General features: G+C 42.2%; 1 protein-coding gene across 1 annotated transcript; it reads left to right on the top strand.

The window, feature by feature from the left end:
* The first annotated feature begins 567,050 nt into the window (after positions 1-567,050).
* Positions 567,051-570,726, top strand: sox4a (SRY-box transcription factor 4a). Its single transcript, XM_060904690.1, has one exon. It carries the CDS (start codon positions 567,501-567,503, stop codon positions 568,506-568,508), a length of 1,008 nt encoding a protein of 335 aa, XP_060760673.1. The 5' UTR covers positions 567,051-567,500; the 3' UTR covers positions 568,509-570,726.
* Positions 570,727-576,716: the final 5,990 nt, after the last annotated feature.

Here is a 576,716-nt window from a genome sequence, read left to right as displayed (position 1 = left end):
TCTACATAAATAGTTAGAATGGCTTATTACAACAGGTGCCTAAATGCATTAACCCTTTGTAATGAAGGCAATATGTATAGTCTATGAATATGTTCACATGTTATAATGCCTTATGTATATATTATAACATGTTATGACTATATTTAAAGGTCATTGCACATAAGCCCTTCATGAGCATCTACATAAATAGTTATAATGGCTTATTACGACAGGTGCCTAAGTGTGTTAACCCCTTCTATGAAGGCAATATGTATAAGGACTTAGGAATATGTTCATAACATGTTATAATGCATCCATATCCTATTATGGACATTGTTATAATTATTTATGCTCAAGGCATTACAATTTATCAATGTTCTTCAGGCATTTATAAATAGTTAACAGGACAATATAAGTGTTTATGATGCATTATAATGCCATGATAATACCAAAGAAAATTGGTCTCAGTTTACATAGTGTATTATGTTTCATCGTGAACACACCAGAAAGTTCTTTCTGAAGTTGTTAACTTCTGTAGTGTGATTTTTTTTTTTGATCATTTATTATTTGTTAAAGAAAAAAATTAAGACAGGTCTATAGAAAAGTACTTGGTTTCAGTAACGGTGTCCTAATGCATTATGAACAGTGCTCATGTTAACAATAATGCATAATAAATATGGCTAAGTGCATTTTCATAAACAGTTTCAGAATAACAATGTGTCTAATGCCTTCCGAATGCATTACAACATGGTGTATTAGAATGACAGTGTTCATAACGCATTATAACCCCAATACCAGTTAAACTGAGGACCTTTATGGTCATCCATCACAATATCTGTCTTCAGTTTTGAGTTTTTTTTTTTTCTTGAGTATACCAGAGAGATGATCTGGAGCTCACACTTACTGTGTATCATAACAGTTCATAATGCATAATAGATGTCTATAAAGTATAATCTTTTTCATAAATAATAGCGTACATAATGCCTTATGAATGCATTATAATATGAATGTGTCAAAAATAATTATAATTACGAACTACGTAGAACATATTAGTAATAAAAATAAATGCCGTTATCAATTTTGTCATCAAGCTGACATAACACCTATGTCATGTGACATTGGTTTGATCACGTTATGATGTGTTGAGGGCTGCACTTCTGGTATGTTCAAGTTGTACGATCAAACAGAACAAAATTTCTTCGAATTGATGGGGGAAAACCTACTGTATGTAACACTGTCATTACAGTGTCATAAGAACCTTATAAGCAGAAATATGAAACTCACTTTACATGCCAGAGCAAATGAGACATAAATCTGTTATTACAGTTTAATGATCATTACTTTTGCTGTTATAAAATCCTGCGACGTCAGAAATGTGTCACTTGGTATCAAATATGACAAGCAGGTGAATCAAGCCTTCTGTAAATAATTGTTTTGTGTTATGTCAGCTGTCATGAAGGGCTTATGTAGGTGTCATGCAGCTCTATGAATCCTGACATTAAGCGAGGTGTTGCTGGGTGTTTTAGCTTCTTTTTTTGTTCATTAAACTGCTGAAAAGCACAGTCAAGGTGGCCATCAGTTTGACTGATGATCCATCACTGTTTCTGTGTGAAACAGATTTGATTAATTGAGTTGTTTCTGGAAAAATCTGATTTGAATCAAGACCTTTGGAGAAAACGCTTCATGTAAGCCAATTTTCTGCTTTCATTTTGTCAGAGGCAACTTATCAAATATTTATTGACTGATGTCAGATCTGAATAATATTAATAATAATAGTTACTGACTAATCAACTTTCCTAAATGGGCCTTTTTGCATTTTTCATTTGATTGAACATGTCCATCGGGAGTGATGTAGGATTCTTCCAGAAAGATCTTGCTGATCATGTTGACAGTGTGACTCGAATGGATTAGCATTTCTCACGCATCTCATGCTAATAGAAAACAAATGAATTTGCCATTTAGCTCTTATTAAATTCTTGAATGTGGAAATGTGCTAATTCCTTGTATAGAGTTACTGGTTTGACTTTTCAAGCAGGGAGTCGAGTGTCCTTCTGGTCCATTGCTTAAACCCTGTGATCTGACTGAGCTTAGTCTCACACTTCCCCTCCAGTCAAGTGCTTTTGCTCCATCACACACATACTCCTTCTCTCCAGGTGACCTGTTCCTGTATCGATGAGCTAACGTCTGCCCCCTGCTTCACTAGCAGCTGCTCAGAGGACAGTGTAAATTGGCACACCGCTGATCTGCCTTTTGGGCTTGAAGCCTTTTCCTGCTCTTTATCACTAGTTTGATCATATAGCCTCATGAAGAGCAACAATGATCTTCTCACAAGAAAGAAAAAAAATCACTTGTTCTTTCAGCTCATCTGCTGTAAATGGGACACTGAAGTAAGAGAGACGTGTTGTATTCAGATTTGAAATTCTTCTTCTCCGTGCTCTCGCGGAAGGCAGTCGCATTTTCTCTGCCTCTCCCTTCCCTTATTTTTCCTGCTTCTGCTGTCTTGTCTGTCTAGTGTCTATACTTTTGAGAGACTCTCTCCGCACTGCTCTCCAAACTAAAAACCATGGAATTGATAAACTGGTCTCTTCACGTAATTGACACAATCTTCTCGACGAGAAGCCTGGGTTCGGGGGAACCAGCCTGTCCTGCCGGAATATTCGCAGCTGGCTACACGATGGATGCGTGGGAGCGGTGGCGGGTCATGTGCCTGGCGGTTCTCTCTGCGGAGGACATTGAAGACATCTACCTATTCGGAACCATGATTACAGGACTTTTGCTGATTGGATTAGGCATTGCCCTGGTTTATCGAGGAAATCAGAAAACGGTGACAGCTGTCCAAAGCCCCATAAAGCTGCCCGACATGATTGAAGCGGTGGGCAGAGCTGTTGGCACTCAGACTGTGGCTATTCAGAACTTGAACCGCAACATGGACAACATCATGGAGAAGCTTCCGGCTTTGCAGAGGAAAACGGATTCGGGTACCAGAATGGACAATCAGAGTAGTCGTGTAAAGGAATGCGTCTACTCGCCCCAAGACCAAACAATCCCAATCTTATCTGCTTTCGGCTCCCTCAGACAGCACTGGCCTTGGCCAAGGCCGTTGCTGGGGAAACAATTCCCCCCCGGAGGTCACTGCTGTTAGGCTCTCTCGTATTCCTCCCCCCTCTTCTCGCGGTTGCCGCTACCCCCAATGTGACAAGCGGGTGCGCGACCAGCGCTATCATGGCTGCAGACGGACGGCTGCTTGCTTGTGCTGGGTTACCTCTATCTCCTCCCCTTCCCCCCTCTCCCCCCCTCAAGTCCCGAGTTTTCATGTTGTAAAGTGTACTCGTGTTGCTTATGTGCTGAGGTGTTTTTTTTGTTAATGTTCCCACACTGTACTCCTCACAGGAGCATAGTGTGGGGGTTGCTTTTTTTCTCCTCCCCTCTCCTCATGTTACTCTGTATTTTTTTTTTCTTTTCATCTCTGTCTTCCTGTCCTGTCTATTCCCCCTCTGTCAATTGTATGTGTGTATGTAAGGACAGGTTGATGGTCAATTTCGCTGGTACTTGTGACTAGTGATAATAAAGGGTTCATTCATTCATTCAAATCAGAAGAGGGTGTGGTCTAAAGCAGATTTTTTTTGTTTGTTTCTTTTTTGTCTATGATTTCAAATGAATAAAAGCTTGATCAATGGACAATTTAGAGTAGCCAGTTAACCAAACTGCATGGCTTTGTGGGGGAAACCAGAGCACCAGGAGGAAACCCACACAGACATGGGGTGAACATGCAAACTCCACACAGAAAGGCCCCCGCCGGCCACTGGTTCAAACTCAGAACCTTCTTACTGTGAAGCGACAGTGCTAACCATTACACCACCATGCCACTGTCTATGCACCAGTGATGGGCAATCTCAGAAATTATTTATTTGTTCTTTTCTGAACTGAATCAAATGAATTGATTAGCAATCAGTAGTGAGTAACAATGACCTCGAACCTACTTGCCACACCACTTTTGTCTAATTATAACATCATTTAATTCATAACATTTCCATCATCTAACCTCAGTTTCCCATGCTGCTGTCTGTCTACTTGTCTATCAAAGCTTGTGGTGCATGCATCAGTCCTTTAGTGAATAGATGTTACACCTACGTGCAAGTATCTGCAGTTTCATTCTTCTGTCATTTGCAAATTAGACCCATGAATTTGAAATAGACGGTTGTCGAGAATGGCTTTGTGTGCTGTAACATTTAGAGTTTCCTTCACTGGAAAGACCTAAGAGCCTGAACCCAAATGGGTTCCAGCATCACACTACCCATGTGCACGATGTGAGGTCCATGAAGACATGGGTTACCAAGGTTGGTGTGAAAGAACTTGAGAACCCTGATCTCAGACCCACTGAACACCTTTGGGATGAATTGGTGCACCAACTTCATGCCAGGCCTCGCCCAACATCACTGCCCAACTGTTCAGTTTATTAATATCAAATATACAAAATACAAAAATTCTTGCCCACAAATAGTCGAGGCAATAAAGAAAATTATTAAAATTCCAGCTGTAGGGTTGAAGCAAAAAAAAAAAAAAAACCCCAATAATTACTGGAATGACTTTTGATGGGTGGAAAATGAGGAACTGGAGACAGGCGCAACAATTCAAGGTGCACTTTATTCTAACTCACTTTTCAGTGTCTACTACACACAACACACACACGTGTTGGGGAACTCAGCTTTCTCTCTCTCTCATTACTGGCCATCTGAAAGACACGCAGAGACACACGTTAATAAACACCCAGTAAATAGACACTGGTGTAACTCGTCACATATTACCTGCTGGTTCAAGCGGACTCCTCGCCTTTCACAGCCGATGCTCGACCACACCCTCGCCGCATGTTCAGAAACGATGCAAAATAAACCATTGTCAAATGATAGAAAAGAAAGAGAACTAAAAAATTTATATCTACCCAATATTTTTATTATAACAGGCGCATCATTAAGTTATTCCACAAAATCGAGTCGTATATGAGCTGATCGCAATAAGCCATGTATGATGAGATTGAGTGGAATAACTGTTTTATTCTATCCACATTCACTGGATTTTGAGAAATGGAGCATTTTTATTTTTTGCAAATTCGATAAATAAAAACTTTATATGAAACATTGTAACAAACTGTTGAAATGACAGGAGCAATTTGTAAAAAATGTTGCTATAATAATAATTCTTGAAAAATAAAAAAAAAAGATGCATTCTTAACATCAAATACTTTTATCCCATATTTTGCTGCTTTTTTTTGTATTTTTTGGGGGGGTTCTTTTTGAATTTTTATTTCATCCTCTGTTGTTTCAGCAACACGTGCCGCCATTTTGTTTTTCTCTACTCATGGTATATGAGCTGATATCCTAGTAGTAGAGGAGCCAATCAGAGCATGCGATTGCTCATATCCAGTGAATGTAGATAGAATAAACATAAATATTCTCCTCAACCAATAGTTCCAATAACTGCTTTTATAGGATGTTTTTACAGTTATATTTAGGTAGAGTGTCAATATTTGTGGGAATACTGTTCCAGATTTTTGCACCAATCCATGAAAAAGAGTTTTTCATATGAAAGGAAGAAAGCACAACTTTATTCATCACACACTTGTGAAATTTCCTCTCTGCATTTAACCCATCTGAAGCAGTGAACACACACATGCACAATGAGCACACACACATACCCAGAGCAGTGGGCAGCTATGCTAACAGCGCCCGGGGAGCAGTTGGGAGTTAGACGCCTCGCTCAAGGGCACCTCAGCCCAAGGCCATCCCATATTAACCTAACCACATGTCTTTAGACTGTGGGGGAAACCGGAGCACCCGGAGGAAACCCACGCAGACACGGGGAGAACATGCAAACTCCACACAGAAAGGGCCTCACCAGCCGCTGGATTTGAACCCAGAACCTTGGAGCTGTGAGGCGACAGTGCTAACCACTACACCACCGTGTAGTGGTCAAATGCCCAATGGAGAAATTGACAGCCACAGAAAATCTAGTGTTATGGTGGTGTATTTTAGAAGGGGAAGTGAATAGGTTTGAAACGTTTGAAGGTGGGGCAGCATGGTGGTGTAGTGGTTAGCACTGTCACCTCACAGCAAGAAGGTTCGAGCCCAGCGGCCGGCGAGGACCTTTCTGTGCGGAGTTTGCATGTTCTCCCCGTGTCCGCGTGGGTTTCCTCCGGGTGCTCCGGTTTCCCCCACAGTCCAAAGACATGCAGGTTAGGTTAACTGGTGACTCTAAATTGACTGTAGGTGTGAATGTGAGTGTGAATGGTTGTTTGTCTCTAAGTGTCAGCCCTGTGATGATCTGGCGACTTGTCCAGGGTGTACCCCGCCTTTCACCCGTAGTCAGCTGGGATAGGCTCTAGCTTGCCCATGACCCTGTAGGACAGGATGAGTGGCTACAGATAATGGATGGATGGATGTTTGAAGGTGTTATGTTGTTAAATACATTATGATTCAAAATAAAGGAAAAACCTCTTGTGTCCTTGTGGCTGAATGATCAAATCCCCACAGTCACACTCCAAAATCTTCTCAGAAGAATGGAGGCAGTGAGCAGCAAAAGATGAACAACTTGGTCCAAATGCCCATGGTTTTGGAATGTGACATTTCTAGATTTATACACTTTTGGCCATATACTGACAGTTCTGATGTTTTTGCTGGTAAAGTGGCAAAGTTTGATTTGTGTAAATGGGCATTTTGAAAGAACTACATTTCTAACAAGGCAACATGGTGGTGCAGTGAGTAGCATTGATGCTCCAGGTTCCAATTCTGAGTTTTGCACTTAGAGTGCAACTGAGCTGTTGAAAACGAAGGGCCTTACTTGAAGGCCCAACAGTGGCACCTTGATGGTGCTGGGATTTGAACTCATGACTTTTCAGTCAGTAGCTCAGCAGCCCAATGCCTTTTGATGTCAAATGTTCAAATTTGACACAAGACACAAAATGCCTTTGCAGAAAACTGCAACAGAAGCTTATAGAGAATCAATTCGATATGAAGGTTGGTGAGGTTGGTGCATCTGTATTTCAGACATTAGGAAAACAGTCTGCATCTCTCATTTGCATATAATTTGCATACACTTACACAACCCTCCTCTTCTCTACCAAACTCAGCCAGTCGGGGATGTCAAGAGGCCAAATTAACTAGTTTTTTTTTATTTTGCATCTCATTTGCATAAGAACAGTTTTGCCGAGGTTGCTCCAATAGGTGACCTTAATTGCCTGCGTCCTTGCCAAGCTCTGATTGCAATTAATTTCATTAAGCATATTATCAATATAACCAGAAGAATACATTAGCATGCGTTTGGGACCAGGATGTGCAAGCTGTTCCCAATCAAGGAGGCTTTTGCGTGCGTGGATGTCCTGTCATGCTTTTCATAAGGATGAAAAATTGGGCTTGGCTCTGATGGGTCTTGAGCTTATCAGCATGATCAATCTCACTCAGCAGTCCAAACAGTGATGCATTCATTACATTAGGTGCAAGATCAGAAAAAGGCTTTGATAAATCGTGGGATTTTGGTACGAGTTAATGCGGAGATGTCTCTTCATACACTGACGCTGATCTAAGTCAGAGAAAACTTTAGTCATGAAAGCATGCTTCTTTTTGGAGCAATGTTCATTTTTGAGCACTACATGTTTTTATCAATACATCCTTTTATTCATACATTGAACCTTGAAAACACTAAAACAAGGGGTCACATAGTATTTGTTGGATTTTGAAGCCATCTTCAGCTTGTTCTCATTGAGGCCCTGGTACCATCAGCTTCTTAATCTTCTTCACAGATGTCTTGAGAAATAAGTTATGTATTCACCGCATGACGAACTAATCCCATATTAACTTTTTTTTTTGTTACTTCCATCTCAAGCCTTCATGTGTTAAATCCAGCATCGGGTGCTGATGAGAAACAAGTTTTTCCATGAAGGCATGCCACCTTCATCACACCTTTCTTGTGTGTGAGCTAGGCTATGTCTAATTTGTCACACTCTACTATCAGAACCGTATTTTTTGTTAATTCGGTATTCCTACAATAAGTGTTCTTACCTCTAATCTCACAAGCCTGATCTGTAGCAGCTGCAAGAGTGTCTGTGACATTTTGTTGATAAATTAAGCCAAGAATCACCTACTTTAACAAAAATGAGCAATTTGGTTGACATGGCAGATGCTCAATGACAGAATTTTTTTTCTGTAAGATTATCTCATTTACGCACCACTAACTGCTTCAAGCAGTAGACTTTAATAAGTTTTGACAGGCTATCCTAACCTTTTTTCAGTTCAGTGAGCACATCAACTCACATCTAAAATGCTATGTATTAGTTTGTTTTATTGTTGAAAAGCAGAGAGTCACTTAGAGTGCAACCTTCAAGATCCTGAAGGTTGTGACCAGAAAAGTGTACAAAAATACAAGACACTCTGTGGCCCATGGACTGAGGGTCTGAGCATTCAGCTATCTCATAATTAACACACGTTTAAATGTGGTGGTACTTTAAGAATTCCAATCCAATAGCAATATAAACAAACAAACAAACTTACTATAACTTTAGTTCACGTTGTTTGTCAGGTTTGCGATTTTAATTCTCTTCTGGCAAAGAAACACAATACAGTGACGTCTTTATCGAGCAAAATAACAAATCGTACTCTAATGATCAACTATAAAGTCAGCTGACTAAGAATCACTTTTGGTATAAATACGCAGGCGGTTATAGAAAATTGCACGTGCTGATTGGTCAAGAGACTCGGCAAAATGTCGGCTGATCGCTTTGTCACCGTAAGTGAGGAAGAATTACAAATGATGAAAGAAAATGCTGTTCCTAAAAGCACTAAAGATGCTACTAAGTTTGGTCTGAAACTATTCAAAGGTAAGATGGAACTGTGATTTCATCTCATCTCATTACCTCTAGCCGCTTTATCCTGTTCTACAGGGTCGCAGGCAAGCTGGAGCCTATCCCAGCTGACTACGGGCGAAAGGCGGGGTACACCCTGGACAAGTCGCCAGGTCATCACAGGGCTGACACATAGACACAGACAACCATTCACACTCACATTCACACCTACGCTCAATTTAGAGTCACCAGTTAACCTAACCTGCATGTCTTTGGACTGTGGGGGAAACCGGAGCACCCGGAGGAAACCCACGCGGACACGGGGAGAACATGCAAACTCCGCACAGAAAGGCCCTCGCCGGCCACGGGGCTCGAACCCGGACCTTCTTGCTGTGAGGCGACAGCGCTAACCATTACACCACCGTGCCGCCGGAACTGTGATTTATTTTATCAATTTCAAAACAAAGTATTTTACGTGACTCAGCGTAGATAAGTGACGCAAGTCCGCGCCACGCCTTTATTACATTTGCATGCCAATTTTGAAGTTTGAAATAAACGATTTTTTCCTTTAAACAGAATTTATTAATTTTTCAAAAAAAAATCACCTGTGTATTTATACTAAAACAATTATCCGCCTCAGGCTCAGTGAATATCAGTGAATAATAACCTCAACTTCATCTTGGTTATTATTCACTGATATTCACTGAGCCTTCGGCGAATAATTGTTAAATATAAACTGGGGCCAATTTTCTTTGCCATAATCATGGCATTATAATACATCATAAGCACCAATTAGCCAGTTATGCCTTTAGCATAAATAATTATGACTGTGCATAATAGAATAATTGTTATTTATCCTATGGTGAAACATTTCTATCTTCCAAGATGACTCTGCCTACATCGACACAAGGACAACGACCCTGACTGAAAAGTACATCCATCCATCCATCCATCCACACATCCATCCATCCATTATCTGTAGCCACTTATCCTGTGCCGGGTCGCAGGCAAGCTGGAGCCTATCCCAGCTGACTACAGGTGAAAGGCGGGGTACACCCTGGACAAGTTGCCAGGTCATCACAGGGCCGACACATAGACACAGACAACCATTCACACTCACATTCACACCTACGGTCAATTTAGAGTCACCAGTTAACCTAACCTGCATGTCTTTGGACTGTGGGAGAAACCGGAGCACCCGGAGGAAACCCACGCGGACACGGGGAGAACATGCAAACTCCGCACAGAAAGGCCCTCGCCGGCCACGGGGCTCAAACCCAGAACCTTCTTGCTGTGAGGTGACAGTGCTAACCACTACACCACCATACCACTCTAAAAAGTACATTTAACATAAAAAAGATTATTTTCTATGATACACTGTGAATTATATACTATTACAACTTGATTTTCTGGAGAAGCGATGGCCTAATGGTTAGAGAAGCAGCTTTGGAACTACAAGGTTGCCAGTTTGATTCCCTGGCTCAGACATGGTGGCCAAGTGGGAAGGTATCAGTCTCAAAACCAAAGCTCATGGGTTCAATTCCCATTCAAGCCTTGTAAAAGTCAAGTAATGGAAATTTCATGTTCTACAGTGAGCTGGCCTAATGGCCGACTGGGAGATTGTGAGCTGTATTTGCAGTTGGGTCATACTGAAGACCATCATAAACATGATACCTACTGGTAGCTGGCAAGTCATACCACAATACAGATGTGAATAAGGAGTCAAACTCTTGCAGTTACCAAAGAACCAACCCCCCATATAATAGGTAAGAGGCCAAGGGCTACAGAAACCGAGATCAGCACCACCCAATGTGTTTCAAAGAGCTGGGTAGTAGTACTGGGACAGAAGACTGCCTGGGAAGACCAGATCCTGGTATGGGAGGGACTTTGACAACTTGATTACTTTTATTGTCATAAATCATGTTATGATTTACATTTATGTCAAATTATAGTATTAAAGCTCAAATTAGCATTTACTAAAAAACAAAGATGGTGGCCATCATTTTAACCTCAGCTTTTATTCAATGTAGAGGAATCTTTCTTTACTGAGGGCTTATTCAGGACTCTGGATTAATCCTTTGGAGGCAGCGGTTTGGTGTATGGACTGGGCCAGCTTTGCTCTTAGGCATTCTTGGTTTAAGTAAGAGGAAGTCTTCGAAGAAATGCTATATGGTGATGAAGACAGTGTAATGAATAAAACATCTCTACTTATTGAGGCATGTGTCCAATATACATCAATTTAGCATTTACGAGATCATTTCCTGACCTTTGATTCTGTCTGCTTATGGAATGGTGAGATATTTGGATCCAGTGAACATGGCAGTATTTTTACATGTTCATGCATTTGGCACTCTTTTCATCAAAACGCCTTACAAGTGAAGCAGAATCGAAGTCAAATATGGAGTTAAAAGAAACCACCCTTAAACACATTATTTTTTATGTTGAAATATTTGTGATGTGTTTCGTGATCCTGGTGCTAATTTGTTGGTTGGTGCTGTATTTTAGGTCGAGATCAACTAGGGACTGAATCCCACAGGCACCGCTAGCAGAACGTAGGATGCCGTTAACCAAAGTGAAAATACGAGTATGATGTTGATGAAAGAGGTTTAAACTTAAAAATTCATTGCAAAATAAATCTTGGGCACCACTGAAGATCACATGTTAATTACACTACCGTTCAAAAGTTTGGGGTCACCCAGACAATTTTGTGTTTTCCATGAAAAGTCACACTTTTATTTACCACCATAAGTTGTAAAATGAATAGAAAATATAGTCAAGACATTTTTCTGGCCATTTTGAGCATTTAATCGACCCCACAAATGTGATGCTCCAGAAACTCAATCTGCTCAAAGGAAGGTCAGTTTTATAGCTTCTCTAAAGAGCTCAAGTGTTTTCAGCTGTGCTAACATGATGATTTTTAGGGCATACCTAACTTTTAGGGCATACCTAACAACCTGTGTTTTCTTTCTCTCCCCCCCCCCCCCCAATCTGTCCCTCTGAGTTACATGTTGATCCTGGGATTGAGATGCTGGCCTCTTCTGCCCCTCGGACCTGCTTGATCCATCCTGGTGCCCTGTGTCTGGTCGGAGTTTTATCGCCCCGCTCCTGTGAAGGACGGCCCCATGAGGACAGTTGAGGGTTATACCTGTTAAAACTGTTAATATTATAGTCAGGCTGTCTGTTGTTGCCCAAATGAGGATGGGTTCCCTTTTGAGTCTGGTTCCTCTCGAGGTTTCTTCCTCATGTCGTCTGAGGGAGTTTTTCCTTGCCACCGTCGCCACAGGCTTGCTCATTGGGGATAGATTAGGGATAAAATTAGCTCATGTTTTAAGTCGTTCAAATTCTGTAAAGCTGCTTTGCGACAATGTTTATTGTTAAAAGCGCTATAGAAATAAACTTGATTTGATTGTACAAGGGTTTTCGAATCATCCATTAGCCTTCTGAGGCAATGAGCAAACACATTGTACCATTAGAACACTGGAGTGAGAGTTGCTGGAAATGGGCCTCTATACACCTATGGAGATATTGCACCAAAAACCACACATTTGCAGCTAGAATAGTCATTTACCACATTAGCAATGTATAGAGTGGATTTCTGATTAGTTTAAAGTGATCTTCATTGAAAAGAACAGTGCTTTTCTTTCAAAAATAAGGACATTTCAAAGTGACCCCAAACTTTTGAACGGTAGTGTATAAGGATTAATATGCAATTTGGAATATAATAATAAGAGTAATAATGATGCTGAAGCTTGCTGAGAGACTGAAAATGAGTACACAGTTTACGCCTATGGGCTCTTGTCCTAATGAATCAGTGTGTTACCTTTGTGCCATGGTATCACAGTATATAATGGTATACTGTACGTTTTATTTCATTGCACTGATGCTTTGTGATATGTTCTAGTGGAGCGCTGGGTAGCCTCGGGTGTTGGGAACCAGGCCGTCTGCACACACGTCTTGAGCACTACCCAAGCTGTCACAGCCCACAGGGATGTGCGTGTACATTAACTCCATGTGACCAACTTTGTCATCCCAGGCCAGATTATACACACCATGTTAGACATGACAGCTGCCCTCCTTACAGCATGTAAACTGTATATCAGGCTTTTTGTTTCTCCCCTGGTGTGTGTTGCTGCTTTTGTGCATCTTAGTAATGAAACTGAATATGAATGTTATTCAGAATGAACAAATACTGTTCGGATAATACGAATACATTATAGAAGGTGCACTGTTTAGTTTTTATTTTTATTATTTGGACAGCATGCTAGAAAGTTTAACAGGGCATCTGGTTGAGACTAGCGATGTCTAGAATCTTGGTGTTTCCAGTTGAGAGGACGCTGTGTGCGTTTTGGCTGCCGCTTCTCACTGGAACATTTTCTTTCTGTGTTTGTATGTTTTGATGTTTGTTCGTTGCGTTAATGTTTTGTGGATTTTATCTTTTTGTCCTCTGGTTGTGGCGTAACTTCAGACCCTGTCTTGAGCGTTGGTTTCCCCAGGCTTTGGTTCACCATGAGTGATGTGTGTTCTGCTTGTGATTGACTGTGGTGTACTTGTTGCTCTTGTTAACATCAGAGTTGCACAATACCCTGTGTGGCGATGTTTCTGTGCTTTTCTTTCCTTTTTTTCTGTTTCATTTTGGAACTGTAAAGCGATATTTACCGGTGTGAGCAAGGCACTACATAAATTAAATATTATTATTATTATTATTATTAGGGGTGGCACGGTGGTGTAGTGGTTAGTGCTGTCGCCTCACAGCAAGAAGGTCCTGGGTTTGAGCCCCGGGGCCGGCGAGGGCCTTTCTGTGCGGAGTTTGCATGTTCTCCCCGTGTCCGCGTGGGTTTCCTCCGGGTGCTCCGGTTTCCCCCACAGTCCAAAGACATGCAGGTTAGGTTAACTGGTGACTCTAAATTGACCGTAGGTGTGAATGTGAGTGTGAATGGTTGTCTGTGTCTATGTGTCGGCCCTGTGATGACCTGGCGACTTGTCCAGGGTGTACCCCGCCTTTCGCCCGTAGTCAGCTGGGATAGGCTCCAGCTTGCCTGCGACCCTGTAGAAGGATAAAGCGGCTAGAGATAATGAGATGAGATGAGATTTGTTCCTTTCTATTTGTTTTTTGTCTGTTCATATTCTTTTTGGGGGAGTAAAGTCAGTTTAAAAATGCCGTTAAATGCATAGGCCTATAGGCCAAGTTTAATGACCTTGAGGTTATCAGAGGTCATATGTCATTTTACAAATGAAAAATGAATTCAGCACCCAAACATTTAACAAACAAGGCCATTTGCTAACTTCATTAATCATTTTAGTACATTTCATTCCTTAGAAAGCTGAGAAACTGGGTTCAGCCGAGACGTTTACAGGCCCAAAGTTCAATGACCTCTAGAGGTCAACAGAGGTCAGATAGAGCTCGGCATATTGCAGATTTGAATTCGGCACACCCAAATTGACAAAATAAGACTGTTTGCCGACTTTGTCTCAAAAATGCCTTTGGGTGTCACAATTCTGGATTTTGGTACCAGTCTACTGACAGTGCTTTTTTTTTTTTCCAGTTACCAGGGGCACAATGCTAGAGTTTGTTAGAAAAAATCTGGGTTTAAATGACTTTAAATCTAAATACAGATACAGAGATTTGGAGCACTGAACAAATACAGAGAGAAACGTTGTGTTACACTAACCGTGTGCTTATTTCTGTTGTGTCTTGTGTTTATTTATGTCCACCATCACAGGCAATTTTAGTCTTAATTTCCTCAGCTACGTTCTTTGTGTTTCTGTTACTTTCCTGGAGATCCTGGCTGTTTTGCCTCAGTGACGTTACTAAGCGTGTGTTCAGCTGTGTGTGGCTCAGAACAGTGGCTTCTTTTAAAGCTTTACTGACTCACATTAGGATAATCACCTACATGTTTTCAGGAACGAGGTTCACATCCCTGTCACATCCTTTTTGCCTTGTTTCTTGTTCCAAAGCTACTTGAATTCCACCACTCAATCCTTGTTTGACTCGACAAGGTTATTAAGGTCAGGCATTGTGTGTGTTTGTATGTGTATGTGTGTGAACAGCATGCTTTTAGTGGCTGTGGCCAGTAAGCTGGTACGCAGGGGTTTTTCCCAAGCTTGCCGTGTGCCAGACGCTGTACCCTGTGGCCTCTGTGGCATCACAGGCTGTATTTTTTTTTTTACTACAACACACTCATTGTTGAAGTGTGGCAAAGGAAACATGGCGGTAATGAGCACACGCCAGAAATAGATTCCAAAAAAAGGGATAAATAAAGGTTTTAGTTATTTTCTAATTTAGCAGGCTCAAGTTCAAAGTAAAAGAAAAAGAAGGCGCTGGCACAAACCAAAGAAATACACAAGCAAAAATCCTTCGAGCAAAGATCCGCTACATTCAGTGGAGGGTTACACAGCAGTATTTAAAACACCTCAAAGGTCAAGACCTCAGGCATTATTATCAACTTTGATATCTACAGTGTCTTGCATAAGTATTCACCCCCGGGTCCATACTCACTCAAACCACCTTTTGCTACAAGTCCTCTGGGATATCTCAATCAGATTGGCACATCTGGATCCTGATGTATTTGCCTATTTTTCTTGGGAAAAATTGCTCAAACTCTGTCAGATTCCATGGAGACCATTGGTGAACGGTAATTTCTATGTCTTGCCACACATTCTCAATCAAAATTATGTGGCTTCTGATGTCGACTTGTTTCACCAGAACTCATTTCAGGGTTTCACAGCAAGGGGGCTGGAAACTTATGCAATCACAGCTTTTATGTTTTTCATTTGTAAATAATTTTGCAAAGTATTTTTCATCACACTTTAATATTATGGGATATTTTGTGTAGATTCATGACATAGATTTCAAAATAAATATGTTTCGGGTTCCTGGATATAACCCAATAAAATGTGGAAAAATTCGGGGGGTGGGGTGGGACTTATGCAAGGCACAGTCTACCTTGCAGAAGATACATTTCCCTGAGCCAATGCATATAAAATTAGTGTGGTGATTTTCTTACAAGATTTTCGATGAAATTCCACAAAGCTGTTTTGATGCTACATCTCATCTCATCTCATTATCTCTAGCCGCTTTATCCTGTTCTACAGGGTCGCAGGCAAGCTGGAGCCTATCCCAGCTGACTACGGGCGAAAGGCGGGGTACACCCTGGACAAGTCGCCAGGTCATCACAGGGCTGACACATAGACACAGACAACCATTCACACTCACATTCACACCTACAGTCAATTTAGAGTCACCAGTTAACCTAACCTGCATGTCTTTGGACTGTGGGGGAAACCGGAGCACCCGGAGGAAACCCACGCAGACACGGGGAGAACATGCAAACTCCACACAGAAAGGCCCTCGCCGGCCCCGGGGCTCGAACCCAGGACCTTCTTGCTGTGAGGCGACAGCACTAACCACTACACCACTGTGCCGCCCCTGATGCTACATATATAGGGATTTTGTACAGCACAGAGTGTATTACTAAATCAAAAGAGAAAATAAATAAATACATTGATGATAATAATAATAATAATAATCAGTCTTTTAATCTTGTAAGAAAAGCAACATTTAATGGCAGGTCAGGCATGGTTTTGATTGGTGTCTGCTACTGGTAACATGTAACCCAGCATGACCTGCCGTATGGATGGGCAGTTGGCGTCTAAACCGACTCCCCCACCAGTACTCACTGGTGAGGAGGGTGGTATGTTACCCTGCAGGACTAAAAACAAGACCTGACAAAGGGTGTTGCAAGCCAACGGCCATCATGCTATCTGCAGTTTTGGTAGTCAACTCGGCACCATCTCCGGAACATGCAACGAGTCTGCTCCTGCAACCATCTCAGCCTCACTGGGTTGTCAAGTAACAGGATCTTCTCGCCAAGGGACACTGCATTGCACCATGCAGTGCCAACTTCGTAGGTGCAGCCCCACAGTTTTAGCTCTTTTTCTTCTCAATGGTCATGATAGCGAGTCAATTCAGGATAGAGGGTATGGCTACTGCATACGGGGGAACCGATGCGCCACAAGGTATGGCAGTGGTGATAAGTAGGCAAAGCCCGTACGCTGCTACCGCGTCCAGGGCAACCGACGATAGACTACATCTCTGGAACAATCGACACTGTCTCCCAAACAAACAGCAACTCGTCCTTGGGGCTTGGAATGTTCATACCACTAATGACAATCACACCTCAACCAGACCGGAGCAAGCAATAGCAATTATCTGCCGTGAACTGGAGAAAGCCAACATAGACATTTGTGCCCTTAGTGAAGTTCGGTGCCCTGGTACAGGAAATATACAACCCTGATTCCAAAAAAGTTGGGACAAAGTACAAATGGTAAATAAAAATGGAATGCAATAATTTACAAATCTCAAAAACTGATATTGTATTCACAATAGAACATAGACAACATATCAAATGTCGAAAGTGAGACATTTTGAAATTTCATGCCAAATATTGGCTCATTTGAAATTTCATGACAGCAACACATCTCAAAAAAGTTGGGACAGGGGCAATAAGAGGCTGGAAAAGTTAAAGGTACAAAAAAGGAACAGCTGGAGGACCAAATAGCAACTCATTAGGTTAATTGGCAATAGGTCATTAACATGACTGGGTATAAAAAGAGCATCTTGGAGTGGCAGCGGCTCTCAGAAGTAAAGATGGGAAGAGGATCACCAATCCCCCTAATTCTGCGCCAACAAATAGTGGAGCAATATCAGAAAGGAGTTCGACAGTGTAAAATTGCAAAGAGTTTGAACATATCATCATCTACAGTGCATAATATCATCAAAAGATTCAGAGAATCTGGAAGAATCTCTGTGCATAAGGGTCAAGGCCGGAAAACCATACTGGGTGCTCGTGATCTTCGGGCCCTTAGACGGCACAGCGCTCAGTTCAGAAGCCTGCATCTCTGATGGTACGGGGTTGCATTAGTGCGTGTGGCATGGGCAGCTTACACATCTGGAAAGACACCATCAATGCTGAAAGGTATATCCAGGTTCTAGAGCAACATATGCTCCCATCCAGACGACGTCTCTTTCAGGGAAGACCTTGCATTTTCCAACATGACAATGCCAAACCACATACTGCATCAATTACAGCATCATGGCTGCGTAGAAGAAGGGTCTGGGTACTGAACTGGCCAGCCTGCAGTCCAGATCTTTCACCCATAGAAAACATTGGGCGCATCATAAAACGGAAGATACGACAAAAAAGACCTAAGACAGTTGAGCAACTAGAATCCTACATTAGACAAGAATGGGTTAACATTCCTATCCCTAAACTTGAGCAACTTGTCTCCTCAGTCCCCAGACGTTTACAGACTGTTGTAAAGAGAAAAGGGGATGTCTCACAGTGGTAAACATGGCCTTGTCCCAACTTTTTTGAGATGTGTTGTTGTCATGAAATTTAAAATCACCTAATTTTTCTCTTTAAATGATACATTTTCTCAGTTTAAACATTTGATATGTCATCTATGTTCTATTCTGAATAAAATATGGAATTTTGAAACTTCCACATCATTGCATTCCGTTTTTATTTACAGTTTGTACTTTGTCCCAACTTTTTTGGAATTGTTAATTGTATTTAACATAGTGTGGCCACCAGAGAAAATTCCAGTGGAGTGGATCGACGCAATTATTGCCATATTATTCAAAAAAGGTAACAGAAGCAAATGCGGAAATTACAGGGGCATTTTGCTCCGCAGTGTCATTGGTAAAGCCTTCGCTGATATTATCCTGCAAAGGCTGAAAGTGTTAGCAGAATGGATATACCCGGAGTTACAATCTGGGCACTGTACTGATAGATGTACCATTGATGGTATCTTTACTCTTCACCAAATGATGGAGAAGTCTAGAGAACAGCGCAGAGGTCTCTACATAGCATTTGTGGATTTTGTGAAAGCATTTGATACTATAAACCACGAACTGCTTTTCATTATTCTGAGAAAGCTAGGCTGTCCACCATAGTTCCTAAGGATCATGAAGAAGCTGTATACTGATGTAAGTGCCAAACTCATCGTTGATGGAGAACTGACAAGAGCCTTTGAGTACAATAGTGGCATTAAACAGGGCTGCAAGTTGGCTCCTACGCTCTTTGGGATTTACTCAGCAGTCTTACTGCAGCTCACTTTCAAGAATATCAAGCACAACTACAGCGTACAAGTTAGGTTTCGGTATGACTGTGATCTACATAGGCTTTAAACAAAGACTAAAGTCTTCACTGTGTTCTTTAGAGAGGCTCAGTATGCAGAAGACATCGCAATCTTCAGTGATAGCCCAGAAGTTTTGCAGTCACTGCTGTCCGCATACAGCGATATCTCTAATAGCATGGGTCTACAGATCAACAAAACAAAACAGAGACCATGTGTATAGGTGACCCTGCTGAGTTCTTCATAGGTGGCATAAAGCTTGCTAACATCAATCGTTTCAAGTATCTCGGGAGTTATGTTACCAGCGACTGTTCTATGAGGGAGGAACTTGCATGCCGCATCCAAGCAACATCATGTGCATTTGGTCGTTTGCGTAAAAGGGTCTTTGGCTCTCGCAACTTAATGATCATGACCAAAGTAGCTGTGTTCAATCAAGGCTTACTGCCACTTTTATTGTACAGTAATGAAACATGGACACTCCATCAATACGAGATCAAACAACTCCGCACAATTCAACAGCGCTATCTCCATCTCATTTTTAACGTGAAATAGGATCACTTTGTCAGCCACAAAGAGGTCCTAAAGCATGCGGGAGCTGAGGACATTGAAACCATTCTAGTCCGCAGTCGCCTACGCTGGTTTGGCTATATCTGTCGGATGGACGATAACAGGCCTCAAAAACATCTCTTGTTTGGTGAACTTGTTCATGGCTCATGTCTGGTTGGTCGTCCGCTGCTTAGGTTCTGTTCATTCCCGTAACCGCACTGCGGTCGTAGGGAGGCATGAGAGATACTGACATAGTCACTCATCTCTCATGTCTTTTCTCTGGGCTTGGATTGCTTGGTGGCGCCCATCTCCTCTCCAAGCATGCTTAGGTACAAAGACACATGTAAATTGGTATTGAAATGCAGCCCATGGCATAAACCCACCGGATCTTTGGTCCAGGTGAGCTAAAAATTAAAATCCCTCACATTTCTTTGTATCAAAAGGCACATATACATTACTTAATCAACACATATACCAACTTTCAAGACCGTACCACTCATAGTTTTCAAGTTCTGCTCTGGAAACAAAACCTACCGCGAAGACTAACCTGAGAGACTAAGTCTGAAATTGTTTCCATGGAAACATGAAAAATTAAAATTTCTCAAATTTCTTAGTATGAAAAGGCACATCTACATCACCTTGTTAACATGTATACCAAGTTTCAAATCCGTATCATGAATAGTTTTGGATATATGCTCCAGAAACGAACATTGCTCTTAGAAACTAAGTCAAAATCTATTTTTCATGCAAAAATTTGAAAAATACTTTTTTTCAAAAATCCAAAATAGCAAAGGGCACAAGTTCACATGTTGCTTGATATGTATACAAAGTTTCGTGAAGATATCTTTTATAGATATGGCCCGGAAATGAAAACGTGACCTGACGGACGGAGCCCGTTTCTATATCCTCCGCCAAACTTCATTTGGGCAGGGGATAATAAATAATAGCAGACAAAGAAAAAAGAAAAAAATTCTTATAAATTATTTCTCATCTCATTATCTCTAGCCGCTTTATCCTTCTACAGGGTCGCAGGCAAGCTGGAGCCTATCCCAGCTGACTACGGGCGAAAGGCGGGGTACACCCTGGACAAGTCGCCAGGTCATCACAGGGCTGACACATAGACACAGACAACCATTCACACTCACATTCACACCTACGCTCAATTTAGAGTCACCAGTTAACCTAACCTGCATGTCTTTGGACTGTGGGGGAAACCGGAGCACCCGGAGGAAACCCACGCGGACACGGGGAGAACATGCAAACTCCACACAGAAAGGCCCTCGCCAGCCACGGGGCTCGAACCCAGGACCTTCTTGCTGTGAGGCGACAGCGCTAACCACTACACCACTGTGCCGCCCTATAAATTATTTAAAAATGCAAAAAAAAAAAGTTTTAGGTTTAAGTAAGTTAAAGGGTTATTTTGGCACTAAAAATGAAGGGTGCCGATTTTTTTTCTTTTGTTAAAGGAAATAATTTGTTTTCCAGACATTCTACAATGTTTAAAAGTATCTATAACTGGATAAAAAGTGTGGTGTGTCATTCATTACTGAATTAAAAATTATCATAGGCTAATTTCTATAGTATAAGGTAAATAAAACACTTTGGGTCCAGATGTTATTGGAAAATAACCCAATAATCCAATAATAATCCACTTTGGGGTGGTCACAATAAGACTGCTTCATGTGTGGTCATATCACACCATCCTGTAGTTGATTATTTTCCTATTACAGAATGCCCGAGTGTTTTATTCCGTACTTGGATATTTCTTTCATGTATGAGTGATCTATTTTTGTGAAGACCTCATGAAGGATTGCTGGTGCTAATGATAGAGAAAGCATGACAAGTCCATTTGCCTTTGTGGTCACTGTGCCAACCTGATTTGCAGCGTTGGCGTGGGCTTCATAATTCTGTTATTTAAACGGTGTGTGTGTTTGAGCCCTATTGTATCTTGTTACTGTCTGAATGACCATGCATGCATGGTGTGTGTGTGTGAGAGATGATGAGGTGGTCAGAATGCAGTAATGTCAGCCATGTGTGTGACCTCTTTGGCAGAGGACATCCAGTAGGTGGCTCCTGGCACTGAGCTGCTATCCAGGCTTCCAGGAAGAGAAAAAAAATCCATATATTGTTAAAAAAAAAAAAAAAACACCTTATGAAACAAGCGGTAACATTGAGTTTTAGTTCTGGGCTTTCCCTTACCCGACAGATGCAGGATTTCTTGGAATGTGTCTGTGTTGTGTTGAGTATAAACACAGTGTCAAAGGGCTCGTTGTAGTGAGGGTCTGCATGCCGGCGGTGCTTCTGCTGTGAGAAAACGGTCACTGGGAAAATTCATAACACTGAAACATTTTCTCCACCACTCAATTATTCATGCCACACCACCTGACCTCCATGTTGGACCACAGATATGAATCATCTGTCTGTTTATGCTGAGCTCATCACAGTTGCTTATAAGACGACGTTAGTGCTCGGGGTTCATCTCTTTCTCTGCCCGCATGAACACTTTTTGACCTCTGTATGGCCCAAGTGATAACAAAAAACAGCCTGTGAATGTGCAGCTTTGCCTCTTCCCACCACAGCAGTGCTCGAACCCACATGAGCACACAGCTGGCACCTAACGTGCAGGCACACTCAGCTCAGGCTGCTCAGTCCGTTTAAAAGTCGTTCGTGGCGTGATCGGGTCTTTGGCTGTCTCGCGAGACTTGCTGCTAAAAGCCGATGAAAAGAGAGGGAGTTTTTCCAAGCTCGTCGTGCGTCTGAAAGTCGATACGGAGGCGGAAATATAGCCGCGATGGAGCAGAGATGAGAAAGGAGTCGAAGGAAATCTAATTAGGATCGTTTAATTGAATCCGTTTTCCCTCCAGTAATGTGGCTCATGGGAGTATTGTGTGTTTTTCAGCCTGTCAGAATCACATCGCACGAGGCAATTCTATATTTCAGCTCGGATGCATGCACTTGTATGAGACATCAAAAGCATTTTCCACTCTGGTGCTTATTGCAGTCTACAGAGTGTCAGCTCTCATTTAAAAGCATTCCCACTCATTTCAGATTTTTTTTTTTAAATGTGCCCCGTTTCCTAACCTGATTTGGATCAACATGTTTATTTTCCTCGTTTGTAATGACAAGTCTGTGGTATACAGTAGCATATCAGGTGTATTAATTCTCCAGCAGCTCCCTTCAGTCCTGCTTATTTTGGAGCGCTATAAGTGTTAGAGTGCAGACGCGTAAACAAAATTTGTCCAAATATATATATATATTTTTTAGCTTCAGTTCAGTGCAATTTGATTTGTATAACATTTTGAACAAAGGATATGGTCACATAAACAGCTCATAATGGTCACAAGGTCCTAGATTAAAAATAGGTACCTTATGTGTACATGTGGCTACTGCTTAAAAAGTAAATTGTTTTCTTATACCATGTCCATACAGTAAATATAGCATATATATATATATATATATATATATATATATATATATGCGCGGCACGGTGGTGTAGTGGTTAGCGCTGTCGCCTCACAGCAAGAAGGTCCTGGGTTCGAGCCCCGGGGCCGGCGAGGGCCCTTCTGTGTGGAGTTTGCATGTTCTTCCCGTGTCCGCGTGGGTTTCCTCCGGGTGCTCCGGTTTCCCCCACAGTCCAAAGACATGCAGGTTAGGTTAACTGGTGACTCTAAATTGAGCGTAGGTGTGAATGTGAGTGTGAATGGTTGTCTGTGTCTATGTGTCAGCCCTGTGATGACCTGGCGACTTGTCCAGGGTGTACCCCGCCTCTCGCCCGTAGTCAGCTGGGATAGGCTCCAGCTTGCCTGCGACCCTGTAGAAGGATAAAGCGGCTAGAGATAATGAGATGATATATATATATATATATATATATATATATATATATATGAGTGATTCCACGCTTATGGGTACTGAAACGGGGACATGAACTTATTTTTAAAAATTCACCTAAAACCATTTCTTTTTTTTACCATCAGGTCACAAAACATGTAATCTTTAATGAATGATATGTTAAAAGATAACTTTAATTTTCTGAGATGTAATAAACACATATTTATATGCCAAAGTCAGAACGTAACAGAAGTGTTGTGGACATATAGATTCTCAATTTTAACAATGTAGAATTACTTTTTGAAACATAGGAAGGTGATGTTTTAGCAAATATAATGAATAAACATGTGTAGTAGAATAAACATACACATTCTTTCAATAAGATTAACATGGTATAGAGCTAGATTGTAATTAATTTGTAACAGACGCGAGATGGACAATCGTAACAGAAGTAATGGAACAGACATCATTTTGGAACTCATAGGCTTGACTTTGGCATATAAATATGTTTTTATTACATCTCAGAAAATTAAAGTTATCTTTTAACATATCATTCATTAAAGATTACATGTTTTGTGACCTGATGGTAAAAAAAGAAATGGTTTTAGGTGAATTTTTAAAAATAAGTTCATGTCCCCATTTCAGTACCCATAAGCGTGGAATCACTCATATATATATATATATATATATATATATATATATATATATATATATATATATATATATTTACATTTACTCTATGGTGGCACGGTGGTGTATTGGTTAGCACTGTCGCCTCACAGCAAGAAGGTCATGAGTTTGGGCCCCATGGCTGACGGGGGCCTTTCTGTGTGGAGTTTGTATGTTCTCCCGTGTCCGCGTGGGTTTCCTCCGGGTGCTCCGGTTTCCCCCACAGTCCAAAGACATGCAGGTTAGGCTAATCGGTGGCTCTAAATTGACCGTAGGTGTGAATGTGAGTGTGAATGGTTGTTTGTCTCTATGTATCAGCCCTGCGATGATCTGGCGACTTGTCCAGGGTGTACCCCGCCTCTCACCTCTCAGCTGGGATAGGCTCCAGCTCGCCTGTGACCCTGCACAGGATAAGCGGTTACGGGTAATGGATGGATGGATAGATAGATAGATACTTACTCTATGAGGCAGTAGCCATAAAAATGAAGCATCATCCAAAAATGAACAATTTAAAAATCATAGAAGTAAAATATACCAAGTGTCTGTACTTTATATTATTCTACTCTTACCTCTTACAGTTTTTGAAACTGAAACCTCCGAACCGAGGCTGACATACACATGCTGTCGCCATGACCCAAACTCTTATTTACCGGAAAAGGCCCGGCACTTGGTGTAGTGGTTAGCGCTGTCGCCTCACAGCAAGAAGGTCCGGGTTCGAGCCCCGTGGCTGGCGAGGGCCTTTCTGTGTGGAGTTTGCATGTTCTCCCCGTGTCCGCGTGGGTTTCCTCCGGGTGCTCCGGTTTCCCCCACAGTCCAAAGACATGCAGGTTAGGTTAACTGGTGACTCTAAATTGAGCGTAGGTGTGAATGTGAGTGTGAATGGTTGTCTGTGTCTATGTGTCAGCCCTGTGATGACCTGGCGACTTGTCCAGGGTGTACCCCGCCTTTCGCCCGTAGTCAGCTGGGATAGGCTCCAGCTTGCCTGCGACCCTGTAGAACAGGATAAAGCGGCTAGAGATAATGAGATGAGATAAGATGAGATGAGGCCCGGCACTAGAGCTCAGTGGTCTCAATACTCTTTTCGACAACTTCCCGTAACAACTCGGAAGTGCGTCACATCTCCATCACACATGGGACCACTGGCCGAAGAAGGCGAGGAAAGGGGGACGACCTGGAGTATGTTTTAAAATCGGAATGCACTTTTCCTTGGTAATAAGTATAAACATGTCTGAAAGTGATTTCTTTAGTCTAGTCCATTTATTTCGAACGGTGAACCGAATTGTATAGACTCACCGGCCATTTTAAAGGAACACCTGTATGTGTAGGTATGTGCATGCGCAGTGCACGATTGTTACACTCATTCTTACATTCTTACAACACGATCACTTGGAAACTCATTGTTGGATGAAGTTTCTTGCAAGTAGCTTCAGACCCTTTTTACGAAGCAGGTCACAGCTACTGTGTTTGTTCCCTTGGTAGTTGCTAAAAACAATCTTGTATTGAAGGCGATCCAGTGGCAATTGGATATGAACAGAGAGTGTTTTTATTAAGAGCTATCCAAGAATCATGATTGGAGAACAGGCAGACATGGTCAACATCGGCAGGACCATAATGACATGGTTCACAGTGAGTCAGAGACCAAAACCAAGAGCAGAAACCAAGTCCATGATCATTTCCAAGACAATTTCTACAGACGCATCAGGAAGTGGAATAACTAAGAAAGCTGAGACATGGGCCACACATCATAGAACACAACTTTGCTTTTTATAAAGTCTTGTATTTCAAACCAAGAAGTAACAATAGAGAGACTAGTAGGATACAATGTGACTAATCACAAGGATGAGGCGTGAACACAGATCAGGAGGATGTGGTAATGCACAGCTGGAGCAAGGACTACAGAAAACAGGAAGTGTTTCTGACACCTGTTCTTTGGGTGCATCTGATTTCTTCAATCATGCTTCTCATTTACTTTCCATGCTCTGTGGCAGGGGCGCAGATAGGATTTTTGAACTGGGGGGGACTGAGCTGTCAGCAAATGATTCCATTTTGTATATATATATATATATATATATATATATATATATATATATATATATACTACCGTTCAAAAGTTTGGGGTCACTTTGAAATGTCCTTATTTTTGAAAGAAAAGCACTGTTCTTTTCAATGAAGATCACTTTAAACTAATCAGAAATCCACTCTATACATTGCTAATGTGGTAAATGACTATTCTAGCTGCAAATGTGTGGTTTTTGGTGCAATATCTCCATAGGTGTATAGAGGCCCATTTCCAGCAACTCTCACTCCAGTGTTCTAATGGTACAATGTGTTTGCTCATTGCCTCAGAAGGCTAATGGATGATTAGAAAACCCTTGTACAATCATGTTAGCACAGCTGAAAACAGTTGAGCTCTTTAGAGAAGCTATAAAACTGACCTTCCTTTGAGCAGATTGAGTTTCTGGAGCATCACATTTGTGGGGTCGATTAAATGCTCAAAATGGCCAGAAAAATGTCTTGACTATGTTTTCTATTCATTTTACAACTTATGGTGGTAAATAAAAGTGTGACTTTTCATGGAAAACACAAAATTGTCTGGGTGACCCCAAACTTTTCTACGGTAGTGTGTATACATGTTATTTCACCTCCCTCACTGCCATCACCAGGAACTACCTGCAGGCCAGGACAATGATAACATTTTAACATAGCCTATGGAAATCCAAAGTTTACACATTATCATCACGCACAGAAATTGCAAAACTAGTTTTAAAACCGCTAAGTTCCAACTGTTAAACATAGCGAGAGGCTGGGCTAAGTGTGTGTGTGTAAAGTATAAACCAGTGCATCCTGACTTTCTAACTATGCCTGTGTGTTGCGTGAGCGGCAGTCAGTCAACAACTCTTCGCAAAGTTTCCTTATGAAACAATATGCTCGCTGAAATTATGGCAGGGAACGCCAGATTAAACATTAAAACTGCCTTCTGAGCACTGTATCTACAGGCTGCTACCGAAAGAAGGAGGCTACCAGAAAGGCTTCTCTACTCCGTACAATTTTACTTTCACTACGACATTACTTTGAACAGACTATCAAAAAATTGCAAGGTGATATGATAAAGTAAGGCACAGTTTACTTACAGTCGTTTTTTAAAAAAAAAAAAAAAACGATGCAATCGTTTTCTGCCTTTTGGCACCCTTCATCATGCCGTGTTGGGGTCCTGAACTAGGAGGCGCTGTCCCCGATATGCCTGTCAAACTTGTGGGTAACCATAGCAACCAAGCTCGAGCTCGCAACCTGTGCAGTCTGCGCAGTTGCAACTATGTATGTACTGCTGTGCACCTCAATAAACCGAATGGTAATTAGTCTTTTGATTTTTCCGTGAGGTTTGCCTTATGCAAAGAAAGACAGCATAGACGTTTTTTCCTCCCTATAAGTGGGGGGGACCGAACGAGGTGAATTTAAATCTGGGTGGGACGAATCCCCCCCGTCCCCCCCTCTATCTGCGCCCGTGCTCTGTGGGTATGAGGAAGGGAAACGAGGATGAGATATGAGGAAAGGACGAGTTGGGGCACAAGCTTTTGTACAGCTGTATGACGTATTATTGGCTATAATGGATCATAAACAACACAGTGTGATTACACACTAAATTAACATTGATTAAAATGTTAGTGCATGTGTGCATCAAGGTTCTAGCCTGTATTATGGGTTGAATGACTCATAACTGAAAAAAAAATGAAAGGGGGTGTTGACTAGTCATCTTTTTGAAAAATTGTTTCAGGACATGAATATTTTTAGCTTGTCTTATTTGTGCATGTGAATTGCCAGTTGTACATTTTTACATTTCAGTGCTTCACCGTCAACAACAAAAATAAATAAATAAATAAATTGGTGCAATAAATGTGCAAAATAATACATCTATGCATCATATCATGTGATTTAAGGACATACCAATTCATATAGATGAACTGGTCACTCAATTGTTGATTCTCAAACCGGAATAGCGCAGCATGGAAGCTCCTTATGGAAGGAGGATGCAATGTCTACAGCAGCTTCTTCATCATGTTCAAATCCAGTTTTGGTAGTGTCCGAGAATGAGTCTGCAGTGGCCTGTTTCAGCTGGCATGTGTTGCTGATCTCTAAAGGTGTGCTGTGGTATCCGGCATTAAGACGTTAGCAGCAGATCCTTTAAGTCCTGTAAGTTGTGGTTGGGGCCTCCACGGATTGGACTTGTTTGTCCAGCACATCCTACAGATGCTTGATCAGATTGAAATCCATGGAATTTGAAGACCAAGTCTCATCTCATCTCATTATCTCTAGCCGCTTTATCCTTCTACAGGGTCGCAGGCAAGCTGGAGCCTATCCCAGCTGACTACGGGCGAAAGGCGGGGTACACCCTGGACAAGTCGCCAGGTCATCACAGGGCTGACACATAGACACAGACAACCATTCACACTCACATTCACACCTACGGTCAATTTAGAGTCACCAGTTAACCTAACCTGCATGTCTTTGGACTGTGGGGGAAACCGGAGCACCCGGAGGAAACCCACGCGGACACGGGGAGAACATGCAAACTCCACACAGAAAGGCCCTCGCCGGCCCCAGGGCTCGAACCCAGGACCTTCTTGCTGTGAGGCGACAGCGCTAACCACTACACCACCGTGCCGCCCGAAGACCAAGTCAACACCTTTAATTCTTTGTCATGTTCCTGAACAATATTTGCATTGTGCCATTATGGAATACCATTGCCATGAAGGTGTGTACTTGGTTTGTAATAATTTAGGTAGGTGGTATGTGTCAAAGTAACATCTACATGAATGCCAGGACCCAAGGTTTCCAAGCAGAACGTTGCCCAGAGCATCACACTGCCTCCACTGGCTTTCCTGGTGCCATCTCATCCCCAGGTAAGCGACGCACACGCACCTAGCTGTCCACATGATGGAAGAAAAAGAAGAAAGAAAATGTGCTTCATCAAACCAGGCCACCTTCTTCTATTGCTTCATGGTCCAGTTCTGATACTCAATTGCACATTGTAGGCACTTTTGGTGGTGGACAGGAGACAGCATGAGCATTCTGATCAGTCTGTGGCTACACATCCCCATACACAGCAAGCTCAGATGCACTGTGTGTTCTGATACCTTTCTATCATAGCCAGCATTAATTTTTTCCAGCAGTTTGTGCTCCAGTAGCTCTTCTGTGGGATTGGACCAGATGGACTTGTCTTCACTTCCATGCACATCAGTGAGCCTTGGGCGCCCATGACCCCATCACTGGTTCACTGATTGACCTTTCTTGGCCCACTTTTGGTAGGTACTAACCACTGCATACCAAGAACACCCTGCAAGACCTGATGTTTTGGAGATGCTCAGACCCAGTCATCTAGCCATCACAATTTGGCTCTTGTCAAAGTCAAAGTCGCTCAGATCCTTACACTTGCCCATTTTTCCTGCTTTCAACACATCAATGTTGAGAACTGACTGATCTCTTGCTGCCTAATGTATCCCACCCTTTAACAGGTGCCATTGTAATGAGATCATCAATGTTATTCACTTCACCTGGCAGGAGTTTTAATGTTATTGCTGATTGAGGTCTATTGAAGTATTATTAATATTGATTGTTGAGTTTGTGATGTTTTGATGTTTATGATGACTTTTTGTGATACAGTATTATTATTATTATTGTTGTTATTTTTTGTTATAATAAGAATTAGTGGGCGGCACGGTGGTGTAGTGGTTCGCGCTGTCGCCTCACAGCAAGAAGGTCCTGGGTTCGAGCCCCGTGGCCGGCGAGGGCCTTTCTGTGCGGAGTTTGCATGTTCTCCCCGTGTCTGCGTGGGTTTCCTCTGGGTGCTCCGGTTTCCCCCACAGTCCAAAGACATGCAGGTTAGGTTAACTGGTGACTCTAAATTGAGCGTAGGTGTGAATGTGAGTGTGAATGGTTGTCTGTGTCTATGTGTCAGCCCTGTGATGACCTGGCGACTTGTCCAGGGTGTACCCCGCCTTTCGCCCGTAGTCAGCTGGGATAGGCTCCAGCTTGCCTGCGACCCTGTAGAACAGGATAAAGCGGCTAGAGATAATGAGATGAGATGAGATATTTTTGTATTTGACAGAAATAACAATTTCAAAGAAACTAAACCAAATGTGCATGTTGTACTATATGAAACAGCTTCTGCTTGTTAATGTAATAAAGCTGGTTTTCTCATACAAACCCAGTTTGATTCTCATGACAGACCCACTTTAGAGCTGTCAATTCACTGGTTGCTGGAATCAGGTGTTTTAGAGCAGGAAAAACACTAAAATGTGCAGGACCAGGCCTGGGAACCTGCGAGTTACACAGTAGTTGGTGTTCTAACATCTTGATCCATCCTGAGTACCTGCCCCTGTTAAGATCTCTGCTTGGCCCTGCAAATAACTGATCTGTCCTTAATGATGGTGGACATTTCTAGCTCACAGGCTGAAGGATGTAGCCTCAAGGAGGTGTCAAGTGCAGTACTGAGAAGAACCCATTTCCTCTGACACTCTTCTAATGCTGAGAGCGTCAGAGAATGCGAGGCCTCCTTTCTATTCAGCGCTAAAATCTTATGACTCGTCTCTCTCATTATTCATATTGTTTTCTGAGATTGATAGATCCTCTGTGTAAAGCTGTAACTTTAGGTTTTCTAATGAAGATTGGGGCAGGCTTTGTGTTTTCTTGGTAACAAAACAAGATGTTTTTTTTCTTATTAACTTAAAAAACAGAGGAAAAAAATACTTGGCAGTTAAATGACAAACTAGGGAGCTTAAAGTGCATATCACGGGTAAATTCAGGAGCGAGATCAATGTAATTCTCCTATTTTATATTAAACTTTGGTCAAATATCCGTCACATTTTGCACAATTTTTTTACCTTCTCGCAATACCAGAAAAATTCAGTTGAAATCGAGCCATTTGAGGCGAATTGGTCCACCTCTGAAAAAACTCGGCATTTGGATTTCCCGGCAAACATTGATTTTCGTGACGTCGCGTGCGGGACGCCTCCCTCTGAATCCTACGTCAGCGCTGGTTTGTTTATGAGAAAACGACCTGGTGGTTTTCTGAAAATTTCTTCAACGTTATCGCGTAATTATTAAAATGGTTAACAGATGTATCGTAGGAGGGTGTAGCAACACCAATCTTGATGGGATTAGTACTCATCGTTTTCCAAAAGACCGGACAATGGGAGAGAAATGGGAGCGCTTGGTCTACACAGGCTGTGCACTGAAACCGTGCAAAGCTCGCGCAGCCTGCTGGCGCTTCCGCAGGTGACGTCACGAATCTGGCTCCAGACTCCCTTGGGATTTTTCCAGACACGTTTTGTTATTTTATTTTTTGCTGCTGTAGACAGATGGCCTTGTGCAAAATTACCCTTCTGGATGAGTGTGTAAAGGGACGTACTTTCACATATATATATATATATATATATATATATATATATATATATATATATATATATATATATATATATATAAAAGCGAAATTGGTCCAGGATGTGCACTTTAATGTTTGTAGTTTCATGGTATTTTAATTCTTAAAAACTGGAAAAAAGTGCACTACATTTATATTTTTAGTAATCCTGCAGTTTTCAAGTGACTGAATAAATAAATCAGTAAATAAATCCCAGGTATTTTACCTTGTCAGTATTAACTGAGATGACCTGAACCTCATCTTTGTATTACAAATTCTTAACAATGGATTTTCAAGTTAATTAGAGAAATGGAGCCAAGGACACACTAGGAAAATATTTATTTATTTATTTATTTTAGCACATAGTGGATGCGAAAGTTCAGGATTAGGCTACACTAACCTTTTCCAAAGCTTGAGAAATGCCATACAGGTCTGCTATTAACCTCCAAGACCCTGACCTCAACCTCGTGACCCCTAAACAAATACGCATGATTTTCATTTGTTAACATTAATGCCTTTTTAAAAACAAAACAGCACGGTTATTTTATTCCTGATCAGCTCCTGCATTCACTGCTTAACTGACTGAATGCCTTCATTTCGATTGAAAATGCATTAATGTGTGCTCTGTGATCTTAATTAGGGAGTCGTAGCAATGCTTTGAATGAGCTTGGTGTGCATGTGCATACGCATATATATGTGTGTGTGTGTGTGTGTGATTGGCTGCTTCACTCCACAGCTTGTGCACAAAAGCAGCCAGGAGGCTTTGTGGAGCAGTCGTGTGGCTCGGGCCTTTTAAAATTCAAGTTTCCCAGTGAAAAGCCACCTGAACTCGCCCAAATTAGAGAGTCGTCCATCTTATAGAAAGACCCCGTTTGTCTGCGTCTGAATAGGACTCATCAGGAAGAGTCGGGCTTGAGTTTGTATAAAAAGGCATTTCCCCGACGTTAGACTTGACTGGAGATACCGTAGTTCTCTCTTTCATTCTCTCTCTCTCTCTCTCTTTCCCTCCCTCCCTCTCTCTCTCTCCTTTACACTCTAATCGCACATTCTGATCATTTTCCTCTTTGTCTCTCCAACCTCTCAAGTATTGAAAAAATAAGGATAAAAAAAACATGCAGCAATGCATTTTAATTAATTCTAATGAATATGCAAATTGACACGAATCCTCTGGATAATGTAGTCTTTTCAGAATTTGGATGTTTGGAAGGGTACGAGTGGGGAAAGGAGGGGCGCGATGGATGGAACACATCTTTTCCTCGGCAAACACAATCAGCACAGTATTCATCTGCAAGGCCATGTGGAGAAGCAAAATTCTTCACTTTATTCCACGTGTGTGTGTGTGTGTGTGTGTGTGTGTGTGTGTGTGTGTGTGTGTGTGTGTGTGTGTGTGGGCTTTTGTTCGTTTTCACTCTTCAGTCCTGTAAGGTGATGTGTTTTTAATAAGACCTTTAAATCTATACACGATTGCACCCGTTATCTTCATGCCAGCTTTCATCACGTTGTTATTCTTAATTATGGTGGCCAAAGAATACTTTTTTTTGTGGTTGAAAAGCCTCATTTCTGAGCTGCTCTTAGATGTCCTTGGTGCAAAAGTCCAGGTTGATGTGTTGCAAAGAAATTTAGAGCACGGATTATATTTATTTTATTAGCTCCCTCTCAACCCCACCACCCCTTCCCTCAGTCTCTCGCCTGCACAGGATGCTCGAGGGCCTGAAATGTTTATTACTTGTGGAGATAAGCAGGGCTCAGAGGCAGAAGCAGAGAAATCTGCAGGGGGCGAGTGTTAATTTGACTTCAATAAAGGGGGGTTAATTATTTTGGTGCAGATGGGGACTTGAATTTTGCCAGACAGGTTTTGCATCAAAAAAGATGATTTTGGGCTCAATTAGGAATCAATGTGCAACAAACTAGGATGATTTTGATGACTTTCGGAGCTTTTCTATGCTGTCTGAGGCTTCATAGTGAGGCAGAATTTCATCTATGGATATATTCACATGGTGGAAATTTGATTGCAAGTATCTCAATCGCAAATAATGTTCTAACATTTTAAAGGCTGGGAGAGAAAAGGGAGAAAAAAAAATCACTTTCAAAGATTTAATTCCAATTTCACTGAAAGATGTTCTGCTTGCCTTTACATTTATGACCTAATCTACTTCTAGAAACTCAACGTTACGACCAAATTTTAAAGAGTTATCATCAGTTTGAAATGGGAAAGGAGTTCTTACTCTGATTATCAGCATCATCTACATCAGACTCTGTCTCATCACCTGATCTCTGTTCACACCAACATCAGCATTGAAATGATCACCATTCACACCTGACATGAACATGGGTTCTGGGTAAGTGGACAGCAAAAAAGTCCAGGTGTGAACAGGGTCAAATGCGTCTCGAAGACGTCTCGAAGACACATTGTGATCTGATCACTCAAGCCATATTCGGGACGCACTAAACCACATGATGTTTGTAATGTACACGTGAATGCATCTCCATGCATCCCAATATACTGTAGAATATGTAATCATTGCGAGAAAGTGTAATCAAAAAGCGTAAAATGCATCATCATTGCGAGACTGTATGAGACTGAACGGTCTGTAATGGATATACATGATGCTATAAAAGCAGAGACGAAAGCAGAGGCTTTTCGTAGCTTCATTCGTCTCCCGTTTTGTTTATAAGTTTCGTTAGCAGACCATTTGAAACAGTCCATAAATATAGATAAAACAGGTTTTATGGTACGTTTTTGTCTGAAAACGAATGCCACAGAAGGCTGATGTAATAACTCCTTTATGCTGAGGAAATCAGAATGCAGGTGGTCACTGGAGACGCATTTTAATGTCAGGTGTGAATGGCTGTGCTTCTCGGTTGTCCACTTGTGATCCAGTCACTCAAGACAGATGTTAATACCTGGTGTGAACAGTCGTGTTGTAGTACTCAAGAACAGTCTCAAGACCACTTTTTGAAGGTCTCGGAATCAACCGGATTTTTACTTGGTCTCGGTCTCAGACACAGAGGACTCAGGATTTTATTTCAAGACTGGTCAAGACCACAACTGTGTGGATTTCACTAAATTATCTGATTTATTTGTTAACATTGTTACTGTGGGTGGCACGGTGGTGTAGTGGTTAGCGCTGTCGCCTCACAGCAAGAAGGTCCTGGGTTCGAGCCCCGGGGCCGGCGAGGGCCTTTCTGTGCGGAGTTTGCATGTTCTCCCCGTGTCCGCGTGGGTTTCCTCCGGGTGCTCCGGTTTCCCCCACAGTCCAAAGACATGCAGGTTAGGTTAACTGGTGACTCTAAATTGAGCGGAGGTGTGAATGTGAGTGTGAATGGTTGTCTGTGTCTATGTGTCAGCCCTGTGATGACCTGGCGACTTGTCCAGGGTGTACCCCGCCTTTCACCCGTAGTCAGCTGGGATAGGCTCCAGCTTGCCTGCGACCCTGTAGAAGGATAAAGCGGCTAGAGATAATGAGATGAGATGAGAGACATTGTTACTGTGATTGGATGTAAAATGTCCTGCTTCAAATGTGACCAATAACGTGAGTCATTGCTAATTTGAAAATTTTCTTCCTTCTTCTTTTTCTTCTTGCATATGAGGCAGCTAAACAGTCTCATGCAGGCTCTGTAGCCAACTAATTGTAGGTTAATCGGGATGTGTTAGGTTTGGCTTGGTGTGCTCTGGTGGGTGGAGGGTGGGTCAATCATGGATAACATGCTCTGCGGTCTGGGAAGGTGATCTGGATTTGTAGGCTGGTGATGGGCGCAGACCCCAGCGGTGCATGCAGGAGTTGAACCGGCCGACGCCTGTGTGTAGTCGGTTGAGAGTCACCTATTCCCTGCAAGGGAGGTTTCTGCTTGGTGGTAGCTTTGTGTTCGGAGAAACTGTGAACTGGGTGGATCTGGGGATCTTTTGCCAGCTGGTTCTCCATGTGCTCAGAATGTTGTGGTTTGCTTCATGCAAGGTTGCTGCATGCCGGGAGAAGGGGCGGCAGACGTTGTCGACCCAGTTCATTGTTTTGGACAGTGTTGTGTCAAGGGTGGTTGGCATCTTGCTGGGCCTTGTCCACTAGTCCACTATTTTCTTCCTGTTAACATTTGTCACCCCTCCTCCACATCCATTCACACACACTGGTCTGGTCCTGGACTTGACTTGGTCTCACCTTGCCTTGGTCTTGATCGTGACTTGATCTCAACCCCTCAAAGTCTTGGTTTTGTCTCAATCTCAAGACACTCTGGTCTTGGTCATGACTTGGTTTCGGTTTAGGTGGTCTTGACTACAACCCTAGTGAACAGGGCCACTGATTCATTCACACACTTCTATTCTGTTGATGTTATTTTTTGTATTAATGTCCTTTTTAGGTAACATTTTTAAAACCGGGCAGCACGGTGGTGTAGTGGTTAGCGCTGTCGCCTCACAGCAAGGAGGTCCTGGGTTCGAGCCCCGTGGCTGGCAAGGGCTTTTCTGTGCGGAGTTTGCATGTTCTCCCCGTGTCCGCGTGGGTTTCCTCCGGGTGCTCCGGTTTCCCCCACAGTCCAAAGACATGCAGGTTAGGTTAACTGGTGACTCTAAATTGAGCGTAGGTGTGAATGTGAGTGTGAATGGTTGTCTGTGTCTATGTTTCAGCCCTGTGATGACCTGGCGACTTGTCCAGGGTGTACCCCGCCTCTCGCCTGTGGTCAGCTGGGATAGGCTCCAGCTTGCCTGCGACCCTGTAGAACAGGATAAAGCGGCTAGAGATAATGAGATGAGATTTTTAAAACCTTCATTCATTGTCATCTGTACAGAGTGTGTAAGCACTTATCTGTTTTGATGATGACGATGTGATTTCCCAGGAGAATTGCAAACATTTTGGCAGAAGGTATCTGATTGCAAATTTACTCAAAGTGTAACATTCACCGCCTGACAAGATCACACTCTGCTGGTAAAGATTTAGACATCTTCAGGCAGACTGTTTCCCCCCTTGTGTTTGTTAAACCAGATCCTGTACACAACCTGATCTTTGAAGGCGTAAGGTCAATGCAAGGTTAGAAAGTACCTTAAATAATAATATTCCCACATTGTTTTGGTGAAATGTATTTCTCTTTCTTTTCAGTAAAGGTGTCAAAGTATGTTGCAGACATGACAACTCAATTTGGATCAAAACCAGATTCAGAATTCAGCCACAACATCAACCAGCAGGTTTTCGCAGATTACCACGAACGCATCTCTGCAACTCTTCGCTGGGAGCTTCTGCACTTGTGTCTTGTGACACTTTCTGCTGCTGTGGATTGTCCTGCATGGATACCCAACAGATTGTCCTGCATGGATACCCAATTGTCCTTTGGGCTTCCTAAGAACTGTTTATGCCCGAGACTCACCTTGGATTCATTCAGTGCATAATCTCACCTGGATCCTGTAGAACTGCTGCTATAATCATAAATACTGTCCTGTGCTCAACTCAAGGCCTGAGATACATCCACATTAATACATTTTAGTTTTAAAATGAATCACTTTTGCTATGTTTACACTTGGCATCCACAGTACTCCAGAGTTTTTGAGCCTCAAAAATGGAGACTTTTGGAAATGGTGGTGGCGCTGTTTTAATTCGAAAACGCCAGGGTTGTGTTTTAGTCTGGATGGGTAGAAATGGAGACTTTTGGAAGCGATGACAAAGACACCCAAATTTGCTTTCTGATTGGGTCTTATGAGTCATGACGTAGTCTTCACTGATTCGTAATGCTCCGCCCCTGTTCCGGAAGAAAACAAATGGCAGCTGTTTATACCAGTACACGCGTGCCCAGTATACGTGAATCATCATGTAGTGGTGAACTATTATTATTAGAGCTGGGACTTCAGCTCAGCCAAAACTTAACCAGACATCAAAAAAGCAACAGGGCAAAGGAGTTTGTAAGGGATTAGAGGCAGGCTGCCAGGTCACTCTGTTGTGTGTAGCTGTCAATGTTGATTTTAAAAGTAACGAAGTAAATTACAGAAGGAAATGAATACTTAAGTCTGAGTAAAAAATACTGTAGTGAGCGTGCAGCATGGAAGAAGAGTCTGGAGACAGAAATTTTAGTTTCTTGGTTGTTAGCCTGGGGCGGCACGGTGGTGTAGTGGTTAGCGCTGTCGCCTCACAGCAAGAAGGTCCGGGTTTGAGCCCCGTGGCCGGCGAGGGCCTTTCTGTGTGGAGTTTGCATGTTCTCCCCGTGTCCACGTGGGTTTCCTCCGGGTGCTCCGGTTTCCCCCACAGTCCAAAGACATGCAGGTTAGGTTAACTGGTGACTCTAATGCTGCTTTTCCACTACAAACGTGGCTGAGTTGGGCTGAGCCGTGTCGAGCTGAGCGGGGCTGTTGGAGTTGCATTTCGACTACAACCGTGCTGAACCATGCTGGCTGGAAGTGGGTGGACACATTGGGTGGAGTTAGCGAAAGTGGGTGGAAGTCACGTGATGTCGTTAAGCAGCGCAAACAGTGACATCAGTGATCTTTTAAGCGGTAGTCTCACAACCCGAATAGTAAACAATAAACATGGAGTCGTTAGTGTTGCTGATCTTGGTGCTGTGGCTTGTTGTCACCGACAACGCCAACAGATACTGGCAAGAGCGTATAGATGAGGCGAGGCGCATAAGGCTTCAGAAATTCTCGTAATTCGTAATTGTTCTTCTTCCGGGTTTACGGTGTTTACAGATCCCAGCGTGCTCGCGGGGCGTGTGTGGGCATGTGAGGACACTCCTCCTCACCAATCAGTGCACAGGGGAGTGTCTGCTCACGCCCCCAGCCTCACTCGGCTCGGTTTGGCTCGCTTCAGCCCCACTCCAAAACGGTGCAAGTTTTAGGGGCTAAGCAGGGCTGAAGCGAGCCGAGTCCTGCTGTTCTTTGGTAGTCGAAACGCGAGCCGTGTCGGGCTGAAGTGAGCTGAAGTGAGCTGAAGTGAGCTGAAAAAGGGTAGTGGAAAAGGGCCATAAATTGACCGTAGGTGTGAATGTGAGTGTGAATGGTTGTCTGTGTCTATGTGTCAGCCCTGTGATGACCTGGTGACTTGTCCAGGGTGTACCCCGCCTTTCGCCCGTAGTCAGCTGGGATAGGCTCCAGCTTGCCTGCGACCCTGTAGAACAGGATAAAGTGGCTACAGATAATGGATGGTTGTTAGCTTGTGCTACTTGCTCTTGATAGCACTAGCTTGTCTGCTTTATTAACATTTGCGAACACTACTAATGAACGACTCACGGTTAAGCTCTCGTTGGCCTTCGAGCAGGCCTAGGGTGATAAATTTTGGTCCCTCCCACTATAAATCAAAATCTGATTGGTTAATCCATCTGTCACTTCCTACACAAACATACACTGCCATGGCCTTCTGTCCTGGCAATGAAGTCCGAACCAATGAGTGAGCAGCTCTAAACTCTTCTCAGCCTCGAGACAACGAACAAAAAAATCTCATTGGATAACTCGATTTTAATATTTCCAGGACAGTAACCCTTTCATTTCCGAAGAAAATTTGATAGAAAATGAGGCCAAATTAAAATTAGAAGAGAATAATTATAATGAACTTATGAAAGAATGAAAGCAATTCAAGAAAGAAAGAAATTAAATATAATATTTGAAATGCTGATATGTTTGGGCCTTTTCTGAATGTCTAGAAGGCCCTGACGGTTCCCCTCTGTGGTCATGGGATATGTGTTTTCAGGCATGTTAGTATGGACGGAGATTATTTCTGATACAGAGCTAAAAACGCTTGGGTGGACGGAGATATTTTTCATTTTCAAACAGCATTTTAAACGTATTGACATGGACATAGCCTTATTCACTACATGCGCATACCGAACATCCTTTCAACACCTTTAGTAACGTTTGATGATACAGTATACAGTTTTATAAAAGTAATAATTCCTTTTTCAATCTGGTTTCCACCTGAGATTTCTTTTTTCATGTCTTCTCAGGACGTTTTTCCTCATCGCCATCGCCTTTGCATTGCTCATTAAGGATCTAAATTTAAATATGCACTTCTGCAGGGGTGCTTTCTATCAATCTCTTTTGATAAAAGTGCTATAGAAATGGTATTTCGTTGAAAAAGGTGCTCAAGGGTTCAGCAGTTTCTCTTGTCCTGGAATTCAAAAGCACAATCTTCTTATCAACAGGAAACAACTGCTCATCTGTCATCGTTATATTTCTGTTTGTGCGTTGCTAGAAATGAAAAATGTGCCATCTTCCTTCCGTGTGTTTCAACATTTGCCATGTAGTTTCAGTCTCTGTGAAGTTTGGAGCGAACGTGGATGTGACGGCGTGACTCATGCACCGTGTCTGGCAATGCAGATTTGCCTTGCTGGATTGGCAGGAAAGCAGTTGGTAGTTTGAGTTTTCACAAGTGAGGTGTGAACACACTGGAGAAAAGGCAGCAGACGTGTGTGAGTGTGTGGAAACCGTCACCGGAGGTTAGCAGAGTCTCAAAGATTTATATTCTGCTTTCTTTTTTCCTCTGCCAGTTTGCACTCAACTCTCAGCTTAACTTCGAGTACTTCCAGTTCAGTGCAGAGAATGAGTTCGGTTCACTTCCCTGTAAATAAAGCACTTAGTACATATGCTACATCACTTTTTCAACCATGTTTCTCTCAGGAGAGCTGATCTTTACATACTCATTAATCACACACAGAAGTTATTCTCCTCCTGGTCTCCAACCCTCCAACATTGACAAAATGGTTCTGGCCTTAATTAATGGGCGCTGCTAATTGTTTCAGAACCAATCAACATATCATTTGCATAAGAACAAGAACAACATGATTGATTACTCTTGGAAGGGGAAGGTCCTCCTTGCTCTTCTAATGTCCTGTCTGCAACGTTTCCTCAGTGCACAGGGTTTGATTACATTTTCTGTGCAAATAATGGAGGCTGGTTTTAGGAGAATGTGAAAATAAGGCTTTTTATACTTGAGTGCAAAAAATTTGCACCCCCTATAGTTCCTGAATGGACAAAATGGGAAAAAATTGAGATGGTTGAAACTTATACATGTTTCTGGAATTATGAATCTGGAACACGGGCGGCACGGTGGTGTAGTGGTTAGCGCTGTCGCCTCACAGCAAGAAGGTCCTGGGTTCGAGCCCCAGGGCCGGCGAGGGCCTTTCTGTGTGGAGTTTGCATGTTCTCCCCGTGTCCGTGTGGGTTTCCTCCGGGTGCTCCGGTTTCCCCCACAGTCCAAAGACATGCAGGTTAGGTTAACTGGTGACTCTAAATTGACCGTAGGTGTGAATGTGAGTGTGAATGGTTGTCTGTGTCTATGTGTCAGCCCTGTGATGACCTGGCGACTTGTCCAGGGTGTACCCCGCCTTTTGCCCATAGTCAGCTGGGATAGGCTCCAGCTTGCCTGCGACCCTGTAGAAGGATAAAGCGGCTAGAGATAATGAGATGAGATGAGATGAATCCGGAACAAGACAACAATCCAAACCATAAGGCACAACCATGCTGACATTGTGAAGTTGTGGTCCTTTCTAAAACTATAGCATTGCCAACAAATATAGTTTTACTCCTTTTTACCGTCATGTCACCAGCCTTCTCGACAGATGTAGTCGGTTAGTTTAACAAGCTTTTCAGAACACAGAGGTCATTAGGCTTTATGTGGATTAGAGATGGAACTGAACAGGAATGAATGGATAATATGTTTCAACTAGATGCACATTAGCAGTGTAATGATCAGATGATTTGGATCGATGCATTGATTTTAAAAGGTGACGATCATAAATCATTTGTTATTGGTGATAACTGGCTATAAATCAGTTATCATCAAAATGTGGCTTAAAGGTTCGAGAAGCAGTTTCAGGCCCAAAGCGTTGCCGGTTCGATTCCCAGGACCAGCAAGAAGAACGTGAGGGGAGTTGAGTGAATGGCTGCTTTATGTCCCGGGGCTCCCTCATGCCTGTGTTACCTTCTGGCTCTCCCCTTTTAGTTATGCTGTCATAGTTAGTTGCCGGAGTCCCTGCTTGTACTCAGTGCAATATGTATACTGTTCCTACTTATTCAGGTGACACTGGGCATACCTAACAACCTCTGTTTTCTCCCCCTCCCGCCCCCAATCTGTCCCTCTGAGTTACATGTTGGTCCTGGGATCGAGATGCTGACCTCTTCTGCTCCTCGGACCTGCCTGATCCATCCTGGTGCCCTGTGTCTGGTTGGAGTCTCATCGCATCACTCCTGTGGAGGGCGGCCCCATGTGGACAGTTGGGGGTCGTGCCTGGAGGACGCTCTGGACTCTTGCAGTGGTGCTTTTGTGGCTGGGGACTGCAGTTGACTTGCTGACTTTGGGACTGTGGTTGTCGTGAATGGTTTTGCGCTCGGGTTTCCGTCGGTGGGGGGTTTATAGCATCAACGAAGTTGACTTTATGTTAAGCCTAGGTCACAACCGGACGTACGATTTTTTGGCTGTGCGATTTTTGGCGTTTCCCAAATCGCTGCGTTTTTTTTGTTCGTGGAGAAAGACGCACGTTGGCCGTAAGTTTGTCTTGCAACCTGAAAAAAACGTAAGCACCCGTAGAGTTTGTTTGACATGACAAAGAACCTCTGCGGCCAGTCTACGGCTCGAAAATCAGCACGTCACACGCGCAACCTCCGTGCGTTTCACGTGCGCCCTCCGTGCGTTTCTTGCGTTTTTTGCATGTAGACCGGCCGTAGGAGCACGTACGGCCGGTTGTGACCGAGGCTTTAGGACTGTTAATGGTATAGTCATGTTGTCTGTTGTTGCCCTAATGAGGATGGGTTCCCTTTTGAATCCGGTTCCTCTTGAGGTTTCATCCTCATGTCGTCTGAGGGAGTTTTTCTTTGCCACCGTCACCACAGGCTTGCTCATTGGGGATAGATTAGGGATAAAATTAGCTCATGTTTAAAGTTGTTCAAATTCTGTAAAGCTGCTTTGTGACAATGTTTATTGTTAAAAGCGCTATACAAATAAACTTGACTTGAATGAACAGCACTTTCCCTTCCCTCTATATCATGGCTGACATGCTCTTGAGCAAGGCACCTAACCCCCAACTGCTCCCCGGGCGCTGTAGCATAGCTGCCCACTGCTCTGGGTATGTGTGCGTGCTCATTGCTCACTTGTGTGTGCATGTGGCAAATAAAGGCTTCCTCTTTCTTCTTCTAAAAAGGGCAGAAGTGTAAATAGGCTCACAAGATGATTTGCCCTGTAAGTCTGAGACTTAACATTCTCTAGGTGTCTATGTTTTCTCATTCTCTACAAATTAACAGTATGCCTTCCCTCGATTCTGAACAAATTTGGTCACATATGGTTCGAAGTATATTAAATCAAATTTAATCAAATTTTTATTGTATCATTGTAGATTCAGTGGCATCATCAAATATCAAATTATTGCCATATGAATTGATGTTCTATTGTATTATGCAGTCCTGCCTTCTGCTGCTGAAACAGATAAAAGTGTCGTCTCTTTGCTTTCTTTTCATCAGTGTCCTTTTGGATTTATGTCCCTCAAGCCTTTGTTTTAGGCTTAAACTAACACACAGTGTTTGCACTCTAATTACAGCAGCACTCGAGACCTGAGATATCTATCCAAAGACCTTTTTGCACAGATATTCTGCAATAAGATCCCTCGGTATTCCTCCTTTGGTTGTTTATAGTGAACCAAATAAAGCCGACATGAAGCTGCGCCAGTGTGTGTTTTTACACAGCACGCCGGCATTCCACAACTAGAGGCATGATGTATAACACACTATGCTCCGGAAATACGTATACCCCAAGCATATTGATATTGCTTTCAAGCAAAACAACAACGGTGGGTGAACTGAGTTTTGAGGTGCTTTTGTTAGCCTGTACATTTGTACCACTTTTCAAACGAGCAAAGATGCTGTGGGATCAGAAATACGTTGGAGGAGAAAGTGAAGAGAATTAGGAAGCGATTTGAGGTAGAAAGGCACACGGCCCTCAGATGCCGTAAACGGAGACGTTTGAATTCGCGCTAGTCTCGGAAAGAAGAATGTCAAAAACACGTCCATGTCAGTGCCAGCTGTCCCTTTTACACAGACATTGATCCCATCTCTGTTCCCATCAATCGTTCCAATTCAGAGGCAGAACAACACAAACCCCCATTCTGCATTTAAACATTTTACATAGAAAACAAGGTGGAACAAAGGCGTAGGATTCCTGCCTTGAACAGGCTGTTTAAAAGGGACTTGAAACTAGGCTGGGTTTCTCATTTGGCTTTATTCGCTGATCTTTTGACAGGAAGAAATTGTTTTTAACCAATAAAGAAAGCTGTGAATTACAAACAGTGAATGATTATCTAAAGTCTACAGTCTTTCTTTCATTTTTTATTTTCATCTGTTTTTTTTTAAATTTTGATATTTGATATTCATGGGATGTTATAAACGAGCTGATTAAAGGTTCAGGACTGTAAGTGGTCGAATTCCCTTAGGCTTTGAGAAAGCTGGTATGAAGTGCATTCGCTTAAGGTTTGAGGTATGAGGCTTAAACATTAGCAGGGTTTATAAAGGCATCATTAACTACTAATGGCTTTTTACTCTCTTTTCAAGCAGGCACTATACTGAAATAATAGATAAGCTCATTATTTTAAAATTATTCTCTACTTTCGTTCAGTCTTCCCTTAGAGTGAGAATCATCTATTCACTATATTAGAAAGAACTGGAGAATTAACCGAATAAGATCAGATTAATGTGAGATTGCTTTGTTCATGTATTACAACAATTCAGTTTCAAATTTGAACATCATACACTCACAATCAGCCAATCATGTGACAGCAGTGCAATGTAATCTGAGATTTCTCACGTGTCTATATACACAAAATGGTATGAAAAACAAAAAAACATTCAGTTCCGTTGGTGGAAATGCCTTGTTGATGAGAGACGTCAGATGTCAGTGGTTCAAGCTGACAGGAAAGATACGACATTTATTCACGCTTTACAGTCATGGTGAACTGCAAAGCATTTCAGAACACACAGCATGTCAAACCTTGAGGTGGATGGGCTACAACAGCAGACAAAAAAAGTCAAAGTCCCTTCCCATGCCATGTGGCGCGTAGGACAGGGCCGATCTCCATTTCCGTAGTCCTGGGCCTCTCATCTATTACATAGCTAGGGTTACAGTGGAGGGGTAGTCCTCTGGTAACCACGAGAGTTTGACTCCCCACTCGCATCTGTATTGCAGCGTGCCTTGCCAGACAGCAGGAGATACCATTTTTTATGATGGTCTTTGGTACGACCCGACCGTGAGTAGAACTCGTGATCTCCCGATCGAGAGGCAGACATGCTAACCACTAGGCCAACAACAGCAGAACCCTCCTGTTTACATTTGTCAACAGTGGTTGTTAAGTTACTATAGGCTTATTATTGAGACCAAAACCCCATTATAAAATATTGCTTAGCGTTCATACATGTCTTTGCTTGCTCTGAGTTTTGGGCAGATCCTGGATTTGAATGATAGTGGCTCATTTGTGGCGGCACAGTGGTGTAGTGGTTAGCACTGTTGCCTCACAGCAAGAAGGTTCTGGGTTCGAGCCCAGTGGCCGATGAGGGTCTTTCTGTGTGGAGTTTGCATGTTCTCCCTGTGGGTTTCCTCTGGGTGCTCCGGTTTCCCCCACAGTCCAAAGACATGCAGGTTAGGCTAATTGGTGGCTCTAAATTGACCGTAGGTGTGAATGGTTATTTGTCTCTGTGTATCAGCCCTGCGATGATCTGGCGACTTGTCCAGGGTGTACCCCGCCTCTCGCCCATAGTCAGCTGGGATAGGCTCCAGCTTGCCTGTGACCCTGTAGAGGATAAGTGGCTACAGATAATGGATGGACGGATGTCTCATTTGTCTTTTGTTAAAACATATTAACAAAAGTGTATAACACTGCCATTTAATCTTGTCAACTGTTTCATTCATTCATTCATTTACTCATTAATTCATACCCCTTTTCAATCAAGATACATTCTTGAACTGGTTCCATTGAGGATTCTTTGAACTTTGGTGCCAGCTAGCAAACTGGTCCACGTTTTCACCAGTTTTGATAATCAAGTAATCAAGGATGCATCATGAATGGAGGATGTTGCACAATCCACAACAAGCGTAAACAGTGGTATCAAGATGGCGGTTTGCATTGGTTACCTGCGAGCTTTTGTTCTGTTATAGCAGATATTTGGTTTTGGTCTATTTTTTCCTGAAGATGTATCCTTTTCCATTGCGTTCTCCATTGCTGCACTCTGCATCCTCTCCAAACTAATGACACGCCCAATGATGTCATCACAGTTCACACTGGAAAAAAACAGCTATATTTGAGTTTCAGCTGGGAACCAACTTTTTAGGTTCTGAGCTAATTTTGGGTTTTTTGGTTGAAATGCTGTGAATGGTTCAAAATTTGGTGCATGAATCACAATGGAATCTATCACCTGTTAGTTGAAAAGGGGTATCGTTCATTTATATGGTCAATAACCATGCTGTAAATGAGCTCTAAGTTATTAATATTTAGATACCCATCTCATCTCATCTTATCTCATCTCATCTCATTATCTCTAGCCGCTTTATCCTGTTCTACAGGGTCGCAGGCAAGCTGGAGCCTATCCCAGCTGACTATGGGCGAAAGGCAGGGTACACCCTGGACAAGTCGCCAGGTCATCACAGGGCTGACACATAGACACAGACAACCATTCACACTCACATTCACACCTACGGTCAATTTAGAGTCACCAGTTAACCTAACCTGCATGTCTTTGGACTGTGGGGGAAACTGGAGCACCCAGAGGAAACCCACGCGGACACGGGGAGAACATGCAAACTCCGCACAGAAAGGCCTTTGCCGGCTATGGGGCTTGAACCCGGACCTTCTTGCTGTGAGGCGACAGCGCTAACCACTACAACACTGTGCCGCCCTATTTAGATATCCAATTTAAAAAAAAATACAGGGTGGCACGGTGGTGTAGTGGCTAGCACTGTTGCCTCACAGCAAGAAGGTTCTGGAGTCGAGCCCACGGAGGAAACCCACCCAGACACAGGGAGAACATGCAAACTCGGCACAGAAAGGCTCCAGTTGACCAGTAGGTTCGAACCCAGAGCCTTCTTGCTGTGAGGCAACAATACTAACCATTGAACCACCGTGTCACCCAACATAAAGACATCTAAACTAAAAAGAAAAAAGGTCAAGTCAGAATATCATTAAAAATAAATTTTGGACATCATTCAAGATTATCATAAATATTAATATGTAAGTCATTCAGGGTGGATTTTTCCTTTCAGTCCCACAACTACCAGATTGGAATAAATCTCAAAATGATGGAAATGAAGAGTTTGTAAATATACTATCTGCATTTATATCTCCACAGACATGTTTTTATTTGCACCAATGGGTAAAAACGGCTTATTTATGAAAATCACTAGTCGTCATTGTATGATCACATTCACACTCTGAGGCAGCGAGAGCAAGAGTATGCAGAGAGATCAAACACACTTATTCCTTTTTAACTGTGCATGTGAATAAAACATCTGCCAAGCCTCACACCCTCTCTTCACCTCATGCTAATCAGCTGTCTGTCCTATTAATCCAAATCTCCGTGGAGTGTGGGAGTGTGTGTGCCCCCGTTCTGAGGAGCAGTGAAGGTGAAAAAGTCAGCCTCCGCTAGTGTGAGCTGACTGGAGCCTCGTTCTCTCCATTTACGTTTAGCAGCTGAAATGCTTTTGAGACTAAACTTTACCGAAAATTTATTTGTTTAAAGGAATACTTTGTCTTGAAGTGTGTGTGTGTGTGTGTGGTATGTTTTTATATCTTGGTGGGGACCAAATGCCTCCACAAGGATAGGAATATCTGGGAGTGAGGAGATTCGACTGATTCACACAAGAGAAACTGCAGCATGTTTTTAAAGACTAAAAGGTTTCCTTTCAGTTACTGAGGTTAAGGTTAGATTTAGGTGTCTAAATCCCTAAAATTATTAGGCATTAATATTTATGCCCAGCCTATCCCAGCTGAGCTTGCCTGTGACCCTGTAGGACAGGATAAGCGGCTACAGATAATGGATGGATGGATGGATGGATGGATGGATGGATTTATGCCAATGGAAGGTCCTCACAATGAGAGTAAGACAAACTGTGGTGTGTTTGTATATTTGACCACGTTGCTAATGGTCTGACCTTTAGCTATTTGACCTCTTGTTTAGTCTGACTGTCTTCTCTTTTCATCTCTCTCTCTCTCTCTCTCTCTGCATGACTTGAAATGAAGAAACTATCATGAGAGGAGAAAACTCAGCCTTAATCACATAACACCATTACTCAGTGGAAACACAGACCATTCGCAATGGTGTTTTATCAAAATTATTATTATTATTATTACTTTAAAAATTTTTTTATACCACTTCTATTGTGGGCGGCACGGTGGTGTAGTGGTTAGCGCTGTCGCCTCACAGCAAGAAGGTCCGGGTTCAAGCCCCGTGGCCGGCAAGGGCCTTTCTGTGCGGAGTTTGCATGTTCTCCCCGTGTCCGCGTGGGTTTCCTCCGGGTGCTCCGGTTTCCCCCACAGTCCAAAGACATGCAGGTTAGGTTAACTGGTGACTCTAAATTGACCGTAGGTGTGAATGTGAGTGTGAATGGTTGTCTGTGTCTATGTGTCAGCCCTGTGATGACCTGGCGACTTGTCCAGGGTGTACCCCGCCTTTCACCCGTAGTCAGCTGGGATAGGCTCCAGCTTGCCTGCGACCCTGTAGAACAGGATAAAGTGGCTAGAGATAATGAGATGAGAATGACTTCTATTGTGCACAAAACTGCACTGGAAACCTGGCTATGGAAACCCACAGAAAAGGGGACTTAAACTGATTCACTAATGCCTGAAACACAAAACAGGTGTGAGTAATCTGTGACTAGGTAGTGTGATATGCTAGTTCCACCGGCAGCAAAACAGCCCCAGAGCACGATGATCCTACCACCACCACCAGCTGGTGTACAGTGTCTCTCTGTACATGGTGGTCATCGTGGCCAAACAACTCAACCTTTGTCTCATCTGACCATACAGCTATCCCCCAGAAGGCTTTTTCATTGTCCTTGTGGTCAGCTTCAAACTTTAGTTAAGCTAAGGAGGGGGGCAATTTTGGAGCAGGGGGTTATTTCTTGGATAGCAGCCTCTTAGTCCATGGTGATGTAAAACTCACTGAACTGTAGACAGTGATCCATCAGCTTCCAGTTCATGGCAGGGCTGTGCCATAGTGGTTCCCAGGTTGTTCCTGACCATCCAAACCAATTTCCTTTCAGCTGAGGGTGACAGTTTGGGTCTTCTTGAAGCAACGTGGCTTGGCAAAGTGACTACACCTCACAATAACTTGCATACAATTGTTTGAACTGATCTTGGAATTTGCACTTGTTTAGAAATGGCTCCAAGAGACATTCTGGAGTTGTGTACATCTGCAATCCTCGTTCTCAGATCTGCACTGAGCTCCTTGGACTTTCCCATTGTATTGTGTGTTGGTCAATCCAATGAGTGCTGTAAACAACCCCCTTTTTATGAAGGCACAGAGAAGCTACCAGCTGTAGTCAATCATGATCACTAACAGGAAGTTAAGAGACATCGGCCTTGGTAAGATAAGAGACATTTTGGAAGTTTCAGCACCTCTGAATTAATAGCGGAGCTCCAGCGGAGCACCATACCTAAGAAAAAAATGGTAAACCCATTGAGTCGATTTTTTGTGGTTTGTCCTTGTACACACCGCTTAGTGGTCAGTGTTAGTAATTACCAGTCATACACCGCCTCGTGGCCAGTTAGTAATTACCAGTCATACACACCGCCTAGTGGCCAGTGTTAGTAATTACCAGTCATACACACTGCCTCATGTAGTGGTTAGCACTGTCGCCTCACAGCAAGAAGGTCCGGGTTCAAGCCCTGTGGCCGGCGAGGGCCTTTCTGTGTGGAGTTTGCATGTTCTCCCTGTGTCCATGTGGGTTTCCTCCGGGTGCTCTGGTTTCCCCCACAGTCCAAAGACATGCAGGTTAGGTTAACTGGTGACTCTAAATTGACCGTAGGTGTGAATGTGAGTGTGAATGGTTGTCTGTGTCTACAGTATGTGTCAGCCCTGTGATGACCTGGCGACTTGTCCAGGGTGTACTCCGCCTTTCGCCCGTAGTCAGCTGGGATAGGTTCCAGCTTGCCTGCGACCCTGTAGGACAGGATAAAGTGGCTAGAGATAATGAGATGAGATGAGACACACCGCCTAGTGGCCAGTGTTAGTAATTACCAGTCATACACACTGCCTAGTGGCCAGTGTTAGTAATTACCAGTCATACACACAGCCTAGTGGCCAGTGTTAGTAATTACCAGTCATACACACAGCCTAGTGGTCAGTGTTAGTAATTACCAGTCATATGCTGTGTTCATGTGCTATGGGAAGATGATATTTTCCAGTTGGGAAGTGGTATTCACCAGCGTGTTGTGTTCACATGCTTTTGTTGTTGTTGACAAAGGACGCGGACTGCTAGTTAGCAATAGTGTCTGCTCTGGATAGGTAAAAACAAACCATAACAACACATTTTTAAAGGAAACGGATTTCTAACGTATTATATTACACTTGTTAATGATGCAACATTGCATAGACACCAAAAACTACCCACTAGTACTAGTAAAAAAAACTTTAGTAGAGTACAATGCTTACCATTCAAGTGTCTTGTACCGCTCGCCGCCATGTTGAAAAGGTGTTCATCTCATCTCGGCAACTCGTGTATCAAAATTTTCTACGAGTTGCCCAGTGGAAAATACCACAAGAGGGGGCGTTCATGTGTGCTTTCCATGTCGGCGTTTGGTATTTACCATAATTCCCATAGCACATGAACGCACCAATACACACCACCTTGTGGCCAGTGCTAGCCAGTAAAGAAATAAAACAAAAGAGACTGGCTACAATATAAGAAAATTCTACAACCCAGAAACAGATGGGAGCTCCGTTTTTAGGCAGTGTCTAAATCTATATATTAATCTGAGTGAGCATATGTAAATTTTGACCCTGTGTTGATTTCAGAAAACCTAAAGAAAATTAAAACTTGTGCATCAAATTCTAGTGTTTTTTAAATTAAAGATGTTTGCTGCACAATCATTCTGCCACAGAAAAAGAAAAGTTCAAAGAAATTACTGAAAGCCCAAATATTGCCATGACGTTCATATCCAAGATGACATTCATGTCACTGTATGTACAGTGGTGCTTGAAAGTTTGTGAACCCTTTAGAATTTTCTATATTTCTGCATAAATATGACCGAAAACATCATCAGATTTTCACACAAGTCCTAAAAGTAGATAAAGAGAACCCAGTTAAACAAATGAGACAAAAATATTATACTTGGTCATTTATTTATTGAGGAAAATGATCCGATATTACAGATCTGTGAGTGGCAAAAGTATGTGAACCTCGAGGATTAGCAGTTAATTTGAAGGTGAAATTAGAGTCAGGTATTTTCAATCAATGGGATGACAATCAGGCATGAGTGGGCACCCTGTTTTATTTAAAGAACAGGGATCTATCAATGTCTGATCCTCAAAACACATGTTTGTGGAAGTGTATCATGGCACGAACAAAGGAGATTTCTGAGGACCTCAGAAAAAGTGTTATTGATGCTCATCAGGCTGGAAAAGGTTACAAAACCATCTCTAAAGAGTTTGGACTCCACCAATCCACAGTCAGACAGACTGTGTACAAATGGAGGAAATTCAAAACCATTGTGACCTTCCTCCGGAGTGGTCGACCAACAAAGATCACTCCAAGAGCAAGGCGTGTAATAGTCGGCGAGGTCACAAAGGACCCCAGGGTAACTTCTAAGCAACTGAAGGCCTCTCTCACATTGGCTAATGCTAATGTTCATGAGTCCACCATCAGGAGAACACTGAACAACAATGGTGTGCATGGCAGGGTTGCAAGGAGAAAGCCACTGCTCTCCAAAAAGAACATTGCTGCTCATCTGCAGTTTGCTAAAGATCACGTGGACAAGCCAAAAGGCTATTGGAAAAATGTTTTGTGGACGGATGAGACCAAAATAAAACTTTTTGGTTTAAATGCGAAGCGTTATGTTTGGAGAAAGGACAACACTGCATTCCAGCATAAGAACCTTATCCCATCTGTGAAACATGGTGGTGGTAGTATCATGGTTTGGGCCTGTTTTGCTGCTTCTGGGCCAGGACAGCTTGCCATCATTGATGGAACAATGAATTCTGAATTATACCAGCAAATTCTAAAGGAAAATGTCAGGACATCTGTCCATGAACTGAATCTCAAGTGAATGTGGGTCATGCAGCAAGACAACAAACCTAAGCACACAAGTTGTTCTACCAAAGAATGGTTAAATAAGAATAAAGTTAATGTTTTGGAATGGCCAAGTCAAAGTCCTGACCTTAATCCAATCGAAATGTTGTGGAAGGACCTGAAGCAAGCAGTTCATGTGAGGAAACCCACCAACATCCCAGAGTGGAAGCTGTTCTGTACGGAGGAATGGGCTAAAATTCCTCCAAGCTGGTGTGCAGGACTGATCAACAGTTACCGGAAGCGTTTAGTTGCAGTTATTGCTGCACAAGGGGGTCACACCAGATACTGAAAGCAAAGGTTCACATACTTTTGCCACTCACAGATATGTAATATTGGATCATTTTCTTCAATAAATAAATGACCAAGTATAATATTTTTGTCTCTTTTGTTTAACTGGGTTCTCTTTATCTACTTTTAGGACTTGTGTGAAAATCTGATGATGTTTTAGGTCATATTTATGCAGAAATATAGAAAATTCTAAAGGGTTCACAAACTTTCAAGCACCACTGTAAACTTCTGACCACAACTGTATCAGCTGCAGTATCAAGCTGTGTAACACATTACAGGGTATGCAGTTATGGGAAAATAATAAATGATGGGGTGGTGTGATGTATCCCAATGTGCAGATACTTTTATTACTCGAAGCTGATTATTTTCCATAAAAGCAGATCCTGAGGGCGGCACGGTGGTGTAGTGGTTAGCGCTGTCGCCTCACAGCAAGAAGGTCCTGGGTTCGAGCCCCGGGGCCGGCGAGGGCCTTTCTGTGTGGAGTTTGCATGTTCTCCCCGTGTCCGCGTGGGTTTCCTCCGGGTGCTCCGGTTTCCCCCATAGTCCAAAGACATGCAGGTTAGGTTAACTGGTGACTCTAAATTGACCGTAGGTGTGAATGTGAGTGTGAGTGGTTGTCTGTGTCTATGTGTCAGCCCTGTGATGACCTGGCGACTTATCCAGGGTGTACCCCGCCTTTCGCCCGTAGTCAGCTGGGATAGGCTCCAGCTTGCCTGCGACCCTGTAGAAGGATAAAGCGGCTAGAGATAATGAGAATGAGATGAGCAGATCCTGAATTGTTCCTCTGATACCACAACGATTTTGCCAACACTATTTTATTTATTGATTGATTTATTACTTCATCACTTCCATTATAGCAGCTATAAACAGACATAGGCACATTTGTAATCCGTTCATTCAGAGCATCAACCGTACAACCCCGTGTACATTTTTACAATAGAAATGATGTCATATGAAAACAAGCACATTGATATACACCGATTTTGTCTTGCAGTTGGAATGACTCATCTTCTGACCAATCAGAATGGAGAATTCAATATCTCTGTGGTATAAAGTATTACACTGGTGTTATAGTGGTCTTTACAGTATAGCTACTAAGCCATTGGACTTTTGCCAGAAGGTTCCATCTCAAAATAATTATAATTCAAAGCAATAGATAAGAAACAGGCTTTTCAAGTCAGCCTTTTCCTCATGTGAAGAAAGCATCACATAAATCACCCTGGTCAGTACACGAACTCTGGCTCAATTAATCAAACCGTCAGCAGATGGAAAGTCCGGGCAGAGTGTAGGCGCTGTCAGCACATGAGACTGATATAACTGCAGCTCTTTTTCTGCATGCATGTATGCGTGTGTGCGTGTGTGTGTGTGTAAGCCAGCTGGAGGAAAGTGTTCCTACATGCTCTATTTCTTGAGCACACATGGTGCATGTGTGTATAGGGGTGGGGTGTGTACAGAGCGTGCATCAGACTCCCTTGATAACGGTTTGTTTTAGACCACCCACTCACGGTGTTAGGTAATGCCATACCTCCACTGATCGATGGATTGCTTTCTTTCCTGATGCAGAAACAATATGAAAAAAAAGAGCTTTACATCTTTATTCCATTTAAGCCCATCAGTCACAACTGTAACTGGAATTTGGTTGAGCTTTACAAATCCTTGAGATGAGAGAGAGGAACAGTTCATGTAAGAGCTATGTCTATGAACATACACTCACCGCCCACTTTATTAGGAACACCTGTACGTTCATGTTCTCGGCCAATCATGTTGCAGCAGTACAGTGTGTGAAATCATGAAATCATGCAGATGCACATCAACCTCAGTTTCCTGCTTTTGGTTGATGGGAGTGTAACTCGACATGGTGGTCTGCTCTTGTAGCTCATCCACCTCGTTTTGGGTTCATCATGTTGGGATGATTTTCTGCTCGGCACGGTTGTAAAGAGTGGTTACATGAGGCTTCCTGTTAGCTTGAGCTAGTCTGGCTATTCTCTTCTGATCTCTCATCTGATGTTTTTTGTTTTTCGCACCATTCTGTGTAAACTCTTGAGGCGTGTTGTATGTGTGTGAGGAAATTCCAGGATGTTTTATGAAATGAAATGCCATGCTCAAAGACACTAAGAGGTATTTTTCCTCCACCTCCACATTCTGATGTTTGATGTGACCGTTAACCGACATGATTTTATGCGCTGCGCTGCCGACACCTGATTGTCTGATTCTGCTTCTTCTTATGGTCCCTGTCAATATATTGACGATATATATTGCCAGCCCTTTCTCCTGTGCCTTCTTTCCTCTGCCCTGCTGTTCAGTTTCTCCTCGCAGAGACGTTTCCCATCTTGAACTTTAACACGCCAGTTTGAGCGGTTCAGCGCAACTTGGTGCCATGATTTGATGTCGATACCAAAGATTTTCAGGTCTTCTTTAACACAATCCTTCCACCAGATGCTACTAGTGCTGTGCATCGCTCAGGGGCCTGGCGTTTAGATGTTGCTGTGCCAGACAAAGTTCGTACATTCCAACATGCTAACTTAACTTGTTTAGAGTAATTGAAATTAGGTCTGGACTGGTCAGAACCAAGGTGTCCATGAGGCTTTACCCGTGGTCCATCATGCCTGCTGTTGTGCTGTCCAGATCTATAGCCTAGGAATTTACGGTGTGGTTTGTTAAACGTTCTTGGGTCCGTAGCAGGTTAAAAAGTTCCACCACACAGGGTTGCTGGCCCTGAGCAGTGGGCAAGCAGGCTGCCCTCCTCCGTGCTTGTGTTCCTCAGTGGTTTGTTTGTGGAGTGGAATCACGAAGAAACACATATCACCACAACTTTGCCAAAGAGGCAGATTGGAAAGGGTCAGTGGGCTGACCCGTGTAAGACTGACCCTGTTTTTTTTTCGGGGTTTGCTCCCCTAGATCCACTGTGTTCTGCAACACTAGGGGCAACACTGAAAGCCACTGCGGACGGCCTTCACCATGTGAGGAGGCTAGATGGTACGGTCACTTGCTGATGACAAATTGGCCATAAAGTTACGCTTCGCATGGTGCTGGATATGGGGAGACCAGTCTGGGATGCCAGATGATATGGGCCAACCAGAAAGGTACTACTCCTCCAGAGATCCTTGCTCCCAATGGGTTGATTGGCTGATTAGGTGTTCCTAATAAAGTGGCCAGTGAGTGAACAGTATGAATACTTACAGTGGTGCTTGGAAGTTTGTGAACCCTTTAGAATTTTAGAATTAATGTTTTGGAATGGCCAAGTCAAAGTCCTGACCTTAATTCAATAGAAATGTTGTATGACTAGTTCATGTGAGCAAACCCATCAATATCCCAGAGATTAAACTTTTCTGTACGGAGGAATGGGCTGAAATTCCTCCAAGCCGGTGTGCAGGACTGATCAACAGTTACCGCAAACGTTTAGTTGCAGTTATTGCTGCACAAGGGGGTCACACCAGATACTGAAAGCAAAGGTTCACATACTTTTGCCACTCACAGATATACAATATTGGATCATCTCATCTCATTATCTCTAGCCGCTTTATCCTGTTCCACAGGGTCGCAGGCAAGCTGGAGCCTATCCCAGCTGACTACAGGCGAAAGGCGGGGTACACCCTGGACAAGTCGCCAGGTCATCACAGGGCTGACACATAGACACAGACAACCATTCACACTCACATTCACACCTACGGTCAATTTAGAGTCACCAGTTAACCTAACCTGCATGTCTTTGGACTGTGGGGGAAACCGGAGCACCCGGAGGAAACCCACGTGGACACGGGGAGAACATGCAAACTCCACACAGAAAGGCCCTCGCCGGCCACGGGGCTCGAACCCGGACCTTCTTGCTGTGAGGCGACAGGGCTAACCACTACACCACCGTGCTGCCATATTGGATCATTTTCCTCAAAAAAAAAAAGATAATAATATAATATTTTTGTCTCATTTTTTAAAACGGGCTGTTTGACAGATTCGCTGATATTTTTGGGGTCCACAGTAGTCCAAAAATCAAACTTCAGATTTTTGTGTTTCTCTGCTGCCAAAAAATGACCTTTTTAGATGGAAATGAACTGCGCAGAATTTCTGAGCTACATGTCATATACTGGGCGTGTTACTTGTAGTGAGTAGATGGCATATACATAGTGTATTTCTAAAACTGACCCACTTTCTTACAATCCATAAGAGTAAGGAATATAAAGTGAAAAAGTGCTGATATGCCAAATTTCCCAGTATTCTGCAGCAATGTTTGTACACAGTACTAACTGTAATAACAACTCAAGTGGTGATGATCCTTGTGGTTTTCCGGAGAGGACACTTTTAGACAGACTCATATTTCAACCACATGTGAAGCTCTGCTGCAAACGTGTCTCACATCTGTTTCAAGTCCTGTGTTTTTTCCTGTGCAACAAACAGAGTGTTCTGCTTCAAAGGAGACAAATATTTGATTTAAAAAATCATCACATGGTGAGTGCTTTCTGGAGAGGACATTTTTGATGGACAGAGGATCCTGTCTGAGGCATTTAGTTTACAAAAACAAAACAAAACGTAACTTCCACTTAAATATCTTTCTATTGTGAGTGAAAGTACAACATACGTCTCAAAGTAAAACCTAGTTAGTGCTAAAAATGCAATTCTGAATTTAACCGGTAAAATCTAAGCATTATAATTAAAGTAGAATTAAATGAAATGACCACGAGGTCAAAACTGAACCCACATTTGACTCTTACAAACATATTTATAAGGACTTATAAGATACATTAGTGCTCTGGGTAGGGATGGTGTGTCCCTGTAAAATAAGGTAGAAGAAACGCCAGTGTATATATAAACTGGACCTAGTTCATCTCATCTCATCTCCTCTAGCCGCTTTATCCTGTTCTACAGGGTCGCAGGCAAGCTGGAGCCTATCCCAGCTGACTACGGGCGAAAGGCGGGGTACACCCTGGACAAGTCGCCAGGTCATCACAGGGCTGACACATAGACACAGACAACCATTCACACTCACATTCACACCTACGGTCAATTTAGAGTCACCAGTTAACCTAACCTGCATGTCTTTGGACTGTGGGGGAAACCGGAGCACCCAGAGGAAATGGGGAGAACATGCAAACTCAGCACAGAAAGGCTGAACACGGGGCTCGAACCCGGACCTTCTTGCTGTGAGGCGACAGTGATAACCACTACACCACCGGACAATGTAGTGTGACTTGTATATTTAAATGAGCACTAAGCTACAAAGTAAGATGTCTTGACATTCTAATTAATGTAATTGAGCCCAGAAGATTGTCACAGCACAACCTTCAGTCAACAAAAATCGATGTCAAATTGACACAAGGTTTATGACAGTTTAAGCCTGTTGGAACAGACCTTTAGAGATGCTTATGTAGGTTATTGTCAGTTGCCATGCATGACTTAATTAGGTGCAATGTTTGGTACAGGAGTTCCCATAACAACAGGCATTCCCAAACTAGGGGTCATGACCCCAGGCGGGGGTGGCTCAATTTAAAAATGAGGTCTTGAGCGAAAATCACAAAGTTTTATTGATTTATTTTACACATCAATATGATAAATATCTAAGTATGAAGATGGATTTTGTCTGGTACTACTTTGAAATGTTACTTGGAGTTACATTTATACAAGCATACATACATATGCTCTTGGGTTGCCACTCCTGGTGCAAAAATTCAGTCAGCTCAGCTTTGCTTGATGGCTTGTGACCATCCATCTTCCTCTTATATATATATATATATATATATATATATATATATATATATATATATATATATATATATCAGTGGCGGCTGGTAGTCTTTCAAACAGGGGAGGCTGGTCGGTTACGATATTTCCAGATTTTAAAAGAAAAAGAAAAAACACATCAATTTTGCCCATACTCTTGCCTCTGATCTGGCTGATTGTTGGCAGGGTCACAAACTGTGAAATAACAGGTTCTTTTGGCCCATTAGCCTACTGTCCAATATACATGATGGTGGTGTTAGGGGGAGGGGTATATTTTAACATTTTATATTTTAAAATTGTGGCATGTTGTTTAAAAATTGATCATTATTGAAAGCAGCTCTTTGTCAGGAACCTCAGCAGTAACAGCAGAGTGTTCTGGAATAGGCACAAGCACTGACCTTGGGGAGCCAAACATAGAGCTGGGTGCCACACATTTCATTCAATGACACTTTCCCTATATTTTACTTATTTTGACTGAGAAATGTTTTATTGACAATTTTGATAACCCTTCACTTTTAATCCAGGTCTGTAGTGTGAAATGTTCTCAGCTGTGTTTTTGTTTAAAAATGTTTTCCAAATTGTAGCTGTGTTTAATTCATATCCAGAGAAATATATATTCCAATATAATATACTCAGCATAAACATTTTAAATAGATTCTATATTTTTGGTCCATCCATGACATATTACTAAAGTAGCCTATTTACTGTTGTTGATGTGGGTCATTTGCTGTTAGCCAATTCACTTTCTCGTACCAGGAGAGCTGAAAGGGACGAGTATTATTCCCTACCTTTTTCACCAAGTCAATTTGAGGCGTTGGTCTATCCTGCTCTTTAATTTTAATTTTTTCCTTGAAAGGAAGACTGGCAAATGGCTTCGCCAAAATTAAATCAGCAATGCTTGGCATCCGTGCACAGCTTTCTTGCTAGCTGACTAGCCCCCTCAAGTTCAAGTTCAGTCACTCAAATAAACGAAATTTCTGGAACTAAGATAGCAAACTTGACAACACTATTTACACTTTATTTACAATGAAAATATATACAAACTAAAAAAGCTGGTAGAAACCGTATGTAATGAATGAAATCGAAATGTAAGCCGATCTCTTACAATACACCACACCACTTGTGAATCCGCATGGGACTGAACTGAGATTCACCGCTGCCTGTCTATATTTGAAACGAGCTGTCAATCAAAGAAAATATCCGGCCGCTTTCACCAATCACCAGTCTCCTCGCGGAAACTGCCATGTCCCTCCCACTGTGAGGCTGGGAGTCCGTGGGCGGGCATTTTCGCAGTATTTGTCCAATAACCGTCTTGCATTTTGAGATTGAAAAGCGCATAGCTCCCAAATGCCATTGAAGTGCACTGAGGCTGGGAGTCCGTGAGACTCCGTGGGTGGGCGTTTTCACAGTATTTGTCCAATAATCGTCTTGCATTTTGAGATTGACAAGCGCAGAGCTCCCAAATACCATTGAAATCCACTGAGTCTGGGTTGCATCGCACTGTCACGACGGGGAAAAACTTACGCACACATTAGGCGAACTGGGGAAAGTTATAACGGAATGATTTCGCACTGTAGTTGGGTTGAGCACATATATTTCTATGATTCTGGATCTGAAATAGCAATGTTATAAGGTCGGCTATAACATAAGCCTAGCGCAATTCATCCTACACAGTGTTCGTCATTTTTAGAGGAGGCTGAGCCTCCCTCGTTGTCTTAGAGCAATCGCCCGTGAAATATATATATATATATATATATATATATATATATATATATATATATATATATACACACACAAAATTACCAGTTTCTCTGGTTTTACTATTTATAGGTATGTGTTTGATGAACATGAACATTTTTCTTTTATTTCCATAAACTACTGACTACTTTCCCCAAAATTCCGGATAAAAATATTGTCACTTAGAGCATGTAACTGCAGAAAATGAAAACTGGTCAAAATAACAAAAAAAAGACGTGTTTTCAGACCTTGAATCTTCTTCTTCTTTTGGCTGCTCCCGATTAGGGGTCGCCACAGCGGATCTTTCATCTCCATTGCTCCCTGTCCTCTGCATCCTTCTCTACCACACCTGCCACTTTCATGTCCTCTTTCACCACATCCATGTATCTCCTCTTTGGCCTTCCTTGTTTTCATTTGCCTGGCAGCTCCATCCTCAACATTCTCCTTCCAACATGCTCTGCATCTCTTCTCAGGATGTGCCCATACCATCTCAGTCTCATCTCTCTTAGCTTAATTCCCAAGCTCTCCACATGTGCTGTCCCTCTGATGGGCTCGTTCCTTATCCTGTCCAACCTCATCACTCCCATTGCAAACCTTAACATCCTCAACTCCACCACCTCCAACTTTGCCTCCTGTCTCTTTGTTAAGGGGACGGTGTCCAATCCATACATCACAGCTGGTCTCACAGTTGTCTTATGCATCTTAGACCTTGAATAACTGTTTTATACATAAGGACAGGTTGATGGTCAATTTTGCTGGTACTTGTGACTAGTGATAATAAAGGGTTCATTCATTCATTCATTCATTCATTCATTCATCTCAGACCTTGAGTAATGCATACAAATCAAGATCATATTCAATTTTAAACAACACAATACTAATGTTTGAATTTGGGATGAGTTCAGAATTCAATATTTGTCAGAATAAGCTTGACATCTAATCACAGCTTTCATGCATCTTGGCATGCTCTCCATTAGCCTTTCACGTTGCTCTTGGGTGACTTTATGCCACTTCTGGTGCAAAAATTCAGTCAGCACAGGTTTATTTGATGGTTTGTGACCATCCATCTTCCTCTTAATCACATTCCAGAGGTTTTGAATGCGGTTCAGGTCTGGAGATTGGGCTGGCCATAACAGGGTCTTGATCTTGTGGTTCTCCATCCACACTTTGATTGACCTAACTGTGTGGCATGGAGCATTGTCCTGCTGGAAAACCCAACCCTTAGAGTTAGGGAATATTGTCAGAGCAGAAGGTAACAAGTTTTCTTCTAGGATAACCTTGTACATGGCTTGATTCATGTGTCCTTCACAAACAAAAATCTGCCCCGTTCCATCCTTGCTGAAGCACCCCCAGATCATCACCGATCCTCCAGCAAATTTCACAATGGGTGTGTGAGACACTGTAGCTTGTAGGCCTCTCCATGTCTCTGTCTAACCATTAAATGACCAAGTGATGGGATAAGCTGAAAAGTGGACTCCTCAGAGAAGATGACCTTACTCTGGTTCTCTACAGTCCAATCCTTATGGTCTTTAGCAAACCTCAGCCCGGCTCTTCTTTGCTTCTCATTGATGAAGAGCTTTTTCTCTAGCTTTGCATGACTTCAACCCTGCCCAGAGGAGCCTGTTTCGAACCATCCTTGCTGTGCACTTAACCCCAGCTGCCATTTGCCATTCTTTTTGTAGGTCACTTGATGTCATCCTATGGTTGTTGAGTGACATTTGAAGGAGTTGATGATCATGCCGGTCAGTGGAGAGTCGTTTTCATCCTCTGCCAGTCTGCAACTTTGTTGTCCTGAAATGTCTGCTATTTGACCTTGTTCTTATGAACTGCTGTCTTTGAAATTTTGAGGATGGAAGCAACCTGATGCTCACTGTATCCCTCTGTCAGTAAAACTAGAATTGAATCCTTTTTCTCACCCAAACCTTTTCTTTTTAAATCCTTTGGCATGATGAATTGATATTTTTGTATTCTAATTAAATTTAAGGTACTACTAGCGCTGTTTTTGCCATCCAAATTGCAAGAGGATAGTGACGACCACAGCAGTGGTTTTTATACTTTTCCTTGTTAAATAAGATTTGGTTCAGGTGATCACCTAATCAGTATCTCATGAAGTAAAATGAAGTGTGCTTGTGTCTGTGAAGGTTCTCAGTCATCCAGGTCATTGTAAACCATAGGTGTTAAAGAAGGCAACTGGACTTGCTTGAAATCCTTCAAGACATTTCACCTCTCATCCAAAAGGCTTCTTCAGTTCTGTCTGACTAGTGGGGAGTTTCAGGTATTTATCCTCCAGTGGACCAAAAGCAACCCTAAGGCCTGGTGCACATGGGCAATTTTCCATCGCTTGGTCGCGCAACTTTTTGATTCAAGTGAAAAATCGCTTTGTGTGCGGATATTTGCGACGGTGATTTTTTGTTTCTTGTGACAGATCGCAGATATTAAACATGCTTGATACTCTGTGACAAAAAAAATAGGCAGTCGCTGACTTGTTGCAGATATATCGCCACGTGTGTGTCTTTGCGATAACAAAGCTATCACCTCAAAAGGCTAAGCCAATCCCCACCCACGAAGTAATCATGTGATTTCCATGTAACTTGCATCCCCCTCCCCAAATCGACCACTGGTCGCAGATAATGCATACACGAGAGGGGAAACTTATGTCCAAAAATTACAATATGCTTGAGACAGAAAATCATCTGTGTGCGCCGGGCTTAAGGAGAGTTATTGCGGTCACATGGGTCATTGACCCTTTCAGTCATCCTGTAGGTTGTTAGGGTCACTGGAGGCTGGGTGTGAATGGTGTTAGTAGCCTAGGGGGTCATTAGGGTGATCTGTGGGCCGTTGGCTCTCTCTGCCATCATGTAAGTCATTGAAGTCAGCTGAGTCTTGGTGTGGATGTGTATTCAGTTTTCTTTGACTCCTCTTTCAAACCACCAGTCTCCTCTGGCTAAAAGGCATACATTGCAGTCCTGAAACGAGTGTCCTTTGTTAGTGAGATGAAGATAGACTGCAGAGTCCTGGCCTGAGGAACTGGCTCTCCTGTGTTGAGCCATGCGCTTGTGAAGCGGTTGTTTTGTTTCCCCAATGTACAGGTCTATGCATTCCTCACTGCATTGAATTGCATACACTATGTTGTCCTGTTTGGGTTTGGGTAATCTATCCTGAGGGTGAACCAATTTCTGCCTCAGAGTGTTACTGGGTCTGAAGTGTACAGGGATGTTGTGTTTGTAGAAGATCCTCTTGAGGAACTCCCCATTAGTAAGACAGAACTGAAGAAACCTTTCAGATGCACACATGCAAACTCCTCACCTTTCGGCGAAATTCGCCGTTTTGGTCCCAAAATAGGTCACTTGTGTGAATCGTGTAGATCCGAAGAGTTTTTTTTTTTTTTGGGGGGGGGTAGGCAGGCTACAACGCTATTGTTGCCAAACATTTCACTTACAAGGTTACAGCCAATCAAGATAAACAGTTACTAACACGCTTCTTTTCCATTGGAGTTCTGATCAGCTGGTGCACAACCCACTGCTGGTTGCCAGTCCTCGCTTACGAATATTCCACAGATTCAGACCGCAAAGTCACCTTTTTATAGAGAGATCTGGCAACCTCATCTCGCGACTGAATCTGAATACCAATGGAACAGTTTCCAGCGCGCTCGGGGGTGAATAACCATGGGCGGATCTACCGGGGTGGCATATGCCACTCTAAAAGAAAGCCTTGCCACCCCTGCTGCTACCCCAGTTGGCAGCGACGAATTCAAAGAAAAATTACGGCCAATTTGACATTTACGTGCGCGAATTTCCAATGTCCGACTGCGGCGAATGCAGCATGAGATAACGCCAGAGATTGGTTGTTTTGGAAAATTGAGAGGCGCGAAGCGAGGGAGCCAGGAGTCGCGAGGAAAGGGGTAAAAGCTGATTAACTATCTATCAAAAAATGAAATTATAATGAATGAACAGTGCTAGCATAGTTGCGATGCTGACTTTGAGAGGATAAAAATCAGGTTGGAGAAGGTTATTTAGCTAACTATACAGTGGGGCAAAAAAGTATTTAGTCAGCCACCAATTGTGCAAGTTCTCCCACTTAAAAAGATGAGAGAGGCCTGTAATTTTCATCATAGGTACACTTCAACTATGAGAGACAGAATGGGGGGAAAGAATCCAGGAAATCACATTGTAGGATTTTTAATGAATTAATTGGTAAATTCCTCGGTAAAATAAGTATTTGGTCACCTACAAACAAGCAAGATTTCTGGCTCTCACAGACCTGTAACAACTTCTTTAAGAGGTTCCTCTGTCCTCCACTCATTACCTGTATTAATGGCACCTGTTTGAACTCGTTATCAGTATAAAAGACACCTGTCCACAACCTCAAACAGTCACACTCCAAACTCCACTATGGCCAAGACCAAAGAGCTGTCAAAGGACACCAGAAACAAAATTGTAGACCTGCACCAGGCTGGGAAGACTGAATCTGCAATAGGTAAGCAGCTTGGTGTGAAGAAATCAACTGTGGGAGCAATTATTAGAAAATGGAAGACATACAAGACCACTGATAATCTCCCTCGATCTGGGGCTCCACGCAAGATCTCACCCCGTGGGGTCAAAATGATCACAAGAACGGTGAGCAAAAATCTCAGAACCACACGGGGGGACCTAGTGAATGACCTGCAGAGAGCTGGGACCAAAGTAACAAAGGCTACCATCAGTAACACACTACGCCGCCAGGGACTCAAATCCTGCAGTGCCAGACGTGTCCCCCTGCTTAAGCCAGTACATGTCCAGGCCCGTCTGAAGTTTGCTAGAGAGCATTTGGATGATCCAGAAGAGGATTGGGAGAATGTCGTATGGTCAGATGAAACCAAAATAGAACTTTTTGGTGAAAACTCAACTTGTCGTGTTTGGAGGAGAAAGAATGCTGAGTTGCATCCAAAGAACACCATACCTACTGTGAAGCATGGGGGTGGAAACATCATGCTTTGGGGCTGTTTTTCTGCAAAGGGACCAGGACGACTGATCCGTGTAAAGGAAAGAATGAATGGGGCCATGTATCGTGAGATTTTGAGTGAAAACCTCCTTCCATCAGCAAGGGCATTGAAGATGAAACGTGGCTGGGTCTTTCAGCATGACAATGATCCCAAACACACCGCCCGGGCAATGAAGGAGTGGCTTCATAAGAAGCATTTCAAGGTCTTGGAGTGGCCTAGCCAGCCTCCAGATCTCAACCCCATAGAAAATCTTTGGAGGGAGTTGAAAGTCCGTGTTGCCCAGCGATAGCCCCAAAACATCACTGCTCTAGAGGAGATCTGCATGGAGGAATGGGCCAAAATACCAGCAACAGTGTGTGAAAAACTTGTGAAGACTTACAGAAAATGTTTGACCTCTGTCATTGCCAACAAAGGGTATATAACAAAGTATTGAGAAGAACTTTTGTTATTGACCAAATACTTATTTTCCACCATAATTTGCAAATAAATTCTTTAAAAATCAGACAATGTGATTTTCTGGATTTTTTTTTCTCATTTTGTCTCTCATAGTTGAAGTGTACCTATGATGAAAATTACAGGCCTCTCTCATCTTTTTAAGTGGGAGAACTTGCACAATTGGTGACTGACTAAATACTTTTTTGCCCCACTGTACATGTAAGGCAAAAAAAAAGTGTGTTTCCGGTAACCCGACCGATCGAGAATTTCCGCGTCGAAATTGCCGACCGTAAAGTTTTTATTACAAATTTCCCTCGATATTTTAGTGTAAGTGGCGTTAGTTTGTCATAATTTTTTGTTTCAACGCATTCAAGTTGTGAAAGAAACGATAAAAAGTAAAATGTTTTGCCACTTCTATCAGCCCTCCTGGCTGTAATGCAAATTGCTTCCTCTTCAGTATACAAGTGCACTTCCATGGCAGGGAAAAACACTACATTTTGCCGCCTATGTAGTCCCCTATTTATACAAATAGGAGTCATTCAGGATTCAGCCATGTTTTTGCTCCGTGTTTTTGCTCGACCCAAGTTCTACAGTAGGCTAGGCGAGGCCGTCTGCTTTTAATGGAAGTAGCCTAGCCTAGGACGTTAAACCATATTTTCACGTTATTTCTTGATAAGGTGTTTTCACATTATCACATGAAAATATCATAACGTGATAATTTCGTATCATGAAATTACGTGATGTTATTGCATGATAAATATATTGTAAAAACGTGATAACTCTGTTAACAATATCTTTTCACGTAATTACTTGAGTCTAAGCCAATTTTTTTTTTTTGAGTGTGGCAGCAATACGCTTCCGCAGATCATAACTCGAACTCTTGCTATATTTTTTTTATTCGTTTAAAGATTTAAAACACTTATTTTATTATGATGTGTGGTATAAAGGATTCTGTGCCAAAATACTATTTTGTAAGATGTTTACTTGTGTTAATTTTTTCGAACAAAATAAAACAAATTAAGAAAAAAAATTTCCTACCTACCGACCTTATTTTAGTATTTCATGTTACCTGAAACACACTTTTTTTTTTTTTTGGCCTAATGTTAGCTAGATCTGACATTAGTTTTGTGTAAAGTCGGCCACAAAAGTTAATATTGATTCACCGTCTGTCAAGGAAAACATTGCTATTGGCTGAAGCTTATGATTCAAATATTGAGGATCTTAAACATGAGTTACATCAGACGAGGAGAGTACTAGACAGAAAAAAGGGGGAACAGGAGAGTCCTACCACTCTCATGGAGTTCACTGTTTTTGGACCCATACCAAATAATGATGATGTTTTTTTTTTAGTTGTTCAGGTTGTGTAAAATAGCGGTTGTCTTGCCTGTGAGCAGTGCATCCTGTGAACGAAGTTTTTCATCTCTCAGGCTCATAAAGACTTATTTGCGGTTGACTATGACAGAAAAGAGACTATCAAGTTTGGCTGTACTCAGCATTGAATCAAAGCGCACAAAAGCATTAGATCTTGATAAATTTGTGAAGCGTTTTGCTGAGCAACATGGAAATCGCCGCATTCAGCTGTTGTAGGCATGACAAGTTCATGTTATGCTCACTGGTGAGCCTTTACAAAGCGTGAGGGAAAAAAACTATAAAATGTGACACTGGTGTAAATGGTTTAAATCATGCTGAACTTGAAGCAGTGTTGTTATTGTTGTTTTTTAGTGTCTGTTCTTTTGCATATACAGTATAAAACTGTCCAGAAACGGTATAGACCTCATCTGACAATGTGTGTTCTTCGTGAACAATAAAGGCATGAGATTAAGTTTATCTGTATGAGTTTGTAAATGGCAGTCTGTGCCCTTTTGTAGTGTGTACATACTATTTGTCGTCAAACTGTGATTAAATTCAGTATATATACATGTCTGTAATACGTTGCCACCCCTCAAAAATTCCTGCCCCCCTCTTGCCACCCCATAAATATTTTTCTAGATCCGCCCCTGATTTCACATAGGTGATGTCTTTAAGAAAATTGACAGACAGGGATTGGCCAGGTGTGTCCTCTGGGGTAGGTCTGTTAGATAGCACAGGCAGTAATATATACCTTTTTGTAAATAGCCCACTGTGTTGTACACAGGGGTGAAAATTAACTTCACAAAATATCAAACTTTACCGGCCACTGACAAATAAATGGTACAATTTACCGGCCACTCAACAGTAACTTATTAAGACATGTTTATGGAAAGTTATTTTGTACTGTATTAAATTCAAGATGTCACTGGTTGCAATTTTTTTTGTAACGTAGACTACGAAATGTACTTTTGCGCGCGTGCCGTGTCCCCGTGCATCCTTCTCACCTTTTTCACCCCTGACCAGTTTGCATGCCTGCAGATGAGAGGTGAAGCATCTTCAAGGATTTCAAGCAAGTCCAGTTGCCTTCTTTAGCACCGATGGTTGAGGTGCACTTGTGCTGGAATTCCAGCACAGAGACGAGAATGAAATGGCTGCCATACATAGAGATGCTGATTTAAGAAAAAAAAATTGAAGTGTCCTCTTAATTTTTTTCGGCGCTATATATATATCATTGATATTTAGGTGAATGTGGGTTAATTGATCTAACTTTTTTCCATAATTCTCAATTCTGACAAGAAAAAAACACTTTTTAGCTAATTTTTCCAAAACATTTTGAAGGTGAATCATGTCAATAGTTGGCTGAACTCTACAGATGACCATGCGACATGATAAAGCCTGTTATATACAGTAAGCATTCCTACGTGACAGCCAAAACAATACTGTAAAATTATGCAAACTTGTAATGTCATGTAGTTTCATCTTCTCACAAACTTTGTGCCACTGAATGTATAATGAAGCCTTAAAGGCGTCACGCAGTGGCGATAAAAGTCGCATTATTCTGCACCAGAATGCTTTCGAGATTCGAAATAAATTGACCGTCGATTTTTCAAAAGCTTCCCGCGGTTGTAATCGGTCCTTATTTGATCATGCCATCACTTGAAATTTTCCGCGTTCGCAGCGCCCCCTCTCGGTCAATGGAACAGCTGCGTGACGTCATACCAGTAACCACTCGGTGCAGTTGCAATGACGGACACACCAGAAAATAGGAGCGATGCTGAGGAAATTAGCTTTGATTTTACCGATACAGAAGAAGAAAATGGCCCACAAGTAGAGATTTTGACAGCTGAATGTCCTGGTGGTATCCAGCCTTACAGATTTGAACCTGAGCGCTCATCTTCAGAAGAAAATGAGGACAGTTCTGACGACGACAGAAACGAAGACGAGAATGAAGACCGGCGACTTGAAGACTTGTTTTGGTTGGTTTCTCTGACTAAATCACTACTTGTGTGTATTTTTAAAGACCATTTTCACTTGAATTAGAATGCTGTGTGATTAATCTATGATTATGTGTAATACTGATAGCTGTAGGGGGTGAAAGTATAGCTAGAAAGATTGAATTCTAGCAACTTGACAGCTTGCGATCTCGCGAAATGCAGTGGGCCTTCTGATACAGTAGACCCCTTGATATTCCAGTTTTCATCATTTTCCTTTTATTGCGGTTGATTTTAACTTGATATTCAGTATGTTATAGGCTGGGAGTATTGAGCTTTGTATTGTATTGTTTAGTAAACGTACAATCGTCAGTAATAAGTGATAATTATTAGTTAAAGGCAGCTCTGTGGCATAAATCTTTCAATTAATCTTCTGTCATCCATTTGCTAAAATTATGTGCCACATGTGTTATCAAGACAACACTTCATGTGACAAAGAAAGATATGACAAATACATAAATGTATGAAAATCATTTTGTACAATTAATGATTGATACATAGAAACACTTAAAACATGTGTGTGGCAGCGGGGGCGTGGTCAAGCGCCAGTCTGTGACAGGAGGGCAGAGCCAGGGAAGGTGAGTGGCAGAATCATTACACCTGACGGTAATTAACCTGTGTTTTGTGTGTTTTTCCCAGTCACCGCGCCCTATTTAAGGAGGGAGAGCAGAGAAGACCGTGACCAAGATGGGTTACAACGCCTCGGGGTCGTCCTGCGGGCCCATCTTGGTCACGGTGAGGGGAGACGGGCCCGCGGCCGGGGCGCTGGTGGACCCCGCCGACGCGAGGAGATGCCGGAACACCTCGCGATCTTCCTGCTGGGCCAGCGCCAGGGCTTTGAAGCGCCGCTCTTGCTCCTTTCGGAGCGTGACGAGCGCCTGGTGCTGGCTTTGCTGAGCCGTGGCGAGGGCGTGGACCAGGTCCGCGAACGGTGAGGATTCCATGGGGCTGCGAGGTTGGTGCTCCACCTTGTCCCGGGTTTTGGCACCACTGTAGAGCTCTCTGAAGTGTGGGTGGAGCACAGAGGACGGCAGGACAATGCTTCAGATGCAAATAGGCTTTTTATTGCCAGACTTTTCAGTATAACCGCCAGTTTTAATCTGATAGCGAAACACACACACACAGTGTGTTTTTGTCCCGGGATGAGCTCTTCTCTGCTCTCCCTCTGCCTCCTTAAATAGGGCGCGGTGACTGGGAAAACACACAAAACACAGGTTAATTACCGTCAGGTGTAATGATTCTGCCACTCACCTTCCCTGGCTCCGCCCTCCTGTCACAGACCTGCGCTTGACCACGCCCCCGCTGCCACAATGTGTTTTAAAAAATATATTTTTTCTATCAATGGTCACGGGTTTTCAACCCACCTAGCCATGACCTTGAAATCAGATCCATTGATAACAGTCACAAATAGTGTTCAGTGTTCGTTGTTACAGCCAAACACAATACACCGATTAGGCATTTTGTATCACAGAATATTAATACATCATTTCATAGTGTTTTGAGTGTTCAAAACTATCCACAAACTGAATAAATCCACAAAATCCGCAATGTAAACAACTCTGGTAAACGCACGCTATAGAGAAAACATGGCGACAGGCCAGCATCACCCAAGGGAGGTTACTGGTATGACGTCACACATAAGTTGACCTAGTTAACGGCTGGCTGCCTAAATTTGGCTGTGCGCGTCAACTTTAAATGCTTGTAGCGGGCGCATCGTGACACTGAGATCGCGGGAAACCGAGGGGCTTGAATAACCCACCAAACCCGACATTTTGACACATGATATAGCCTGATTGCTGAAATTACCGCACGACGCCTTTAAGGAATTCAATACATGATTCCCAGCTGGAGGAAAATGAGCTGAAATGGACTGTGCGGGCTTAATATATCTAACTATAATGTAAAATTAGTTTTATAAATCATATTTATTCTACAGAAATGATTTTCACTTCATTTCAGTGACTGATGTTTGTTAATCTGGTCAAAAAGGATTTTTAGTGGTTGTCACATTCTCTCCATGTCTCATTTACACCCACGCTTGCAGTCGAGATCCTCAACAATGGAACAGACTTTTTTTTTTTTAAATGCATCTGTGCCCATGAATACTGAGATTTGAGGCGAAGATGTCATATATTAAGCAACTTAAAATATCAAACAAACATGTTTAATTACAGGTATGTTCTTCCTTCTTTGAAATAGGAAAACGAGATGCAGTGATTAAGGGTGCGAAGCTGTGAGGTTTGGTTGAAGGCACGTTTTGAGTGCTGGTACTCATTAGAGCGGGTCACATGTGATTTACAAATGCGCCAGAAATAACGGCAGCAATTAAGAGCTACCTACACCTCCTACACACAGCACTCGACTTGCTCTCTTCACTCACTCAGGAGTCATAGGTAACCATGGAAAAACTCTTTACACACACAGGCCTCCAGAATAGGAAACTCTAATGATCCTATGGAAACAAAATCTGTCTGTGTGATGGGTTACAACCTTAATGAGATTTTATATTTAGATAAATATGCTTTAAAGAGGTGCAAATCAAGTGCTTGGTTTGGAAGGTAGCGTAGTGGGTTTGGATTTGTGTGTGCATAGGGTGGAAAGAGCTCATATTGTCCAGCAGGGAGTTGGCTGATTTGGGCTAGATGGTTGTGTGATTTGAATAATTTAGCACTTGTAGGATTTGGTGAGTGAACAACATCCAGTGATATCATAGAACACCGCTGTGCTCTCATCTGGGCTGGTAATGTGTGTGCCTGTGCCAAAAACTTTGCCAACACACACACACACACACACACACACACACACACACACACACACACACACAAATACAGGTCCTGCAGCCTTCTGTCTGCTTATCTGGAGACTCAATCTCTCAGTCCTGCTGTTACATAGGGCACTTAGTGCCACTTCCTTTCTCTAAGTGAGTATCTCTCACCCATTTTTCTCTCCCTCAGATCCTGTTCAGTCCATCTGATTGGCTCCATTTTGGTTCTAGAGAGCTGGCAAGAACCCTTTTGTGCCCGCTGGCAAGCCAATCCAATCTTTGGACATTTTAGCAAACTGTTACACCATGAAGGAGAGAAAATAACAGGAAGAGATGGAGAGAATGTGTTGAAAAAAAACAAACAAACAAAAAAACACCCTTTCTCCATCCTTCATAAGCCACATTCAAGAAAAAAAACAACAACAAGTTTACAATTTTTGTCCTCTTGACTCCGAAGTAAACATTAGGTTAATTTGTGATATTTTGTTTATGTCAATCTGAGCTGTATTCGTAATTGCTTATAATCTTCCCTACTCCAAAACCTAGCTTGATCTGACTAGCTGTCAGCTGCCAAACACAAGCTAAGCTAGTCAAACTGCTAACCCGTCTCTGCCAAATAGAAAGTTATTTTTTTTAGATTCCTTACTACTTGAATAAACTACTAAATACCTTTTTGAGATTTTCTAATCAACTTAATGATGTGTTATTTCTTTAAATAGAAGTAATTCAGAAACATTTTCCTTTCTACCAGCTTGATCAGCTTTGTGTTTTGGTAGCTGGTAGCTACTCAACTGGCTAGCATAAGCTAAGCACAGAGCAAGAATCCTTTTTAGAGAGGATTTTAAGTTTAAGTATTCATAAATACTTATGAATACTTAAACATCAACGAAACTGGCTTCATGTTAAAACTGTTGATGTTATAGTCATGTTGTCTGTTGTTGTCCAGGTGAGGATGGGTTCCCTTTTGAGTCTGGTTCCTCTCGAGGTTTCTTCCTCGTGTCGTCTGAGGGAGGTTTTCCTTGCCACCGTCGCCACGGGCTTGCTCATTGGGGATAGATTAGGGATTAATTGGCTCATGTCTTGGGTCATTCAGATTCTGTAAAGCTGCTTTGGGACAATGTCTACTGTTAAAAGCACTATACAATAGGGTGACCAGATTTCCCGAGTCTAAAACCGGGACACTTTGCGCGTGACCGTGATACTCGTGCACACCCATGCGTTTTGATGTAAACATGTGTCGGCTCAAACCATGGCTCAGACAGGTGCTTTTATCATTTTGTAGAAGCTCACTTTTATCAACATTTCAGAGAATAATCAAGTATTTTCTTGTTATCTACATGTACTTCTATCACAATTCAGTTAAAGTAAGAAAATCAGACAACAGATGTGGTGATAGGGAATAGGCCAATAGCCTAAATTTCAACTGATTTATTTCACCTTTGTGAAAATGCATTGCTTGCATATTAACATCAACATTTTATGCGATGAACTTTTTTTTTTTTAAACAAAAAATTGTAACAGGAATGAGCGCATGAGCCTAATCGTTGTCACCTCTGAACCTTTACCCAAAATGCCTCTGTTTAATCTTAACCAGTGTCGGCTATTAACTATTTTGAAAACGTGAACCCTGAGTTGACAACAGCATCAAACAAGTCCAGACAATCTGTGATACAGATTAAAGACAGATGAAACAGATGAAAGACAACAAAAAATGTTTCAGAAACACAGCCACCCACCCTAAAGAAGATGCCATTTTATTGCATATATTTACATGATGAGTGAATTTGCTCCAGTAGCGCTTTATTGCCCGAGAGCCTGCTGTGAAACTGCGAGCAAGTATCGTCGAAATTGGCCCGGGTAATGAGCAAGGCTTCGAGAGTAGGCACGGTCATGCGATTCCTCTCGTCAGTCCAGGTGTTGCTCATGAGTGAAAATATTCGCTAAACTGGAGCACTGGTGCCAGGTAGGCACATGGCAAACTGGCAAAGCTGGCTGACATTGCTGTAAGGAATCTCCCTACTCTTGAAGTGTGCGAACATCTCCGCCCAGCGCTCATCCATTCGGCATTGTCGCGTAGTAGTTGACAGCCTCTAGTGAAAAAAAAAAGTTATAACGCGGCCTCTATATTGCAACATTGTACAAATAGATACATTGTAAGGTTGACTGCGCACACACGCACATTGATGCTGAATTGCTAGAAGCTTTATTGACATCTCATTGGCTATATATGATCGCTGTAACCAGGACAGTTTGTTAGTGTTTGGTGTAAACCGGGACATTTCAGCGTTCCGATGGACCTTTGTCGGGACTGGGGACACGCAACTCAAAATAGGGACTGTCCCGGTCAAATCGGGACGTCTGGTCACGTTACTATACAAACAAACTTGACTTGACTTGACTACTTCAAATATTCACTGGTAGCATTAGTGAGCAAGTTAGCAGAAGCAAACATGACAGGTTTTCTCATTCATTCATCTCATTATCTCTAGCCGCTTTATCCTTCTACAGGGTCGTAGGCAAGCTGGAGCCTATCCCAGCTGACTATGGGCGAAAGGCAGGGTACACCCTGGACAAGTCGCCAGGTCATCACAGGGCTGACACATAGACACAGACAACCATTCACACTCACATTCACACCTACGGTCAATTTAGAGTCACCAGTTAACCTAACCTGCATGTCTTTGGACTGTAGGGGAAACCGGAGCACCCGGAGGAAACCCACGCGGACACGGGGAGAACATGCAAACTCCACACAGAAAGGCCCTCGCTGGCCCCGGGCCTCGAACCCAGTACCTTCTTGCTGTGAGGTGACAGCGCTAACCACTACACCACCGTGCCGCCTGACAGGTTTTCTGACAGGATAAAAAAAAAAGGATTCATAAATGTTTTAACTCTTTTCACTGCTAACATTAGTAAGACAATTACCATAAACTAACCTGGCAGATTTTCTGAGAAGGTTTTTAATTTGTACAGCTAAAATGCTCCTTCATCTAAAAAGGCACATGTTCCACTTCTAATAGCAGTTTCGTAACCGTTTCTATGAAGCCTATTCATAAATCATTTTTACTGTGTTTATAATAATATTTTGTTATTTCTGTTCTTACGGGTTATGTTTCATGTGAATCTTGAACTTCTTCAGGAATTAAGAGGAGTTTACAGATCTCACAAAAGGTTTTTTTTTCCCCTCGGCTGAGATCGAGAAGCTACAATTTGGATAAAGGGAAGGAAAAAAAAGTAAAGATGGATGGAAACTGACGTTTGGAATAAATGACATAGCAAGTTTGTGTTCCAATCTCACCATGTCTGTGTGTGTTTGGCTGCTGCGCTTTTGATAATGTCATCTTGTTGCTCTTCATAATATTCACGACAGAATGTGATGACAGACAATGATTCACAAATTTGCTTGCCAACTTTCTGGAAAATTTGAGGAACATTTTCTTTGCTTCTCTTTTGGTCTCTTTTTTTAAAATGTCTTTTCTGCCAATCTTAGCTTTAGGGCCTGTTTTCTACTTGTTAAATGCTTTGGGGTGCATTTTTACCCCTACCAACCTTGTTTTTCCCTTTGTTTGTTTGACTGTTCCCAATGTAGCTCAAAACATAGTGAATGGATTTTGATGAAATTTTGAGGAAACGTGAGTCATGGGTCAAGGAACAATTGATTAGATCTTGATGCAAATCCAGATATGTATGTGGATCTAGGATGTTTTATTTTTTGTCTTTTCCCAGCGTAACTCAAAAAGTCATGAATGGATTTTGATGAAATTTTGAGCTAAGGTGAGCCATGGGCCAAGGAACAATTGATTAGATCTTGATGCAAATCCAAATATATGGCTTAGCGGAGGTATGAACTCTACCGAGTGTCTTTCTAGTTTCCCAACTGTTTTATGGATTATTCCTGGAAATGTAGTCTATAATTAACAATTATTCACCTCAGGCTCAGTGAATATCAATGAATAATAACTGAGACGAAGTTGAGGTTCTTCTTCTTCTTCTTCTTCTTTTGGCTGCTCCCGATTAGGGGTTGCCACAGAGGATCTTTCGTCTCCATTGCTCCCTGTCTTCCGCATCCTTCTCTACCACACCTGCCACTTTCATGTCCTCTCTCACCATATCCATGTATCTCCTCTTTGGCCTTCCTCGTTTTCGTGTGTCTGGCAGCTCCATCCTCAACATTCTCCTTCCAACATGCTCTGCATCTCTTCTCAGGATGTGCCCGTACCATCTCAGTCTCATCTCTCTTAGCTTAATTCCCAAGCTCTCCACATGTGCTGTCCCTCTGATGTGCTCGTTCCTTATCCTGTCCAACCTCCCATCGCAAACCTTAACATCCTCAACTCCGCCACCTCCAACTTTGCCTCCTGTCTCTTCGTTAAGGGGACGGTGTCCAATCCATACATCACAGCTGGTCTCACTACTGTCTTATACATCTTACCTTTCACTTTTGCTGGGACTTTCCTATCACAAATGACTCCCGAAATCCTTCTCCAACTGCTCCACCCTGCCTGCACTCTCTTCCTCACCTCACTATCGCAGCCTCCATTTTCCTGCACAGTTGACCCCAGGTACTTGAATTCACCAACTTTCTTTACGTCTCCTCCTTGCATCTTCACTACACTCTCATCCCCATTCTCATTGACGCACATGTAGACGAAGTTGAGGTTATTATTCACCGATATTCACTGAGCCTGAGGCGGATGATTCTTTTAGTATAAATACACCGATGATTATTAAAAAAAAGATCATATTAGAAAACATTTTATTTCAAACTTCAAAAGCAGCATGCAAATGTAATAATGGCACACACAGACTTGTGTCACTTATCTATGCCGACTCATATAAAATACTGTTTTGAAATAGATAAAATAAATCACACTATACCCTTGAATGTTAGGACTAGGACTGTTTTGGCCTCTAGAGGCCGCTGTTATTTCCTTTTCATGTCGTGTTTATTTTGGCCTCTAGAGGCCGCCACTGTTCCTGTGTTTTGTGTTTGTGTTAATTGCCTAATTATCTTCACCTGTGTCCTTAATTAGTTTGTCTATTTATACCCCTGAGTTCAGTCCTCTTGTCACGGAGTCTTTGTGCTGTTATGTTTATCTCCAGTTTCCTTTGTACTGTGTTTTTTGATCTTCTTAGCTTTTGAATTTTTGCACTTTGCTTTTCTTTTGGATTATACTCTTTGGTTTTTTTTTGTCTTTTGTTTTGCCCTGTATATAGTGTATATAGTTTAAATAAACCTTTTGATTCTTTTTCTACTTCCGCCTCACGCCTCTGCATTTGAGTCATCCCCCTGGTGGCCTAGTGGGGGTTTGCTGGATTATCACACCAACGAACCAGGTTCGAATCCCAGCAAAACCCTAACAGAAAGACTCCGTCATGACCGACTCAGCAGAGGCTGCTTCAACTGTCTACCCGGCCAACCTTCAGGGAATTATGGCAGCTTTGACACGCTTCGGAGCGACCATGGACGCTCATGGACGTACGCTCACCAGCCAACGTGAGGCCCTCGCTCGCCACGAGGAACTGCTTCAGCAAATTGGGAAAACCCTGGCACAGCTGACATCTCTGCCTGCATCTCCTGCTCCTGATCCAGTTCCTGCTCCTGATCCAGCTCCCACTCCTGCTCCAGTGCCTCCTGCAATGCTGCCTTCTTCACCTCGCGAACCCAGCCTTCCTGCACCACAGAGGTATGACGGCAAGCACAGTGAGTGCCGAGAGTTCCTTACCCAGTGTCAACTCACCTTTGAGCTTCAGCCTACCACCTACACTACGGATCGCCGCAAGATTGCCTTTGTGATCACCTTATTAGCTGGTAAGGCGCGAGCCTGGGCTACTGCTATCTGGCAAAGACAGGGACCTGAGTGCTTTGATTTCCAGCTGTTTTCTGAAGAGATGCTTCGGGTCTTCGATCAGGCAGACATCAGTACCGACGCAGCCCGAAAGCTCATGTCCATCCGGCAAGGAGGAAGCGTCGCAGATTACGCCATCTCGTTCCGAACACTCGCAGCAGTAAGTGGATGGAACGAGACTGCCCTGGTGTCAGCCTTCCACCATGGTCTGTCTGACCCCATCAAGGACGGTCTGGCCTCTATTGGATGCCCAAGTGACCTCGAAACCCTCATCTCACATGCTATTCGTCTGGACAACAGGATGAGAGAACGCCACCAAGCCTTGAGCCCCCCCAGCCTCCCTACCTCTACCTGGAGACCGTCTACCTCCTTCAGTGACTGTCCAGAACCCATGCAAGTGGGTCGTACTCGCCTCTCCGCATCTGAGAGGGAGCGCAGAAGGAGGGACAAGTGCTGCATCTACTGTGGCAAGCCTGGTCACTTCCGAGCATCATGTCCCGAACTCTTGGGAAAAGGACCGCCCCGTCCAGCCGAGGGAGGGTTGTGACGGGGCCTACCCTCTCTCCCGGACTCCCTGGCCAAGGAATCTACATCCCGGTCTCCATCTCCTGGGGTGAGTCTGTCCACTCTTGTCAAGCTTTGATAGACTCAGGGGCGGCTGGGAACTTTATGGATATTCACTTCGCCCAAAGCATCAATATTCCGACTGCACCTCTTGAAGTCCCACTGTCTGTGTCTGCCCTCGATGGCCAAGCGTTAGGTGATGGAAGAGTCACCCAAGTTACTTCTCCAGTTTTCCTCCAGTCTCAAGGTCACAAGGAAGAAATATCCCTGCACCTGATTCCTTCACCTGAGTTCCCAGTTATTCTAGGCCTTCCTTGGCTTACTCGCCACAACCCTCGCATAGACTGGGTAACAAGCCAGGTTGTGGAATGGGGCCCTGCATGCCATGCCTCTTGTCTGCTCTCTAGCTCTCCTGTGTCTCCTGCCGAGCCCCCTGATCTCACCGAGTTATCTCAAGTTCCCACAGAGTACTGGGATCTCAAGGAGGTGTTCAGCAAGAGCAGGGCCGCCGTTCTTCCTCCGCACCGGGCCTACGACTGTGCCATCGACTTGCTCCCTGGGACTACCCCTCCTCGTGGCAGACTGTTTTCACTCTCTCAGCCAGAACGCAAGGCCATGGAGGAATACCTCAAAGATGCCCTGGTCTCTGGGTTTATTCGACCCTCCACTTCACCTGCTGGAGCCGGCTTCTTCTTTGTCGGCAAGAAGGATGGGGGGCTCCGACCATGTATTGATTACAGGGGCCTGAATAAGATCACTGTGCGCAACCGATATCCCCTTCCGCTGATGTCCACAGCTTTCGACCTGCTCCAAGGCGCCACCGTCTTCACCAAGTTGGACCTACGGAACGCATACCACCTCATCCGTATCCGACAGGGAGACGAGTGGAAGACTGCCTTTAACACCCCGTCTGGGCACTACGAATACCAGGTGATGCCCTTCGGACTCACCAACGCACCAGCTGTTTTTCAGGCCCTAATCAACGACGTCTTAAGGGACATGATTAACCTATACGTTTTTGTCTACCTCGACGACATCCTTATCTTTTCCAAGACCGTGCAGGAGCACCGCCACCATGTCCGCCAGGTTCTCCAGAGGCTGCTACAGAACAATCTGTTCGCCAAGGCCCAGAAATGCGAATTTCATGTTCCCGAGGTCTCCTTTCTGGGATTTATTGTACGGACAGGCCAACTCCAAATGGACCCTGCCAAGACCCTGGCCGTCCGGGACTGGCCTACTCCCAAGTCCGTTAAGGAGGTTCAGCGGTTCTTAGGATTCGCTAACTTCTACCGCAAGTTCATCAGGAACTTCAGTTCTGTGGCAGCACCCATGTCAGACCTCACCAAAGGGACAGGTGGATCTTATGGCTGGTCTCCTCAGGCAGAAAAGGCGTTCAAAGACCTCAAGGACCGCTTCTGCACGGCACCCATTCTGGTTCTCCCGGACACCTCCCAACCATTCATCGTGGAGGTGGACGCCTCGGACAGTGGTGTCGGCGCGGTGCTCTCTCAACGTTCGGAAGGAAAGCTGCACCCCTGCGCTTACTTCTCCCACCGCCTGAGTCCTGCTGAGTCCCGGTACGATGTGGGGGATCGAGAACTGCTAGCGGTCAAACTGGCCCTTGAGGAGTGGAGGCACTGGCTGGAGGGAGCACAACATCCATTCCTGGTTTGGACTGACCACAAGAACCTGGAGTACCTCCAGCAAGCCAAGAGACTGAACCCTCGACAGGCTAGGTGGGCCCTGTTTTTCAGTCGGTTTGACTTCACCCTCTCATACCGCCCCGGCTCCAAGAACACCAAACCTGACGCACTGTCCAGACTGTTCTCTGCCACTAACAGGGAGAATGAAGTCGGGCCGATTATCCCTGTGTCCCGGATTGTGGCCCCTGTCCGCTGGGGTATTGAGGAGGCTGTCCGACGAGCCCAACGCCAGGACCCCGGTCCTGGGACGGGGCCACCAGGCCTCTTGTACGTCCCACATCAAGCCCGGGCCAAGGTTCTCCAGTGGGGTCACTCTTCCCCTCTCACCGCCCACCCGGGAGCTCGGAGGACCCTGGACTTCCTGAAAAGACGCTTCTGGTGGCCTAACATGGAGAAGGAAGTAAGGTCATTTGTCCTGTCCTGTGAGGTTTGCACCAGAACCAAGAACCCACGACAGCGTCCCCAGGGTCTCCTGCATCCTCTGACCATTCCCCGGCGTCCCTGGTCCCACGTGGCAGTCGACTTTATCACGGGTCTCCCTGAGTCACAAGGTAACACGGTCATTTTGGTCTTAGTTGACAGATTCTCCAAGGCCTGCCGCTTCATACCACTGTGCAAACTCCCCTCTGCTCTTGAAACTGCGAAACTTTTGTTTAATCATGTCTTCCGAGTCTTTGGTCTTCCACAGGACATCGTCTCAGACCGAGGGCCCCAGTTCTCCTCCCGAGTGTGGCACGGGTTCTGCAAGGTCATCGGAGCCACTGCCAGCCTCTCCTCTGGGTTTCACCCACAGTCCAATGGTCAGACGGAGAGGCTCAACCAGGACCTGGAAACCACCCTGCGAGGCCTGGCTATGGATAACCCGACATCGTGGAGCACCTGGCTGCCATGGGCGGAGTACGCCCACAACACCCTGCAGTCATCGGCCACCAAGCTGTCGCCATTCCAGTGCCAATTCGGGTTCCAGCCACCTCTGTTCCCGGACCAGGAGGAGGACGCGGGGGTGCCCTCGGTCAACCAATATGTGAGACGGTGTCGCAAGACCTGGAGCAAGGTCAGGAAGACCCTCATACAGACCTCCAGAACCAACCAGACTCAGGCCAACCGCCATAGAAGACCTGCACACGCTTTCCGCCCTGGGCAGCGTGTTTGGCTGTCCACTAAGGACCTTCCACTGCGGGTGGAGAACCGCAAGCTTGCTCCTCGCTACATTGGCCCCTTCAAGGTGGTGCACAGGGTGAACCCTGTCTCCTACCGGCTCCAGTTGCCCCAGACTCTGAGGATCAACCCCACTTTCCATGTTTCCCTGTTACGGCCCGTACTGACGTCTACGTATGCCCCTGCCCCTAGGAACCCCCCACCCCCCCGCATCTTCCAGGGGCAGACTGTGTTCACTGTGAATCGCCTGCTTGACTCCCGCCGGGTCCGCGGCGGGTTGCAATATCTGGTGGACTGGGAGGGCTATGGTCCTGAGGAGCGCTGCTGGGTTCCTGCTCGGGATGTCCTTGATAAAGAACTATGTCGGGACTTCCATTCGGCCCATCCGGATCGCCCTGGGAACGTCAGGAGACGCTCCTAGAGGGGGGGGTCCTGTTAGGACTAGGACTGTTTTGGCCTCTAGAGGCCGCTGTTATTTCCTTTTCATGTCGTGTTTATTTTGGCCTCTAGAGGCCGCCACTGTTCCTGTGTTTTGTGTTTGTGTTAATTGCCTAATTATCTTCACCTGTGTCCTTAATTAGTTTGTCTATTTATACCCCTGAGTTCAGTCCTCTTGTCACGGAGTCTTTGTGCTGTTATGTTTATCTCCAGTTTCCTTTGTACTGTGTTTTTTGATCTTCTTAGCTTTTGAATTTTTGCACTTTGCTTTTCTTTTGGATTATACTCTTTGGTTTTTTTTTGTCTTTTGTTTTGCCCTGTATATAGTGTATATAGTTTAAATAAACCTTTTGATTCTTTTTCTACTTCCGCCTCACGCCTCTGCATTTGAGTCATCCCCCTGGTGGCCTAGTGGGGGTTTGCTGGATTATCACACCAACGAACCAGGTTCGAATCCCAGCAAAACCCTAACACTTGAATAGTTTTAGATCAAACTTCATCGCATCTGTAGTGCTTTTAGGAACAGCATTTTCTTTCATAATTTGTAATTCTTCCTCACTTACAGTGACCAAGCGATTGGCTGCCATTTTGCCGAGTCGTTCGAGGTGATTATTGAGAACTAGTCTGAATTTCTCGACCAATCAGTGTGCACGATCTCCTATAGAGGATGTGCAGTCACGTGACCCGTCCGTGTTTACTCCGCCATATTGGACGGCTTCAGGATTGTTTACCTTGCGCGAGCGTAATGGATCCAGGGAGTAATCCCCAAGAAAATTCGGAAAATACCCCATCTACATCGCGCGATAACTTGTTGTGGCAGCGGGGACGTGGTCAAGCACCGGTCTGTGACAGGAGGGCGGAGTCAGGGAAGGTAAGTGGCAGAATCACGACACCTGAGAACAATTAACCTGTGTTTGTGTGTGTCTTCCCAGTGACCGCGCCCTATTTAAGGAGGGAGAGTGAGAGCAGAGGAGCGGATCTCCGGACTAGGCGCTGGCTGTGTGTGTGTCTGTGTCTAGCCAAGATAACGTTGGTCACTGAAAAGTGTGGCAATAAAGCCATTTTGCAAACCTGATCTCTGTCCTGCCGTCCTCTGTGCTCCACCCACACGTAGGGAGTCTTACACTTGTCTAAGTTTGTTCAGCATCTTGAAGGTGACGTGAGGCAGCGTTACGTGGAAAAGTGCTCCAGGTTGGGGATTGCAGATCCGTACAACTTGCCGCAATCCTTGTTCAGGGAAATTCAGAGCTGCGGTGCCGGCAATTTGCCAGATCTGGCCTACCACGACATTTACAATTTTCTTGTTAATCGTGAATCGTGTTACACTGGCAAAGCCCTCAAAGCTTACAAGAGCCTGGAAGCTTATAAATATTTTGTTGCGGGATGGGTATCCCAACTATACCTCTGGAAGGTTCCGAAGAAGAATGTCTACTTGATAACCTCACGGGTAAGTGGCATTAAGACGTTTATCATAAAGAGACTATGCAGGACGTTTTATCGTAAGAATGTTCGAAATCTAAACTCAGTTCCAGATAATGACAGGGTTGTAAATATGTATGTTTTTGTCTGAAAAAAAAATCACAAATCACCGACTATGCAGTTATCATTCAATCCGAAAATCAACTTAACAGATGTACTAGGAGTATTGAATTAGAAGATTACACCTACCTGATATGAAGTGTTCACTACAAATTCGGCTGTTAGAACTGGGGTACCAGTTTTCTCTTCGCACAGTGGACACCCATTTTGCGCGTCTCTCCTCGTCTGCGGGGAATCTATAAAATGACAGACCCTCCTTTTGGCCCTGTCTATTGGACAAATGCTGAACAAGACATAACCATTCTCGAAAGATCTACTCCCACACACTTGATAATTAGAACGGGTTCGTCTAAGTTCTATGCGCGGCCATGCCATCCAAGATGGCAGATAAACAAATATCACGTGACCTCGTGACGTCACGTGCACGCTCTCTATAATCACCTGCGTATTTATACTAAAACAATTTATGCTCGGTCTTTGCAAAACAAGGCTGTTGTGCTGACAGAATCTCCAGACAACATCATCAGAAAGACTTGTGCTTCAAAACCAAAAAGACATCAGTAAAGCTTTGTTTTTGGCTTCCGTATTAGATTATTGTCCGAAGACATCATGATTATTATGTCATCACTGAGAGCGTGTGATATAATGCTTTTCTTAACCTTAATAAGTTTCTGGCCTCTGATCTAATATAATAAACCGAACAGAATTGACCATAGGGTGGCACGGTGGTGTAGTGGTTAGCGCTGTCGCCTCACAGCAAGAAGGTCCGGGTTCGAGCCCCGTGGCCGGCGAGGGCCTTTCTGTGCGGAGTTTGCATGTTCTCCCCGTGTCCGCGTGGGTTTCCTCCGGGTGCTCCGGTTTCCCCCACAGTCCAAAGACATGCAGGTTAGGTTAACTGGTGACTCTAAATTGAGCGTAGGTGTGAATGTGAGTGTGAATGGTTGTCTGTGTCTATGTGTCAGCCCTGTGATGACCTGGCGACTTGTCCAGGGTGTACCCCGCCTTTCGCCCGTAGTCGGCTGGGATAGGCTCCAGCTTGCCTGCGACCCTGTAGAACAGGATAAAGCGGCGAGAGATAATGAGATGAGATGAGAATTGACCATGAGATACACGGAGAAAACTCCATAAGGAGTTATTTAGGACTAAATTAAACTTTATGGTATTTTTCATATCTTGTTCTCAGGATATAGAATTGATACAATTCTCTATCATCTCTAAGTGGTGGCCTTAGACTGCATTTCACTGTCCGTGTTTAGGGGCAAAACCCTATCTTTCTCAGCCATGCCACTCACGCTGAAGAGCATAGCTGAATAATGCAGTGGGAGTCAGCAGGCCAGAGAAGATTGATATAATTGATGTGGATGAAAATGATTGAATCCACTCATGGCATGAAGAGTGTGCTCACAGCAGGGGGTTTTAGCTGACCATGCTGACCTTAAGAGTCATCACCCCTCTCCTGTAATCCCTCTTGTCATTTTATTCACAAAGATGGAGTGATGAGATACTTTTAATAGGTCACAATGTCACCAGGTCTTTTGTGTATCTGTGCACGCACCGGCGGTATTTTTCACAAAGCCCTGGGTGTAATGGAGGCTAATGACTCTGAATGGCTTTGGCTGATATTGAATGAGGGGTCAAGTCACCACCAGAGAGCCTCATCTTCTATGAGGATCTTTTTAGTGGTGATTACATCCTGGAGTGCTTTGAAAAATAGTGCTTAAAGAGTAGTATTAAAATAGTAATACTGCCTCGCTGGACATGTTGTTTAATGACAAGAATCTTGATAATACATACAATTCTTTTAAAGCTAACATATGTAGCATAAAATAGTGTACATGCTTAGTTAAATCTTCTTCTTCTGGCTGCTCCCAATTAGGGATCGCCACAGTGGATCTTTCGTCTCCATTGCTCCCTGTCTTCTGCATCCTGCCACTTTCATGTCCTCTCTCACCACATCCATGTATCTCCTCTTTGGCCTTCCTCGTTTTCGTGTGCCTGGCAGCTCCATCCTCAACATTCTCCTTCCAACATGCCCTGCATCTCTTCTCAGGATGTGCCCATACCATCTCAGTCTCATCTCTCTTAGCTTCATTCCCAATCTCTCCACATGTGCTGTCCCTGATGTGCTCGTTCCTTATCCTGTCCAACCTCCCATCGCAAACCTTAACATCCTCAACTCCGCCACCTCCAACTTTGCCTCCTGTCTCTTCGTTAAGGGTACGGTCTCCAATCCATACATCACAGCTGCTCTCACTACTGTCTTATACAGCTTACCTTTCACTTCTGCTGGGACTTTCTGATGACAAATGACTCCTGAAATCCTTCTCCAACTGCTCCACCCTGCCTGCACTCTCTTTCTCACCTCACTATCGCAGCCCCCATTTTCCTGCACAGTTGACCCCAGGTACTTGAATTCACTACATGCTTAGTTAAATGGATTAGCTAAAATCTAATGCTTTGTTTTAATATGTAAAGTTTTAACACTGCATATGATTGGCTATTTGAAAATATTATTTCCAGGGCTTCGAACCAGAATTTTTTTCCTATTGGTTCGTTCCAAACAGAAACGGAATTTTAACGTTTCCGGTTTGGGGTTCCACCATTAAATAGACGTTCCCGAACCGGTTAGAACAAAAAAATTTCGTTCCCGGAACGGTTAATTACGTTCCCTGTCAGCTGTTTAACAAATGGCTATAAAATTATGTCTCTGTCTCATCCAGCTTAAGCCAAATGTAGGCTAATTCTATTACAACCTTCATTAAATAAGACAAGAAATAATTCAGAACAATTATTATTTCAAATGTTGGCGATTTGGATTCTCAGTATGTCTTCCCATCTACACAAACAGAAAAAGTGCCAAAAATGAAAGAGAATTCGTTTAGTGTGTTACCAAAGGCTAGTCAGGCCGTATGCATTGATAGGCTAACAGAGGTTAACGTCATTTAATGTTCGTGAGCCTCTCATTAAAGTGAACAAATATATTGATATCGTGTTTGAAATTGACGTTTTTGAATAACGATAGACTGCAATATTTACCTCTTATTTAAGATGTGGAGGCGTGATAGTAGTCCACCCTCCCGCTCTCTCCATTCAGTCAGCGAATGTCACACAGGAAGTGAACCCCAGCGGGTCATAGAAACTTGCGCAGGAGAAGAATGACTTTATTTGTAGGCTACGGAAACTTTGAGGAACGAAATAAAAACCGGTATTAACCGGTTACCATTATTTTTAATAAGCGTTTCTGTTTCGGAACATAAAAAATAATAAAGTTTCTGGTTTCGTTTCTGTTTCATGTGAAATAGAAAAAAGTTCCCGGTTTTCGTTTTCGTTCCTTGAACCGGTTCAAAGCCCTGATTATTTCAGAAGATGTAGAGGATACAAGTTTATTGGACAAAAAGCCTTTTCAGACATTTCATCAGTTTATGGAGTTTATAAAAATTAAAACCCTCCTACTTTTGCTTCTTCTCACAACACCTTTTTACGAAAGTAAGGGAAGGATCAAACACACAGTGACCTAACTTTAAACAGCTCGGCCTGTATTTTATTCTCTTAATTAGCAATTTCCCATTAGAAGCGCTGTCAGGTAATAAGGGTCTCTTTGGGTTAACCAGCATAACTCTCTAATCAGAGATGCATTTTGTAAATGACAGCTTCTTTGACAGCTTTTTATTTATTCAGACAGCTCAGAGTTTCATCTCACTTTGACTGATGTGCATCACACTTTCACTTTTGACTCACACTAACATCAGATTGCTTTTATTTCTTTCTATTCATGTCCTGCTTTCTCACTTATACTTGCATACCTTGTTAATGTGATTCCTTTATCAAAGGTCCTTGAGAATAATGAAGTTTAATTGGGGTCTGTTTCGCAGTTAAAAAAAAGTAAATCAGACTGGCATTATGTTAAGATGTAATAACAAATTAGTTGTTTTCAGCTGTAATGAACATATGGCATGTCAGTCATAATTAGGACATTTTCCAATATAAAGCTGTAAGTTGGGAATTTTTATCAGTTTACTATTAAAAGCCTGTAAATTTAAGTCTATAAGAACTGGTGCCGTTGGCAGTTGCTGTATATATGGTTCATATAATCACATATATCTAGGACTGTGTTCCCCCCACAGGGCTGGTGTGTAACACCTGGATAACATCTGCCACAGAGTCATGAGGTTGACCTGAAAGGTTCTCAGAGATGCCCTCAGCACTTAAACTACTAGGAGGAATGATGTTAACTTTGTAAGCTCTGGATAAAGTACATGGCAATGCACAGGTAGCAGAAGCAAAGACTTCCTGGAGTGATACATTTTTAAATAAGGCAAATGTAGAGGAGATTCTCCTCATAGAATGGTAGGTCACAGCACGACTGGGCATCCAGGCTGTCGAAGGTGATGAAGTCCACCACCATGTGGGTTAACCTTCACTTAGATTTGTCTTGTCTTACCCTCCTAGCACATAAACAGATGGTCTGAGGACATACTACATACAGTATATACAGTGGATATAAAAAGTGTACACACCCCGTCAAAATGATAGTTTTTTCTCATCTCATCTCATCATCTCTAGCCGCTTTATCCTGTTCTACAGGGTCGCAGGCAAGCTGGAGCCTATCCCAGCTGACTACGGGCGAAAGGCGGGGTACACCCTGGACAAGTCGCCAGGTCATCACAGGGCTGACACATAGACACAGACAACCATTCACACTCACATTCACACCTACGGTCAATTTAGAGTCACCAGTTAACCTAACCTGCATGTCTTTGAACTGTGGGGGAAACTGGAGCACCTGGAGGAAACCCACGCGGACACGGGGAGAACATGCAAACTCCGCACAGAAAGGCCCTCGCCAGTCACGGGGCTCGAACCCGGACCTTCTTGCTGTGAGGCGACAGCGCTAACCACTACACCACCGTGCCGCCCTGACCTATAACCTGTACAATTCAATTGAAAAACAAACAAATCTGCTAAGGGGAAAAACATAAAAAAAGTACAGTAAGCTGGTTACATAAGTGTGTACACCCTTAAACTAATACTTTGTTGAAGCACCTTTTGATTTAATTACAGCATTCAGTCTTTTTGGGTTCACACCTGCCATCAATTAAAATGACTCTGATTAACCCCAAATAAAGTTCAGACATTTACTCAGGTGCATCCTCCAGCAAAAGCCAGGGTTCACAGAGAGCTTACAAAGCATCAAAGGGGTCTTACTGTTGAAAGGTATCAGTCAGGAGAAGGGTACACAAACATTTCCACGGTATTAGATATACCATGGAGCACAGTGAAGACCGGCATCAAGAAATGGAGAAAATATAGGACAACGGTGGCATTACCGAGAACTGGACGTCCCTCCAAAATTGATGAAAAGACAAGATGAAAACTGGTCAGGGAGGCTGCCAAGAGGCCGACAGCAATACTGAAGGAGCTGCAGGAATTTCTGGCAAGTACTGGTTGTGTACTACATGCGATAACGATCTCCCGTATTCTCCGTATGTCTGGACTATGAGGTAGGGTCAAAGAAAAACATCCAGGTCCGGCTAAATTTTGCAAAAAAATACATCAACTCTCCCAAAAGCATGTGGGAAAATGTGTTATGGTCTGATGAAACCAAGGTTGAACTCTTTGGCCACAATTCCAAAAGGGATGTTTGGTGCAGAAGCAACACTGCGCATCACCAAAAGAACACCATACCCACGGTGAAGCATGGTGGTGGCAGCATCATGTTTTGGGGTTGTTTTTCTTCAGCTGGAACAGGGGCTTTAGTCAAGGTGGAGGGAATTATGAACAGTCCTAAATACCAGTCAATTTTGGCCCCAAACCTTCAGGTGTCTGCTAGAAAGCTGAAGACAAAGAGGAATTTCATCTTTCAGCATGACAATGACCCCAAAAAATTTTGGAATGGCCCAGCCAGAGCCCAGACCTAAAACCAATTGAAAATCTGTGGGGTGACTTGAAGAGGGCTGTGCACAAGAGATGCCCTCGCAATCTGACAGATTTGGAGCGCTTTTGCAAGGAAGAGCGGGCAAATATTGCCAAGTCTAGATGTGGCAGGCTGATCAACTCCAACCCAAAAAGACTGAATACTGTAATTAAATCAAAAGGTGCTTCAACAAAGTATTAGTTTCAGGGTGTGCACACTTATGCAACCAGCTTATTGTATGATTTTTTAAAATGTTTTTCTCCCCAACAGATTGGTTTGTTTTTCAATTGAATTGTACAGGTTATAGGTCACATTAAAGGTGGGAAAAGTTTTGAAATTATTTATCATGGTCTCATTTTTTTTACATTAGAAAAACCTATCATTGTAATGGGGTGTGTACACTTTTTATATCCACTGTATCTACATTAAAGCTTTAATGTAGGGTTAGTCAGATTAGTACCAGAAAATGTGGTTACAGATACCGGTATACAGTACCAGGTAAAAGTTTGGACACACATTCTCATTCAATGTTTTTTGTTTATTTTTATTAATTAAAAGACACTTCATATTCATGTCTTAAAGTAACGATGGATGTCATTTCTTTTTACTTAGTTGAGCGGTTCTTGACATAATATTGGATTACTACAGTTGTGGAAGAGGGTTATTTACTGTATTTTTATTATTTACTATTCACTGTTTGACCTTAAACGAATTAATAAGGCAAGAAATTCTTCTACTAATTAACTTTTGATGAGACACAGCTGTTAATTGAAAAGCATTCCAGGTGACTACCTCATGAAGCTGGTTAAGATAATGCCAATAGTGTGCAAAGTGTCATCAAGGTCAAGGTGAAGAATCTAAAATATCAAACATTTATTTTTTAACACTTTTTTTTGTTTACCACATAATTCCATATATGTTATTTCATAGTTTTGATGTCTTCAGTATTGTTCTACAATGTAGAAAATAGTCAGAATACAGAAAAACCTGTGAATGAGTAGGGGTGTACAAACTTTTGCCTGGCAGTGTGCCGGGTGCTCCGGTTTCCCCCACAGTCCAAAGACATGCAGGTTAGGCTAATTGGTGGCTCTAAATTGACTGTAGGTGTGAATGTGAATGGTTGTTTGACTCTGTGTGTCAGCCCTGCGATAACCTGGTGACTTGTCCAGGGTGTACCCCGCCTCTCGCCCATAGTCAGCTGAGATAGGCTCCAGCTTGCCTGCGACCCTGTAGGACAGGATAAGCGGCTACAGATAATGGATGGATGGAAGTCCAAACCAAGCTTTCTAGTTGTTCTGCATGTAGTGTTTCCTGATTTTGCTACCTTGTGGTGTAGTGGTTAGCACTGTCGCCTCACAGCAAGAAGGTTCTGGGTTCAAGCCCAGTGGCCGACAGGGGCCTTTCTGTGCGGAGTTTGCATGTTCTCCCCGTGTTTGCATGGGTTTCCTCCAGGTGCTCCAGTTTCCCCCACAGTCCAAAGACATGCGGTTAGGTTAACATGGGGCAGCTTTGGGCTGAAGTGCCCCTGAGCAAGGTACCTAACCCCTGACTGCTCTTCGGGCGCTGTAGTATGGCTGCCCACTGCTCTGGGTGTGTGTTCACTGCTTCAGATGGGTTAAATGCAGAAGATGAATTTCACTGTGTTCTTGAGTGTGCATGTGACAAATAAAGGCGGCTTCTTCTTATGATTATGACTTACCCTTGTTTTGCCTGTATTATGGACACTGACTACGATTCCTGGTTTGCCCACAATAAATATCATGCTGAGCATGTCTACTTGTGCCATGCCTCTCCTTACTGTATGTTCCACACATTATTCACGTTACACACTTTACAGACTACACTAATACATTTGCACAGTAATATGTGTACTTTACATATGTGTAGTATGCAGTCATCGGTGACGCTAACAGTTTGCTCTGCATAAAATATCCATTTAATAGTTGCTCTTTACATAGGGAAGAACCATAAATGTGACAAATTTGCCCCATAACATATTTGCTAAGAAAGAAATGATTGTGTTGGTTGTGGAATTGTAGATAAAGCTTAGACGTCAGTTTTCTGGCTCAAGCATGCAGAACAAGACCTACTTAATGGTCAGTTTGTGCTTTGAGAGGAATTCATTTGGGATGCAGCTGCTTTTCAAAGTAGTGCTTTGTTGAAGGAAGTCAAGGCTCATGCGAGGGCAGTGGCATTAACAGCAGGCCTTAAGGTTACACATTGATGAAACACTAACCCATAATGGTATGACTGTTTTGCATAATGTATGCTCAAAGCCTGGTCGAAAAGGTGAAAGTCAATGGGTATAATATTCCTGGCACCAAACTATCTGTGTATTTGAAATAACATGCTATTCACTATTTCCTATTCAATATCAGCTCATGTTGGGAACATAATTCATTATTCAACAGTATAATTCTCTTCGCTACTACACAGTCTGTTGATCATTCATGAAACTTAAGTCACATTACACAGGCCTGCTGGCAGATTTGCCCACTTAATAAAATAATACTAACATTTTTGTTCATTCAGTGTTCCTTCCGTTAAAGATAATGTGCCCATAGTTTGAAGGATAAGCTGACCAAGCACACACTCATCTACTATGCTTACAACTGATTGGTTAATTGACAACAGGTCAGTAAAATGACTGGGTATAAAAAGAGCATCCCAGAAAGGCGGAGTCTCTCAGAGGTAAAGATGGGGAGGGGTTCACCACTCTGTGAAAGACTGCGTGGGCAAACAGTGCAACAATTTAAGAATAACGTTCCTCAGTGTAAAACTGCAAAGAATTTGTGGATCACATCATCTATTGTACATAATATCATTAAAAGATTGAGAGAATCTGGAGAAATCTCTGTATGCAAGAGACAAGGCTGAAAACTGACACTGGATGCCTGTGATCTTCAGGCCCTCAGGCGACACTGCATTAAAAGCAGACACGTGTCTGTAGTGGAAATCACTGTATGGGCTCAGGAACACTTCAGAAAACCATCGTGTGTGAAAACAGTTCATTACTGCATCCACAAATGCAAGTTAAAACCAGATATAAACAATATCCAAAACACTACCACCTTCTCTGGGCCTGAGCTCTTTTACAATGGACTGAGGCGAAGTGGAAAATTGTCCTGAGGTCTGACGAATCAAAAGTAGAAATTATTTTCAGAAATCATGGACACCACGTCCTCCAGGCTAAAGAGGAGAGGGACCATCTGGACTGTTATCAGTGCACAGTTCAAAAGCCAGCATCTGTGATGGTATGAGGGTGCATTAGTGCACATGACATGGGTAGCTTGTATCCATCATCAGGAAGGCATCATTAATGCTGCTAAATGATATATACACATTTCAGAGCAATATGCTGCCATCCAGACAAAATCTTTTTCAGGGAAGGCCTTCTTTCTGTCAGCAAGACCATGCCAAACAATTTTCTGCATATATTAAAACTGCATGGCTCCGTAGCAAGAGAGTCCAGGTGCTAAACTGGCCTGCCTGCAAACATTTGGTGCATTATGAAGAACAAAATACGACAAAGGAGACCCTGAACTGTTGAGCAACTGAGATTGTATATCAGGCAATAATGGGACAACATTTCTCTTTCAAAATTACAGCAATTGGTCTCCTCGGTTCCCAAACATTTACAGTGTTGTTAAAAGTAGAGGTGATGCAACACAGTGATAAACATACCCCTGTCCCAACTTTTTTGAAACCTGTTGCTGACATCAAATTCAAAATGAGCATATATTTAAAAAAAAACCAATAACATTTCTCAGTTTCAACATTTGATATGTTGTCTTTGTACTATTTTCAATGAAATATAGGGTTTCCATGATCTGTAAATTTTCACGTTCTGTTTTTATTTACAGTTTACACACCGTCCCAACTTTTTTGGAATTGGGGTTGTATTGTATATTGGCTTTGAGTATATTTTTTGAATAAATTACAGCCCAAAACATGCGTTTCAGCTTGACATATTGTCATAATACCAAACTATCAGCCAGTGATGCTGGATTTGCATGTATACTGCTCTTTGGTGGGCGGCACGGTGGTGTAGTGGTTAGCGCTGTCACCTCACAGCAAGAAGGTCCTGGGTTCGAGCCCCGGGGCTGGTGAGGGCCTTTCTGTGTGGAGTTTGCATGTTCTCCCCGTGTCCGCGTGGGTTTCCTCCGGGTGCTCCGGTTTCCCCCACAGTCCAAAGACATGCAGGTTAGGTTAACTGGTGACTCTAAATTGACCGTAGGTGTGAATATGAGTGTGAATGGTTGTCTGTGTCTATGTGTCAGCCCTGTGATGACCTGGTGACTTGTCCAGGGTGTACCCCGCCTTTCGCCCGTAGTCAGCTGGGATAGGCTCCAGCTTGCCTGCGACCCTGTAGAAGGATAAAGCGGCTAGAGATAATGAGATGAGACTGCTCTTTGGTCTTCAATATTGACCAAGAAAAAGGTCAGAATTACATATAACTGTGACAAGGCTCTGTTTGCACAATATCTATATTAAATCCTCATTACAGGTCTGTAACTCAACTCTGATTGAAGCCCAAAGTGTGAATTGCGTATACATGTATCTGGATATAGTGAATCAGTTTGAGGAGTAGCTGGAATGAAATTTGCTGATCGTGTAACTGACCCGGAATTTTCAATGAGCCCTTTGGACATTGATTTGTTTGTCTAAATTGATTTCCGCATGGCACAGAATACAATCAACACATTAAGCTTAACATATTGAACTCGTAGCTTATTGCTCAGTTATTAAGCATAAAATATATTCCTCAGTAACTTGTAAAAATGATTCACTAACGACAGTGAAATTTCCGGGGTTAGCAGTCGAGCAATAAAGCTCTTAATTAAAGGTTTGAGGGCTTGAGCAGTCCATGGACTTGTACTTACAGACTGATAACTAACACAGAGCCTTTACATGACGTTTGAGTTTCATTACTTCAGTTACTATTTAGCAATGTGTCAGGCGTTATATCCCAGGATGCTCTGCTCTTATGTCCTCATTCAGCTCTCCCATTTTGTTTTGACACTTTGTTCAGGCTTTATATGGATTTAGTGTTGGAGGGAAAGCAACAGCAAAACAAACTGGCAGGTTTTGACAGGAGTGTTACAGGTTGTGCTCGCTTCCCCCCCACAAAGCCTCTTAGTGTGTCTCCTTAATCCCGGTGTGGGTGTGCGGGTGTGTGTGCGGTATGTGTGTGCATGCCTACTTGAGCCTGATGTTTGTGCTATGAATAAATGAACAGATTTTTCCTTCCTGACCCAGTGAACTCCAGCATTACACTGTCCATGAGGCTTAGTATGTTTGTCCCATCACTTACTCTGGGCCAAGTCTACGTTTGAAAAACACACACACGGTAGCAGTTGCTGAGGAACTCAAGTCACACTGATTGTGTAAAACTTGTTGTTTTCTTTCTGTTGTTTTTTTGTTCTTTTCTATTCTATTCTATCTCTAATAGAATCCATCACGTGAGGAATAAAACATGACAGGTTGTGGTGCTCGAGGAAAATAATCAATGATGGGTTGATATGATGTAAAGAGTTTAATCTTACCACTGCATAATGTGTTATATTCCTCTTTTAACCCAACAATAAGAACACATTAGAACAACTGCATTAATATAAACCTGTGATTTGCCTTCACAGTAAGAACTATTGTCAGAGCTGCTAATATTGAAAATTAATCAACACCCTCTGACCAATCAGATTTGAGATTTCATCAGCGAGAACAATCCATCACATTTTACCAATATACTTTCACAGTTACAGTGGTGCTTGAAAGTTTGTGAACCCTTTAGAATTTTCTATATTTCTGCAAAAATATGACCTAAAACATCATCAGATTTTCACACGAGTCCTAAAAGCAGATAAAGAGAACCCAGTTAAACAAATGAGACAAAAATATTATACTTGGTAATTTATTTATTGAGGAAAATTATCCGATATTACATATCTGTGAGTGGCAAAAGTATGCGAACCTCTAGGATTAGCAGTTAATCTGAAGGTGAAATTAGAGTCAGCTTTTTTCAATCGATGGGATGACAATCAGGTGTGAGTGGGCACCCTGTTTTATTTAAAGAACAGGGATCTATCAAAGTCTGATCTTCACAACACATGTTTGTGGAAGTGCATCATGGCACGAACAAAGAGATTTCTGAGGACCTCAGAAAAAGCGTGGTTGATGCTCATCAAACTGGAAAAGGTTACAAAACCATCTCTAAAGAGTTTGGACTCCACCAATCCACAGTCAGACAGATTGTGTACAAATGGAGGAAATTCAAGACCATTGTTACCCTCCCCAGGAGTGGGCGACCAACAAAGATCACTCCAAGAGCAAGGCATGTAATAGTCAACAAGGTCACAAAGGACCCCAGGATACACTACTGTTCAAAAGTTTGGGGTCACCCAGACAATTTTGTGTTTTCCATGAAAAATCACACTTTTATTTGCCACCATAAGTTGTAAAATGAACAGAAAATATAGTCAAGACATTTTTCTGGCCATTTTGAGCATTTAATCGACCCCACAAATGTGATGCTCCAGAAACTCAATCTGCTCAAACGAAGGTCAGTTTTATAACTTCTCTAAAGAGCTAAACTGTTTTCAGCTGTGCTAACATGATTGTACAAGGGTTTTCTAATCATCCATTAGCCTTCTGAGGCAATGAGCAAACACATTGTACCATTAGAACACTGGAGTGATAGTTGCTGGAAATGGGCCTCTATACACCTATGGAGATATTGCACCAAAAACCAGACATTTAGTAGAATTTAGCTAGAATAGTCATTTACCACATTAGCAATGTATAGAGTGGATTTCTGATTAGTTTAAAATGATCTTCATTGAAAAGAACAGTGCTTTTCTTTCAAAAATGAGGAAATTTCAAAGTGACCCCAAACTTTTGAATGGTAGTATAACTTCTAAGCAACTGAAGGCCTCTCTCACATTGGCTAATGTTAATGTTCATGAGTCCACCATCAGGAGAACACTGAACAACAATGGTGTGCATGGCAGGGTTGCAAGGAGAAAGCCACTGCTCTCCAAAAAGAACATTGCTGCTCGTCTGCAGTTTGCTAAAGATCACATGGACAAGCCAGAAGGCTATTGGAAAAATGTTTTGTGGATGGATGAGACCAAAATAGAACTTTTTGGTTTAAATGAGAAGCGTTATGTTTGGAGAAAGGAAAACAATGCATTCCAGCATAAGAACCTTATCCCATCTAAGAAACATGGTGGTGGTAGTATCATGGTTTGGGCCTGTTTTGCTACATCTGGGCCAGGACGGCTTGCCATCATTGATGGAACAATAAATTCTGAATTATACCAGTGAATTCTAAAGGAAAATGTCAGGACGTCTGTCCATGAACTGAATCTCAAGAGAAGGTGGGTCATGCAGCAAGACAACGACCCTAAGCACACAAGTCGTTCTACCAAAGAACGGTTAAAGAAGAATAAAGTTAATGTTTTGGAATGGCCAAGTCAAAGTCCTGACCTTAATCCAATCGAAATGTTGTGGAAGGATCTGAAGCAAGCAGTTCATGTGAGGAAACCCACCAACATCCCAGAGTTGAAGCTGTTCTGTACGGAGGAATGGGCTAAAATTCCTCCAAGCCGGTGTGCAGGACTGATCAACAGTTACCGCAAACGTTTAGTTGCAGTTATTGCTGCACAAGGGGGTCACATCAGATACTGAAAGCAAAGGTTCACATACTTTTGCCACTCACAGGTATGTAATATTGGATCATTTTCCTCAATAAATAAATGACCAAGTATAATATTTTTGTCTCATTTGTTTAACTGGGTTCTCTTTATCTACTTTTAGGACTTGTGTGAAAATCTGATGATGTTTTAGGTCATATTTATGCAGAAATATAGAAAATTCTAAAGGGTTCACAAACTTTCAAACACCACTTTAAGGTCTTTACACATACAGTGTGACACAAATAAATAATGTGAAAGTGTGAAGAAAATTGTTGACGTTTACGTGACTCGATTATGTGAGCATTCCACAAAAACAATCGTGTGACGATGGAGTCAACATGTGATGATGACCTGGTGCTTATTCTTTCACAAAAATGTAGAGGAAAGAAAATTTGGGGTCCATCCTGTCCTGAGCAGCTGGTGAGAACGTGGGGAGATTCACTGTTTGGTTCAGGAGTCACTGAGACTGATAGCAAGCTTCATCACATCCAGGCCCACTGACGGGGGGGACAAACGGGTATGTTGTCCCGGGCCCAGGAATGGGGGGGGGCCCAGAACTGGGCTCTCATGAAGTTGCGATTATTTTATTTCATTTCAAAATGTGTTGATTTGGGGGAGAAATGTGCTATATTTACATTCAATAAATGATTTCTGGATCTTTTGCCTTTATTGTCTTTGAAAAAGGCGTCAAGAACCCCCTACCACCCCTAATGCAAAAATGGTTTGGTCTGACTCTTTGATTAAGGGGAAAAAAACGACATCGTTCGATCATAGCGCTTCGACAATCAGCATGCGTGCCATTTGCCAACATGCACAAGTCAGGAGCACAGAAAAGAAAAGAGAAAAAGAGAGGAAGAAACCAAGAGACTCAGGGGCTCACTGCATAAATATTTTAAAAAAGATTCGGATGATGCAGCAGGTACTAGCAAAGGCAGTGGGGCAGCTGAGCCAGGTAAGACCAGTGTTGGGCACGTTACTTTCAAAAAGTAATTAGTTATAGTTACTAGTTACTTTTCCCAAAAAGTAACGGAGTAAGTAACGGAGTTACTTTGTCATAAAAGTAACTAATTACCAGGGAAAGTAATTATTCCGTTACATTTTGTTCCCCCTCAAAAAAAAATCAAATTCAATTAGTGTAATCATAATAAAAGTGAATGTTAAATGTGTTTAATGACTGAAATGGACACTTAACAGAACCAATTAGTAACGTTATCTACACTATATTAATATTTTTGTGGGACAATGTGAGATAAGACATCTATCAAATGTACTAATATATTTTTGTAGTTATTAAAATTATGTTACTACTTACTGGCCACTGACGAGGACAAACGCTTTGTTCCTCGACATAATGTGCGTTGCACGTAAACACTCTTGCCTTTTATTTCAAGTAATGAAAAGTAATGGCTGTATTTCCAATGTGAAAGCGCAGTGCTGGGCTGACCGCTCGCCATCGCTGGGTCTTCCGATTGAAAGAGCGCGCAGTAGTGCAGTAGGCGTGGCCTACCTACGTATGTTGTCCAAATCTACTCTGATTGGCTTACTGTGCCGTTGTCTCGCATCTCCCCGCCCCACACTAAAGCAGAGTAAAGAAAGGCTGAATGAGCAGCGTGCCAGATGAGAACAGCTTTAATAAAGTAACGCATAGTATTTTATTGTAAGTAACGGGAACGGCGTTATAACGATGTAAAAAGTAATTAGTTAGATTACTCGTTACTAAAAAAAGTAACGCCGTTAGTAACGCCGTTTATTTCTAACGCCGTTATTCCCATCACTGGGTAAGACACAGCCAACTTTTTCCAGCCCCGTAAAGTAACCCCAACCAAGGCACGCGCGGCACGCAATTCATGTTACAAACGAGGGGAGAGCAAGTCACACTGAACACCATATCAAACGCACAGGGCATTGAATCATTTCATAACCACAATGGCTTAATAACATTGTGTTTCATATATCTGATTGAAGCTAAGAATATTCACATTAGCCCGCAATCATATCCCGCCGTTTCTCGAGCGGTGTGTTCTTCTCTGCTTTTCACACTGGACAGTACGCACACACGCACAACAAAAGTCCGGCGCATTGCATTTCGCACCTGAATAGTTGCAGACTAAGGAAATGTTAAAATGTTAAAACTGTAAAAACGCTGAAATGCTAAAATGAAATGGTTGTTGACCGGTTGAATGGTTTTTGAATACCTGTCATTTAAGGGTTGGAGTGAGTAGAGACTGGGATAAGAGAGGTGGGTGGGTGTGTGGGTTGGCCCGGGCGGGGGGGGGGCCCATTTGGAGCATTTTGTCCCGGGCCCAGCCAAAGCTGTCAGCAGCCCTGATCACATCACAAATCATCCCTTATCAAAAAGAAGTATACTTTAAGTTAATTTTATTAAGGATACTTAAGTAAAGTTAAAGTATATTTCCTTACGTATACTCTTGTGTACCAAGTATACTGATATCAATGTACTTACAGTATACTAGTAAGTAAACTAATCTAATACTTCTTGGGACTAAATTGGCCCACTTTTAGTTTATAAAAATTGTACTTTAAGTCTAAGAGAAGTAAACTCTGAGTATACAGCTAGTATTTTTATTTTGTACTGCAAGTATACCACAAGTAAACTTAGTATATACTAATAGTTTACTAGTTCTATACTTGTAGTCCACTCTTTAGTTTACAAAATTATACTTCATAGTACAACCCTGATTCCAAAAAAGTTGGGACAAAGTACAAATTGCAAATAAAAATGGAATGCAATAATTTACAAATATCAAAAACTGATATTGTATTGGGGCGGCACGGTGGTGTAGTGGTTAGCGCTGTCGCCTCACAGCAAGAAGGTCCGGGTTCGAGCCCCGTGGCCGGCGAGGGCCTTTCTGTGTGGAGTTTGCATGTTCTCCCCGTGTCCGCGTGGGTTTCCTCCGGGTGCTCCGGTTTCCCCCACAGTCCAAAGACATGCAGGTTAGGTTAACTGGTGACTCTAAATTGACCGTAGGTGTGAATGTGAGTGTGAATGGTTGTGTGTGTCTATGTGTCAGCCCTGTGATGACCTGGCGACTTGTCCAGGGTGTACCCCGCCTTTCGCCCGTAGTCTGCTGGGATAGGCTCCAGCTTGCCTGTGACCCTGTAGAACAGGATAAAGCGGCTACAGATAATGAGATGAGATGATATTGTATTCACAATAGAACATAAACAACGTATCAAATGTCGAAAGTGAGACATTTTGAAATTTCATGCCAAATATTGGCTCATTTGAAATTTCATGACAGCAACACATCTCAAAAAAGTTGGGACAGGGGCAATAAGAGGCTGGAAAAGTTAAAGGTACAAAAAAGGAACAGCTGGAGGACCAAATTGCAACTCATTAGGTTAATTGGCAATAGGTCATTAACATGACTGGGTATAAAAAGAGCATCTTGGAGTGGCAGCGGCTCTCAGAAGTAAAGATGGGAAGAGGATCACCAATCCCCCTAATTCTGCGCCGACAAATAGTGGAGCAATATCAGAAAGGAGTTCGACTGTGTAAAATTGCAAAGAGTTTGAACATATCATCTACAGTGCATAATATCATCAAAAGATTCAGAGAATCTGGAAGAATCTCTGTGCATAAGGGTCAAGGCCGGAAAACCATACTGGGTGCCCGTGATCTTTGGGCCCTTAGACGGCACTGCATCACATACAGGCATGCTTCTGTATTGGAAATCACAAAATGGGCTCAGGAATATTTCCAGAGAACATTATCTGTGAACACAATTCACCGTGCCATCCGCCGTTGCCAGCTAAAACTCTATAGTTCAAAGAAGAAGCCATATCTAAACGTGATCCAGAAGCGCAGACGTCTTCTCTGGGCCAAGGCTCATTTAAAATGGACTGTGGCAAAGTGGAAAACTGTTCTGTGGTCAGACGAATCAAAATTTGAAGTTCTTTATGGAAATCAGGGACGCCGTGTCATTCGGACTAAAGAGGAGAAGGATGACCCAAGTTGTAATCAGCGCTCAGTTCAGAAGCCTGCATCTCTGATGGTATGGGGTTGCATTAGTGCATGTGGCATGGGCAGCTTACACATCTGGAAAGACACCATCAATGCTGAAAGGTATATCCAGGTTCTAGAGCAACATATGCTCCCATCCAGACGACGTCTCTTTCAGGGAAGACCTTTCATTTTCCAACATGACAATGCCAAACCACATACTGCATCAATTACAGCATCATGGCTGTGTAGAAGAAGGGTCCGGGTACTGAACTGGCCAGCCTGCAGTCCAGATCTTTCACCCATAGAAAACATTTGGTGCATCATAAAACGGAAGATACGACAAAAAAGACCTAAGACAGTTGAGCAACTAGAATCCTACATTAGACAAGAATGGGTTAACATTCCTATCCCTAAACTTGAGCAACTTGTCTCCTCAGTCCCCAGACGTTTACAGACTGTTGTAAAGAGAAAAGGGGATGTCTCACAGTAGTAAACATGGCCTTGTCCCAACTTTTTTGAGATGTGTTGTTGTCATGAAATTTAAAATCACCTAATTTTTCTCTTTAAATGATACATTTTCTCAGTTTAAACATTTGATATGTCATCTATGTTCTATTCTGAATAAAATATGGAATTTTGAAACTTCCACATCATTGCATTCCGTTTTTATTTACAATTTGTACTTTGTCCCAACTTTTTTGGAATCGGGGTTGTATACTGGAAATATACTACGAGTTTACTTGTTTTATGCTTCTAGTCCACTTTTTAGTTTACTGAAGTATACTTTGTAGTATACTGGAAATATACTATTGGTTTACTCGTTACACACTTCTAGTCCACTTTTTAGTTTATAAAAGTATACTTTATAGCATATTGGAAATATATTAGTAGTTACTGGTTATATACATCTAGTCCACCTTTTAGTTTTGAAGTATACCGCGACCCGGCCCCAGATAAAGCGGATGAAGACGAGACGAGACGAGACAAGTATACTGCAATTACCCTTCTAGGTATACTATTAGTTTTCTAGCCAGAACCCTTACCTCATGCACACTACCAGTAGACAACTTAAGTGTTTTGTACCTTAAGTTACAATGAAGTTTTCAGGTAAGAATTCACAAAATAACAACAGATACTCAGGATTAAGAACATATTCATTTTCTTTAAAAATCAAAATTTTAAGCAACATTGTATTAAATGCCAAAGTATAAATACATGGCATTGACAACTGAAATTGACATCTAAGCTAAAAAAAAAAAAAATATATATGGAACCACAGACATACCTAAGAGTCAACAATGCTGAAGCACAACTACAGGGCAAGTACACTTAAAAATAAAGCACAAATATTTTAATACTTCATTACACTTTTGTTAAGTACAGTATCTCTTGATCAAAAGTTTAAGTATAAGCTTAATATACTTTGACTTTTCAGTATAAGCCAAGTATACTTATGTATAACTTTATTAAGTATATATCTGATAAGGGGCGGCACGGTGGTATAGTGGTTAGCGCTGTCGCCTCACAGCAAGAAGGTCCGGGTTCGAGCCCCGTGGCCGGCGAGGGCCTTTCTGTGCGGAGTTTGCATGTTCTCCCCGTGTCCGCGTGGGTTTCCTCCGGGTGCTCCGGTTTCCCCCACAGTCCAAAGACATGCAGGTTAGGTTAACTGGTGACTCTAAATTGACCGTAGGTGTGAATGTGAGTGTGAATGGTTGTCTGTGTCTATGTGTCAGCCCTGTGATGACCTGGCGACTTGTCCAGGGTGTACCCCGCCTTTCGCCCGTAGTCAGCAGGGATAGGATCCAGCTTGCCTGCGACCCTGTAGAACAGGATAAAGCGGCTAGAGATAATGAGATGAGATGAGATACTAGAAGCACACTTGAATAAACTTCTTTTTTGTAAGGGAGGCTACAGACCATGGACTGTACACACACTGTTTTTACTGCCAAGCTCCTCTCCTATTTTGTCCAGAGATTGCCAATAAAGTTGTTATCTTTACAATTTTTGTTGGTCTTGTCAAACAGTGCTTGGTTTTGAGGCACAAACTGAATGAGAGACTCCACCAAGCCTGCAGCAGTGATGATGTTTCTACAATCTGTGCTGTGATTGGTTGAATTTGTTCCTTTTACAGATGAAATAATAACAGAAAAAACGATCCTGCTGCTGCAGAAAAAAGGCCGATCTTTTGCCAATAAACATTTGCTTTTGATGTGAAAGTGTTCACTTATGGGATAGTCATTCAGAATGAAAAAATTGTAACATGGCTTAAGAAGCAGCTTTGGGGCCAAAAGGTCAACAGTCCGATTCCTTGGACCACCAGGAATGGCTGAAGTGCCCTTGAACACCCAACTGCTCCCCAGGCTGCTCTGGGTATGTTGTATGTCGCTCTGGATAAGAGCGTCTGCTAAATGCCTGTAATGTAATGTAACAACCTTAAGTATGTTAAAAATGATCTCTGTTCAAGTTATGAACAGTGAAGGACCAAGCAAGTGGGCGGGTAAGTGGTTGTAACTTTTCTCATGCTGTCATTCATATGAAATCCAATTAAATTGTTTCTCTTTTGGAATTCTATGTAAAAGTGCGTTGGCCTGGTGTTGATATTGGTTGCCAGGTCCATGTGCCAAAACCCAGCTCAATGGTCAGTAAAAACCACTTCCTTAAAGTCAAATTCTGACCCTTTCAAACCACTCCAAAATCATGACGAACATTGCAAATATAACCATAATCCATTTGCCAAAGTAAAGTCAATGTAAAGCCCAACCAAACCATCAACCCACATAATCAGGTCAAAAAAAATCCCAGTTCCTTGGGAAAACTGGATGTTTACCAGGCTTTGCCCATCACCATTTGCACTTTTTCCAATTAGCCATTAGCCTAGAATTCTCTGTTTTGTTCCCAGTTATTCCCAACATTGTTGCTACCACTTTACTTCTCAGTTCATTACATCATATTTATGTGAAGCTGCTGAAAATCTCTGGCTCTTGCATGAAGCTGTAGGCCTACTTGTTCTCCCCGGTTGTCTCATGTCTCTCGCTCGCCCACACACTTCACGCACACGTTTTTAGAAAGCAAAACAACCCAGAATATGAATCAAATGTGGCACCCTGTAATCCTGAGGCGGATAGGTTTGAAATCCTCCGAGAAATGCAGGCGTTCTTTTCACAGGAGCCAGATGGCTGTGGGAGCTGCAGCACTGTATCACTGACATGGCAGAATGAGAAAAAAAGTGAGATAAAGATGCTCTCAATCACATCATTTTCCTTTCATTTCGCTTCTGATATTTATTTTCCATATTCCCTTTTGACCTATTTCTTACTGATGCTATTAGTCATAACCATTTTAATATGCTCTCAGTTACAGTCATGGTCCTACTGATGGATTAAAACAGGGAATTTAACTTATATCCTGTGATGCAACGTCCCTTCATTTGGTTTCATCACTCAAGTTTTGCAATTTCTTGGTAAAGTCGAGCTTTATGGGTGGGTTTTTCTGTTCCCTTTCCAAACGTTTGACTCTTTTCAACTCTGTTCCTGTCTTCAGAGCTTGTTTTATCTTTCTGTCCATGCTTTCTCTCTCTCTCTGTGTATAAAATTGTTTATGAAAGATCAGTACCGTGTAGCTGCATTACATTTTAGAATGTCGAGGCTGACGTCAGCATGTGGCCTTCCTGCTCCTTGTTTTTGAGTGTGTGGGTGTCAGAACGGGGAAATCAGAGGCAGAAAGACATGCATTTATACGTCTGAGTCTCCCACATGACGTTCAGCATAGAACACCGAGTCGTCATTGAGTCGTCATTTGGTTAACTTTCAAAAATATGCAGAACTTTGTTCAGTTCTTTGCTTGCTCTGTTCTGAGAAACTGCAGTCATGAGCAGCTGCCTCTGCATTTTCCATCTGCTTCAGTGCTGGCATGTTTCATTTTGCCTTGTGCTAACAGACCAGCTTTTCTCAGGCACGGAGTGTTCGTAAACAGCTGCGAGAACTAGCAGGTTTTGGATTAAATCTGAGTTACATCAGACTTTTTAAAGGGAATCGTTATAATCCACTCTCCAATTACTCAGAAATGTTTTCTCAAAATCAAATCTTTCTTTGATATGATTGACACAACAATTAGGAAATGTAGTGGAGCAAATCAGAGCCATTTTCAAGAGCATAATCCTTCTTGTAATCATTGCAATCATATTGCAAGCATTCAAATATCACTTTTGAAACTGGCTACTGCTCAGGATTTTCCTTCTCCTTTTTCATAATGCTGTGTTTTATGCCTTTCTGATGGGTGTGCTACATTTTTACGATGGTCTGCAACAGTCAGGACATTCCCACTGAGCCTTTGGAATTTAAAACTTTTCCACAAATTGGCATATAAACCCAGAGCAGGGGTGAGATCACATGCAAACATGGTTGTCTTAATATTTAAAAAATATAGACAGAGCTTACAATAAAGGTAAATGTTACAACAGAAGCTCTGAAGTATAATTATTATCTCGTATCCAGGTGAGATTAGCCACTGAAGCAAGGGTGAGACTTGGGTATCCATGTGGGACCATCCACAGCAGCAGAAATCAAAATAGCAGAAGCTCCAAGGAATAGTAGAGCATGAGGATGGATCAGACAGGTCTGAAGGGTAAGCGGGTAACTACACATACAGCTTGACAGGACAGAGGGGTTGATATCCCTCCCATCCAGAGAACATGGGAAATTTTGCTCTTTTGGTCTCCTGGCTGTGGATGGCTGTGGCATTGTTGGGATTCAAACCATGATGTGATCTCTGGATGATAGGGCAAACATCATTACATTACAGGCACTTAGCAGACAGACAGACATTCTTATCCAGAGCGATGTACAATGTACCCAGAGCAGCCTGGGGAGCAGTTGAGGTTAGGTGCCTTGCTCAAGGGCAATCCAGGCATTCCTGTTGGTCCAAGGAATTGAACCGGCAACCATTTGATCCCAAAGCTGCTTCTCTAACCATTAGGCTGTGGCTTCCCATTACATCACTCCAGAGCTGTATTCAGTATTTTAGTGGTATTTAAAATGTATAGAGGTGTGGATGAGGAAGTTATGAAGATTAACATTTGCTGAATGGCTATTTAACAGTTATTCCACGACATCGAGTCGTACATGAGCTGATAGCTGATGAGCTGCGTAGCACCGAGTTGGCTATAAGCCATGTACAATGAGATTGAGTGGAATACCTGTTTTATTCTATCCACATTCACTGGATTTTGAGAAACAGAGCATTTTTACTGTTATTTTTTGCAAATTCGATACAGTGGGGCAAAAAAGTATTTAATCAGTCACCAATTGTGCAAGTTCTCCCACTTAAAAAGATGAGAGAGGCCTGTAATTTTCATCATAGGTACACTTCAACTATGAGAGACAAAATGAGAAAAAAAAAATCCAGAAAATCACATTGATTTTTAAAGAATTTATTTGCAAATTATGGTGGAAAATAAGTATTTGGTCAATAACAAAAGTTCATCTCAATACTTTGTTATATACCCTTTGTTGGCAATGACAGATGTCAAACGTTTTCTGTAAGTCTTCACAAGGTTTTCACACACTGTTGCTGGTATTTTGGCCCATTCCTCCATGCAGATCTCCTCTAGAGCAGTGATGTTTTGGGGCTGTCGCTGGGCAACATGGACTTTCAACTCCCTCCAAAGATTTTCTATGGGGTTGAGATCTGGAGACTGGCTAGGCCACTCCAGGACCTTGAAATGCTTCTTACAAAGCCACTCCTTCGTTGCCCGGGTGGTGTGTTTGGGATCATTGCCATGCTGAAAGACCCAGCCACGTTTCATCTTCAATGCCCTTGCTGATGGAAGGAGGTTTTCACTCAAAATCTCACGATACATGGCCCCATTCATTCTTTCCTTTACACGGATCAGTCGTCCTGGTCCCTTTGCAGAAAAACAGCCCCAAAGCATGATGTTTCCACCCCCATGCTTCACAGTAGGTATGGTGTTCTTTGGATGCAACTCAGCATTCTTTCTCCTCCAAACACGACAAGTTGAGTATAGCAGTTCGTAGAGGTGGAGCACAGAAAGACAGCAGGCCAGAATTAAGTTCCACAACCAACTCTTTATTCTTGGTCTTTTCAGACTTTAGATAAACTCTCCCGCTATCCACACACATACACACACCAGTCGTCTGGTTGGGGAGAGAGCTCTCTTCCTCTCCTCTCTCTCTCCTTATATAGGGCGTGGTCACTGGGGAAGACACACAAACCCAGATTAACCAACATCAGGTGCAGTGATTCTGCCACTTACCTTCCCTGCCTCCACCCTCCGGTCACAGACTGACACTTGACCACGCCCCTGCTGCCACATTGAGTTTTTACCAAAAAGTTCTATTTTGGTTTCATCTGACCATATGACATTCACCCAGTCCTCTTCTGGATCATCCAAATGCTCTCTAGCAAACTTCAGATGGGCCTGGACATGTACTGGCTTAAGCAGGGGGACACGTCTGGCACTGCAGGATTTGAGTCCCTGGCAGTGTAGTGTGTTACTGATGGTAGCCTTTGTTACTTTGGTCCCAGCTCTCTGCAGGTCATTCACTAGGTCCCCCCGTGTGGTTCTGGGATTTTTGCTCACCGTTCTTGTGATCATTTTGACCCCACAGGGTGAGATACTGCGTGGAGCCCTAGATTGAGGGAGATTATCAGTGGTCTTGTATGTCTTCCATTTTCTAATAATTGCTCCCACAGTTGATTTCTTCACACCAAGCTGCTTACCTATTGCAGATTCAGTCTTCCCAGCCTGGTGCAGGTCTACAATTTTGTTTCTGGTGTCCTTTGACAGCTCTTTGGTCTTGGCCATAGTGGAGTTTGGAGTGTGACTGTTTGAGGTTGTGGACAGGTGTCTTTTATACTGATAACGAGTTCAAACAGGTGCCATTAATACAGGTAACGAGTGGAGGACAGAGGAGCCTCTTAAAGAAGTTACAGGTCTGTGAGAGCCAGAAATCTTGCTTGTTTGTAGGTGACCAAATACTTATTTTACCGAGGAATTTACCAATTAATTCATTAAAAATCCTACAATGTGATTTCCTGGATTCTTTCCCCCCATTCTGTCTCTCATAGTTGAAGTGTACCTATGATGAAAATTACAGGCCTCTCTCATCTTTTTAAGTGGGAGAACTTGCACAATTGGTGGCTGACTAAATACTTTTTTGCCCCACTGTAAATAAAAACTTTATACAAAACATCCAACAAAATCATTTCTGCTTAGAATGTAAACAAACTGGCGAAATGCCAGGCGCAATTTGTGAAAAATACAATAATAATAATGCTTGAAAAATAACAAAAGATACATTCTTACTATCAGATATTTTATTCCATATTTTATTGCTTCTTTGTATTTTTGGGGGGGGGGGGGGGTTGAGTAGAGTTTTTATTTCGTCCTTGGTTGGTTCAGTAACACGCTCCACCAGTTTTCTTCTTCTCCTTCTTCTTTATGGTTTTTTTTTTGGCTGTTGGCAAACCAACTTAAAGATGCATTACTGCCACTGACTGGGCTAGAGTGTGGAACAGGAGATATTGGGGGGAGGAGAGAGAGAGAGAAGGAGAGAGAGAGAGAAACAACTATATTCTTTTGGCTATTTCTGTTTTTAAAATACTTGATGACAAAGTGATATATCTGACCTGATGTGCTCTGCCTTTTTATTTTTCTATCCTCATGGTATATGAGCTGATAGCCTAGAAGTAGAGTAGCCAATCAGAGCGCGTGATTGCTCATATCCAGTGAATGTGGATAGAATAATATACTGTAGTATATGGTGGGGCTCTTCTCTACCTGTCACTATGAATGAGTCACTGCTGGCTCTCCGTGTGACTAGATTGCCATAAAGTAATCCAACATAGCAACCTGTCTTTCAAAACAACCATGTCTTTCCCTAATAAAGGATTATAGATGACAACAATAGCCAACTAATGAAGCTGGGATACAGTGGTGCTGCTAGTCAAAATAGAGATCTTGCAGTCACTTGACCGGAAAGTACACAACCGCCATCTTGTCGGTCAAAAACACCGCTGAATACTGCTGCACTCGTGTACAGAATGGATCAGTTTCAACCGACGGACTACACGGCTCATTTTTCTAATGAACAGATAACTAGATATGTGTCTAAAATAAACGATCTACAGATTAGTGACCCTTATGGCTTACCGGACGGAGTTTTCACGACTGGATTTTGAACTGCCAGCAGAATACCCGGACGTGTATAATTACCTCATTAACTTTCCCTCGCTGTTCAGTGGTGAAGCACTGCGTGCTTATAAATCTCTGGACAGTTATCTTTACAGAAATTCAGGATTTGTCAGCGACTTAGATGTGGCATCTTGTAAACAAGAATCCTCATTGGATGGGTAAGTCACTTAAGTATTGAGTATAGCACTGACCAGCCGATTATAAAATAGAATAAGGTAATTCCAGCTGTAATTCCAAATCGTCCATCTTGTTTACATGGATCTGGTGTTGGAGAGGTAGAGGCTTAGCAGTGGAGATTTGAGTGGCTGTTTTCTGAGCTTAGTCAACAGGCCGGCTCTGCCTGCAGCCTCGCTTTTGCTTCGGCTCCCAGCGCCGCCTCCTTCGCTTTGCTTCCGATAACAATCCACAGAGACCCCGCTGGTCTCGCTATCTCGTCCGGAATGTTGTGCATGCAATGGAAATCGCTACAAACCGTCATTTTCTGCTGGAAACCAATGTCCAGTAAGTCCATACGGTTGTAGTGGATATTGAAGTCCGGTACAGACGAACAACACGCAAAAATACACACAAAAAACATAAAAACCGTGCACAGGTAGGGAGAGCTTGTAGCCGCAGCCATTGTAGTAGAATTGTATATAGTAGGGTTTTCCAGAAGAAAAGGTAGAAGTAAAAGCAGAAGTAGAAGTAGAAGGCGGAATATGGCGTTTGACCGACAAAATGGCGTCTGTCACAATCTGGATCGGCTGTGACGTCACATGCAAGTGCTCCATTGGATCCTTTAACCAGCATTTCATTATAATACCCGTATGATTTTCCAGTAAGATGTTCATGTTATAACTATGAAGAATGATGAAAAATACATGTAATGGATGCACAGTGTATGGGATATATGAAGCGATAGCACGATAAATAAAATCACATTTCTTCTGTGAATTTTAGGATCATTTGTACCCACAATTATGAAGATACTCTGTGGTTTTATTTTGGTGCTCAGTAAGGCAGAGTTTAGGTCAGGCTACTGGAGCACACCATTGGGAAATTAAAAAAAAAACAATAGTGGACTTTCTGTTCTTATCTCATCTCATCTCATTATCTCTAGCTGCTTTATCCTGTTCTACAGGGTCGCAGGCAAGCTGGAGCCTATCCCAGCTGACTACGGGCGAAAGGCGGGGTACACCCTGGACAAGTCGCCAGGTCATCACAGGGCTGACACGTAGACACAGACAACCATTCACACTCACATTCACATCTACGGTCAATTTAGAGTCACCAGTTAACCTAACCTGCATGTCTTTGGACTGTGGGGGAAACCGGAGCACCTGGAGGAAACCCACGCAGACACGGGGAGAACATGCAAACTCCACACAGAAAGGCCCTCGCCGGCCACGGGGCTCGAACCCGGACCTTCTTGCTATGAGGCAACAGTGCTAACCACTACACCACCATGCCGCCCCTGTTCTTATCTGTATGTGTATAATTTTTTTAGTTTTCTTGGTAATGTAACTTAGTGGCAGTTAAACATTACACGTGTCCATCTATTGGTTCCTTCAATAATGACTTTTTTAGAAAGAAGTGCTTTTTTTCAGTGCTTCAGTATGCTATGAGTCTGAAAATGGCTGTTGTGGGTGTTTCTCCTTCAAAGTCCCCTGGGTACACTTCATCATTTCAGAATGGACTGCACAGAGGAACTGTGGATAAACAAGAAGATGGTAAACAGAGACCAGGCAACAGGGAGTAAACAGGAGGCCTGTGATGTGCTCACACTGGGAAATTTAGTGCTGTGGTGTATAATTAATAACCAGACGATTAACCCGAACTGCTGAAAGATGAAATGTGGGACTTCTTGAGCTTGGCAGACGCAGTCCGTTTTACGCAGCAGAATGGGCGGAGCCATCAGAGGATACTGTGGTTTGAATGTTTTTAAAATGGCTGATGCACTGTTTAATGTCAGAATGATGTATGTGGATTTCTCAGATTGGAAACCCCCCGAGAAGAAGGGCTCAGAAAATAACCTCAAATTACTCATGTTGGATTTAAATATCTGTTGTGGTCTAATGGCAAACATTATGAAGTTCATAAGCAGTTCATGTGTTTTGTGGATACTGGCAATTTAAATAACAGCTGGGTTGTTTGGCCACTCAATGCATACACTGTAACCGATATCAGGAGGTGTGCAGAGGAGCCAAAACCCTGTTACTCAAGTCAAAAGTACTTTTATTTGAAACTCAAGAACTTCAACAAAAATAACCATCAAAAATAAAATCATCCATTACTTCAGACAGAATGTGTCAAGTATGCATTTCTCATCAGGCACATGTAAATGTTTTCCTTTAATTTATTTAAGATCTCTGAATACGGTTAGGCAGAATATAAAACAACTGTATTCACTACACACGCTCACCGGCCACTTTAATAGGAACTTGTTCTTGATTCTAAGATTCCTGTTCTTGGCTGCAGGACTGGAACCCAATGTGTTGTTCTGCTATTGCATGCTGAGATGCTTTTCTGCTCACCACGGTTGTAAAGAGTTGCTATGAGTTACTATATCCTTCCTGGCAGCTCGAACCAATCTGACCATTTTCCTCTGACCTCTCTTATCAACAAGGCGTTTGTTTCCACCCACAGAACTGTCACTCACTCAATGTTTTTTTTTTTTGCACCATTCTGTGTAAACTCTAGAGACTGTTGTGTGCGTAAACCCCAGGAGATCAGCAGGTTCTGAAATACTCAAACCAGTCCATCTGGCTCAAACCAACACCCATACCAACACACAGTGAAAGAAAGTCACACTTTGAGGTCATAATTTTTCCCATTCTGATGTTTGAAGTGAACATTAACTGAAGCTCTTGATCTGGATTGCCATGATTGTATGCATTGTGCTGCTGTCAAGGGATCGGCTGATTAGAGAACTGCATGAAACAACAGGTGGATGGGTGTGCCTAATAAAGTGGCCAGTGAATGTATTCTCAGCACATAGGGTGTACCATATACTAGAGGTTGTTGCAGGAAAAAACATGACCATCATGTAAAACTTTGCTCGAGGCCCTGCGATAGACTGGTATCCTACTCAGTGTGTACGCCTGCCTTGAGCCCAGTGTTTCCTGGGTAGGTTCTGGATCCACCCCAACCTTGACCAAGATAAAGTGGTTACTGAAGATGAATGAATGAATGAATGAATGAGTGCAATGTACTCTCAGATATCAGTCCTTTTTTATTCATAACATTACTGAAGAAATTGTAAATGCAGCACATCAGTCATGTCTACTGATATGACATACTGGGATACTGGCAAAACTGGAAAGATCTGGTTTTAGGGAAAGGTAAAATTGGAAACATACACCTTCATTCATCACTGCAAAAGTCTCAACAGAGCTTATGAAGACAGACAGTGACTCAGCTGTTTAGGCAACCAGAGGAAAGACAGAAAGCTATTGTTTTATGTCTTCCTTGTGTTTCATTCGATAATAGATTGAGCTGAGTTTGTGGCTCAAAGGGCTCATGGTACAGTGCAGGACTTCACCTTTACAATCAGGTAAGAGGTCAATTTTTGGCTTTGCAGACAAGCATCAGAAATGTACGTTTATTTATTAATTTCTTGAAATCTCATCTCATCTCATTATCTCTAGCAGCTTTATCCTGTTCTACAGGGTCGCAGGCAAGCTGGAGCCTATCCCAGCTGACTACGGGCGAAAGGCGGGGTACACCCTGGACAAGTCGCCAGGTCATCACAGGGCTGACACATAGACACAGACAACCATTCACACTCACATTCACACCTACGGTCAATTTAGAGTCACCAGTTAACCTAACCTGCATGTCTTTGGACTGTGGGGGAAACCGGAGCACCCGGAGGAAACCCACGTGGACACGGGGAGAACATGCAAACTCCGCACAGAAAGGCCCTCGCCGGCCACGGGGCTCGAACCCGGACCTTCTTGCTGTGAGGCGACAGCGCTAACCACTACACCACCGTGCCGCCTTCATTTCTTGAAATGTTTGTTAAAATAAATTTGCAAGCCATGACATCTTCAAACTGCGGCTTATGGTAAATCACAGTGTAGCTGAACACAGAGGAACTGCTCACTGCTAACTGCCCTCTTCTGCATACATGAGCTCACAGATTCTCAAGGTTGGTTAATGTTGCTCTGATTGGCAGGGGAGAGAGAGTATGCCATCACTCTCACCAAGAGTGCAGGCCAATTAATAACTTCTTGTTGACGTGTCGTTTGCCTAGTTTCAGTGGAGTAGAGGGGAATGGTAAGGAGCACACTTTCATAAAGCCTGACCTTAGTCTTTATTGTGTATGTACATGTAGACCCCCCCCCAACTGAAATACTTGGGAACCTCTGATTTAGGGAAAGTGTGTGTTTCATGACATTACTTTTGAGTATTAATATACATTTTGCAGTATTTGCTATGCTATTGGTTTGGGAGTGGTAGAGTTTGTTTTGGTATTTGGACTGGTATTTGGATTTGGACTGGTTTTGGCTGGTTTTGAATGGCCACTGGACAGCTGTTGCCAGAAAGACCAGGCAACCGGTCAAACTGAGAGCAAATAAACAAAGAACAGCAATGGCAGCAATGAACGAGGAACTAATGTGGCAGAGACATTAGCTGGCTCTAGTGTTAGTTTACAGTTTATTAAAAGGATAAGATACAGAGAAAAAGATGGCATGACTGAGCTTTCCTTCAAATACATTCATGCTGATGCCTCCATGACCCTGAGCAAACAAGCAAACAGAGGACCTGGGAATGAAATTGCATGGGATGTTTGGATCAATCATAGATAGAAATAATCTCAGAAAAAAAAGGTATCTACAGATCAGAAGTTGCAACTGTTGGGACCCTGTAGAAGGATAAAGCGGCTAGAGATAATGAGATGAGATGAGAGTTTTGAAAGTATAGCCTTGTTTACCAAATGGTGGATTGAAAACAAATTATTAAATTTAGAAAAATAAGTATAAACATAATTTTTTAGGAAATCATTAGAATATAATTAATTCTATACAAAAAAAACTTGTAAAAAATAGATGTTGGTGCCTGTGATAAGAGAACACATTTTAATTGGTTATTTTTTATTTTTATTTATTTTATTTATTTTTGCACAATTAAAATTACATAAAAAATAAAGATAACAAAATAATAAAGTGCAGGGAGAGGCAAAAAAAAAAAAACACCGAATGGGCTTATTTAAAAGCCTCCACCTATAGTTAAAATTTCATAATTATAAAGAATAAAGAATTCTTTATTCATGCAGGATTTTCTTAGATTTAATGATGAAAAGTAATTAAAAAAGTTAATTTTCATTTTTAGCATTGCAAGGGCCAAATGTCACTGCTGTCATGGAATCCCCTTAATATAGTCTAAATTTATCAGCCATCCTACGTATTTGTTTGTTGAACAATGCAACTGCATGGTGTGTGCGTGTGTGTGTGTGTGTGTGTGTGTGTCTGTGTGTGTGTACTTGCTACATATTGAGGCCTCGAATATGATTTTTATCAACAGATTTAGGACATTTTTGGTAAGTGAGGACATTTTGGCTGGTTCTCACTTCTTCAAAGAGTTGGTTGAGGATTAAGACTGGTTCAGGTTAGAATCAGGTTTAGGGTTAGGGATTTTGTTGTGATGGTTAAGATTAGGGTAAGGGGTTAGGGTATGCATTATGACAATGAGAGTCCTCACACACACACACACACACACACACACACACACACACACACACACACACACACACACACACTACCTAAACCCTAACTCTAACCTTAGCCTCAGTACTGCAAAGGAAACACAAATGTGGTGTGTGTGTGTGTGTGTGTGTGTGTTTATATACTACTAAGGACCAAAAATCCCCATTAGGATAGTAAAATCTGACAATTTCAACCTTGTGGAGACATTTGGATGGCCCTCACAAGGAAGTCATTGTTGTTGTTGTTGAAGAATAAATAAATGATCCAAAAGGTTCCTTTTCAGTACTGAGGCTAAGGTTAGGGTTAGGGTTTAGGTGCAGGCACAGCATTAATTAACTGTAATAATAATTATCCCTGTGATGACCTGGCGACTTGTCCAGGGTGTACCCCGCCTTTCGCCCGTAGTCAGCTGGGATAGGCTCCAGCTTGCCTGCGACCCTGTAGAAGGATAAAGCGGCTAGAGATAATGAGATGAGATGAGAATAATAATTATATCAGGAGAAGGTCCTCACAATGATAGTGAGACAAATGTGTGTGTATGTGTCCCAGAGGGGGATTGCATGTGTTTTTCTCGTGAAAATTCCCCACACGGTTTCATCTGCAGTCCTTTGAACTGTGCATTGCCTCCTCGACCCTCCACACACTACTTTGAAGCTTATGAAGTGTTTGTTTGTGGAGGAACATATGCAAGCACTTGCAGAAAGGCTGCCTGCCTCCAGAAACAAGAAGATCAGGGTTAATTTTTAAAGAAGCAGCAGCAGCTTTCTATAGTATCTTTTTATGGGTTTAGAATAAGATGGAAATGCACTGTGTGAGTCTCTGAATGCACTCAGTCAGCCTCAGAAGACAATTCTCTGGCTTTACTGTGGGTCAAAGTTCAACTTTGTGATTTTCTTGTCAGGTCTGTATGACAGTTTAGTTTCATGAGCATAAGATTGTGCTATTCCAGTGTCTGATATGGAAAGATAGTCTTGACTCTGTTTTGGGAAAAAAAAATTAAATGACTTACAGAAATTGTATTATTATTATTATTATTATTATTATTATTATTATCATCATAACTACATACTTTTTTCTTATGGAATGATTCATAGTGTTTGTTACAATAATGGTGGTGTAGCAGTGGTGTAGTGGTTAGCACTGTCACCTCACAGCAAGAAGGTTCTGGGTTCGAGCCCAGTGGCTGACGGGGGGCCTTTCTGTGTGGAGTTTGCATGTTCTCCCTGTGTCAGTGTGGGTTTCCTCTGGGTGCTCTGGTTTCCTCCGCAGTTCAAAGACATGCAGTTAGGCTACCATGGGGCAGCCTTGGGCTGAAGTGCCCTTGAGCAAGGTACCTAACCCCTAACTGCTCCCTGGGCACTGTAGTGTAGCTGCCCATTGCTCTGGGTGTATGCGTGTATTCACTACTTCAGATGGGTTAAATGCAGAGCATGAATTTCACTGTGCTTGAGTGTGCATGTGACAAATAAAGGCTTCTTATTCTTCTTAATTATATTCTTGAAGTATAAAGGGTCAGAAAAGTAAAATGAATGGATGCATAACAAAGGAACAATCTACATAAAGTGTCTTCAGAAGATGCTGGATATGGTGCATAATTTCCATCCATCCATTATCCGTAACCACTTATCCTGTGCAGGGTCGCAGGCAAGCTGGAGCCTATCCCAGCTGACTATGGGTGAGAGGCGGGGTACACCCTGGACAAGTCACCAAGGCTGACACACAGACAAACAACCATTCACACTCATATTCACACCTACTGTCAATTTAGAGCCACCAATTAGCCTAACCTGCATGTCTTTGGACTGTGAGGGAAACCGGAGCACCCAGAGGAAACCCACGCGGACACGGGGAGAACATGCAAAATCCACACAGAAAGGCCCCCTGCTGGCTGCTGGGCTCGAACCCAGAACCTTCTTGCTGTGAGGTGAGAGTGCTAACCACTACACCACCCAGTGCATCATTTCCCTACTCAAAACTTTAAGTTTTGTATATGTTTCTGTCCCCAGTCTAAATTTGTTCTTTTACTACTAATAAGCCTACTGACAAAAAATTGGGCGATTCAATAATGGTTTATGTGGTTCACCTGGACAGTGAATAATTTCATTAATGACATAAATACACTTTATTTCCATATTTACGGTTATATGTAGAAAATTACAGAAAATGTTATAACCATGCTTTGTTAATACAACACTCAATGTTACCCATAATAGAGGTCTGCACGGGTCGGATTTTTCAGTCCCACTCCTGCCCGCGCCCGCATTGTGCAGTCCTGCTCCCGCCCGCGCCTGCAAAGAATTATGATTTTCAGTCCCGCTCCCGCCCGTGCCCACAAAAAAATTATGATTTTCAGTCCCGCTCCCGCCCGCACCTGCCATATTTTGTCCCGCTCCCGCCCACAAATCCCGCATGATGCAGACATTCGCGTTATTTCTCAGGAAAGTTCTTGTCTTGACACAGCGTGATGGTGCCCCGCCCCCTACTTTGAGTGGATTTCAGCATAAATATCTACAGCTCACGTTCACGTTTGTTATTATTTACCTTGTTTCTGAATTCAGCATGTAGTGTCTCTAGTAATAATAATTAGTGCTGTCAAGTGATTAAAATATCTAATCGCGAATCGCACATTTTTATCACATGAGAAACCATTGTAATTCTCTGATCAGCATAAAAAAGTGAATGGGCTTGCTTTGTACCAATGGTGTGTGTGTGTGTGTTTTTTTTATTGCAAAGCAGAGCTAGTAAGAGAAGTGAATTGATTTACTGCTTGAGTTAGTCTACAACTCTAATCAGAGAGACAGGTTACACAGTGACGGTAGGCTCGACTCAATGCTATCCCAGAAATCCTTCCTGTAATATGCAAATTTGGCCGCCTCTGATTGGACAGCTAAATTTGCATATTACAGGAAGGATTTCTGGGATAGCATTGAGTCAAGCCTAACGTCACTGTGTAACCTGTCTCTCTGATTAGAGTTGTAGACTAACGCAAGCAGTAAATCACTTCACTCATGGTTCTCTTGCTAGCTGGGTGTGAACTGCGAGTCATTAGAGTGATCAAAGGATTTCCCATTAGGATGATCAATGGCAAATTTAAGATGCCATTCCTCACTCAATCTGGCAATCTGACTCTCTCTGCAAATTTAGGCATATTAAAATGTTTTTATTAATGCCAAATAAAATATCCAGCACAAATTATATATGATAGACATAAATTAATAATTTATACATTTTATTTCAAACACGTTTTTAGTTAGCGGGATTGCAGCTTATCACCGCTCCTGCCCGCGCCGCATATGTCCGCTCCCGCCCGCGCACGCATATGTGCACTTCCGGTCCCGCCCACGCCTACAATGAGCTTTCAAAATTTGTCCCGCGCCGCACTGCTTTGCGGCGGGTCCCGCGAGTCCCGCGGGACTCCCGCGGGAGTGCAGGGCTCTAACCCATAACAGTACATTTAATAGAATATACTGTATCAAGATTAAAACTGATCATAATGAACTGGATTAAAGCCATGATATCATCATAGAGCAGTTGTCATTTCAAGTGAACTACCACTAGAAAACAAGCCTATAAAGAACAATCCACATTCACAATTCTAAAAAACTTGGCTTACCAGTTCTGTAAGTAATATAAATAAATTAAAAATAATGTTAGTGAACATATCTTTATACTGGCCTGTAATAGTGACTAGATAAAAAAAAAAATCAAGTTTGAGGTGGACTCCTTATGAATTTATAGAATTAAGAAATATTTTTCCAAGCCTTTCTATTTTGGTCATTGGTACATAATTAGGATAGGGAAAGATTCATTTTAACACCTTTTGGGCTGGGGTGGCATGGTGGTGTAGTGGTTAGCGCTGTTGCCTCACAGCAAGAAGGTCCGGGTTCGAGCCCCGTGGCCGGCAAGGGCCTTTCTGTGTGGAGTTTGCATGTTCTCCCCGTGTCTGTGTGGGTTTCCTCCGGGTGCTCCGGTTTCCCCCACAGTCCAAAGACATGCAGGTTAGGTTAACTGGTGACTCTAAATTGACCGTAGGTGTGAATGTGAGTGTGAATGGTTGTCTGTGTCTATGTGTCAGCCCTGTGATGACCTGGCGACTTGTCCAGGGTGTACCCCGCCTTTCGCCCGTAGTCAGCTGGGATAGGCTCCAGCTTGCCTGCGACCCTGTAGAACAGGATAAAGTGGCTAGAGGTAATGAGATGAGATGAGACCTTTTGGGCTGTGATGCACCCTAGTATTGGACAAGTCACCAGTCTTTTGAGTTGTATTAGAGCAATGAACACCATTTTGTCAAAAGATATACTTTTGGTGCTTTGATGATGGTGGTGGAGAGAGCTGTATAACACATTGCTCCAAAATATCTCACTGCTGTTCAGTTGGGTTCTGGTGGCTGCATAGGCCAGAACATATGTTTTACATCATTTTCGTCGTCATCAAACTGCTCAGTGAGCCCCTGTATCCTGTGGATGGGGGCAGAGTCATCCTGGAATACACAACTCCCATGAGGATAGAAACGCTTCAACATAGGATAAAAGTGATTGAATTGAAGTGACCTTAAATTATTCACCTAAGACCACTCTTCCTCAATTGAATCCATATGAAATTTGTGTTTAGCAAGCTGATTTATTATCTCCTGTCGTAAGCTTATAATTGCAGTTGCTTCCACATAAAGGCTTCATGTTTGTCTGTGTTGTGATTTTTTTTTTTTTTACCATGTCTGTGCCATAGATCTGTGTTAAGAGGAGATAGGATCTGTTCTCTGAATTAAGCCTCAGCTTGACTGATGAGCCTCCATTAATTTCCATCATTAATTTCCAAACCAAGACAGCTCTGATGATGTCTCTGTGTAGTGAAACTGCATTTGTCAAGTACTAACCGACTGCCATTGATTTGCAGCTCTGTAGTTAATGGGAATGCTAAGTTATTTACAACTTGAGGAAAAGGATGATTCAAAGCAATGGGAGGATGATACCCAGTATACTGTATGGATCAGAGCCATAGAGAGATGTATGCTGATGCCTTGGCATGCCTTGGAATGTACACATGCACAAATCTGTGCATATATTTGTGTGTCTCTGCTCTGTTCGAAGACTGTGTCTTTCTAGTAATCCTTGGTGTGTTGTAAAATCCAAAATGTATCCTTAGCTTTCACCTTTGTCCTTGGAGTGAGAAAGACATGTGTCTTTTCTGTTTCCCTGTCCCTTGGGGACAAAGTTGAAAGCCAGTACACGTGCCTGAATCCTACACTATGGATTAGAGACAGGCTTTGGAGAAGGGTATATTGATGGGTTTGTGTATACATGTAGCACATTTCATCTATAGTGTGCATTTAGAAGCAAGGTTCAGACCTGTCTGCTCTGTACTATCACACCAAGCTTTACCAGATGGTCTAACCCGAAACTAAGAAAAATGTTCAATAAACTAAAAATGATTCATTTTGGGGCGGCATGGTAGTGTAGTGGTTAGCACTGTTGCCTCACAGCAAGAAGGTTCTGGGTTTGAGCCCAGTGGCCAACAGGGGCCTTTCTGTGTGGGGTTTGCATGTTCTCCCTGTGTCTGTGTGGGTTTCCTCCAGGTGCTCCAGTTTCCCCTACAGTCCAAAGACATGCAAGTTAGGCTATTGGTAGCTTTAAATTGGCCGTGAGTGTGAATGGTTGTTTGTCTCTATGTGTCAGTCCTGCAATGATTTGGCAACTTGTCCAGGGTGTACCCTGCCTCTCGGTCATAGTCAGCTGGGATAGGCTCCAGCTTGCCTGCAACCCTGCACAGGATAAGTGGTTATGGATAATGGATGGATAATGATTCATTTTGGGGTCAAGTATGCTTTCAAATTAAATATCTTCCTAAAGGCACAGGCTTTTACAAGCCTCTAACAAGTGATGATACATGTAAGTGGCAATCCAAGGAGGGACAACTGGTTGCGTGTGCAGTAGATAAAAATAGCAAGGATAAACAACAGTAGAGTAATGACAGATCTAATTGAGGAATAGAGAAACCACAATTTCTCAACAAGAAGAGTCTACATGTTCACAGCAGATCCTTGATAAATCATTGCACCAAAGCAGAAACTTAGAGCTGAGGATAAGCAATCCTGCAGCCGTTGGGAACAGTATGAGGCTGGAGGTCAGTATAATAGTCTGAGGGTCTCATCTTATTTCATCTCATCTCATTATCTCTAGCCGCTTTATCCTGTTCTACAGGGTCGCAGGCAAGCTGGAGCCTATCCCAGCTGACTACGGGCGAAAGGCGGGGTACACCCTGGACAAGTCGCCAGGTCATCACAGGGCTGACACATAGACACAGACAACCATTCACACTCACATTCACACCTACGGTCAATTTAGAGTCACCAGTTAACCTAACCTGCATGTCTTTGGACTGTGGGGGAAACCGGAGCACCCGGAGGAAACCCACGCGGACACGGGGAGAACATGCAAACTCCACACAGAAAGGCCCTCGCCGACTACGGGGCTCGAACCCGGACCTTCTTGCTGTGAGACAACAGTGCTAACCACTACACCACCATGCCCGGTCTGAGGGTCTTTTCATTACAAAAGTAATCTTCTTATCATCTGGAACATGCTTCAGAACTTAACATAATGGTTAATACTCTAATTATTGCATTCTGCATTTTGTTTCACACCACTGGAGATAGCAATGTCCTGCATATCTACCACCTACAGTATCTGTTCACCCATCAGTCATGTGCTTCCAGAAACATTCATGGCAAATGCTGTTATCCAGAGCTATTTACAGAAGTGCTTAAGTGTCTACTTGGGCAACATACTTTTGCTATTTCAGATCAACTCAAGCTTAAAAGATACCAACAAACTAAAGCTCTGCAACAAACAAAAATCATAATTGATGCATAAACTGAAGATATTACGTACCGTAGAAAGAGGTGGGTTGTCAGTCTGCTTTTGGAATCAAAAAAGTTCTCAGCTGTCTGGGCACTCGTGAGAATTTTATTCCACCTCCTGCTCATTATTACAGAATAGTCTTGGTGTTTGTCTTCCTTGTGTCTTAAAAAGTGTTGTATCAACTTAAGCTGTACTTGTGAGATAAAGAGTTTGATGTATGTTCTTAGAAATAAAGGCTTGCTTAAGGATACTTTAGACATTGAAGCACTCTTAGCTTCATAAAAGTATAGTGATACACTGTGCTATAGGGTTCTACATGGAGCCTTGAAGGTTTTCCACAGATGGAGAGACCAAACCATGCTTGAACATTGTAGATCTTATCAACTTATTTTCTAAGAGTGTTTAGTATAAATACGCAGGTGATTACAGAAGATCGCATGCTAACTGCTTGAGAAATTCCATGGCCTTATGTTAGAGAAGCAGTGTCAGGACCAAAAGGTAATGGGTTTGATTCCTTGGACTAGCAGGAATGGCTGAAGTGCCCTTGAGCAAGGCACCAAACCCCTAAGTGCTCCCCAGGCTGCTCTGGGTATGTTGCATGTTGCCCTGGATAAGTGCATCTGTGAAATGGCGTTAATGTAATGTAAATTTGGACTATTTCTTGATAATAACCTCAAACAACCTGGCAAAATGGCTGTCAATCACTTGGTCACGGTAAGTGAGATAGAATTACAAATTATGAAACAAAGTGCTGTTCCTAAAAGCACTAAAATGCTACAAAGTTTGGTCTAAAACTATTCAAAGATAGCCTGGGCCTGCCCATCCTAAGCGTGACGCAACACGAGGGCCTGTTCCAAGCTTAGTCTGGCCAGGCAGGCTATCTACAGCATTTCCAAGCTCCCGAAAAATCGGGAACCAATCAACTTTGAGCATCTCCAACGGCCCTGGGTAGAGGCGTGTTCAAGGCAGTGACGTAGTAGAACTGCGACCGGAAGCCATAGATTGTTTACAGAATCTATGCCGGAAGCGCTTCATTCACATCACGAACATGGAGCAGCGGCAAGCCTTTAACACAGCGGTAGATGCTGTATTGAAAGCATTCAACGGGAAGTTCTCATTGAAAACGGAGCAAAGAGCAGCCCTGGAGGTATTTATTGAAAGGAAGGATGTTTTCGCCTTGCTCCCGACTGGCTTCGGTAAGAGTTTAATCTACCAGTTAGCCCCGTCGCGTCGCATACGTCAGAGGAAAGAGTGATGTGATTGGTTTAAGCTTCATCACAGCCTTTTCTGGCTTCGACCAGTAGCAAACTGAGGCATTTCAGGGAGGCGGGTCAACCACGCGCTCTGGGAAACGGTTTGGCTTAATAGCTTGGCCAGACCAAATGCTCGGAGAGCTTTGAAGTCGCGTTAGCCAGGCTAATTCAAAGATAAGGTGGAATTGTGATTTTATTTTATTGATTTCAAAACAAAGTATTTTATATGGGGTGGCCTAGAGAAGTAACACAAGTCTGCGCCACACCTTTATTACATTTGCATGCTGCTTTTGAAGTTTGAAATAAACTATTTTTTAAATACGATTTAAAAAAAAATAATCACTTGTGTATTTATACTAAAACAATTATCTGCCTCAGGCTCAGTGAATCAACTTTGTCTCGATTTGTTATTCACTGATATTCACTTTGCCTTCGGTGAATAATTGTTAAACAGTGCAGGATTTGACATTTAAAACTGACATTTTCATGTTAAAACTGTAAATGTTATAGTCATGTTGTCTGTTGCTGCCCAAATGAGGATGGGTTCCCTTTTGAGTCTGGTTCCTCTTGAGGTTTCTTCCTCATGCCGTCTGAGGGAGTTTTTTCCTTGCCACCGTCGCCACAGGCTTGCTCATTGGGGATATATTAGGGATAAAATTAGCTCATGTTTTAAGTCATTAAAATTCTGTAAAGCTGCTTTGCGACAATGTTTATTGTTAAAAGCGCTATAGAAATAAACTTGACTTGACTTGACCTGACATTTACCATCAGGTGGGGGGGGCAAATCCATTTTTGGTTTTGTTGGCAACCATCTGAGTTTTAAGTCCAGTGCAGGCAGGTACAGGATTGACATGGAGTTCTTTCTATTGGAGGAATTTATTACTATAGAGATTATATTAGGATAACGGGGGATTGAACATGATCGCAAATGGCTATCGTGGTGGAAAAACAGATGAATCTATTTGATATACCGGAGAATCCTACATGGCTGACAATAGTAAGTGGTCATCCAACAAGCTGTCCAGTCTTTCCAGGGTCCTCATGACAGGGTAAATCACTAGCTTGGATGCTCTGGTTGAGCAGATTTCACAGCTGGGCTGTTCATTTTCTATTTGTAGCTATGTGGCAGGAAAGTAGATTTGAGAATCAAGAAAAGACAAAAACCCTACTCCTTATTGACTTTTGCAAAGATACACATTTGGTATATACTCGTACATTAGCTATATTTAAAACTAATGTGCTTCATGGTCATGTGAAACACCTCAATACTGTTATAAATTATCACTCACTCTCCATTCCAAACCCCATCTCTTGCTGCGCGATACTGATGTGTGATCTGGCTGACAGTATAACGTTTTACTAGGCAGATTAATTAGTGTGCATTGAATTAACACTCTTTTCAGAATTAGGAACATGCAGGTACGGTATGTGCAGTGGCGGTTCTAGACCAAAATTACTAGGGGGGCCAAGGTGGGGCCAGTGTTTTTTCAGGGGGGCACATATGGACAAAACATGGCAATATTTAAGCGTTCAAAATTTTTGTTTAGTTTATTTAAAACCAAAACAAAATACATTGAGCATAAATACAATGAGATAAACATTCTGTCTCAATAGAGGTTTTTCACCCACGTGACCAAGTCATGTGAGGCTGCCATTTTGGACGTCACGGCTCGAATCAGTTTGAATGCGAGGAAGGCGACAAATGAAAAACATAAAAGAAAAAGGAGCGAGATGCAGAAAACACCTTCACTATCCAGCGACGTAGGGCATTTACAGGGCGAGCAGAGGGAGAGGGATTTGCAAAAATTGAGGTTAGCAGGCTTAGAGAACGACATTTACCTGCTTCCACCAGGATTGTTCACTGACGTACGGAAGTACACGAAGCCCTCGTCTTTACCTGACTTCGGCCCACGTGATCTGTATACCTATGTCATTAAAAACCCATCGCCATACACAGGTATTGATCTGAAAGCGTATAAGAGTTTGGATGCCTACAAATATTTTGTGTCAGGCTGGGTAACATGCCTACATCAGTGGGTCATCCCTGGAGCCGGTGGTCGCCATCTTATTACAGCTAAGGTTTGTTCACATTTTCATTTACTTTCGGTCCTCAGGATAAACAAAATGTTATTAAATGTCATTGAAATAACTTCTTAGTCTGTTGAGACATGGCCCGTTATAAATTTGCTGTTATGACCAAGAACTGTATTATTAGGGTCGGTGTCTGTGTTGTAGCAGTGTACTAGCAGCTAGCTGTTAGCACTAGCTAATGTCAACAACATAGTAGCTAGTATGTTACTGTAGCAATGTTTACGTTCAGTCATTTGGATGACTGTTAAAACCTTTCAGTCTCAAGTTTTTCCTTTACTGTATTTACTAGTTTACTGTAATTATGATCCGGCAGCTATTTACACCGGATCAAGTGTAAATAGCTGCCGGAGCGCGCTCCGGCTTGCTCCCCCTCAAATTAAGCGGCGCACTCCGGGAGCAAGCCGGAGCATGCTGCTTAATTTGAGGGGGAGCAAGCCGGAGCGCGCTCCGGAACCTCGGCCGGAGCACTCTGGGAGCAAGCTGGAGTGCGCTGCTTAATTTGAGGGGGAGCAAGCCGGAGCGCGCTCCGGCAGCTATTTACACTGGATCCGGTGTAAATAGCTGCCGGATCATAATTACAGTAAACTAGTAAATACAGTAAAGGAAAAACTTGAGACTGAAAGGTTTTAACAGTCATCCAAATGACTGAACGTAAACATTGCTACAGTAACATACCAGCTACTATGTTGTTGACATTAGCTAGCTTGACCTTCAAAATGGCAGACACCGGGGCGTCACATGACCCTGTGACGTCAGGTGAAATACCTCAATAGCCTAAACATAAAATAAATTGTGCTCAATAAATCTTAAAACCATGTTTCTCTTTTTTGTAAAATAAGATTTCTATTTTTGCACACAATGAACCTTTTCTTCAGACGTGGCTGCACTGGAGTGTCGTCCAAGCACTTGCTGATATCTGGAGAAAGATGAATACAGTAAATATGAGAGTGCGACTGAGAACAACATTTATTTATCATTATTCATTTATTAATTTATTATTATATCTATTATTTTTATTTTATATTTATGAATTATTATTCAGACTTCACACTTTCAGGGTAGGCTATATGAATTGTAGGCCGACACTGCTCACACACACGCATTTGTTCAACATCACAAACCTGATGGTGCTGTACTTGATATGCATGGTGAATCTGGTTGTCCCAATGACTCGTTGGGTTGTCCCTCATTCTGTCCCTCAATCTGATCCTGAATGTCTTCATCCTCACTCTCAGATTGCCTTTCAGATGCCTCACTTTCCACCTCTCCAACCACCACCTCTGGCTCTCTCTCCACCTCTGGCTCTCTCTCCTCTTTCATAATCTTCATCTTCCTTACTCTCTCTATGTTGCTTTTTGCCAACAGGGACAAAAAAGGACATAATGCCCTTCTTGCTCCTTTTCATGATGATAGCCTACAGTAGGCCTATACTAAAAAGTAAACGGAGAGGAATGTAGCCTCTACATATCACAAGGCCATTCAAGTTTTACAAGAAGGTTAAACACTGTCAGTTATTTTACCCATTTCCCAAAAATATTAAGTTAGGCTACTTATTGCTGTGCAACGCACTTTTAAGAAAGCGCAATAAAACGGATTTATTATTGTAGTGAACAACAACAGCAAAACACGGATATGTGCAAACACTGACGTTACGAAATTGAATAATTTTCCTTACCTTCGCTTCTTTGCAGTAGCCTAGTCCTTGCAGGGCTGCAGCTGTTATCTCTCACGTCCGAAGTTTACAATTCGCACTGCTGCTAGTCTTTCTGCTGCAGGTAACAGTGTGCGTGCAGCGCTTTAAGGAGTCCGTGTAGAACACTCCGTCATGTCAGTTCCGATCTTCGAGCCAGCGCACGTCGAAATTAATAAAGCTTATTATCTGTTCAGCACAGGGGCCACAACAGGGGCCAGGAGCAATTTTACAGGGGCACTGCCCCCCCCGGCCCCCGTTTAAAACCGCCTATGGGTATGTGGAAACACTTCCAAAACCGAGAAAATAAAACTGTCATTTATCACAACATGGTTTTAAACCTTTCAAATGGAGATACGCACCATCCAGACTTAAATAATACCTTTACCTGAGATGCAAGGACAAGAATACCAAAGCTGAAATGTTGCTCAGGACTTGCTGTCATTTAGCACAACAGGAAGTCATGGTTTTAAACATCTCATCTCATTATCTGTAGCCGCTTTATCCTGTTCTACAGGGTCGCAGGCAAGCTGCAGCCTATCCCAGCTGACTACGGGTGAAAGGCGGGGTACACCCTGGACAAGTCGCCAGGTCATCACAGGGCTGACACATAGACACAGACAACCATTCACACTCACATTTACACCTACGGTCAATTTAGAGTCACCAGTTAACCTAACCTGCATGTCTTTGGACTGTGGGGGAAACCGGAGCACCCGGAGGAAACCCACGCGGACACGGGGAGAACATGCAAACTCCACACAGAAAGGCCCTCGCCGGCCACGGGGCTCGAACCCAGACCTTCTTGCTGTGAGGCGACAGCACTAACCACTACACCACCGTGCCGCTGGTTTTAAACATATCAAGGGAAAATAAATTTAAAAAATAAACACTATCCAGTCTTTAATAATGTTTTACCTGCATGTTTTAAATTTACTTTAATTTTATTCTATTTTATTCCGCTGGTTTCTTTCTCTTTTTCTCCTTTTTTTCTTTTTGGCATTTTATTATTTTATTTCTACTATTGTTTAATTCTTATTATTTTCTTTTAATTCTTTTAATTCTTTTAATTAATTGTTTTAGATTAAAAATAAAATTATTTTATGTAATTTTATTTCTCTATTGTTTACTGTTTTTGTTTTTGCTTCTGTAAAGCACATTGAACTGCCATTGTGTATGAAATGTGCTATATAAATAAACTTGCCTTGCCTTGTCTTTAATAATATATTTTACATGTGAAGTTAGCTACTACTTTTAAGCTTAGTCAACGAGGCTTCAGTGCAACAAAACATGGATCTGGGCAACACATTGCAGCTTTTACTTGCCCAGTGCACTAACCAATAAATTTCATGTCAGTCAGACGTTTTTCAGCATGCAAATGTCATGTAATTCTACATCACTGATATTTTAATCCAGATTCTGTCTTGTTCCACAAGGACATTGTGTGTGTGTGTGTGTGTGTGTGTGTGTGTGTGTGTGTGTGTGTGTGTGTGTGTGTGTGTGTGTGAGAGTGCCTAGAGATGTGATTTGGTGTGACCTAAATGGGTTTGTCCGTTCTGCAGCTCTTCTAAAGCGGACACAAGCAGTGACATTTTAATGTCCACTGTTAAATCCAGTGCTTTGTGTGTGTGAGATTGACGGTTAGCTGAGATTGGTAGTGGCTCCAAAGTGCACAGCCATCACCTGCAGAAGGAAAATAACCCTTTCCTCAGAATTATAGAGTCCTGAAAAGGACACATTTGAAATGGGAAGAAAGACTTTCCATTTTTCTTTCTGATGCAAGTCTCCATTCACTGTGTTCTGCTGGAGATGCCGAGCAGATTACACCTCAATTACATCCACATCACTCGCTCACATTACACTCAGCTGGCTTTGGACACGTGCGTGTGTGTGTGTGTGTGTGTGTGTGTGTGTGTGTGTTGCTAACTTAAATTTCATAATACATTTTCAGTTCTGCAAAAGTCTTAGATACATGCAAGGAAATGCTGTAGATCAAAGATGCCTTCAAAAAGAATGAAATTAAATATTATATTTAACAGTTATTCCATGAAATCGAGTCGTACATGAGCTGATAGCTGACAAGGCACGTAGCACTGAGTCATGTATAAGCCATGTATGACGAGATTGAGTGGAATGACTGTTTTATTCTATGCAACTGGATTTTGAGATTTTTATTTTATATTTTTATTTTTTTGCAAATTTGACAAATAAGAACTTTATACAAAGTGCCAGACAACATCATTTCCACTTAGAATGTAAAAAAAAAATGGTGAAATGACAGTAGCAATTTGTGAAAAATTATATAATAATAATAATAATAATAATAATAATAATAATAATAATAATAATAATTCTTGAAAATAAAAAAAGATGTTTTTATCATCAAATACTTTCATTCCATATTTTGTTGCTTTTTTTGGAGGGGGGGTTGTTTTCGAGTAGAGTTTTTATTTCGTCCTTGGTTGGTTCAGCAACACGCTCCACCATTTTGTTCTTCTTTAGGTTTTTTTTTGGCAGTTGGCAAACCATATTAAAGGTGCATTACTGCCACCGACTGGGCTGGAGTGTGGAACAGGAGCTGTTGGGGGGGACCCACGCAAACTATATTCTTTTAGCTATTTCTGTTTCTTTTAAATACTTGATAACAAAGCTGCCATTTTGTTTTTCTCTCATGGTATATGAGCTGATATCCTAGTAGTAGAGTCGCCAATCAGAGCGCATGATTGCTCATATCTGGTGAATGTGGATAGAATAAATACACACACACACACACACACACACACACACACACACACACACACACACACACACACACGTACGTATACACCGGCCACTTTGATAGGAACTTGTTCTTGATTCTAAGATCCCTGTTCTTGGCTGCAGGACTGGAACCCAATGTGTTCTTCTGCTGTTGCGTGCTGAGATGCTTTTCTGCTCACCACGGTTGTAAAGAGTTGCTATGAGTTACTATATCCTTCCTGGCAGCTCGAACCAATCTGGCCATTTTCCTCTGAGCTCTCTTATCAACAAGGCGTTTGTTTCCACCCACAGAACTGTCACTCACTCTATGTTTTTTGTTTTTCACAACATTCTGTGTAAACTCTAGAGACTGTTGTGTGTGAAAACCCCAGGAGATCAGCAGTTTCTGAAATACTCAAACCTCATACTCATCTGGCTCAAACCAACACCCGCAGTGCCACAGTGAAAGAAAGTCACACTTTGAGATCACAGTTTTTCCCATTCTGATGTTTGAAGTGAACATTAACTGAAGCTCTTGATTTGTATCTGCATGATTTGATGCATCGTGCTGCTATCAAGGGATCAGCTGATTAGAGAACTGCAGAAGACAGCAGGTGGCTGGGTGTTCCTAATAAAATGCCTTGCGCGTGTGTGTGTTACTGAGTTGGGTTGTGTGTGTTTATTCTATGGACATCGGTAACAACACACACACTATGGAATGGTACAGTAAACATAAGCCTACAGTCGGTGGCGTGGATATCAGCTCATCCTACACACACACACACACGCTGATAACAGCTGTGGTGGCATGTGATAAAGCAGACCGTGTTTATAGGCTGTGGTAATCCTAACAGACCTGATAAGTAGGGCTGAAATCCGAGGTGTTTGTCTCTGCAGAAGCTGGATTACTACTGCTAGTTGAAGTGGAGAACCAGCTGTTCACACAACACTTTGGCCAGTAAATGCTAATCCAGCAGTACGAATAGCAACAACAACAACAACAACTGTAACTTCCATTTGAGTACCATGTGGTAACCAGGTAGAGAAAAATGTAATAAAAATGTTAAGAAGAGGTGTGGTTACTGTAGATATGCTGCTGTGATATCCAATCAAACCTTTCTTTTCCTTGTGCAGTGAAATTTTCATAATGGCAGATGATATGCATTTTAATTAGATTTCATGTTAAGAAATCTTTTAGTAGTAGAAATTAACTGGCACGAATGTGTTTACTGCCTTTTGGTGCTTTTGGGGGTGTTCGCTTGTCTTTATGATGGCAATAAATTTGACATGTCTGGTATTTAAATTAGACATTTTATTTATTCTATTAATTAAGTAAGGAATATTACACTTGGAGGCATGATGTTGTAAGAAAAATTCCCTCGATGGTGTGGTGTGATGTGACCCCAAGCGTAACGAAGTTACTGATTCCACTCCAAAATGGATTATTTTCCAATAGCAGCACTTCCTAAAGTGGTTTATTCCTAGTACATTACAGCAATTTGCCAAGAATTAAAATGTTATTTATTAATAAATGGCACTTTATACAGTATGTTTTATCCATTTATGGTTACGTTTCATTATAGGACCTATACACATCCATTCCCTCACTAAACTCTGTTTTCTCTTTCTTGAAGTCAACAAGACAAAAAAAAAAACATATACAGTGGTGCTTGAAAGTTTGTGAACCCTTTAGAATTTTCTATATTTCTGCATAAATATGACCTAAAACAACATCAGATTTTCACACAAGTCCTAAAAGTAGATAAAGAGAACCCAGTTAAACAAATGAGACAAAAATATTATACTTGGCCACTTATTTATTGAGGAAAATGATCCAATATTACATATCTGTGAGTGGCAAAAGTATGTGAACCTCTAGGATTAGCAGTTAATTTGAAGGTGAAATTAGAGTCAGGTGTTTTCAATCAAAGGGATGACAATCAGGTGTGAGTGGGCGCCCTGTTTTATTTAAAGAACAGGGATCTATCAAAGTCTGATCTTCACAACACATGGTTGTGGAAGTGTATCATGGCACGAACAAAGGAGATTTCTTAGGACCTCAGAAAAGCATTGTTGATGCTCATCAGGCTGGAAAAGGTGAAAAAAACATCTCTAAAGAGTTTGGACTCCACCAATCCACAGTCAGACAGATTGTGTACAAATGGAGGAAATTCAAGACCATTGTTACCCTCCCCAGGAGTGGTCGACCAACAAAGATCACTCCAAGAGCAAGGTATCTAATAGTCGCCGAGTTCATAAAGGACCCCAGGGTAACTTCTAAGCAACTGAAGGCCTCTCTCACATTGGCTAATGTTAATGTTCATGAGTCCACCATCAGGAGAACACTGAACAACAATGGTGTGCATGGCAGGGTTGCAAGGAGAAAGCCACTGCTCTCCAAAAAGAATATTGCTGCTTGTCTGCAGTTTGCTAAAGATCACGTGAACAATCCAGAAGGCTGTTGGACAAATGTTTTGTGAATGGATGAGACAAAAATAGAATATTTGGTTTAAATGAGAAGTGTTATGTTTGGAGAAAGGAAAACACTGCATTCCAGCATAAGAACCTTATCCCAGCTGTGAAACATGGTGGTGGTAGTATCACGGTTTGGACTTGTTTTGCTGCATCTGGGCCAGGATGGCTTGCCATCATTGATGGAACAATGAATTCTGAATTATACCAGTGAATTCTCAAGGAAAATGTCAGGACATCTGTCCATGAACTGAATCTCAAAAGAAGGTGGTTCATGCAGCAAGACAACAACCCTAAGCACACAAGTCGTTCTACCAAAGAAAGGTTAAAGAAGAATAAAGTTAATGTTTTGGAATGGCCAAGTCAAAGTCCTGACCTTAATCCAATCGGAATGTTGTGGAAGGACCTGAAGCGAGCAGTTCATGTGAGGAAACCCACCAACATCCCAGAGTTGAAGCTGTTCTGTACGGAGGAACGGGCTAAAATTCCTCCAAGCCGGTGTGCAGGACTGATCAACAGTTACCGGAAATGTTGAGTTGCAGTTATTGCTGCACAAGGGGGTCACACCGGATACTGAAAGCAAAGGTTCACATACTTTTGCCACTCACAGATATGCAATATTGGATCATTTTCTTCAATAAATAAATGACCAAGTACAATATTTTTTGTCTCATTTGTTTAACTGGGTTCTCTTTATCTTTAGGACTCGTGTGAAAATCTGATGATGTTTTAGGTCATATTTATGCAGAAATATAGAAAATTCTAAAGGGTTCACAAACTTTCAAGCACCACTGTATATAAAAGGAAATTCAGCTTGTGATATTACTGTAGAAACAATAACAAGCTCATTAATATAAAGCTGTGATTTGCATTACATCTCATATGTCTGATTGTGAGAAATGGTAACTTTTTTTTTCCATGTAAAATATGTTATTTCTGCCTTGCATCTGTGCTTAGAGGGGTGTTGAGAGGGGTGTTTTTGGCTGCAATTTTGAGCCAAAGTGGGCTAGAGAATCCCACTGTGCTAGTGGATTTGTAATGTCACATCCTCTGATGCAACACTTCACCCCATCCACTAATAATATGCTTCTGCTTTCATGAATATAAAACCCGCACACTTCTAAAATGATTTGAATTCATCATTCACTCTCTTACCTTCCACAACCTGCAATGAATTTAAAAAAACAACTAAGGATGTTTTATGGTCACTGCTACACATCAATATGCACACACACACACACACACACACACACACACACACACACACACACACACACACACACACACACACACATGTGCAGGGAGTGTGTCAAACCGAGCTCCGTTCTTTTAGAGATGCTCTGAGCCGCTGCACTCTTCTTTTGCTGACTTTACATTTGAATAAGGCAGAAAATTAGCCTAATGTCTGTTTCATCTCTCCTCAAAAGTGTGTGTGTGTGTGTGGTGGGGGAGTACAGTGCCTCGGTACGCTCGTTGCCATGACGACAGACTCCCGGCCTGGGCCGGCGGCTGTAATCTCCAGTCAAAACGTTTGCTTTTGTCTGGATGGCACAGCCTTGTTCCAAATGACAGCATCTCCGCTTTAAAAATGCCGGCCTGTCCGTTACACTTTGCACAGACATGAACGCAGGTGCCCATTAGAAAGCTGCGTTCTGAGAGAAAAGAAATATAAAACATTTTTTGTGCCTCAGATTAATTATGGTGCTTGTCTGTCATTGGAAAAAGGAGGTAAAGCTTGTGATCACCAGCACTCACCTCCTCCCCTCATGCTGCCTTGTGTGTCTGTGTGCTGTATTTTTTTTTTCTACATATAATGAGGGAATCACAGAAATGTCTCAATGTCTCAAGGTTTTCTTACTGTCTGATTAATTTATTCATGTTATTCTTATTGTGTATTAATGTCATACAAGAGCAGCAGTAATGACTTGTGAATGTTTTTACAGCAGACCCTGAACCCAATCTGGAGCAGCAAAACAAAATATGATGCTATAGGTTTACTGTAAATCCTCTCCGGATTAAGGATCAACTCAAATCATGTTTTATGGTCCTGTCCATTCTAATTTAATTTTTAATCTATCTATCAGCAAACACTCGTAGAACAAGAGGTCCTCATGAATTTTTTGAAGGTTAAATGTTCTAGTTTCTGATGAGAGTTTTCTAGGGCAGATCTTAAAGGTGAACCCGACAACTAGTGAAGAGAAAGAAGATAACCCTTAAAGGTGCTATGTGTAACAATTGGCCACCTGGTAAATTCATACTCCACATTCCAAACAAATAGGGGGCAGTATATCACCAGAAAGTTGAGGTGTCCACCCCAATCATAAGAAAGAAGGAAATACACAGTCCCTCCCCCCCTTCCCCCAAACACATGCCCACCACTCTCATAGAATTATTTGAACCACAACTGAGTTCATACAGTCTAACTTAACAATCATCAGTTTTATATATATATATATATATATATATATATATATATATATATATATATATATATATATATACAATTACTACAAATTAACAGCAGGGCGAGAATATGCAATAATACTGCACAAGAATTTGACTAGACTGCAGAAACTCCAAGAGCCAGTCAAGATAACGGTCCTATCATACACTACCGTTCAAAAGTTTGGGGTCCCTTTGAAATGTCCTTATTTTTGAAAGAAAAGCACTGTTCTTTTCAATGAAGATCACTTTAAACTAATCAGAAATACACTCTATACATTGCTAATGTGGTAAATGACTATTCTAGCTGCAAATGTCTGGTTTTTGGTGCAATATCTCCATAGGTGTATAGAGGCCCATTTCCAGCAACTCTCACTCCAGTGTTCTAATGGTACAATGTGTTTGCTCATTGCCTCAGAAGGCTAATGGATGATTAGAAAACCCTTGTACAATCATGTTAGCACAGCTGAAAACAGTTGAGCTCTTTAGAGAAGCTATAAAACTGACCTTCCTTTGAGCACATTGAGTTTCTGGAGCATCACATTTGTGGGGTCGATTAAATGCTCAAAATGGCCAGAAAAAAATGCCTTGACTATATTTTCTATTCATTTTACAACTTCTCATCTCATCTCATTATCTCTAGCCGCTTTATCCTGTTCTACAGGGTCGCAGGCAAGCTGGAGCCTATCCCAGCTGACTACGGGCGAAAGGCGGGGTACACCCTGGACAAGTCGCCAGGTCATCACAGGGCTGACACATAGACACAGACAACCATTCACACTCACATTCACACCTATGGTCAATTTAGAGTCACCAGTTAACCTAACCTGCATGTCTTTGGACTGTGGGGGAAACCGGAGCACCCGGAGGAAACCCACACGGACACAGGGAGAACATGCAAACTCCACACAGAAAGGCCCTCGCCGGCCACGGGGCTCGAACCCGGACCTTCTTGCTGTGAGGCGATAGCGCTAACCACTACACCACCGTGCCGCCCTCATTTTACAACTTATGGTGGTAAATAAAAGTGTGACTTTTCATGGAAAACACAAAATTGTCTGGGTGACCCCAAACTTTTGAACGGTAGTGTATATTCTATGTTTGCCATCAGCCTATAGTTTCCATTATACACTGCCATCAGGTGGTGTGCCATTGACCCTGTTGGGTTTATCTGCCACATTACACCGAAAAGCACCCTGCTGCCAGCGCCTCATTGGTAATGTATTATTTAACCCATAGCTGGAACCCAGGCAGGTGCTACCACTCTAGGCCAGAGCGAACCTGGGAGCAATGGTGATTAAGGGGTAACTCCATTTTCCCCAATACTCAAGTCACTCAAATGGCCAATGGATGGCATCACTCGGCAAGTCAGTTTTCACTACGGGGCAACTTCTATACCTGTCAGTTCTGTGGCACTTTTATGCACCACTTGGTAGCAGGTCTGGAGGTCCAAAGAGACAGCACGATGGGGGCACGAAATTGTTTGCCTTACCTTACTGTGCAAGACGCTTCATTAGGAGAGGAGAATAGTATGAGAGTTAGGAGAGCTCACGAGGCCAGACATTTGTTAGGATGAGAGTTAGGAGAGCTCACGAGGCCATTTGTGCTGCCGCTGCAGACGGCTCTATCGCTCTGGTGCAGGCCTTGTGGCCCATCTGTGTTTCTGCGCATCCTAATGAAGCAGTTATCATCACTAGTGATGGACAGCCACTGCCGATGACATTATATGCACACTGGCCACTTTAATAGGAACTTGTTCTTGAGTCTAAGATTCCTGTTCTTGGCTGCAGGACTGGAACCCAATGTGGTGTTCTGCTGTTGCATGCTGAGATGCTTTTCTGCTCACCACGGTTGTAAAGAGTTGATATGAGTTGCTATATCCTTCCTGGCAGATCAAACCAATCTGGCCATTTTCCTCTGAGCTCTCTTATCAACAAAACGTTTGCTTCCACCCACAGAACTGTCGCTCACTCACTCAGCATTTTTTGTTTTTCACACCATTCTGTCTGTGTAAACTCTAGAGACTGTTGTGTGTGAAAACCCCAGGAGATCAGCAGGTTCTGAAATACTCAAACCAGTCCATCTGGCTCAAACCAACACCCATACCACAGTGAAAGAAAGTCACACTTTGAGATCACAATGTTTTCGCATTCTGATGTGAACATTAACTGAAGCTCTTGATTTGTATCTGTATGATTTGATGCTTCGTCAAGGGATCAGCTGATTACATAACCGCATAAAACTGCCGGTGGATGTACACTACCGTTCAAAAGTTTGGGGTCACCCAGACAATTTTGTGTTTTCCATGAAAAGTCACACTTTTATTTACCACCATAAGTTGTAAAATGAATAGAAAATATAGTCGAGACATTTTTCTGGCCATTTTGAGCATTTAATCGACCCCACAAATGTGACGCTCCAGAAACTCAATCTGCTCAAAGGAAGGTCAGTTTTATAGCTTCTCTAAAGAGCTCAACTGTTTTCAGCTGTGCTAACATGATTGTACAAGGGTTTTCTAATCATCCATTAGCCTTCTGAGGCAATGAACAAACACATTGTACCATTAGAACACTGGAGTGAGAGTTGCTGGAAATGGGCCTCTATACACCTATGGAGATATTGCACCAAAAACCACACATTTGCAGCTAGAATAGTCATTTAGCACATTAGCAATGTATAGAGTGGATTTCTGATTAGTTTAAAGTGATCTTCATTGAAAAGAACAGTGCTTTTCTTTCAAAAATAAGGACATTTCAAAGTGACCCCAAACTTTTGAACGGTAGTGTATAAGTGTTCCTAATTAAGTGGCCGGTGAGTGTAGCTCAGTTTCTAGCAAGAAAATAGTCACAGCAATTTGCACATCAGTAGTGAGTTCATGAGTTTCTAGGGATTTGTATTTTTTAGACTCACGCAATGTGTATATACTCAGTCCAAGAGCAAGACCTTACACTGCCTGGGTGTGTGAGAGGAGCGTCTGTAATCGAGTCTTCGACTGTTGTTGCGTTTAGTTTGTCCAGATTGTGTTGTTTGGCATTGAGATTAAGTTTCTCTCAGTAGGGTCCCTTTTCTTTCTCTTTTCCCTTACAACATCCTGACACAAATGGAAACTGCAAATCCATGTTTTGGTGCCTGGATTTCAGTGGTTTCTGCAGATTGCAGCGATTCATTTGATTCTCTTTTAGTTTTTGCCAGTCTTTAATAAACATAGCTCAGAGGTTAACATGTATGTAACCGGCAGTGACTTCTGCGTACAGTGACATCACGGGCATTCTTATTCTCCTCTCATTTTGGACTGAGAGCAGACTGGATACTACACTGACTCACTATCGCCTCTCGAGGAACTAAATGGTATCACAAGACAGATGGTCGATCCTGTCTTGGGGCTAGCTGGTTAGTATGCTAAGTTCAGTAGATATCTCATCTCATTATCTCTAGCCGCTTTATCCTGTTCTACAGGGTCGCAGGCAAGCTGGAGCCTATCCCAGCTGACTACGGACGAAAGGCGGGGTACACCCTGGACAAGTCGCCAGGTCATCACAGGGCCGACACATAGACACAGACAACCATTCACACTCACATTCACACCTACGGTCAATTTAGAGTCACCAGTTAACCTAACCTGCATGTCTTTGGACTGTGGGGGAAACCGGAGCACCCGGAGGAAACCCACGCGGACACGGGGAGAACATGCAAACTCCGCACAGAAAGGCCCTCGCCGGCCACGGGGCTCGAACCCAGACCTTCTTGCTGTGAGGTGACAGCGCTAACCACTACACCACCGTGCCACCCTCAGTAGATATCTCTGCAACATAAACATCATTGACAAAGTCAAAAACTTTATTTCTTCACATTTTGTTGATAACTTGTAAATTTAAAATTTAAATTAACTTTTTGAATGTTTTAAAAGAAAAATTCTGACAAATTTTTACACACTTCCTCTTTAACTATACCACCCTTAACTACAACAAAGCTTTACTATACAAACCCGATATGGACCATTCAGGAAATAATTTAACTTTGAATATATCAGAAACAAATGCAAAAATTAACTTATTTGACAAAAAAAATCCAAAATTCATGGTTTTTTAATAGTAAAAATGTGGTCAATTTTTTCCGCAATTTCCTCCCTTATTTATTCTTGGCTAATTTGCACTCCCCAGGAAGGGTGAAGACTATCACATGCTTCCTCAGAGACTCCTAAACAGTGACATCGTTTTCAAAATGATGTTCTTATACTGCATCACAGGGTCACCTACTCAGGAGAAAGCGCTATCCATCCCGTTCCTCATACTGTACATGAGCTCACAGATGCCCATGATTGGCTAGTGATCACTATGTATATATGATCACTACCACCCCTCTCACTGCGGGAAGTTTTGCTCTCTTGGATCCCCAGTCATGGATGGCAAACTTGCAATCTCTGAATGAAAGAGCAAAAGATTTTCTGTTGCACAAGTTCTCTCCTTTGCTTCTCGATTACCCTTTTTCCTCCAACAGGGAACGGGTTCCGTTCTGTGTACCAAATTTTGAATGATTCAGAGCATTTCGACCAAAAATAAATTGGTTCAGAACCTGAAGAGTTGGTTCCCAGCTGGAACCTAATATAGCTAGCTCTTCCAGTGTGAACCTTGACGACATCAGTGGGCATGTCATTAGTTTGAAGAGGAAGCAGAGTGCAGCAATGGAGAATGCAATGGAAAAGGATAGAAAAAATGGACTGAAAATAAATATCTGCAGTAGACCGTTTGCACATGAGGTCACATGTCCCATGACCCTCTCTGATTTAGCTGTGTCCACCATCTTTGTGGAATAACAAATGCGTAGCAACAAGTACCTTAATACGAAATGCCGCAAATTTGCGCAGTTATCGGCTGCTCAAACAATTCTGCTAAGGCCGGAGTCAGATTGTTTAGTTTACCCACTGTTAAAATGTGAGAAAGACCCCAAATGGAAGATCTAACCTGTAGACGACAGAGACAGTTGCTGCAAATCTGAACAGATCGGACATAAAAGAGACCAGCTACAAATATTTACGAGTATGTGCAGATCATTTCGTAAAGGGTAAGTTTATATTTCTACCGTTTATGTGAATCATCGACAAAATATATATAAAGATGCGACATACTGTAAGTAATATACATGTAAGCACTACTGCAATTTATATTGCAGTTACAAATGCAGCACACAAAGCCCCAGTAAAATGTAGATAGTTGAGCTCCGTAAAATGTTGCCTTAGAAGACGTCAATAATTAGTTTTTTTTTTGGTTTGTGTTTTGTGTAACATTTGCCCACATCAGGAACCTAGGCTCCCACTAAACTTTTGTATGCTTTCATCTTCTTCCCAGTGACGAAGCTAGTAGTTAACACCAGGTAATTCACGATGTTTGTGTAATTCACACTCGGCCACATCTGTACATCGTCTTCATACTCTACAACAGGGTTTCCCAAAGTGTGGTGCGCGCACCCCCGGGGGTGCGCGAGCTGCCACTAGGGGGTGCGCGAGATAAAAAATGTAATGGCGATTTTTAACTCTTCTTCTACGCCGTAACGGTTCTGCAGTAGTTTGTGGCTTCATTCATTCATTCATTCATTCATTTGCAATGCTCAACTGGTTGAAATCGGCAAAACTAAATGCCGATCGGCAACTAAACATCGGCAAAGACTGGGAGATGTTGAGAAAGATTTGAGGCTGAGACTGTCTTCAATTACCCCAAACATCGGAGAGCTCTATACCAAGATGCAGGCCCATCCGTCGCATTAATATTGGTACTGTATGTATTATTTGGCCAAATGGCATTGATCTTGCTAAAAATATATACTGCTACTGAAAATAAGACCTATATAGCCTACTGACCCACCCACCGTCTGTCTGTCTCTCTCTCTCGCTGCAGACTGAGCCGCCAGCGCTGCACTTCACAATCAGATGGATCCTCTTCTTTATCTGTTCCTGATATGCTCCTTAATTGTTGTATCTCTTTAAAATGCATATGTTCATAATTATCATTGCTATTTTTACTGTCATTATATGTTAACTTTTTTGCAAATTAAATTAATTCTCAATTCATTTTCATAACCTTGTAATGACAGGGTTGTGTTGCTAGTGTTTTAAACACGGATGAAAATCATATATTTTCCCCATATCTGGCTGGTAGACTACATGCCTCGATGTGATCTCCCTTTGTAATGAATTTGCGCATTTACCGTGTTGCAACGTTTTAAAACTGTTACATTTCAATCAAATTCTATCTAATTCAAATACGAGAGCGCATAATATGTTAATATGATTCGATGTTCTCATTCGAGCACGACGTGCTTTGGTGTTTTTTTTTTCACTTTTGTGATTTCAGGTGTGGCAAACGATGTTTGTTATCATTTTAGCACGATTAAAGATGCTGCCTTTATAAGAAAGCGTGTGTTTTTTGAAACTGGGGAACTGGGGGTGCGTCAACCTGGTTGGAGTATAGAAGGGGGCCAAAAAAGGGGGCCAAAAAAGTTTGGGAACCGCTGCTCTACAACATTGCTGTACGGATCCACTCCAGAACATTCTTTTATCTTTTCCCTGTATCTGACCTTGTCACTATTACTCAATTCGCAAATATACCACGAATTATTAGAGTTCGCCAATCTACTCTCCTTGGTCGCCATGGATGCTATACCACAAAGATGGCGGACACAACAAAATCGGAGAGCATCATGGGAGATTCGTGACGTAAGTGCAAACGGTCTATAATAGAACAAAAGCTCACAGGTAATCAATGCAAACCACCATCTTGCTACTATTGTTTACTCCCATTGTGGATTGTGCAACACTCTTTGTTCATGATTACAACAGTTCCACTCAAAACTGATGAAAATGTGGGCTGGTACCAAGGTTTAAAGAATCTTAAATGGAACCGGTTCAAGAACCTGTTACCTGTTGGTTGAAAAGTATCTTCTGTGTTCCAAACATTTCTGATGTATTCAGCGTTGAGTTGAAGTGTACGTGAGGAGTTAACACCTCAATTACACACAATGGTGCTGGATCAAGTGCTATTGTATATTATATATAAGCTGCAGAATAATGAGTGTGGAAAACACATTGTTAAACTGAGGGGAAAAAAGAAAAGAATAAAAAATCATCTGAATGATGCACCCTAAGCATGTGCATAACCAAACTCTGACGACACGTACCCATATTGAACCCATATAGGAAATGTTGTTGTCTGACTGTTAATGATTCATCACTGATGAAATACACACAGAGGAATGTTGGATCCTTACAGCTCTGCCTACCCGATCAAGAGGCAATTCTGCGTGTTTGTCAGAGAAGTGGACAGTGTCAAACATCTGTCCCGAGGGTTTGTGAGGTACACAAGCACTGATTGAGGTTAGGATAGAGACAACAACAACAACATGTGACAGGAACCCATCTGTCCACAGTGTTAGAGCCTTGTCTCATGACCTGGTTATTACATACAGTCTTTATCCTTTTTTTTTTTTTGGTCACAGAAGACAACATGGTGAACCATTTTCAGTCAAAACACGTAATGATCATTGCAGCTTATGGGTGCCTCAGACCAGACATACATACTGGAGGTGGGTGGTTGCTGACCATATGGCTGTTGTCAGGCAAAAGGCAGCCAGAAAAATCAATGGTTAAATCTGCCTCAGCCAATCACAGCGTGCCTCATCAGATGTCACTCACCAGAATTTACATTAGCCCGAGTTTTTCCCAGCAGCACCTGCTTAGTAGTGTGTAATTCCTGCTTTTGACAGGTATTTATCTAAGAACATCATGAGTTTATTATATGAGCTCACACATGGCATACAGACAGGCTGTGGAATAGAATGCAGTCAAAGCTTCTAGAAATATGATTTGAAAATGTGCTTATAAGCACTAGGAACATTGTTAAGCCCTTTGTCCTATAATTCCTGATGCTGAATATACAGTAGTTCTAATCTAGTTGTGTATTTAATTATTTTAATAATATTCTATATTACATAGAATATATTTGATCTGGGGGCAGCACGGTGGTGTAGTGGTTAGCACTGTCGCCTCACAGCAAGAAGGTCCGGGTTCGAGCCCCGTGGCCGACGAGCGCCCAAATTATGGTATTGTTTATTTCAAATTTGTGGAGTTAGTGGAGGTTAAACACACGTAAACGGCATTTATGCACCTCCTACAGTACAACCCCGATTACAAAAAAATTGGGACAAAGTACAAACTGTAAATAAAAATGGAATGCAATGATGTGGAAGTTTCAAAATTCCATATTTTATTCAGAATAGAACATAGATGACATATCAAATGTTTAAACTGAGAGAATGTATCATTTAAAGAGAAAAATTAGGTGATTTTAAATTTCATGACAACAACACATCTCAAAAAAGTTGGGACAAGGCCATGTTTACCACTGTGAGACATCCCCTTTTCTCTTTACAACAGTCTGTAAACGTCTGGGGACTGAGGAGACAAGTTGCTCAAGTTTAGGGATAGGAATGTTAACCCATTCTTGTCTAATGTAGGATTCTAGTTGCTCAACTGTCTTAGGTCTTTTTTGTCGTATCTTCCGTTTTATGATGCGCCAAATGTTTTCTATGGGTGAAAGATCTGGACTGCAGGCTGGCCAGTTCAGTGCCCGGACCCTTCTTCTACGCAGCCATGATGCTGTAATTGATGCAGTATGTGGTTTGGCATTGTCATGTTGGAAAATGCAGGGTCTTCCCTGAAAGAGACGTCGTCTGGATGGGAGCATATGTTGCCCTAGAACCTGGATATACCTTTCAGCATTGATGGTGTCTTTCCAGATGTGTAAGCTGCCCATGCCACATGCACTAATGCAACCCCATACCATCAGAGATGCAGGCTTCTGAACTGAGCGCTGATAACAACTTGGGTCGTCCTTCTCCTCTTTAGTCCGAATGACACGGCGTCCCTGATTTCCATAAAGAACTTCAAATTTTGATTCGTCTGACCACAGAACAGTTTTCCACTTTGCCACAGTCCATTTTAAATGAGCCTTGGCCCAGAGAAGACGTCTGCGCTTCTGGATCATGTTTAGATACGGCTTCTTCTTTGAACTATAGAGTTTTAGCTGGCAACGGCAGATGGCACGGTGAATTGTGTTCACAGATAATGTTCTCTGGAAATATTCCTGAGCCCATTTTGTGATTTCCAATACAGAAGCATGCCTGTATGTGATGCAGTGCCGTCTAAGGGCCCAAAGATCATGGGCACCCAGTATGGTTTTCCGGCCTTGACCCTTACGCGCAGAGATTCTTCCAGATTCTCTGAATCTTTTGATGATATTATGCACTGTAGATGATGATATGTTCAAACTCTTTGCAATTTTACACTGTCGAACTCCTTTCTGATATTGCTCCACTATTTGTCGGCGCAGAATTAGGGGGATTGGTGATCCTCTTCCCATCTTTACTTCTGAGAGCCGCTGCTACTCCAAGATGCTCTTTTTATACCCAGTCATGTTAATGACCTATTGCCAATTGACCTAATGAGTTGCAGTTTGGTCCTCCAGCTGTTCCTTTTTTGTACCTTTAACTTTTCCAGCCTCTTATTGCCCCTGTCCCAACTTTTTTGAGATGTGTTGCTGTCATGAAATTTCAAATGAGCCAATATTTGGCATGAAATTTCAAAATGTCTCACTTTCGACATTTGATATGTTGTCTATGTTCTATTGTGAATACAATATCAGTTTTTGAGATTTGTAAATTATTGCATTCCGTTTTTATTTACAATTTGTACTTTGTCCCAACTTTTTTGCAATCAGGGTTGTACATTTTTGAAACTGTATCTACAGTATGCGCCTCTAAATAGTTTACTCAACTTCAAAATTGGCTAGCGTTAGCATTTCCGATTGCTTGACAGTAGTATATTCAATATTGTGCTGCATTATCAGCACTTACAGTATCTGTGTGACCAATCACATTGTCTCTCCACATGCGTCTCTTGTATGCCACTGCAGCTACACCCACTGAACAGCTGCGTAAGCATTATCGTAAGCGTTCAGCTCGCATGCCACAAAAACTCATAAAAATGTCTTTACATCTGAGGCCAATCTCAAAATTTACTACTTTTTGAGTTACACTGGGAACAGAGGAAAAAAAAAAATCCTGGATCTGTGGATATATTTGGATTTGCATCAAAATCAAATCAATTCTTTCTTGGCCCATGGTTCACCTTTCCTCAAAATTCCATCAAAATCCATTAACTATTTTTTGAGATAAGTTGGGAACAAACAAACAAACAAACAAACAGATGGAGGTGAAAGCATAACCTCCTCCAATAAAGTTGGCAGAGATAATAATAATAATAATAATAATAATAATAATAATAGAGGTCAGTTGATCTGTGTGTGTGTGTGAACACCTCTTCCACCTTCACAACTCTGCTGCCAATGTGCATGAAATAATCTGAGCACTGGAAGATAATCTGTCTGATCTGTCCGATGTGTGCCGAACGCCATCTGTTCTGCCAGCTCTTGCTTATATAACGTGTTTGTGGCCTGTGAGGACATGAGCGTCTCCTACAGCCCACGTCCGATAGCATGGAAACAGCTAATAGGAGTGGAGTGAGAATGCAAATGTGTTGAACAACAAGACAAGACTCCTTTCCGTCAGACGAGTGAAATTCTGCCTTCCACGTGTGACAGCTCGCATCAACACTGGCAACTTCAGCTCGCACAAACTTTCTAAAAGCTCTGCATATTTAAGAAGCAGTGTGTCGTGTGCCAGCAGTTTACATACTGCATTTTGAAAACATGGTTAAGACAAGCCACTGGCAGCCGACTGACACCCTTCCTGCCATTAACACACATTAATTATGCACATATTCTACAGCATGTGCACTCTGAATAGTGTGTTAATACTTCCACGAGGATATGTGTTCTAGCAGTTCCACAATTCCGACATATCAAATGTACACTCAGGAGAAAGGGATGACTGAAAGCTGATTTGGCATGCTAGGTTAAAGAAAGCTGGCGCTGTTTACGGATCTCAGGCTTATCTCCTTCTTTCCACCCTCCTCCCCGGTTGATAATTGGGTCACTGCATTTCTTAAACATCTGTGGATGTGGGGTGGGGTGGGGTGGGTTGAATGAGGGTGGGGGGCTCAGAAATCTCCATCTTCTGACTGTAGAACACCATTTTGGTTTGTGATGTGCCGACTAAGCCCTCTTCTACAGCATTCATACACAAGGCTTTTTGTTTCTCTCTCTCTCTCTCTCTCTCTCTCTCTCTCTCTCTCTGTGTGTGTGTGTGTGTGTGTGTGTGTGTGTGTGTGTGTGTGTGTGTGTGTGTGCATCTGAGAGAACAAAAATCAAGATTCAAAAGGCAAAATTCCTTTGAATAGTCTTGATTTTATAATTACCCATGAGGTGATTATTATTATTTCATTGCTGGCTTCAGTTTTTACTAAAAGCAGAACAAAAGTGAGCATGATCTTTCCAACATGGATTCCGATATTATATTCTAATAAACAGAATACCATTTGATATATTACTCTAAAATATTTAACAGTTATTCCATGAAATTGAGTCGTACATGAGCTGATAGCCGACGAGCCGCGTAGCCACATTCGCTCTGTTTTTGAGAAACAGAGCATTTTAATTTTAATTTTTTTTGCAAATTCGATAAATAAAAACTTTATACAAAATCATTTCCGCTTAGAATGTAAACAAACCGGTGAAATGACAGGAGCAATTTGTGAAAAAATGCTATAATAATAATATCTCATCTCATTATCTCTAGCCGCTTTATCCTGTTCTACAGGGTCGCAGGCAAGCTGGAGCCTATCCCAGCTGACTACGGGCGAAAGGCGGGGTACACCCTGGACAAGTCGCCAGGTCATCACAGGGCCGACACATAGACACAGACAACCATTCACACTCACATTCACACCTACGGTCAATTTAGAGTCACCAGTTAACCTAACCTGCATGTCTTTGGACTGTGGGGGAAACCGGAGCACCCGGAGGAAACCCACGCGGACACGGGGAGAACATGCAAACTCCACACAGAAAGGCCCTCGCCGGCCACGGGGCTCGAACCCGGACCTGAGGCGACAGTGCTAACCACTACACCACCGTGCCGCCCATAATAATAATAATTCTTGGAAAATAAAAAAAAGATACGTTCTTACCATCAAATACTTTCATTTCATATTTTGTTGCTTTTTTTGTGTATTTTTTGGGGTTTTGTTTTCCAGTAGAGTTTTTATTTCGTCCTTGGTTGGTTCAGCAACACACTCCACCATTTTGTTTTTCTCTACTCACGGTATATGGGCTGATATCCTAGTAGTAGAGTAGCCAATCAGAGCGCGACTGCTCATATCCAGTGAATGCGGATAGAATAAACATAGATATTAATATGATTTTAAAAAATCCCTTAATGAAAGAAAATAAAAATAAAACCGTCAGACATTGTTTACTTCTATAAACGTATAAAAAAAACCAATATAAAATTATCAATTTGATAGTGTCATGGAAACTCCCAAGCAAAAATAATTCAAAGTCAAAGAGTTTGCAGAAAAGTTTTGACTTTTATTAAATCAGTTAGCAAAAACCGAATCAGTCTGCAGAGTGACCTGACTCCAAGTCACAAATTGTTCATTTTTATAGTGTTCTATCGTAAAGTTTGTTAGTATTGGTTCACACATCTCAACATTCAAGGCCTCATTTCCACCAATATTTTATATTGGACCATATAAACCCTCTAAGTTTCAAGTTTGTCTCCACCAATATTTTTAGCGTGGCACTGATGCCATTAAAATTTTATATATATATATATATATATATATATATATATATATATATATATATATATATATATATATATATATATATATACTTTCAGGTCTCGTTCCACTAATATTTCCAAGATCTAAACAAGATTTTATTCTGATTTAACCAGGGCTTTGAACCAGTGAACCGGTTCAAGGAACGAAAACGAAAACCGGGAACTTTTTCTATTTCACATGGAACAGAAACGAAACCAGAAACTTTATTATTTTTTATGTTCCGGAACAGAAACGCTTATTAAAAATAATGGTAACCGGTTAATACCGGTTTTTATTTCGTTCCTCAAAGTTTCCGTAGCCTACAAATAAAAAAGTCATTCTTCTCCTGCGCAAGTTTCTATGACCCGCTGGGGTTCACTTCCTGTGTGACGTTCGCTGACTGAATGGAGAGAGCGGGAAGGTGGACTACTATCACGTCTCCATTACTGAGTGTCTGAGCAAAGAAGAGCCTGAACGTTGCAACCTCCCTATTGGCTGTTTGTAAAAATGTATCAGTTGTTGCCCTTCCCACGGGAATCATCGCGGGCTCGAGAGACGAGACCTGACGAGTTAGTTCGTTGGTAGCAGAACAAAATGTCTGGACACAAATCGGGTTTTCAGAAAAGGAAAGAAAATAAACGGAGGGTTGAAAATACAAAAAAGGAGGCAGAAAATGCAAAACGAGTTTTAAGGTAGGACAAATGGTTAGTTTTCTGAGGCAGCCCACCGTGGCTGCCTGCAGGCTTATTTATTATAGCCCATTTAGTTAAAATAGTTGATATAAAATGTTTATAGTTATAGTTATGTGATGGTTGTCCTGATTTAGACTGGTGTGTTTTTTTGGGGGGGGTTGCGCGATGTTGCACCCGGGTCCAGATTAGGGCAGAACCGGCCCTGGCTACATTTCAGGTGTAGTTTGTTTTATGAATGTATGTACTTGCATAGATGTGTACTTGGTCTTCCAATATGGCGCCTAACAAAATCTCGCGGCGCGGTGACGTCATGCGGTAGCCCTCTATAGGGCCTGACTAGCCTTTGGTAACACACTAAACGAATTCTCTTTCATTTTTGGCACTTTTTCTGTTTGTGTAGATGGGAAGACATACTGAGAATCCAAATCGCCAACATTTGAAATAATAATTGTTTTGAATTATTTCTTGTCTTATTTAATGAAGGTTGTAATAGAATTAGCCTACATTTGGCTTAAGCTGGATGAGACAGAGACATAACTTTATAGCCATTTGTTAAACAGCTGACAGGGAACGTAATTAACCGTTCCGGGAACAAAATTTTTTTGTTCTAACCGGTTCGGGAACATCTATTTAATGGTGGAACCCAAAACCGGAAACGTTAAAATTCTGTTTCTGTTCGGAACGAACCAATAGGAAAAAAATTTTGGTTCAAAGCCCTGGATTTAACACATGCTTCGAAATTCTATAATAATATGATGCTTTAACTAATCTATTTATGATTTATTTTTAAATAAAATCATCTTCTTTACTGAAAATCAACATGATTGGCTCTGAATCAAAATACAATCATGAAAAAACAAAGTACTATATGTGTGATTACATTAAGGTATGTGTGTGTGATTATATATGCATATAAAATCACCACATTTTGTATGAAGCGTCGAGGTGTGCATGTGACACTGCTTTAATCCCACTCCCATCCTTTCCTAAAGGAATTCCAAGGAAGGCCAGTCACTGAGCTATAAATAAAGCGCTTCTGATGGACATGAGCTTCCATGTTGAGCGCTCTCAGTTCCAGCTGGGACGTGAATGCATTTTATGAATTGGTATATATGTAAATAGTGTAATATTCCACACAGCTTTATTATTATTTATTATTTTAGTTGCAAACGGTGTACTGTAAAAGGCGAGAAGCTAGAAATATAATCTGTTGCCTGTGTATCGCTGTTGCTTGAAGGGTTCTTTGGTGTTGTTTATCAGCATTTAATGACGCTGTTAAAATAACTAAAAACAGTGAATTCCTGAATCAGTTTTTGCTTTAAGATTATTGGTGAACTAGTTGACTTCGATATCATATTGCAATCGAGCTGTAAGAGTTACTCTCAGCACTACGACAGCACTGACGGTGCAAAAGTAAGTTTAAGTCAGTAAATGTAGCATGTCGGAAATGCAGCTGGAAAAATGCCACAGCGGTGAAGTAGATGTGCATCGCTGATGGCTGTTAGCATGCTCTCTCTCTCTCTCTCTCTCTCTCGCTGAGAGAACAGGAAAGGGAAGTGAGTATAACAGCTGGACTAAACTCTCTCTCTCTGTGGCAGTCTTACTGTGCTTACTGTGTTGTATGTAATCACACAAAAACAAATTAAATTTTTTAACAAATTCCTACACTTCCTGCCAGATAAGCATTGCCTAGATGCATCTGCTGTATGGATTGCTGTATATGATCTGCCTTTAGGGTGATATATTACTGAACAGGTCATGAGGTTCACATGAACATATCACACTGATTGCCAGAATGGCTGTGCTCGAATATCGCTAATTAAAGAAGATGACTGATTCCCTGTTGATTGAACAAGTCTGAACCTGTAAAGTGACCATCACAGGACTGTCAACACAAATATCAGGGTGTTAAACAAACCCAGTCAGCCTCATGCTAGTCAGCAGTGCTGTAAATAGGAGCAGAAAATGTTGCTGGTACAGTATAGCAGTGTTGCATTTACATTAGGTAAAAAGAAGAGATCTGGCAACCAAAATTAGGTACAAGCCAAGAACTGAGCAGGTCATCATTGAGGGGTTTGTTCAAAAGTGGCTCTCTGGCAAGTTTGGGATTTTATCTTACAACCTTTAATGATACAGAACCTAAATTGTTGAGCTCTGAAATGTAAGGATATGAAGATGCTTTAGACAACAGTTCTGTTCAATTCTTGATTTTGGTAGGTCAGAAGGTGTTGATTAATTTTCTTCAGCAGTCGCTCTGACACTTGGATTATGGAAATAACGATGTCATTCTAATGTGCTGTCAATTCTAAAGCAACCATTTCTGCAGGTACATGCAGGATGGATGCTCCACATCTCATCTCATCTCATTATCTCTAGCCGCTTTATCCTTCTACAGGGTCGCAGGCAAGCTGGAGCCTATCCCAGCTGACTACGGGCGAAAGGCGGGGTACACCCTGGACAAGTCGCCAGGTCATCACAGGGCTGACACATAGACACAGACAACCATTCACACTCACATTCACACCTACGCTCAATTTAGAGTCACCAGTTAACCTAACCTGCATGTCTTTGGACTGTGGGGGAAACCGGAGCACCCGGAGGAAACCCACGCGGACACGGGGAGAACATGCAAACTCCACACAGAAAGGCCCTCGCCAGCCCCGGGGCTCGAACCCAGGACCTTCTTGCTGTGAGGCGACAGCGCTAACCACTACACCACCGTGCTGCCCGATGCTCCACATAAACAGATTTAAAAAACAGTATGGGTTTTCTGTAAGGAGATGTTTGTTGAAGGAACCGCCAATGTCAGAGCTTTGTAACAGTCAGAAGTAAAGCTGTAACTTCACATAGGACAGAGAACATCTGGTGAAGGAACGACCGTAATGTAAACGATAACAGGAAGTTCTACAGACGTTCCAAAGACATTAAATATAACTAAAAGTGGATAAAATATGTTGGTCTTTAATTAATAAAAATAGAAATTGCTGGCTAATTGCGGTGGTGTAGAAAATTGAGTGTAGCGTAGTTCTGGCAGGCCACGAAGTCAAGCTCAGCCCTCAATCCCATGTACAACAGCTGACTGCAGCTGATCTCAAGCCAGCTCACATCAGCTGTCAGCTCAGCTGATTCCCTTCTACGCATTCTATTGGCAAATCTCTCATAGAGGACCTTATTTAAGCTGCTTTAACCTGCCTCCCTTTGCTGCTTCCTCTACAAGCCATTTTGCAACCCATCTCCACCCCAACTCCTCCCCTGTCATACTGTCTGACTTTAATCATTAATCATTGATGCCTGTTCACAACCCAGTCTAGGCCACCTTCTTCCATTGCTCCATGGTCCAGTTCTGATGCTCACATGCCTATTGCAAGGACTTTTCTTGGTGGACAGGAGTCAGCATGAGCGCCCTGACCAATCTGCAGCTACTCAGCCCATACAAAGCAATCTGTGATGTGCTGTGTGTTCTAAAACCTTCTATCATAACCAGCATTAACTTTTTCAGCAGTTGTCCAGGTGCTCTTCTTTGGTTCACTGATTGTCCTTCCTTGGACCATTTTCTGATAGATGATAATCACTGCATACCAGAAAACCCTCATGACCTACAATTTTGGAGATGTGTTGAACCAGTCATCTAACCATTGCATTTGGCTCTTGTCAAACAGCCTAAGATCCCTAATCCATGCATTTTCATTGCTGCCGTCTTCCCTGCTTTAGCCATTCCATGCAGGCATGTGGAAGGGCACGGAGCCACTCTCGCTGCCTCAAGGCTTTCCACATACCTACGGTATGTGGAAAGGCAGGGAGGTCCCTTAATCAATGCCATTTTCGTTGCTGCTTTAGCCATTCCTTGCAGGCACATGGAAGGGCAGGGAGGTGCTCTTCTTGCCTCAAGGCTTTCCATGTAGGCATGTAGAAGGGCAGGGAGGTCCCTTAATCCATGCCATTTTCATTGCTGTCACCCTCCCTGCTTTAGCCGTTCCATGCAGGCACATGGAAGGGCAGGGAGGTGCTCTCGCTGCCTCAAGGCTTTCCATGTAGGCATGTGCAAGGGCAAGGAGGTCCCAGATTCTGACCTTAATCAATGTCATCTCTGCTGTCATTGATGTCTGCTCTGTTCTGTACCCTGGGGGGGGGGCTGCGGCTCTCCCTACTTTAGCCTTTCCATGTAGGCACATGGTAGGGCAAGGAGGTGTGCTCTCCCTGCCCCAAGGCTTTCCACATATGCATGTGGAAGGGCAGGGAGGTCCCAGAACAAAGCCACCCACCAAATACAACGTGTTGCAAATATTGCAGTTGTAAATAATGTTCCTTGAGAAAAGTGATTCTGATAGAAATAATCTTTTTTTTTTGGGGGGGGGGGTAAACCCCTCTGCTTTGCTGTTGATTATTTTCCTACAACAGCATGTCCTGTTATGTTTTATTCCTTGCTGATATACAATTCTGTACATTTATACTTTAATAGATTTCGGTGTATAGATCTCACTGTTGAAAAAATCAAGTTCTGTCTGCTTTTGATGAAAGCTGTCAAAGTTTCTTGTAATTCTAGACCCTTAAAGGCACATATAAATGTCCTTTTATGAATGGTCAATGAATGCAAATCATTTCCTATGGTTCAAAGCAGTGTCTATAAGGATGCCACACGTTAATGATTGCTATCGGCGATTCAATTATGTACAAGGTATGGGTACTTTTTCTGAAAATTTACAGCTTGTTTAATGTCTGATCAAAGTATGTTTTATGTGTTCAGGTTAAATCATTACCTTTGGGCTTCAGAGCTGTGTTAATCCATGTATGGAAACATTTTTTTTTTTTAATTCACTCAACTCATCAGAAACCCAAGCAGATGCAGAATTAGGTGTACTCTGGGTTATCACTTCTCTGTCTCTACTTTCATTATCCCTTCAGCCTATTAAAATTCTAATTATATTTGGTGCATTGACGACTTTCAGTCTTATTCTTTTTCTGTTCCTGCAGTTTTCCATCTCTTTGTCTTTTAAATGTTAATATTAGGGGAGGCAAATGCCCATTAATGAGATAGCAGCGGGGTGCCCATGCTGGGTTTCTGCCGAGCAATGTGTGAACCGTGTATTCATCTAAATCTGCTGTGCTAACTGCTGAAACTCGGCACGCAATACTCAGACCTCACTGGAAATGGATTTCAGCATTAGCTCAGTTAATGCACGTTAATTAGCTTTTAATAAACTGCTGATGATGGCTTAACTACTGCATGTAAACCCTTGCTTTTAAAACCTTTCCGGTTTTTTTTGGGCGGGGGGATTTTCTTTTATTCAAAATTACTTACAAGTGAACAGAATCCAATCCAAGCAGTCTGGGAATTAATTGCATTGGAAAGCGGATAGTGAGTCACAGAGAGGAAACGTAACATTAATGGGGCATGCTCAGGGCCAAAACAGTGGTTTACGGACAGCTCTGGGATTTGAGCTCATAACATTTTGATCACTAATGCTGAGATACCATTGCTATCTATCAGACTCACCTTCCACTTCAAACCTGAACTAGAACCTGAACAGCACATTGAACCTTGAGGTGGATGAGGAATCATTTGCTCTTTTTCCAGTCTTCAACTGTCCAGTTTGGGTGAGTCTGTGCCCATGATAGCCTCAGATTTTTGTTTTTGTCTGACAGGAATGGAACCTGGGGCGGCACGGTGGTGTAGTGGTTAGTGTTGTCGCCTCACAGCAAGAAGGTCCGGGTTCGAGCCCCGTGGCCGGCGAGGGCCTTTCTGTGTGGAGTTTGCATGTTCTCCCCGTGTCCGCGTGGGTTTCCTCCGGGTGCTCCGGTTTCCCCCACAGTCCAAAGACATGCAGGTTAGGTTAACTGGTGACTCTAAATTGACCGTAGGTGTGAATGTGAGTGTGAATGGTTGTCTGTGTCTATGTGTCAGCCCTGTGATGACCTGGCGACTTGTCCAGGGTGTACCCTGCCTTTCGCCCGTAGTCAGCTGGGATAGGCTCCAGCTTGCCTGCGACCCTGTAGAACAGGATAAAGCGGCTAGAGATGATGAGATGTGATTTTCTCTCCTTTTTTTATTTAAATTTTTTTCTTTTTTTCTGTGTTTGATGTTTGTTTGTGTTTTTGTCCGCCGGTTGTGGTGTAGCTCCGGACCCAATTTTGGGTGTCGGTTCCCTCCAGGCCTTGGTTCACTGTGGGTGATGCCTGTGCTCCCAGCTATGGACTGCAGTGAGCTTGTTGCTCATTTTAACATCGTGGTTGTCCAGTGCTCTGTGCTTTAATGCTTGGCGTGATGTTCCGAGCGATGTTGCTTGGTGGTGTCACGGCAGCTGTGCAGGCGGTTTGGGACACACCAGCGCTCTGCATGGCGGTGCTTCTGTGCTCACTTTGTGGATCCATGGCATGGTGTTCGAGCGATGTTGCTGGCAGCATCACGGTGGCTGTGCTGGAGATGTGGGACTTGTTTTCGTGCGCCTTTTGGTGGGACTGTGGCCGCTACACCACTGGAATGATATCCTGACCTCTATTTGGTGGACTTTTTTTTCTGATTATTATTGTAAAGCGACCTTGGGTTTTGAGAAAGGCGCTATATAAATTGAAATTATTATTATTATTATTATTATTATTATTATTATTATATATGTTGGAGTTTCTTCTATCTTATTTTACAGGGACACACCAGCCCTACCTACAGCACTAATGTCTCTTATAAGTTCTTACAGATATGTTTGTAAGAGTCAAATGCAGCTCAGTTTTGACCTCGTGGTCATTTAATTTAATTCTACTTTAATTATAACACTTAGATTTTACAGGTTAAAGTCAGAATTGCTTTTTTTTTTAGCACTAACTAGGTTTTACTTTGGGATGTATGCTATACTTTCATTCAGAACAGAAAGATATTTAAGTGGAAGTTACTTTTTTTTTTGCAAACTAAGTGCCTCAGACAGGATCCTTTGTCTGCCAAAAATGTCCTCTCCAGAAAACACTCACCATATGATGAGGTTGTAAATTATTTTTTGAAGAAAATATTTGTCTCCTTTGAAGCAGAACACTCTGTTGTTGCACAGTAAGAAACAGGACTTGAAACAGATGTGAGACACATTTGCAGCAGAGCTTCACATGTGGTTGAAATGTGAGTCTGTCTAAAAGTGTCCTCTCTGGAAAACCACAAGGATCATCACCACTTCAGCTGTTATTACAGTTACCACTGTGTACAAACATCGCTGCACAACACTGGGAAATTTGTACTTCAAGTCACAGACAGTTCAACAGTTTTTCACTTTGTATCCCTTACTCTTGTGGACTGTAAGAAAGTGGATCAGTTTTAGAAATACACAACTGTATATGCCGTCTACTCACTACAAGTAACACGCCCGGTATACGACATGTACCTCTGAAATTCTGTGCAGTTAATTTCCATCTCAAAAGGTAATTTTTGGTAGCAGAGAAACACAAAAATCTGAGGTTTGATTTTTGAACTATTGTGGACCTGAAAAGTATCCCACAGCTCATGTGACATAAGTCCTTCATGGAAGCTGATATAAACATACATAAACAATTATAAGGATAGTTTCTCTGGTTTTTAAGGCAAGTTAGTTTTATCGTTCTGATTATAAGATATTTCCAACCCCAATTCCAAAAAAGCTGGGACACTGTGTAAAACATAAGTAAAAACAGAATGTGAAGATTTGCGAATCATGGAAACCCTATATTTCATTGAAAATAGTACAAAGTCAACATATCAAATGTTGAAACTGAGAAATTTTATTGTTTTTTGAAAAATATTTGTTCATTTTGAATTTGATGTCAGCAACACGTTTCAAAAAAGTTGGGACAGGGGCAACAAAAGACTAAAAAAGTTGTGTAATGCTAAAAAAAAACCAAATTTGTTTAATTGGCAACAGGTCAGTAACATGATTGGGTATAAAAAGAGCATCCCAGAAAGGCGGAGTGTCTCAGAAGTAAAGATGGGGAGGGGTTCACCGCTCTGTGAAAGTCTGCATGGGCAAACAGTGCAACAATTTAAGAATAACATTCCTCAATGTAAAATTGCAAAGAATTTGGGGATCACATCATCTATAATACATAATATCATGAAAAGATTCAGAGAATCTGGAGAAATCTCTGTATGCAAGAGACAAGGCTGAAAACTGACATTAGATGCCTGTGATCCTCAGGCCCTCAGGAGACACTGCATTAAAAGCAGACACGTGTCTGTAGTGGAAATCACTGTATGGGCTCAGGAACACTTCAGAAAACCATCGTGTGTGAAAACAGTTCATTACTGCATCCGCAAATGCAAGTTAAAACCAGATATAAACAATATCCAGAAACACCGCCACCTTCTCTGGGCCTGAGCTTTTTTATGATGGACTGAAGCGAAGTGAAAAATTGTCCCAAGGTCTGATGAATCAAAAGTAGAAATTCTTTTTAGAAATCATGGACACCACGTCCTCTAGGCTAAAGAGGAGAGGGACCATCCGGCTTGTTAACAGTGTGCAGTTCAAAAGCCAGCATCTGTGATGGTATGAGGGTGCATTAGTGCACATGACATGGGTAGCTTGTACATCTGAGAAGGCATCATGAATGCTGAATGATATAAACATGTTTCAGAGCAACATGCTGCCATCCAGACAAAATCTTTTTCAAGGAAGGCCTTCCTTCTTTCAGCAAGACAATGCCAAACTGCTTTCTGCACATATTAAAACTGTATGGCTCCGTAGTAAAAAAAGTCCAGGTGCTAAACTGGCCTGCCTGCTTATTCCAGCAGTGTCATCTTTAAGGACAGATGTGTGAGAGTATCATCTGGGTGTAATTACTGACAGCAGCATTAGGAATGAGATGCTGTCGACTTCATAAAGCCTGTGCCTCTGTGTGTATCAGTGTGTACCTATAAAGTTGCTGCTGCCAATGCACCGTATTCTGCTCATCAGATCCTGAAAGGTTTTCCACAGAGGTTCTGACTCGACTTCCACCCCTCGACATCTGCTTCTATAAAATCCACTGGCCTTCACACATTCGCTCCATATGCACAGAACAGTAGTCCTCAAGCATAAACACCAAGGCAAACATGCACGCACATGCACATGCACACACACACACACACACACACACACACACACACACACACACACACACACACACATGCTGTAAGGCTCGCCTCTGCACCCCCCCAACTTGCACCACTATTTTATTGCATTTACTGCATTCCAGATGTCATTTTAACTTCTCTATGTGCACTACATGTTGCTACATTCTCATATGCTGCTAATTATCGTGGTTCACAAGCTTATGTAATTTGCACAATTAGTTTGTTCAGCTTTGTACAATTATGCCATCTCATTCATCCTCGTGTTTTAAAATTAAACCTTGATTTTAAACCTAATTTGGACAATTTTCAGAAAATGGCCACATTTCAAATGGCTGCTGTTATATTCGACGTACACCATAAGTGGCCAGCGATGTCTGATTAATTGCCCTAATGATCTCCTATTAAGCTGCCAAATAATCTGATGAATTTCTGACATGTCGTACAGTCTGAGCAGTCTCAGGAATCAGTTTCTTTCAGTCATAAATTGATCTTGAAGTCATGTGTTCATCTGTTCAACAACGTCAACAGAATGGGCAAGATCATATATTCAGATGAGCGTGAAATAAACTGGCCTCATTTATACACAAATCATTCAGATTATTTGCATTAGAAATGTGGTCTTCACAAAAATTAGTTCATGAGTTCAGAAAAATGTTGACATCCTCATTAACTTGTGTGACTACATAGAAGGAGAAATCACTAATATAATGTAAATCTCATTGGATTGGTTTCAAATCAGAAATATTGGCAGAGTTACTGAAAAATGTAGTGAAACTTAGCCATTTCATATTAATGACTTGTAATCTAAGAAAGTAATCAAAAACAAATCTATAAATAAAAATAGATCAAATTAGCCATTCAATTAGCATAAAAGAAATGGCATCCTGGAAACAGAGGAAGAGTCTGCACTGGCTGAACTGCATTACTGGAAGATCGAGTGCATGCCGCGATTAGGAGGCGCTATTTCCTGTTTAGGTGTCATTTTGGTGTTTTCAACTTTCTATGAGCTTTGTGCAGATTGAATCAGATTTATCAACATCGATTGGGATTATATCAACATTACCAACAATTTTTTAAATACATACACATACACTTTGATGCAGAAATGAAACAGACATTAAGTTAGTTTTCTGCTTCATTCAAACGTAAAGTCAGCAAAAGAGGAGTGCAGCAGCTCCCCTGGTGCAAATCCTACACAGGATCCTGTAGGATCCTATAGGATCTTATTTAGGAATGGGATCCTGAATAGGATCCTACATAGGAACAGGATCCTATTTAAGATCCTGAATAGGATCCTATGTAGAAATAGGATCCTGCACAGGATTACATTCCTATTTAAGATCCTAAGTAGAAACAGGATCCTATATAAGATCCTGTGCAGAATCCTAAATAGGATCCTAGAAGGAGCCAAAATCTTGGAAGTGATAGGATCTTGAACATGATCCTGTATAAGATCTTGAAAAAGTATCAGGATCCTGTAAAAGATCCTAAGTAGGATCCTGAATAAGATCCTAGCTCATATGCTTCAGGATCCTAAGTAGGATCTTGTAGGATCTTAAACAAGATTTTGAGTGGGATCCTGAATAAGATCCTAACTCAAATGCTTCAGGATCCTGAGTATGATCTTGTAGGATCTTAAACAAGATCTTGAGTAGGATCCCGAATGAGATCCTAACTCGAATGCTTCAGGATCCTAAGTAGGATCTTGTAGGATCTTAAACAAGATCTTGAGTGGGATCCTGAATAAGATCCTAACTCAAATGCTTCAGGATCCTGAGTATGATCTTGTAGGATCTTAAACAAGATCTTGAGTAGGATCCCGAATTAGATCCTAACTCGAATGCTTCAGGATCCTGAGTAGGATCTTGTAGGATCTTAAACAAGATCTTGAACAGGATCCTGAATAAGATCCTAACTCAATTGCAGCAGGATCCTGTGTAGTATCTTGTAGGATCTTAAACAAGATCTTGAACAGGATCCTAACTGGATACCAACAGGATCCTGGGTATGTTCTTGTAGGATCTTAACAAGATCCTAAGTAGGATCCTGAATAAGATCCTAACTGGATACCAACAGGATCCTGAGTAGGTTCTTGCCGAACGAATTCCCAATACTCTGATTCAGCAAATTCAGGGTAGCATGGAAACAAGGCTTGCTAGCCCTAAATTCTTGAATAGATAGTGCATTTAAAGTTTTTTTGCGAGGTTTTTTTAAACTTAAATAAATATCCTTCTGTACAAGAGCAGAAGAGGGCTCACACATACTATATGTGATTTAGGGTTTAAATATAGCTAAATATGATTACCTTTATTTCAACAAACCATAATAATGTGAATATGGAAGACAATTTTAACTGTTCCATGATAATATTTCAGAGTTAGTTTTCATGAGTTTGCTTGAATAAAGTTATAAAGAGCAGTGTTCCATATTTATTCAACTATGAAACCTAGTACAATCAACAGCATGTTTGGTTGAAAAATAACCTTCATAATAATGTGATTCATCTAAAAGCCCTGGTGCAAATCCTGGCCAGGATCCTCCCAGGATCCTAGCAGGATCTTACCAGGATCCTAACCAGGATCTTGTACAGGATCTGAAATATAATCTTAAAGGATCTTGTCCAAGATCCTACAGGATCCTGTACAAGATCCTGTAGGATCCTGTAGGATATTGTATGATCCTGTTCAAGATCCTGTAGGATGTTGTAGGATCCTGTACAGGATCCTGTAGGATATTGTAGGATCCTGTACAAGATCCTGTAGGATATTGTAGGATCCTTCACAAAATCCTGTAGGATCTTACCAGGATCCTATAGGATCCTGTACAAGATCCTGGTTAGGATCCTACAGGATCTTGTACAAGATCCTACAGGATCCTGTTCAAGATCCTGTAGGATCCTATAGGATCCTACAGGATCCTACAGGATCTTGTACAGGATCCTGTAGGATCTTGGACAAGATCCTTTAGGATTATATTTCAGATCCTGTACAAGATCCTGGTTAGGATCCTGGTAAGATCCTGGTAGGATCCTGGCCAGGATTTGCACCAGGGTCAGAGCATCTCCATACTCTGGCATATTTTCAAACCATTGTGTGTGTGTGTGTGTGTGTGTGTTATTTACCAGCTTGGAGGTCTGTATCGTGAAATATCGTGACCGAGGTCTTGAAAGTACTGAGCGAGGCCCTCTGGGTTGAGGTCAGTATTCAAGGCCGAGGTCACACTATTTCACCATACGGACCGACCTTAAGCTGGTAAATAATATATTTATTTTTTTCTTTACCAAATTCTAACAGAAAAGGAGAGCGCCCGAAAGGGAAAACCGAGCCGAGCCGCCATTTTGAATCCTTATTCACGGCCGTAATGCAAATGGCTTCCTCCTCAGTATACAAGTGCACTTCCATGGCAGGAAAAAAACTACATTTTGCTGCCTATATAGTCCCCTATTTATACAAAAATGAGTCATTCAGGATTCAGCCATGTTTTTGCTCAGCGTTAGCAACAGTTACAGGTTTTTAGCTTTCTCCTGAAATGTTTTCTTTTATTTCTTCTTCCTCAGGGTAGTAAAACTCGCTTTCGCTGTGAAGACTGTCATTATCGCTATCCATGATGTAAAATTAATGCTATTCTCCTGAGAAATACTGGAAAAAATTTATAAGATTTTTGATAAAAATCGTATAAATAAATCTTATAAAAAAGATAAATGTTGACAAAAAAATGCTACTATGTTTGTTGTTGTTGTTGTTGTGAACGAGCAAGTCGCTAGAGGTCCATTACCGGGGTCCGTAACTGGGGTCTGTACCGTAGGATACAGACCCACTCACCAGCCAATCAGAGCACAGGATTTGATGGAAACCGGACCGAGAAAAACAAAAAGTATTCTATCCACTTTCACTGGATATGACCAATTGCGTGCTCTGATTGGCTACTCTACTACTAGGATATCGGCTCATATACTGTGAGTAGAGAAAAACAAAATGGCGGTGCACATCAAGTCAGATATATCACTTTGTTATCAAGAATTTAAAAGAAATAGAAATAGCTAATATAATATAATTTTTTCCCCCCATATCTCCTGTTCCACACTCCAGCCCAGTCGGTGGCGGTAATGCACCTTTAAGTTGGCCTCATCGGCTATCAGCTCATGTATGACTTGATTTCATGGAATAATCTCATCTCATCTCATTATCTCTCATCTCATCTCATTATCTCTAGCCGCTTTATCCTGTTGTACAGGGTCGCAGGCAAGCTGGAGCCTATCCCAGCTGACTACGGGCGAAAGGCGGGGTACACCCTGGACAAGTCGCCAGGTCATCACAGGGCTGACACATAGACACAGACAACCATTCACACTCACATTCACACCTACGGTCAATTTAGAGTCACCAGTTAACCTAACCTGCATGTCTTTGGACTGTGGGGGAAACCGGAGCACCCGGAGGAAACCCACGCGGACACGGGGAGAACATGCAAACTCCGCACAGAAAGGCCCTCGCCGGCCACGGGGCTTGAACCCGGACCTTCTTGCTGTGAGGCGATAGTGATAACCACTACACCACCGTGCCGCCCGTGCTGCCCTCATGGAATAATTGTATATATATATATATATATATATATGTATGGAGCTGAGGGAGGGGGTAAAATTCTGAGAAAAGAAAGAAAAAAAACAAACTCCGACATCTTTTGAGATTAAAGTCATATATTTGTGAAAAAGAAAACCATACAGAAATTCCAAGATAAAAAAGTCACAAATTTACAAGGAAAAAAATGTGTTTTTATTTGTTGTTGTCAAGGGACCAGATTGGTTCACTTTCTAAGGTTGGATCAACATCATCACACCAGAGACGCCACAGCTGAGCCGAGAGTTAAAAGAAATGCAGTCTTTCCTCCTTGATCATGCAGTATATAAAAGAATGACGTGTTAAGAGATTATCAGCTACATTTCTCACGAGACACTACAGCTGGGAAACATGTGGTTGTTGTCTCAGAGAACATCCAGATTGTTTGTTTGTTTGTTTTTCATAAACTTGTGACTTTTTAATTTTTAAAGGCTTTTTTTTCCTCAGAAAATTATGACTTTATGATCTCAGAGAAGATCCAATTTTTTTTTTCTTGTAAATTTATGACTTTATCTTGGAAATTCTCTTTTTTTTTTCTTGGAATATTACCCCCCTTCCTTCAGCTCCTTATTTTTTTCTCTCTTTTTTTTTTTTTACCTACAATAGCCCTAATACTCCATTATACACGTCTTTACTGAAAGACTGACAAATGAGGCCCAGTGGTGGTGGAAAACAGTGACGCTCTTATCGCTGAGTGTGTGATGGTATTTTATGACTGATGTGCACTGTGTTCACTCTGATAGATCTGTCAAAGCTTTCCAAACATTTAAGTATTGGACATTTCAACAGTCAAAGTACACTGGGCTTCATTTATCAATCTTTTCATAAAGTGGCGTGTAAATGTTTGCGTAAGCGAAACCGAAGGAAATATTTCCACTGGATTCACAAAAGGTTCACAAACGCTGAGTTTCTTCATACTCATGTCTGTATGTTGATCATCCATAAAATTTTTGCAATGTGCATTCCTGACACAGCAGGTAGTGACGCCCATGAAAATCCATAAAAAGTCAAGTGCACAAACAACTGGGAGCATGAAATTCCAGATCCCTGGTGATCAGGATAAAGGCTAAAAGACAGAAGTGCAAACTATAAGTGGCAAAGTTTGTTTGTTTGTTTGTTTTGTCTTGAGCTAATGTTGCCATTTCTTGACGGGTTTTCACCAAATTTGGCAAGTAGGTCCAGGAATGACCCGGAATTTTGCAGATATAAACAAAATTCATGTACTGGGGGGCACAACATCCACCCACCCCCTCCCTCAATGCCTTACACATTACATTTATCAATGCAAACCTTTGACAGATCTTCACTAAACTTGGCACATAGGTACAGGAGATAGCCACAGATTGGCAGAACTCAGAAATTCCATATTTGGGCCCAAGGGGGTCCCCGGTGGACCCCTGGATGGTGGATGTTTGAATTTTTGTTTGTCTTGGGTTAACATCACCACTTCTTGACGGATCTTCACCAAATTTGACATGGAAGCCTGGGGGCAACCCAGAATTTTGCAAAACCCGAGCAACGTCCAGGTAACCTTTCATCCATTCCGTCCATTATCTGTAGCCGCTTATCCTGTTCTACAGGGTTGCAGGCAAGCTGGAGCCTATCCCAGCTGATTATGGATGAGAGGCGGGATACACCCTGGACAAGTTGCCAGGTTATCGCAGGGCTGACACATAGACAACCATTCACACTCACATTCACACCTACGGTCAATTTAGAGCCACCAATTAGCCTAACCTGCATGTCTTTGGACTGTGAAGGAAACCGGCGCACCCGGAGGAAACCCATGCAGACACGGGGAGAACATGCAAACTCCACACAGAAAGGCCCTTGCCAGCCACTGGGGTCGAACCCAGGACCTTCTTGCCTGGGTAACCTGCTAGTAGTGATAATAATAAGGGTGTGCTAACTCTTCCGTCAGCTGAGGTATTTGCTAACAGCTTATGGCTCTGTGCAGACAGACCGGCCTGTCCTCAGGTTATTCCTAAACATAGCACCATTTCTTTTGTTATCATTGAATTATTAATTTTATTTGTTTTTATCATTTATGAGCTTGTGTTGGTTCACTTTCTTTATTTTTCATCTTGTTTAATTAATGCCAATAGTATGAAATGACCGATTTTCACAAAATGTTCTCAGTGGTACTCTTTGTCCCTGAAAACCTAGTGAACTAGCATGAGGGTGTGTATTTGATGCAGACTGCAAAGCCCTTCTATAAGCATCTCTGGATACAGGCATCTGCTAAATAAGGAAGATTATAATTTGTACTATTATAGTAGCAAATTATTTATAATCATGCTATTTGTTATCACCCAGATATGGATGGGTACCCTTTGAGTCTATTTCCTCTTGAGGAACTGGACTCAAAGGGAACCCATCCTCATCTGTAAATGTTCCTTGTAAATGTAATAAAAATAAACAATTTAAAGTTGAGTGTACCCATATACAACCCCAATTCCAAAAAAGTTGGGACGCTGTGTAAACTGAAAATAAAAACAGAATGTGAAGATTTGCAAATCATGGAAACCCTATATTTCATTGAAAATACTACAAAGACAACATATCAAATATTGAAACAGAGAAATTTTCATCTCATCTCATTATCTCTAGCCGCTTTATCCTGTTCTACAGGGTTGCAGGCAAGCTGGAGCCTATCCCAGCTGACTACGGGCGAAAGGCGGGGTACACCCTGGACAAGTCGCCAGGTCATCACAGGGCTGACACATAGACACAGACAACCATTCACACTCACATTCACACCTACGGTCAATTTAGAGTCACCAGTTAACCTAACCTGCATGTCTTTGGACTGTGGGGGAAACCGGAGCACCCGGAGGAAACCCACGCGGACACGGGGAGAACATGCAAACTCCACACAGAAAGGCCCTCGCCGGCCACGGGGCTCGAACCCGGACCTTCTTGCTGTGAGGTGACAGCGGTAACCACTACACCACTGTGCCGCCCCCTGAGAAATTTTATTATTATAATTTTTTTAATATATGCTCATTTTGAATTTGATGTCAGCAACACATTTCAAAAAAGTTGGGACAGGGGCATGGTTTACCACTGTGTTGCATCACCTCTACTTTTAGCAACACTCTGTAAACGTTTGGGAACTGAGGAGACCAATTGCTGCAGTTCGGAAAGAGAAATGTTGTCCCATTCTTGCCTGATATACAATTTCAGTTGCTGAACAGTTCAGGGTCTCCTTGTATGTTGTCTTTGTACTATTTTCAATGAAATATTGGGTTTCTATGATTTGCAAATTTTCACATTCTGTTTTTCTTTACGTTTTACACAGTGTCCCAACTTTTTTTTGTCTCATCTCATCTCATCTCATCTCATCTCATCTCATTATCTGTAGCCGCTTTATCCTGTTCTACAGGGTCGCAGGCAAGCTGGAGCCTATCCCAGCTGACTACAGGCGAAAGGCGGGGTACACCCTGGACAAGTCGCCAGGTCATCACAGGGCTGACACATAGACACAGACAACCATTCACACTCACATTCACACCTACGCTCAATTTAGAGTCACCAGTTAACCTAACCTGCATGTCTTTGGACTGTGGGGGAAACCGGAGCACCCGGAGGAAACCCACGCGGACACGGGGAGAACATGCAAACTCCACACAGAAAGACCCTCACCGGCCCCGGGGCTCGAACCCGGACCTTCTTGCTGTGAGGCAACAGTGCTAACCACTACACCACCGTGCCGCCTAATGATCTCATCTCATCTCATTATCTCTAGCCGCTTTATCCTTCTACAGGGTCGCAGGCAAGCTGGAGCCTATCCCAGCTGACTACGGGCGAAAGGCGGGGTACACCCTGGACAAGTCGCCAGGTCATCACAGGGCTGACACATAGACACAGACAACCATTCACACTCACATTCACACCTACGGTCAATTTAGAGTCACCAGTTAACCTAACCTGCATGTCTTTGGACTGTGGGGGAAACCGGAGCACCCGGAGGAAACCCACGCGGACACGGGGAGAACATGCAAACTCCGCACAGAAAGGCCCTCGCCGACCCCGGGGCTCGAACCCAGGACCTTCTTGCTGTGAGGCGACAGCGCTAACCACTACACCACCGTGCCGCCTAATGATATGTCTATTAAACGTTTTTTTTTTTTTTCACTCCGGGAATGTTACACATTTTTGTGTGTGTGTGTGTGTGTGTGTATCAGACAAAAAGGACTCCAATTAGCATGAAAGTGAAATCCATGTACATAAAATAAACACAATTAAACATTTAATAAATATCAAAAGCACGAAAATGACCATAAACGGAAATGAGAATTAAATGAAAACTATAACAATCAGGAAAAAAAAAGATCCGTACGCTTAATATTTCAGCCAGTTGTATTAGTTTATATGGATGAGATGCCAATAAATATTTACTCAGCATAACAAACAGGGCCAACCGTTGTTCATGCTATTTATGTCGTCCATTCCTTCCCCTCCCTTCTCTCTTTCCTGCACGCTTTAACACATGCTCCTAATCTCCGTCCACCAGGCACCACTTGTTTTCGGTATGTCCTTTCACTTTTGTTTAGCTAAGTCATTCTTATTGTATAACCTCCAGGCAAGGAGTGGTGCCGTCTGGAGGGGGAGAAAGAGCTACTTTAGCACGAAGCCGATAAGATCTGAATGTTGTTTTCCAGCCTCAGTGCCAGGTCCAGAGCAGAAAGCTGCACTCAGCAGAACAGCGTGGCACTCGCACAGCATTATCACAGCCTGATGAGCCCAGAGCTGCAGCACACGGGCACTTTACGCTTCTATTGCCACATGCTAATCAAGCCAAAGATGGCCTTTTAGGAGAGTTTATCTTGTCAGAGAGTATACAGTGTGTGAGAGTGAGTCAAATTCTGAGATGCTTTTTCTGATGGTTATTTTTTTCCTCTTCCTCCTCATATATGTATCTGGCTCCTGCAATCCTGCAATATCTTCCCTCTGGCTTATATGAACAATTATGCCTGCAAAATGTAGCTGTAACATGAATCAAGCATGTTTCAAAGCTGAGTGACCAGACAAGCTAATACTTCGTTACCTTTTGAACTATTTACCTGTTTAAACCTGCCTTTTCCTTCATAGTTTATAACTTGACTAAATCTCAAATGACTGAGAATTGGATCTCATTCCATCCTTTTTATGAAACTGGTGGGGGTTGGGCACTGGGTTCAATTCCTTGTCCTTCCTATAGGTGGCAGTGGTGTTTTTGGTGTGTGTGTGTGTGTGTGTTCATGGCATACACATGCTGAGATAAGCAGTCTTGCATGCATGTCTGGACAACCTGTCTGGTCACAGCCATATTCTATAGAACCATGAAACACAACCAAAAATGTCTTCTGGAAGAAAAAAGCGTGAAGAAATCTTCACCAAAGGAAGCATCAGAAGCTGATTTTGAGTCCTGTACTGTATACACTGGTTGTGCTCTTGCACAGCGATCCGAGCCACTCCTTCTCGAGCGCAGCCAGGTGGCCCAAACACAATGGCTCTCATTATGGAGCACAACTGTAGTGTGATTACAGTCAGTCACTCTGAAAGCACTCGCCTCCGAAAGCCCATTACAGCAAGTGTGTTTGCCTCCGCTCAGCTATGCATGTGTAGTGATGAGCTGGAGAGGGAAATCATTTTCAGAGATGACTCTATTACTCCATTTTCACACCTAGATGCTAGAAGCATGGTGCATGGTTTCATTTATACAGTAAAAATGGACATATATGATGTTGCATACCGATCAGCCATAACATTATGAACAATGACAGGTGACATGAATAACATTGATTACGTCATTACAATGGGACTTGTCAAGGGGCAGGATATATTCAGAGGTGGACAGTAACGAAGTACAACCCCGATTCCAAAAAAGTTGGGACAAAGTACAAATTGTAAATAAAAACGGAATGCAATAATTTACAAATCTCAAAAACTGATATTGTATTCACAGTAGAACATAGACAACATATCAAATGTCGAAAGTGAGACATTTTGAAATTTCATGCCAAATATTGGCTCATTTGAAATTTCATGACAGCAACACATCTCAAAAAAGTTGGGACAGGGGCAATAAGAGGCTGGAAAAGTTAAAGGTACAAAAAAGGAACAGCTGGAGGACCAAATTGCAACTCATTAGGTCAATTGGCAATAGGTCATTAACATGACTGGGTATAAAAAGAGCATCTTGGAGTGGCAGCGGCTCTCAGAAGTAAAGATGGGAAGAGGATCACCAATCCCCCTAATTCTGCGCCGACAAATAGTGGAGCAATATCAGAAAGGAGTTCGACAGTGTAAAATTGCAAAGAGTTTGAACATATCATCATCTACAGTGCATATCATCATCAAAAGATTCAGAGAATCTGGAAGAATCTCTGTGCGTAAGGGTCAAGGCCGGAAAACCATACTGGGTGCCCGTGATCTTCGGGCCCTTAGACGGCACTGCATCACATACAGGCATGCTTCTGTATTGGAAATCACAAAATGGGCTCAGGAATATTTCCAGAGAACATTATCTGTGAACACAATTCACCGCGCCATCCGCCGTTGCCAGCTAAAACTCTACAGTTCAAAGAAGAAGCCGTATCTAAACATGATGCAGAAGCGCAGACGTCTTCTCTGGGCCAAGGCTCGTTTAAAATGGACTGTGGCAAAGTGGAAAACTGTTCTGTGGTCAGACGAATCAAAATTTGAAGTTCTTTATGGAAATCAGGGACGCCGTGTCATTCGGACTAAAGAGGAGAAGGACGACCCAAGTTGTTATCAGCGCTCAGTTCAGAAGCCTGCATCTCTGATGGTATGGGGTTGCATTAGTGCGTGTGGCATGGGCAGCTTACACATCTGGAAAGACACCATCAATGCTGAAAGGTATATCCAGGTTCTAGGGCAACATATGCTCCCATCCAGACGACGTCTCTTTCAGGGAAGACCTTGCATTTTCCAACATGACAATGCCAAACCACATACTGCATCAATTACAGCATCATGGCTGCATAGAAGAAGGGTCCGGGTACTGAACTGGCCAGCCTGCAGTCCAGATCTTTCACCCATAGAAAACATTTGGCGCATCATAAAACAGAAGATACGACAAGAAAGACCTAAGACAGTTGAGCAACTAGAATCCTACATTAGACAAGAATGGGTTAACATTCCTATCCCTAAACTTGAGCAACTTGTCTCCTCAGTCCCCAGACGTTTACAGACTGTTGTAAAGAGAAAAGGGGATGTCTCACAGTGGTAAACATGGCCTTGTCCCAACTTTTTTGAGATGTGTTGTTGTCATGAAATTTAAAATCACCTAATTTTTCTCTTTAAATGATACATTTTCTCAGTTTAAACATTTGATATGTCATCTATGTTCTATTCTGAATAAAATATGGAATTTTGAAACTTCCACATCATTGCATTCCGTTTTTATTTACAATTTGTACTTTGTCCCAACTTTTTTGGAATCGGGGTTGTACATTTACTTGAGTTCTGTACTTAAGTACAATTTTTGAGTATCTGTACTTTACTTGAGTATTATTTTTTTGGAAAATTATGACTTTAACTTCACGACATTTGAAAGACAAATATCGTACTTTTCACTCCACTACATTTCTATCAAGGTTCTCGTTACTCATTACTTTGAAAGTGGATGTTTTTTTCTTTTCTGTTCTAAAACGTGATTGTTTTTTTTTCGCAGGTGACACTGAAACAGCCGATCAGTAATCACTAGGGTCACGTCACTTCCATAGACTGTATAAAATCAAGATCAATGATTTCTCCGTAGCATTATTTAACCTGATCAGTTGATGGCAGAATGGAAGGAGGCGGTTCTTCTGGAGAATGTACACACCCATGGCCCATGAACCCATGTTTCAGTTTTCTGAAAGGATTAAAGATTCATTTCATTTTAAATGTTTGCTTTGTTTGTCAAAAACGAAGCACATCACAGCCTACAAAAACTTGCCGTCCAACCTGCGGAAGCATATTAAAGGATGTAAATATTTTTTTCCAAGAGAAAGCTTGCAACGAAGTTGTCTGTGTTTTTAGAGCTAGCGATAACGTTGCAATAGCTATGCAGTCTGGTTAGTCAAATGACTTTTCCATGGATTTTCCCACCAAGTTGCCATTGCCTTGTCCATGGCTAACGTTTACACATAGCTAGTTAACTTGAACACTGTTAGTTAGCATGTAAAAACGGAGTTACGCTAACATGAATAACGTTAACTTAACTGAAGTCCTTTCAGAAATATGTTTTAGCATAATCTTGCCAAATAAACAGAATGTAGAAATATTTCTTTTCTAGTAACATTAGCTACCCAAGATGATTTCTAGTTGAAAAGAGTATGCTAGCATGTCAGGAGCTTCACTGACTAGCTAGCTTAACATCAAACCACCATGATGCACAGCATGTGTTCATTTTGTAAATCCAGTAGGTTGCTTCAGAGGCATTGGGTTTTGTAAGCGTTGTGGCAATAATACAAAAATGTGTTGACCGAAAATGTACTTTTAATACTTAAGTATTTTTAAAATCAAGTACTTCAATACTTTAACTCAAGTAAAAATTTGACTGGCGAACTTTCACTTGTATCGGAGTAACACTTGACCAGTGGGATCTGTACTTTGACTTAAGTAATGAAGTTGAGTACTTTGCCCACCTCTGGATATATTACACAGCAAGAGAACAGTCAGTTCTTGAAGTTGATGTGTTGGAAGCAGGAAAAACGGGCAAGCGTAAGGATCTGAGTGACTTTGACAAGGGCCAAATTGTGATGGCTAGATGATTGGGTCTGAACATCTCCAAAATGGCACATCCTGTGGGGTGTTCCTGGTATGCAGTGAAAGTAGGTAGGTACAAGGTTCTTTCTTGTACCTACCAAAAGTGGTCCAAGGAAGGACAACTGGTGAACTGGCGACAGGGTCATGGGTGTCAAAGGCTCACTGATCCGCATGGGGCACGAAGGCTAGTCCATATTATCCAATCCCACAGAAGAGCTACTGTCGCACAAACTGCTGAAAAAGTTAATGCTGAAACCTTTCTGTTTTAGCCAGCATTAACTCGCTTAGACACATCCTTACCCTTGTCCATTTTCCTGCTTCCAACACATCAATTCCAAGAATTGACTGTTCTCTTGCTGCCTAATATATCCCACCCTTTGACAGGTCCCACTGTAATGAGATAATCAATGTTATTCACTTCATCTGTCAGTCATCATAATGTTATGGCTGATTGTTGTATATATCATTGAAATGTATGTATATTAATTGAGCCAATGAACAGAAAATCTAAGAAAAACATTCAGGAAGTTCGACTGTAACCTTCCAGCGTTATGGATTTCTTGAACCTGATTGGTCAGAAGGTCTTGTTTCATTATTATTATTATTATTATTATTTTGGCCTGAATTGTGCACTGGAATATCACCAGATTACATGGACTTGATGCTGCAGGTAAGTGATTCGAGCATAGGCTGGAAGAATTGATAGAGTGAAGCTGCTCTGGGATTTAAACATCCAGACAGACAAGGTGATACAAACCCATAAACCGGATCCCGTGCTGGTAAACCAAAGGGAAAACCAATGCTTGATTATTGATTTTGCCATACCTGGGGATACTGGGATTGTTGAGAAGGAATGAGAAAAAAAAAACAAGATCTGAGAAGGGAACTAGTAGAGTTGTGGGACATCAAGACAGCTGTTGTACCAGTGGTGGTTGGAGCGCTAGGTGTGGTTACAGGAACACTGCTGAAACATCTTGCAATGATTAGAATAACCATAAAGGTCCAGCTGCTGGAGAAGGCAGCACCCCTTGGTACAGTGGGACTACTCTGTAAAATACTTGAGGCCTGAGGTTATGGGACAGAGCTTCCCTTCATGCATGACTTAAATTAATGAGCAGTGTCAATCTAGGCCGAGACAAAAAAATAAAGTTGACAATAAAGTTGACTTGACTTGATATTCAAATAATAATAATAATAATAATAAACTGACACATTTTTTAACATAAAAATGTCCTTACAGAAAACTTCACTATATCAATGAATATATATTTTGCTTTCTTAAATAACAACAGTTTTTGTTTCGATTATATGGAGTGTTCATCATCTGAATCCCTAAGTTGGTACGATAAAAACAATAACGTTTTAGAGAGAGTGCATTAAAAAAATATCTTGCAAATAAACAAATTGAAGGGCGGCATGGTGGTGTAGTAGTTAGAACTGTCGCCTCACAGCAAGAAGGTCCTGGGTTCGAGCCCAGCAGCCGACGAGGGCCTGTCTGTGTGGTGTTTGCATGTTCTCCCCGTGTCTGTGGCTACGTTTACATTACGTCGAATCAGCGGATCATCAGATTAATGTTCTTATAACGATTCGCGTTTACACTAAAACCATTAGCCGTGCACACAGCAACGCCAATACGCGGATACGCTCGGCTCCGCAGGCATCCTGCGCTCCAAATCACTCCGCCCTGAACAGCGAGTGCCCTCTGGAGGGTGCGCACTCCGGCCCTGCGCAGCTCACACAGCGCGCGAGTGAAGTGCACAAGCCACGATTCGGGACTGAGCCGCTGTGTGTGTGATCCCAGCGCATATCACTTACCACTTGCAAGTGGAAGGATGGCAAGCCTAAAGACAATCATAACTACACAATGGGCAGTATTTGCATCAGTATTTGCAGTATTTTCATACTTTTATACTCTTTAATGAAAGGTGATACAAGGCGGAAGTCCGCGCCGTTTTTCAGCAGTCGCGTCACATGACCAACGCCAGCGAATCAGGAAGGTGGATGTCACAGTGACGTTGTCCAATGAGACGCCAGCTAGAGCTCAGCACAGCGTATCCGCGTATTTTGAATGTTTACACAGCACCGGATCAGACACGATCTGGATTGAATACGTGGACGCTGGCGGATTCCCGTTTCCAGGCATTTCCAGGCGGTTTAATGTAAATGGACAGTGCATCCGTGAAGAAAACGAGACAGATACGGTCTAGTGTAAACGTAGCCTGAGTGGGTTTCCTCTGGGTGTTCCAGTTTCCCCCACAGTCCAAAGACATGCAGATTTGGCTAATTGGTGGCTCTAAATTGACCATAGGTGTGAATGTGAGTGTGAATGGTTGTTTGTCTCTACTGTATGTGTCAGCCCTGCGATGATTTGGCGACTTGTCCAGGGTGTACCCCACCTCTCGCCCATAGTCAGCTGGGATAGGCTCCAGCTTGCCTACGACCTTGTACAGGATAAGCGGTTATGGACAATGGATGGATATGGATAAACAAATTGAGCTAAAAGTCGGTCTTTATGTCTATCCTTTATAAAAAAGTTGCATGTTGAATATGTTCTTAACCACTCTACCATATAACCACTAAAGTGATGAAAATGGACGAGACTATTTTTTGTCAGGGAGGCCGCCATAACTCCATCGTGCATGATGTCATTTTCCGCAAGCACAGCGGAGGTGTACAAGTTCATGCTGCACTAGACCAGCGTTTCTCAACCTTTTTTCAGTCACGGCATCCTTCAGAAGTATGCAAATTCTCAAGGTACCCCCATATAAAATATATGCAGTCACGCTGACCCTGGCAGTGACGTTGTGACATGGGAAAGGGGGCCGTGAGACGAATTTTGATGATGCATGAGGTGGCGATGATCTGCATTAGTGTAACCATCGTTTTTTGGAATTTTAATTCATTTTATTTCTTTCAATGTTAGAATATATAATTTTTTGACGGCACCCCTAACGAAGCCAGATGGCACCCCAGAGTGCCGCGGCACCCCGGTTGAGAAAGGCTGCACTAGACCATAGTATAATATTATGGTCTAGTGTGACTTCTCGGTCAATTTGTTTGCATTTCTCCGCAAAAATTATGGCAATCCAGCATTAGAAAAGGAATCAAAATAAAGTAGTGGCTAGTTTATTGCCTGCTTATTTAAAAAAACAGGCAATAATATATATATATATATATATATATATATATATATATATATTTACCTGCGGGCGGCACGGTGGTGTAGTGGTTAGCGCTGTCGCCTCACAGCAAGAAGGTCCTTGGTTCGAGCCCCGGGGCCGGCGAGGGCCTTTCTGTACGGAGTTTGCATGTTCTCCCCGTGTCCGCGTGGGTTTCCTCCGGGTGCTCCGGTTTCCCCCACAGTCCAAAGACATGCAGGTTAGGTTAACTGGTGACTCTAAATTGACCGTAGGTGTGAATGTGAGTGTGAATGGTTGTCTGTGTCTATGTGTCAGCCCTGTGATGACCTGGCGACTTGTCCAGGGTGTACCCCGCCTTTCGCCCGTAGTCAGCTGGGATAGGCTCCAGCTTGCCTGCGACCCTGTAGAAGGATAAAGCGGCTAGAGATAATGAGATGAGATGAGATATTTACCTGCTTATCTTCCATCTGTTCGATGCGTGACACAATATTCTGTCATGCTGTCAGTGTTTTCTGGTGAAACAAAGTCGGGATCGCGTCTGGCTTCAGTTGTCATTTCTGCCTCGTGCCTTGCTTCTTCCCAGTGATTTTTTCATGTGAGTCCTCCACAAAACAATCTTCTGTAAAATGCTCATCTCATCTCTCATTATCTCTAGCCGCTTTATCCTGTTCTACAGGGTCGCAGGCAAGCTGGAGCCTATCCCAGCTGACTACGGGCGAGAGGCGGGGTACACCCTGGACAAGTCGCCAGGTCATCACAGGGCTGACACATAGACACAGACAACCATTCACACTCACATTCACACCTATGGTCAATTTAGAGTCACCAGTTAACCTAACCTGCATGTCTTTGGACTGTGGGGGAAACCGGAGCACCCGGAGGAAACCCACGCGGACACGGGGAGAACATGCAAACTCCGCACAGAAAGGCCCTCGCCGGCCACGGGGCTCGAACCCGGACCTTCTTGCTGTGAGGTGACAGCGCTAACCACTACACCACCGTGCCGCCCCTGTAAAATGCTCACTGCACGATTTGCTGCTTTTCCCAGGAGTAAAGTTTTCTCGCTTTACTTGATGAAGCCAGTCAGCCAAATGTCTTGGATTCAGGATGGAATGAAGAATACTTGTGGAATCCTACGTCACGCAGTGCCACCTTCATTTTCGTCTCCTAATACATCCACGTATCTGGCTAATCCAGTACAGCTGCGCCCAGGGAAATGGCCCAAACGGACTGATGTTACAACTTTAACATGTTTTTTAAACTAAAGTCCACTTAATTTTTTTCATCTCGAACATCTTGTATTAATGTATAATGATGACATTTCATAACCCTGTAATTTCAACATTTCCTGGTTACTTGCATTAATATACGTAAACCTGTGATTTGAAATAGGGAAAGCAGTGTTGTCATTGTTGTTCTGTTATAGACATGTAACCAATCAATTCAATTTGAGAACATAACAATGCTGTGGTATAATAGCATCTAACACCCAGTTTTCAGTTTATTATTATACACCGTTTACTTCCACACTGGCCATTAAATTAGGGAATCCTACCACATAGGTTACGTTGTATGTGCACAATTACTGGCTGCAGATCATCTATTACCATGGACAATGTATCAGCCTCCCACTCCCTCATCCATCAGTGGAAAGGGACCACCACTGACCAGTAATTATTTGGACAATACATCATTCTCAGCACAATAGTGACACATGGTAGTGTGTGTGACACTGATATGTGTGTATCAGGTGCCATATTGTTGCTGTTCATTTTTTCTTCTTGGCAGTATTGTAGGATAACCCTTTAGAGATTGTGGCTTTTTCCATGCACAGTGTGTGAAATCATCCATTGGCCATCCATCAGGGTCAGATTTTGACCACAGCACGACTGCTGGATGGATTTTTCTCAACATCGCTGTGACACAGATTTGTTTAGACCCACAGGCATGCTGCTGTGCCTGATACACTCATATCACCACAACCCACACTAGCATGTCAGCATCACTGCTCGACTGATGGTCGACCACCTCCTAAAGAGAGGGCAGAGTCACTGCATGTTCCAGTCCTGATAGAATGTTTCTTCTAATTAACTGTGAAGAGCTTCACAGTTACCAGATCTCAACCAAATTGAACACAGATGAGAAATTTTGGACCTGCGTATAAAGAGTGCTTTCGACCATCATCAAAACATGGTTTGAGGGAATATTTTTTAGAGGTTATTCACGGTCATCCCTTCAGTATGGCATTAGGGACTTGTAGGATGTGTGCTAAAGCTGTTGTAGAGGCTTACAGTGGCCCAACATACACCAATCAGCCATAAAATTAAAATCACTGAGAGGTAAAGTGAATTACATTGATTATCTCAATATAATAGCACCTGTCAAGGGGTGGGATATATTAGGCAGCAAGAGAACAGTCAGTTCTTGAAGTTGATGTGCTGGAAGCAGGAAAAATGGGCAAACGTAAGGATCTGACTGACTTTGACAAGGGCCAAATTGTGATGGCGAGACGACTGGATCAAAGCATCTCCAAAACCATGGGGGGAGCCATGGCCTAATTGTGAGTGAAGCAGCTTTGGGACCAAAAGGTTGCTGATTTGATTCCCTAGATGAGCAGGAATGGCTGAAGTGCCCTTGACCAAGGCACCAAACCCCCAACTCTCCCCCCAGGCTGCTCTGGGTATGTTGTACATCGCGCTGGATAAGAGCATTTGCTGCTTGTAATGTAATGTAAAACAGCAGGTCTTGTAGTTAGTACCTACCAAAAGTGGTCCAAGGAAGGACAACCAGTGGACCAATGACAGGGTCATAGGCACCCAAGTGCACAATATATCTGGTCCAATCCCACAGAAGAGCTACTGTAGCACAAATTGCTGGAAAAGTTAATGCTGGTTATGATAGAAAGGTATCAGAACACACAGTGTATCAGTCAGTGCATAATTTGTCCTCCAAATTCCCCTGATCTCAGTCTGATCGAGCGTCTGTGGGCTGTGCTAGACAAACAAGTCTGATCCATGGAGGCCCCACCTTGCAACTTACAGGACTTAAAGGATCTGCTGCTAACGTCTTGGTGCCAGATACCACAGCACACCTCCAGAGGTCTTGTGGAGTCCAGGTCGGAGCTGTTTTTATACAACCCCGATTCCAAAAAAGTTGGGACAAAGTACAAACTGTAAATAAAAACGGAATGCAATAATTTACAAATCTCAAAAACTGATATTGTATTCACAATAGAACATAGACAACATATCAAATGTCGAAAGTGAGACATTTTGAAATTTCATGCCAAATATTGGCTCATTTGAAATTTCATGACAGCAACACATCTCAAAAAAGTTGGGACAGGGGCAATAAGAGGCTGGAAAAGTTAAAGGTACAAAAAAGGAACAGCTGGAGGACCAAATTGCAACTCATTAGGTCAATTGGCAATAGGTCATTAACATGACTGGGTATAAAAAGAGCATCTTGGAGTGGCAGCGGCTCTCAGAAGTAAAGATGGGAAGAGGATCACCAATCCCCCTAATTCTGCACCGACAAATAGTGGAGCAATATCAGAAAGGACTTCGACAGTGTAAAATTGCAAAGAGTTTGAACATATCATCATCTACAGTGCATAATATCATCAAAAGATTCAGAGAATCTGGAAGAATCTCTGTGCGTAAGGACCAAGGCCGGAAAACCATACTGGGTGCCCGTGATCTTCGGGCCCTTAGACGGCACTGCATCACATACAGGCATGCTTCTGTATTGGAAATCACAAAATGGGCTCAGGAATATTTCCAGAGAACATTATCTGTGAACACAATTCACCGTGCCATCCGCCGTTGCAAGCTAAAACTCTATAGTTCAAAGAAGAAGCCGTATCTAAACATGATCCAGAAGCGCAGACGTCTTCTCTGGGCCAAGGCTCATTTAAAATGGACTATGGCAAAGTGGAAAACTGTTCTGTGGTCAGACGGATCAAAATTTGAAGTTCTTTATGGAAATCAGGGACGCCATGTCATTCGGACTAAAGAGGAGAAGGACGACCCAAGTTGTTATCAGCGCTCAGTTCAGAAGCCTGCATCTCTGATGGTATGGGGTTGCATTAGTGCGTGTGGCATGGGCAGCTTACACATCTGGAAAGACACCATCAATGCTGAAAGGTATATCCAGGTTCTACAGCAACATATGCTCCCATCCAGACGACGTCTCTTTCAGGGAAGACCTTGCATTTTCCAACATGACAATGCCAAACCACATACTGCATCAATGACAGCATCATGACTGCGTAGAAGAAGGGTCCGGGTACTGAACTGGCCAGCCTGCAGTCCAGATCTTTCACCCATAGAAAACATCTGGCGCATCATAAAACGGAAGATACGACAAAAAAGACCTAAGACAGTTGAGCAACTAGAATCCTACATTAGACAAGAATGGGTTAACATTCCTCTCCCTAAACTTGAGCAACTTGTCTCCTCAGTCCCCAGACGTTTACAGACTGTTGTAAAGAGAAAAGGGGATGTCTCACAGTGGTAAACATGGCCTTGTCCCAACTTTTTTGAGATGTGGTGTTGTCATGAAATTTAAAATCACCTAATTTTTCTCTTTAAATGATACATTTTCTCAGTTTAAACATTTGATAAGTCATCTATGTTCTATTCTGAATAAAATATGGAATTTTGAAACTTCCACATCATTGCATTCCATTTTTATTTACAATTTGTACTTTGTCCCAACTTTTTTGGAATCGGGGTTGTATTATGGCTGATCAGTATGTACACTGCCAGAAATAAGGGTACAGTAGGAGTCCATTTCTGTCCCCCAAGGTACAATGTACACTAATGTACCCCCAAGGGCTCATTATTGGTCCGCAAGGTAACCATGTGTACCATTTTAGGGACAAAAAGGTACATACTGTATATGTTCCCTAGTAGTATATAAATGGTACAAATAAGTACCTTTGAGGGTACTGCCCCAGTGACAAGCCGGTGTACCCCTAAAGGTACAGTAATGTACTTCGTTTTCTGAGAATGTATCGGACAAAGCATTTACTGAAGATGAATGAATAAATATATTCTGTATATATTAATGCATTATCTGTATCCTGTCTCTATTTTACATTCCACTATGGTAATGTCAGTTGGATTTAAAAAAAAAAAAAGTCACTCTCCACCATTTCATCACACTACAGAAACAGTATCTGGCTGTTTTCCAACACACACACACACACAGAGTGAGAGGCATCAGGCACTTTTATCAAGCTCATACAGTATTTATCTCCACAGTTCTGCATTAAAACCATTAACATCAGATCCCTGAATTATGATTCTAACACACAGCCTGCAAATATTAACACATATACCACATCGATTTTCTCACTTCCCTTAAGCAATAAGAAGTGCCTGAGGAATTTCACAAGCTGAGCCATTATATTCAACGCTGAGCAAAATTCCCTCTCAGTACAACATATGCATCCATATTGATTTCGAAGCTGATTTTTATGAACACCACGGCCTATCAGTATTCAGAGCTCAGACTCCAGATTTAAGCAATATTTAGAAATGAAGTCAGACTTGTGCACATAGGGTGAAATTTTCAGAAACCCCCCCCCCAAAAAAACAGACGTGTCTCAGTTATACGTGATTCTGACCTTGAACTTAAGCCTGAGTGAAGAGTGGTTATTAAGACCAGATAGTTTCATGTAATGCTGAAATATTTGTTTGGGCTGTACATACACTGAAAAACTATGGAATGCCATTTGAGGCCAGTATTACCGGTAAATACAAAAATATGAGACGATTAGTTAATTAAATTAATTAATCAATCATCTTGTCCATCCACCCATTATCTGTAGCTGCTGATCCTGTGCAGGGTTGCAGGCAAGCTGAAGTCTATCCCAACTGACTATGAGCGAGAGGCGGGGTACACCCTGGACAAGTCACCAGGTCATCGCAGGGCTGACACATAGGTGGGGTTTACATTAGACCGTATCAGCGGATCATCAGATTAACATTTTTAAAAACGATTAGCGTGCACACAGCAACGCCAATACACGATTCGCGTGCACACAGCAACGCCAATACACGGATACGCTAATCACATGACTAATTCGGCACGTAAGTTGAAATGTGTCAGTGCGGCTCAGCGCTTCCTCCTCAGCGGCTGCGCTCCAAATCACTCCGCCCTGAACAGCGAGTGCCCTCTGGAGGGTGCGCACTCCGGCCCTGCGCAGCTCACAGAGCGCGCGAGTATAGCGCACGAGCAGTGATTCGGGACTGAGCCGCTGTGCGCAAGTCACTTACCACTTGCAAGTGGAAGGATGGCAAGCCTAAAGACCATCATAACTACACAATGGGCAGTATTTGCATCAGTATTTGCAGTATTTTCATACTTTTATACTCTTTAATGAAAGGTGATACAAGGCGGAAGTCCGCGCCATTTTTCAGCAGTCGCGTCACATGACCAACGCCAGCGAATCAGGAAGGTGGATGTCACAGTGACGTTGTCCAATGACGACGCCAGCTAGAGCTCAGCACAGCGTATCCGCGTATTCTCAATGTTTACACAGCACCGGAGCTGACACGATCTGGATTGAATACGTGGACCCTGGCAGATTCCCGTTTCCCAGCGTTTCCAGGCGTTTTAATGTAAACGGACAGTGCATCCATGAAGAAAACGAGACAGATACGGTCTAATGTAAACTTGGCCATAGAGACAAACAACCATTCACACTCACGTTCACACCTACGGTCAATTTAGAGCCACCAATTAGCCTAACCTGCATGTCTTTGGGGGAAACCGGAGCACCCGGAGGAAACCCACGCGGACACGGGGAGAACATGCAAACTCCACACAGAAAGACCCTTGTCGGCTGCTGGGCTCGAACCCAGAACCTTCTTGCTGTGAGGCAACAGTGCTTACACATTTCAGCAAAGAAAATGCTAGGTCCTTCTCTATCATTTTTCCCTCTATTTATTCAGTCTTTAAAACGAGTCATTTTGTTTAACGCCAGTGGTCTAGACACTAGTTTAAAAACCCAATCTCACAGCCTTTGACTCAGCAACAATGTGGTAACCTTGATGGAGTGAACTACACTACCGTTCAGAAGTTTGGGGTCACTTTGAAATGTCCTTATTTTTGAAAGAAAAGCACTGTTCTTTTCAATGAAGATCACTTTAAACTAATCAGAAATCCACTCTATACATTGCTAATGTGGTAAATGACTATTCTAGCTGCAAATGTCTGGTTTTTGGTGCAATATCTCCATAGGTGTATAGAGGCCCATTTCCAGCAACTCTCACTCCAGTGTTCTAATGGTACAATGTGTTTGCTCATTGCCTCAGAAGGCTAATGGATGATTAGAAAACCCTTGTACAATCATGTTAGCACAGCTGAAAACAGTTGAGCTCTTTAGAGAAGCTATAAAACTGACCTTCCTTTGAGCAGATTGAGTTTCTGGAGCATCACATTTGTGGGGTCGATTAAATGCTCAAAACGGCCAGAAAAATGTCTTGACTATATTTTCTATTCATTTTACAACTTATGGTGGTAAATAAAAGTGTGACTTTTCATGGAAAACACAAACTTGTCTGGGTGACCCCAAACTTTTGAGCGGTAGTGTACATGCAGGTGATTTGCATAATCAGAATGGGGAGCGTAAAAAAGTATATTTTCAATCATATGAACTTTTGAATTAAATATACAAAAATGATATCAACTTAAGCACGTGTGTAACATGACCCTGAATATGAGTAACTTTCCCTGATGTAAATAAGCATTGATGTGACTTTTGGAGAACGTGCTACAGTCCTCAACTATCGTACTTACATTACAGGCATTTAACAGACACTCTTATTGAGAGCAACCGACAACATACCCAGAGCATCCAGGGGAGCAGGCGCCTTGCTCAAGAGCACTTCAACCATTCTTGCTGGTCCAGGGAATCAAACCAGCAACCTTTTGGTCCCAAAGCTGCTTCTCTGATCATTAAGCTATGGTTTCCCCATGCTCGTGTTTCTAATATTTCTTTCTTGTTTTGAAAGTTTGCATTTGTAAATATAAAATTTGTTCTTTTCTACAGTTGTGCAAAATGGAGAAAAAAAAACGTTTGTATGGGGGAAAAATAATTTTCTTAAAAGTCTTCACAGTAATGTACACTCACCAGCCACTTTATTAGGAACACCCATCCACCTGCTGTTTGATGCGGTTCTCTAATCAGCCGATCCCTTGACAGCAGCACGATGCATCAAATCATGCAGATACAAATCAAGCGCTTCAGTTAATGTTCACAATGTTCAAACATCAGAACGGGAAAACATTGTGATCTCAAAGTGTGACTTTCTTTCACTGTGGTATGGGTGTTGGTTTGAGCCAGATGGACTGGTTTGAGTATTTCAGAACCTGCTGATCTCCTGGGGTTTTCACACACAACAGTCTCTAGAGTTTACACAGAATGGTGCGAAAAACAAAAAATATCGAGCGAGCAATGACAGTTCTGTGGGTGGAAACAGACGCCTTGTTGATAAGAGAGGTCAGAGGAAAATGGCCAGATTGGTTTGAGCTTTTTTGCCAGGAAGGATATAGTAACTCATAGCAACTCTTTACAAAGGTGGCAAGCAGAAAAGCATCTCAGAAGAAGAAGACGCCTTTATTTGTCACATGCACACTGAAATTCATCCTCTGCATTTAACCCATCTGAAGCAGTGAACACACACATACACACCCAGAGCAGTATGGGGTGCCAAGTGTCACCAGGCCCATTTCGTGGATGAAATGCATTTCGTCCATCACAGAATGCATTTCGTCATCACAAAATGCATTTCGTCAAATGCATTTCGTGATGGACGAAATGCATTTCGTGGGACGAAATGCATTCTGTTATGGACGAAATGCATTTCGTCCACGAAATGGGCCCGGTGACACTTGGCACCCCATAGAGCAGTGGGCAGCCATACTACAGTGCCCGGGGAGTAGTTAGGGGTTAGGTACCTTGCTCAAGGGCACTTCAGCCCACAGCCGCCCCATATTAACCTAACTGCATGTCTTTGGACTGTGGGGGAAACCGGAGCACCCGGAGGAAACCCACACAGACACGGGGAGAACATGCAAACTCCACACAGAAAGGCCCTCGCCAGCCGCTGGGCTCGAACCCAGAACCTTCTTGCTGTGAAGCAACAGTGCTCACCAACTGCACCACCATGCCACCCACTTTCAGCATGCAACAGAAGAAGAACACATTGGGTTCCAGTCCTGCAGCCAAGAACAGGGATCTTAGAATCAAGAACAAGTTCCTGTTAAAGTGGCTGTTGAGTGTGTATCTGAATTTCTGCAGGTCAGTTATGGTAGGCATTTTTATATTATATACATTTATGTTTTAATCATACATCAACTGTCTTTTTAAATACGAAAAATCAGCATGCGCATAACATGACTCTGAATATGAGTAACTTTCCCAGCGTAAATATTGATGCAACTTTTGGACTGAATTTTCCAACTAATTGTCACAGTTTGTATGGAACAGGTTCAAGAGCTGCTGCACCTGATTACAAGTGTGAGTGTGTGTGTGGAGTGTTTTGTTTTGTACCAATTAGACTCATCATTCCTATTCTTCTGACCCTGACAGCTGGATGAGAGTGTATCTGAACATCTGGGTTGACCAGGGAAACCTGGACGTGACAGACTGATGTGTGTTCCTTATATGCATGTGTGTAAGTGTGTATCTCTTCAGGGAGATGCACTGCAATGTGAACTTGAGACAGGGAAAGCGTATGAGTGTAAAGCGTCCTCCCGCTCTCCCGGTGCTTGTGCCCAGCAGGTTGTGTGAGGAGCAGGTGCATGGCAGGTGGCACCACACTTGTCCACGCGCTCAGGTGAGAAAGAGAGACAGCTGGTGCCCTGGGCTTCACGGTGGACAGGGTTCGACACTTCCTCTTTCACACACACTTCCACAGCATGTGAGATGCACCTTTCTCTATTCTAGCTGAACAAAAGTGATGTCTACCACCTGTTCAGTGTCTGATTAATACACAGTCTGATTTAACATACAGGATTAGACTCTATTATGACGTGAGACTTTGGCTTGAAGTCTTAAAGTGTGGAGTTGAATGACCGATTTCTTAATCATACTGACTGCATCATTTGAGCTTGGAAATGTATACCAGCTGCCAAATTCTTGGTTACTAGAAATAATAAACTGAAGTGAAATAATAAGCCAAACAGTCCTTTTTACTCTATGTATAGCGCAATGTAAAGTCTCACACACATGGAAAAAATGTTGTAATGCAAAGATAACTTCCAAAATAATGAAATGCAGGTTTTCTACATAGAGACGTAAAGAGAAGTACCAGTCAAAAGTTTGGATACGTCTACTCATGTTTTTTTCTATATTTTGACTATTTTCTACATTGCAGAACAATACTGAAGACATCAAAACTATGAAATAACATATGGATTATACAGTGGGGCAAAAAAAGTATTTAGTCAGTCACCAATTGTGCAAGTTTTCCCACTTAAAAAGATGAGAGGCCTGTAATTTTCATCATAGGTACACTTCAACTATGAGAGACAAAATGAGAAAAAAAATCCAGAAAATCACATTGTCTGATTTTTAAAGAATTGATTTGCAAATTATGGTGGAAAATAAGTATTTGGTCAATAACAAAAGTTCATCTCAGTACTTTGTTATATACCCTTTGTTGGCAATGACAGAGGTCAAACATTTTCCGTAAGTCTTCACAAGGTTTTCACACACTGTTGCTGGTATTTTGGCCCATTCCTCCATGCAGATCTCCTCTAGAGCAGTGATGTTTTGGGGCTGTCGCTGGGCAACACAGACTTTCAACTCCCTCCAAAGATTTTCTATGGGGTTGAGATCTGGAGACTGGCTAGGCCACTCCAGGACCTTGAAATGCTTCTTACGAAGCCACTCCTTCGTTGCCTGGGCGGTGTGTTTGGGATCATTGTCATGCTGAAAGACCCAGCCATGTTTCATCTTCAATGCCCTTGCTGATGGAAGGAGGTTTTCACTCAAAATCTCACGATACATGGCCCCATTCATTCTTTCCTTTACACGGATCAGTCGTCCTGGTCCCTTTGCAGAAAAACAGCCCCAAAGCATGATGTTTCCACCCCCATGCTTCACAGTAGGTATGGTGTTCTTTGGATGCAACTCAGCATTCTTTCTCCTCCAAACACGACAAGTTGAGTTTTTACCAAAAAGTTCTGTTTTGGTTTCATCTGACCGTATGACATTCTCCCAATCCTCTTCTGGATCATCCAAATGCTCTCTAGCAAACTTCAGACGGGCCTGGACATGTACTGGCTTAAGCAGGGGGACACATCTGGCACTGCAGGATTTGAGTCCCTGGCGGCGTAGTGCGTTACTGATGGTAGCCTTTGTTACTTTGGTCCCAGCTCTCTGCAGGTCATTCACTAGGTCCTCCCGTGTGGTTCTGAGATTTTTGCTCACCGTTCTTATGATCATTTTGACCCCACGGGGTGAGATCTTGCGTGGAGCCCCAGATTGAGGGAGATTATCAGTGGTCTTGTATGTCTTCCATTTTCTAATAATTGCTCCCACAGTTGATTTCTTCCCACCAAGCTGCTTACCTATTGCAGATTCAGTCTTTCCAGCCTGGTGCAGGTCTACAATTTTGTTTCTGGTGTCCTTTGACAGCTCTTTGGTCTTGGCCATAGTGGAGTTTGGAGTGTGACTGTTTGAGGTTGTGGAGAGGTGTCTTTTATACTGATAACGAGTTCAAACAGGTGCCATTAATACAGGTAACGAGTGGAGGACAGAGGAGCCTCTTAAAGAAGAAGTTACAGGTCTGTGAGAGCCAGAAATCTTGCTTGTTTGTAGGTGACCAAATACTTATTTTACCGAGGAATTTACCAATTAATTCATTAAAAATCCTACAATGTGATTTCCTGGATTCTTTCCCCCCATTCTGTCTCTCAAAGTTGAAGTGTACCTATGATGAAAATTACAGGCCTCTCTCATCTTTTTAAGTGGGAGAACTTGCACAATTGGTGGCTGACTAAATACTTTTTTGCCCCACTGTATATGGAATTATATGGTAAACAAAAAGTTAATACTGACATCTTTCTGTTTCAGTCAGCATTAACTTCTTTAGCAGTTTGTGCTACAGTAGCTCTTCTATGGGATTGGAACATATGTAGGGGCGTACATGGGGGGGATGGGGGGGGGTCCTGGGGTGCCTGTGACCCCCTCTTTGTCAGACCATACATTTTTTTTCAATATCCGCATAAGAATATTAGAAAAGCACCCACTGTAATTTTTCTAACATTTTTTTTAAATTAGATTGTCACCTCAGCCTCATTAGGATTTCTATAACCTTGTATGGACTTCCTTTGGTTTGGGCGCAAAAACCCAGTTCTACGCAAGAGCAACACAATCGCACTAGAAAGCATGGTCATGCTGCGGGTGTAGCTGCAGTCTTTTTAGTTGCAAATTACAAGTATTTCCTCTTGTGTTAATAATTCGCCATGTCAAAACAAACAAAATTTTCCTCCTTCTTTCAACGTGAAGCAATTTATTATACAACCCCGATTCCAAAAAAGTTGGGACAAAGTACAAATTGTAAATAAAAACGGAATGCAATAATGTGGAAGTTTCAAAATTCCAGATTTTACTCAGAATAGAACATAGATGACACATCAAATGTTTAAACTGAGAAAATGTATCATTTAAAGAGAAAAATTACGTGATTTTAAATTTCATGACAACACCACATCTCAAAAAAGTTGGGACAAGGCCATGTTTACCACTGTGAGACATCCCCTTTTCTCTTTACAACAGTCTGTAAACGTCTGGGGACTGAGGAGACAAGTTGCTCAAGTTTAGGGATAGGAATGTTAACCCATTCTTGTCTAATGTAGGATTCTAGTTGCTCAACTGTCTTAGGTCTTTTTTGTCATATCTTCTGTTTTATGATGCGCCAAATGTTTTCTATGGGTGAAAGATCTGGACTGCAGGCTGGCCAGTTCAGTACCCGGACCCTTCTTCTACGCAGCCATGATGCTGTAATTGATGCAGTATGTGGTTTGGCATTGTCATGTTGGAAAATGCAAGGTCTTCCCTGAAAGAGACGTCATCTGGATGGGAGCATATGTTGCTCTAGAACCTGGATATACCTTTCAGCATTGATGGTGTCTTTCCAGATGTGTAAGCTGCCCATGCCACACGCACTAATGCAACCCCATACCATCAGAGATGCAGGCTTCTGAACTGAGTGCTGATAACAACTTGGGTCGTCCTTCTCCTCTTTAGTCCGAATGACACGGCGTCCCTGATTTCCATAAAGAACTTCAAATTTTGATTCGTCTGACCACAGAACAGTTTTCCACTTTGCCACAGTCCATTTTAAGTGAGCCTTGACCCAGAGAAGACGTCTGAGCTTCTGGATCATGTTTAGATATGGCTTCTTCTTGAACTATAGAGTTTTAGCTGCCAACGGTAGAACTGTTCACAGATAATGTTCTCTGGAAATATTCCTGAGCCCATTTTGTGATTTCCAACACAGAAGCATGCCTGTATGTGATGCAGTGTCATCTAAGGGCCCAAAGATCACGGGCACCCAGTATGGTTTTCTGGCCTTGACCCTTACGCACAGAGCTTCTTCCAGATTCTCTGAATCTTTTGATGATATTATGCACTGTAGATGATGATATGTTCAAACTCTTTGCAATTTTACACTGTCGAACTCCTTTCTGATATTGCTCCACTATTTGTCAGCGCAGAATTAGGGGGATTGGTGATCCTCTTCCCATCTTTACTTCTGAGAGCTGCTGCCACTCCAAGATGCTCTTTTTATACCCAGTCATGTTAATGACCTATTGCCAATTGACCTAATGAGTTGCAATTTGGTCCTCCAGCTGTTCCTTTTTTGTACCTTTAACTTTTCCAGCCTCTTATTGCCCCTGTCCCAACTTTTTTGAGATGTGTTGCTGTCATGAAATTTCAAATGAGCCAATATTTGGCATGAAATTTCAAAATGTCTCACTTTCGACATTTGATATGTTGTCTATGTTCTATTGTGAATACAATATCAGCTTTTGAGATTTGTAAATTATTGCATTCCATTTTTATTTACAATTTGTACTTTGTCCCAACTTTTTTGGAATCGGGGTTGTATATTTTTTCCATCAAAGTTTCATTTTGTGGCTTCGAAGCTAAGTTTTAGTGTGCCGTTTCTAGTACTCAGTTCTAATGTACTCAGGCTGACAGTCAGTGTGTGACCCCCCCTTTGAAAAATCCTAGCTATGCCCCTGATATGGGCTAGCCTTCGTGCCCCGTGCAAGTCAATGAGCCTTCGACACCCATGACCCTGTTGCTGGTTCACCAGTTGTCCTTCCTTGGACCATTTTTGGTACAGTAGGTACTAACCACTGTATACCAAGAACACCCCACAAGATGTGCCATTTTGGAGATGCTAAGACCCAGTCATCTTGCCTTCACAATTTGGCCCTTGTCAAAGTCGCTCAGATCCTTACACTTGCCCATTTTTCCTGCTTCCAACACATCAACTTCAAGAACTGACTGTTCTGTTGTTGTGTAATATATCCCATCCCTTGACAGGTCCCATTGTAATGAGATAATCAATGTTATTCACGTCACCTGTCAGTGGTTTTAATGTTGTTACGGCTGATCGGGGTGTGTGTGTGTGTGTGTGTGTGTGTTTGTGTTAAGGTGTCAAGAAGGAAACTTTTTTTTTTAACACAGACTTTAGCTTTAGCTGTCTTTTTAACTCCTTTCCTGCCTGTGCTATTATTAGAAAGCTTGAAGATTTTTAATTACACTTGATCACTGACTCGTTGTCTCCAGTCAGGAGGAGTGTGTTAGCATGTTTTGATTGCATGGCACTTTGAATAAGATTCAGCTCGGGTTGAGACGAAGGAGATAATTGAAAAAGCACTGTGTTGTAACTTTAGGATTTTAAACGGCTGCTCTTGAGTCACTCAACGTGATGAAGGCTGCATTCATAAGAAAGTGCACTCAGACTATTTAAAAGACACTTACACTGGGACTTCAGGGCACATTCATCAAGAATGGAGAAATAGTTTAGAATGTGATTATCGACTTATGTCAAAACCTGTAAACTCACATTTCATTTCCTGGTCTTATATATATATATATATATATATATATATATATATATATATATATATATATACAGGGAGTGCAGAATTATTAGGCAAATGAGTATGTTGACCACATTACCTTCTCTATGCATGTTGGCCTACTCCAAGCTGCATAGGCTTGAAAGCCTCCTACCAATTAAGCATACCAGGTGATGTGCATCTCTGTAATGAAAAGGGGTGTGGTCTAATGACATCAACACCCTATATCAGGTGTGCAAAATTATTAGGCAACTTCCTTTCCTTTGGCAAAATGGGTCAGAAGAGGGATTTGACGGACTCAGAAAAGTCAAAAATAGTGACATATATTGCAAAGGGATGGAGCACTCTTAAAATTGCCCAGCTTTTGAAGCGTGACCATCGAACAATCAAGCGCTTCATTCAAAATAGTCAACAGGGTCGCAAGAAGCGCGTTGAAAAAAAAAGAGCGCAAACTAACTGCCCGTGAACTGAGGAAAGCCAAGCGTGAAGCTGCCAAGATGCCACTCGCCACCAGTTTTGCCATATTTCAGAGCTGCAACATCACTGGAGTGTCAAAAAGCACAAGGTGTGCAATACTCAGGGACACGGCCAAGGTAACAAAGGCTGAAAAACGACCACCACTGAACAAGACACACAAGATGAAACGTCAAGACTGGGCCAAGAAGTATCACAAGACTGATTTTTCTAAGGTCTTATGGACAGATGAAATGAGAATGAGTCTTGATGGGCCAGATGGATGGGCTCGTGGCTGGATCAGCAAAGGGCAGAGAGCTCCAGTCCGACTCAGACGCCAGCACGGTGGAGGTGGGGTACTGGTATGGGCTGGTATCATCAAAGATGAGCTTGTGGGACCTTTTCGGGTTGAGGATGGCGTCAAGCTCAACTCCCAGTCCTATTGTCAGTTTTTGGAAGACACCTTCTTCAAGCAGTGGTACAGGAAGAAGTCAGCATCCTTCAAGAAAAACATGATTTTCATGCAGGACAATGCTCCATCACATGCATCCAAGTACTCCACAGCATGGCTGGCCAGAAAGGGTCTAAAGGAAGAAAGATTAATGACGTGGCCTCCTTGTTCACCTGATCTGAACCCCATAGAAAACCTGTGGTCCCTCATCAAATGTGAGATCTACAAGGAGGGGAAACAGTACACATCTCTGAACAGTGTCTGGGAGGCTGTGGTTGCTGCTGCACACAATGTTGATCGCAAACAGATCAAAACACTGACCGAATCCATGGATGGCAGGCTTTTGAGTGTCCTTGTAAAGAAAGGCGGCTATATTAGTCACTGATTTTGTTTTTTTTTGTTTTTTTGAATGCCAGCAATGTATATTAATGAATGTTGAGTTGTTATATTGGTTTCCCTGGTGAAAATAAATGAGTGAAATGGGTATATGTTTGTTTTTTGTTAAGTTGCCTAATAATTATGCACAGTTATAGTCACCTGCACACACAGATATCCTCCTAAGATAGCTAAAACTAAGAAAGCCCTACTCCAACTTCCAAAAATACTCAGCTTTGATATTTATGAGTCTTTTGGGTTCATCAAGAACATAGTTGTTTTTCAATAATAAAACTAATCCTCAAAAATACAACTTGCCTAATAATTCTGCACTCCCTGTATATATATATATATATATATATATATATATATATATATATATATATATATATATATATATATATATATATATAGTCTATCCACATTCACTGGATATGAGCAATTGTGCGCTCTGATTGGCTACTCTACTACTAGGATATCAGCTCATATACCATGAGTAGAGAAAAACAAAATGGCGGAGCACGTTGCTGAACCAACTGAGGACGAAATAAAAACTCTACTCGAAAGCAAAACCCCCCAAAAATACAAAAAAGCAACAAGTATTTGATGGGAAGAACATCTCATCTCATCTCATTATCTCTAGCCGCGTTATCCTTCTACAGGGTCGCAGGCAAGCTGGAGCCTATCCCAGCTGACTACGGGCGAAAGGCGGGGTACACCCTGGACAAGTCGCCAGGTCATCACAGGGCTGACACATAGACACAGACAACCATTCACACTCACATTCACACCTACGGTCAATTTAGAGTCACCAGTTAACCTAACCTGCATGTCTTTGGACTGTGGGGGAAACCGGAGCACCCGGAGGAAACCCACGCGGACACGGGGAGAACATGCAAACTCTGCACAGAAAGGCCCTCGCCGGCCCCGGGGCTCGAACCCAGGACCTTCTTGCTGTGAGGCGACAGTGCTAACCACTACACCACCGTGCCACCATGGGAAGAACGTATCTTTAAAAAAAAAAATCAAGAATTATTATAATAGCATTTTTCACTAATTGCTACTGTCATTTTGCTGGATGTTTTGTATCAAAGCTTTATTTATCGAATTTGAAAAAAAAAAAGCTCTGCTTCTCAAAATCCAGTGAATGTGGATAGAATAAAAGAGTTCTTCCACTCAATCTTGTCGGACTGTACATGGCTTATAGCCGACTTGGTGATATGCGCCTCATCAGCTATCAGCTCATGCACGACTCGATTTTGTGGAATAACTGCTAAATATGTATCGTTATCATTATGGGCTGTTGTTAGCATACTTTTTTAAAACCAGAAAGTTATAAATTTGCTTTAAAAGCACTTTCATTAACCTTTCAGTCATCTATGAAGTATCATTTCTGTTCCATTAGATTGGTACTTCATAATAATTTTAATGCAAATGGAAATAAACCACCACTTTCACTGAAAAGCATTAAAATATCCAGCCTTCTATCTGAAATAGATATAGTAGAGTCACATCCCCAAATGTAGATACTCCAAAATTCATGAAAATAGAGTTAATAAAGAAACCTAAATCTCATTCTAGATAAGAATAAACAATTTACCTTATAATTTAAAGGAGTGTCGTCTCCTCTCTTCTCCTCTCCTCTCTTCTCCTCTCCTTTCTCGTTCGTGTACAGTCATAAAGAACATACAGCCTCTGTCACATCATGAGTTTTGATATAAGCCTTTCATAAATCCTCCATACATGATAAAGGATTGAGGCAACGCTGAGGGATGTGTAGCACGGACCCAGTGTTGGTACTATGGAGGAAGTCATGGCCTAATGATAAGAGAAGCAGCTTTGGGACCAAAAGGTTGCTGGTTTGATTCCCTAGACCAGCAGGAATGGTTGACATGCCCCTGAGTAAGGTCCCTAACCCCCAAATGCTCCTCTGGGTATGTTAGATATCATTCTGAATAAGAGCGTCTGCTAAATGCCTGTAATATACCTTCAATTTATAAGTGAATAATGGTTTTTTTTTCAGCGTAAAATAATCTCTTACATTTGCTTAAGTAACTTCATGAATATATTCTGCTTGGAAGAGGAGTTTTCATGATAGCACTTTTCCCTCTTACTCGAGGGGATTTTCTTGACTCTTCCTATGCTTCTCTTCTTCTTCCTTCCTTTTTTACTGGATGGAGGGCCTATGTTTTGTTTTGTTCTTTTTAAATAATCCTTGAGTTTATTTTCTTTTCCATGACGTGTCATGTCTTCCCATCTAAATATAGACACATTATATGACTCAGCAAACGCTGTCGCATTAGCGTCAGTCTTAAGAAAGAGTACTTGCTTTGTTTGTACTTAGTGTCCTTAAAATAATGAGGTTCAGAAAACATGTTGCTGAAAGATGTGGTTTTGTGAATGCTAACTGCTAACACGAGCCTTTAAAGTTATCCAGCTGCATGATGCAAGATTGGTTGAATTCTCAAATCAGAAGGTGTGGATTTCTATCGTTTTCTATCAGCTCAAGTTGAAACTCTATTGTCATATGCACAAGGTACTGTATAGTCCTTTGAATTTCCTTGGTTTTAACGTAATGTGGCCAATTGACATCCATCCGTTATCTCTAGCTGCTTTATCCTGTTCTACAGGGTCGCAGGCAAGCTGGAGCCTATCCCAGCTGACTATGGGCGAAAGGCGGGGTACACCCTGGACAAGTCGCCAGGTCATCACAGGGCTGACACATAGACACAGACAACCATTCACACTCACATTCACACCTACGGTCAATTTAGAGTCACCAGTTAACCTAACCTGCATGTCTTTGGACTGTGGGGGAAACCGGAGCACCCGGAGGAAACCCACGCGGACACGGGGAGAACATGCAAACTCCACACAGAAAGGCCCTCACTGGGCTCGAACCCAGAACCTTCTTGCTGTGTGGTTACAGTGCTAACCAATACACCACCGTGCCACCTGCCAATTGATATACATTTTTTTCTTTTTCTCAATTAATTGTCGCTATTCAAACCAAAATGTTTAATTCACATTAGACTATTTAAAACAATAAAGTTGATTAGGACATTATTTCTCATGACTGTAATACCAATTTATTGAGTAATGTTATAATAATTTCATCATGTCATGTGTACCTGGTTTTCAACTGTAACTCCAATTTGATTTCTCATCTCATCTTATTATCTCTAGCCACTTTATCCTTCTACAGGGTTGCAGGCAAGCTGGAGCCTATCCCAGCTGACTATGGGCGAAAGGTGGGGTACACCCTGGACAAGTCGCCAGGTCATCACAGGGCTGACACATAGACACAGACAAACATTCACACTCACATTCACACCTACGGTCAATTTAGAGTCACCAGTTAACCTAACCTGCATGTCTTTGGACTGTGGGGGAAACCGGAGCACCCGGAGGAAACCCACGCGGACACGGGGAGAACATGCAAACTCCACACAGAAAGGCCCTTGCCGGCCACGGGGCTCGAACCCGGACCTTCTTGCTGTGAGGCGACAGCGCTAACCACTACACCACCGTGCCGCCCGATTTGATTTCTTCATGTTGTTATTATTATTCAAAGTTATTATGTAGCTTGAAAGTAATTTCATTATGTCCCAGGTACATGATTAAGGTCTGTAAATCTAACTTGCATTCACTATTTTCACACTGTGTTGTTTTTTTCACTTGTTCATTTGGCGCTAGAACTTTCTTGTCTAGAAGTTCAGCACTTCTTGTACCTGACTTTTGCACTTGATGTACATCGCTCTGGATAAAAGTGTCTGCTAAATGCCTGCAATGTCATCTAATGTAATTTACAGCACTGTGCAAAAGTCTTAGGCCCCCTATTTTTTTCAAACAAACTTTGTTATAGATTTCTATTTTATGACTTCTACATTATCAAGTCAGTACAAAAACATTTTAGAGTCCAAACATTCGTTTTTAGCACAAAATTAAATGTTACAGAAAAAAAAAAGTTTGTTTCTGAGCAGCATATTACGTCAGATAGCACTTTTCAGATTAAAAAAAGTGTCACAGTCCGGTCCAGTCCATCCATGCCTGAGTTTGTGAGACTTCCATGCTGGCTCCAGGCTGGATCCAGAACAGGAATTCAGTCCTGCCTTGCTGTAGGCCATTTTCCCTGAAGCGGCATTCCCACACCTGCTACCACTCCTCTCCCATCAGCCAGGGCCTTCTTCAGAGCTGTTTGGAGCTGTTCCAGTTGCCAGACTGTCTCTTATAGATTTTCCTTGCCTCGCTACAGCCTTTTGGTATTGTGACTTCTTGATTCCCACTGCCTGTATTGTTCCATTTTTTTTTTGTCTAGTTTCTGTCCAGTTTTTGCCCCTGTTGACCTGCCTGTTCTTCTGGATTGTGTTTTTTGCTTCCTTTGCCTGGGTTTCCCTTGCCCCTGTTTTCTTCACTTTTTGTGAAGATTTTTCTGTCCTGTTTTTGTCCCTGACCGTGCCTGCCTGCCCTTCTATGTTTTGACCTGTTGGCCCGTTCTTTGACCACCGATTTTTGCCTGAGCCCCATTGTACCTCTGCCCTCAACTTTATTAAAGAAGTTCTTTTCTGTACACTGACTGTTTTGGGTTCTTGCTTCACCTCAGCTCACCTTTTCTGACAAAAAGAAAACATAATGAAGGCTGCTGGATTTTGGTGCAAAATTAAGAAGCAAGTGAGTCAAAGTGTCCAGAAGAACTGTGGCCGGTTCTGTAAAACAGGGGTTCTCAACCTTTTGCAACCTGGACCCCACCAAAGCTGGTTCATTGCAGTTGGGGGCCCCTCTTCTCGCCCCCCCCCCCATCCCCCCCCCAAACACACTCACCCGCAGTGACGCCACCCGACCTACAGCACCTTATATCGACCGATAGATAGATAGATAGATAGCCCTGGGCTAGATTATTATTATTATAATTAGTAGTAGTAGCAGTAGCAGCAGTAGTAGCATTATCCATAGTAGACTAGCAGTAAGAAAACAACAAAAACAACAAATTATTTGGGTAGAGCTGAAATGGGGAAAGCAAAAATACAGTTTGGGGTAGTAGTCTTTAAAAAGACTGTTTGGGTTTTGCGCTGTATCGATGGATTGATGATAGTAGACTAGCGAGAGTCGGCACGAGTTAACTCGGCAAGAAACCAGACTAGTGTGTGTGTGTGGCAAGCACTCACACGGTGGCCACGGTATGCAGACTCACTCACGTGACGTTGCGTCATGTTCGCGTCACGGGCTTAAAATAACCTACACACAAGATTTTATGATAGATTGATGATAGATTTTATAATAGTATTGATTTGTATGTAATAGTCCAATGTCCTGCATTTTGACATGGGTAAATGTGTTGCATCTGCTTAGCTACTATAGCCTGTTAGCCCCAGATTTTTTTTTTCTTCCATACATGAAGCCTACTTGCGACCCCCCTGGAGTACCTCCGCGCCCCACCAGGGGGGTGCACCCCCCCGGTTGAGAACCACTGCTGTAAGATGTTCAGTAAAATCTACAGCTCATTTCCTTATAAAACTGCACTCATTGTACCTCAGACTACTTTTTTTTTTTTAAAGCAAAGGGTCGTCTCAGACCAAATATTGACTTTGTTTCATTTATTAGCTCATCCGGCCAACAGGCGATGAGTTTATCCCATCGTGTTGTCCGTTGTCCATCCAGCGTCATCCACATTTCATGAAAATTGCTTCTTCTCTCTCAATTCTTCACCAATTTTTATTCTTTTTGGCAGAAAGGTAGGTCTGCCTGGGGTGCATATGGCTTGTACCTAAATTTGCATAATTTTAATTAATAATGAAGATATGGAGTAATCAAGCCCTAACGAGCAGTTTCCCCACAAATCACTTCTTCTCACTCAATTTTTCACCAATTTTTTGTTCTTTCTGGCAGGAAGGTAGGGGGACCTAGGGTACATAGAACTTCTCCCCAGATTTGCTTCATTACAATTATTAATGAAGTTATGGACTAATTAAGCCTTAATGAGCAGCTCAACAAAAAAATCACTTCTCAGTCAATTCCTCACCATTTTGGATTCTTTCTGGCAAATATTTGAGCTGGACTGGTTGAAAGTAGAACTGCGCAAGGTGGTCCTCTTTAGATCGTTCCTTCTGGACTTGATGGGGCCGGAGTGAGTTACACCATCATTGCTGGTCTCGGAGTGGCCGTTTATAGCTGCTGTCCTAATAGTAATTAAATAATAACAGGAAGTAATTAGCATGAGATTCATGCACATAGTTTGTTCTGGCAGTGAGATGTTAAGGAGCAGGACATCACCAACTGTTGTCTTCCTGTCTGTGCTGTAGGTGTAACCCTTCTGTACACACTCTGATGCTGCAAAAAAACCCACAACATTGGGATAACATTGAGGAAACCTCCCAGTCATGTCCCATTTATGAAGAACCCTTTTTCCTTTCTCCGTCAGAGTAGGCTTTGCCTCTCTACACCGGCCCATGAGTCTCGGCTAGCTAGCAGCTTCTCAATAGAGGAGTTAAAGACGAGCGCTGTGCCATAGGCTGAGTTATAATAGAGGCTATGAGTGCATCCAGCTGAACCAAATGTCAACGTCTCTCCCATGGGCCTCGCACAATAGCCATCTGTTTTTGTCTCCTGTTGAGTTTTCTCGCTGACAAACCAGTAAACACAAAGCCACGTCTCTCTGCATGCTTTTACTGTCAGGGTCTCCATAGAAACCAGAAGAAAAGGAGCAAAATCCTATTCGACCTCTTGAAAAATCACCTTTCATATCTGAGATTTAGAGAAGCAGAGGGACAAAGCAGTGAACGAGGGTCCACGGGTTCTTCACATGTGGAGTGCACTTTTCCAACCAGCTTAATGGCTGCCTTTCTGGTTCCTGCTGAACTGGATTGAATGGAGGCATGAGCAGATGTGTGCAGAATATGGAAGACATCAAAGCCAGGCGTCTGCCTACATGTGTAGGATTATTAATCAGAACAAATACACATGGGGTTTCTTTGTTTATATGTATACATACCATGTGTTGAGTAATCAGTGAGTAAATTTTAAGCATATTGGTTTAACTCTGTTGGAAGATTTTACAGTGTTTTAATTAGAGTGGCTGACTGAGTTGAGGTAGTGTTATCAATGGGTTCCTCAAATCATTGAGGGTGGATTCTTGCTCTGAAAGGGAAAACCTAAGTGTTCTAGATGCAAACATTGGGTTCTGGGTTTGACAAGATGACTCGAATGCAATAATATTCTAACTTGAAATTTGATTCAGGTTGTTTTTACACTTGGTCTTAATAATCAAGTCAGTTTATCACATGGATGCATCACTTTCCAACCCGTGGATCCATCCATCCATCCACCCATCCATCCATTATCTGTAGCCGCCTATCCTGTTCAACAGGGTTGCAGACAAGCTGGAGCCTATTCTAGCTGACTATGGGTGAGAGGCGGGGTACACCCTGGATAAGTCACCAGGTTATCGCAGGGCTGACACACAGACAAACAACCATTCACACTCACATTCACACCTACAGTCAATTTAGAGCCACCAAACCTAACCTGCATACCTTTGGACTGTGGGGGAAACCGGAGCACCCAGAGGAAACCCACGCGGACACGGGGAGAACATACAAACTCCACACAGAAAGGCCCTCCCTGGCTGCTGGGCTCGAACCCAGGACCTTCTTGCTGTGAGGCGACAGTGCTAACCACTACACCACTGTGCCATCCTCTGTGGATCTATTGGACAAATATATGATTCCAAACACATACTTTTCTTATATCGTTTATTTAAGTAATGCATTATACTTTTGCTCAGTTCTGATCAGATGTTTGAATGAAGTACACTTACATAGAGTCTGCATAGAAATAATTCTATGTTTGTGGTGCATCGATTTGTGGATATATATATATATATATATATATATATATATATATATATATATATATATATAAAGTAGCCATTTGTGTTTGTAGCAGAAGGGAACTGTCAGGGCCTTCTAGACCTTCAGAGAAGCCCAAACATATCAGCATTTCAAATGTTATATTGAATTGCTTTCATTCTTTCATAATTTCCTTATAATTATTCTCTTCTAATTTGGCCTCATTTTCTATCAAATTTGCTTCAGAAATAAAAGGGTTACTGTCCTGAAAACTTTAAAATCGAGTTATCCAATGAGATTTTTTTGTTTATTGTCTCTAGGCTGAGAAGAGTTTAGAGCTGTCTCACTCATTGGTTAGGACTTCATTGCCAGGACAGAAGGCCATGGCAGTGTATGTTAATGTACCGGTAGGAAGTGACAGATGTATTAACCAATCAGATTTTGATTTATAGTGGGCGGGACCAAAATATATTGCCCTCAGCCCTCTCAAAAGCCAACGCAAGCTTACAGTGGTGCTTGAAAGTTTGTGAACCCTTTAGAATTTTCTATATTTCTGCATAAATATGACCTAAAACAACATCAGATTTTCACACAAGTCCTAAAAGTAGATAAAGAGAACCCAGTTAAACAAATGAGACAAAAATATTATACTTGGTCATTTATCTGTTGAGGAAAATGATCCAATATTACATATGTGAGTGGCAAAAGTATGTGAACCTCTAGGATTAGCAGTTAATTTGAAGTTGAAATTAGAGTCAGGTGTTTTCAATCAATGGGATGACAATCAGGTGTGAGTGGGCACCCTGTTTTATTTAAAGAACAGGGATCTATCAAAGTCTGATCTTCACAACACATGTTTGTGGAAGTGCATCATGGCACGAACAAAGGAGATTTCTGAGGACCTCAGGAAAAGCATTGTTGATGCTCATCAGACTGGAAAAGGTTACAAAACCATCTCTAAAGAGTTTGGACTCCACCAATTCACAGTCAGACAGATTGTGTACAAATGGAGGAAATTCAAGACCATTGTTCCCCTCCCCAGGAGTGGTCGACCAACAAAGATCACTCCAGGAGCAAGGCATGTAATAGTCGATGAGGTCACAAAGGAACCCAGGGTAACTTCTAAGCAACTGAAGGCCTTTCTCACATTGGCTAATGTTAATGTTCATGTGTCTATCACCAGGAGAACACTGAACAACAATGGTGTGCATGGCAGGGTTGCAAGGAGAAAGCCACTGTTCTCCAAAAAGAACATTGCTGCTCATCTGCAGTTTGCTAAAGATCATGTGGACAAGCCAGAAGGCTATTGCAAAAATGTTTTGTGGATGGATGAGACTAAAGTAGAACTTTTTGGTTTAAATGAGAAGCATTATATTTGGAGAAAGGAAAACACTGCATTCCAGCATAAGAACCTTATCCCATCTGTGAAACATGGTGGTGGTAGTATCATGGTTTGGGCCTGTTTTGCTGCATCTGGGCCAGGACGGTTTGCCATCCTTGATGGAACATTGAATTTTGAATTATACCAGCGAATTCTAAAGGAAAATGTCAGGACATCTGTCCATGAACTGAATCTCAAGAGAAGGTGGGTCATGCAGCAAGACAACGACCCTAAGCACATAAGTCGTTCTACCAAAGAATGGTTAAAGAAGAATAAAGTTAATGTTTTGGAATGGCCAAGTCAAAGTCCTGACCTTAATCCAATGGAAATGTTGTGGAAGGACCTGAAGTGAGCAGTTCATGTGAGGAAACCCACCAACATCCCAGAGTTGAAGCTGTTCTGTACAGAGGAATGGGCTAAAATTCCTCCAAGCCGGTGTGCAGGACTGATCAACTGTTACCGGAAATGTTGAGTTGCAGTTATTGCTGCACAAGGGGGTCACACCAGATACTGAAAGCCAAGGTTCACATACTTTTGCCACTCACAGATATGTAATATTGGATCATTTTCCTCAATAAATAAATTACCAAGTATAATATTTTTGTCTCATTTGTTTAACTGGGATCTCTTTGTCTACTTTTAGGACTTGTGTGAAAATCTGATGATGTTTTAGGTCATATTTATGCAGAAATATAGAAAATTCTAAAGGGTTCACAAACTTTCAAGCACCACTGTAACTGTGAGTCAGCGCCATTTGTGCAGCAGTGAAGTCACCTTCCAGCCGGTGTAGCGTTCATCAGTAGTGTTAGCGAATGTTAATAAAGCAGTCAAGCCAGGGCTGTCAAGAGCAAGTAGCACAGGCTAACGACCGAGAAACTAAGATTTCTGTCTCCAGACTCTTCTTCCACTCACACTTGCTTGCTACAGTATTTTTCACTCAGACTTAAGTTTTCATTTCCCTCTGTAATTTACTTAGTTACTTTTAAAATCAACATCAACAGCTACACACAACGAGCGACCTGGCAGTCTGCCACTAATCCCTTACAAAATTCTTTGCCCTGTTGCTTTTTTTGGTGTCTGGCTAAGTTTTGGCTGAGCTGAAGTCCCAGCTCTAATAGTAACAGTTCTCCACTGATTTGTAGAGTCATAGCTGCTTGTGCTTTCTCCTGAGTGGGAGAACTTGGTGCATCAGCAAGAAGATATAATGAAGCTTGCCAAAACAAATGATAATGGGTTGAGATTACATGGTGCTCTTATGATGACATCTTGTTGGAACAGAATTTCCAAATCATGCTCTTTTGCAAAATTAAAAATAGCAAAACATTTGCACAGAAACACATGACACACAGCTTCCAATGCGCTAGGAATATAGGCGAGGCTGCATATTGACTCTACAGGCATGTGTACGACCCACAGGCATCTGCTATATGCTGACGTTGCCAGTCGTGGTGTGAAATCCTGTGTAAAGAGTAAATCTGTTCTGCCCTGAACGGTGTAAACAGTGGCCCAGCACTGTTTGCTTGTTGACAGTGGCTACAGTGTATGCGTGTCAGCCAGTGAGCGCAGAATTTAAACTGTTAAACAGGTTGTTTATGTTTTTCCCATGCATCCAAAGTGGGAATGGTGCTCTGAGGCATATGGATTTAGAGCACGGGGTCTGGTTTTATGCGCTGCAGGAGGAGGAAGAAGCTATGTTGGACAGTTACGACTCTCTGTCAGTCATGCATGAAAAAAACAACAACCAAGGCCTGGGCTATGCTGACTGCAGGGAAACAGAGAGGGGGGAAAAGGTAGCTTACAGAGAAAGAGTGGACCTACCATGTTGAGTTAGAGCCTGCGAGGAAAGAAAGCTTCATTATCCTCTCCAACGCACCACCCACAGACTCTCGGCCCATTGCTGCGAGCTAATCAGAGTGCCTCTGTGCAGTGATTTTTCATCCAGGGTTGGAATTTTAATAAAGCCCAGAGCTATCGAAGTAGCCGTCTGAATCATGTGTTATTATTATTTTTTTTTTCAAAGTCACCTTTAATAAACAATTAAATAGAGCACATTTAACAGCAGACATTTTTCGGAAATAGAATTTCTCATGAACAAGCCTGAGGTGACTGTAGCAAGGAAAAACTCCCTGAGAGGACATGAGGAAGAAAGACTGAAATGGGAACTCATCCTCTTCTCAGTGACTAGTGATTATAAAATATCACGGTATACAGGTGCAGAAGAGTAAGGCAATCAGAAGTGTGGAATAACGATTCACAGGACAGTGTTTATAATTATAGCACCAGTTCGATGGTATCCAGGTGAGATTATCTATGAACATGGGCGCCGCCAGGGGGGGAAAGGTTAGAACAATTCTAGGGGCCCAGCACTGCCATGGGGCTCTTTAAGGGGCTGATGATATGCTTTTAATGATTTTAATAAGACTTTTGAAATAACAACAATGCAATATTCCATCTGGTAAAATGAGCTAATTGAACAAGGTTGTCTATTTCTTGAGTTCTTCAACATATTGTCATTTAACCCTCCCCCTTTTGCGAAATGGTCCGGTCCAGTTCTGGTAGAAGCGCGATGCGTTAAATCTGTGTGCTGATCAGTGCAACGCTACTTGCTGCCGTGTCGCGGTGCAGCAGCCAGCCAGCAGTGGAGTGCGTACAGTCTATGATCGCTAAATATGAAGAGTGGCTGTCAAAAACGTAAAGAAAGGCAGCTGAAAGCTGAGAGGGACCGGAGAGGCAGGCAACTGGTCACTCAGTTTTTCCCAAAGAAAGGTAGCTATCGCTCACATGTGTTCAAAATATTAGCGAATGTTAAATGAACAGTATGAACGTGGTTGGATTAGCCTATCAAGAGAACACTTTTACAGTTTGTACAGTGACATTTTTTCCATTTTAATAACTGAACTGACTTGTGTGATAAACAAGATGAAATATTACATTATGCTGGTGCTAATAACTAGTGCTAATAACCAGTTTCATAACTAATGGGGTGCCCTAAATACCGTATGCACAGATTCAGCTTCAGGGGGACCTCCGCCCCACCAAACCACTGAACCCCCCCTTTGGAAAAGGAGGTAAGCAGCAATACAACCCATAAATGCTTTAGGATTGAAGTTTTTAATGAGCGAGCGCCATATACAGTTTGCTAGATTAAAGTGTTGCTAATAACGGACACCAGTCAAGTGTTTGGCATGGTTACGTGTGTGGAATGACCAGTTTTCATCTAGTCCCTGGTAGGTTTATACATAAAATGTAATAACAAAGTCACAAACTCAAGGTCCATGGGCTATCAAAAGTCAAATAATGACAATAGTGCAATTGTGACGAGGGTGGGCAAAGTTGGGGGGCCCAAAATTCTAATCTTTCATGGGGCCCAAAATTTCTGGCGGCGCCCCTGTCTGTGAATGAAAGAAGGGTGTGACTCGGGTGTAAATTGTTTTTAAGAAATGTAAACCTTTAGTCTATCCATGTGGGACCATCCACAAGGGCAGATAACACTCCACAAACCATGTGTGTACTTTTTAGAATCAAATGAATCTCAAATTACCGTATGTGTTTCTAAATCTCAACAACTATTAATTCTACACTCACCGGCCACTTTAATAGGAACTTGTTCTTGATTCTAAGATTCCTGTTCTTGGCTGGCAGGACTGGAACCCAACGCTGTTGCATGCTAAGATGCTTTTCTGCTCACCACGGTTGTAAAGAGTTGCTATAAGTTGCTATATCCTTCCTGGCCAAAAAGCTCGAACCAATCTGGCCCTTTTCCTCTGACCTCTCATATCAACAAGGCGTTTGTTTCCACCCAGACTCAGTGTTTTTTGTTTTTTACACCATTCTGTTTGTGTAAACTCTAGAGACTGTTGTGTGTGAAAACCCCAGGAGATCAGGCATTTCTGAAATACTCAAACCAGTCCATCTGGCTCAAACCAACACCCATACACAGTGAAAGAAAGTCACACAAAAATTGAGATCACAATTTTTCCCATTCTGATGTTTGAAGTGAACATTAACTGAAGCTCTTGATTTGTATCTGCATGATTTTATGCATTATGCTGTCGGCAAAGGATCGGCTGATGAGATGACTGCATAAAACAGCAGGTGGATGGGTGTAGTTATCGAGTGAACATGAACTAATGAGTTGATAGTCTATAGCGTGTGCATAGATTATCTATTAAACATCATCCATTAACTATAACTGTTCTTTATAACCGTTTGTGTTGAGCAGAAAAGCATCTCAGAACACAAAACATGTCAAACCGTCAGGAATCTGAGACTACATTGGACACAAGTTCATCAATTACATCAGTCTAAAGAACAGCTGAAGCAAATAATTTCCTCGCACAAATAAGCTGATGATTGAAAGTAGTGCATGTTTCTGGGGAAACCATGGCATAATGGTTAGAGAAGCAACTTTGGGACCAATAGGTTGCCGGTTTGATTCCCTGGACTAGCAGGAATGGCTGAAGTATCCTTGAGCAAGGCATCTAACCCCTAACTGCATCCTACGCTGCACTGGGTCTGTTGTATGTCACTCTGGATAAGAGCGTCTGCTAAATGCTTATAATGTAATGTATGTTCAAATTAAAAGCATAAAAAAGGTGTTTTGAGATGATGGATAGATGTAATATACCTCAAAAAAAGAGGAAGCTTGTTCCAATCAGTAGGCGCTTCAAACTGAATGACCTACATTCAGCTGCTTTGAAAATTCTTAGGATGAAGAAAAAGGGGTGTTGAATATGTCTGACTAGATATGAAGATCTACATGGATCCAAGAACTGTTTCAGAGAAGAAGGACAATTAGAATGAACTGAACCCGGTGAATTTGCCTTCTAGATTTTGGATGCATCCAATTAAATGATTCATCCATGAAGCAATGGTGAGTTCTAGATGGACACCTTGGTACAAATCTGTATAAAGAGTTAAAGGTAGTCGGCCTTTCTGATTTTTCAAGTGTAGGTCATAAAAAGAATTTTACCTGAGACCCAATTCTTTTTGTTTAGTGGACTGAAAGCTACTGAATTTGAATCACAGACTTCCAGTTTTTTTTAAATAGAACAATTAATGAATTTAGAGCCACATGGCCCCAAATTCTCCGTTATTTTTTCCTGCTTCACCATGACCCAATTCAAGATACTATGTCATGCGTGACGTGGTGGACTTTCCCCGTTCGCACAAGGCATTGTGGGATAAAAATTTGAAACAGGAGAGAAAAATGGAGGACGCAAATGAAACGTGAAAGACCGACTACAGTAACGGAAAACGAGAAGAAAAGACGTTATGTTATATACGAAGGAAAGGAAACACAGGGCCAAACTAATAAATATAGGCGGTCAGCGAGCACCTCGGTGTGATCAGCTGTTCGTTTAGCGACAGAATGATGGAAGTGTCAGTGCACGGTCAAAGGTAAACCTGTAGATGGCAGTAATGCAACACTGTGGATGCCAGCTGCCGTAAAACCCAAAAGAAGAAGAAAAAGAAGCAGGAAACCTGCGTATGCGCACATGGACTTCCTCTGTCTGCTTGACTGCGCAAAGCGAGCAATTTCATGCACATTATTTGCTTTAATCCCCTCAAATTAAATAACTTCCCAGCCACAGAATGGCCTGATATTTTGTGAGATATTACAGAAATAAACATATACCACAATGACCACATTTCAGAGGGAACTAAATTTCACTGATTTTAAGAAATCGAAAGGCCGTCTAGCTTTAAAAAAAAAAAAAAAACGACATCAAGAGGCCTAAGATAAGTGTTGGAGGTGTTCTGATACAGTTATCTGTTCTGATATGGTATTTTTCAAGTACTTGATTTGGTGAAATATTTTGCTGGGTCCTCATGCACACCTTGGCCACATCTTCACCAACCTATGACTCCTTTGCTTGTTCAGGTAAAGTGTTACTCTGTTTTGTTTTATAAATGTGTCCCAATATTCCTGTCCTGCACAAAAGAAAGACTTATTTGAATCTATGATTAAGAAAACTTAGACTCATTTGAATTCAGAAGCGCAAATGTCTCAATTTCCGCCCAGTTTCATCTTCAAGGAGATGTCCTGTCCTTGAGAAACAAAGAAGGAACCAGGTCTCTATTTGCACATGAATGGAAATATTAATCAAATCTGATTTGTTTTAAAAGAAACTCCATAAATAAGTATATCCAAACATAGCTTGTCGAAAATAAATCTTTCCGCTTTGGGAAAGTGCTGCTGTATGTACAACTATAGTTTGTGGCGGTACACCAATAATTAGAATGATGTGGTACCATTTAGATCGATTTTATCCAGCCGTGTCTGAGCAGACCATCTCCTCCTTCCTCCAGAGAGAAAGCCCAGGGGGAACTGCGTCTCCGTGCTTCTGACGCCTCTCAAAGGAAGCGTTTATATCCATGTCCAGCATGAGGGCCACGCTGCTCTAGCTCTCAAAGACAATTAGCGAGCTAAATTCTCTCTGATGCTGCTGTGGTGTAGGAGAGGATGAAGAGTTCCACTGGGGCTGAACTTACTGCTGTCCTCAACATGTTTTTGATGGCATACTGGCAAACGAAAAGTCTTATCTATGCTCTAGGGTTTGTGTTACTCTGGTGTCCATCGCTTATATTCTCTCACCTGTTACTCCTCTGTCCTCGCTCTGTGGAGTGGAGAATTATTATCTCCTCCTCACATGTGGGAGATGGGGACCCTGTCCAATTAAACAGTATGTCAAAGAGCTACTTGTTGACAGCTTTGGAGAAAAATAATCGATGCGGTTTGCATGCGTCAGGTGAGCCATTTTAGCCTTTCTCTCCATAGAGTCTGTAAGAGAGCTGGTACAAACCCAAACACACCTCACTGACCTTGTCACAGGAGGAGGTATGAAAGCACATGCCGTTATATAAGCTGTCTGTAGAAAGACAGTTGCAGCATCCACAGTGGTCCAGACGAACCCGCTGACCTCTACATCCATCTTTCCCTCCCTCTGGGCTCGTCTACCTGAACGAGAACGGATTAACATGCAGGCTGGGGAGGAGGAGGAGGTGTGAGCAGCGCTTCCGATAAGAACACACTCCGTCTTTGCTTTCATTCCATTCCAATATTTTCTCATTTTTTAAGAGGATTTAAAAAAAATATATTCTTTAAAATCTATATAAATGGAAGTGTGATTCTGTAATGGTAGCACACTCAGATTGTACTTTGTATTATTTTATATTTACATGGCCGTTCATTTTCAGGCATAGTATTTTGCATCTACTATAAAGTATAAATAATTTCTCCCCCCCCTCTCTCTTATCCTCATCAACATTTATAGATGCTGTAATTATGTATTCATTTACAGTACCAGTCAAAAGTTTGTGCACCCTTACTCATTCATAGGTTTTTCTGTATTTTGTATTTTCTACATTTTAGAACAATACTGAAGGCATCAAAACTATGAAATAACACATGGAACATATATGGAGTTATGTGGTAAACAAAAAAATGTGAAAAAACAAGAATATATTCTCAGTGTGTTGTTTATTATGGCTAATCTGATCGTCGTGATCCACGCTGAAGGTCAAAGAACAGGCAGGCAGCATCAGCCAGGGAACATCTATAATTGAAAACCATGGAAACGGGTCAGAACCAGGTAACATGGAAACAAGGTTCAGGCTTCACAATTAAAAAAAACAAACAGAATCAACAGGGTTTAACAAGCTAGATTTAAACAGAGAACAGGTGGACATAATCAGGAAATACACCAATGACCAGATAAGGGAGGAGACGGGAGTAGAATCACAACAAAGGCACATTACGAAACAAAATTACATAGCATGGACTTACGTAAACTTTGAAAGCAATGATCATTGTTCACTGAGATGGGGAAATCAAAACAACCCTCTTCATTCCCTAAATCACATACAGTACCAGTCATAAGTTTGAACACACCTACTAGAAGATGTGTCTAAACTTTTGACTGGTACTGTATATAAAGGCTTATTCCAGTAGCTGCCAGTTGTCATAAAGACAAAATTAATGAAACACCTCTATTTTTGTTGGCATAAAAAGCTTTTAATGGCTGACTCATGTTAGAACATTATAAATGATTTTAGAACTCAGTGCATTTCTGGTTTGCTCTCAGTTATAGTATGTGATGATGGGGTGATGATGGTGATGTTGCTGGTGTGTTTGTGATGATATGATGGTGATGATGACAGTGTGATGGTATGATGGTGATGGGGTGATGATTTTGTGATGGTGATGATGTGGTGGTGATGGTGTGATTGTGATGATGGTGTGATGATTGTAATAGTGATAGCGATGGGGTGATGATAGTGATGGTGTGATTGTGATGATGGTGTGATGAGTGTAATAGTGATAGCGATGGGGAGATGATAGTGATGGTGTGATTGTGATGATGGTGTGATGATTGTAATAGTGATAGTGATGGGGTGATGATAGTGATGGTGTGATTGTGATGGTATGATGGTGATGATGTGATAGTGATAGTCTGACTGTGATAATAATGGTATGATGGTGATGGTGTGATTGTGATGGTGACAATGGTGATGATGATGATTATAATGTGACAGTGGTCTGATGGTGATGATGGTGTGATTGTGATGGTATGATGGTTTGCTGGTGATGGTGTAATTGTGATGGTATGATCGTTATGATGGTGTGATGGTGAGATGGTGATGACAATGGTATGCTGGTGATGGTGTGATTGTGATGGTATGATCGTTATGATGGTGTGATGGTGAGATGGTGATGATAATGGTTTGCTGGTGATGGTGTGATTGTGATGGTATGATCGTTATGATGGTGTGATGGTGAGATGGTGATGATAATGGTATGCTGGTGATAGTGTGATTGTGACATATGATGGTGATGATGTGATAGTAATAGTGTGACGGTGATGATAATGGTATGCTGGTGACGGTGTCATTATGATGGTATGATGGTTATGATGGTGTGATATTGTGACTGTGATGGTATGATGTTGATGATGTGATAGTGATGGTGTGATGGTGATGAGAATGGTATGTTGATAATTGTGATGGTGATGGTATGATGGTTATGGTCTTATGGTGATGTGATAGTAATGGTGTGATGGTGATGATAATGGTATGCTGGTGATGGTGTCATTGTGATGGTATGATTGTTATGATGGTGTTATGGTGATGATAATGGTATGCTGGTGATGGTGTGATTGTGATGGTATGATGGTGTGATAGTGTGATTGTAATGGTGATGGTATGATGGTGATGATGTGATAGTGATGGTGATGATAATGGAATCATGGTGATAATTTGATGTGATGGTGATGGTGTGATATCAGACATTAAATCTACACTTGCTATAAAAGCAAGTGTTTTATTCCTCTTATATCGTAACAAGTTGCCAGTGTTTTGCCAACACTGTTTAATTATTAAAGAATGCCATACGCTTTGTCCATTTATAGCTACGTTTAGTGTTGTGGAATATTCAAGAAACACATTAGTTTCTGTTATTATTTATGGTACATTATAGCAGCTATAAAATCTCTCTATAAATTAAAAAGCATTTTGTCATATTACAGTGTCTAATGATCCGCAGAGTTAGTCGTCATGCTTAGAAAGCGTTATAACAACCTTATATCAACAAAAATATCCCTCACTTGACTCAGTTTTTATGTGAACTTACATTAAAAATGAACAAAGCCATCTTGATGTACTGGAGTAAGCCTTTATAAATCTTTATTTAGGTTTATCATGAAGGGCTTATGCAGGTTTCACGTACAACCCCGATTCCAAAAAAGTTGGGACAAAGTACAAATTGTAAATAAAAATGGACTGCAATAATTTACAAATCTCAAAAACTGATATTGTATTCACAGTAGAACATAGACAACATATCAAATGTCAAAAGTGAGACATTTTGAAATTTCATGCCAAATATTGGCTCATTTGAAATTTCATGACCGCAACACATCTCAAAAAAGTTGGGACAGGGGCAATAAGAGGCTGGAAAAGTTAAAGGTACAAAAAAGGAACAGCTGGAGGAACAAATTGCAACTCATTAGGTCAATTGGCAATAGGTCATTAACATGACTGGGTATAAAAAGAGCATCTTGGAGTGGCAGCGGCTCTCAGAAGTAAAGATGGGAAGAGGATCACCAATCCCCCTAATTCTGCACCGACAAATAGTGGAGCAATATCAGAAAGGAGTTTGACAGTGTAAAATTGCAAAGAGTTTGAACATATCATCTACAGTGCATAATATCATCAAAAGATTCAGAGAATCTGGAAGAATCTCTGTGCGTAAGGGTCAAGGCCGAAAAACCATACTGGGTGCCCGTGATCTTCGGGCCCTTAGACGGCACTGCATCACATACAGGCATGCTTCTGTATTGGAAATCACAAAATGGGCTCAGGAATATTTCCAGAGAACATTATCTGTGAATGCAATTCACCGTGCCATCCGCCGTTGCCAGCTAAAACTCTATAGTTCAAAGAAGAAGCCGTATCTAAACATGATCCAGAAGCGCAGACGTCTTCTCTGGGCCAAGGCTCATTTAAAATGGACTGTGGCAAAGTGGAAAACTGTTCTGTGGTCAGACGAATCAAAATTTGAAGTTCTTTATGGAAATCAGGGACGCCGTGTCATTCAGACTAAAGAGGAGAAGGACAACCCAAGTTGTTATCAGCGCTCAGTTCAGAAGCCTGCATCTCTGATGGTATGGGGTTGCATTAGTGCGTGTGGCATGGGCAGCTTACACATCTGGAAAGACACCATCAATGCTGAAAGGTATATCCAGGTTCTAGAGCAACATATGCTCCCATCCAGACAACGTCTCTTTCAGGGAAGACCTTGCATTTTCCAACATGACAATGCCAAACCACATACTGCATCAATTACAGCATCATGGCTGCGTAGAAGAAGGGTCCGGGTACTGAACTGGCCAGGCTGCAGTCCAGATCTTTCACCCATAGAAAACATTTGGCGCATCATAAAACAGAAGATACGACAAAAAAGACCTAAGACAGTTGAGCAACTAGAATCCTCCATTAGACAAGAATGGGTTAACATTCCTATCCCTAAACTTGAGCAACTTGTCTCCTCAGTCCCCAGACGTTTACAGACTGTTGTAAAGAGAAAAGGGGATGTCTCACAGTGGTAAACATGGCCTTGTCCCAACTTTTTTGATGTGTTGTTGTCATGAAATTTAAAATCACCTAATTTTTCTCTTTAAATGATACATTTTCTCAGTTTAAACATTTGATATGTCATCTATGTTCTATTCTGAATAAAATATGGAATTTTGAAACTTCCACATCATTGCATTCCGTTTTTATTTACAATTTGTACTTTGTCCCAACTTTTTTGGAATCGGGGTTGTAGTCCTATTATTATTATTATTATTATTATTATTATTATTATTATTATTATCTACTGTTTATGTAAGTGTCCTACAGTTTCTAAATTTTCAGCATTAGTTCTCAAAGACAAAACATCCGAGAATGACTTCATGACAGAGGAATGACTTTCCCCTCTTGAACAATGTGGAGCACGTGTGTGTGTGTGTGTGTGTGTGTGTGTGTGTGTGTCCCCTGCTAGTCTGTATGTGAGCTGTAGTGTAGCAGGCAGGCCTGGGAGTGATGTGTCGGCCTCCTGCAGGGGCTGATGGGAGGAAACAGCTGTGATGGCTGAGGAGAAACTGAGGCATGCCAGAGCTCCATGCTTCCTGAAGAACAGCACGCTCCTTCCAAATCAACAACAGTAGTGGAAGGAGAAGCTCCTCTCTATAGTTATGTGCAGCGTCCTGCCCAGCCTCCTGCTGAGACGCCTTCATACATCTTTACTCCTCCTCCTATTCTCTCTCTCTCTCTCTCTCTCTCTCTCTGTGCATTGTCCTTTACCATCAAACGTGTTTTCATCTACTGTCCCTGTTGTTTGACAAATTCTGAACGTGTGCCAATAAAAACATAAAAACTGCTTTCTTTTATCTAATACATGATGATGTAATGACTTTGTTCCTGGTTTTGGATGATATCATTTATTTACCTTCAGGATATTCAGATATTGCAACAGAATAAAATCTTTTTAAAGAATCTTTTAGCACCCCACTGAACACTTTGCACTTCAGAACTACATGATACTGTAACTTCAGTAAAATGCACTGTCAATTCATATCTTAGCAAGTGAAAATATCTTGAATGTAGTTAGACTGATCTGATATTTCCTATTATGATTATAATCAACATAATATAAGATTATTAAACTTATTTCTAGGTTTACTAATTGCTCGTTGCAAGCATTCAATTTTCTTATTATATTGGCAGAAGGTTCTGTTCTTTTTAGAAATAAATGCTTAAAATTAACAAAATTATCTGCCACTATTTCAAGGTTGAAAGTAGTCAAGCAATGTGTTCAAATAAATGTAATAATCTTCTATTTGGTTTCTTGTAATCATGCAACAGAAAATGCTAGATAAATTTCCTATGATATTTTTATATCTGTTTAGAACACATGAGTGATTAGTGAATGATGAACTCATATCTGGCTATGAATACATATTTACAGTATCTATAAGCATTAATAACCCATAGACAACAGCACACTAACAACAGAGAGAGGATAAAATACAAGAGAGAGAGAGAGAGAGAGAGAGAAATTATTTATAAGTTATAGTAGATGCTACAAATTATGCCTGTTTATATATATTACATATATACAAGTGTTTTACTGGGAAATATGCTACTTGTATTTTTCATACGAGCTCCATCCGGGACATGGAGAACCAAAACCGTGACACAAATCTTTATATGTCACTTGTGAGGGAATCAATGAATTGTTTTGATAAATTTGGGTACTTTTTGTTTGTGAATGTGTTGATATAATAAAAAGAAAATCGCATGTTGGCTTTATGATATGAGGTTTATCTTCTCGTGTTGAAAAACTCACATTTTTCAAACAAAATCCATCACAGATCTGAGTGACATATTTAAATAATATTGACTGACGTTGAGTGGTATCTCATCTCATCTCATTATCTCTAGCCACTTTATCCTGTCCTACAGGGTCGCAGGCAAGCTGGAGCCTATCCCAGCTGACTATGGGCGAAAGGCGGGGTACACCCTGGACAAGTCACCAGGTCATCACAGGGCTGACACATAGACACAGACAACCATTCACACTCACATTCACACCTACGGTCAATTTAGAGTCACCAGTTAACCTAACCTGCATGTCTTTGGACTGTGGGGGAAACCGGAGCACCCGGAGGAAACCCACGCGGACACGTGGAGAACATGCAAACTCCACACAGAAAGGCCCTCGCCGGCCACGGGGCTCAAACCCGGACCTTCTTGCTGTGAGGCGGCAGCGCTAACCACTACACCACCGTGCCGCCCACCATGCAATATCGTAAACCATATTCAACGCTCATTCTCCATTGGGTAGAGTGATGTAATACATGTAGGATAAGCGATACGCTAACAATATTTCATGCTGTCAAACCAAATGAATGAAACCTGCTAGAAGAGAACAGAACACGTTTTTATTCCATCACAAAAGTGTCCTATGTGTATAATAATTCATGATATTTCACTCCGATGACATCACTCCCAATGTTTTCCCGCTGACTGGACTTGTGTTGTCAAAATGGTGAAAATGCAAAACTTGCGTTTTTTTTTTTTTGGGTGGATGTGTCCAAATAATATAAAGACCATTACGTGGTGTCACAAAGATATGAAGTTTATCTTCGAGTGGTGAGTATATTTCACGAGTGAGTAGAGCAAATGAAAAGCATTCCAGGCGACTACCTCATGAAGCTGGTTAAGATAATGCCAATAGTGTGCAAAGTGTCATCAAGGTAAACGGTTGCTACTTTGAAGAATCTAAAATATGAAACAGATTTTGGTTTTTTTCACACTGTTTTGTTTCTTGCATAATTCCATATATGTTCCAGGTGTTATTTCATAGTTTTGATGCCTTCAGTGTAGAAAATAGTCAAAATACAGAAGAAACTCTGAATGAGTAGGGGTGCACAAACTTTTGCCTGGTACTGTATGTTTATGTATGTTATGTCAGTTGCCATGAAAGGGCCACGCTGGTGTCGTGTACTGTCGGCCTAGAACTACTACTCTGAATTTTTGCTCTATTATTTGTGTAAAAAAAGTTTTACATTATTGAACCCCCCCACACACACTTTTTTCTACTTCTATAACAGAAACTCTTTTCTCACACAGAGCTCATGGGGTCATGTTTAAGCGCTCTGAGAAAACAGCAGTTGACAATTTTGTAAAAATCCAGACAGCACTTATTCAGTTAAGTGAAAAAAAAACTGTCTTCTGCCTGTCCCTCAATTCTTTAGGAAAAAAAAGGAAAAGAAAAACAAAGAAAAGGAAAGACTGATCTCCTGGGAGTGCTGTGGGCTTTCCAGCTCAGCTTTAATTACTGGCTGCACTTCAGATCCAAAACCCAAGCCGTGTTTTTGTATCTGGGAGGATGTTTGATCACTGTCATGATGCGCTGAGACTTGTATGACTCAGTTATCTCTTGTTTTCTCTTCCCCTTTTCCATCTCTCTCTCTCTCTCTCTCTGATGTCCCAACATCTCTGTTAGTTGCGTGTCCACGTCTTATTCACTCATCCCAGAAACAGCAGGCCACAAATTCCTGTTTTAATCAAGCTGTTGTTTGAGTCATTGACTTGAAGTTTTCTGCTTTTTCAGTAAAAACCATGACAGTCCTGGTTGCTCAGGCTTACAGTAAGAACCCTCCAGAGAGACAGCGACATTCTGAGATCATGTCCATAGAGATATGAGACAGGTTTAGCCTCACTGATTGTCTCATGTGAGACACTTTGCTAATTATCACCACACTGTTTGCTTGATAGAGGTTATGGCTTCCCCCACATCAAGAAGATTATTGCTCATCAAAGCTCTATTGTTCAAGAGGGAGACTGAAATAGTGACACACACACACACACACACACACACACAGTTTACCGTACATCACAATTAGAACCAGAACCTCCTCTTATACCATGAACCCAGTGAATGGATAAGCCTTTTTCTTTCTCTTCATTTAACTTTGTATACTTTTCCCCAAGCCCAATGTTCTCAGGATGGGCCAAAGCTTTATATTTCAACTGGCATGCTTTATTTCACCAAATAGCAATTACAGGCTACAAAATGGGTACAAACAGTACTCTTTGGATATCTAAGTGTTCTTAAACTCCTAAAGAAACTCTCTGTCATACAGAAATGCTGTACTGTCGGGTTCTAGGGTTCTAGAGCCTTTAGAGATTCACCAAGATACCAAACTAAAGAAGTGTATAAGGTATTAAGTGCATGTTTATATGGTACTTATACATTTACATACAGTGGTGCTTGAAAGTTTGTGAACCCTTTAGAATTTTCTATATTTCTGCATAAATATGACCTAAAACATCATCGGATTTTCACACAAGTCCTAAAAGTAGAGAAGGAGAACCCAGTTAAACAAATGAGACAAAAATATTATACTTGGTCATTTATTTATTGAAGAAAATGATCCAATATTACATATCTGTGAGTGGCAAAAGTATGTGAACCTTTGCTTTCAGTATCTGGTGTGACCCCCTTGTGCAGCAATAACTGCAACTAAACGTTTCCGGTAGCTGTTGATCAGTCCTGCACACCAGCTTGGAGGAATTTTAGCCCATTCCTCCATACAGAACAGCTTCAACTCTGGGATGTTGGTGGGTTTCCTCACATGAACTACTCGCTTCAGGTCCTTCCACAACATTTCGATTGGATTAAGGTCAGGACTTTGACTTGGCCATTCCAAAACATTAACTTTATTCTTCTTTAACCATTCTTTGGTAGAACAACTTGTGTGCTTCGGGCCGTTGGCTTGCTGCATGACCCACCTTCTCTTGAGATTCAGTTCATGGACAGATGTCCTGACATTTTCCTTTAGAATTTGCTGGTATAATTCAGAATTCATTGTTCCATCAATGATGGCAAGCCATCCTGGCCCAGATGCAGCAAAATAGGCCTAAACCATGATACTACCACCACCATGTTTCACAGATGGGATAAGGTTCTTATGTTGAGATGCAGTGTTTTCCTTTCTCCAAACATAACACTTCTCATTTAAACCAAAAAGTTTGATTTTGGTCTCATCCGTCCACAAAACATTTGTCCAATAGCCTTCTGGCTTGTCCACATGATCTTTAGCAAACTGTAGACAAGCAGCAATGTTCTTTTTGGAGAGCAGTGGCTTTCTCCTTGCAACCCTGCCATGCACACCATTGTTGTTCAGTGTTTTCCTGATGGTGGACTCATGAACATTAACATTAGCCAATGTGAGAGAGGCCTTCAGTTGCTTAGAAGTTACCCTGGGGTCCTTTGTGACCTCACCGACTATTACACGCCTTGCTCTTGGAGTGATCTTTGTTGGTCGCCCACTCCTGGGGAGGGTAACAATGGTCTTGAGTTTCCTCCATTTGTACACAGTCTTTCTGTCTGTCTGTGGATTGGTGGAGTCCAAGCTCTTTAGAGATGGTTTTGTAACGTTTTCCAGCCTGATGAGCATCAGTAACACTTTTTCTGAGGTCCTCAGAAATCTCCTTTGGTCGTGCCACGATACACTTCCACAAACATGTGTTGTGAAGATCAGACTTTGATAGATCCTTGTTCTTTAAATAAAACAGGGTGCTCACTCACACCTGATTGTCATCCCATTGATTGAAGGCACCTGACTCTAATTTCACCTTCAAATTAACTGCTCATCCTAGAGGTTCACATACTTTTGCCACTCACAGATATGTACTATTGGATCATTTTCCTCAATAAATAAATGACCAAGTATAATATTTTTGTCTCATTTGTTTAACTGGGTTCTCTTTATCTACCTTTAGGACTTGTGTGAAAATCCGATGATGTTTTAGGTCATATTTATGCAGAAATATAGAAAATTCTAAAGGGTTCACAAACTTTCAAGCACCACTGTATATTCATCTGGTAGAAAACATGATTCAAAGCAGCTTACAAATGTAGTTAACATGATCAGTGTTGTTGTTGCTGTTGTTACGAGAACTGCCAGCAAAAAAAGTGCTGTATGATGAGTAGTTGTGGATCTATGCATTAAAGTGGTGTCCTATTCAAGGGGTATCGTGCCCTCTGTTCCTGGGATTGACCCTGGATACACTGCAACCCTGATAAAGCACTTCATGAAAGCGAGATTTGCATTGCTACAGGACACCTTTCAGTATAGAACATCCATCCATCCATTATCTCTAGCCGCTTTATTCTGTTCTACAGGGTTGCAGGCAAGCTGGATCCTATCCCAGCTGACTACGGGCGAAAGGCGGGGTACACCCTGGACAAGTCGCCAGGTCATCACAGGGCTGACACATAGACACAGACAACCATTCACACTCACATTCACACCTACGGTCAATTTAGAGTCACCAGTTAACCTAACCTGCATGTCTTTGGACTGTGGGGGAAACCGGAGCACCCGGAGGAAACCCACGCGGACACGGGGAGAACATGCAAACTCCACACAGAAAGGCCCTCGCCGGCCACGGGGCTCGAACCCGGACCTTCTTGCTGTGAAGCAACAGTGCAAACCACGACACCACCATGCCGCCCTGTATAGAGCAAAAGAAAAACAAAAATATAGCAAAGAATGAAATGAAGCAATCAGGAAAATGTACAAAAACTCCTCAGGAATAGCTCGAAAGAAAGAAAGAAAGAAAGAAAGAAAGAAATGAAAAAATAGGGCAAATGTACAAAAAAGACCCTCAGGAATAGCTTGAAGAAAGAAAGAAAGAAAGAAAGAAAGAAAGAAAGAACATTGTGAGGAATAGAACACAATGGTGGAAAATGCAGGAATAGTGCAAAAGAAAATACAGAAACATGAAGAGAAAATATGGGCAAAAGAAGGGAAAAATAAGCAATAGTGCTACTGAAAGAAAGAAAGAAAGAAAGAAAGAAAGAAAGAAAGAAAGAAAGAAAGAAAGAACATTGTGAGGAATGGAACACAATGGTGGAAAATGCAGGAATAGTGCAAAAGAAAATACAGAAACATGAAGAGAAAATATGGGCAAAAGAAGGGAAAAATAAGCAATAGTGCTACTGAAAGAAAGAAAGAAAGAAAGAAAGAAAGAAAGAAAGAAATTTACTCAAATTGGTCATAATGTAATGCTATGAAGGTGTGTGGTGTTGACTGACTTCAGGATGTCAGTAGTATCACTACAGGTAATGGACACACACATGGAGAAATGGAGAAAGTGGAAATGGTGTATCACTGAATTTTAATCCCAAGGTCGGCAGAAAGCCGCTGTTGCCGAGTGTGACCTTTAACCCTCTAATGGCAAGTAGTGACACCTTAGTGGCAGGATGATGCTGGAATTAATCTCAACCTTCCCAGTACTGTATTTTTAATGATCTGTGAAGGTTCTCAGTCATCCAGGCCTTGCAAAATGTTGAGCTGTATAACAGTCTAGGTCAGGGCTTTTCAAAGTGTGGGGCGCGCCTCCCCTAGGGGGCGCCAGAGTTCTTCAGGGGGGGCGCAACGTGAGGAAAAATAAACCAGAATAAGTTACTATTGCGGACATTTAGCGAACTTCAGCTAGCCTTTGCCAGAGACAAAATGGATGGATTTGTAGTACCTAAAGCTACAGTGAGTGAGGAGACAGAGTCTGGGCCAAGCAAAAAAAGAAGGAAGTATGACCACGATTATTTCAAGTTTGGATTTTCATGGACTGGATCTGAAGATGCTCCACTGCCACAGTGTGTTGTCTGCCAAGAGGTGCTAGCTAACGATGATATGAGATGTTTAAAATGTGTAAAACAAGATGTTTTTAAAAAAAGCACAGATGTTTAAAATGTGTAAAAAAAAAGATGTTTTAAAAAAGCGCAGATGTTTAAAATGTGTAAAAAAAAGAGGTTTTAAAAAAGCGCATATGTTTTAAATGTGTAAAAAAGATGTTTTCAAAAGGCACAGATGTTTAAAATGTGTAAAAGAAAAAAATAAAAATGTGTACAACAACCATTTTTTTTAAATTTGAATGGAACATTAAGTATAGCAACAACAAAAATTGTAGGGGGGGGGGGGGGGGGGGGCTGTTGTTTATTTGCTCTCTGAGGGGGGGGCTGACTCTCCCACACTTTGAAAACCCCTGGTCTAGTGTACTGGCATTTCAACTAATTCTTATAAAGGTCCAGTGACATAAAAGTAGTGCTTACAAAGGTCCAGACTAACATGACTGAATGTCAACAACAGCTACATTTCAGTGTCATTAGTCATTAGGTTATGATGACAAAGAAGACAGTTTGAAGTGTTTCTGTTTTGGTGCTTCGTGTTACCACTTTCGACAAGCACTACAGACCAGTGGCGGCTGCTGGTTTTTAAAACAGGGGAAGCCCATTTTACGCATTCATCGTAAAACCTGTAGGCCGGATATCAAAGCATAGAAAGGTGTGCCCCATTAGCATAGTGAACTAGACAACCCTACCTAGTGGCAGAAAGTATTTTTGCTTGTACATTTCATGTTATAGTCTGGCTTGCCAGGCTAGTGCCTCATATCCTTAATCAAAAATATCAAACATCCAAAAATCACTGGCTATTCAACGAAGAGCCTTGAACATCATACCCTGATATGCAACACAGAGTCTTTAACACAACACCCAGCTGTGCAACACATCCTTGAACATCTTCTGCAACACAGTCTGGAAATTCATAACCAGGTAGGCTATGCAACACACAGAACCTTGAATATTATACCCAAGTATAACCTATAACACAGAGCCCACCATTCTCTTAACATTACTGAACAATATACAAACTTCAGATTCATGAACATGAACACTATTTATACACAAATTCTGCCCTCCGCTCCTTTTCCAGAAAATGGTCTGTGACCCTGTCATACTAGCTGGTTGTGCTTTCCAGAGACTTCACCAATTTCTGTTAGCAGCTAGCACTGCAGATCCCAATAAGGCTCAAGCTAGCCTACAACCAGATTGAACTACAAATGAAATAAACGAGTGAATTCACGAATGATCAAACTGATAGAATGGATGAAAGTTAACGGAGCACAACGAGTAATATTTACATTTATTTACAGAGTAATGTACAGAGACATCAATGAGAAGAAATGTTTATATGAAAAGAAATTCGGACAGCACTTTGGCACACGACTACACTTTCTCGACATCCGCTAGGGACTGACTGATCATGCTTCCGTGTTCCTCGCCGACGCCAAAGTACAGAGCCCACCCTCCTCACGTCTTTCAAACACTACCTCCAATAATCCTTCATCAGCCCGGCTTCCTGCCCCTCCCACTGTCTCGTTTAGTCCCAGAGAAGCCCGGCTTCCCTGGAAGTGACGATTTTGTCGATTTTAACCAATAACAACTAGCCGAAATTGGCTGTTCAGAGCTGTCTCATAGACTGCAATGGATACCCGGCTGCCAGCCATAGAGCCCATTGAAATAAGAAAGGTTACAGCCAGTGTTGCCAGATTGGGCGGTTTTAAGTGCATTTTAGCGGGTTTTGAACATATTTTGGCTGGAAAACATCAGCAGTATCTGGCAACGCTGGTTACAACCTGGCAGCAAAGGTGATTCTCGTAGTGAACTGCAAGTTCATCAGACATCACTCAAATAAGTTACAGGATAGTTATGAACGTAAATACAATCTTGGGCATATATTATGTTATGCAAGTTATTGTTTTAATGAGAATTCAACGTCATAGATGCCACAGTTTGGGGAGAGAATTTTAGGGGAAGCTCGGCTTCCCTTGTTGTCTCAGAGAAATCGCCCCTGCTACAGACTCTGAACAGATGAAACATCCAGTTTGAACTTGAAGCAGAGAATAAATGCGTATCTATCTGTCTGGTCATCTTTAAACATTCTGTTTTCATCGTTGACTTTTCTTCCTTTTTATTTTTAAGAAGCCATGTCACTAATCAGGCCTGAGTTTCTCCAAAAGCATCGCAGCACAAAGATCATCATTAAATGGTAGAGCAAGCAGTACAATGAACACTCTCTCTCCTAGTTAAGCCTAGGTCACAACCGGACGTACGATTTTTTGGCCGTGCGATTTTTGGCGTTTCCCAAATTGCTGTGTTTTTTTTTGTTCGTGGAGAAAGACGCACGTTGGCCGTAAGTTTGTCTTGCAACCTGAAAAAAACATAAGCGCCCATAGAGTTTGTTTGACATGACAAAGAACCTCTGCGGCCGGTCTGCGGCTCGAAAATCAGCACGTCACACGCGCGCCCTCCGTGCGTTTCTTATGTTTTTTGCACGTAGACCGGCCGTAGGAGCATGTACAGCCGGTTGTGACCAAGGCTTTGAGATGCTCTTAGCATTAAGAGGCTTTTGGGAAACCTAGCCCAGACCAGCGAGGATAAATAAACTGAAAAGTCCATGAAACTCTGTGAAAACTCAGCCTGGAGCTAATGTCTGGCCTGATGATCTGCTTTCAGCTAAATAATTTACATACTATAAATACATGCGACTGTATAAACTGCAACAGAGGACCTGCTACAGAAGCTGAGCTCATTCATATTTACACAACTAGAGTTGCTGAAATGCAGTCAGATTTTTTTTTTCATACGCAGTACTTGGTTCAGTCATCTGAAATACTTCAGAAATTGATGCCGATACATTCTTGAACATATTTCATTAAAGAAGCGCCTTGGAGAAACGACTAAACAGCTTCCAGTTTCAATGCATAGCCAAGTTTCTTCATTTATAAACGCTACATGGGTTCCTAAGCCATATTCTTTACATTACACAATTATGTCTACCACATGGCATGTCCTAATTTTATCCTGCTTAAACATCAGAGCTGGACACTATGGTTTACAGTCAGAGAGGGGATGTAATAAGTGGCTCATCGAACTGCTCAGCTGGTTCTGTAGAACATCCTTCACCAGCAGGCTTTCATCTATATCCACTTAAATATAGCTCGCCTTTAATATCCCTTTCCACTCCTTCAAAGTGTCTTTCTGCATCTGCACCGTTTGAATCAAAGCCTTTTTTTTTTGGACGCGACATACCATTTTGTCTTCTATACTCGGCAAAACCGACATGACAAATGCCAGAAACGGAAAGACGTCTTCTCGTTTGACGTCTGAATGGAAAATCTCAGCTAGAGCCAAACGGTTACTAATGGTACAGACAAGGCAGCATGAAAACACAAACAGGATGCTGCCACAGCCTTAAATGACATTATGTATGGATGTGATGTAATGGTCTGTATTACTGCTGCAACACTGTTTATCTGACCTCCTTTCTCTTCTGTTCGGTTCTTCTGTTTATTATCCCCAGGGCCTGAACTGCACAAATGAAATTTAAATTCATACAGCACAAACACTGATAAATAAGCATGCTTTAGCAACAGGTACAAGATCTATGGAGTGTGTGGGAGTTAATCAAGCCATTTATTATTCTGCTTATTATTTATGAACACAAGAGAAAGAAAACAGATGAATGAAAAGAAAGAAATAAATAAATAGTAAGATAGAAAATTACAGCATTAGAGCAAAAAAGAAAAAAAGAAGAAGAATCTGGAAAAAAAAGGAAGGCAAATTTAAGAAATACAACCCCAAATCAGAAAAAGTTGCGTGTTGAAATTGAAATCAAAACTGAAAACAATGATTTGTAAATAACCTTTGACCTGTATTGCACTCAAAACAACACAGCAGCACATTACTTGATATTTTACCTAATGAATTTTATTGGTTTTTTTTAATTAAATATATTACAATTTTTGGGGCGGCACAGTGGTGTAGTGGTTAGCGCTGTCACCTCACAGCAAGAAGGTCCTGGGTTCGAGCCCCGGGGCCGGCGAGGGCCTTTCTGTGTGGAGTTTGCATGTTCTCCCCGTGTCCGCGTGGGTTTCCTCCGGGTGCTCCGGTTTCCCCCACAGTCCAAAGACATGCAGGTTAGGTTAACTGGTGACTCTAAATTGACTGTAGGTGTGAATGTGAGTGTGAATGGTTGTCTGTGTCTATGTGTCAGCCCTGTGATGACCTGGCGACTTGTCCAGGGTGTACCCCGCCTTTCGCCCGTAGTCAGCTGGGATAGGCTCCAGCTTGCCTGCGACCCTGTAGAAGGATAAAGCGGCTAGAGATAATGAGATGAGATGAGATATTACAATTTTTATTCTTGCAACACATAAAAAATAAAAAACTTGGGACAGTAAAGCAATTACCACTTTGTAACATTACCGTTCCTTTGCACAGCACTTAAGATGCTTAGGGTCTGAAGACACCAAGTGATGAAGCGTTTCAGGTGTTATTTGGTCCCATTCTTCCTGTAAACAGGCTTAAAGGTGTGCAACAGTACGGTGTCATCATGGTCATATTTTTAATTTTAAAATTCACCACACATTCTCTTTTGGGGACAGAGCAGAAATGCACCCTCTTCTTCCACAGCCATGTCCTTGTAATGAGTGCAGAATGTGGTTTTGCATCATCTTGTTGAAATATCTCTGGAAAAGATGTCTTGAAGGCAGTATATATTGCTCCAAAAATTGTTCTCAATGTACTTTTCTGCATTAATGCTCCATCACAGAAGTGTACAACCCCGATTCCAAAAAAGTTGGGACAAAGTACAAATTGTAAATAAAAACGGAATGCAATGATGTGGAAGTTTCAAAATTCCATATTTTATTCAGAATAGAACATAGATGACATATCAAATGTTTAAACTGAGAAAATGTATCATTTAAAGAGAAAAATTAGGTGATTTTAAATTTCATGACAACAACACATCTCAAAAAAGTTGGGACAAGGCCATGTTTACCACTGTGAGACATCCCCTTTTCTCTTTACAACAGTCTGTAAACGTCTGGGGACTGAGGAGACAAGTTGCTCAAGTTTAGGGATAGGAATGTTAACCCATTCTTGTCTAATGTAGGATTCAAGTTGCTCAACTGTCTTAGGTCTTTTTGTCGTATCTTCCGTTTTATGATGCGCCAAATGTTTTCTATGGGTGAAAGATCTGGACTGCAGGCTGGCCAGTTCAGTACCCGGACCCTTCTTCTACACAGCCATGATGCTGTAATTGATGCAGTATGTGGTTTGGCATTGTCATGTTGGAAAATGCAAGGTCTTCCCTGAAAGAGACGTCGTCTGGATGGGAGCATATGTTGCTCTAGAACCTGGATATACCTTTCAGCATTGATGGTGTCTTTCCAGATGTGTAAGCTGCCCATGCCACACGCACTAATGCAACCTCATACCATCAGAGATGCAGGCTTCTGAACTGAGCGCTGATAACAACTTGGGTCGTCCTTCTCCTCTTTAGTCCAAATGACACGGCGTCCCTGATTTCTATAAAGAACTTCAAATTTTGATTCGTCTGACCACAGAACAGTTTTCCACTTTGCCACAGTCCATTTTAAATGAGCCTTGGCCCAGAGAAGACGTCTGCGCTTCTGGATCATGTTTAGATACGGCTTCTTCTTTGAACTATAGAGTTTTAGCTGCCAATGGTAGAACTGTGTTCACAGATAATGTTCTCTGGAAATATTCCTGAGCCCATTTTGTGATTTCCAATACAGAAGCATGCCTGTATGTGATGCAGTGCCGTCTAAGGGCCCGAAGATCACGGGCACCCAGTATGGTTTTCCAGCCTTGACCCTTACGCACAGAGATTCTTCCAGATTCTCTGAATCTTTTGATGATATTATGCACTGTAGATGATGATGATATCTTCAAACTCTTTGCAATTTTACACTGTCGAACTCCTTTCTGATATTGCTCCACTATTTGTCGGCACAGAATTAGGGGGATTGGTGATCCTCTTCCCATCTTTACTTCTGAGAGCCGCTGCCACTCCAAGATGCTCTTTTTATACCCAGTCATGTTAATGACCTATTGCCAATTGACCTAATGAGTTGCAATTTGGTCCTCCAGCTGTTCCTTTTTTGTACCTTTAACTTTTGCAGCCTCTTATTGCCCCTGTCCCAACTTTTTTGAGATGTGTTGCTGTCATGAAATTTCAAATGAGCCAATATTTGGCATGAAATTTCAAAATGTCTCACTTTCGACATTTGATATGTTGTCTATGTTCTATTGTGAATACAATATCAGTTTTTGAGATTTGTAAATTATTGCATTCCGTTTTTATTTACAATTTGTACTTTGTCCCAACTTTTTTGGAATCGGGGTTGTAAGTTACCTTTGCCAAAGGCACTGACACAAATCCATACCATGACAGACCCTGGGTTTTGGACTTGTTGCTGGCAACAGTCTGGATGGTCCTTTTCATTTTTGGTCCAGAGCACACAACATCCATTTCTTCCAAAAAAGACCTGGATACTGATTCATCTGACCACAATACACATTTCCACTGTCTGATGGTCCGTCTCAGATGCTGCTGAGCCCAGAGAAGTCAATGGCATTTCTGGACGCAGTTAATATAAGGCTTCCTTTTTGGACGGTAAATATTTAACTGGCATTTGTAGATGTGACTCCGAACTGTAGTGCCTGACAAAGGTTTGACAAAGTAATCTCAAGTCCATGTGGTTATATCAGCAAAATATTAATGACGGTTCTTGATGCAGTGCTGTCTGAGGGATCTGAGATCACAGGTGTTCAGCTTAGGCTTGCGCCGTTGACCTTTATACACAGAAATTCTTCCAGATTCCTTGAATCATTAATGATATTATGCATCATAGAGGGTGAAATATCCAAATCCCTTCATATCTTTCTTTGAGAAACATTCATTTTAAACATTTCAATAATTTTCTCATGCACTTGTTGACAAACTAACTAACAAACATATTTGCTCTTCAAAGTCTACACCTTTCCTGAGTACTGATTTTGTACCAAATCATGATTACAATCACCTGTTGACATCACCTGTTTCAAATCATATCATTATTTAACTGTTTTATGTCATTAGTAGCCCTAAATTGCTCTGGTCCCAACTTTTTTTGGAATGTGTTGCAGGGCTAAAATGCAGGAACGGATGTATATTAACAAATGAAATAAAGTTGACCAGACAAAACATGAAATATCTTGGGTTCATACTGTCTGCAATGAAGTACAATCCATCCATTATCTGCAGGCGCTTATCCTGTCCTACAGGGTCGCAGGCAAGCTGGAGCCTATCCCAGCTGACTACGGGCGAGAGGTGGGGTACACCCTGGACAAGTCGCCAGGTCATCACAGGGCTGACACATAGACACAGACAACCATTCACACTCACATTCACACCTACGGTCAATTTAGAGTCACCAGTTAACCTAACCTGCATGTCTTTGGACTGTGGGGGAAACCGGAGCACCCGGAGGAAACCCACGCGGACACGTGGAGAACATGCAAACTCCACACAGAAAGGTCCTCGCCGGCTACTGGGCTCGAACCCAGGACCTGCTTGCTGTGAGGCGACAGCGCTAACCACTACACCACTGTGCCGCCCAGTGAAGTACAAGTCAAAGTAAATTTAGAAATCACTGCTTTCTTTTTTTAATTTGCATTTTTCATACTGTACCATCCTAAGTTTTTCTGATATAGGGTTGTAGATTAAATGGAAATGGAAAAGTGGCAAAAAAATCAAGAGGGGATCAAATAAGGAATAGAAAGAAAGAAAGAACTTTGTGTTTAGAAAAACATTGCTCAAAAGAAAAGACCTTCAGTGTATTTATTATTTAAGGACGCACTCACAGTAGGAAGGAAGTTACAATGCCTTAAAAACTTCAGTGTCAGTCAGAGATTTGCTGTGATTTTATCGTGTGTATGTGATGAAAAGGAATACTCTCAAGCTTCTGATGGATGACAGCTGTCTACTGTTTCAGCTCCTCGAAGCATCATTTTCCATCTCTTTGTATATTTGTGTGGAGGTGTGCATATTAACACATGCGTGTGAAGAGCAAATTCTCCGTGGCGTAGGAGTGCGCAGGTAATAAATTATTCTGCATCGTCTGCCAGGTTGCTGGCTCGGATTGACATAAGCCCTTTTGGCATTCCTACAGAGCAGCAGCACTGCAAAGTGCAGAGCGCTTCACATGTAAAGGGAATATTAGATTACAGACACATGGGGAGTGACTGGGAGGGACAGAACACGGAGCAAGCTAACACAATAACACAATAAGACCATTAGTTGGGTTGGGTCTCAGCAGAAACTCAGCCAGCTAAGCATTAACTGAGCGATGGAGTTGCAGGAAGTCTGAAATCAAATGCCCTGTGCCCTTTACCCTGCTAAATTACATTTTAGTACCCCTCCACCCCTCCCACCTCCTCAGTGTCTTGTTTTTATTTCATTTCTTCAAATGCATTCCGTGAGAGTAGTACTGGCCTGTTCAACTTCACTACACAATGCACCGAATGGGAAAGACGTAGGATATATGAGCTGGGCCAGAATACTTTAATCACAGGTTACAAGAGGTAGTATTATGTTTTATACCACAGCGCTGTTGAATTCTCAATTCAGACTGCTCAGAAGGTGTTGATTAATTTCCTATAACAGCAGCACTGACAATCGTGTCGGATGTAATTCAAATCAAAGCATTGTATTTATGTATCTGTTCTAACATGTTATTGTTTCTATGGTAACAACATGCAATGGGACTTGTACAGTAGGCATTCCACATAACCAGATTAAAAAACCTGTGTAATTGTCAGGCTTGTAGTACTCAAGTCCGACTCGTGCCCTAATTTTAAGGACTTATGACTTGACTTGGACTTGAGCACTGATGACTCGGATGTGTACTCGGACTCATGCATTAACTGCATTTGGACTCATAAATTGGAGAAGGCGGCATGGTGGTGTAGTGGTTATCACTGTCGCCTCACAGCAAGAAGGTCCGGGTTCGAGCCCCGTGGCCGGCGAGGGCCTTTCTGTGCGGAGTTTGCATGTTCTCCCCGTGTCCGTGTGGGTTTCCTCCGGGTGCTCCGGTTTCCCCCACAGTCCAAAGACATGCAGGTTAGGTTAACTGGTGACTCTAAATTGACCGTAGGTGTGAATGTGAGTGTGAATGGTTGTCTGTGTCTATGTGTCAGCCCTGTGATGACCTGGCGACTTGTCCAGGGTGTACCCTGCCTTTCGCCCATAGTCAGCTGGGATAGCCTCCAGCTTGCCTGCGACCCTGTAGAACAGGATAAAGCGGCTAGAGATAATGAGATGAGATGAGAAATTGGAGATGAGGACTCTGATTTTTTCTTTATTTTTTGGACATAACATGCCATATTAATTTGGCATAAGATCTTTATATCTACATTAATTTTTGTACTAATTTCGTGCAAGAGTGTCACACCTGCATGCCTTGGCGCGTGCATCAGACTGACTCTCAGGCGTGTTCCGGACAGCGCACGCGCCAAGCGGACTCTTGCGCACATGCCATAAATAACTCGCACCTGCACAGGATTAAGGCGCAATCAGCTTGCCTATATAAAAACTGTGAAAACACACTTACTTTGCGAAGTATTGAGTTGCATTGCTGACACATTACTGAGCCTTATTTCTTTGTTTGGTTTCCCGAGCCCTGATTTCCTGTTTCTCGTCCTTGATTCTGCCGAGTCTACTATAGCCTGTTTGTGCCTCGCTTGACCTGTTTCACTATTTTTCAATTTTGCCTGCCGTTCTGGATCGTTTACCTGTCTTCACTTGTATTAATAAGCACACCTTCTGCACTTACATCCGTCTCCCAACCATCTCTGACAGAATACTTCGCACTCCCTGACAAAGAAAATGCACATTCACCTGTTCATATGTCATGTTCAGGAACAAACTAATGTTAATGGTGCGAAAACAGCCACCGTCAAATTGTGTGGTTGGAGTCTTTTTCTCGGACTTGACTCGGATCAATAGTGGACTCGACTCCGACTTGACTCAAATTTTTTTAATGACTTGGACTTGACTCGGACTTGAACACTTGAGACTCGAGACTGGACTCGGACTCGAGGTTTAGTGACTCGACAACAACACTGGTAATTGTTCATATGACGATGTTCTTTGTGGTGAGGTGTTTATTTGGAAGGAGTCTTCAGACTCAGTGCATTGAACTGAAGCTGTAGCTTTAAAGGTATCATTGCATCGTTTTTTCATTAATTGTGCGGTGGTCTCTAGTATGAATGAATGCCCTGTGAGCCGGTTTTGGTGAAAAAAATGCTGTGGTGCTCCTGTTTCAGGCTGTTCTAGTTTGGTGGAGGAGTGGGTGGGGAGAGAACGACAGGATTTCAGCTCTTACTCATGAATATTCATGACATGTAAACATATTGCTTCTGATTGGCTAAGAGCACTGAGATGCTTCCTCCAGTGGGTTATGGGCGAGGCCATGACTACTAATTTTCGAAGTGACGTAAGTTCGTAGGGCTTTTTCTGATTCGCTCGTTTTTCCATCTATTTTCTTTCATAGGCTAATACAGGGAACGGGGGTAGAAGAACATTTTCATGTGCAGCATGCATATGCAACTCGGAGTGACCTATGGTATTTCAAAAAGAGCAAGTATTAAATGGTTTGTCATGGAATGACACCTTTAAGTTTTCCACCATAGGAAAGTCTTCACGATGGAGGGCTTTTCAGTTCCTCAGTAACATGAAAACTTTTTTAAGCTAATGTTACCTGGTAAGGAGAGGCCTCAATCATTGAGATTTGAGAAATGATGTGTATACTATATGGCCAAATGTATGACCAACACATCCATATGTGCTTGTTGAAAATCCCATTCCAAAGTTGGTCCCCTTTTTGCTACTATACGGGTACGAGTCTCCACTCTTCTGGGAAGGCTTTCCACTACATTTTGAAGCATAGCTATGGAGATTTGTGTTCATTCAGCAATAAACCACAAGAGCATTAGTGAGATCAGGAACTGATGTTGGGTGAGAAGGCCTGGGGTGCAGAAGGTCAGTGTTCCATTTCATCCCAAGGGTGTTCAGTGGGGTTGAGGTCAGGATTCTGTGCAGGACACTCAAGTTCTTCCACCACTGTTATACTGGAACAGGTTTGGACTTCTTTGTTCCAGTGATGGGAAAATTGTAATGCTACAACATACAAAGACATTCTATACAATTGTGTGTATTCCAAGACAAAATTCTTGCCCATGGTGATCACATATGTGATACAGATGCTGTAGACAGAGATTAAGGCGAAAAAAGTGAGTGATCAAGTGATTATGAGCCCCCTTTTTTTTGCAACAAACTCAGTTATGTACTTAATTTTAAACTTTTGCTTTATGTTAGGGGTGGCACAGTGGTGCAGTGGTTAGCACTGTCGCATCACAGCAAGAAGATTCTGGGTTCAAGCCTGGTGGCCAATAGGGACCTTTCTGTGTGGAGTTTGCATGTTCTTCCCATGTCTGTGTGGGTCTCCCTCACAGTCCAAAAACATGCAGTTAGTTTATCTGCCTATTCTAAATTGCCCATAGTTGTGAGTGCGCCGAAAGGAACAAGGCACCCTACTGCAGCAATCCTGGCCAAGTCAACCAAGCATGGTTCGCCTCAAGCCTGGATCAGGTTCGATGATGATGATGATGATGATGCTTTACATAAATAATGTCTGGGTATACTGTTCCCATGGCTGGCTATGGATTGTTTTTTTTTCAATCAAAAGAAAATATAGCATATTACATTGCTCTTCATTTACTGAAGTCAAAAAGGAGGTTTTGGCACTGGACTCAAACCTTCAGATTAAACTATGATTTTGATCTGGACACAATCCTCTGGACACAAATCAAGAACTAAATCTAACAAACAGTTAGATCCCATGGCTTACTGCAGCCAGTGTGACGCTTCCCGGAACTGATGAAATTCAATCAAAACATCTATATACTGTAGCAGCATGTCAGCTGAGATGAATTATGGTACTTTCAAAGTATGGTCTAAATCTGAGACTGATTATTAATAGGACATACTATGCTCTGATCATCATGATTCCGTTTTTATTTTAATGGAGCTGCGTGAGAGAGATGCAGCATGTGTTTGTGAAAAATATCCCTGACCAAAAAAACATATTGTGCAATAGCTTGTCAGTTGATCTCCTACCATGATTGCAGTGCTTGCGATTTCCTAACCAAATTTACTAAACTGTGCTAAACAAAGTGGCAGATAGCTTTCACCAAGTGCCTAATGCTATATTTCCATACAATGCAGTCAACACTAAACAATACTTACTGGGGAGCAAAACAATAGGCCTAACAGTTGTCATACATACTAGTTCTTATGGAGCACAATGTATATTCCTAGTGAGAAGTACATACTTGCCAACATCCCTCTGTATAACATACTGTCAAGCCCTCAAAAGCAGTCTCTCAAGTTGATTGTCCATCATTTACTAGAACATATCCTTTAAAGGGGCTTTATTTATTTATTTATTTATTTATATTTTAGGATTTGTTTCTGCATACTGTCACTCAAGCCTCAGGCAGACATGTTCAGCCTCCTGGCCCTTGAAATAACCATTTGTTTAGTGGTACCAGCAGGATTCCATTGGTTTAAGGGCCAGGACCATCCATGTAAGTTCTGGTGGATTAGTTTAAGGGGATATAGACCTTCCAGCAAACATTTCTGTGCTTCTCCCACATGTGTCATCCCCCTCCTGGGGAATGTTCATTACCCTCTTACCTTCACTACCACATTCTCAGCTATATCTGTCCCCAGAAGTGTCCACTCCTGCAGCCCTCCCTCCCTCTTTCCTCACCATAGGTGTAGTTCTATTCCAGGTCCCTGTCAGGTATCCTTGATGTCCTGTAGAGTAGGGTTGATTGACTCCAGTAGGATCCAGATAGGGCTGGATGGACTAAATCTACCTCTTTTATGGTTGTTTAGAATGAGTTTGGAACTGAAAGTGGACCTGGATGCTTGAGAACTATCATAAAGTGGAGGAGAATAACAGGACCTCACATCTATAGGAGCTAGCATGAGCGCTGGTTAGCATAAACATATTTGTAAAGTTATGGATGGTTAAGCTTTGGGTTTGGAAGTCCTGTGCAATCACCTTCACTTGTTATAATCACCAGTGTCTCCTTCCTGAGATTCAACTGGTTTGGGTACAAGTTATGGATGTTTGCCTTAATTACGGATGCACTGACACCATTTTTCTGTACTTTTTGGTATTCATCAATACCAGTATTGATCCATCCATCCATTAGCTGTAGCCACTTATCCTGTTCTACAGGGTCGCAGGCAAGCTGGAGCCTATCCTAGCTGACTATGGGCAAGAGGCAGGGTACACCCTGGACTAGTCGCCAGGTCATCACAGGGCACCAATATTGATAATTATTATTAATCAGTCAGGCGTATTATGGAACACAGAGCGTAAACATGGCCAACCTGAGTGTGCAGAGCAGTAATAGTAAGTGTGGTCATTGAATACAAGTACAAGGTGTCATGAATTCCACTTTTACTCACAAGCAAAGTGTAGACTGTAGTGAATGAGGGGGCAGGAACTATCCATTTTTAAGTGCTCAGTTCTCACAGAACTGAACTGCTCTTTCTGCATGCTTGCTTCATTGCGCCACACCCACAAATACCTTTGTATGCATCCAAGTTACCGGACCTTGCACTCAATTTTTAATGACAGTGCTCCCGGACTCAATCAGGCCAGCCGCACTCATGCTTTTGATTAAAGATACTGTTTAAATGTATCAGGTTGCTTACACTGTACGAAGATTCTGTAGTACCTCCTCCTGATATTTTCACAAGAGCACAGTTTGCAGTCTGATTTGCTTTGAACGCCATCATTAATCCTGAAATATGTGCAGTCATTTCATGTTGCCAGTTCATTAGCATGACAACGTACACTAGACTTACATCATGCTGTATAACATGGTATTGGATGTTTGTATCAGATCCTTTTTATGAGAATGAATAAATGAGCGCAGTATTCAACCTATATCAATATCAGCATCGATGCATTCAAAGACATGTGGTTAGGTTAACATGGGACGGCCTTGGGCTGAAGTGCCCTTGAGCAAGGCACCTCCCCAGGTGCTGTTAGCATAGCTGCCCACTGCTCTGGGTATGTGTGTGTGCTCATTGCTCACGTGTGTGTGTGCATGTGTGTGTTCACTGCTTCAGATAGGTTAAATGCAGAGGACGAATTTCATTGTGCTTAAGTGTACATGTGATAAATTGTTGTTGTTGTTGTTCTTCTTCTTCACCACAGAGATAAATAATTCACATCTTAACTAAGCTGACTCCAATGCATACATTATATACTGTCTTTTTATATTTGAGATGGGATAGGTCACATCTCTTTCAATAATTGTATGTCCAAAGGTGGAATATTGGACAGTGAATGTTTATAACCCAAGGACAGCTCCATAGTGTGTCCATAGTGTGTATGAGTTGCGTGAGGAAAAAGTCTGACTGAGGTCACTGGGACTTCACATCAATCTAAAGGAAAACCTGCCAATCTGTGCAAGCCCAGATGGGTCAACCCACAGCTCTGGGTTCCTCTGTTGCTTTGCTTTGGCTGTTTTCTGTCTCTTTCACTCCCTCTCTCTATCCGACAGTCCAAATGAATGCATGTCTCTTTCTCCTGACCTTACTCGCTCCTTCGCTGACTCATTTTCTTGTGGTGGTTCGCTCCCGCTGTGTGTCTCTCTGACACTGAACCGATGTGAACTCTCACTTTATTACTTTTCTTTGCTCTCCATCTCCCTCTCTTGCCCTCGCACTGGCAGCAGCTGCTACCAAAACAACAGCTGGACTCAAGTCAGCCAAAGAGGGCAGGAGTGGAGCCACATAATGTAAGAACATGAGAATGAGCAATAGACTGCATTAACAAAGCCTTGCACTGCGACTTGCAGGGGGAAGTAGCTTGATGGGTATCCAGACAGAAGGAAACAATCTGCTAGATTCTTGGGTTTCCAGAACCTTCAGCTCATGACTTCATTAGTGGGATCCAGTTGAAACCATCAGCATATTTTATAAAGATATATTTCACCTAAAAAAAATCAGGAAAAGTAAAATGAATGTCATACTATTTTACTTCAAATTTTTTACTAGTAATGCTTTCAAATAGACTAAACCCTGTTTTTATTTGTGACATAGCATTTGAGACCTGGACGTGGACATTATGATTGGGACAGGAGTTTATAAGATATGCATCTAGGCTACAAAAATAACTTTCTTTTTTCTTTAACAGTGAATGATGTTACTTAAACCATGTGACTACAACCTAATAATGCAGTCCCACCCTGTTCTAGGAACCCCATTCAAGACATGACTTTGAGTAGACTTAGGGACCTAGGACTTGAATGAGGATGATATTTAGGTGGGGTTTACATTAGACCGTATCAGCGGATCATCAGATTAACGTTTTTAAAACGATTAGTGTGCACACAGCAACACCAATACACGATTTGCGTGCACACAGCAACACCAATACACGGATACGCTCAGCTCCGCAGGCATCCTGCGCTCCAAATCACTCCGCCCTGAACAGCGAGTGCCCTCTGGAGGGTGCGCACTCCGGCCCTGCACAGCTCACAGAGCACGCGAGTGTAGTGCACGAGCAGTGATTCGGGACTGAGCCGCTGTGTGTGTGATCCCAGCGCATATCACTTACCACTTGCAAGTGGAAGGATGGCAAGCCTAAAGACAATCATAACTACACAATGGGCAGTATTTGCATCAGTATTTGCAGTATTTTCATACTTTTATACTCTTTAATGAAAGGTGATACAAGGCGGAAGTCCACGCCGTTTTTCAGCAGTCGCGTCACATGACCAACGCCAGCGAATCAGGAAGGTGGATGTCACAGTGACGTTATCCAATGACGACGCCAGCTAGAGCTCAGCACAGCGTATCCGCGTATTCTCAATGTTTACACAGCACCGGAGCTGACACGATCTGGATTGAATACGTGGACCCTGGCGGATTCCCGTTTCCCGGCGTTTCCAGGCGTTTTAATGTAAACGGACAGTGCATCCGCGAAGAAAACGAGACAGATACGGTCTAATGTAAACTTGGCCTTAGACATAGACTGTACTGGTTCACTGTCTTCTTCACTGACACCACTGGAGAAGACTGGATAAGGTCAATTAACTTAAACTAATACCTCTAAAAATAGGATCTAAGGACCACCTGGGGGTCTGAGGTTACAGTGGTGGGAATCACAACCAACCTTTATCAAAATGTATTATTATTTTATTATTATTAAGTGCTTACAGCTATTGGTCACTTGAATTGAATTGGTTTAATCCAAACCTCAGTGACTCAAAAACATGTAGGCCAACAAATAATAATAACTTGGACCCACTGTTTCCTTTCAGTGGAAAGTTCCAAAAGGCTTCAATAAATAAACAGTATATTGCTGTGCACTTTTGAATAATAAGCCTAATAATCACACAGTTGGATTATGTTGATTAAATAAATTTCTCCTGAGGGTTCGTGGAACTTGTTTTATAGTCAAAGACATCCATAGCTCCAAAATCCCTTTCTTAAACAAGCTAGTCTACACTATTTATCATGATATGGTCTAAAAGAATGGCTTTGGAGAAAATAATATTTTTCACAGTTTTTGCCTGAAAATGCAGTCAACCAGCAAATGTAACTGAGTCCAGTGTCCAAATTTAGCATCTTTTGTTTTGAAGATGTGGAGCCACAAAGCTTTGGAGCTATAATGCTGATGTAGCAAACAAGTAAGCAAAACCCAAGACCACCAAATAAAGCATGCATACCACATGTCAAAATCATCACAATGTTTACATTATTTGCTAGCTACTAAGCTCCGGTTCAACAAACACATCATTGTTGATTGACATAACTGGGAAACTTGGTTAAACTAGTTTCATATTTTCCACTTGAGGAAAGAACAATAATGACTCATCTCTCATTCATCATTGAACACACGTATTACAGTAGATATTAATTTTTTTCCCCATTGCATTGTGGACCACCTCATGGTAGACAGTCTACTGTGTAGCTATTGTATTCTCACATTCAGACAAGATAAATAACCAAAAAACACCATGATATTCTACACTTGTATATAACTATAGACACACTGGTGACACACCTGGTACTAAAAAATTGCAAAACAATGTAGAATTAAGTAATTTCATCCATGATCAACAAGGGCTTCCGTTAGTATCAAGTTACAGTGTCTTGCAAAAGTATTCATCCCTTGGTGTTTGTCCTGTTTTGTCGCATGACAAGCTGGAATTAAAATGGATTTTTGGAGGGTTCACACCATTTGATTTACACAACATGCCTACAACTTTAAAGGTGAATATTGTTGTTTTATTGTGATACAAGCAATAATTAAGATGAAAAAAAGAAAATTCTGGAGTGTGCATAGGTATTCACACCCCCAAAGTCAATGTTTTGTAGAGTCACCTTTTGCTGCAATTACAGCTGCAAGTCTCTTGAGGTATGTCTCTATTAGCTTAGCACATCTAGCCACTGAGATTTTTGCCCATTCCTTAAGACAAAACTGCTCCAACTCCTTCAAGTTAGATGGGTTGCGTTGGTATACAGCAATCTTCATGTTATGCCACAGATTCTCAATTGGATTGAGGTGTGGGCTTTGATTAGGCCATTCAAAGACATTTAAATGTTTCCCTTTAAACCACTCCAGTATAGCTTTAGCAGTATGTTTAGGGTCATTGTCCTGCTGGAATGTAAACCTTTGTCCCAGTCTCAAACCTCTGGCTGACTCAAACAGGTTTTCCTCCAGAATTGCCCTGTATTTAGTGCCATCCATCTTTCCTTCAGTCCTGACCAGCTTTCCTGTCCCAGCAGATGAAAAACATCCCCACAGCATGATGCTGCCACCACCATGCTTCACTGTAGGAATGGTGTTCTCAGGGTGTTGGGTTTGCACCACACATGGCATTTCTCATGATGGCCAAAAAGATCAGTTTTAGTCTCATTTGACCAGAGAATCTTCTTCCATGTGTTTGGGGAGTCTGACACATGCTGCTGGGCAAACTCCAAATGTGTTTTCTTAAGCAATGGCTTTTTTTCTGGCCACTCTTCCATAAAGCCCCGCTCTGTGGAGTGTACCACTTAAAGTGGTCCTATGGACAGATACTTCCATCTCTGCTGTGGATCTTTGCAGCTCCTTCAGTGTTATCTTTGGTGTCTTTGTTGCATCTCTGATTAATGCCCTCCTTGCCTGGTCTGTGAGTTTTGGTGAATGGCCTTCTCTTGGCAGGTTTGTAGTGGTGCCATATTCTTTCCATTTTGCTATAATGGATTTAATGGGGCTCCGTGGAATATTCAAAGTTTGGGATATTTTTTTATAACCCAACCCTGAACTATACTTCTTCACAACTTTGTCTCTGACCTGTTTACATATGGGCGCTGTGTGAGACGGCTGCCTCTCCAGTAGCTCTGTAGTTTTTAGCTCTTTAAACCTAAAATATAGAGATCTTGCAGTCACGTGACCGGAAAGTACACAGCTGCCATATTGTCGGTAAAAAACACCGCTGAATACTGCTGCACTCGTGTACAAAATGGATCAATTTCAACCGACGGACTACACGGCTCATTTTTCTAATGAACAGATAATTAGATATATGTCTAAAATAAACGAGCTACAGATTAGTGACCCTTATGGCTTACCGGACGTAGTTTTCACGACCGTGTCAGTGGATATGGAACTGCCAGAGGTGGAATACCCAGATGTGTATAATTACCTCATTAACGTTCCCTCGCTGTTCAGTGGTGAAGCACTGCATGCTTATAAATCTCTGGACAGTTATCTTTACAGAAATTCAGGATTTGTCAGCCGCCCTCAGATGTAGCATCTTGTAAACAAGAAAATAACAATCCTCATTGGACAGGTAAGTCACTTAAGTATTACTAGTACTGATACTAGATATATCAGTAGTGTCTAGTATAGCACTGACCAGCTGATTATAGAATAGAATAAGGTAATTCCAGCTGTAATTCCAAATCGTCCATCTTGTTTACCATGGATCTGGCGTTGGAGAGATAGAGGCTTGGCAGTGGAGATTTGAGTGGCTGTTTTCTGAGCTTAGTCAACAGGCCGGCTCTGCCTGCAGCCTCGCTTTTGCTTCCTCTCCCGACGCCGCCTCCTTCGCCTGCCAGACCCGATAACAATCCACGGAGACCCCGCTGGTCTCGCTATCTCATCCGGAATGTTGTGTATGCGATGGAAATTGCTACAAACCGTCATTTTCTGCTGGAAACCAATGTCCAGTAAGTCCATACGGTTGTAGTGGATATTGAAGTCTGGTACAGACGAACAACACGCAAAAATACACACAAAAAACATAAAAAACGTGCACAGATAGGGAGAGCTTGTAGCCACAGCCGTTGTAGTAGAATTGTATATAGTAGGGTTTTCCAAAAGAAAAGGTAGAAGCAGAAGTAGAACCAGAAGTAGAAGTAGAAGGCGGAAATATGGCGTTTGACCGACAAGATGGCGTCTGTTACAATCTGGATAGGTTTGTAATGTCACATGCAAGATCTCCATAGGGAGGGATAGGGAGGCAATAAAAGCAGCACAGCAGGAGGTAAAATGCTGCATGAGGGAAGCTAAAGGCCAAGTTTACATTAGACCGTATCTGTCTCGTTTTCTTCGCGGATGCACTGTCCGTTTACATTAAAACACCTGGAAACGCCGGGAAACGGGAATCCGCCAGGGTCCACGTATTCAATCCAGATCGTGTCTGGTCCGGTGCTGTGTAAACATTGAGAATACGCAGATACACTGTGCTGAGCTCTAGCTGGCGTCATCATTGGACAATGTCACTGTGACATCCACCTTCCTGATTCGCTGGTGTTGGTCATGTGACGCGACTGCTGAAAAACGGCGCGGACTTCCGCCTTGTATCACCTTTCATTAAAGAGTATAAAAATATGAAAATACTGCAAATACTGATGCAAATACTGCCCATTGTGTAGTTATGATTGTCTTTAGGCTTGCCATCCTTCCACTTGCAAGTGGTAAGTGATATGCACTGGGATCACACACACAGCGGCTCAGTCCCGAATCACTGCTCGTGCGCTATACTCGCGCGCTCTGTGAGCTGTGCAGGGCCGGAGTGCGCACCCTCCAGAGGGCACTCGCTGTTCAGGGCGGAGTGATTTGGAGCGCAGGATGCCTGCGGAGCCGAGCGTATCCGTGTATTGGTGTTGCTGTGTGCACACTAATCATTTTAAAAACGTTAATCTGATGATCCGCTGATACGGTCTAATGTAAACCCCACCAAAGACAGCTACAGGAGAAAGATGGAGAAGAAGCTGAAGGAGAACAGCATGAGGGAGGTCTGGAAAGGTGTGAAAACCATCACAGGCCACAATACAAAGACCAGAGTCATTGAGGGGACAGTGGAGAGGGCGAATGAGCTGAATGACTTTTTCAATAGGTTCAACCAGCCCACGTCACCCCCACCCTCTCCCTCACTGCAGCCATCTCTCCTCCTTCACTCAACACACCTCCCCCCAGTCATCACAGCAGCCCCCTCCTCCCCCTCCTCCCCCACCTCAACACAGACTCCTCCATGCATTACTGCAGACCAGGTCAGAGGTCAACTGAGGAAGCTTCACCCCAGGAAAGCAGCAGGCCCGGACAAGATGTGTCCCCGACTACTGAAGACCTGTGCTGCTGAACTGGGTGAACCACTCCAACGCATCTTCAACCTCAGCCTGCAGCTGGGGAGAGTGCCAACCCTCTGGAAGACATCATGTATCGTTCCAGTTCCCAAAAAGAATCGGCCCAGCGAGCTGAACGACTTCCGACCGGTGGCACTCACTTCACATCTGATGAAGACATTGGAGCAGCTCTTCCTCAGCCTCCTCAGACCCCAGGTACAACATGCCCAGGACTGTCTGCAGTTTGCGTACCAGGCAGGTGTCGGTGTGGAAGACGCCATCCTCTACCTGCTACACTGAGCCCACTCGCATCTCGATAAGGGAAATGGCACAGTGAGGATCCTCTTCTTGGACTTCTCAAGTGCCTTCAACACCATCCAGCCCCTATTGCTTCAGGACAAACTGAACAGGATGCGAGTGGACCCCTGTCTGGTCACCTGGATCTCCAGTTACCTCACTGACAGGCCGCAGTATGTCAGGCTGAAGGACATCACGTCTGACACTGTGATTAGCAGCACCGGAGCACCCCAGGGCACGGTGCTGGCCCCTCTTCTCTTCACCCTGTACACCATGGACTTCTGCTACAACTTGGAGCTGTGCCACATTCAGAAGTTTGCCGATGACACAGCCATCGTTGGGTGTATCAGTGACGACAGAGAGGAGGAGTATAGAGCCTGGTGAGGGACTTTGCTGTGTGGTGCAACAGGAGCCATCTGCAGCTCAACACCTCGAAGACCAAGGAGCTGGTCATTGACTTTGGGAGGTCCAGACCAAGGTCACGACCAGTTCTGATCGAGGGAGTCGAGGTGGAGGCTGTAGATTCCTACAAGTACCTCAGGCTGTGGCTGGACAGCAAGCTGGACTGGACTTGCAACACCAATCACTTATACAGGAAGGGACAGAGCAGGCTGTACTTCCTTAGGAGGCTGCGGTCCTTTAACATCTGCAGGAAACTCCTGTGGATGTTCTATCAGTCTGTGGTCGCCAGTGTCCTGTTTTACACCGTGGTGTGCTGGGGGGGCAGCACATCCAAGAAGGACACATTCAGGCTGGACAAACTGATCAGGCGGGCCGGCTCTGTGGTCGGCATGAAGCTGGACTCTCTGGTGATGGTGGCAGAGAAGAGGTCTATGGACAAACTATTGAACATCATGAACGATGCCAGTCACCCTCTGCACACCGTCATCAGCAACCAGAGGAGCCTGTTCAGTGACAGAATGCTCCTTCCCAAGTGCAGGATGAACAGACTCAAAAACTCCTTTGTCCCTCACGCCGTCAGACTGTACAACCTCCTCTGGGGGGGGGGGGGGGGGTAACAGGAGGACAGAGGATGGGAAGGAGCAGTAGCCTAGCCTAACAATAAGCAATACCGGACAATGTGCAATATAATGTGCAATATAAAGTGCAATATCTCTCCTGCCGCCCCCCCCTTTATTTTTTTCCCTCCTTCCCCATATCTTATTCTTTTTATATTTGTATATGTAAATAATTTATTTTAATTTATCTCAAAGTTTTCTCTATTTATCTTCTCTGTTTATCTGTAATGATGCTGCTGGAATCTTAATTTCCCTGAGGGAACCCTCCCAAAGGGATCAATAAAGTTTTATCTAATCTAATCTAATCTAATCTAATCTAATCTAATCTAATCTAATCTAATCTAATCTAATCTAATCTAATCTAATCTGTTTGGAGTGCTCGTTGGTTTTCATGCTGCTTGCTTAGTAGTGTTGCAGAGTCAGGGTCCTTCCAGAACAGGTTGATTTATCCAGACATCATGTGACAGATCATGCGACACTTTCATTGTACACAGGTGGCTCTTAATCAACTAATTATGTGACTTATGAAGTGAATTGGTTGGACCAGCTCTTATTTAGGGGTTTCATACGAAAGGGGGTGAATACCTATGCACACTCTAGATTTCTATTTTTTCATCTTAATTATTGTTTGTGTCACAAAAAAGCAACAATTTTCACCTTTAAAGTGGGAGGCATGTTGTGTAAATCAAATGGTGCTAACCCTCCAAAAATCCATTTTAATTCCATCTTGTAATGTGACAAAACAGGATGAATACTTTTGCAAGACACTGTACTTCCTGGTCACACTATTTTCAGTTTATCTTTTATGTGTCATATTTCAGGAAGATATCCACACAAAGCTTCAACGACTCAGCTGTCAGCTGTGAGGGTGAGTCACAAGCTCAAAGGCAGCGTCAGTTCTGCTGTCTCCCCGATCTACTTCTAAACACGCACTTGTTCTGTTTGTGCTCCACCCCAACCACAAAGAACTGACACCAGACACGTCCTCCTACGCACTCCCATTCCATGAAAGACAATTCCATCCAAGAAGCATCACCTTACACCATTTAACTGCTAAGTAACTCTAGACTACATCCAAAACCATTTGGAAGTGTCCTAAATAGCATTATAAAATAAAATAAAAATGCATCACAATTTGGTGGGCGGTTTTGGATCTAGCCTTAGCCTCGTTAATGTTAATTTGTCATCCTTCTGTACTTGTCAACCAATTACTGTACTTGGATATTGAGTCAGGTTGATATATGCAGTTTACAACGGTTAGAGCAGTACTTGGAAGGTTATATAATTGGCTGTGGTTAGTAAACATAGCACATGTTGCTTCTGGCTAAGTCACACTGACAGTGATCGCATAAAGCAAGTTGCGTCCTCTCTTTTTTCTTTTCAGCTGCCTTCTATTGTTAATTTAAACCAAACATACATGGCAGAACATCTCAACAGTGGTTGCCCTTTTGTCGCAACAGCTGCCATCCCTCAGGATGTTTGTGTGTTTCTGTAAGTTTAACCCAATACCCTCTGACTCACTGCTCACCATAGAAGAAGAATACAATGTATTAAAGCTCGCTGTATACCTTAGATCTGTGATCTTCATCACATCCTTTTCAACCAACAGGCAAATCATAAGCCTGACAATGAACATCAATTTAGAAAGCCTTTCCAGGTAAGAGATGAAGGGCAAGGCACATCATCTGGAATAATCTGGATGGCATGAAATCATCATATCAGACAATGCTACAAACCTTGGCACGCAAGCCACAATTGAGGATAGTCATAAAAGTGTGCGCTTTGGACTGATGACTCTGCTCGGGTTAGCCTTTCTCTTCAGCTCTAGATCGTCCCTAGATGGCATATTTACGCCATTCCATATCAAAAGTGTCTTTAACTGAAATCTAAAGGTGTTTTCATGCCTATTAGCCTTTTTTTTTTAAAGCAAATAATTTTGGCTGGTTTGCTATTTCATTTAATTATATAAACAAAATTGAAGGAACCAAAAAGCTGAAGTTTGTGTCAGGCTGAAAGACTGCTCGTGAATATGGTAATGGGAAAATTGAAACAAAGCTTTGCCAAGTGCGTGTAGAAATCACAAAAAAAGAGCACAGGGCTGACACTTGATATATTACTATATATTTACAGTCTCTAAATAGCTAGTTTAAAGCACGGGTATCCATTGATATGTTTCTACCATGTCATTATGTTCATTTTTTTACTTTGTAGAAAGAGCACACCTGGTATTTGAGTCAGTGGGTTTGTTTAAAGCACAGGGAGGGAAAAAAACTATCCAGTTTCTCCAAAGAAAAGCGGTAAAGCATTTATTTTTCCATTGCCATACATCAGTCAAGATGAAAACTATACATTATACAGCACATGAACTGGTTCAGGAACTTGTGCTGTCGGGATGTTACTGAATACAAATATAATATTTGGAATGAACTGAAGATATGTTTTAGATGAATACAGATACTGTACACATATGAATAGAAGGTGCATTCTATTTAGGAAGCTCGCAAGAAATATTCTCAGGGAATCGTTTTAAAATTAGAGATCTGGGATTCCACAGGACAAGACAAAAAAGTTAAGCAAGCGACTGAGTGGTTAGATATGAAGTTAGCAGGACATGTTCATTACCTGTGATGCATTTATAGTGTTCATTCATTCATACTTTTAACCACCTGGTCAAGGCCATGGTCGTGGTGGTTTCAATTAGGCTAGTAAGATCTCATTCCCATTCTCATTATCTCTAGCCGCTTTATCCTTCTACAGGGTCGCAGGCAAGCTGGAGCCTATCCCAGCTGACTACAGGCGAAAGGCGGGGTACACCCTGGACAAGTCACCAGGTCATCACAGGGCTGACACATAGACACAGACAACCATTCACACTCACATTCACACCTACGCTCAATTTAGAGTCACCAGTTAACCTAACCTGCATGTCTTTGGACTGTGGGGGAAACCGGAGCACCCGGAGGAAACCCACGCGGACACGGGGAGAACATGCAAACTCCACACAGAAAGGCCCTCGCCGGCCATGGGGCTCGAACCCGGACCTTCTTGCTGTGAGGCGACAGCGCTAACCACTACACCACCGTGCCGCCGGCTAGTAAGATATTTGGGAAATAGACCCAACGAAATTATTAGAGATGATCATTGGAAGGAACAAACAAAAATAATAACTGAATGAGGGGAATTTAAAAAAAGTCCTTTGCACATCTCAAATTAATACCATTTATGAACTGGAGTGATGTGGCTGAGGTTGATGAACCGTCAAAGCCAGAATTCCAATTTAGGCCACACCCACTTTAGGTTTAAATCCAAATCCAGATGTGGATATTTGGAGTAATAAAGCGATATAAATACATCCATTATCTGTAACTGCTTATTCTGTGCAGGGTCGTGGGCAGCCTATTCCAGCTGACTATGGGTGAGAGGCGGGGTACACCCTGGACAAGTCGCCAGATCATTGCAGGGCTGACACATAGAGACAAACAACCATTCACACTCAATTTTAAAGCCACCAGTTAACCTAACCTGCATGTCTTTGGATTGTGGGGGAAACCGGAGCACCCGGAGGAAACCCATGCAGACACGGGGAGAACATGCAAACTCCACACAGAAAGGCCCTCGTCAGCCACTGGGCTCGAACCCAGAACCTTCTTGCTGTGAGGTGACAGTGCTAACCACTACACCACCGTGCCACCCTAGATATAAATACAGTGAGTGGTATTGTTTTACACCACTACTGTGCTGGAAGCTTCACTTATCCACTAGCATTAATCAGCTGGGCTTCTTTGATATGGCTTTATCTCAAAGTGTCAGATTTGGGAGATTAATATTACTGTTCTGATTACTCAGAGGAAGATCTTTGGCCTCTCATATTCATTTACTCCTCCACACTGACAGTCTAAATAATCAACTCAGTTCTTCAGGAGCTGAAGTTGCCCTAAAATAATTGGCTTCCTTTACTCCTACAAAGCATGTTGTTTTTGGCTCATATGGATCTTGTGTTAGCAAATTTCCACTCCTTATTTCCGTTCATCCCATAATAGGATGCGCCCATGTTTTTTTGGATGGGTCAGCTTGATCTGGGTTCAGTTCATGTTATAATATTGGATGTTCCACTTAGCTTGAAGCAAACACTGACAGATAAAAAGGAACTTGCTGTTCAAGGTCAGTTTGTTCTCTGATTATGTGTGCAACATTAGGTGGGAAACCTTTTTTATAGCCATTGGATACATATTTTGGACTGACAGTTTTGGTGACTGTTCTAACATAAACCACATGTCCAAAAGCACTCGTTTTTCACTGTACACCGATCAGCCATAGCATTATGACCACTGAGAGGTGAAGTGAATAACATTGATTATCTCATTACAATGGGACCTGTCAAGAGGTGGGATATATTAGGCAGCAAGAGAACAGTCAGTTTTTGAAGTCAATGTGTTGGAAGCAGGAAAAATGGGCAAGTGTAAGGATCTGAACGACTTTGACAAGGGCCAAATTGTGATGGCTAGATGACTGGGTCTTAGCATCTCCAAAATGGTACATCTTGTGGGGTGTTCCCGGTATGCAATGGTTAGTACCTACCAAAAGTGGTCCAAGAAAGGACAACCAGTGAACCGGCAACAGGGTCATGGGTGTCAAAGGCTCATTGATTCACATGGGGCATGAAGGCGAGCCCATATAGTCCAATCCTACAGAAGAGCTACTGGAGCACAAACTGCTGCAAAAGATAATGCTGACACCTTTCTGTTTCAGCCAGCATTAACTTTTTCAGCAGTTTGTGGATGGATTAACATGGATTCTAGTTAACCACATTTTGTAAATTTGTTAAGTCTGTAATAAAGGTGGGCAGCACAGTGGTGTAGTGGTTAGTACTGTCGCCTCACAGCAAAAAGGTTCTGGGTTCGAGCCCAGCAGCCGGCGAGGGCCTTTCTGTGTGGAGTTTGCATATTCTCCCCGTGTCTGCGTGGGTTTCCTCTGGGTGCTCCGGTTTCCCCCACAGTCCAAAGACATGCAGGTTAGGTTAACTGGTGACTCTAAATTGAGCGTAGGTGTGAATGTGAGTGTGAATGGTTGTCTGTGTCTATGTGTCAGCCCTGTGATGACCTGGCGACTTGTCCAGGGTATACCCCGCCTTTCACCCATAGTCAGCTGGGATAGGCTCCAGCTTGCCTGTGACCTTGCACAGGATAATGGATGGATAACATGGATGGATGGATGATAAAGGCTCAACTCTGTTTCTTATTTCCAAACAAAATGCAATTGTTGTCAGAAAAAACAAAAAAAAAAAGTTTCTGGGACATAATTTTTAAATGGGTAAATGCAACTTTTCCGTGTTGAAAAATTATATTGAAAAAGTATATTTTTGTAATAATTACAAGGATTAAAATGACGATCATTTAGTTTCCCAATTATAGATTCACCCTCATACTGACTCATACTGGTGCCATCTGAAGATGATGTTTGGTTGTTTTGGATGTATCCATAATGTTCTGTACTTTTGCCAAATCATAAACAAATTGTATCATGCAGATTTTGGCCTCAGTTATTATCTAAGCCATGATCTAATGGTTAGAAAAGCAGCTTTGGGACTAAAAGGTTGCTGCTTTGCAGGGCCGTGCAAAGACCTTTGGAGGGGCAGGGGCTCAACATTCAAAAAAGGGCACTTGGAACAAATTTTTCACACAAGTTAACTTTATTCAAAACTAAATTTCAATTGCAACTGAACATTCTGTGTGTCTTGATAGAATATGTTGTGGACGTCGTCATTCAGCCTTAAGTTTTCGAAGCTGCTAGAATATGTTATTAACGCCGTCGTTCAAACTAAAGTTTCCGAATCTGCCACGTTAATGAAATGGATGGAGCAAACGGTTTAAATATAGCCTAGGCAGCTTCATTAAATGATAAACAACCCTACGCATTTACTGTTGTGTTCTAAGCTGCACAATATTGCATGTTCAGATAAGAAATGAAAGGAGACTTTCAGTGTGACCTTACCATGCCGTTCCTCGCACTGTCTCCCACTGTCAACCGCCTGCATGCGCTTTCTGCACGGAGGTTCACTGAATGCATGGCGTCACGGATTGATGCCCGCATTTACATAGAAAAACGTTATTTTATAAATCTATAATTTCATATATGGGGCGGCACGGTGGTGTAGTGGTTAGCGCTGTTGCCTCACAGCAGGAAGGTCCTGGGTTCGAGCCCCGGGGCCGACGAGGGCCTTTCTGTGTGGAGTTTGCATGTTCTCCCCGTGTCCGCGTGGGTTTCCTCCGGGTGCTCCGGTTTCCCCCACAGTCCAAAGACATGCAGGTTAGGTTAACTGGTGACTCTAAATTGAGCGTAGGTGTGAATGTGAGTGTGAATGGTTGTCTGTGTCTATGTGTCAGCCCTGTGATGACCTGGCGACTTGTCCAGGGTGTACCCCGCCTTTCGCCCGTAGTCAGCTGGGATAGGCTCCAGCTTGCCTGCGACCCTGTAGAAGGATAAAGCGGCTAGAGATGATGAGATGAGATGAGAATTTCATATATTATTGTCAAATTGTAGAGAATATTGATGTTGGAGCTAACTTATCTTTTACAAATAAAAAAAAAACAACAACAACAAAACAGTCCCTATGAAAAGGACACTTTGGACAGCAAACAGAAAAGGGGCAGGGGCTAGAGCACCTGTAGCACCGGTTCATTGCACGTGGGTGCTGCTTTGATTCCCTGGACCAGCAGGAATGGCTGAAGAGCCTTTGAGAAAGGCACCTGCTCCCCAGGCTGCTCTGTGCATGTTGTATGTTGTACATCACTCTGGATAAGAGCGTCTACTAAATGCCTGTAATGTTGTGTAATGTAATAATCTACTACAGGAAGAATGAATATGATGCAATTCTGAACAGTGGGAAACTTTTTGTGCAAGTCACTTCAAGCACCCAAGGATAAGCATCCTGCCAGGGGTGTGGCCACATGGTTGGCACGGGGTGGCACCTGAAACCCTTGTCAACCCATATCTGATCTCATGTTATATCTGTGGGGCAACTCATACAGACATAATGAATCTTATAGCTCATTGTTTTGGTGCTATAGGTCTCTTGACCAAATTTGCCAAGCTTTAAGAAATATAGAGCAACTGAGAAACCATACAGTAATGTCACTGACTTTACATTGAAAAAAAAAAAGGCATGGCATGTATATAATTAAATGATGTCTTTTCCAACTCAAGTCTAAATACACCACTCCTTAAAGGCTCAGCATATGTCTCATCTCATCTCATTATCTCTAGCCGCTTTATCCTTCTACAGGGTCGCAGGCAAGCTGGAGCCTATCCCAGCTGACTACAGGCGAAAGGCGGGGTACACCCTGGACAAGTCGCCAGGTCATCACAGGGCTGACACATAGACACAGACAACCATTCACACTCACATTCACACCTACGGTCAATTTAGAGTCACCAGTTAACCTAACCTGCATGTCTTTGGACTGTGGGGGAAACCGGAGCACCCGGAGGAAACCCATGCGGACACGGGGAGAACATGCAAACTCCGCACAGAAAGGCCCTCGCCGGCCACGGGGCTCGAACCCGGACCTTCTTGCTGTGAGGCGACAGCGCTAACCACTACACCACCGTGCTGCCCCTCTCAGCATATGTAATGTAGCTTATGTATATTACATCATGTAAAGTAGGTCTGGCTTAATTCCACAAACAGTATGAACACACGATGCAACCAAGCCTGTGATTGATCATTACAAATGTGGTATGCCTAAGCTGATTCATTCAAAGATAGATGACTGAGGAGTGGCAATATTCTTCCTGTAGTCATGGAAATTGTCATGAAATTTTAATAGTGCCATCTGCAGTACTGGAGCACTCACAAGCTTGGCTCAGGAAGGTGGATTTGCCTTCATGCAATCCTCATAGCCGTTGTCTGTGTTAAGTTCTATGTTAAGTACCGTATACTGTGGGCTAGTAAACAGTAGTCTCGCGGCCTGGCTTTGCTTAGCTCCTGAAATCAGGCTGTAGTAAACATATCCTGTGATGGCCCAATCGCGGACTCACTCCACTGCTCAGAACGAGTGCACTTTTCTTTATCCTCCCTCTTCAGGAAGCTGATAAACTAATGCCAACAGCACTGCACTCCTGCCCTGTTCAGCCAAGGCCACTGACACATCTTACCCCTTAAACACATCTCTCTCTACTCTCTGTCTGTTTCATCTCGTCTCAGTTTCTCTCTTCTCTCCTGGACGCAATTAACAGCAGTGCCTTATCGGACAGGCATGTCTGTGGTCGGTACTTTAAAGTTTACAGAAGGACCCCTAATGAGCTGACCTCCTGAAAGAAATGACGGGAATAATCGAGAGATGAAAAACAGGAACATATTGTGAGTTTGCGTGTGTTTTGTGCAGCACTAGCAGCTGTGCTTATTAAATAAAGTGTTACCATCATGTCAAAAATTGATGAAAACAGGTCTCTCTCTCTCTCTCTCTCTCTCTCTCTCTCTCTCTCTCTCTCTCTCATCCTGTCATGGTCCACAGCAAGAGGGGTTTTCAGGGACAAGGGGAGTTCCATTTGCTGGTTAAAAATACTGCTGAGGTCATAAAATGCTCTGAAAGCCTTATGTAAACAGGACACACTAAGAAGAAAATCAGGCACGACTGTTTTTAATGGTTGTTGTTTTCTTGTGTTGCACTGGTCAGTGAATCAGAATTTCCCTCAAACAAAATCCTGGCTCTGTATTCTCTGTGAGTGCATGCAAGTGCATGCGAGTGCGTTATGAGGTCATATGTCACCCATTTAACAATTAAGCATTGACACTAAATTTAGAGTTATGCAGGAATGTGCAGCTGCCACTCTCCTCTGTTCTAGTGAAGTTTCCACAATAAACGCCAGCACTCTCAAAGAGTGAAAGAGAGAGAGAGAGAGGTTGGGTGTTTATGCTAGTAATCCTGTAATCTTCAAGCACATTATGTAAGTAGTTAACGAAGGTCAATAGGTCGATAGGTTCAGGGGTTTGTTTGGACAGGAAAGACTGAAGTGTTATTCTAAGGATAGAAAAAAACCTGACTGACGGAGAGACAGGACTCTGTTGGGTCTTTTAAGCTCTAGGCCGGGGGTCATGAACTGGCAGACCACAGGCTGGCAAAATATTTCAGCTGATCCATTTAAACACTTCGCTTATATAGCGAAGAAATCTCAGGATCTCAGGACTGCGGCATGGTTATCGGTGCCAGATGGTCTGGTTTGAATATTTCAGAAACTACTGATTTCATGGTATTTTTGCAAACAAACGTCTGTAGAATTTACACTGAATGGTGCAAAAGAAAAGAAAAGAAAAGAAAAAACATCCAGTGAGCAACAGTTCTGTGAGTAGAAATGCCTTTTTTGATGAACAAGGTCAAGGTAGACTAGCCACAGCTATGGTAACTCAAATAACCACTCTTTACAGCTGTGTTGAGCAGAAAAGCATCTCAGAACAAACAATATGCTTAATTTTGAGTCAAATGGGCTACAAAAGCAGAAATCCACATTGGGTTTCACTTCTGTGAGGCCAGGAACAGGAATCGATAATGGACTGAACATTGACATTGGGCACAGCCATGGTTGGTTAGATAGAGAAGCAGCCTTGGGCCCAGTGGGTCGTTGAGTCGATTCCTGGGCCCCGGCAGGAAAAATGTGAAGGGAGTTGAGTGAATGAGCAGCACTTTCCCGTCCCTCTGTATCATGGCTAAAGTGACCTTGAGAAAGGCACCTAACCCCCAACTGCTCCCTGGGCCCTGTAGCGTACCGTAGCTGCCCACTGCTTGGGGTATGTGTGTGTGCTCACATGTGTGTTCACTGCTGGGTTAAATGCAGATGAGGAATTTCATTGTGCTTGTGTACATGTGGCAAATAAAGGCTTCTTCTGAAAAAGCCATCAACTTGTTAACAAATTAATGAGGAAGCATTCCAAGATAATAGTTATGTTAGATGCTTATCTGGCCGTCATTATGAGCAAGAAATTTTATATAACTTGAACTTCAGAAATCTTATTTGAATACCTTATTGCCCTGACCTTCTCTTTAACATATTTACACCATTCTGTAATCAAATGCATCTTTAACAGCAATCTAAAATGAAAACCTGCATTTGAAAGCACAGCTGCTGTTTTTGATTTGTGTCTATGTTATTGGAATTACTTGTGTGTGAGAATGTTAGAGAGAGAGAGAGAGAGAGAGAGAGAGAGAGAGACTGAGATGCTGTCACTTATTCCCAGAACTGTAAATTCCCCTCACAGGTGTGTAAACACTCACTTTCCGTAAGGATGTCAGAGCTGGTAGTGGTTTAGAGCTGAGCTTCGAGCTTCATTGAGGTCATGAAAGCTCTCTGAGCACTGATCTATGTATTCGGGTGGTGGTTTAGACATTTTTTCTTCCTGGCATCTCAGTGACTGTGATTCTGAGATTTGTTTTGACCATGAGTGCTGAGCTTTCAGGATCTGTCTTATCCTCAGTCTGTGGTAATCATGTGAGAAGATGAAAGTTTCTCAGGATTAATAATGTGTTGGTCTATGTAGACTGTTTTCAAAACTGTTTCTCATGAGCAATGGCCAAACAGCTGCATTGGGCTTCTTTTATGGTTTCAGTGCCTGTGCCTGCTTCAGTAGCCACAAATTAAATTCCAGTCACACCGCTGGCCAAGATGAGAAGCTCTTTTGCTCATCATGGCATTTTATATCCTCAAAAAGAGACAGTTGAGGTGAGTTTGTGGGATTTTTTTTGATTGCATTTGTCAAACTATATATCGAGATGAATAAAACATGAAGTGGAAATCTTTACATCGTGAGCTTCATTCACCTAAAACTTCACCTAAAAGTGAATGATGTTTATTCCTGGCAACCACAATAAGTCTCTCCCTCATTTTCCTAAACATCAGCATGAATGGATGAAGTATTCGGCCTTCCCTTCCCAGTCAAATATTGGCTGGTGCATTGCTGTGTCACAAATTCTTCAAACACTTCAATGAACTTTTTAATGGAAAAGGAAGCATAATGTTTATGCATCAGCATGCATTAGCGTGGTTGTCGATTAACATGTGACTATAATTGAACACAACATCAACAGGTGCGTTTGGACAACAAGAAGTCCTTATGAATTCGACCTCTCCCAATTCTTTTTGGGCTTAAAGCCAAGTGCTTTTGTTTAAAGGCAGTAGTCTCGATGTTACTGACATGCCTCATCTTCGACACTTCTACTCAAGGAAAATCTGTTACAGGAATGAACTACAAAGGGCTAATTTTATTGCTCCATTCAGTAAAATTGAGTGGGAATTTGAATTGGCTGCTCAGAAAAACAACTTAGGAATGTGCATAAGCCGACTGAATACAAGGAACTTAAAGGTAGACTGCCTTTCTGATTTTTCAACTTTAGGTCATGAAAAGAATTTATTTTTGTTTAATTATTTTTGTTTAGTGAACTGAAAGCTACTGAATTTGAATCACAGACTTCCAAATTTTATTATTATTATTTTAAATAGAACAGTTAATGAATTTAGAGCCATGTGGCCCTAAATTCTCTGCTATTGTTTTCCTGCTTCACCATGACGCAATACAAGATACTACATCATGCATCACGTGGTGGGTTTTCCCCGTTCACGCAAGACATTGTGGGATACAAATTTGGAACAGGAGAGAAAAATGGAGGACGTGAGTGTGCAAAAAGTGAAACGTGAAAGGCTGACTACAGTAAAGGAAAGTGAGAAGAAAAGGCATTATGTTGTGAAGGAAAGGAAACGCAGGACCAAACTAATAAATATCGGCGGTCAGTGAGCACCTCGGTGTGATCAGCTGTTCGTTTAGCGACAGAATGATGGAACTGTCAGTGCACGGTTGAAGGTAAATCTGTAGATAGCAGTAATGCAACACTAGATGCCAGCTGCCGTAAAACCCAAAAGAAGAAGGAAAAGAAGAAGAAGAAGGAGGTAAACCTGTACATGGGCACATGGACTTCCTCTGTCTGCTTGACTGCGCAAAGCGAGTGATTTCATGCACGTTATTTGCTCAGGAATCCCCTCAAATTAAATAACTTCCCAGTCACAGTATGGCCTGATTTTCTTTTAGATATTACAGAAATAAACATATTTCACAATGACCAAATTTCAGAGGGAACTAAATTTCACTGATTTTATGAAATCGAAAGGCCATCTAGTTTTAAATATTGATGTAGGTATTGAACTCTATACATGGCTTGTTTTGGCAGAATAACCTCACAGTCCTTTGCTAAAGCCATCCAAATATATGACTTTGAGAAAATTTGAAAAACAAAATATTTCAAGGTTTGTCCAGTAATTCGTTGTTAGTTAAGGGTTCTTAGCTTGATACAAGGTTGGACTTGGAACCCTATCTTATAGGAACATGCTCACTTCAAGAGTTCCCTCAAGGGGAATACCTGGGCACTTGGTAAGTTTTGAGATGTGAATACTTTTCCATTGTTACTGAAGTTTAGCTGTATTTGGCGGCATGGTGGTGTAGTGGTTAGCACTGTCACCTCACAGCAAGAAGGTTCTGGATTTGAGCCCAGCGGCCGACGGGGGCCTTTCTGTGCGGAGTTTGAATGTTCTCCCCGTGTCTGTGTGGGTTTCCTCCGGGTGCTCTGGTTTCCCCCACAGTCCAAAGACATGTGGTTAGGTTAACATGGGGCAGCCATTGCCTAAAGGTTGGACAGAAGTGCCCTTGAGCAAAACACCGAACCCCCAACTGCTCCCCAGGTGCTGTAGCATGGCTGCCCACTGCTCTGGGTATGTGTGTGTGCTCATTGCTCACTTGTGTGTGTTCACTGCTTCAGATGGGTTAAATGCAGAGAAGGAATTTCACTGTGCTTGAGTGTATGTGTGATAAATAAAGGATTCTTCTTCTTGACTGTTCAGGATGACATGGTGGCAAAGTAGGTGGCATTGCTCCTCACAGACCCAATTTCCCAGTTCAAGCCTATGCTCAGATTACTGTCTGTGTAGATTTTTGCACGTTCTCCTTGCATTCATGTAGGTTCTTCATCTGGGTTCTCTGGTTTCCTCCTAAAGTTCTCACTGTTATTAATGAGTGTATGAACGTATTTGCATGGTGCCCTGTGATGGACTGGTGTCCCATACAGGGTGAAATCTCCAAACTTATACCCAGTGTTTCCAGGGCAAGCTCAAGATTCACCATTGTCCTGACCAGGATACAGAACAGGACAGCTTCAGACATTGGAGATGAATGAACAAATAAAGAGTTTGGTTCCAAAATGCTATATATCCAATTCCATTTTTTCGAGAAAAATCACTTTTTCTGATTACGGGAAGTGATCAAAGGAAAACCACTGTATCCTGTTTGAAAATGTATTGACAAACTCCTTAATGATAATAAACTTCAAAAATGAAATCCAGAACTAATTAACAGCTTTTAACTGAACCCAATATTTTTTTTTTTGTCAAGTAGCTACATATCCATGCCACGGCATTTCCCCCCCCCCCCCCCCCCCCCCAAATACTACAAATCCCTTTCTATTTAAAGTGCATTTAACCATGTTCTTTCATGACAGATTATTTTATATTTTATAGATTATTTCATTTTTTAGATTATTTTATCAAAATTATTCATAATTCAGTGTGAAATTGTCCAATAAATGCGAGAAGTCACAAAGTGATTTTCTACTTCATGGGCACAGCTATCTTAGAAGACTTCACGCCAATGGTGGCCTCTGATTGGCCAAATGGATATGTCTGGTTTTGAGAAAAAATCGGTGATGGTGCTTGTTGTATTTTGGAATGAAAGGTCGTAATGCAGTGTGTAAATCAATGGCAGATATCGTGTTTTCACAAAAACTGAATATGGTACGAGTAAGATATGATAATTGCTGATGGTTTGGTGGCAGGGGTTTCAGTTTTTCAAATTTGGCATTTATCGCATTTTAGAACCAAACTCTTCAAATGAAGGAATGAAATTTGTTCAACTTGAGACCAAAAGTTTTGGGATTTTTAAAAAAATGTTTAAACGCACCTGCAGCTAATATACACTCAGGCTAACAGCAGCAAGAGTGGGTGTAATATTTAATAGACAATGCAGAAATACTGTGTTAATTGTGTGTAACTTCGCTGGTAGTGTTCACATTCCTTGTTTCATCTCCTAATAAGACAAAGCAGCTCAGAAAAAAATATATATATATATATATATATATATATATATATATATATATATATATATATATATATATATATATATATATAAACCCAGAGTAATAATCATAACTGTGCTTCATGAAATAACACCGAAAATCAAAACAACATAATTAAACATGAGGAAAATGATTTTATGGCAATTAAAGTTGTTGTCTGAATGATTAAACCTTTATTCTTTTCATTGAAAAAGAAATTATGTAAGAGATTTGGCACCTCATCACAAGTTATTAGCTTAATTTTCAATTAAAATGATGGGAATTCAGACAGAACATTTGAGGTTTATGCGTTACAGAGTGACAGAATGTTTAATTAATAGTTGTGTAATGAGACAGAAACTGTGCTTCATATGTTCAGCCTCAAACAGACAAAGAAATAGGAAACAGGTGAACAACTTGCAGTTTCTGTCAGTATTAGCCATCTGGTGTAATTGCTCTTAGACATTCACAAACTAATCACTGACGATAGAGTACTCATATCCTTCACATAACAACTGACCTTCTGCACTTTGTCATCAGAGCCATTCTGGGCTCCAGCACAGTGCCAAGACAACAATAAAAATTAATGTATCATGTATGAATTGTGGGCGGCACGGTGATGTAGTGGTTAGCACTGTCGCCTCACAGCAAGAAGGTCCGGGTTCGAGCCCCGTGGCCGGCGAGGGCCTTTCTGTGTGGAGTTTGCATGTTCTCCCCGTGTCCGCGTGGGTTTCCTCCGGGTGCTCCGGTTTCCCCCACAGTCCAAAGACATGCAGGTTAGGTTAACTGGTGACTCTAAATTGACCGTAGGTGTGAATGTGAGTGTGAATGGTTGTCTGTGTCTATGTGTCAGCCCTGTGATGATCTGGCGACTTGTCCAGGGTGTACCCCGCCTTTCGCCCGTAGTCAGCTGGGATAGGCTCCAGCTTGCCTGCGACCCTGTAGAAGGATAAAGTGGCTAGAGATAATGAGATGAGATGAGATGTATGAATTGTCGCAAAGGTCAATGTTAGTTTTTTTTTTTATTGTGTACAATTGTGAACAATAGCAAGATAGAATACAATTCCACTTGGCCAATCATCTGGTTCACTGTAGCTCATCTGGTAGTGGGAGGGATGGTCAGAAGATGCCTGTGGACCCTGCATTTAAAGGCCTGGGGACCAGTGTCTACGGGTCCAACTACATGTTCTGGAAGGCTATTCCATACCCGGACAGCAGTGTGGAGGAAGGTTCTGTCCAGGGTGCGAGTATTAGAGGCTGGGAAGTCCAGGGCATGATCTGGCATAACTGTGCATAGGCGGGTGATTCGCCGTCTAGGGTATGGCGGGGGGAGCATATCCTGGAGATCCGTAGGGCAGTGGTGGGTGTGCATTTTGAACAGGACTGTAGCAGCAGCAACCTGTCTTCTGTGGCCAAGGCTGGGGATGGAGAGTTTTGTGCTGGCAGTGTCCTGGTCCACTCCTGTAATCTTTAGGGCCTTCTTCTGGATGTTGTCAAGTAGGCCAAGATGTGTTGGTGAGGCACTCATCCAGCTGAGTGAGGCGTATTCCATGACGCTGCATACCTGTAGCTTGTAGACAGTCGCTCGGCTCTCTGTGGTGAGTTTGCTGGCCACTCTCCTCAGCACTGCCAGTTTCTGACCTGCCCGTATGGAGATTTTGGTCAGATGTTTCGACCAGGACTGCTTCTTGTCTATTGTGACCCCCAGTATGTCCAACTCATTGGCCGTGGTCAACCGGTGACCATTGAAGTGCAGGTCCAGTGCAGATGGAGTCCTCTTTCTTGAGAGTGTAACAAACTTATGATGGGTTAGTTGTGGAGTTAGCATTTACACCTTTAACCTCCTAAGGCCCAAGCTGTTTTTTTACATGCATTTTTTATTTCTCTTTGCTATTTGGGCTTATTAGAACCTGATTAGAATAAAAACTAGGCATCATCTTTTGATAAGATGTACTTTTAGAGAAAAAGTATGTCCACATATGTGGATTCTTGTTCCGAATTTCCATAAAGTGCTGTCCACGCATGTGACCGCTAAGCCCTAGGAGGTTAAAGTGTATGTAATTCCTTATTGTAATGCTTTAAAGTGAACATATATCATTAGTAACGACCAAAATGAATTAATAAAGTGGGGGGGAATAATATTAATTATATGTTATTTCATTATCAAGAACAAAACTATTGATAAATCACAGCTTCCGGATCCCGGAAAAAGGCAGCCTTGCCTCAGGGCTAATCTCACATGACGTCATGCATGGAACCCCGGTTATCTGGGTCATTTCGGTTCATCTGACTCCGTGCTTGTTGACTTGCTGAAATTGGATATTGTTGTTGGAAACTTACAAAACTAACAATGGGAAAGTGCTGAGTTGTGTTTGGATGTCCAAATCCATATACAACAGGACATTCAGTTCACGAATTTCCGAGAAATGACACTAATCTAAAGCAACAGGTGAGATTTGTGCAAACGAAGCGGGGCCGGTTTCGTGTCACCTCCTAATAATAAATCTGATTCATCAAGTGTTCATCACCACCAGAATGACCGCATGGAGCAAAAAAGAAACCCATTTATTTAATAAATGACATTTGAGCTGACATTTGGACAGTTCGTCGATTCCCCTATTATCACACACACACGCACACACAGTGCACCAGACGCAGAATTATGAGCGACATTTACATGCTCGCGACATTCGATCTCATCATATCTGATGCACTTTAACAGGAAGAAAAATAATTATTGATGCATTAATGCAGTTAATTATTAACTGAAATGTGCTAAATGCTCTCAGATTGCAATATTGCAAGACTCGATTTGTTTTTAGTTTTATTCAGGAAAACATGATGAAAGGTAACCACCGTGTTCTGCACATCTCTCTCTCTCTATCTACCTCTCCATCTCACGCACGCTACAGAGGAAGACTGTCATGAACTGGCATCTGTTTTTCATCTTGGGGGCTCGAAAAGATAACCATCTACTCCGGAATATCCTTGATAATCATCTTCCCCTTCATCTGACTATAAGAATCCCAATCACTGTCATAATTCTCTCCAGAACTTGATTCCATATCGAGACTGGTCTAACCACTGCTGCTTCCGTGAACGAAATTGATATCTGGATTGTTACACGTGTGACGTCACGCACCCCTTCGGGATCTTCTGGATCAGTCTCGGCAGATCCCATGAAAATTGGCTGATCTTATTGATTTTCCATCAATTTATGGCCTTTTGGATCAGCTATGGTTCGAAAACACATGGCCAATCAACTTGATGATTGTTGCTTTGTACAAGGAAAAAAAGTGGGGTTTAGGAACATTACATACACTTTAATCAAAATTTTCATATGAAATAATGCATAAACCAATTACATCTCCTTCATTCATTGGACTTTTTATGCATTTTTTTTTCATGTGGTCTGGTTCATTCAGTTAGAAGAATAACATCCATTCATCATAATTATGAGCTGTCCCCTTTGTAACCATCGTCCCATCATCAGTGTTCCTGCTGCTTTCATAAGAAGAGCCGGAAGTCATAAAATGTTGTGCAACTAAGTTTCGCCTTCACATTTTATATTTTTGACTGTCATCAAATGACAAATGTGATAAACAAAACCCTTACTCAAGAAATTGTCTCTTGATTTCTGTTCTAGTTTTTCACGCTAAATTTGATTTACATTTGTTATTCCTCTTTATTCTCCTCAGGGATAAGAGATACATCTGTTCTTGAACATTTATCTATCTTGAGTGATGTCATTTATCGAATAATAGTTTCTTTGCATAGCCTAGCTCAAGAACACCAGGACAGAGACCTATCCCTGGAGCACAGGGCACCATGCACAAACATTCTTACACTGAATCACACGTAGCTGCCATCACCTAGTCACCAAACATGGACAGGATCTTGACACAACCCAGGTTTGAGAGGTGACCAGTATAGAGTGTTAGAGATAACATTCCTTTTATTTGCAGATGGTGTTGATCTCTTGGCAGCATCTGAAATGGACCTCTGACCTGCACTGGAACATTTTGAAAATCAACACCACCATGTCCAAGTCCTTCCGAGTCTGCTGGAAGAGAATGGGATGCTCTCTTCAAGTGAGGGGAGAGATCTTGGCCCTGGCTTAAAGGAGTTTAAGTACCTTGGGATCAGGTCAGTGGCAGCAGTGTTACAGTGGCTGTGATGGTCTTAGGGTGGGCTTAGGGGATGAGGAGGATGAAGTCTTTGTCAGTCAATTTACACCGACATCCTCACGAGCTCATCCTCAGTCATGAGCTGCGGGCAGTGAGTGTTAGAATAAGGTCATGAATACAGGACGGGAAAATGAGGTTCCTCTGCTGGGTTGTTGGACTTACTAACTGTGACATAATGAGGAGTTCAACAATCCAAGAGTCTTGGAGTAGAAATAATAACAATAAGTTAAATGTATAAAGCCCCTTTCTCATACGCAAGGTCGCTTTACAATTATAAGGAAAGGGGAAAGAAAAAAATCCACCAAATAAAGGTCAGGATGTCATTCCAGTGGTGTAGCAGCCACAGTCCCACCAAAAGGTACACGAAAACAAGTCCTACACCACCTGCACAGCTGCCACTACACTGCCTAGAACACTGCACCATGGATCCACAAAGTGAGTACAGAAGCACCGCCACACAGAGCACTGGTATGTCCCAAACTGCCTGCACAGCCACTGTGATGCCACCAAGCAACATCGCTCAGAACGCCACGCCAAGCACAAAAGCACCGCCGCACAGAGCGCTGGACAACCCCAATGTTAAAATGAGCAACGAGCTCACTGCAATACATAGCAAAGAGCACAGGCATCACCCATGGCAAACCAAGGTCTGGAGGGAACCGACACCCAAAACTGGGTCCGGAGCTACACCACAACCGAGAGGTAAGGTAGTTTGGGCACCTTACAAGCCCCCTGGTCAGCTCCTGCTAGAGCTATGTCAGACATGTCCCATTGGTCAGGGACCCAGGCCAAGACCTGGTGGGAAAAAAAAAAAAATCACATCTCACAGTTGGCTTGTGAACATTTGGAGATCCTCCAGAAGCAGCTGGTATCTGAGATAGAGAAGTCTGGCCTTTCTGATTGTCCCAACCTATTGCAACCAGAAAAATGGAAGGAGAATGATTGAAGTCAATCCACCAATTGCATGTTTTTTGGGAGGTTGAAGGAAACCTAGAATACCTGGAGAATATCTATGTGAACACAATATGAACACAGGGAATCAGTAACCCAAGCTCAGAATTGAATCAGGGTATCTGGAGTTGTGAGGCATCAACACGACCTTCTGGACCAACATGCTGTCCTTTCTCCATATTATCATGTCATGAGCTTAGTATTATAAGGCTTGATCTGGCATACAGCCTTTACCCAGAGAGAACCTTATAATGTAGCAGAATGATCTGTAATAGAAGAAAAGAGTAAAGATAGACTACAGATATTATTCTGTATGCCTAATTAAGCCTGACAGTGCAAGATTAAAACACGTTTTTAAAAAGTACAGAAATGTCTGAGATACAAGACACAGCTGGTCTTGGAGTCTGCTGAAGTGCTTGGAGCTTTATAGTTTATAAAATGGGAGCACATGGAATGAGGAAAATGATGGGAGGATGAAAATGACTGTTTCATTTTCAGCCAAAATCCTTGCATAGAGGATTGAGCTGACTCAAAGAACATCCTGATGTTGTCACTAGTTGGTTTGCAGTAGGTTGTATATAACATAGAGAGGGCATTAATTTATTGTCAGATGTTTTTCATCCTTTGCAAGAAAGGCAGACTCCAAAACGGCGTTTAATGAAGCAGTTGAGGATTAAGTGCCAAGCTCAAGTGACCAACAGTGACTCCATGATTTACAACCTGTTTACTCATCCAATGAGTTACCAGTTTTCTGAATCACATCACCCTATACCAGCAGAAAACATCTCATTCCAAGATGCACGCTTCAATAAGGGTATTACTAAGTGTTTGAGAAAAGACCTGCTCATCATCATGATGTCATTGTGTCTCCAAACCATACCACCACATCTCACATCTCGTTTCATTTCACTACTCATTTCTGACATCATGATGTGGTCAAGCTGGTCTCCATCACAAACTGCACCTCCAAGATTTTGAACATTTCTTCTGGCACTGCTTCTCAAACTTGCTCAAGAACCCAATGTTGGCATCTTGGTGGCGCTGAGATTTGAACTTACAGTTATCCAAGAAGTAAGCCAAAGCCTTAATGACTGCACCACCATTGACCTTCATCCTGTACAGCATGATTTAGTCCTAGTAATGTGAGCACCGCACCCATTGTAACAAACACATCTCATTTTTTAACCTCTGTTACCAGAATCAACACACCATTTCTACCAACTTGTAGCAATTAAGAGATTCTGCCACCATCCGTGACAGGACTGATGATAGCTTAGAGCTTCTGTTGCATGCTAGAAACAGAAAAAAACAAACAAAAAGAGTGCCTTTTAGGTGGTAGGTGAGCTCTACAGGAAAAAAAAAAGTGGCTTGAAAACCCGAGACAGGATATCTTACAGAAAATTGCAGCATGGTTGGAAAGTATCACATTTGCTTTGGTGATAAAATATTCAGTTTTGAAATGTCTGAGTCTTACTGATAGAATATAGTAGTGTTTGATGCCATCACTGAGGCACTGCAGAGAGCTTATCCGGAGGTGTTAAAAAACGCACACCATCTGTTGACCGAATGAGTCCTATATGGTTCAGGAATATGGGAATAATATGGGAATATCAATTAGATCCTTCAAACCTTGGCATGTTAAAAAAAAAAGCATGCTTCTTATTTGCACACTGCTATGGGACTTGGAAGAGGAGGTGTGTGGGTGCGAGAGGAGGGGTGCATCTTTAATTAAACCTAATTGATATGCATAGAAAAAAGCTTGATATCTGTTTGAAAATTTGACTGTTTCTCTGAACATATGGTGCCTCAGATGGGGGGAAACAGTTCTCTCTCTTTCCTCTATAAAATGAGGCCCTTCTCTGGGGAAAGGAATAGGCCAAGACTTGGCCAAGTTAAAAACTGGCACCCATTTTGGCATCTGTCTTTCATTTCATACTTCACCCTGTTTCTTTCCTCTGCTCTCTAGCAATTCTCTGTTCGAAGCCTTGTTGCCTATAAATCTCTCTCTCTCTCTTGCATTTTCTCAATGGGACATATGGAATATGTCAGTTTTCAGCTCACAGGTTGAAGTTGTTATCCTGCACCGAGTGCCTTCTCCTCTGTTTATTTATTATTTCCCTTATTCGTCCTCACATTCTTCCATGTCCCATGCTTGCTTTTTCACGCTTCAGTTAGGATCAAATACATCAAGTTAAATCACTGCACATACAGTAAATGCAAGTCAAACTAAAATAATTAAATTACTTTCAGTAAACATATATGATTTTTTAATAAGTGCTAAAATTAGATGGCTCACTGGTCAAATTTTGACCATCTTACGACAATAGTTCAATACACTACTTGTTATGGCCATACGCAACTGCTTTCAATTTGACTTCCAAACTTGTACCCATTTGGATTTGAACTTAAATATAATAAGTTTTGACACAAAGTATGTAAACATTGGCAAATTAGGCTGGAGTGAAAATGAGTGAAAATAATATATATATACAAGGATTTTGAAAACTGAGCAGTACGGTGGTGAAGTGGTTCACACTGTTACCTCACAGCAAGAAGGTCCTGGGTTCGAGCCCCGTGGCCGGCGAGGGCCTTTCTGTGTGGAGTTTGCATGTTCTCCCCATGTCCGCGTGGGTTCCCTCCGGGTGCTCCGGTTTCCCCCACAGTCCAAAGACATGCAGGTTAGGTTAACTGGTGACTCTAAATTGACCGTAGGTGTGAATGTGAGTGTGAATGGTTGTTTGTCTTTCTATGTATCAGCCCTGCGATGATCTGGCAACTTGTCCAGGGTGTACTCCGCCTCTTGCCCATAGTCAGCTGGGGTAGCTTGCCCGCGACCCTGTACAGGATAAGCGGCTACAGATCTCAAACATATTAAAAAAGCAAGAAACTTGTCCACTGATTAACTTTTGACGAGGCACACTTGTTAATTGAAAAGTGTTCCAGGTGACTACCTCATGAAGCTGGTTAAGATAATGCCAATAGTGTGCAAAGCGTCATCAAGGTAAACGCTGGTTACATTGAAGAATCTAAAATATCAAATATATTTTGTTTTTTAACACTTTTTTGTTCACTGCATAATTCCATATGTGTTCCATGTTACTTCATAGTTTTGATATCTTCAGTATTGTTCTACAGTGCTGACAATAGTCAAAAATACACAAAAACCTATGAATAAATAGGGGCGTACAAACTTTTGACTGGTACTGTACTTTGACATCTCGCAAATTGAATGGATATTTATACACCACAGCACACAAAAGAGACATAAACCTAATCAGTTCAGATGTAATCAGACACAAATTGCCAAATTGTCCACAATGCTCCTGGGCCATCACATTACATCATCATCATAACAGCGAAGATTACTTACACACTTTATAGTGTACAGACGACAGCAGACAACGTTTTAAAATGTTTAAATAACCAAATAAAACCTTGGTAGTGAATAATGCTCGTTAGTATAAATACACAGGCGCTTATAGAAAATCCTGCGTGCTGATTGTTAATAATCTACACTCAGAAATGAAATGTATATACACTTAATAAAAATGTTTGCAGGTGTCATCGGGGCTGTAACCTAATTACACTAAACAATCTCAGACTGATTTATAAGCTGCATAATGTTACATTGTTATAACAGTTCATAATGCATTTTAGTACAACCCCAATTCCAAAAAAGTTGGGACAAAGTACAAATTGTAAATAAAAACGGAATGCAATGATGTGGAAGTTTCAAAATTCCATATTTTATTCAGAATAGAACATAGATGACATATTAAATGTTTAAACTGAGAAAATGTATCATTTAAAGAGAAAAATTAGGTGATTTTAAATTTCATGACAACAACACATCTCAAAAAAGTTGGGACAAGGCCATGTTTCCCACTGTGAGACATCCCCTTTTCTCTTTACAACAGTCTGTAAACGTCTGGGGACTGAGGAGACAAGTTGCTCAAGTTTAGGGATAGGAATGTTAACCCATTCTTGTCTAATGTAGGATTCAAGTTGCTCAACTGTCTTAGGTCTTTTTTGTCGTATCTTCCGTTTTATGATGCGCCAAATGTTTTCTATGGGTGAAAGCTCTGGACTGCAGGCTGGCCAGTTCAATACCCGGACCCTTCTTCTACGCAGCCATGATGCTGTAATTGATGCAGTATGTGGTTTGGCATTGTCATGTTGGAAAATGCAAGGTCTTCCCTGAAAGAGACGTCGTCTGGGTGGGAGCATATGTTGCTCTAGAACCTGGATATACCTTTCAGCATTGATGGTGTCTTTCCAGATGTGTAAGCTGCCCATGCCACAAGCACTAATGCAACCCCATACCACCAGAGATGCAGGCTTCTGAACTGAGCACTGATAACAACTTGGGTCGTCCTTCTCCTCTTTAGTCCGAATGACACAGCGTCCCTGATTTCCATAAAGAACTTCAAATTTTGATTCGTCTGACCACAGAACAGTTTTCCACTTTGCCACAGTCCATTTTAAATGAGCCTTGGCCCAGAGAAGACGTCTGCGCTTCTGGATCATGTTTAGATACGGCTTCTTCTTTGAACTATAGAGTTTTAGCTGCCAACGGTAGAACTGTGTTCACAGATAATGTTCTCTGGAAATATTCCTGAGCCCATTTTGTGATTTCCAACACAGAAGCATGCCTGTATGTGATGCAGTGCCATCTAAGGGCCCAAAGATCACGGGCACCCAGTATGGTTTTCCAGCCTTGACCCTTACGCACAGAGATTCTTCCAGATTCTCTGAATCTTTTGATGATATTATGCACTGTAGATGATGATATCTTCAAACTCTTTGCAATTTTACACTGTCGAACTCCTTTCTGATATTGCTCCACTATTTGTCAGCGCAGAATTAGGGGGATTGGTGATCCTCTTCCCATCTTTACTTCTGAGAGCGGCTGCCACTCCAAGATGCTCTTTTTATACCCAGTCATGTTAATGACCTATTGCCAATTGACCTAATGAGTTGCAATTTGGTCCTCCAGCTGTTCCTTTTTTGCACCTTTAACTTTTCCAGCCTCTTATTGCCCCTGTCCCAACTTTTTTGAGATGTGTTGCTGTCATGGAATTTCAAATGAGCCAATATTTGGCATGAAATTTCAAAATGTCTCACTTTCGACATTTGATATGTTGTCTATGTTCTATTGTGAATACAATATCAGTTTTTGAGATTTGTAAATTATTGCATTCCGTTTTTATTTACAATTTGTACTTTGTCCCAACTTTTTTGGAATTGGGGTTGTAAGTTACCTTTACCAAAGGCACTGACACAAACCCATACCATGACAGACCCTGGGTTTTGGACTTGTTGCTGGCAACAGTCTGGATGGTCCTTTTCATTTTTGGTCCAGAGCACACGACATCCATTTCTTCCAAAAAAGACCTGGATACTGATTCATCTGACCACAATACACATTTCCACTGTGTGATGGTCCGTCTCAGATGCTTCTGAGCCCAGAGAAGTCAATGGCATTTCTGGACACAGTTAATATAAGGCTTCCTTTTTGGACGGTAAATAGTTAACTGGCATTTGTAGATGTGACTCCGAACTGTAGTGCCTGACAAAGGTTTGACAAAGTAATCTCAAGTCCATGTGGTTATATCAAATGAGCCAATATTTGGCATGAAATTTCAAAATGTCTCACTTTCGACATTTGATATGTTGTCTATGTTCTATTGTGAATACAATATCAGTTTTTGAAATTTGTAAATTATTGCATTCCATTTTTATTTACAATTTGTACTTTGTCCCAACTTTTTTGGAATCAGGGTTGTATAAATATGGAGGGGAAGATAGAAAATCATGCATGCTGATTGGTCGAGAAATTCGGGCTATTTCGTGATAATCACCTCAAGTGACTCGGCAAAATGGCGGCCAATCGTCGTTCCTCAATTTCATCGTAATTGAGGAAAATTACAAATGATGAAAGAAAACGCTGTTCCTAAAATAAAAGCATGAAAAATGCTATGAAGCTTGGTCTAAAACTATTCAAAGGTAAAATGGGACTGTGATTTATTTTATTGATTTCAAAACAAAGTATTTTATATGACTCGGCGAAGATAAGTGGCACAAGTCTGCACCACACTTTTATTACATTTGCAAGCCAATTTTGAAGTTTGAAATAAATAATTTTTTTTAAATAATACTATTTATTTATCTCATCTCATTATCTCTAGCCGCTTTATCCTGTTCTACAGGCTCGCAGGCAAGCTGGAGCCTTGCTGTGAGGCGACAGCGCTAACCACTACGCCACTGTGCTGCCAATTATTATTATTATTATTATTATTCACTGATATTCACTTCATCTTTGGCAAATAAATATATGTTATTTACCAGCTGGGAGGTCCGTATCATGAAATACTGTGACCGAGGTCTTGAAAGTACTGAGCGAGGCCCTCTGGGCCGAGGTCAGTATTCAAGGCCGAGGTCACGGTATTTCACCATACGGACCGACCTTAAGCTGGTAAATAATATATTTATTTTTTTCTTTACCAAATTCTAACAGAAAACAAGAGCGCCCGAAAGGGAAAACCGAGCCGAGCTGAGCCGCCATTTTGAATCCTCATTCACGGCTGTAATGCAAATGGCTTCCTCCTCGGTATACAAGTGCACTTCCATGGCAGGAAAAAAAACTACATTTTGTCGTCTATGTAGTCCCCTATTTATACAAAATTGAGTCATTCAGGATTCAGCCATGTTTTTGCTCGGCGTTAGCAACAGTTAGAGGTTTTTAGCTTTCTCCTGAAATGTTTTCTTTTATTTCTTCTTCCTCAGGGTAGTAAAACCCACTTTCGCTGTGAACACTGTCATTATCGCTATCCATGCTGTAAAATTAATGCGATTCTCCTGAGAAATGCTGGCGAAAATAAATGTTGACAAAAATTGCAACTATGTTTGTTGTTGTTGTAAACAAGGAAGTTGCCAGAGGTCAGTAACCGGGATCCATAGCTGGGGTCCATATCAATAGGATATGGTACGAACCTGCTCGCCAGCCAATCAGAGCACAGGATTTGATGGAAATCAGACCGTGAAAAAAATAAATATATGTTATTTACCAGCTGGGAGGTCTGTATCGTGAAATACCATGACTGAGGTCTTGAAAATACTGATCAAGGCCTCTGGGCTGGTAAATAATATATTTATTCTTTCCTTTACCAAATTCTAACAGAAAACGAGAGCACCTGAAAGGGAAACCATATTTCGAACAACCCTGCTTCAAGACGTGAGCAAAGACGGCTCATACACATCGCCATTTTTCTTTGTTGCAGACATGAAAAAGTTACACAGCAACATGTTTAGTTCTTCGCCAGGTATGTCTTCCACCTTTTGACCTTCATTTAGATTTCGACAGAACTTCCCAAAGACATTGAGATCGTAGGTCTTTTTTTTTTTTTTTTTCATTTTCTGTCCTTTGCTCCTCAATAAACTGCTGGATTTGCTCGGCGTTAGCAACAGTTACAGGTTTTTGGCTTTCTCCTGAAATGTTTTCTTTTATTTCGTCTTCATCAGGGTAGTAAAACTTGCTTTCACCGTTATCGCTATCCATGCTGTAAAATTAATGCTATTATACTGAGAAATGCGAAAATAAATGTTGACAAAAAATTGCTACTATGTTTGTTGTTGTTGTGAACGAGCGAGTCGCCAAAGGTCCGTAACCAGGGTCCGTATCGTAGGATTCCGGACCACTCGCGAGCCAATCAGAATGCATGATTTGATGGAAACCGGACCACGAAAAAAAAATACAGTTATTAGCATTATATTTGTTAAAAAAAAGAACAAAGCTGTAATTATGTGTGTTACTTTTGTTCTTATATACATTTTAACCAAAGGAAAGATGTGAGGCAAAACGTGATCAAACAAAACGTTGAGATTAACTTCCAACCGTCAGACCAGACATGTGGTTATAAAATAACCAGTAACACACCCAACACAATAAAACACAATTAAACAAGAGGGCTGAAGTAAATGCAGGTCATAAACTGGTTAATTAAAATGCAGATGATCCAAATGAAAGAAGGTTAAATTGCAATACAAATTGTATTAAAATTATAAAGTTATAGCGTAATATATTATATGGGACAATAAGGAACATGGGTTATCAATCCCCTAGAAAGGAAGCAGTATGGCATTAAAAAGTGTTATGAGAGCCTCTCATTTCTTAGCAAATTAGAGCATTTTGTAGACGCACAATTAATCTAATCACTGATCTTTGGAGTCCCACATAATGTTCCAATTATCTTAACTCCACTTAATGCCCCAATTTACCAAGTGTGCTTTAATTTGCTGTTTCAGCAGAACTGTCTAATTGACCAGCTGTCATTCATTCAGTCAGGCCCTGTCACAGAGCGACACGCTCTATTCCCTATATTCCTTTTAGTGCTTTTAGTAAACTGTGGGCATCCTGGAGGCAGTCTCTCTCTCTCTCTCTCTCTCTCTCTCTCTCTCTGTGTGTGTGTGTGTGTTTGCAGGCATACAAATCCCCAATCATCAGTGTAAAATGAACCCTATGTGGGCGTGTGAGTGGTTTGAAAGTGCTGTACTCAGTATCCTGGAAGAGATTCTTTGTGATCAGTAAACAGCACAGTGTGGGCAAAACAGTGCTGGGAAAAAAAAAATAATAATAAAAAAATAAAGGTGTGGATTTTTTAAAAAAACAACGACAACAGAGATAAATCACGGAGAGATCTGGTCCTACTAAATTATACTTTTGTAATTATTATTATTATTATTGGCGGCACGGTGGTGTAGTGGTTAGCGCTGTCACCTCACAGCAAGAAGGTCCTGGGTTCGAGCCCCGTGGCCGGCGAGGGCCTTTCTGTGCGGAGTTTGCATGTTCTCCCCGTGTCCGCGTGGGTTTCCTCTGGGTGCTCCGGTTTCCCCCACAGTCCAAAGACATGCAGGTTAGGTTAACTGGTGACTCTAAATTGACCGTAGGTGTGAATGTGAGTGTGAATGGTTGTCTGTGTCTATGTGTCAGCCCTGTGATGACCTGGCGACTTGTCCAGGGTGTACCCCGCCTTTCGCCCGTAGTCAGCTGGGATAGGCTCCAGCTCGCCTGCGACCCTGTAGAAGGATAAAGCGGCTAGAGATAATGAGATGAGATGAGAAAACGTTGTCCTCAGAATCCTCACTTTATTTTTGAATCATCTGTTTTTCCAGAGAAAATACTAATCACAAATTATTCGTGAACTCTAATGTTGCTTTCCTTTATAGTCACAAACAGAATGTACGTATACGGATGGTTGCCAGATTGGGGGATTTTCCTCCCTATCCATCCATTATCCATAACCGCTTATCCTAAACAGGGTCACAGGCAAGCTGGAGCCTATCCCAGCGGACTATGGGCGAGAAGCGGGGTACACCCTGGACAAGTCGCCAGGTCATCACAGGGCTGACACATAGACACAGACAACCATTCACATGTGGGGTCAACTGTACAAAACAATAGAGAGTGCAGAAGAGAAGTGAAGAAGACAGTGTAAGCAGGTTGGAATGGATGGAGGAGAGGAGGATGTCAGGAGTTATTTGTGACCGAAGGTTGCTAGCAAGAGTGAAAGGGAAAGTGCACAAGACAGTAATAAGAGCAGCGATGGTGTATGGTTTGGAGACAGTGGCACTAACAAAATGACAGGAGGCTGAACTGGAGATAGCAGAGCTGAAGATGCTGAGATTTTCGTTGGACAGGATTAGAAACTAGTATATTAGAGGGACAGGACATGTAAGACAGCTTGGAGACAAAGTGAGAGAGAGCTAGGGTATTGGGAGAAGAAGGTTGGAGATGGAGTTGCTAGGTAGAAGGAAAGGAGGAAGAACAAAGCTGAGATTTATGGATGTGGTGAAGGAGGACATGAGGACGGGTGGTGTGACAGAAAAAGATACAGAGGACAGGAGGAGGTGGAGAGACATTATCTGCTGTCGTGACCCCTAACGAAGAAGAAAAAGAGGAAGAAAAAGATTTGAGAGATGACATTTTTCTGCTTGTGCATGTAATTTGAGCTTCACTGAGTATTTGCAAGTCTTAATATAAAATGAGGTCCTCCCTAATAGCGGAGCTTCCATTCAAATGAAAACAAACATGCAACAGATGATGTACTTTGATGTGTTTCAATTTCAGTTTTATCATGAGAAGATAAATTTCTCCAAACTCACATGTCGCCAGGTCATCACAGGGCTGACACATAGACACAGACAACCATTCACATTCACACCTACGGTCAATTTAGAGTCACCAGTTAACCTAACCTGCATGTCTTTGGACTGTGGGGGAAACCGGAGCACCCGGAGGAAACCCACGCAGACACGGAGAGAACATGCAAACTCCACACAGAAAGGCCCCCATTGGCCACTGGGCTTGAACCCAGAACCTTCTTGCAGTGAGGTGACAGTGCTAATCACTACACCAGTGTGCCACCCCGTTTTCATCCCTAGTGGATCATTATTATTTTCATCTCATCTCATCATCTCTAGCCGCTTTATCCTTCTACAGGGTCGCAGGCAAGCTGGAGCCTATCCCAGCTGACTACGGGCGAAAGGCGGGGTACACCCTGGACAAGTCGCCAGGTCATCACAGGGCTGACACATAGACACAGACAACCATTCACACTCACATTCACACCTACGGTCAATTTAGAGTCACCAGTTAACCTAACCTGCATGTCTTTGGACTGTGGGGGAAACCGGAGCACCCGGAGGAAACCCACGCGGACACGGGGAGAACATGCAAACTCCGCACAGAAAGGCCCTCGCCGGCCACGGGGCTCAAACCCAGAACCTTCTTGCTGTGAGGCGACAGCGCTAACCACTACACCACCGTGCCGCCACTCACATGTATATTATTCTTTTTATTACTATAAACTACAGTGTGCTTTAGGGATTTATAGCAAAATGTTTTGAAATTAAAAGAGACACGATTCATGAAAACACTGAGTGGATTCAGGTCAACTTGTCAGATCCCGAAGGATTTCGCAGTGATTTCAAAATCAACATCACTATTTAGAATTAAATTCCTACAACTCATCATTTCTATTAATTCATTTTTTACCCGTTTTCTTTCTCTTTCAGCTTGTCACTTTTCTTGTGAAAGATTTCTTTGCCTTTCTCTCACTCTTTCACGTCTCCTTTCCTTTTCTTCCTCTGTCAAAACTCTCTCTTCCCGGTTTTCACTTGTCTCATTCTCATCTCATCTCATTATCTCTAGCCGCTTTATCCTGTTCTACAGGGTCGCAGGCAAGCTGGAGTCTATCCCAGCTGACTACGGGCGAAAGGCGGGGTACACCCTGGACAAGTCGCCAGGTCATCACAGGGCTGACACATAGACACAGACAACCATTCACACTCACATTCACACCTACGCTCAATTTAGAGCCACCAGTTAACCTAACCTGCATGTCTTTGGACTGTGGGGGAAACCGGAGCACCCGGAGGAAACCCACGCGGACACAGGGAGAACATGCAAACTCCGCACAGAAAGGCCCTCATCGGCCACGGGGCTCGAACCCAGGACCTTCTTGCTGTGAGGCAACAGTGCTAACCACTACACCACCGTGCCGCCCCGGTTTTGACTTGTAAAAATGATTATTGTGTTGAGCTGTTTGAGTTGTTCTGGGTGGAAAAACCCGATAAATATGAAATTATCTGTAGACAAAAATAAGTTATGTAGGGGTGCTTGCGCTTCTAGTTCCTACCAAAATCAAACAGCCAACCAGAATTGCGAGGGGCACGGAGGGACAGACGGACGGACACGGCTGGGATCCCTGTGTGTCCATGAAAAATCAATTCGATGGGTTAGCAGATTTTTTAAAGTATGGAGCTCTGCTAAAAACAAGTAACATTTTTTGATTAACGTTCTTTGTGTTTCATCGGTAGAACATGGGAATTTGATGGAAGGGTTCGCTTAAATTTGACACGAGGCAGTTTCTAAACATTTATTCCATCCATCCATCCATTATCCATAACCGCTTATCCTGTACAGGGTCACGGGCAAGCTGGAGCCTATCCCAGCTGACTATGGGTGAGAGGTGGGGTATACCTTGGACAAGTCACCAGGTCATTGCAGGGCTGATACAGTGAGACACACAACCATACACACACACACACACACACACACACCAACGGTCAATTTGGAACCACCAATTAAAGGAGAACTGAAGTCATTTTTAAACTTGCTTTATTTCTTAATTACTTTTTCGGTTTTATTATTTTTATCGTGACTCGTATTGGCATATTATATTACACTTATGGGTGGTTCTCCACTATAGTTGCAAATTGGTGTCACCTCACTTAACAAGTATTCTGAGACCAGGCCTTTAAATAAAATCAGGGTGTCTGTGTTCATATGCCTTCCTATTGATTATAAAAATTAATTGATATTAAATTTTATCCACCCAAATGTAATAGTGTTGGTAGAATTTTTCATTGGAAGTACCCAAGGGGGTCCAAAATGCGTGTCTCATACATCCCAGAAGGAAAATAAACCCTTGCTGAAAAATATTTATTGGTGTTATTATTTTGTGTCACCCATTTAAATATGATCAATATTGTCCATGCAGCATGAAGAAAAGCACATTCTGAAAATATTTCCAATACTAGTCAGAAATTTTCCCGCCAAGAAATTGATTTTTGGTGTCCCAAGTAATTAAGTCAGTACACTAACAGTACTAACTACTAGAGACACCTGGGGAAAATGGACAGAACTATTCTAATGAGATGACTGCAGTGCATTGTGGGAATCCCACAAGTTCCAGGGAGGGAAACATTGAATTTCATATTGTGGTAGTTTTCCAGCATTGTTTAGGTTTGTATGGCAATTTTTAACAGAATTTATAATAGCAGTCAATACACTAACACTTCTAGAATGATGTAGGTCCAGCTTTGTCATGAAAACATGTTTGTGCCATGAATGTGAGTTAGAAGACCTTTCAACTAAACTACAATGCACAGGCATCATATACACATCTGCACCCTGGTGACCAGATGATGAACTATTTGTCCATACACTAATGGCCCTTTTCCACTACCCTTTTTCAGCTCACTTCAGCTCGCTTCAGCTCACTTCAGCCCAACACGGCTCGCGTTTCGACTACCGAAGAACAGCACGACTCAGCTCGCTTCAGCCCTGCTCAGCCCCCAAAACTCGCACGGTTTTGGAGTGGGGATGAAGTGAGCCAAACCGAGCCGAGTGGGGCTAGGGGCGTGAGGAGACACTCCCCTGTGCACTGATTGGTGAGGAGGAGTGTCCTCACATGCCCACACACACCCCGCGAGCACGCTGGGATCTGTAAACACCGTAAACCCGGAAGAAGGAGAATTACGAATTACAAGAATTATGAAGCCTTATGCGCCTCGCCTCATCTATACGCTCTTGCCAGTATCTGTTGGCGTTGTCGGTGACAACAAGCCACAGCACCAAGACCAGCAACACTAACGACTCCATGTCCTCCATGTTTATTGTTTACTATCCGGGTCGTGAGACTACCGCTTAAAAGCTCACTGATGTCACTGTTTGCGCCACCTAACGACATCACCTGACGTCCACCCACTTTCGCTAACTCCACCCAATGTGTCCACCCACTTCCAGCCAGCACGGTTCAGCGCGGTTGTAGTCGAAATGCAACTCCAACAGCCCCACTCAGCTCGACTCAGCACGGCACGGCTCAGCCCAACTCAGCCGCGTTGGTAGTGGAAAAGCGGCATAACAGTCCATACACTAACACCGGGGTCTGTTTGTGTACTGACTATTGTGTTAGTGTATTGACCAATTTGATAGGATGACAGTTTGATGTCTCTCGATCCCTTTTGTCAACCTACTAGTATATAGGCCTATACCTAGTACATGTATCCTACCAGGATATCTTTAAAGGTTTTCTGATTAGGCCTAGTCAATTTCTGAGAGTGTCCCCGTCACCAGAAATTCCAAGAACTCTAGGCACATGATGATTCCTACATCTATATGGACCCAACTAGTAAAAAATCACCCAGATTTGGTGTAGTGATTGGGACATTTATCCAGCGCCTGGTGTAGTCATGAATTTGGACATTGTTTGGATTGACTAAAATGTCAAAAGCACGGGCAAATGTAGAAAAGTGAGGAAATGTTAATTAGGCTACTTTATAATTGGTGTCATGAAATGTTGCCTTAGGTTCTTATATGTTTTGTTCCTAATTTTGTTAACACATGGTTAATGTTGTTGCCATTTTTGAGGTTCAAAAATTAAATCTATTACTGTTCTGCTCAAATAATCAACTTCGTTGTCTTATTTTGGAACATGTCAGTACACAAACATGCTGTCAGTACACAAACGCTGCACCCTTTTAATACATATATTTATTGTTCTATTGTGATAAATATGCATTTTCAAATAGAATTATTTATAATAAGGCCCAGATTTGTAATTGGGGTCAATTACATTTTGATTTTGGTCAGAGATTATGGATTTATTAGGCATTTCAGAGACCTGTTTGTGTACTGACAGAGACAAGGGCAACCTTGACCTTGAAATGACCTTGACCTTTGACCTTGAATTTTGCCATATCGAGCAATAAGAAGATACTTTGATAAAACTCCAAAATTGGCTACCAGAATTCTGCCTTATGAACTTATCAGTTTGCTCAAGGTCCATATCCCAATTTGCAACTATAGTGGAGAACCACCCTTATCAGCCTTTCCGGTTTTTAGCCGTGTTGAATGTAGCTCGTTTGGTCCATGGCAGGCATCACTTAGCCACGCGATCTTCACGAGACTTGTGCGAGACTTCAAACGTGAAGAGTCAGTGCCGCAATTTTCAAAACTGTTTAAACAGCGGCCAGATCACCAGATCATTCCAATTTAGCTTAATTTCGAGATTTGCCAGCTTCATCAGTGATGGAGATTATTCCATACGACTTCGAACCAACGTGAAGTAGAGAAGAATTGGAAAGACGACAGGATAAGGACGAGTCCGTCGCGCTGGTATTTATGTCATTACTGTTGCACAATTAAAACGTGCCAGATCAGGCGGCTGGTGGGTTTTCAAAATAATAAATACATGCATTTATTTTTGTGATAAATACATATTATACTGAGCGCATTTCCCACATAATCCTCACTAAGGTTTCGGACAGCACTACAAAATGGCGTCCACACTATATAGTGCCCTATATAGTGAGTAGGGAGTGATTTCGGACACAGGGAAAACTTCCAGCTTGATTACATCAGCATTCAAAAGATGGCGCGAGCGTCTTTTGACAACGTTGGCAGATGTCGGTGACTTTGATTTCCGCTGTACGTTTTACTTCCGTCCTACGATGTCTTACACAGGTCTCAACGAATCTCGTTTACGGCCATCACTTTGACATATGGACTGATATATTACAGAGCATATTTCAAACACTCAAAACTTGCTCTAGCAGCGACAAAATAGCGATCAGAAATGCATTCCTACATTTTATAAAATGAGATGAGATGAGAATTTTGATAATAAAAAATTTGCCTTCAGTTCCCCTTTAACCTAACCTGCATGTCTTTGGACTGTAGGGGAAACCGGAGCAAACCCAAGCAGACATGGGGAGAACATGCAAACTCCACACAGAAAGGCCCCCGTTGGCCACTGGGCTCGAACCCAGAACCTGCTTGTTGTGAGGCGACAGTGTTAACCACTACACCACCCTCCCACCTAAACATTTATTCTGATTCCCTTTTCTGATGTAATAAGTATCATTACTGTCCAAAACCCCCTCTTTGCTATGTAGAGACAGGTCATGCATTATTAGAGATGATCCTTTTAGATAAATTTAAGAGCACATGGAAGGTGACCTGAATGGATTATTTCTACAAGCCTTTTCTGTTCTTCTTAGAAACTTACTGGAATTGGATTAGGCCTCACCTGTAATTTTATTTGTATAAAAGTGCTTAAAGTGCTGTATTCCCTACAGAGACCGGGAACAGGAATCGATAGGTCAGAGGTTATCTCTGGGAAACACAAGGCCAGCCCAATGTGATTCTAATGACACTCATCTCATTCTCGTCTTGTCAATCGGCCAAAGAACTCGATGAATGGAAGTTGGATGGTGTATGAGATGTGAAATCCAAAGACAGCATGCTTGAGCCTAAAGAACTGTTTTCATTCCTTTGATGGAAATTTCGAACATTGAGCTAATTTTAATCGTTAATCCTTGTGTTTTCCTGGCCATTGAGCCAGGCATTCTTTTGTCTTTATACCAACAAAATGTCTTTTATAAGAAAGAGTTTGTTCCAGGGCGGCACGGTGGTGTAGTGGTTAGCGCTGTCGCCTCACAGCAAGAAGGTCCGGGTTCGAGTCCTGTGGCCGGCGAGGGCCTTTCTGTGCGGAGTTTGCATGTTCTCCCCGTGTCCGCGTGGGTTTCCTCTGGGTGCTCCGGTTTCCCCCACAGTCCAAAGACATGCAGGTTAGGTTAACTGGTGACTCTAAATTGACCGTAGGTGTGAATGGTTGTCTGTGTCTATGTGTCAGCCCTGTGATGACCTGGCGACTTGTCCAGGGTGTACCCCGCCTTTCGCCCGTAGTCAGCTGGGATAGGCTCCAGCTTGCCTGCGACCCTGTAGAAGGATAAAGCGGCTACAGATAATGAGATGAGATGAGTTTGTTCCAAAACATGATCAAACCCAATCCGTTGTGTGTTTTTATCAGTGGGACTAAACTCTTTTATCAGAGTGCTGATTAATTCTCGATTCTGATTTGTAACAAGGTGTTGATTTATTTTCCAACAGCAGGTCTGACTTTAGTTGCAATTATAATTCAAATCACAGGTTAAATAATGAATGCACTCAGTTAAATACCTTATTGTTTCTATAGTAACAACCTATAGAAGGATGCGGATGGCAGATAACTCAACAGAATTTAATTGCAACATGATTTTTGTTAACTTATCAGGCATATTTGCTTGTGATAAGCCGTAATTGTATTTTTATTTTATTATAATACAGTAGAACCCTTGGGGATGTTCTGTAATAGGAAAATAATCTCAATAGAATGGTGCAATGTGGATGACATTAAGCTTAGAGTTACCATCACCAAAGTTGATTATTTTACATTAGCATCCAGTCTGAAAATGTTTCGTTCCTTTTATGCAACAGCAATTAACCAAATACAGTATTGCACTTCTTTATTAATGAAAGAATACGGTATGTTGCACTTTTTAACTGTTTAAAAAGATATACTTACAGTATAATAGATATAAACTTTCGTTCTCATTGATATTTCTTCCTCACATGAACTTTGTTGATGAAAAACTATTTCAGGCTTGTTTTGACAAGAGTGAGTCAATCCCTAAACTCCACTTACCGATGCAAATGCAGGGGAGAGCGGGTGCATTGCAAACCGGTAACCAAATCCAAATCAGCAATCTGAAGGTGTATTCAGGGACGGGCAAGGGTAGGTCGATGAATGAACGTTGTGTCAGTGAAACTCTGACTTTGAGGCAAAACTCAAAGTCAAAGTAAGCACAAAAAGGGGGTCAAAGTCACTGAAAGTCAGAACGGGAATGCAAGGCTTGGTATGATGAGGTATGTGGACACAGGACAAGAACAGAACTTCACAGTGAGCGTTTGTGAGTGCTGGGCTTATATCAGGAAGTACCGTAATCATGGAGAAATGGGAAACAGGTACACTTCCTAGTACTCTGGAGATGAAGGGCGCTGTGGTGCTTTGGAGGTGTAGTCCAGAGCGGCCATGTTTGGAGTCTGCTCCGGACTCTGGTTTTCAGTGTTACTGTATTACTGACATAAACTAATTTGTGACTGAAGCGTAAAGAAAACTAGAAGGACACTCGGTAGAGTGCATACCTTTGCCAAGCCACATATTATCAACATCAAAATCATATCACTTGAACCTTGGGTAATACTGAAGCTGTACATCAAATTTCATCCAAATCCGTTCACTACTTTTTGAGTTACATTGGGAACAGACAAAAAAATAGGTACCCTATGGGTACATGTGGCTACTGCTTATAAATAAAATTGTTTTCTGATACCATGTCCATACAGTATATATATATATATATATCAGTGGCGGCTGGTAGTCTTTCAAACAGGGGAGGCTGGTCGGTTACGATATTTCCAGATTTTAAAAGAAAAAACACATCAATTTTGCCCATACTCTTGCCTCTGATCTGGCTGATTGTTGGCAGCATCACAAACTGTGAAATAACAGGTTCTTTTGGCCCATTAGCCTACTGTCCAATATACATGATGGTGGTGTTGGGGGGGGGTATATTTTAACATTTTATATTTTAAAATTGTGGCATGTTGTTTAAAAATTGATCATTATTGAAAGCAGCTCTTTGTCAGGAACCTCAGCAGTAACAGCAGAGTGTTCTGGAATAGGCACAAGCACTGACCTTGGGGAGCCAAACATAGAGCTGGGTGCCACACATTTCATTCAATGACACTTTCCCTATATTTTACTTATTTTGACTGAGAAATGTTTTATTGACAATTTTGATAACCCTTCACTTTTAATCCAGGTCTGTAGTGTGAAATGTTCTCGGCTGTGTTTTTGTTTAAAAATGTTTTCCAAATTGTAGCTGTGTTTAATTCATATCCAGAGAAATATATATTCCAATATAATATACTCAGCATAAACATTTTAAATAGATTCTATATTTTTGGTCCATCCATGACATATTACTAAAGTAGCCTATTTACTGTTGTTGATGTGGGTCACTTGCTGTTAGCCAATTCACTTTCTCGTACCAGGAGAGCTGAAAGGAACGAGTATTATTCCCTACCTTTTTCACCAAGTCAATTTGAGGCGTTGGTCTACCCTGCTCTTTAATTTTAATTTTTTCCTCGAAAGGAAGACTGGCAAATGGCTTCGCCAAAATTAAATCAGCAATGCTTGGCATCCGTGCGCAGCTTTCTTGCTAGCTGACTAGCCCCCTCAAGTTCAAGTTCAGTCACTCAAATAAACAAAATTTCTGGAACTAAGATAGCAAACTTGACAACACTATATTTACACTTTATTTACAATGAAAATATATACAAACTAAAAAAGCTGGTAGAAACCGTATGTAATGAATGAAATCGAAATGTAAGCTGATCTCTTACAATACACCACACCACTTGCGAATCCGCATGGGACTGAACTGAGATTCACCGCTGCCTGTCTATAGTTGAAACGAGCTGTCAATCAAAGAAAATATCCGGCCGCTTTCACCAATCACCAGTCTCCTCGCGGAAACTGCCATGTCCCTCCCACTGTGAGGCTGGGAGTCCGGTGGGTGGGCGTTTTCGCAGTATTTGTCCAATAACCATCTTGCATTTTGAGATTGAAAAGCGCAGAGCTCCCAAATGCCATTGAAGTGCACTGAGGCTGGGCTGCATCGCGCTGTCACGAGGGGGAAAAACTCACGCACACATTAAAGTTATAACGGAATGATTTCGCACTGTAGTGGGTTGAGCACATATATTTCTATGATTCTGGATCTGAAATAGCAATGTTATAAGGTCGGCTATAACATAAGCCTAGCGCAATTCATCCTACACGATGTTCGTCATTTTTAGAGGAGGCTGAGCCTCCCTCGTTGTCTTAGAGCAATCGCCCGTGATATATATATATATATATATATATATATATATATATATATATATATATATATATATATATATATATATATATATATATATATATATATACACTTTATGAGACAATAGCCTAAAAATGAAGCATAATCCAAGAATGAACAATTTAAAAATCACAGAAGTAAAATAAATATACCAAGTGTCTCTACTTTATATTATTCTACTCTAAACTCTTACAGTTTTCGAAACTGAAACCCCCGAACCGAGGCTGACATACGCACGTTGTCGCCATGACCCAAACTCTTATTTCCTGGAAATGGCCCGGTGCTAAGCTCAGTGGTCTCAATACTCTTTTCGACAACTTCCTGTAACAACTCGGAAGTGCTTCACATCTCCATCACACATGGGACCGCTGGCCAAAGAAGGCGAGGAAAGGGGGACGACCTGGAGTATATTTTAAAATAGGAACCCACTTTTCCTTTGGTAATAAGCATAAACATGTCTGAAAGTGATTTTAGTCTCGTCCATTTATTTTGAACGGTGAACCGAACTGTATAGACTCACCGGCCATTTTAATAGGAACACCTGTATGCACATGCGCAGAGCACGATTGTTACACTCATTCTTACATTCTTGCAACACGATGACATAGTGGCTACAGCCTCTATATGAGGCAGTAGCCACAGGAATCCTGGATCCATGTACCTATCCGGATTTGCATCAAAATCTAATCAATTTTTTCTTAGCCCATGGCTCACCTTTCCTCAAAATTTCATCCAAATTCGTTCACTACTTTTTGAGTTATGTTGGGAACAAACAAACAAATGGAGGTGAAAACATAACCATCCATCATCTGTAACCAGGGGTCGCGAGCAAGCTGGAGCCTATCCCAGCTGACTATGGGTGAGAGGTGGGGTACACCCCGGACAAGTCACAAAATCATTGCCGAGCTGACACAGAGACAAACAGCCATTCATACTCATGGTCAATTTGGAGCCACCAATTAGCCTCACCGCATGTCTTTGGACTGTGGGGGAAACCGGAGCACCCGGAGGAAACCCATGTAGACACAGGGAGAACATGCAAACTCCACACAGAAAGGCCCTCATCAGCCACTGGGCTCAAACCCACAACCTTCTTCCTGTAAGGCGATTGTGCTAACTACTATACCACCGTGCTGCCAAAAACATAACCTCCTCCAAAAAAGTTGACGAAGGTAATTAAAGGAAGCAAGATCATCTCATCTCATCTCATTATCTCTAGCCACTTTATCCTTCTACAGGGTCGCAGGCAAGCTGGAGCCTATCCCAGCTGACTACGGGCAAGAGGCGGGGTACACCCTGGACAAGTCGCCAGGTCATCACAGGGCTGACACATAGACACAGACAACCATTCACACTCACATTCACACCTACGCTCAATTTAGAGTCACCAGTTAACCTAACCTGCATGTCTTTGGACTGTGGGGGAAACCGGAGCACCCGGAGGAAACCCACGCGGACACGGGGAGAACATGCAAACTCCACACAGAAAGGCCCTCACCGGCCCCGGGGCTCGAACCCAGGACCTTCTTGCTGTGAGGCGACAGCGCTAACCACTACACCACCGTGCCGCCCGGAAGCAAGATCATGTACGGGAGAATGTAATCATTCAAACTATCATCACAACTCAGGAGCAATGAGTCATAGTGAGAAGAGCAAACACCTAATCATCAACCATCAATCATTTATTTGAAATCTTTCCTAATGTACTTGAAAGAGAATGTTATTGGTATTCGAACACCTTTAATATTATTATCTGGTCCGGTTAATATGATTAGTACTGAAGTAAGGGTCTCAAAGATGGAGTTCTTGACGTTGTATTAATGAGTGTGTGTTGATCTGAAAGGTGCTCATCAGAATATTCCAAGGACACTGATACACTCGATAGAATCTTACTTGCTGACTCCATGTGCAGGCCAGCTGATAATGAAAAGTCATTTAGATGATCATTTAGACTTTATTCAACCCTGCTAGATCATTAGCTTCAGGAGAAGAAAGATCCATTCACATTGACACACATAGTCCTATAAACCTCTGGCTCTTCTTCACACACAGCATGATGAGTCATATGGTACAGATCAGGTTGCCGGATCTACAGGCCACAGCTTGTGCTACAAATCATCACCCTTCCTTTGAATCGCTGTGGTCTGCCACTCTTCTCTTCCTTTATCACACTTTCATCTCTTTCTGATAGACGGAAGAGTCGAAGATTGACTTGGCTCATGGAAATGAAATCAGAAAGTTGTGGTCAGAAGGGTTTCTAATGCAGGAATGAACTGTTGGGGTTGGAGAACAGTCAGAGGGGTGTCTAGGTGTCAATTGCCATCTGCACAGCAAATGCACACTGATATAAAACGTACGTGGAAGTGTGTGTTTATGAGTGTGTCCATGTGAGTACGAGTGTGTGCTCTACTTGTATTGTCTGAGTAGACTATGCGCCACAGGCGACTGCTTTAAGACTACACAAGAAGCCCAGCTTCCTCTCAAATGTCATTAAAATGCAGCAACGTTTACCAAAGCGTCTATTATTTATCAGTCTTAGTGGAATACAATATTTTAGTAAATCAAAATGATCAAATATCTGACTGCAATATTGATATCACACTGTTCATTCATTCAACACAAACTCTTTTACAACCTGCATGAAAATCTCCTGCACAGCTTCACTGGGTGCATTTTGCATAATTTGAGGGAAGTTGGAGAATCACCGTTCACGGGATATCGGAAAAGGGCGCGACTTCCTATTCCCAGTCTTGGCCCAAAGATCTGCGACGATGGTGGTGTCCCAGACAGCATCTCTTGTGGTGGTTCTCTAGGGAGAGAGGTGCTGTCTATGGTGGTCCTCCGGGAGATAAGAGTTAGGAAGGCACTGCCATCACAGGATTTATAATTATGCCCCTGTCCAACCGCCGCCCGCCGCTTGGCCTCCTGAGGGAGTCCATCCTGCACCATGTCTCCAAAGAGAGACCTCATTCTCAACAAGGAGGAACAACTGGGCATTTCCATGTGGTGCGAAGAATAGTTCCACTATTGTAACTGGGGAAATTTGGCCTAATGCACATCTTGCTTAGCAAGGCATTTTGTGTAATCTCAATGTTTATTGGACGATCTGTTCTTCGTTTTTCCTGCCTGGATGCACGGCTTCTCTTTATGATGATGGGTAGAGCTCTCAAAGGAGCGGGACCATGTAACCAATTGCCAATCAGTAAATCAGGAATGAACTTGATCGGTGTCTCAAAGTTGAACATTTTAGAGCTCTAAACATTCGTTTTCCAGGACAAAATTAAATGTTTTAGAAAAAAAAAAGTTTGTATCTGAGCAGCATATGACATAAGAGAGCACTTTTCAGATTAAAAAAGAAAACATAATGAAGGCTGCTGGGTTTTGGTGCAAAATGAAGAAGCGAGTGTGACAGTCAAAGTGTCCAGAAGAACTGTGGCTGGTTCTGGAAGATGCTCAGTAAAACCTACAGCTCATTTCCGCATAAAACTGCACTCACTGGACCTCAGACTACTGTCTATCCACTGCACAAACGAAGTTTGATGGGGATATAGAAACGAATTCTGGCTGTCTGTCCATCAGGTCAAGTTTTCGTTTCCGGGCCATATCTTTAAAACTATTGAAGATATGTTCATGAAACTTTGTATACATATCAAGCAACATGTGAACTGGTGCCTTTTGCTGTTTTGGATTTTTTTTTTATATAGTTTTCAAATTTTTTACATAGAAAATAGATTTTGACTTAGTTTCTACGCTAAGAGCAATGTTCGTTTCTGGAGCATATATCCCAAACTATTTATGATACGGATTTGAAACTTGGTATAGAGGGATCCCGCATGACGTCACCGCGCCGTGAGATTTCGGTAGTCGCCATATTGGAAGACCAAGTACACATCTATGCAAGTGCATACATACATAAAACAAACTACACCTGAAATGTAGCCAGGGCCGGTTCTGCCCTCATCTGGACCCGGGTGCAACATCGCGCAAACCCCCCCCCCCCCCCCCCCCCCCAAAAAAAAACCAAAAAAAACAAAAACACACCAGTCTAAATCAGGACAACCAGTGTTCGAACTACGGGGGTACTCGGGGGATCCGAGATCCCCTGAAACAGACATGAGATCCCTTGAAAACATGATTTGTGAAATGTTGGGGGGTCTCTAAAATATTGGCAAAATGATGTTTATTGACATAGCAATCGTGTGTAACGGGAAGCATTTGCATATCCGAAGTGTTGTGTTTACATCAAAGATAAAATAAACCGATATGAGAACGACTGCTGCTGCCAGGTTGGTTGTTGAGTAGCCTGACTGTTTTTTTTTCTTGCGTGTGGTATCATTGTTGACGCGAGGTTGTTTTTTGAACATGCCAATGCGGACACGATTTCCCCTGATGAGTTATGACTTCAGATGCGATGCGTGTGTGGAGGTGTGGAGTCTGCGTGATATGTGCGTAAGATAGGCTTCTCATGTGTTTGGAGATCCGCGCTCTGAGACAAGCGCAAGCACCCCCAGGGAAAAAAAGGGACCCCCCGAAAATATCGGCATAGTTCGAACACTGAGGACAACCATCACATAACTATAACTATAAACATTTTAGATCAACTATTTTAACTAAATGGGCTATAATAAATAAGCCTGCAGGCAGCCACGGTGGGCTGCCTCAGAAAAGTAACCATTTGTCCTACCTTAAAACTCGTTTTGCATTGTCTGCCTCCTTTTTTGTATTTTCGACCCTGCGTTTATTTTCTTTCCTTTTCTGAAAACCCGATTTGTGTCCAGACATTTTGTTCTGCTACCAACGAACTAACTCGTCAGGTCTCGTCTCTCGAGTCCGCGATGAAGGGCAACAATTGATACATTTTTACAAACAGCCAATAAACAGCCAATAGGGAGGTTGCAACGTTCAGGCTCTCCTTTGCTCACAGACACTCAGTAATGCACTTATTCTCTGTCTCCTGGCAGAAAGCTCCTTAGTTTGCTCCCCTTGTGTCTCAATCACAGCTGGTATTCTGAAGAACGACTTCTTTTCACCTTTCCATCAGCTTTGTTGGAACACCCTAACACAGCACAAAAGTTTACCATTGTAGGTTTATGATGAATCAAGTGCCTCGTGGGTTTAAATTCCGCGCGCTGCCGTTATTTCCCCCTGATCACGAGTTTGTTGGTCTTCCAATATGGCGCAGGGTCTGTTTACTTCCGGTTTCCGGTGACATCAGTGGGAAGGGTCTATACATGTTAACAAGGTGAAGTAGATGTGCCTTTTCATGCTAAGAAATGTGAGAAATTTAAATTTTTCATGCTTCCATGGAAACAATTTCAGACTTAGTCTCTCAGGTTAGTCTTAGGGGTAGGTTTTGTTTCCGGAGCAGAACTTGAAAACTATGAGTGGTATGGTCTTGAAAGTTGGTATATGTGTTGATTAAGTAATGTATATGTGCCTTTTGATACTAAGAAAAGTGAGAAATTTTAATTTTTCATGCTTCCATGGAAACAATTTCAGACTTAGTCTCTCAGGTTAGTCTTAGGGGTAGGTTTTGTTTCCGGAGCAGAACTTGAAAACTATGAGTGGTATGGTCTTGAAAGTTGGTATGTGTGTTGATTAAGTAATGTATATGTGCCTTTTGATACTAAGAAATGTGAGAAATTTTAATTTTTAGCTCACCTGGACCAAAGGTCCGCTGGGTTTATGCCATGGGCTGCTGAGGTCAGTGTAAAGAGGTAGGGTTGGTTTCCCGCAGCAGAACTTGAAAAATGTAATAAATAATATCTTGAAACTTGGTATATAATTGGTATATAGGGCGGAGGACATAGAGGACTCTGTCTTCTTGTAAATTTTTTCTTTAAAGCAAAGGGTCGTCTCACACCAAATATTGACTATTTATTATAACTTACTGCTTCCTGTTTATAGTATTTTTTTTTAATGTTGAAACATTTCATTGCATTATTTTTATGCCATTTTTGGTTGACAGCATTTCTTTATATGTGCCTAAGACTTTTCCACAGTCCTGTATGTCCATGAGCAACAGATACAACACTTTTCCTTCACCTGAGTGTTATCACGTGAACAAAAACCTCAACATTTACAGGGGAAAAAGAGCTCCACTTATTTTGTTCCCATTATGTCAAAATATTCTTACGCAACATCATAGCATCAGAAGCTTTTGAGGATTAGCTTTGCTTCAAAGCCCTAGCTCTTTTCTAGCGTGCTCCTTTTTAGCCGCTTTCATAATTAATATCTATTCTGAAGCCTGGGCATTAGCATGCAGCCAAGAAATCATCTCCTTTAATCTTCACCAGTAACTGCGAGGAAGCTTTTATGGGTCTTTTTTTTTTTTCGATGTGTCTCTCTGCTTTTCTGGTATTGCTAAACACTTTGAAGCACGCTGCTGTTCTGAGTATTTAATAGCACTCATTTGTCTGTACTCGGGTTTGTTGTAGTAAAAGTGGACGGATGCTGAAGGATCAAGGCGAGGAGTTTATTTTAAGTGCAGCTGGAATGATGTGCGATGTGAAAATCTTCCCCCGTTCCCTGTCTCTTGTGCCGCAAGTCATGTTCGAATGCAGATGTTTTGTTCTTCAAAGCAACATGTCTTTGAGTGTGTGCACACATAATATGGTCTTGATGGAGCTATGCTGCTTTTATTATGCCTCGTGGTGCTTTTCGACTACGGAGAATCATAAAGCCAGCATGTCGTAGGGCCAGGAGGAGGAAAGCCTTGCACACTTCTCCATGCTGTATATTTGATTTACACATACCCACGCCCTCTCTGTGCACGTTAAGTGCATAGTTGACTGAAATTGAAACACAGCCACATCCTCAATTCTCCCCCCTCCACCTTGCACTGTTTTAAATAATGCATCTGCTCACCCAGGAGAGCTGTACTGATGCCTGATTTAGCCTAGAGGGTTGAAAGGTCTCTCTCTCTCTCTCTCTCTCTCTCTCTCTCTGCCATTATTTATACATCAGCACATGCATTTATAACATAATACAGGAAAAAAAAAAAGTGTGTATCTCTCCCCTTGCGTCCATAATGGACTGTTTATGTGATGTATTTTAGAAAATATGTTGAATAGTAAATAAATGCTGGAGGTTTTTCATTCCTCTAGGCTCATGTCCCATTTTCCCATTTGACATCAGCTTTTTTTACACTAATAGTGTGAGGGAACATGAGACTTAATGCCCCATGAATGCACGAGCTGGTCACACCAAACAGTCCACAGTGGCAGGAAGGACATAGTACATACTACATTACGTGTGTGTGTGTATATGTGTGTGTGTGTGTGTGTGTGTGTGTGATTTCCCTACAAGTAGAGATACGTGTCACTTTTTGTAGGGATACATTTATTTATTTATTAATAATTGGGGGGGGCAAATTCCCCACAAGAACGGGAATATTTGACAGATTTGTGTGTGTTTGTGGCTTGTTTGTTTATAAAAGCTGAAGCTTAGCCAAAAGCCGTATTCCTTGTGAGGACCAGCCAAATGTCCCCACAAACACAGGAATATCTGACACTTTTTTGTGGGTATTTATTTATTTACTTACAAAATCTGAATGTTAGCTAAAGGTGTTTTTTCTCGACAGGACCAGTCAAATGTCCCCACAAAGTTCGGAATATCTAGCACATTTTTTTTTTTTTTTTGTAGAGACATTTGGCTGGTCCCTCCAAGTTAATTTTTTTTAAATATACAAACAAACAAACAAACAAATGAATGAACAACCAAACAAATAGATACATTTTGGTTACTGAGTTTACGGGTATAGCTGGATTTTGGTGTAGAAACAGCATTAATTAGCAGCACAGTAATCACTGTGTGTGTGCACTTCACATTACTTCTGTGTTTTTCTAATATGTATTACAGGTAGTGTTGTAGTACTTGAGATTGGTTTTGGTCTCAAGACTGGTCTCAAGACCACTCGGTCTCGTCTCGGAATCGATCGCATTTTTACTCAGCCTTGTCTCGGTCTCAGACATATGGCCCTTTTCCACTACCCTTTTTCAGCTCACTTCAGCTCGCTTCAGCTCACTTCAGCCCGACACGGCTCGCGTTTCGACTACCAAAAACCAGCACGACTCAGCTCGCTTCAGCCCTGCTTAGCCCCTAAAACTCGCACTGTTTTGGAGTGGGGCTGAAGCGAGCCAAAGCGAGCCGAGTGAGGCTGGGGGCGTGAGCAGACACTCCCCTGTGCACTGATTGGTGAGGAGGAGTGTCTTCACATGCCCACACACGCCCCGCGAGCACGCTGGGATCTGTAAACACCGTAAACCCGGAAGGAGAAGAATTACGAATTACGAGAATTTCTGAAGCCTTATGCGCCTCGCCTCATCTATACGCTCTTGCCAGTATCTGTTGGCGTTGTCGGTGACAACAAGCCACAGCACCAAGACCAGCAACACTAACGGCTCCATGTCCTCCATGTTTATTGTTTACTATTCGGGTTGTGAGACTACCGCTTAAAAGCTCACTGATGTCACTGTTTGCGCTGCTTAACGACATCACCTGACATCCACCCACTTTCGCTAACTCCACCCAATGTGTCCACCCACTTCCAGCCAGCACGGTTCAGCGCGGTTGTAGTCGAAATGCAACTCCAACAGCCCCGCTCAGCCCAACTCAGCATGGCACGGCTCAGCCCGACTCAGCCGCGTTTGTAGTGGAAAAGCGGCAATAGAGGACTCAAGATTTTATTTCAAGATCAATCAAGACTACAACTGTGGGGATTTCACTAAATTGCCTGTGCATTGTCTGATTTATTTGCAAACACTGTTACTGTGATCGGATGTAAAACTTCCTGTCTCAAATGTGACCAATAACATGACTTCATTCATTCATTCATTATCTCTAGCCGCTTTATCCTTCTACAGGGTCGCAGGCAAGCTGGAGCCTATCCCAGCTGACTACGGGCGAAAGGCGGGGTACACCCTGGACAAGTATAACATGACTTATTGCTTATTTTAAAATTTGTTTCCTATTCACAGTTGTCACCCCTCCCCACTCCCATTCACACACACTGGTCTGGTCTTGGTCTTGCCTCGGTTTCACCCTGCCTTGGTTTTGGTCTTGACTTGGTTTCAACCCCTCAAAGTCTTGGTCTTGTCTCAGTCTCAATACACTTTGGTCTTAGTCATGACTTGGTCTCGGTTGAGGTGGTCTTGATGACAACACTAATTCCAGGCATCACTGTCAGCTTCTACTTATATACTTTCCTGATCCCCAAGACTAATATTGTGTCTCGCTGCTTAACTCAGAGACTCTGGCTTTCATTGTTCTCGGGAAACAAACAAAAACAATGCAGCAAGTCAGCACCTTGTGTTCCAACTTGGTGTAGATCAGGATAGATACTAATTTCCCACAGATGTTTTTACACTGAACCATTGCAGCTCAGTATTTTGCAATCAGTGTTGAATTTTAGTGGTAGCCATTAAAAAAATGTGTTGTTGATAAAATGGGGATCCGTGGTCAGGCCTTGGTTCCATTATTCTTGACTACTTCAAGAATCTAATTACTCTTTACTGTCAGTAACAGCGCTGAAAACCTGAGTTCGGAGCAGCCTCCAGGCATGGCCACTTCAGACTACAACTCCCAAGCACCACAGCACCCCTCATCTCCGGAATACTAACAAGTGCACCTGTCTCCTATTTGCCAGTAATCACTTCCCGATATAAGCTCAGCAGTCACAAATACCCGTTGTGAAGTACTGTTCTGTGTCTCCGTACCTGATCATACCAAGCCTTCTGAATTCCTGCCTGTGTCTTGACTCAGTTTACGTTTATTTTTCCATTCCGTTTCCTTGCCTGCTCTTTGACATCCCATTCATTGATCGACCGACCCGTGTCCATCTCTGACGATGTCTTCAGCTTACTGATTTGGATTTGTTGACAGTTTGTGATGCACCTGCTCTCCCCTGCGCTTGCATCCTTAAGTGCCTGTACCCTGACACTTACAAGCCATCACGTCCCCTCCATTCCTCCAGTAGGACTCTCCTAAAGAAACCTTCCTTCAATCTCAAGACCTATGGAAGTCGTGCTTTTTGTATTGCCGCTCCTGAACTGTTGAACAACTTACCAGAAGACATCAAGGACTGTACTAAGATCAACTGCTTTAAACGAACGCCCAAGACACATTTGTTTAATCAGGCCTTTGAATTGTAATCTTACATCACAGTAGTCTGACTTAGAGCAAATGAAGGGTAGAGTAGATTTGTACCTAAGAACTGCTGCTACAATCATAAATACTGTCCTATGCTCATCCCATTCACAGTATACTCATACTGAACATCCTTCCAACACACTTAGTCCTGTTTGTTTTTGCTCTTCTACACCTGTATACTGTAATAATTTATAATCCCACTATCTAGTGTTACTCAGTCTCTTCTGAGTCTTGTTCCTCTCGCTTTCATTGTGGCTCAGGATAATTTTTTCCTTTTTTTTCCACTTTGGTTTTTGTTTGCTCATCAGGATTCTAAATCTACACCTGAGTTTCTGAAATAAAAGCCAATCAATGTAAAGATGTATGTTTTCAGTCTGTCCTTGGAACCATCAAAAAACATCAAAATTTAACGTAATCCATACGTTGGTTTCAAGGGTGGCACGGTGGTGTAATCAGCACTGTTGCCTCACAGCAAGAAGGTTCTGGTCTTTCGATTATGTTCATTATGTCTTATATTGAATATTATTAGTTTTTTCTTTTTTTATCAGACATCTAATTTTTTAGGTTTGTTTACCTGACATGTTTCGACGTACGACTGTCGTCTTCCTCAGAGTGTCACCGGATGTTATTGGTGACACATCTTTTATCAGCTGATGTTTCCGAAGGCGTGGTCTTCCTGTCTGGTTTGACAGGTCGGTCACGCCTTCTACTGTCAGTTCGTCCCCTGCAAGATGGCACTCCAGGTATGGGAGAGCATGTATGCTCCCTCATCTCGGTTGATGGTCCTCGGACTTCGCTTACGGATCTCTATGGCCTCCTTGATCCAGCGCTGATGTTTATTATCTTCTGTGCAGATGACTCTGGCATTCCCCCAGTCCATAATATGATTTTCCCTTTTGCAATGATCTGTTATGGCTGACTTATAATTTTCCTGTTCTGCCTTTTCTTTCATTGTTCGGGTTTGTCTTGTAGCTGTCTTCTTTTCGCACTCTTTCTTATGTTCATTTTTTCTTGTGTTGAAACTCCTTCCTGTCTCCCCGATCTAAGTTTTATTGCATGATTGGCATGGAATCTCATATATGGTGTTGCATCTGTTGTCCGGATGTATTCTGTCTTTGGGATGAACCAGGATCTGACGGAGTGTTGTGTATGGTTTGACAGGTGTGTTAATGTTGTATTTCCTCATTGCTCTTTGAATGCGTTCCGTTATTCCTCTGATGTATGGTAATGTCACTACTCCCCTGTGTTCTTGTTTGTTGGTTTGTTTTTTCTCTTTCTTCTGTGTTTTATTGTTTTTGACCTGTTCCGCCCCTTTGGATATTGCCCATTGTGGATATTGACATGCCTTCAGTGCGTGTTGTATATGTTGTTCTTCCTGTTCTTTGTCCTGTGCATCTGTAATTATTGCTGCGCGTTCATGTAATGTTCTAACTACTGATATTTTGTGCATTATGGGGTGTTCAGAAGTCCAGTTTAAATATTGGTCGGTGTGTGTGGGTTTCCTGTGTACTTTTATTTTGATATCCCCCTCTTCTGTGTGATGTATTTTTAAGTCCAAAAATGCTATTGACTGCTCCGTTTCCTCTTCATGTGTGAATTTTATATTGCCGGTATTGTCTATAGTATTGAGATGGTCGGTAAGTTGTTGAGTGTATCCCCTCTTTACTTTTTCCAATATGTCGTCCACATACCGTTTCCAGAATGTTGGTCTATATTCCGCTGGTATTGTAGTGAGTGCTTTCTGCTCCAGGTCTTCCATGAAAAAGCCACACATGATGGCTGATAGTGGGTCTCCCATGGCAAAACCTTCCTTTTGTCTGTAAATTGTGTTCCTGAACTGAAAGTATGTGGATGTGGCGATGAATTGAAGGAGTTGCATAATGTCTTGTAATGTCGAGATGAGGGAGCATACATGCTCTCCCATACCTGGAGTGCCATCTTGCAGGGGACGAACTGACAGTAGAAGGCGTGACCGACCTGTCAAACCAGACAGGAAGACCACGCCTTCGGAAACATCAGCTGATAAAAGATGCATCACCAATAACATCCGGTGACGCTCTGAGGAAGACGACAGTCGTACGTCGAAACATGTCAGGTAAACAAACCTAAAAAATTAGATGTCTGATAAAAAAAGAAAAAACTAACAATAAGAAGGTTCTGGGTTCGAGCCTTTCTGTGTGGAGTTTGCATGTTCTCCCCGTGTCCGCGTGGGTTTCCTCCGGGTGCTCCGGTTTCCCCCACAGTCCAAAGACATGCAGGTTAGGTTAACTGGTGACTCTAAATTGACCGTAGGTGTGAATGTGAGTGTGTGTGAATGGTTGTTTGTCTCTATTAGGGTGTTCACATGGCACATATTTGCATCAATGCTGCACCGATGTATTTTGTTGCGATATATCTTACACCGGTGTAAATTTTGCGCAGCGTTCACACGTCACAACCCTGCTTACTAGAGAGAAGCGTGTTAGCACCAGTGCAGCCCCACTTGCGTTCACACGGCAGTTTCTGCGACCGTGCAATAGTAGCAAAAACTTTATTACTATCATTTCCTTTGATAGTAATAAAGTTTTGATATCATTTCCTTTTATTACTATCATTTCCTATCATTATTACTACCATTTGCGATAGTAATAATGCGGAAATTAAATATGCGGATGCGTGAAAATGTACTTCCTTTTCCCGGTTGTCATGGCATCACCAAGTGCCGGGAAAACAACGTGGATGAAGACACCAGTGTTGCCAAATATTGCTGATGTTTTCCATCCCAAAATATGTTCAAATCCGCCAAAATGCACTTAAAACTGCCCAATCTGGCAACACTGGAAGACACGTAGTTCTGTTGTTGTTGATATTCGCCATTTTGGAAGCGCAAAATACCAGGATGCAAATTATGCAATGCCCGTATGTAATCAACTCTCCTCACGCGTAGCGAGTCTACCCCTGTAGCGTTCAGACGTCCTATTTTATATCGGTGCTGCCCCTTAAACTAGCATTTACTCCGGAGTAAATTTCTTAAACCACCTCCTGAGCAGGGTTAGATTTGCACCGGTTTAAGCAGCTTTCGGGGTCTACACCGGTATAACTTTGTACCGTGTGAACGCTCTACCGGGGCAGCCCCGGTGCTACACCGGAGTAAAAGTTGCCGTGTGAACACCCCTTATGTCTCAGCCCTGTGATGATCTGGTGACTTGTCCAGGGTGTACCCCGCCTCTCGTCCATAGTCAGCTGGGATAGGCTCCAGCTCTCCCGCGACCCTGCACAGGATATACGGATAATGGATGGATGGATGGATGGATGGATGGATGGATGGATGGATGGTTTCAAGCAGCCTTGGATCAGGCATATTTATTTTGTCTGATAGGAATCTGAAAACAGGTCTATACACAATGTAATGTCGTCAGAGCCCAACGGAATTAGTGGATTTGTTTTTGCAGGTTATAATTTATCTGATCTCGTCTATGCCTTATTAAGAGTAGCACCACAAGTGAGATGGTTCTATCACCATCCTGTTTGTTGGTACAGTCACAAGAAGGAAAGATGGAGACAAGGCTGAATTACATGTTTAGGAAGTGAGGGAGCAAGCTATTTTACTCTGAACACTGTAATGACTCTTTTTGCTCTAATGCGCCGCAATATGGATGGGCCTGGCAGAGAAGGGAGTGAAGGAGAAGAGAGAGAAAATGGATGTTGTTGCAGCTTCTTGTCACTGTCAACTCTAATGAAAAATGGATATGAATCAAACACACACACACCAGCCGCCTTCATTAGACTCAGCACTCTGTCCCGGGTAAGGAAGACTCGACTAGAGAACCGAAAAGTGTAGCCACTGAGGCGTATTTGTATACACAAGGGAAGCACAGCTCATCTCATCTGTGTGCTCAGTCAGGTAGAGAGATATGTGTGTGTGTTTTTTTTCTCGAATTGCCTCCTCTGCTATTTTCCTATGCTAATAACAAGGAAAGAAGGAGATGGAGGAGCTGGAGGAGGAGGGAGGGTATAAGGAGAACACTGGCAAGCAATAAAGTGATGTCTGAAAGTAGCCTGTTTTGCATGATTCATTCTCTGATAGCTGTCACATCTTTGCTGTTGTGCCATTTTCAGAATCGTGGTTTTATATTACAAAATCTTCCAGAGCTATAAACGAATCTGTGAGATAATGTACAGTCAACAGACTCTACAGCTACATCAACATGTTTCTATCTAAACATCGACAAAAACTCTTTCATTAAATACACATGGATGAGGGATTTTGGAGGCTTTTTGTAATGAATACATTTCTATAACGGATTCATGTAACAACATACCCACTGTTACGCGTGACATTTCCGAATGCATTTATAAAAGGTTTTCAGAATGCATTATAAGTCGTGTTTATAACACATTACCAAACCCAAACTGGATGTATTATTGACAGACATGATATTATAATAGCTTGTTGTTATGAAGTTGAATTTGTCAGCTGTGTAGTGATATGTTTTAAACAGAAACATTTACGAATTATTGTAGTATATTTTAAAACTGTAAAGTTTTGTAGTATGTTGTAATGTTGTCATTTCTTTTTGTAAAGTTGTAACATTTGGTAGTCTGTTGTACCATTGTAAAGATTTGTAATGTGTTGTGAAGTTTTAGAGTTTGTTCAAAAGTGGTGAAGTATTTCTGAAGTCGTATTTGTCAGTTGTAAGTCATGTAATGTTTTAAACACATTTTTTTTTAAATGAGTGGCATTTCTAGTGTTTTATTTATCACAGATTTACAACCCCGATTCCAAAAAAGTTGGGACAAAGTACAAATTGTAAATAAAAACGGAATGCAGTGATGTGGAAGTTTCAAAATTCCATATTTTATTCAGAATAGAACATAGATGACATATCAAATGTTTAAACTGAGAAAATGTATCATTTAAAGAGAAAAATTAGGTGATTTTAAATTTCATGACAACAATACATCTCAAAAAGGTTGGGACAAGGCCATGTTTACCACTGTGAGACATCCCCTTTTCTCTTTACAACAGTCTGTAAACGTCTGGGGACTGAGGAGACAAGTTGCTCAAGTTTAGGGATAGGAATGGTAACCCATTCTTGTCTAATGTAGGATTCTAGTTGCTCAACTGTCTTAGGTCTTTTTTGTCGTGTCTTCCGTTTTATGATGCGCCAAATGTTTTCTATGCGTGAAAGATCTGGACTGCAGGCTGGCCAGTTCAGTACCCGGACCCTTCTTCTACACAGCCATGATGCTGTAATTGATGCAGTATGTGGTTTGGCATTGTCATGTTGGAAAATGCAAGGTCTTCCCTGAAAGAGACGTCGTCTGGATGGGAGCATATGTTGCTCTAGAACCTGGATATACCTTTCAGCATTGATGGTGTCTTTCCAGATGTGTAAGCTGCCCATGCCACATGCACTAATGCAACCCCATACCATCAGAGATGCAGGCTTCTGAACTGAGCGCTGATAACAACTTGGGTCGTCCTTCTCCTCTTTAGTCCGAATGACACGGCGTCCCTGATTTCCATAAAGAACTTCAAATTTTGATTCGTCTGACCACAGAACAGTTTTCCACTTTGCCACAGTCCATTTTAAATGAGCCTTGGCCCAGAGAAGACGTCTGCGCTTCTGGATCATGTTTAGATACGGCTTCTTCTTTGAACTATAGAGTTTTAGCTGGCAACAGCGGATGGCACAGTGAATTGTGTTCACAGATAATGTTCTCTGGAAATATTCCTGAGCCCATTTTGTGATTTCCAATACAGAAGCATGCCTGTATGTGATGCAGTGCCGTCTAAGGGTCCGAAGATCACGGGCACCCAGTATGGTTTTCTGGCCTTGACCCTTACGCACAGAGATTCTTCCAGATTCTCTGAATCTTTTGATGATATTATGCACTGTAGATGATGATATGTTCAAACTCTTTGTAATTTTACACTGTCGAACTCCTTTCTGATATTGCTCCACTATTTGTCGGCGCAGAATTAGGGGGATTGGTGATCCTCTTCCCATCTTTACTTCTGAGAGCCGCTACCACTCCAAGATGCTCTTTTTATACCCAGTCATGTTAATGACCTATTGCCAATTGACCTAATGAGTCGCAATTTGGTCCTCCAGCTGTTCCTTTTTTGTACCTTTAACTTTTCCAGCCTCTTATTGCCCCGTCCCAACTTTTTTGAGATGTGTTGCTGTCATGAAATTTCAAATGAGCCAATATTTGGCATGAAATTTCAAAATGTCTCACTTTCGACATTTGATATGTTGTCTATGTTCTATTGTGAATACAATATCAGTTTTTGAGATTTGTAAATTATTGCATTCCATTTTTATTTACAATTTGTACTTTGTCCCAAAGTTTTTGGAATCAGGGTTGTATTTCAAAACTACTTTGTAGAAATATATTTAAAGCACTGACTTTACAAGTTGTTAAGTTGTTGCAAAGTACTGTAGTATATTGTTAAATTGTAAAGTTTTGTAGAATGCTGCAACATTGTATTTTCTAATGTTTTGTAAAGTTGTAACATTTGATGGTTTGTTGTACCATTTTAAAGATTTGTAATATGCTATAAAATTTTAGAGTTTGTTCGAAAGAGGTGAGGTTTTGAAGTATTTGTAGTCGTATTTGTCAATTGTAAGTAGTATTATGTTTTAAGCACAAACTTAAAATGAATGTCATTTCTAGTGTTTTATTTATGACAGATTTATCTCAAAACTACTTTGCAGTCATAGATATATTTAAAGCACTGACTTTACAAGTTGTTAATTTGTTGCAAAGTATTGCAATATATTGTAAAATTGTAAAGTTTGTAGAATGTTATATTTTTTCAATTTTTTGTCAACTTGTAATGTTTGCTAGTTTTTTTGTACCATTTTAAAATTTGTAACGTGTTGTAAAGTTTTGTAGTTTGTTGTAAAGTGTTCTGAACTTCTGAAGTATTTGTAAAGTTTAATTTTTCAGTTGTAAGTGACATGTTTTAAACAGCAATATTAAATTAAGTTTCCATTGTTCAACTGTCACAACTTTAAGGCCAGGTTTAGACCACAGCCACAGTACTAAACAGACACAGATGCAGATATACATCACCTGTCAAAAGTTTGTACACCCCTACTCATTCATAATTTTTTTTCTGGATTTTAACTATTTTCTGCATTGTAGAACAACACTGAAGACATCAAAACTATGAAATAATATACGGAACATATATGGAATTATGTAGGAGACAAACAAAGTGTTAAAAAATAAAATATGTTTGATATTTTAGATTCTTCAAAGTAGCCAGTGTTTACCTTGGTGATACTTCACACACTATTGTCATTATCTTAACCAGCTTCGTCACCTGGAATACTTTTCAATTAGCAGGTGTGTCTCGTCAAAAGTTAATTAGTGGATGAATTTCTTGCCTTCTTAATGCATTTGAGCTCAAACCGTAAAGAGTCAATAATACAAATACAGTAAATATCTCTATTACACATCACAACTGTAGTAATCCATATTATGTCAAGAACTGAGCAACTAAGTAAAGAGAAACAGCATCCATCACTACTTTAAGACATGAAGCAACTTTTAACTCATAAAAATAAAGAAAAAAACACTGAATTAGAAGGCATGTCCAAACTTTTCACTGCATCTGTATACTGTATATATGTGGAGCAGATGCAGATACAGATAGTGTCAATGCATTACAACAATAATATGTAAATATTATGAGAAAGAGCAAAAAAAAAGATCATAAGAACATCAGGCAAACAAAGAAAAGATGAAACTGAGACACACTTTCTTTATTGTCATTTAAAACAAATAAGCAAACAAAAACCATTACCCTTTAATTTCGTCTTTATCCATATGTCAAAATTTGCACCTCATCCAACAAGAAATATATATATATTTCAAAATATATTTCATTTACTGGATTTTGTTCCCATTCAATGTGTCTTATGCATGAATACAACATTAGCATAATAACCAGTCGTGGATGGAGGCCCGGCTTATATACCCGGTGTATAATCCCACCAGACAACTGTATCAGCTCCTGCAGACTGATGGATCTCTTTATCATAGTGAAAACACACACGTGCACACACACACATGCACACACACACACACACACTTACAACATCATATTTTACATACAAATGCTGAAGAGAAAATCAAGAAAAATAACTCAAGAACATCCCAGTTAAAGAGTGGTAGCATTTTTTAATACAAACTACATACACATTTATAACATGTTATAATGCATTCATAAGGCATTATTCATATTGTTGTAATTATTTATGAGTATGACCATGAACTACGGATCTTTATCAGAAAACAATCAGACAATAAGACATTATGAATGCCCTTGTTAAAGTAAACATTTGGGCTTACAGTTCACTAATACAGCTGTAATGCATTATAATTAAGTTATATCATCATATGGTTGTTTATAATCTACACTCAGAAATGAAATGTATATACGCTTAATAAAAACGTTTGCAGGTTTCCTTGGGGCTGTAACCTAATGCACTAAGCAAACTCAGAATGGGTTATATGTTGCATAATGTTACATCACTTATAACTTAATAACAGTTCATAATGCATTTAAGGATAAATACGCAGGTGATTATAGGAACTTGTGCGTGCTGATTGGTCGAGAGATTCAGATTATTTCTCACTAATCACCTCGAGTGACTTGACAAAATAGCAGCCAATCCCTTTGTCACCATAAGTGAGGAAGAATTATAAATGATGAAAGAAAACGCTGTTCCTAAAATAAAAGCACTAAAGATGCTACTAAGTTTGGTCTAAAACTATTCAAAGGTAAGGTGGGACTGTGATTTATTTTATCGATTTCAAAATAAAGTATTTTATGTGACTTGGTATAGATAAGTGACACAAGTCTGCACCACACCATTATTACATTTGCAGTTTGAAATGAATAATTTTTTAAATATGATTTTTTTAAGGGCGGTACGGTGGTTAGCGCTGTCGCCTCACAGCAAGAAGGTCCGGGTTCGAGCCCCGTGGCCGGCGAGGGCCTTTCTGTGCAGAGTTTGCATGTTCTCCCCGTGTCCGCGTGGGTTTCCTCCGGGTGCTCCGGTTTCCCCCACAGTCCAAAGACATGCAGGTTAGGTTAACTGGTGACTCTAAATTGACCGTAGGTGTGAATGTGAGTGTGAATGGTTGTCTGTGTCTATGTGTCAGCCCTGTGATGACCTGGCGACTTGTCCAGGTTGTACCCCGCCTTTCGCCCGTAGTCAGCTGGGATAGGCTCCAGCTTGCCTGCGACCCTGTAGAAGGATAAAGCGGCTAGAGATAATGAGATGAGATGATTTTTTTAAAATAATCACCTGTGTGTTGATACTAAAACAATTATCTGCATCAGATTCAGTGAATATTGGTGATTATTCTATCCACATTCACTAGATATGAGCAGTCATACACTCTGATTGGCTACTCTACTACTAGGATATCAGCTCATATACCGTGAGTAGAGAAAAACAAAATGGTGAAGTGTGTTGCTGAACTAGCCGAGGACAAAATAAAAACTCTACTTGAAAACAAAACCCCAAAAATTGTTATCAAGTATTTAAAAGAAACAGAAACAGCTAAAAGAATATAGCCCCCCCCCCCCCCCCCCCCCATCTCCTGTTTCAAACTCCAGCCCAGTCGGTGGCGGTAATGAAAATTTTAAGTTGGTTTGCTAACCGCCAAAAAAAAACCCTTGAAGAAGAAGAAGAAGAAGAACCCCCCCCACCAAGAAAATAAAACATAAAAAAGCAACAAAATATGGAATAATTATTTTTATTATAGCATTTTTCACAAATTGCTCCTTTTATTTCACTGGTTTGTTTACATTCTAAGTGGAAATTACTTTGTTGGACGTTTTGTATGAAGTTTTTATTTATCGAATTTGCAAAAGATAAAAATAAAAAATGCTCTGTTTCTCAAAACCCAGTGAATGTGGATAGAATAAAACAGTTATTCCACTCAATCTCGTCATTCACGGTTTATACCCATCTCGGTGCTACAGTACGCGCCTCGTCAGCTATCAGCTCATGTACGACTCAATTTCGTGGAATAACTGTTAAATCATAACCTCGACTTTGTCTCAGTTATTATTCAGCAGTATTCACTTCACCTTCAGTAAATAATTGTTAAATAATCACTAATATAAAGTGTAATGTATTTTCATAAGTAATTATAACATTGTTCAAAATGCCTTCATAACACAGTATAACACAACACTGCTGAATGCTTGTATCTGATTGGTCAGATGTTGATTAATTTTCTGTAACAGCAGCTCTAACAGTAGTTCTGACTCTAATTCAAATCACATGTTTATATTAATGCATATATTTCTCATGATTTCATTTCTATCATAAAAAAACCCTCCTTTATGGAGACATGTATGGTGGATAAACTACATAAGCTTAAAAAATAACTGGTATTTAACAAAGAAAAATGTATGCAATGTTTTTCATAAGGAGATATTTATTTAACATTTATGGAAGGAGTCTTCAGTTTCAGTGTTTTGTAACAAACAGGAAGGTTTCCTCCACTTTGTCTTTCCTTGATTTTGAGGGAACGACTGTTTATAGCTACTATAATGTAAGTGATCGCAAGATCTAACCTTAAATGTAACTACAAATAGATTTAAAAAAAAACATATCACGTCTTTCATTGTGTCAATATCAATATCAACATGACTTTTAGGTGCAATGTTTACTTTCCTACTCTTTTAGTTTTCTTTTCATTTATACTTTTCTTAGTTTACTAACTTTTACTTAATGTATCTTACTTTTATTGTTGTTCTCTTAGGCACTGGTGTTACATTTGTTTATTACTCTATTATTTTTATTCTTATGTTGTATTTTTTGAACAACTTCAGGCACAAGAATTTCCTCCAGGATGAATAAGGGCCCGGCCCCACAACACCAATAACTATAACTATACCTATAACTCCAATTCTGGCTGTCCCTCTGCCTGAGTTTAGTTCCAGTCTGGAGCAGAAACACCACAACTATAATCCCGACTATAATATCGCTTGGTCCTGACACTCAGGGAAATAAATGCATGCGACTTAGGAATATTCATGGAAGTTTTTTCCAAGTAGTAGCACATTATTCTGGGTCATACTGTACAGCCTGGATTTCAAAACAACCCATGTACACACTCCAGTGGTTGATATAATACGGATAGGCCATGGATTACGGAATTATAATAAAAAAGGACACAGAATACAGAGCGGTTACGGATTTTAATATGGATGCATCATGGATGCTCATAATTTACAGACTGGTCATGGATGTTTCAGTAGATTACAGATTGGTTACCAATTTCATATGGATGCATCATGGATAAAAAATTAAGAAGTTGAAAACAATTAAAAGTTTGGACTGCCGAAGTTCATAATTAAAATATCTTGCCTGCATTTATATGTTTACTTTATTAATTTACTATTGATATTTCATGGAAAATCACACATCTGTGAATAAAAGACCCGTGCTTTGTATTTTTTCCGTGAATTCGTATTCCTTGACTTCATGATGCAATAAGGATGTACAAAGATGCCCAGGGAAAATAGAACGTGCTCAGACAATGTCACATGTAAACAATTCGCTGATTGGTCAGATGTTTGATCGGATCAGGTCCAGGTCTGGAAAAATCGCTCCAGAAGCCATCTGACCGATACGGATAAACTCAGGCCTGGGCTATAGGGATCGTTATTGGTCTGGTGTGAGCACCGACCACATAAACTGCAGGAGACCGATTTATTTAAAGTTATTGTTATAGTTGTAGTCAGGGTGCGATTTGTCAAAAAACCAGAAGGGGGGGATGTTTTTTTTTAAATCATGAAATGTCACAAAATTAAGGTAACAATAGGCTAACAGCTCAATAACATCCGATGATATCAAATGAATAACACTAAATGAAAACGAACACTAAACCAGAGATAGTAAATTCATCTTCCTATCTCTCTGACTAAATACACGAACACTAACACACAACAAAGTTCGCATTGCTTGTCGCGTTGCTGTGATGTTTCTCTCCCTCCGGATTAAATGGACAGTGACTCGAAAATCACTAAAATACATGAATACTAAATGAACAGTTTGCTCTGATGGCGCAGTTCACATTGTGCGCAGCTGTCCGATTTAAACTGTTTTTTTTTCTCATCCTTATACTTCCTGTTTCATGGACTGTAACGGATTTGCTTATTTAGTAATTTTAATACAGAATTTACTTTGAAATTATAATCAGACACTCCAACGTCCCCCCTAAAAAAAAAATCGGATCTGCGTGATTCAGCCGTGAAAAAGGCGGCATCCGCCAAAAGGCGCGCTGTTTGCATCCCTGCATAGAACGCAAAGATATTGTTATTATCTACAATGTATCTATTTGCTGGGGACATTCGTGAACATCAAAGCTGCCACTTCGGGTCATTTTGAAAGTGAGTGCAATGTAGACCATAGAAAACTGTCTCACAACATGCCTGTCATGTCAACTTTTTTTTTTGGTTTGTTTGTTTTATTGACGGGGTTGTCCCCGAGGATTTTTTTTCAGCAGAGATAAAAACCAGAGGGGGGATGATCCCCACCATCCCCCCCAGCAAATCGCACTCAGGTTGTAGTTATAGTTATTGGTATTGTGGGACCAGGCCTTAAAGTACTATCTTATGTCACCTTATTTTATTAAACGTTAATTGCTGGCAAATTGCTGTAGTACAAAAGGAATAAAACACTTCAGGATGTGGCATTATTGTAAAATATCTGTAAATCCACTATCATTGATTATTTTCCTATAACACCATACCCCTTATTAATGTCAGTGCACATACGGTCTTTTATCCGAGACAGTGTTTCCATGAGAGTCTGTGTTTAAAAATGAACAAATGTATGGCAAATGTGCTGAAGTGAGAGAAGCAGATTGACAGTGAGGACATTATGGCGGTGTGTGTCAACGTGAGTAAGAGCACAACCTTGCTGAAATAATGGCGAAGCAAGAAATGGAAATTAGCAATGTGTTATGCAAATGAGCATGCAAATGATGGCGCACAGCAGAGGTAAAAGTGCCCTTTCTCCAATCAGGGAATCAAATCCATCTCTGAAGGAAGGCATGGAGGGGTAGTGGGATGGACAGAAGGATGGAAGGAGGGAGACTAAATGAAGGCCGTGTACACAGAAATAGTGGCTCCTTGCTGGGAGCTTAACCACAGGCTGGGGCCTCTCACGCTTGGGGCTCTTTGTCTCTGAGATTCCCAATCAGCCAGGACTCAGTCTGGCATTGCCTCCAGAGGGCATTAATGCTACCCCCTCCCAACACACACACACACACACACACACACACACGCACATACAGACATGTTTGTCTTACTATCTTTCTGAGGACCTTCCATTGACATAATTATTATTGTAGTTAATTAATGCTGTGCCTGCACCTGAACCTAAACCTAACCTTAACCTCAGTAATGGAAAGGAAACTTTATGGGCCTTTATTTTTTTTTTTAAATGTTTGTTAAAAACAACAACAACAACAGCATCCAAATGTCCACACAAGGTCAAAATGGTCCGTTTTTACTATCCTTGTGGGAACACACACACACACACACACACACACACACACACACACACACACACACACACACACCACACCTTCCTCCCTCTCCCCTTCCCTTACATGCAAATGTTTCACTCAAGTATGGTTTCTGCTTTAATAAGGTCCCAGTAGGACAATAGCTAGCAGGCCAGCATATGTTAAAAAAAAATAAAAATAATCTATTTCATAACCTAATCTACAATCAGTTTGACTTTCTTAGATCCTCAAGACGCTCTTCATTTCTCAAAAATTACATCCTAATTACTCCAGGCCTAATGAGTTCATGAACATATACTGTGCATCCTGTAAGTACAGTACATGTATACTTGCGCAGTGTAGCATGCTTGTTAAGTGTTGGGTTTGGTTTGATGGATTTAAATGTGTAGCCTTGCATTGCAGGCTCGCAGCCCTGAGGATGAATATTGACCAGGAGCTCTGCAGAAATCCCCCAGGGTTCCGGGAGTAAGTGTGCTTTCTACTTCCCTAACACTTGATTCGCTGTTGGAGAGAAAGACGACTGGCGATTCGTGCTCTGCTCCGTGTCGCTCCCTTCAGCCAAGTCTTTTATTCACGAGAGAGAGAAAGAGAGAGAGAGAGAGACTGTCCGAAATTACTCACTCATTCACTACTCCCGACTCACTGTCTCGGGAATTCTATATAGAGGACTATACAGTAAGCTCATTTGTCAAACTAATTAATTAAATAAATAAATAAACACTTTCGGACACTACTCCACCTCGCCGTTATTTACGTCATTACTGTCACACGATTAAAACGTGCCAGATCAGTCGGCTGGTGGGTTTTCAAAATAATAAATACATGCATGTATTTTTGTCATAAATCCATATTATACTGAGCGCATTTCCCACATTAATAAATACAAAGTACTTTGTGTCTGCTGCATCTTTCAGTTCTTTTAAATCACGGCTCAATACTTTTTTCTTTGCCGCTGCCTTTTATTAAATCAAATTTGAGGCCCCGGTCTGTCCCTCTGAGTTACATGTCAATCCTGGGATTGAGATGCTGACCTCTTCTGCTCCTCGGACCTGCCTGATCCATCCTGATGCCCTGTGTCTGGCTGGAGTCTCATCACATCGCTCCTGTTGAGGTCGGCCCGATACGGACAGTTGAAAGTCACACTTGGAGGACGCTCTGGACTCTTACAGTAATGCTTTTATGGCTGAGGACTACAGTTGACTTGCTAACTTTAGGTCTGCAGTTGTCATGAACAGTTTTGCACTCAAGTTTCCATCAATGAAGAGTTATAACATCAACGAAACTGACTTCATGTTAAAACTGTTAATGTTATAGTCAGGCTGTCTGTTGTTGCCCAAATGAGGATGGGCTCCATTTTGAGTCTGGTTCCTCTCGAGGTTTCTTCCTCATGTCGTCTGAGGGAGTTTTTCCTTGCCACCGTCGCCACAGGCTTGCTCATTGGGGATAGATTAGGGATAAAATTAGCTCATGTTTTAAGTCATTAAAATTCTGTAAAGCTGCTTTGCGACAATGTCTGCTGTTAAAAGTGCTATACAAATAAACTTTACTTTATGATAGAAGAGAATTAAGAATTAATTAAAAAACCTTTATTCGTGGGCGGCACGGTGGTGTAGTGGTTAGCGCTGTCGCCTCACAGCAAGAAGGTCCTGGGTTCGAGCCCCGGGGCCGGCGAGGGCCTTTCTGTGTGGAGTTTGCATGTTCTCCCCGTGTCCGCGTGGGTTTCCTCCGGGTGCTCCGGTTTGCCCCACAGTCCAAAGTGTGAATGGTTGTCTGTGTCTATGTGTCAGCCCTGTGATGACCTGGCGACTTGTCCAGGGTGTACCCCGCCTTTCGCCTGTAGTCAGCTGGGATAGGCTCCAGCTTGCCTGCGACCCTGTAGAACAGGATAAAGCGGCTAGAGATGATGAGATGAGTCTGTTTCCAATGTAACTCAAAAAGTAATGAACGATTTTTAATGAAATTTGGTGTACAGTTTTAGTATTATCCAAGGTTCGAGTGATTTGATTTTGATTTTTTTGATAGTATGTGGCTTGGCGGAGGTATGCACTCTACTGGGTGCCCTTCTAGTTTGTTTATTTATTTATAGTGATATTTAGATAGTTGGTGAAAGTAGCATATGTATATTTGAACTGGACGAACAGAAATAATACATACTCACAAACCTGGGTTGAAAGAAACTGGACATCTGAGACAGGATTCTGAGTAGTGGTTTAAATAAAACAAGGATGCTTTACCTAAGGGTAGTGTTCATAGCCCTACATACTGTAGGTCTATAAGTGCTTCATAACTTCATACAGTACCTATATAACCTATTCCAGCAGCCATTATCTATGGTATGTACGATAAAGACTAAATAAAGAATAAACTATGAATTCTAAACTTTTTGTTAATGTGACTGTCAAGTTGGCGTAACACCCGGGGCAATGCCATGACAACTGACTTTGAAGATCAGTGTGTTTCTGGCACATCAGAGTCACATAATGATCATGATGTGATGCATCAAACATCCGACCCAAGCACAAAGAAATATGCATAACTTTTCTCACTGTGTAAGGATATTCAGTGAGTGATTGTATGAATTATTTTTTCCTGCCATTTTCATGAAAATAGAGCTCTCAAAGTTTTGTTGTCTTTCCTTAAAATTCGGTACCCTATGTGTACATGTGGCTACTGTTTATAAATAAAATTGTTTTCTGATCCCATGTCCATACAGTAAATATAGCATATATACATGTTATCAGTGATACTCGCCTCATCTCTTACAAGCATCACTAAGCCGTGAGTAGCATCAGGGCTCGGAGTATTTTGGCACGGGCGATTGCTCTAAGACAACGAGGGAGGCTCAGCCTCCTCTAAAAATGACGAACATCGTGTAGGATGAATTGCGCTAGGCTTATGTTATAGCCGACCTTATAACATTGTTATTTCAGATCCAGAATCATAGAAATATATGTGGTCAACCCAACTACAGTGCGAAATCATTCCGTTATAACTTTAATGTGTGCGTGAGTTTTTCCCCCTCGTGACAGCGTGATACAGCACAGCCTCAGTGGACTTCAATGGCATTTGGGAGCTATGCGCTTTTCAATATCAAAATGCAAGACGATTATTGGACAAATACTGCGAAAACGCCCGCCCACGGAGTCTCACGGACTCCCAGCCTCAGTGGACTTCAATGGCATTTGGGAGCTCTGCGCTTTTCAATCTCAAAATGCAAGACGGTTATTGGACAAATACTGCGAAAATGCCCACCCACGGACTCCGAGCCTCACATGGGAGGGACATGGCAAAGCTTTCCGCAAGGAGACTGGTGATTGGTGAAAGCGGCCGGATATTTTCTTTGATTGACAGCTCGTTTCAAATATAGACAGGCAGCGGTGAATCTCAGTTCAGTCCCATGCGGATTCGCAAGTGCTGTGGTGTACTGTAAGAGATCAGCTTACATTTCGATTTCATTCATTACATACGGTTTCTACCAGCTTTTTTAGTTTGTATATATTTTCATTGTAAATAAAGTGTAAATAGTGTTGTCAAGTTTGCTATCTTAGTTCCAGAAATTTTGTTTATTTGAGTGACTGAACTTGAACTTGAGGGGGCTAGTCAGCTAGCAAGAAAGCTGCGCACGGATGCCAAGCATTGCTGATTTAATTTTGGCGAAGCCATTTGCCAGTCTTCCTTTTGAGGAAAAAATTAAAATTAAAGAGCAGGGTAGACCAACGCCTCAAATTGACTTGGTGAAAAAGGTAGGGAATAATACTCGTTCCTTTCAGCTCTCCTGGTACGAGAAAGTGAATTGGCTAACAGCAAGTGACCCACATCAACAACAGTAAATAGGCTACTTTAGTAATATGTCATGGATGGACCAAAAATATAGAATCTATTTAAAATGTTTATGCTGAGTATATTATATTGGAATATATATTTTTCTGGATATGAATTAAACACAGCTACAATTTGGAAAACATTTTTAAACAAAAACACAGCCGAGAACATTTCACACTACAGACCTGGATTAAAAGTGAAGGGTTATCAAAATTGTCAATAAAACATTTCTCAGTCAAAATAAGTAAAATATAGGGAAAGTGTCATTGAATGAAATGTGTGGCACCCAGCTCTACTGCTGAGGTTCCTGACAAAGAGCTGCTTTCAATAATGATCGATTTTTAAACAACATGCCACAATTTTAAAATATAAAATGTTAAAATATACCCCTCCCCAACACCACCATCATGTATATTGGACAGTAGGCTAATGGGCCAAAATAACCTGTTATTTCACAGTTTGTGACCCTGCCAACGATCAGCCAGATCAGAGGCAAGAGTATGGGCAAAATTGATGTTTTTTCTTTTAAAATCTGGAAATATCGTAACCGACCAGCCTCCCCTGTTTGAAAGACTACCAGCCGCCACTGTATTTTGGTTACCAATTTTGTTTACTGTTCCGGGAACTACATCTATTTTCAAAATAGTAAGAAAGAAAGCACTTTGAATTGCCTTAGAAGCATTATTTAGTACTAATGAGCACATTATGTTTCACAAGTGTAGTGTAAAGACTCTAAAATAAAAATAAAATAAAATAAAAATTAAAGCGAATAGCAGAAGTTTGATATCGGCTTCTCAATATATCTGTCAAAAAGCTAAAAAAAAACCTTACAAAACCTTTCATTTGACCTTTCAGAAGGACCAAACAAAAGCTGCGATAATCAAAAGGTAAATTTTCTTAAAATAAACACCACTTACTTGATATTGAATCAGTAGCCTTGGAACCACGAGGTGTTTGTCTTTTTATCTGCCGATTATCTTTCAATACTATGAAGTTATAACAAGGTTTTTCTTATTTCGTTTCTGGTTCTGATTGGTTCCAAAGTTTATCAAGAAGTAGAACGGGTAATCACACTTGATGAGGATAAGTGCTGATTGGTTACGAAATTTCGCTATTGTTACACTCATTCTTACATTCTTACAACATGATGACATAGTGGCTTTGCCACTCGTTCTTGTGTACCTTTGATAATGTGAGATCAACTGTTCGTATCGCAAGATCACGAGTCGCCATTCTGGTGATTGCGCATGCACATACACATGAGCATTACAGTGCGCTATTGTTACACTCATTCTTACCCGTACAACACGATGACATAGTGGCTATTGCCTCGCTTCGCTTCTATGAGGCAGTAGCCACAATAAAATAGCTGTCATGAAACAACCTGTTTACTTCATCCACAGTGCTCATGTGTGTCACTCTGAAATTACAATTAGAGCAACGCTCGCCTGTAAGCAATGAAATCAGTCGCAGCTCTCATAAGTGATAATGGAAAAGCTAATGACAGAAAAACATATGTTCACACATTAGCTTGCCCCATTTGCATCTTTCCCTCTCTCTCACTCACTTGCTGAAAAAAAAACCCAAAAAACAAAAAAAAACTAAACTAAACTAAAAATGTCAGGCTGGAGATTTTTTTTCTTTTTTTTTTGGCTTCCTGCCTTCCTATCTGCGATAAAGACTTTTCTAAGGCATAATTCATTCATTCATTCATTCAATAATTTTCTGTAAATACTTTATCCTGGTCAGGGCCTTGTTGGATCTGGAGCCTATCCTGGGAATGCTGAAAGAAAGGCAGAAATACATCCTGGATGGGATGCTGGTCCATCTCAGGGCACCATGCACACACACATTTACACCTAGGACCAATTTAGCATAGCCAGTTCATTTCCTGGCATTTATTTGGGCAATGGCAGGAAACTGGGAGCAACCATGAAGAAACCAATAGGACACAAGGAGAACATCTGAAACACCAGGATTGAACCCAGGACCCACTGAGATGGCAAAACAAATTACTCTGCCACAATAAGTAAGGCACAATGATACTGAATAGATAGATAGATAGATAGATAGATAGATAGATAGATAGATAGATAGATAGATTGCACCTAAATGGAGTGGACAAGAATATAATTGATTGGTCAAGCTGATCTCTAAATGAACATCTCTAATGGAATATAACATAGTCGACACACACAGCTGTGGTAATTGCATAGTAATTTGTAGAGGTCTTGGTAGTAGAGCTTTTAGTGCACTTATAATTATGTTGTGCTCGTTTTGATGCAAATACTGAGTATGTGTGTGTGTTTGCTAATGTACACCGTAATGAAATCAAATAAACCTTCCATGAAAAGTGAAGGTTTCCGGACCTCCAGTCCTCTGAGTCTGTTTTTTATATGGAGTAACATTTTGATACTGAATTAATAAAAGCTCTCAGTGTTCATTGTTGAAGAAGGTCAGCATTTAATGCTGGATATTTGAATGTGGTCTGGGAAAGGATGTAGAAAAGAAGAGACCTTGCAATTTATTGCGACATATTTAAGGACAGTGAGACATACTTTCTCTCGAGTTTACCTAGAACAGTGTGAAAAGCAAAGCAAACAACCGACAGCAACAAAAACATCCAGAAAGAAATTATTTTGTGGGTGGAAATGTCTTTTTGGTGAGAGAATGGCAAAACTGGTTTGATCTGACAAGAAGGCTATAGTAATTCAAATAACCACTCTTGACAACAGTGGTGAGCAGAAAAGCATATATCAGAATGCACAGCACATCAGAGCTTGAGGCGAATGGGCTACAACAGCAGAAGACCAAATTAGAAATATATATTGTCTGTCATTTAGTAGAATATAGTTTTTAAACACAATGTGTTTGATCTTATTCTACTGCTGTTTAACAGTGGCGAACTGTTATTATTAGAGCTGGGACTTCAGCTCAGACAAAACTTAGACAGACACCAAAAAAAGCAACAGGACAAAGGAGTTTGTAAGGGATTAGCGGCAGGCTGCCAGGTAGCTCTGTTGTGTGTAGCTGTCAATGTTGATTTTAAAAGTAACTAAGCAATTACAGAGGGAAATGAATAGCTAAGTATGAGTGAAAAATACTGTAGCGAGCGAGCATGGAAGAAGAGCCTGGAGACAGAAATCTTAGTTTCCTGGTCATTAGCCTGTGCTATTTGCTCTCAATAGCACTGGCTTGACCACTTTATTAGCATTCGCTAACACTACTGATGAACGCTACATTGGCTGGAAGGTGACTTCACTGCAGCGTTGACGACACTGACACTAACGACACCCGAGAAGGCCTCGGGTGAAAAATTTTTGGTCCCTCCCACTCATCTCATCTCATTATCTCTAGCCGCTTTATCCTTCTACAGGGTCGCAGGCAAGCTGGAGCCTATCCCAGCTGACTACGGGTGAAAGGCGGGGTACACCCTGGACAAGTCGCCAGGTCATCACAGGGCTGACACATAGACACAGACAACCATTCACACTCACATTCACACCTACGGTCAATTTAGAGTCACCAGTTAACCTAACCTGCATGTCTTTGGACTGTGGGGGAAACCGGAGCACCCGGAGGAAACCCACGCGGACAACATGCAAACTCCGCACAGAAAGGCCCTCGCCGGCCACGGGGCTTGAACCCGGACCTTCTTGCTGTGAGGCGACAGCGCTAACCACTACACCACCGTGCCACCGTCCCTCCCACTATAAATCAAAATCTGAATGGTTAATTCATCTGTCACTTCCTACATAAACATACACTGCCATGGCCTTCTCTCCCGGCAATGAAGTCCTAACCAATGAGTGATCCAGCTCTAAACTCTTCTCAGCCTAGGACAACAAACAAAAAAAAATCTCACTGGATAACTCGATTTTAATGTTTTCAGGACAGTAACCCTTTCATTTCTGAAGCAAATTTGATAGAAAATGAGGCCAAATTAGAAGTGGATAATTATAATGAAAGAAATTAAATAATGAAAGAAATTAAATATAATATCTGAAATGCTGATATGTTCGGGTCTTTTCTGAAGGCCTAGAAGGCTGTTTAGTCCCTCAACAAGTTTCCTCGCAACTTGCTTTCATTTATTAACTCTAGAATCTGTTCTTGTCTACTATGATAGATCAGTAGGTCTGGTTAAAATGATTCCACTCAGTCTGAAAGGTCCTCCCATCAAAAATTGGAGAAAATTGTAGAGTTTTTATAAGCACTGATACTGTATATTTAAATGTGTTCCTTGTGGTAGACAGCCATACTGGACAAGCTTGCCCACATGTCAGGAGCCTGAACAGATGAATAGATATAATGCAAATGAGGGACAGAAACAGTCCTAGGGAAATAAATCTGTGGGAATAAGTAGTGTATACACTAGTGTTGTAGTACTTGAGACAGGTCTTGGTCTCGAGACCGGTCTCAAGACCACTTTCTGAAGGTCTTGGTCTTGTCTCAGAATCCACCACATTTTTACTCGGTCTTATCTCAGTCTTGGACATAGAGACTCGGGATTTTATTTCAAGACCAGTCAAGACCACAACTGTGGGGATTTCACTAAATTGCCTGTGCATTGTCTGATTTATTTGTGAACATCAATACTGTGATTGGATGTAAAATTTCCTGCTTGAAATGCAACCAATAATGTGACTGATTGCTAATTTGAAATTTTTGTGAATGTTAACAACCTTCATCCCTACCTGCCCCCTTCACACCCACTAGTTTGGTCCTGGTCTTGACTCGGTCTCTCCCTGCCTTGGTCTTGACTTGGTCTCAACCCCTCAAAGGTCTTGTCTCGGTCTCAATACAATCTGGTCTCGGTCATAACTTGGTCTCAGTTTAGGTGGTCTTGATTACAACACTAGATACAGTATGTACACTGCTGTATAGGAAATCAGGGAGGTTTTTACTGCCTCTAAACACTGCCGCATCAGAGGGTGCTGATGCAGATTAGATGAATTGGATGACACTGCAGCGGGTGCAAACATCACTAGCATTGCTTGCGCAGATGAACCTGCTGATCCGACACCCACAGAAGAGCAGTGCATGCTCCAGGGGAGTGACAACTCAATGGAGTTTAAAACACAAGGCGCTAATGTGTCTCTATGCGATGCAGAGAAGCATGCTGTTCAATCAACTGAGTGTGAATCTGATAGTGAGTATACAGATGAGGTGAACTTGCTCAAAGGAGAGCTAAAGATTTTAACCTCAGGGGAACATCACAGTGCTACACTGTCAAACAGATGAATAACTTTTTAGATGTCACCATTCACTCAATGATGGTGCTGCATCATTTGTCTTTGCTAGTCCTGCTAGCTTTTTATACTCAATGGACTCAGGTGCATGATGTGCTCTTAAGTGTATTTTGCATCAGTAGCAAGTTAAACAAAAGAAATATTGGCAAGTTGATGGTCACAAGCCTAATGTCTTCCAATTTAGATGAGATTAGATTACATCTTTATTGTTATTGTGCACCGAACAATTACGATTTTATTGTCATTGTTTGGCAAGGGGAGGGTGGTCTTTGGAAATAAGCTGTTTTTTAGTATGTTTGTTCTGCTTTTCATTGTCCTGTATCTTCTTCCAGGGGGGAGGGGGGTAAACAGACAATATCCAGGATGGGTTGAATCATTTATGCTACAGATGGCTTTCTTTTGTAGTCAGCCAGTTTAAATGTCCTTCAAAGGTGGTAGTACAGTTGCAATGACATGCTGAGCTGCCTTCACGACCCATAGCAGTTCCCTCTGGTCAGCCACAGTACAGCTGCAGTACCACACTGTGCAACAGTAACACAGGAGACTCTCAATTGCGACATGTTAAAAGTTTACCAGGACCTGCTGTGGGAGATGGGACTGTTTTCGCTTCCTCAGGAAGTATAATCTCTGCTGGGCCTTCATCATTGGGTAAGAGATGTTTACAGACCAAGTGAGGTCTGCCGTGATGTAGACTGCCAGGAATTTGAAGTGCTCCACCTTTACTATCACCTCCCATCGTATATAGAGGACAGACTGTTCAATTTGCCTTGATCTTCTGAAGTCTATTCTTGCCTCCTTAGTTTTTTTGTGGTGTTGAGATCCAGATTGTTATGAAAACATCACTCAGCCAGGTTTCGAACCTCTTCCCTGTCGGCTGTTTCAGTGTTGTTTGTTATCAGTCCAACTATGGTGGTGTCATCTGCAAATTTGATGATGGTTTTGGAAGGGTACATGGGGGAACAGTCATGTGTGAAGAAGGAGTAGAGGAGGGGGCTGAGGACACACCTCTGTGGTGCTCCTGTGTTCAGGATCAGAGTTGAGAGATGTAGCCTCCAATTCTGACATTTTGGAGTCTGGTGCATAAAAAATCTAAGCTCAAGTCACTCAGTTTTTGGACCAATTTGTGGGGAATTATTGTAGTAAATGTTAACTAAAATCAACAAACAGCATCCTTACATCTGTATTTTGCTGTGCTAGATGTGTAAGGACTGTGTGAACAGCTGTTATGACTGCATCATCTGTTGATCTATTGGTCCAGTATATCAACTGATGTTGATCAAGATCAGCAGGGATGGCAGCCTTGATGTGAGAGAGAATCAGCCTCTTGAAAAACTTGGTGAAGATGGGGGTTAGTGCAACAGGGTGATAAACATTCAGACAATTTACTGCTGCTTTCTTGGCACTGGGACAATTGTGGCTGACTTAAGGCTGGTGGGAACTACAGCTGGCTCTAGCGAGAGGCTGAAGTAGTTGGTCTACTCAGGTCTTTAGTACTCATCTGGACACTCCATCTAGTCCAGATCAAAGTAACCCACAACTTCCATCCATCCATCCACTATCCATAACCGCTTATCCTGTGCAGGGTCACACAGCTGACCATAGGCGAGAGGCAGGGTACACTCTGGACAAGTCACCAGAACATTGCAGGGCTGACACATAGAAACAAGCAACCATTCACACTCACATTCGCACCTATGGTCAATTTAGAGCCACCAATTAACCTAACCTGCATGTCTTTGGACTGTGGGGGAAACTGGAGCACCCAGGGGAAATCCACGCAGACATGGGGAGAACATGCAAACTCCACACAGGAAGGCCCCCGTCGGCCACTGGGCTCGAACCCAGAACCTTCTTGCTGTGAGGCGATAGTGCTAACCACTACACCACCGTGCCACCAACCCACAACTTTATCTCATTTATTTTGTTGATAAGTGACTGGTGTGAGTGAGTTGGCAAGGAAGAGACTTGGGATGGCAGGTCTGAAGGTGTTAGCCCAAAGTTTAGCTCATAGCCCTGTTCTTCTGCCCCTCTTCTGTTTCCTGTACCTCCATTGTCTGTGTCATACCCCAAGGGGGTGGTAATCCTGAGCTTGGGAGAGCATTGGATCTCCAGTGGGTCTCATTAGGGAACTAAATCTACATCCAAATGTCTATAAAGCTGCTTTGGGACAATGTCTATTGTTAAAGGTGTTATGCAAATAAAATTTAATGGAATTGAATTGACAGAAAATATGCCAGTGTCACCAATAAACGTTTCTATTACAGGAATTTACTGGAAGAACAAGGCATGAATGTACTTATAAGAGCCAGTTTCTTTCAACTGAATGATATCAATGCAGGTACTGCCTTTTTCTCCAGAAAACTTTACAGAAACATCTTTATATTATAAAACGCCCTTGTGGCAGAAAAAGAAATGATAGATCTGTAAACACCCAATACCAAAATTATTAAGTATTGCTTTCCTGAATCCATGCATAACCAGAGTAACAGATTTGTTTGATTTAGCTTCAGTGGCTATCTGCACAATGTTACAGAGATCGGATCAATAAGTATTGCACACTGCTCAATTCAGAGGTGTTAAGCTGCTTTCCACCAAAGAATTTACCTTTTAAACTTGTATCAACATTTAACGGGGTGGCACGGTGGTGTAGTGGTTAGCGCTGTTGTCTCACAGCAAGAAGGTCCGGTTTCGAGCCCCGTGGCCGACGAGAGCCTTTCTGTGTGGAGTTTGCATGTTCTCCCTGTGTCCACGTGGGTTTCCTCCGGGTGTGCCGGTTTCCCCCACAGTCCAAAGACATGCAGGTTAGGTTAACTGGTGACTCTAAATTGACCGTAGGTGTGAATGGTTGTCTGTGTCTATGTGTCGGCCCTGTGATGACCTGGCGACTTGTCCAGGGTGTACCCCACCTTTCACCCGTAGTCAGCTGGGATAGGCTCCAGCTTGCCTGCGACCCTGTAGAACAGGATAAAGCAGCTAGAGATAATGAGATGAGATCAACATTTAACTTGCTCTTATTGTGAAGCTATTGATACTGCCTTACTTTTTTATGCTCCTGATTAGCACTTTGGTTTTATTTGAAATTATTTTAACAAATTGGGTTTTATACAGTATTTACACAAACTATGTTCATAATGGGTCAGAAATGTAAGCAAGCAATGTGAGATAGGTAACACTGGCCAAACGTCTGTCAAGATAGACTTTAAATTTTATCCTAGTAAAAATGAAGGACATGATATTAATGCAGTGGTCTTGTTTATATTACTTGTATGACCATGGGTTATCAGAACATGCATACTACCAAACTAGGAATATAGCACCAATTGAAATGGAATGGAGTGAAAGAGAAGCACTGATGGTGGATTTTATTGTCTTTAACCGGTAATATCTTGATGATGTGTAATATGACAGGGTGGTGTGATGTGAACCGATGCAAAACTTAGTTACTGTTACCACCCAGTGGCCCATTCTGGACTCCGGTTCCCAGAACGCAGTACAGTCTACAGATATGGCCGCCATGAACTACAACTCCCATCATGCACATTCATAGTCACCTTAGTACTGAGTATACACACCTGTTCACACACACACTATATATAAACAGAGTTTGGACAATGCCTCTTTGTGAAGTAATGCTCAGTGTGTTTCTAGTTTTTTCTTTGGTTTATGATCTGGTTCTGTTCTCTGGTTTTTGCTCTTTTGGATATTGCCCTAGTATCGATGTTTGTTGATTGCCTGAACCATTCCCTGACCTTGACGTTGAGTTTGATTCTCGTTTTGGAAGTTTGATGAACTTTTTAAATAAACACAGTAACCTGCACTTGCATCTGCTTCAGAACTTTGTCGTGACATACAGTACATCCCCTCATTTGTTAGAGATTATAATATTTGTATTTTTTAATAAAAAACAAATAATTTTTTTTTGGCTGTGCATAGTTACATTTAATGTTAAAGATCGCTCACAAATTTGTTTGGATCCAAACATGGCCACCACGGACTACAATTCCCAATCGCCACAGTGCCCTTCCTCTCCGGAATATTAAGGACACACCTGTTTCCCATTCTCCCAGTAATCAGCTCCTCTATATAAGCACAGAAAACACTCAGATACATCGCGAAGTATTGCTCAGTGTCCAGTATCTGATCAGACCAAGCTGTTGTTCTGACTTCTTGTGACTTTGACCCAGTTTTCTGCTGATTTCTGACTTTGAGCTTTCACCTGACCTCTGATAAACTGTTTGCACATCGATTGACCCTTGCCCGACCCTGACTTCATCTTTTGTCTCTCGATTTAGATTTGGCTACCGGTTTACGACACACTCACTCCTCAGTGCACCTGCATCCATAAGTGCCTGCACCCTGACACTTTGTAGAAACGGAGACTCCTTCCCCTCTCTAAATGTCAAATAAATGTTTCTCGACAGAAAACCTCAACATATCATTGATTGATTACATGTTTTTCTTTATGAAAAACAACAAATTTTAAATCTGTTTACAACCCTGATTCCAAAAAAGTTGGGACAAAGTACAAATTGTAAATAAAAACGGAATGCAATAATTTACAAATCTCAAAAACTGATATTGTATTCACAATAGAACATAAACATATCAAATGTCGAAAGTGAGACATTTTGAAATTTCATGCCAAATATTGGCTCATTTGAAATTTCATGACAGCAACACATCTCAAAAAAGTTGGGACAGGGGCAATAAGAGGCTGGAAAAGTTAAAGGTACAAAAAAGGAACAGCTGGAGGACCAAATTGCAACTCATTAGGTCAATTGGCAATAGGTCATTAACATGACTGGGTATAAAAAGAGCATCTTGGAGTGGCAGCGGCTCTCAGAAGTAAAGATGGGAAGAGGATCACCAATCCCCCTAATTCTGCGCCGACAAATAGTGGAGCAATATCAGAAAGGAGTTCGACAGTGTAAAATTGCAAAGAGTTTGAACATATCATCATCTACAGTGCATAACATCATCAAAAGATTCAGAGAATCTGGAAGAATCTCTGTGCATAAGGGTCAAGGCCGGAAAACCATACTGGGTGCCCGTGATCTTTGGGCCCTTAGATGGCACTGCATCACATACAGGCATGCTTCTGTATTGGAAATCACAAAATGGGCTCAGGAATATTTCCAGAGAACATTATCTGTGAACACAATTCACCGTGCCATCCGCTGTTGCCAGCTAAAACTCTATAGTTCAAAGAAGAAGCCGTATCTAAACATGATCCAGAAGCGCAGACGTCTTCTCTGGGCCAAGGCTCATTTAAAATGGACAGTGGCAAAGTGGAAAACTGTTCTGTGGTCAGACGAATCAAAATTTGAAGTTCTTTATGGAAATCAGGGACGCCGTGTCATTCGGACTAAAGAGGAGAAGGACGACCCGAGTTGTTATCAGCGCTCAGTTCAGAAGCCTGCATCTCTGATGGTATGGGGTTGCATTAGTGCATGTGGCATGGGCAGCTTACACATCTGGAAAGACACCATCAATGCTGAAAGGTATATCCAGGTTCTAGAGCAACATATGCTCCCATCCAGACGACGTCTTTTTCAGGGAAGACCTTGCATTTTCCAACATGACAATGCCAAACCACATACTGCATCAATTACAGCATCATGGCTGCGTAGAAGAAGGGTCCGGGTACTGAACTGGCCAGCCTGCAGTCCAGATCTTTCACCCATAGAAAACATTTGGCGCATCATAAAACAGAAGATACGACAAAAAAGACCTAAGACAGTTGAGCAACTAGAATCCTACATTAGACAAGAATGGGTTAACATTCCTATCCCTAAACTTGAGCAACTTGTCTCCTCAGTCCCCAGACGTTTACAGACTGTTGTAAAGAGAAAAGGGGATGTCTCACAGTGGTAAACATGGCCTTGTCCCAACTTTTTTGAGATGTGTTGTTGTCATGAAATTTAAAATCACCTAATTTTTCTCTTTAAATGATACATTTTCTCAGTTTAAACATTTGATATGTCATCTATGTTCTATTCTGAATAAAATATGGAATTTTGAAACTTCCACATTATTGCATTCCATTTTTATTTACAATTTGTACTTTGTCCCAACTTTTTTGGAATCGGGGTTGTATTATTTGATCAAGCAGCACAGTGGTGTAGTGGTTAGCACTGTCGCCTCACAGCAAGAAGGTCTGGGTTCGAACCCAGCGGCCGACGAGGGCCTTTCTTTGTGGAGTTTGCATGTTCTCCCCATGTCTGTGTGGGTTTCCTCCTACAGTCCAAAGATATGCAGCTTAGGTTATTTGGTGGCTCTAAATTGACCGTGAGTGTGAATGGTTGTTTGTGTCTCTCTGTGTGTGTGTGTGTGTGTCAGCCCTGTGATGAGCTGGCGACTTGTCCAGGGTGTACCCTGCCTCTCGCCCATGGTCAGCTGGGATAGGCTCCAGCTTGCCCCCCGTGACCCCGCACTGGATAAGCGGTGACAGATAAAACAAAACATTATTCGATCACTGTAGAAGTCTCTGTGTATGTTGTTACTACAGAAACGATAAGAAATTAGAATGAGAGCATTAATAAAAACAGAGATATCAGAGCTGCTGTTATAGAGAATTCATCAACATGTGCTGACCAATCAGAAAGAAGAACTGAACAGTGCTGCGGGACAAAATTATTTACATGGCACAATTGGGGTTTTTGTTACTTAAATGAAGACAAAGAAAAAGAAGAAGAAGAAGTTACATACTATATAACTGTTGTCTGTTACAGATATGAGACACGAGTTTGATCAGAGTCAGAGATGGATAACGTTCAATGAATCAATACTCAAAACAGTAAAATACTTCAGTCAAAGCCAGAAAAGGACTAGAAATGAAAAACAGGAATTACAGTAGAAGCAGACATGTGAAATAAAGCAACATAAAGGTGAGAATAAGAATCATGGGATGTGACCAGTGCAGAGTCCAAGCTGGAGCTTAAAAAAAAAAAAAAAAGAAGGAAATTGTTTCTTTTTGTTTTGTTTCAGAAGAATTTGAATTTTGTGCATGTAACATTTAAGGCAATTGAATTGCGTGAGACGTGTAATATTTATTCAACTTCATGAGGGCTTTATGAAAAATGCTTACAATTAATTATTGGCAACTTACAAAGAATTGTTATATTGAGTTATGAATATGGGTTTTATAGAAGGAAAAAAAAAAGAACACATTCCTGGTCGGACCCACAGAATCGATCTCTCTCTAACACACACACACACACACAAAATGCAATGACTTGACAGACAGACAGACAGACAGACAGACAGACAGACGGGGGGGGGGATTCCCCTGCTGCCAAGCTCACATCTGCTCATTACAGAAGAGTTATTTCCATATTCTCAATAACTCTGTCAAAGACGATCCTCTCTCCTCCGCCACATGGGGAATGTTGTGAAGAATAATGGAGCCGAATGTGACACAATCCGAACTCGCAAGATCAACTTGCCTGCATTTTATCGAACTGGTTTACTCAAAAATGCAAGAGAAAAATAAAGATACAAGCCCTTTTTTTTTTTTTTTAAATGGCTACAAAATGAATGCCGGTGTAATAATAGTAAGGAAACTAATGATATAAAGGAACGTTGATTAATGGACCATAACATAAATAATTACCCATTTTCTTTAATTATGCCGTAGATATTTAATCTCTGTCTATTAATTATTGATGCTGAGGTTGGAACATCGTGTGGGTTGGAAGTAATTTAAAGGTATCTAGAGTTATATATTAACAATGCTAATGATTCACTGACATTTGAGTGAAAGTGTGTATTTAGGATGAGCTGATGGAGGATTAGAAATAAGCTTTGCACACTTCCACCTTTGAGCAAATGAACTAGAACTGAAAGGTCAAAAGGTGTCTAGGATGAGCTATGGATTTCTTATGCTTTAATGCTTTTCTGTCTCTCGATCAGATATGAGAAAACAAATCAGATGAATAAACAAATGTCTGTGCTTGAATGCTCATTAACCTTGACAAAGCCCCATTCTCTGAATGCTTATCCTCTGTTAGCATTTTCCATGATTGCGTTATTGAAGTCATTTATGAGTAGGTAGCGTATCCAGGACGCACATGCAGAAGGAATCTGCGCCTTATCGGACCTCATAACAATTCCAGGTTATTGTCTTTGTCCCCTACTCGATTACCTACTGACAAATTGTAATTAATTGGATATTTAAACATGCTACAATGGAGAAGTCTCTCTTTCTCTCGCTCTCTGTCCATATAGTGGCACAGTCATTAAGCAGCAGTTATTGTGTTTGCTTTATTTTAATCAGCAGCCTTTTGAGAGTAAAGGCACATGGCTGCAGCGAGAGATTTGCCAGCTCTTTGTTAATGCAATATTCGGATAGCTGATAAAATAAACACTAAAGGAAAAAAAAAGGTTTACATAGAAGGTAAAGTCAAAAGTAAATGTGTGTGTGTGTGTGTGTGTGGCATGCACATCCATCACAGCAGGACTGTATTTCCTTGGATGACGGCGGCCCCCAGAGATAACGGGAGGTGAACAAAGACATCGCTGGCTGCTGATTGGCTCGTTTAATCTCTGTCAGTGGTGCAGTCGCAGGGTGCAAACGCACTGATTTATATTCTGAACCAATCACACACACACACACACACACGGGCCCTGAAATGTTCTTGTTTTAACATATAAGCAATCTTTAAATAAATATATATTAAAAAAAAAAGAAGAACATACATGTCAACCTTTGGTCAATCAAACCTGTATAACCAACCTCTAAAATCCTTATTTCCCTTATAAAATCTGTATAAGATGCAAATTAAAATAATTTACCTAAAATTTGAATGATAATTAACAATGATATATCCAAGTTACTTTTTATTCAATATTAATAACAATAAACCTTCAGAATGAATACAAAGCTCCAATGTTTGACAAAAACACAAAGTGTCACTCTAATGTTCTGAATTGTACTCCATGACAGCTTTTTTTAGCACTCTGCACCAATACCTCACTAGGCTGCATGTCACAGCAAGTGTCTGTGTTGATCTTGCCGGAGTGCCCATTCAGAATCTTTTCAGTCGCTAGTGAAAGTCGCTCAGGTGGAAATACGCTTTTCAAACAAAATGTTACTTCCCGGTTGGCGGGATTCTCGCAATGCGGTGTGCGCATGATCAGAAATGGAACGAAGTCTCGCTACCACAAGATAACGCGCGATTTCATAAGACTCTTTACTGGCTGTTTGTGCTTTCTGTGGTGTACAGTACGTTTGTAAATGTTATGCGCTCTTTTATCATCGTGGGAATTGATTATAGCTCTAAATAAAATTTGAAGTTTTTTTAAAGAATCCGTATAACTTTATTTGTATGCCCATATACTACGTTTATTGAATCAAATCCGTGTAAAATACGGACATTCCGTATAGGTTGACATGTATGGAAGAAATTTCGAAATTCCCATTTAGATGCAATGCAACTCAATCGATTTGCTAATATTAGCTAATTTATTAATTAACATATAAACCATTAATACATGCCAATAGTTGATGACTATTTATTTATTTATTTATTTATTTATAATAAGACAGCACTGTATATGCTGTAAGTATACACTATGTGTGTCCATACTGAAAAAAGTAAACTATTTTGGAGAACCTTGTGCCTTTTCGTGGTCCAGATTCAAAGAAAAAAAAAAAAAAACAGAGGCAGCAGCTACTCACTACACACTCGCTCTCGTCTGGCTGCCAAGTGCAATTAACTGCCCAAGAACAGCGCCTGCCAAAGCCAGAAACACAGAGCTGCTTCCTTAATATGCATTATTCCTAATGAAAAAAGAGACAAATCTGCTTAGAGTAAAAATACTGAAATTGTCAGAGCCAAGCTAACATCAAACACATGTACAGGTACACAAACACACACAGACACACACCCGTAACGCGAGGACTGTGTTCAGAGCTGCCGACTTAAGTTCAAAAGCTAAGTGAATGTTTATGCATAGGGTTCTCCATATTCAGAGTTAGTTTGCGCAGGTGCTTGACTTGAATTTCTGATTCAGATTAGCCTATTCTGAGTAAAATTACTCATGTGTGCTTAATGTTTCCGAAGGTATCCGGTTATTTAGCACAAAAGTCTTTTAGCACAAATCCAAAGGTTTTTTTTTAGCACAAGTTCTAATGTCTCTTAGCACAACTCGATGTTCTTTAGCACAACTCTGGATTATGGTCACAATTATTGAAAAAAAATATGAAAAAAGACAAGTCTCGAAGCTGTGGCTAGTTAGAAAATTGTAAATAATAAGTATGATATAATTTAAGCTTAGCACTTTAATGAAGGGCGGCACGGTGGTGTAGTGGTTAGCGCTGCCGCCTCACAGCAAGAAGGTCCGGGTTTGAGCTCCGTGGCCGGCGAGGGCCTTTCTGTGCGGAGTTTGCATGTTCTCCCCGTGTCTGCGTGGGTTTCCTCCGGGTGCTCCGGTTTCCCCCACAGTCCAAAGACATGCAGGTTAGGTTAACTGGTGACTCTAAATTGAGCGTAGGTGTGAATGTGAGTGTGAATGGTTGTCTGTGTCTATGTGTCAGCCCTGTGATGACCTGGCGACTTGTCCAGGGTGTACCCCGCCTTTCGCCCGTAGTCAGCTGGGATAGGCTCCAGCTTGCCTGCGACCCTGTGGGACAGGATGAAGCGGCTACAGATAATGAGATGAGATGAGACTTTAATGAAGACAAAACAACCCTGGAAGTTGGCTGTAGTGGTGCACTGGGTCAGAGGACGTGCTGGGTTAAATAATTTGGAGGGAGGATTGGTGACTAACATACAGGCTCCATCAAACATAGCGGTTTCAAGATGGCGGAGTGGGGAAATACAATCGCTCGTTTTCGATCGGAATCTCAACAGTGTGAGATGAACTGACTTCACCAAAAGGTGGATTTTTTCCTCACCCTTTTTACTAATCTTTACAAGAATGTGTGTGTGTGTGTGTGTGTGTGTGTGTGTGTGTGTGTGTGTGTGTGTGTGTGTGTGTGTGTGTGCATAAGATGCATATTATTGGAATCTCGGCAACTTTCATAAAAAAAAAATCCATCAAACATCTTTAAACATGATCAGTAAGTGTCCGTAATAAAGTGTTCTTGGATCTTTTGCTAAAGAACTTAGAACTTGTACTAAAATACTTTTGTGCTAAATAACCATAAACCTTTCTGAATTGCCGGATTTTTCTCTGCACAGTGCTCTAGTGACAGGAATGTTTCGGTTGTGTCTAGACCAGCCTTTTTAAAATCAGGTACTGGAATTTAAACTTGAAAGGAAAAAGTTGGAAAAATTGCAGATTAATAAAAGAGATTTTTAATGTTGCTGTCAAATGCAATGCAAATTAACAAAGAGAGAGAGAGAGAGAGAGAGAGAGAGAGGGAAGAGAAGATTTTTAAAAATTATTATAATACTAGCAGGTTACCCGGTGTTGCCCAGGTTTTTACAAAATTCTGGGTTGCCCCCAGACTTTCATGTCAAATTTGGTGAAGCTCCATCGAGAAATGGTGATGTTAACCCAAGACAAACAAAAATCCAAACATCCATCACCCAGGGGCCCACTGGGGACCCCCTGAGGCCCGTACATGAATTTTGTTTATATCTGCAAAAGTTCAGGTCACCCCTAGACCTACTTGCCAAATTTGGTGAAAATATGTCGAGAAATGGCGGTTAGCTCAAGACAAACAAACAAACAAATAAACAGAAACTTTGCCACTAATTATGTAGATGAATAATTAGGAGAAAACTCTCATCTGAGAATATACAAAGGAAAAGGCAAAGACTTCATATAAACATTTTATATTATTCTATCTACATTCACTGGATATGAGCAATCGTGCGCTCTGATTGGCTACGAGCATATCACCTCATATCCTGTGAGTAGAAAAAAACAAAATGGCGGCGCGTGTTGCTGAACCAACCAAGGACAAAATAAAAACTCTACTCGAAAAAAAACCCCCAAAAAATAAAAAAGCAACAAAATATGAAATAAAGGTATTTCATGGTAAGAACATATCTTTTTTTATTGTTCAAGAATTATTATTGTATTATTATAGCATTTTTCACAAATTGTTCCTGTCATTTCGCCGGTTTGTTTACATTCTAAGCGGAAATTATTTTGTCGGACGTTTTGTATAAAGTTTTATTTATCAAATTTTCAAAAAATAAAAATGCTCTGTTTCTCAAAATCCAGTGACTGTGGATAGAATAAAACAGTTATTCCACTCAATCTCGTCATACACGGCTTATAGCCAAGTTGGCTATCAGCTCATGTACGACTCGATTTTGTGGAATAACTGTTAAGTATACGAGTCGAATATACACTCCCCAGACACTGTCTTAAGGACATCATATCGATACTTGATCTCAGATCTGCCTCAGTTCTTCAGGACAAGGTGTTGGAAATATTCCTTTGGGCCATGTTGACATAATTGCATCACATAATCACTGCAGCTTTTTCATGCATATCTCCTGTTCTACCGTATAGCAAAGGTTTGCTATTTGATTGGTGACTGTGAAGGTCATTGGAGGGCATAGAACTCACCATCACATTCATGGAATCAGTTTGAGATGACTTGGTGCATTATCTTGCTGGAAGTAGCCATTATATTAGATGGGTAAATTTGGTGGCGATAAAGGACTGCACTTGTTCAGCAAAAGTCAGTTAGCCTGTAACATTCAAACGATGCTCCATTTGTATTAAGGGACCTAAGGGCATGTGGTCATGTAGTGTTTTTCTCTGGAAGAAAAGCACTCGCAGGGTACTGGAGAGGGCTTTATCCCAGTGTTTCATCAAAAAAAATTGCTCCCACAATGTGCGTTGGTTTGTTTCTATGACAACAGTGTCTTGACAACATATCACCACTAACCGTCGCATGATTGGCTGCCTGAAAAGGAGCCAACATATGATTGGTTGCTTGAAAAGCAGTGACAGTGATGACCCCTGTTCCTTTCTGAAAAGTTCAGAGATTAGGAGCAGCCGCACAAAAGTGGCTCTGAAAAAAAAAAGACATTGGATGCAGCACTTTTTCCTGAGGTGGCCGCAGGTGGCTGCATACACTCTGTCCTCACTGGGAACAATTGAAAAAAAAATGATGCTGCTGCTGAGGAAAAAAACCCCGCTTTGTGTACATTCACCCTAATGTGTGCCAAGAAAACATTCCTCACACCATCACACCACCACCAACAGCCTGAGCTGTCAACTCAAGGCAGGTTAGGTCCATGGATTTATCCTGTTGGTGCCAAATTCGGAGCCTATCACCTGTATGTCTGAGCAGAAATCAACCCAGCCCAGATGACATTTTTATTCAACTGTCCAGTTTCAGTGACCTCAGGTGAAAGGACTGGAATCCAGTGTGGTCTTCTGAGGGTGTAGCCCATCTGTCTCAAGGTTCAGTAACGATTCTGGGATGCTTTTCTGCTCAGTACGTTTGTAAACAGTGATTATTTGAATTATTGTACACTTCCCGTCATTCTCCTCTAACTTACCTTATCAACAAGCCGTTTCCAGGATCAGTCTCATAAGCTGAAGCTGCAACTCATTATAATTGCAACTCAAGTCTATCAACGTAAAGGCTTCTTTATCACAGTACAAGTATATCTCAATACACTTAACCATTTAAGTCAGTAACTGTATCTCTGAAATCAAAGCATGTTCTGGTCTCGGTAGAGGGTAAAAGTAATCGATATTCTCCCAGTGAGTGAGTATACAGAAGCAGATGCAATCTTAAGACCTGAGGTGCTTTATGCTTCTGAACTGGATCAATTATATGACATATGATGCAAGTTGAACAAGGTTGAATTAGTTTAATATTTGGGATGATGCTCTCAACACTTCCTGGGCATTAACAAATAAAGCTCACCAAAGTTATCCAAACAACATGCCCTGAATCACCTTTGGTCTCAAGTACTCCAATGGAAGAATAAAAGCTTCCACCAAGATTCAATACTGATTATTATTATACATACGAGGCACTCTATTCCCTTCTAGTGGGTTTATCAATAGCATGCAATATCACTTATCCTCTGTGTATTACGTCACTCTACCCAATGGAGAATGAGCATGCAGTATTGGTACAATACTGCACATTGTCAAGACAACATGATATCACGTCAGAGACGTAAAACTTCCATATTACCGAGTGACTGTGACAATTTGTGAACAAGCATGGCCACCAGGTTTGCTTCGTTACAAACGGAAGGCTTTGAGAGAGTTTTGGCTGCCAGGTTGCTCCTTTGTGTGTAGCTGTCGATGTTGATTTTAAAAGTAACTAAGTACATTACAGAAGGAAAATAACAATAACAATATTTGGCTTGACTGCACTAGCATTTACTTTCACTAACACAACACTGGCTGGAAGGTAATTGCACTAATAGCACTGAGTCGCAGGTAAGCTAGCATCGGCCATCGCTACTGCTACTGCTACGCTAGGTAGAAGCTAACTGGACTGCCGTGCTAACAACGCCAAGTTGCGGGTAAGCTAGCATTGGCTTTCGAGAATGCTGATAGGAAGAGTGTGTATGTATGTATAATAATAATAATAATAATAGGGCAGCACGGTGGTGTAGTGGTTAGTGCTGTCGCCTCACAGCAAGAAGGTCCGGGTTCGAGCCCCGTGGCCGGCGAGGGCCTTTCTGTGTGGAGTTTGCATGTTCTCCCCGTGTCCGCGTGGGTTTCCTCCGGGTGCTCCGGTTTCCCCCACAGTCCAAAGACATGCAGGTTAGGTTAACTGGTGACTCTAAATTGACCGTAGGTGTGAATGTGAGTGTGAATGGTTGTCTGTGTCTATGTGTCAGCCCTGTGATGACCTGGCGACTTGTCCAGGGTGTACCACGCCTTTCGCCTGTAGTCAGCTGGGATAGGCTCCAGCTTGCCTGCGACCCTGTAGAAGGATAAAGCGGCTAGAGATAATATGAGATGAGATAATAATAATAATAATCATATCGGCTGGCTTTTTTTTGTGGTCTATCAGATATATTCCATTCAGCTACTCGTCTTCGACTCGTTCAGTATCATGCTAGCTGAATGGAATATATCTGATAGACCACTCAACGCCAGCCAATATTATTTAAATATTGTATAAAGTACTGTATGGACTCACAACCTAGATTCATTGGTTACAGTGACCTGATATTATTTGGGTGGTGGGAGAATATCAGCACAGTCATGACACCGACATGATCCTGATATACTATGGTTTTATGTGATGCTGCTGGTGTATGAGACACAATACAGTCCTGTGCAAAAGTTTTAGGCACATGTAAAGAAATGCTGTAGACCAAAAAATGGCTAAAAATAATGAAATGAAATGTTTCAGCCTTAAAAAAAATACTATAAACAGTAAGCAGTAAGCCATAATAAATGAAACAAAGTCAATGTTTGGTGTGAGACGACCCTTTGCTTTTAAAAAAATAGTAGTCTCAGGTACAATGGGCGCTGTAGCACAGACTCACAGGAGTATAGTGGCATGGCCAACACATATATTAGTATCGTGGCATGGCAGATTATAGGATTAGATTAGATTTGATTCAACTTTATTGTCATTGTGCAGAGTTAGAAAGCCAAAGCAGTGCAGTTCGCTTCTAATCAGAAGTGCAAAATAATATTATTATTTACACATACAAGTAAAAGTATTACAGGACTATATATAATGTATATACTGTAATGTGTCTAAAACAGAAAGGTGTCAGCATTAACTTTTTCAGCAGTTTGTGCTACAGGAGGTCTTCTGTAGGATTGGACCATATAGGCGAGCCTTCGTGCCCCATGCAAATCAATGAGACTTCGACACCCATAACCCTGTCGCCAGTTCACCGGTTGTCCTTTCTTGGACCACTTTTGTTAGGTACTAACCACTGCATACTGGGAACACCTCACAAGATGCTCAGACCCCATATTTTAGAGATGCTCAAACCCAGTCAACTAGCCATCACAATTTGGCCTTTGTCAAAGTCGGTCAGATCCTTACGCTTGCCCATCTTTCCTGCTTCCAACACATCAACTTCATATCTATATCTACATCTATATATCCACATACATGGATATGAGCAATCACACACTCTGATTGGCTACTCTACTACTAGGATATCAGCTCATATACCATGAGTAGAGAAAAACAAAATGGAGGAGCATGTTGCTCAACCAACGGAGGATGCAATAAAAACTCTACTCATAAACAAAATCCCCAAAAATACCAAAAAAAGCAACAAAATATGAAATGAAAGTATTTGATGGTAAGAACGTATCTTTTTTCAAGAATTATTATTATTCATCTTATCTCATTATCTGTAGTCGCTTTATCCTGTTCTATAGGGTTGCAGGCAAGCTGGAGCCTATCCCAGCTGACTACGGGCGAAAGGCGGGGTACACCCTGGACAAGTCGCCAGGTCATCACAGGGCTGACACATAGACACAGACAACCATTCACACCCACATTCACACCTACGGTCAATTTAGAGTCACCAGTTAACCTAACCTGCATGTCTTTGGACTGTGGGGGAAACCGGAGCACCCGGAGGAAACCCACGCGGACACGGGGAGAACATGCAAACTCCGCACAGAAAGGCCCTCGCCGGCCACGGGGCTCGAACCCGGACCTTCTTGCTGTGAGGCAACAGCGCTAACCACTACACCACCGTGCCGCCTATGTAAAATATATACCATAATAATCTGAACAACATGAGAGGCTCAGCCTGTGCAAAAATGAGTAGTGTAAATATAAAAATACTGAGACAGTTCAGTAACGAGTGTAATAATGCATTAAAGATGTGATGTGAAGTTCAGCAGGGTCACATCCTTCGGGAAGAAGCACTCCCAGAGCCTGCTGGTGTGGGAGCGGAGACTCCGGTAACGTCTACCAGATGGGAGGAGAGTAAAAAGTCCATGTTTGGGCTGGGAAGCATCCTGTGAGCCCAGGCTCATAGACATAGTGACATGGAACACTTGAATGTAGGTACATAGTAATGGACTTAATTATAGTAACAATGTAGTAAAGTAACATACAGTCGGTATAGTGACACAGAAGGCTTAAAGAGATTAACTAGGAAAATTTGAAATTACAGGGTTATGAAATCTCATCATTATACATTAATACAAGATGTTCGAGGTGAAAAATTAAGTGGACTTTAACTTAAAAAACATGTGACAGTTGTAACATCAGTCCGTTGAGCCATTTCCCTGGGCGCGGCTATACTGGATTAGCCAGATACTGTACATGGATGTATTAGGAGAAGAAAAAAAAGGTGGTACTGCGTGATGTAGGATTCCGCACATTTTCCTTCTTCATTCCGTCCTGAATCCAAGACATTTGGCCAAGTGGCTTCATCAAGTAAAGTGAGAAAATTTACAACCCCGATTCCAAAAAAGTTGGGACAAAGTACAAATTGTAAATAAAAACGGAATGCAATAATTTACAAATCTCAAAAACTGATATTGTATTCACAATAGAACATAGACAATATATCAAAAGTTCGAAAGTAAGACATTTTGAAATTTCATGCCAAATATTGGCTCATTTGAAATTTCATGACAGCAACACATCTCAAAAAAGTTGGGACAGGGGCAATAAGAGGTTGGAAAAGTTAAAGGTACAAAAAAGGAACAGCTGGAGGACCAAATTGCAACTCATTAGGTCAATTGGCAATAGGTCATTAACATGACTGGGTATAAAAAGAGCATCTTGGAGTGGCAGCGGCTCTCAGAAGTAAAGATGGGAAGAGGATCACCAATCCCCCTAATTCTGTGCCGACAAATAGTGGAGCAATATCAGAAAGGAGTTCGACAGTGTAAAACTGCAAAGAGTTTGAACATATCATCATCTACAGTGCATAATATCATCAAAAGATTCAGAGAATCTGGAAGAATCTCTGTGCGTAAGGATCAAGGCCGGAAAACCATACTGGGTGCCCGTGATCTTCGGGCCCTTAGACGGCACTGCATCACATACAGGCATGCTTCTGTATTGGAAATCACAAAATGGGCTCAGGAATATTTCCAGAGAACATTATCTGTGAACACAATTCACCGTGCCATCCGCCATTGCCAGCTAAAACTCTATAGTTCAAAGAAGAAGCCGTATCTAAACATGATCCAGAAGCGCAGACGTCTTCTCTGGGCCAAGGCTCGTTTAAAATGGACTGTGGCAAAGTGGAAAACTGTTCTGTGGTCAGACGAATCAAAATTTGAAGTTCTTTATGGAAATCAGGGACGCCGTGTCATTCGGACTAAAGAGGAGAAGGACGACCCAAGTTGTTATCAGCGCTCAGTTCAGAAGCCTGCATCTCTGATGGTATGGGGTTGCATTAGTGCATGTGGCATGGGCAGCTTACACATCTGGAAAGACACCATCAATGCTGAAAGGTATATCCAGGTTCTAGAGCAACATATGCTCCCATCCAGACGACATCTCTTTCAGGGAAGACCTTGCATTTTCCAACATGACAATGCCAAACCACATACTGCATCAATTACAGCATCATGGCTGCGTAGAAGAAGGGTCCGGGTACTGAACTGGCCAGCCTGCAGTCCAGATCTTTCACCCATAGAAAACATTTGGCGCATCATAAAACGGAAGATACGACAAAAAAGACCTAAGACGGTTGAGCAACTAGAATCCTACATTAGACAAGAATGGGTTAACATTCCTATCCCTAAACTTGAGCAACTTGTCTCCTCAGTCCCCAGACGTTTACAGACTGTTGTAAAGAGAAAAGGGGATGTCTCACAGTGGTAAACATGGCCTTGTCCCAACTTTTTTGAGATGTGTTGTTGTCATGAAATTTAAAATCACCTAATTTTTCTCTTTAAATGATACATTTTCTCAGTTTAAACATTTGATATGTCATCTATGTTCTATTCTGAATAAAATATGGAATTTTGAAACTTCAACATCATTGCATTCCGTTTTTATTTACAATTTGTACTTTGTTCCAACTTTTTGGAATCGAGGTTGTACTTCTGGAAAAAGTACCAAATTGTGCAGTGAGCATTTTACAGAAGATTGTTTTGTGGAGGACTTGGATGAAAAAAATCACTGTGAAGAAGCAAAACACGAGGCAGAAACAACAACTGAAGCCAGACGTGATCCTAACTTTGTTTCACCACAAAAAACCGACAGCACGACAGAATGCTGTGTCACGATCACACAGATGGAAGATAAGCAGGTATATATATATATATATATATATATATATATATATATATATATATATATATATATATAATAAACTAGGCACTACTTTATTTTGATTCCTTTTCTAATACTGGATTGCCATAATTTTTGTGAAGAAATACAAACAAATTGACCGAGAAGTCACGCGAAACCATAATATTATACTATAGTCTAGTATAGTATGCACTTATACACCTCCGCTGTGCTTGCGGTAAATGACATCACACACGATGGTGTCATGGCGGCCTCCCTGATAAAAAATAGTCCCATTAAGAACAAATTCAACATGCAGCTTTTTTTTTTATAAAGGACAAACATAAAGACCGAATTTTAGCTTAATTTGTTTATTTTTGAGGTATTTCCTTTAAGTGCAGTAGCAATGGAATAGTGACAGTCGCCTCACCGCAAGAAGGTCCTGGGTTCGAGCCCCGTGGCCGGCGAGGGCCTTTCTGTGCGGAGTTTGCATGTTCTCCCCGTGTCCGCGTGGGTTTCCTCCGGGTGCTCCGGTTTCCCCCACAGTCCAAAGACATGCAGGTTAGGTTAACTGGTGACTCTAAATTGACCGTAGGTGTGAATGTGAGTGTGAATGGTTGTCTGTGTCTATGTGTCAGCCCTGTGATGACCTGGCGACTTGTCCAGGGTGTACCCCGCCTTTCGCCCGTAGTCAGCTGGGATAGGCTCCAGCTTGCCTGCGACCCTGTGGGACACGATAAGCAGCTACAGATAATGGATGGATGGAAGTAATGTACCGTACTGTGTAGTCTCATCATAGAATAGTAAAATACTTCAAAAAATGAGTGTAATTACATAAATAGCATGCGTATAGTGACAGTAACTGAAACACAGTGGCATTATTCTTTCGTCTCATTGCAGAGTGACGTCACTGAGCAGGTGATTGAGCTCATAGCTACTGGTGAATTGCCTGTCTGTGAAAGACATGCTGAGAAACAAATTCAGAGCTTATTCATCTTTAAAGATCCCATTAATTCTTGTTCAAAAAGTGGCGAATAACGACTAATGACTTGTACAATCAGTATGAAATACTCGTATGCCGTTATTCAGGTTCGTTTCCGAACTAGCCGAACTTTTTATTAGCATTTATATCATGACATTGCTCATTAACAATTTCCTTTTAATAAACATTTATCCACTGACTGCATTCACTGAAATGACGATGAATAGTATTATGTGATTTCTCATTAAATTATTTCTAACCAGGAAAATGCATACAGCGTTGGCGTCAAATTTGGGGCGTGTTTCTAAGATAACACGATAGTGTGGTGGTAAATGCGATATACAGTATATTGTTATATAAGTGATTGTTGTTCTTGGTCAATTGCTGTTTAAATGAATAAATAATCAATTTATTAAATTATTCAAACAGAATAAATTTGTCCCATTGGCTGCGTCCTCGCTGTGAGTGGCGACATGTAGCGTCTGGCACTGTGCCAGTTTTGTGTTTTTCTGTCTCTGCTCTGCATGGTTTTGACATTTTTCTCTTTTTTTCCTTTCTTTTTTTCCCTTGCTGTTTTAATTAATCAGCTTGAGCAGCTTAAATCATGAATTGAATGTCCCTTTTTTAATTTGGCTGTTTTGAATGCACTTGTGAATAAGTTTGACAGAGATTCATGTTCATTCCATGGCATCGTGCGTGCCCTTGATCCCCTCCTGTCCCCCCTCAAACTGAGATGTGCATCTGTTTGCCACACACACACACACACACACACACACACACACACACACACACCTCCTGTACACACTTCATTTATTGGCTTGCACATTCACTGTCAGAACACACACACCTAGCTTTGTCACCTTTCCTTACTGTTAGAGTGAGACAGATGCCACAGCCGTGAGGCAGCGCAAGACGCACACTTCAGACAGGAGTGTGACACACTCGGAATAAATTAGCGCACTGGATGAGGGGAGCACTATGGAAAAGCGAAGGAGCCAATCAGACGCTTCAGTCCCCTCCTCCTCTCAGCAGGGGGCCGGCGCTCGGCTGTTGCTGGAGCGAGCAGAAATTTTGGCTTAGCAACATTCTGACCAATCAAATTCCACAAACAACAGCGGGGTGAAAATAACTTTAACGTTCTGTATGTCAAGGAAATGAAGAATGTGCTCTAAAAAAAGCGCGCCGTTGCCAGGTTTTTTGGGCTGCCTGCGTGGGTGTGCAGGGCAGACACAGACACTCAGACTCTGTCTGAACACACTTCCTTTGTTTCTGCTCCTCTCTGTGCTAGATAGACCAAGTGTGTGTTTATATATATATTAAAAAAAATTGGATTTAACCGTGATTATTTGTCACATTTCTCCCACCTACGTACTTAAATCCTTTCCTCCTGCGACCATGTAGATGTGTGTTTTTCTTGGATAGGCCTGCATATGGATATAATGGAGTTTCCATCCATCTCTTTCAGCGTAATGGAAAAATAGACAGAAAGTATAGAATACAGTAAATAAACAGCTAGACATTGAAAAAAGAAAGTTTGAAATAAGTGGAAAAATGCATATTGATTAAAAAAATAGATAGAAGAGAATTAAGAATTAATTAAGAAACCTTTATTCGTGGGCGGCACGATGGTGTAGTGGTTAGCGCTGTCGCCTCACAGCAAGAAGGTCCGGGTTCGAGCCCCGGGGCCGGCGAGGGCCTTTCTGTGCGGAGTTTGCATGTTCTCCCCGTGTCCGCGTGGGTTTCCTCTGGGTGCTCCGGTTTCCCCCACAGTCCAAAGACATGCAGGTTAGGTTAACTGGTGACTCTAAATTGACCGTAGGTGTGAATGTGAGTGTGAATGGTTGTCTGTGTCTATGTGTCAGCCCTGTGATGACCTGGCGACTTGTCCAGGGTGTACCCCGCCTTTCGCCCGTAGTCAGCTGGGATAGGCTCCAGCTTGCCTGCGACCCTGTAGAACAGGATAAAGCGGCTAGAGATAATGAGATGAGAATGAGACCTTTATTTGTCACATGCACACTTCAAGCACAGTGAAATTCATCCTCTGCATTTAACCCATCTGAAGCAGTGAACACACACGCACACACTCAGAGCAGTGGGCAGCCACACCAGAGCGCCCGGGGAGCAGTCAGGGGTTAGGTACCTTGCTTAAGGGCACCTCAGCCCAAGGCCACCCCATGTTAACCTAACTGCATGTCTTTGGATTGTGGGGGAAACCAGAGCACCCGGAGGAAACCCATGCAGACACGGGGAGAACATGCAAACTCCACACAGAAAGGCCCTCGCCGGCCGCTGGGTTCGAACCCGGAACCTTCTTGCTGTGAGGCAACAGTGCTAACCACTACACCACCGTGGCACCTTAAGAGACTGGCGCGCTTTGGTGACATCATCTAGGGGTGTAGCGGAAGACGAACACACTGGGATTAGACAGATAATGTATCCTAAACAGATACAAATAGCTGAATTGACTGCTTTCACATTACCCATAATGCTTTGCACCTTGGGGGGTAACCAAAATATAAACAAAGTAAAACAACATGGCGTCGTACACTGACAGTAATTTTTAAATTTTGAATTTAAATCTCCCTAAAACCTTCAAAGAAGTGTCAAAACTAACGAAACCAAAGCTTAAAGAAATCCGCAAAGTCTTTTCTGTGCACTTTGAGAAATCAGTCGGTAAAAAAACGCTTGTAAATATCGTATCGAACGCTTTGAACATCCCTACTTCGGGTGACAGTGAGTCAGCAGCTTTCTTCGTCTGTCAACATGGGTGTTCCAACAATTACCGACCCTCACAAGTTAAAAGATCGGCAGAAGAGCTGAGAAAGATCAACGCTGAATCCGCAGTGAAATTGTTTTTGATGAGAAAGCCGTAACAAAATACAAAACGCTTCGTGAATGGGAACACAAGCAAGGAATTCACTTGGTCAAGTACCGTAAATACTGTAAACACAGCAGAAGTGTCAATTTTATTTTTTAAGTTGAAGTTGATTTTGATTTCCTTCACTCTGATGTTGCTCGAGCTCATACGCTACCAGATTATGGCAATCTTTGGGCTGTTCGAGGAACCTGTTAGGACGACAGGGTCAAATACTGCATTCGATCTACTTACATAAAGACTAAAAGGGGAAGGACATGTTCACTTACTTACACTGCATCGTTTGCGCTTTGTTTTGGGAGTTGACCCTTCAATAAAGTCGTCCTTTTCAGTTCTTTGACTTGTCCTTGTTTTTCGTTTTTTGCACTATTTTATGACTAAACACAAAGACAGACGGGTTGTAGGCTTCGTGACTTGGATCATCAGACTTTACTCCACCACTGAAGTGTGTAGAACACAGTCGCGTGTTGTCTGTCGGTGTAAAAGTTTGACGGCGAATTCTGTCGAACCCACGCTTTTCTTATACACTTTGCTTCTTTAGGTATTCTATAAAACTTTAAATCAGGAAAAGTAGTTTTTCCCCATGTGAATTTGAAGAAATGACTGAGGTTATCTGACTTAGCAAACAAATACAGCATCTGGTTACCCAGATTATTTACAGCATTATTTACCCCCCCAAGGTGCAAAGCATTCTGGGTATGTGGAAGTAGAGAGTAGGAGGTACACTATGGTTGTTTTTTTAAGTTAACTGGGCATTTTGTTGAGACTAAAGGTGTGCATTAGGACCGGGATTCTGCAGGATACAACAAAACAGTTGTGCAAGTGGGAGTCTGCGAGTGGTTAGATATGAAGATCACAGGACAAACAAAGGCCAGAGTTCATTCATTCATCCTTAGTAACTGCCTGATCAGGGTCGCAATGCTCAATGCTTTAAATTAGGCTTTTTTTCTTTTTTTAATCTCATCTCATCTCATTATCTCTAGCCGCTTTATCCTTCTACAGGGTCGCAGGCAAGCTGGAGCCTATCCCAGCTGACTACGGGCGAAAGGTGGGGTACACCCTGGACAAGTCGCCAGGTCATCACAGGGCTGACACATAGACACAGACAACCATTCACACTCACATTCACACCTACGGTCAATTTAGAGTCGCCAGTTAACCTAACCTGCATGTCTTTGGACTGTGGGGGAAACCGGAGCACCCGGAGGAAACCCACGCGGACACGGGGAGAACATGCAAACTCCGCACAGAAAGGCCCTCGCCGGCCACGGGGCTCGAACTCGGACCTTCTTGCTGTGAGGCGACAGTGCTAACCACTACACCACCGTGCCGCCTTCTTTTTTTTATATTTAGGGAAAACGAGGCAGGTAAATTTGTGATAGAACATATCACAATCTGGTCCAAGCAAAAAAAAAAATAGACAGGATTAAAAAAAAAAAAGTTCTGTGTAGTTGAGTTCATGCAACTGTCAGAGGTAGGATTCACAAGCCATGTTGACAGTGCTAGCATTTCTAGATCTGTTTTTTTTCCCCCAGTGTTTTCTGGGGACTTCTGGTTTAGGCCACGCCCACCTCAGCTTAAATTCCGAATACAGATTCTAAACAGATACAGTTAGTGGCACTGGGCTCCATCTCTAACGTCATACTGTTGCTCATCTTTCGAATATTCACACCATTATTTACTTTCCGCCTTTTAGGAAATTCTCTTAGCAGGAGACATTCGGGTAAAAATGTGCCTCGTGACTGCATGTGTATGAGGAGTGTGAGCCTGTGTGACAGCTCTAACCTTTTCAGTATGCTGAGTGGTGCAGGACCTGCAGCCCGGAGCACACGCTCTGTTGTCATCTCGTGATATGAGAACACGAGGTCGGACTGTTAGCTGTCCATGTCGGGGCGAGGCTAAAGCAGCCACCGATAATTTAATACCACACATCAGCGACATAACTCCGTCGGCTTAGCTGTGTCCACGCCTCTCTCGCTCTATCTCTTTCTGACTTTGGTCTAAATGATGTCTTGTCCTCTTTCTCTTTCCTCCTTACATCTCTAGGCAATTATCTAGACTCGCTCTTAAACAGGGATAATTGCCTTTGTTGTGCTTCGCTCCCATTTCGGTGTCGACAGTGACAGTTACCACGGCCACCGTTGAGCCGTTGCCATGGTTAGGAGCCTCTCCATTAGGCTGTGTTCAAATCAGAGAAGTGTTCGGTGGCCATTAAAAGAGTATGAGTGGTGTAATGAGTGAAAAAAGAAAAGACCTCGTTAGAGGTGCGCACTCTGATTCCAGAAGCTTCCACCACTCGCTTAATGGTCAGTGCTACTGTACAAAATATCACATGGCTGGTGTTACACATTACATGTATTCTCTCTCTCCCTAAGAACCTGGATGACTGACCCGAGACTTCTGAAGTCCTCAGACTTGGTGCGACAGCATTACATTTCAGTCCACTGTCTTGGGAGCCATTTGTGAAGGAAGGCTATTTTATGCACTTTTATGTCTCACTGCAACCTCAAATAATCTGAAAGTCTTTTTTTTTTTTCGAGAAGTTCCCTCGGCTAACACCAGTCACTTCAGCTCAAAATGTGTTGGACCATTGCAAGAACTCTTGAAATTGCGAGAGTTGACTTTCTATTACAGATGAGTTCAGTTCTTCGGGGAAAAATGATGTACTGTCAGAATAACACTCATATTGAAAGGAACTGATGAGTGTTCACAAATTTGTGATTACTTTTATATTAAATACTGTTCAAAAGGTTATAATAGGTCCAGACCTGGCAATAACAATATTTGTTGGAGATATAAAATGATTCGAATCTCATGCTAGCATTGTGCAAATCCATATTTACAAATCATTTGTAAAAATGTATAAACAAGTGTTGCCAGGCAAAACAAACCCCACCTGGTAGCACTTATGATGAATATGAAGGAAGATATTGCGAAAAAAATAGGCACCCTATTGGTCCATGTGGCTACTGCTTATAAATAAAATAGTTTTCTGATCCCATGTCCATATATTAAATATAGCATATATATTTACTCTGTGACACAGTAGCCACAAAACTGAAGCATAATCCAAAAATGAACAATTTAAAAATCACAGAAATAAAATATACCAAGTGTCTGTACTTTATATTATTCTACTCTTACCTCTTACAGTTTTCGAAACTGAAACCTCTGAACCGAGGCTGACATACACACGCTGTCGCCATGACCCAAACTCTTATTTCCCGGAAATGGCCCGATGCTAGAGCTCAGTGGAACACACTTTCCCTCTGTAATAAGCATAAACATGTCTGAAAGCGATTTCTTTAGTCTTGTCCATTTATTTCGAATGATGAACCAAATTGTATACACTCACTGGCCATTTTAATCGGAACAAGTATATGCACATATGCAGTGTGCGACTGTTACAGCACGATGACATAGTGGCTAGCGCCTCTATATGAGGCAATAGACACAACAAAAATTATTTTGACCTTTTTGGTGACCTTGACCAGATGACCCTCAAAAAGTTGGAGAGTCTATTTGAGACCCATCTATCCTGACAGTTTCATGAAGATTGATCCAGCCGTTTTCCCGTAATATCTTTTTAAAAAAACAACAACAACAACAAAGAAACAAACAAAGAAACCCGACCAAAAACAATACCTCACCCCCGGTGGACTCCGTCCCGAGCGAGGTAATAAATAAATAAATAAACCCCTCCCATGTCCAGGATTATGTATATCTAATGTAGATGATTCCATATACAGTAATATAATGTACAGTATAATGCCACGTAATGCATTAAAATTTCTCTTCACCAAAAGCTACTTACCAATACGAATATGTCACTATAACTACTAATGAGGCATTATACAGGATTATTTAGGCATTATAAGGTTTATACTGAAGACAGGATTCACTGAAAAGTGCCCAATATTAAATTTATTGTATGTAATGGCTCGTAGTAACTTTTAGTGCTTTATGAAGGCATACGGTATGAACACCCAGTGTCTGGCTACAGAATGTATTAAAATATCATACTCAGCAGAGCTATAATGTATTATAACTTGCGATTCAGATACTACACCAGAGCACGTGTTATTTAACAATTATTCACTGAAGGTGAGGTGAATATCGGTGAATAATAACCAAGATGGAGTCAAGGTTATTACTCACTGATATTCACTGAGCCTGAGGCAGATAACTGCTTTAATATAAATACACAAGTGATTATTTAAAAAAAATAAAATAAAAATTGTATTTAAAAAATTATTTAAATCTTCAAAAGCAGCATGCAAATGTAATAAAGGCGTGGCACGGACTTGTCACTTATCTATGCCGATTCACATAAAATACTTTGTTTTGAAATCGATAAAATAAATCACAGTTCCATCTTAGTTTTAGACCAAACTTTGTAGCATCTTTAGTGTTTTTAGGAACAGCATTTTCTTTCATCATTTGTAATTCTTCCTCACTTACGGTGACAAAGCTCTTGGCCATCATTTTGCCAAGTCACTTGACATGATTATCAAGAAATTCTCAACCAATCAGAGCACACGATTTGCTATAATCATTTATGTATTTATACTAAAAAGAATTGCAGTACACTATATCTGTAAAAGGATATTATAATACATTACATAGCTTGTCATTATGATGTCATATACTAATGCATTATTTAACAGTTATTCCACAAAATCGAGTCGTACATGAGCTGATAGCCGATGAGGTGCATAGCACCGAGTCGGCTATAAGCCATGTATGACAAGATTGAGTGGAATAACTGTTTTATTCTATCCACATTCACTGGATTTTGAGAAAAAGAGGATTTTTATTTTTAATTTTTGCAAATTCGATAAATAAAAACTTTGCACAAAACATCCGACAAAATCATTTCTGCTTAGAATGTAAACAAATTGGCGAAATGACAGTTGCACTTTGTGAAAAAGGCGATAATAATAATAATAATAATAATAATAATAATAATAATAATAATAATAATTCTTGAAAAGTAAAAAGATACGTTCTTACCATCAAATACTTTCATTCCATATTTTGTTGCTTTTTTGTATTTTTTAGGGTTTTGTTTTCGAGTAGAGTTTATATTTCATCCTCAGTTGGTTCAGCGACACAGTCTGCCATTTTGTTTTTTTCTATTCACCGTATATGAGCTGATATCCTAGTAGTAGAGTAGCCAATCAGAGTGGGCGGTTGTTCATATCCAGTGAATGTGGAAAGAATAAAAAGTGTTCTGCATGTTGCTGTGAGCATTTACTCAGGGTTATGATATGTATTATACTGTTATAGGAAGACAATCAGCAATGGTTATCAGTTACTGTTGTCACCATGAAGCTGATTAGTTTCCAATAGCTGCAAGCGCTGAAGTGTTTTATACCTCTGATATGACAAAATGTCATCAACACTAACAATTATTTATATGTTATAGAACACATCATTTTTTATCCATTAATAGTTACATTTAATGGATAAAAAAATATTTTTTTAATCTCTTGATGTTGAGCATCCACCATGTTTCTATGGACTCAATAATGTATTTTTTTATCCATTAATAGTTACATTTAATACCGCGAGTTTGTGTCCATCTCTCGATCCGGAGATTGTGAGTTCTACTCATGGTCGGGTCATACCAAAGACCATCATAAAAATGGTACTTACTGCCATCTGGCAAGGCACGCTGCAATACAGATGCGAGTGGGGAGTCAAACTTTCATGGTTACCAGAGGACACGCCCCCCCCACTGTAACCCTAGCTATGTAATAGGTGAGAGGCCGAGGGCTATGGAAACTGAGATCGGCACCGCCCTATGTGCCACATGGCGTGGGAAGGGACTTTGAGTTACATTTTATATTGTGGAACATACACAAAATGAAAAAAACAACAAAAACAACAACTCAACTTTATTTATTTAGCTCTTGATGTTGAGCATCCACCATGTTTCTATGGACCCAATAATGTATTTAAAAAAAAAAACAAGCACTTTAATACAACTTATAAACCTGTGATTTACCTTGCAGCTGGAATTATTGTTGGAGCTGCTGTTATAGAAAATTTATCAACACCTTCTGATCAGTCCAAATTGAGAATGCATTTTTATGCATAATAGATACACCATTCATAGGAAATACTCCGAATGCATTATATTTAGGTTGTTCCTTATTGAAAACGTGAGTCATAGAGTCATTAATAATAATAATAGGCGGCATGGTGGTGTAGTGGTTAGCACTGTCGCCTCACAGCAAGAAGGTCTGGGTTCGAGCCCCGGGGCCGGCGAGGGCCTTTCTGTGCGGAGTTTGCATGTTCTCCCCGTGTCCGCGTGGGTTTCCTCCGGGTGCTCCGGTTTCCCCCACAGTCCAAAGACATGCAGGTTAGGTTAACTGGTGACTCTAAATTGAGCGTAGGTGTGAGTGTGAGTGTGAATGGTTGTCTGTGTCTATGTGTCAGCCCTGTGATGACCTGGCGACTTGTCCAGGGTGTACCCCGCCTTTCGCCCGTAGTCAGCTGGGATAGGCTCCAGCTTGCCTGCGACCCTGTAGAACAGGATAAAGCGGCTAGAGATAATGAGATGAGATAATAATAATAATAATAATCATCTTCATGGCTTTAGCTCCAAATACTAAATAGAATGTCTAAAAACTATTTGGTGTCTTTATTATATCATTTATATACTGTATACCTGACATACTTTTTTTTTTTTGTGTGTGTGTATCTATATATTTTATATGGATAAATGAAAAAATGATTGGAATAAATTGAAAAGAAAAAAACAGCTCTCCTCTTCTCTTTCCACCAAAGTGAAGGCCATGTAGTATTTTGCAAGACTGAATTGGTGTATTGTAACATCTGAAAATCTAGGACATGGTGAAGGTCAGCAGTGTGTCTTTCTGTCTTTCTGAGCACTTAAGCAATCTTTCCTTCCGTTTGAGACGTGTGCCATGTGCACCCCGAGCATTCATACTGCAGCTCTTTGGCACAGGAACGTCCTCCGGGCTTTTTTTATTCTTCTGCTTCCCTCAGACCTGCTGTGCTGCTCTCTCACTATATTTGTGTGCTGGGTGTAATGAGAGAAATTACTATAGAGGTGCTAGAGCCCCACTCCTTCACTTTAGCCCCCAGCTCTAATAACAGGCCTCTGATTGCTTCCCTTTTCCTCAGGAGAGAAAGGGGGAGTGAGCACGAGGCAGAAAGAGAGAGGAAGAGGGGAAAAAAAAACGGAGTGAGAGAAATGGCGGGTGGCCATGGTAGCAGCTCTGTAACAATAACCCTTCTCCAGCGGGATTTATTAATACAGCACAAGATTGACACCTGAATATGATTTCATCCCGTAGATCCATACAAAGCTCTCATGGCGCTCCGGGCGCTGCTCCCCTCATTAGTAGCCTATCTGCCAATGAACTTCGACAGCAAACCCTCCTATAAATCAATGTCTGCATTTCAATGGAGGGAGAGCGGCAGGAAAAAAAAAAAAACAAAAGCTAGAGCAGGAAGACTGTGCTCCGGGAGGGAGGCGAGAAAAACTCATCCGGCTCGAACCGAACAGCGTGTGTCTTTCCTTTTCAACATTGTCTTTCCAGTGTACACTGTGTTCCTGTTGAACTTACAGCTTTAACCCTGATGACCTCTGAGCATTCGCAAGTAGCCAAGTGTCATGTCTTGTCTCATTCGAAACCAGTTGTCAATAAAATATTATGCGAGAAAGAAACTGGTCTCTGGACAAAAATAATTATGCTGTATTTTCGAAGAAGATCATGTCTAGTTGTTTCATGAACTGTGATGTCGGCCATATATACAAGTTCCTGTAGAAGTTTTTACTACAGAAATGATAATTAGAATGAGCACGCTGATTAAAAATTGTTGGGATCCAATCTGATGTTGTGAAAATTAATCAACACCTCATGGCCATTTAGAATTAAACATGATCTTTATCCCATCGTCAACAGCCCAGTTTGAGTCAATTAGTCCCTACTGTCACCTCTGATTCCTCCTGTTCTTGGCTGGCAGGAGTGGAACCCGATGTGGTATTTATTCTGCTGTTGTAGGCCATCTGCCTCAAGGTTCTACATGCTTTTGGAGATGCTTTTCTGCTCAGCACGGTTGTTAAGAGTGGTTATTTGATTTCGCTTTCTGTCAGCTCGAACCAGTCTCACCATTCTCCTCTGACCATTCTCATCAAACAGGCATTTCCACCCACAAAACTGACACAGACTGGACTTTTTATCCCCCTCTGGCTGCAAGGCCCAAAGGGGGATTATGTCATGGCGATGTCCGTCCGCGTATCCATCTGTCCATCTGTCTGTCCGTCCATCCGTCCCAGGAATGGTAATCACCTTCTGAAATCAACTCCTCTCACAATTTTTGGAGGAATGTCACATGACTCAACAGGATTCTTTGTTATATGTCGGTAATACGCATATTACAATTTCTTTCAATTCAGTCGCATTTTACCAGAGTTTTGGCATAGTTGCCAGCGGGGGATATTGTGCTCTCAGAGCACTCTTGTTTGGCTTTTTTTTCCTGTTTTTTTTTCCTCTCAGTATTCTATATAAACTCAACTCAACTTTGCTGTGCGTGAAAATGAAAATCAGCAGTTTAGAAATACTCAAACCAATGATATCTGGCACCAATGACCATCCCAAGGTCAAAGTTACTGATGCTATGTTCAATACATCCACTCACCCGTGGCACCAATGACCATGCCAAGGTCAAAGTTACTGATGCTATGTTCAGGACATCCACTCACCCACAGGGTGAGTGGATGTCCTGAACATAGCATCAGTAACTTTGACCTTGGCATGGTCATTGGTGCCACGGGTGAGTGGATGTACTGAACATAGCATCAGTAACTTTGACCTTGGCATGGTCATTGGTGCCATAGGTGAGTGGATGTACTGAACAAAGCATCAGCAACTTTGACCTTGGCATGGTCATTGGTGCCATGGGTAAGTGGGTGTACTGAACATAGCATCAGTAACTTTGACCTTGGCATGGTCATTGGTGCCAGATGTCATTGGTTTGAGTATTTCATATTTTTGGCTCAGCCTTTGGCTGAAGCCTTTAGAGGCACCTGTCTATATGTGTATGTTTAACCGAGTTCGAGCATGTTTAAGAATGTAATTTACATGCCAGCCTCAGGTAGCGATTCCACAGTCGCGGTGTGGCACCACTGTGTACTGGCTATGTAAGCGCCATGTTACATAACCTCAGTTTATAAGGTAATTCTCCATGGTCAAGCGGTCTAGCGTGCTGCCTCGGAAAGGCATGGATTTTGCAATGTTGGTTCGAATCCTGGCATTAATGTAAAAGGCTGAGCTTAGACCTGCACAGGTCTCAAGTTGACTTCACTTTACGCCAGGCACCACCTGAACTGATAATCACATCCTCAGTTTTTCTTTGGCTAATCAGACACAAGGTACGCCACCACTCTTGCCAAAGCAGTTGGGGGTTAGGTGTCTTGCTCAAGGACACTTCAGCCAGTCCTGCTGGTTCAGGGAATCAAACCAGTGACCTTTTGGCCCTAAAGCTGCTTCTCTAACCAGTAGGCTTCCCCAAACAATGTGTATAGTCCACTATATAGTCAATCAGCCACTTTGCATTCTTGTTCAAATTCTGAACTGTAAATTTGGTTCAGTATACAGTACAGTGCACTACAAAATCATCACCAAGCACACCACAATGTAGAAGCTCAAATTAGACCATCATGCATTATGGCCTGTCACGCGAGTTGTAGAGCTTTATTAAATGTTTTTTATCAACGTTTTAGTTGAATTTTATATCAAGGTTGTGATGAGAGATGTCAATTACAACATGTACTTATCCAAAAACAGCGACATTGGTATCCATGTCCTGGCATTTGTTTATGCAACAGAGACAATAATTACAAATATTTAGCTCATAATAGCAGAGCTCCCAGCAGAGCACCATACCTAAGAAAAAATGGTAAACCCATCGAGTCGATTTTTTTGTGGTTTGTCCGTGTACGTGTACCACCACTCATACACACCACCTAGCGGCCAGTGTTAGTAATTACCAATCATACACACCGCCTAGTGGCCAGTGTTAGTAATTACCAGTCATACACACCACCTAGGGCGGCACGGTGGTGTAGTGGTTAGCGCTGTCGCCTCACAGCAAGAAGGTCCGGGTTTGAGCCCCGTGGCCGATGAGGGCCTTTCTGTGCGGAGTTTGCATGTTCTCCCCATGTCTGCGTGGGTTTCCTCCGGATGCTCCGGTTTCCCCCACAGTCCAAAGACATGCAGGTTAGGTTAACTGGTGACTCTAAGTTGACCGTAGGTGTGAATGTGAGTGTGAATGGTTGTCTGTGTCTATGTGTCAGCCCTGTGATGACCTGGCGACTTGTCCAGGGTGTACCCCGCCTTTTGCCCGTAGTCAGCTGGGATAGGCTCCAACTTGCCTGCGACCCTGTAGAACAGGATAAAGCGGCTAGAGATAATGAGATGAGATGAGACACACCGCCTAGTGGCCAGTGTTAGTAATTACCAGTTACACGCACCACCTAGTGGCCAGTGTTAGTAATTACCAGTCACACACACCGCCTAGTGGCCAGTGCTAGCCAGTAAAGAAATAAAACAAAACAGACTGGCTATGATTAGAAAATTCTACAATCCAGAAACAGATGGGAGCTCCGCTTTTAGGCAGTGCCTAAATCTATATATTTATATAGCAGCATAACGTCTCTCTACTGTCCGGGATGTATCATCAGCTGCTTGCCCTTATCCCATAGTGAGTGTTCTACAAACCCCATTGACAGAAAAGTTGGGATATTTTCCATAATGTATATTAAATGTGAATTAAAATATAAATAAAATGCATCTTAAAGTTTCAAACAAAAAAATATTGGTTTTCATGCTACCAAATTTTTGGTAAAGAAAATACATTTTTTTCTCAAATTTATTACAGTGGATTCGTCATGTTTTGGAACCAAACTCTTCATATTATGTGCTGCAGACTTTGAAAGAATGGCACGGTGGTGTAGTGGTTAACACTGTTGCCTCACAGCAAGAAGGTTCTGGGTTCAAGCCCAGCGGCTGGCGAGGGCCTTTCTGTGTGGAGTTTGCATGTTCTCCCCGTGTCTGCATGGGTTTCCTCTGGGTGATCTGGTTTCTCCCACAGCCAAAGACATGCAGGTTAGGCTAGTTGATGGCTCTAAACTGACTGTAGGTGTGAGTGTGAATAGCTGTTTATCTCTGGCCAAGTTTACATTAGACCGTATCTGTCTTGTTTTCTTCGTGGATGCACTGTCCGTTTACATTAAAACGCCTGGAAACGCCGGGAAACGGGAATCCGCCAGGGTCCACGTATTCAATCCAGATCGTGTCTGGTCCGGTGCTGTGTAAACATTGAGGATACGCTGTGCTGAGCTCTAGCTGGCGTCGTCATTGGACAACGTCACTGTGACATCCACCTTCCTGATTCGCTGGTGTTGGTCATGTGACGCGACTGCTGAAAAAGGGCTCGGACTTCCGCCTTGTATCACCTTTCATTAAAGAGTATAAAAGTATGAAAATACTGCAAATACTGATGCAAATACTGCCCATTGTATAGTTATGATTGTCTTTAGGCTTGCCATCCTTCCACTTGCAAGTGGTAAGTGATATGCACTGAGATCACACACACAGCGGCTCAGTCCCGAATCACTGCTCGTGCGCTTCACTCGCGTGCTCTGTGAGCTGCGCAGGGCCAGAGTGCGCACCCTCCAGAGGGCACTCGCTGTACAGGGCGGAGTGATTTGGAGCGCAGGATGCCTGCGGAGCCGAGCGTATCTGTTTATTGGTGTTGCTGTGTGCACGCGAATCGTTTTAAAAACGTTAATCTGATGATCCGCTGATACGGTCTAATGTAAACCCCACCTCTGTCAGCCCTGGGATGACTTGTCGACTTGTCCAGGGTGTACCCCGCCTCTCACCTATAGCCAGCTGGGACAGGCTCCAGCTTGCCCGCGACCCTGCACAGGATAAGCAGTTATGGATAATGGATGGATGGATATTGAAAGATGTAAAATCTTGTGTTGAGAAAGGCTTTTTTTTTTAATTGACTAACAATTTTCTCATGAGCCTTTGCTGCATGCTCCTTTTATACCCAGTCATGTTCCCAGTTAACCTGCTTATTTTGGAATCTTCCAAAATGGTGTTCCTTGAATATCCTATAAACTTTTTTGTCTTATTTTGTCTTTTTCCCAACTTTTTTTGAGTGCATTGCAGGGATTGAATTCTAACTTCATTTATATTTACAAAATACAATGAAGTTGGTCAGTAAAACTATCCATTCATCCATAAGCACTTATCCTGTGCAGTGTCACAGGCAAGCTGGAGACTATCCCAGCTGACTATGGGTGAGAAGTCTGGACAAGTCGCCAGATCATTCCAGGGCTGACACAGAGACAAACAGTGCGTTTACATGCACATAGAGAAAATCGAATTTCTGCCGTTGCTCGACTGAAATCGAAGTTCTAAATGGCATGGAAACACCTTAGCTCGGCTGAAATTGAACCGAACTTGATTTCTCGCAATCGAGCTACGCGACCTAGATTATGCGATTTTTGCCGAGCTACTTAGTGCATGTAAACCCTATCGAGCTACGTAATCGAGCTGACAGCTCGGAGCTGCTTACTTCAGCACTGCCCCTTCCGGAAGTGATGAGTGACGAGACCACAAGCGGGAAACACAACAGCCTCGGTCGGAAAAAAAAAAAAACAGCCCCGGTCGGCATGACACTTCACCTTAGCCGCCCACTTTATTAGGAGCACTTGTGTCTGGGCATGTACGCACCCATTTCCAATTAGTTGGTAAGGTATTAGCAGGCTAACAGTTAATATGTTCACCATTACAGATCAACTTCAACTTAGTGGCCATTTTATTAGGAACACTTCTGTTCGTACATACAAACTACAAACACTCTTCTTGTGAACACGGAACTGATAACTTTGTTTATACTCACAGTGTTGCCAGATTGGGCGGTTTTAAGTGCATTTTGGTGGGTTTTGAACATATTTTGGGCTGGAAAACGTCAGCAGTATCTGGCAACACTGCAATAGCTCTTCTTCATGAGGACAACTGGAAGTGTACCAACACGATGGGGTGTGTAGCGCCACCTGTGGCTCGGGTGCACAATGCACCTCACACAATAGCTCGATTTCCTTGTGTGCATGTAGGATTGGATTTCTCTGGCACCCCTGCTGGGACCCTTTGCTCGATTACCGACAGTAGCTCGATTTGGATGTGCATGTAAACGTACTGAAACAATCATTCACCCTCACATTCACACCTATGGTCAATTTAGAGCCACCAGTTAACCTAACCTGCATGTCTGTGGGGGGAAACCGGAGCACCTGGAGAACATGCAAACTCCACACAGAAAGGCCCTCGTCAGCCACTGGGCTTGAACCCATAACCTTCTTGCTGTGAGGCAATAGTCAGTACGTTTACATGCACATCCAAATCGAGCTACTGTCGGTAATCGAGCAAAGGGTCCCAGCAGGGGTGCCAGAGAAATCCAATCCTATATGCACGCAAGGAAATCAAGCAATTGTGTGAGGTGCATTGTGCACCCGAGCCACAGGTGGCGCTACACGCCCCATCGTGTTGGTACACTTCCAGTTGTCCTCATGAAGAAGAGCTATTGCAGTGTTGCCAGATACTGCTGACGTTTTCCAGCCCAAAATATGTTTAAGACCCGCCAAAATGCACTTAAAACCGCCCAATCTGGCAACACTGTGAGTATAAACAAAGTTATCAGTTCCGTGTTCACAAGAAGAGTGTTTGTAGTTTGTATGTACGAACAGAAGTGTTCCTAATAAAATGGCCACTAAGTTGAAGTTGATCTGTAATGGTGAACATATTAACTGTTAGCCTGCTAATGACTTACCAACTAATTGGAAATGGGTGCGTACATGCCCAGACACAAGTGCTCCTAATAAAGTGGGCGGCTAAGGTGAAGTGTCATGCTGACCGGGGCTGTTTTTTTTTTTTTTTTCCGACCGAGGCTGTTGTGTTTCCCGCTTGTGGTCTCGTCACTCGTCACTTCCGGAAGGGGCAGTGCTGAAGTAAGCAGCTCCGAGCTGTCAGCTCGATTACGTAGCTCGATAGGGTTTACATGCACTAAGTAGCTCGGCAAAAATCGCATAATCTAGGTCGCGTAGCTCGATTGCGAGAAATCAAGTTCGGTTCAATTTCAGCCGAGCTAAGGTATTTCCATGCCATTTAGAACTTCGATTTCAGTCGAGCAACGGCAGAAATTCGATTTTGTCTATGTGCATGTAAACGCACTGACTGCTAACCACTACACCACCCTGCCACCTGATCAATAAAACTATTGAAAATCTTTTCTTTGTACCTTTGTCAGTTAAATAAAGGTTCACATGAATTCACAAACCAAATTGTTTGGATTGCATTTTGGAAAATATCCCAAGTTTTTCTGTAAATGGGATTAGTATGTAGCAAACACTATACAGTGAGTGAATGGACACAGCATGAGATTACCCCCCCCCCCCCCCCCCCCCCCCCCATGATGACTGAGGTGAATATTAACAGAAACTCTTGCCCTGGTAGGCTACCGATCTGCATGATTTTATGCCAGCGTCAGGAAAGCTACACAAAGGCTGGTTCTTAGACAGCTTAGGAGGTTCAACATCTCAAAGTCAATCCTGGTCAAGTTTTTCTCAGCCACCATCGACAGCATCCTCACCACTTCCATCTCCATCTGGTTCCCATCTGCCTCTGGTCTTTCCAAGTCCAGACTACAATGTGTCATTCACTCTGCTGAGAGGATCATCGCTCAAAAGCTTCCCTTATTAGTGTTTTGTTTTTGATTCTGCATTGTGCTTCTGCCACGTGATTGGCTAATTAGATCATATTGTTCCATTTCGGGAAGTTAAAATGGATGAATTAATCCAAACACTTGAAGGGGGGGAAAAAAATCAGAACTTGTAATCATCTGTAAGTTTTGTTTTGTTCAGCTCATTGAGATGGCGAGTTTTTGCTTTGTCATTTCTCCTTGGCTGTGTCGTGAATCATCTTCAGTGTTCTAAAACAAGTCCACTAGCCTTTGTTTACTTCTACTGGACTTTTACCTGCTGTAGCAGATGATCCCATATGGATACCCAGAAGTAGATGTGTACCCAGGGGCGCCGGCAGAAATTTTGGGCCCCATGAAAGATTAGAATTTTGGGCCCCCCAACTTTGCCCACCCTCGTCACAATTGCACTATTGTCATTATTTGACTTTTGATAGCCCATGGACCTTGAGTTTGTGACTTTGTTATTACATTTTATGTATTAACCAATGTTTGAAACCAATGGTTTAGAACGTGTGAACATTCCACACACGTAACCATGTCAAACACTTGACTGGTGTCCGTTATTAGTGTAACGGGTTTATTTTTTTCCACTTGCCATTGTGTGTAGTGGTGGGGAAATTCTGTGCTGGCCCTTTAAGAGCACAGGTAGTTATGGGAACGAGGCGCTGGCACGCCAATGCCACTGGACGTTTGCAGCCCGTCCTCAGCAGTGTATTTGTGTCTCATTTCTTCAGAATAAAAAGACTGGTGAACAACACAACGCAACGTCTGTTACATTAGCAACACTTTAATCTAGCAAACTGTATACGGCGCTCGCTCATTAAAAACTTCAATCCTAAAGCATTTATGGGTTGTATTGCTGCTTACCTCCTTCTCCAAAGGGGGGTTCAGTGGTTTGGTAGGGCGGAGGTCTCCCTGAGGCTGAATCTGTGCATATTTAGGGCACCCCATTAGTTATGAAACTGGTTATTAGCACTAGTTATTAGCATCAGCATAACGTAATATTTCATCTTGTTTATCACACAAGTCAGTTCAGTTATTAAAATGGAAAAAAGTGTTCTCTTGATAGGCTAATCCAACCACGTTCATACTGTTCATTTACCATTCGCTAATATTTTGAACACACATGTGAGCGATAGCTACCTTTCTTTGGGAAAAACTGAGTGACCAGTTGCCTGCCTCTCCGGCCCCTCTCAGCTTTCAGCTGCCTTTCTTTACGTTTTTGACAGCCACTCTTCATATTTAGCGATCATAGACTGTACGCACTCCACTGCTGGCTGGCTGGCTGCTGCACCGCGACACAGCAGCAAGTAGCGTTGCACTGATCAGCACACAGATTTAACGCATCGCGCTTCTACCAGAACTGGACCGTACCATTTCGCAAAAGGGGGAGGGTTAAATGACAATATGTTGAAGAACTCAAGAAATAGACAACCTTGTTCAATTAGCTCATTTTACCAGATGGAATATTGCATTGTTGTTATTTCAAAAGACTTATTAAAATCATCAAAAGCATATTATCAGCCCCTTAAAGGGCCCCATGGCAGTGCTGGGCCCCTAGAATTGTTCTAACCTTTCCCCCCCTGGCGGCGCCCATGTGTGTACCTAACAACTGCTGCTGTAATCATACAGACTGTTTAGTGTGCATCCCTGGACTCTTAATCATAAGATACTCAAACTGAACATCCTTTTCAGTTTAACTTGCACATCAGGGACCGAAATCCAGATTTCCATCACACTGCTTTGTGACAATGTTCATTGTTAAAAGTGCTCTACAAATAAAATTTAGCCGTTGTGCTAAATTGTGAGCTGGGCTTTACTGCTCAATCATTATAACTCATAATTTGATGCTCACTGAACAGCCATCGATGTAAATATAACCATCCATCTCTTCAGTGACCAGCAAATATCCCCCTACCCTCACCTCTTTTTCTGATAATGACTGAGAACATCAAGCCTTGGGCCATATGGTGGCATATGTGTGTGTCAATGTGGCCTCTCACTCACAGATTGAGCGCAGCGGTCACATTTACACGATGTCACCCCAGATGTCGGTCACATGTAGCCCGAGTCCCTTCAGCATCAGGAGCAGCAGCTGGGGAGGGAATTTATGAACATGTCTCTTCAAAAAAAAAAAAAAAAAAGCTTCATATAACACACAAGGGTGGAAAGTCGCTGAGTCTGAATACGACAAGAGTAAAAATTAACTACTTAGCAATAGATGTCCTGTTTACCCAGCCCAATTATTTTGATTTCATGGCAATAAAATGTTTTAAAGTGGATTTTAAAATACCTCAAATATCTAGTATGGATTTCAATTGATTATAGAAAAAAAAGACTTTTTTTTTTTAATTCTTCAGCGTTCCCCTGCTGGTTGGTGTGGTCACAAGGATGACAATAAGAGACAGAAGTAGCTCAAATCAAATCATTTACATGTAAAACATCTGTCTTGGATTTGGGAGTTGTATGCAAGTGCAATTGATTTATTTACAAATTAAACATGAACAATACAAAAAGTAGGAGTGTAAACAAAGCTATAGATATGAAACGAATGATGAAATTGAGGTGAGCAAGATGCAGAAAGCAGGTAACGGATGACAAAAGCTAGACAAAGGAACATACAGAAACCAAGACTAATACCCTGTCCACACTAGGGATTTTGTATCGATACGAAACTACTTTCGTACCGCAACACCTGTCCACACTAGCAACTATACCGGTACTGTAGCGGTATAACTGTATCAGTACGAAACCCACAAATGTATGGGTTTCGTACCGGTACAGTATCGGTACTGTAGCGCTTCGCTGTAGTGTGGACAGATGAAGCGGCTCTGTATCGATATAAATATAATGCGCATGCGCAGTCACACACCTCAATCGATGTCTTCGCTGAATAAAATAGTGAAGAACGGAGATTCGTTTTCTTTGTTTCTTTCTCAACTGCCTCGCGCGTTTTATACGATTCAATTGAATAAATGACCACCAGAAATACAGACTGTACATTGACAACAAAAAGCACACACACATTGTTTCATCCGCCATATATTGTCGGAAGGAAGTTACTCGGTAACCACGGAAACATTTCGCGCACGCGCATTTCAACTACCGTGAAAGAAAACCGCAAACATTTCTCGCTAGTGTGGACAGATGCACTAAACTGTACCGGTATACTTTGTATCGATACAGTTATACCACTTTCGTACCGGTATAAGTGTGAACACAGCATTATATAGATGACTTGCAACCACGTGATCAAAATGTGCTACGTCATGAGCGTCCGCCATGATGGTGGATATACAAAGCAGTTAGGACGGCAGCCGCTGAAAGCGTGTCTGTAAACAATGCTGAATTTTCTCCGTATTACCACGATTTGAACGCTCGAGTGAAGATTCGATACAAAGAGAAGATAGATATGAGTGGTTTTGACCCATATTATTAAAAAGTCAGACTTTTCTGAAGATAAGATGCTTCTAATGGCCATCGAGTACCCAGATATCGCGTGCTATCTGGTTTGGCTGCCAAAGAATCAAGTCCGACCTTGGACGAAGCATAGCCCATTTTCTGAGTGGGTGCCCAGTCTGGATTGTTTCTATCATATAATTTTGCTGGCGCTCCTAGAAGCGAAATGCTAATACACGTGTTAAAATTATAACAACAACTGAGTGAACCACGACAAGAGAACGCTCATTTTATAGCAAAATTCTAGCAACACGAAATAAAATTATTCCATGATATTATTGAGAAAGCTTTTGAATCTCACCTGAGATAAAATGATTACTGCAAACATGAGCTGTTTTGGTTTTAGCCTCTGTTAGATCAGCCCTGCCGATGCTGTTCAACCTCCTCTCCGTACTAAGCCTCTGAGTTTCCTCGCCCTCTTTCCGAATCACGGACGGAATTCTAAAAAAATCAGAACGTGCCACGATCACGAGCACTGTTGTGACCACAACCAGATACAGCACAAAGATATGGCAGAGCTAAAAGAATGCTTAAAGCAGTGGAAAAACAAACAATGATACCCCTTTTCCACCAAATCAGTTCCAGGGCTGGTTCGGGGCCAGTGCTGGTGCTGGTTCACAACTCGTTCAACTTGCGAGCCAGCTGAGAACCAGTTTGTTTTTCCATAGCTCACAGTGCTAAGCGGAGCCATGTCATTACGTCGCTGTATACGTCAGCTACGTCGCTGTATACGTCAGTTACGGCGCTACGTTTACATAAACCTTGGCGCGAATATCAAAGCAAAAACAACACGGAAGAAGCAGCAGCAACAACAATAATAATAATAATGGATGACTTCGCGTTTGTACAGCTGCTGCTTCTCGTTGCTTAAAAATGGCAATCTTTCGCGGTCTTGTTATTGTTGTTGGTCTTAACAACTCCACCCCCCCTGCTGATGTAAGCGGTTCTTTCCTCTGGCCCAGCAGAGAGTTGGTGCTAGCCTGGAACCGGTTTTTCTGGCCCCAGAGCCAGTTCTTTGTCAGTGGAAACAGAAAACCCGGTTCCAAACTAAGCACTGGCCCCGAACCAGCCCTGGAACTGCTTTGGTGGAAAAGGGGCATGAGAGTTGCGCATGCGTGACTATGTTTTGTATGGAATGTCACTTGACCCCGCGTTTGTATATCCACCAACATGGCCGACATCCGGGTTTCTATTTTGCTTCGATGTCACTTACAAGTCAAGGATACATTGCTTATTGGATGCAGTCAGGATCAGGTGTGTGTGAACAGTGGGTGTGCAGGGGCTGATGGGTAGCGTAGTCCATACTGATTTCAGCACTAACTTGACAATATTGCTCAAAGGAATTATTGTCGCTGTTCAATACATAAACTGTGCTCTGGCCACTGATTATTTTTCCGTATATTTTACAATAAAATACTAATTAAAGACAAAATAAAAGACAAAACTTTAGTTTTGTAAAGGTTGTGGAGTTTTTTGGTTAGTTTAAAATAAGCAGTGGCAACAAACATCTTGTTTTAAAGCAGATACATGGAAATAAAGCTAATCAGTTGCCACAAACATGGGCTGTGAAAAATAAAGGGAACGTGTAAATGCAGGCATGATGGACAGAACATTTCTGTTTAAGATATATTGCAGAGACTGGAAGAGAGAAAGTAAGATTATGGTTCAGATGATGTCCCTACAAAGATGCTCAAAAGATGTAATGCAGTTGCTGAAGAAAATATGTGAACGTTTTTTTTTCCCCCCAAACAAAAGACTTAAAAAAGAAAGAAATTAATTCATTGAAATTATTCACAAGTTAGCTTTAATAAAGTCATCCATAATATTAAAACCACTTGTTTAATTTTGTGTAGGTTCCCATTGTACCACCAAAACAGCTTTGACCTTTTGAGACATGGACTCCACAAGACCTCTGGAGGTGTGCTGTGGTATCTGGCACCAAGGTCTCAGCAGCAGATCCTTTAAGTCCTGTAAGTTGTGGTTGGGGCCTCCATGGATTGGACTTGTTTGTCCAGCACATGCTACAGACGCTCGATCAGATTTAAAGCTGGGAAATTTGGAGGCCAAGTCAACATCTTGAACTCTTTGTCATGTTCCTGAACAATATTTGCACCAGAGGGGAACCATCAGGGCCTTCAAGGCCTTCAGAGAGGGCCCAAACATCTCATCTCATCTCATCTCATTATCTCTAGCCGCTTTATCCTTCTACAGGGTCACAGGCAAGCTGGAGCCTATCCCAGCTGACTACGGGCGAAAGGCGGGGTACACCCTGGACAAGTCGCCAGGTCATCACAGGGCTGACACATAGACACAGACAACCATTCACACTCACATTCACATTCACACCTACGCTCAATTTAGAGTCACCAGTTAACCTAACCTGCATGTCTTTGGAAACCGTGGGGGAAACCGGAGCACCCGGAGGAAACCCACGCGGACACGGGGAGAACATGCAAACTCCGCACAGAAAGGCCCTCGCCGGCCATGGGGCTCGAACCCAGGACCTTCTTGCTGTGAGGCGACAGCGCTAACCACTACACCACCGTGCCGCCCGGGCCCAAACATATCAGCACTTAAAATGTTATATTTAATTTTCATTATAATTATTCTCTTCTAATTCTAGTTTGGCCTCATTTTCTATCAAATTTGCCTCAGAAATGAAAGGGTTACTGTCCTGAAAACTTTAAAATCAAGTTATCCAATGAGATTTTTTTGTTTGTTGTCTCTAGGCTGAGAAGAGTTTAGCGCTGGGTCACTCATTGGTTCGGACTTCATTGCTGGGACAGAAGGCCATGGCAGTGTATGTTTATGCAGGAAGTGACAAATGAATTAACCAATCAGATTTTGATTTCTAGTGGGAGGGACCAAAAATGTATCGCCCTTGGCCTTCTCGAAGGCCATTGCAGCGCAGCAGTGAAGTCACCTTCCAGCCAGTGCAGCGTTCATCAGTAGCGTTAGCGAATGCTAATAAAGCGGTCAAGCCAGTGCTATTGAGAGCAAGTAGCACAGGCTAATGACCAGGAAACTAAGATTTCTGTCTCCAGACTCTTCTTCCACGCTGCATGCTTGCTACAGTATTTTTCACTCAGACTTAAGTCTTAAGTCATTTCTCTGTGTAATTTACTTAGTTACATTTGAAATCAATATCGATGACTACACACACCCTGACACCCTGCCACTAATCCCTTACAAAATCATTTGCCCTGTTGCTTTTTTGGTGTCTGGCTAAGTTTTGGCTGAGCTCAAGTCCCAGCTGTAATAGTAACGGTTCGCCACTGATTTGCAGCATGTCAAGGCACACTATCCTGCTGAAAGAGGCCACTGCCATTAGCCATAAAGAAGTGTATTCGGCTTTCAACACTCACAGTTAATTTAGAGCCACCAATTAGCCTAACCTGCATGTCTTTGGGAGAAACTGGAACACCCGGAGGAAACCCACAAAGACACAGGGAGAACATGCAAACTCCACACAGAAAGGCCCTTGCCGGCTGCTGGGCTCGAACCCAGGACCTTCTTGCCATGAGGTGACAGTGCTAACCACTACACCACCGTGCCGCACCTTCCTATCATAGTCCCATTAACTTTTTCAGCAATTTGTGCTACAGTAGCTCTTCTGTGGCATTGGACCAGACAGGCTAGCCTTCACTCCCCATGCACATCAGTGAGCCTTATGTGCCCATGACCCTGTCGCCGGTTCACCGGTTGTCCTTCCTTGGACCACTTTTGGAAGGTACTAACCACCGCATACCAGGAACACCCTACTAGACCTGCTGTTTTGGAAATGCTCAGACCCAGTCGTCTAGACATCAGAATTTGGTCGCTCAGATCCTTTCGCTTGCCCATTTTTCCTGCTTCCAACACATCAACTTCAAGAACTGACTGTTCTCTTGCTGCTTATTATATCCTGCCCAGATGGGGTAGATTGACAGATGCCATGATAACAAGATCATCAGTGTTATTCACTTCACTTGTTAGTGGTTTTGAATGTTATGGCTGATTGGTGCATATGTTCATCATTTCAGTCAATTTTTTTTTCTTCCCACTTAAAATAGTAACAAACACAGTCTTAATTGTTTTTTTTTCTTAAAGCCTTGCGTTTAATTCTAACATGTTAGTTAAAACCCTTATGTGTGAATATCCCTGTTGCTTACATTCATTAAGAGTGATATATTTTTGACTGATGTTAATAAAGAGTGATAGAATTCACTTTTGTGAAATATTCGACATACTGACATTTAATATTTGATCAATGCTGGAAATGGATTTAATCCGTTGGATATTTGTGCACACAAAAGTGGAACGAGAGGCATGTTATGAAGAAACGTCTGGTTTGATTATGCTCGTGTGCAGGTGGGGAAAGAAATGGTTTTGACGTGTGCCGAGATGACGGCCTTTGCAGAGGGATGAAAGGGAGGAGAGGCCGAATGTGCCCTCTTATCGAACAGCAGCACACACAAGCTGAGCTTCTTTATATTGTGTTCCATTTCCTCTTTCATCCGTCTGTGAGCTTGGCTTGGATTACTCCATTACCTCGGGGCAGACTGAATCCGCATGTGTGTATGTGTGTGCGTGTGTGTGTGCCTGAGACATGGCTCTAATTTAATAGGATTTTGTACTCATACAGTTTGGGCCTCCCTCCTCCCTGAATTAAGCGGCTGAATGATTAGTTATCTTTAGAGAAGCACCCGGCTGAATGTGACTAAACAAACAAGCCCTCCTTCTCTGCCAATTCATGATGCTGCTTTATTTGCTTTAAGTATTAATTTTGTTGAAAACTTTTCAGGCTAATAGCTGATAATGCTTTGACAACAGAGAGCAGAAAGTGATAGCATCAGTAAACACTGTTACTGTTTGCTCATATTCATTTTCTCCCTTTTGCTTTTAGCAAATGTAGATCGTGTAAATGGAGTGTGTTTGTTATTCATTAGAATTGGAAGCGCTTTTTCTAATGTTCCTCTTGCTCGGCATTATTTACAGTTTTAAACACACACGCATGCATGCGCACACACACGCACACACTGATCGGACACATTTGGGAAAGCTAATATTTTCTTTTTTGAGCTTTTCTCCTCCCCTCCTCTTCCTCCTCATCCTCAGGCTGTTCCCTTCACTACTCACCTATATCCCTCACTGACCAACCACCAATCCCCTGTGATGTTATACTGATGGAACTCTGGGATTCAGGAATACTCTGGGACTCCAGGAACCCAGGAATACACCCTTGGGGTTCATATAAGGGCCCGGTTCCAGAACACTAATAACTATATACCTCTTACTCCAACTCTGACTATCCCTCTGCCTGAATTTAGTTCCAGTCTGGAGCAGAAACACCACAACTATAATCCCGACTATAATATTGCTTAGTCCTGACATTCAGGGAAATAAATGCATGCAACTTAGGAATAGTCATGGAAGTTTTTTCCAAGCCATAGCACATTATTCCGGGTCATACTGTACAGCTTGGACTTCAAAACAACCCACGTACACACTCCGGTGGTTGATATAATACAGATAGGTCACAGATTACAGAAATATAATATAAAAAAGGATACAAAATATAGAGTGTTTACGGATTTTAATACGGATGCTCATAATTTACAGATTGGTCATGGACATTTCAGTATATTACAGACTGGTTACTGATTTCATATGGATGATGCATCACGGATAAAAAATGAAGAAGTCTAGAACAATTAAATGTTTGGACTGCCGAAGTTCTCATCTCATTATCTGTAGCCGCTTTATCCTGTTCTAGAGGGTCGCAGGCAAGCTGGAGCCTATCCCAGCTGACTACGGGCGAAAGGCGGGGTACACCCTGGACAAGTCGCCAGGTCATCACAGGGCTGTTGAACATAGACAACCATTCACACTCATGGTCAATTTAGAGTCACCAGTTAACCTAACCTGCATGTCTTTGGACTGTGGGGGAAACCGGAGCTCCCGGAGGAAACCCACGCAGACACGGGGAGAACATGCAAACTCCGCACAGAAAGGCCCTCGCCGGCCACGGGGCTCGAACCCGGACCTTCTTGCTGTGAGGCGACGGCGCTAACCACTACACCACCGTGCCGCCCCTGCCGAAGTTCATAATTAAAATATCTTACCTGTATTTATATGTTTATTCATTTACTATTCATATTTCACGGAAAAATCACACATTATCACTAAATAAAGGATCCGTGCTTTGTGTTATATTTTTTATTTTCTGTGAATCTGTATTTCGTGACTTCATGATGCAACAAGGATGTACAAAGATGTCCAGGGAAAATAGAACGTGCTCAGACAACGTCGCATGTAAATAATTCGCTGATTGGTCAGATGTTTGATCGGATCAGGTCCAGGTCTGGAAAAATCGCTCCAGAAGCAATCTGACCGATACGGATAAACTCAGGCCTGGGCTATAGGGATCGTTATCGGTCTGGTGTGAGCACCGACCACATAAACTGCACCGATTTTATTTATAGTTATTGTTATAGTTGTAGTTATAGTTATCGGTATTGTGGAACCGGGCCTGAAGACAGAGTGTGACAGAACTAAAATCGGGTTTTGATCAGTCAGTTATGTTTTAACACCATGCTTTTTATCATCTATGTGAAATGTAACATGAATAGCATTCTAAGTGTAAAGGAGATTTTACCGTAGAGCCTCTGCCATTATACCACAGCACTGTGGACTTCGTTTTCTAGAACAACAGCTCTGACAATAGTTCTAGTCATAATTTTAATCAAAGTTTTATATCATGTTTCTATATCCTTTATTTGTCACATACACACTCAAGCACAGTGAAATTCCTCCTCTGCATTTAACCCATCTGAAGCAGTGAACACGCATGCAAGCACACACACATAGCCAGAGCAGTGGGCAGCTATGCCACAGCACCTGGGGATTAGGTGCCTTGCTCAAGGGCACTTCAGCCCAACCTCAGACCATGGCCACCCTGTATTAACCTAACCACATGTCTTTGGACTGTGGGGGGAAACCGGAGCACCCGGAGGAAAAAACATACAAACTCCAGGCCCCCATCAGCCACTGGGCTCGAACCCAGAACCTTCTTGCCCTGAGGCGACAGTGCTAACCACTACACCACCGTACTGCCCCTGTCAAATGAACTAAATAACATGTTTGTTTCGAGCAATTGGTTTCATGACTATCCAATTCACTGTGCAAACAAAAGACTTATAAATTTGTTGAAGCCTGTTGTTGATCCATTGTTTTCTCCCTCAGTGTGTGATAACACAATATGTGCAACAATTTTCAGTTTTAGTCTTTTGGAAGATTTGGGATCCTCATAATAGCTCTATTAGAAAATGAAAATAAATAAATGAACAAATAAACATCGTTTCAATTTGCACCTCATGATCTTGACACAATTATTCTTTATAAATCAGTCTCACGCATCCCCATGAACTGCACACACAGCTTATCAAACGTCACATTCATCTCTTTATTTGGGACCTTAATAAATCAGGGCGTGCTTGTTTTGTAAATTCTTAGCTTTGTGTGTTAGGGACCTAAAAACATGGGGTTAGAGTTGAACCGTTTGAAATATTCTCACGGTTGAATTACGGCGTGTCTCTTTCTTTGGGTTTCCGAGTAAATTTATGTGTCTACTCTGTAGTTTTGAATGGTGCGGCATGCGGCATACTGCTGAGGGTTTGGGTTTTTTTTTTTAGAAACGTACAACTGGGATTAATAGATCACTAAGTGTTGTGCTGTATTTAGTTGCTTTTAGATGAGAAACAAGATGTTTGGATTGGAGGGTTGCCAGATTAGTGGGTGTGGAGCAAAGATCAGGCTGGTTCTTCAAGTTGAACATTTACTTTCACCTTTTTTTTTTTTTTAGTTTGCTTCCTAGAAATGTCATCATTTGACATTATACAGGATGTAATTGCAGTGTATTACTATTGCAAATGTAGAAGCACTTTTCAAACCGCAATAGTCCAAAATCTCGTGTTCATGATGTGTGAAAATGTGTCCTGTGTATTACATTATAATCTTTTACTACCTTTGTGTATAAAATCTACACAGTAGGTTCTAAAAGTCTGCATCAGCTATCAAGAACTGTGTTGTGTGCATTTGCTATAAAGATTTATCATAGTTTTTGATGTCTTCTTGAACTGTTATGTGATAAAAGCAAAGCTATTTTTAAAAGAAGAAAAAAAACAGTCATAGTGGAATGATACAGTTTATTTTATCCATGTTTACTGGACAGGAGCAATCGCATGCTCTGATTGGCTACTCTACTACTAGGGTAGTCAGCCGGTAGTAGAGTCTACATGACTCTACACAAGGCAGCAGGAAAACACTGCAAGTGGCATCATCGGAGTAAAATATCGGGACATACAGGACACTTTTTCCATGGAATAAAAACATTTATTCTATCCACATTCACTGGATATGAGCAATCGCACGGTCTGACTGGTTACTCTACTACTAGGATATCAGCTCACATACCGGTACCGTCAGTCGAGAAAAACAAAATGACGGGGTGTGTTGTTGAACCAACCAAAGATGCAATAAAAACTACTTGAAAACAAAACCCCCCAAAAATACAAAAAAAAACCCCACAACAAAATATGGAATGAAAGTATTTTATGGTAAGAACGTATCTTTTTATTTTTCAAGAATTATTATCATCACATTTTTCATAAATTTTTACTCTCATTTTGCCGGTTTGTGTACATTCTAAGCGGAAATTATTTTGTTGGGCATTTTGTGTAAAATTTTTCATCTCATTATCTCTAGCTGCTTGATCCTGTTCTACAGGGTCGCAGGCAAGCTGGAGCCTATCCCAGCTGACTACGGGCGAAAGGCGGGGTACACCCTGGACAAGTCACCAGGGGCCTCATGTACAAAGCTTGCGTACGCACAAAAAAGCTACAGTACGTACGTCACTTTCTGCGCAAACATTCGTATGTACAAAGATTGACTTGGCGTGGAAAAGTGCGGTACTCTACGCAAACCTCATGGCTGGCGTACGCACATTTCTGGTGCATCTTGGTACTTGGTGACAGTTAGAGGCAGAGCAACGCAACTACATTTAGGCCTACTCGGTCAAGAGTCATGACATGGCGATAAGAGGCATCCAAAAATGCATCGGAACATCAGGATGCGTGAATTAAAATGTATGTCAGTCATACGACATTGTCGAGACACATAATGCGAGACTGTTGGGTAAATGCCAACAGATCCATCAACCATCCCTTCCATATTGTAATTACGGGAAATGAGAAACCCCAGCAATATCATTTCGATATTATTCCCATTGACTACTGGTTAATTAATTAAATTAAAGAATGCACATGCAGGACCATGCATTGCAGCTAGCTTAATAGATCTTCCTCGCGCATTTGCCGCGAGGTGTCAGACTGAAATATTATTAGTTGATGTTGCGTGGGGTAGCCTTATCACATAATTACCAAGATCAATATATGAAACGATTTCCAAGTGCGTACAAATCAGACACAACCGCGGTGTGTGGCGTGTTACACAATGTGGCGCAGCGGCACGGTGTGCCAATAATGGAGCGAGACCTGCCGGAGGACCCAGACCCTGGGCCTCACAACGAGGTGCCACAGCGACATGGCATACAAACCCGGCAGCGCTTAATAGCCACAATGTGAAAAGGTAAGGACAGACGGGACACGGGACACCATTCATTTTTTAAGATATTCTTTTAATGTGTTATTCAGTTCCTTCAATTCCTCGCGGATTCCCTCGAGGTTGTCGTTAATCGCCTCTATCCCCTTTAAAATTTCCCCCTGCGACTCAAGGACCGTGCGCGTCAGCACCCGGCCTGTGGACCCGGCGACAGGGGCAGGCGGTGGAGAAGGGGGGCAGGTGACAGTGACGCTGGATCCTCAGTGACGGCTGGGGGTCCTCTTCCTGCTCGGGTGGGATGGACTGGGGGCCTCCTGTTGTTCCCTGGCACCCTGCTAGAATACATTTGTCATTAAAATCCTATTGTGGAAAATATGTGCACATGTTTTATTTCTGGTTACATGTGGCTAGGAATATTGGGCCTACTAAGAGAGGAAGACATTTCCTCAAATACAGGGTGTCCCCCAAAAAATGTACACATTAGAGCACTAAAGGTGTTTTTTTGTTTTCAAAACCCATGTAACTCAAATAGACACTCATTGTGGCGCAGGCACTGCGGACGATGCAAATCATACCGTTATCTTGGTATAGGCTACATTCACATTCAGTGGCATACAATCAGTGACCGTTGCATGTCTCATAGCATACACTTTGAACATCACTTTAATTGGAGGTGACAGAGCAATTAAGTGATGTATGTGAATTCTATTACACTGTGCTAAAGGCAGGGATTAACGCGAATAAATGTTAATGTTAAATGTTAATAATAAATGTTAAATGTTAATTTGATTAACGCGAGATTTCTAACATTTAATTAACATTAACGCGTTAGTAAAAGTTGCCATGTCTTTTACCTAACGCGGGCCTTACTGCAGGTCTATTTATACTAATTAACATATTCAGTGTGGAATAATTGAGGGAGGAGACGGGGCGGGGAACAGGGCTCGTGCATGTGCGCCGAATTCCACGTTGATTGGGATGTACAACAGGAGAGTGCGTGGAAACCTTCGTACGCACTGATTGATACATCCGGATTTTTTTGGTCGTACGCAAATTTCCCGATTTTGACATGCGCACATATTTAGTGGGAAATCCACGCAGGTCTTTGTACATGAGGCCCCAGGTCATCACAGGGCTGATACATAGACACAGACAACCATTCACACTCACATTCACACCTACGGTCAATTTAGAGTCACCAGTTAACCTAACCTGCATGTCTTTGGACTGTGGGGGAAACCGGAGCACCCGGAGGAAACCCACGCAGAGACGGGTGTTAGGCTTGGGACTATCTTGGCCTCTAGAGGCCGCTATTGTATCTTTTACTTGTCATGTTTGTTTTGACAGCTAGGTGGTTTGTATTTATTTTGACAGCCATGTGCTTCTCTGTTTTGTTAGTCATGTGCCTTGTTAACTGTCCCGCCCTTTCTTAATTGCCAATTTTGTCCTGGTCATGTGGTCAATTACTTTGGGTATTTATACTACCCCAGTTTGTGTGTCTAGTCACTGAGTCTTTTGTGCTGTGCATTACTAGGCACCTTTGTTCTGTGTACCTTGCCTGTCTACTTGTGTTTTTGGATCTCTACTCTCTTAGGACTTTTGGACTGTTTTTGTTTACATGGACCCTTGCTGTTTTTGTATCTTCTGAGCGTTTGGATTTTTGCTTTCTTTGCCTTGGTTTTGGATTTCTGGCCTTTTGAACTTTTGGATGTTTTTTGTACCTCCTGTGCATTTTTTTTTCTTTTGTGGATTTTTTGCTTTTTCACAAACTTTTGGATTTTCTGGACTTTGGCGAATAAACTGTTTGAACTCAAACTTTCGTCTCACTCCTCTGCACTTGAGTCATTCCCTTGGTGGCCTCGTGGGGGTTTGCTGGGTTACTACACCAGTGACCCGGGTTCGATTCCCGGCCCCACCTAACAACGGGAAGAACATGCAAACTCCGCACAGAAAGGCCCTTGCCGGCCACGGGGCTCGAACCCGGACCTTCTTGCTGTGAGGTGACAGTGCTAACCACCGTGCCACCCATGTAAAATTTTTATTGATTGAATTTGCAAAAAAAATAAATAAAGTGAATGTGGATAGAATAAACCAGTTATTCCGCTCAATCTCGTCATACATGGCTTATTGCTATCAGCTCATGTACAACTCGATTTTGTGGAATAAGTGTTAAATATCACTTTTAAATATGAAACTCCAAACTTTCCACAAAGACTCAGGCAGGGCAGTTATTGAACTTGCTCTGAACACAAGCTTTTTCTTCCCTCATTGGCCTCAATATGACCTGGCTGTACTCTCCGGTTTTCCTCGACATCTGAAAATATCATTTCCCCATGGTGGAGATGTACTTTTCCTCTCCACTGCCTCACATCTAAAAGCCCTCATCATGTCTCTGCACCTCCTGCTCCTCACTCTTCAGTCACTCCCAATCTGATATATGCTCCTCAACATCAGAGAGATGCGTGTCAAAGGCATGCTGCAAAAAAAAAATCATCTTTATTCCTGAGTATGTGGACATTAAAGGGAAAAAAGCACCCCGTCCATCTTTTGTCTTAGAGGAGGAGTGAAAGTGGCTTTACTTGGTGGAAGAGAGGGCCAGACGCCATGGCACACTTCTAGGGCACAGACGGCCTCTTCCCTGCCAGCCTCGTCTGGCGTGAGTGTGCCAAGAGATGACTCATGCTCATGAGTGTGAGGACACGGCGTCTGGAAAGACAACGGGAGGACCGGAGACCTGACAGACACACAGCATCTCTGCGAGCAATCTGCCAGCTACAGATACACACCATGTTACAGCACGATCTAAATTTCAAACTTATCCGTATTTTTATAAGTTTACAACTGAACCTCAGTTAATTACGTTTTGTATTTCAGCCTAACTAATTTATGTCTCATAAATTAGTTTTACTGTCTCTGGAACTGAATAATGTTTCCTTGTTATCACTTTTATCAACTTATATAACATAAATACCACATCATAAAGCTCTAAAAATATATAAGAAATAATTCCTTGATCATTTAAACATAGTGTAATGTGTCACAATTAATTATGTCTGTATGCATGAGTTTTATCATTGATTTGGAATACGAACACATTATACGCTGTGCACATCTGTAGGTGAGAACTTGAGTGATGCACAGTGGTGCTTGAAAGTTTGTGAACCCTTTAGACTTTTCTATATTTCTGCATAAATATGACCTAAAACATCATCAGATTTTCACCCAAGTCCAAAAAGTAGATAAAGAGAACCCAGTTAAACAAATGAGACAAAAATATTATACTGGGTCATTTATTTATTGAGGAAAATTATCCAATATTACATATCTGTGAGTGGAAAAAGTATGTGCAACTTTGCTTTCAGTATCTGGTGTGACCCCCTTGTGCAGCAATAACTGCAACTAAATGTTTGCGGTAACTGTTGATCAGTCCTGCACACTGGCTTGGAGGAATTTTAGCCCATTCCTCCATACAGAACAGCTTCAACTCTGGGATGTTGGTGGGTTTCCTCACATGAGCTGCTCGCTTCAGGTCCTTCCACAACATTTCCATTGGATTAAGGTCAGGACTTTGACTTGGCCATTCCAAAACATTAACTTTATTCTTCTTTAACCATCTTTGGTAGAACGACTTGTGTGCTTAGGGTCATTGTCTTGCTGCATGACCCACCTTCTCTTGAGATTCAGTTCATGGACAGATGTCCTGACATTTTTCTTTAGAATTCACTGGTATAATTCAGAATTCATTGTTCCATCAATGATGACAAGCCATCCTGGCCCAGATGCAACAAAACAGGCCCAAACCATGATACTACCACCACCATGTTTCACAGATGGGATAAGGTTCTTATGCTGGAATGCAGTGTTTTCCTTTCTCCAAACATAACGCTTCTCATTTAAACCAAAAAGTTCTATTTTGGTCTCATCTGTCCACAAAACATTTTTCCAATAGACTTCTAGCTTGTCCACATGATCTTTAGCAAACTGCAGATGAGCAGCAATGTTCTTTTTGGAGAACAGTGGCTTTCTCCTTGCAACCCTGCCATGCACACCATTGTTGTTCAGTGTTCTCCTGATGGTGGACTCATGAACATTAACATTAGCCAATGTGAGAGAGGCCTTCAGTTGCTTAGAAGTTACCCTGGGGTCCTTTGTGACCTCGCCGACTATTACACGCCTTGCTCTTGGAGTGATCTTTGTTGGTCGACCACTCCTTTGAATTTCCTCCATTTGTATACAATCTGTCTGACTGTGGATTGGTGGAGTCCAAACTCTTTAGAGATGGTTTTGCAACCTTTTCCAGCCTGATGAGCATCAACAACACTTTTTCTGAGGTCCTCACAAATCTCCTTTGTTCGTGCCATGATACACTTCCACAAACATGTGTTGTGAAGATCAGACTTTGATAGATCCCTGATCTTTAAATAAAACAGGGTGCCCACTCACACCTGATTGTCATCCCATTGATTGAAAACACCTGACTCTAATTTCACTTTCAAATTAACTGCTAATCCTAGAAGTTCACATACTTTTGCCACTCACAGATATGTAATATTGGGTCATTTTCCTCAATGAATAAATGACCAAGTATAATATTTTTGTCTCATTTGTTTAACTGGGTTCTCTTTATCTACTTTTAGGACTTGTGTGAAAATCTGATGATGTTTTAGGTCATATTTAAGCAGAAATATAGAAAATTCTAAAGGGTTCACAAACTTTCAAGCACCATTGTAGCTGAGGTTGAGGAACTTTCAGAGCCTGTACAGTGCAACCCATTTTCTAACTCTGAGGTTTTAACAACAATTTCAGGGGTTTTCAAAAAAAAAAAGTCAAGGACACAGGTAATAATAATTCTATCCACATGCACTGGATATGAGTAATCATGCACTCTGATTGGCTACTCTACTACTAGGATATCAACTCATATACCATGAGTAGAGAAAAACAAAATGGCAGAGCGTGTTGCTGAACCGACCGAGGATGAAATAAAAACTATTATTATTATTAGAGCATTTTTCGCAAATTGCGACTGTCATTTCGCCGGTTAGTTTACATTCTAAGCAAAAATGATTTTGTCAGACTTACTTACTTACTTATCCCGTTAACGTCTGTGGGACACCTATGGTGTGTCAGACGGTGCATGGAAATTACGAAGCACACGCTTCCAACATTTTCTATCAAGTGCGTCTTCCGCCTGCAAACCCAATGCTCGCAAATCGCTAGCCACTAACTCCTCCCATGTCTTCCTGGGCCGACCCCTCTTTCTTGTGCCCACAACCTGATGGCACCGGATGGTGTTGATGGCATGTGGACTGCGTTTGACATGGCCAAACCATCTCAAATGCCTTAATCTGAGTACAGTATCAAGGTCAGCAAGACCTAAACTCTGGTGAAGGGCTTCTGTGCTGATGTTGGCTGACGGGTTAACGTGGCACATCCATCTGAGCATTGATCTTTCATTACGCTCAAGGCATTTCATGTCTTCTTTCTTAATTGGTCAGCATTCACTTGCATACAGCATAGCACTTCTCACGTACGTACTGTACACCTGACCATGGGTGCCACACGAAAGCGCCCTGGACGAAAGGAGGGGTAGCAACTCTTTAAATTTCTTCCATGCCGACCTTGTTCTAGTTATTGATACAATCTCGCATCCACCACCAGCACAAAGATGATCTCCCAGGTAACAAAATGAGTCAACTGTCTCTAGCTCATGTGGACCAAGAGCCACCTGGTCAAATTGCTTGCCGACAATAGGGCGAGCCAAGCCAAGACAACGGTCACATCTGAAGGAGGGATCTGCAGAGAGCCTGCCACGGGTTCTTGTACACTTCTTAGGTACCCAATGTTGGCATCCATTGCAGAAGATGGAGTTGCAGCTAACACCTTTTCTGCAAACACCACAAGGATGTTTACCAGAGTCCCTTAGAGAATTAAGGTTTGGGCCAGATATCATGACCTTCGTTTTCGCCATATTAACCCTTAACCCTCTTAACTCCAGGCCGTTTTTCCACAACAGAAACTTGCCTGAAAGCTCTTCAAGTGTCTCAGCAACAATCACCAAATCGTCGGCATACAGAAGTTCCCAGGGGGCGCCAGTAGAGAAATCACGAGACAGGGCTTCCAGCACGATGACAAAAAGGAGTGGACTAATGACAGAACCTTGGTGTATGCCAACTTTTACCTCGAACTCCTTGCTGTAAGAGTTGTTAATCCATACCATGTTTTTTGCATTCATGTACATAGCCTGTACTGTTCTAATGATCCATTCTGGAATACTCACACGTCTCATTGCCCACCACAGCACTTCACGGGGCACCCGGTCGAATGCCTTTTCCAAGTCCACAAAGGCAAAGTACAGATTTCTTTCCTAAGCCAGATACTTCTCCTGTAGCTGTCTCACAATGAAGATAGCATCAATTGTTCCACTTCCTGGCACAAAGCCAAATTGGAATTCGGCAATGTAACTGTGGGTGGTAAAAGAGAGCAACTGGACTTGCTTGAAGATTCTTGAAGATGTTTCACCTCTCATCTGAAAGGCTTCTTCAGTTCTGTCTGACTAGTAGGGAGTATCAGGTATTTATCCTCTCATGGATGAAAAGCTCATCTAAGGTGTCGATGAGTCATCCTGTTGGTGTGGGTCACTGGGGGCTGGATGTGAACGGCCTCGAGAGTCGCTAGGATGATCAATGGATTGCCCGTTAAGGTGATCAATGGAATGCTGATTGCCCCGTGAAGTGCTGTGGTGGGCAATGAGACGTGTGAGTATTCCAGAATGGATCGTTAGAACAGTACAGGCTATGTACATGAATGCAAAAAACATGGTATGGATTAACAACTCTTACAGCAAGGAGTTCGAGGTAAAAGTTGGCATACACCAAGGTTCTGTCATTAGTCCACTCCTTTTTGTCATCGTGCTGGAAGCCCTGGCTCCTCTTGTTGGGAATACGTTACATCATGTCAAAAACTCCCAAGATTTTGCTACTAAAGTTGCAGACCTCAAACTAGACTTAGATGAAACCATGGTTTCTTACGATATCACTTCTCTTTTCACCTACATTCCCACTACAGAAGCAGTTGAATGTGTTAGACAACAACTCCTTCAAGACAACACCTTACTGGATAGAACAAACCTCACCACGGACCAGATTTGCACCCTGCTTGACCTCTGCCTGACTACCACTTATTTCCAGTTTAATGAAAGTTTCTACAGACAGAAGCATGGATGTGCCATGGGCTCACTGGTGTCCCCTATTGTGGCCAATCTTTACATGGAGGAAGTGGAACATAAAGCTTTGACCACTTTTTCAGGAGTTGCTCCCAGCCACTGGCTCAGATATGTGGATGACACCTGGGTTAAAATCAAAACCCATGAAGTGGAAGCCTTCTCTAAGCACATCAATGCAGTGGATATCAACATCAATTTCACTCGGGAGGATGTCAGTGGGAATAATCTAGCCTTCTTGGATTGTGATGTACACATTAGACAAGACAGAATCCTTAGCATTGAGGTCTACCGGAAACCCACACACACAGACCAGTACCTACTCTTTGACTCTCACCACCCACTGGAACACAAATTGGGGGGCAGTAGGACCTTGCAACACAGGGCTCAGAACATCCCTACAACGGTAGAGGGAAAAGAGAACGAGCAGAATCACATCAAGAAAGCACTTCAGAACTGCGGGTATCCCAACTGGTCTTTCTTCAAGAGCAGAAAAAGGAACATAATGGACAAGGAGGATAACAGGAACAAACGCAAGAACATTGTCATTCCCTACATTTCTGGTCTATCTGAGAAACTCAGGAGGATCTTCTACAAACACAACATTCCGGTACATTTCAGACCCAGTAACACCCTGAAGCAGAAACTGGTCCACCCTAAGGACAGAATACCCAGACACAAACAGGACAACGTAGTGTATGCAATTCAGTGCAGTGAGGAATGCATGGACTCATATATTGGAGAAACTAAACAACCGCTCCACAGGCGTATGACTCAACACAGGAGAGCCAGTTCCTCAGGCCAGGACTCTGCTGTCTACCTTCATCTTAACAACAAAGGACACTCATTTCAGGATTGCAACATACACATTTTAGCCAGAGAGGATCGTTGGTATGAATGAGGAGTTAAAGAAGACATTTTTGTCAACCTGGAATGGCCATCACTGAACAAAGGTGGGGGTCTAAGACATCATTTATCAGCCACCTACAATGCAGTCCTTGGCACACTTCCCAGACCACTCAATGTACACCAAAACCCAGCTGTTTTCAGTGACTCACAAGAGGACAGAGAGAATCAGCATTCCATTGATCACCTTAACGGGCAATCCATTGATCACCCTAACGACTCTCGAGGCTGTTCACATCCAGCCCCCAGTGACCCACACCAACAGGATGACTCATTGACACCTTAGATGAGCTTTTCATCCATGAGAGGATAAATACCTGATACTCCCTACTAGTCAGACAGAACTGAAGAAGCCTTTCGGATGAGAGGTGAAATGTCTTCAAGAATCTTCAAGCAAGTCCAGTTGCTCTCTTTTACCGCCCACAGTTACTATGACCTGGATGACTAAGAATCTTCACAGACAAATTTGGCAATGTCTATGATCTCACATGTTACTTTGTCCAGCACTCCCTCAATGACCTTCAAACAGTGTTCTGTCAGCTTCAGACCTCTGTAGTTGCCCCTGACTGTGGCATCACCCTTGCCCTTGAACAGGTTGATAATGAAGCTAACATCCCAGTCCTTTGGAATACAACCCTCAACAATGATGGCATTTGCAAGCTTCGTTAAGATGGGACAGCTGACAGCAATGGAGGCTTTAAGCATATCAGCCATGACGCCAGAGGGTCCAGGGGATTTTCTAGACTTCATTTTGGTGATTGCCTCAGCAATCATCTCACCCGTTATGAGAATGGGGGGGACCAGCAACAGGCTCAGCTATGGGCAGGTCATTAACACACCAGGGAAACTCAATGTTGAGTAGGCATTTATAATGTTCTTTCCAAGCCTCCTTCTTCTGACTGTCACTTAGACATAAGTTGCCTTGGTCATCTTTAATGCAACTCTCACCAACAACGTCAAGCTGCTCTTTCTTCATCTGCTTAGCCATACAGAACACATCCACTTTACCGGACCTAACATCATCGAATTTACTCTCCTCAGCTCTCTTCTTGGCTTCAAAGACTATGCACTTGGTGAGACGCTTGGCTTGGAGGTAGTCCTCTTTATTTCTACCGTTCTTCCATTCCTTCTAAAGGTGGCTTTTTTCACAAACAGCATGACTGACTGACTCATCCCACAACCAGGTTTGCTTCCTTCTGTTTCTCCTTTTGGTGACTCCACATATCTTATCAGATGCTTTCAATAGGCCATTTTTAAGGAACTGCCAGGTATCCTCCACAGTGATGATGTGACTGCTTTCATGTAGTTCAACTTCCACCACCTCCAGAAAGCATTCCTTCACCACAGGATCTTTCAACTTCCATGTACAGAGTTTAGGGGTAAAGGACTGCTTACAAGACTTGGTGGGCTTGAGAGAGAGGTCACAGACAAGCAGTTTGTGCTGCACTGCACATTCCTCACCTGGGATGACCTTAGTATTGGATACAAGACCTAACTCCTGCCTTCTCACAAGTATGTAGTCGACTTGGCTTGAGTAGCCTCCAGACTGATATTCTAGCAGCCTCTCACCTTCAGGGTTGCAATCACCAAAGCCAAGCCCTCCATGAATACCTTCATAGCCTGTAGCAGTTTCTCCAATATGACCATTGAAATCACCACACAAGAGCAAGGTTTCTGAACCCCCTACTTTTGACACAGAGAACTGCAGTAGATCATAGAAAGCATCTTTGGTGCTGTTGTCTAGACCTGCTTGCGGGGCATATATAGAGAAGATGGTAAGAATGGTCACACCAATGTTGATCTTAAGTAGGCATAACCTATCCGATACAGTGGGGCAAAAAAGTATTTAGTCAGCCACCACTTGTGTAAGTTCTCCCACTTAAAAAGATGAGAGAGGCCTGTAATTTTCATCATAGGTACACTTCAACTATGAGAGACAAAATGGGGGGAAAGAATCCAGGAAATCATATTTTAGTATTTTTAATGAATTAATTGGTAAATTCCTCGGTAAAATAAGTATTTGATCACCTACAAACAAAGCAAGATTTCTGGCTCTCACAGACCTGTAACAACTTCTTTAAGAGGCTCCTCTGTCCTCCACTCGTTACCTGTATTAATGGCACCTGTTTGAACTTGTTATCAGTATAAAAGACACCTGTCCACAACCTCAAACAGTCACACTCCAAACTCCACTATGGCCAAGACCAAAGAGCTGTCAAAGGACACCAGAAACAAAATTGTAGACCTGCACCAGGCTGGGAAGACTGAATCTGCAATAGGTAAGCAGCTTGGTGTGAAGAAATTATTAGCAATTATTAGAAAATGGAAGGCATACAAGACCACTGATAATCTCCCTTGATCTGGGGCTCCACGCAAGATCTCACCCCGTGGGGTCAAAATGATCACAAGAACGGTGAGCAAAAATCCCAGAACCACACGGGGGGACCTAGTGAATGACCTGCAGAGAGCTGGGACCAAAGTAACAAAGGCTACCATCAGTAACACACTACGCCGCCAGGGACTCAAATCCTGCAGTGCCAGACGTGTCCCCCTGCTTAAGCCAGTACATGTCCAAGCCAGTCTGAAGTTTGCTAGAGAGCATTTGGATGATCCAGAAGAGGATTGGGAGAATGTCATATGGTCAGATGAAACCAAAATAGACCTTTTTCGTAAAAACTCAACTTGTCGTGTTTGGAGGAGAAAGAATGCTGAGTTGCATCCAAAGAACACCATACCTACTGTGAAGCATGGGGGTGGAAACATCATGCTTTGGGGCTGTTTTTCTGCAAAGGGACCAGGATGACTGATCCGTGTAAAGGAAAGAATGAATGGGGCCATGTATCGTGAGATTTTGAGTGAAAACCTCCTTCTATCAGCAAGGGCATTGAAGATGAAACGTGGCTGGGTCTTTCAGCATGACAATGATCCCAAACACACTGCCCGGGCAATGAAGGAGTGGCTTCGTAAGAAGCATTTCAAGGTCCTGGAGTGGCCTAGCCAGTCTCCAGATCTCAACCCCATAGAAAATCTTTGGAGGGAGTTGAAAGTCCGTGTTGCCCAGTGACAGCCCCAAAACATCACTGCTCTAGAGGAGATCTGCATGGAGGAATGGGCCAAAATACCAGCAACAGTGTGTGAAAACCTTGTGAAGACTTACAGAAAACGTTTGACCTCTGTCATTGCCAACAAAGGGTATATAACAAAGTATTGAGATGAACTTTTGTTTTTGACCAAATACTTATTTTCCACCATAATTTGCAAATAAATTCTTTAAAAATCAGACAATGTGATTTTCTGGATTTTTTTTTTCTCATTTTGTCTCTCATAGTTGAGGTATACCTATGATGAAAATTACAGGCCTCTCTCATCTTTTTAAGTGGGAGAACTTGCACAATTGGTGACTGACTAAATACTTTTTTGCCCCACTGTATACGCTTGACAACCAGCACACTCTCTACACACTTCTCCGCAAGAAGTATTCCTACGCCGCCTGTCTCCTTTTCATTCCCAACCCAGAAGAACTTGTATCTGGAGTCCTTACCACTAACCATACAGGCTAACCCTCCTCTCCATCTAGTCTCTTGAAGACAGCAGAGATCAATCTTTCTTCTGGAGATGGTCTCAACCACTTCACTGCTCCTTCCTCTCATAGTACCAACATTTAAAGATGCTACATGAAATTTTTGACGTGGTTGCTTGATGTCGATCTGGGGGTGCCGACATCTGACACCCTCCCTACCGTTAGTGACACTCCTATCACTATCACTTGGAGTCCCACTCTCTTCACTACTTCTTCAAACTTCCATGGCTTTCAATGGAGCAAGGATTTTTATGGCTGGATGCCCTTCCTAACACCAACCCCCAACCTGGAGGACCAGGGGATCACACTTCGTCTGGACCCTACCTTTCGACCTGTCCAGCTTGGGTGACCCTACCAGGAGTTCTAGACTCCAGCCGGCATAGCTCTAGAGGTCACAGGAACACACAAACCACCTCACCACGATAAGGTGACGATCCCAGCGGAACAGCAATCCCAGTAGGACAGTGTTGATCCCAGTGGGACAGGGATTTTGTATAAAGTTTTTATTTATCAAATTTGCAAAAAATAAAAACTAAAATGCTCTGTTTCTCAAAATCCAGTGAATGTGGATAGAATAAAACAGTTATTCCACTCAATCTCGTCGTACATGGCTTATAGCCAACTCGGTGCTATGCGTCTCGTCAGCTATCAGCTCATGTATGACTCGATTTCGTGGAATAACTGCTAATTACCCACAGGTCATTACTAAAATGAGAAATACTAGAAATAACCGTTGTTTATAACAATATAGCATTATAATGATTAGTAGCATCAATTCATTCATAAGGAATTACTTATAGCATATAACTGGAGTGTTATGAGGCTTTATTATAGTTGATATCCACTGTTATTACACTGACTTATAAGCACGGTCGTAACAATTTATGAATTTGTACTCCATAGAAATAATTATCAAGAAATCCCCAATCCAGAAAATATAATTCTTGCAATGTTAAAATAATAATAATAATAATAATAATAATATAAAACATCTGCTGTATTAATGGTTTACTTCACATTGTTATTAGAACATTATCACAACATTCCCTTTCAAGGTCGACTGCCTTTCATATTTTTCAAGTGTCGGTCATAAAAAGAATTTTCCCCAACACTAAATTATTTTTGTTTAGTGGACTGAAAGCTACTGAATTCGAATCACAGACTTCCAATTTTATTAGCTTTTTTAAAATAGAACAATTAATTAATTTAGGCCCACATGGCTCTAAATTCTCCACTATTTTTTCCTGCTTCACCATGACGCAATGCAAGATACTACATCATGCATCACGTGGTGGGCTTTCCCTGTTCGTGCAAGGCATTGTGGGGTACAAATTTGAAACAGGAGAGAAAAATGGAGGACACGAATGAAACATGAAAGATCGGCTGCAGTAATGGAAAGCGAGAAGAAAAGACATTTTGTTGCGAAGGAAAGGAAATGCAGGACCAAACTAATAAATATCGGCAGTCAGTGAGCACCTCGGTGTGATCAGCTGTTCGTTTAGTGACAGAATGATGGAACTGTCAGTGCATGGTCAAAGGTAAACCTGTAGATGGCAGTAATGCAACACTGTGGATGCCAGCTGCTGTAAAACCCTAAAGAAGAAGAAGGTAAACCTGCGCATGCACAGACACATGGACTTCCCCCATCTGCTTGACTGCGCAAAGTGAGCGATTTCATGCACATTATTTGCTTGGAATCCCCTCAAATTAAATAACTTCCCAGCCACAGAATGGCCTGATATTTTGTGAGATATTGCAGAAATAAACATATCACAATGACCAAATTTCAGAGGGAACTAAATTTCACTGATTGTATGAAATCGAAAGGACATCTAGCTTTAAGTGAGTAACTAAGTAAGTCAGTAAGTAAAATTAATTTATATAGCACTTTTCATAGACAAAAGTCACAAAGTGCTTTACAAAGGCAGATAAAAATACAGATAACGCATGGATGTAAACAAACACAGTAAGATACATAGTACACAAAAAGAAGAAGAAAGTGCAGAAAGAACGAAGAGAGATTAGCCAAGAGTTTACCCAAACACTTGTTTGTCTTCAGCTGCCTTTTAAAACAGTCCACAGACAAAACCTGAGATGGGTGGGCAAGACGTTCCACAGTTCAGGGTCGACAGCCATTAAGACCATGGAAATGTTAGCGTTAAAATTCCCGCAATTAAAAATGTTGTAAGACGCATGATGTAAAGGTTTCTCCAAACACTAAACATGACACAATGTTCATTCTGTAACCTTCAGAAAACATTCTGTCAACAGAAAAAAAACATTATGCACCTGCTTGAATTTCCTAATAAACATGAACAATCATGTCGTTTTATATATGTTTTTTCCCAAGACTAACACTCTGGGATAAGTGTTATAAATAACCTTCTACTAAAAATTTATTTATTTAAAGTCACACCTGTGCTTACACACACACACACACACACACACACACACACACACACACACACCTGCCAACGGAAGGATCTCCAGGCATGCGACTGGCTTGTGTGTGTTTATTCTTTTCATAAATAATGTTTATACTGCTAATAACTGAGGTGAAGTTAAGATCAAGTGAATCGTTTAAAATAAATTTCACAATAAAATCAAAAGATCGAAGAGGTCAAAGGAAGTAAATGGCCCCCAGTGCCAGGTTTTATCACTTTGAGGCTGTCTGGTAAAGACATTTGATATTGACTGAGTCTAATCCTGATTTGGACTGCAGAAATGTGAGCAGCTGGACTGCAGAGCTCACACAGCCGACCTGGAATCTAATTCAACCCAGAGCAGGAGTGAACCGGGCCAAATCGAATGCTACCGTGCCCCGAGTCTAGCACCAAACGAGTCCACAAATGAGCCCATCTGCTGGCGAAGGCCATTACCCAGATCCATTTCTTACTTTTATTCATCCATCCACCTACTTCCATTCAATAAAGCTAAAGAATTGACTGGTTGATTCTTTTTAAAGCAGTGAACGTAAGCTTCTTAATACATCATTTCAGATAACCTGGGTTAAGAAAACACAATTACAAAGGAGAAAGCTGCAGTGATGGAATCGAGCTGTTATTTTTAAGCATATCATGGATGAAAAAGCCAACAGATTAAGGTAAGTGAAAAGAGAATATATTCACTTCATAAGCTTCTCCATCAGATTAGGCATCATCATGTAGTACGTAACAGAAACCTCTCACCATTCTGATTTGGCTGAGAATGAGTTCGATGATAAGAGCAGTTTAATCACAAGCAGAATGGACGTCAAGCTCTTTCAACCCCTGGAGAATTCTGCGATTGGCTGCTGAGTCTCATGAGGCAGCGAGCTGGGAAATCCTTTCATCAATACTTCCTGAGCTGCCTCCTCATCAGTACCTTGCCTGGCCTCTTTCCCTCTGATTCCTACCACGAACCTTCATTTCCTCAGTGATGATCTCAACCCCCTCCTCTCCAACCTCATCTCATCCTCTTCTTAAATGCAACGGGTCATTTTTTATGAGAAAGTGCCCAAAGCTCTCGGTATCTTTCTGATCACTGCCATGAACTATGAGGAATGTCGTGGCTCAGAGACATTAGGACATCTCTTTGGCCCTTTGACCTTTTGCTGCTGGAATACTGTGGTAATATTGCTAGATTCCACTCCACATTAGCAAGAAACAAAATGACACCTAACCAAAAGACAACATTTTCACAATCTTGAGCTGTTTACTTTTGGTGAACATGTTCCCTCTGAAGCCTCAGAGATCCTGTTCTTGTCTGAATGGCGTGTGATCTGATGCCATCTTCAGCTCACGATTCGACCTGTTGTGCACTTCTGAGATGTTTTTCTGCTCACCACAGTTGTACAGGGTGGTGTATCGAACAGAGTGGGTTATTGTAGGCTTTCCTGCTACGTGATCAGGTGACTGGATAATTGTATGAATGTGCAGGTTTGTTTTCTTTTTTAAATTATCACCTGTTTTTACCTTATATTCATTACGTTTGACAGCAACAACAAAAAACATGGTCTGCTTCTTCAGTCAGCATTTTCTATCCCCTGATTCAGATGCAGGCCTGTGTGAGATAACTAAGACTCCACTGATAAAGCTATTTTTCTATGAACAACAGCTGAGATACACTGCACTTGGTTGTCACGTGGATAATGGGGAACTGCAGAAACAACTTCTGTTTGACACAAGGTCACCAAAATGGACTAGGTTCGAGAATTTGCTGGGATTAGATGCCCAGCAGATATGGCGTATAATGATGTCAAAATCAGAGCGACTGCTGGATAGAATCCTGACAGAAGCCCCCTAAGGAGTGTAGAACTTCACAAGGGAAAATGATGATGATTATGATGATTGTGGGGTTTTTTTTTTGTGCTTAAGTCAAGTTTATTTCTATAGCGCTTTTAACAATAGACATTGTCACAAAGCAGCTTTACAGAATTTTAATGAGATAATTTTATCCCTAATCTATCCCCAATCAGCAAGCCTGTAGCAATGGTGGCAAGGAAAAACTCCCTCAGACGACATGAAGAAGAAACCTCGAGAGGAACCAGACTCAAAAGGGAACCCATCCTCATTTGGGTGCTCAAGGTGGTCTAGACAATTTTGAAAAAACCCTATTAAAGAAAATGCTGGCATGAAGGTAAGAACTACAGGCAGGTGATTTGGAGCTCCTTTATGGGCCACTCATAAAAAGATAACTTTTGATACTTCCATCCAGCCATTATCTGTAGCCGCTTATCCTATGCAGGGTCGCGGGCAAGCTGGAGCCTATCCCAGCTGACTATGGGTGAGAGGCAGGGTACACCCTGGACAAGTCACCAGGTCATCGCAGGGCTGACACAGAGACAAAAACAATCGTTCACACTCAATTAGGGCCACCAGTTAGCCAAACCTACATGTCTTTGGACTGTGAGGGAAACCAGAGCACCCGAAGGAAGCCCACACAGACAACACGCAAACTCCACACAGAAAGGCCCTCATTAGCCACTGGGCTCGAACCCAGGACCTTCTTGCTGTGAGAAGACAGTGCTAACCACTACAACACTGTGCCACCTTCTAGTCTATTCTTCTTCCCATTTGGAAATGCAATGAGACTAATGCTAGAAAGACCTAAACATCTCTGTGACAATCTAGCAGGCTGTAGGGTGCGATATCCCTTCCCATACTGATGCCACCCTTGGAGCAGTGGTCTCACATCTGTTATGTGGGCCAGTGCTGTCACAAACCTTTAAAGCAGAACTCTGGATTTGTGCCCTGGGCTCTGTAAACACCGTGCCAACACTGTCCTGGTGCTCCTGCCTGCATGATCATAGCGTCAATGTGTAAACCAAGTAGACACTGTCTCTGCTGTGCAGCTGCCAGAAGGCAGTCCGCTATTCACAATGAATTTTATCCATGCTCAGATATTACTGAACTTTTTTTTTTTTAACTTAAGCTCTGTTGTTTAACATTTCTAGTACCGTACATGTGGATAAAATTAAACAAAAATGTGTCAAATTTAAATAATTAGCAGTTCAATTAACCTATAATTATAATTATTATTATTTAGCATCAATTGGAATGCCTATTATTACCCTTATTAAGTAGCTATCATAATGCATTACTAGGAATAAACTAAGTTCTAGCCCCCACCTCTTCAACACCTTTAATCCTATAGGTGTTAATTAATTTTCCAGAGCAACAGCAGCTCTGAGAGTCGTTCCAACTGTCATTCAAATCACAGGCTTATATAGTATTAATACACTGGTTCTAATATGTTATCGTTTCTATAGTAACACCTCATGCACAGGGATTTGTATACTGGACTCTCCATGCAATCTAGTCAAGTCGGGTCAAGTTTATTTCTCATGTGCAGGCTACGCCAAGACATATTTACACTGAAGTGCTTGTGACGATGCATGTGACTTATGTAACAGAATATGTAAGACTAATCTAAGCCTAAAAATAAACTTTTTTTTAATGTGTTGGTATTAAACAAAGAAAAACAATCACTGATATATGGTGACGTTTCCGAAATACTGAAGGAGGCATTTATTTAACGTTTATGGTCCGAGTCTTCAGCATTAGTGCTTTATAACTATATGTTCACAAGGCGGAATTGCTCTTTCAGGTTTCTCCGTACCATCTCAGTGTGTTCTTGTTCTTATTAACTTCAAGACGGAGAAAAAAAAGAGCACTCCAGGGCCTGCTGTTATATGAAAATAATCTACTTTGTGGTGCTAACAGGCTGCATCACTCCGTCCAGTCATTGATTATTTTCTTATAACAGCATGCCCTGAAGTGTTTTATACCTTATTTAATTAACACGGGCCTTAATTTCACACCCTGCTGTGATCTAATGCACTTACATCACTAACTTTACACCTACATTTCTGCTCAGAGGCTCGGTATGAACAGAGTCACTTCAGAACATATTACTTTTACACACTCTTCTATATGTGCATGCCTTTTTGTGTCACAGTGTGAACTAGAAGGAAACTCGAAAGAGTGCATAACTCCACCAAGCAACATATTATCAATATCAAAATCAAAGGACTTGAACCGAGGGTGATACTAAAGCCGGACACCAAATTTCATCAAAATTTGTTCACTATTTTTAGTTCATCTGGCCATAAGGCCAATGAGTTGTTGCTATGGCGTGGCGTCCATCGTCCACAATTCAGTTAAATCGTATCTCCTTGGTCAATTCTCTACAGATTTCCGTTCTGATTGTTTTGTTTGAAAGAACTCATCACTCCGTACAAAACCTGACTGTTGTTTTGTCAATTTTTTTGCTAGAGTTAGTAATTAGGCCAAATTAACAAATTTTCCAGGCCTCTCACTAGCATTTTATCGCCTTTCTCATTTCTCTTTCGATTTCAGTTCTAATCGATGTTTTGGGTAGATCTTCCCTTGAGGAACAAAACTTGGTCATTTGTTTGTTGATTTTCCTGTTGTTTATTTTCAGTTAAATCATATCTCTTCCCTCAGTTCTCAATGGATTTCAGTTGTGATTGTTTCGTTTGAAAGAACTAGACCTTCTGCATAACACTTGGTCATTGTATTGTCAAATTTTTGCGAATGAACTGCTAATTAGGTCAACTTCACAAATTTTTGGATTTTCTCATTACCTCGCCAGGGACAGAGTCCACCAGGGGGCAAGGTCTTGTTTTTGGTGGGGTTTCTTTGTTTGTTTGTTACCTCACCCGGGATGGAGTCCACCAGGGGGTGAGGTATTGTTTTTGGTGGGGTTTCTTTGTTTGTTTGTTCATTTGTTAATGATATTATGGGAAAACGGCTGGACCAATCTTCATGAAACTTTCAGAATAGATGGCCATTGGTCTCAAATAGAACCTCCAACATTTTGAGAGTCATCTGGTCAAGGTCAAGGTCACCAAAAAGGTCAAAATCATTTTTTCGTAATATCTTCCTTCATATTCATTCACATGTGTTCTGATTGGTTGAGAGTAGTATGGTGTGTTCTGATTGGCTGAGAGCAGTACGGTGTGCGAATGAGAATCAGAGCCATGTTTATTGGCCAAGTATGTTCTCACACACAAGGTCAAAATCAAGGTCAAGGTCACCAAAAAATTCAAAATTGTTTTTTCACAATATCCATCCATCCATCCATCCATTATCTGTAGCCTCTTATCCTGTTCTACAGGGTCGCAGGCAAGCTGGAGACTATCCCAGCTGACTATGGGTGAGAGGCGGGGTACACCCTGGACAAGTCGCCAGGTTATTTTTTCACGATATCTTCCTTCATGTTCATCATAAGTGCTACCAGGCTAGGTTTGTTTTGTCTGGCAACACTTGTTAGAATTGTATCTCCTCTCACAGTTCTCACCCGATTTCAGTTCTGATCGATGTTTTGGGTAGATGTTCCCTTGAGGAACAAAACTTGGTCATTTGCTGATTTTCTTGTTGTAAACAATTTGTTTGCAACATTTTTTTTTACAACTTTGCTTCTTTTCAGTTAAATCGTGTCTCCTCCCTGCCTCAGTTCTCAATGGGTTTCAGTTCTGATTGTTTCGTTTGAAAGAACTAGATCTTCTATACAAAACTTGGTCACTGTATTGTCAATGTTTTGCAAACAAATTAGTAATTAGGTCAACTTAACACATTTTCTTCTGACTAGAATTGTATCTCCTCTCTCATTTATCATGCAAATTCAGTTCTGATTGATGCTTTGGGTAGATCTTCACTTGAGGAACAAAATTTAGTCCTTTCTTGATTTTCCTGTTGTAAACAATTTGTCGTGGAGGTCGGTCCTCTCTCACCTTGTCACATTTCAGTTCTGTTTGATGTTTTGGTTGTCATGGTTGTTTTGATGGCAGGCCACATGAGTGACTACGTCCTTGATGTTTTGGTTTGAGATATGTTTGGAACAGACAAAAAAAATCCTGGCTCCACATACATATCCGGATTTGCATCAAAATCTATTAATTGCTCCTTGGCCCATGGCTCACCTTTCCTCAAAATTTTACCAAAATCTGTTCATTAATTTTTGAGTCATATTGGGAAGAGACAAACAAACAAACAAACGGAGGTGAAAACTTGAAGTTGGCAGAGGTAATAATACTAACCTACACTTGTCCATGTTTGCTTCATGAATATGTGCTCAGGATGCACAAAGAGCTCACGATGCAGTAACTACTGTACACCATCTCTTTGTGTAGGCACTCCTTTTACACCATCAGCCAGAGACTGTTATGGCCCTTTTCCACTACCCTTTTTCGGCTCACTTCAGCTCGCTTCAGCTCACTTCAGCCTGACACGGCTCGCGTTTCGACTATCTAACAACAGCACGACTCAGCTCGCTTCAGCCCTGCTCAGCCCCCAAAACTCGCACGGTTTTGGAGTGGGGCTGAAGCGAGCCAAACCGAGCTGAGTGAGGCTGGGGGCGTGAGCAGACACTCCCCTGTGCACTGATTGGTGAGGAGGAGTGTCCTCACATGCCCACACACACCCCGCGAGCACGCTGGGATCTGTAAACACCGTAAACCCGGAAGAATAATAATTACGAATTACGAGAATTTCTGAAGCCTTATGCGCCTCGCCTCATCTATACGCTCTTGCCAGTATCTGTTGGCTTTGTCGGTGACAACAAGCCACAGCACCAAGACCAGCAACACTAACGGCTCCATGTCCTCCATGTTTGTTTACTCTCCGGGTCGTGAGACTGCCGCTTAAAAGATCACTGATGTCACTGTTTGCGCCGCCTAACAACATCACCTGACGTCCACCCACTTTTGCTAACTCCACCCAATGTGTCCACCCACTTCCAGCCAGCACGGTTCAGCGCGGTTGTAGTCGAAATGCAACTCCAACAGCCCCACTCAGCTCGACTCAGCCCAACTCAGCACGGCATGGCTCAGCCCAACTCAGCCGCGTTGGTAGTGGAAAAGCGGCAATATTGTGAACTAGTATCTGACACTAAACCCACTGATTTAAACGTGCATTGGAATGGTGCCTCAGCGCTTCATAGTAGTTTGAATGCGGCTCAATAATTGCATTGTACTCAATATTGCTTTAAATAAGCACTTAAACTCACTTTCATCACTGTTTTATAAGTGGAACGCAGTGACGCCTCTGTAATTAATTCAGAGATTGACAGTGGATGTAGTAGTGCTACTATATTCATTAGGAGATATTATGAACATAACACGCTCCACAGGCATATTATTTTTTTCTTCCATAAAGATAAAAGTTATTAGGTTTTTTTTTTCTAACAGCACATTAATGAAGCTTTGAAAGCTTCACATACGAGTCCCTTTACCTTTTCTGCAAACTGTATATACTGTTTACTTCATATAGGAGCACAGAATTAACTGAGTTCATGGTCATTTGCATTCAAACTACTGTGAATCACCGAAGTCCCACTCCAATACAAATTCACAGTTAAGAAGCCTATCAGAAAGGAATGTTAGGGCCTTCTAGCCTTCAGAGAAGCCCAAACATATCAGTATTTCAAATGTTATCTTTAATTTCTTTCATTCTTTAATTTCTTTCATAATTTCATTCTAATTGTTCTCTTCTAATTCTAATTTGGCCTCATTTTCTATCAAATTTGCTTCAGAAATGAAAGGGTGACTGTCCTGAAAACTTGAGAGTTATCCAATGAGATTTTTTTTTGTTGTTGTCTCAAGGCTGAGAAGAGTTTAGAGCTGGATCACTCATTAGCTAGGACTTCATTGCCGGGACAGAAGGCCATGGCAGTGTATGTTTATGTACAAAGTGACAGATGAATTAATCAATCAGATTTTGATTTATAGTGGAAGGGACCAAAAATTTATCGCCCTAGACCTCTCGAAGGCCAACGAGAGCTTAACTGTGAGTCGGCGCTGTTAATGTGGCAGTGAAGTTACCTTCCAGCCGGTGTAGCATTCATCAGTAGTGTTAGCGAATGCTAATAAAGCAGTCAAGCCAGTGCTATCAAGAACAAGTAGCACAGGCTAACGACCGAGAAACTAAGGCTACATCCACACGACAATGGCAACGAGATTTTATTTAAAAAAATATCACGTCCACATGGGCAACGGATCAGTAAAATATCAGGTACATATGGCAACGCAACACTTGCTGAAAATGATGCAATACACATGCCACACCTCTACATGCACTGTAAGACGGTCCCATCGGAGACACCAGAACAATAGAAGAAGTAGGACGCATGCGCATAAACCCCTTCTTCTACCTGGTGTGAAGCACTCTCAGGAACAAACACACAACAACAAGAAGAAGATGGCTGCGACTACGCGAGGAAATCGTGCCTTCTGTGTGTACAAATTAGTTTTATTAGTGTGCATAGTTTTATATAACTTAATTTTCTTATTGTGTGTGAACATTTTGAAAAGCATTTTTATATAATTTATATAACTTTTTATATTGTGTGTGAACATTTTGAAAAGCAGTCTTATCCAATAAAAAAAAGAAATTCAAGAAATGGTTCAGTTACTTGTTTATTTAAAAGAAAAGCTGTATACAAAAGTGAATGCAATGCAGTGGTTCATACAAAACAGCGAGAGTGCTGCTTGTTCTAGTCATGTGGTTGTGACGTCATCGTAAACAAATCTGTTCTACTCGTCCAGACGACTTCGCAACGGCGCCGTTGCCAGATTTTTCCACTCTGGAACCCGTTCTCAAAAAATATCGTTTTGGGGCACCTAAAACGCCGGTGCCGTGTGGACGCCAGGCCGAAACGATAAGCAATTTTATCAGATTCACCTGACTCCGTTGCCGTGTGGACAGCCTCTAAGACTTCTGTCTCCAGACTCCTCTTCCATACACACAGTATTTTTCACTCATACTTAAGTATTCATTTCCCTCTGTAATTTACTCAGTTACTTTTAAAATCAACACCAATAACTACACACGGCATAGCGACCTGACACCCTGCCGCTAATCCCTTACAAATTCCTTTGTCCTGTTGCTTTTTTGGTGTCTGGCTACGTTTTGGCTGAGCTGAAGTCCCAGCTCTAATAGTAATGGCTCGCCACTGAAGCCTATATCGTCTCGTCTCGTCTTCTTCCGCTTATCCAGGACCGGGTCGCGGAGGCAGCAGTCTAAGCATGGAAGCCCAAACTTCCCTTTCCCCAGACACCTCGGCCAGCTCCTCGGGAAGAACACCGAGGCGTTCCCAGGCCAGCCGAGAGACATAGTCCCTCCAGCGTGTCCTGGGTCTTCCCCGGGGCCTCCTCCCGGGGGCACATGCCTGGAACACCTCCCCAGGGAGGCGTCCAGGAGGCATCCGAAAAAGATGCCCGAGCCACCTCAGCTGGTTCCTCTCGATGTGGAGGAGCAGCGGCTCTACTCCGAGCTCCTCCCGAGTGACTGTGCTTCTCACCCTATCTCTAAGGGAGCGCCCAGCCACCCTGCGAAGGAAAGCCTATATGTCAAGAAAATTAAAGATTTTTAGACACTCAAACTAAACTGTGGCACTGTAGGTGTCACCTTTGCAGACAACGACTTCCATTGTCATCTTTTATTTTCTCCCATAATCTTCATCCCTCATACTGAGGAGATCCTGAAATACTAATGAACAACACCCACCTGTTTGCAGTCACACTCTTCCCTTTAACTAACCCAGACTCTCAGAATTGCTTTGTGACGTCTTGCTCCAACATCATGTCTGTGACAAATCCAAGCCTTCGTTATCTGTCTGTCTTGATTAGTGTTTTGACCGTAGCCTGCTTCCTGCTTCCTTTTTACTGATTTTGTCTTGCCTGGTTTATTCCTGTTTGCTAATTTCCTGACCAGTTGCTTGCCTCATGTTTCTGATTATTGCTTATCCCTTTGCTGTGTCTGCTACATTCGTTTTAATCAGACCAGAAATCCTGCACTTGTTGAAGCAACATGGATACCATATATCAGCTAAATGTTTATAAATGAAAGGGAGGCTTCATAAAAGACATCTCAAATTTTCACAAATGCGCGACTAATTGAGCACATCGATATTCAGTGCTCAGACATAACTACACTCTTAAGGGCTGCTCAGACAGTTGTGTATGAGTTGTATGTGTGGGATGGCGCTTGGCAAAACAGAGGTGTGTCTCAGTTATGCGTGATTCTGACCTTAGACTCTGACCTTCAGTTTATTTTTCTTATATAATATTGGAGCCTGGAGTAGTACAAGTCTCATATCTCATGATCATCATCATGATCATCATTTTTAAATTGGTTTTTGCCAATTTATTTTACATCTTATTACATTTGAAATAATAATAATCATCATCAACATCATCAAAGTCCCTCTCATGCCAGAATCTGGTCTTCCCAGGCAGTCTCCTGTCCCAGTACGAACCAACTCTTTAAGGCATATGGATGCGGCGCTGATCTCCCTTGGCCTCTCGCCTATACAGCTAGGGTTACAGTGGGGGGCTAGTCCTCTGGTAACCGTGAGAGTTTGACTTCCCTACTCGCATCTGTATTGCAGTGAGTCTTGCCAAATGGTAGTAGGTACCATTTTTATAATAGTCTTTGGTATGACCCGACCACAAATAGAACTCGTGATCTCCTGGTCGAGAGGTAGACATGCTATCCACTAGGCCAACTTGCAGTCAATAATAATAATAATAGGTGGCACAGTGGTGTAGTGGTTAGCACTGTCACCTCACAGTCCTGGGTTCAAGCCCCATGGCCAACGAGGGCCTTTCTGTGCGGAGTTTGCATGTTCTCCCTGTGTCCGTGTGGGTTTCCTCCGGGTGCTCCGGTTTCCCCCACAGTCCAAAGACATGCAGGTTAGGTTAACTGGTGACTCTAAATTGACCGTAGGTGTGAATGTGAGCGTGAATGGTTGTCTGTGTCTATGTGTCAGCCCTGTGATGACCTGGCGACTTGTCCAGGGTGTACCCCGCCTTTCGCCCGTAGTCAGCTGGGATAGGCTCCAGCTTGCCTGCGACCCTGTAGAACAGGATAAAGCGGCTACAGATAATGAGATGAGATGAGACAAAGCCAGCTTACTGGATGTGACCGAATGGGTTCTCATGGTGGAAAGTGTGTGAAAGCTGATGGATTAAAAATATAGACATATATGAGTTGAAATATATTTTATAGTTAAAGTAGAATGGACCTGAATGGACCACCTGGAAAAAATTAACTCCGGTACCCGCTTAACCCAACTCTGAATATGAGTAACTTTCCCTGGATAAACTTTTGCACTTAAAGCACCAACTCTGAATACGACCCGAACTAATGACTTTCAAAAGCAGGTTAACGGTTTCAGAAATGAACAATTCATAAATGATTTGTACAATACTCAGAATGTGCAATACATACTGTACCATTTCAATACAGGGATACCAAAAGACTCGTATGCACTCACCCCTGAAAGCTGGGGGCTGACCTGAACCTGAACCCTGTAATATAGAGACATATGAAACATGCTACAAAAGCCATGGTGCATTTAATATTTGTCCTGAAAGCTCATTTGGTAAGAGTGTTTGTTTTTATTTGCGACTGGAGAGTTATGTGTCAGACAGTTTGTTCTGCTGAAGGAGTGTTTGGTGTGTGCTGACGGAGTGTTGTGTCTGAGTCTGTTCAATCCACCTGCCACATGGATGACTCTGATGTTGATATTATTCATGAATAAACTGCGTTCCCATGGGTTTGGGGATTTGACAGACATTTACAAATATGTCTGGAAAAGAAAGTGAAAAGACATTTTAAAAAACAAGTGTATTTCACAACAACCTAGGTATATGTTTCAGATAAATGTCTTATGCACACACACTACACTCACCGGCCACTTTAATAGGAACTTCTTGTTGATTCTAAGATCCCTGTTCTTGGCTGCAGGACTGGAACCCAATGTGTTCTTCTGCTGTTGCATGCTGAGATGCTTTTCTGCTCACCACGGTTGTAAAGAGTTGCTATGAGTTACTATATCCTTCCTGGCAGCTCAAACCAATCTGACCATTTTCCTCTGAGCTCTCTTATCAACAAGGCGTTTGTTTCCACCCACAGAACTGTCACTCACTCCATGTTTTTTGTTTTCCGCACCATTCTGTGTAAACTCGAGAGACTGTTGTGTGTGAAAACCCCAGGAGATCAGGAGGTTCTGAAATACTCAAACCAGTCCATCTGGCTCAAACCAACACCCATACCACAGTGAAAGAAAGTCACACTTTGAGATCACAATGTTTTCCCATTCTGATGTTTGAACATTGTGAACATTAACTGAAGCGATTTTTTTGTTTATTTTGTTTTCTCCATTTTGTACAACTGCAGAAAAGGGCGAATTTTATATTTACAAATGTAAACTTTCAAAAACAAGAAAGAAATACTAGAAACACAAGCATAACAGTCAAAGTCTGTAGAAGACTGTAGGACATTCTCCAAAAGTCACATCAATGCTTATTTACATCGGGGAAAGTTACTCATATTCAGGGTCATGTTACACACGTGCTTAAGTTGATCTCGTTTTTGCATATTTAACTCAAAAGCTCATATGATTGAAAATATCATTTTTGATGCTCCCCATTCTGATTATGCAAATCACCTGCATATACACTACCATTCAAAAGTTTGGGGTCACCCAGACAATTTTGTGTTTTCTATGAAAAGTCACACTTTTATTTACCACCATAAGTTGTAAAATGAATAGAAAATATAGTTAAGACATTTTTCTGGCCATTTTGAGCATTTAATCGACCCCACAAATGTGATGCTCCAGAAACTCAATCTGCTCAAAGGAAGGTCAGTTTTATAGCTTCTCTAAAGAGCTCAACTGTTTTCAGCTGTGCTAACATGATTGTACAAGGGTTTTCTAATCATCCATTAGCCTTCTGAGGCAATGAGCAAACACATTGTACCATTAGAACACTGGAGTGATCTCGTCTCGTCTCGTCTTCTTCCGCTTTATCCGGGACCGGGTCGCGGAGGCAGCAGTCTAAGCAGGGAAGCCCAAACTTCCCTTTCCCCAGACACCTCGGCCAGCTCCTCGGGAAGAACACCGAGGCGTTCCCAGGCCAGCCGAGAGACATAGTCCCTCCAGCGTGTCCTGGGTCTTCCCCGGGGCCTCCTCCCGGGGGGACATGCCTGGAACACCTCCCCAGGGAGGCGTCCAGGAGGCATCCGAAAAAGATGCCCGAGCCACCTCAGCTGATTCCTCTCGATGTGGAGCAGCAGCGGCTCTACTCCGAGCTCCTCCCGAGTGACTGTGCTTCTCACCCTATCTCTAAGGGAGCGCCCAGCCACCCTGCGAAGGAAACTCATTTCGGCCGCTTGTATCCGCGATCTTGTCCTTTCGGTCATTACCCAAAGCTCATGACCATAGGTGAGAGTCGGAACGTAGATCGACCGGTAAATTGAGAGCTTCGCCTTTTGGCTCAGCTCCTTCTTCACCACAACGGACCGGTAAAGCGACCGCATCACTGCGGAGGCTGCACCGATCCGCCTGTCGATCTCACGCTCCATCCTTCCCTCACTCGTGAACAAGATCCCGAGATACTTAAACTCCTCCACTTGAGGCAGAACTTCTCCACCAACCTGGAGAGGGCAAGCCACCCTTTTCCGGTCGAGAACCATGGCCTCGGACTTGGAGGTGCTGATTCTCATCCCAGCCGCTTCACACTCGACTGCAAACCGCCCCAGTGCATGCTGAAGGTCCTGGTTTGAAGAAGCCAACAGGACAACATCATCCGCAAAAAGCAGAGATGAAATCCTGTGGTTCCCAAACAGGATTCCTTCTGGCCCCTGGCTGCGCCTAGAAATTCTGTCCATAAAAATTATGAACAGAACGGTGACAAAGGGCAGCCCTGCCGGAGTCCAACATGCACTGGGAACAGGTCTGACTTACTGCCGGCAATGCGAACCAGACTCCTGCTCCGTTCGTACAGGGACCGGACAGCCCTTAGCAAAGAGCCCCGAACCCCATACTCCCGAAGCACCCCCCACAGAATACTACAGGGGACACGGTCGAATGCCTTCTCCAGATCCACAAAGCACATGTGGACTGGTTGGGCAAACTCCCATGAACCCTCGAGCACCCTATGAAGGGTATAGAGCTGGTCCAGTGTTCCGCGACCAGGACGAAAACCGCATTGTTCCTCCTGGATCCGAGGTTCGACTATTGGTCGAATTCTCCTCTCCAGTACCCTGGAGTAAACCTTCCCTGGGAGGCTGAGAAGTGTGATTCCCCTATAATTGGGGCACACTCTCCGGTCCCCTTTCTTAAAAAGAGGGACCACCACCCCAGTCTGCCACTCCAGAGGCACTGTCCCTGACCGCCACGTGATGTTGCAGAGGCGTGTCAGCCAAGACAGCCCCACAACATCCAGAGACTTGAGATACTCAGGGCGGATCTCATCCACCCCCGGTGCCTTGCCACCGAGGAGCTTGCAAACCACCTCAGTGACTTCGGCTTGGGTAATGGACGAGTCCACCTCTGAGTCATCAGCCTCAGTCTCCTCAGTGGAAGACATGACGGTGGGATTGAGGAGATCCTCAAAGTATTCCTTCCACCGCCCGACAATGTCCCCAGTTGAGGTCAACAGCTCCCCACCCGCACTGTAAACAGTGTTGGCAGAGTACTGCTTCCCCCTCCTGAGGCGCCGGACGGTTTGCCAGAATTTCTTCGAGGCTGACCGATAGTCCTTCTCCATGGCCTCCCCAAACTCCTCCCAGTTCCGAGTTTTTGCCTCCGCAACTGCCCGAGCTGCAGCACGCCTGGCCTGCCGATACCCGTCAGCTGCCTCGGGAGTCCTGGAGGTTAACATGGCCCGATAGGACTCCTTCTTCAGCTTGACGGCATCCCTTACTTCTGGTGTCCACCACCGGGTTCGGGGATTGCCGCCACGACAGGCACCGGAGACCTTGCGGCCACAGCTCCGAACAGCTGCGTCCACAATGGAGGTAGAGAACATGGTCCACTCAGACTCAATGTCCCCCGCCTCCCTCGGAAGCTGGGAAAAGCTCTCCCGGAGGTGGGAGTTAAAGACCTCCCCGACAGAGTGCTCGGCCAGACGTTCCCAGCAGACCCTCACCATACGTTTGGGCCTGCCAGGTCTGTCCAGCTTCCTCCTCCGCCAGCGGATCCAACTCACCACCAGGTGGTGATCAGTTGACAGCTCAGCCCCTCTCTTCACCCGAGTGTCCAAGACATAGGGCCGGAGATCAGATGAAACGACTACAAAGTCTATCATTGACCTCCGACCTAAGGTGTCCTGGTGCCACGTGCACTTATGGACACCCCTATGCTCGAACATGGTGTTCGTTATGGACAAACCGTGACTAGCACAGAAGTCCAATAACAAAACACCACTCGGGTTCAGATCGGGGAGGCCGTTCCTCCCAACCACGCCCCTCCAGGTGTCACTGTCATCTCCCACGTGAGCATTGAAGTCCCCCAGTAACACAATGGAGTCCCCAGTCTGAGCACTCCTCAGTACCTCTCCCAGGGACTCCAAGAAGGCCGGATACTCTATACTGCTATTTGGGCCATAGGCACAAACAACAGCAAGAGCCCTCTCCCCAATCCGAAGGCGCAGCGAGGCGACCCTCTCGTTCACTGGGGTAAACTCCAACACATGGCGGCTGAGCTGGGGAGCTATAAGCAAGCCCACACCAGCCCGCCGCCGCTCACCACGGGCGACTCCAGAGAAGTGGAGAGTCCAGCCCCTCTCGAGGAGCTGGGTTCCAGAGCCCAACTATCTCTAGCCGGTACCTCTCAACCTCCCGCACAAGCTCAGGCTCTTTCCCCCCCAGCGAAGTGACATTCCATGTCCCAACAGCCAGCCGCTGTGTCCGGGGATCAGGTCGTCGAGGCCCCTGCCTTCGACTGCCACCCAATCCACATTGCACCAGTCCCCTACTGCTACCTCTGTGGGTGGTGAACCCACAGGAGGTCGGGCCCACGTCACCTCTTCGGGCTGAGCCCGGCCGGGCCCCATGGGCAAAGGCCCGGCCACCAAGCGCTCGCATACGAGCCCCAACCCGGGCCTGGCTCCAGGGTGGGGCCCCGGCTGCGTCATCCCGGGCGACGTCACGGTCCTCGGATTTTTCTCCATAGGGGTTTTGGTGAACTGCTCTTAGTCTGGCCTGTCACCTAGGACCTGTCTGCCTTGGGAAACCCTGACAGGGGCATAATGCCCCCGACAACATAGCTCCTAGGATCATTCAAGCACACAAACCCCTCCACCACAATAAGGTGGCAGTTCAAGGAGGGGACTGGAGTGATAGTTGCTGGAAATGGGCCTCTATACACCTATGGAGATATTGCACCAAAAACCAGACATTTGCAGCAAGAATAGTCATTTACCACATTAGCAATGTATAGAGTGGATTTCTGATTAGTTTAAAGTGATCTTCATTGAAAAGAACAGTGCTTTTCTTTCACAAATAAGGACATTTCAAATGGGTCTTTTCCACTACCCTTTTTCAGCTCACTTCAGCTCACTTCAGCCCAACACGGCTCGCGTTTCGACTACCTTAGAGCAGCACGACTGAGCTCACTTCAGCCTTACTCAGCACCCAAAACTCGCACGGTTTTGGAGTGGGGCTGAAGCGAGCCAAACCGAGCCGAGTGGGGCTAGGGGTGTGAGCAGACACTCCCCTGTGCACTGATTGGTGAGGAGGAGTGTCCTCACATGCCCACACACGCCCCGCGAGCATGCTGGGAACCACCATCTGTAAACACCGTAAACCCGGAAGAAGAAGAATTATGACAAATTACGCGACTCGCCTCATCTATACGCTCTTGCCAGTATCTGTTGGCGTTGTCGGTGACAACAAGCCACAGCACCAAGACCAGCAACACTAACGACTCCATGTCCTCCATGTTTATTGTTTACTATCCGGGTCGTGAGACTACCACTTAAAAGGTCACTGATGTCACTGTTTGCACCGCCTAACGACATCACGTGACGTCCACCCACTTTCGCTAACTCCACCCAATGCGTCCACCCACTTCCAGCCTGCACGGTTCAGCGCGGTTGTAGTCGAAATGCAACCCCAACAGCCCCACTCAGCCCAACTCAGCAACGCACGGCTCAGCCCAACTCAGCCGCGTTGGTAGTGGAAAAGCCCAAAAAGTGATCTCAAACTTTTGAACGGTAGTGTAGTTCACTCCATCAAGGTTACCACATTCTTGTTGAGTCGAAGGCACTGAGATTGGGTTTTTAAACTAGTGTCTAGACCACTGGCATTAAACAAAAGGACTCGTTTTAAAGACTGCAAAAGAGATGGGAAAAAAAACCTAGAGAAGGTACACACACACACATTATATATATATATATATATATATATATATATATATATATATATATATATATATATATAAAGGGTGTTTAAAAAAATTTGATATCATTTCACAGTCTAATAATTTTGCCAATTCTCTTTCATTTGATGGGGCGGCACGGTGGTGTAGTGGTTAGCGCCGTCGCCTCACAGCAAGAAGGTCCGGGTTCGAGCCCCGTGGCCGGCGAGGGCCTTTCTGTGTGGAGTTTGCATGTTCTCCCCGTGTCCGCGTGGGTTTCCTCTGGGTGCTCTGGTTTCCCCCACAGTCCAAAGACATGCAGGTTAGGTTAACTGGTGACTCTAAATTGACCGTAGGTGTGAGTGTGAATGGTTGTCTATGTGTCAGCCCTGTGATGACCTGGCGACTTGTCCAGGGTGTACCCTGCCTTTCGCCCGTAGTCAACTGGGATAGGCTCCAGCTTGCCTGCAACCCTGTAGAACAGGATAAAGTGGCTGGAGATGATGATGAGATCTTTCATTTGACCTCAAATTTCAACAGCATGTGTGGAAACAGGTCAAAATTTTATGATGAATGTTTTTTGTTTTCATCTTTTTAGGTATAGAAATGCCATTCACTGGAAAAGAAAAGGTGTTGTGCGTGTTAGAGTACGCTCGAACACAGTCGAACGAGACTGTGCAGCGTGTATTTATGAGAGAATTCTCTAAAAATGCACCGACTGCAATGCAGATTTAGACACAGCAAAAAAGTTCAAAGAGGAAGGCAGTGTGTGCGTGTGTGTGTGTGTGTGTCTCAGGCGGCGCACATATTAAAAATTTGTGAAATCGTTCATAGAATCCACATACTTTGAATTTCTCATTCAAATTTTGAGGAATAAATCTTATATTGCTCAACATTAAGCCTGTTCAGTTTCATTTGCCTAGACTATGTAGTTTCTGAGATATTTACATCTCAAATAATCTCATCTCTCATCTCATTATCTCTAGCCACTTTATCCTGTTTTACAGGGTCACAGGCAAGCTGGAGCCTATCCCAGCTGACTACGGGCGAAAGGCGGGGTACACCCTGGACAAGTCGCCAGGTCATCACAGGGCTGACACATAGACACAGACAACCATTCACACTCACATTCACACCTACGGTCAATTTAGAGTCACCAGTTAACCTAACCTGCATGTCTTTGGACTGTGGGGGAAACCGGAGCACCCGGAGGAAACCCACACGGACACGGGGAGAACATGCAAACTCCACACAGAAAGGCCCTCGCCGGCCCCGGGGCTCGAACCCAGGACCTTCTAGCTGTGAGGCGACAGTGCTAACTACTACACCACCGTGCTGCCCCCTGTGTATATATATATATATATATATATATAACATAAATGTAAAACCATTTAGGACCTCATGCTATCATTTTCAACAACTCATCCATTATATTATGAAAAAAATGTACATTCAAAACATTCACTGAACTCACCTGGTCACCTGAACACTTTCACCACATGAAATATTTAAAATATTCCACAAGTCACATGTTTCACCTGAAGTTACATCACCTGAATTCCCTAAAGATCATCAGAAAAAAGAAAACTAAGTTCTCGCTTTCTTTTTTTCTTTATTTGTAATGGTATTGTCTTTACTCTTTAACATCGCTCTACCATTGTTGTCAATGGAAACCTTATTTAAAAAACACTGTAGCCTGAGATAGTTTAACAGTTAAAGCCTTCATCGTTTACCTGAATGAATTTGATGGATGTTTTTTTATTTAGCAGTGTACATCCCAGGCAGATAGACGAGCAGTTAAGAGTTAAGTGTGAAGCAGCATGATTCAGAATCAGGTAGATATAAAGTTGTTTATTAATGGATCAGTAAGGAACAGGAAGAATTATTATAGCGGATCCTTTCAGTTGGTTGAAACAAGGCAGGCTTAAACAAGTTACATAGAAGACTTTGTGAAGAAAAGTCCAAAGACAAACGGTAGCTAACAGGATTATTAAAAAGAACAGGTACGAACAGGTTCGAAACGGGCATTAATGTGGACAGGAAGGAGCTCAGGCAAGAAGCATATGGGGCCTGCATCCAAAATCAATATCAGTTGTGATGAAGCATGATGGAAAAGAATCCAGGAATAAATGAGGAAATTGTGTGTGTTAGAGTTTTGACTATGATATGACTAAGGTCTGTACTAGCTCTTGTTTAGAACAGTTATATTATAATAAAACCAAAAACACAATGGTAACTGTCGTGCCTACTTGGCTCAAAATAAGCACAACATAAAGGGAGTCCACACCGTTGTTCGGGTTAAATAGTATTTTATTTATACATAATTAAGAAATAAGAAATAATAAGCATTTAAAGGAAAATAATAAAGCGCTGGTTGGCCCGTGCAGGGCCTCCATGGCGCAAAGCCAGAATTACCCAAACCAAAAGCCCCAATGGAGCACTTGCATGTGACGTCACAGCCGATTCAGATTGTGACAGACGCCATCTTGTCGGTCAAACGCTATATTTCTGCCTTCTCCTTCTACTTCTGGTTCTACTTCTGCTTTTACTTCTACCTTTTCTTCTGGAAAACCCTACTATATACAATTCTACTACAACGGCTGCGGCTACAAGCTCTCCCTACCTGTGCACGTTTTTTATGTTTTTTGTGTGTATTTTTGTGTGTTGTTCGTCTGTACCGGACTTCAATATCCACTACAACCGTATGGACTTACTGGACATTGGTTTCCAGCAGAAAATGACGGTTTGTAGCGATTTCCATCGCATGCACAACATTCCGGACGAGATAGCGAGACCAGCGGGGTCTCCATGGATTGTTATCGGAAGCAAAGCGAAGGAGGCGGCATCGGGAGAGGAAGCAAAAGCGAGGCTGCAGAGCCGGCCTGTTGACTAAGCTCAGAAAACAGCCACTCAAATCTCCACTGCCAAGCCTCTACCTCTCCAACGCCAGATCCATGGTAAAGAAGACGGACGATTTGGAATTACAGCTGGAATTACCTTACTCTATTCTATAATCGGCTGGTCAGTTAAGTGACTTACCCATCCAATGAGGCAGGGGCGCAGATAGAATTTTTGAACTGGGGGGGACTGAGCTGTCAGCAAATGATTCCATTTTTTGTGTGTATATATATATATATATATATATATATATATATATATATATATATATATATAGTGTGTATGTATATATATGTGTGTGTGTATATATATATATATATATATATATATATAGTGTGTGTGTGTATATATATATATATATATATATATACATACAGTGGGCGGCACGGTGGTGTAGTGGTTAGCGCTGTCGCCTCACAGCAAGAAGGTCCTGGGTTCGAGCCCCGGGGCCGGCGAGGGCCTTTCTGTGTGGAGTTTGCATGTTCTCCCCGTGTCCGCGTGGGTTTCCTCCGGGTGCTCCGGTTTCCCCCACAGTCCAAAGACATGCAGGTTAGGTTAACTGGTGACTCTAAATTGACCGTAGGTGTGAATGTGAGTGTGAATGGTTGTCCGTGTCTATGTGTCAGCCCTGTGATGACCTGGCGACTTGTCCAGGGTGTACCCCGCCTTTCGCCCGTAGTCAGCTGGGATAGGCTCCAGCTTGCCTGCGACCCTGTAGAAGGATAAAGCGGCTAGAGATAATGAGATGAGATGAGATATATATATACACACACACACACTACCATTCAAAAGTTTGGGGTCACTGAAATTTCCTTATTTTTGAAAGACAAGCACTGTTCTTTTCAATGAAGATCACTTTAAACTAATCAGAAATCCACTCTATACATTGCTAATGTGGTAAATGACTTTTCTAGCTGCAAATGTCTGTTTTTTGGTGCAATATCTCCATAGGTGTATAGAGGCCCATTTCCAGCAACTCTCACTCCAGTGTTCTAATGGTACAATGTGTTTGCTCATTGCCTCAGAAGGCTAATGGATGATTAGAAAACCCTTGTACAATCATGTTAGCACAGCTGAAAACAGTTGAGCTCTTTAGAGAAGCTATAAAACTGACCTTCCTTTGAGCAGATTGAGTTTCTGGAGCATCACATTTGTGGGGTCGATTAAATGCTCAAAATGGCCAGAAAAACGTCTTGACTATATTTTCTATTCATTTTACAACTTATGGTGGTAAATAAAAGTGTGACTTTTCATGGAAAACACAAAATTGTCTGGGTGACCCCAAACTTTTGAACGGTAGTGTGTATACATGTTATTTCACCTCCCTCACTGCCATCACCAGGAACTACCTGCAGGCCAGGACAATGATAACATTTTAACATAGCCTATGGAAATCCAAAGTTTACACATTATCATCACGCACAGAAATTGCAAAACTAGTTTTAAAACCGCTAAGTTCCAACTGTTAACCATAGCGAGAGGCTGGGCTACGTGTGTGTGTGTAAAGTGTAAACCAGTGCATCCTGACTTTCTAACTATGCCTGTGTGTTGCGTGAGCGGCAGTCAGTCAACAACTCTTCGCAAAGTTTCCTTATGAAACAATATGCTCGCTGAAATTATGGCAGGGAACGCCAGATTAAACATTAAAACTGCCTTCTGAGCACTGTATCTACAGGCTACCACCGAAAGAAGGAGGCTACCAGAAAGGCTTCTCTACTCCGTACGATTTTACTTTCACTACGACATTACTTTGAACAGACTATCAAAAAATTGCAAGGTGATATGATAAAGTAAGGCACAGTTTACTTACAGTCTTTTTTTTTTTTAAACGATGCAATCGTTTTCTGCCTTTTGGCACCCTTCATCATGCCGTGTTGGGGTCCTGAACTAGGAGGCGCTGTCCCTGATATGCCTGTCAAACTTGTGGGTAACCATAGCAACCAAGCTCGAGCTCGCAACCTGTGTAGTCTGCGCAGTTGCAGCTATATACACTGCTGTGCACCTCAATAAACCGAATGGTAATTAGTCTTTTGATTTTTCCGCGAGGTTTGCCTTATGCAAAGAAAGACAGCATATACGTTTTTTCCTCCCTATAAGTGGGGGGGACCGAACGAGGTGAATTTAAATCTGGGTGGGACGAATCCCCCCCGTCCCCCCCTCTATCTGCGCCCGTGCAATGAGGATTATTTTCTTGTTTACAAGATGCCACATCTGAGTTGCTGACAAATCCTGAATTTCTGTAAAGATAACTGTCCAGAGATTTATAAGCACGCAGTGCTTCACCACTGAACAGCGAGGGAAGGTTAATGAGGTAATTATACACGTCTGGGTATTCCACCTCTGGCAGTTCCATATCCACTGACACGGTCGTGAAAACTACGTCCGGTAAGCCATAAGGGTCACTAATCTGTAGATCGTTTATTTTAGACATGTATCTAGTTATCTGCTCATTAGAAAAATGAGCCGTGTAGTCCGTCGGTTGAAATTGATCCATTCTGTACACGAGTGCAGCAGTATTCAGCTGTGTTTTTTACCGACAAGATGGCGGCTGTGTACTTTCCGGTCACGTGACTGCAAGATCTCTATAGCCAGCTAGCCAACACTGAAGAGCCATGTATTTGAACTTGTCATGACTGTCTAGACCAGATGTTGCAGTACCATACAGCTCCCCCTTTGGACTGGAGGGAGACCCGGACAAGTTCAAGTTCAATATATGGGGAAGGAGTGAGCACTCTCAGCAAGGCAAAGCCGGGCGTGACATAACTGAACTAAATTGCTCTGAATTTGCCATAACATCCATTCTTCATGGAGAAGAAAGCATTAATGGTGTCAAATGCACTTGAATCAGTTAGTTAGCTGGATATCATTAATTATTCTATCCACATTCACGAGATATGAGTAATTGCGTGCTCTGATTGGCTACCCTACTACTAGGCTATCAGCTCATATATTGTAAGTAGAGAAAAACAAAATGGTGGTGCGTGATGCTGAACCAACTGAGGATGAAATAAAAATTCTACTTAAAAACAAAACCCCAAAATTTGTTATCAAGTATTTATAAGAAACAGAAATAGCTAAAAGAATCTAGTTTTTTTTTTCTCCCCCATATCGCCTGTTCCACACTCCAGCCCAGTCGGTGGCAGTAATACACCTTTAAGTTGATTTGTGAACCACCAAAAATCCCAAAAAAGAAGAAGAAGAAGACCCCAGAAATACAAAAAAAAAAGCAACAAAATATGGAATAAAAGTATTTGTTGGTAAGAACATATCATTTTTTATTTTTCAAGAATTATTATTATAGCATTTTTCACAAATTGCTCCTGTCATTTTGCCAGTTTGTTTACATTCTAAGCAGAAATGATTTTGTCAACTTTAAATGTTTAAATATTTGATATGTTATTTATCAAATTTGTAAAAAAATTTAAAAAATTAAAAAGCTCTGTTTCTCAATATCCAGTGAATGTGGATTAATCCACTCAGTCTCATCGTACGTGGCTTATAGATTACTTGCAACCATGTGATCAAAATGTGCTATGCCATGAGCGTCCGCCATGATGGTGGACATACAAAGCAGTTAGGACGGCAGCCGCTGAAAGCGTGTCTGTAAACAATGCTGAATTTTCTCCGTATTACCACAATTTGAACGCTCGAGTGAAGATTCGATACAAAGAGAAGATAGATATGAGTGGTTTTGACCCATGTTATTTAAAAAAGTCAGATTTTTCTGAAGATAAGACGCTTCTACTGACCATCGAGTACCCAGATATCGCGTTCTATCTGGTTTGGCTGCCAAAGAATCAAGTTTGACCTTGGACGAAACATAGCCCGTTTTCTGAGTGGGTGCCCAGTCTGGATTGTTTCTATTGTATAATTTCGCTGGCGCGCCTAGAAGCGAAATGCTAATACACATGTTAAAATTATAACAACAACTGAGTGAACCACGACAAGAGAACGCTCATTTTATAGCAAAATTCTAGCAACACGAAATAAAATTATTCCATGATATTATTGAGAAAGCTTTTGAATCTCACCTGAGATAAACTGATTACTGCAAACATGAGCTGTTTTGGTTTTAGCCTCTGTTAGATCAGCCCTGCCGATGTTGTTCGGCCTCCTCCCCGTACTAAGCCTCAGAGTTTCCTCGCCCTCTTTCCGAAAAACGGACGGAATTCTAAAAACTCAGAACGTGCCACGATCACGAGTACTGTTGTGACCACAACCAGATACAGCACAAAGATATGGCAGAGCTAAAAGAACACTTAAAGCAGTGGAAAAACAAAGAGAGTTGCACACGCATGACTCAGTTTTCTACGGAATGTCGCTTGACCCCACATTTGTATATCCACCAACATGGCTGACATCCGGGTTTCTATTTTGCTTTGGCATCACTTGCAAGTCAAGGATAGCCAAGTCAGTGTTACACGCCTCATCGGCTATCAGCTTATGTACGACTCGATTTCATGGAATAACCTTTAAACACAATATATTTCAACAACTCATATCTTTTAAACTTGAGCTAGCACTATGACGGCTGTCTTTCAGAAAATTATAACAACATACAGTATCTATATTCCTTTTCTTTTGTATTATAAAGATGTTAGTGGTGGGGGGAGGAGGAGGTGTGTGTGTGTGTGGGGGGGGTTATAATCTTTATAAACTAAACTATAGTAATACCATATGAACTTGTTAGACAAATAATTAGCAATTTTCGAAGTGCTGTAAGAACACAATGATTGCTGATCACAGTGCGTTACAAGAAGGCGAAAAATATTCTCCTACCGCGCTGTAACTCCAACAAAACAGTTATGATTAGTTTCATGATTTAGCAACGAATCTTATCACAGGTATCATAGCAACTACACATTGTGGCAGCGGGGGTGTGGTCAAGCGTTGGTTTGTGAATGGAGGGCAGGGCCAGGGAAGGTGAGTGGCTCTCAGCTGTTGTTAATTGATGTTGTGTGTGTGTGTGTGTGTGTATGTTTCAGTGATGGCTGAGTGTTGATAAGGAGAGGGAGAGCAGAGAGGTGGTGTCTCCTGACCAGAGCATGTGTTCATGTGTGTGTGTGTAAAGTAATGCAATGCAATGCTGAAAAGCTATTTCGAAAATAAAAGAAGGGTGTTTGAACAGCATGACCCGTCTGTCTGTGCTTCAGTAGTCCACCCACCTCTGGGACATACTACACACACACACATATATATATATATATATATATATATATATATATATATATATATATATATACAGTGGTGCTTGAAAGTTTGTGAACCCTTTAGAATTTTCTATATTTCTGCATAAATATGACCTAAAACATCATCAGATTTTCACACAAGTCCTAAAAATACAAAGAGAACCCAGTTAAACAAATAAGAGAAAAAAATATTACACTTGGTCATTTATTTATTGAGGAAAATGATCCAATATTACATATCTGTGAGTGGCAAAAGTATGTGAACCTCGAGGACTAGCGATTAATTTGAAGGTGAAATTAGAGTCAGGTGTTTTCAGTCAATGGGATGACAATCAGGTGTGAGTGGGCGCCCTGTTTTATTTAAAGAACAGGAATCTGTCAAAGTCTGATCTTCACAACACATGTTTGTGGAAGTGTATCATGGCACGAATAAAGGAGATTTCTGAGGACCTCAGAAAAAGCGTTGTTGATGCTCATCAGGCTGGAAAAGGTTACAAAACCATCTCTAACGAGTTTGGACTCCACCAATCCACAGTCAGACAGATTGTGTACAAATAGAGGAAATTCAAGACCATTGTTACCCTCCCCAGGAGTGGTCGACCAACAAAGATCACTCCAAGAGCAAGGCATGTAATAGTCGGCGAGGTCACAAAGGACCCCAGGGTAACTTCTAAGCAACTGAAGGCCTCTCTCACGTTGGCTAATGTTAATGTTCATGAGTCCACCATCAGGAGAACACTGAACAACAATGGTGTGCATGGCAGGGGTGCAAGGAGAAAGCCACTGCTCTCCAAAAAGAACATTGCTGCTCGTCTGCAGTTTGCTAAAGATCATGTGGACAAGCCAGAAGGCTACTGGAAAAGTTTTGTGGACGGATAAGACCAAAATTGAACTTTTTGGTTTAAATGAGAAGCGTTATGTTTGGAGAAAGGAAAACACTGCATTCCAGCATAAGAGCCTTATCCCATCTGTGAAACATGGTGGTGGTAGTATCATGGTTTGGGCCTGTTTTGCTGCATCTGGGTCAGGACGGCTTGCCATCATTGATGGAACAATGAATTCTGATTTATACCAGCAAATTCTAAAGGAAAACATCAGGACATCTGTCCATGAACTGAATCTCAAGAGAAGGTGAGTCATGCAGCAAGACAACGACCCGAAGCACACAAGCCGTTCTACCAAAGAATGGTTAAAGAAGAATAAAGTTAATGTTTTGGAATGTCCAAGTCAAAGTCCTGACCTTAATCCAATGGAAATGTTGTGGAAGGACCTGAAGCGAGCAGTTCATGTGAGGAAACCCACCAACATCCCAGAGTTGAAGCTGTTCTGTACGGAGGAATGGGCTAAAATTCCTCCAAGCCGGTGTGCAGGACTGATCAACAGTTACCGCAAACATTTAGTTGCAGTTATTGCTGCACAAGGGGGTCACACCAGATACTGACAGCAAAGGTTCACATACCTTTTCCACTCACAGATATGTAATATTGGATCATTTTCCTCAATAAATAAATGACCAAGTATAATATTTTTGTCTCATTTGTTTAACTGGGTTCTCTTTATCTACTTTTAGGACTTGTGTGAAAATCTGATGATGTTTTAGGTCATATTTATGCAGAAATATAGAAAATTCTAAAGGGTTCACAAACTTTCAAGCACCACTGTATAGAGGGAAAAAAAAACATTTAAAGACAAATACACAATACCATTAATCTTGTAAGGCTAATTTTCATAGTCAAGTCTGTATTCAAGTCATGGCTGTGAATAGCAAGGACAGTAAACACAAAAGCTGCACATTCCAATGAATCCTATAGTCTGGGATGGAAAGAAATCAGCCCTGAATACCATTCTATGTTTGTTTGTTCATTTGTTTGATTCTTTCTTCCAGAAAAGTAAAAAATAATCCATTTTAAGGCAAGTCCAAGGATATGTGTAGTATATGTCAATTTTTGCCTTATTTTTAATCTTTATTTCTCCCTTCAAATAGAGAAGCTTTAAACTTGCTAGGTCTTTTGTACTACACTATTATTTTCTGATTACTTTATATGATTTTCTCTGTATTCTGCTTTAAAGCTGAAAAAAAAGACTGCGAAACATAACCATTGCTCCTCAAACTTAGCGGTTCAGCATTGCAGCCGTGTCTCAGCCCTCAGAGCAGATTTATGTCTCCAGTTCGTCAGAATAATGAGTACTTTTTTCCAGCAGGAGTGTGAATTGACTCTGTTTTTTTTTTCCCCCAACCATTAAGCAAATATGACATCTGGTGACCTCAATAGTGGAAGACTGACAGTGGATTTAATGTGGTGTTTAATCATCAACCTCATGGAGAGTGTTACTAGTCACTAAAAAGTCATTGGGATGAAAGACATTTCTGTGACTGTGATCTTCTCTCAAGAAGATTTGTAGATTTCTTGAACATGAAATATCATGTTGATTACTATAAAGGTATATATTGATAATGCTTGAAGACATGCCTAAGTATGCTTTTTTTGTTCAATCTAGATGCTGATCTCTGCTCTCTGTTGCTCAGCCTGGACTTTCCGTGGCCTTTCGTGACACTTTAGCATGTGATTTTTCGCAGTAAAACCTAACCTTGGTCACCGGTTTTCTCCTTCAGTGTTTAATAGGCGTCCCTCACAGCTAAGTGTGTAATTAGGCCGTGTGTGTGTGTGTGTGCGTGTGTGTTGCTTAGTTGCCTCTTACATCTCAAAGGGGGCACAAGCAGCAATCAGTGCTGTGTGTTTTTGATGGATGGAGCAATCATAAGGCACAAAGGACTTCATTACCATCGGACTCTCGGCTGCTAAGAAGCAATCATAAATACACACGTTAGCGAGTGGGCCGGAGGATCTGAGGCAGGTTTTCACATTGTGTCAGTTATCACAAAGTCGCCAGAAATAAGGCAGATGCTTTATCAGCCGGTCATGGCTCTATGGAGGTCATAAGGGTCAACTTCAACTTTGTGGGTTTCAAAGCAAAAATACAAACAAACAAAAAACAAATTGCAAATCCGTCATGCAGCTTTCTTACACTCGACAAACTTTTAAAATGATTCAATGCTGAGACTTTACTTTAGTACGCGCCATATAACGTCACAGTAGATATCCTAGTGAAAAATATCCTCCAATTTTATATTAAGTATGAAATAAAACATGATGTAGCACGCAGTTGTTCTTGGGTTTCAGTCACATGACTTTTCTTAGCGATTTCGCTTCTGGTAAAACAGCTGGTGGTCGGTCAAGCTGCCGTAGTGCAATTAACTAGCGATAACTTATCAGAGTATGCTCGTAATCTAGAAGCCACTGCTGACTTTAGATATATTCAGAAGATTGCTATGTGCAATGGAATCGACCCCTACAGTCTGGGAAAGAAGGATTTGTCATACAATCTCGAAAACTACCCTTCAGTCGAGTTCCCCGACATCTCGAATTATCTGGTGTTGCAGACGTCCTTCTACACCGCAAAACAGATGAAAGTGTGGAAGAGTATGGAGGCTTACAACTGTTTTGTATGTGGCTGGGTAAAGGACCTCGGGATCAAGTCACTGCCCAATGAATCCTGGATTGTTTTTGCCCGTGTAAGTACTGTATGTTTTTTCTTTTAAGCTTTTCGTTCATGTCTTTACAACAAAGCGCTGCAAGTTGAAGTGTAAACAAACAACAGTTTGCTTGATTCTCACTCGTGTTGGCTCTTATCTCTCAGCTAAATCATTCACAAAGATCATCAGAAACCCCTTTAAAGACCTGGAGCTTAATTAAACAAGACGGAGAAGTGATCACGGCGCATTGTAACTGTATGGCTGGGTAATTTTGTCACGACCTTCATGCATATGGACTTTGTGAGGAGTGAGGTGTAAACAAAGAAACAGCTGGGGACTTTAGCGCTTCGTGACTAAAAAAAGTACCATAAAATAACGACACATACACTACCGTTCAAAAGTTTGGGGTAACCCAGACAATTTTGTGTTTTCCATGAAAAGTCACACTTTTATTTACCACCATAAGTTGTAAAATGAATAGAAAATATAGTCAAGACATTTTTCTGGCCATTTTGAGCATTTAATCGACCCCACAAATGTGATGCTCCAGAAACTCAGGCCAAGTTTACATTAGACCATATCTGTCTCGTTTTCTTCGCGGATGCACTGTCCGTTTACATTAAACTGCCTGGAAACGCCGGGAAACGGGAATCCGCCAGCGTCCACGTATTCAATCCACATCATGTCAGCTCCGGTGCTGTGTAAACATTCAGAATACGCGGATACGCTGTGCTGAGCTCTAGCTGGCGTCTCATTGGACAACGTCACTGACATCCACCTTCCTGATTCGCTGGCATTGGTCATGTGACGCAACTGCTGAAAAACGGCGCGGACTTCCGCCTTGTATCACCTTTCATTAAAGAGTATAAAAGTATGAAAATACTGCAAATACTGATGCAAATACTGCCCATTGTGTAGTTATGATTGTCTTTAGGCTTGACATCCTTCCACTTGCAAGTGGTAAGTGATATGCGCTGGGATCACACACACAGCGGCTCAGTCCCGAATCGTGGCTTGTGCACTTCACTCGCGCGCTGTGTGAGCTGCGCAGGGCCGGAGTGCGCACCCTCCAGAGGGCACTCGCTGTTCAGGGCGGAGTGATTTGGAGCGCAGGATGCCTGCGGAGCCGAGCGTATCAGTGTATTGGTGTTGCTGTGTGCAGGCGAATCGTGTATTGGTGTTGCTGTGTGCACGCTAATCATTTTAAAAACGTTAATCTGATGAGCCGCTGATACGGTCTAATGTAAACATGGGCTCAATCTGCTCAAAGGAAGGTCAGTTTTATAGCTTCTCTAAAGAGCTAAACTGTTTTCAGCTGTGCTAACATGATTGTACAAGGGTTTTCTAATCATCCATTAGCCTTCTGAGGCAATGAGCAAACACATTGTACCATTAGAACACTGGAGTGAGAGTTGCTGGAAATGGGCCTCTATACACCTATGGAGATATTGCACCAAAAACCAGACATTTGCAGCTAGAATAGTCATTTACCACATTAGCAATGTATAGAGTGCATTTCTGATTAGTTTAAAGTGATCTTCATTGAAAAGAACAGTGCTTTTCTTTCAAAAATAAGGACATTTCAAAGGGACCCCAAACTTTTGAACGGTAGTGTAGCAAGAAAAGTACTTGGAAAACACTAAAGGCCTCTGCATGCTCTTGCGACAAGGCTTTCGCAGATAGCTTTTCGCAGATGGTTGTAATTTATCGTTGAGCGGGGAGTAATAAGCGTGCGCGATGTTATTCACCGCCACAACGCAAGGGGGCGCGAAGTCGCGAAATCGCTAGGAGTAGTTGGTGGGTGTGGTTAGTGGAGTGTTTATCCTCCGGTTACTTATAATGACTAGAACTGGAGTCGTATAGATGTACGTACTTCCTTGATCAACCGCTCTTCATGCTGCTCCATCTTCGCTCGTGTTTTTAAAAATGGCGGTCGTGAAAACAAACCAAACCGGGAAAGTAGGGAAGCGGAAGTTTGTGTACAGCAGATGTAGAGTGGACCAATCAGAGCCCTCTTGTCTGCGACGCTGTCTGCGAGGCTTCTGCGGTGGTCACAATTTTTGGGAGGTGCGCGCAGAGCGTCTGCGAAGGTGGGGGGGCTACGCAGACGCTGTCTGTGACGCCATCTGCGAGGACTGGGTTGTCAGCATAAATTGGCCTTAAGGCCATAGCTGAGAGGGATACAAACCTTTCACCAAGTGATCACTGCAAACTCGAGCATGCTTCGACTCGGCTCCCTTCGATTTCAGTCAGAGGTTCAAAAGCCACCTTTCTCGATGTCTTTTTGTGAAATCCTGTGTTTGTTCACCCTTTTTTATTAGTTCATGGGGAACCCTGAAGAAAATTTTATCAGTTTCATGGTTTGATCGATTCGAACAACCTAAAACAACACAAGTGTAAGGCATTTTCATGCGAGCAAGGCACCTTCTCCATACAAACACTTTGTCAACTGAGCTTTGATAGACCACCAGCTAAAGTTTTGAATAACTAATGAGGCAGATGTGACGTCCTGTGAAACCCAGCAACAGGAGAGTTTTCATAGTGTGAGAGGTAGTGTGACGGACCCCGAAGCACATCCTGAAGTGTTGAATTCGCATTACACTACAGCAATTTGTCAACAATTACATTTTTTTGTGTTAATTAAAGATGGCATGTCCACTTTCAGTTTTATCATTGAAAGTTGAGGAACAGCCACAAAACAAGTGGGTTCTTGTTATCACTTACATTATACCAGCTATAAACTATTGTTCTCTTACCTGCCTCATTTTCTTTCTCTGTCATGAAGATTAAACAAAGCAGCTAAAGTACTCTATAATTTTCTTCTTTCAGCAGCTCCCATTAGGGGTCACCACAGCAGATCATCGTATTTGATTTGGCATAGGTTTTACACCAGATGCCCTTCCTGGCGCAACCCTTTGGGACCTGCTCTAAAGGTGATGATACACGGGGCAACTTTTTGGGCAGTGTTGCTGGGCAATTGCGCTTCGACACTTTCGCATTGAGATTGGAGCAACATCATTTCTATCTGAACAATTTTGATCGTTTGGGGCAACTTTTTAAGATCATCCAATCAGAGTGCTAGCAGTGAATCACATGAGCTTCTGAAATTTTCAACAAAGGTGGCGGCATCTCCAGCAGTGGCACGACGAAAAAGAGAGACAACTTATATCTTTTTATAAGTGAATTAAGCTGTTATGTGTAAACCCAGTGTGGTGAATTTACCTCAGGAAATGTTTAGAAAACCAACAGACATCTATTTTTATGTGCTCAGGTTGTAATTAAGACATCAGTTAAGAATAATTAACATTATTCTGTTAATAATAAACACATAAAAAGTGTTTATTATTAACAGAATAATGTAGTTATTTTAACTTATAATTTTTTTTTCAGCTAAGTGTAAACTGCCATTAGCTAACCACCGCTCCATAGAGATTGAATGGGATTTAGCTAACTAGTGGTGGGTTTTGCTAACATAGTTAGCTGAAAGTTTTTGCTAGCTATGTAGGGATAACGTTAGTGCTCTTGTGTCAAGTTAAAAGTGATGGGTAGCTCGTGAGTCGGAATAGAGATTGTCTGACTTATCGTCTGATCTAATTCACATCCAGAACACGACTACTTGTGGAACCCGGGGGTGAAACAGTACAAACTTCAGGATCTAAGGTGGTGTTTACATTAGACCATATCCGTATCGTTTTCGTTGCAGATGCACTGTCCGTGCACATTAAAACGCCAGAAAATGACTCCACAGGGGGAACAGTTTGAATCCGCCAGGGCCCACGTATTCAACCCAGTACGTATCTGATCCGGTGCTGTGTAAACATTGAGGAACGAGGATACGCAGTGCTGAGCTCTAGCTGACGTCGTCATTGGACAATGTCACTGTGACATCCACCTTCCTGATTCACTGGCGTTGGTCATGCCACGTTGGTCATGTGAAGGAGCAATACAGGAAGTGTGTTGAGGAAGTCATTAAGTGAATGAGCAATACAGGAAGTGTGTTGGTTACCGTAGTACTAAATAGTCTTGTTGTAATCGCAAAAAACGGCCGTTCTGCGAGGTGAAGAGTGTACTGAACACTGTTAGATCCTTCTAGCATAAACACGAAGGCCATACACGGTGTAAAAAAGGCATCACTGTAGTACCAGTACCGCTGATAACAGACTGGCATACTTCATTTTTTACAACGACATCCTTCCACTTGCAAGTGGTGAGTGACTTGCGCATGCCCGATATGCACTGGGATCATGTGACGTGCCGTCTAATTAGTCATGTGATTAGCGTATCCGTGTATTGGCGTTGCTGTGTGCACGGGGAACGGTTTTGTTGCGGGCACAGAAATTTTGTGTGTGTACGCGAATCGTTTTAAAAACATTAATCTGATGATCCGCTGATTCGAAATAATGTAAACAGGGCCTAAAAAAGAAAGCAAGGCTTGCAGGAGCTCCATCAGTCCCTTTTCCTCCTCAGCAGCATCTCCTGGTCCACGCCCTTTTTTCTTATTTGCTGAGCTGAGAATTAAAAGACTGTTTTTGCCATTATGTCAGTTATAGCGTATGTGACTGAGGCTAGTAGCATCTTTAAAAATATATTTTAAAAAGTGTTTATTATTAACAGAATAATGTGGTTATTTTGACTTATAAATGTTAAAATAATGGCAGATTATTTTTTGACCAGAATATCTATTCAGTTTTGTTCCAGAAGTGAGACTTACTTGAGCGAAATAAAGGCTGAAGCCAAGACAAAAGTGACAACTGCAAATGTTTCAGTGTCTATCTTTGTGGTGGCTGTGCCCCTGGTAATAGATTTGTTCTTATCTGATTGGTTGTTGCCAATTGTCTGTTGCCCTGATTAGCTGCCCTGTGTCTCACCTGGTTGAGACGCTATCATCTTAAGTATACCGGCTTGTGCAATCCCAGTGGCTGGGTATTTTACCTAACCACATGTCTTTGGACTGTCTGGGAAACCCACACAGACATGGCGAGAACATGCAAACTCCACACAGAAAGACTCCCATCAGCTGTGAGGTTCGAACCCAAAACCTTCTTGCTCTGAGGTGACATCACTAACCACTGACTATAGCCTCTGTGGAATATTACGTACATTATCGAATACCACATTACAGTACTTTTGTTTTGCTATTTCGAAAGCTCTTCATTTTTCTGACCCATAATCTGACATACATGATGTATGTTCTCATTAGGTTGAGAGGCCTGTGCTATTTAATCCGTCATGGTATTCATTATTAATTGCAATCATCATACTTCTGAATCATCATATTATCTGCATCCCTGAGCAGCTCTTACTGTTATTTCAGTGAGAATAATTAATGTTGTCCTGTCAGGATGTCGCTCTGGCTGTGATCTGGGAGGTACGATGAGGATGAGGATGAGGATGACTCCGTGTGTGAGTGTGTGTTGGATGTTTCATGGCTGTTGTGCGTGTTTCATCGCTGCTAACAGAAGTAGGAGGATTAGATTTCATGATGAGGACTACAACATGCAATTTACTGTGAAAAGGCTCATATTTGCTGCACACAAACCTACACATGCTTAAGATAACGAAGAGACTCTTGTGTACAAACCTCGACATAGGCGCTTCATATTGTCCTCTGTCTCCCTGTCTTCCTCCCTCCCTCCTTCCTTCCCTCCCTCCATCTTTCCCTCCCGCTACCCGTCAGCAAGAGTGCAGCCAGGATGGATGCGATAATTGTGATAAAGCCTGTCTGTAATGGGTTGTGTTGGCCAGGTTTTTGTTATGCTAATGCCGAGCGATTAGAGGCCTGCTGCCGAGCTGCTCGGTCTAATCTATTCTTCGTCTCCTGGGGGGAACACACACTGGGGATATTACACCCAAGCCACGAGGTCAGAAACGCTCCTACACTTCTCTATTCCCCACACGAACAAGTGCTCTGTGTGTGTGTGTGTGTGTGTGTGTGTGTGCCAAGGTAGCTTGCAGTGTGTTAAGATTCTGAGCCAGAATGTCTTCTTAATGCATTTCTCCTCTGGAACAAATTTCTGCTTTAATCTGTTCACACTTGCTTTTCATTTGGAAATCTTAGCGGGACTTAACTCTGAGGTAGTTTAAAGCGTGGCTGGGGGTCCAGTTCACTCAGATTGGGATATGTCAGTGTTAATGCTGTTTTCTTGCTATTGTGCTGCATACTGTGTTCATTACTGTTATCTATGAAGTATTTTATTGGTTATGTATGAATTTGGTTTTCATACCCAGGCTGGGATAAGAAGGAAATCAGATCAGATCTCCCACACCGAGGAAGCTATTTATTTTCACAGACTGTGTATGCACCTGGGAATTAGCTGCAGAGACTGCAACTGTATGAAAAATAAACAAACAAATAAATAAATAGATTGATGTTCGTGTGCATTTCAGTTGCCACATATCAGCTTTGATGAGTGATGGAGGTCCCTGAGTCAAAAAGGGCAGAGTTTCATTGTAAGTTTTAGTTTGAAGAATTTAAATTAGTTCAGTCGGTCAGGGTTGCCAGAACTGCGGATAGATAGATAGATAGATAGATAGATAGATAGATTTACTTTATTGATCCCAATTGTTATGTTACAGCAGCAAGTTATCAGACATGCAGAAAAAAAAAGATACGTTGTACAACATAAAATAGAATTTAAAAAAAATCCCAAGAACAAGCCGACTATACAATATAAAGATTAAAAAAATGTAAGAAGATAGGCAATCATTTGTAATCATTTGAGGCTGGGCTGGTACAATCTCTTGCAAAAGTATTCATCCCCCTTGGTGTTTGTCCTGTTTTTTGTTTTGTTTTGTCAACATTACAAGCTGGAATTAAAATGGATTTTTGGAGGGTTATCACCATTTGATTTACACAACATGCCTACAGTTTAAAGGTGAAAATTGTTGTTTTATTGTGATACAAACAATAAGATGAAAAAAACTAGAAATCTGGAGTGTGCACAGGTATTCACCCCCCCCCCCCCCCCCCCCAAAAAAAAGTCAATACTTCGTAGAGCAACTTTTTGCTGCAATTACAGATGCAAGTCTCTTGGGGTATGTCTCAATTAGCTTAGCACATCTAGCCACATCTAGGATTTTTGCCCATTCCTTGAGGCAAAACTGCTCCAACTCCTTCAAGTTAGATGGGTTGTGTTGGTGTACAGCAATCTTCAAGTTATGCCACTGATTCTCAATTGGATTGAGGTCTGGGCTTTGACTAGGCCATTCCAAGACATTTAAATGTTTCCCTTTAAACCACTCCAGTGTAGCTTTAGCAGTATGTTTAGGGTCATTGTCCTGCTGGAACATGAACCTTCATCCCAGTCTCAACCCTCTGGCTGACCCAAACAGGTTTTCCTCCAGAATTGCCCTGTATTTAGTGCCATCCATCTTTCCTTCCGTCCTGACCAGCTTTCCTGTCCCTGCAGATTAAAAACATCCCCACAGCATGATGCTGCCACCACCATGCTTCACTGTAGGAATGGTGTTCTCAGGGTGTTGGGTTTGTGCCACACGTGGTATTTCCCATGATGGCCAAAAAGATCAATTTTAGCCTCATCTGACCAGAGAATCTTCTTCCATGTGTTTGGGGAGTCTGACACATGCTGTTGGGCAAACTCCAAATGTGTTTTCTTAAGCAATGTTTTTTTTTTTTGGCCACTCTTCCATAAAGCCCCGTTCTGTGGAGTGTATGGCTTAAAGTGGGCCTATGGACAGATACTTCCATCTCCACTGTGGATCTTTGCAGCTCCTTCAGTGTTATTTTTGTTGCATCTCTGATTAATGCCCTTCTTGCCTGGTCTGTGAGTTTCGGTGGGTGGCCTTCTCGTCAGGTTTGTAGTGATTCCATGTTCTTTCCATTTTGCTATAATGGATTTAATGGTGCTCCCTGCGATATTCGAAGTTTGGGATTTTTTTTATAATCCAGCCCTGATCTATACTTCTCCACAACTTTGTCTCTGACCTGTTTGGAGGCTCCTTGGTTTTCGTGTTGCTTGCTTAGTAGTGTTGCAGAGTCAGGGTCCTTCCAGAACAGGATGATTTATACAGACATCATGTGACAGATTATGCGACACTTTGATTGCACACAGGTGGATCTTAATCAACTAATTCTATGACTTATGAAGTGAATCGGTTGGACCAGCTCTTATTTAGGGGTTTCATACAAAAGGGGGTGAATACCTGTGCACACTCCAGATTTCTGTTTTTTCATCTTATTGTTTGTGTCACAATAAAACAACAATTTGCACCTTTAAAGTGGTTGGCATGTTGTGTAAATCAAATGGTGCTAACCCCCCAAAAATCCATTTTAATTCCAGCTTGTAATGCGACAAAACAGGATAAACACCAAGGGGGGATGAATACTTTTGCAAGACACTGTAGGTTTTGCAAGCCAAATAGGTAATATTGAAGTGTTTTAAAGAAAACAATAAAAGTATTGTCTACTGTGTATTTGTCAAGGCTGAGATTATGATTAAAAATGTAGTGAATTATCAGGTTGAATGCTGCAGTTCCCTCCACAATTATTAGCACCCCTTGTAAAGATAAAAAAAAAAAAAGTGGGAAAAAATCCACCTATTGGAAAAGTTGCTTCATCTTACACTGAAAAATACAAGAGAAAAAAAATCCAACCTTTCACTGAAATAAATTTCTTCAGAGAAAAACAAATCCCTCACCATAATAATAAATAATTATTTTTGATTAAGCTACTTCACCAAAAGGTGGATTTATTTTCTAACCCTTTTTATAATCTTTACAAGGTGTGCCAATAATTATTACACTCTGCTTCTCACCTTGCAGGAGCACCAGCAAACCTACGGGATAAAACAAATCCAGATTGGGCACCGACACTCACATTAGGACACGATAAGATCAAGACGAAAACTCATCTCACAGTATCAAGAAGCAACAGGAGAAATGAAAGATCTGCCAAGAAAGCCAGATTAGAAGCAGCATGAGAAATCTTCGTGAGTTTGGATACACAAGGAGAACAATATGAGTTAACTTCGCCAGGTGAGATATTAGCGATGCCGTTCCAGTAACCCAGTAACTTCGTTTTACTTATGCACTTTTTTTTTTTGTAGAATGAGATAGTTCACAATACCAGTGTATTCAATCGCTGGTAATGAGGCTTTGTATAATCAGATGGCTTTAATATACACTACCGTTCAAAAGTTTGGGGTCACCCAGACAATTTTGTGTTTTCCATGAAAAGTCACACTTTTATTTACCACCATAAGTTGTAAAATGAATAGAAAATATAGTCAAGACATTTTTCTGGCCATTTTGAGCATTTAATCGACCCCACAAATGTGATGCTCCAGAAACTCAATCTGCTCAAAGGAAGGTCAGTTTTATAGCTTCTCTAAAGAGCTCAACTGTTTTCAGCTGTGCTAACATGATTGTACAAGGGTTTTCTAATCATCCATTAGCCTTCTGAGGCAATAAGCAAACACATTGACTACGTTTACATGCACATCCAAATCGAGCTGCTGTCGGTAATCGAGCTGAAGGTCCCAGCAGGGTGCCAGAGAAATCCAATCCTACATGCACACGATGAAATCGAGCTATTGTGTGAGGTGCATTTTGCACCCGAGCCACAGGTGGCGCTACACGCCCCATCATGTTGGTACACTTCCGGTTGTCGTCATGAAGAAGAGCTATTCAAGAGTATAAACAAAGTTATCAGCAGTGTTGCCAGATACTGCTGACGTTTTCCAGCCCCAAAACATGTTCAAATCCGCCAAAATGCACTTTAAACCGCCCAATCTGGCAACACTGGCAGTTCCGTGTTCACAAGTTCCGTGCTCAAGCTATTAGGCTTGCTCTAATGGCCCTTTTCCACTACCCTTTTTCAGCTCACTTCAGCTCGCTTCAGCTCACTTCAGCCCGACACGGCTCGCGTTTCGACTAACAAAAAACAGCACGACTCGGCTCGCTTCAGCCCTGCTTAGCCCCTAAAACTCGCACCGTTTTGGAGTGGGGCTGAAGCGAGCCAAAGCGAGCCGAGTGAGGCTGGGGGCGTGAGCAGACACTCCCCTGTGCACTGATTGGTGAGGAGGAGTGTCCTCACACGCCCACACATGCCCCGCGAGCACGCTGGGATCTGTAAACACTGCAAACCCGGAAGGAGAATAATTACGAATTATGAGAATTTCTGAAGCCTTATGCACCTCACCTCATCTATACGCTCTTGCCAGTATCTGTTGGCGTTGTCGGTGACAACAACCCACAGCACCAAGACCAGCAACACTAACGACTTCATGTTTATTGTTTACTATTCGGGTCGTGAGACTACCGCTTAAAAGCTCACTGACGTCACTGTTTGCGCTGCTTAACGACATCACCTGACGTCCACCCACTTTCGCTAACTCCACCCAATGTGTCCACCCACTTCCAGCCAGCACGGTTCAGCGCGGTTGTAGTCGAAATGCAACTCCAACAGCCCCGCTCAGCTCGACTCAGCACGGCACAGCTCAGCCGCGTTTGTAGTGGAAAAGCGGCATAACAGACTGTATGGCTACAAACTGTCCTGCGCAGACCACTGTTTTGTAAGACAACTTATTTTGCACAATTGTATATTTTTCTAAAGTCCATTTTTTGCTTACAAAAATTTTTTTTTGCTTACAATTTAACTTGTGTCTTAATAAACACACAAAAAGTTCAATTGTTTTGCTTTTATTGACATTCTTCAGATGTTGGACACATATATACACACACACACACAAATACAATGACTTGTTTATGTACACAATTCACAGCTATGCAACAGCTGTACAGATGTATTTGGTGATACAGTAAGTGAGCTAAATTTTAACAGTGCAAACAATGCCACAAAAAGAAAAGATTCATGCCGTTGTCATGATTCGTTGTCATGCCGACCGAGGCTGTTGTGTTTCCCGCTTGTGGTCTCGTCACTCGTCACTTCCGGAAGGGGCAGTGCTGAAGTAAGTAGCTCGACTACGTAGCTCGATAGGGTTTACATGCACTAAGTAGCTTGGCTACAATCGCATACTCTAGGTCACGTAGCTCGATTACGAGAAATCCAGTTCGTTTCGATTTCAGCCGAGCTAAGGTGTTTCCATGGCATTTAGAACTTCGATTTCAGTCGAGCTACGGCAGAAATTCGATTCTCTCTATGTGCATGTAAACGCACTGACTGTACCATTAGAACACTGGAGTGAGAGTTGCTGGAAATGGGCCTCTATACACCTATGGAGATATTGCACCAAAAACCAGACATTTGCAGCTAGAATAGTCATTTACCACATTAGCAATGTATAGAGTGGATTTCTGATTAGTTTAAAGTGATCTTCATTGAAAAGAACAGTGCTTTTCTTTCAAAAATAAGGACATTTCAAAGTGACCCCAAACTTTTGAACGGTAGTGTATACAGGTCAAAGCCACAAATTTCAACTTTTTCTCTGAATCTTGACTTGCCAGAGGATTCCAGAGAATCATAATATTTCAAGAAAGTTGGAGATGCATCACAGTTATTGTTTGCACGAGACGGCATTTTGGATTTTTATATCATCCAACATGGTGGCAGGTGAATATGTCACACCATTTTGTCATGTGGTTAAACAGAAAGAATAGGACGTTTATGTATGTTATAGCACTACAGTTTCCATTCACACTGACATATTTTGGCCATTGTAGTCACGATATGACCATGAGTTGGCCTAGTGGTTAGCGTGTCCACCTCTTGACCGGGAGATTGTGAGGTCTGCTTATGGTCAGGTCATACCAAAAACCATCATAAAAATGGTACCTACAACTGTCTGGCAATACAGATGCGAGTGGGGACTAGCCCCCCACTGTGTAGCTGAGAGCTATCAAAACGGAGATCAGTGCCACACCCATACGCCTGAAAGAGTTGGTTAGTATTGGGAGAGGAGACTGCCTGGGAAGACCAGATTCTGGCATGAGAGGGACTTTGACTTTGAGTTATGTTGTTGAAGTTTATTTAAAGCTGGGTTGTACTTTTAAAATAACTTCATCAGTCAATACGATAATATCATTGAAAATAAAAAAAAGAGCGAGAGAACTTTTTTCTTCCCATGACCTTCAAGGAATTCGGATGATGCAACTTCCTGCCAAATATCTCATGAGTGAAAGTGTTCATGTAACAGAGTTGAGTGAATGTTGTATATTGTTCCTCACCCATAATGTTTGACTCAGGGAAACCGAATGCGATTTTAAATTGATTCGCACATTAATGAAATATTATTATTATTTAATGACTTGACTCAGCTACAGATATTTTGGTTCATCTGCTTCCAATGCACAGAACCTCTCAATGACAAATTTGTGTACTTCTCTACAGCAGCTCGGTGTTGTATAATCACAGGATGCCCCACACAACACACTTACAGTACTGGGAGGGCTGGTGCAGTTTGTCTCCTGACACCTTTGAATGACTATGTTCTCCATGAGCCCCTGGGAGAGTGTGTGCTCCTGTCACAGCTCGCCAAGCCAAACACACACAGTTTGTTTTGGAGAGGCTGGTTGGACACACTCCACCAAGAAACAGCCAAGAGAAACTGGCATCAAGCTGTGCTCTGCCCTGTCTCAGAGGTCAGCACCGCTCACTGCTGAGGTGTGTGTGTGTGTCTACATAGTAGACATGTGTATTATGAAGTACATTTAGGTTTTGTGTAAGGAAAAGTGTTTGAAATAAATACAAGCCAATTCACACATTAACCATTATTCCGGCAATATATTTACATTCCTGCTAATTTCTGTTTTGTTTTCCTTTTTTTTTTGTATTTTATTCATTTTGACTCACTTTCTACTTGTGACTCACTTTTTTGCTGTTGTGGACAAGCCCACATGAATATCCTAAAGATTTGCACCTCCCAAAAACAGTATACGTCTAAGTCTCATCCTTGTTTCAGTGGATAATTAGGGGCAAAACACCAAACTTGCACCAGCATCCTTCTGTAATTACAGTACTGTATGTTTTCCTCTCCTTCTTCTTCAACAATTATTCGTTTCAGGCTCAGTGAATATCGGTGCATAATAACCAAGATGAAGTTGAGGTTATTATTCACCAATATCCACTGAACTTGACGGGGATAACTGTTTTAGTATTCGGCGTATCAGACGCTCGCTGGCCGTGCTGTGAAAATTGTCCATGCAGATGCTCATCTAAGTTTCCAAATCTGTCATTGCTTAACTCTCGAATATTTTCTATTGTGAATACTATCATTAAAAAGTTTATAATCTCTGTTTTCCAAATAAATGTATCTCATTAAGATCTGTTTAGTACTTTGGGAGTAACGGCAGGTTGAAGTTCGTACAACAGAGTAAAAACTCTGCTTGCGGGACGTCGGGGAAACTGCCGGTGTTTTTTTTTTTGAGTCACAGGAAAACGGTCAGTCTCTCTCTCTCTCTCTCCTGATCAGTTTCTGACTGGATTACTCATAAATATCAGTCAGATAACTTTTATAGGGATGTTCTCTGAAACAGCTCTCACTGTTTCTGATGAAGTATTCAGCAAAATTTCCATATGCTAGTTTTGATGTTAGGCTTCATGGGAGATTTCGAAGCAAGTTTTCATAGCTTTACCTACTTATTTTTTTCAAATCAAACTGATTCAGGTAACTAAATAACCATTTTAGAATATAACTGTAGTTGTTTTGATTAAAAATATTGAGATCTTAGTAGTCAGAATGAGATTTAAAAAAAACGGAAGTCAGAAACGCGAGTGTCAATTTCAATTCAATTAATGTGAATTGTTTATTGGATGTGGATCACACAGTTTTTTCGAGGTTCGCCTTGAAATCTGTGAATATTAATTAAAATAATCATTTATATTATTTAATATAAACACTAATAGGCCCGACTTAGAAATACAAAGGCCTACAGAGCACAGAGAGAGTATGAGAAATAATCTTTTGTTCCTTTTTTATTTTGATAGAGAATGGTAGATGTGAGACATTCATCTCATCTCATCTCATCTCATTATCTTATTTTTTTAAAAGCAAAGGGTCGTCTCACACCAAACATTGACTTTGTTTCATTTATTATGGCTCACTGCTTACTATTTATAGTATTTTTTTAATGTTGAAACATTTCATTTCATTATTTTTTAGCCATTTTTTGGTCTACAGCATTTCTTTACATGTGCCTAAAACTTTTGCACAGGACTGTATTGTGTCTCATACACCAGCAGCATCACATAAAACCATAGTATATCAGGATCATGTCGGTGTCATGACTGTGCTGATATTCTCCCACCACCCAAATAATATCAGGTCACTGTAACCAATGAATCTAGGTTGTGAGTCCATACAGTACTTTATACAATATTTAAATAATATTGGCTGGCGTTGAGTGGTCTATCAGATATATTCCATTCAGCTAGCATGATACTGAACGAGTCGAAGACGAGTAGCTGAATGGAATATATCTGATAGACCACAAAAAAAAGCCAGCCGATATTATTATTATCTCATCTCATCTCATTATCTCTAGCCGCTTTATCCTGTTCTACAGGGTCGCAGGCAAGCTGGAGCCTATCCCAGCTGACTACGGGCGAAAGGCGGGGTACACCCTGGACAAGTCGCCAGGTCATCACAGGGCTGACACATAGACACAGACAACCATTCACACTCACATTCACACCTACGCTCAATTTAGAGTCACCAGTTAACCTAACCTGCATGTCTTTGGACTGTGGGGGAAACCGGAGCACCCGGAGGAAACCCACGCGGACACGGGGAGAACATGCAAACTCCGCACAGAAAGGCCCTCGCCAGCCACGGGTCTCGAACTCGGACTTTCTTGCTGTGAGGCGACTGCGCTAACCATTACACCACCGTGCTGCCCGTGAGACATTCAATGCTTATTTATGCATATTTTATCATTAACATTGATTTCTCCTTTGTGATGTATAAATGATAGTTAAGATCAGCTTTATATTGCACAAATAAAGCCATTTGATGAAACTTTGAAGAAGAGAGTGTACCGATTTAACGGTTTTACTTAATTAGCATAATTAATACTATTTTTCCCCCTCCTCTCTCTCCCCCTTCCTCTCTTCCCCATATCTTATTCTTTTTATATTTGTATATGTAAATACTTAATTTATTTTAATTTATCTAGAAGTTTTTCTCTATTTCTTTTCTCTGCTTATTTGTGATGCTGCTGCTTGGATCTTAATGTCCCTGAGGGAACCCGCCCAAAGGGATCAATATAGTTTAATCTAATCTAATCTAATCTAATCTAATCTAATCTAATCTAATCTAATCTAATCTAATCTAATCAAATACAGATTTGCATAATTTGTTTTTACTAATTTTTTAAACTTTGTATTCAGTATACAACCATCTATGTGCCTGCTGATGTCCATGTAACTGTCTTGAAAAAAAAAAAGTTATTAAGAAAAAAAACATTTGATCTCATTGGTTATTGAGGCCCATTTGGACCATGTGACCCTAATTAAATAATATTACGGCAGTTTTCTAAAAATTATGCCATTTCTTCAATCTTTGATTGGTAATATCTCAAGAACAGATAAACATATTTTAATTCTGTAAAAAGTATGTTGTTCAGCATTCATGCAATTCTGAATTCACTGAGTGCAGTTTCAAGCAATTTGGACTGAATTTGAATTTTCACCTGTTATACCTCATAGTATAAATACACAAGTGATTATTTTAAAAAAATCATATTAAAAAAATCATTTATTTTACATACCCAATGTAATAACAGTCCAGCATAGACTTGTCACTTATCCATGCTGAGTCACAACATACTTTGTTTTGAAATCAATAAAATAAATCACAGTCCCACCTTACCTTTGAATAGTTTTAGACCAAACTGTGTTTCATCTTTAGTGCTTTTATTTTAGGAACAGCATTTTCTTTCATCATTTGTAATTCTCCTCACTTATGGTGACAAAGCGATTGGTTGCCATTTTGCCGAATCGCTCAAGGTGATTATCAAGAAATAATCCGAATTTCTCAGCCAATCAGCACGCACAATTTTCTATAATTACCTGCGTATTTATACTAAATATTAGTAGTAGTAGTATCAATATACTTCCAGAAACCCACAAAACACTATACTATATTATTCTATCCACATTCACTGGATATGAGCAACTGCACGCTCTGATTGGCTACTCTGCTACTAGGATATCAACTCATATAGACCCTTTTCAGTCACGTGACCTTCGTAAACGCGACTGCCATTTTGGACATGTAGTGGACTTCGGCTCGAATCGGTTTGAATGCGAGGAAGGCGACAAACATAAAAGAAAAAGGAGCGAGATGCAGAAAACTGTATTTACTAGTTTACTGTAATTATGATCTGGCAGCTATTTACACCGGATCCAGTGTAAATAGCTGCCAGAGCCAACGTCCGAGCTTGCCGGAGCGCGCTCCGGCCGGCCGCGAGCTAGCACGCTCCGGAACCTCGGACATTGGCTCCGGCAGCTATTTACACTGGATCCGGTGTAAATAGCTGCCAGATCATAATTACAGTAAACTAGAATGGAATGTTAACAGCAATGTAATGCCTTTTCTGGCTAATTTTATTCGTCTTACCTCCAACAAAGTGGTCACTACACAAGCGTTGGTATGCCGCTATCCATCTTCTCCGTCGGTCAGCGTCTACCGGGATCCGATAAAATGATAACCCTTGCCTTGTTTGTTGATGGTTACTACATCCAGGTGCACAACAATATAGTGGCATGATGGAAGTCTTACTGAAAATAAACACTTTCTTTGCTGCCGTTCCTCAGTGTTGGCTGTGGTAAACTACTGGTAGTACATGTCCAAAATGGCGGCCGTGTTTATCGTGACGTCACGTGAAAAGGGTCCATACTGTGAGTAGAGAAAAACAAAATGGCGGAGCATGTTGATGAACCAACCAAGGACGAATTAAAAACTCTACTCGAAAACAAAACCCCCAAAAAATACAAAAAAAGTGCAACAAAATATGGAATGAAAGTATTTGATGGTAAGAACATATCTTTTTTTTTAATTTTTCAAGAATTATTATTATTATCATATTTTTCACAAATTGCTACTGTAATTTCTCTGGTTTGTTTACATTCTAAGCAGATATGACTGTAGTAAATTTTATCGGACGTTTTGTATAAAGTTTTTATTAATTGAATTTCAGAAAATAAAAATACAAGTGCTCTATTTCCCAAAAGAACAGGTATCAATAAGCAGAATAACAACATGGAATATAGAAAGGCTTGGTAATGGCAGGAAAAAAAAGAAAAAAACACTGAGCATGTACTTCACAATGAATGTGCAAACAGAGAGTCCTTTTATTCAGTGAGGATGGCTGATGGCGGTGAGTGATTGAGTCCAGGTGTGTGTAATCTGGAAATCAGTAATCTGGAAAATGTGAGCCTGAGAGTCTGTGGTGTTTGGTTTAATTGGTTCTCGGCGGCCATGTTTGTAGGCCATGTTGTGTTCTGGGAGTTGTACTTATGCACTGATTCTAGCATTGATATGACACACAGGTGGCAGGTGGGAGTGTGTTTATGTTTACAAAAATGTACAATTTTATCATTTTTATTTTGTCATGCTCAGGTCAATACTACATTACATCAGAGGTGGACAGTAACGAAGTACATTTACTTGAGTACTGTACTTAAGTACGCTTTTTGAGTATCACTTGAGTATTATTTTTGTTGGAAACTTCTGACTTTAAAGTGCCATTCCACCATTGGATGTATTCTTTGGCATAAAATACAATATATTTTATGACAACATGACTAGACAGAGAAATCTTTTAGCTTCAAAATGATATCTCATCTCATCTCATTATCTCTAGCTGCTTTATCCTTCTACAGGGTCACAGGCAAGCTGGAGCCTATCCCAGCTGACCACGGGCGAAAGGCGGGGTACACCCTGGACAAGTCACCAGGTCATTACAGGGCTGACACATAGACACAGACAACCATTCACACTCACATTCACACCTACGCTCAATTTAGAGCCACCAGTTAACCTAACCTGCATGTCTTTGGACTGTGGGGGAAACCGGAGCACCCGGAGGAAACCCACGCGGACACGGGGAGAACATGCAAACTCCACACAGAAAGGCCCTCGCCGGCCACGGGGCTCGAACCCAGGACCTTCTTGCTGTGAGGCGACAGTGCTAACCACTACACCACCGTGCCGCCTCAAAATGATATATCAAACATAATTTTTTGACAACGACAAGTATATTAATTTTGCGACCAACGTCACCTACCCTTTTAATTTCCGCGCAGTAGTGAAACGTGATGTCATCGGCAGGTTCCCCTTCTTGTGTACCACGTGTCGGTCTATTTTTAGACCAGGAAACCCCCAAAGTGAGAGAGTCATTTCTCCTCATATATGGGGGCCAAAAAAATTGCAAAAAATTTTGAGTTAATCTTTCAGTTAGCTAGATTTATTGGTATTAGCTAGATTTATTGGTATTATTTTTATCGCGTTCTATCCGCCATTGCTGATAATATGTGCCACGTCACACGTCACGTGGTACACAAGAAGGGGAACCTGCTGATGACATCACACGCGGAAATTAAAAGGGTAGGTGACTTTGGTCGCAAAATTAATATACTTGTCATTGTCAAAAAATTATGTTTGATATATCATTTTGAAGCTAAAAGATTTCTCTATCTAGTGATACCATTTATATATGTTGTCAAAATATATTGTATTTTATGCCAAAGAATACATCCAATGGTGGAATGGCACTTTAACTTCACTACATTTGAAAGGAAAATATCGTACTTTTCACTCCACTACATTTCTATCAAGGTCCTCGTTTCTTGTTACTATGAAGCAGCTTTGAAAGTGGATGTTTTTTTCTTTTCTTTTCTAAAATGTGATGTTTTTTCCCCAGGTGACACTGAGACAGCCAATCAGTAATCACTAGGGTCACGTCCATAGACTGTATAAAATCAAGTTTGATGATTTCTCCACAGCGTTATTTGTTCAGTTGATGGCAGAATGGAAGGAGGCAGTTCTTCTGGGCAATGCACGCACACAGGGTCATACCTCGAACCCATGTTTCAGTTTTCTGAAAGGAATAAAGAGTTGTTTCGTTTTAAATGTTTGCTTTGTTTGTCGAAAACAAACCACATCATGGTCTACAAAAACTCGCTGTCCAACCTGCAGAAGCATATTGAGGGATGTAAACATTTTATTCCAAGAGAAAGCTTGCAACAAAGTTGTCTGTGCTTTTAGAGCTAGCAATAACGTTGCAATAGCTATGCAGTCTGGTTAGTCAAATGACTTTCTATGGATTTGCCCGCCCGGTTGCCATCGCCTTGTCCACAGCTAACATTGACACTGTTAGTTAGCATGTAAAAACGGAGTTATGCTAACATGAATAACGTTAACTTATCTGAAGTCCTTTCAGAAATATGTTTTAGCATAATCTTGCCAAATAAACAGAATGTAGACATCTCTCTTTTCTAGTAGCGTTTAGGGCTGCACGATATCAGAAAATATGCGATATTCGATAACATGACTGACAATTTGAATGACACAACAGATGACCAACAACAGACCTTTATCAGCAAATATACAAGATTCTCTTATTTACTCACCACTAAATACTTAAAACTGTTTAATACTGTTTTAAAAGCAGGATTCTGAGAACTTTAATTCCAGCGGCTGCATCTTACTCCAAAAAATAAATAAATGAATGAAATAAAAATAAAAAATGGCGGCATGGTGGTGTAGTGGTTAGCGCTGTCGCCTCACAGCAAGAGGGTCCAGGTTCGAGCCCCGTGGCCAGCGAGGGCCTTTCTGTGTGGAGTTTGCATGTTCTCCCCGTGTCCGCGTGGGTTTCCTCCGGGTGCTCCGGTTTCCCCCACAGTCCAAAGACATGCAGGTTAGGTTAACTGGTGACTCTAAATTGACCGTAGGTGTGAATGTGAGTGTGAATGGTTGTCTGTGTCTATGTGTCAGCCCTGTGATGACCTGGCGACTTGTCCAGGGTGTACCCCGCCTTTCGCCCGTAGTCAGCTGGGATAGGCTCCAGCTTGCCTGCGACCCTGTAGAACAGGATAAAGCGGCTTGAGATAATGAGATGAGATGAGATAATCTTGCCAAATAAACAGAATGTAGAAATCTTTCTTTTCTCATAATGTTAGCTACCCAATATGATTTCGAGTTTGAAAAGAGTTTGCTAGCATGTCAGGTGGCACTTCAGCGCTGCAGGTTCTACAAGTTAGTCAGTAAATCCAGTCGGTTGCTTCAGAGGCATTTGGGTTTGTAAGCGTTGTGGCAATAATAAAACAATGCATTGACAGAAAATGTACTTTTAATACTTAAGTATTTTTAAAAGCAAGTACTTCAGTACTTTAACTTAAGTAAAAATTTGACTGGACAACTTTCACTTGTATCGGAGTAACATTTGACCAGTGGGATCTGTACTTTGACTTAAGTAATGAAGTTGGGTGCTTTGTCCACCTCTGCATTACATTATAGGCATTTAGCAGATGCTCTTATCCAGAGCAACGAACAAGAAGTGCAAAAGTCAGGTACACGAAGTGCTGAACTTCTAGACAAGTGCCAGCTGAACAAGCGACAGAAAAACACTTATGCTGTGTTCACACTTATACCGGTACGAAAGTGGTATAACTGTATCGATACAAAGTATACCGGTACAGTTTAATGCATCTGTCCACACTAGTGAGAAATGTTTGCGGTTTTCTTTCATGGTAGTTGAAATGCGCATGCGCAAAATGTTTCCGTGGTTACCGAGTAACTTCCTTCCGAGAATATATGGCATCCGTTATTTCGAGATCTCGAGAAAACAAACCAATTATTCCGTGATCTCGAGAAAACAAAACAATTATTTCATGATCTCAGCTGGATCACTGTATCTCCGTCGGTAGAGACGAAGCCGGGCCAGTCTTCTGCGGAGGTGCCGTGGACTAATTTTGAAATTATCCCTTATTAAAAGACTTAATGCAATCTCTCCCTGTGTCAACCCCTGATCAAAATATTGCCTTATTAGGTGATCGATTATTCCAGACATTCTAATGACCAAAGTTGCGTCTATACAGAATGAGAAATAGCCCCAAAGTCAGCATATCACAAGTCTCTTGGCGCACCTGAATGAACCATTTCTCAGCTGTTTACTCGAGATCACGGAATAATTGTTTTGTTTTCTCGAGATCTCGAATTAGTTGTGTTGTTTTCTCGAGATCCTGAATTAATTATGTCGTTATCTCGGGATAACAAGGTGAATAAAAAAAGGATTATATGAAGGGCCTCTCTCGGCTTCCGTACGGATGAAACAACGTGTGTGTGCTTTTTGTTGTCAATGTACAGTCTGTATTTCTGGTGGTCATTTATTCAGTCGAATCGTATAAAACGCGCGAGGCAGTTGAGAAAGAAAAAAACGAATCTCCGTTCTTCACTATTTTATTCAGCGAAGACATCGATTGAGGTGTGTGACTTTGCGCATGCACATTATATTTGTATCGATACAGAGCCGCTTCATCTGTCCACACTACAGCGAAGCGCTACAGTACCGATACGAAACCCATACATTTGTGGGTTTCGTACCGATACAGTTATACCGCTACAGTACCGGTGTAGTTGCTAGTGTGGACAGGTGTTGCGGTACGAAAGTAGTTTCGTATTGGTACAAAATCCCTAGTGTGGACAGGGTGTTTGTGTAATATTCTGTTGAAGAACCAACACTCAGCAAACAGCCAAGAAAAGAAACCAACCATACAAAGTACAACAAGATTATGATGTAGACATGTCCTATGTATATTATGTACTGGGCGCACGTCAGAAGATGCGATCCAAAATGCAAATTGATGGGACCACAACATGCATTTGCAGTGTGTCTGAAATTAACCTTCTGTTTACTTTGGCTGGAGCGCATCACATCTATTAAGCCTCGGTCACAACCAGCCGTACGTGCTCCTACGGCCGGTCTACGTGCAAAAAACGCAAGAAACGCACGGAGGGCGCGCGTGTGACGTGCTGATTTTCGAGCCGTAGACTGGCCGCAGACCGGCCGCAGAAGTTCTTTGTCATGTCAAACAAACTCTACGGGCGCTTACGTTTTTTTCAGGTTGCAAGACAAACTTACGGCCAACGTGCGTCTTTCTCCATGAACAACAACAAAAAAAAAAGCAGCAATTTGCGAAACGCCAAAAATCGCACGGCCAAAAAATCGTACGTCCGGTTGTGACCTAGGCTTAAAATACACTCTTCATTTAACATAATTTGTTAGATAAAAGTTGCTGTACATTGGTGTAGGCATCTGACAAAAAGCTTGGGACTAATGATAATTTCAGTAACAAAGATAATATGCAAAATAATAAAGTTCTTATTAAATACTCTCATGTCAGAACAAGTTACATGTTGAAGGTATGAATACAGCTGATATTCATCCATCCATTAATTGTTTGGAGCAGCGGCTAGAATTTTCGACAGTCCATAATTATCGACGTTTTTCAGATTTACCAATAAAATACAATTTTACAAAGGTGAGTTTCAGTTACAACAGTAATTATTGGTTAATTAATCTGCCGGAAGACCCGCCTCGCCCTTTGATCTTGTCGTCTGATGACGCAGTTCGTTACCTGAGATGGAATTTTTAGCAGCGCGATCAGCAATTTGTGAAAAACCCAGATGTTATCATCGCAGGTAAGCATAGTGGAAACATCATGGACATGTTTTTACATATCAAATTCACCCATATTTCATGATCTCATTGAAACCTGCTTTATTTCTTACTCTTTCATTTGACAGTCGCCATTTTGTATCTAAACGCATGTTTGAGAAATCACGTGAGGTGTTGATAATAGTGATCACTTTCACCGGTGTCCACCATTATCGACACTCTGTGGAATTAAGTGACATTTACAACTGTTATGGATCGATCTTTGTGTAACATTGTTGAAGTTGATGAAGTACTTTAAAATAAAGTGCTGTGATTTATAATGTATATATTTTTTTCTGATCCGTAACAGAATGGAATGTTTATAGAGTATTTTGAATCCTATTGCAATAAATAGAATTAGACCAGAATTAAATTCCGAGCATATAAAAACTACATGCTTGAAATATTCAGATTTTTCGATTCCATTCAGAAAATATTTTTTTGCAGTTTGTTGTAAATATCGACCACATATTACAATATCAGTAAATGTTTTATATTTTGGTTTGAGGAATGACATGTGACCTTTGACCAGGATTTTCATGCGGTTACAATGGCAATTCCCCGTTGATATTTATTAGTAAACTACAAAACTAGAAATTAATACAAACAACAACGAATGATTAACAAAATGTGATCCACGAAAATACTTAAAGTGGAACAAAAAGATTTTCTGACACAGGTTAAACATTATCAGTTCATTTGTTTACAAACATTAGAATTACTTCCTCATTTACGTAAGCACCGACATCGATATATTTATATAAAAGATATTTTGTACTAAATATAAGTCTATGTAAAACAAATTTTAAATAAAAACTATGTTTTGTTAACTTAATACCACATACCGATTATTTTATAAATAAATAATCATCTGGATGTTGATAATTGTGGAACGGTGTCGATAACTGTGGACAAAGGTGTCTCTAATTGTGGAACGGTGTCACGTGATCTGCTACACTAAATAATCAGGAATCAACTCTTTTTTTTTTTTTCCAGTGGAAGCTTGAGTAATTATTCATGCACAAGTTATGTATTGAAAGTCTTTTCGACTTTTGCAATGGCCAAAAGATCGTTAAGGTGTTGATAATTGTAGTCACCGCTCTATACCACTTATGCCGCTTTTCCACTACCAACACGGCTGAGTTGGGCTGAGCCGTGCGGTGCTGAGTTGGGCTGAGTCAAGCTGAGTGGGGCTGTTGGAGTTGCATTTCGACTACAACCACGCTGAACCATGCTGGCTGGAAGTGGGTGGACACATTGGGTGGAGTTAGCGAAAGTGGGTGGACGTCACGTGATGTTGTTAGGCGGCACAAACAGTGACATCAGTGAGCTTTTAAGCGGCAGTCTCACGACCCGGATAGTAAACAATAAACATGGAGGACATGGAGTCGTTAGTGTTGCTGGTCTTGGTGCTGTGGCTTGTTGTCACTGACAACGCCAACAGATACTGGCAAGAGCGTATAGATGAGGCGAGGCGCATAAGGCTTCAGAAATTCTCGTAATTCGTAATTCTTCTTCTTCCGGGTTTACAGATCCCAGCGTGCTCGCGGGGCGTGTGTGGGCATGTGAGGACACTCCTCCTCACCAATCAGTGCACAGGGGAGTGTCTCCTCACGCCCCTAGCCCCACTCGGCTCGGTTTGGCTCGCTTCAGCCCTACTCCAAAACCGTGCGAGTTTTGGGGGCTGAGCAGGGCTGAAGCGAGCTGAGTTGTGCTGTTCTTAGATAGTCAAAACGCGAGCCGTGTCGGGCTGAAGTGAGCTGAAGCGAGCTGAAGTGAGCTGAAAAAGGGTAGTGGAAAAGGGCCATTACTGTATTGTCAGGGTCACTGGGGAATGTGAGGAATTGCCCATATTCACACCGATGGGCAATTTAGAGTTTGCTAGTTGACCTGAGCCATCAATTAGCCTAACCTGCATGTCTTTGGACTGTGGGAGAAACCAGAGCACCCAGAAGAAACAGATGTGCATGTGGATGACACATACGGTAGAGACAAACAACCATTCACACCTACGGTCAGTTTGGAGTCACCAATTAGCCTAACCTGCATGTCTTTGGGGGAAACCGGAGCACCCAGAGGAAACCCACACAGACACGGGGAGAACATGCAAACTCCACACAGAAAGGCCCCTGTCGGCCACAGGGCTCGAACCCAGAACCTTCTTGCTGTGAGGCAACAGTGCGAACCACTACACCACCGTGACGCCACTGCTTGAAAAATGATGTTTGAAATTTAAAAGATTCAGTTTGACCAAATTGGACCATAACGGTTAAATCTGCCACTAACCATGATTAATGGTCATCGCATTAAATTAACATTAAACAAGGACGGATCTTCACTCTCAAACTCAGTCGCATCTGTGATCCTGATGTGCTATAACTGTGAAGATTTTGCTTAGTAAATAATTCATTATTTTTCTCTCATGATGCTCTCTTCCTCCATCTTTTCCTAGCTCAACATAAAAGAGTCATCTTCTGCTATCTAGACTCGTTTTTATCTATCATTCTATCAAAGCCTTGAAAGAGATGAGTAGGAATTGGGAGGGAGCAAGAGGGCCCTCGCCAAAAAAAAAAAAAGATATTTTGCCAGACGGTCCCTTTTGGCAAACGAACATTAAGTTGATTTCAATACACCAGATGCTCCCTTCCTCTTAAAGCAATTTGGATTCACAGAGCTTCACTGGCCTTGCTGAAGAGTAGACTCTTCGTATTTGATTTGTAAGTGGCTCAAATCGAAGCTTTCATTTGAATGTGTGTGCATATGGAGTGGCCGTGTGCCTCAGCCTACAAGCTTCGCACTGTGGGCTCCCCTTTTTCCCAGACAAAACCCTCATACAGCTCTTTCACGGTGCCTAATGGATGTGGATTTGAAGAGGCTTTGGCAGAGACTTCACACTCATTCGTGTGCTTCGCTTCCTTCATTTTGTACCTTTTGTGTTTTTTTAAAGCTTTTAGACATGACTTCTTTTTGGTTGCGCCAATGGATATTAATTAGCGATTCACTTCTATTCGAATGATAAAACAGTCAAAGATGTGTGATGGTCATGTCACCACAGGAACCCTCATTTCTGTCATTTAGTATTCTGTAGAAACAGGAAGTTGGCATTATTTTTGTGTTCTGCTTTTTGATAAATATGTGTCTTGTTCCATGCAACAAGATTATGAGGCATAGTTGTTTGGCTGAACTCTACATCCAAATTGGGAAACTAGCTCCGAAAACATAAATTGTAGAATAAGTAGCCGAGAATGCTTTACATTTCCATTATTTAACACTTTTATTAACATAAAAAAACCCAAAACAAGATATGAACTTCAGTCTTAATACACACGGGCAACATATACAGTGGTGCTTGAAAGTTTGTGAACGCTTTAGAATTTTCGATATTTCTGCATAAATATGACCTAAAACATCATCAGATTTTCACACAAGTCCTAAAAGTAGATTAAAAGAACCCAGTTAAACAAATGAGACAAAAATATTATACTTGGTCATTTATTTATTGAGGAAAATGATCCAATATTACATATTTGTGAGTGGCAAAAGTATGTGAACCTTTGCTTTCAGTATCTGGTGTGACCCGCTTGTGCAGCAACAACTGCAACTAAACGTTTGCGGTAACTGTTGATCAGTCCTGCATACTGGCTTGGAGGAATTTTAGCCTGTTCCTCCATACAGAACAGCTTCAACTCTGGGATGTTGGTGGGTTTCCTCACATGAACTGCTCGCTTCAGGTCCTTCCACAACATTTCAATTGGATTAAGGTCAGGACTTGGACTTGGCCATTCCAAAACATTAACTTTATTCTTCTTTAACCATTCTTTGGTAGAACGACTTGTGTGCTTAGGGTCATTGTCTTGTTGCATGACCCACCTCTTCTTCTTCTTCCATTCAGTTCATGGACAGATGTGCTGACATTTTCCTTTAGAATTCGCTGGTATAATTCAGAATTCATTGTTCCATCAATGATGGCAAGCCGTCCTGGCCCAGATGCAGCAAAACAGGCCCAAACCACGATACTACCACCACCATGTTTCACAGATGGGATAAGGTTCTTATGTTGAGATGCAGTGTTTTCCTTTCTCCAAACAGAATGCTTCTCATTTAAAGCAAAAAGTTCTATTTTGGTCTCATCTTTCCACAAAACATTTTTCCAACAGCCTTCTGGTTTGTCCACATGATCTTTAGCAAAGTGCAGACAAGCAGCAATGTTCTTTTTGGAGATCAGTGGCTTTCTCCTTGCAACCCTGCCATGCACACCATTGTTGTTCAGTGTTCTCCTGATGGTGGACTCATGAACATTAACATTAGCCAGTGTGAGAGGGGTCTTCAGTTGCTCAGAAGTTACCCTGGGGTCCTTTGTGACCTCGCTGACTATTACACGCCTTGCTCTTGGAGTGATCTTTGTTGGTCGGCCACTCCTGGGGAGGGTAACAATGGTCTTGAATTTCCTCCATTTGTACACAATTTGTCTGACTGTGGATTGGTGGAGTCCAAACTCTTTAGTGATGGCTTTGTAACCTTTTCCAGCCTAATGAGCATCAACAACACTTTTTCTGAGGTCCTCAGAAATCTCATTTGTTCATGCCATGATACACTTCCACAAACATGTGTTGTGAAGATCAGACTTTGATAGATCTCTGTTCTTTAAATAAAACAGGATGCCCACTCACACCTGATTGTCATCCCACTGATTGAAAACACCTGACTCTAATTTCACCTTCAAATTAACTGCTAATCCTAGAGGTTCACATACTTTTGCCATTCACAGATATGTAATATTGGATCATTTTCCTTGATAAATAAATGACCAAGTATGATATTTGTGTCTCATTTGTTTAACTGGGTTCTCTTTATCTACTTTTAGGACTTGTGTGAAAATCTGATGATGTTTTAGGTCATATTTATGCAGAAATATAGAAAATTCTAAAGGGTTCACAAACTTTCAAGCGCCACTGTGTGTGTATATATATATATATATATACATTTATAAGCTAAATAATCAACATCTGCAGTGTTCATGCCATCAATAAGTTAAATGAAATCCACAATGGCCAATTGATATGGCCTTATTTGAAGTGAAAGCTTAAATAAATGTTAATCAAGGCAGGTGTATTTAACTGACATTTAAACAAATGTTATTAATGCATGACTTGGCATACTTCATTACAACCCCAATTCCAAAAAAGTTGGGACAAAGTACAAATTGTAAATAAAAACGGAATGCAATAATTTACAAATCTCAAAAACTGATATTGTATTCACAATAGAACAAAGACAACATATCAAATGTCGAAAGTGAGACATTTTGAAATTTCATGCCAAATATTGGCTCCGGTTTCCCCCACAGTCCAAAGACATGCAGGTTAGGTTAACTGGTGACTCTAAATTGACTGTAGGTGTGAATGTGAGTGTGAATGGTTGTCTGTGTCATTCAGTGCGTTTACATGCACATAGAGAAAATCGAATTTCTGCCGTAGCTCGACTGAAATCGAAGTTCTAAATGCCATGGAAACACCTTAGCTCGGCTGAAATCGAAACGAACTGGATTTCTCGTAATCGAGCTACGCGACCTAGATTATGCGATTGTAGCCGAGCTACTTAGTGCATGTAACCCTATCGAGCTACGTAGTCGAGCTACTTACTTCCCTTCCAGAAGTGATGAGTGACGAGACCACAAGCGGGAAACACAACAGCCTCGGTTGGCATGACAACAGTAGTAGTAGCGAGCAGCAGAAGAGGTCAGGAGGAACAAGGAGACAAAAAACAAAAACAACTGAACTTTTTGTGTGTTTATTAAGACATAAGTTAAATTGTAAGCAAAAAATGGACTTTAGAAAAATATACAATTGTGCAAAATAAGTTGTCTGACAAAACAGTGGTCTGCACAGGACAGTTTGTAGCCAGCAGGTGGCAATGACATGTGGTGTGAATGTAAAGTGGAAATCACTCCTCTTCTTCATGATGACAACCGGAAGTGTACCAACACGATGGGGCGTGTAGCGCCACCTGTGGCTCGGGTGCACAATGTACCTCACACAATAGCTCGATTTCCTTGTGTGCATGTAGGATTGGGTTTCTCTGGCACCCCTGCTGGGACCCTTAGCTCGATTACCGACAGTAGCTCGATTTGGATGTGCATGTAAACGCACTGTATGTGTCAGCCCTGTGATGACCTGGTGACTTGTCCAGGGTGTACCCCGCCTTTCGCCCGTAGTCAGCTGGGATAGGCTCCAGCTTGCCTGCAACCCTGTAGAACAGGATAAAGCAGCTAGAGATAATGAGATGAGATATTGGCTCATTTGAAATTTCATGACAGCAACACATCTCAAAAAAGTTGGGACGGGGCAATAAGAGGCTGGAAAAGTTAAAGGTACGAAAAAGGAACAGCTGGAGGACCAAATTGCAACTCATTAGGTCAATTGGCAATAGGTCATTAACATGACTGGGTATAAAAAGAGCATCTTGGAGTGGCAGCGGCTCTCAGAAGTAAAGATGGGAAGAGGATCACCAATCCCCGTAATTCTGTGCCGACAAATAGTGGAGCAATATCAGAAAAGAGTTCGACAGTGTAAAATTGCAAAGAGTTTGAACATATCATCATCTGCAGTGCATAATATCATCAAAAGATTCAGAGAATCTGGAAGAATCTCTGTGCATAAGGGTCAAGGCCGGAAAACCATACTGGGTGCCCGTGATCTTCGGGCCCTTAGACGGCACTGCATCACATACAGGCATGCTTCTGTATTGGAAATCACAAAATGGGCTCAGGAATATTTCCAGAGAACATTATCTGTGAACACAATTCACCGTGCCATCCGCCGTTGCCAGCTAAAACTCTATAGTTCAAAGAAGAAGCCGTATCTAAACATGATCCAGAAGCGCAGACGTCTTCTCTGGGCCAAGGCTCATTTAAAATGGGCTGTGGCAAAGTGGAAAACTGTTCTGTGGTCAGATGAATCAAAATTTGAAGTTCTTTCTGGAAATCAGGGATGCCGTGTCATTCGGACTAAAGAGGAGAAGGACGACCCAAGTTGTTATCAGCGCGCAGTTCAGAAGCCTGCATCTCTGATGGTATGGGGTTGCATTAGTGCATGTGGCATGGGCAGCTTACACATCTGGAAAGACACCATCAATGCTGAAAGGTATATCCAGGTTCTAGAGCAACATATGACGCGGTACGCGGTGGTCCGGACTACCGTTGTGGTCCGGACCACGCCGTTTTCAGGTGTGGTCCGGACCACCAAGTTCAGAAGACAAAATTTGGTAAAATTTTTTGGTAAAATAAGTTGGTAAAATTATTTTTCACTTCCCTCGTGGCAGCTCCCGCTTTTTTACATGCGTTAGAACTGGTATCTTTTATTGCGCGTGTGTTTTACGCATGCATTTCTCTTCCGGTTTGAGAAAAAATAACAAATGATGTACGACTTTGTAAAAAAACTCGTATTAAATGACAAACACAGTATGATTTTGGTAAGTTTTTATTTATATCGTAATATAATACAGCATACGGTGAACCGGACCACAATCCAGGAAAAATAATTAATTAATGCCCTCGTTTTGTATGGAAAATACGGTGATCCGGACCACCGCGTACCGCGTCATATGCTCCCATCCAGACGACGTCTCTTTCAGGGAAGACCTTGCATTTTCCAACATGACAATGCCAAACCACATACTGCATCAATTACAGCATCATGGCTGCGTAGAAGAAGGGTCCGGGTACTGAACTGGCCAGCCTGCAGTCCAGATCTTTCACCCATAGAAAACATTTGGCGCATCATAAAACCAAAGATACGACAAAAAAGACCTAAGACTGTTGAGCAACTAGAATCCTACATTAGACAAGAATGGGTTAACATTCCTATCCCTAAACTTGAGCAACTTGTCTCCTCAGTCCCCAGACGTTTACAGACTGTTGTAAAGAGAAAAGGGGATGTCGCACAGTGGTAAACATGGCCTTGTCCCAACTTTTTTGAGATGTGGTGTTGTCATGAAATTTAAAATCACCTAATTTTTCTCTTTAAATGATACATTTTCTCAGTTTAAACATTTGATATGTCATCTATGTTCTATTCTGAATAAAATATAGAATTTTGAAACTTCCACATCATTGCATTCCATTTTTATTTACAATTTGTACTTTGTCCCAACTTTTTTGGAATCGGGGTTGTATTTCACAATTATTCACCGAGGGCTCAGTGAATGTCGGTGAATAATAACCAAGATGAAGTCGAGCTTATTCTCATCTCATCTCATTATCTCTAGCCGCTTTATCCTTCTACAGGGTCGCAGGCAAGCTGGAGCCTATCCCAGCTGACTACGGGCGAAAGGCGGGGTACACCCTGGACAAGTCGCCAGGTCATCACAGGGCTGACACATAGACACAGACAACCATTCACACTCACATTCACACCTACGGTTAATTTAGAGTCACCAGTTAACCTAACCTGCATGTCTTTGGACTGTGGGGGAAACCGGAACACCCGGAGGAAACCCACGTGGACACGGGGAGAACATGCAAACTCCACACAGAAAGGCCCTCGCCGGCCCCGGGGCTCGAACCCAGGACCTTCTTGCTGTGAGGCGACAGCGCTAACCACTACACCACCGTGCCGCCCAGTCGAGCTTATTATTCACTGATATTCAATGAGCCTGAGGTGGATAATTGTTTTAGTATAAATACACAGGTGATTATTAAAAAAAAAGAAATTGCATTAAAAATTAATTTATTTCACACTTCAAAAGTGGCATGCAAATGTAATAAATGCATAAAAGTGACTTGTGTCACTTATCTATGCTGAGTCACATAAAATACTTTGTTTTGAAATCGACAAAATAAATCCCAACTCCACCTTTCCTTTGAATAGTTTTAGACCAAACTTCGTAGCATCTTTAGTGCTTTTATTTTAGGAACAGCATTTTCTTTCATCATTTGTAATTCTTCCTCACTTACAGTGACAAAGCGATTGGCCGCCATTTTGCAGAGTCGTTTGACACGATTATCGAGAAATAGTCCGAGTTTCTCAACCAAATCAGTGCACGTAATTTTCTTTTATCACCTGCATATTTATACTAAATACTATTAGCAATACTTACTCTATTACATTACAGCACTATTTAATGCTTGACTCTGATTCGTCATAAACTGTTGATTAATTTTCTTTCAAAATCCCTGTAAGTCGAATCAAACATGTATACTAATGCACTAATTCTAATGCGTTATTATTTCTACATTAATAATGTACACAATTCTTCATATTACAGATGTTCCAAATGACTAAATGAGTAAAGAAGTGCATAATTCTTCCTATGCTTTTCTGTTCAGAGATTTATTTTGCATTTTGGAAGGAGTCTCCAGTGTCAGCACGTGGGAACACTCAGACCTGAAGCTGTAACTTTAACTTTTCTGAGTTAAAGGGCTTTTTTGATGACTGTTTATGGTTGTGATACTGTAAGTGACTAACTAAGAGGCTGTCCACATGGCAACGGAGTCAGGTGAATCTGATAAAATTGTTTATCGTTTCGGCCTGGCGTCCACACGGCACTGGCGTTTTGGGTGCCCCACAACGATATTTTTTGAGAACGGGTTCCAGAGTGGAAAAATCTGGCAACGGCGCCGTTGCAAAGTCGTCTGGATGAGTAGAACGGATTTGTTTACGATGACGTCACAACCACATGACTAGAACAAGCAGCACTCTCGCTGTTTTGTATGAACCACTGCATTGCATTCACTTTTGTATACAGCTTTTCTTTTAAATAAACAAGTAACTGAACCATTTCTTGAATTTCTTTTTTTTTATTGGATAAGCCTGCTTTTCAAAATGTTCACACACAATATAAAAAGTTATATAAATTATATAAAAATGCTTTTCAAAATGTTCACACACAATAAGAAAATTAAGTTATATAAAACTATGCACACTAATAAAACTAATTTGTACACACAGAAGGCACGATTTCCTCGCGTAGTCTCAGCCATCTTCTTGTTGTTGTGTGTTTGTTCCTGAGAGTGCTTCACGCCGGGTAGAAGAAGGGGTTTATGCGCATGCGTCCTACTTCTTCTATTGTTCTGGTGTCTCCGATGGGACCGTCTTACAGTGCACGTAGAGGTGTGTCATGTGTATTGCATCGTTTTCAGCAAACGTTGCGTTGCCATATGTACCTGATATTTTACTGATCCGTTGCCCATATGGACGCGATATTTTTTTAAATAAAATCTCGTTGCCGTTGTCGTGTGGATGTAGCCTAAGAGAGACTAACTTGTTTTGCAAGTTCCCTGACAGTAAACATAATTTTTAATGGATAAAAACTATGACATATCATTCATATTTTAAATAATTAATTCATATCTTAAATGTTAGCATGTTGTTGTGGCATAAAAGGAATAAACACTTCAGGATGTGCTGTAATTGGAACACAATCAACTTTGGGGTGAATAAGAGTAAGATCACTTCTCATCAGGCCACATCACATCACCCTGTTGTTGATTACTTTCTGATGCACTTTATGTTTTCTTCTCTGAAATTGGTCAATCTGTGTACGTTTGAACGATGCTAGCATGTAGCATGCTATAGAGAACACTAATGTTGTAATACTTGAGACCAGTCTCAAGACCACTTTTTGAAGGTCTCGGTCATAAAGGACTCGAGATTTTATTTCAAGACCGGTCAAGATCGCAATTGCAGGGATTTCACTAAATTACCTGTGCATTGTTTGATTTATTTGTTAACATAATTACTGTGATCGGATGTAAAAAATTCCTGCTTCGAATGCGACCAATAACGTGCTAATTTGAAATTTTTCTTCCTCTTAACAGCCCTCCCCCACCCTCTTTACACACACCAATCTGGTCCTGGTCTTGACTCAATCTTGCCCTGCCTTGGTCTTGGGCTTGACTTGATCTCAACCCCTCAAAGTCTTGGTCTTGTCTGTCTTGAAACACTTTGGTCTTGGTCATGATTTGGTCTCGGTTTAAGTGGTCTTGATTACAATCCTCATGAACACTGATTTACAGTTCGTAACCAGGTTCTCAGTATATTGAGAATTATTCTATCCACACTCACTGGATATGAGCAATCACACACTCTGATTGGCTACTCTACTACTAGGCTATCAGCTCATATTGCTGGGTTTTTACGTGACGTCACAGCCGCTTCATTAGTTGTTCAAAACTTTAGCTGGTGGTCGACCAAAGCTCAGTTGACAAAGCGTTTGTATGGAGAAGGTGCGTTGCTCACATGAAAAATGCCTTACGCTTGCGTTGTTTTAGGTTGTTCGAATCGATCAAACCGTGAAACTGATAAGTTTCTTCAGGGTTCCCCGTGAACTAATAAAAAAGGATGAATGAACACAGGATTTCACAAAAAGACATCGAGAAAGGTGGCTTTTGAACCTCTCACTGAAACTGAAGGGAGCCGAGTCAAAGCCTGCTCGAGTTTGCAGTGATCACTTGGTGAAAGGTTTGTATCTCCCTCTCAGCTATGTCCTTAGTGTTTTCCAAGTACTTTTCTTGCTATGTGTCGTTATTTTATGGTACTTTTTTTAGTCACGAAACGCTAAAGTCCCCAGCTGTTTCTTTGTTTACTCCTCACAAAGTCCATATGCATGAAGGTCGTGACAAAATTCTTCTCCAGCCATACAGTTACAATGCGCCGTGATCACTACTCCATCTTGTTTAACTAAGATCCAGCTCTTTAAAGGGGTTTCTGATGATCTTTGTCAATGATTTCCCTGAGAGATAAGAGCCAACACAAGTGAGAATCAAGCAAACTGTTGTTTGTTTACACTTCAACTTGTAGCGCTTGGTTGTAAAGACGTGAACGAAAAGCTTAAAAAAAAACATACTTACACAGGCAAAAACAATCCAGGATTCATTCGGCAGCGACTTGATGCCGAGGTCCTTTACCCAGCCACATACAAAAAAGTTGCAAGCCTCCATACTCTTCCACACTTTCATCTGTTTTGCGGTGTAGAAGGACGTCTGCAACACCAGATAGTTCGAGATGTCGGGGAACTCGACTGAAGGGTAGTTTTCGAGATCGTTTGACAAATCCTTCTTTCCCAGACTGTAGGGGTCGATTCCATTGCACACAGCAATCTTCTGAATATATCTAAAGCCAGCAGTGGCGTCTAGATTACGAGCGTACTCTGATAAGTTATCGCTAGCTGTTTGCACTACGGCAGCTGTTTAGACCACCAGCTATTTCACTACCGGTAAAACCGCTAAGAAAAGTCACATGACTGAAACCCAGCAATACCATGAGTAGAGAAAAACAAAATGGCGGAGCGCATCAAGTCAGATATATCACTTTGTGATCAAGTATTTAAAAGAAACAGAAATAGCTAAAAGAATATATATATATTTTTATTTTTCTCTCAGTATCTCCTGTTCCACACTTCAGCCTAGTGCATGGCAGTAATGCACCTTTGATTTGGTTTGCCAAGCACCAAAAAAAACGCTGAAGAAGAAGAAGAAGAAGAAAATGGTGTAGCGTGTTACTGAACCAACCGAGGATGAAATAAAAACTCTACTCGAAAACAAAGCCCCAAAAATACAAAAAAAGCAACAAAATATGGAATGAACGTATTTGATGGTAAGGATGTATCGTTTTTATTTTTAAAGAATTATTATTATTATCGCATTTTTCGGGGCGGCACGGTGGTGTAGTGGTTAGCGCTGTCGCCTCACAGCAAGAAGGTCCGGGTTCGAGCCCCGTGGCCGGCGAGGGCCTTTCTGTGCGGAGTTTGCATGTTCTCCCCGTGTCCGCGTGGGTTTCCTCCGGGTGCTCCGGTTTCCCCCACAGTCCAAAGACATGCAGGTTAGGTTAACTGGTGACTCTAAATTGAGCGTAGGTGTGAATGTGAGTGTGAATGGTTGTCTGTGTCTATGTGTCAGCCCTGTGATGACCTGGCGACTTGTCCAGGGTGTACCCCGCCTTTCGCCCGTAGTCAGCTGGGACAGGCTCCAGCTTGCCTGCGACCCTGTAGAACAGGATAAAGCGGCTAGAGATAATGAGATGAGATGAGATCGCATTTTTCACAAATTGATCCTGCCATTTCGTGGGATTGTTTACATTCTAAGCAGAAATTATTTTCTCAGACGTTTTGTATAAAGTTTTTATTTATCAACTTTGCAAAAAATAAAAATAAAAATGCTCTGTTTCTCAAAATCCAGTGAATGTGGATAGAATAAAACAGTTATTCCGCTCAGTCTCATCGTACATGGCTTGATTTTGTGGAATAACCGTTAAATATACAATGAGAGGAGATATTTGTCCAATTGAGGCCATTTTCAAAGCATGAAACTTATGTATTAATGATCATAATTTGCCTCTAAGGGTTTTAATTGAACTGCGAATCTGGGAATAAACTTATATTTTGTTGCTGAATTAGTTGCCAAACCATTAGTCAAGATTAAATTTCAGTCTGAAAATATGGTGAAAAACACAAATAACGTGTCCTGATAAACACATGCATATTTAAGCAGTCTAGCACTTAAAGCCAGATGCTGCGATCCATTCGTTAGGTGTTTTGAGTGAAATGACAACTCTTACCCAACTCCCAGTGGCACAGAGTGGCAGAAAACAGCAGGCTGGGAGACAAGGTGAGACATGAAAAGATAAATGTGGTGTGAGAGACGGCGGGTAGCCGTAACTGTCACCTACATGAGTCCAGTGATCGTATTACTGGCTTCATTTACAAGAAATGAATTTTAAAAAGACAAACAATTAAAAAAGACACATTAACTGTATATGCGTGAATGCATTGTGTACCCCGTGCTGAGAGTAAAGTGTGCATCTTGATTGGTGCTGTAATTAGACCAAGATGAAAAGCAATTTGTGATGAAATGGAAGCGAATCTATTTCCCCATGAACCATTATTAGTAGTAACATTGTGCATTGGTGCACGTTTATATTTAGCAGCCTGCTGAATATCTGTTTAACTCATATTAGCTCACGGATTTTAATCTGCCTTCCAACAATGCGGTAGTAACATTTCCACAACATCACTAGACTCAGAGATCAAATAAGCACCTCCAGTGATTTTTTTCTTTTTCTTTCTTCTTTACTTTTACGCAGAACAGCATGACTGTTCTTAAAAAGCTCTCAGTCTAATAGTACAGGTTAAAAAATGGAGTAGTTTTGAAGAATGCATCCAAATCCTTTTATTTTTGGAGTCCAGAAAGGTCATGGTGTAACTACAGACTTGTGAGTGTTTTATAGTTGAGACCTTTCAGAAAAGGACCTTTGGGGGTAAGTAAGCTGCAGAAAAAAATATATATATATATTGAAAAGTTATTTTCAGTAGCTGCTTGCAGTGATCTAAAGCTTAGAGTGGCTGCTTCAAACTGGATGGAAATCTCTATATAAGTGGTGTAACTCAATGCCACTATCTGTATCTGTGTCTTTTTAGTGCTCCAGATATCTGTATTTATTCTATCCACATTCACTGGATGTGAACAATCGCGTGCTCTGATTGGCTACTCTACTACTAGGATATCAGCTCATATACCGTGAGTAGAGAAAAACAAAATGGTGAAGCATGTCGCTGAACCAAATAAAAACTCTACTCGAAAACAAAACTCCCAAAATTGCTATCAAGTATTTAAAAGAAACAGAAATAGCTAAAAGAATATAGACCCCCCCCCCCCCCCAAAAAAAAAAAAACTCCTGTTCTACACTCCAGCCCAGTTGGTGGCAGTAATGCACCTTTAAGTTGGTTTGTGAACTGCCAAAAAAAAAACCTAAAGAAAAAGCAGAAAACCCCAAGAAATGATAAAACAATGAATAAAAGCATTTCAGTGTAAAAACATATATATTTTTTATTTTTCAAGAATTATTATTATCGCATTTTTCACAAATTGCAACTGTCATTTCGCCGGTTTGTTAATATTCTAAGTGGAAATGATTTTGTCGGATGTTTTGTATAAAGTTTTCATTTATCAAATTTGCAAAAAATAAAAATGCTCTGTTTCTTAAAATTCAGTGAATGTGGATAGAATAAAACAGTTATTCCACTCAATCTTGTTGTATATGGTTTATAACCTTTCGGTGCTACGCGGCTTATCAGCTATCAGCTCATGTACGACTTGATTTCATGGAATAACTGTTAAATATATTTTGGTTTAAACTTAAAGTGAGTGTGTCCTATACAAATTTATTTAGTTTTTTAATTATGTATGAACCAGGGTGGCACGGTGGTGTAGTGGTTAGCGCTGTCGCCTCACAGCAAGAAGGTCCGGGTTCGAGCCCCGTGGCCGGCGAGGGCCTTTCTGTGTGGAGTTTGCATGTTCTCCCCGTGTCCGCGTGGGTTTCCTCCGGGTGCTCCGGTTTCCCCCACAGTCCAAAGACATGCAGGTTAGGTTAACTGGTGACTCTAAATTGACCGTAGGTGTGAATGTGAGTGTGAATGGTTGTCTGTGTCTATGTGTCAGCCCTGTGATGACCTGGCGACTTGTCCAGGGTGTACCCCGCCTTTCGCCCATAGTCAGCTGGGATAGGCTCCAGCTTGCCTGCGACCCTGTAGAACAGGATAAAGCGGCTAGAGATAATGAGATGAGATGAGATGAGCTGTATGAACCACTTTCTGCTTGGACTCACAGGAACAAGCCTTGAGGCAGAAATGCCAACACTGTCGGCAGTGAATTCTGTTGTTGTCCACAGGATCCCAGTTCCCTTGCTCTAGTCTCACAAAGATGTCCTGTAAAACGTCATGTCCCTTGAGTTGGTCATTTCTTTCGGTCATGATTCATCGCTGAACAGTTCGAATCAGAAAATGTCTGATTCCCTTCTCCAGTGTTTAGTGGATCAATGTTTGAGTCAGTGAATCCTTTGAATCATCACCAAGAACATTAGATAACCAGATAGTTTGGTCCCAAGTATGACTTCCTTCATTGGATCAGTGTTTGAGTCAGCGAATCATTTCGGTCATGACCAGTCATTCAGCAGATCAGTGGTTATGTCGGCGACTCTCTTAGTCATAAGTAAGCTTCCTCCTCTAGTGTTCAATGTGTCAGTGTTTCAGTCAAGTGAATCCTTCTGTTACTGAGATCTGCCTGTCTATCTTTCAGCGAATCTTGATCATATGTGAGACTCCATCCTCTAGCATTCAGTGGGTCAGTGATTGAGTCAGTGAATACTTTTGGTCATAACTTAGATTTGCTTGTCTATTGTTCAGTGGTTAAGTCAACTCTTCCTCATGAGTCAGTCAGTGAATCCTTTTGGACACTCATTCAGGGTCATTTTATTTTTCAAAACACTGACTTAACAGACTTGAATGACTTAAGTCACTGAAAAGATTCAGAAGTGTCATCATTATTTCTGAATAGCCGATCTGGGTACGAGTATATTTTGGGGAGAAGACTGAAGACTCATGAGGAAAAGACATGGACAGGATTGAACCCTGGACCTGGGAGATGTGATGTGATGTGCCAATACTACACACTGTGCCAACCTATTATTATTATTATTATTACAGGCATTATCTGATACTCTTATCCAGAGTGACATACAAAATACCCAGAGCAGCCTGGGAAGCATTTGGGGGTTAGGTGCCTTGCTCAAGGGCACTTCAGCCATTCCTGGTGGTCCAGGGAACTGAACTGGTAACCTTTTGGTCCCAAACCTGCTTCTCTAACCATTAAGCCATGGCTTATTATTATTATTATTATTATTATTATTATTATGCTCTACAGGGGCGTAGCTGGGGGGGGGTCCTGGGGTGCCCGTGACCCCCCCCCCCCCCCCCCCCCTTTGTTGGACCATACGTTTTTTCAATAGCCGCATAAGAATATTAGAAAAGCTCCCACTGTAATTTTTCTAACTTTTTTTTTTTTTAAACTAGATTGTCACCTCAGCCTCATTAGGGTTTTTATAACCTTGTATGGACTTCCTGTGGTTTGGGCAAAACCCTAGTTCTGTGCAAGTGCGACACGGTCGCACTAGAAAGCATGGTCAAGCTGCATTGGTTGACTAGGGTAAGATGTTGAGCTCCTATCCGTACACTGCCGGATAAAGCTGATTTGGCCTAATCATTATCCAACATCTCAACAGCTCGTGACATGAGATGAAAGAATGATGCAAAGACCGCGTTATTTTCTCAAATGTATTCAATGTATTTTTTTCATTTACATTGAAAATGAAAAAAATACATTTGAAAAATCCTAGCTATGCCCCTGCTCTAGAATGGCAATTACACAAGCACTGTTATTTATTTATTTATTTATTTATTTATCACATTCATAATTGAGACAGAATTAAAAGCTGAGATCTGCATATGAGGCTCACGTTGTTTGTCTGTTAGTATTGATGTGCTCTCATTATCAGATATTAATTATGAAGTGCTAATCCAAATAAATATTCAGCTGAGAACGTGTGTGTGTGTGTGTGTATCTTTTGAATATGTGCTCTATAAAAATGCAGGTGTTACTCTGAATGCTCTTTATGGGTTTGGATTTAATTCGAGCAATGAAGTCACTTTTTCTACCATCATCCCCGGGCCTCTATATTCACCCTTTTACAGATTTCCACAAAACCACATTTTATGGGCTTGTTTCTGTTTTAGTCCACTGGGTCATCCAAAGTTAACATTTTTCCCTGATTTGTAGCCACTATTAAAGTACCACCTCATTTATTATTCGCCTCATTTCGATGAGATTGGAATTCCAAACGTGAGTTGTATAACAAACCAGTGTGTGTCTGACATCACTCACTCGTTCACTACTCCCTACTCACTATCTAGGGAATTACTATATTGAGGACTATATAGTGAGCTCATTGGGAAAATGACAAAAAAAAACACCTTTCGGACACTGCTCCGCCGCGCCTTTATTTACGTCATTACTGTAGCACAATTAAAACGTGCCAGATCAGTTGGCTGTTGGGTTTTCAAAATAATAAATACATGCATGTATTTTTGTGATAAATCCATATTATACTGAGTGTATTTCCTACATTAATCAATACAAAGTACCTGCATCTTTCATTTTTTAAAAATCAAGGCTGAATATTTTCTTCTTTGCCGCTGCCTTTTATTAAATCAAATTTGAGGCTTTTGATTAATTCCTCGCTCTGCACTGTAACTTTTATTCTTGTCTTTTATCTGTCTTATTCTATTTTATTTAGTTTATTTTCTATTCTCTTACTATTTTTAATTGTACTTGAATGTCCATTTATAATGTGTTTCTTCCTCCGTCCATTCACCCCAACACACTACAATATTATTGCCATTTTCACGCCACAACTTATTGTGCCCGTTGTCATAAGGCATAAATATCATAAATGGCTCCTCTCTGTCGTCTGCCATTTTTCTTTCAGCGCGACCGCAATGCATGATGGGATATTGCTTGGTTAGTGATGATCGGTTGTACACTACTTTTCATGATGCATTGTGGGATACTATGAGTCCACTATTGGGCCTTTTCCACTACCCTTTTTCAGCTCACTTCAGCTCACTTCAGCCCAACACGGCTAGCGTTTCGACTACCTCAGAGCAGCATGACTGAGCTCACTTCAGCCTTACTCAGCACCCAAAACTCGCACGGTTTTGGAGTGGGGCTGAAGTGAGCCAAACCGAGCCGAGTGGGGCTAGGGGCGTGAGGAGACACTCCCCTGTGCACTGATTGGTGAGGAGGAGTGTCCTCACATGCCCACACACGCCCCGCGAGCACGCTGGGATCTGTAAACACCGTAAACCCGGAAGAAGAAGAATTACAACAAAGAAGAAGAAGAAGATCAGAAAACTAGAAGATGGAAGACCAACCCAAGCGAGGAAAGGCCAGCCAGTGGTCCATCGTGGAGCCTTATGCGCCTTGCCTCATCTATACGCTCTTGCCAGTATCTGTTGGCGTTGTCGGTGACAACAAGCCACAGCACCAAGACCATTAACACTAACGACTCCATGTCCTCCATGTTTATTGTTTACTATCCGGGTCATGAGACTACCGCTTAAAAGATCACTGATGTCACTGTTTGCGCCACCTAACGACATCACCTGACGTCCACCCACTTTCACTAACTCCACCCAATATGTCCACCCACTTCCAGCCAGCACGGTTCAGCGCGGTTGTAGTCGAAATGCAACCCCAACAGCCCCACTCAGCTCGACTCAGCCCAACTCAGCACGGCACGGCTCAGCCCAACTCAGCCGCGTTGGTAGTGGAAAAGCCCCTTATATAAGGTGTAATAATTCTCACTATACATTCGGACAGCACTACAAAATGGTGAACTCACTATGTACTCCACTATATAGTGAGTAGTGAGTGATTTTGGACACAGCGTGAGTATTCAGTGTGTCTCACTTTTGTTGCTATTTGACCTTGCAGTTGAGTCATGACAATTTCAGAAACTGTCTCCATATCTCAGCACACTCAATATCATAGGGCCTCCATTAAAGGAAAAGCATCATCAATTCACATCTCACCAGAGACATGGGAGACAACTGAATGAATGCTGTCTTATGTACTAATGATAATACTAATAAATAGAGACGCATCAATACCAATACTGGTATCGAGGATCTGTTTAATACTGTGTTCATTTATTCATACATGAATTTGTAAAAAAAAAATCTCTGATTCCATCTGTTATACAGAATGTAGACTTTTAATTCATTGTTTCACATTGTTAAATCAATAATTATTAACAATTATTTGTTTAGGCGGCACGGTGGTGTAGTGGTTAGCGCTGTCGCCTCACAGCAAGAAGGTCCGGGTTCGAGCCCCGTGGCCGGCGAGGGCCTTTCTGTGCGGAGTTTGCATGTTCTCCCCGTGTCCGCGTGGGTTTCCTCCAGGTGCTCCGGTTTCCCCCACAGTCCAAAGACATGCAGGTTAGGTTAACTGGTGACTCTAAATTGAGCGTAGGTGTGAATGTGAGTGTGAATGGTTGTCTGTGTCTATGTGTCAGCCCTGTGATGACCTGGCGACTTGTCCAGGGTGTACCCCGCCTTTCACCCGTAGTCAGCTGGGATAGGCTCCAGCTTGCCTGCGACCCTGTAGAACAGGATAAAGCAGCTAGAGATAATGAGATGAGATGAGAATTATTTGTTTATTCCATCCATCTATTAGCTATGCCACTGATCCATTGCAGGCTGCGTGTGAGATGGAACCAATGCCAGCTGACTTCGAACGAGAGGCAGGGTCCATCCTGGGCAGGTCGTCAATCAATCACAGAGAGAGGGCTCACACAGAGAGACAACCATTCACACTCACGTTCACACCTATAGGTGGGTTGCATCCGACGTCACATCCACCTTATTAGATATGCAAGACATGAAGTGGTGGTCAGCTAAGTTCGCTGTTCACAAAGCATTACTATCACTGGGGTGCCTTGCTAGTCATTAAAATGTCCTACACTTGTGTTGTTTTGGGCTGTTCGAATCGAACAAACCATGAAACTGATAAAAGTTTCTTCCAGGTTCCCCATGAAGTGATTAAAAAAAGGGTGAAAGAGCAAAGGATTTTACCAAAACATGATGAGAAAGGAGGCTCTTGAACCGTTCGCTGCGATGGAAGGGAGTGGAGTCAAAGAACACTCAAGTTTGCACTGATCACTTCGTGAAAGGTTTGTAAATTCCCCTGATTTATTTCGTTTGGATTCACAAATCACTTTTCTCACCATTTTCTGTTATTTCGTGATGTTTTGAAGTTCAGGAGATGCTTAAGTCCTCAGATGTGTTTTTATTTACTGTTTGATCATGGCCGCCATGTTGTAAAATAATGCATATGTTTTTACTTTATTTATCAGGCTGTCCTAGCAATCTTTATATGGATGTTGATGTAGATTGGGCTCCAACACGATCCACAGAAACACAAAAGCAGAGCTCATGAGTTAACAGCACGAATTACGAAACCGCTTCCCCGGCCATGCAGTTACAGTGAGCCATGATCGCTTCTCTGTCCTGTTTCACCAATATCGGGGTCTTTAAAGGAGTTTCTGTTGACCGTTGTGAATGATTTACCTGGAAGAGAAGAGCAGGGAGGATTGGGAGTCGAGCAGCTGTGGTTTGTTTAAACCCGATACTAAATCTTGTAGCGTCCAAACAACCATCACAAAGAAGTGTACAAAAAGCCCAAAAAGTCTGACTTACCTGGGCATAAATAATACAGGCTGTATCTTGTAGTGTCCTGGTCCCCAGATCTTTAACCCAGCCACATATAAAAAGTTGTTCTCCTCCATGCTCTTCCAGGTTTTCATCTGTTTGTCCATGTAGAACGATGTCTGCAGCACCAGGTAGTTTGAGATGTTGGGGAACTCAACGGATGGCTAATTTTCCAACTCATAGGAAAAAAAATCATTCTTTGTTAACGTGTAAGAATCTATCCCATTACAAAGTGCAACTTTCTGAAGGTATCTTGACCACGCATTGGCCTCTAAACTGTGAAAATAGTCAGAGATGGTTTCACAAGCCCTTTACATAACGACAGCCAAATTGGTTTTCCTGACCACCACTTCATTCACTGGAAGTAAACTTGCAAGCAAAAGTCATGTGACTGGATACAAACTATGGACAAATTTAGAGTAGCCAGTTGACCTAATCTGCATGTCTTTAGACTGTGGGAGGAAACCAGAGCACCTGGAGGAAACCCACACAGGCACGAGGAGAACATACAGTACAAACCCCAGACAGAAAGGTCCCAGTCAACCGCAAGGTTTGAACCCAGAACCTTATTGCTGTGAGGTGACAGTGTTAACCACTCCACCATCATGCCACCCATGACTTACAGTTAGGTCCATAAATATTTGGACAGAGGCAACATTTTTCTAATTTTGGTTCTGTACATTACCACAATGAATTTTGAACAAAACAATTCAGATGCAGTTGAAGTTCAGACTTTCAGCTTTAATTCAGTGGGTTGAACAAAATGATTGCATAAAAATGTGAGGAACTAAAGCATTTTTTAAACACAATCCCTTCATTTCAGGGGCTCAAAAGTAATTGGACAAATTAAATAATTGTAAATAAAATGTTCATTTCTAATACTTGGTTGAAAACCCTTTGTTGGCAATGACTGCCTGAAGTCTTGAACTCATGGACATCACCAGATGCTGTGTTTCCTCCTTTTTAATGCTCTGCCAGGCCTTTACTGCAGCGGTTTTCAGTTGCTGTTTGTTTGTGGGCCTTTCTGTCTGAAGTTTAGTCTTTAACAAGTGAAATGCATGCACAATTGGGTTAAGATCAGGTGACTGACTTGCCCATTCAAGAATATTCCACTTCTTTGCTTTAATAAACTCCTGGGTTGCTTTGGCTTTATGTTTTGGGTCATTGTCCATCTGTATTATGAAACGCTGACCAATCAGTTTGGCTGCATTTAGCTGGATTTGAGCACACAGTATGTCTCTGAATACCTCAGAATTCATCCGGCTGCTTCTGTCCTGTGTCACATCATCAATAAACACTAGTGACCCAGTGCCACTGGCAGCCATGCATGCCCAAGCCATCACACTGCCTCCGCCGTGTTTTACAGATGATGTGGTATGCTTTGGATCATGAGCTGTATCACGCCTTCACCATACTTTTTTCTTTCCATAATTCTGGTAGAGGTTGATCTTGGTTTCATCTGTCCAAAGAATGTTCTTCCAGAACTGTGCTGGCTTTTTTAGATGTTTTTTAGCAAAGTCCAATCTAGCCTTTTTATTCTTGAGGCTTATGAGTGGCTTGCACCGTGCAGTGAACCCTCTGTATTTACTTTCATGCAGTCTTCTCTTTATGGTAGATTTGGATATTGATACACCTACCTCCTGGAGAGTGTTGTTCACTTGGTTGGCTGTTGTGAAGGGGTTTCTCTTCACCATGGAAATTATTCTGCGATCATCCACCACTGTTGTTTTCTGTGGGCATCCAGGTCTTTTTGCACTGATGAGTTCACCAGTGCTTTCTTTCTTTCTGAGGATGTACCAAACTGTAGATTTTGCTACTCCTAATATTGTAGCAATTTATCGGATGGTTTTTTTCTGTTTTCGCGGCTTAAGGATGGCTTGTTTCACCTGCATGGAGAGCTCCTTTGACCGCATGTTTTCTTCACAGCAAAATCTTCCAAATGCAAGCACCACACCTCAAATCAACTCCAGGCCTTTTATCTGCTTAATTGAGAATGACATAACGAAGGAATTGCCCACACCTGCCCATGAAATAGCCTTTGAGTCAATTGTCCAATTACTTTTGGTCCCTTTAAAAACAGGGTGGCACATGTTAAGGAGCTGAAACTCCTAAACCCTTCATCCAATTTTAATGTGGATACCCTCAAATGAAAGCTGAAAGTCTGGACTTTATGTTATATAACTATAACCTGAATATGTTTCAGTAAACAGGTAAAAAAACAAAATTTCTGTCAGTGTCCAAATATATATGGACCTAACTGTATTTATTATAAACAATAAATGCATTAATCACTTGGCAAAAAATTTTATAAGCGAAACTGGATTTGTCACTTCATACATCACATGTCTGCTTCTCAAAACTTCACCACTTCCAAAGTAAAATGCCTTTCGCTGTCCCTGCATCACCGCTTTGTCCTGAAGCTCTCAGGCTCCTGAAACCTGTCAGAATGAACAACAAGCTTGATCATCTTTTATCAAAGAGAGCCCCCTTCTTCTCACTTTATGCCTCAAGGTGGTGAATAAGGGAAATAGAAGAATTCTCAAGCAACTAAAGAAACACACAGGAAAGGTCACTGAACACCAAACACCGATGCTGATCATAAATAATAATTATAATACATAGGGCCAAATTACTCAATTCTGATTGGTCAATCAAGTAGGGCTTTTTTCCTTAACACGGGGCCGTATTTCTGAAATGCTACTGGCTAGTTCATTGCTTGGTTACAGTTACAAAAATTAGCAAATTTTGTCAACAAAATGGCTGACTCTGCTGACTCAGCAATGCCGCGTTTCACTATATTTGACAAAGAAATGATAAACCAATTGAAAGCTGCAAGCGAAAATGAAAATACCAACAAAGTATGAATTTTTGGCTTTCCGTGTTTAAGAAATGGGCCGCAGAAAGACAAATAAACGACTCTCTAGTGGCATATGAATGCTGTGAGTTAGACAAGGTGCTATCGCAGTTTTATGCAGAAGTGAGGAAAGAAAATGGGGAAAACTACAAACCAGACTCTCTTAAAGTAATGCAGGCAGCATTGGATCGGCATCTGAGACCAGAGAAATATCCGGGATCAATCCTGAAAGATCTTACTTTTCAAGAATCACGAAAAGTCCTCGAGGGAAAAGCGAGAGATTTGCGAAAACTGATTCAAATGTGCAAGATAGTCTTGCGCCCTGATTGGTTCAGAAAACGTGAATGACAAATGTTGTGAACTTGAATGGCTTCCGAAGTATTAATTTGGCCCTATATATTATAAACAAGTAATCGTATGGTTCCTCGTAAAATTACGGATCAATTTCACTCGTGATTTCAAAGTTTTGAAATTGCCCTCATCGCTTCGTGACTCGGGCAATTTTCAAAACTTCAAAATCACTCGTGAAATTAATCCTTAATTTTACTCGGCCCCATATAATTACCTATACTAATAATACTATCCAGATTAAGATGGGATATTTTTAGAGAGGTCAGAATTGGATGCTTCTCATTTCATGTATTTGAGATGTCTTTGTATAATATTTATTCCGTGTATGAAATTCATTGGATGAGGTGGTGATGTGAATTGTAGCATTTTTGCTGCAATCTGAAATTCGCTTCACTGTTTCTACCATGGTGCACTTCGGAGCATGATCAGGTCCACATTCACATCCATAAGCATTCCTTTTGTGTTCTTTCCTACCTTCTGTTGCTTGACAGGTCTCTTATCCCTCACCATCACCTCGAGGCATATTGAAAGAGTAACGAGGTCCCCTTTGATTGCAGTGATCAAGACAGGCATTGACATCCTGACAGCTTTCACCATAGTGAAAGAATCGGGGGCTGTAAGAAAAAAAAAGAACCACCCATTGCCTGACTGATGAGAGCCAATCTAACTGGGCAGTGCTGAGTGCAGAGCAGCTAAAAGCAGTGTCTGTGCTGAACAAGGTGCTCAAAAAGACCAACAAATTCTGTAGCACCATTCTCTGCTGTTTTGCTTCGGCGAGAATGCCAAATTAATTTTCTTTATGTTCAAAATAGTCCATCCTAATAGCCTCTGTAATTAACTTAGAAATAATAAAGTCATAAAAGACATAACAGTGTTGATGGGTGGTTAACACCCACCTGCAATCATGAGGACCAGGACAGTGTTTTTGCATTTATTTCCATAGTTCATAAAAAGAAAAGAAACTCTGTAGCATGTTAGAAGCTTGAAGCTTGCAGCTTGTACTACAATCTGAGCTACTGGTTTAGAGAAATAAATCAATACCTCCTGACCAATCAGAATCAAGAATGCAATAGCGCAATGGTATAAGTGTTTTTATTCTATCCATATTCACTGGATATGATTAATCGTGTGCTCTGATTGGCTACTGTACTACTAGGATATCAGCTCATATACCATGAGTAGAGAAAAATAAAATGGCAGCGCGCAACAAGTCAAATATATCACCTTGTTATCAAGTATTTAAAAGAAACAGAAATAGCTAAAAGAATATAGTCTTTTTCATTTTCCCCCATTGTCTCCTGTTCCACACTCCAGCCCAGTCGGTGGCAGTAATGCACCTTTAAGTTGGTTAGCAAACCACCAAAAAACCTTAAAGAAGAAGAAAATGGCAGAGCATTTTGCTGAACCAACCGAGGACGAAATAAAAACTCTACTTGAAAACAAAACTCCAAAAGATACAAAAAAAAGCAACAAAATATGGAATGAAAGCATTTGATGGTAAGAACGTATCTTTTTTGATTTTTCAGGAATTATTATTATTGTTGTATTTTTCACAAATCATGACTGTCACTTCATCAGTTTGTTTACATTCTAAGCGGAAATGATTTTGTCGGATGTTTTGTATAAAGTTTTTATTTATCGAATTTGCAAAAAGTAAAAATAAAAATGCTTTGTTTCTCAAAATCCAGTGAATGTGGATAGAATAAAACAGTTATTCCACTCAATCTTGTCGTGCATGGCTTACAGCCAACTCAGCGCTCCATGCCTCATCGGCTATCAGCTCATATACAACTCGATTTCATGGAATAACTGTTAATTATTCCATCCACATTCACTGGATATGAGCAATTGCATGCTCTGATTGGCTACTCTACTACTAGGATATCAGCTCATATAGACCCCTTTCACATGACGTCACCGCGCCGCGAGATTTTGTTAGGCGCCATATTGGAAGACCAAGTACATGCACTCACAATATAAAACAAAGTACGAGCGAGAGTAAAGTGACACGATGGCTGATAATTCGGGTTATGTGAGTACATTACCAGCTGCAGAAAGGGCACGGTATGTGGAGAAACTGGCTGTGATTGATGGGTTTGACCCATATGATAAGACTCGGGGCAAGGGAGAATGGAAACATAATGAGGACCGGACACCAATTCTGCCATCTGTTTGCTATCCAGACATTGTAAACTATTTGTTGTTTACACCCAGTGCCTACACTCAGTGTTTGAACTATGCCGATATTTTCGGGGGGTCCCTTTTTTCCCTTGGTGGGGGGGCTTGTCTCGGAGCGCGGATCTCCAAACACATGAGAAGCCTATCTTACGCACATATCACGCGGACTCCACACCTCCACACACGCATCGCATCTGAAGTCATAACTTATCAGGGGAAATCGTGTCCGCATTGGCATGTTCAAAAAACAACCTCGCGTCAACAATGATACCACACGCAAGAACAAACAAACAAACAGGCTACTCAACAACCAACCTGGCGAGCAAGCCCCAAACCATCCTAAATTATTATTATTATTAAATTGTAGAAGTCTGGGAGGCTTGCTCCTCATACAGTTATCAACTTGGGGCCACTTTAGCATGTTTTAAATCTGAATTTCTTGCGTTTGCTTACCTCAAAGTGTCCGCAGATCATGCACAGACTTATCCATTATATCCACAGTTTTTTGCCAAGTCTCACACAGGTTTCTTTCAAGCCTACTGTTGGGCCAATAAATCATAAATAAAACAGCTCAGATTTGTTTGTTTAAGTCGTTTGCCACTCCACTTTATTCTCGTGGGTTCACATACCGCTGCCGTTATTATCCCCTTATTGGTCTTCCAAAATGGCGCAGGGTCTGTTTACTTCCGGTTTCGGGTGACGTCAGTGAAAGGGGTCTATACTGTGAGTAGAGAAAAACAAAATGGCGTGTTACTGAACCAACCAAGGATGAAATAAAAACTACTTGAAAACAACCCCCCCAAAAAATATATATATAAAAAAGCAACAAAATATGGAATGAAAGTATTTGATGGTAAGAATGTATCTTTTTTTATTTTTCAAGAATTATTATTATTATTATTATTATTATTATTATTATTATAGTATTTTTCACAAATTGCTCCTGTCATTTCGCCAGTTTGTTTACATTCGAAGCAGAAATGATTTTGTCGGATGTTTTGTATAAAGTTTTTGTTGATCAAATTTGCAAAAAATAAAAATGCTCTGTTTCTCAAAATCCAGTGAATGTGGAGAGAATAAAACAGTTATTCCACTCAATCTCGTCGTACATGGCTGATATGATCACCTCGTCGGCTATCAGCTCATGTACGATTCAGTTTCGTGGAATAACTGTTAAGTATGTATGTGTTGTATGTTGTATTTTGCTCCACATTATAGGTTGTCTGTTCTTGCAACATTTATACAGTATATCTACTTCCTGTATAGTGTCACCTACATATGGTGATGGAAGAGCTGCTTTTTCTGAACATACGGTGATGGAAGAGCCGCTTTTTCTGATCTCTGGCTCTTCAATATGAAGGAGGTATTCTTGAATGATGAAAGCTATTGAGCTGGAAAGAGTAGAAAAAGGACAACGAGTGAAAGGCAGCAGGCGACAGAACAAAAGATATGGAGTGCTGACTGGCCAAGGCATCATGAGACCAAAAGGAAAGTGAGCGATGGCGAACATGCAGTCTAAAAAGCATCAGAGAACATAAGTGCAATGGACATGCAGACATAAGCAGGCTAGAGACGCTGATATAGGCTCTAAAAAACCGAGGCAGATCTGACTGTAATTGCTGCCATGAAATATTGCGCTCATAAAGCGGTCAGTCGGGCCTCTTTTTCATCAGCCGTTTTTGAGAGATGGTCCCTCTGTAAGTGCACACCATATCGAGGCAAATATAACACTTTATTATCCCATTTCTTCTCCTTTCACTTGCTGTTTATTGTTGTTCTTACAAAGCATATTTGTCTCCATCTCTACTGGTTGTCGAAAGATGGAAGGAAATGAAAGTGTAATCAAGAAAATCAAGGTGATGGGGGGACAAAAAAAGCGTCTTTAGTTCGAGTTTCTTTTCTTCCAGTCTTGTTTCAGTTTTCCCTTTAATGTGCTTTATGTCCTCTATTTCCATGAATGCTCGAAATGTAATTTTGCCAAGGCAATTCCACTTGAATGATAATTGCATTAGTAATTACACAACAGCAGTAACAGTGTGACAGTGCCTGAATATAAAAATAACAACAGCATTTTTATCATGTGCAATTATACGTGCTGTGGTTGATAATGCAGAGTTATAGTGTGCGCTACATTTTATTACTCATAAAAGTAGCTATGAGGAGCAGAAAAGCCTAACCTAAGCAGAAAGAAATGTGAAAATTAATTTCACTTAGAGAGAATTTGTTCTGATTCATCTTGAAACACACTGAGTCACTGACTACAAAGTATTAAGTGAATTATTTATTCCTCTCCTGACAGTCTCAGGGTAATCGTTTCCTTTGTTTGTTGCACTGGAGTAATTTTTTTTATTAGCGACGTGTTCTGTTCTGTTTGTCTTGATGACAATGTACCCTGCTATGGACCTTGACGATTATTTAATCAGATTCAATAAGAAGCTGATGTACGTACCTCAAACTGCTTCAGGCGCATACAGTATCTGATACAATATGAGCTCTGTGTTGGTGTGTGTTGTGTTCGATGCCAGAAGTAAGTGTATGTGTATCAGCAATCAGTGCCACAAACCTTCATATAACTAGCATCTTGGTTTTCTAAACATCCAGTCCTTGGGTATACCATAGTGATGTTGGTTTCTTGATTCCATCTGGTCAGAAGTTTTCTATAAAATGAATATTCAGATCTATATTCAGATTTAAGTTCTATGTCCAAACATCGTGAGTTTGAATCCCAGTGGTGCCAGAGCCATCCATGGCCTGGGGCCCATGAGAGCAGAATTGGGCTGTGCTCTCAGGGCTTCTCAATTACACTGGGTCGTGGTCTACCCTGTCAGTTACCACAAAACTAGCCGATCATGGGTGTCTATGAGCTCATGTATGCGGAGGTGGATGGATAGCGCTTTCCTCTGAGTGTGTTACACTGCCCCGAAGTTTATTTTAAAAAATGCAGTCGGTTGGCTTCACGTGCATCAGAGAAACCATGTCAGAGCTTTCACCCTCCCTGCTGAGTCACTGTTGTGTGATAAGGGAGAGCTGTCTGGTGGGTGGGAATCGGCCTTGACGAAATTAGGGAGAAAATCTATTTACCCCTAATTTATTTTTCCTACAGTAATAAAAATTATGTGCATTTGGTGATATGGTGAAGTTTGATGTGAGGAGATATGTATGACTCTTGTGGTTACCAGAGGACCATCCCTCACTGTAACCCTAGCTATGAAATAGGTGAGAGCCCGAGGGCTATAGAAACGGAGATCGGCGCCACCTAATGCACCATATGGTGCTGGAAGGGCTTTAGGCTACATCCACACGACAACGGCAACGAGATGTTATTTAAAAATATATCGCGTCCAAATGGGCAACGATCAGTAAAATATCAGGTCCATATGGCAACGCAACGCTTGCTGAAAACGATGCAATACACATGCCACACCTCTAGGGGCGCTGTAAGACGGTCCCTTCGGAGACACCAGAACAATAGAAGAAGTAAGGACGCATGCGCATAAACTATTATGCGCGATACTTCATATTAGCCACAAAGTCAGAAAAATCTGTTCGTAAAATTACATTATAATGACCAAATACAATGAAAAGTATTTTTCCAGTCTCACCTGTGAAAGGTAATCCCATGTGATCTCGTTTGGACGGCAAACCTGTTGGTACAGTTAAACGCAGCTAATCTTTATTCTCTGCTTTGACCTATCCAATATGGCGGCGAGGATGACGTATGATTCTACTTATGCAGTGTTTACTTATACAGTGTCTACTTCTACAGATACTGCTTATGCAGTGTTTGGACTAAAGACTCTGCCCTAAGGGCTATTCTCTCTCTCTCTCTCTCTCTCTCTCTCTCTCTCTCTCTCTCACTTTGCACCATTACACAATAAATATTCACAGTGAAAATATTTTGTAAGCGCGTTTCATGAACCAAGTTATAGGATTTGTTGACAACTCACATTGAGTTCGTTACACTTCTACCCGGCGTGAAGCACTCACAGTCATGTGGTTGTGACGTCATCGTAAACAAATCCGTTCTACTCATCCAGACGACTTCACAATGGCAACGTTGCCAGATCTTTCCACTCTGGAACCCGTTCTCAAAAAGATTGCGTTTTGGGCACCCAAAATGCCGGTGCCGTGTGGACACCAAGCCTAAACAATAAGCAATTGTATCGGAGTCACCTGAATCCGTTGCCGTGTGGACAGGGCCTTAGACTTTTAGACATAGATATTTATGAGGGTACTTCAAAAAGTTCTCGGCCTCGCCCAGAAAACATCACAGGAGAAAGATTGTTCTTACATTATTTTTCTACGTAGTCTCCTTTAACTTCAATGCACTTGGTCCACTGATGTTCAAGCTTCTCTATCCCTTCACGGAAGAAGGTCACATCTTGAGCCTCCAGATCCTCCTGAACAGCATAGATGACTTCATCATCACTCTGAAAATGGTGACCACGTGAGTGGGATTTCAGTTTGGGAAACAGAAAGAAGTCAGATGGTGCCAGGTCGGGTGAGTAAGGTGCATGGGGCATCAGTTCAAAGCCACATTTGGCTGCTTCTGCTGCTGCCACCTGTGCTGTGTGGACGAGCGCCTTGTCCTGGAGCAACATCACACCAGCTCGAAGCTTTCCTCTCCTCTTTTCTTTGATTGCTTCTTTCATTTTAGTTTTTTGTAGACAGTGATATAAGGCTTTATAGTATGCAGTTATGCCCCTTGTTTCTGGGTGAGGCCAAGAACTTTTTGAAGTACCCTCATATTTAACATTTACAAAAAGAGTTTCCAGTGTCAGTGCTTTGTAACATCCATCCATCCATCCATCCATCCATCCATCCATCCATCATCTGTAGCCGCTTATCCTGTGCAGGGTCACAGGCAAGCTGGAGCCTATTCCAGCTGACTATGGGCGAGAGGCAGGGTACACCCTGGACAAGTCGCCAAATCATCAACAAACAACCACTCAGACCTACGGTCAATTTAGAGCCACCAATTAGCCTAACCTGCCTGTCTTTGGATTGTGGGGGAAACCAGAGCACCCAGAGGAAACCCACGCAGACACGGGGAGAACATGCAAACTCCACACAGAAAGGCCCCCGTCAGCCACTGGGCTCAAACCCAGAACCTTCTTGCTGTGAGGCAACAGTGCTAACCACTACACCATTGTACCACCCTGCTTTGTAACAGTCAGAGGTATTATTATATCTTTAAGATTTCAGTCACAGAAAATTATTCACATTATTTTTTTTAAGATTGTGAGTTTTGCACTTTTTGGTTTCTCAGGAACAAGCTTGACATGACAAGCTGCATGTTATTTTTCATCTTATTAACTTCAAAAAAGTGGAACCAGCTTGTTTTTCAGATGTTCAACAACATTCATTTTATTGCCTACTAAATGTGGCTTAAGTTAAACGAGGTAAGTTAAGTACGAGTCTACAAGTGTGTCTTGTGCAATGTATTATAATTCATATAAACCATTGTTAGGTTCTGAGAGTTGAGCAGTGGTGTAAAAGTATGCCTGTTATTGCAGAATTTATTACTGGTCCTTCATCTGGTTCTCACATGCACTGTATATATGCAGAGTTTGGGTGTTTATGGGAGTCATGAGGTTTTCAGGGAAATTTATTTCCAGTTTTGTGTAATGTGGCAATGCACTTTCCCACTACGAAAAAAGGGAAAAGTATTTTCTCAAATAACCTTACCCAAGCAGGAGATAAGTGTTTTATTCCCCATAACTGTGTGATAGTGAATGAGTTTTTATGAGCTAGCATTCTGTACCACTGAGTTTAAACCTCAGATATATGCACTGTGTGCCGTATTCAGATTTGAGGCTTGAGTACCGAAACTGACCTATGGTCTTAACTGCTATTCAGAAGCTGCGTGAGAGTTGTCTATGTGTGGGGATTGTCTCAGTCAGAGGGGAACCGTCAGAGCCTTCTAGGCCTTCAGAGAGGGCCCAAACATATCAGCATTTCAAATATTATATTTAATTTTCATTATAATTATTCTCTTCTAATTCTAATTTGGCCTCATTTTCTATCCTATTTGCTTCAGAAATGAAAGGGTTACTGTCCTGAAAACATTAAAATCGAGTTATCCAATGAGATTTTTTTGTTTGTTGTCTCTAGACTGAGAAGAGTTTAGCGCTGGGTCACTCATTGGTTCGGACTCCACTGCCGAGACGGAAGGCCATGGCAGTGTATGTTTATATAGGAAGTGACAGATTAATTAACCAATCAGATTTTGATTTATACTGGGAGGGACCAAAAGTTGATCACCCTCGGCCTTCTCGAAAGACAACGTGAGTTTAACTGTGAGTTGGCGCCGTCAGTGCAGCAGTGAAGTAACCTTCCAGTCGCTGTAGCGTTCATCAGTAGTGTTAGCGAATGCTAATAAAGCAGTCAAGCCAGTGCTATCTATTGAGAGCAAGTAGCACAGGCTAATGACCAAGAAAGTAAGATTTCTGTCTCCAGACTCTTCTTCCATACACATTCGCTACAGTATTTTTCACTCCGACTTAAAGGAGATATGCAGAACCTTTATTTTTAAATAATTTCTGAGTGGATAGTATCTCCATCCTTGACTCTTGGATGCTGCACAAATGGGAATAAAAATATATATATTTTTGAGAGTTAAAATCGACCGCAAAGTTGCCATTTGAGCTGCCCCGCTGAGCCAGCCAGCCCTGAGTGCGTGACGTCACTGCGGTTACCGGTTTTAAGGCCAAGGCCTTTTACAGCTATAGACCAAAGTCATATAAATAAACATTTATGGTGAAAGTAAGAAATACCGTTACCGACTTGCTCAGCTAAGACTGATTTGACTTCATTGATTGTGGGTTGACTCTCATTAAGGGCCCGGTCACACCGCCCGAACTTTGCTGGAGCGTTCCTGGAACGGTGAAAAAAATTAATCACTGCTCGTAACCGTTCACCACCATTTAACAAAAGTTGGCCCCCATTAAAGCAACGCTGTATACGCTCGGCCACCGCTGATGTTTCTCGAGGGGCCCTCCTACCGCTCCGAAAGTTTTGAGCTGCACAAAATATTGCGAGCGGTGAGGAGGGGGCAATTTTCCGCCCCGGCAAAGTTCACCCCCACTCCACCAACGCCCAGTCAAAGTTTGGCACCGCTAGACGCAAGTTCGTGGACGCTTGGGTCCGCTAGGCCAACGCAGAAATCTTGAACGCTGGACCACCGCTGCTTCGCCAGCGTTGCCCGGGCGGCGATTAAACGTTGCACAAACTTCGGTGGAGCGGTTGTAAGCGTTTTACGAGGGGACACGGGGTTGCTGGAACGGTGTCGGGCGTTGAAGCAGCTATCCATGGCGGCGATGAACTTTGGTTTGGCATTGGTATAGAGGTGTCGGAGCGGGACCAGAATTTGGCTATAAATATGGGGAGAAATGGACCAGGAGCTCATTTGGAATCGAGCTGCCGTTGAGTTCAGACCTCATCTATATCGAATTTGCTCAAAGTTACAGTAAAACTGTATCACCATGGATGCTGAGAGACTTGCTATGATTGGTGCACTAGTCCAGCAGCAGAATCAGAACCTCCTCAGATTGCAACAAGCTGTTGACAGAAGGAGAAGAGAGAGAAGAAGGAGAGACAGAGTTGTGTGGGTCAGACAGTGGATACTGAGAAGGCCTGAACATGGACTGTATGACAAGCTGATGGTGGAGCTTCTATCAAAAATCTATCAGAACTTGTATCAAAACGATCCGTTCAGCTCCGTAGTCACAAGCGGTATGCCGCTAAACCAACTTTATACCCCCGCCGAGCCAAAGCCCGCATGCGCAGAACACCGCTATACCAACGCTCGCGTCACCGCTAAACCAACGCTCGGTACCGCTCGCTACCGCTAAACCAACGCTAAAGCAACGCCGGCTTCAGCGGTGCACCGCTAAGCCAACACCCGTGTTTTCGATTTTTTTCCCATTTTGTGCGCGGTGACGAACGTTGTCGAAATTCGGCCCCCCCTCCCTACCGTTCAAGGAACGCTCCAGCAAAGTTCGGGCGGTGTGACCGGGCTATAAAACAGGATGGGTGTTATAACTTATGCAACATACATGTACATGCATGCATTTTCACTGATAAAACGAAAAAGGCTAATTAAATAATCAGAACTGAGACAATCACATTCTGAAGCAAATTAAATAATCTTATACCGCTAACTTAAACACACAATACAAGTTACATGGATTAATCTAAATGCAGGTAAGCAACGAGTGTTGCTGTTTTTTGTTGTTTTTCATCCAAATGAGAGTCGCATCTTACCTGTCTGTGTTCTCGCTTCTTGAAAACCAACCTTGTGGCTGATTGTTTTGAAACAATCTGACTTTCAGTTGTTCATTCAGTTCTCCGTTCATTCGCTTCTTCCTTTATAAGGGCGAGATACTGCTGCTGAGGCGAGCATATCCAGTGGAGAAATCAGACGGCTGGTCCACTCATTCTCCATTTTCTCCATACTGAGTACTCCGCCATTACTGCTCGGCTCAGGCAATTACTAAAGCCTGGGACGGGACAGGACGGGACATCACTGGTTTTAGCAGCAACTGCGGGGAGGTCACTGCCCAAGCGATAATCTGTCCCGTTCCATCCCAGGTTTTAGCAACAACCCTCGGCTCACACTCCAGGAGAACTGGTGCAACTGAACTTACTTTCCTTTTCATGTAATTTTCTTTTCCTTTAATTGTTGGTACTGCACCCTCTTTCAATACGGGCTTATAGCCAACGCTCCTCAACAGATCAGAGGTCTCGTACGAGTCTTCAGTAAAATGTGCAGAGCAGAGGAGAGACCACTTCGTAGCCGCCCAATGTGCCCGTGAACTTCTCACAAAACGCATCCAAATCTTTGCAGTTTGAACATTCTTGGGCCATGAATGCAATGTAAATCCACCTTCTGTCATGTTGCTGCACCCACCAGCAACACATCTACGTGGCATGGCGATAAATTAGCTCAAAATGAAGGATCGGAGTTGCAGTCAGCTCTGTGTTTTGGTATAGTGGAAATGGTGATGAGACCGATAGCCTTCCTGCGGTGACATCGCAAGGTGATTCACTCAGACCGCTACCTATATGAATCATTTTAATCATAAAAATTACTATATTAGATTTATTGTTAAAGCTTAAAACTATTCCTGTGCTATTCTTGAGGTCTCAAGGCATTTATAAACAAAAAGTGAGGCCATGGCTCTGCGTATCTCCTTTAAGTATTCATTTCCCTCTGTAATTTTACTTAATTCTGGAGTCCATTCTGGAGTGTAGCTCATCTCTGAACATATGCAAATTTCTTTGTGTAAATACTGACACAATGTTTGGACTTAATTCACTGAATATTATTACAGCCTTTATTGTATAAGTTTATATACCATTACTATTATATCACCCAATACATGAAGGTGAGGAATGTTTCCTGTGATCATAACGCAGTTACAAAAACAAGGCATACGACTGAAATGTTGGTGTATGGTATTTTCATGAGGACCAGTATGTTTGAATTAGTTTTATTAAAAGATGTAATTACAATTTATAGCTGCTTGCTTGATATGATATAGCTGTTATGGTTATGATGAAGGGTTTAGCACTCAATCGCTCATGCACTGGATTTACTGGCCATGCAATGAAATCTGGCAAAATGGCCATATTGCAGTATCTTGTTAGTGCTCAGAATTTCAGTTTGAATTTTGGGCACACAAGCAAAGAGTAGGAGTTCTGGAGGAAGGTGAACTTTCAATAAAGGTGAAAAAAATAAGCGAGAGAGAGAGACAGCGAGAAAGAGAGAGAGAAGCAATAGAGAGCGTGAGCGTTAGAGAGTGGAAGAGCAGCATAGGATTGCACTCCGATTGCATCAGTCCTCAGTAACGAGATGAGGAGATGCCAGGCTTAGGTGCACTAATAGGTTTTATGCCTGCTGGCTGGATCAGAGGAGGAGGAGGAGGAGGAGGACGATGAGGAGGAGGAGGAGGAGGAGGAAGAAGGAGCAGACGCATTTGTCCTTGTGACATTCCACAGTCCAATCTTTTTCTCGGTACCTTTACTGCACTCTTTCACTCCTTTCCACCCAACTAACAACACCCCCTACCATCCCTTCCTACCCGTCCTATTAGTCTTTTGTATGTGTGTGTGCTTCCTCTCTGACCTGTTCCTTTTTGCATTTTATTCATCACCATCTCCCTGGAAATAAGACCAATTAATAAGAAGCGGCAAGCTTGCCTAGTAAACACAGAAATCTGGGATGTCAAAGCCAAACATAAATATGAGGGCACACAAAAGAGATGGAGGCCGGTGAATAGGCGAATCAGCCAGGCGAATCAGTGCCAAGGCCATTCTGAATACATTTTTGTTTGGGATGAATGGTGCAGCACATTGTAAGCTTCAGAGTCACATTCATTTCATTTCATAAAAGCTAGAGGTAAGAATTTATTATAGTGGAAAAAGCAAAAAACAAAAAAAAAAACAAAAATTACATCTCCTTTAATGTGTCAGGGAAACAGTATGCATCTCCTGTGCGAGACAGATTGGAAGTGGAGCGCTTGCTGTGCCGTCGGTTCGTGATTTATTATTTTTCTGTCATAACGGGACGCCCTGTTCAGATCATCTGCCAGAGTCGCTCCAAACCCCGGCAACAGCAGGAGTTGCTGGAGCGTTGCAGCATCCTCCATCAATTAAGAGCAACATTTCCTTGCCCATTTTTCATACGCTGGCAAAAGTTACGTAAACATGCATCATTAGAGTGAAAGCTGACCTAATCCTGTACAGCTATTGATCCACTGAACAGCACCTGGTCTCTTTGAGTCCACAGTCTTCCCAGTTTTTAGTGCGTGAATTAAAACTGCACTGGCTTTCTTGGAGGTCCCTTGTAGTTGAGTGGTTTTTTTTTTCCTGCTTCAATAAAAGCCATATGTAACATGTTCCATGATGACAAAGCCAGCCGTTTGTGTTAAGCATTTATTGCTACATTCACTAAATAAACTGTCATCAATTTATATGACCCACATACAAGCACAATCCATATAAGCACATTTCTGGTCTCTTAGGTGACAGTTTAAACAGTATAATATGCAGAGTGTTGATGTAATGTTCTTAGGTCATTTGTTTGAGCATTGTGGTGAGCAGTACAATAAATTGGCCATGCTTTATTAGCCCATGTCAGGGACTTGTTTCTAGTTATGCAAAAGCTCTTCACTCGTCAAATGAAAATCTGCAAAATGAAAAAAAAAAAAAAAACCTTTGGCACCGATAGATATTTTGTTAATTTATCAGCGATTCTGCATGTGCGTATTGTATATCTACATAATATACTGTCTGTATAACAGCGCCGAATCAGAAACCAGTATGTTAATATCAAAATTAAAACTGAAAACAATGATTTATAAACAGTCTTTCATCTGAATTCCAATATAACAGCACATTAGTCAATGTTTTACTTCATGTACATGTATTTGTTTTCTTTTCCTTTCCCCAAAATAAACATATAGAAAAAAACACAGAAAAAAAAGGGGCGGTAAAGCATTTACCACTTTGTAATGTGGCCGTTCCTTCTCAAAACACTACGTTCAGACTGCAACCTGAAACGATCCATATCCGATTTGTTGTGAAATCCGATTTTTTTGTTAGGCCGTTCACATTACCAATTATATGAGACTTGTATGCGATCTCCAATATGAACGGAAAACGACCCAAAAGTGTCCCGCATGCGCAAATTGACACGTAATAAGCACATCTACGTAATACGTAAACAAAAAAAAGCGCACTCTTCACGGTTAATGATTTCTTTTTTGTTTGTTTGTTTGTTTGTTTGTTTGTTTGTTTAATTATCTGGTTAGTGTTAAAGTGTGAGGTCTCGTGTGTGTTTTTGTTTCTGAACTGAAATGAAAACGTGTAGCCTGGTAACGAGGGTTGACTCCTAAATGTCTCTCTAATTTCTATATAAGTGCACTACATGTTACTAGGAAGTAATGGATTTTTAAAATCTATATAGTGCACTCGAGCTTCAGTAGGCAGTCATTTGGGATACGGCCGCTGTATTACCAAACTCTTAATTCAGGCTTAATAATTTGCACATATTTATTTCGTCATATTAATAAACTTTTTCTACATTTTTATAAATATTTATTTAGATTGTTTATAGCCAGCTGAATTCTGCAACTTCTCTCAGCGCTGGCTCAAGGTGCAGAAACACCAGTGCAGTTTGCTATGGAGATGAGGCGAGACCTGGCGATGTGGTTTTTGTGGCGGTGGCGGAACTCACACAATAATCTGATTAATGTGGGCAGCAGACTAATGAGACCGAAGGTGTCAAATTACTGGAAATTTCCAGAACAATCTTATAATCTTGTAATACAGGATGGTTTAAGTTATAAATCAGTTATAGAAACTGTTTTATTTAATCAGGCTAACAGATCAACATCCAGGTCCCTACCAAATCCACCATTAGCTTGATCAATTCTATAAAAGTCTATTTAAATTCTGAAAACTGTACAAATGTTGTTGTTTTCCACCAAAGAGGCGGGATTAGCCAACGCAGACTAGTGACGTTTGTCTCTTGTTGATGACGTGTAGGTCGCATGAATGTGACCTGTCCGGTCAGACTGCAGTCGCATGTGAAAATAACGGATATGCATCGGAATTAGGACCACATATCCAAGCGGCTTGGGTCGCATGTGAAAAAATCGGATCTGTGTCGTTCAGATTGTCAATAACAAATCGGATACAGGTCGCATATGGGCAAAAAAATCGGATATGGGTTGTTTCAGGGTGCAGTCTGAACGTAGCCAAAGTCCCATTTTTCTTGCAAACAGTGTGCAACGGTACGGGGTCATCAATGTCAAATTTTTCATTTCAAAATTCACCACATATTCTCTGTTAGGGACCGAGGGGTCTGGCACCCTCTTCTTCCACAGCCATGCCTTTGTAATGTGTGCAGAATGTGGTTTTGCATTGTCTTGTTGAAATCTCCCTGGAAAAAAAAAATAATAATCTTGGTGCCAGAGCATACTTTTCTACATTCATGCTGCCATCACAGAAGTGTAATTTACCTTTGCCAAGGGCACTGACACAACTCCATACCATGGCAGACCCTGATATTACACAGTTTATCTTCAAGTAGTGAGCATATTCATGAGTGAGTGAAGCGAACAAGTGAAACTATTTTCAACACGAGAAGAAAAACTTCATATCTTTGTGCCCCCATGTAATGTTCTTTATATTATATAGACACATCCACAAAAAAAGCAAGTTGATCAAAAGAATTTTAATTTTGAACCAGTTTGCCATTTTGACAACACATGTCTAGTTGTCTAAGAAAACACTGGGAGTGACATCATCGGAGTGAAATATCAGAAATTATTATACAGACACATCAGAGCTCATACAAATATCCAATGACAAAACATTTTTGCTGCACATGTTCAGGATCATTTCTTTGTCTGCCCGGAAATAGAGAAGACAAGGGTAATCCAGTGCTACTGCTAGGATTAAGCACTAAATAAATAAACAGAAAAATCAAACTGAAGCATTGAACACCTGAAAGGCTACCAAAACTTCATTATATATTCATGGATATTTACAAGAGAAAACCATACCAAAGGACATCGAAAAACTGGAAAAGAGACACGTCGGAGACATAAAACTCCCGTGCTAGCGAGTAATTGTGACAATTTGTAAATAAACATGGCCACCAGGTTTGCTTCGTTAAAAGTGGAAGATTTTGAGAGAATTTTGTCTGGCAGGTCGCTCTGTTGTGTCTAATTGTCGTTGTTGATTTTAAAAGTAAATAAGTCAATTACACAGGGAAAATAATAATATTCATCATGACTGCATTAACATTGGCCTTTGCTAACACTATACCGGCTGGAAGGTAACTGCACTGCTGCACTAACAGCACCGAGTTGTGGGTAAGCTAGCGTTGGCCTTTGCTAACGCTACTGCTACACTTGCTGAAAAGTAACTGCACGGCCTTGCTAACAGCACTGAGTCATGGGTAAGCTAGCATTGGCCTTTGAGAATGCTGATATGAAGAGTGTGTGTATGAATAATAATAATAGTGGGTGGCATGGTGATGTAGTGGTTCGCACTGTTGCCTCACAGCAAGAAGGTCCTGGGTTCGAGCCTAGTGGCTAGCGAGGGCCTTTCTGTGTGGATTTTGAATGTTCTCCCCATGTCTACATGGGTTTCATCCGGGTGCTCCGGTTTCCCCCACAGTCCAAAGACATGCAGGTTAGGCTAATTGGTGGCTCTAAATTGACCGTAGGTGTGAATGTGAGTGTGAATGGTTGTCTGTGTCAATGTGTCATCCTTGCGATGACCTGGTGACTTGTCCAGGGTGTACCCCGCCTTTCACCCGTAGTCAGCTGGGATAGGCTCCAGCTTGCCTGTGACCCTGTAGAAGGATAAAGCGGCTAGAGATAATGAGATGAGATGAGATGAGATATTTACACATTTCAGAGCAATATGCTGCCATCCAGACCAAATCTTTTTCAGGGAAGGCCTTCTTTCTTTCAGCAAGACAATGCCAAACTGCTTTCTGCACATATTAAAACTGCATGGCTCTGTAGTAAAAGAGTCTGGGTGCTAAACTGGCCTGCCTGCAGTTCAGACCTGTCTCCCATTTAAAACATTTGGTGCATTATGAAGTGCAAAATATAACAAAGGAGACCCCGAACTACTGAGCAACTGAAATTGTATATCAGGCAAGAATGGGACAACATTTCTCTTTCAGAACTGCAGCAATTGGTCTCCTCAGTTCCCAAACATTTACAGAGTGTTGCTAAAAGTAGAGGTGATGCAACACAGTGGTAAACCATGCCCCTGTCCCAACTTTTTTGAAATGTGTTGCTGACATCAAATTCAAAATGAGCATATATTTTCAAAGAACAATAAAATTTCTCAGTTTCAACATTTGATATGTTGTCTTTGTACTATTTTCAATGAAATATAGAGTTTCCATGATTTGCAAATCATCATTTTGTTTTTTATTTATGTTTTACATAGTGTCCCAAATTTATGAAATTGGGGTTGGATATAGACTAATTCATAAACAAAAAGTATCCAAATTTATCAAAACGATTAATTGATTTTCTTGTGAGTGACATATTGAGATTTGTGTCACAGTATTGAATCTCCATGTCCTGGATGTAGCTTGTATGTAAAATACTAGTGGTGTATTTCCCAGTGAAACACTCGTGTGTCTCTCTCTCTCTCTCTCTCTCTCTCTCTCTCATATATATATATATATATATAAAACATACAGTAACAAAGGATTTCTCGTGACAGTACACTGCTACATACACAGATTCCTTTTGAATGCTAGACAGTGGATTTCAGAGAAATATCTTTTCATTCTGTGTCTAGTGTTCGACCAGTCTGGGTTGATGGGAGGTATCCATTCTGCACCCAAATGCACTTGGGGCCATGACCTTTGTCAGCATTTGGGGCAGAGGAGAAGTCCAATCTGTACATTACTATTCCAAGTACCTCCTCACTGGCATTTGATCAAATGCATGTCCATTTCAGGATGCAGCCCTGGGATCCCGTGTCAAAATGTCAACTCCTTTATCTATTTGCAGACTGCTGTGTGCTAATGCTAGCAATATTTATCACACGTTTGTTAAAAGGACATCGCATTTCTGCTTACTGCAACGGAAACAATAGCAACTGCTCCAGTGTCTTTAAAGCTGATAGCCTTTGCCTCCTGGGTAAACATGCTTCCACAGGGTTTCAGCAAATTGCCTCTCACAGAACTCACCTTCTTCCTTATTGTGTTTTGACACAAGGGAGAAAAACACTGACATACCAAACCATCTCTCCATTAAAGGGATAGATGAGTCTATCTTCCCATGCCCACATTCATTCACATCACTAAGTATATTATTCATTTCTGGTCAGTGGCATGATGGTAAAGCAAGTTGGATTGGGTTGAAAGAGAGGAAGAGGTACTGGTTGATGTGTCTGTCCTGTATACGCACTCAAGTCAAGTCAAGTCAACTTTATTGTCAAATATGCTGTACATGCTCGACATACAGCACAGATGAAATTTCAGTCCTCTCTGACCCATGGTGCAAACAGGCAATGCAATAAATAAAAATAGAATAATTTAAATAAACAATATAAACAGTATAAACACTCTAGATAAGAACTAGACATAGACTAAACACTCATACCATACACACACACACACACACACACACACACACATATAAATTGGAGCAAATAAACAGTCAAAGGCACTTGAGGAATAAGCAGTATTATAAACAATAAACTAATAGCTGTTAAGGTGAGGTAGTGCGGAATAATGTAAATGAGCGAGGTAAAGTGAAATGTGCAGTCCCTGAGTTAAGTGTGTTCATGAACGTTGAGAGTGTGTGTGTGTGTGTGTGTGTGTGTGTGTGTGTGTGTGTGTGTTGGGGGGGGGAAACTGTGAGGGTAACATGTCAGATGCTGAAGGGGGGGCAGGGGGGTGTGCGGGCAGAATCTGTGGCAGGGGGCAGAAGGGGAAGGAGGGGCAGAACAGGGAGGGAGTTGAGCCTCCTGACCGCCTGGTGAAAGAAACTGTCCTTGAGCCTGCTGGTTTTGGCCCGGAGACTCCACAGTCTCCTCCCCGACGGCAGCAGACTGAAGAGGCTGTGAGATGGGTGGGTGGGGTCACCTGCAATCCTGATGGCTTTGCGGGTGAGGCAGGAGTTATAGATATCCATAAGAGAAGGGAGAGAGACACCAATGATCCTCTCAGCTGCTCTCACGATGCGCTGCAGAGTCTTGCAGCAGGACACGGTGCAGGTGCCGTACCACACGGTGATGCAGCTGGTTAGGATGTTCTCGATGGTGCCTCTGTAGAATGTGTGCATGATGGGGGCCGGGACTCTTGCTCTCCTCAGTTTGCGGAGGAAGTACAGACACTGTTGGGCTTTTTTGGCCAGTGATGCGGTGTTGTTGCTCCAGGACAGGTCTTCAGAGATGTGCACACCCAGAAACTTGACTCCACTCGACTCGTTTACTCAGGAACAACATGATTGGGAACCTGCCAAGAGAAAAGAAATTCATTATTTCAGTTCAACTGCAGCTCAATCTTTTTTGTATAGCATGTTTAACAATAGCCATTTTCACAATTTTATAGAAATACAGAGATGGATTTAGATTGAAAACTCCCTGAGATGACATGAGGGTGAGAGGAACCAGACTCAGTACGGCTCTCCAGCTCACATCAATGGCTGGTTATATGAGTTGAGAGAGCAGGTTCATTCCACTCCCCACCAGTCAGTAGAGCCTGACTAAGATTGTACTCACATGAGCTTATGTTTCCACTGAACAATCACTGATCACTATTGCTCCCAATGACAAATCACTGATCACTATTATTCCCAATGACCGATCACTATTGTTCCCAATGACCAATCACTGATCACTACTATTCCGTGACCAATCACTGATCACTAATGCTTCCACTGACCAATCACTGATCACTATTGTTCCCTATGACCAATCACTGATCACTACTATTTCCAGGGACCAATCACTGATCACGACTGTTCTGTATGACCAATCACTGATCACTATTGTTTCCGATGACCAATCACTGATCACTATTGTTTCCAATGACTGATCACTGATCACAGTTGTTCCATATGACCAATCACTGATCACTATTGTTTCCAATGACCAATCACTGACCACTATTGTTCCATATGACCAATCACAGACCACTGTTTTGACAATGACCAATCACTGAACACTATTTTCCCCTATGACCAATCACTGATCACTACTGTTCTGTATGACCAATCATTGATCACTACTGTTTCCAATGACCAATCACTGATCACTATTGTTTCCAATGACCAATCACTGACCACTATTGTTCCCTATGACCAATTATAGACCACTTTTTTACAGATCACTGATCACGGTTGTTCCATATGACCAATAACTGATCACTATTGTTCCATATGACCAATCACTGATCACTCTTTTTACAATGACCAATCACAGACCACTATTGTTCTGTATGACCAATCATTGATCACTACTGTTTCCAATGACAAATCACAGGCCACTACTCTTCCAGATGACCAATCACTGATTACTACTGTTTTCTATGACCAATCACTGATCATTATTTTTGATAATGACCAATCACTGATCACTATTGTTCCCTATGACCAAACACTTAGCACCACTATTTCCAATGACCAATCACTGATCACTATTGTCTCCAATGACCAATCACTGATCACCATTGAGCACTGCAAATCTTTAGGTTTTCCATGACAGACCATCCACAAGAACTGAAGGTAAGCCACATGTGCAGAAGCTCTAAGCAGAACTAGAGAATCAGGATGCGTCATAACATACACTCTTTCTCAAACTGATACACACATGCATCAGAAAGATAAAGGAGCCTTTTCAGCTATTTCTTAAAAGCACCACTTACACACCATCCTCCACACTGATGATGGGATTTTTTTTTTTTGAATTATGTTCTGGGATGGTAAGTGGAGTGGACCAGTCTGTAACATGCTCCCCCTGCTGAGCTTGCTCTTTCTCACTGCACACTCTTCTGTTTTGATTTGCTAGCATTATTTTCATTTTCATTGAGATGAAATCAGAATTGGTCCCTTATTTGCACTCATGTCAAGCACTTCTGTTATTTCTGCTCCCTGTACATATGAAAATTGCCCGTGACCTCCACATCAACTATGTTTTTTAGTCCATCCTTGTCATCTGTTTTGTGGAGACATGAGCTTTCAGCGTTTTTGACCATGGCTATGTAGTTTGGTGTGTAATGAGCTGTAGAAAGACATTACCTCTGTCTTTCAGGATGACAGATTAATGTCACTTTTGCTCAATTAAACACAAGGAGAGTTCAAGAGCACTGGGGACTCAAAGCACATGCTTTCTGAAGGTACAGATTTGCACACAACTTGTAAAATAGTATAGGTTCCATACTGCTAGTTTGTTATAGCATAATTGGCATCATTATGGTGTAAAGAATTAGTTTGGGAAGACTGTTTTATTGTTTATGGAAAAGCCCCAGATTTAATTCGATAATGTGTTTTTCCATTTATGATTATATGAGTAATATGTGAATAGGTGAAGAAAATTTTGATGTAAAAAAAACAAAACAAAACATGAATTAATCACGTTTAAAAAAAAGTCAAGTCCCCATGTGAAAATGTGTGAAACATAAGTGTATAAAAACCATGTAGAAAATTGACATGAAAATCCTGTGATTATTTACATGTGAAGTTCATGTGACTTTTCTCGAAGGGTTTTCTGTATGCATGGAAAATGTCTTGAATATGTTGTTACATGTGTGCTAATATATAAAATATAAAAATGTGTGGCGGCACGGTGGTGTAGTGGTTAGCGCTGTCGCCTCACAGCAAGAAGGTCCAGGTTCGAGCCCCGTGGCCGGCAAGGGCCTTTCTGTGCGGAGTTTGAATGTTCTCCCCGTGTCCGCGTGGGTTTCCTCCGGGTGCTCCGGTTTCCCCCACAGTCCAAAGACATGCAGGTTAGGTTAACTGGTGACTCTAAATTGACCGTAGGTGTGAATGTGAGTGTGAATGGTTGTCTGTGTCTATGTGTCAGCCCTGTGATGACCTGGCGACTTGTCCAGGGTGTACCCCGCCTTTCGCCCGTAGTCAGCTGGGATAGGCTCCAGCTTGCCTGCGACCCTGTAGAACAGGATAAAGCGGCTACAGATAATGAGATGAGATGATATCGCGTCCACATGGGCAACGGATCAGTAAAATATCAGGTACATATGGCAACGCAACGCTTGCTGAAAATGATGCAATACACATGCCACATCTCTATGTGCGCTGTAAGACGGTCCCATCGGAGACACCAGAACAATAGAAGAAGTAGACGCATGCGCATAAACCCCTTCTTTTGTAGCATCAGCCACATAAAGTTTTGATTATTAATCAGTAGCGTAAAACGAAAGACGCAGAAAGAGGAATGAACGGGGGTAGATGGAAGCTGGTACGCCAATATTCTGATATCCTCCAGAATTCTTTAATAGTCCGGAATGAATTGAATGCTACACGTTGATGGATTACTTTGTTCTTCTACGCCCTTTTTGAGAAATGTATTGTTGGACTTAAACTAACATCTGAAGTGGTGAGATCGCTCCTTTTTTTTTTTTCCTATTTTTGCTGGCGGGATTGTTTTTGTTTTTGGAAAGCGCACGGGCGGTGCGCGGTTTGGTTGTACTGCTTACGCAGTGTTTGGACTAAAGACTCTGCCCTAAGGGCTATTCTCTCTCTCTCTCTCTCTCTCTCTCTCTCTCTCTCTCTCTCACTTTGCACCATTACACAATAAATATTCACAGTGAAAATATTTTGTAAGCGCGTTTCATGAACTAAGTTATAGGATTTGTTGACAACTCGCATCGAGTTCGTTACACTTCTACCTGGCGTGAAGCACTGACAGTCATGTGGTTGTGATGTCATCGTAAACAAATCCATTCTACTCATCCAGACGACTTCGCAACGGCGCCGTTGCCAGATTTTTCCACTCTGGAACCCGTTCTCAAAAGATTTTGTTTTGGGGCACCCAAAACGCCGGTGCCATGTGGACGCCAGGCCGAAACGATAAACAATTTTATCAGATTCACCTGAATCCGTTGCCGTGTGGACAGGGCCTATGTGTCAGCCCTGTGATGACCTGGCGACTTGTCCAGGGTGTACCCCGCCTTTCGCCCGTAGTCAGCTGGGATAGGCTCCAGCTTGCCTGCGACCCTGTAGAACAGGATAAAGCGGCTAGAGATAATGAGAATGGGATGAGAGATATAATACTTATTTTATAGTCGACTTTTATTTTATATTGGATGTACCATTTGAGGAGTTGCACTGAAATTTCGTTGCACAGCTATGCAATGACAATAAAGGCATTGATTGTTTGATGCTGATTTTAACCATCGTCAATTTTGTTGGAGGAGGTTATGTTTTTGGCTCTGTTTGTTTGATTGTTTCCAATGTTACTCAAAAAATTACCGAACGGATTTTGATCAAATTTTGAGCAAAGGTGAGCCATGGTCCAAGGAACAATTGATTAGCTTTTGATGCAAATTCAGATATGTATATGGATCCAGGATTTTCTTTTTTTCTGTTTCCGACGTAACTCAAAAAGTAGTGAACGGATTTTGATGAAATTTGGTGTACAGATTTATTATTATCCTAGGTTCAAGTGATTTGATTTTAAGGTTGATAATATGTGGCTTGGCGGGGATATACACTCTACTGTGTTCCCTTCTAGTTGTTTCTTAGAAAAATCGGAGCACGCTGATTCTTTGGATAGTTACGCATTCATCACTTCTGAAGATGTTTTTAGTTTCAGAACATGTTTAGATTCGGAAACTGTGTTTTTAGCTTCACAAAACTTATTTGGATAGTTAAATGTTCTTAGCTTCAGAAAGTATTTTTAGCTTATTTGGGTAGGTAACTTGAGTATGAGTAAAAAAAAATCTCATAAAATGATTACGCAAGTCGTGAGTAAGTTCATATGATGATTTATGACATCTACAATGTATTACATTCAAATGTATAAAAATAATAGTTATGCCCAAATTAAAAAAAAAAAAGTTATTGTCTAATAAACACAACAAAAAATCTGCTCATTCAAGTACTATTCTTTAAACAAACACCTACCTACCGACAAACATACAAGAAGGTAAATTTGCCATAGGTTCATTTCATAAATCTTCCAGGATAAAGCGAGCTGGGCAATGCAGAGCCGTGTGTGTGTGTGTGTGTGTGTGTGTGTGTGTGCACTGAATAAGCTAAAATCAGTGAAAAGCAAAAGTGAATAAATATAAAGCACACCTTCCGTTTTTCCTGAACATAAATCTTTTGAAACAAATACCAAAGTCACAACACCATATAATCTCCTACACAGTCCTGGTCTTTATTCATGTTTGTCCAATTGTGTGTCCAAACTCCATGTAGCAAAGCAGTCAATGTTATAGGAGCTGTGTGCATGTGAATAAAAATACTGTAATAAATGAAATACGGTAAAAGTAGCAAGAAGTGTGTCGTCTAATGAAATGGAGTACAAGTACGTTTTTAAATTTTAGGTGTCCTTGAGTAAGAGTGAAAAAGTATTATGCATTAAAAATTTTCCTGTAAGTAAAATGTGTTGGAAAAAAAAAGTTACTTAATTACATGTAATGGAGTAAACATAACATGTTACTTCTCACCTCTGTAGATTACTGTTCTTAACTTCAGAAAGTCTTAGTAGCTTCATAAGGTGTTTGTAGCTTCAGAAAGTCTTCATAGCTTCATCAAGTCTTCGTTGCTTCAGAAAATGTTTGTAGCTTCATCAAGTCTTTGTCACTTCATCAAGTCTTCATCACTTCAGAAAGTGTTTGTAGCTTCATAAAGTGTTCGTAGCTTCAGAAAGTCTTCGTAGCTTCAGAAAGTGTTTATAGCTTCATGAAGTCTTCGTCGCTTCAGAAAGTCTTCGTAGCTTCAGAAAGTCTTTGTAGCTTCAAGTCTTCGTAGCTTCAGAAATTATTTGTAGCTTCATGAAGTCTTCATAGCTGCAGAAAATGTTTGTAGCTTCATAGTCTTTGTAGCTTCATAAAGTCTTTGTAGCTTCAGAAAGTGTTTGTAGCTTCATCAAGTCTTCGTAGCTTCAGAAAGTGTTTGTAGCTTCAAGTCTTCGTAGCTTCAGAAATTATTTGTAGCTTCATCAAGTCTTCGTAGCTTCAGAAAGTGTTTGTAGCTTCAAGTCTTCGTAGCTTCAGAAATTATTTGTAGCTTCATGAAGTCTTCATAGCTGCAGAAAATGTTTGTAGCTTCATAGTCTTTGTAGCTTCATCAAGTCTTCGTAGCTTCAGAAAGTGTTTGTAGCTTCAAGTCTTCGTAGCTTCAGAAATTATTTGTAGCTTCATCAAGTCTTCGTAGCTTCAGAAAGTGTTTGTAGCTTCAAGTCTTCGTAGCTTCAGAAATTATTTGTAGCTTCATGAAGTCTTCATAGCTGCAGAAAATGTTTGTAGCTTCAGAAAGTGTTTGTAGCTTCAGAAAGTGTTTGTAGCTTCCGAAAGTGTTTATAGCTTCATAAAGTGTTTATAGCTTCATAAAGTGTTCATAGCTTCCGAAAGTGTTTGTAGCTTCCGAAAGTGTTTGTAGCTTCCGAAAGTGTTTGTAGCTTCCGAAAGTGTTTGTAGCTTCCGAAAGTGTTTGCAGCTTCCGAAAGTGTTTCTAGCTTCATAAAGTGTTTCTAGCTTCATAGTGTTTATAGCTTCATAGTGTTTATAGCTTCATAAAGTGTTCATAGCTTCATCAAGTCTTTGCAGCTTCAGAAAGTCTTTGTCACTTCAACAAGTCTTCATTGCTTCAGAAAGTGTTTGTAGCTTCAGAAAGTGTTCATAGCTTCATAAAGTGTTCATAGCTTCATCAAGTCTTTGCAGCTTCAGAAAGTCTTTGTCACTTCATCAAGTCTTCATTGCTTCAGAAAGTGTTCATAGCTTCAGAAAGTGTTCATAGCTTCAGAAAGTGTTCATAGCTTCATCAAGTCTTTGCAGCTTCAGAAAGTCTTTGTCACTTCATCAAGTCTTCATTGCTTCAGAAAGTCTTCATAGCTTCAGAAAGTGTTTATAGCTTCATCAAGTCTTCGTAGCTTCAGAAAGTGTTTGTAGTTTCATAAAGTCTTTGTAGCTTAATAAAGTCTTTGTAGCTTCATAAAGTCTTCATAGCTGCAGAAAGTTTTTGTAGTTTCATAAAGTGTTTGTCACTTCAGAAAGTGTTCATAGCTTCATCAAGTCTATGTAGCTTAATCAAGTCTTTGTAGCTTCCGAAAGTGTTTATAGTTTCAGAAAGTGTTTATAGCTTCATAAAGTGCTTATAGCTTTAGAAAGTCTTCGTAGCTTCCAAAAGTGTTCATAGCTTCAGAAAAGTTTCATAGCTTCAAGTGTTTGTTGCTTCAGAAATCATTGTTCGCTGAATAGTCTTCTTAGTTAAATAAAGTGTTTTTACCTTCAGAAAGTGTTCTTAGCATCTTTGGATAATTAAGTGTTCTTTAGCTTCAAAACAATGTTTATGCCTTCAGAAAGTATTCTTACTGTTCTTAGCTACAGACCCTGTTCTTAGCCATGCATTATTTATCTGAATCCATGTTTTCTATTGTGTAATATACCTGGAGGTTTGTAGTTTTTTTTCCTGTTCTTTTCATAACAGGAAGCCGTTTTCATTGATGATGTATGTGATTGCATCATGTGAAACACAGAGTGTTTATCTGATGGAGCAGCTGGCCTTCTCTCACAACATGCCAAAAGAAGCTGATGATATTTTTTCTTTCTTTTGGAAACTTATCTTGAAGCTTTTTCTCTCTTTTGCACTCCATATGCTGACCTAATGTACATTAACAACAAAACATATGGTTATGAATTTGGCAAACGTCCACGAATATGTTTTAGCGTACAGCAGCTGGAAGTATGCGTGCAGTTAATTATTGCATTTCAGTTGAAAACTATTTTGCTCAGTAACTTGCTAATTGTTTTTCTTTGTATATACTGAAAGCAGCTTAGTGGGGGTCATGGTTTTGAGACACGAGGCTCAAAGTTAATAATGAGTTAGGTTAATATGGTACGGCCTTGGGCTGAGGTGCCCTTGAGCGAGGCACCAAACTCCCAACTGCTCCCCAGGCGCTATTAGCATGGCTGCCCACTGCTCTGGGTATGTGTGTGTGTGCTCATTGCTCACGTGTGTGTGTTCACTGCTTCAGATGGGTTAAATGCAGAGAGGAATTTCACAAGCATGTGATGAATAAAGCTGCTGTTGTTCTTCTTCTTCATCTTCTTCTTCTTTATTAGTTTAATCACAGAATTTAGTTTTACAAGGTGATTTGGTATTTAAAATCAATTTAAACTTGTTTTTTTGCTATTTTGCTTTTGATTTTAATAATTCCTTTTAATAATTTGAAAATGAACAACATTGAATTATCTATCTATCTATCTATCTATCTATCTATCTATCTATCTATCTATCTATCTATCTATCTATCTATCTATAAGAAGGAATGCCACTTGAATACATGAATTCGGGTGATAATAAACAGTAATTTATCTTGCAGATGAAATGAAAGTGCTAAAATAATTTATGGTTGCTAAAATCACAACCTTTACTTAACCATAACCATTCACAACTTTTCATACACAGTGGTTCATATGGAATTTGTACTAATTTTCCAATGTTGAGACCATGTTACTGTGAAGCACGGTGGTGGTAGACACAAAGGAAAACAAAATAAAGGTTTATCGAAATAATACACAGCTCATAACTACCTTTTCTGAAAATAAACTTTTTTTTTAAAAAAAAGAGCTTTTTCCACTATGGTGTTGAATTCTCAAATTTGATTGGTCAGAAAGTGTTGATTAATTGTCTATAACAGCAGCCATGATGGATGTGCTGGCTACAAGGCAAATAATATGTTTATATTAGTTTTGGGACAGGAGTCTTTTGGTTTCTTAGTAAAATAACAATATGTTGTTGATTATTTTCCTATAAACTTAGAGAATATACAGGATATGAATTTTACCTCTGTAATTTTCCTCAGGCAGCTGTTGCCAACATCGCAGCTGTATTTGTATGCATCTGTTTCTGATGTGGTGTTCGTCAGCCTGACTGATTGCAAACCTAAAGGGACTGATTTACTAGTATTAGCTCTGTTTGTTAGCATTACCGTTAGCTTCGCTCTGCTCTCCAGGGCTTGCCGTGTGCGCTCGAGCCATGTTTGATGTGCAGGTTGGCGTTCGCTGCTTAGATATCCCTAGAGACCCATGCTGGATGGATGTAGAGGCTGGGCAAGATGCCAGCAGGTGTGATTAGCTTGTCCTCTCACATCAGTGTGAACAGGCCTCCTCATCATGCGCAAGTGTGCCAGGGGAGGCGTACACCATCTGCTGCCATCTCCGCCACCAGGAGGGTGCCAGTCGTACACACAGGCATCACACCCTGGTGCCCGGCGGGCAAAGAGATTGGGACGGCGACCAAGAATGAAAGTTTTCACCTGAGAGCAGTTTCGGATAACACTTAAGTTCAGGTCATGGATAAAAGTATTTAAATAATAAAAAATATTTAATAGTCTCAAACTATTTCTTGTATTTTATAACGTGTATAAGAAAAATGTGAATTTTGGTTGTTCTTGACACTCTTTTCAGCCATTAACAGAATCTTCAGTCTGGGATGGACGTGTGTGTGTGTGTTTTGTCTTCCTTTCTATTATATGCTTATATTGCCAATAAATTTAAATAACTTGGGTACTGTATGGTTATGAAATCAAAAAGGATCTATAATATACCCAAGTAATGAACAGAAACGAGGATTTACAGTCCAAAGTGTCTGAAAGTTTAGCTATGACCTTGGATATCCACTGGTCCCTTTGTCTGTTTCCTTGGCTCTGCTTGAGTTGAGCATGTGTGTGTGTGTGTGTGTGTGTGCCGTCTGTCTGATTGAGAGAGCAAGTGTCTCCTGAGGTCTTGAGCTAAAGTCCAGGATGGCAAAGGGCACGGCTGAATTAGGTTTGCTCAACAGCAAGGCAGCCCTGGCCTTTTCAAGTGCTGTTACATTGAACAGAGACTCTTTCACTTAAAAGCATCTATTGGAGGCCATGCTGGGACTTTCTGTGTGTGTGTGTGTGGGGGGGGGGTAGGATCTACTTTCATTTGTCTCCTCAAGCCTTCTAAGGTGTATTGATTACAGCATGTCTGAGCTTGTGTGTCTAGGTTGGTCTGTGTCCTGCTTGTGCTTGCATGCACCGTCTCCCATGCTGAGGCGAGAGTGTGTCTCCTCCTAGGTGCTGTGCTTAGACTACAGATCATCAACATCAAATGTATTGTGCTTTGTGCATGAGAGAGAGAAAGAGAGAGAGAGAGAGAGAGAGAGGGGGATTTGGAGATGAGATTCTGCTTCATGAGATTCCCTTATTCCAGACATACCCTTTAATCTTGGCCTCCATGTAAATCCTCAGTGCCTCTAACGACTTGGCCCACACTGATGAACAGAAATTAATCAAAGGTAATGATGTCTCTGTGCGCAGACTTTCCGTGTAAACATGCCAGATACAAGCCGTAATGCTCTATGGAGGATTTGTTAAATTCCAATTACAGTAATGGTCAACCTCATTCTGAAACTAAGATCCGTCACTGTTCTTTATGTCTTAAATATTCAGCTTGTTTATGGAGTTTATGCTTAAAATATACTCCATTCTGGGATATGTTTCTATCCAAATAAATATTCATCAAAATGGCATCAGCTAAATGATTCAGTCATGAACAAATGCAACGATCACCTCCGTAATCCATCCATCCATCATCTGTAAACGCTTATCCTGTGCAGAGGTCGTGGGCAAGCTGGAGCCTATCCCAGCTGACTATGTGTGAGAGGCAGGGTACACCCTGGACACGTCACTAGATCATCACAGGGCTGACACATAGAGACAAACAACCATTCACACACACACACACACACACACCCCTACAGTCAATTTGGAGCCACCGATTAGCCTAACCTGCATGTCTTTGGACTGTGGGGGAAACCGGAGCACCCGGAGGAAACCCAAGCAGACACGGGGAGAACATGCAAACTCCACACAGAAAGGCCCTTGTCGGTCACGGGGCTCGAACCCAGAACCTTCATGCTGTGAGGTGACAGTGCTAACCACTACACCACTATCCCGCCCCGCCACAATAAATCAAATCAAATAAAAATATCCGCTTTGTAAAACAATAATTTTTCCACTGACCTTTGGACTAACTGCATTATTAATATTTATATTATTATATACAGTACGCCTGCGACCTGCTAGCGAGTGTTACACAGTTCTCTGCTCCTTCTCTTCTCCCTTAGCTTTTCATATACTTTGTTCCTTCTCTGGTCAAGGTTATCACAGACGCCACTGATTAATCTGTGCCACTCTTGTCTATTATTGACAGAAGATTGCCATATGTCAAGTACGTGGCTACACTTCAGGACGTTCTTACAGGTGTCCTTAAAATGCAGCTTAGGTCTGCCTGCTGGCCAGTTCACAAAAGAGAAGTTCTTTTGGGGGCTTACAATTGTTCATGCAGCAGACATGTCCAAGCCAACGCAGACGGCTTCTTACTAGCTTCAGTTCTATGTCTTCAGCGCCTGCATGCCTTAAGACCTTTTCGTTACTTACGAAGTGATCCCATTTGATCCCCAGAATAAGACGCAGATAATGTTGCTGAATTGTACAGAGCTGCCTGACTTCATGCTGGTACAGAGTCCTTGAGATTTTTCAAGATGTCGCCCTGTTCAGGTCGTCTCCTGGAGGAATATTTGCCTCTGACTCTTTGACTCATCTCTGACTCTTGAACTTGATGTTTAATGTAACGTATGTCTTTGAATATGTTATTGTGGTATAGTGGGTCACCAATACCACCATCATTTGAATCTATTAAAAGCTTTTTTCTTTTTTTCTTCACAATTTGACCACCAGTTTCCATATATTTGGCCTTTCCATTTCTATAAGCATTAAAAACTCATCTCATCTCATTATCTCTAGCCGCTTTATCCTTCTACAGGGTCACAGGCAAGCTGGAGCCTATCCCAGCTGACTACGGGCGAAAGGCGGGGTACACCCTGGACAAGTCGCCAGGTCATCACAGGGCTGACACATAGACACAGACAACCATTCACACTCACGGTCAATTTAGAGTCACCAGTTAACCTAACCTGCATGTCTTTGGACTGTGGGGGAAACCAGAGTACCCGGAGGAAACCCACGCGGACATGGGGAGAACATGCAAACTCCACACAGAAAGGCCCTCGCCGGCCCCGGGGCTCGAACCCAGGACCTTCTTGCTGTGAGGCAACAGCGCTAACCACTACACCACCGTGCCACCCGCATTAAAAACTAGCCATTGTTATTAGTATCGAATCAGGAACATGTGAGTCATTCTATAATTAGGGGTACATTTCATGTAAAGCAAAATCTCAAAATATCAGTATTCTTTTTCAATAAATAACCTATATGTTTCCATGGTATATACCCTCAAGTTCCTAAACAAATTAATTGCCAAGCTTAATCTTAAATTACTTTTAAAATATTTTAATGAAAATGAACATTTGATTGTTTATTTTGTCAACCGTGTTACGGACAAATGTTATGTCATCTTAAACATATATAAAAATACTACACATTTGAAAACACATTTGTTTGAAAGTGCTTAAGTCCATTAACAAGATGTTTTAATTAATCTGTACAACTGTTATGGAAAATATGAACTTTGAGCTTCATAAATAGGATTTTATGGTTCACTGTGATGCAGAATGACACTTTTTTTCAACATAAATCCTTGTTACGTTGAATTTAGAGTTGTTCTCCCTCCTTATACAAGACTTCCCTATCCAGAGATAATCCCCAATCTTTTATTTTACAGTTCATCAAACACAAGAGATTTATAGCACAAAAAACACTTGCAACACAGTTGACAGGCAATGTAACACAACTGACGGGAGTAACACAGTTGACAGGGCAGAAGAACAAGAGGACACTTTTTAGGATAAAAAGAGCTTTTTATTGTTTTAAATTTAACTACAAATAAGCTGATGAATTCAGGTGAACTGTTAAAACAACATTTAGACACAATTTCAGAGAAACGTAGCTTATTTAACAAATTGAACATATTAAATCATTCTGTTTGTTTGTCTGTCAATATGAAGATTAAGTGACAAAAACGTACTCCTCCTCAACTGTGTCATAGCTGATGGGTAACACAGTTGACGGTAACACAGTTGACATTTCGGCCATTTTTAGAGTGTTGTGCTAACTGCAGACCTCAGAGCTTTCACTACAAGACCTTAATCAATTCATATTTTTATTATCTTTAGCTGTATACTTTGTAAATACAATTTCTAAATCAGGTTTATATGAATATGTTGACAACACAGTTGACAGACAATTAACCCTCTCTAGGACTATACAACAGTATTGATGAAAATATTGAAGAGGTGAACTCAAAACTTACCACACGGTCTTCAAATTTCCCACCAAAGAGGATATGACATCACATGATGTTGGTCACATGACTTAGGACCAAACCATTTGCCGATTTATGGGGGGGGGGGGGGGGGGGGTTCAGTGGGTAACACAGTTGACATAAGTTTCTCGGACGCACACAAAATTCATTTAATTTAAAATATAAAGCATTTTAGGCTTTTAAACACTTGTCATATTATAATAATTACCATGAATAAATATTTGTAAAAAATTTTAAACAAAAACCTTTTTTTTAAATGTAAATATGAAGACCAAACCTGACATTTGGAAAATCAGACAGCATAAAAACACCAAATTCCAGTATTATATATGTATTTTTGCAGAGTAAAATTATGTAATTTGTTGACTTTTTGTATTATATAAAAGAGAAATGTGTGCTAATGTACAAAAGATCATTGGCTGAAGTTAATAGTTAGTGAAATTGACAAATACAGCACATGGACTTGAGATGTACCCCTAATTATAGAATGACTCATATATATAGATGCGTACATTTATCTAGCCAAAGCATGTGGACACCTGACCATCACTCCTATACTGTATATGTTTCTTCCTCAAACTGTTGCCACAAAGTTGGAACCCTACACTTGTACAGGATGCCTTTGTATGCTCTAGCATTACAATTTCCCTTCACGGTAACTGGTCCAGCATGACAGTGTCCTTGTGCACAAAGCAAGCTTCATGAAGACATGGTTTGCCAAGGTTGGAGTGGAAGAACTCGAGCATCCTGCACAGAACCGTGACCTCAACCTGACTGAACACCTTTGGTATGGATTGGAACATCGACTGCAGCCCAGACCTCCGCACCTGTACCTGATCTCATTAATATTCTTGTGACTGAATGAACACAAATCCCCATAACCACACTCCAAAATTTAGTGGAAAGCCTTTGCAGAAGAGTGGAGGTTATTATAACAGTAAATCTGGGATGAGATGTTCAACAAGAATGTGTTGGTGTGATGGTCAGGTTTCCACAAACCTTTGGCAGTCCAGTGTATATATGTGCAACAGTCTGTCAGCTGGCAAACAAAGCGAATGCAACTCTTTGATAATTTTTATTTATTTATTTTGTATTTTTTTATAGCTATGTGTCAGCATAGTTGAGTTTGTAATCAGATACAGGAGCTCGCAATGTCCAAGATACATCTGTGTGAGTTGGAGTTTTAAAACTTATAGATCTAAAGTACTGTGCAAAAGCCTTAAAGAAATGCTGTCGACCAACAATGCTGTAAAAATAATGAAATGAAATGTTTCAACATGGCGGCACGGTGATGTAGTGGTTAGCGCTGTTGCCTCACAGCAAGAAGGTCCGGGTTCGAGCCCCGGGGCCGGCGAGGGCCTTTCTGTGCGGAGTTTGCATGTTCTCCCCGTGTCCGCGTGGGTTTCCTCCGGGTGCTCCAGTTTCCCCCGCAGTCCAAAGACATGCAGGTTAGGTTAACTGGTGACTCTAAATTGACCGTAGGTGTGAATGTGAGTGTGAATGGTTGTGTCTATGTGTCGGCCCTGTGATGACCTGGCGACTTGTCCAGGGTGTACCCCGCCTTTCGCCCGTAGTCAGCTGGGATAGGCTCCAGCTTGCATGCGACTCTGTAGAGCAGGATAAAGCAGCTAGAGATAATGAGATGAGATGTTTCAACATTAAAAATAATACGATAATCAGTAAGCCATAATAAATGAAACAGTGTCAATATTTGGTGTGAGACGACCCTTTGGTTAAAAAAAAAAAAAAAATAGTAGTCTGAGGTCCAGTGAGTGCAGTTTTATGTGGAAATGAGCTGTAGGTTTTACTGAGCATCTTCCAGAACCAGCCACAGTTCTTCTGGACACTTTGACTGTCACACTCGCATCTTCATTTTGCACCAAAACCCAGCAGCCTTCATTATGTTTTCTTTTTTTAATCTGAAAAGTGTTCTCTTATGTAATATACAAACTTTTTTTTTCCTGTAGTATTTAATTTTGTGCTGGAAAATTAAACAAACATTTGGAACTCTAAAATATTTTTTGTACTGACTCGATAATGGAGAAGTCATAAAATAGCAAAGTTTATAATAAAGTTTGAATGAACAAAAAAATATATAGGTTGCCTAAGACTTTTGCACAGTACTGTATATATATGTACAATTATCCTTCCCAGCCTGTCCACATTCTTGTGATGTACTGCATATCATTGACTCCCCTTGTGTGCGTGTGTGTGTGTGTGTGTGTGCGCGCTCCTGGGAAGGAGTCTGTATTTATCACCGCTCTTGCCACAGACGGCCAGAAACAAACAAGGCCAATTAGTTGAACTGCTACACACCAGAGAGGGATGAGAACTGTCCCTAGAGCCACTCCGTGTGTGATTTCCCATGGTGCCTCTAGAGCAAGTCCACCCAAAGTACACCGATGCAGTAATGAGCCTGCAAAGATGTGTAATGAGGTAATGATGATAACAGGCTGCCACGCCAATACTGTCATTCCGAGCTGTGCGTTAACAGACATAGCTTTGGAGTTTCTTTTGGTTATTGTTTAGAAAACTGGGAGAACTTTTCATGCTAGCTAGCTAACATGAACAAACTTAGCGGTAGGATTCCTGAGAGGACTTTAAAACTGTATTACTCAAAGTGCAGTCTATAATATTAACAATATGATTAACGGGACATTGAGATGAGTCTTGTGTTATTGAATATTGAATTAGATTGAATTTCAAGGCCGCACTTCCTGCTAACTGTTAGCTGGATTTTGTAGTTACATATAAAACAGGGTTTGAAACTTTGCATCCAAGATAGCACACATGTCCAAAAGGCGTAGCTTCTGTATTTCTATTTTTTGCACATTAGCATTGTATATGTGTGTAGTGTAGGGTATTGTAATGTTCCTTATTAAATTGAAAGAGAAATGTTCTCCCATTCTTGCCTGATATATAATTTCAGTTGCTCAACAGTTTGTGGTCTCCTTTGTCATATTTTGCGCTTCATAATGCACCAAATGTTTTAAATGGGAGACAGGTCTGAACTGCAGGCAGGCCAGTTTAGCACCCGGACTCTTTTACTACGGAGCCATACAGTTTTAATACGTGCAGAAAGCAGTTTGGCATTGTCTTGCTGAAAGAAGGAAGGCCTTCCCTGAAAAAGATTTTGTCTGGATGGCAGCATAGTGCTCTGAAACGTGTAAATATCATTCAGCATTAATGATGCCTTCCCAGATGTACAAGCTACCCATGTCATGTGCACTATGCACCCTCATACCATCACAGATGCTGGCTTTTGAACTCTGCACTGATAACAATCCGGATGGTCCCTCTCCTCTTTAGCCTGGAGGATGTGGTGTCCATGATCTCTAAAAAGAATTTCTACTTTTGGTTCTTCAGACCTCGGGACAGTTTTCCATTTCGCCTCAGTCCATTGTAAAAGAGCTCGGGCCCAGAGAATACAATTCAGGGCAAGTAAATGCTACTGGGATTGTACATGAGTTTAAACAATGTACATGTGGTTTCCTGTTTAAACACACCAGCATTAGGTTTGAACTCAAAACCTACATGTGAAATACACAGTGAAAGCTCAGTATTGATATTTTTTTGCCCTTGGCCTAAATCACTGATTCTTCGAATGTCCATAAATGTACTTAAGTGTCCTTGTCTAAAATCAATAACTGTGCATGGAAGCGTGGCGGATATTTCTGCGTCCGTGTGCTTCAAATGTCAATGCATTCCTCAGTCAGAGGAAGGACAGAGACGTCATTAGAATCTCTTAAGCTGCATGGCTACAGTAAACATCATGTCATGCCTTACTGATATGTGGGGATTTAAAATGTCAATATATTCTACTAGAATCCATTTGATTGCATGTGCAAACTGTTTAAGACTTTGGTATATGGTGTCTCTGTCTGTGTGTGTAGGTGGTGGTGGGGTATTACAGATCATTAAAGCAGTTATTATGCTCATTATTTGTGTCAAGCTTTGAAATTATTGCTTGCTATAAATGTGCCAAGTAAGGAATAAAACACAATGGGGCATAGGAAAATAATCAATGACGCGTTTACTTCTACCACCCCAAAGTTGATTATTTTCCAATAATTGCCGATCCAGACATCTTTTATTCCTCTTATACCATGGGAACCTTTTAATGGTAAAATTTTTTAAAAATTATTAAAGAAAGGACAATGTCATACTTTTAACAGTTGCATTTAATGCTGTAGAGCAAAACAAGTTCCTGTTCTCACTTATCTTACAGTGACAGTTGTTCCTTCACCATTCTCTCTATTTTGATGCTCATAATGCAAAAACAACAACAACAATAATAATAATAATGATGATGGGGCGGCACGGTGGTGTAGTGGTTAGCACTGTTGCCTCACGGCAAGAAGGTTGTGGGTTCGAGCCCAGCGGCTGGTGAGGGCCTTTCTGTGTGGAGTTTGCATGTTCTCCCCGTGTCCACGTGGGTTTCCTCTGGGTGCTCCAGTTTCCCCCACAATCCAAAGACATGCAGGTTAGGTTAATTGGTGGCTCTAAATTGACCGTAGGTGTGAATGTGAGTCTCTGTGTGTCAGCCCTGCGATGATCCAGCAACTTGTCCAGGGTGTACCCCACCTCTTGCCCATAGTCAGCTGGGATAGGCTCCAGGTTGCCTGCGACCCTGCACAGAATAAGCAGTTACAGATAATGGATGGATGGATAATCTCATCTCATCTCATTATCTGTAGCTGCTTTATTCTGTTCTACAGGGTCGCAGGCAAGCTGGAGCCTATCCCAGCTGACTACAGGCGAAAGGCGGGGTACACCCTGGACAAGTCGCCAGGTCATCACAGGACTGACACAGACACAGACAACCATTCACACTCACATTCACACCTACGGTCAATTTAGAGTCACCAGTTAACCTAATCTGCATGTCTTTGGACTGTTGGGGAAACCGAAGCACCCAGAGGAAACCCACGCGGACACGGGGAGAACATGCAAACTCCACACCGAAAGGCCCTCGCCGGCCACGGGGCTCGAACCCGGACCTTCTTGCTGTGAGGCGACAGCGCTAACCGCTACACCACCGTGCCGCCCTTGGATGGATAATAATAATAATAATAATAATAATTGCCACTTGTCATGTTACTGAATAGCTAGAAAGTGCAAAACCCAAAATCCTGACGATATCTCCTCATGGCAGAAAACATTCCAACTGTTACAAAGCCTAGATACTCACAGATGTCCGCCACTGAAGTACCTGTGAATGAGTTGTTACTATGGAAATGCTAATATATTAAAAAGAGTGCTTGAATATGAACTGATGATTTGAATTACAACTGGAACGATTGTCAGAACTGCTGTTATAGGAAATTCATTATGAACCCATTATGACCTACATGATAAAGTCCATCCCCTTCAGAGGGACAGCCATGTTTTAAGGGTCCTGGACAAATTTCAGCATTGCATGTCTTTTTCTTTTGTTACAACTGAGCGTTTTTTTGTGATGTAGTAACTTTTTAAATACTACCATACACCATGATATAAAAAAAAAGTTATTATTTATTATGATATAAAATTTTATGTTGGCACATGTCTAGTTTACAGTGTAATATAAAGTCTTTTATCCATCATATTTACATTTTATGTTTCCCCGTTCATCAGTCTAATGAGATGTTTTATAATCCAAGCTGCTATGGCCTGTTTGATATGAAGCAACCAGTAAAGTACGGAGATGTTAGGGGCCAGAGACGGTGACAGCTGCAGGGTAAGTTTCTTTATTTTTGCAAAGGCAAACAAATTAAAATTGAGAAGCAGGGTCAACGTTAACAAACAGGCAGAAGTCAGGCAATGTGCACATGAGTCAAAGATATTACCCTGAAACCAGAAATATAATCATAGCTTTAAACACTATTGTACAGAGATATAAGGTATGGTATAGACAGGTACGTGACACTGAGCGTATACTTCACAATGACCTGTTGAAGTGAGCGTCTGTAAGCAGTGTGACTGGGATTGAGTGCACTCAGAAGGATAATGTTCTTGTTTCTTGAAGGCCTAGCTTGTGGCCGATTGTTTTGAAACAATCTGACTTTCAGTTGTTTGTTCAGTTCTCCGTTCATTCGCTTCTTCCACGTAAGGGCGAGATGGCAGCAATATCCAGCGGAGGAATCAGACGGCTCGTCCACTCATTCTCTATTTTTTCCATACTGAGTACTCCACCATTACTGCTTGGCTCAGGCAATTACTAAAACCCGAGACAGGACATCACTGGTTTTAACAACAACTGCGGGGAGGTCACTGCCTGAGAGATATGTCACGTCCCGTTCCATCCCGGGTTTTAGCAACAACCCTCAGCTCACGCTCCGGGAGAACTGGTGCAACTGAACTTAATTTCCTTTTTAAAAAAATAAATAAATACTTTCCTTTTCTTGTAGTTTTATTTAATTATTGGCACTGCACCCTCTTTCAATACGGGCTTATAGCCAACGCTCCTCAACAGATCAGAGGTCTCGTACGAGTCTTCAGTAAAATGTGCAGCGCAGAGGAGAGACCACTTCGTAGGCGCCCAGTGTGCCCGTGAATGATTTGCTTTTAATTTTCAGGGTAGGTGGGCAATGGTCCGTAGATTACCTGATTAAATTTTGGGGGTAATCGGGTCAAGGTCACTGGAAAGGTCAACCTTTCGGTCAAAATAACATATCTTCCATTATTACTCAAAAACGATTGTCGATAGACAGATGTTTACTATTATAAGCATATAGGAACTCCCATATGGCCTTTCATTTGGCACCATGATCTTTGACCTTAAGTGACCTTGAAAGTCATACAACTTTTTAGAAGCTTGGTGTTTATCCCTAGTTTTATATGACAAATGTACACTCACTGGCCACTTTAGTAGGAACACCCTTACATCCACCTGCTGTTTGATGCGGTTCTCTAATCAGCCGATCCCTTGACAGCAGCACAATGTATAAAAATCATGCAGATACAAATCAAGAGCTTCAGTTAATGTTCACAATGTTCAAACATCAGAATGGGAAAAACTGTGATCTCAAAGTGTGACTTTCTTTCACTGTGGTATGGGTGTTGGTTTGAGCCAGATGGACTGGTTTGAGTATTTCAGAACCTCCTGATCTCCTGGGATTTTCACACACAACAGTCTCTAGAGTTTACACAGAATGGTGCAAAAAGCAAAAAACATTAAGTGAGTGAGAGACAGTTCTGTGGGTGGAAACAAACACCTTGTTGATAAGAGAGCTCAGAGGAAAATGGCCAGATTGGTTCAGGCTTTTTGGCCAGGAAGGATATAACAACTTATAGCAACTCTTTACAACCGTGGTGAGCAGAAAAGTATCTCAGCATGCAACAGCAGAAGAACACATTGGGTTCCAGTCCTGCAGCCAAGAACAGGAATCTTAGAATCAAGAACAAGTTCCTATTAAAGTGGCTGGTGAGTATACTGTATGTGTAATCAGAGCAGGTGGTAGTATATAGTATATGGCAAATTCTGTGCATAAATAACTCTGCATATCCTGAGCACAACAGTGAAAATTGACATTGTGATGCTGTATAACATGACCCAAGGGTAATGGAAATGGTGAAAAGATAGAGGCCAAGAATTTATACCTAGGGAACACCTTGAGCTACAGTAGCAGTGGTGGATTTGTGACTGGTTTTCAAAAAATAAGAAAAATACAATACTCTTATAAAAGTCAAGCATGCCTGTGGTTGGTCAGAACTACATTACAATCTGGTAGTTACACCAACTGACTAACATTTTTACAATCTATAAAAATATTTACATTTTTTTCTGCATGGGAGCATCATCAAATACAGCTTTAAAAGAATAGTGCATGCTGTACTTATTTACTCATTTAATCCCCCCTTCTTTAAAAGAAAAATTCCAACATATAAAAATATCATTTTAATCCGAAAAGAAAATTTTGTGCCAACCTGTTCAAGACAAATCATATAACGTTTTATATAGTATAGAATTTTTGGAAAGCAATATATGTCTAAGCCTATAATATGTAATTAAAATAGGCATTTTTTAACATAAATAATAATAATAATAAGAAGAAGAAGTTAGATTTATATAGCGCCTTTCAAGAAACCCAAGGACGCTTTACAATATAGGCAAGGAAAAATAAATAAATAAATAAATCTCTCATCTCATCTCATTATCTGTAGCTGCTTTATCCTGTTCTACAGGGTCGCAGGCAAGCTGGAGCCTATCCCAGCTGACTACGGGGGAAAGGCGGGGTACACCCTGGACAAGTCGCCAGGTCATCACAGGGCTGACACATAGACACAGACAACCATTCACACTCACATTCACACCTACGGTCAATTTAGAGTCACCAGTTAACCTAACCTGCAAGTCTTTGGACTGTGGGGGAAACTGGAGCACACGGAGGAAACCCACGCGGACACAGGGAGAATATGCAAACTCCGCAGAGAAAGGCCCTCGCCGGCCACGGGGCTCGAACCCGGACCTTCTTGCTGTGAGGCGACAGCGCTAACCACTACACCACCGTGCCGCCCTAAATAAATAAATAATAAAGAAAAAAATAATAATAATTAAATAAAATAAAAATAAAAAGTCCACCAAGTAGGGGTCAGGATGTAATTCCCGTGGTGTAGCAGCCACAGTCCCACCAAAAGGCGCATAAAAACGAGTCCCACATCTCCAGCACCGCCGCCGTGACACTGTTTTAAATACTGTAAATTGGATTCATATAATGCTGAACTCCTTTTTACCTCTGCCAACTTTGTTGGAGGAGGTTGTTTTCATTTCCATCTGTTTGTTTGTTTGTTTCTGTTCCCAATGTAACTCAAAAAGTAGTGAATGGACTTTGATGACATTTTGAGGAAAGGTGCATCATGGTTCAAGGAACAATTGATTAGATTTTGATGCAAATCTGAATATGTGGTTTGGCGAAGGTATGAACTCTATCGAATGCCCTTCTAATTTTTATTATGTTTTGTAATATACACTGCCTGGCCAAAAAAAAAAAAAAAAGAATTGCCATTTGGTTTTAAATAAGCAAATACTTAAGAGCCTTTGATTGGATAATTACTGCAGTGATTACTGTGTTTCAGCTGGCAACAATTTTTTTAACCCTAACTGATTCTATGAGTAGCTTCTCATTTCTTAAACAAACATGTCAGAAGATGTATCCCGTGCTCATGGAAAAAGATATTCCTGTGTTTCAGAAGGGTCAAATTATTGGCCTGGATCAAGCAAAGAAAACAACTAAGGCCCTGTCCACACGGCAACGGATTCAGGTGAATCTGATAAAATTGTTTATCGTTTCGGCCTGGCGTCCACACGGCACCGGCATTTTGGGTGCCCCAAAACGATATTTTTTGAGAACGGGTTCCAGAGTGGAAAAATCTGGCAACGGCGCCGTTGCGAAGTCGTCTGGATGAGTAGAACGGATTTGTTTACGATGACGTCACAACCACATGATTAGGACAAGCAGCACTCTCGCGTGCATCATTCGTAACAACAACAGCAACAATGTTTTGTATGAACCACTGCATTGCATTCACTTTTGTATACAGCTTTTCTTTTCAATAAACAAGTAACTGAACCATTTCTTGAATTTCTTTTTTTATTGGATAAGACTGCTTTTCAAAATGTTCACACACAATATAAAAAGTTATATAAATTATATAAAAATGCTTTTCAAAATGTTCACACAATAAGAAAATTAAGTTATATAAAACTATGCACACTAATAAAACTAATTTGTACACACAGAAGGCACGATTTCCTCGTGTAGTCGCAGCCATCTTCTTCTTGTTGTGTGTTTGTTCCTGAGAGTGCTTCACGCCGGGTAGAAGAAGGGGTTTATGCGCATGCGTCCTACTTCTTCTATTGTTCTGGTGTCTCCGATGGGACCGTCTTACAGCACACGTAGAGGTGTGGCATGTGTATTGCATCGTTTTCAGCAAGCACTGCATTGCCATATGTACTTGATATTTTACTGATCCGTTGCCCATGTGGACGCGATGTTTTTTTACCTGCTAAAAAAAAAATCTCGTTGCCGTTGTCGTGTGGATGTAGCCTAAGGATATTTGAGCTGGAATAACTGGAATTAGGTTAAGAACTGTCCAACACATTATTAAAACCTGGAAGGCTCTAGGAGTGAACCATCAACTTAATGAAACAAAATGTGGTTGGAAAAAGATCCTGACTGACTATGATCAGAGATCACTTAAATGCTTGGTGAAGTCAAATCATAAAAAAAATCGACACTAGAACTCACAGCGATGTTTAATAGTGAAATTAAGATCATTTCCACACTCACAATATGACAAGAACTCACAGGACTGGGACTAAACATCTGTGTGGCCATAAGAAAACCACTTCTTAGTGAGACTAATCAGGAGAAAAAGGCTTCAAATTTGCTCGGGAGCATAAAGATTGGACTCTGGGGCAATGGAAAAAAGGTCATGTGGTTTGATAACATTTGAACAGATGTACCCTATTCCTGAGTGATGGACGTGTCAGGGTAAGAATGGAAGTGCATGAAGAAATGCATCCATCATGCATAGTGGCCACTGTACAAGCCTCTGGAGGCAGTGTTATGATCTGGGGTTGCTTTAGTTGGTCAGGTCGAGACTCAGCAACATTATGGGGCAGTAAAATGAAGTCAGCTGATGACCTCTTCTGCTCCTCGGACCTGCCTGATCCATCCTGGTGCCCTGTGTCTGGTTTGAGTCTCATTGCATCTCTCCTGTGGAGGGCAGCCCCATGTGGACAGTTGGGGGTCGCATGTGGAGGACGCTCTGGACTCTTGTAGTGGTGCTTTTGTGGCTGGGGACTGCAGTTGACTTGCTGACTTTAGGGCTGCAGTTGACTTGCTGACTTTGGGACTGCAGTTGTCGTGAATGGTTTTGTGCTCTGGTTTCCGTCGGTGGGGCTTTATAGCATCAATTAAGCTGACTTTGTGTTAGGACTGTTAATGTTATAGTCATGTTGTCTGTTGTTGCCCAAATGAGGATGGGTTCCCTTTTGAGTCTGGTTCCTCTCGAGGTTTCTTCATCATGTTGTCTGAGGGAGTTTTTCCTTGCCACCATTGCCACAGGCTTGCTCATTGGGGATAGATTAGGGATAAAATTAGCTCATGTTTTAAGTCATTCAAATTCTGTAAAGCTGCTTTGCGACAATGTTTATTGTTAAAAGCGCTATACAAATAAGTCAAGTCAAGTTTATTTGTATAGCGCTTTTAACAATAAACTTGACTTTAATAATAATAATAATAATATGTTCAATTTATATAGCGCCTTTCTCAAAACCCAAGGTTGCTGTCTCCAGCACAGCCGTCATGATGCCGCCAGCAACATCGCTCGAACACCACGCCATGGATTCACAAAGTGAGCACAGAAGCACCGCCATGTAGAGCGCTGGTGTGTCCCAAACCGCCTGCACAGCTGCTGCGACGCCAACATTGCTCGGAACATCACGCCAAGCATTAAAGCACAGAGCGCTGGACAACCACGATGTTAAAATGAGCAACGAGCTCACTGCAGTCCATAGCTGGGAGCACAGGCATCACCCACAGCAAACCAAGGCCTGGAGGGAACCGACGCCCAAAACTGGGTCTGGAGCTACACCACCACTGGCGGACAAAAACACTCAAACAAACATCAAACACAGAAAAAAGAAAAAAAGCATTTAAATAAAAAAAGGAGAGAAAATAAAATAAAAAAGCTCCGGTGAGAAGCGGCAGCCAGAATGCTCACGATGTATTCTAAACCGGAAACGGGAAAAAAAAAATCTTGACTTGACTTGACCTGACCTGAATGGACTGAATGGCCAGGGTATCATCACATCAATAGATTTTTTTTTCCCCTGATGGCATGGGCATAAAATTAGGGCTCAGACTGTGAAAGAGTGGTTCAAGAAGCATGAGGAATCATTTTCACACATGAACTGGCCACCACAGAGTCTTGATCTTAACCCCATTGAGAACCTTTGGGATGCTGGAGAAGACTTTATAGAGTGGTTCGACTCTCCAGTCGTCAACACAAGCTCTTGGTAAAAAATTAATACAACTCTGGACTGAAATAAATGTTGTGACATTGCCTAAGTTTATCGAAAGGTGAATACATGCTGTAATCAATCAACCATATATTAGAGTATGCAACTTTTTTTTTTGGCAGGGCAATGTATTTGGGTACATGTTCATTTGTAGTAGTTGATAAATGATTTATTTCATTAAAACACCACATTCAATCCATGTCATTTGTTCTAATGACTTATGAGTGAATGAAGTGTTTTAAATTGGGATGATTGCTAAGCTTTTCATTACTGGAGTCTGAATGCATGTAGAGTCACTTATACAATACTATATATGCTATATTAAAATATTTCATAGTAAGAGCAGTGCATAGAACACAATAACCTCAGCAGATCAGTTGAACATAAATGTATCAGCCTGTATTTCTTTGATGTTATTGCTCATAGGTTGTTTTAGCAGAGCTTGCACACATACATAACAGTGTCGCTGCTGGAAATGAATGGCTTCTATTGATCTCTTAATGAACATAAGCGAAAGGAGAACATCAGCACAAATGTGATGAAGGAACGCAATGAAAGGTTCAGGGTTGAAGCAGCTTCTGGCTAAATGTATTTATGAAGAAAATGTAAAAGTATGGGATTTTTTTTTTTGCCTGCTGCAGTTTTAATAGCATTGCATGTTTTCTATTGTTATTCGTCTTTTAATAATTCTGCTCCTTTCATACATTTCCTGAGACATCAAGTGGAGTGCTGGAGGGACGCCAGTGAATATGAACAAAAGTCAGAGTACAATTTTTGTTTGATTAATTATAACTTTTTTTTCCCCGTCAAGTAGTTGAAGAGAAAGTGGTTTAAACTGATTGAGTTAAAGTGAAAGTAGAAAAGTTTATGCAAAAGATGAGCTAAAAATTGGAACTTTTTTAGTTTTAATTTAGCTTTTTTCTCTCTTTTGTCCCCAAAAGTGCCACTTTTTGACTATTTACTGTTGAAATGTTTCAGTGCCATCCCTAATAAATATAGTTAACTGATGTTTATTATATACGTCCGTCCATCCATCCATCCATCCATCCATACTGCTTATCTGTCAGGACTGCAGGGGAACTTACGCTACGTTCACACTGCAAGGCTTAATGCTCAATTCCGATTATTTTGTGAAATCCGATTTTTTTGTGAGGTCGTTCACATTAACAAATATATGCGACTTGTATGTGATCCTCAGTATGAACGAAAAGCGACCTAAAAGTGTTCCGCATGCGCATTGCAGGATACGACGATGTCACGCGCAGTGAGCATGGCCAGTGTTTACGGAAGTAAAACCGCCCGGTTGCGGTATGACCCATCCAGTCTAGCTTGAATAGCTGTATCCCCCCAAATGGAAATCAGCTCCCTAACCTCTGCGTCCTTCCATTGAGAAGATTCAGAACCTTCACAGCCCGAAGCGTCCCTCGCATTGATGTCATGCGCAGGGGCGCAGATACGTTTTTTGAACTGGGTGGGACAAAAAACTGGGGGGGACAAAGCTGCCAGCAAACCAACCCCAACCCCGATATGCCTGTCAAACTTGTTGTGGGTTACCATAGCAACCAAGCTCGAGCTCGCAACCTGTGCAGTCTGCGCAGCTCAACCAACCGAATATCAGTCTTTGTTTTATGTGAGTTGTTGCAACTATGTATACACTGCTGTGCACCTCAATAAACCGAATGGTAATTAATCTTTTGATTTTTCCGTGAGGTTTGCCTTATGCAAAGAAAGACAGCATAGACGTTTTTTCCTCCCTATAAGTGGGGGGGACCGAATGAGGTGAATTTAAATCTGGGTGGGACGAGTCCCACCCTCTATCTGCGCCCGTGATTATGCGCCATGTTGTTGTAACTTTTTTTGAGAGACCCGCCGCCTACTTCAGCGCAGAATAGTGACGTTTGTGGCTTGTTGATGACGTGTAAGTCAGATGAATGCGACCTGGCGGTTCAGACTGAAGTCGCATATGAAGAGCGGATAGGAATCGGAATTAGGACCACGTATCCAAACGGCCTGGGTCGGATTTGAAAAAATCGGATCTGTGTCGTTCATATTGTCAATAAAAGATCGGATACAGGTCACGTATGGGCGAAAAGATCGGATTTGAGTCACTTCAGCCTGCAGTGTGAACGTAGCCTTATTTACTTACTTACTTAGGGCGGTGTCCAAGATGCAATGCTACACCACCACACATGTCTGTCTACATGTCTCTCTATCTCAGCAACACTGTCAAGTTCGGTGTCCCTGCAAAGCATGTCAAGGGATGTAAGGTGGAGACGTCTGCATCCTTGCTCTCCATGCTTCGGGTCCCAGAACAGCAGCTTGTGCACCAGTAGGTCGTCATGTTGTCTTATGTGGCCTGCAAGCTTCACCCTCCTCTCTTGGATTTTTCTCCCCCCTTCCCCATTCTCTCTGTCCCTCTGAGTTACATGTCAATCCTGAGATTGAGATGCTGACCTCTTCTGCTCCTCGGACCTGCCTGATCCATCCTGATGCCCTACGTCTGGCTGGAGTCTCATCACATCACTCCTGTGGAGGACGGCCCCATATGGACAGTCAAAAGTCGCACTTGGAAGATGGCTCTGGACCCTTACAGTCATGCTTTTATGGCTGAGGACTACAGTTGACTTGCTAACTTTAGGACTGCAGTTGTCATGAACAGTTTTGCACTCAAGTTTTCATCAATTAACAGTTTATAACTTCAAAATAGACTTCATGTTAAAACTGTTAAAAATGTTATAATCATGTTATCACCCAAATGAGGATGGGTTCCCTTTTGAGTCTGGTTCCTCTCAAGGTTTCTTCCTCATGTCGTCTGAGAGAGTTTTTCCTTGGCACCGTCGCCACAGGCTTGCTGATTGGGGATAGACTAGGGATAAAGCTCATGTTTATAGCTGGGCTGCCAACTCTCATGCAATGAGTGTGAGACACACGCATTTGACTGTCTTCACATGCTCACACGCCATACCTCCGATTTCTCACGCTAGAAAAAAATCTAGTTTATCTATCTGATCTAGGCTACCTATTGCGTCGTCCCAACCACTTGCGATCGATCAATTATGCCTTACGCACGGCTAAACAGACAGAGAGGTGTTCCCTTCTGTACACACTCCCCTATGGTAGGTGGTGCATCTAATGATGCTGCACTCGCTGGAAGTTGGATAATTGCCTACCGTCAATTTAGAGGAAGAGGAGAGAGAAGAAGGTATACGAGTTGAAGACAGGTGTCTCAGACAGGTTTGTACATATGTACGCCGATGTATGGCGTTACTGGCGTAATTATGAACTTATATAAAGTTTCTTAATCGTTTTAGCCTATAAGTGTTGTGAGAATATTTAATGCCATTTAGAGAGCTGTGTACTAGGCATGCTAAATCATTATAGGCCTACTGCCGTGCCGCAGCCTCCATCTTCCCCAACAAGCAGCACGGGAAAGCACCTCCTTAGCACACGGTTATTAAGGCACATTTTTAGTTTGTTTACTGTATGTTATCATACTTTATGACTTTATTTGAAGCCATACTGGAAATGTTGTCAAATAAAGCAAGTAAGAGATAATATTACAAATGCAAGAAGAGCCATTAGCCACCATACCTATTGTTTATTTACAGGGTATTTATTTTTAATTATTTATGATGTATGTAATTGCTCAGTTAAAGTAAATAAAGCATGGTCACCTGTAATATCAAAGAACTTGAACTTGTTGTGAATAATAAAAAAAAGACAGAACAATATACTGAGGAGACAGGGTTTCAAAGAGGGCAAGACAGGTAGAGAATATTTGTCAGATAACAGGCCCTGATGAATGCTCTATTACTAATAAGAAACATAGATAAGAAATAAATTAATAAGAAATATATTAATATAGCTTATTTAAGTATGACCAAAATTTTTAAGCCCAACTTTGTGTGCACATTCCCACCAATGGCCAAGGTTAAGCTTTTTGTGTTTCAATACTGTTCAAACTTAATCATTTTAATGTTTCTTGTAGCACATGCACATTTTGCTTACTGTTTAAGCATTTTATTTGTTCTTTTGCTGTTGATATTTTTCCCCATGCCAATCTTCTGCTGAACCCAGTGGTGGGGAAAGCCCTTAAATGCATAATGAATAGTCAGTGAGGGACAATCTTATTTTTTGCAACAGTTATTAAAAACTTAACATTATAGTTTCAATTCAGAAGGTGTTTAGGCTTAGCTGATATAATATTTTCAAACATGAACTTGCCTTTAAATCTGAAACACAGGTCTATAGGGCTACAGGAACATTGGCAGTCATCTGTAGTTTTCTAGTGTGGGGGCTTTTAAGCCAAAACTTGGTGATTTTGTTGGCCACAAGCTGAAGGCCTGGCAAGTCAGGGTGTGTAAGAATGTAGGTATGGCACAGCAGGCCACTCCAAAAATCCACCAGAATGCAGGAACATCTACTAAATCCAAAATCTCACCCCCCCCCACCCCCATTGTCCATCTCTAGCTGGACGACCCACAAACAAAACACCAGAATGCAGGGGGGCAAGTGAATATCAAACTGAATACAAAATTCCCACTTACTGCATGGTGTGCGGAAAAATTTTGCCGTTGACCCCCCCCCCCCCCCCAAAAAAAAAAAAATCTCACTCCAAGGAATTTTGAAAAGTTGGCAGCCCTGTTTAAAGTCATTAAAATTCTGTAAAGCTGCTTTGTGACAATGTTTATTGTTAAAAATGCTATAAAAATAAACTTGAAATGAAATTTTGGTGGTAGCTCTGGGTAGGTTCCCATAGACGATTTTGTTGTTGAGCTTGTCAAACAAGCCAATGCTGAGTGCCATTCATAGCATGTTTGTATAACAGCCATCAATGCACTTAGCGAGTGCTTTAGGTATGGTCCATGTTTCCAACCCATACAAGACAGTGGGTTCTACTGTGGCCTGGAAAAGTCTGATCTTTAACTCTCCTCTCATTGATGACTTCCATATCTTTTTCATCTGATGGCACGCCTGCTAGGTTTTCCAGACTTCAAAGTCATGTTCAGAACTGTTAATCCAGGATCCAAGGGAAAAGAAATCCTGTACTCTCTCTCAAGCTCTTGAACACTCCATGCTCTTAGATTTTGTAGATCATTTGGGTGGGTGCTGACTCTCATGTACTTGGTCTACTTGCAGGAGAAACTGGAACCAATCCAAGATGATTTTGGGTCAGAGGCAGGGTACACCCTGGAAAGATCACCAATTTATCGCAGGGTTAACACAGAGACAAACAACCATTCACACTCACACCTATGGGCAATTTAGAGCAGCCAGCTGACCTAATCCACACGTTTTTGGACTGTGGGAGAAAACCAGAGCACCTGCAGGAAACCCACACAGGCACGAGGAGAACATGCAAACTCCACACAGAAAGACCTCAGTCAGCTGTAAGGTTTGGACCCAGAACTTTGTTGCTCTGGGCGGCAGTGCTAACTACTGTGCTGCATGACTGTAAATTTGTTTAATGTTAAATAAGTTGTACATGGGGTGGCACAGTGGTGTAGTGGTTAGCGCTGTCGCCTCACAGCAAGAAGATCTGGGTTCGAGCCCCGTGGCCAGCGAGGGCCTTTCTGTGCGGAGTTTGCATGTTCTCCCCGTGTCTGCGTGGGTTTCCTCCGGGTGCTCTGGTTTCCCCCACAGTCCAAAGACATGCAGGTTAGGTTAACTGGTGACTCTAAATTGACCGTGAGTGTGAATGGTTGTCTGTGTCTATGTGTCAGCCCTGTGATGACCTGGCGACTTGTCCAGGGTGTACCCCGCCTTTCGCCCGTAGTCAGCTGGGATAGGCTCCAGCTTGCCTGTGACCCTGTAGAACAGGATAAAGCAGCTAGAGATAATGAGATGAGAAACTCAAAACATTCTTAGTTTACCTTGCCAGAAAGCAAGGGTCCCACATCAGTGCATCTTTCAAGCAGGAAAATTGAACATCGATGTGAGATTATTAATGTGAGATAAAAGAAGGGGGCGGGGCTTCTGCGGGAGCAACTGCGAACATTATAGATTCAGATGGTGAATTGGCACAACTGTCATTTTTATTGGGGGGAAAAAGAAGAATGATGTTGTTTGGCATGTGTATAAATGAAAATACATACATAATACTATGTGTAAGGAGAACCTGTTAGCTTTTATGCTGAAACCTAGCATGCAACATCAAACTTAAATACAGTTTGAACAAAAGTTAAGTGTATAAATTGTACAGTGATATGACTGGCTTGTCATTTAATCTCATGAAAGTAGGAACAGGAAGGTGTTGAACCACCACAGGTTCAACATACATTGGCAAAGAAGATTCTGGAACAATGATATTCCCTCAGCTGGTGTTTGGATGACGGTGGTGATGAGTGCTATCAAACACTGCCATAGGTGTTCAACTGGGTTGACATTTGGTGACTGTGAAGCCCTTTTCATGGTATTTACATTAGTTTCATCCTCCTCAAAGTGTCCCACTTCATAACAGAGCCAACATTTTTCCCCTTTAATTTGTCACCCTTCACCTAGTATATTTATCAGGATTTTATATGAAGTTTTTATATTTAACATTTATTCCATGAAATAGAGTCGTACATGAGCAGATAGCCAACAAGATATGGAGCACTGAGTTGGCTATAAGCCATGTACGACAAGATTGAGTGGAATAACTGTTTTATTCTATCCACATTCACTGGATAGACTAAAACAGCTATTCCACTCAATCTCGTTGTACATGGCTTATAGCCAACTCAGTGCTCCATATCTTGTTGGCTATCTGCTCATGTATGACTCTATTTCATGGAATAAACATTAAATAAAAAAAAAAACCTTCATATAAAATCCTGATAAATATACTGGGTGAAGGGTGAAGGGTGACAATTAAATATTCTATCCACATTCACTGGACCCCTCCTAGAACTGCCACCTTATTGTGGTGGAGGGGTTTGTGTGCTTGAATGATCCTAGGAGCTATGTTGTCAGGGGCATTACACCCCTGTTAGGGTCTCCCAAGGCAGACAGGTCCTAGGTGACAGGCCAGACCAAGAGCAGTTCACCAAAACCCTGATGGATAATAGATCAAGGACCGTGACGTCGCCTGGTATGGCACAGCCGGGGCCCCACCCTGGAGCCAGGCCCGGGGTTGGGGCTCGTATGCGAGTGCTTGGTGGCCGGGCCTTTGCCCACAGGGCCCGGCCGGGCTCAGCCCGAAGAGGTGACGTGGGCCCGACCTCCTGTGGGTTCACCACCCACAGAGGTAGCCATAGGGGGCCGGTGCAGTGTGGATTGGGCAGCAGTCGAAGGCAGGGGCCTCGACGACCTGATCCCTGAACACAGCGGCTAGCTGTTGGGACATGGAATGTCACTTCGCTGGGGGGGAAAGAGCCTGAGCTTGTGCGGGAGGTTGAGAAGTACCAGCTAGAGATAGTCGGACTCACCTCCACGCACAGCTTTGGCTCCGGAACCCAGCTCCTCGAGAGGGGCTGGACTCTCCACTTCTCTGGAGTTGCCCATAGCTCCCCAGCTCAGCCGCCATGTGTTGGAGTTTACCCCAGTGAATGAGAGGGTCGCCGCTCTGCGCCTTTGGATCAGAGAGAGGGCTCTTGCTGTTGTTTGTGCCTATGGGCTGAATAGCAGTATAGAGTATCCGGCCTTCTTGGAGTCCCTGGGAGAGGTACTGAGAGGTGCTCAGACTGGGGACTCCATTGTTCTACTAGGGGACTTCATCGCTCACATGGGCAATGACAGTGACACCTGGAGGGGCGTGATTGGGAGGAACAGCCTCCCCGATCTGAACCCGAGTGGTGTTTTGTTATTGGACTTCTGTGCTAATCACGGTTTGTCCATAACGAACACCATGTTCAAGCATAGGGGTGTCCATAAGTGCACGTGGCACCAGGACACCTTAGGTCGGAGGTCGATGATCGACTTTGTTGTCATTTCATCTGATCTCTGGCCCTATGTCTTGGACACTCAGGTGAAGAGAGGGGCTGAGCTGTCAACTGATCACCACCTTGTGGTGAGTTGGATCCGCTGGCGGAGGAGGAAGCTGGACAGACCTGGCAGGCCCAAACATATGGTGAGGGTCTGCTGGGAACATCTGGCCAAGCACTCTGTCAGAGAGGTCTTTAACTCCCACCTCCAGGAGAGCTTCCCCCAGCTTCCGAGGGAGGCGGGGGACATTGAGTCTGATCATGTTCTCTACCTCCATTGTAGACACAGCTGTTCGGAGCTGTGGCCGCAAGGTCTCTGGTGCTTGTCGTGGTGGCAATCCCTGAACCCGGTGGTGGACACCGGAAGTAAGGGATCCCGTCAAGCTGGTGAAGGAGTCCTATTGGGCCATGTTGGCCTCTGGAACTCCTGAGGCAGCTGATGGGTATCGGCAGGCCAGGCGTGCCGCAACTCGGGCAGTTGCGGAGGCAAAAACTTGGAACTGGGAGGAGTTCGCTGAGGCCATGGAGGAGGACTATCGGTCAGCCTCGAAGAAATTCTGGCAAACCATCCGGCGCCTCAGGAGGGGGAAGCAGTACTTTGCCAACACTGTTTACAGTGCGGGTGGGGAGCTGTTGACCTCGACTGGGGACATTGTCGGGTGGTGGAAGGAATACTTCAAGGATCTCCTCAATCCCACCATCACGTCTTCCATTGATGAAGCGGAGGCTGATGACTCAGAGGTGGACTCGTCCATGACCCAAGCTGAAGTCACTGAGGTGGTTTACAAGCTCCTCGGTGGCAAGGCACCGGGGGTGGATGAAATCCGCCCTGAGTATCTCAAGTCTCTGGATGTTGTGGGGCTGTCTTGGCTGACACGCCTCTGCAACATCGCATGGCAGTCGGGGACAGTGCCTCTGGAGTGGCAGACTGGGGTGGTGGTCCCTCTTTTTAAGAAAGGGGACTGGAGAGTGTGCTCAAATTATAGGGGAATCACTCTTCTCAGCCTCCCCAGGAAGGTTTAGTCCAGGGTACTGGAGAGGAGAATTCGGCCAATAGTCAAACCTCGGATCCAGGAGGAACAATGCGGTTTTTGTCCTGGTCACAGAACACTGGACCAGCTCTATACCCTTCATAGGGTGCTCGAGGGTTCATGGGAGTTTGCCCAACCAGTCCACATGTGCTTTGTGGATCTGGAGAAGGCATTCGACCGTGTCCCTCGTGGTATTCTGTGGGGGGTGCTTTGGGAGTATGGGGTTCGGGGCTCTTTGCTAAGGGCTGTCCGGTCCCTATACAAATGGAGCAGGAGTCTGGTTTGCATTGCCGGCAGTAAGTTTGACCTATTCCCAGTGCATGTTGGACTCCGGCAGGGCTGCCCTTTGTCACCGGTTCTGTTCATAATTTTTATGGACAGAATTTCTAGGCACAGCCAGGGGCCAGAAGGAATCCTGTTTGGGAACCACAGGATTTCATCTCTGCTTTTTGCGGATGATGTTGTCCTGTTGGCTTCTTCAAACCAGTACCTTCAGCATGCACTGGGGCGGTTTGCAGTATAGTGTGAAGCGGCTGGGATGAGAATCAGCACCTCCAAGTCCGGGGCCATGGTTCTCGACCAGAAAAGGGTGGCTTGCCCTCTCCAGGTTGGTGGAGAAGTCCTGCCTCAAGTGGAGGAGTTTAAGTATCTCAGGATCTTGTTCACAAGTGAGGGAAGGATAGAGCCTGAGATTGACAGGCGGATTGGTGCAGCCTCCGCAGTGATGTGGTCGCTTTACCGGTCCATTTTGGTGAAGAAGGAGCTGAGCCAAAAGGCGAAACTCTCGATTTACTGGTCGATCTACATTCCGACTCTCACCTATGGTCATGAGCTTTGGGTAATGACTGAAAGAACAAGATCGCAGATACAAGCGGCTGAAATGAGTTTCCTTTGCAGGGTGGCTGGGTGCTCCCTTAGAGATAGGGTGAGAAGCACAGTCACTCAGGAGGAGCTTGGAGTAGAGTCACTGCTCCTCCACATTGAGAGGAATCAGCTGAGGTGGCTCGGGCATCTCTTTCGGATGCCTCCTGGATACCTCCCTGGGGAGGTGTTCCAGGCATGTCCTCCTGGGAGGAGGCCCCGGGGAAGACCCAGGACATGCTGGAGGGACTATGTCTCTCGGCCGGCCTGGGAATGCCTCGGTGTTCTTCCCGAGGAGCTGGCCGAGGTGTCTGGGAAAAGGGAAGTTTGGGCTTCCATGCTCAGACTGCTGCCTCCATGACCCGGCCCTGGATAAGTGGACGAAGACGAGACAAGACGAGACATTCACTGGATTTTGAGAAACAGAGCATTTTTATTTTTATTTTTTACAAATTCAATAAATAAAAACTTTATACAAAACGTCAGACAAAATCATTTCTGCTTAGAATGTAAACAAACCGGCAAAATGACAGTAGCGATTTGTGAAAAATGCAGTGATAATAATTCTTGAATAGAGATGTCCAGAAGCACTGGAAACCAGCGGTTTTCTCCTCCTACACCGACGGTCAGTGTTGGCTACTCGATCCCAAGAAAAAAAAAAAACAGTTTATATCATCTCTGATGTCCATAATTTGGTGCAAATCCAATTATTTCACCATGAAATTGTCTTCAGTTTGCGTCTAGCATGACCAGAAGCGATGCCATGTTTGTTGATTGATTCTCACACTCCAATTGGCTTAGCCAGACCACATGACCACACAGTAATGTACGTAGTTATGTTACACCATGTAGTTATGTTACAGAGCCAGGCAGCGTACTACAGAGGGTAACTGAGAAAGCACAAACACATCTTGAGGGAAATATCATACATCTTTTGCAAGTATTTTCCAGGGAAATGGTTCGTAATTTATTAGCTAAGAATGCACCAGAATCCACCAGAAGGCATGTAAATTTCAAAATTGTCTGTGGGAGCATGCCTCCAGACCCCACAAACATTAGTGCATTAGCATTAGCCACCTACTACTTTTTTTTTAGTCAGCTACTTCAGACTTTCTGAAGAACCCTGCTTAAAAAATAAAAAAAGATGCGTTCTTACTATCAAATACTTTCATTCCATATTTTGTTGTTTTTTTTGTATTTTTTGGGGTTTTGTTTTCGAGTAGAGTTTTTATTTCACCCTCAGTTGGTTCAGTAACACACTCCACCATTTTCTTTTTCTTCTTTAGTTTTTTTTGGTGGTTGGTAAACCAACTTAAAGGTGCATTACCGCTACCGACTGGGCTGGAGTGTGGAACAGGAGATATTGGGGGGGGAACTATATTCTTTTAGCTATTTCTGTTTCTTTTAAATACTTGATAACAAACTGATATATCTGACTTAATGCGCTCTGCCATTTTGTTTTTTTCTACTCATGGTATATGAACTTGTATCCTAGTAGTAGAGTAGCCAATCAGAGCACGCGGTTGCTCATATCCATTGAGTGTGGATAGAATAATATATCCAACAGCTAAAAAATATTGTATTCTTGAATAATTATAGTGAATTTTGTATTTGTCTTTGACATATACTAAAATAAAAACAGACATCTCGAGACCCTGTGAAACTTTTCTCCCAGTCATTGAAATGCCATGGGATCAACTTGCGCAATCAGGTTAAGAAGCTGCATTTATGACTTCATGATTTCAAGCTTAACTGAGAAAACACTCCTGTTGATGAAATACAGTAGCAGGAAATAAACTGTATATGTGATTGGATTGTGCTGGATTCCAGACAGCATGCTGAAACAGCCCTCAGTATATTGTTCATATTCTATGACAAAAAGACAGGGAATTTAACTCAAGACCGTCAATGACGGTGTAGCTCACTCCGGCCCCATCTAGTCCAGAAGGAACAATCTAAAGTGGACCACCTTGTGCAATAAATGTTGCAAGCTATATAAACTACAGTATATACAAGCTATATATAGAAGTCATGGGCGATTGCTCTAAGACAACGAGGGAGGCTCAGCCTCCTCTAAAAATGACGAACATCATGTAGGATGAATTGCGCTAGGCTTATGTTATAGCCGATCTTATAACATTGCTATTTCAGATCCAGAATCATAGAAATATATGTGCTCAACCCACTACAGTGCGAAATCATTCCCTTATAATTTTAATGTGTGCATGAGTTTCTCCCCCTCGTGACAGCGCGATGCAGCCCAGCCTCAGTGGACTTCACTGGCATTTGGGAGCTCTGCGCTTTTCAATCTCAAAATGCAAGATGATTATTGGACAAATACTGCGAAAACGCCCACCCACGGAGTCTCACGGACTCCCAGCCTCAGTGGACTTCAATGGCATTTGGGAGCGATGCGCTTTTCAATCTCAAAATGCAAGACGGTTATTGGACAAATACTGCAAAAATGCCCGCCTACGGACTCCCAGGCTCACAGTGGGAGGGACATGGCAGTTTCCACGAGGAGACTGGTGATTGGTGAAAGCGGCCGGATATTTTCTTTGATTGACAGCTCGTTTCAAATATAAACAGGCAGCGGTGAATCTCAGTTCAGTCCCATGCGGATTCGCAAGTGCTGTGGTGTATTGTAAGAGATCAGCTTACATTTCGATTTCATTCATTACATACGGTTTCTACCAGCTTTTTTAGTTTGTATATATTTTCATTGTAAATAAAGTGTAAATATAGTGTTGTCAAGTTTGCTATCTTAGTTCCAGAAATTTTGTTTATTTGAGTGACTGAACTTGAACTTGAGGGGGCTAGTCAGCTAGCAAGAAAGCTGCGCACGGATGCCAAGCATTGCTGATTTAATTTTGGCGAAGCCATTTGCCAGTCTTCCTTTCGAGGAAAAAATTAAAATTAAAGAGCAGGGTAGACCAACGCCTCAAATTGACTTGGTGAAAAAGGTAGGGAATAATACTCGTTCCTTTCAGCTCTCCTGGTACGAGAAAGTGAATTGGCTAACAGCAAGTGACCCACATCAACAACAGTAAATAGGCTACTTTAGTAATTGTGGCAGCGGGGGCGTGGTCAAGCGCCGGTCTGTGACAGGAGGGCAGAGTCAGGGAAGGTGAGTGGCAAAATCACTACACCTGAGAGCAATTAACCTGTGTTTGTGTCTTCCCAGTGACCGCGCCCTACTTAATGAGGGAGAGCGAGAGCAGAGGAGCTCATCCCTGAACCAGACGCCGGTTGTGTGTGTGTCTGTTTGAGTGAATGAATTATTGTTAAAACTGAAAAGTCTAGCAATAAACGCACTGTCAAACCTGATCTCTGTCCTGCCGTCCTCTGTGCTCCACCCACGAACGCTGAACCGTTACAGTGGTGCCGAAACCCGGGAACCTGGAGCACAGCAGCCTCACAGCCCCATGGAGTCCTCCCCGTTCGCTGAACTGATCCACGCCCTCGCCACGGCCCAGCAAAGCCAGCACCAGGCGCTACTCACCCTCCGAAAGGAGCAAGAAGAGCGGTTCGAAGCCCTGGTGTTGACCCAACAAGAAGATCGCCAGGCGTTCCGGCACCTCCTAGCATCGGCGTGGCCCACCAGCGCTCCTACCGCGGGCCTGTCTCCCCTCACCGTCACCAAGATGGGCCCGCAGGACGACCCCAAGGCGTTCATCACGCTATTTGAGCAGGTCGCCGAAGCCTCGGGGTGGCCGATGGAGCAGCGCGCGGCGTGCCTCCTCCTCCTGCTCACGGGAGAAGCACAGATGGCCGCGCTACAGCTCCCCGCCGACCGCCGGCTGGCCTACGCGGACCTCCGCCGGGCCGTCCTCCAGCGCGTAGGGCGCACCCCAGAACAGCAGCACCAGCGCTTCCGCGCGCTGCGCTTGGAGGAAGTCGGCCGGCCGTTCGCGTTTGGCCAGCAGCTCCGGGACACCTGCTGGCGGTGGCTGAGGGCCAACAACCGCGATGCTGAAGGAATCCTCGACCAGGTGGCGCTGGAACAGTTCGTCGCTTGTTTGCCAGCAGGAACTGCGGAGTGGGTCCGGTGCCACCGCCCGGCGTCGCTGGATCGAGCAGTCGAGCTGGCGGAGGACCATTTGGCGGCTGTCCCGGCAGCAGGACAGCAGATGGCATCTTCTCTTCTCTCCTCTTCTCTCTCTCTCCCCCTCCTCCTGTGTCCCGTCCTCGCCCCATTCCCCCTCCGCGGAGGCGGGCACCCACGGTGCCCTCCCGTTTCTCCCTTCTGTGTCTGTCTCTCCCCCACCTCAGGTGAGTGAGCCCCAGATCACCGGTGAGGAGGGAAAGCCCGGGCCGGTTTGCTGGCGCTGCGGGGAGCCGGGCCACCTTCAACAGCAGTGCACGGCAATGGAAGTGGGCGCGGTGGTTCAGATCCCCGACGCGCCAGAGGCCGCCCTCGATCGGGCCGGAGCGTAGCGCATACCGATGAGTATCCAAGGGGCTACATATCAGGCATTGGGGGATTCTGGTTGTAATCAGACCTCAATTCGCCAAAGCCTGGTTCAAAACGAGGCATTGGGGGGAGCACAAGGGGTGAAGGTGTTGTGTGTGCACGGGGATGTTCACAGCTACCCATTGGTGTCGGTCCACATTATTTTCAGAGGGGAAAAATTTATAGTGAAGGCAGCGGTTAATCCCCGCCTTACCCACTCTCTAATTTTGGGGACTGATTGGCCGGGATTTCGGGGTTTAATGACATGCCTAGTCGAGAGTGGGTCCTGCCATTTGACAGGGGGAGGTCCTGGTGTCACTTTGGTGGGAGCAGCTGTCACAGAGCCGTCTACGTCATCTCCTTGTCAGAGTGAGGAGCCGCCGGCTCCTCCTCTCTCTATTGGGGAATCCCTCGCGGATTTCCCATTAGAGCAGTCACGAAACGAGACTCTGCGGCATGCGTTTGACCAAGTGAGAGTAATCGATGGTCAAACGCTCCAGCCGAACGCCACCCCGTCCTTCCCCTACTTCGCAATTATGAAGGATAGATTATACCGAGTGACACAGGACACTCAAACTAAAGAGCGAGTCATGCAGCTTTTAATTCCGAAGAGCCGCCGGGAATTGGTATTCCAGGCGGCTCACTTTAATCCCATGGCTGGACACTTGGGGCAGGATAAAACACTAGCCCGAATAATGGCCCGATTCTATTGGCTGGGGATTCGCGGCGATGTCCGTAGGTGGTGTACGGCATGCCGCGAATGCCAGTTAGTAAACCCAGCAGCCATTCCAAAAGCGCCTTTGCGTCCTCTACCGTTAATCGAGACCCCATTTGAGAGAATTGGGATGGATCTCGTCGGGCCATTAGATCGGTCAGCACGAGGGTACCGCTTTATATTAGTTCTGGTGGACTATGCAACGTGATACCCGGAAGCAGTGCCTCTGCGCAATATCTCAGCACGCAGTATTGCAGAGGCACTCTTCCGCGTCATCTCCCGAGTTGGAATCCCGAAAGAGATTCTGACTGATCAAGGCACTACGTTTATGTCATGAACACTGCGCGAACTGTATGGGTTATCGGGGATTAAGCCGATCCGCACCAGCGTGCATCACCCACAAACGGACGGTTTAGTGGAACGATTCAACCGCACCCTCAAAAATATTATTAAGAAGTTCGTAAGTGAGGACAAACGTAACTGGGATAAGTGGCTCGAACCCTTGCTGTTCTCAGTGCGAGAGGTCCCCCAAGCCTCCACGGGATTCTCCCCATTCTAATTATTATATGGGCGTAAGCCGCGCAGCATCCTGGACATGCTGCGGGAAAATTGGGAGGAGGGACCTTCACAAAGTAAGAACGAAATTCAGTATGTTATGGACCTGCGCGCAAAACTCCACACGCTCACCCACCTAACTCAGGAGAATTTGCGGCAGGCCCAGGAACAGCAAGCCTGCCTGTACAACAAGAGTACGCGCCTTAGAGAGTTCACACCGGGAGATAAGGTACTCGTACTGTTGCCCACGTCGAGCTCCAAATTGATCGCCAAGTGGCAAGGACCCTTTGAGGTCACACGGTGAGTCGGGGACGTCGACTATGAGGTGAGGCGAACGGACAGGGGTGGGGCGCGACAGATTTACCACCTCAATCTGCTTAAACTCTGGAACGAGGAGGTCCCTGTGGCGTTGGTGTCGGTGGTTCCGGAGAAGGCGGAGCTGGGGCCGGAGGTTCAAAAGGGGACATTGGCATCACATACCTCTCCGGTCCCCTGTGGAGACCACCTCTCCCCGACCCAACTCACGGAGGTCGCCCAGTTGCAGGCCGAGTTTTCGGATGTGTTCTCGTCCCTGCCCGGTCGCACTAACCTCATAGAGCACCACATCGAGACGCCCCCGGGGGTGGTAGTGCGTAGCCGCCCTTACAGGCTACCCGAACACAAAAAAAAGGTGGTTCGGGAAGAACTTCAGACCATGCTCGAAATGGGCATCGTCGAGGAGTCCCACAGTGACTGGAGCAGCCCGGTGGTCTTGGTACCCAAGGCCGACGGGTCGGTCCAGTTTTGTGTGGACTATAGGAAAGTCAACGCGGTGTCTAAATTTGACGCGTACCCAATGCCTCGTATTGACGAGCTGCTCGATCGACTAGGCATGGCTCGCTTTTATTCGACACTGGATTTGACGAAGGGATATTGGCAGATCCCCTTGACTCCACTATCCCGAGAAAAAACGGCCTTTTCCACACCGTTTGGGTTACACCAATTCATCACACTTCCGTTTGGGCTGTTTGGGGCGCCCGCTACGTTTCAGCGGCTGATGGATCGGATCCTCCTCCCCCATGCCACCTATGCGGCCGCCTATCTGGATGACATCATCATATATAGTAATGACTGGCCGAGGCACTTGGAACACCTAGGGCCGTCCTTAGGTTGCTGAGGCAGGCGGGTCTCACAGCCAACCCAAAGAAGTGTGCGATTGGGAGGGTGGGAGTACGGTATCTGGGCTTCCACTTGGGCAATGGGCAGGTGCATCCCCAAATTAATAAGACCGCAGCGATTGCGGCCTGCCCGAGGCCCAAGACCAAAAAGGGGGTTAGACAGTTCCTGGGGCTGGCTGGCTATTATCGTAGGTTTATACCTAATTATTCGGACGTCACCAGCCCGCTGACTGATCTCACTAAAAAGGGAGCACCAGATCCGGTCCAGTGGACGGAGCAATGCCAGCGGGTTTTTTCAGAGGTAAAGGCTGCACTGTGTGGGGGGCCACTTCTACACTCCCCTGACTTTTCTCTCCCCTTTATGTTGCAGACCGATGCATCGGACAGAGGGCTGGGGGCGGTTTTGTCCCAGGAGGTGGAGGGGGAGGACCGCCCCGTCCTGTATATAAGCAGGAAGCTGTCGGTGCGTGAGGGGCGCTACAGCACCATAGAGAAAGAGTGTCTGGCCATCAAGTGGGCGGTCCTCACCCTCCGGTACTACCTGCTGGGGCGCCCTTTCACCCTCTGTTCAGACCACGCGCCCCTCCAGTGGCTCCACCGCATGAAAGATGCCAACGCGCGGATCACCCGTTGGTATCTGGCACTCCAACCCTTTAATTTCAAGGTGGTCCACAGGCCGGGGGCGCAGATGGTTGTGGCGGACTTCCTCTCCCGCCAAGGGGGGGGGAGTCGGCTGCAGGCCGGACGGCCGCCCGGCCTGAGTCGGGGCGGTGGGGGTATGTGGCAGCGGGGGCGTGGTCAAGCGCCAGTCTGTGACAGGAGGGCGGAGTCAGGGAAGGTGAGTGGCAAAATCACTACACCTGAGAGCAATTAACCTGTGTTTGTGTCTTCCCAGTGACCGCACCCTACTTAAGGAGGGAGAGCGAGAGCAGAGGAGCTCTTTCCTGAACCAGACGCCGGTTGTGTGTGTGTCTGTTTGAGTGAATGAATTATTGTTAAAACCGAAAAGTCTAGCAATAAACGCACTGTCAAACCTGATCTCTGTCCTGCCGTCCTCTGTGCTCCACCCACGAACGCTGAACCGTTACAGTAATATGTCATGGATGGACCAAAAATATAGAATCTATTTAAAATGTTTATGCTGAGTATATTATATTGGAATATATATTTTTCTGGATATGAGTTAAACACAGCTACAATTTGGAAAATTTTTTTAAACAAAAACACAGCCGAGAACATTTCACACTACAGACCTGGATTAAAAGTGAAGGGTTATCAAAATTGTCAATAAAACAAGTAAAATATAGGGAAAGTGTCATTGAATGAAATGTGTGGCACCCAGCTCTACTGCTGAGGTTCCTGACAAAGAGCTGCTTTCAATAATGATCGATTTTTAAACAACATGCCACAATTTTAAAATATAAAATGTTAAAATATATCCCTCCCCCCCAACACCACCATCATGTATATTGGACAGTAGGCTAATGGGCCAAAAGAACCTGTTATTTCACAGTTTGTGACGCTGCCAACAACCAGCCAGATCAGAGGCAAGAGTATGGGCAAAATTGATGTTTTTTCTTTTAAAATCTGGAAATATCGTAACCGACCAGCCTCCCCTGTTTGAAAGACTACCAGCCGCCACTGACAGAAGTGATATCCACCCTAGGAATACCAACCTATTTACCAGAAAGAATCCAAAACGGCGAGGAATTGACCGAGAAGTGATTTTTGTTGAACTGCTCATTAAGGCTTAATTAGTCCATAAGTTCATTAATAATTGTAATGAAGCAAATCTGGGTAGAAGTTATATGCACCTTAGGTACCCCTACTTTCGTGCCAGAAAGCATCAAAATCGGTGAAGAATTGATGGAGAAGAAGCGATTTGTGTGGAAACTGCTCATTAGTGGTTGATTAATTACTTGATATCTTCATTATTAATTGCAATTATGCAAATATGGGTCGAAGCCATATGCACCCCAGGCAGACCTACCTTCCTGCCAAAAAGAATAAAAATCAGTGAAGAATTGAGAAAGAAGAAGCAATTTTCATGAAATGTGGACGACGCCAGACAGACGGTGGACGACAGGATGACGTGACACATGATGGGATAAGTTCATCACTTGTTGGCCAGATAAGCTAAGATTGATGCCTTTTATATTTAATTTTACTGAAGTGCACAATCGGTAGCACAGTTAACACTGTTAATATTGGTAATAAATTGGCTAGACGCGATGCTCTTTATGGAAATGTAAAGCAGCGAGAGCAGCTTAGCTCGGACTAAAGGACAAGCTTTTCATTATTGCTCAGATGAGGAGACAAGGCACAAGTCTGAGGAAGAGAAAATTCAATCATCGAGGCCTACTGATGGATATACCATAAACAACAACATGGCATATAGACATAAAACATCTCATTTTTAAACATCAGTACTCCTGGCCATGAATGCTTCTCTGACAGGGTAAATCCTCATGTGGCTGTGCGTCTGTCTTGAGGTTGTCTGATTTAGATTTATAGCAGCACTCATGACAATGAAACACTGTTTAGTGTATGTGTATGACTTTGAGTTTAAATATCTCTCTCTCTCTCTCTCTCTCTCTCTGTAACCCTCAATACATGTACAAATAGCTCGACAGATTTACCAGAGTGACTAAAACCCCAGCGATAACACCAAAGAGTGACGGTATACAGTATATCTTGACTTGCCTACCGAGACTTGCCTTTCAAAATTCACTCAAAACACTGTAGGATGTTCTGAGCTGCAGCAGCCATCCAATTAGACATAAGGGGTCTCCTTCTGGTGTCCCGGACACGATCCCCTCCCTCTGGGATCTCTCCTTCCTTCCTCCCGATCCTTCACCTCACACTGAAGTACGTTTTGGCTCCGTCTCCTGAACTCCATTAAATCAGCCTCATTTTCCGCCTGTTCTGTGCGACAGAGAGACGGAGGTTGAGTCGAGTTGAGCCGATAAGGCTGGCGAGAAGGAACTTTTTTTTCCCTTTTTCCATCTCATTTCAAAAGGTCTTTGTACAAAGTGAGACTCTTTGAAATGCTGATTCAGTGGCCTCGGCAGACGTAACGTTCCCTTGTGGGTAATGGTAGCAGAAGTTCAAAATGTGAGAAATGTTTGACTGGGAAAAGGCCGACTTTCAAGTGTACATCAGCGGATGTCTACAATGCAGGCAATCAGCCAGAGAGTACAAACCATTGGGAGAGATATTTTAATAAAGTCTGAAACGTAAGCACGTCCTACATATTCTTTTACTTGATGAAAAGTAACCTAGCTCAAAAATGTTTAGAACCTCCTGCTGTGTTATTCAGTTATTCATCTTAAAGCATAATAGATAACATTTCAATAATGCATTATAAATGCTTTAATAACACATTATAAGGCTGACATAATACTTTGTACACATAATACCCTCACACAACCCTGCATCACAACTCATAAGTGCTTACATACTTAATTGGGTATGTGAAGAAAAGCCATTCAGCAAAGATTTGTATTAATAACTCTTTATTTCAAAATATCTCATTTTGGTTAAATACATGTTGTATACCATGCACATTTTGTTATTTTCTACTGACAAACTAATACAAGTGATGTCAAATAAATAAGTATGACAAAAAAGCTTTAAAAGAATTGCTGTCTAAGACTTTTACACAGTACTTGTACAAGTTCATCTGCATATTATACACACTAATGTTATAATGCATTATGACACTACAGTATAATATAGTGGTATATATTTGTCTTGTGCAACCTACTATAAGATCATTTATTATATGGCACGAGCTGCTTCTGGTAAAATCGTGCGCTCTGATTGGTTCCTTGGCGGGCAGTATTTTCCCGTAATGCCCGTAGGCGATTATAGACTTTCTTTCCAAGGCGCCGGCTTTCAGTGTTGCAAACAAAAAAACAAAAACAAAATGACAAAAAAGATTAACTGGAAATCAAAACGGAATCAAAAACAGCCGAAACACAAAGGACAAACAAGAATCACAGAGTTATTCAAGAAATGAGCAATGAAGAGCATTCAGAAACTGCTAACCGCTAACAGAAAGTCAGTTTTGAAACCGCTAGCTGTTTATTCTGCGTGTGTGACTCAGCTATGTTACAAATATGATGTGACTGAAAGCAATGTCACGCCTCATTATAATGGCATCTATTTTAATCTTGGAAATAAAAAAGCCATATAATAAACTCCTTATAACCTTGCTTGCTTGGTCTTTCTGGGAAAATATCAGACCGAGGTCTTTTTGTCCAGCTCGGTCCATACTGTCAAGACCTCGGTCTGATATTTTCCCGTAAAGACCTCGCACTCAGTTAAAAAGTAGTTAGTAATCATGTCTGTAAGGTGTTATGTACTGTATGCAGTGCTTTAAGTGGGCAGGTACACACCGGTACGCAGTACCGCCACTTCTAGATTTTATCCCCTGGTGTACTGGGACTTCTCACAAGCTCACAGTACCCTTTCCTGTCCTCTCCATATCAGAGTGTCTCTTGGCGATTCATTATGACATTTAAACTACATTACCCAGGGTCCACTACGTGACGCTCGCCTCTCTTGACGCTCACGGGACTACGTGACGCTCACTCGCTTGTTCACAGAGAAGTCGGAAACAACAAATGGGAAAAACAAAGAAACAAAAACAGGACAGTAATGTTGGTGTAAGGCAGTAGCTTAATTAACCCGCATGGCAGCACCGTTGCGTTGTTGATTCCTTTGGTAAACCTGATGTTTGTCCGTTACAGGACACCTTAGTTCAGCGATTCCTGTTGCGCTGGACGCCATCTTGGTTAAATGTTTTTGTCTATGGATCTGAAAGGTAAGCAATGTCAGTGGCGACTGGCACAGCAAGCTAGCCAACCTTACCGCCAATGTATTTCTCATAAAGATATTAACATGTTTGCTTCTCAAACCCGTTAATATCTTTATGAGAACTACATTGATGGTAAGGTTGGCTAGCTTGCTGTGTTGTGAGTAGAGCGCACATTCCGCAGGAATAGTGCAGGGTGAAATATTCTTTCAATCAATTGTTTTATGTCATTTCAGTTATTTTTTTACCATGTCATTGTGGCAGCGGGGGCGTGGTCAAGCGCCGGTCTGTGACAGGAGGGTGGAGCCAGGGAAGGTGAATGGCAGAATCGCGACACCTGAGGATAATTAACCTGTGTTTGTGTGTGTGTTTTCCCAGTAACCGCTCCCTATTTAAGGAGGCAGAGAGAGAGGAGAGGGAGCGCAACCCGGGACCAGACAAGTGTGTGTGTGTGTATGGAAGTATTTAGACTGAAAAGTTGTGGAAATAAATAGATTTATCTGCCTCCAAGCATTGTCCTGCCGTCCTCTGTGGTCCACCCACACTTGATACGCGCTACAGTGGTGCTGAAACCCGGGATTAAGGTAGAGCACCAACACAGCAGCCCCATAGAATCCTCCCCATTCACAGACTTGGGCCACGCCCTCGCCATGGCTCAGCAGAGCCAGCACCAGGCACTTGTCATGCTCTGAAAGGAGCAGGAGCGCTGCTTCAAAGCCCTGGTGCTGGCCCAGCAGGAAGATCGAGAGGCGTTCCGGCGTCTCCTCGCGGCGGCGGGGTCCACCAGCGCCCCGGCCACGGGCCCGTCTCCCCTCACTGTGACCAAGATGGGCCCGCAGGACGACCCCGAGGCGTTCATCACATTGTTCGAGCAGGTCGCCGAAGCCTCGGGGTGGCCGATGGAGCAGCGCGCAGCGTGCCTCCTCCCCCTCCTGACGGGAGAGGCGCAGCTGGCCGCACTACAGCTCCCCGCCGACCGCAGGCTGGCCTACGCCGACCTTTGTCGGGCTGTCCTCCAGCGCGTGGGGCGCACGCCGGAGCAGCAGTGCCAGCGCTTCCGCGCGCTGCGGATGGAGGAAGTGGGCAGCCCGTTTGCGTTCGGCCAGCAGCTCCGGGACGCCTGCTGGCGGTGGCTGAGGGCCGAAGATCGCGACGCCGAGGAAATCATCGACCAGGTGGCGCTGGAACAGTTCATCGCCCGCTTACCAGCCGGAACCGTGGAGTGGGTCCAGTGCCACCTCCCGGCGTCGCTGGATCAGGCCGTGGGACTGGCGGAGGATCATCTGGCGGCTGTTCCGGCGGCAGGACAGCGGACGTCATCAGCTTCTCTCTCTCTTTCTCCCCCCCTCCTCCCGTGTCCCGTCCTCTCCCCATTCCCCCACCGCGGAGGCGGGGGCCGGCTCCACCCCAGCCGGCCCGCCGCACCCGTGGTGCCCTCCCATTTCTCCCTTCTGTGTCTGTCTCTCCCCCCCCTCAGGTGAGTGAGCCCCAGAACACAGCTGCAGAGGGAAGGCCCGGGCCGGTCTGCTGGCGCTGCGGGGAACCGGGCCACCTGCAGCAACAGTGTGCAGCGATGGAAGTGGGGGCAGTGGTGCGGATCCCCGATGCGCCAGAGGCTGCCCTCGATCGGGCTGGAGCGTATCGCATACCGGTAAGTGTACAAGGGGCTACATATCAGGCGTTGGTGGATTCAGGTTGCAATCAGACCTCAATCCGCCAAAGCCTGGTGCAAGACGAGGCATTGGGGGGAGCACAAGGTGTGAAGGTGTTGTGTGTGCACGGGGATATTCACAGCTACCCGTTGGTGTCGGTCCACATACATTTCAGAGGGGAAAAATCGATAGTGAAGGCGGCGGTTAATCCTCGCCTTACCCACTCTTTGATCTTGGGGACTGATTGGCCAGGATTTCGGGGTTTAATGGCACGCCTAGTAAAGAGTGGGTCCTGCCAGTTGACAGGGGAGGGTCCCGGTGTCGCTTTGGCTGGATCTGCGGTCGCAGAGCCGTCTACGTCATCTCCGCGACAGAGTGAGGAGCCACCGGCCCCTCCTCTTTCTATTGGGGAATCCCTCGCGGATTTCCCACTGGAACAATCGCAAGACGAGACTCTGCGACACGCGTTTGACCAAGTGAGAGTAATCGATGGTCAGACGCTCCAGCCGAACGCCACCCCGTCCTTCCCCTATTTTTCCATTTTGAAGGATAGGTTATACTGAGTGACGCAGGACACTCAGACGAAAGAGTGAGTCACCCAATTGTTAATTCCAAAGAGCCGCCGGGAATTGGTATTCCAGGCGTCTCACTTTAATCCCATGGCTGGACACCTCGGGCAGGATAAGACACTCGCCCAGATAATGGCCCGATTCTATTGGCCGGGGATTCGCGGCGACGTCCGTAAGTGGTGTACGGCGTGCCGCGAATGTCAGTTAGTAAATCCAGCGGCCATTCCAAAAGTGCCCTTGCGCCCCCTACCATTAATCGAGACCCCGTTCGAAAGAATTGGGATGGATCTCGTCAGGCCATTAGATCGGTCAACACGAGGGTACCGCTTTATATTGGTTCTGGTGGACTATGCAACGCGATACCCGGAAGCGGTGCCTCTTCGCAATATCTCAGCACGCAGTATTGCGGAGGCCCTCTTCCACGTCATCTCCCGGGTTGGAATCCCGAAAGAGATTCTGACTGACCAAGGCACCTCGTTTATGTCATGGACACTGAGCGAACTGTATGGGCTACTGGGTATTAGGCCGATCCGCACCAGCGTTTATCACCCACAGATGGAGGGTTTAGTTGAACGGTTCAATCGCACTCTCAAGAACATTATCAAAAAATTCGTAAGTGAGGACGCACGTAACTGGGATAAGTGGCTCGAACCCTTGTTGTTTGCAGTGCGAGAGGTCCCCCAAGCCTCCACGGGGTTCTCCCCGTTTGAATTATTATATGGGCGTAAGCCGCACGGCATCTTAGATGTTCTGCGGGAAAATTGGGAGGAGGGACCTTCACAGAGCAAAAACGAAATTCAGTACGTTATGGATCTGCGCGCAAAACTCCACACGCTCACCCACCTAACTCAGGAGAATTTGCGGCAGGCCCAGGAACGGCAAGCCCGCCTGTACAACAAGGGCACGTGCCTTAGAGAGTTCACTTCGGGAGATAAGGTACTCGTCCTGTTGCCCACGTCGAGCTCCAAATTAATCGCCAAGTGGCAAGGACCCTTTGAGGTCACACGGCGAGTCGGGGACGTCAACTATGAGGTTAAGCGAATGGACAGGGAGGGGGCGCTACAGATCTACCACCTCAATCTGCTGAAACTCTGGAAAGAGGAGGTCCCCGTGGCGTTGGTGTCGGTAGTTCCAGAGAAGGCGGAGCTGGGGCTGGAGGTCCAAAAAGGGTCATTGGCATCACGTACCTCTCCGGTCCCCTGTGGAGACCACCTCTCCCCGACCCAACTCACGGAGGTCGCCCAGTTGCAGGCCAAGTTTTCGGATGTGTTCTCGCCCCTGCCCGGTCGCACTAACCTCATAGAACACCACATAGAGACGCCCCCAGGGGTGGTAGTGCGGAGCCGTCCTTATAGATTACCCGAACACAAAAAAAAGGTGTTTCAGGAAGAACTTCAGGCCATGCTCGAAATGGGCATCGTCGAGGAGTCCCACAGTGACTGGAGCAGCCCGGTGGTCTTGGTTCCCAAGGCCGACGGCTCGGTCCGGTTCTGTGTGGACTATAGAACAGTCAACGCGGTGTCTAAATTCGACGCGTACCCAATGCCTCGTATTGATGAGCTACTCGATCGACTAGGCACGGCTCGCTTTTACTCGACACTGGATTTAACGAAGGGATATTGGCAGATCCCCTTGACTCCATTATCCCGGGAAAAAACGGCCTTTTCCACACCGTTTGGCTTACACCAGTTCATCACACTTCCTTTTGGGCTGTTTGGGGCGCCCACTACATTTCAGCGGCTGATGGACTGGGTCCTCCGGCCCCACGCCACCTATGCGGCCGCTTACCTAGATGATATCATCATTTATAGTAATGATTGGCAGCGGCACCTACAACACCTGAAGGCCGTCCTTAGGTCGCTGAGGCGGGCAGGGCTCACTGCCAACCCGAAGAAGTGTGCGATTGGGCGGGTGGAAGTACGGTATCTGGGCTTCCACTTGGGCAACGGGCAGGTGCGTCCCCAAATTAATAAGACAGCAGCGATTGCGGCCTGCCTGAGGCCCAAGACCAAAAAGGGGGTGAGGCAGTTCCTGGGGCTGGCTGGCTACTATCGTAGGTTTATACCTAATTATTCGGACGTCACCAGCCCGCTGACTGACCTCACTAAAAAGGGGGCGCCAGATCCGGTCCAGTGGACGGAGCAGTGCCAGTGGGCTTTCTCTGAGGTAAAGGCTGCACTGTGTGGGGGGCCACTTTTACACTCCCCTGACTTCTCTCTCCCTTTTGTGTTGCAGACCGATGCGTCGGACAGAGGGCTGGGGGCCGTTTTGTCCCAGCAGGTGGAGGGGGAGGACCGCCCAGTCCTGTACATCAGCCGGAAGCTGTCAGTGCGTGAGGGGCGCTACAGCACAATTGAAAAAGAGTGCCTGGTGATTAAGTGGGCGGTCCTCACCCTCCATTACTACCTGCTGGGGCGCTCTTTCACTCTCTGTTCAGACCACGCGCCCCTCCAGTGGCTCCACCGCATGAAGGATGCCAACGCGCGGATCACCCGTTGGTATCTGGCACTCCAACCCTTCAACTTCAAGGTGGTCCACAGGCCGGGGGCGCAGATGGTCGTGGCGGACTTCCTCTCCCGTCAAGGGGGGGGAGTTGGCTGCGGGCCAGACGAGCACCCGGCCTGAGTCGGGCGGTGGGGGTATGTGGCAGCGGGGGCATGGTCAAGCGCCGGTCTGTGACAGGAGGGTGGAGCCAGGGAAGGTGAGTGGCAGAATCGCAACACCTGAGGATAATTAACCTGTGTTTGTGTGTGTGTTTTCCCAGTAACCGCTCCCTATTTAAGGAGGCAGAGAGAGAGGAGAGGGAGCGCAACCCGGGACCAGACAAGTGTGTGTGTGTATGGAAGTATTTAGACTGAAAAGTTGTGGAAATAAATAGATTTATCTGCCTCCAAGCATTGTCCTGCCGTCCTCTGTGGTCCACCCACACTCGATACGCGCTACAGTCATATATTTTGAATGCCTTAGTTAATGTGCATGTGGCATAATGTATCATTTTCAGTCTCATCTCATCTCATTATCTGTAGCCGCTTTATCCTGTTCTACAGGGTCGCAGGCAAGCTGGAGCCTATCCCAGCTGACTACGGGCAAAAGGCGGGGTACACCCTGGACAAGTCACCAGGTCATCACAGGGCTGACACATAGACACAGACAACCATTCACACTCACATTCACACCTACGGTCAATTTAGAGTCACCAGTTAACCTAACCTGCATGTCTTTGGACTGTGGGGGAAACCGGAGCACTCGGAGGGAACCCACGCGGACACGGGGAGAACATGCAAACTCCGCACAGAAAGGCCCTCGCCGGCCACGGGGCTCGAACCCGGACCTTCTTGCTGTGAGGCGACAGCGCTAACCACTATGCCACCGTGCCGCCCACAATGTAGGTTTATTTATTTATTTATTTATTTTTGCACATGGGCGGCACGGTGGTGTAGTGGTTAGCGCTGTCGCCTCACAGCAAGAAGGTCCTGGGTTCGAGCCCCGGGGCCGGTGAGGGCCTTTCTGTGCGGAGTTTGCATGTTCTCCCCGTGTCCGCGTGGGTTTCCTCCGGGTGCTCCGGTTTCCCCCACAGTCCAAAGACATGCAGGTTAGGTTAACTGGTGACTCTAAATTGACCGTAGGTGTGAATGTGAGTGTGAATGGTTGTCTGTGTCTATGTGTCAGCCCTGTGATGACCTGGCGACTTGTCCAGGGTGTACCCCGCCTTTCGCCCATAGTCAGCTGGGATAGGCTCCAGCTTGCCTGCGACCCTGTAGAAGGATAAAGCGGCTAGAGATAATGAGATGAGATGAGATTTTTGCACATGAATATAATTTCAAAAAGGAAAAATGTTTTTGAAAATGGATCTGAAAAGGTGACATGGAGCCAGTAGCCAATAAAGTATCGACAAGTCTCAGCCACAATCCAGAACCCCTGTCTCCGGTGCTTCATTTTCTCCCCATTCATCACCCCATCACAACAATAAAACACAACGCAGAATACCTGGGTGTGTAGGGAGACTTCAGCATGTCAGAGAGGGTTACATTGGCATGGCTCCAAAAGGGCACAAAGAGAATGAGAGTCGAAACGGAGTCGGATGATGATACAGCTCTTCGACAGTCAAATTCTACCGCGGCAGAAAATGCAGATGGAGAGCGGCAAGCTAACACTAGCACATCTGGTAACAGTGAAGAGGCTGTTGCTGTAGCAATGCCTGTTGCTATCGATACTCCAGCCAACTATGACGTTAACAATAACCTCCTTCAACATGAATGGCCAGACTGTTGGTCAAAGGATCAAGTACAGTATTTTTGCTCACAGGATGACTGGCTTATTTGGGAAGACAAAAAGCTTGGGTGTAAGATATGTAGCCGCCAGACTCATACAGTGTGCCAACCGGTGAATATGGGGCGTACTGGCACTTATTTTTTTTTCCACTTAAAGCACTGACTGTATGTAACTATAACTACTTTCCCATGAGCTGTTATAAAGAGTTATTCTAGGCATTATAGGGTATTATATATTAATGTTATCCATCCATTATCTGTAGCCGCTTATCCTGTCTGATAGGGTTGCAGGCAAGCTGGAGCCTATCCCAGCTGTCTATGGGCGAGAGGCGGGGTACACCGTGGACAAGTCTCCGGATCATTGCAGGGCTGATACATAGAGACAAACAACCATTCACACTCACATTCACACCTACGGTCAATTTAGAGTCACCAGTTAACCTAACCTGCATGTCTTTGGGGGAAACCGGAGCACCCGGAGGAAACCCACACAGACACAGGGAGAACATGCAAACTCCACATAGAAAGGCCCTCGTTGGCCGCTGGGCTAGACCCCAGGACCTTCTTGCTGTGAGGTGACAGCGCTAACCACTACACCACCATGCCACGCCCTATATTAATGTTATGAAGTACACAATTGTCATTGTATTGTTAGTAATAAAGCAGGACAAGAAATAATATTGGAAAATAATCAATGTGGGGATGTGATAGCACACTGAAGTTGATTATTTTCCAATAATAGCACATCCCAGTGTGTTTTATTCCTCTTATACCCCAGAGTATAGTATAGTATAGTATAGTATAGTATAGTATAGTATAGTATAGTATAGTATAGAACAAAGTGTTTTATTCCTCTTATTACTGTTCTTGGCTGCAGGACTGGAACCCAATGTGTTCTTCTGCTGTTGCATGCTAAGATGCTTTTCTGCTCACCACGGTTGTAAAGAGTTGCTATGAGTTACTATATCCTTCCTGGCAGCTCGAACCACAAATCTGTCCATTTTCCTCTGAGCTCTCTTTTCAACAATGCATTTGTTTCCACCCACAGAACTGTCACTCACTCAGCGTTTTTTGTTGTTGTTGTTGTTTTTTGCACCATTCTGTGTCAACGCTAGAGACTGTTGTTTGTGTGTGAAAACCCCAGGAGATCAGCAGTTTCTGAAATACTCAAACCATTTCTTTCCATCAGGCTCAAACCAACACCCATACCACAGTGAAAGAAAGTCATACTTTGAGATCACAATTTTTCCCATTCTGATGTTTGAACATTAACCGAAGCTCTTGATTTGTACTGTATCTGTATGATTTGATGCATTTTGCTGCTGCCAAGGGATAGGCTGATTACAGAACTGCATCAAACAGCAGGTGGATGGGTGGGTGTTCCTAATAAAGTGGCTGATGACTGTGTGTGTGTGTGTGTATACATTTATTGTTAAGTTTAATGATGCTAGATGCTATAACAGCTAAAATAATCATTCCTTCACACGACTGTCTTTTTCCTTACTCTTGGGAGTTAATAAGACGGATGGAAAAAAATGCAGGTCCTCATGTTACTGAAAACTGCAAAGCACAATGTCCTCTGTGTTGAAGACTTTCTCATGGTATAAAACCTAAAGTTACAGCTTTATCTCTGACTCTTACAAAGCAGTGACACTGGAGACTAAATGCATTTCCAGAAAACATCACCATATCAACAATCATACACTTTCTTATCCATTTATAGCTGATATTCAGGTCATTGCACATGACTCTACTGCCTACGCATTTTCTGGGAAGGAGATTAAATGTCCTAAAGACTTCAAGTACTTAGGCTCCTACATAATGGACTCCTATGAAGACTTTGAGATCCGTAAAGCTCTGGCCTGGAAAGCCTGTATTGCCCTTGACAAGATATGGTGCTCTAGCCTGGATAACGATCTGAAAATTGACCTGTTCAGATCTGTCGTAGAGTTCATCCTCCTTTATGGAGCCGAGACCTGGACGCTGATAGTCAAACAAAAGCAGCGACTAGATGGAACCAATACTAATCTATTACGTCACGTCCGAAATATCCACTGGTCCGCTCACACTACCCTAGAGAAAATTTATTGGGATTTACCACCTGTCTCCCTAAGACTTAAACAAAGAAGGGAGCTCTTTGCCGGGCGCTGCTTCCGTGCTAGGGAGGAACTAATATCTCACCTCTAGTTGTGGAGCCCAAGTCACTGACCAGTAAGGTCAAGAAAACTCACCTTCTCTGCATCTATATCAAAGGATACTGGGATCGATACGAATGACCTGCCAAACGCAATGGCTGATAGAGAGGTGTGGCAAAGGGTTGTGCTGGGCATCTCGGCCGAAGCCAAAAAAGAAGAAGAAGACATATACAGTGACTATCCCTGTGTCCGAAATCACTCTCTACCCACTATATAGGCCACTATATAGTGAGGACGCCATTTTGTACTGCTGTCCGAAATGATAGTGAGGATTATTACACCCTATATAGTGCACTCAAAGTATCCCACAATGCATCACGAAAAGTAGTGTACATCCGATGGTCACAAACCAAGCAGTACATCCCATCATGCATTGCAGTCACGCTGAAAGAAATTAAATTAAAGGTCTCAAATTTAATTTAATAAAAGGCAGCGGCAAAGAAGAAAGTATTCAGCCTTGATTTTTAAAAAATGAAAGATGCAGGTACTTTGTATTGATTAATGTGGGAAATATGCTCAGTATAATATGGATTTATCACAAAAATACATGGATGTATTTATTATTCTGAAAACCCACCAGCCGACTGATCTGGCACGTTTTAAAGCAGAACTGAAGTCATTTTTAAACTTGCTTTATTTCTTAATTAACATGTTATTCAATTATGTTTTTGGTTTTTGTAACCTTATATCATGACTCGTATTGGCAACTAATTGCAATTAAATATTATACTTATCGGCCTGTTCGGTTTTTAGCCATGTTGAATTTAGTTCGTTTGGTCCATGGCAGGCGTCGCTTATCCGCGCGATCTTCACGAGACTTCTACGAGACTTCGAAACATGTAGCGTCAGCCAGGTGTCAGTGCCGTCATTTTGAAAACTGTTTTTTCCAAACGAAATATTGCACAAAAACGAGTTTAAATGACGATTATTGCCTACTTTTGTCAAACTTTCCTGATTGCTATCAAAACAAACACAACTTCCGGCTTGATTACATCAGCATTCGAAAGAGGGCGTGCGCGTCTTTTGACAACGTTGGCAGATGTTGGTCACTTTGATTTCCGCTGTACGTTTTACTTCCATCCTACGATGTCTCACACAGGTCTCAACGAACCTTGTTTACGGCCATCGCATTGACATATGGACTGATATATTACAACCCCGATTCCAAAAAAGTTGGGACAAAGTACAAATTGTAAATAAAAATGGAATGCAATAATTTACAAATCTCAAAAACTGATATTGTATTCACAATAGAACATAGACAACATATCAAATGTCAAAAGTGAGACATTTTGAAATTTCATGCCAAATATTGGCTCATTTGAAATTTCATGACAGCAACACATCTCAAAAAAGTTGGGACAGGGGCAATAAGAGTATGGAAAAGTTAAAGGTACAAAAAAGGAACAGCTGGAGGACCAAATTGCAACTCATTAGGTCAATTGGCAATAGGTCATTAACATGACTGGGTATAAAAAGAGCATCTTGGAGCGGCAGCGGCTCTCAGAAGTAAAGATGGGAAGAGGATCACCAATCCCCCTAATTCTGCGCCGACAAATAGTGGAGCAATATCAGAAAGGAGTTCGACAGTGTAAAATTGCAAAGAGTTTGAACATATCATCAGCTACAGTGCATAATATCATCAAAAGATTCAGAGAATCTGGAAGAATCTCTGCGCGTAAGGGTCAAGGCCGTAAAACCATACTGGGTGCCCGTGATCTTCGGGCCCTTAGACGGCACTGCATCACATACAGGCATGCTTCTGTATTGGAAATCACAAAATGGGCTCAGGAATATTTCCAGAGAACATTATCTGTGAACACAATTCACCGTGCCATCCGCCATTGCCAGCTAAAACTCTATAGTTCAAAGAAGAAGCCGTATCTAAACATGATCCAGAAGCGCAGACGTCTTCTCTGGGCCAAGGCTCATTTAAAATGGACTGTGGCAAAGTGGAAAACTGTTCTGTGGTCAGACGAATCAAAATTTGAAGTTCTTTATGGAAATCAGGGACGCCATGTTATTCGGACTAAAGAGGAGAAGGAGGACCCAAGTTGTTATCAGCGCTCAGTTCAGAAGCCTGCATCTCTGATGGTATGGGGTTGCATTAGTGCGTGTGGCATGGGCAGCTTACACATCAGGAAAGACACCATCAGTGCTGAAAGGTATATCCAGGTTCTAGAGCAACATATGCCCCCATCCAGACGACGTCTCTTTCAGGGAAGACCTTGCATTTTCCAACATGACAATGCCAAACCACATACTGCATCAATTACAGCATCATGGCTGCGTAGAAGAAGGGTCCGGGTACTGAACTGGCCAGCCTGCAGTCCAGATCTTTCACCCATAGAAAACATTTGGTGCATCATAAAACGGAAGATACGACAAAAAAGACCTAAGACAGTTGAGCAACTAGAATCCTACATTAGACAAGAATGGGTTAACATTCCTATCCCTAAACTTGAGCAACTTGTCTTCTCAGTCCCCAGACGTTTACAGACTGTTGTAAAGAGAAAAGGGGATGTCTCACAGTAGTAAACATGGCCTTGTCCCAACTTTTTTGAGATGTGTTGTTGTCATGAAATTTAAAATCACCTAATTTTTCTCTTTAAATGATACATTTTCTCAGTTTAAACATTTGATATGTCATCTATGTTCTATTCTGAATAAAATATGGAATTTTGAAACTTCCACATCATTGCATTCTGTTTTTATTTACAATTTGTACTTTGTCCCAACATTTTTGGAATTGGGGTTGTACAGAGCATATTTCAAACACTCATAACTTGCTATAGCAGCGACAAAATAGCGATCAAAAATACATTCCTATATTTAATAAAATGAGATAAATAGAATTTTGATAATAAAAAATTTGCCTTCAGTTCTCCTTTAATTATGCGACAGTAATGATGTAAATACCAGCACGACGGAGTAGTGTCCAAAAGAATTTTTCATTTTACCAATGAGCTCACTATATAGTCCTCTATATAGTAATTCCCTATATAGGGAGTAGGGAGTAGTGAACAAGTAAGCGATTTCAGACACAGGGTATGTCCTGTCATATTGCTTTAAAAAGGGAAAAGCTGATAGAAATAGAAAACTTCATGTTTTATATGTATGTGTCATATTCCCCAGTTTTATGAGTGAACAGAAGTGAAGACAGAGCAGGCTGCAAATATCTTTTTTTTTTCTTTCTTTACATTTCTCTGTATTACATTGACATTTACTTGGCAGACAATTTTGAAAGGAGGTTACGGGTGAAATGCATTACTTAAAAGCCCGTCCATGGCTCTGCAGAAGTGCTAGGATGTAAATAATTATCCTATCGCTACTTCACGAGCTCTTAAACATTTTAATGGGGTTTAATGGGGTTTATTTGCATGACTGTTATAGATGCAGCGTTTAGAAAGCAATTACAAGGTGATGGGGAAAAAAATCTAAATAATAACAAAGGCATAACAGCATATTAACATATAAACAATACAAATATTTTCCTTTTTATCGCTTTGTGTTTTGTGTGACTATGTTAAGAATATCTTGGCATCTACATTACAACTTGCATGATTAGTCATTGACAGTTAGTTGTCTTTTCCATAGTTTTTCACTAATTCAGGAATATTTTTATGCCTTTTTTTATTAGTGCTGTTAAATACTAACAAACAGAAGGAATGATTGTACTAAAGCACACTTCAATTAACAGCCATAAACAGGCTATAAATGACATTTACTGCTTTAATGTTTTTAGGCTACACTGATAACAAAATCAACGCAATGTAAATGTGCAAAATAATAAACATTTGTCTCCTATTACTCGATTTAAAGATATACCAATGTTTAAAATGCAATCATGTCGATAAACTGATGGAGATGGTTTCAGTAAGTGCGTTTACATGCACATCCAAATCGAGCTGCTGTCGGTAATCGAGCTAAGGGTCCCAGCAGGGGTGCCAAAGAAATCCAATCCTACATGCACACAAGGAAATCGAGCTATTGTGTGAGGTACATTGTGCACCCGAGCCACAGGTGGCGCTACATGCCCCATCGTGTTGGTACACTTCCGGTTGTCGTCATGAAGAAGAGCTATTCAAGAGTATAAACAAAGTTATCAGTTCCGTGTTCACAAGAAGAATGACGACGAGGACAGCAACATCGAGAGATGTTGTTCCTCCTGACCTCTTCTGCTGCTCGCTACTACTACTGTTGTCATGCCGACCGAGGCTGTTGTGTTTCCCGCTTGTGGTCTCGTCACTCGTCACTTCCGGAAGGGGCAGTGCTGAAGTAAGTAGCTCGACTACGTAGCTCGATAGGGTTTACATGCACTAAGTAGCTTGACTACAATCGCATAATCTAGGTCGCGTAGCTCGATTACGAGAAATCCAGTTCGGTTCGATTTCAGCCGAGTTAAGGTGTTTCCATGGCATTTAGAACTTCGATTTCAGTCGAGCTATGGCAGAAATTCGATTTTCTCTATGTGCATGTAAACGCACTGACTGAGAGCACAGAACAATGAAGCTCATGTCCGTCATCAGAACCTTCCTTGACTGCTCAATGACTAGCCTTATCTGGATGGAGGATGCTGTGCCTATAGACCCCCTGCACTGATGCTACATTTATGTTAGCAACCGTCACTACCCTTATCCTGGGGGACACACAAACTTTATTTACATACTGAAGCCAAGCAAAGATGTCCGGTGTCTGTTGCTGTTGTCCGAAGAAAACTACAGCTAAAAGAGCTCTACTACCGGATTACTTGGATAATCTTAGTCAGAAAGAAGCAAAGGATAGATATACACGGATATTAGAGTTTATTAGCGGTTATGATATGTACAAAATTCCTCAAAATGATTGGAGTGACGGTGTAAATTTGAGGCCTCACGTTAGCGCCATAGATGTTGGAATGTCCCTTTTTTTCCCCAAAAAGTCCCGACACAGAAGAACAGTTAAAAAACTACAAAAGCAAGAAAACCTTCTTTGTGGAAAGACATTTTCCCAACATCAGCTTTTAGGAACAGAATGCTGCAAAAGCCAAAGCATTTACCCTCAAAGGACTCCGACCTGAACTGTGGGCTAGATGGTATTCCCTCCCAGCCCTCCATTTCTCAGCAACTCCACGGACATCTAGTTACACAGCTATTTGCACTCTATCTTTTATACACTGATACTTATTATTGTTAAAACAATATCTGAAGTGTTATTATTTGTAAAATAACAATATCTTACTCTAGACTTTCAAACAACATTTTTTGAAAGATTTTATTTTGAAAGATTTTATTTTAATTTTATCAAATAGTGGACGGTACAATAATTACAAATGCTAACAAAATCAGCACATTCCAATTGTAGCTGTAGTCATATGTTAACTATAATCACCTTTGTAATAATAATTTCAATAAATGGTTAATGTTCAGTTCCCTCTTCATTTATTCTCTCTTCAAAAAGCACAGCTGAGTCACACAGGTTGATCAGTGTGTAACGGACAATAACAATTTATCCAAAATAGTTTTTCCTGCCTGAGTCGATTTATTTCCATTTCACTTGCATGCAGCTATTGGAAAGTTCAGTCTGTGTGTATAGAACACTCTCTAACTGTAGGTTCATTACTGCACCCTAGCTCCATGGTGACATTTTGCATAGAACTGGGTTCAGCTCTCTCTGCTCTTAATCTTTTCGGTTCTTTCAGGATATATCGTGCATGTCGCGCCTTGTTGGATTTTTTACCAAGTTTTGTCTGAGTTGTTTGTTTGGTGCCCAATCTGTTTTTTTTTTCTGTTGAATATGGAAGCTGGTTCATCTGTAAGAAAATCAAACACCTTCAGGAAGAAGCTGACTCGAATGCGAACAGAAATAAAACAAGATTCTGAAGCAAACTATTCCATACTCGCTTCCAACTTTCTTTTTTTTTAAAATACGTTTTAAGGGCGGCACGGTGGTGTAGTGGTTAGCACTGTCGCCTCACAGCAAGAAGGTCCGGGTTCGAGCCCCGTGGCCGGCGAGGGCCTTTCTGTGCGGAGTTTGCATATTCTCCCCGTGTCCGCGTGGGTTTCCTCCGGGTGCTCCGGTTTCCCCCACAGTCCAAAGACATGCAGGTTAGGTTAACTGGTGACTCTAAATTGACCGTAGGTGTGAGTGTGAATGGTTGTCTGTGTCTATGTGTCAGCCCTGTGATGACCTGGCGACTTGTCCAGGGTGTACCCCGCCTTTCGCCCGTAGTCAGCTGAGATAGGCTCCAGCTTGCCTGCGACCCTGTAGGACAGGATAAAGTGGCTAGAGATAATGAGATGAGAAATACATTTTAAATACAATCACAAATTTCTCTGGAGTTTTCAAACTTAGCTCCTCTTGTCATATTCTCTTTAACCACTCAGCTCACTTCTTCGTTGTTCTTGAAGCATTTGCTTCTCTTTGTTAACATTTTTCTTGATAGCAGGGAGACAGTAATACCTTTTATCTGTTTCTCGATTTGAACAACTAAAAACGGCACAAAAATTAACCATATTTAAGACAAATTAAGCCTTGCTTAGAGGAAAGATGGTGTCTCTTTGTCCCCTGGGTGTAATTATCATGTGGTGTGTAATTATCATGTGCAAGGGGTCCATAGCAGTTCTGGGAAGGTTTTTCCAGGTTGACAGTGACCCAGGAACTGAAATGCCATGGTCAACTCTGGCCTTAGTAGAATCCAAAAACATGTCTGAATTGGCTTGCATCATTTGGCATGCTCCACTCTAAACTTATTGAGTGGAATTGGATCATGACCCAACCTGTGGCTCGGAACGTCCTAATTTGCACAGCACTGGTTGTGACACAATTTACTATGCCCCAGTGCAATTGTAATGGTCTAGCTTGAGGCCATCACAAAAAGAGGAGGGGACACAATTAAATTTCAGAAACTCAAGAATTTATTCAATAAACGGATCAAAAATAAGATATAAAGCATAACTCAGACAAACAATGTCAGTATGACCAGTCAGTAATCGGTAGTATATGCAAAGAGTGAATGGGTGAAAGTATGATGTTGAGGCATGAAAAATAAAGGCAACACAAACCAAAACGAAAGGGCAAATGCCTGCTGTCCGTCCGTCCCCTCCACCCGAGTAGGCCTAAAAGAGGAGAATATATATAAAAAAAACAAAAAACAAAGGCAGATGAACACAATCCCAGGTCACTACCCATTTAAAGGGCCAGCACCCGAACAAGCTGACAGCCCTGAGGCTGTCACACAATGATTTGATTTGATTTCACTTTAAGGTTCAGGTTCAGGTTCTGTCTGCATCTCGCAGGTTGGAGACCACTTGCTGCCAGCTCTCTCTGTTTCTGCTTCTTCTCACAATCCCTTCAATATTGGTATCAAGCCATTCATTTATGTCATCCAACCAAACTCTCTTCTGTCTCCCTCTTGCTCTCTTTCCTGGCACTTTCCCCATCAGCACATCTGCCAGTAGGCCTTCAGCTCTTATCAAATGCCTGCAGTACCAGCTTTTCCTTTTCATGACTGTTGTCATCGGTTCTCATTGTATTCCAACCATCTCCAATACCTGTGCATTAGTCATCTTTTTCTGCCAACTGATCTTAAGTGCACACCGGTAACACCACATTTCAAAAGCTCTCAGCCTGCATATCAGATCTGCACTCATGGTTCAGCATTCTGTACCATATAGAGCAATAGACCATAGATAGGTTTTAATCATCCTTACTCTTGTTTGTTTTGATATCTTTGAGTTGGTCAAGTATGTCTGTAGTCTGTTGAACTGATCCTTGGCCTGCCTTATTCTACACTTGACGTCTTCTATACACCTTGCATCCTGTGTGACTGGTGAACCAAGACACACATTTTTTTTTTACTTCCTCAATCTCTTCTCCATTCAACATCAAAGACACACTTTTCCAATGAAGCGACTTACTAACTATCATTGCTTTTGTCTTTTTTGGATTTAATGTCATCCCATACTCAGTACTTGCCCTGTCCACCTTTTCAAGCATTGTTTGGAGTCTTTCTTCATTTGGAGCAATTGGGGCTGTGTCATCAGCATATCTGATCTTGGTAATTTTTCTTCCACCAATAGTCGCTTTAAAGGGGGATAAACCTTCGGAGCTGGCAGGACTAGAATAACATAAGAGTGGGATACATTACACGCTATAACCACAGTCTCCATCTCAGAGTGTCAGTTAGTTAGTCATTACATATTATTACAAATTTCAGTAACAGTTGTAGTCTGTCTAAGGCTACATCCACACGACAACGGCAATGAGATTTAAAAAAAATATATATCGCGTCCACATGGGCAACGGATCAGTAAAATATCAGGTACATATGGCAACACAACGCTTGCTGAAAACGATGCAATACACATGCCACACCTCTAGGTGCGCTGTAAGATGGTCCCATCGGAGACACCAGAACAATAGAAGAAGTAAGGACGCATGCGCATAAACTATTATGCGCGAGACTTCATATTAGCCACAGTCAGAAAAATCTGTTTGTAAAATTACGTTATAATGAACAAATACAATGAAAAGTATTTTTCCAGTCTCACCTGTGAAAGGTAATCCCATGTGATCTCGTTTGGATGGTAAACCTGTTGGTACAGTTAAACGCAGCACATGAATGAGGCATCTTTATTCTCCGCTTTGCCCCATCCAATATGGCGGCGAGGATGACGTATGATTCTACGCAGAAGGCGGTGTCTTTAATGGTCCGGAATAAATTGAATGCTACACGTTGATGGATTAATTTATTCTTCTATGCCCTTTTTGAGGAATGTATTGTAGGACTTAAACCAACATCTGAAGAGGTGAGATCGGTCCTTTTTTTTTCCCTATTTTTGCTGGCGGGATTGACTCTGCCCTAAGGGCTATTCTCTCTCTCTCTCTCTCTCTCTCTCTCACTTTGCACCATTACACAATAAATATTCACAGTGAAAATATTTTGTAAGCATGTTTCATGAACCAAGTTATAGGATTTGTTGACAACTCGCATTGAGTTCGTTACACTTCTACCCGGCGTGAAGCACATGTGGTTGTGACGTCATCATAAACAAATCCGTTCTACTCATCCAGATGACTTCGCAAGGGCGCCATTGCCAGATCTTTCCACTCTGGAACCCGTTCTCAAAAGATTTCGTTTTGGGGCACCCAAAACGCCGGTGCCGTGTGGACGCCAGGCGGAAACGATAAACAATTTTATCAGATTCACCTGAATCCATTGCCGTGTGGACAGGGCCTTAGATACTAAGCTTATTTGCTGTATATACAAGGCTAATTCTCAGGTACAGAATGTCAAAGATGCACAAATTGTGCCTTTGCAATTCAAAAAGACTATTCTATGTCCATTCCTGTTCTACAAGCAGCATGTAAACAGTGACTGAGTGGAATTTGTGTGCCTTATGATCTGCTTTGATTGACTATTCAGCTGCTATAAGTGTATTTAGTCACAGCATGCAAATAACTAATGAGACATAAACTGCATGACAGCTCCTTCATGCGCGCTCTCTCTCTCTCTCTCTCTCTCGGTCTAATTACTGCCTTCGAACACTTGGCCGACTTTGCCTTGTTGCAAAAGGACATTTAGCTGGCACAGAAAGATCTTTGCTTAAAAGTCAATGAAATGGTTGGCTAGTAAACCCATGGCGTTGTGCCATATGTCTCTGATATTTCAGTAGCCACATCTTATCAGAAATTAGATTTAAGACAACTATCTCATACCCTCACACCCAGACACACCAATCACATCCACTGTCCCGTTTTAGCCCCACAGTAGCCACAGACTTATCACACCAATGGGAGTTGAAGAAGCAAAAGCTGCCTGTGGGTTTGGAAAGGCCTGCCTGAACAACTCACATTGGCTCATTTTTCATCTTCCTGTTTACAGAAAACATGCCAGAAACAGGCAGGCTGAGCAGAAAGTGAGTCTCTGAGGGAATGGCTAGTGCAGCCTATACTGAAATTCTCAAACTCAACCAACACTATTTGATCCACCAAGCACAGATTTTATCAGATGAATATTTAACATTGACAAGCACACAATTAACTTGAGATGATTTTGGTACCTGTAATAATGAGTACAGCATAACGTCCCACAATTCAGAAAGTTCCCCCAGTTACAGAAATGCCCAGTTGTGGTTGTCAAGTTCAAGAAGTAATTATTGAACTATTAGGCCTTCATCACAACAAGATGGTTGGAAGGGTTGAACAAAAGTCAAGTCATTTCCAAGATCAATGATAGAGATATCTGTTTGGCCTGCTTGCAAGTGGTTTTGGCCAGTTTGCTTGCTAATTGTTTTGGCTAGTTCCAGTTAAATCCTTGAAACATATCTTCGCTCACACATCTGCTCCCTATTTTCATAAGGCTATCCTAACCAGTGATGTAATGCTTCATCGCCCACTGACGCACCCCATCAAACACAGATAACTCGGCCTCTTAATTCCCATCTTCCGATCATTTACCTTCAACACACTCTTAGATCCCATCTTCCAATCATTTACCTTCAACACACTCTTGAACGTGGATATATACTTATGCTTGTCCTTCAATAAACTGAGAAACATCTTTGAACAGCTGTGTCCACGTCAGTGACTGTTGTTCCTGTATCCATGAGGCAGATTCTCTTGGGCGACAGGGATGTCGTTGGGAGGGTAGGACAATTCTAAGGGCTCAGCATTGACAGAGGGCCCTCAGAAGACAATATTAACATTATTACCAGGTGTAAGTTAAATTAATTTTAAATATATGAATAATTTTGTCTCTTAAAGTGAGCAAATACAACAACCTTCTGGTTTGGTTTTCCATTTTCCACAAAATTATTAGAATAGATAGTCTTTATACGTATTTCACCCCTCTCCCTATTCATTACATGGTACAGTCTTGCATAGGCCGAGTCAGAGTGTGACACTGCATTAGGTTTGTTGTTTTCCAATCCAGCACTAATGTCAGCTGTGTACAGAAGAAGCAGAATTGATGGTGAACCATCAGTAGATTGACACCATCATGAAGAAGTCGGGTTACCAAAAACGTAAAGGGGAGGGGGCAATACTATATTCTTTCATAGGGTCCCAAAATTTCTAGTGGTGCCCCTGGCAACAGAGGTCTACATTCTTAAATCACACTTCATCAATTCAACTTTCTTCAGTACAGACAGAGCAAAACCTCTCAATCCATATTATTCCCATTGAGGTCAGAACTGCCGACTCCCTGACCACCTTCAAGCGCAAACTGAAGACTCACCTCTTCAGGCTGCACCTCACCCCTTCTTCCCTGCCCACTGTGAAACTGCGTATCAGTCTAGACCAATCCAGGCTGTGTACAGTCTAGCCTGGGGTTAGCTGTTTTGAGTTCTTTATTTAGTTATACTTTATATGGTTGGTTTGGTGGCACGGTGGTGTAGTGGTTAGCACTGTTGCCTCACAGCAAGAAGGTTCTGGGTTTGAGCCCAGTGGCCGACGGGGGCCTTTATGTGTAGAGTTTACATGTTCTCCTCGTGTCTCTGTGTGTTTCCTCTGGGTGCTCTGGTTTCCCCATACTGTTCAAAGACATGCAGTGAGGTAAACATGGGGCAGTCATGGCCTTATGTTGGGCTGAAGTGCCCTTGAGCAAGGCACCTAACCCACAACTGCTCTCTGGGTGCTGTAGCATAGCTGCCCATTGCTCTGTGTGTGTTCACTGCTTCAGATGGGTTAAATGCAGAGGTCGAATTTCACTGTGCTTGAGTGTGCATGTGACAAATAAAGGCTTCTTCCTCTAATTTCATTTTTTCCTTTGCATTAACATGAACCAAGGTGTAACCTAATTGTTGCTTGGGCAACACTAAGGCAGTTTAATGCTAATTGTGTCCTTGCTTGATCTAAATTGTCATAATCGACTAGGTGATGAAAACTTATAAAGCTATGTTTCGGATGCAAAGGTATTTATGTCTGATGAGGGACAACAATACAGTAGTTCCCAGGAAAATAATAAAACAAGTGCCTATGAGGTAACATGGCATTTCAGTGGTTGCCATATCAGCTTTGAATATTAATATATCCTCAGGGAGACATGAAAGGAAAATGAAGAACACATTTCACACATTTTCCCCACTTTCAATTCCCTAATGAAGACTATAAATAGAAAATGAAAACCTTATGACTTATTTACGCATTCATGAGTTACATCCCAAACTGATAAATATTAAGCATGGCTGGTCAAAACATTCACTTATAAATTATGTAAGAATCAAAATGCAAAGCAGTACGGAGAGGGTATGTTTTGGCATTTTGACAAGAAACCCATTAGCGACACATGCACATTCAGAATTGATTTGACTACGGGCTACATGGAATTGCCTGTACTGTACATCTTCAGGTGTATTGAATGTCTCTACAGAATATATCCTGTAGGTTATAGCAATAATCATTTATCTGTTATTATGCCAGTGACCTACATCCTGTCTAGGGCAGTTTACAGACAGATAAATAACATTTTCAGGGCATCATAAATATCAAACACTGGAGAGTAATCAAATATACCATGCACTGAGGGGCCCTGGTTGGAATTATGGATGCGCCCTTCAGAAAATAGTACGATGCCCATCACCAAAGAGAATCCATAATTCCCAGTGCCTCTCAGTGAATGGTATATTTGATTTATATCCCTCATCAAAAAATTCCAAACTGAAAGTGTTAAGATTGAATCTCGGCATAAACTCACTGGAGGCAGCCATGTTTGTTGTTTACATCGGAGAGACGTTCGACTTGCACGTGTGCAATGTACCATGCTATCACCTGCCTCGCTAGGCATGATCATGATGCGTAGATCTACACACACAGAAATGCTTATGGAGCCACATCTATGACTCTAGTCGGCCGTATAGCTTGAAATTGTGAAATCAGTTCATGGTATATCCAGGATATATCATGACTGACTCACACCATATCCATTTTTTTTGGACATCACGTGATACATTGCTTAATCAGTGATCAATGGTGGAACTATTTTATGTCATGGGAGCCATCCTTGGCCAATCCCTGCACGGGAATTTTTTGATAAGGGATATAACACAAGATATAAAATAATGGAGTCGGATTATGTGTGTGAGGTCCATGAAGCAAAGTCAGGGGGTCTCTTTTTTTTATACCTCCGCTCCGAAGGAGGGGAGTACACTGTTTTTTTACCCTTGTCTGTCTGTCAGTCTGTATTTCCATCTGTCCAAAACACCCTTTTTCTCAGCGACCATAAATTATCGCCACTTGGTTCTTGGTACCAAACTTCAGCTTGGGGTTCTATACCGTGTGTACTGGTTTCAGGTCTGACGCACATCAACTTCCTGTTTACCGACTGAGTGTATTTACAAAACATATAGCGTGGATTTACAAAAATTTTGTCACACTTTTCTCCACAACTACAAATCACAACTGCTTGATATTTGGTACCGAGCTTCAGCTTGGGGTTCTATACCGTGTTTACCGTTTTCCGGTCTGTCCTACATCAACTTCCTGTTTACCGACTGAATGTATTTATGAAACATATAGGGTGGATTTTGATGCTATTTCAAGAAGCAAAATGCTGTTTCAAAATGCCAGTTTACCAGGATGCTACTTGAAATCCCTGGGGAGAGACACGGCTCTTTACTTACTTGTTTCAGGGTTAATTATTTGTTGAAGTCAACATTCATAATAAGTGTCCTATTCCTTCGATTGCTTGCATTCTGATATAAGCGAAAGCGGGGGGATATGTAAGTGAGCAGCAGCTCACAGTTTATTTTGTTTCTTTTTCATTTTGTTATATTTGTAGAAAGCACCATTCAAGCAATCCACTATTATTATTGGTTTCTTCTTGTTAATAGCCTGTTTCACAGGTTCTTTGACTGGAACTGGTTCAATCCAAACCTCACTACTCAGTTACTTAACTTCAAAACAAGGAACTAATAAATAATGTCAACTTGAATCACATGACAATTTTAATCAAATATGTTCTATTTGTGGAAGTTCAGGAATAAAAAAAACTTTGGCTCCAACAAATAATCAATAAGTCTAATTTGAATTGTTGTATTATCCTGTATTGGTAAATTACATTGGTGTTGAAGTGAGTCTGTGTAATTTATTTCTAGTTAAAGTTGCTAAACATTTGAAAACTCCTGATCTAAGCAAAAAGGCCATAATCAAAATTTGCAGGAAAAAGATCACCAGGTAAAAATACTTATGGAGTTTAAATTGATTGTATTGTGTGAGATTTCATTGGAATTTATCTTCATCCATTCATAGAAAAGCAGAGAATAACAAGTGTTGCCAAGCAAAACAAATCTCACCCGGTTGCCCCCTGTGACAGCATGTGTATGTCAGCCTCAGTTCGGAGGTTCCAGTTTCAAAAAGTGTAAGAGGTAAGAGTAGAACAAAATATAGACAGTAGAAGATCAGTGGAATGTGCTTTCCCTCTGTAATAATCATAAACATGTCTGAAAGTGATTTCTTTAGTCTAGTCCATTTATTTATAATTTATCATTTATATTCATAGTAATAAATCAACAGAGCAGGGACATTTTCATCAATGGGGTTTACACGTGGGCGTGGTCAAAATCAATTCCTTTGCATATGTAAATGAACCAAGAAACCATCCAATGACAGCAGTGTATGCAAATGAGGCAGGTAGTGAATCAATCCAAGTTTGTGGGCGGAATCTTTCCGAGGCTTTTTTTTTTTCTTTTTACCTTTTTGGTCACCGTGACCTTGACTTTGGCCAGATGACCTCCAAGATTTTGGAGGTTCTATTTGGGACCAATACCCAACTATCCTGAAAGTTTCATGAAAATTGGTCCTGCCGTTTTCCCGTAACATCATTTACAAACAAACAAACAAACCCGATCGAAAACAATACTTCGCCCCCTGATGGGGGTATCTGTCCCAGGCAAGGTAATAACTCCACCCTTCATACTCACACTTAAAGGGGACATTATTCTGAAAAACTCATTTTTTCAGCCCTGTGATGACCTGGCGACTTGTCCAGGGTGTACCCCGCCTTTCGCCCGTAGTCAGCTGGGATAGGCTCCAGCTTGCCTGCGACCCTGTAGAACAGGATAAAGCGGCTACAGATAATGAGATTAGATGAGATGCACATATATTTAGGTACCTGGAGCCTACCAACCCACACACTCTGCAATAAGACACCCAGACCGTTTCTTTTGTTTTGTCTACTTCAGAAACACAAGCTTCAAGAACAACAAGCTGTTCAGATTTGTCTCCTCTTTCCATGTCACAAGAGGAGCTCATTAGAATGATCCCGCCCCATCATATCTCCACTCATGGCTTGAGATCTGCCTTTACAAACGTATATTCATGAGGGGGTGGGGCGAGCAGTGGCTCATTATCATTTAAAGGAACAGGTACCCAAATCAGCCGTTTTGATCAGGGCTGTTTAAACAGGGCGAGAAGGGAGCTGTGGTGTTTTATCCTTTTGGTATTTTGACCAAAGCATGTCACAGACATTTCATTAAAACCTCAGGGAACTTTGTCAACGTGTGGAAAAAGGGTATACTATGTCAACTTTTAGCCTTAACCCTTAAAGGATGGATAAATGATCAATATGTATGATCAGTGATCATTATGAGTGCCAGCTCAGTTTCTAAGGTTCATGTTAGTTTTATTGGGAATGATAGCTAATGAGCTAATGTATCCATAATCTCTTGAGTTAACTTGTTTTTCTTCTTCTTCTCTGTCTTGACTAGAGCTTAGCTATCAAAGCAAATGAGCCTGCTAAGTATCATCCAGATCATTAGGCAGCAAAAAGTATACTAATATTAGAATAAAGATAATAATAAAGAAATACAGGACACTACAATATTTAGATATAAAACTATATATTTATTTTAATACAGTTACTGAATACAAAATACATTTAACAGTTATTCCATGAAATCGATTCATATATGAGCTGATAGCTGAGTTGGCTATAAGCCATCTATGATGAGATTGAGTGGAATAACTGTTTTATTCTATCCGCTTTCACTGGATTTTGAGAAACAGAGCATTTTTATTTTTTGCAAATTCAATAAATAAAATCTTTCTACAAAATTTCCGTCAAAATCATTTCCGCTTAGAATGCAAACAAACCGGTGAAATGACAGTCGCAATTTGTGAAAAAAATGCTATAATAATTCTTGAAAAATAAAAAAGATACATTCTTACCATCAAATACTTTTATTCCATATTTTGTTACTTTTTTAAATTAATTAATTAATTTATTTTTTAACCTCACCTGCAACGGAGTAAGCTGGGTGAGGTACTGTAATCAGTGCCGTTTGTTACTTGTGAAAATCGGAGATTTTTGTATGTTGATCTGTACATTTGTCCGTTTGTTTGTTTGTTGGTGCTCTAGCATCATCATTTCTTGACCAATCTTCACCATAAGGACAACTCACAGGACAACTCACTAAGGTCACACAAAGACATCATTAGTTTTTGGTTGGTCAAGGTCAAAGGTCAAGGTCACCAAGGTCAAATCTTGTAAAAACACCTAATTGGCCATAACTTCAGTTTTTTTGGGATTTTCGCAAGCATCGTGCTCTGCACGACTTTTCATTTGCTTGTTTGTTTGTTTGTGTGTCTGTCAACAATCTAGTGTCTAGACGGTTGCACTGATTGACTTCTAATTTTCAGGGTCGGTGGGCAATGGTTCGTAGATTACCTGATTAAATTTTGGGGGTAATCGGGTCAAGGTGAAGGTCACCAGAAAGGTCAACCTTTCAGTCAAAATATTATTTTTCATTATACTCAAAAAGGGTTGCCGATAGACAGATGTTTACTATTATGAGTATATAGGAACTCCCATATGGCCTTTCATTTGGCACCATGATCTTTGACTTTGAGTGACCCTGAAAGGTCAACCTTAAGGTCATGGATTTTCAGAGGCTGTAACTTGAAAACGGTTGATGGTAGACAGATATTTACCATTATCAACTTATAGGAAGTGCCATATGGGCTTTCATTTGGCACCATGATCTTTGACCATGAGTGACCTTGAAAGGTCAAACTGAAGGTCATGGGTTTTCAAAGGGCTATAACTTTAAAATGGTTCATGATAGCCAGATGTTTACCATTATCAACATATAAGAAGTCCCATATGGGCTTTCATTTGCTGCTATGATCTTTGACCTTGAATGACTTTGAAATGTCAAGCTCAAGGTCATATATTTTCATAGGACTATAACCTGACACCTGATGATTGAGAAATATTACCATTATCAACATATACACTTACCGTTCAAAAGTTTAGGGTCACCCAGACAATTTTGTGTTTTCCATGAAAAGTCACACTTTTATTTCCCACCATAAGTTGTAAAATGAATAGAAAATATAGTCAAGACATTTTTTAGGCCATTTTGAGCATTTAATCGACCCCACAAATGTGACGCTCCAGAAACTCAATCTGCTCAAAGGAAGGTCAGTTTTATAGCTTCTCTAAAGAGCTAAACTGTTTTCAGCTGTGCTAACATGATTGTACAAGGGTTTTCTAATCATCCATTAGCCTTCTGAGGCAATGAGCAAACACATTGTACCATTAGAACACTGGAGTGAGAGTTGCTGGAAATGGGCCTCTATACACCTATGGAGATATTGCACCAAAAACCAGACATTTGCAGCTAGAATAGTCATTTAGCACATTAGCAATGTATAGAGTGTATTTCTGATTAGTTTAAAGTGATCTTCATTGAAAAGAACAGTACTTTTCTTTCAAAAATAAGGACATTTCAAAGTGACCCCAAACTTTTGAACGGTAATGTAGGTATAAAATAAGTGCTGCCGGGTGAGGTTTGTTTAGCCTGGCAACACTTTTGGGGGTTTTGTTTTTGAGTAGAGTTTTTATTTCGTCCTCGGTTGGTTTAGAAACATGCTCCACCATTTTGTATTTCTCTACTCATGGTATATGAGCTGATAGCCTAGTAGTAGAGTAGTCAATCAGAGCACGCGATTGCTCATATCCAGTGAATGTGGATAGAATAATTACAAATATACATGTAAAATAAAAGTTAAATGCATTTTAAACAGAGGTAAAGTGTTCTTCAAATAAATAAATGACTTAAAATAAAGAAATATTAATAAAATTGTATTTTGTTTGACCCAGCCACTATAAATACAATTCAGCTCAAATTGTAATCATTAAAATAATTCAAAATCTTCACCTCATGCTTGAAACGACGTTCAGTTATACATGATGGAAAAAAGATTCACAACAGTCACTCAATCCTGTTATTGAACACGATCACCTCTGTGAAATATTTGGAAATTTCCTCAACAGGAAGTTGCATCATTCAAATTTCTTGAAGATCTTGGGATGAAGAAAAGTAAGTGCTGTCATTCTTTTCAGTGATTATTGAGTAATGGAGTCTCTTGATGGTGCGACTCTGTTACCCCAGTTACAGGTTAGAAGCAGATTATTACTTCAAAATACAGTTTAAGTAAATCATTAGAATGTCATTGATAATAGTATAGAGTCTAATCAACCATTTACAATTTTACATTTACAAGTCTATTCTAAACAAACAAACAAACAAACAAACAAACAAACAAACAAACAAACAAACAACCCTCAACTCCAACTAAATGGAGCCCATTAGTATTATATGTCTGAAATGGTTTCAAATATTTTTCTGATTGGTTAAATGTGTGTTTGTGTTGCGGAAACGATAAAGAGGGATGAGAAAGAGTGTGCGTGCACTGTAGGAAAACTCAGTGACCTCTCATAAACACTATAATGCCAAAGCCATCTGTGAATTGAATCTCACATTCCAAGTTTAATAAGTAATCCACAACATAAGGAATCCTTTAGGAAACCGGAGAAGAAGTCGGTGAGGCTATTTAAGACTTATTTGCCTGTAAACTCTCAATTACAGTCTATGGACTGAGCCCTGAAGTGCAATCAGATGTGCTCTGTTTGTAATGGCATGGTGCTGCATGTAAGACGGGTCGAGGACTTTTAAGTTCGCTTACGTGTTTGAAGTCACCAAAGTCTGATTGAGAACAGTAGGGTTTCGAATAAATGAGGGCTTTGGAAACTTGCCAAACATCAAAGTTACAGCAATGTACTAAGCTGCAAAAGATGCACAATAGCCGTGGTACATGCTGGAAAATTGGCAAAAGGAAGCCCTGTGTTAGCAGAGTGAACATATGGAGTCGAGTGTGGTTTGGCACAGGACATGCAGGGTGACCCACAGATACAGGGTTTTTATTTTATTTTATTTTTGCTTTGGACAGCATACGCCATCATAGAACTGGCAAAAACAGAATCCAAAGTCAGCACAATGTTTGAAATAAACGTCCAATTTAAGGAAGTGTTAAAATCTAAAACATGAATTTCAGCAATCACAGCTTACATTTTGGAAATGTAAATGCCTGGAGTAAATATTAATATCTTGAATCTGATTGGTTTTTTTTTTTTCTTTAACAGCATACCATAAACTGTTTTATTGCTTTTATACTAGAACATTTTTTGTAAATTAAAGATAAAGATGTTTTAACCATTATTATTTATAGTACAGTATAACACCTAGAAAGACCAGCCTTTCTCCTTTTTTGTTCTTGAAATTAAGGATATTTTAAAGTAAAATTGTCATGTTTTGTCATTTCACGGAGAAACCAGAAAGCCCAAAATCCTGAAAACTTTCTGACATTTACAGAGCACTAACACTGGAGCCTCCTTCATAAATGGTAAACATCTCCTTACAGCAAACACTGCAAGTTTTTTTTTTTTCCCGATATTAGGGCTGCACGGTGGTGTAGTGGTTAGCACTGTTGCCTTACAGCAAGAAGGTTCTGGGTTTGAGCCCAGCAGCCAATGGGAGTCTTTCTGTGTGGAGTTTGCATGTTCTCCCCATGTCTGTGTGGGTTTCTCCCACAGTCCAAAGACATGGATCCATCCATCCATTATCTGTAACCGCTTTATCCTGTTCTACAGGGTCACAGGCAAGCTGGAGCCTATCCCAGCTGACTATGGGTGATAGGCGGGGTACACCCTGGACAAGTCACCAGGTCATACACAGAGACAAACAACCATTCACACTCACATTCACACCTACGGTCAATTTAGAGCCACCAATTAGCCTAACCTGCATGTCTTTGGACTGTAGGGGAAACCAGAGCACCCGGAGGAAACCCACACAGACACGGGGAGAACATGCAAACTCCACACAGAAAGGCCCTCGCTGGCTGCTGGGCTCGAACCCAGGACCTTCTTGCTGTGAGGCGACAGCGCTAACCACTACACCACCGTGCCACCCCAAAGGCATGCAGATTAGGTTAATTGGTGGTTCTAAATTGACCGTGAGCGTGAATGATTATTTGTCGGCCCAGTGATGACCTGGCGACTCATCCAGGGTATACCCCACCTCTCGCCCATAGTCAGCTGGGATAGGCTCTAGCTTGTCCACAACCCTGGACAGGTTAAGCGGTTACAGATAATGGATGGATGGAAATTTTTTGTATTATTATTATTATTATTATTATTATTATTGTCATTGGATTATGTCCCTTGGATTATCTGTGCTGCCATTATACTAGTTCCAGTGTAGACTGTTACTGTAGAAATGATTAGGTATCATAAGAATTAAAGCATTACTATAAACCTGTGATTTGAATTCCAGCTGGATCTACTGTCAGAGCTGCTCTTCTCGCCAATCAGATTCAAGAACTCAGTGGGTATCTCCTATAACCATACAACTGACCTGATGCTATGGCTCCCTGGCTACAGGATATAAACAAGCAACACGACTAGACAAGAGCTTAGAGACAAGATTGGATGTATTCTTCATTGCCTTAAATATATTTTGATAAAGGCTTATGATTTATGGAAGATTGCTTCTAATATGAGCTTCAATAGTGAAGTTACTGTCCATGTCCAAACATATTTCTGAAACAATTTCCCCCGACATACAAGTAGTTTTCATTTAGAATTTAGGAGATCGGCCTATTGAAGTGAAATGAGTTGAGAAGATGCCAAAACTGCGCAAAGATTGAAAATCTTTCATCTTCAGTACACTGTCCAAAATAGGGGTACAGAAGGAGTCCATTTCTGTACCCCAAGGTACAGTCTACACTAATGTACCCCCTAGGGCTCATTATTGGACTTCAAGGTAACTATGTGTACCCTTTTAGGGTTAAAATAGGTACATATATGTTTCCCAAGCAGTATATAAATGGTATAGATTTATATACCTTCAAGGGTACTGCCCCAGGGACAAGCCATTGTACCCCTAAAGCTACAATAATGTACTTTGTTTTCTAAGAGTGTAGCTGCTTTATCCTGTTTAAGGATCTGGAGATTATCCTGGGAGAACAGTACGTGAGGCAGGAATACATCCTTGATAGGATGCCTGTCCACTGCAGAGCACCATGCACCCATGCTTCCATACCTTGGGGCAATTTAGAGTCACCAATCTACCTACTGGTATGTTTTTTGGAGGAGAGAGGAAACTGGAGAACCCAGAGGAAACCCATATTGACACAGGAACCCTAGAGCTGTCAGACACCAAGGCAACCCTTGGCCCCATCATGCCACCAATAACAGTGTGGACATGTTCAAATAAAATGCATGTCTTCATCACGGTATAGTTCCATAAGTGTCCAGTATTTGTCTTTGTTATTGTTCTAAATGAGCAGGTGTGTCCAAACTTTTGACTTGCACTGTAAATCATACTAGTTCAGAAATTCACATTTCATAATATAACATATATATTGGAATGAAGCAAAGGTGAAAAAACATCTGCTCTGAGTTTTCAGAGAGACAAAGAGAGAATGGATTCTTTGTCTCTACAGTTTGACTGAGGACAACTTCGCTGGATCCGTTTGTTGGGTTTGCTGAGGAACAATTTCCTTTCGCAATTCGATACCACTTCACTTTTAGTTAAGGAATAACATTAGTGTGATAGAACAACAGTTACCATATGGAACTTGGAAGGATCTGCTTTTCCCTGGGAATCTTGGATGCTTCACCTTTGGCCAAATTGACAAAAAAAGAAAAAAAATCGCCTTAAAAAAGGCTAATTTTACTTACAGAAAATTCAAAACAAAGAAAAAAAAACAATGGCAAATAAACATATGTATTAAATCCACCACCAAACAAAAAATAATGTTGTTCAAATCAGCTTCCAGGCTCCATCCTCTTACAGATCGCTAAGCGAAACAAACAAGAGACTCATAAGATCATGATAAAGCCCTGAATATCTGATAAACAGTGAAAACAAAAAGGTGAATCAAGTGTCGCAAGTGTTCGAGAAGCTTTTCTTTATCCTCGGCTTGGATTGTAAAGTGCTTGTTGAAGGATCACCGTGCAGGAGAACCTGATTGAGAGAAGGCATATTGCTGTACAGTATTTGCTATGATGGATGAATCGACTCAGCAAGCGCTGAACATCTGAATAGAACATTTCCTGTTTGGGTAATGCATAAATTAGGTCTGGTTTGACAGTCTTACCGAAAAAGCCAAATCACAATTTAAAAAAAAAAAAAAAAGTGCACACACTAGCAGGCGATTCTACCTGATAAAATCCTCATCTCACTACACTTATGCAGTCATCACATACTGACATTTTCAGTCCGTGTATTTGCCCTGAGTTGCTGTCCTGATGTGTCTGCGATACATCACCCGAGCCGTTCTGTGCCCTTTGTTGCGAGGACAGAAGCAGTTTCACTTCGCAATGAGCAGCCAAGCAGTGACGGCAAACCAGGAGAGAAAGTAGCGTCGCATTGTGATCTCCTCCTCCTCCTCCTCCTCCTCCCCTCCCATGCTCTTCTCCGGATCCCTACGGCAGACGGATAACAGCGCAGCCACAGACGGGCAGCTGAGGACACAGAGAAGACTGGATTACAGGGAAGAACTTCAGAGCTGAGGGCGCGTTTTCTACCTAGGCACTTTGCAAGCTATTATGTCTGGTGTGTAAATCTAACTCTGTCTCGTGTTCTCATTCTGGCTGCACCGTTCTCGCTCATGCGCTGAGCCAAGACATGAAGGAGACTGATTTAGGTCAGCATGTCTGGCTGGCTGAGCGCTCTGCACTCTCTCAGTGGCAGCTTCATGCGGCTGCCTTTTTGGGTTCATCTTGATGAAACACGCTGAGCTCCACATGAAGACAAATCAAACTCAAACCAGAAGCAGGACCGGCCCATGCACACAGGCCTGGCTAAAGCAGTCGCAAAAAAAGGCGAGGAGACACAAGTTCTTCTACGGCTCCAGCATCTTCTCTTTGTCTGAATGAAGCTTTCATTCCTTTGCAGGTTCCCAAAAAAAAAGTCCAAATTCTTTGTTCCTCCTCCAAGATGGAGCATAATTCCGAGTTTATGAGTGTCGTTTTTCTCCACCGTCCCCGTTCCGATGGAGAATGGAGAGGAGCAGAGCACTTTGGGAGAAAATTGTGCGAGTCGCAGCAGTATGCTCCTCTGCCTCCTCTGTCTGCAGTCGTCTGCTTGTGCCGCACTGCGTCTGTGAGAAAGAAGGGGGAAAAAACTCAGCGTCTCGGCACACTCGTGAAAAACCAGCTCCGTGACACAGCAATCAGCTGACCCGCTTTGTCATCATTATCGGTCCACGCAAACCAAAAGGAGGATGCTGGGAAGTTTTTCGGGGTGTGGCGCCACCTGACTACGCCCTCTTGCTTTTTTACCTCCTAATGCTTATGATGGTGATGTTTGAATGCCGCTGTTTATCTCTGTTTCCTCTTTTTTCCCCCTCACTGCTATTTCTGCTTCTCTCTCTCTCTCTCTCACTTTTAAGTTTCCACAGAATATACTCCTGACCTGCATCCTGAGCTGCATCTGAATCTCCGCGGTGCACGAAAAGGGGAATCGCATCCTCCGAACCTCACATCAGCGCTAATAATCTGCTTTTTTTCCACATCTGGATGTGCACAGCTGCATTACGGACATTCAGGTCAACCGTTCATGCACTTAATGTAGCAAAAGTGGTACAGTTTGTTCTCTTTCTACAGCAAGAATGGATGAAATTGTTTCTTATTGGAGAAAAGCTTTCAAGGACAGACATAAGGTGCTGAAATAAAACCGTTAGGAAATTCATTCTCGGCTGGTTTGCGTTCACAATTTATACCACATGTTTGGTTCATATCCTCTATTTTTGCTGCCTTTATTCCTCTTCTGTTTGCATTCTTTTCTCTACCTCCTACTTTGATTACACTGCTCGCTCGCCCTCTCTCGCTCTCTCTCTCTCTTGATCCAAGTCAAAGCATTAAATCTTGCTGCTGCAGGTTGACTGACGTGATACACAACCACATCTTAATCACCCTGATTCAGACACTGAACAAAGCAAACACGATGCTCAGAACAAAAGAGGAAAGTGTTAAATGTGCAGAACAAGTAATCACAGTGCTCTAAGAGCAGTAATTTCAAAGCATCATTTCCTGCTGAGGCCATTTCCAGTGCAGCAGCCATTTAATTTTCCATTACACTGCTGATACTGTTGATTGCTTTCCTTCCCCAATCTGTTCTTATTCCAGGTTTACAGCAGCACACCCTGACTCTTTAAGGATACTGGCAAGATTTACCTTTTCTCTCACTTGTGTTCTGAATGAGAACATATGGCTTCAAGTCTCATGATTAGATGGTTTAAATATACGAGTACGATGCCAGATGAGAAAAAAGAAAAAAAACTTGCAGGAAGCTGTATAAGCTTCACTTAAAAGTCACCAAATATACATAAAATGGAGGTGAAGTTTGCATATACGTTGAAAAGTTATCCATTATTTGTGGATAAAAGGTGACTTCTTAATTCTAGACAAACTAAAATATGTGATATGGTGAAAAATAATAGAGCAAGAGAAAAGACTGAGATTAAAAGGCAAAACATTAAAATAAAACCAGTTTCCAGGAAAAGCTAAAAAAAATATATATATGGAATTCCATAATACAATTTCCTGTGTAGGTTGTTACTATAGAAACAATAAGTAATATATTAAAATAAGCACATTAATAATAATAATAATAATAGGTGGCACGGTGGTGTAGTGGTTAGCACTGTCGCCTCACAGCAAGAAGGTCTGGGTTCGAGCCCCGTGGCTGGCGAGGGCCTTTCTGTGCAGAGTTTGCATGTTCTCCCCGTGTCCGCGTGGGTTTCCTCCGGGTGCTCCGGTTTCCCCCACAGTCCAAAGACATGCAGGTTAGGTTAACTGGTGGCTCTAAATTGACCGTAGGTGTGAATGTGAGTGTAAATGGTTGTTTGTCTCTATGTGTCAGCCCTGCGACGACCTGGTGACTTGTCCAGGGTGTACCCTGCCTTTCGCCTGTAGTCAGCTGGGATAGGCTCCAGCTTGCCCGTGACTCTGCACAGGATAAACGGTTATGGATAATGGATGCATAATAATAATGACTACCATCTGAGCTGCTGTTATAAAAACTTAATCTACACCTTCTGACCAATCAGAATCATGAATTCAACAACACTGAGACCAAAAGGTCACCAGTTTGATTCCCTGGACCAGCAGGAATAACTGAAGTGCCCTTGAACAAGGCACCTAACCCCCAACTGTTCCCCAGGCTGCTTTGGGTATGTTGTACATCGCTCTGGATAAGAGCATCTGCTCAATGCCTATAATGTAATGTAATGTAATGTAATGTGGCATTTTAAATATATATTGTACAAGATGCATTTGTTAATTGTTATAATACACAATAGGTACTTTTGGACCAAACAGTTCTCAGGACTCACTGAGAGGAACTAGCTACTGGGGAGCTCCCCTGAGAACTACATACCTTCAAGGGCTTTTTTTTTTCTGTTTGCATTCACAGCACCAGTAGGAATGCTGAAGTGACTTAAGCTGGCTTGCTCACACGATAGCAGAAAATGCTTGCAAAGATTTTTATATTTCGCTTAGATGCGTCAAAATCGTTATGTACTTCCTCCTTTGCATATAGGCTCAATAAAGCTTGGACTTCTGGGTCAGTTCATTTGTCACTGTTTTTTTTTTATGCTAAATTTAAGAACTGTTGTTCACATGGCTAACATTTTACATGGATTTTTGAAAATAGTGGTTGCTGGTGCTGCATTATTTAATTTAATTAGCTTTGCCATAGCAAGATATGTATGTATGTACATTGCATTTGGGAAGCCACTACAGCTTGTGCCAATTACAGTGGCCCTATTGTACCTAATCTGCATGTCTTTGAACTGTAGAGGAAACCAGAGCACCCAGAGGAAACCCAAGCAGACATGGGGAGAACATGCAAAATCCACATAGAAAGGCCCTCATCAACTGTGAGGTTTGAGCTCAGAACCTTCTTGCTGTGAGGTGACAGTGCTAACCACTACACCACCATGCCATCTAAGCACTGTGATGGCGAGATGCTTGGGTCTGAGCATCTCCAAAATGGCACATCTTTTTCAGCAGTTTGTGCTGCAGTAGCTCTTCTGTAGGATTAGACCACATGGGCTCACCTTCGTGTTCCATGCGAATCACTGAGCCTTCATCATCCATCACCTTATTGCTGGTTCACTGGTTGTCCTTCCTTGGACCACTTTTGGTAGGTACTAACCACTGCACACCAGGAACACCCCACAAGATGTGCCATTTTGGAGATGCTCAGACCCAGTCATCTAGCCATCACAATTTGGCCCTTGTAAAAGTCACTCAGATGCTTACACGTGCCCATTTTTCCTGCTTCCAACACACCAACTTCAAGAACTGACTGTTTTCTTGCTGTGTAATATATCCCACCCCTTGACTGACAAGTGCCATTGCAATGAGATAATCAATATTATTATACATACAGGACACTTTTTCGATGGAATAAAAACGTGTTCTATTCCCTTCTAGCGGGTTTATTGATTGCATGCAATATTGTTATAATATTGCTTATCCTCCATGTATTACATCACTCTCCCTAATGGAGAATGAGCGTGCAATATGGTTTAATTGCATGTTGTCAAGACAACACGACATCACATGTCAGAGCTCATGCGAAGATCCAATGACAAAACTTTTCTGCTGCGCATGCACACAATCATTTCTTTGTCTGCCAGGAAAGAGGGAAGATGAGGCTAATCCAGTGCTACTGCTAGGAATAAGCACTAAATAAATAAACTGAAGACGCGTTGAACACCTGAAAGGCTACCAAAACTTCATTAGATATTCTTCACGCATATTTACAAGAGAAAAACATACCAGTGGACATCAAAAAACTGGAAAAGAGACACATTGGAGATGTAAAGCTTCCACGCCAGTGTCCGATTGACCGTGACAATTTGTAAACAAACATGACTGTGAGGTTTGCTTCGTTAAAAGCAGAAGATTTTGAGAGAATTTTGGCTGCCAGGTCACTCTGTTGTGTGTAGCTGTCAATGTTGATTTTAAAAGTAACTAAGTAAGTTACACAGGGAAAATAATAATATTCAGCTTGACTGCACTAGCATTGGCCTTTGCTAAAACTACACCAGCTGGAAGGTAACTGCACTGTTGCACTAACAGCACCGAGTCATGGGTAAGCTAGCGTTGGCCTTTGCTAATGCTACAGCTACACTGGCTTGAAGGTAACGGGATTGCCATGCTAACAGCACTGAGTCACAGGTAAGTTAGCATTGGCCTTTGAGAATGCTGATATGAAGAGAGTGTATTATAATAATAATAATAATAATAATAATGGCTTTTTTTGTGGTCTATCAGATATATTCCATTCAGCTACTTGTCTTTGACTCATTCAGTATCATGCTAGCTGAATGGAATATATCTGATATAGCACTCAAAGCCAGCCAATGTTATGCAATTATTCACTTCACCTGTCAGTGGCCATAATGGTATGGCTGATCGGTATATTGTTGTTCTGTCTGCAGGAATAGTAGAGATGTTGGTGTAATCATTTGGAACAGTCTGGAAGTGGAATGCGTTAGCAAATATTCATAGTGTGTTCCTCAGTAACAGCAAATATGTCAAAACCACCAATCGCTGGCTGTATGTAAATAATTCCATAGACCATTTCAGTGGCATAAATTACTGTGCAGATCCATTCCTAATGATACCGTTTAAAAAAAAAAAAACTCTGTCAGAACTAAATGACAACCTCATATGGGGACATGAGTCTGCCAAATAGTATCCATCCATCCATCCATTTTGGCATATCACTACAGTGACATGGCTGCTCTGACGGCTTCAGCCATCAAAGTCTCCAGGGAGCATTACAGTAGTGATTTCCCATTGCTTTCTACTGGATTATTATAGAGGTTTTCTCCTCTCAACCATTCACACTCAAACCTATGAACAATTTAGAGCCACCGATTAGTCTAACCGGCATGTCTTTGGACTGTGGGGGAAACCAGAGCAAACCCACACAAACAACACGGGAAGAACATACAAACTTCACGCAGAAAGGCCCCCGTTGACCACTGGGCTCGAACCTAGAACTTTCTTGCTGTGAGGTGACAGTGCTAACCACTACACCACTGTGCCACCACCAAATAACATACAGTATAAATATACACAAGTGGCAAGTGACTTGCCCTGATGCATATCACTACTTTGTTTGTATTTACACCAAAGAGACAATGATGGCATACTGTGTATGGTGAAAGTTATCAAGGAAGTAAAGAAATTATGAAGGAAATTAAATGCTGTTTAAAAAAAAAAACATACTCAGCATCCTTCATAGGAAACTGTTAACCAAAGTAGAACAAATGTCAGATGAAAATAGACCAACATGTTAAACATGACATTACAAATTAATCTTGGATGTCAAATGGCAACTATAATGATTAATATGCAAGTAATTCAGGATGGAGTGTTCCTTTAAAAGAACTCCGAGGTGTTATATCATGGCACGGACAACATGGCAGCAACATTAAGTTTTAACTGGCAACACCATGTGTTATTGGGAAGAATGCCAGACCTTTAGCTACAGTCATTGTTATTCATTGTAAATAGCACATTTGGTATTTTGTGTGAAAAAATCCCATTTGTTGAGTGCCTGAAATGAAGTGTTGGCATTATGAAGCCTGTAGATCTGCAAGCACTGGATACGAGTGGATTTTTTTTAAAAAAAGAGAGACAAAAAAACAGGATTGTCTGTGGGCATTGCCCCTGATTTATCACCAAGCAGAGAAGTGCACCTTGGGGAGAGATAAGCAATCAGCCATTGGCTCCTGAACTTCTGTCCTTACATCTGTCCTCTGCTCACAGGGGAACACAAACTGCTGAGCTGAACAAATGGACGCCCCTGGCAAGCTAAGTGAGGTTTGAGTGACCTTCTGAGTGAAGTGAGAGCCAGAAAACTTCTGTTTTGGAGGAGGGAATGGAAAGTCCTCTCTTGAGTGCTTGGAAAAACTTGATTTGAAAGAGATCCTGGGTTTAGGTGACATGTGGCAGCAATGCAATGCATAAAACCAAACAGGGCAAGAGCTTCAGTTAATGTTCATATCAAACATAAGGATAGAGGAAAAAAATGATTTCAGTGACTTTGACTTTGGGATGGTTGTTGGAGCCAGATGGGCTGGTTTGAGTATTTCAGAAACTGCGAATGTTCACATGCAACAGTCTCTCGAATTTACACAGAATGGTGTGAAAAGCAGGTTGATGAGAGACATCAGAGGACAATGACCAGACTGGTATGAGGAAGGTACAGTACAGTAACTCAAACGAGACCGTCAATGATGGCATAGCTCACTCCGGCTCTATCTAGTCCAGAAGGAACAATCTAAAGTGGGCCACCTTGCGTAATAAATGTTGCAAGCTACATACAGTATATACACACTATATACCAGGCTTGTAGTACTCGAGTCCGACTCGTGTCCTAATTTTAAGGACTCGTGACTTGACTTGGACTTGATCACTGATGACTCGGACTCGTGCATCAACTGCATTTGGACTCGTAAATTGGAATCAGTGACTCTGATTTTTTCTTTATTTTTTGTAACATGCCATAATAATTTGGCATAAGATATGTATAACTACATTATAGATATGGACTCTCTCTCGTGTGCACCGTAAACGACTCGCACAGGATTAAGGGGCAAACAGCATGCCTATGTGAAAACACTGTGAAACTGTGAAAACACACTTACTTTGAGAAGTATTGATTTGCATTGCTGACACATTACTGAGCCTTATTTCCTTGCTTGGTTTCCTGATCCCCGATTTCCTGTTTCTCGTCTTTGATTCTGCCGAGTCTACGATAGCCTGTTTGTGCCTCGCTTGACCTATTGCCCGTTTCACTATTTTACAATTTTGCCTGCCGTTCTGGATTGTTTACTTGTCTTTACTTGTATTAATAAACACACCTTCTGCACTGGCGGCACGGTGGTGTAGTGGTTAGCGCTGTCGTCTCACAGCAAGAAGGTCCGGGTTCGAGCCCTGTGGCCAGCGAGGGCCTTTCTGTGCGGAGTTTGCATGTTCTCCCGGTGTCTGCATGGGTTTCCTCCGGGTGCTCCGGTTTCCCCCACAGTCCAAAGACATGCAGGTTAGGTTAACTGGTGACTCTAAATTGACCGTAGGTGTGAATGTGAGTGTGAATGGTTGTCTGTGTCTATGTGTCAGCCCTGTGATGACCTGGCGCCTTGTCCAGGGTGTACCCCGCCTTTCGCCCGTAGTCAGCTGGGATAGGCTCCAGCTTGCATGCGACCCTGTAGAACATGATAAAGTGGCTAGAGATAATGAGATGAGATGAGACCTTCTGCACTTACATCCGTCTCCCAACCATCTCTGACAGAATACTTCACACTCCCTGACAAAGAGAAGCACATTCACCTGTTCATACGTCATGTTCAGGAACAAACGAATGTTAATGGTGCTGAAACAGCCACCGTCAAATGGTGCGGTTGGAGTCTTGGACTCGACTCAAATTTTTTTTAATGACTTGGACTTGACTCGGACTTGAACACAGGAGACTCGAGACTGGACTCAGACTTGAGGTTTAGTGACTCGACTACAACACTGCTGTATACAAGCTATATATAGAAGCTATATCCACCCTAGGAATACCGACCTATTTGCCAGAAAGAATCGAAAACGGCGAGGAATTGACCGAGAAGAAGCGATTTTTATTGAACTGCTCATTAAGGCTTAATTAGTCCATAACTTCATTAATAATTATAATTAAGTAAATCTGGGTAGAAGTTATATGCACCCTAGGTACCCCTATCTTCATGCCAGAAAGCATCAAAATCAGTGAAGAACTGAGAGAGAAGCGATTTTCATGAAATGTGGATGACGCCAGATGAACAACGGACAACACATGATGGCATAAGTTCATCGCCTGTTGGCCGGATGAGCTAATAACCACTATTTGCAACCATGCTGAGCAGAAAAGCATCTCAGAACATGGCCACTTACTGATCACTGGATGTTGTTTTTTTCATCCGATTTTATGTAAACTTTCGAGACTGTTGCACCAACAACCATGGCACATAATTGGCAGCTTTGATAATTGGATTTCATGCTAGTTTGTTAGCTGATATTGGTACGTAAATAGTTCAAAGTAAAAAGACCGTGAAATCATCAAGCAAATTGCTTCAACAATTAACACTGTTACCACTGTAGTGCATAATTGTGTGAAGTTAATATGTATATGTATATAGCAGTGGGGGGATATCTACCAAGCTTCATTTAGACTTCAGCATCACTCGAGCTTCTGGAGTTCACTTTAACAGCCTCTCTGGAAAGGTTGAGGGTAAAGCACATGTGTACGTGCACACACACACACACACACACACACACACACACACACACACACACACACACACACGTATATATACACACAAAAGGCCCATTGTACTGGCGAAAGGTTGGTAATATTAGACAGGTATTGAGGAAGCTGGTGTAGATTAGAGAAAAAGGTTACAGTGCGTCACTTTACCAAACGGTGTCCTCCAAAAACACACCGTACTGAATGCTTACTGAATTATTCACACTCACACTGTGTTTAAATGATCAAACCACCTCAATGCAAATGAGCTCTTTACACTTCATGCAATACGATAAAGGACAAGAGCAAGAAAAACATGAGGCAAGAGACGATCAGAGGTTTCCTCCACAAGGTTAAGGGCATTTCTGTGCAGTCACACTAAACTTATTAAACAGTGTTTGGAGAGAGAACAGCGAGGGTTGCTATGGTAACACAGGCCAAGCAGCAGAAGTGTGTTTTGGATAACGCTGTAATAAAGTGCCCTGGATGATCAAACCTGGTATAGGTGAAAAACATGAATTCCTCATTAGTGCAGGATATAAGCGATGACACAACTGGTCAGTTTTATACTCTACACCATTTTATTTTACTTGTTTAATGAAATGAGTAAGCCAGGGTCATGCCAAGTGTACACAATTGTCAGATTGTGTGTATATACAGCAAGAATCATCAATTTGCCATTTTAAATAACAGCTTAAAGCATCTATTTTTACTTTAGCTGTTTTTAATATATGTTGTGTAATTTGGTATAGTGTATAAAATTTATATTTCTTATCTATCTATCTATCTATCTATCTATCTATCTATCTATCTATCTATCTATCTATCTATCTATCTATTACATGGTAACCAAATATAAATTATATATCATGAAAGAAATATAATGTATTATTATTTTTCATGAAAAATAATTTGTTTAGAATTAATAAATAATATTATTTGATGTTATATCTAATTGTTCTTGTAATTGTTGTCGACTGTATAAACAAACAAATAATTATATATTACATATAATTACGCTAATTTGCATTAAATATTTATTTGTCAGGAGTTTGCATGTTCTCCCCGTGTCCGCGTGGGTTTCCCCCGGGTGCTCCGGTTTCCCCCACAGTCCAAAGACATGCAGGTTAGGTTAACTGGTGACTCTAAATTGACCGTAGGTGTGAATGTGAGTGTGAATGGTTGTCTGTGTCTATGTGTCAGCCCTGTGATGACCTGGCGACTTGTCCAGGGTGTACCCCGCCTTTCGCCCATAGTCAGCTGGGATAGGCTCCAGTTTGCCTGCGACCTTGTAGAACAGGATAAGCGGCTACAGATAATGGATGGATGGATGGATGGATATTTATTTGTCACATGTACACTCAAGCACAGTGAAATTCATCCTCTGTATTTAACCCATCTGAAGCAGTGAACACACACACATAAGTGAGCAATGAGCGCACACACATACCCAGAGCAGTGGGCAGCTATTCTACAGCGCCCAGGGAGCAGTTGAAGGTTAGGTGTTTTGATCCCAAAGCTGCCCCATGTTAACCTAAACACATGTGGGGGGAAACCGGAGCACCCGGAGGAAACCCATGCCAACACGGGGAGAACATGTGTCTTGGGGCGGCACGGTGGTGCAGTGGTTAGCATTGTCACCTCACAGCAAGAAGGTTCTGGGTTCTAGTTCAGCCGATGGAGGCCTTTCTGTGTGGAGTTTGCATGTTCTCCCCATGGCTGTGTGGGTTTCCTCCAGGTGCTCCGGTTTCCCCCACAGCCCAAAGACATGAGGTTCGGTTAACATGGGGCACCCATGGCCTGAGTTTGGGCTGAAGTGCCCTTGAGCACGGCACCTAACCCACAACTGCTCCCCAGGCACTGTAGCATGGCTGCCCACTGCTCCGCACTGTAAAAAATTAAGACATGTCTAGGGTATTTACATGAAACACCAGGGTATTTAAATAATATTTCAGTGTCTTCTAGGAAGACATGGGTGGATATGGAAGATGCAAGGAAAGACTGGCATCTATCAGTAGACACAAGACACATCTTCCAGGCATTGCTAAATACCCTAGACATGTCTTCCAAGGGGTGGCACGGTGGTGTAGTGGTTAGCGCTGTCGCCTCACAGCAAGAAGGTCCTGGGTTTGAGCCCCGTGGCCGGCGAGGGCCTTTCTGTGTGGAGTTTGCATGTTCTCCCCGTGTCCACGTGGGTTTCCTCCGAGTGCTCCAGTTTCCCCCACAGTCCAGGTTAGGTTAACTGGTGACTCTAAATTGACCGTAGGTGTGAATGGTTGTCTGTGTCTATTGCCGCTTTTCCACTACAAACGTGGCTGAGTTGGGCTGAGCCGTGCCGTGCTGAGTTGGGCTGAGTCGAGCTGAGTGGGGCTGTTGGAGTTGCATTTCGACTACAACCGCGCTGAACCGTGCTGGCTGGAAGTGGGTGGACACATTGGGTGGAGTTAGCGAAAGTGGGTGGACGTCACGTGATGTCGTTAAGCGGCGCAAACAGTGACATCAGTGAGCTTTTAAGCGGTAGTCTCACGACCCGAATAGTAAACAATAAACATGGAGGACATGGAGTCGTTAGTGTTGCTGGTCTTGGTTTTGTGGCTTGTTGTCACCAACAACGCCAACAGATACTGGCAAGAGCGTATAGATGAGGCGAGGCGCATAAGGCTTCAGAAATTCTCGTAATTCGTAATTCTCCTTCTTCCGGGTTTACGGTGTTTACAGATCCCAGCGTGCTTACGGGGCATGTGTGGGCATGTGAGGACACTCCTCCTCACCAATCAGTGCACAGGGGAGTGTCTGCTCATGCCCCCAGCCCCACTCGGCTCGGTTTGGCTCGCTTCAGCCCCACTCCAAAACCGTGCGAGTTTTAGGGGCTAAGCAGGGCTGAAGCGAGCTGAGTCGTGCTGTTCTTTGGTAGTCGAAACGCGAGCCATGTCGGGCTAAAGTGAGCTGAAGCGAGCTGAAGTGAGCTGAAAAAGGGTAGTGGAAAAGGGCCATATGTGTCAGCCCTGTGATGACCTGGTGACTTGTCCAGGGTGTACCCCGCCTTTTGCCCGTAGTCAGCTGGGATAGGCTCCAGCTTGCCTGCGACCCTGTAGAAGGATAAAGCGGCTAGAGATAATGAGATGAGATGAGATGTCTTCCGAGTATTTTTAAATACCCAAGACATGTCTTCTAAGTGTTCTGTTTAGGGGTATTTAAATAAGACATGTTTAAGCCCTTTTTGTTTACAGTGTAGGTATGTGTGTGTGCTCATTGCTCACTGCTTCAGATAGGTTAAAATATCACTGTGCGTAAGTCTGTACGTGGGACAAATAAAGGCTTCTTGGCTCAACATGCAAACTCCACACAGAAAGGCCCCTGTCGGACACTGGGCTCGAACCCAGAACCTTCTTGCTCTGAGGCGACAGTACTAACCTGTTCTAATTGTAAAATTGATCCAATTTCCTGTTTTAACCAATTCATTATTACTCCATCCATTCGTTATCTCTAGCCGCTTTATCCTGTTCTACAGGGTCACAGGCAAGCTGGAGCGTATCCCAGCTGACTATGGGCGAAAGGCAGGGTACACCCTGGACAAGTCGCCAGGTCATCGCAAGTCTGATACACAGAGACAAACAACCATTCACACTCACTTTCACACGTACGGTCAATTTAGAGCCACCAATTATCCTAACCTGCATGTCTTTGGACTATGGAGGAAACCCACGCAGACACAGGGAGAACATGCAAACTCCACACACTCCACGTGCCGCCCAATTCATTATTACTATCCATCCATTATATGTAGCCACTTATCCTGTTCTACAGGGTCGCAGGCAAGCTGGAGTCTATCCCAGCTGACTACGGGCGAAAGGCGGGGTACACCCTGGACAAGTCGCCAGGTCATCACAGGGCTGACACATATGCCGCTTTTCCACTACCAACGCGACTGAGTCGGGCTGAGCCGTGCCGTGCTGAGTTGGGCTGAGTCGAGCTGAGTGGGGCTGTTGGAGTTGCATTTCGACTACAACCGCGCTGAACCGTGCTGGCTGGAAGTGGGTGGACACATTGGGTGGAGTTAGCGAAAGTGGGTGGACGTCACGTGATGTCGTTAGGCGGTGCAAACAGTGACATCAGTGAGCTTTTAAGCGGTAGTCTCACAACCCGGATAGTAAACAATAAACATGGAGGACATGGAGTCGTTAGTGTTGCTGGTCTTGGTGCTGTGGCTTGTTGTCACCGACAACGCCAACAGATGCTGGCAAGAGCGTATAGATGAGGCGAGGCGCATAAGGCTTCAGAAATTCTCATAATTCGTAATTATTCTTCTTCCGGGTTTGTGGTGTTTACAGATCCCAGCGTGCTCGCGGGGCGTGTGTGGGCATGTGAGGACACTCCTCCTCACCAATCAGTGCACAGGGGAGTGTCTCCTCACGCCCCTAGCCCCACTCGGCTCGGTTTGGCTCACTTCAGCCCTACTCCAAAACCGTGCGAGTTTTGGGTGCTAAGTAAGGCTGAAGCAAGCTGAGTCGCGCCGCTCTAAGGTAGTCGAAACGCGAACCGTGTCGGGCTGAAGTGAGCTGAAAAAGGGTAGTGGAAAAGGGCCAATAGACACAGACAACCATTCACACCTACGGTCAATTTAGAGTCACCAGTTAACCTAACCTGCATGTCTTTGGGGGAAACCGGAGCACCCGGAGGAAACCTACATGGACAGCATGCAAACTCCACACAGAAAGGCCTTCGACGGCTGCTGGGCTCGAACCTAGGACCTTCTTGTTGTGAGGCGACAGTGTTAACCACTACACCACCGTGCTGCCCAAGTCATTATTACTATTGTACCTAATTTATTTATGTCATGGTTACTTTACTTTTTCTATTATTACACTACCGTTCAAAAGTTTGGGGTCACTTTGAAATGTCCTTATTTCTGAAAGAAAAGCACTGTTCTTTTCAATGAAGATCACTTTAAACTAATCAGAAATCCACTCTGTACATTGCTAATGTGGTAAATGACTATTCTAGCTGCAAATGTCTGGTTTTTGGTGCAATATCTCCATAGGTGTATAGAGGCCCATTTCCAGCAACTCTCACTCCAGTGTTCTAATGGTACAATGTGTTTGCTCATTGCCTCAGAAGGCTAATGGATGATTAGAAAACCCTTGTACAATCATGTTAGCACAGCTGAAAACAGTTGAGCTCTTTAGAGAAGCTATAAAACTGACCTTCCTTTGAGCAGATTGAGTTTCTGGAGCATCACATTTGTGGGGTCGATTAAATGCTCAAAATGGCCAGAAAAATGTCTTGACTACATTTTCTATTCATTTTACAACTTATGGTGGGAAATAAAAGTGTGACTTTTCATGGAAAACACAAAATTGTCTGGGTGACCCCAAACTTTTGAACGGTATTATTATTATTATTATTATTATTATTATTATTATTATTATTAATTGTAAAAGTTTTCTGGTACTTCTCGTGCAGCCGACAGAATTAAAAAAAAAAAAAAAAAAAAAGATTAATTCCTCAGCACAGGACTAACCTGAGTGGATTTTATGTGACTGCTGAGCTTGTAAAATATTTGTTGACAGTGCTTTAGGGCAACCAGCTGCCTGGATGCTTAATGCACAGGACAAAATAGATGTTTCAAAGGCATTTGCAAACTCGCTGAAGGTAATTTGGCAAATATGTTCACAGGGTGTCTTGAGGACATGTTTGAAAAGTGAACACATGGATGGAAACATTAACAGTTTTGTCAGTGTTTTGTTTTAACAAGAATATCGTAAGCAACAGGTTGCACACCAAAATGGACTCATTATGTGATGTTTAAAGCGTGAGATTTTAGGAGACTGGCTGGGATCAGGACAGAATGGTGCAGAAGAGCTAAATCTTCATGATTTCCTTGAGGGACAGACAGAAATGTTACTGGTATCTGGCACCAAAATGAGGTGTCAGATACTGGACAAATCTTTATCTTGTAGGCACGTACTTCCACTGAGAAACCATTTTATTTTTCATATAAAGGCAAAGAAGTCACACCGAGGAACATCAAATCGATGCTATATCCAGTGCTGCTATATTCAGTGACAGGAAGTCTTAAGGAGTCCTAAAGTGAGATTTTTCATTCACAAAGCTACTAGTGTGACAGAAAGTGAGCTCGTGAGACATGATGATGCCTTTCTGCTGCTTTTCTGTGTCATGCTCTTGGGTATCATTCAGGCAGTGCTGTCAGGGATCTGGTCAAAATGAACAGAAAGATGAATGCTGAGTAATATAAGCAGACTTTATGATCATCTCTATGTATCTTTGCGGAAAATGGCTGATTAGTAAATTCAAACACTGAACACAATGCAAATGCGTGGAGTGGAAGTCTAATAGGACACGTGCAATAATTGGGCAATAATGGAACTCGAAGTGACCTCAGACATTTGCAGAGTATATAACGTTTATTGAATTATGTTTCACTGTATTGTTCAAGTCCTTACAGCTCAAGGATCCCCTGGAGCTGAGAATCCTGGCTGTGTAGAATTTCCCCTGTTCATCTCAAGTTTTCTCCAGTGTCCTCACACCTCTCCAAAATCACCCCTAGGTGTCAATGTGTGCCCTGTGATGGACTGCGATCCCATCTTGTGTGTATTCCAGGTATAAGCTCTGAATCCAGCACAACCCTGATCAGGATAAAACGCTTACTCAATATGAATGAATGTACTGTAATTATGTAGCCTTGTATGTAATACTCTCATGTTGTGCTAATCTCATGCAAAATGTCCTGGTACATTTTTGGTTCCTTCGCCAGTGCATAAACATTTTAAATGGACTATCAAAAGTATGACAGTGGTTTTTAAAGTTCAATTATATTACTTTAAAGCTACTACTTTTACATTACTAACCATATATTCTCAAAGCTCCCATGGCTTCATGGCTCTCTTCAGTGTTAAATAATTTTCATGAATGTCATCAGTATAGTTTTATGAATCTAATTATTAAAAAATAATTATTATGGGTGTCTCCCATAACCCGGTACGGAAAGTATGAACCGGAACGGGACGGTACATTACAATAACATTACATTTTCTAAATATTCAGAGGTTTCATACTTAACATCTTGTACTCGCACGTATCACTCTCATGTCTTCTTTGATTATCCAGTATTATTATATCCCGTCACATTGTATTAACGTTATATTCACAATATTTTCAATCGAAATTGATCTAAAAGCCCAGAACTCCAATTACGGAACATACCTCGGCATGACATCACAAATAAATCCTGTGTTTTGACAGTAAAACAACTAAACAATCTCATCATCTCTAGCCGCTTTATGCTGTTCTACAGGGTCGCAGGCAAGCTGGAGCCTATCCCAGCTGACTACGGGCGAAAGGCGGGGTACACCCTGGACAAGTCGCCAGGTCATCACAGGGCTGACACATAGACACAGACAACCATTCACACTCACGGTCAATTTAGAGTCACCAGTTAACCTAACCTGCATGTCTTTGGACTGTGGGGGAAACCGGAGCACCCGGAGGAAACCCACGCGGACACGGGGAGAACATGCAAACTCCGCACAGAAAGGCCCTCGCCAGCCACGGGGCTCGAACCCGGACCTTCTTGCTGTGAGGCGACAGCGCTAACCACTACACCACCGTTCCGCCCCAACTAAACAATATATTTTGTTTTTCTTCTAACTTTATTTATCATACGTGATGGGAACGGGTTCATCTATAAAGGCGGGATGACTAATGTAAGTACCGATTAATAAAATGGTGGACGTGACGGATGTCTCTGTGAAACTGGAACAAAAAAGGTAAGATTATACATTATGTAAATAAATGTCACAAAAATGGTATTGCGGGACGGAACACTTGTTACACATGGGACAGAACAGCATATAAAAACCCGGAAGGCAAATATAAGAAAATACGTGACATCACATTAAAATACGTGACGGTACTGTTCTGTTCCGTACCGGGTTATGGGAGATGCGTAAATGCGTACGTGCACAATAGTAATTTGGTGATTAACTGGAACTTGCCACCTACAGAACACATCAGGTCCAGGCTGACATTAATTACAGCCTGATTATTTTGTTTATTACTGATGTTCGTATTTGATTCAGATATCTTTAATAGTGATGGGTTTCACAGGACCCCACTTTACCGACTGCTCCTTTAAAGCGTAGATTAGAGTCCAGCACTCCTCATCTCCCCCCCAAATTCCCCTGTATTTATGCGCTTACATTTCTATTCATGTTTACAGAATGATGTCAATATCTTTTCAGTGCTTTGTTTCAAAAACACTTAAAAGCACTGGCTTTTGAGACGCAATTTTTAAAGTAGGCGAAGAATGAATTGATTATTTTCCTGAAATGATGTAAACCTTTTTACTGCGCCTGATGGATTTAAGAAAACACTCTCCTCTAACTGCATTACGTAATGCATATTCACATATATGTTCTCTCTCTCTCTCTCTCTCTCTCTGATAACCATGTCGCTATAGGATCTTTAGAAAAGCCTTCATTGGCTCTACTGCGACATCTAGTGGAGAAAATTGCATTTTTGAATCAAGTCCAAAAGATTAGAACCTGGAGTTAAATGCTTCTGCTTGATTTTGTTGTTCATCACTGTTTTTTTTTTTTTTTCAGTCTGTGGTATTCTGTGTCGGTCATGTTGTAGCCTATAAAGTGTTATAACTCACTATGGTTCTCAGGCATACTCCTATACATGCTCCTTAAGAGTACTCTATACAGTAGGCTGTCTTAAAAAAAAAATTGGGGTAGAGTGTTTACAGAGCAGGGCGGCATGGTGGCGTAGTGGTTAGCACTGTCACCTCACAGCAAGAAGGTCCTGGGTTTGAGCCCAGCAACCGATGAGGGCCTTTCTGTGTGGAGTTTGCATGCTGTTTCCTCCGGGTGCTCCGGTTTCCCTCACAGTCCAAACACATGCAGGTTAGGCTAATTGGTGGCTCTAAATTGACCGTAGGTGCGAATGTGAGTGTGAATGGTTGTTTGTGTCTATGTGTCAGCGTTATCCTGCGATAACCTGGCAACTTGTCCAGGGTGTACCCCGCCTTTCGCTCCAGCTTGCCTGTGACCCTGTAGAACAGGATAAGTGGCTACAGATAATGGATGGATGGATGTTTACAGAGCACACATGTCTTCTCTTTCAGAGTATGAGTGAAAGTAGTGCACTCCATAAATAATAATAATAAAAGGGCTGGTCATGTATGGTGAATGCCTGACTACCGACTCCCCAAACCAGTCTTGTATGGAGAACTGAGTACTGGCAAGAGGAAATGTGGAGGTCAGAAACTGAGATACAAGGGTGTCCTCAAAAGACACATGAAGAGTGCTGGAGTGGATGACTTCACCTGGGAAAGGCAGGCCCTTGACCGAGGAAAATGACGTTGCACCATCAAGAAGGCAAAGAATGCAGTGGAAAAGAAAAGCCTACATCCGGGCTCATGAGAAACGGCATACCGTTGCGACTAATTCAGACTTCATCTGTCCCAGTTGCCAGAGGCCGTACCAATCAAAGGCAGGTCTCATGGCCACATGCGTTCCTGCATCACCTAACCACTAGGCATCATCGAAACGACGGACGGCCGAGGAAGAACAACGAAGGGAAGGTAGATTCTTAGATAAAGTTTAATTAAGGTATAATACTCAATAAATAAATAAATGTAAATAGACTAAACAATTGCATAAAATGTCATAAATTAAAAAAGAAAGCTGTTAATGAGTTAAGAGAAGGTGACTTGACCTAACAAACTGGTCAGGCTCGTGTACTACAAGTCACTTGTCTTGGGGGGGGGGGGAATAAGAAAGAGAGAGAGAGAGAGAGAGAGAGAGAGAGAGAAAACATGTACCTTTAAAACCAAATTTTGCAGTGTAGACAGGAATGAGGTCAGACATAAAGCTCCTCATTGCACGCGCCGATTATTATTAGATACTATATTCAGCCAATGGGCGTTAAGGGGTGTGGTTTCGTGCAAAGACAGGCTAGCGACAGCAGCTGATTGGCTGTTTTCCTCTCGCCTCGCCACCGTGGGGAGGATAAAGCCGGGCGGAGGCGCCGAGCTGCAAATCTTAAAGTTGTGATCGGTGAAAGAAAGATCCGGACTATGAAAGAGCGCAGTGGCTCAAACCTGCCGCATGGTGCTGAGACGAAGCATGCTGAAGAGTTTTCTCTCTTTCCAATAAAGTTATTATTTTTGCTTCTTAACCTGCTTTGCATTCAGAGCGGCTCTGGCCTTGTTTTCAGTCGCACTGGCAGCTGAGTGCTATCGTTTTATATTTATTTATTATTATTGTTATTATTATTTTTTTTAAAGAAAAGCTATTTTTTTCTTGAAACTTCTCTGTAATCTCAGAAAAGCACCGCGCCTCGAACTTTTTTTTTTTTTTTTTTGGTGCGCTCTGCATGCGCTTTTACGCACGCGTTCCTGTGCACTGTGGAAGAACGGATCTGAAGTGCAAAGTGATTTTATTGCACCAGCAGGATTGTAAAAAAAAAGAAAAAGTTGGACTGAATGGTTATGGTGGCGAACAATCCAGATTTGCCGCCCATCGACTGTACCGACTCCGGTGAGATGGATGCGGAAGCGGACGCATCGCGGACCCCGGGCTCCCCGCACGCGCCCGGGGATGTAGCGTGGTGCAAGACGCCAACCGGCCACATCAAGCGGCCTATGAACGCGTTCATGGTGTGGTCTCAGATCGAGCGGCGCAAGATCATGGGCCAGTCTCCTGACATGCACAACGCGGAGATCTCCAAGCGCCTTGGGAAGCGCTGGAAGCTCCTGCGAGACTGCGACAAGATCCCGTTCATCCGCGAGGCCGAGCGCCTCAGACTCAAACACATGGCAGACTATCCGGACTACAAGTACCGGCCCAGGAAGAAGGTCAAGACGTCCGGTGGTGCATGCAAAGCTGGCGGAGAAAAGACAGACAAAGGGGTCAGCAATGGTGGGAAGTCATCGTCGAAAAAAAGCCACGGTTCGAATAATAAATCTCCTGGCAGGACGCATAAGAAGTCTGGCTCTCTCGAAGATGCGCTGTATAAACCCAGAGCAGCGTCTGCTGCAAAGCAGATACCGGGCAAGTCTGTGAAGCGCGCGCACTCGGGCTCGGAAAGCCTCGCACCCTCGGCCGCCGCCGCCGTGCCCGCGAGCCCGACACTGAGCAGCTCGGCTGAGTGCGCCGAGCCTCCGAGCCTCTACGATGACGCGAGCACGCGCTTCAAACACGCCCGCGCCTCCTCTCCGACCCCGTCCGCCTCGCACTCCTCCTCTTCCTCCTCCTCACACTCCTCGGATGAAGAGTTTGAAGATGACCCTCTGGACTTCGACCCCAGTCCCGGTGGCTTTAGCAGCGGATTCGGTAGCGACACGTGCCTGGACCGAGACTTGGACTTCGGGTTCGAGTCGGGTTCCGGTTCGCACTTCGAGTTCCCGGACTACTGCACGCCCGAGGTGAGCGAGATGATCTCGGGGGATTGGCTCGAGTCCACCATCTCTAACCTGGTGTTCACGTATTGAGCCCAGATTTTACGAAAAAAAAAATGTTAAGCGTCCTGCGACGGGCGACGCGACTGAACGACGCGATTCCCACCTGTTTCATATTAAAACGCTGTGGGTTCTGACACGCAGATGAAAACAAACAAACAAAAAAACAACAACAAACATAGCATAATTGCAGAAAGGAAAAAGAGAGGACAGTGCTCCTTTGGAGGAAGATGAAAGCTGGAGGAAGTTGTTTGTATGGACAGGAAAGAGGTGAGAAGTTGCGCGGAGGTGAGGTGAGAGGAGGCTGAGAGACTTTTCACACCGATGAGCTGATCACTGATGGACTGAAAAGCTGATGTGATGTGAGTGATTAGAGGACAGTGTGACTAAACCGGACTCCTGAATGAACTGATGAACGCATGATGAGGACGGTTTTGCCTGTGAAGCGCGAGCCGAATCGGTTTTTAAGCAGAAACAAAAACAAAACAAAACTATCACCAGCTTTTTTCCCGTTAACGAGATGTCAGGTGTTTAAGCGCAACTCAGACGGTTCAGCTTTTTTTCCTTACACTACAGATCAGGACCAAAATTCGTCCGAGAAGCGTGTTTTCTCTCTCTGTCTCTCTCTCTCTCTCTCTCCTTCCCTGTCTCTCTTTCCTTCCCTCTCTCTCTCCTTCCCTCTCTCTGTCTCTCTCCTTCTCTCTCTCCTTATCTCTCTCCCCCGTCTGTCTCGCTCTCCCTCACTCCTTCCCTCTCTCTCTCTCTGTTTCCCCTCTCTCTCTCTCTCCTTGTCTGTCTCTCTCTCCCTTGCTCCTTCCCTCTCTCTTTGTCTCTCTCACTCCTTCCCTCTCTCTGTCTCTCTTTCCTTCTCTCCTTGTCTCTGTCTCTCTTTCCTTCTCTCTCTCCTTCACTCCCTCTTTCTCCTTGTCTCTCTCCGTCTCTCTAATCTCTCTCTCCCTCCTCCCTGTCAATCCCATCCCATTCCCTCCTTTATAACCCGTTTGTGCTCAGAACAATTTTATACCAATGTATTTATAATGCTCCAGATGTTTGCATTTGCATTTTTTCCCCCTTTGTGTTTGTTTTCAGACAAAAATTGAACTCTATTGTTATGATATTGTTTTGTATTGAAAAATGACATCATGCTATATTGGTGGCTATTGATTTCCATTCACTGTTAGCCACATTGGCATGTCTGGTAGCCTAAAGCTCCTGGTTTGTTTGGGGTTTTTTTTTTGTTTGTTTTTTTCCCCCTCTACAGTACACCAGTCTGTCTTGTCATGTAGCCTCCAGATGCAACATGTAGGCTACATCTCTGTTTTTTCTCAAGGGCTAGAAACCGCATCGTGTCATTTTAACGGACGGGAGACGAATCGTTGCTGTTATTTTCTACGTGTATTTTTGTACAATTAAGATTTTGTCTCAGAAACACAAACAAACAAACAAAAAAATCTAAACAAACAAATGATCTGTTTACAGTGTCGATCCACAGATTTCTTAAAGACACACTATCACAATTTCTCAACCAGCCATGCAAATGAGACTGTATGTAGCGGAAGCATCAGTGTCCTTATGGGAAATACTGTTTCCTTTTTTTTTTTTTTTGACAATTTCTTTGTGCTTTAATCAGTGAATCCGTCATTTTTTAAAAACCACTGGATGTAATTTGAACACGCTCGAAAATGCCTATATGATTTCATGAAGTAATGCTTTCACTCCTAAATGTTACAAGGATATTTAATCTTTTTCTACTTGTTGGCTAAATGTAGCTAATCGTTTTTAGTATGTTACGGCATGGCGACTAGCGTTTCGTATTTTTAAAAAAAAAATTCAGGTTCACGTAGAGCTGTTGTGTTTAAGGCAAAAGGATCAACGTGAAGATTTTTTTTTCTTTTTAATGTACATTGATTGTATAATAAAGTAAAAAGACTGTGTGCTTGTGTGGCAATGACCTGCCACACCAGGCACTTTGAACATATATCTTTATACGTCCCTATGTTTAAAGTTGTTGTTCATGACTTTTTTGGGATAAATAGGCCTATATACATTTTAATATTGTTTCATTTTGTGCAATATGCTGTGTACAATATTGTTTTGTCTTGCCATACCATATCACGTTTGAGTAGAGAATTCAAAGCCAGCCAATTGTGTCAAGTCACTGCCTGTCAGACCTCTGTACAAAAAATTTAAAAAAACAACAAAAAAAAAACTGTCTTTTTTCCAGAAGGAAATAAAATCAGCTGGAACTGAACTTCTCTTGCTTCTCGTGCTTTAATCTGTCTCCACATCCTCGTAGGAACCTCATTATCTACATCCATTCTGATACTGCTTACTTATCACACAGTCTTTAGCAAACATGCACTTTTAAGCATCTGACATCTATCTATATATGTATAGAACATAGATTACATTAATTAGCATTAATTAAAGCCAGTTTGTTTATTAAAATATGTCCCACATATCAATCAGCACAATCCTATGTCAATACTGTTTAATATGTAACCCTGGTTGTGGTCAGGACAAAGGGGCGTGGCCTGCTCCTACTCCGGATCTACACTAATACTATTAAACCATTGATCCACTCCTGCAGATTCGATGTAAATAAACATGATTGCCTTGAATCCTTTTAAGCATTATAATTCTAAATTAAATTAGCATTGACATGTAATAATCCTCAGGCATACCAGTCTGTTCAAGGCATGGTTTCAGAAACAAACAATTTTTGTTTTCACATCCAAGTAAGATTTCATGTCCAAGGAATTTGACTTGGCGTTTGTGGCATTAACATACACTACACACACACACACACACACACACACACACAAGTGAATTTGACAGATGCAGGAAAAAGCAAAACAAAAAAGGATAAAAATAGAATATTAATCTGTATACTTGATTTTGTCCATTAAAAAAAAAAAAAAAGTCATAATTCGGCTCCCGTTGAGCCGTGAGCAGATCAGGTTGCTGTAGAGGAGCATAATAGCATTTCTAATTACCTTTGAATCATCAGACAGGATCATTAGAGTTGGCAGGACAAGGTAATGGACATATATTGTGAAAAGAGGGTTCAGACAGTGTGTGTGTGTGTGTGTGGTGGGGAGGAGGACGAGAACGAGACACAGGAGAGCGTCTCGACCCAGAGGCAAGTATATAAGAGGCGGCGGTGGTGCTTTTGGCTGGGTGGCGTTGAAGAAAAATGGGTGTCGAAACATGTTAATTTCTTCTCTGAGTGTAAAAATGAGGCACAAGGATGGAGATTAGGAGGTTGGAGGAAATTTAGCTTTGAGACATGATAGCTACATCATCCAAATTTGAGCATGAGTGTTTTGAGATTCTGCATAATAATAATAATAATAATAATAGATATTTTAAAATAAATTACAACTACACCTTGATCTGAATCACGTCTAACAGCCAAACTTTGGGACACACGTCCTACCTGAGACCAAAGTGTAATGAGGAAGAAGCTGATCTCGTCTTTCTATGAAAAGAAGAAGAATTATTAATACTGTATTATTTCATTTTATTATATTATTTCATGGTGGCGTAGTGGTTAGCACTGTTGCCTCAGAGTAAGAAGGTTCTGGATTCGAGCCCAGCAGCCAACGAGGGCCTTTCTGTGTAGAGTTTGCATATTCTCCCCGTGTTTTCATGGGTTTCCTGCAGGTGCTCCGGTTTCCCCCACAGTCCAAAGACATGTGGTTAGGTTAACATGGGGTGGCCATGGGCTGAGGTTGGGCAGAAGTGCCCTTGAGCAAGGCACCTAACCCCCAACTGCTCCCCAGGCACTGAAGCATAGCTGCCCACTGCTCTGGGTATGTGTGCGTGCTCATTGCTCACTTGTGTATGTGCATGTGCGTGTTCACTGCTTCAGATGGGTTAAATGCAGACGAAGGAATTTCACTGTGCTTGAGTGTGAATAAAGGCTTCTTCTTTCTCCCACATGATACAATATATTCCTTGATTAACTGGATGATTTCAATCAATCAATCAACAACTTAATTAAAGTGTCAAACTTATAGCTGGCGAAAAGTAACCTACTAATTGGGGACACTAGCTATAAATAAGTAATTATGAATAAAATCTGAAGTATATACTTCTATCTATAATCTGAAATATAAAGAATAAATCTTATATATATATATATATACTGTTAACATACATCTTCTGATGCTGCCTCTGGACACATCCTCAGTGATGTTCCTGGAATCATTGGGTGTTTCAGGTCTTTCATCATCATGCACCCTTTTCCAGGTGACCCAGCCAAGGCTGATCAGACCCCAGCTTGTGTCCAGGTGGCTAGCTACTGGCTCCATGGCTCTCCTCTTTTGAGCCACAGCCATCTTGAGGCTCTCTCTGCCACATTGGTAATACTGTAGCTGGCTCTCCTTTTCCTCTCTCCTACGATGCCCAGATTGCTAAAGGCTCTGACTAGGGAATGAGCTGCAAATCTTCTGCAACCTACTTCCACTGGGAGACACCTTGCTCTCCATCCAGCCTGCTGACAGGTGTTAACCAGCTCTGTGTACTTGGAGAGCTTCCTTTTGAAAGCTTCTTCCAAGCAATCTTCCCATGGATCTGTCAGCTCCAGCATCACAGCTTGCTTGGTTGACTCAGACACTAGGACAATGTCTGGTTGCATGGTGGTGGCTGCGATGTGGCTGGGGAACTTCAGCTGTTGTCCAATGTCAACCAACAGCTGCCAGTACCGTGCCGAGGCAAGGATGGCTTCAGCGATGGACTTCAGGACCTGATCATGCATCCATCGATACCATCCCTCTCCAAGTGCCTTTTTGCAGCAACTGAGGATGTGTTCCAGAGTTCCTCGCTTGGAACACAGAGGGCATACTGGTTTCTCTGCAATGCCCCATGTGTGCAGGTTCACTGGACTTGGGAGTACATCGTACACCGCCTGGATGAGAAATTTGATAGGTGAGGCTCAGCTTTACAGAGCTCAGCCCAGGTCACATTCCTCTCAACCGCATCCTCCCATCTTGTCCACGCTCCCTGATTCTTCATCCCTACTGCCCTGCAGGATCTTATCTCCTCCACTGCTGCCCTCACTTCCTCCTAGACTAGGTGACGCCCTTCCTTCCCTCTGACGGTGTTCATTTGAGCAATCGGGAAGGATCCTAGCCCAGCTCAGCTTTGAGCAACCACTCCCACCAACCTCCTGTGGCGCAGCCTTGCCTCTGCCTCCTGAACCACATCCTGTGCTCTCCACTTTCTGAAAGTCCTCATTTGGATCCCTGCGTTCGCCACCCTCGGATCACGCAAGTCTCTATACTACACCACTTCTCTGGCTTTTGCTATCTTGAATTTTTCTTTCAAGGATTTGAAGGGCAGTTACAGTTTGTTGTTGTGTCCATAGAGTGCAATGCTGCTCAGGCTCTTCGGCAGCCCCAGCCATCTTCAGAGGTAGCTATTGACCTTTCTCTCTAAGGTCTCAACCGTTGACAGTGAGACCGCATAAACAAGCTCAGGATTGTTCACCTGGAGCTATGAGGCTACTGTGTGTGTGTACCCATGCTTGTGTGTTTCCTCCAGGATTTCTCTGTCCAAAAACCTGCCAGTAGGTGAACTGGTTGCGGTAAATCACCCATTCTAGTGAATAAGTGCGTCAGTGTGTGTGTGCCTTGTGCCCTGCGATGAACTGGTGTCCCATCCAGGCTGGAGTCATCTCTCACACTCAGACATATATATATATATATATATATATATATATATATATATATATATAGTACACACACACACACGTTAGCACTATCACCTCACAGCAAGAAGGTCCGGGTTCGAGCCCAGTGGCCGGCGAGGGCCTTTCTGTGCGGAGTTTGCATGTTCTCCCCGTGTCCGTGTGGGTTTCCTCCGGGTGCTCCGGTTTCCCCCACAGTCCAAAGACATGCAGGTTAGGTTAACTGGTGACTCTAAATTGACCGTAGGTGTGAATGTGAGTGTGAATGGTTGTCTGTGTCTATGTGTCAGCCCTGTGATGACCTGGCGACTTGTCCAGGGTGTACCCCGCCTTTCGCCCGTAGTCAGCTGGGATAGGCTCCAGCTTGCCTGCGACCCTGTAGAACAGGATAAAGCGGCTAGAGATAATGAGATGAGATGATACACACACACATATCTATCTATCTATCTATCTATCTATCTATCTATCTATCTATCTATCTATCTATCTATCTATCTATCTATCTATCTATCTATCTAAAATCCGATATTTAAAAATCATCCAGAGAACCTGTCCAGAAACATGTGAGTGTGAGAGATGACTCCAGCCTGGATGGGACACCAGTTCATCGCAGGGCACAATGCACACACACACACACTGACACATTTATTCATTAGAATGGGCTATTTACTGCAACCAGTTCACCTACCGACAGGTTTTTGGACAGAGAAATTCTGGAGGAAACACACAGAAGCATGGGTACACACACAGTAGCCTCATAGCTCCAGGTTCCTGGGTTCAATCCTGAGCTCAGGTTACTGTCGATGTGGAGTTTTGCTTGTTCTCGGTGTTCCATGAGTTTCCTTTCAGGGTTCACTAGTTTAATCCCTCATTTCAGAATCATGCCTGTAGGTGGATTGGCTATGATAGATAGGCTTTGTGTGTGAATACGGTATGTGTATGCATGGGGTCCTGCTATGGACTGGCATCTAATCCAGGGTGTGTTCCAACCTTTCATCCAGTGTTCCCAGGGATATGGTCTGGATTCACTGAGATCCTGACTGGGATAAAGCAGTTTCCAGAAGTGAATGAATGGATTGTAATCCAGTGTGTGATGAACTACAGGTCATGCAAATGTGAATGCAGAAATCTTGCATGTCACCACAAAATGAGTCCAAAGTTTCATTCTGAGATACAGCTGTCATTATATAAAATATAGTTGTCATTAAAATAGTCTACTGTACAATTGCAACCTATGACTTTGTTAGCCAATATACACTCACTGGCCACTTTAATAGGAACTTGTTCTTGATTCTCAGATTCCTGTTCTTGGCTGCAGGAGTGGAACTCAATGTGGTGTTCTGCTGTTGCATGCTGAGATGCTTTATGTTCACCGTGGTTGTAAAGCGTTGCTATGAGCTGCTATATCCTTCCTGGCAGCTCAAACCAATCTGGGCATTTTCCTCTGACCTCTCGGCGTTTGTTTCCACCCACAGAACTGTTGCTCACTCAATGTTTTTTTGTTTTTCGCGCCATTCTGTGTAAACACTAGAGACTGCGACAGTGCTAACCACTACACCACCATGCTGCGCCCTATATTAATGTTATGAAGTACACAATTCTCATTGTATTGTAAGTAATAAAGCAGGACAAGAAATAATATTGGAAAATAATCAATGTGGGGATGTGATAGCACACTGAAGTTGATTATTTTCCAATAATAGCACATCCCAGTGTGTCTTATTCCTCTTCCCCAGAATATAATATAGTAGAAAACATAGTATAGCATAGTGGCGGCACGGTGGTGTAGTGGTTAGCGCTGTCGCCTCACAGCAAGAAGGTCCTGGGTTCGAGCCCCGGGGCCGGCGAGGGCCTTTCTGTGTGGAGTTTGCATGTTCTCCCCGTGTCCGCGTGGGTTTCCTCCGGGTGCTCCGGTTTCCCCCACAGTCCAAAGACATGCAGGTTAGGTTAACTGGTGACTCTAAATTGACCGTAGGTGTGAGTGTGAATGGTTGTCTGTGTCTATGTGTCAGCCCTGTGATGACCTGGCGACTTGTCCAGGGTGTACCCCGCCTTTCGCCCATAGTCAGCTGGGATAGGCTCTGGCTTGCCTGCGACCCTGTAGAACAGGATAAAGCGGCTAGAGATAATGAGATGAGTATAGTATAAAACAAAGTGTTTTATTCCTCTTATTCCTGTTCTTGGCTGCAGGACTGGAACCCAATGTGTTCTTCTGCTGTTGCATGCTGAGATGCTTTTCTGCTCACCACGGTTGTAAAGAGTTGCTATGAGTTACTATATCCTTCCTGGCAGCTTGAACCACAAATCTGTCCATTTTCCTCTGAGCTCTCTTATCAACAATGCATTTGTTTCCACCCACAGAACTGTCACTCACTCACTCAGGATTTTTTTTTTCTTTTTTGTTTTTTGCACCATTCTGTGTAAACTCTAGAGACTGTTGTTTGTGTGTGTGAAAACCCCAGGAGATCAGCAGTTTCTGAAATACTCAAACCAGTCCAGCTGGCTCAAACCAACACCCATGCCACAGTGAAAGTCACACTTTGAGATCA

The sequence above is a fragment of the Neoarius graeffei genome, chromosome 22 (assembly GCF_027579695.1).
Source record: "Neoarius graeffei isolate fNeoGra1 chromosome 22, fNeoGra1.pri, whole genome shotgun sequence".
NCBI lineage: Eukaryota > Metazoa > Chordata > Actinopteri > Siluriformes > Ariidae > Neoarius > Neoarius graeffei.
This window is presented reverse-complemented; position numbering and strand designations above follow the sequence as displayed.

Excerpts from the sequence above, each read along its gene's own strand:
- sox4a (XM_060904690.1), top strand. The coding sequence starts at position 567,501 with ATGGTTATGGTGGCGAACAATCCAGATTTGCCGCCCATCGACTGTACC.